Raw genomic sequence first — 412,198 nt, forward strand, 5'->3', positions numbered from 1 at the left:
TGCCTCGCGGTAACAAATACGACGTCCAACCTGCTCCGCGGAGCAGCTGGTGAGGGGTAAACGCTGAATCCCCAACACCCTTGGTGCAACCGGCGCTCGCGTGGCAGGGACCCGATGGTGTTCCGTCACCGGTGACATCTCCGACGTCTCCTTCCCTCCCATCTCTGCAACACCAGAGGAGGTGAAAGTCAGGACCACAAGAAGACCCCCCGGACCAAGCTGAAGCTGTTGGAAGTGTCAGACCTTCAGGCTGTCCCGGTCCAGGGTGAAGCTGAGCACAGTCAGGCTGTATGGCAGCACCATCTGGTGGCACCAGTCCTCCCCATCGCCCCAGTTTGCTCCCAGTCAGGACCAGTGGCAGCAGGGAAAGGGTAGAAGCCCGAAGGCAGCCAACACAGGGCTTCTACCTGTTCTCAGCCGAAGCCAGGTTGATTCACAACCCAAAAGGAGCAGCCGCTGTGGCAGCCAGCCTCCGGCGGCACTCAGCCGACAACCATGAAGAAGCCCGGCACGGCAAGAAAACTCTCTTGGGGAAGACGGGGAGAGCTCCAGGGTTAACAACTTGCTCTCAAGGAAAGCGGCACGCAATGGTGCTCGAGTTCGATGCACCCCAGCAGCTTCCAGACACGCTGCTCATCTTCCCACGATCCTCAAGGGAGCTCTTCCTCCGGAAAAGGAGCGTGGCGGAAGAAATCTGGCTAGAAAATGCCTTAGAGCTCCTTCCCAAGTGTCTTGGTAAGCCTGGGAGGGATTTGCAGCGTGTGGATCAAAGGCAGCTTCAGCATCACAGCAACTTCTGCTGCCAGCGGGTCACCTGCTGCACCCCACAAGGCTTCGTTGCTGAAACCCCCTTCGGTCAAGACTACGGAGAGGGGGAGAACTGCTGCTGCTGTTTAAACCCATGTGGGAACAGTAAAGGGTGTGTAAAGCAGAAAAACTATTAACTGACAGATCTGGAAAAGACTGAAAAGATTTAGGGTTCACCGGGCAATGCAGACTTTGCACGACATGGCTACGAAACTCAAGCGAAAAAGGAAACCGAAGAAGTCAGCGGGATGAGCTGCCATCGCCAGCTCCTCACGCATCTGACTTGAGCACACCCCAGTTTTACCAGACTCTTAACACCTTCCCCCAGGAAAGCAACCGCCTGTCTGGCCCTGCAGCACACTAGTATCTCCAGAGAAGTTTTGGGAAGCTCTTTGAACCCTGCCAGAGCGTGCCCTTCCCCTTCTTGTCTTCGGAACAGATGGCTGCAGACAGACCTGCTCGCGGGCAAATCCGACATCCCGTTCAGCCTTGCTCTTCACCCATGTGCAGAACACACACTGCGGATGCCAGAGGCACTAGCAAGCACCATACTGGGCCATACCCATACCTCATCTAAGAACAAAGAAGGGAGAGTTATTCTTTCTTTGTTTAAAGTAATGCCATGGGCAGGGGGGATGCTTAAAACCAGAGTTAAGTCTTGTCCTCATTCCAGCTGAGGATGCAGAGAGGCAACTCCAATCGCTGGAGGACCGTGGCTCCAAACTCTGCTCTCCAAGACCCATGGAGAGCTTCTATCAAGCCTTTCCTCATTAATAAAAATTTAAAAAATCTGAGTAGAACTGGTGGTTTTGGTGGGGGAAACATACAAGGGGGGTTATTAATCAGGTCCTTTCACCACTGCTTCCTGGAATTATCCAGCTCGGTGTGAAATGGGCAAGTCTCAAACTCAGAAAGAAAAACTCTTCAGTAGCTTTTGCTCCCCAAAGCTTTCAGGATTACAGGCTCTCAAGAACTAACCGTGCTGCTGCATGCTTTGAAGAGTTGTCGTCAAATCAGGGCAAGGACACACTCCCCAGGCCCCTCTGTCTTAATACCAGTAACATTGAACAAATTTTGCATCACTATTTCAGTGCAGCACTCTGTTTAGAAGGGTGTCCGTTGCTCCGTTAGGCTATGTGGTCTAAGCAAGGGCTGGAAAATTTACCTCCGAGTACAAAGAAAGGACATAATAGATAAAAGAAACACACATACATAATAGAAGATGGCAAAATAAAACTTCCAAATATTCTCCTGAATAATATGACACAAACATCTAAGATATGCAGCTGAAGTCCAAGAGAAGGAGCCTAGACAGCATCTGTTCCCATTCTGAAAAACAGCCATGCAGGACAGGGCAGGGGATCCGCACCGTCCCAGGGCTCATCTCCAACAGCAGCAGGTGCTTAGGGAACAGTATAAAACCAAATACGCTGTTATCTGGTCAGTCTGTGATCATTGATATGTAATTGCCACCCTACAAAAGGGATCTCTGAAAATTACTTCTTCTGATGGTTGTTAAAGAACACCAGGAGTCAGAGTTAAACTCTTTATTTACTTTGAAACATCGGTTTAAATTTTCAGTTACAAAGTCCAGTCTAGCAATAGCAAGCTGAAAGTACGTTAACGGTTCTTTATTACACAGCCCTTTTGTGACACACTAGATTGTTTGGTTTTACAAGGCACTGCAAGAACACACTGAGAAAAACAGAAGCCCCAACAGATTTAGAATCGTAGCTCCAAGAGTCCTGATAAGCATGAGATTGGCAACACCTGAGATACCCAGACAGACAACTGTTTATTTCACCACAATTAACGAAGAGGACCCGAGAGGCTGAGTGATGCTGTAACATGCATAACGGAGTCCAAACAAAACACCTAACCTTAAAGAAGAGACAGAATAACCTTCACAAATTTGGCCAACCTAACCGAGAGTGACAACGGAGTAGCAAATACTCTTTTTTCCATTGTCAGGTCTGAGTGTGTGTCAGAAAACCTCGAGAACTCAATTCAGTGCAGTTTCTGAAGAGCATCCTTGGATAAAGGGGATACCGAACAAGTTCAGCAGTTTCTCCCAGTGCCGAAAGCCCAGCCTTTCCATTCACTTTATGTGCGAAAGGCTCATCTGTCCCCATCACCACCACTCTGCTTTCCAAAAGTGAGCCCAGCACAGGACAAGGCACTCCCTGTTTAATCAAAGTAAACATTTGCAATTTAAGAAGCTGGTGCAATAGAAAACCTGAACGTGTATTTAAGTAGCACGGCGTTTTATTTAAGGGCAGTGTATAGTTTCACTTCCTATATTTAATTCCTATCTATGGGGAAGCATTTTCTTCTCTACTTTGTCTTAAAATAGACTGAGCAGAAGCAGATCTCGGGTTTCAATTAATACGATGAAGAATTAACAACATCCTCAGCTTTGGAGGTTTGGCAGAATATCACTTTCATCACATAAGACACTAATCAGACATGAATACAAGTTTTTTAAGAAAAAGTGCACTTTATACTGCAAAACATTAGGGTTTCTGGTGCAAAAATAACAAATCCATCTACATCAAGATGTGTACTTATGGTATCAACCAGGGGTATTTTATCCAAGCCAACAGATAAAATTTGAAAGAAAGCCTTTGCAACTCTGAAATTTCTCTCATTAAAATATTATCAGATAGCATATTAAAGTAAGTAAAGAAGACAACAGGAAGGAAGTTACTTTGTGAAAAGTATGTACAAATTAATTGCCGACAATTTTATTATCTGCACTGCGGGATGAAATCTGAAAATCATAATTAAAAAAACCACACAATTGTACTTTCTATGTCTAAACATAACTGGTTTCCAGTCAGCTTTCAAACACTACCACTCACTCTTGAAGTAGCTTAGTGTCTGAGCATCAGCTGTGTGGTTAGAGAGTTAGAAACACCCTATAAGTTAAAAAAGATGCACGAGTCACAACAAGTTAAACCATGAAATAACATGGTCAGACCATAATTGCTGCTTTACTCTAGCGCCAGCTCTTGTGTTAGTGGGGAGTTACCAATTCATTTACATGGTTTTCCCATTTTTGGTTTTAAGAAGCTCCTCCTACTGCAATTCCTTTTATACATAAGAAAGCCCGCATGCGAGGTCAACAAATCACGCACTCAGTCAAATGAAGATTATTTGAGTATTAGAAGCAACTTCAGTGGATTATAACTTTTTTAGACTTTTCATTAACAAAAATAACAACACTAGGAGCCTGTGCTGTCCATTTGCGAGTCTGCAGGCCTGGAAGCTCCTGGGCTTTTATTCCAGGCATGGCACTGCGTGACAGCAGCCCAGAATAATCCCCTTTGCCAGCTGACTGAGGCACTAAAAGGTTAAATATTGCCTACACAACCGGCAGAACAGTGAGAGACACACCGGAGTTTGAATGCTACATCTAAGCATGACTGTCTAGGTAAGTAAATACGAATAGTACAGTTTCCTACCTGACTTACCACAGTATGTGCAGTACAAACCCTACAGAGATAAAGATAAGTTGACATATTAGATCAGAGCCCTGGTTCAATGAGTCTGTTTTTCTGCTGCGGGCAGCAGGCAGTACCCAAGCATCAGGCAATGCTTTACAACGTGATGCTGCATGTAAACGCCTTCTCAATTTCTGCAAGGAGTCAGCCAGGAAGCATTTATCTCAAATTTACTCGAGACGCCTTGCCTTTGCATTTCCCTCCTCTTCAGGGTGAAAGCAGAGCAACCGGTTAGTTGTCCTGAAGTCTTAAACCTCTGAACACGCTCGGTCAGGTCCCTCCTGGAAGGACTCTTGAAGCTCAGCAGTTCTTGGCTGCAGTCTCATGTCACAACCACACTCAATACCTCTAACCATCTTCATGACCTTTTCATCCCTTCCCACTACTACCACATTTAGGAGGAAGCAACCAGGTTGGGGAATACTCCGGATAAGCATGAACTGCTCCATATGATCTTACAGATTTTTATATCCTTTCCAAAAGCTGCCCCCAAAACACTTCTGTACAATGGGTGTTTACCTTCAACCATATCATAGAATATCTCAAGTTGGAAGGGACCCATAAGGATCATCAAGTCCCCCACGAGCCTTTAAGATAAAGAAACTTTCAAGCTTACAGTTTCTTTTTGCTGTGTTTCATAAAGCAGATTACCATATTTAATTCAAAGGAAGTATCTCCCGACATCACTGTCACCAAATTATGAAGGAGTTTACGAGTACCTGGAGTTCCTCAAAATCCTCCGCAGCATTTAATAACTGAAACAATTAAATTGTCATCACCAAACTTCTCCAACACGTTAGCCAGTTCCTACTCCAAGCTGTTGGCAAGCAGATAAAATGACATCAGACCCGATACAGTGGAACCTCCCTAATTCTCTCTTCCACACAAAATATTCTCACCCCCGTTTCTCCGTGAAGCATATCCCCAGAGACAATTTTGCAATCACAGGATTCTAAAACTTTACCAGCTTTTACATTTGACAAATCGCAGGCACAGTAATTAACACTAAACCTGAACTTCCTACGCTTACTCACTAGCACGAAATTTTTTGTGGTTGGCAACAGGTCTCCCAGTCAGTGCAAATTAGCAAAATCTATTTATTGATGATCTGGAAGAGAAAGCAGATAGTAAGCATTACACAAAACATCAGCTTTTTGAAGCTCTGCATCAGTTTGATGTCATATTTCCAAAGAAAATATGCACCTATAGGAAAGGCATTATGAATTAATGAATTTAACAAAAAAACTTTCAAAAAACCAAAAGTATTTAATTTAGGTCAGATTAAATAAAATTAGTTTAATGCCATTTTTAAAAGTTTCACTATACAAAATTTCTCTACCACCAAGACACCCTTTACAAATACAATCTCTGAGGACTAATTCTCAAAACCGCAAAAAGATTATATAATAAATTATGTTTTCTAAGAAACTGATCACATGGAAGCTTCACAAAAACAGATTACGAGGAAACGCACAGCTCGAAGCGATGCCCAAAGCAAAGTATTTCCAAAAATGAGATTTTTAACACTGACACGTAGAAGGCCACAACCACTGCAGTCCTTAGACAAACAGCAGTCACAGAAATTGGCTCAAGATTTTCCCCTTGAACAGCAGAGCGGACCCAAGAAAGAATATCTATAGGTGTCGAACAGGACATAACTCCACAGGCTGAATAAACTAGGATGGAAAGCCGTTCTCCCCACGCAGCCGCCGCTGTCTACCTTCCCTGCTGATGAATTTGGAGCCACTCCTCCTCAGCCACATCCAGGGGGGATCTCCAAGGCTGCCCGCTCATACGCTCAAAGGAAGCATAAACATTCAACAGACATGGACAGAGAGGGCACATCTCGCTTAGAGACTTTTAGCGCAAAGAGAGCCTTGATCAGCGACCTACTCCAACCCTCTCTGCTCAAGGCGAGGGACAGCCGGCAGACAAACCTTGCCCATGGCATCCACGGGCACCGCTGGTCCAACCAGCCCTTCCTACAGCCACTTCGATTCCACGGTCATTTTTTTTTGTTATCGCCTCACTAAACTGTTGATCTTCCATTTTATTCACAACTACGTTACACGTAAATTAAATAGCATTACTGAAAATTACTTAAATCAATTGCTGAACTTAGCAGAATACATGAATTACTCCTCTTTTAAAAGTTTAGCAGCTAAGATACACTGATGACAAAAACTTCTTACCAGATAAAGGAATAAACCTACAAGATAAGTACCTCAACTATTTGCAAAAATGTGTCAAACCACGAATATTTAAACAAAATATTAAATATAATAAATTACTAATCAGAAAGTCTGCCTGCCTGCTGACAATCTGACAAGTGCTACTTCATATTTGAATGCAAAAGAGAATATTTACTTTGAAGGCAAACTCTTTTGATCAGGAAAGCCTGTATTGTAAATACAGCAGTAATTTCCTCGGTAAACCAGAAGTCTATCCAAACATCTTCATACACAGGTCCCCTTAGCAAAGTTATTACAACTGCAGAAGTCTTCATCCTCTCTCGAGGGTTACAAGGAGAAGTGGTATTTCCTTTGTCACTAGACTTCTACTGGAAAACAGCAAGTTAATGGCAGCTCTCACTGAGAGATACTATAGCAGAATCATTCATAATTAGAAAAATTAAAATAATGGTATTTTAGAAGAGTCCAGAATGTTGGTTTATATATATATATATATATTTGTAAAAGTATTAGAATCAAATCACAGACCTCTTCATTTAAATGGCCTCTCAATGAGACCTACCGGTCATCAATTACCAATTTTGTGTCTGTTCCCACTGCAATATTATCTGTCTTTCGCTGGAGTCTTGCAATTTGGCAGCAAACCCTACACGCACGACTAGCGTCAACCACTTTTCAAGTCCTGCTTAGAACCTGTATGTACACTTCCCCAAATTAATTACCGGGAAAGTTCACACAAGAAGCAGCACTTTGTACCCTCCCATTGGGAGGGGGACACTAATAAACAGCCCAAAATACTCACTCTAAGCAAAATTCCTAGTTTTCAAATAATTGCCTCTGGTTTACAGACAGCAGGAATAGGTTTAAGATTTTTAGATTTGATTTGGCAGAATGTCTTCGAATCCGCACATTTGCATATTTATGCCTATAATAAATCAAGGTGGCAACTTAGAATTTAAGTTAAACATTACTCTTCTAACCTTTAACAAGAATGAAAATTTTTAACTAAGGAAGTTATAAATTACTCAACCTTCACCTTAAAAATAACAGCTAGCACCAAGAGTCTAGGATAAAGATCTCCTGCGGAGAAAGTGGCCTTTAGCAAAGCTATTTAACCGCTAATGATTTGTTTTATACACATATGAAACAATGTGTTTTGTACAGGAGGTATATGGTTGACTTGAGTGAGGAAGGTGGCATCGAGAGCATAATAAAAAAGACATTTGGAAATATTTGGCGCAAGTTAGGCTCATACTGTGTACAAAAAAAAAAAAAAAAAAAAGCTATCTCCTGCTCCACAACAAAAGGAACCCAAAACACATCCCTTCTATCTGCAGCTACCAGTTAACCAGTACATTACAGAGGATCCTATGAGTATTTCGACAATGTGGGGTGAGAAATCAGTGCGTCAAATATTTTTCCATTTCAGCAAAGCAATTTTTAAGACTCCTCAACTCCACCAAGTACTGTTTTACAACAGACAAACTCACACCATTCCAACTCTTTTCAGTTGTACTTTTACATTATAACCTATAATTTGGGCCAAAGAGGGGAAAAAACCAAAAGAAAACAAAAGCAAACCTTTCAACTTAAGAACTAGTCATTAGAAGACTGGGTTATCAACTCCCTGCACCTGAACGCCAAGTCCAGATGAGAAACCTTCCATCTGCGCTGTATTAGACTGGTCAGTAGCTGTCACTTGGCTGACAGATAAGCTCTGGATAAAGCACAGCACACACACTTCAGTCACTTCAGAAATGAGTAGTTGCAGGTGTTTTAAAGAAGAGATTTTGAATCCTTTGTTGCCTAGGCTGAAATGCACACATCTGACAAAAAAAGTCAATTTCTAGAAGTGGAATTTTCCTTTTTGAAGTCTCCAATTCTGGGTCTCTATGTTTCAGACCGTTTTCCCCAGTACTTCAGTAGCAGGGAAAATTTTGGAAGTGCAATACTAGAATAGCTTCTGCCCACTTTCAGTGTTCGTGCTGACAATTGATTTTGTCTTCAGAATGCTCCAAAACATCGAGCATTTCTTCTATTATAGCCTGTAGTGCCCGACCCAGCTGTTCTGCGGTATATGGTTTTCCCAGAGGAGGCACATGAACAAAAGCTGACCTCCCGCGGCTCTGGTATAAGGAAGTGTAGTAAGTGAAGTCACAGAGGTATCTGAAATACAAGAATAGAGCTTATTTAGCAACAAGTGACAAATACAGTGTGCAAGCTGCAGGACAGGATGAACTGTGTATTCTTATCATTCAGCATTGCAGCAACATCCTGCAATAAAGTGTGGAATACAAGCCAGGTACTGTGAGTCTGTGTAATTGCTTTAATCAAATACAGGACAAAGAAACGTGAAGATCTCTCTTTTTGCCCTGATGATTGGGTGACCACTGAAAAAGAGACAGTACTGCCAGCCCCATGAGAAGTGAAAAGTGTATGAATTGTACAGGCCTCATGAGTTGAGCATGAAGGGAACATTCATTACAGTGTGAGTCTATTTTCCCCATCGATCACTGGCATCCCATACCTGCCGGCATCCTTAGATATAGTGACCGTGACGTCCAGCCCCAGCGCTGAGACTCTCTTGCAAACCGTGTCCATGTCAATAATGGAATCGATGCATTCTGGGCCACCTTCTACGCAACACTGAGAGCCTGGGCAGAAACGGCAGTTGTCTAAGCCTTTGTAACCTACATTATGGCCGCACTTCTCCAGTGTTACAGTCGTAGCCATACCCGAAACACCTACATGAACCACCAACTACAAGAGAAAAGAAACAAGTTAGATCAACCAAAATACAAATGGTGGAAAATCAACAGCCCGCTATTCCCAGTTAAAGACTGATGGAGTCGTTACAGGAGTTCTTGCATGAATATCACAGTAACAAGTCATTTTGTCAATGAACTCGTAGGTCCAGTACAGAACCATTCTTCTTGTTTCACCCGCTCCTGACCTAAATTGTAATTTAATCAGGGTAAAAATGAACGTTGGCACGTTCACAGCCGAGCCCACCCCTGGAACAGCCCAGGTGGCACAGACTAACTGCAAGCTGTCTAGACAGCCCTTTGCAGTGGCCTCTTCACACCAACTGCTCCCATTAATTGGAGCAGTCTTTTCTGAGCTATAAAATTCTACAAATTCACATGTTCTCACGACAAAAGAGGAAAAGATCTAGCGAGGGATTACCAGTCTGAACAGACATTAAAAATAGGACTTTACATTATGCTTGTTGCTGTAAGTGTGACAGATTTCAACCACTTGCTGTGTCTTTTCTCCTCCTCCCTTTAGTCACTCACTTGTGGACTGTGCTTTTTCCACAATGCAGGAATGAGTCTTTGCACTGTCTGGTATTCAACTGGGACTTCGTAGACGTGCAGATCCACGTCATCTCGCAGTCCTAGCTTCTCCAACTCCTAAGAACATAAGGAAATAACAAAACCAAGATGGTCAGACACAAGCTCAGCAGAGGGAATAGTTCTGGAAGGTTTAATGGCAGAGTGAGTCTGCTGTGAGGGACTAACATCAGCTTACACTACAGGCTGTATAACCTTGTAAACAGCACTGTAAAAAAACCAACAAAATAACATAACGGGGAACAACAAAGGCATCTCTCCACCTGCGTTAACAGTCTTCACCCACAGGACCGTTTGTTTTGCTCTGATGTGTGTATAACAAAGAAATCAACATTTAACTGACAATAGTTATCAGCAACACCCACACTCAAAAGAAAGGTTGGCTACATTATTTATAGAGGTATATAGTCATATTCACTTCTTGAAAGAACTAGATATTATGTAGAGAAAGTAGAATTGGGAGTATTATATTCATCGTCTAATTTGTCCTCTCTCAGGACTGCTGGCCTGGAGAGCAAATTCATCTTTGTTTCCAGATAAAGAGCTCCCAGGGTTAGGTGACAGTACTACCAGGCTGTGATTCTGTGTCTATGAGTCTCCACAAATATTAGCAAACACTCCTCATATGAGAAACTGAAGCAACATTGGCACATCCTGCTCAATATATTTGTCTTACTTTTATTTTGGCAGAATCTAGAATAAAACACAGCCTATTTCCAAAAGGTAAAACTGTTTTCCATTGCTACCTTTACCTATACCTAATACACTGTACGTAAATTTTGCAACATGACCTGTTACCACTGTAGTGATTCAACTAACGCAGTAAAGTATTTCTCCCTCTGTAACATTAACTAAAGCCATGCCTTGAAAACATCCCAAATATCCAGGCAATAAACTCAGCCAATTTCCTTTAAACCTTTTAAAACATAAAGTGTCAGTTAAATAACTTGCAAAAACTTCTTTAAAACCAGAGGGAAGAGGAAAGATCTTTTTTTTCCCCTCAGTATACCTGACTGGAAAGCACACTGTTTCATCCCAACATTGTTGAGTTCCCTCTACATACAGCCCACATTCCTGGACACTTCTCCCTTGCTCTTCTTTGGCCTCCGTTTCAAAACACTCCAGTCTCACCAGTAAGGCTTCAGTTCGAGGCTTGCTCATTTGGTACTTCAGGCTTTACCAGTCTAGCCCAGAACAGGACTTCATCAGAAGTGAAACCTTTCAGAGCCATCAAACCCGAACTTTCAAGAACCCAAGGAAAAGAAACACCCACATGGTCTGAAGCCTCTGAAAAAGAATGTTCTTAAACAAAATCATCAGCTGAGCTCAAACCTCAGAGCCTTGTGCAAATCCACACCAGGAGGCACTTTTCCAATGGCTGAAGCGACTTCAGCTATCGTGTTTAATGAGTTCCAACACCATCTAACTCGGATCGAGTTTCCCTCTGATGAAGACAACATTTTTTGGCACTCTGAAAACTGTTACAGATGCTTTTCAAGACTGGTAAGTGACTGCACATGCCACAGAGCTGACAGCCTTAGTCAGAGTCCTCCCATAGCTCTGTCTCCTCTGGAAAGAAGCTGCAAGTGCATCTTTCTCTCTGAAGACAGAAGGAGCTGTGCGCTCTTCCATCTCTGTCACCAGGCCTGTGTTTCAGTTAGAAGAACCAACTCCAGCTTTTCACAAGTTAATACACAGCAGAAGCTTGTCATCTGGTGCTGCTCTTCTCTGAGAGATATGTCGGCTGAAAAATGCAAGCTTACTCACGCCAAAAGCTCAAAATGATTCCTTGCACTAACATCAAAGGGGCTGCATGCACAGCAAGAAAATAACCTGCAACTCTCACATCCACGAACAACTGTAGTTGTTCTCATGGATCTGAGGTAGAAACATCAATGTAAGAAGCCATCAAACTATCAAAGGACATTTCAAAATATTCTTGAATGATTAAGTTATCTCTATTTCAGGTTCGGATTCAGTGATCAGAGCCAAGAGCTGCTCTTTCATGCAATTCTTAGGCTTTATTTTCCTGCACACAGAGATTATACTTGCAAACTTCAGGCTAAGGAGTGCGGATTAGCTATTTCAATGAAGCTTATTCCATTTCAAATCTTGTATTTCCCCAAGTTTAAAATTATTCCAAATTAAAGACAGCTGATAAGAGAGGAGAAGTGGAGGTTTTTGGACTCCCCCATTACAATCCTACCTCCTCTATATAAACGTGAGCAGTAACTTAGTATCCTTTTTCTTCTGTAGTTATCAGCATGAGTCGTTTCTTTGCGGAGAAGAAAAAAACCTTTCACACTTGTACAGACCACAGACAGTGTAACAAGATTTAGGATAACTAAAACATGCAGCAAAGGCAAGAGTAAGACTTTCACGGACCAGCAGATATGAGCAACAACAATGATAAATCACTTGCTCTGGCTCTGAGGGCAAGTCTGATATTAAAGGCTTGCTGTATTGATTAGTGTCTGGCACACACAGACATTCATTACCAGAGATGGATGCTAAGTGATGTTTCATCACATCTTCTTTACACAAATCTGCCTTCAAAACATTAGCTGGTTTATGTGGTGCGTTAATAAAGTAAGTAGTTTACAAATGAGAGTATTCAAATACAAGTCAGTCTCTTTAGGAACATCTCCAGAGCGTTAATTGGTAGGAATTCATCATCACTTCTCTAAAGAGCGTGAAACAGCTCCTAAAGATGAATTTGACCAGGGAAAGTTTTACTGGCTGTGCAGAATGAGTATCTACAGCGAGCAAGAAACCTCAGGCCGTATGAGCCGCACCATCTCAGTGACAGCTACCTTCTCCAAACGCAAGCACTTTAAACCTTAGCCTCACAAATTCACAACTTTCTTTTAACCCAACACAGCGTTCGCGCGCTTCCATTCAATAATAAAGATGTACGCTGGCCCCCAGACAACTTATTACCCACAGCCTTGTATACCTGACAAATACAGAAAAACGAACATGTTTGACCGATTCCCTGACCCCTCAACAATGGCTGTCTTTGTGAGCCTTTAATATCCTTATCAGGTCTGTCTAGACACCCTGACAGCAATTGTCCTTAGTAATGTCAAAACGCACTCTGACCTCTCTCCTCCTCCTCCGGCTCAGCCAGAAGCACTTCGGGGGGATGAAGGCAGGAGCCCATTAGCTTCACAGTCCACGGGGCACACCTGTGTCTACACCCAAGTCACACCGGGGAGGCCAGAAAAGGCACTGAACTGAAAGCCCATTTCAGTAACTTCTTCTTGAAAGGAAGGTCCCTCCCCAGCAAAAACTGCAGCTGAAAAAGGTCCTCAAAGGAAATATTAAAATGATGAAAACACAGAACAGCAAAGCCACATTAACACAGAATATTTTTACCGTAAGCCTTAAAAAAGAAAGAAGTTATTCTTCACTCTGAATTTATAGGAAATCTCTCCCCCATGTGTGAAAATCTCCAAACATTTCATCTTCATATTATTGGATTGCGACGGCCACTATTTAAGGCACCCACGTGTAAAAATCGTTTAGCTTTCAAAACCAAACAGCTATACTATAAACTCACGGCAGTCAGAGGGAAAAGACACACCGTATCCGTGTTCTATATAAGAAGCCAAATAAAACCAAAAAGAGGACTGGAAAGAAAAGCAGAGAATTTTATCCTCAGGATGCAGGATAATAAAAGATGTAATAAACCAGAACTAGCTTAGCCCTAAAGCTAGGAAGGATTTACAAAGATTGTTTAATTGATTTTTCTTCTATTAAAATGCAGATCACACCGTCTGGGATTCAGAAACTCAGACACGCCTTTGTGTCCACTCAGCTCCATGAAGTCCCCTGTCTGAAACTTGCACAATGCCCAACTCGCATGTGCTCAAAGACATGCTGTTCCTTTTTGTCTGGGCCTCTCGGGGCTGAAACAGGGTAAGGAAAGGCAAATCCTCCCCGCTGCCTGAAAGTTTATGTTTTTAGTTAGAAGCTAGCACGAGCTATTAAACAGGACTCGGAAGAAGACAGGCTCCAATGCAGCAGATCGCACACCACCAACTCTAGTTTTATACTCTCAAAATACCCTGAAGCCCATAAAATGAATTTAAAATGCACGCGATTACTTCATCTATCAGCCACACAGCTGAGCAGCCATCAGTGCCTCGAGCTGCCGGGCTGAAGGAATGACACGCCATTTCTCTTCATAGGAATTATACATTAGGTTTGGTTTTGTAAGCAACATCAGAACACCCACCACTCTTCCTGTTCCAGAAGCACAATACCCTTTTGTCTATCTCCTCTAGAATAAAAGTAGCTTGTTTACAATAACTGACATTACATGAGTAAGAACAAACCAAATCAATTAGCCCCACTACTAAATTTCAGCAACGTGCAATTTTTTTGTTCACATACACGGCTTGCATTTTTCCCCAAACTTAAACCGAGCAAACCCTAACTCAAATATATTCATTTCCAAAAGGCTCTTGGAGGCAAAGGTTTCATATTCTCATACCAGCCAACACATTAGACATCTGGACATTAGTTGACTGTAATTGATTAGAGTTTGTGATTTAATTTAAAAGCATTCTAAGGAAGATATTAATCTCAGAGCTCTGAAGGCAAGAGAGATGTGTTGGAGAGAAAAATAGATTTAATTCCCTGGGCAACTGTACTAAAAGGTACCCTTGAATTCCCAGTAGCTTTGTCATAAACCACATCCAGAAGTGACAAATAAGGAAGAAGCGGGATAATGTGGCAGCACTGTCCCTAGCTAACATTTCTACAGCAAGCAACCTTAACTCCTCAGTTTAGCTAGGCATCTAGCAAGAGTTTGATTTCTTCTCATCTGTGAATGTATCGGTGTTACACAGACGAACATGCTTATGCAGATATGCAGCTACAAGTGGCATAAACTTGATTTGTTCAAGCGCATACGATCTGCTTGAGCAATGATCCTCCACCAGCACTCCTGTCTCCAGCAAGGTCCAACTCTGTCAGTCAAGCATCCCTTGCTGCTCTTTCTTAGCAGAGAGAAGGCTGGCTCCGGAGCAACAAACACTGCCTGATCCCCTCACACCTCCTGCTTCACCCACCGCCGAAAGCAGGGGGCCACAGAAGGAACCGAGACGGGAAAGGAGGCAGCGGCGGCTGCTTTTCTTTGGAGTCAGAGTCCTGACATTCAGACCCACGTTGGATGACTCCACAGTATGCCTGAGTCCACAATACTACCAGGTGGAAGTCTCATTATGGATGAGACTTGGCATAAAGGTTAACCAATTTGCCCAGATTCAAGCTAGAACTGAGAGAAGAACATAAAAATTCTTCTAGGTTTGTTTGTTTGTTTATTTTTAATTCTCTACGGCAGAGGAAGATTCCAGGCTCCCTGCCCCATTTAACATCTTTCACATCTAGGGAGTTGGCCTATGAATTCCTTACTTGCCTCAGCTACATTAACTCAGTCTCATTAAATTCTACTAGCTAAGGGATCGTTTTCTGAGAAGTGAATAAAACATTATCCAGCTGACCATCTGGATATCTGGAGCGAGCCGGTCTCAGTTAATAAACTGGGAAGACAAGTTATAAAAGAGCTGCAAACTAAAATTGGTACAGATATGTTACCAGCACAGCTCTCTGTTTTAACTCGCTAAGAACAAAGTTATAGTGTTACCTGAACTGCAATCCAACTGGCGTTAACGGCGTGCTCTCCAAACGGACCAAACCCTGGAAGAGAAGTAAAAATCCACAGTGATGAAGTCATCCTCACAGGTTTGACTAAACTTAAAGCTGCAAAGCAGTCTGCGCTTTCCTGGTTTATGTATCCTGAAAGAAAACCCACTTCTTCTAATGCCTAATCCCTATTTACTTCACATCCAAGTACTAAATAAGAGACCTTCACAGAAATGTTTGAACTATACACCTTGTATTGTGAAGGAAAACAATAGCTTGCCTCAAAAGAAACTCTTTTTTTCCCAACAGACACTGAGGAAGCATGTTTTTTCCTTTCTGACCAGGTTAGAAAAACTTGTTATTAACAGATAAGTTGACCGATATCAAGGAAGGAGAATTATTATTGGAATTTCTATTCCTGATTGTTTTAGCCCACAGCAGATGCTTCCACAAATGTGGACAAGCCTGTCTCAAATCCTTCTTCTCTGCTCAGGTCTTCACCGAGATCTCTGTTAGGATTAGTTATGCCTTACAAGGAAATAAAATACTGCTGACAACCCACCTACACCAAGCAGCAAAGGTTATGATAGCGTTATCAAAAATACTTACTCGCCACGTCTAAATTTCCTAATGAGTAACTTAGAGTTAACTAGTAATCCATAACATCTTTTCCTGAGCAAGCACACAAAGGTTAAGCAATTTATCTGGGTGCAACGTCAATATGCTTTAATTTAAAATGTCAGAGTTACCCTATGAGCCTAATGCAATTAGGAGCCATAAATTTTGTCTAACTCGTGAAAGGATTTGAGAGGGACTACAAATATTATATGACACGTTAATGGAAACATTCTATTTGCTATCAACATTGAGTCTGAGGTTATACTGCACATGACGACGTAAGGAATTTGCACAGCATGGGCTCATCCACGCTGATGGATCTCTTACAAGCTAACCAATGTCGGTATCTCCCCAAAATAAATCTCCCAAAGGTCTCCACAAAATCAAACTGTAGGTGTGTTTTCCTGTGAGCAAACCCCCAATGTTACTAAGACAAGCTACGACTGCAGCACAGGCAAACAAGTCGAATAATCGAATGCCTTGTCAGCTGCTTCTGCAATTCAGCCATGTCCTACAGGACTCTCTGGAAACAAACAATCGCGACCTGCTAGGTTTCATTCCTAAAGAAATTGTGGTAGTCTTACAAGAGAAATAAAATACATCTATTCCTTTTTAACAATTCAACCACTGGAAGGCTGAAGTTCTACAGGTGCCCACACACGTCACGTAACCCTCTCACTCTGGAGCCAAACGCAAACTGGCACAAATACAACTGTGGGCAATTGCTCCTCTGACTCATCTCCTATACAGATCCCTCGTGTTATCTCTTTCGCAGAAGATAAGCAACTTTTGTCAGCAGTATCAAACTCCACCGAGCATGCCCAGGAGTTCCTCCGCATCCACAATAGGGCCCTCCAAGGCTCATTAGCAGTAAACCAGCTGCAGAGATCTTTATGGGATTATCTCCTTAAACAGTTCTAAAAAAGAAATTGCGCACAAATAATACTTATCCTCAGCAAGCACATGCTCGTAACTGAACGGGAACACAACGCCATTGCTAGTTTTAAAAAGGAATTTAGCATGACACTCACGACCGATTACTGAATATGGGTAGACCTGACAAGATAACCACTGCGTTTTAGAAACAGATTTCCCCGAAAACAGGGGGGAAAAAAGAGAAAGAAGTACTGCAAGCAGCAGAGTATTTACTGACGCAAGTTTTCTGTTTAGTCACCACCGCTCAGCACTAGATACAGGTTTGGGAAAGCCAGAATGTGCCACCTGCTTCTTCGCTCTCCGCAACTGTTCTCTGCAAAGACACTTGCCTCCAATTAAAACCGCTCCAGCGCATCGACGACAACGAACCCCTTGCCCCCGCGCTTGCTATTCAAACGGCCTCAACTTCAGCTGCTGGGGGGGGGGGAGAGACCTGAATAGTTTCACCGAGTTCCCCATTTGTCACAGAACTGCCTTCCCCACAAATCAAGCCGTCCAGCCTTTGTACCCCGGGGAAAGGAGCCTGACAAGCTCTCGCCTGCGACGCCGGGGCCTTTCATTCCCTCGCTTATTCTTCCCTGAGGCGCTTCTGCCGTGCTGCTTGGGTGATTTTGATAACAGCTTCGACACCTTGACGGCTCAGGATGGGGCGGTCAGCGAGAAAATACCCCCCCCCCTCCGCCGCGCACGCCCCAATTGTTTTTCCCACTCCTTGGAAGATTCAGTCCCCTTCTTTCCCCAACCAGGAAACTCTTGGGGAGGATCAGGGATGGAAGAGGGGGATCCCAAAGCCACCCCCCCCACCAAGCGTGAGGAAAACCGCCGCAAAGCCCCTCACCGAACAACGTACCCCCACCCCAGCCCCTGACACCCCCTCACCCACAGCAGCCCCCACCAAGTCCCCCCAGCCCCACTTAGCACCCCACACAGGGGACAGCCCCCCCCCCCAAAACCAGCCCCCCAAGGTACACCCCCCCCCCTTCTTAGTCACCCCCTGAGGGGACAGCACCCCCCCTCCAGCTCCTGGCCACCCACCCCCCTCGCTCACCTCAGAGAAGGGGTCCTCCATCAACCCCCCCCCCCCCCATTTACCCCCTCACCGCCCCCCCTCCTCTTCAGGACAGCCTCCCCCTCAGGATCTCCGCCCCCCCCTCCCAGGACAGCTCTCCCAACCGCCCCCATCGCCCCGTACCCGTCACCACCACCGCCCGCCGCGGTTTCTCCATCGCGGATCCGTCCCGCCGCCGCCGCCGCCGCCGCCGCCCCGCACTGAGCGCGCGGCCCCGCCCCGCCACCGAGCGCGCTCCGCCCAGCCGCCTAGAGCGGCCCCCCCCACCCCCTCGACACCACCGAGAGCGCTCCGCCCAGCCTCCTAGAGCGGACACCCCCCCCCCCCCCCCCTCCTCCTCCTACGCGCGGCCACAGAGCGCGCACCGCCCAGCCGCCTAGAGCGGCCCACGGCTCGCCGCTTCCGCCGCCGGGGCGGAAGTTGTTCGGAGGGAGGGGTGGGGTGGTGGGGCGACCCGGGAGGGGCTGGGGCCGGAGCTGTTTCACCGTTAAACGGTGCCCTCCGGGCAGGAAATCTGTAAGGGGCTCCGGCCCTGCCGCCTCAGCGCGGCCCCCGGTGGAAGTTGGTTAAACCGTTATAAGACGCCCAGCCCACCACGCGCGGGGCTCCCCCCCACCCCGGGAAGGGCCTAGGGAAGAGCACGAACCGGGGCCTGGATCCGCGGGTACCGGGAGGGGATGCCGAGAAGCCGCGGGGTACTGTGGGTACTCCACCGCTTTCCCGCCCCGCTCTTCAATTTGCGGCGCTGTCGTAAAGACGCGGACCGGGCTCTCGCGACGTTGCTTGACGGCCGAGACCGTGTCCCGCTCTCTGATTGGCTCCGCCGGGGCCGCGCCGCGCTCTGATTGGTCCCGCGCGGGGCCGGGGGCGGTTTGAGCGGCAGAACCCGGCGCGGCGGCGGCTCCGGGGCTCAGGCACGATGGTGAGTGGTCGGTGGGGCCGGCCCGGAGGGCGGCAGGGCCCGGAGGGGCTGGAGCCGTGGGAAGGACCCGGCTCGCTTTTCTCCGCCGCCGCCGGGGGCGGTGTGCCCGGTGTCGCGGTCGGTGTCCCGGTTCCCAGCCGGTGTCCCGGTTCCCGGCGGTGCCTGAGGCCTCTCTCCTCTTTTTCCTCTCACAGCTGCCCCTGTCCCTGCTGAAGACGGCGCAGAACCACCCCATGGTGAGTACCGGCAGCGCGGCACAGCCCCGGTTGGTCTCAGACTCGCCGGTGCCGTGTGGGTGACACCGGGGGGGGGGGAGGGGGCAGGTTCCTGTACCGGGGCCGGTCCGGCGACCCGTGACTCCTGTCTCTTGCAGCTGGTGGAGCTGAAGAACGGGGAGACATACAACGGACACCTGGTGAGCTGTGACAACTGGATGAACATCAACCTGCGGGAGGTCATCTGCACGTCCCGGGTAAGGCCGGACCCCCGTCCCCGTCCCGGGCAGCCGGGCAGGGGTCACCCACCGTCCGTGCCCCCGGGGAGTGTCCCTGAGGAAGCCCGACCTCCGGCCCTGCAGTCGGGCTGGCTCTGCTGTAGCTCAGAGGCTATCGCTCCTCTGGAAGCATGACTTCTGCCTGAACTGCAAGCTTAATATAGTTATTTATAATAGCTGCAATGAAGGAACGCACTCGCCTGCACACTTGAGCGGGGCGGCTTTCTGCACAGCACAGAAGCGCCGTGCGAGCGTTTCCCCCTGCGAGAGGGCTCTTGGTGTGGGGCTGGGGGCTGCAGGATGGGGTGCGACAGCCTGTGGTGTGATGCTGAGCTGGGTTTCCCAAGAACAGAGCCTTCATCTGTCACATGCTGTCCGAGAAGCGAGGTCTGCTTCAAACACCGCACTAACTTTTATTAATTTGCTTGTCTGTCACCCTCTAACTCTCCACATCAAAACGGAGGAGCCTGTTGTTTACCCGCACTGAGGCTCTGTGCTGTCTGGTACTTTCGCCCTTGGCCAAAGTTGCTCCAGAAGATTGTGATCTGTGTTTTGGGCTTTGACCTCAGTCAGAAGTGTCTGGTCTTGTCCCTACTGGCTGCGTGCTGTGGGAGACGGCAGCCAGATGGATGTCGGCTGTCGTTGCTCTTTCCCTGCCCCGCAACATCAGAGCTCAATGGGAGAGACTGGCAGAGATCCTCGTTCTTCTGAAAAACCTCTTTGCAAACTCCCAGTACCTGTTGTCTCTACAGCAGGAAAGCTTTGAGCAATAATGCTGGGGCACATTTTCATGTCGATATGACAGAGTAAACATCTTGTGCGAGGTTTAAGAGGGACCTTCGGGGCGGAGCAGTGGGGCTTAGAAATTTGTGGGCGCACCTTGGGTTGTAGTGGGACAAACGGGAAGGAACTGCTGTTGAATTTAGCAGGAGGGGGACTAAGAGGAGGTTACAGCAAAGCCTTATCCGTGCCCGTGACACAGGGGATATTGTCATTCTCCTTGGGAAGTTGCTTCCTACGGCTCTGTGCTCTGCTGTGGAAGAGCAGTAGCTCAGGTTTTATTCCCTCTGAGTGACCTAGAGGGATCCTGTTCACGCAGCAGAGCAGCCGGGCTCATCAGCCGCGCCTCTGCCCGCCTTAAAACACCAAAACGCCTCCAAAGCCTGGGTAAAAGCGGAGCTGGAGCCTCTGCCCGGGTTGTACTGGTGGCACTGGTGGGGACTGGCCACTAGATGGCACGGAGCGGCGGCGGACGGGCTGGCCCGGCCCGGGGCGGGGGGCGGTTGTTTACTCCGGGGAGGCCGGAACGAGGAAGCGAGGGAGCCTGGTTCCATCCCTTCCTGCATCCCGAGCCAAGGAGCAGCCAGGCAGATCCAAGGCAGGGTGGGGTTTGCTGGGTGTCTTTTGGAAGAGGACTGTTGCTCTCTGTCTTGTCTTGTGTGCAAAGGACTTGCCTGTACAGGCAGACTTGTCCCAAATAACTCCTGGGGGGGTGGTGGTGGGGAAACCTGACTATTTTATCCCGGGAGAGGAGGAACGAGGCGTTCTTGTTTAACCCACTCTTCTGGGACATGACAGATGCCTCATCCGCATGCTGCCACTTGAGAATCACTGGGCTCAAGCGATCCCATCTGCAGCCAAACCCTGACGGAGCTGCTGCCGAGCCGGGGCTGCGGTGGCGGAGCGGGGCGAGGTGGGTCCCCGTCCCTCCTCCCAGTTACATCATGGGCAGCAGAGTTGTTGTTCAGCTTCGATGCTCGATTCCTATTCCCACAGCCACCCTCAGTACGCGGGAGCTGAAGCCCTGATAGGTTATGTCTAAGGAGAGCCCTGAAACTGCATTAAACAACTAGCAAACAACATACAGAGAGGGCTGCTCCGTAACTAGGCACCTGAAGACTTTCTTTTTTTGCATATATATGATCTGTAAGCTCCTTATTTTCCACAGCTGCAGTTATGGTGCTCTGGTGGCACACACCCTGCAGCCAGTTGGCTCCGGACCTGCCTCACTGCTCCATCCACACCCCAGAGGAGTGAAGGAGTGAGGTGACTCCCAGCCGAGGCTGCTGGAGAAGAAACCCGGCCGCACATACGCCTTTACTGCAGCTGCCTTTTTCTTGCCAGAGTTGGTTGTTTGTAGCTGTTGTAACTTACCACCCTTGCCTCTCTATTCCCGCTTTCGATTCCCTTCTTACACAAGAAGGGAAGGTGCTTGTTTTCTCAGCCTCTTCTTCCTTCGTTTTCTGCGAGTGTTAGAGGCAGTTGTGGAACAGATTGAAACTACAGTTGCTCGTGGCTGAGTGCCCTCCCCGCCCCCAGGTTGTAGGGCTACGTGTTTTGGAGGAAAAAAACCACCCTTTTTTTGCAGCTAGTTACAGATAACGCTTTCAGAAAAGATTGGCGGAGCTGTCGCACTCTCCAGAAGTGATGGAAATATTCAAATGCCCCAAAAGTGAAACAAAAGCACCAGGTTTTGTTTGTAGCCTAACGTGTTGCTCCCCAATAGGATGGAGACAAGTTCTGGAGAATGCCAGAGTGCTACATTCGTGGCAGCACAATTAAATACCTGCGTATCCCCGATGAAATAATTGACATGGTGAAAGAAGAGGTGGTGTCCAAGGGCAGAGGCCGTGGTGGGATGCAACAGCAGAAGCAACAGAAGGGCCGTGGTGTTGGAGGTGCTGGACGAGGTAACGATCCTGTTTGTATTTCAGCTCGGAGAGGGGTGAGCAGGATCCCTGCCTTTAAATTTCACCTCTTGTGCAAGGAACGGCTCTTCTCAGCTTTAAACCTGGGACTGCATGTCTGGGAGAAGCTAGAGCTGCTCCTGCGCGAGATCTAGCTGAGCGAGCGTGTTGCCTCGCTTGTAAGGCAGCCTGTGCCAAAGAATAGAAGGGATTTGTGCCAGGGATGTGCCTCCCTCATTACTGGGGTTGGGCAGGAGCTTAAGAGAGTCTGAACTTGACTGTTTCTAGCCCTCCTGGCTGGTTTGGGAGCGTGGCCCTACAAAACTGGTGTCTGTTAGCTTAACAGCTCTGGGAGGGAAACAAATGGCTATTCTGTTTGAAAATAGACTGGGCTCTAACCATGGCAGCGATAGAAAAACATCATCTTTTCTCCCATTATAATGGGCCTTTTGATCTCCTGACTTGTTCATTTGTTTATTTTTTTTTAAATATCTGAGGGTTTGTGTTCCTCCTGCTCGACATGAATAATTAGTTTCTGATAAAAGGGGAGGTTGCCACTTATGAAGAAATAGGTCACCAAAACAACTCTTCCTTCCCTGTCCCATTTCATGGGGTTAGGTGATCTCGGAGCACTTCAGCCTGGGGATGTATTTGCTCTTTTCTCCCCAAACTGCCCTGCTGGAAGCCCAAGAGCCGTTGCTCTCCTTTCCTGCTCACCCCTCCTGCCACGTCTTTGATTTTTGCTTTGTGGTCGCCTCACTCGGCCTCAGGGTTGCTCTCAATACAGGCTTAGCCTGCAGCAGGAGCTTAAAATCCTGAGTGTGCTCACTTGCTACAACAAAATTGGGTTTGGCCCAGGAAATCTTAGCTTTTAAAAGAAGCCCTGGGGACTGAGACACCGACGGGCAAAGTCTCTGTACAGAGCACCCTGGGCAGAGTCTCTCCGCAGAGCACCCTTAACGAGCTGCCTGCATTTTGACTATGCAAGGAATCCTGGTAGGACAGCTGGGATCTACCTGGGGCCATCACGCCACTGGGCCGCGCAATGTGCGGCGTCTCCGACTCCCAGGGACTTCTGGAGGAAAAACCCCTGCGATTGCTGCTGCCCATGCTACCTCCTGGAAGCTCCAAGCATGCAACAGTGACCTTTACAAATCTGAAGGCGCCTTTATTTTTCCTCCTTGCCTTTTCAGTGTCCAAAGCGCTTGGCATAACAGCTTTTTTGGATATGGTTATTTGGACAAACATTTTAGCTGAAATATTTTCTCTGCTGTGGAAATATCTACCTTGTGGAGAGCAGAGCTGAGCTCTGTTTGAGGTGGAGTTCCCTGCTGTTTTGATGTGCAGCTTAAATTCGCTGATGGAATATTTTAAAGGGAAGCTTCGGCATTTGCTAATTAGCTAAAAGGTTTGGCTCTCATTACTGAGACATGAAGGGAGGAGGGAAAAAAAAAAAGGCAGGACAATTTTGTTGAGAGGCCAGCAGGCAGAAGTAAAGCTATAATTGTGCACACAGTTGAAAGGATTATTGTTTCTGACACTGGTAATCCTTCGTCTTTTACTTCTCAGCTTGCCAAATTCAGAAGTACGGCAGTCTTTGCTCAGCTTCGCTGGGAGCAGCCGGAGCCCTGTGAGCATCCCAAGGACTGCAGGCTTAGGAGCAATTATTTTTTTTTTTTAACCTCTGGTCTAGGCATGCCTCCTCAATGAAGCAACCAGAGCAGAGGGCTCTAGAGAAGCAATTCTGCCTGGTGCCCAGACTGGGTCTCCTTTGGGTTCTGTCTTTTGCGCGGAGGTGGCTGGCAGGGTAGATCCACAGTCCCTTTATTGCTTGCACACCAAGATAAAAATTACTGCCTAGAATAGCTTTCTGTTTGGGGTGAATCTGAGGGGAGTGCGGGGGTGGGCTCAGCAGCTCCCATGACAAAAGACAGTCGCAGCTCTCGGGTATGAGGATGCTTGTATTTCTGCAGCGGGTCTCACCGCAGCCTCCTGGTTCCTGCCACCTCCCTAGCAGTGTGCTGTACCCAGTGCCGTCTCTGGAGCGGTGGATCGCTCTGACCAGCAGCGAGGCAGTGACAGAGGGACGTATTTTTTTCTGTTTTGTAGCTGAGCAGTCTTCAAACCGAGTCGCCCTCTTTGCTGCTTTTGGTTTGCCCTTACAGCTTTCAGGGGACACGGTGTAACCTCCTCATCCCACTGGATTTAAAATGTGGTATCACTTCCTTGGTTCTATTTTTCAGAAGAAGTTCACTTCAATGTACGATGATAACGTGCCCTCTAACTAGCTGTGCTAACACCCCGGCGAGGTATCACAGAACTTGCTGGCAAGGGGGGATAAGTTTATGCTCCTCATAAATACAGAGTCTGGAACTGACAAGGGTGAAATCGAAAAGTCCCATTTCTGCTTCTAAGACTAGAAAACAGGCATGCGTTTGGGTAAAACATAAATAGCTGTAGAGCTCCGAGCAGCTGGGAGATGTTACTGGCTTACAGTGATGCTGTTACATCCGTGCTCTTTTCTTTCTGCCCTGTAGGTGTGTTTGGTGGCCGTGGCCGAGGAATACCAGGCAGTGGAAGAGGCCAGCAGGAAAAAAAGCCAGGCAGACAATCAGCAAAGCAATGAGAGGCTGTCTGCACCCTGGCCAGGGACAGTGCTGCAATGCTGTTTGGTTTTTATCACCTCAGGATTGCCATGTGTTCAAAAGCGTTACCTTTCTACTCTTCCGTCAGTTGATCAGTGCCCGAATCGTGTAGTTTGGAAGCCCCTCGCAATTTAATCTCATAAAGTGGAGTTATTCACTCCTTGTAGTCAGCAAGTCATTGGAAATATTTAAAAAATCATTCCTGGTTAAGGACCTAAGTTCTGCCTTCTTCTGAGAGTGAAAACACTCTTTAATTTTTCAGGGTCCCCAGGTTTAATTTAAAAGATTATCCTGTACAGTGGTATAAGAATGAAGGCAAACACTTTCTGGATTGTTTGGATTTTTTTTATACTTGAAACTTGGGAAACTTACTGCATTTGTAACAGATGCAAGTGTTTTGGTTTAAAAACACTGAACTTGAGGATATTGTATCTTTACCTGAGTAGTCTTAAAGGTTTGGGGTTTTTTAAAAACAACAAACTTTTAAGCTATTGCTTAGCTTCTATTTCTGGCCAGTCGGTTCTGTCTCTCTCCTAAAGGAGAACTTGGGATGAACATTGCATTGGCCTTCAAGGGTTGTTTCCAAGAGAGCTTTGTGATAAATGAGGATTTCCCAATTAATGTATTACTAATTTGACTTCAGGTTAGAAGCTTCCTTTAAAGGAAAGAGGTTTCTGTGTTTTCTTGCGGAAGGCTGGTGTGCCCCTTACTCTTCATGTGTGGGGGTTTTTTCTGAAAAGCAACCCAGCTGTTGATTTATTTTTTTTCCCCCCACTTTGAAAATGCTCTCCCTCATGCCTGCAACACAAAGTCCTGAACTCTGACAATATTTCTCAAGCTTATTTCTTCTGGTACCTAGTGATTGACTTCACTGTACGTACTTGCCGTTTCCTTTTCTAGTCACCAATTATCTTTCCCTGGGGACAAAGACCGGCGTGTGAGCGTGTCCTTCCTGTAGATTAAGAAAGCTCCTGTGAATTCCCAGGTCGGGTTGCTGCAGTCTTCCATCCCATGGGGTGCAGGATCCCATGAGCAAAATGCACCCACAAAATATCCAGGCTGATCTGAACTGAATGTCTGCATGGGGGCACGGGGGGAAGGAAGAGGCTCTGGCCATGCCTCAACCCCCTGAATGGATGAAATAGCTTAATTTTAGGGGAAAAGCTGATATTGTGACTTGCTCCAAACAGGTTTTTTGTTTTGTTTGTTTTGTTTTGTTTTTTACAACTGTTTCCCATGTTGAAGCCTACTCTCTGCCATCACCACGGTATTGAAAATGAGTAAAGAACATGCTTTTATATATACTTATTTTTTTAACGTTTATAGAACTTGTGCGCAGTGGTGAGTAGGAATAAATCGCCAACCTCTACAAAACGACTCCCTCTCTCTGTCTGCAACGGCGCTGAGCCCTGCCTGACCCCGCGCGCGTTCCTGCAGCCAGCCGGCTTCGCCTAAACCCTTGCTCGAGCCCAGGTATAAGTAATAAATCCCCAAGCAGATGGGCTAAACCTTTGGTTTCTAATAGCAGCCACGTGTTTTCCACAGCCACCTTTCCTCGGCGAGGCGTTAACCATCAGCCCCGGTGCTCGATCCCCATCCCGGGTGAGCTGGCTTCTGCCAAGGAGCCAATTCCAGGCGATGGGAACAGGGCACACGTGTCCTCCCTCCTGGAAACTCGGTCTCAACGTAAACACCCGTGTGGCATTTTAACAAAGCCCAAGCTGAGCCCTGTGTCAGACTTTCCCTTCCCAACCTGCTCCCTCCCTTTCGAGTCCCTCCAGCCACAGAAACTCCATGTGTTACAGCTGCCCTGGTGAAAAAGGAAACGACTGCAGCGCTGTCTGGATTTAAGGTCTGTTCTGGCCAGATAAATCTTCACCGCAACAATGGGACCTTTGGCTTCAGCTCAGGGTAGAGTCCTCCAAGTATGCCTTATCTCCTGGCGAAGCTCTGGGGTCAGGTGTTGGAGCTTGTTAAGTTCTGCTTTTGTTTAATTACAGCCTTCCCTGCTTGTCTCCCCCCTTCCTTTTTCCACCTCTGTAGGAAAATTTTTATCCCACGCTGCGGCACAGCCCCTGCAAGGGCAATTGGCCCCACGCGGCAGCAGGTTGGGTGGAAGATGGCTCCGTGTAAGAGCGGCATCGAGCCTGGGCATCGACGCGACGCTCATCTTTGGGCCTTTCTGCCCCAAAAACGGGTGTCTGGGGCTGTCGTGCGCTCCAGCCCTGCCCCACAGCAGCGCAGCAAGGGGTGTGGGGAGGCGAGCCACGGCTGAAAAAAAAAAAAAAAGGCAACCCAAACCCCAAACCAGGGAGGAGCGAGATAAAAGCAACAACCAGAGAGGAGGAAAAAGGTCTGAGCCTTGCTGCCGGCGTGGGTGGGTGTGCGCAGCCTGGCAGGGCGAACGTGTCCCGGCCGGAAAGACGGGCTGGGTTGGGGGGGGACCAAGCAAAGGCCACCGTGGAAACCCTCCCTTGCTCCTTTTCCCCTTGACGTTTTCATGGTGGCCGAGCCGGTGGCAGCTCCAGCAGCCGTGGGGCCATGTCTCCGGCGCTGGTGCTGTGGCATGGCGCTGCTGGCCGCCCCACGGTGACTCATAACTTCTGTGCCTCGCCGCGGAGGCAGCACAGGAATAGTTACACACCAGCCGCCTGCGACGCGGAGGGAGTGGCTGCCGAAATATTTCAGGGTTGCGCTAAGCAACTAAAAATACACGTCAAACCCTCCTCCTCCTCCTTTTTCCTTTTAAAACGTGTTTTCTTTCTTTCTTTCTATTTTTTTTTTTTTAAATTCTTGTTTCTGATTGTTGGAGGCCCCTGCGTCTGGGGGCAACGCGGCCCCTCGGGGCTTCCTCGGGGACCTGTGTGGGTTTGGGGCAGGCGCTGGTGGCCGGCAACTTCTTGTTTTCCCAGCTTGGTTCCTCTCTCCCTCCCTGCGGTGATGACTAAGAGGCGGCTTCCCCTGTGTGCCCGGTGCCCGGGGTGCAAATCCTGGGGTGGCAAACGCTCTCCTGCTTGTTCCCGTTCTGGGGGAAGGCTCGGTGTGCCGGGAGGGCAGGGGGATGTGGGTGCATCCACGGTAACTCGTGGGCATCTTGCTTTGGGTCCTGCCCACGTCCTCGGTCGGAGCTGTGGGTGTCGAGCGCCAGCGCGGCACCTTGCCTCGGCTCCCGGCTGGAGTGGCATCGGGTGCTGCCGGTGTAATGGAACCAGTTGCGCTCAGGGAATGGTCCTGTTGGGGCCGAGGAAACGGGGAGAGCAGGAACCGCGTGGGGACCCGCTGCACCAGGAGGTGCGAGGATGCTCTGGTGAACGTGGCCCCGCTCGAGGCTCATCGTGCCTCGCCGAGGTCCGGCGGCGGCGTGGGTTCATCCGAAATCCTTGCTGCCTGCTCCGGGGTAAATATAGCCCGGCTGGCAGGTGGCAAGGCGCAGCGTGACTCAGTGGGCGCTCGCGGGGCCGAGCCGGGCTCCGACGCCTCTGGGAATAGCAGCTTCGGTCCCCAGCCGAGGGGATGGTGGCACTCGCCACCGGCTCCGTGGACGGGGACCGCCCCACTCGTGCTCCCCACGGGTCTGCCCTCCCGGCAGGCGGAAGGGGCCGCTGAATCATGACCCTCATTAAACGCTCATTAGGAAAATGAAGATGCCGGCTCGCCGCAGGCATCGGGCTGCCACCTGCGAGGCAACCTGCGGTGTCTCCGGTTTGGGGACAAGGGACGTGCGGGACGAGCACCAGCGGTGACGGGGTGGGAGCACGGGGGGGGGACACGCACAACAGCGTGAGCACCCCGGGGTGCTGCGACCCTCAGGACGAGATGCCGGGGGGCGGCGGGGTTTTGCCGGCAGGCGCCGGCGGCTGGCCCCGGCCGGAGCGCGGCTCGTGGCTCGCATCCCTGGCCACCGGCCAGCCGCTCTTCCAAGGGAGGCCCCGGGGCCGGTTCGTTCCTCCCTGCAACCGATTAAAGCACCTACGGCCAAAGCTGGTTCTCATTTCGTCCCGCCGCAGCCCAGATTGCGATAGTGGGGGGGGGGAACGACACACATGGCACACGGGGGTGCCCGTGGGGCGTACACCAGTGACCGTGGGGTGCAGGCAGCCATGGCCACGGATGCATCCCCGGCCCGGGATGGGGGATCCCTGTGCGGTGTCGGGGTGAAGGGAGCTGCCCCCTCACCCCACTCCCTGTCTGTGTGTCCGTGTCCCCCCCACCCAAGTCCTTGTCCCTCGCTGGCCGGGTTTCGTCAGGACGGAAAGTCTGAACCTGCCGGTCTGGCCGCCGGCCGCACCCCTAATGACGGGTTTGCAGCGGAAACATGGATGGCGGCTTCACCTGGGCGCTCCTCGCCGGCTCGACCCGCCGAGGACACCGGCGCCGGCGCCTCTGCCCCCTCCCTGGGTCGGGACACCGGGGCTGGCGGGGATGGGACGACACCAGGCACGGGGCTTGGTCACGCTCTGGTTTATTTGAGGTTTAATCGACTGCGTTTATTTGGGATTTAATTAATTGCAGCTGTGGGGGGAGGGGAGGTCGCCGTGAGTCTCGTGCCTCGGTTTCCCCAGTGCCAGCACCGCGTGTCACGGCCCCGTCCTGGTTGTCACCCGTGTTCCCTGCGGCCTCCCCGCAGCCAGGGCTGAGCTGTGCCGTGGCCTGTGCCGTGTGCCGTCCCCGTGCCCGATGCCGTGCCGTCCCCACGCCGTGGCCCGCTGTGCCAGTCGGCTGCGGTCGGGCATGCCGGGACACGGGCTCCTCGCTGCCCTTGCCCGCACCGGGAGGGCAGAGGGCACAGGGCCGACGCGGCACCGGCACAGCCGTCACCTCCGGCCTGGCACCGCCGGCACAGCGTCCCACCGGGGCCCCCGCTCCCCCCCAGGGCTGCCACCGCTGATTTATCGCCCTCGTTAGCGCAGGCCTGGAACCATCTGGCTGCAATTAGAGGCGGCTCGGCGTCACCCCGGCCCCGGCGTCCCTGCGGTCCTGTCGTGCACCGCGTGGTCCGGGGGGGGCGAGCGGTGCCGGGACCCCTCGGCCTGCGCCGCGGGGGCCGCATCCTGCCGGTGCGGGGGGTTATCGGCGGTGACGTCAGCCGCTGACGCCGATCCACCCCCTCAGCCGCCCGCGGGCTTGGCCGGCCGTGACGTGCGCCATCGCCGCCGCCGTTGCCGCCGCTTAACTCCTTCCCCGCTGCCGGTTGAACGGGAGCCCACGGCGGGGGGGACACCAGGCCCGGTTGACCCACCGTGCCGTGGCACCGGGCCCAGCCAGAGCAGGCCGGAACCGTGATGGCGTGACCCCCACGGTGAACCGCGGTCGGCCGCCCGCCACGCGGCGGTGCGCACCGGTGCTCGCTGGGCAAACCCCACCGTCCCCGGTGCTACCGGGGGACGCACCGGTGGCAAACGTCGGGGCTGCGGTGCTGGCGGGGAGGGGGAACACGGTGAGAAGGGAGGTGCCGGGGACACGCACGCCACGGCGGCCCCGTCCCACCGGGGCACGGATCGGGTGGGCAGGCCCCGGTGTGCCCGGGTACCGAACAGCCCCGCTGCCGGTGTAGCCGCCGGTCCGGCCCACGGCGTGGGGGGGGTGTGGGGGGTGTGTGGGGGGTGTGTGTCACGTCCTGGCCACCCCCGGAGGGTCCCGCCGGGGCGTCCCGCTGCGTTTTATTGATTTATCGCTCCCTTTTCCCGACGGTTCCCGGTGCCCGGTGCCCGCCGAGGCCCCGCCCCTCCCTTTGTGCCCATCAGCCCCGGCGGGGCGCGCGGCGCGCCACGTGACCGCCCCTCCCCCGCCCCTGACGTCAGCCCAGGGGCCCTCGCGCTGTTGTCCCGTTTACCCCGGCGGTCGCCGGGGCGACCGGCGGGGCCAAGGAGGTGGGCGTGGCCCCGCCTCCCCGGGGCGGAGGCCCCTCCCCTTCTTTATGCAAAGGACGGCGGGCGAGGACGTCATCTGCAACCAATAGGAGCCCGGCGCGGTGAGGTCACCGCGCCGGCGCCGCCTATTTAAGGCAGCGCGGGGGCCGCGGCGGCGGCAGACGCGTGTGTGCGCGCGCGCAGGAGCCGGGCCGCGGCCGGTGCTTACCGGCGCCTTTTTTCCCCCCCCCTCCCCTCCCCCTCCCCTCCCGTTTGCCCCGGCGGCGGCGGCGTTCGCCCCGTTCCTTTTCTTTCCTTCCTCACCGCCCACCCCCCTCTTCCCCCCCGCCCCGGCCCCGTTCCCCCGCAGCCGGGCGGGGGAGGAGGATGGAAACACCCTTCTACCATGATGATGTGTTGAGCGGCCTCGGCAGCGGCTTCGCCCCGTCCTCCGGTAGCAGCGGGCTCCTCCTGCCCTTCCCCGGCGGCGGCAGCATGATGAAGAAGGACGCTCTCGGAATGGCCTTACCGGAGCAGGTGGCTGCGGCTTTGAAAGCACCGGGTTCGGCGAGCGGCGAAGCGGCGGGATTGCTGGGTTCGGCCGAGCTGGGTTTGCTGAAGTTGGCGTCTCCCGAGCTGGAGCGGCTCATCATCCAGTCCAACGGGTTGGTGACCACCACCCCGACCAGCGGGCAGTTCCTCTACCCCAAAACGGCCGCTTCCGAGGAGCAGGAGTTCGCCGAGGGGTTCGTGAAAGCGCTGGAGGACTTGCACAAGCAGAACCAGCTGGGCGGCGGCGCGGCGGGGAGCGGCGGCGGCGGAGGAGGCGGCGGCGGCGGAGGAGGAGGAGGCGGCGGCGGCGGCAGCGGTGCGGGCGAGCTGCCCGCCGCCGGTCTGGCCCCGGAGCCTCCGGTGTACGCCAACCTCAGCAGCTACCCGGCGGTGAGCTACGCCGCCGATCCCGGCCCCTTCGCCGCGCCTCCTCCGCGGCTCCCCCCGCCGCCGCCTCCCCCTCCTCCTCCGCCGCCACCGCCGTTAAAGGACGAACCTCAGATCGTCCCGGAGGTGCCGAATTTTGGGGAAAGCCCACCCCTTTCCCCCATCGATATGGACACGCAGGAACGTATCAAGGCGGAACGAAAAAGGCTGAGGAACCGCATCGCCGCTTCCAAATGCCGTAAGAGGAAGCTGGAACGAATCTCCCGCCTGGAGGAGAAGGTGAAGAGCCTCAAGAGCCAGAACACGGAGCTGGCCTCCACCGCCAGCCTGCTCCGGGAGCAGGTCGCCCAGCTCAAGCAGAAGGTCCTCAGCCACGTCAACAGCGGCTGCCAGCTCCTGCCCCAGCACCAGCACCAGGTGCCGGCTTACTGACACCCCCCCCCCCCCCACGGGGGAACGGGACCGAGGGGAATTCCCCTCACGTTTCCCCGCGAACGGACTTGAGGGGAGGGGGAGGACGGTGTTCCTGAGGTGGGGATGGCGGGGGGGGGGGGGAAGCTGTGGGGGGCTGCCCAGCAAACGGACTGAAGGGGAGCCCGAGCCGACCCCCCCCCCCTCACACGAACTCCCCACCCGCGCCCCCGCCGGGACTGGCGGGCCCCCTGCGCCCGAGACATTCCAGTCAGGCCCCCAGTAAAACCCCGCGACACGGAGACCCGCCTCTCGCTGTCTGCTGCGCCGAGGGGGGGAGCGACGCGGGGTGGGGGGGTGGGTTGGGGAGGGGGGGGTTGATTTTTGGGGAGGGGGGGAAGGAAGGAAGGAACGGATGGGCCCGGCGGAGCCTGGCGCGGCGGCGCGGGCAGGAAGCGGCGCGGCCGGCTGCCATCTTGGGGCGGGTGGGGGAAGGACGGGGACGGGGGGTCGGAGAGTGGGGTGTGGGGAGAGGGGGGTTAAACCTGAGGGGGGGGAGCTCTGGGAGACCCTGGGGGGGGGTACGAGGGGGGGCTAGGAGGGTGTTGGGGGGGCTCTGGGGTTGCTGGAGGGTGTTGGGGAGGAGCGGTTTCATTTGGTGGTAGGGGAGGGTTTGGATGTTGGGGGGGTCCTGGGGGTCCCTTGGGGGGGTGTTTGGGGTTGCTGGGGTCCCTTGGGAGGTAGGGGGGTGTTTGGGGTTACTGGGGGTTCCTTGGGAGGGAGAGGGGGTGTTTGGGGTTACTGGGGGTCCTTTTGGGGGAGTGTTTGGGGTTGCTGGGGTCCCTTGGGAGGTAGAGGGGGTGTTTGGGGTTACTGGGGGTCCCTTGGGAGGTAGAGGGGGTGTTTGGGGTTACTGGGGGTCCCTTGGGGGGGGGGGTGTTTGGGGTTACTGGGGGTCCCCGTGGGTGGGGAACCCAGCTGCTGGTCCTGGCTGCAGCTCTGTTCTGGCTGCTGTCCTGCCAGAACCCTGGGGGGGGCAGCTGGTGCCTCCATGGGGGGGTTCACCAACACCACCACCCACCCCACACATGCACTGCCCTGGCACCCTGGGGTCACCCCACGGGGCCCAGTTGGGCCCCAGCAAAGGCTGGGCCTCCGCAGCTCCTCCCCGGACTTCGGCAACCGGCCTTCGCTTCCCGGCACCACCGTCGCTGCTCCTCCTCCTCCTCGTCCTCTTCCGTGTCTCCCACCTGCGAGGCCTGGTCCCCACTCCATCCCACCGAACGGCACCCGAGGGACAGACCCTCTTTTCCCCAGAGCGTTTGGGGACGGTGGCACTCGACGGCAGGGAGATCGGCCTGGCAGCCGTTGGCCTGCGCTGGCCTGTTTCAGCCGTGGCGTGCCGAGCTGTGCCATACTGTGCCAACACCCAGGATCGCCCTGCTGGCACGGAGCCCGGCATGCTGGGGCCCTGCCATGGGTGGTGGCGGGGGAGAGAGCATGGCCTCCCCGGGGACCCGGTACAGTGCTGGGCCGGCTGCGGTTTGCCGTGCGGAAGCGCCCTTCCCCGCCGTGCGGAAGCAGCCCCGTCCCGGCATGGTCGTGCTGCGCCCCGGATGTGGTGTTATTTCGGCACAGAGACGGACGGGGTGGTGTCCCCCGGTTCCCCCCCCCCCAGCGCAGCCCCACGGCTGCCTCCAGCAGCAGCTCCGGTGTCCCCGTGTGCCCACATGCCCACGTTTCCAGGTCCCTGTGTGCCAACATCCCCAAGTCCCAAAATCCTGATGTCTCCAGATCCCGTTGTCCCCACGTTTCCCATCCCCGTGTCCCCACCCTGACCCTCGTCCTCCTCGGGGTGATGCAGGCAGGGTTGGTGCCCGGGGTGGCCTCACGGTCCGGGGGAAACTGAGGCACGGTACGTACGTGTGTGTCTGTGTTGCCAGACCGGGGTGGCGGGTGTGTGTGTGAGATCCTCCCGGGGTCCGCAGGGTCCCCGGGGCTGCGGCACAGCCCCGGGAGCTGGCAGGGAGCGTTGGCGGGCGGGATCGCCCCCGCCTCCCCCGGGGCGGATAAAGGCGGCGGGTGGACGGTGTGTCCCCGGGACGGCGGCATGGCCAGGGGCCCGCTCCTGCTGCTCTGCTGCGCCTCTGCTCTGCTGGCTGCAGGTACCGGGGGATGGAGGGGAGGGGGCACCAGGTGGTCCCAGGGGGGGGTCACTTGGGGTTTGTGCACCCCACGCACCGAGGAAGGCTGTGTGTTTCCCGGTGGCACCGGGAGGTGGGTCCGTGGCCTTCCCCCGGGGTGTCCGTGTGCTCCCCCATGCCCTGCACTGATGGGCTCAGTGTGCTCTGGGGCCACCGGGCACTGGGACGGAGGGGGGGGTCCATGTGCTGTCCGGCGCTGGGGTCACTGGGGGGGGGTCCTGCCCCGCTCAGCCTGGGCCCGGGGGTTGCAGCGGGGCCGGATCCAGCCCTACGTGGGGCAGCCGGGGACGTGTGGCGCAGGGGTGGGCTGCACACACTCCCCGGGGGTCCCAGGGGGGCATTGGGGACTGAACCCCCCCAGGGATTCACCATGCTGGAGGCGAGCACCCTGCTCCTCCCCGCAGCTGGCAGCGCCGTGGGACAGGATACAACCCCGGTGCTGCCAAACCGGCCGGGCCGGCTGGCGCTCGCGGTGGCGTGGGTGCTCCGGCACCGCCTTGGCATTCTGGGGGCAAAGGGCCTCGGTACCCTGTGCGGCTGGCGGCCGTCCTGCACCGTGTTCCCCCTGTTTCCAGCCTGGGTCCTCAGCAGCCCTCACCCTGCACCCCGAAGTGCCTTGGCTCACCTGTTTCGGCATGGAAGCTGGCACCCAACGCTGGGTGCTTGGCCCTGGGTTCACCGCCATCCCGGCATAAGGTGGCAGCTGGGTGGGAACGGCCTGTCCCGGTGGGCCTGGCGGCTGCGGGGACCCCCAGCACCCAGCCACACGCCGGTCCCCCCGGGTGTTGGCGCTGGGTGCTGGCTCTGCCGTGTGGTATTTTGCTTCGGTGTCCCCCGGTGGGGCCAGGCTGGACCCGCTCCTCCTCTTGTGCAAACAGGACTCTGGCGGATAAGGGCACTGCCAGCACTGCCCAGCAAATGCTGCCGTGTCCCATGTGCCCACAGCGGAGCCCCCCTCACGGCCCAGCCCCAAGGGTGTCCAGTGGGTGCCGCGAGTGCCGGGCTGGCATATGTCCATGTGCCGTGGCACGTGCCCGCCGCTGCCGCGTTGCTTTGCTCGTCCCTGGCGGCTCTGTGCCCGTGCTGCAACAGCTTGGGAGGCTCTTCCTGACCCTGGATTTCTGGGATATGATAATAGCTAAATCCCAGTTTTCTGGTCCTCTGTATATGGTGAAACCACCTGGAAAATGAGCACCGCAAGGCTGGGAGCTGGGGCAGGCACCGCTGCCCTTTCTGGAGCCCTGCCTGTCCCCCCCCGCCCGCCAGGGCCCTGCCGTGTCTGTCCTTGCCAACCAGTTCTCTCCTCCACACTTCAGAGTCAGGACATGGCATCGATGCCAGCAGCCCAGTGTCTCTAAGCAGCTCAGGGACAACCGTGGCACCATCTCCATCCATGACATCGGCATCAGCAACACCTTCATCTCCACCCAACACGACCACGGCACCGTCTCCATCCACGAAACCGGGCTCAACCACACCTTCATCTCCACCCAACACGACCACGGCACCGTCTCCATCCACGAAACCGGGCTCAACCACACCTTCATCTCCGCTCAACACGACCACGGCACCGTCTCCATCCACGAAACCGGGCTCAACCACACCTTCCTCTCCACCCAACACGACCACGGCACCGTCTCCATCCACGAAACCGGGCTCAACAACACCTTCATCTCCGCTCAACACGACCACAGCACCGTCTCCATCCACGAAACCGGGCTCAACCACACCTTCATCTCCGCTCAACACGACCACGGCACCGTCTCCATCCACGAAACCGGGCTCAACCACACCTTCATCTCCGCTCAACACGACCACGGCACCGTCTCCATCCACGAAACCGGGCTCAACCACACCTTCATCTCCGCTCAACACGACCACGGCACCGTCTCCATCCACGAAACCGGGCTCAACCACACCTTCATCTCCGCTCAACACGACCACGGCACCGTCTCCATCCACGAAACCGGGCTCAACCACACCTTCATCTCCGCTCAACACGACCACGGCACCGTCTCCATCCACGAAACCGGGCTCAACCACACCTTCATCTCCGCTCAACACGACCACGGCACCGTCTCCATCCACGAAACCGGGCTCAACCACACCTTCATCTCCGCTCAACACGACCACGGCACCGTCTCCATCCCACCCAACTGTTCCCAGCTCCCCGGCCACAGAGCATCCATCCAGCTCGACGGCAGCACCAGCCCTGACCTCACCTGGACCCTCTGGGTCCCCTCCTGCTCCCAGCTCGCCAGCGCTCACTGTGAGCCCCAGTCCCACCAGCACCTTGGCCACCAGCTCCAGGACAACACCGGTCATCGGCACCAGCACCGCAGCCGGCAACTCAGGTGAGAGCCAGGGTGGGGGGGCACTGTGCAGGCATGGAGCCCCCAAACCTGCCCATGGCCATGGGCATGGCAGCAGGCCCGGGTACCCCCTAGACCCCCCACTCAGGGGCTGTGCCCAGAGCCCCCCTAGGCTGCCTCGTCCTCCTTGGCGGGGGGGGGATTTGAGAGCTCCCCCTTTCTCCCCTAGCCTCTGTATAGCAGGACCCCAGGCAGGGAGGGTGGGGGGGCCCCAGGTTGGTCCCCCGTGGGTGGAGGTGACACGGGAGCTGGGTGCCAGGTCTGTGAGGGGTGGGATGGTGGTGGTGGGGGGAGCTGGAGCCAGTCCTGAGCCCCCTTCTCGCCCCGAGAGCCGCCGCCGCGGTGCTCGGAGGCCGGGCACAAGGCTCGGCAGTGACGGGGGGGTCACAGGGTGCCTGTCTCACCCCTGCAGCGCAGCCCCCTGCCAAGCCTGACCCCGGCGTGGTCATCGTCATCTGCCTCTTCGTCTGCATACTGGTGGGGGGAGCAGCGATATTGCTGGTGTGGCTGCGCCGGCGTCGGACCCCCGGCTTCCATCACCTGGACGAGGTGCCCATGGTGCGTGGAGGGGTGGGCTGGGGAGCAGTGGGGGGGCCAGTGGGGCCAGGCTGTGGGTGCTCACCCTGCTCTCTCTCTTCCTTAGAGCAAGGTGACAGAAGGGTCCCCCATCACCCACCAGGCACCCAGGTGACCCCCCCCCCACAGCCCCCCAGGCTCCCCACACGGCTGAATAAAGAAGCTGCTGCCTTTGGCTCTGGTTTCCCGCTTGTGTGCTCTGCTCCCCGCCTAGGGAAAACCCCCGGTCCAGGGGGAGAGGCCCTGACAGTTTTTGGGGTCCCCCACATCGGGCTGGAGACCCTGGGGTGCCCCTAGGCCGGACAGGGTGGGTGGGGGTTGCGGTGCAGTGGTGCGCAAGGTGGTGGGGGCCGCGTAGGCCCCCCCGGCGGGGTGGGATGGGAGGGAGCGAGCGGCCAGGCACGCACGTCGCCTTCCTTCTGCTCCGTTGCACTCGGCCGGGGCCGCGGCACGTTGCGAGGACCGTGGCACACCGCGAGGACCGGGCACCGGTAAGGGGCTGCGGGCGAGGGTGGGGGGCTGGCAGCAACACAGACCCCCGTGCCGGGGCTCAGCATCCCCTGGCCTTGGGTTAAGGCTGCTCCCGGTACCGGCAGGAACGTGGGGGGCTCAACCCCAGGGGACGGGGGGGGGGTCCGTAGGCACAACCGGCTGAGCCACCGGTTCCCCGGGGACGGTGGGTAACGGGTGCCCGTGGTTGATCATTAACGTGGTGCCAGCGGGTTCGCGGTGTGGCGGGTGCTGTGGGCTGGGGGGGGGGCATCCCCGTGGCCTCGGGTCTACGTCCCCCGGGTGGCCCATCCTCATCCAGCCCTTTGGGGGCACCGGAGGTTTGGGGGGGGGGGCCGGTGCGGAGCCCTGAAACCCGAGGCGGGGGCTGAGCCCGGGCAGCTGCCACGGCTGAGACCCGGTGCCCGTAAATCACGGGCGGGAGGAACCCCCGTGTCCCGGCCCCGGGTGGCAGGGGAGGGGGGGGGGGGTCCTGCCGCTGACCCCTCACCGGCCGCGGCTCCCGGAGCTCCCTCCCCGCAGGGACGGCGATGAGACGGAGCCGGACGGCACTGCCCTTCCTCGGTGCGGAGGTGAGACCGGCACCGGCACCGGGACCGGGACCGAGTGGGACACGACCGGGGGGGGGTGGTGTTCCCGAAGGGGGTGTCCCCGGTACGAACGTCCGAGCGCCGGGCCCCCGGGCAGCAATAACCGGGATGGCGGCGCTCAGCAGGAGTTAATTATCCCCTTAATGGGCGGTTAATTATTAGTCACCTCTGTGTAATTGCGCGCCGGCTCCGGGGGTTTTTCCGGTGGAGTTCCCGGCGGGTGGGGGGGGGGGGGTGTCCCCTCCGGTGGCGACGGGGGGTGTCCCGGTGGCTCCGTGCGCTATGGACCGAGCCGGTCCCGGTACATCGGCTACATCCTTGGCCCCGGTGTCTCCCCCCGGCCCCGGTGCCCCCCCCCAGGCTCCGGTGCCCCCGGTGTGCAGCGCGGCACCGTGCTCGGCAGGGGGAGCCCGCGCGCTACCGGCGCCCGGTGATGGGGAGGGGGGGTCCCCGGGGGAGGGAGGGACCCCCGTGGTGCGGGGGGGGACGACACAAACACACAAGGCACCGGGCAGCAGCACCCTGCAGAGGTCCCCGGTACCGGTACCGGCGCCCCTCACCGCCGCCCCGTTTCCCCACAGCGCTGCCGCGAAGCCACCGATATCGCCCCGTCGGGACCGGGAACGGGACCGGGAACGGCTGTAGGCGCCGTCCGCCGGCGGTTCTCCGGGAGCCCCTTGCTGCCGCCGTTGGGATGCCGGTTGGCGGAGGGGGCCCGCGGTCCCGAGCCCGAGGGTACCCGGGTGGTCTTCACCATCGAGGAGAGCGGCCCCAGCAGCGGCGACGAATCCGAACCCCCCCGGTAAGAGTGGAACGGGGAGGGAGGGGGAGGTGTTTGCTGGCTCCGGTGGTACCGGGATGGAGTTACCGGACAGGTCGCTGCCGTCGGTACCGCCTCCGGTTTCAGCACCGGCGGGCGGACAGCGGCTCCGGGGCACCGGCACCGGCACCGGCAGAGCACCCGCTGCGGCACCGCTGGGCTCGGGACAAACCCCTCTGTCACCATCGCCGCTGCTCCGGCCCCGGGATGTCCGTCCTGATCAGCGTCTGTCCCCGTCACCTCCATCCTCAACAGCCCTGTCCCTGTCCCCTCCGTCCCTGTCCCCTCCGTCCCCGTCACCTCCATCCCCATCACCTCCGTCCCCATCACCCCCATCCCTGTCCCCCATGTCCCTCCATCTCCTCTGACTCCATCCTTATCATCTCTGTCCCCATCACCCCCATCCCTGTCCCCCATGTCCCCTCCATCTCCTCTGACTCCATCCTCGTCATCTCTGTCCCCATCACCCCCATCCGTGTCACCCTGTCCCCATCACCTCCATCCTCAACACCCTCGTCCCTGCCCCCCATGTCCCCTCCATCTCCACTGACTCCATCCCCATCACCCCCATCCCTGTCACCCTGTCCCCATCACCCATCCCGGTCCCCATCCCCTGTCCTCATCCTCCTCACCCCCTCCTTGTCCCCGTCCCCTGTCCCAGCCAGGCTGGCCTGGCCCTGGTTGAAGATGACCTCGGTCCCTCCCGCTTGTGGCTTGGCCCCAGCTGTGCTGCTGCAGGGTTATTTTTGGGCCACCACCCCCCCAGACACACTCCCTGTGCGTGTCCCAGCCTGGCTTGTGGGGACAACACGGGGCTGGCACGGCCGAGGGACCTGGCTCCGGTGTCACTCCCTGTCCACCCCCTGCACAGACACGTGTCCGGCGGGGACAGCCGCAGCCCGGGAGGGGACAGGGACTGGCTGTCCTGGGGACGGGGACTGGCTGTCCTGTGGCCAGTCCTGCCCCAGCTGTCCCAGGGACTGCTGGCTGCCAGGCAGCCCGGGGGGGGGCCAGCTCTGCCCCTGCCCCACTGTCCCCTGGTGTCCCTCTGTCCCCGTGTCCCTCTGCCCTGATGTCCCCATGATGGTGCTTGCAGTCCCTCGGAAGCGAGGGGGACCCCTCCACCAGGACCCCTATCCGGTGGGTTTCGGGGTCCCCGCAAGTGCTGCCATGGCAGGGGGGGGCCCCGTTGTCATCCCTCCTGGGTCCCTGCCAGCTGCCGGATATTTTTGTGGCCGTCGGGAACAGCAGGTATCCATCCAGCTGCCTCAGCGGGGCCGTGGCGTCAGGCTGGGCGGATGCCAGCTCCCACGGCCAGGCCAGTGGCTCCCCCACGGGTGCCACTGCCACTGGCCGGGCCTCATCCTGCTGGTCCCTGTCCCCATCGGGCACGGCCCCAGGAGGGGGCTCGGCACGGCAGCAAGGAGGGGCTGGGGGCACGATGTGAGCCCTGGGGCGGGTTTGGCTCTCACAGGTCCCTCAGTGGCACCGTGGCACGGCCACACTGCATGTCCGGGATGCTCCAGGCTCAGACACGTCACTTGGTGGCACCGTGACACGGCCACACCGTGTGTCTGGGATGCTCCAGGCTCAGCCGTGTCTCTCCGTGGCACCGTGGCGTGTCCACACTGTGTGTCTGGGATGCTCCAGGTTCTGACATGTCCCTTGGTGGCACCGTGACACGGCCTCACCGTGTGTCTGGGATGCTCCAGGCTCAGCCGTGTCTCTCCGTGGCACCGTGGCGTGTCCACACCGTGTGTCCGGGATGCTCCAGGCTCAGCCATGTCCCTCGGTGGCACCACGGCACGGCCACACCGTGTGTCCGGGTCGCTTTTGCCGTGTGTGTCCGGACAGAGCACCCCTGCCCTTTCGGGAGCAGCTGCAACCTCGGGGACAGCAGGGTGGCCGGTGGCACAGGGCCAGCGAGGGACCACGTGCCCGAGCAGCCGGGTGCACACCGGGCCGATGCAGCCGGGGGGGGGACCCGTTCCATGTGCCGACTGCCGGAGCCAGACAGTTGTTTAATTTCCCAGGCGCTGGGCGGGAGGGGGATGGAAAGTTTCCCGGGGCCGCCGGGGCAGGGGCTGGGACGGCCGCACGCTTCCTGCTCCGCACCGGCGGGCAGCGTGGCCTCGCCGCCGTGCCAGGGGTTCCCTGAGCTGCGCCATGCTGCCCACCGCACAACACTCGCCGGGGACTTCGCCGGCGGCGTCCCCCCGCAATTCCCCCCGCAATTCCCCCGTCCTCTTCAGGAAACTCTTGATGAACCAGAGCATCCGCCTGCAGCGGCGTTTCACCGTGGCGCATCCCCTCTGGTAAGGGGGGGGACGCCGGCGGGTCCCCGGCAAGGGGCCACGCTCGGCCCCCGGGCGGGCGGGAGGAGGCACTGGGCTGCGATGCCGGGATGGGGTCAGTGTGGACCCCCCCACCCCCCATGACCGTGTCACGTTCCCAGGGCTGTGGGGACGTGGGGGATGAGCAGGGGACAGCGGGGGTCACCACGCAGCCGGGGGCTGAGCCGGGCAGGGGGGAGGCTTCAGTTGAGCGTGGCTGAGCACTGGCACACTCGTTGCAGCGATGGCCAGGCAGGGACCTGGCAGATGTGACGGGCGTCTGCCCCACAGCGGCGGGGGGGCCGTGGCGGGGAGGGAGAAGGACTTTTCCCGGCACAGCAAGCCACCAAACCACCCACCGCAGCACAGCCAGGCACCTCACCATGTCGTCCCCCCCCCCCGCCCCCTCCACTGGAGTTATATAGGGTTTGTTTTGGGGTGCCCCCCTGCCCACACCCCGGTGTGCCAGTGGGTGCCGGCCCCACCTGCGTGGGTGCCGTGGGGATCAGCAGATCCCTCCTCAGCAGCAACAGCATCTATTTATAGCGGCCCCCGGCCCCCCCCCCTCATCACCACCACCATCCGGCACCGCCTGGCGGTTATTAATGCCGACAGCCTGTCACCGAAAAAAAAAGGGGGGGAGGATTAATTCGGCACCAGCCCTGTGGTGGAGGGCTCGTGTCCCTCCCTGCCCTCCCCGGGGGCTCAGGGTTGTCCCCTGGGGTGGCGGTGGGGGGGGCAGAGGTGGTGGCACGGGGCCGGGAACAGACACGGGCCTCACCAGCGAGGCCGTCGGAGCCACAATGCGGCTTTGTGTCCCCGGTACCATCGGGGACGTGAAGCAGAGGCAGGAAAACAAGGGGCTGCGGGACGGTATGACGCGGTGCCTGGCTGGCACTGCCGCTGCTGGGGACGGCCACGCCGCGGGGATCGGGGTTACCGGCGGCGTTGCCGAAGCGGGGAGATGCTGCCGGGCAATCGGTGTCCGTCCCGGAGGCATTCCTGCATCGGGTAGGTGCCGAGTTGCCAGCGGCGCGATGGGGATGGGGTGGTCCCAGTGGTACCCCCCGCTTTCCCAGTTCACCCAGTGCACCGGGGTGGCTCGTTCCCGTCCCCCGGCAGTGGTGGCGGCTGCAGGAAGGGACAGGGGCCGGGTGGCCCTCGCCGTGTCCCCGCGCGCAGTCTTTCCCATGACCCCGAGGCCAGCGGAGCAGGAGGGGGGTGAAGCGGCCGTGGCCACCACGGGGACACCGCAGGGTCACTGTCCCCATCCCCTGTCCCCATCCCCTGTCCCCCCACAGACCCGCGTGGCTGCCAGGTGGCTCCAGCTGGGGTGTCCCCAGCCCGCCACCAGCACGTCCCCAAGGGTCAGGGTTTGGTTTTCTTGGCGGTTTCTGTCCTTCGACGTCCCCTGGCTCTGTGCCGTGGCAGGGACACTGTCCCCCTCCGTGGGACACAGTGCCCCGAGCCAGGGTTGATGGAGGTTTTGGGACTTTTGAGGACTTGGGACAATCGGGGACCGTGGTGCTGGGGACAGGGAGGGGATGGGGCGGGCAGGGGCCAGCCATTCCCGGGGTCTCTGGAGCCGGGGGCTTCGGGGCAGGGGGTCCTGTCCCACCTGGGTGACATGGGACAACCTGCCTTTGCTGGCCAGTGTCCCCAGTCCCAGACTCCGCTGCGCTGGCAGGGTGCTGAAGGGGTCCGTGTGCACTGAGTTGTGCCTGTTCTCAGCACCGGGGTGAAGGAACCAGTGGGGTCAGACTGGGCAGTGGCTGGTGTCACCGCAGGGGCCACCGAGCCGGGGCGTGCTGGGCTGAGCGGGATGGTGGCACGGAGAGCCTGGCAAACCTGGCGGCATCCCCTGGGCCGTGTCCCCGCACCCGTTGGCTGAGGTCCCCAGGCCACCCGCCCCGTGCCAGCCTCGTCCCCTCTCCCCTCGCAGCTTTGACCTGGAGAATGGCCCCCCCGGCCGGGGCACGCTGGACCCCCAGGCCAGCCCGGGCGCGGGGCTGGTCCTGCAAGGCACCTTCCCCCATGGCCAGCGCCGCGAGTCCTTCCTCTACCGCTCCGACAGCGACTACGACTTGTCCCCAAAAGCCATGTCCCGCAACTCCTCCATCGCCAGCGACCTGTGAGTGTGTCCCGTCCCGTCCCCCCTCTCCCGACTCCCCTGGGACCCCCGGTCCCCTCCCTGAGGCTCACGCTCCCTTTGTTCCTGCAGGCATGGAGAAGACATGATCGTCACGCCGTTTGCCCAGGTAGGTGCTGTCCCCACGCCCCGGCGAGGAGGGGACACGGCCATGCACCCAGCACCGGGGTGGGTGTCCCGGGGTGGTCCGGCCGGCCCCAGTCCCCTCTCACCTCCCAGGTCCTGGCCAGCCTCCGCACCGTCCGGAGCAACCTGACCCACCTCCAGGACCGCACCGGCAACAAGTGAGTCGGCCGTGGGATGGCGAGGGCGAGGGTCTCGCCTGGGTGGGGGACTCCGACCCGTGGCAAGAGATGGGCGCTGCCCTGGGGGTCCCAGTCACTCAGCCCCTCCGTGTTTTTCCAGGCGAGCGTCGAGCAGCAGCCTGCCCTCCGGGAGCAAGGCCAGCCTCGCCGGTGAGTGCCGGAGAAGAGGGGGGAAGATGGGGAGGATGTTTTTGGGACGAGCTGTCTGTCCCTATATCCCCGGGGATGGGTCCCGCTGGGCCCTGGGGGGGGTGGGCAGAGCTGCAGCTTTGCCCTTTGGGATCCATGTCTGGTTTTCGGCAGCTCCTCCCGCCTGGCCGCCCTTCGCGCCGCGGCGGCGGTGGAAAGGCTCCCGTTGACGTCAAACCTTCCATTAATAAAACCCAGGCGGTGAGCGGGGCCCCACGGGAGCCTGGCTGCCCCGGGGCTGGCCGTCACCCCACGGGGACGGCATGGCACGCCGTGTGCCGGGGCTGCTGTACGATGAGGATTGTGTGACAGGGCTGAGACCCGCTGCCCAGGGATGCTCGACCCCGGCCCCCGGCCCCGGCCAGTGCCCCGCATCCCCCTGTGCCCCCGTCCGCCCCGCTCAGGGGGTGATGTGAGCAGCCGAGCCGGTGAGCCCCTGGGCTCGGTGCGGCACAACCGACCGCCAGGGCTCGGGGTGCCGTGGCCGGGACCCTGCGTGTGCCCCCGTGCCGGGTCGCCGTGCCATTGGCAGATCCCTTGCCAAGCCGGTGGGTGCCCCTGGCAGAAGATGCCCATCAGAAGCTCTCGCGGGAGACCCTGGAGGAGCTGGACTGGTGCCTGGACCAGCTGGAGACGTTGCAGACCAGGCACTCGGTCAGCGAGATGGCCTCGAACAAGGTAAGGGTCCCTGGCTCGGGGTCCCCAATCACCCTGGGGGGTACCCCTGTACCACGGACCCCCCTGGGATGGGCAGCGGAGGGTCCTGCTTGCCCCCCGCACCGCTGAGCCCTGCCTGCTGCCCGCAGTTCAAAAGGATGCTGAACCGGGAGCTGACACACCTCTCGGAGACCAGCCGCTCCGGGAACCAAGTTTCCGAGTACATCTCCAGCACTTTCCTGGGTGAGGACCCCCCCTGGGGACACCGCCTGGTGTCACCTCTCTGCCAGGGTGGGCTTCGCACCTGGGCACGAATCCTGTGGTACTGGGTGCCCGCTGGGATGGTGCCAGCAGCTGGTGCTGCTTGCTTCTTGCAAAGAAATTTAATGGGGGAGTGTGTGTGGGGGGGCTTTCCCAGGTGTCCCCATGGGATTTGCTGTCTTGGGGGGGTGTCACAGCCTTTGTCATGGCTGGGAATGCTGGTGTATACTGGTGCATACTGGTGCACATCGCTGCACTGGGGCTGTCCCTGTGGCCCCGAGGGGTGTCCAGGGCAGGGTCTGGGTCCTATGGCAGGTGGTTGGCCCCGTGCAGGGGGGTGAGGGAAAGCGTTGGGTATCCCCCATGAAGCCCCCCCCGTTGCCATGGTGTCACGGTGCTATCTGTGCCAGCTGACATCATCGGCATGACCGGGGAGAGGGATGCTGGGGAAGGGGAGTGGGATCAGGCTCCCACCCTACTCACGGCCCCCCATGCCGGCCCAGACAAGCAGCATGAGGTGGAGATCCCCTCGGCGCTGGCCAAGGACAAGGAGAAGGAACGGAGGAAGCGCCCCATGTCCCAGATCAGCGGCGTCAGGAAGCTCACGCACGGCTCCAGCCTTGCCGCTGCCGGCATCCCCCGTTTTGGGGTGCGGACGGACCAGGAGGGGCTGCTGGCCAAGGTGGGCCCCAGCGTGGGTGACCCGGCTGACTGTGGGGTCCCCGGCGCTGGCCCCGCATGGACGTCTGTCCCTCTGGTCCCCAGGAGCTGGAGGACACCAACAAGTGGGGGCTCAATGTGTTTAAAGTCGCCGAGTACTCGGGCAACCGCCCGCTGACGGTCATCATGTACAGCATCTTCCAGGTGAGCATCCCACCAGGATGTCCCCGTCCCCGTGCCGGGCTGGGGACGAGCCACCTCCCGCCTCCCTGCAGGAGCGTGACCTGATGAAGACCTTCCGCATCCCTGTCAACACCTTCATCACCTACATGCTGACGCTGGAGGACCACTACCACGCTGACGTGGCCTACCACAACAACATCCACGCTGCTGACGTGGCTCAGTCCACCCATGTCCTCCTCTCCACGCCTGCGCTGGAGGTGAGCCCTGGTCACCCGAGGCCACCAAGTGTGTCTGGCGGGGCCGTAACACACCTGCAATGCCTTTTTTTTACCATTCCTAGGCTGTCTTCACAGACCTGGAGATCATGGCTGCCATCTTCGCCAGCGCCATCCATGATGTTGACCACCCTGGTGTCTCCAACCAGTTCCTCATCAACACCAGTGAGCCAGGGTGCAGGGATGGAGCTGGGGGGGTGCGGGGGACCCCGGCATCCAGGAGCCACTTTGGGGTGACCGGTGCCATCTCGCAGACTCGGAGCTGGCGCTGATGTACAACGACGCCTCAGTGCTGGAGAACCACCACCTGGCCGTGGGCTTCAAGCTTCTCCAGGAGGAGAACTGCGACATCTTCCAAAACCTGAGCAAGAAGCAAAGGCAGTCACTCCGCAAAATGGTCATTGACATGGTACGGGGTTGGGGGGGGGGATCTGGGCTGGGGGGGCTTTGTGGTGGGGTCAGGCTGAGCCCCGTTCCTGCCTTGCCCTGCCCAGGTGCTGGCCACGGACATGTCCAAGCACATGAATCTACTGGCGGATTTGAAAACCATGGTGGAGACCAAGAAGGTGACCAGCCTGGGGGTGCTGCTGCTGGACAACTACTCGGACCGGATCCAGGTGGGTGTGGGGACACGGGTGGGGAAACCTTCCTGGAATTGCAGGTGTTGGTCCTGGCTCCGGCCAGGGCTGCCGGGATGTCCCGTTTGGTGCCACCACCCCTCCCAACCCCAGTTAGCCATGGCCAAGGGGGTTCCTGGTGCAGGGGTGGTGGCTCTGGGGGACTAAGGACTTTCGGTAAGCGATGCCGTGGCTGTGTCCGCAGGTCCTGCAGAACATGGTGCACTGCGCCGACCTCAGCAACCCCACGAAGCCGCTGGAGTTGTACCGGCAATGGACCGACCGCATCATGGTGGAGTTCTTCCACCAAGGCGATCGGGAACGGGAGAAAGGGATGGAGATCAGCCCCATGTGCGACAAGCACACTGCCTCCGTGGAGAAGTCCCAGGTGGGGCAGCGGCATGGGGCTGGGGGGGAGGCCTCAGGGTCGGGCTGGGAGCTCAGGTCTGTCTTCCCCCAGGTGGGCTTCATCGACTTCATTGCCCACCCGCTGTGGGAGACGTGGGCCGACCTGGTGCACCCCGATGCCCAGGAGATCCTGGACACGCTGGAGGACAACCGGGAATGGTACCAGAGCATGATCCCGCGCAGCCCATCCCCACCGCCCGAGGGACCTGGAGCGTCCCCCGCCACCACCGACAAGTTCCAGTTCGAGCTGACGCTGGAGGAGGAGGGTGAGTCAGACACGGAGCTGGAAGGGGCCGAAAGCCCCTTGGATGAGGACAACAGCGGCTCCAAGACACCAGCCACAGACGACTCGGAGTTGGCCGACACCGAGCATCTGTCACCCGGCCCCGGGGACCAAGATTCACCTGTCACCCACCCCACGGACGTGGACAACCGGCGGGCGCTGGAGGGGACGCTGCCGAAGGACGGCGGTGGCGGCGGGTGCTCGGTGCTGGGGCCCGAGGGCAGCCAGAGCCTGTGCTTGGACACGGAGGGCAACGTCACATTCCTGCCCCTGAGCACGTAGCGGCACCGGCCGGTGGGTCCCCTCGCTGCCGTGGGGACGTGGGACCGGGCGCTGCCCTGGCAAGAGCTGGGGGCAGTGGGCTGGCAGTGGAGAGCACCGGCACCGCAGGGACCGGAGTGGCCTCCGGGACGTGGAAGGATCCCAAGCGTGTCCCCATGCAGGAGCTGGGCAGGTCCTGATGGGCACAAGGACGCTGCTCGCCCTCTCCCAGCAACTGTCCCCTGCTCCCATCCAGCGTCCCTGTCCCCTTCAGACAGGGCTTGGGGACATTGTGCTCCTGCCCCATCGCAGCCCTGGGGACATCAAGCCCCACAGGGCTCCAGGAGGAGGTCCCCCACGGGGCCAGGCATAGCCAAAAGCATTTCAGCGTCTCTCCGGTTGGCCCCTTGCAGAACAGCAGCCCCACGGCGAGGTGGGTGAAGGGTGCTGGAGACAGCCCCCAGCACGAGGGACCTCAGCGTGGCCAGGCACCAGGGCACAGCACGGGCACGAGTCAGTGGTTTATTTATTTGGGGATAGGTTCACTTTTTAAAGCCTTTTGTAGCTCACTTTTTAATACAAGCCTCACCTAGGTGCACTCACATGCGTTCCTGTGGCAGAAAGATGCATTTCTGCTCTGTGATCAGCACTCGAAATGCTGTGTTTGTACTTTGCACTTTGGGCCCCGGCAGGCACTGCAACCCCCAGGGCAGCCGCCAGGGTCCTTTTGGTTTCTTCCTTCACCTTCCAGAGATTAAACCTGGTTTGTTCCCCCCAAAATGTGAGCCTTGTAAGCGCCTCTTTTTACCGTGCTGCTGGCAGGGGAGCCATGGTTGTGCCGGTCAGGCCAGTGGCCCCAGAGACCGGTGTGGTTGGTGGCCCTGTCTCCTGCTGGGCAGCAGGGAGGGCCCTGCTCTGTCTTTGAACAAAAGCGAGCTCCTCCCTGGAAACGTCGATCCATCACTGGCAAACACAACCAGCTAAGGTAAATATTTAATCGCCGGCTTGGTGTGGCGCAGAGCCCGGTCCCCCTCTCTTCCGCATTGCTCCCAACGGTGATTTGTATCTGCAAACATGTCCCCACCCGTGGCACTCTTGGCATGTGGGGCCCCGCCAGCTCTCACCCCACTGCCCGCCCCGTGCTCCCCCATCGGCAGTGAGGCCGTGGGAGCTGGATGTTCCTTTCCCAGCCCAGCTGGTTTCCAGGGCTTGGCCGGGAGTGCCGGGTACTGCACAGGCGGGCGGGTGGCTCTGTCCCATCCCTGCCTTGCAGGTGGGTGCTCGGGCATCCCCCCCCCCCTCTCCCAGCGGAGAGGGGCTGCGTGCCGGCAGGTCGATAGGAACCAGGCGAGGCTCTGTGCTGCCAGAGCTCCCTGGGTGGCCTCATGCTGCACCCAGATCCAGTCCTAGGCTCTCTGCCAGGCTGGCAGCACAGCAGGAGCTAGTTGAAAAAGCCCTTTTCACCCCTTGTTTGGCTGAGGGGCTTACAGCATCCATGCACCAAGGAGGGTGGTGGAGCCTATGCCCGGAGGAGGTGAGGGGCAGTAGCTGGATCCATCCCTGCCTCCCGGTCATGCCTTGACCGACTGCCACTGCAGTCCCTCTGCTTCTGGGTGCTCCAAGCCATATTCCTGCTGGGGGTGCTGCTGTCGGGCAGCTCCAGTGCCCACCGTGTCCGTCGAGCTCCAGGCAAAGCCCCAAAGAACCAGGGGCATCCGGCTCCATCCTCCCACAGGCTGTGGCACCCTCGGCGAGTCCCTGCGGTGGCAAGGAGCTGCACCAGGACGCAGGCCCTTGAGTCCCCAACGGCCGATGTGCTGCCACAGGTAGGGCAGGGCAAGGCAGGGCCGGCCTAGGAGGCTCCAGGCGTCTGCCGGGCTCCGGGCAGGGCAGAGGCAGGCCCGGGCGAGGGCAAGGCCGGCGGGCAGGGGACCACTGCTGCCCCAGGGCCTGTGGAACCCCCCCCCCACTCCGGTCGGGCTTCCGCCACCCTCCCCACGGGGTCCGCCATATGCTGCCTCCCCTTAATCCCCGCTGATTGCCTCAGGGCGAGGGAGGACGCAGGGGCCCGGGCAGGACATGGCCGCCCACCTGGGCTCCTCGCCTCAGCTTGGGCCGGGCACTGGGGTTACTGGGAAGCACTGGGAGCAACCGGGCTTCACCTCAGGGCCTGGTGCCGCTGTCAGGGGATGGAGTCAGGCTGCCTGTGGCTGCAGGCCTGAAGGGGGCCGCGCTGGCCGTCGCGATAGGGGGTCATGTCATGACATCGGAGGCTGTGAGGGCTCGCCCCCCCCCCCCTTGCGCGGCGATGACTCGCCCCCCCCCCCCGAAGGGTGAATGGTCCGCCCCGCACTCCCCCACCCGGCGTGGGGATGGTTCATCCCCCAGCCCCCGGGGCTCCGCCGGACCACACCACTGCGCGCAGCGAGGGGGGGAGCGGCGCCCACCACCGCGCCGGGAGAGGGGTGTGTGTGTATGTGTGTTCTCCTCCCCCCCCCCCCCCCCCCAGCCTATCACCCACCAGCTGTCCATCACAGCGCGCTGCCAGCCAATCACCACTCCCCCCCGGGGGCCTGTCTACTGACGTCCAGCTCTCATTTACATACTTCTCCCCGCCCATACCCCCCCATACACACACCCACCCACCTCCCCCCCCCCCCCCCCCCCGCGGCGACGTCATCCGGGCTCTGCAACCGCCGGGGCGGCGCGCGCCGCTGCTGCAGTCGCTGCAGGAGGAGGAGGCGGCGGCGCGAGCGCGGGCTGGAGGTGAGCGCGCGCCCCCGCCCCCCCCCCCCGGTTCCCGGTTCACCCCCCCCCCCTTCTCCGTTCACCCCCCCCGGCACCGGGGACGGTGGTGGCACCGGGGGGGGGGGGTGGTTTGTGTGTGCGCTGCTCGGGGGGGATGGCGACTGCAGCGGGGTGGAGGGGGGGGGGATCGCGTTCTCCGGTTTGGGGGGTGTTTTTTGGGGGGTGGGGGGTGTCTCTCGGTGCACCGGGGACCGGGTGGGTGCAGCGGGTTCGGGCCTGCGGGGAGGAGCAGGGGGATTGAGCCTCCTCCCTGCAGCACCCTGCACCTCCTCCCTGCAGCACCCTGCGCTCCACGCACCCCCCCCACCCCCACCCTGCAGCAACACCACCCCCCCCGCCCCCCCACCCCCCCCCCCAAAGCAGCACCCTGCACCCCGCAGCTGCCCGGCACCCCCACGCTCCGCCCTGCAGCACCCTGCACTGTTCTACAACCCCGGGCCAGCACCCACTTCTGTGCACCCCTGCCCAGCATCACACACCCCCCCCCCAGAGCACCCACCCACCCCCCTCCAAAAGCACCGAGCACCCTCCCCGCAGCACCCCGGAGCACCGCGCTGCACCGTCAGGGTGGGCACGGCGTGCGGGGGCATCGCTGCAGGTGCCATTTTGCAGGGGAGGTGCAGGAGAAGCTGCAGCACCCCGGTTGCCAGCTGTACCCCTGCCAGGGTCATGGCCCCCCCCCCATCTAGTGCTGGCAAACACTGGGGTCTGCGCCCCCCCCCCATATTTTCTACGGGCACATTCTTGGGGTGACTGCATTGGGGGGTGATGGGAACCAGCCTGGCCGAGTGACCCCCCCCCCCCCCACTGATGGCGGCACACCTCGTTTTGGGTGATGCTCGCCCATCCCAAATTAAAATATGACTTAACCACGCCCGCACCACCGGTGGGAAACGGCTCCGGGTGCCAACCGGGGCCTGGCGTCGTGTTGAGTTTGCAACCGCCGTCCCCACGTCGTCCCCCCCCATCACGGCCCTCTCCTCCGCCTTGCAGATGGCGTCCGCTACCGACTCCCGCTATGGACAGAAGGAATCCTCGGACCAGAACTTCGACTACATGTTCAAGATCCTGATCATCGGCAACAGCAGCGTGGGGAAAACCTCTTTCCTCTTCCGGTACGCCGACGACTCCTTCACGCCCGCCTTCGTCAGCACCGTCGGCATCGACTTCAAGGTCAAGACCATCTACCGGAACGATAAGCGCATCAAGCTGCAGATCTGGGTGAGACCCCCCGGGGTTGTCCCCGTCGGTCCCCACGCCGGCGTGGGGGTGTGTGGCACGGCAGGGGGGGGGAAATGGTTGGCGTGGGGTTGTTCCGCTCTTCGCCGGGGCTGGAAGCGCCGGGGGCGATGCCGGGGGTGATGCCGGGGGCGATGCCGGTAGGGAGGGACGTGTCTGTGGGGACCCCACTGTCCCCCGAGGGGTGGCCGGACGCTGCAAGCTGCTGGTGTCCCTGCATCCCCGGGGGGTTAACATGCCACGTTTCCCACCCCCCCCTTTGCCCAAACCAGGACACGGCCGGCCAGGAACGGTACCGCACCATCACCACCGCCTACTACCGTGGTGCCATGGGCTTCATCCTGATGTACGACATCACCAACGAGGAGTCCTTCAACGCCGTGCAGGACTGGTGAGTTCCCCGGGGACATCCCCCTCACCCCCCAACCATGTCGTTGTCCCCCCACCACCACCTTCACGGGCATCCCCCTCCCAGTTCCGTGCTCTGGCCCCCCCATCCCGCGTGATTTCCCTTTTTCCCTTCCCCGAAGGTCCACCCAGATCAAGACCTACTCCTGGGATAACGCCCAGGTCCTGCTGGTGGGGAACAAGTGTGACATGGAGGACGAACGCGTCGTCTCCTCGGAGAAGGGCCGCCAGCTTGCCGAGCACCTGGGTGAGTTGGCCGCCCCCCTCCCCGCCCCATCTTCCCACAAATAATTTAATTAGGGGCTTAATTCCCTCGCCGTAATTCTTCTGCTTCAATAGCAGCGGTGACTTGTCACCTAAGGAAAAAAATAAGGTGTAATTAAGCTGCGAGCGCCGGGGTGCGATGGCGGTTTTTATTACAGACCCGTAAACCCGCCGCCGGCTGCCGAGAGGTGCCGGGTGGGGAAAATTGGGTGTCGCTGGGTGGGCGCAGGGGCAGGTTGCAGCCGGGTGGTCCGGGCGTTCGGCACACGCAGCCCTTTCCACCTTTAACGAAGGGAGGAGGATCTGTGAAAGGTTTTCCCACCTCGGGTGGCTGGATGCAGGGCGGCGGCGATGGGGTGGGGGTTTGCAGCCCTGATGTCGTTGTCTTGTGTCCCCCCTCCCCGCCCCAGGTTTTGAATTTTTTGAGGCCAGCGCCAAGGACAACATCAACGTCAAGCAGACCTTCGAGCGGCTGGTGGACATCATCTGCGAGAAGATGTCGGAATCGCTGGACACAGCCGACCCGGCGGTCACCGGCGCCAAGCAGGGCCCCCAGCTCACGGACCAGCAGGCCCCCCCGCACCAGGACTGTGCCTGCTAGGGCCAGCCTCCCCACCCCCGACCCCCCCCCAAAAATCGGTCAGTGCACCCCTCCCTGCCACCCCCCCTGCCCCGAGCCCCTCTTCTTGGGGGTCCCGCGGGGGCTTTTGCTGCTGATACCTCCGAAAGGGCTGCGGCCCCTCTAGGAGCCTTCCCCCCCCCCAATTCAGTTAGGCTGTCCCCCCCTGCCCCTTAATTTATTTTTAAGCCTGGGCTGGTAGAAAACTTCCCCCCATTCTGCTTTTAATCGCTCCACGAGCTCCGCTCTCCGAGAAATATCATTTTCTGTCTCCTCACCGCTGCCGGCTCCCATCACCACCGGTCCCATTCCCTCCCCGGGGAGCAGGGATGGGCCCCCTGCCTGGGGTTGGGGGGGGGCTGCGATGGGACCCCAAAACCTTGTCCTGGCTGGGAGTCCCTGTGCGTCCCCCTCCCCAGCCTGGCAGCGATCCCACCTGCCCAAAGAGCTCCTGGGGGCTCTTTGCACCTGGCTCCCCTCCCCAGATGAATGGATATTTCCTATCTCTTGTTTATTTGTATAAATAGATGCTAATTTATGCTCCCACCGTCTTCCTCCTTGTACATAAGAAAAACTCCTTGTAAATAGGCATAGGAAGTGATGCTGTGCGCGTGACCTGCTGTGCTGTGGCCGTGTTGGTGCATTTATTTTTTTTTTTTTTTTCTCTGTGTGGTAACCTTGCTTGTGAATATCACTTTTGAAAAATCTATTATTTAAAGGTTTAAAAAAAAAAAATATACATGAGCGAGGCTAGCCAAGCAAGCTGTAGCAAATTAGCCCCAGTTCAGGGATGGGGGACCTTTGCAGAGCCCCCGGTTTTGGCTCGTGGGGGGCAAGCAGGGCTCGGAGGAGCGTCACTAATTTGCTACAGGGCGTTCGGCTCCTCGCGTGTTCCTGTAGTACCGTGCTTCTGTGGAGACTGTGAATAAGTGGATATTCCTGTAGCGATGATGGACCCAGAGGTCTTGCTGCCCTCTTATTTATTTTTCTTGGAGCGCTGTGTCTTTATTTTACTGATTTCCCCCCCCTCCCAGACCCTAGTACCATCTTCCTCCCTTCCCCTTTCCTATTTTTTGTGAAGTTTACTTATGGAAGAGTTACACTGTACTGTACAAATGTCAAAAGTGTCAAAAGAGTACAATTTCCTAAAAATCACTGTATTAAAGAAATGTTGTGAAGAAATAAATCAATGCTGAGCACCGGTTCCTTGGGGTCATTGCAGGCGGAGAGGGGGCAGCGGGATGGTCCCTCTGCTTGGTGTCGATAACCTCGGCTCTCCTCGGTCCAGCGCTGTTGAGCTCATTGCCGGAGAGGAGGGAGAACGATCTGGTTTCTTAATTAGCATTCACCAAATGGCTCCTGCCGTGGCTCAGCAGCTTGGCTTGCTGCGGTGGGAGGGACGGTGTCCCCCGGGGGGGTGGGAGGCAGGAGGGATGAGGACAGAGCTGTAAGTAAGACAGAGCTTTAAGTAAGGCACAGCTTTAAGTGTTAGGGGAAAAAAAAAAAAAAGTCACATTTAGGCAGTTTTGATCGATGCTGGAAATAATAAATAAGTGCCCAGGTTATGGAGCGAGTGTCCATCTTGCCCAGGGAGCTGTGGGGCTGGGAGAAGTGGGGGTCTGTGGTCCAAACCCTGCAAAAACTTTGCCTTAAAAACCCCCAACCACCTCCATGTTGACTCTGCTGCTGTCAAACCTGGCGGTGAGCAGGTGGCGGCGATCACACGCCTATTTTTATAAAAATTGGGTGGCTGCAGCCCAGCCCAGCCAAGCCCACACACGGCACTGGGAAGAGGGGCTGCAAGGTGGAATGAAAAGGAGCCAAGTGACTTCTCCCTTCAGCTTGAAGACAAAAAGCAGCAGGGAAAGGGCTGAGGAGCGGCACTGAGAGCAGAGGGGCAGCATCCCTCTGCCAAGCAGCCAAAGCCGGAGCAAGGCAGGGACCCGAGTGGCTGGCTCTGCAGAAGAGCAGAGGAGGGTGGTGGAGGGGAGCAAGGGGCCAGCCTTGCCTTGGAGAAGGGAAAAAAAAACCTGGCTGCAGCAGAGGGGAGAGCGCTGGGGCCCTTCCCTGGGGGCTGAAGGCAAAACGTAGCTGCGGCAGCTCCTCCCCACCCTGGGCAGCGCAGGTTCTGTGGAAGAATACAAAAAGAAATGGCTTTACAGGCTAGCCTGTGACACAAAATTGGTTAAAAATACCCAAACCCATCATTGCAATCAGTAGATCAGTTAATCAGCAAGATCCACGCAGGCTGCAGCGAGCTGCAGACAGCGGTTGCGGTGGTCTCCGGCCATCACGTTCATTGGATGGATTGAGCCGTGTCCACTGCGATGCCCCGAAAATCACTTGCCGCAGGCAGGAACCTCCGAAAACGTTGCAGTTGTTGAGAGCAGCTGCCTCTTTACAGCCCGACACTGCGCTGGTTCTCACTGGGCGAGTCGTTCTCTGCACTCGGGGGGCTGCCAGGCTAGAAAATAGGAGATGGCACGTGTTTGGCGTGAGCCTGGCTGGTCACAGCGGCGAGGCACGGCCACGTGGCACCGTGGTGCCAGTGCTTACCCTGTGTTTGAGGTAAGAGAGGTAGGTGTCCCAGCCCAGCGTGATCACATTGACGTAAACCACCCGGTACTTGGGCGGGACGAAGAGGAAATTCACGAGCTGAGCCGCCGGCCAGATGCACCAGTCAGCCTGCCGAAAGCAAAGAGCAGCCAGGTGCTCCCCACCGGACACCAGTCTGCACCAGGGGCGGGAGGAAAAGCTCCAGGAGGTGTATTTACCTTGTAAAACTCCCAAAATTTCTCCTTCAGCTCCTCCCAGCTCTCCTCTAGAGACTGGCCCTCCAGTGTGCCCATGCCTGCGGGGACAGACGGACATCAGTAGGGATGGGAGCGCTCACAAGGCTCCACACTGGGGAGTGAGGATGGGAATTACTCTCAGCTGTGCCGGACACCAAAAAATACCCAAAAAACCCCCACCGTGGGAGGGAAGGGCAGTGCCGGCACCAGCCAGAAGGAGGGAGCTCCAGGAAACCCACGTCTTCCCTACCAAGGGAGGGTGACAGGAGTCATGCCAGCACCCACGCACCGTAACACGTCACCGGCAGCATGGGCCACGCACAATATTCAGCAACATTGACATAAGGCGGGTGCCACCACGTACCGAGGAAGTACCAGGTGCCCAGGACGGGCGAAGCCACCAGCTGGTCGATAAGGACTTTCTTCAGGACGGTTTTTAGCCCCCGCACACCCCGTGCCGGGAAGGCAGCGTCCAGCCAGAGGTACCAGTAGTGCATCAGTGGGCCCATGCTGCAGCCGACGGCGAACATGCGTCCTGCAACACAACACCGCCCTGGTGACTGATGAATTATTTATGTGACCCCCTCCCTCTCTGCAACCCCCCCCCCCGAAAGCGGATCCTGCTCTGGGGAAGGCACAAAGGGAGCGTGGTTTTACGTGGTACCGGGGAGCTGGACCCTAATTCCCCCCGCTACGATAACGAGCATGAATGAAATGCATCAGGCTGCCCTGCACCCCCTCCCCGGTTCATGTGTACCCCCCCTCCGGCTTGTCACCTGTGCGGGCCAGCTGGGGCTCGGTGTCCGGGTGCCGCCGGCGGTGCCAGGCCTGCTGCAGCGTGTCGCCGGCAGCCAGCAGCGCGCCGCAGCTCGCCGTGTTGGTCAGCAGCAGCAGGCGGCCGGTGAAGAGCGGCTTCCAGCAGCGCAGGAGCCGCCGGCCTCGCGCCAGCATCCTGCGGGCAGACACCCCCCCCTGCCATGGGGGTCAGTGGGGATGTAGCCCCCACACACAGCCTCCCAGTTCCCCTTGAGGTAACCGCCCTCCCATCACACTGTGCCCCCCAGTCACCCATGCTGTACTCCCCAGTTAGCACCGCTGTACCCCCCCAGTTCCCCCTGTGCCCCCCAGTTAGCACTGCTATGCCCTCCCAGTTCCCTCTGTGTCCCCCAGTTAACCATGCTATGCCCTCCAGTTCCCTCTGTGTCCCCCAGTTCCCCCAGTTAGCACTGCTGTAACCCCCCAGTTCCCCCTGTGCCCCGCAGTTAGCCCTGCTATGCTGTCCCAATTCCCTCTGTGTCCCCCAGTTATCCATGCTGTGCCCCCCAGCTCCCTCTGTGCCCCCCAGTTCCCTCTGTGTCCCCCAGTTATCCATGCTGTGCCCCCCAGTTCCCTCTGTGCCCCCCAGTTCCCTCTGTGCCCCCCAGTTATCCATGCTGTGCCCCCCAGTTAGCACTGCTGTAACCCCCCAATTCCCCCTGTGCCCCCCAGTTAGCACTGCTATGCCCTCCCAGTTCCCTCCGTGCCCCCCCAGTTACCCATGCTGTTCCCCCAGTTAGCACTGCTGTACCCTCCCGGTCCCCCCAGTTACTCCTGCTGTGTCCCCCAGGCCCCCCTGCTGCCCCCCCCGTCACTCCAGTGCCTCCCAGTCCCCCCAGTGACCCTTATGCCCCCCCGTGACCCTTGCTGCACCCCCAGTCCCCCTCTCTGGACGCCCCCCCCCCCTCACTCCAGTTATTCCCGTACCCCCATTTACTCCCCTGGGCCCCCCACTGACCCATCCCAGCCCCCCCCAGTTCCCCCGTCGTCGCCCCCCTCCCCCCGCTCACCGCCGCGCGCGCCCGCGCGCGCTTCCGCCCCCGGCACGCGGAAGAGGGGCGGTGTCCCGTCAACGGGACTTCTTCCGCTTCCGGCGGCCGCCATGACACCTACCGAGGCGCAGGCGGCCGCCATGACACCTACCGAGGCAGCAGCGTTTCCGCGGTACCGGGAAGAAGCCAGGCCCGGGGCCCAGCTCCCGCTCTTCCCCCCCCCCCCCCCCGCCAACACACCACTCCGGAGCCTTTTTGTTTTTCCACTAAAACCATCTTTTTTCTTTTTATTCACCGCTCGCTCAGTGCTCCCACGTCGTCCCTCAGCGCCTGCAGCCGGCCGGGGCCTTCGGGGCCCCCGAGCCCCCACAGGCTTCGGGCTTCTCCCCCTGCCAAAAAGCGGCCGGTAGAGCCCCGGTGGGGATGGGGATGTGTCCCCACCCCCCCCCACCCCCCCCCCCACCTCCCCGGACCCCCATTCCTACCTGGTAGAGGCGGCAGATCAGCCCCAGCAGCGAGGCCTCGGCCTGCGCCTGCAGCTCATCCGTGTGCTTCTGTGGGAGGGGGGAGAGGAGATGGAGCTGGGTCGGGGGGGTCCCTGCTGTACCCTGCTCCCCCCCCCCAAGGCCCCCCCCAGGCCGCAGTACCCCGTTGATGACAATCCAGGGCACATATTGGTGCGGGGGGTCGAGTGCCTCGGTCAGCTGGGCGTTGCGGTGCATCAGGGCGGCCCCCACGTCCCCCTGAATGCAGGCGGCGATGCGGCCGCCGTCCAGCTGCGGGGCGTAAACCTGCAGGCACTGCCGGGACACAGACACGGACACAGACACGGACACGGACACATGGTGAGATCAGGGGGACGGGGACGTCCCTGTAGCGGGGCACAGGGGACAGAGAAGGGGACGTACGGCTTCCAGGTTCTTGGTGACAGAGCTGCCCGACTCCAGGCAGAAGATGACGGGGAAGTAGGTGCTGAAGTTCTTGGCCTCGTGCATCAGGCAGGTCTACGGGGACAGGGCAGGCGGTGAGGGGCTGCCGGACACCCCCCAGCCCTGTGCTGGTACTGTGGGGACGGGGACCGTCGCTGTCACCTCGATCATGTTGCCCAAACATTCCTCCGGGCCGTGCTGGCACTGGAAGTGCCACTTCCCGCTGACGTTTCTCTCCTGCAGGACCAACCGGTCTGAGCGGGGCCGGTGGTGCCCCGGCGAGCGCCCACGGCACTGGGTCGGGCCGGCTCCTACCTCAGCGTTGCCGTAGGGCACCAGAGTGATGCTCAGGACCTCCTCGGGCAGCAGCAGCCAAGTGGTGAAGAGCTCCTGGATCAGGAACCAGCGGCATGCTGGGCACAGGCTCTCATAGAACAGGCTCAGCTCCACAGGGGCGGCCGCCGGGCGCGAGAGGTTGGCACAGCGGCTCTCTGCCTGCATGCGGGAAGGTTTCGGGGTACATGGCAGGGAGAGTGTGTGTGTGGATGCAGCCCCCCCCGCCCCCATATTTTCAGGGGATGGGGCAAAGCTCTTGGGATGTGGGGCAGGAGGGGGACGAGGATGTGCAGGGCCCAGAGGGAAGTGAGAGTGGCCAGGGGCCTCCTGCAGCCACAGGATGCTGTGTGCTGCTGGCACGCAGTGCTGGGGCTTTCCACAGGAACTTCCCCAAAATATTTTGGGGGAAAACATATCCGGCAGGGCCAAGATGTGCCTGGGTGGGTGTACAGCCCAGCACCCACCACTGGGTGGGGGCTGCAGCCCCGGGGGGCTCACAGGGTGCTGCTGAACCCACCATCACAGCGGTGTCACCATCCAGGGATGTTCAGGGCGGAATAAGCTGAAAAGCTATTTTATGCTGAAAAAGCAGAAGTGCCAGTGACGCCTAGGGAGGGCTTGGGATTGGGGTCCGGCTGCAGCACGGTGCTTCCCTGGGGATGCTGGGGAATGCCGCAGTGCCAGCGCAGCACGGAGGCTCTGAGCATCCCCACGGTGTGCCAGCCTGTGCCGCGGGGATGCTCAGAGCCAGCACTTGCACCAAGTACGGCAGCCAGCCGCTGCCCTGACACCGTCCCCGCGCACCCCATCCCCGCTTGCCGGGCAGGCACCCAGCCCCGTCCGTGCCGTTTCGGTGGGACGTGTCCCCGCGTGCCGGGTGGCCCTGCCCTGGCATGGGCTGCCAGCGCGGGTGGGTGGCTGGGGCAGCCCTGGCACCGGCGGCTCTGACCTGGCAAGCGACGGCGATCTCCCATGAGCTGCACCAGAGGTGGACCGGGTAGTCACAGCCGGGGAAGGCCACCCCAAGCCCTGGGGCCAGCAAGGCCACCAGTGCTAGGAGAGCCAGCGGCACCGCAGGGGCCATGGGGACGGTGGGGTGGCGTGGAGGCGAATCGGTCCCCGCGAAGACTTTTAAAGCCCGGCTGCGCCCGCCTCCGCGCGCCCTTCCTGCCCGGCTCAACCGGCCTCCTCATGTGACGCCGACGCTGCTGACTCACGCGGGGCCAGCCAGCTCTGGCCACCCTGTCCCGCCGGGGGCCACAGCCCTGAATTGAGGCTTTGGGGTCACAGTCCCTCTTCCCAGCCCCACCAGCGGCTGACGCTTCCCCGCAGGTTGCGACAGGTCGGGGACAGAAACCCAACTCTGAGCAGCCCGCTCTCGGTGTCTCCCAAACAGGCAAGGGGGTGGCTCCTTGCCAGACCCCTGCCACTGGCTGCCGAGCCCCCACGGAGACCCCCCGGAGCTGGGAGTGGGTGCTGAAGCACCCCCGGGTTGGCAACTGCCCAAAACACCCCTTGGGTTTATTTCGGGGATTGAGCGTGGAGGAACCTCGTACTTCCCCCGCTGTTTATAGCTGTTGTTTCCGGCTGTTTCTCAGCCCTTCGGGCTCGGCTGTCGCCTCCTCGCTTGCCTGGTCAGCAAGCCCGGGGCTGGCTTCTGTGTGCCCCAGTCCTGCAAGACCCCGGGGAGCAGAGTCCTGGCACAGCCCAGCACCAGCTGGGCCACAGGCCACATCCTGCACCCAACCCAAGAGCTAGGGAACAGCCCCAACCCCCTCCACTCCCCCAGCGTAACACCCCTCCCACAGAAACCCCCACAGTCATTTCATTAATTGTTTATTTCTTTCTTTTTTTGGTTTTTTTTTTTTTTTGTGGTTTTTTTTGAAGTACCGTACAAAAATCCTCTTACAGTAACAAATACTGGGTTTACATTAGTAAACATCAACAGAAAGAGCATAGAGAACTACTGCTGGTAACGAACAGCTGAAGTGGCAAGTTATTTATTATTGCATATACCTAAATGGAACTAAAAATCTCAGGAGCGCTCACGCAGCCACCATATCCTCTCCGAGCACAAAGAGAGCACGAGAGCCCTCCGGGGGGGGGGTTTACACAGGGGAGCGTAGAGCATCCCAAGCCGGGACACGGAGGGACAAGACCCGAGCTGTGCCCCGGGGAGCAGGTACGGCCACGTTGCACCCACGGGATGCAGGTGCGTGACCCGGTTGAGGGACACGGGGGGGGTCAACAAGCAGCAAAGCACAGCCCAGGGCCTCAAAACACAGCGCTTACCGGGTTCATCCGGCAGCGTGAAGAGCACGAGCGAAAGCATCAAAGGACAAATCACAACTAGCTTATTCTAGGGGAGCTGCGCTGCAGGCAGGGAGCTCAGGGCTCGGGCTTCCACTCCAGGGGGAGACAAAGAAAAAGCTGCATTTTAGGGAGCCAAGTCAAGCACCGTCAGGGAAAGGCAGCCTTGGGGAAGGGCATTTTCCTCCTCGTTGTACACTGGACTTGCGAGCAGAGCCCTGTTGGGGATGGGCCACGGGGATGGGTGCCGGCGGGCAGGAATGGCAGTGCTGGAAGGGGTGATGGTGACCCCCCTTGCTTACGCTGAGCTGCCCACGCTCCTGGGGAGAAAGAGGCTCCGGCTGGGCGGCAGGAAGGGACAGCATGGGGAGAACAGCACAAATTCAGCCAAAAGGATTAAAAAAAAAAAAAAAAGCTGTCAAGAGAAGCTGGAATTTCCCCAGCCAGCAGAGCCAGGGTGAGCACCAAGCAAAATGTTGACAGGTGATGGCTTGAAGCTGAGACTCTCCCAGATGCTCGGCAGGCCCTGGCATGAGCCAGGAGCAAACCTTCCCAGCAGGACCGGCCCCAAGCTCACGTTGCTGGGGTGGAGGGGGGGAACGCAGACCCCATGGGGCAAGCGGCTGGAGGATCCCGTCTGTCTGCAGCCTGCCCTGTGGTGCAGGGATGTGCTGGAAGCGCAGGGACGAGCGCAGGACCAGCAGAGAGTACCCCCAGGCTGAAAATGTGCCACCAGTGTGGGAGCCTGGCAGAAAGCTTTGGGGTGTTGGCGCGGTCCCCCCGGCCACCCCACAGACCCCAGGAGGCCTCTGTGGAGAGAGCTATGAGCACCAGACCTCCCTGCCCCATTCCCACGTGCTCTTCTCTCTCACATGTCTGAGCCCAAACTTCTCCCTTAAATATCCCTGACAGCTTTTCCCAAGTGATCCCCAAAGCCAAATGCAGCCTTTCCCGGTCTGTGTGCCCCACAGCTCCCCCAAACTATCGCCTGCCCCTTCCATGGCACTTTGGCACCCGAGCGTGTGCCCGGGCTGCGATGGGTCAGGGACAGCACCGCTGCCCCGCATCCTCAGAGCACCAAACGGCGACAAACCAGAACCAAAAAACACAGCCCAGGGTCCGGAGAGGGCATGCAGAGTAGGGAATGGGGTCTGTACAGTCAAGCATAGGAGAGCTGCCACAAGCAACAGGAATGGGATGTTTGCTCCAGCAATCCCAGATCCAAAAGGATCTGGGGACCAGCCCAGAGCAAGGCGAGCAGCAGAGCTGACCAGGGGGAGGAGGGACAGCGCGGTCCCCGATGCAGATGGCATGTCGAGGACAGGGAGAGCGGGAAGAGCATGAGCACACAGCACCCTGCAGATTCGGCAGAGCCCGAGTCGCAACACAAAACAGAAGCGGCAAAGCCTACAGCATCCATCAGCCCGTCCTGAGGACGCAGCCTCCAAAAGGGAAAGAGCCTCTCTGGCAAATCAAGAGAACAATTAACGCTTTCTTCAAGCCAGGCAGACGGGATAACCCAATAAAGCAAATGCCACCACGGCCTCAACTCTCAGCCCAGGTCCAGCTTTTAAAGCTCTTCCAGGGCCACCTCCGTTGCCCTCGAGCCCTCTGAACTCATTCACAACAAATCCCTGCCCGTGCCAGCCAGCTACGATGGGCAGCACTACAGCAACCCCCAGCTCTTTCACCCCAAGTCCCCATACAGTACTCATGATTATAAGTGCTTTGCATACATAGTTCGACATCATGCATATACATTGCTATGCGCTAAGGCCCGTGGCCCAGCGGAGATACCGTCCTCCTGCAGCAGAGAGGTCCTTCATTTTGTGTAGGGCTCGTAGTGTGCGTCGGACTTTGGCCCCCTCCTGCTTCAGCTGGCAGGACCCGAGTCTGCAACAGCCTGGCCAGCTGCTGCCCACGCGCTTGCATATCATAATGGGAGTTCAGCAAACACCAGTACTAGGTAAGCAGCCGATTACAAAAAGAACCATATTTACAGAGCTACAGTTAGCTTCAACGGGTTACGTTTGCAGAGATTCACTGAAGACAGCCAGAAACAACGAGCTGTGCATCCCATAGATTCTGCCGGGAAAAACACGGGTACCAACACGGATTTCACAGCTTAGTTGGCACAACTAAGGCGAAAGATTCATCGCTAACCGGATCCTCCCTCCCCAGACAGCAACACTCAAGAGGTGGTTACGACACTAGGGAACAAGACGGTGAGGTGGGGGACAGCACAGAGCGGAGACCTCGGCCGAGAAGCCCCACGGAGGATGGGGTTTCTCCTTTTAAATGAGTCTCTGCACGGGAAGAGCAGCACCCCTCGTACCAGACACCACCTCAGCCTGCAAGATCAGCGAGGGAAGCAAGAGTGGAGGATGCACACGCTCAGCCATTCAGCAGAGCCTCCTCCTCTGCCTCCTCCGGCATCCAGGCAGGGAGCCCCTTGCTCAGAGCAGCGCTTGCGGCTGCTCGGCCGGGACGGTGACTGATGCCGTAGCGCACCGAGGAATTGGGAACCTAGCTCTACAGTGTTGTGTTGTGGGGCGACCTGCCAGCAAGAAGGGGATCTGACCTGTTTATCGGGGAAGGGGAGGGGGCTGTGCTTGCCCCCAGCAATTCAAACACAACTGGATCCCACCTCCTAGAGGCTGGAGCCCACTGGGAATCAACATCTCAGCCTTTTTGCCCCATCAGCCAACACGGGTTTCAGCTACTGACCAAGAGGGACATCAGGAATGGTCACAGACATCTCAGAGGCTCTGGAGGGGCAGGAGCACAGAGACTCAACTATACAGGGTGCAAGAGTCCAGAGCCAGAAAGCAGCGCTCTGGGGAGAAGCTGAAGGCAGCTGCTGTGTTGTGCATGGGCTGCTCATCTGGCTGGTGGCTGGGAAAGGACCGGGTGAGCCAGCGTGACATTCAGGGAGTCATTGTGCTGCACCAGGGACGTGTGCTTGTAGTGCAAGACCAGGTCCTTGAGGGAGGCATAGAGGTTGTAGGGTTCAGCGAACCCGTAGCCGGTCGCCGTTTTGTAGATCACGCAGTGCTTGGTGTCACCGTCCACCCTGCCAGGGAGACAAGGCAGCACAGGTCAGCGGCACGCTAGGGAGACCCACTGGGATAGGCACAGGGACAGCAGAGCACAAGTGGGCATCACCGAAGCAGCCCAAAGATACATCTGGCCCTGGCAGGAGGAGCCGAGGCAGATGGGAGACCTCGGGGAAGCCCAGCCTGCCAGCTGACGCCTCCGCCAGCCTCCAGCATCTGGCGAGAGAAGGGCAGAGCGATGTGGGAGCGCAGCCCCTGCCAGCCCCATCCCACCACGTCTGTGCGGGGGTACTCACACCACGGAGCAGGCGTAGCATCCCTTCTGGCTGCTCTCGCGGATCAGGAAAGTGCCGTCCCGCTTGCCGCACAGCATCTCTTCTGCCTGCAAGCGGTTGATCTTCCCCACGTACCACGTTCGTTCCTCATGGTGGGGCAGCTCCTCCTCATCGTCCATCATGGAGTACTGGCTGCAATCGAGCACAGGCAGGGTCAGACCCCTTCAGTTTGGGCATGTGGCCCCCATATCTCCCCTCACACTGCTAGCTGCTGTCACCCCTTCTGGCAGGGAAGATGTCCTCAGCTCCCAGGCAGGGAGATGGGACTTGCCCGCAACCCCGAAGCAGGCAGAACCGGCTGTGCAGCCTGTGCTCCTGCAGCCCCCCACATCCCACAACACCCAAACAGGGACACTCACTCCTCCGTCTCGTTCTTGATGCCCAGCCACTCGTTGATTTTCTTCTGCCGGGCACCTTTCTGCGTCAGCCACCTGGAGAAGGAGAAGCAGAACTCAGCACAGGCAGCGTGCCCGGCCTGCGGCGTCCGGACCAGACACTGCTTGCGCAGCCATCACCAGAGGGCAGCAGCCGTCCCCTTTGAGGGACGGCCGTGCCCCAAGGCTGCACGCTGCAGGGCTCCATCCTGCACCCAGCAGCCCACAAGCCGGTTCGACAAGCCCCAAAGCCCTCAAGGGAGCTAGCTGGATCGCTCCTGGTCTATGCCGGAGGGGCAGCAGGGCCCCGCTCCCAGCCCTCTGGGGAGGCAGGCTCTACGTACACCAAATACTGGTCTCGCAGTTTGCGCAGCTGCATGAGGTCTGGCTTGAGGCTGTTCATGCGCTTGTCGATCTCCCGGTTCTCCGAGGCTTGTTTCTTCAGGTCCTGCTCCAGCTTCATCTTGCTGTCGTGGATCTCTGTGATGCGAGACTTCAGCTTCTCCGAGTTCATGAGGATCCTGGGAGAAAGAGGGGGGGGTTCAGGCTGTGAGCCAGGGTGGGGGAGGCAGAGGAGGCAGCCTGCCAGCTCCAGCCCACAGCACGCTTCTGGAGAGACAAGGATTGCGCATGCCTCGGCTCTGCGCTGGGCCAGGATGATCCTTCCAGCCCCCAGAGCCTTTCCCCAGGCAGGGCAGGTCACCACCGCTCCATGTTCTCACCGTTGCACCTCCTTCTCATTGCCCTCCCGGCGGAAGCGCTCGATGTACTCCTTGCTGCATTTCTCCTGCGTCTGACACTGCTCCTCAAAGATCTTGATCGTCTCATTGAAGGCCTCAATTGCCGTTCTCTTCATCTGCAGCTCCTGAAAAGGGAGGGGAGAGCTGAGGAAAGGGGAGCATTTGGGCAGGTTTCTGCCCATTCGCATGCCCTCTTTCCCCCTCCCCAAAGCAGCACTGTCCTTGCTGCAGTCCAAATCTCCCTCTTCAAAGCCCATTCTTTGGAAGTCCCCTCAAGTCCAGGAGCAGACAAACAGGGCAGCGGGTGCCTGATCTCTGCTCTCCTCTGTGCACAGCGGTGCGGCAATCGGGATATCAGGGCAGCCCACGGGGCCTGCGCTCCCAAGGAGAAGGCAAGTGCCTGCGTACCTGGGAGGTGCGCGTGTACTCCTCATACAGCAGGTCGTACTCCCAGCTCTTGTCCTGGTACTGCTGGTGATAGACCTTCAGCTGCTCCCCAACGGCTTCCACGCTGTCCTCTTTCACCACTTGGTCCTGCCATATGCACAGCCTCGGTCAGGACCTGCTCCTGCCCTACAGCAGCCTCTCTTCAAGGCAGCTGGTCCCACAAAACCCCACCAGCCCTGCAGGATGTCTGTCACCCCACAAAGCAATGTCCCAGCACAGGAGAAGGGGTGGGATGTTGTCATCTACCAAAGGATCAGGGATGGATGAGAACATGCCCCTGGTTCAGGCTGTGCTGGCTAGCCGCATCCCTGCAGCCCAGGCCTCACCTGCTGGTACTTGGAGATGGGGTAGAGCAGCCTGGTGTCCAGCTTGGCATTGTACTGGGCAAGCGATTCGTGCCGGTAATGGGTGATGAGCTCCACCACCGAGCCGAAAGTCAGCGGCTCTGAGAAGCCGTACTTCCCTTCCCGGTGAAAGATCTTGATAAGCTTGTTATTGCCTCCCTTCCTGTAGCAGGGAGGAGAGAGAGGGCACTTATCACCATCCCAGCACCCTACACCCGCCTGATGTCTGGGTGTCCAGGCAGCTGCAAGCACAAGTACACGTGCCGACAGCAGAAGCTCTCGGGGGGCCCCAGCGCCCTACCTGAGTGTGAGTGTGTACTCTCCCTGGATCTTGCTGGAGGCATCGCGTACCAAGAAGGTACCATCCGGCGTGTCCCGTAGCTTCTCGTTCACCTCCTCCCTACAAGGAACATGATTGTCATGGCCTGTGAGGTGCAACCAGAGCTCCCCTAGATAACTCCATGGACAGGGCACCCAGGATGTGATCTGCCAGCCACCCCCTTACCGAGAAATGTCACCCCAGTACCACTCGGCGTCCTGCAAGGGCACGCTGTTCCCGTTGGCCAAGCTGGCTGCACTGGGCTTTGGCTTAGGTGGTTTTGGAGGCAAGGCTGTAAGAGAAGGAGGGTTGAAGCATGGTGAGCCCAAGTCCCAGCTCCCCACAGGCAATCCCTTGGAGCGCCGAGTCCCCCTCCCTGCAGTGACCATCCTGGGAAGCCCCGTTGGCTGCCACGCTGCCAGGAGCTGCTCCAGGTACATCTGCAGCAGCAGATAAATGCCGCGAGCCTGCCTCCAGGCACAGCTGAGCTACAGAAATGTCCTTGGCAACCCACTCACGGGGGCAGAGACTCCATACCCATGGGGCACAAACACCAGAGCCTTGGACCCCGGGGAAGGGGCATCTCAGTACCTGGAGGCAACTGTTCCGGCTCCAACTCCTTCGTCTGCAGAAGTATCTCCAAAAGTAGCACAGAGAAGTCAGGGCTCAGCTCTGGGCTGCAGGGAGAGAGGAGTCAAGTAAGAACAGCGGTTGTGGGGGAGAAGCTGGCACTGCTCCCGTGCCCCCCAGGCAAAGGGGCAGCTGGGGTCAGCTGGTTCATCCCAGCTGCCAGATCCCAGGCTGACACAGAAGCAAGGGCTCTGCCCTGGCTTTGAGTCCCACCTCTGTGTGCTGCCAGCAGTTTAATCCCACGTGCAACAAGGCAGGGGCTGCGGGCAGACCTGCTGTTACAGGCTGGACTCCTTGTCCTGGCAGGCACAGCAGCCAACGCTCAGTACACGGCTGGAACCCAAAAGCCTCACGTACCTGGCACCAGGCAGCCGGAGGAGAAGGGGGCCGAAGATCTCACCCAGGGCCCGAGGGTGGAGGCTGTTGCTCTCGGCCTGCTGCGATACCTTCCCCAGATGCCGGAGCAGGAACTGCAGGGTGAGCGTGTTCTGGAGCGGGACCGCAGGCGACTCCAGGGCCAGCAGCAGCTGCTTCCGGCAATTCTCCGGCTGTGGGATCTCTGGGGAGAGAACAAGACATGATGGAAGGGCTGGGACAGCCAGCGCTGCTCTCTACACTACGGCCGCGTCACAGCATGGGAGCGCTGTCAGCAGCAGGGGCCGTGAGCCAGACCCCATAGGGACAGGACTTATTTTAATAACCCAAACGCGTCCGTCCTGCCCAGCCACCCATTCCCAAGCGTGGCCAGGGGAGGCCCTTACCCTGCAGGACGCGAAGGATGTCTCCGTGCACAGACACCGGCACCACGGGGGAAGGCAGGTCCTGCAGGTAGCCTCGCAGCGCCTCGCCCAGGGAGTGCACATCAAAGGGCTCCAGGTCACCCAGGGTCCAATCTGCCAGGGCACAGATTTCCCATGGGTGGCAGGCACAGCACCAGACACCCAGCCAGCAGCTCCGGTGCTGCCAGCACCCATCCCAGAGACCATCACACACCACCCAGCCAGCTATCACGGGACACAAGCAGCCCACATGAAAAGAATGCCTGGAAGTGCCCCCTGCATCCCAGAAATAAGCTGGCTCTGGGATCACACGCAGGTCCCCCCCGGGGAGGGGGTAGAGGTCATTTCAGGTGCCCACACCCTTTGCCCTGAGCCCTGCCACAGGAATTCAGGGCACGCATGACTCGGGTGAGAGTTTTGTTCCCTGCTGCTGGTAGAGACAAGTGCAGACTGACCAGTCACACACTGAACCCAACGGGGAAAACGTCTCCCTCGAACTGTGATGTCCCACGAATGGAAGGCGCAGGCTGTCAGGACAGCATGTAAAGCCTGTCCCAAAAGTGGCGTGGCCAGAGCCGACAGCACCGCGCAGTCGGGGTTTGCAAGAACATCTCTGGAAGGGGACAAGCCAGCGTGGTGCTGGATGAGGCCCAAGCCCAGCCGAGAGGCAGACAGCTCCAAAGGCTCCCCAACAGAGACATCAGCTGCTGGCACAGCGGAGCTAAGGCTCCAGCCACTAAGCTGAGCTGCAAGATCCTCCCTTGCTTATTAGTGGCATGACAGAGCCAGAGAAGCCTCCGCCAGCCCATCAGCAGAGCACCCTGAGAGTGGGGCACGCCGAAGAGACAGCGGGAGACAAGCACAGGGGTTCACTTGTTGGCCTGCGAGTCTCCGAGCTGGTGCCGCGTCCCTTTGCTCCAGCCCACGGAGAGCGGCAGGAATCCCCCCCCCTTTCCCATCCCTTCCTCGTGAGACAGGGACGTGTCAGGACGGGGACGGCCCAGCCCCACAGGCAGCGTGACGGGAGTCAGGAACTGCCGGGGACAGGCGAGCTTGGCCTGGATTGCATTACTGCTGGCGCTGTCACATCCACTAATCTCCTCCATCTGAGCCGATTCGCCTCCTCACCACGCGGAGCTGGTTCTTACCGGTTCTCAGCGCTTGCCTCAGTTCGGAGCCAGATGTCCTGTACAACATCTCGCTGTCTAACCCTGCGGAAGCGGGGACACTGCTGTGAGTTGCGCAGCTCCCAGCGCACACACCGTTTCGGTGCCAGCCCGGCACCCGTGCGCTGGCCGGGCAACGGCTGCGGCATGGCTAACCGGGCCTGGATGGTGTCCAAGCCAATCTCCTGCAGATGCTGCCGCAGCCCCCTTGGTCCCCAGGACACCCGGTTCAGTGGCCCCATTTCTCCCCCATGGCACAGATCCGGGCTGGAGGTGCTTCCCAAACTCCAGCACTCATCCGGGGCACGTAGGCGTCCTGCGTGCAGACCCAACCCCCTCATCCCAGGTCTCTGTGCAGGATGGCACAGGGGGTCAAGCTTGGCTCTGGGGAACAGCAGCTCAAGCCAGGCAGGAGCGGGAGGGCGTCCCCTTCTGCAGGCTGCTGTGTCCTGCCTGTCCCAAAGAGCTCAATCTGACATCAATAGCTTTTGAAGACAGGTGCCTCCCCCTCTGCCCTCACTGGGGGGGGGTTTGGGAAGTATCAGCCCCTCAGTGCTCAGCATCCCCCCTTACCTTTCTTCTCAATAGCTTCCACCAGCTTCACCAGCAGCGGCGGTGCAATCTCAGGAGGGCTGAACTGCTCCTGCAAGTCCGGGAGAGGAGACCCTGGGGGAGAAGGAGGGAGAGAAGGGGTCAGCCCCAGCTCAGCTCCTACCAGATGCTCTGCAGTGGAACGAGGCCAGGGCACAACCAACGCTGCTCCCAAAGGCAGCGTCCGAGGGCGAGGAAAGCCGTGGCCCCTGCCGCGAAGCCGCAGCCCACAAAAACACCGCACAGAGGCTGCAGGGAACCTGTGAGCTGGCCCAGAAAACAGCACGGCACTTGTTGAGTCCGGCCTTGCTCCGAGCCCCCGACGGTGTGTGCATCCCTACTGCTCCGTGCAGAGGCAAGGAAGCAGAGTCTGTCTCCCTGGGGACCGTGGCACCCCGGGCAGGGAGCACAGGGGTTACCAGGGCTCCTGGAGCTCAGGCCGGTTTCAGTCCCTGCCCAGCACAGGGGCTGCGCAGGGCTGACGGAGGAGCACAGCTAGGGAGCTCGCCCGCGGTGGTGAGCTGTGATTAATCCAGCGATTCAGACAGAACGCCATGTCAGCAAATTCCTGCCCTTGATTGCTCGTTTAACATGGAAACCAGCCCTCTGCCTCCCCCTCCCCGTGAGCCCACAGCCTCCGTGCAAGCTGTTACAGGGTGCAGACAGCCTGCGGCACAGGACCGGGATTCCCCCCTTTCTGGGGGATCTACGGCCCTGCATCGGGTGACATTTCGCTGCCACTTGCAGAAGATCTTGAGGTCCCAGCTCCGGGCACCCCCCTTCCCCTGTGCTGGAGGGGTGACGCATGCCGGGGCAGGAGCACGCAGGCCCGGCCGGAGAGCTGCCAGCGGGAGGTTTGCCGAAGGATGAGCGGTGCCAGGCTCCGTTTCGCTTCCAACTGAGCACCAGCCGGTGCAGGAGGCTCCTTGGGGCCGCTCCACAGCACCGGGCAGACCCTGGGGAGCCCACGGTCGGTGAGGATACCCAGCACGTTCCGCTCTGCGGGGAGGCAGAGCCAAAAATCTGTTGCCCGTTGCGAAACGCAGCTCTGTTGTCACGGATCTGACCCGAACTCGCCCAGTGTGGTCTCGCCACGAGGTGCAGCAAGCTGAAACTCCGCACCCGGCTGAGCCTCCTGCACCCACGGCCTCGCGGGGAGGCAAAACAGCTCGTGTCGGTGCAGCCACGGAAAGGGGAGTAAATGGGGCAGGCGCCCAGCGATTCTGCAAGGGTCTGTGCTGCTGGGGGGGGGTGTGTGTGTGATCCCCCCACCAGAGAGAGCCCCTGGGCATAGGAAAGGGTTCAGGATGGTGCTGGTCAGGGTAGGGAAGCTGCAGGAAAGCTGCCAGGCTGGCAGCTCCGAGCCTGACCCTTGGGAAGGGCTGAAGGGAGAGTAAATACTGGTGCTGCCCACGTGGCCCAGCCGGGAATGTGCTGCTTCAGCAGGCAGCAGCTTGCCTTTTTTTATCAGGCAGCCTGTGCCGGAGCCAGCAGCGGCTCCCAAGCCTGCCGGGCCCTCCAGGCTGGGCCGCCGTGAACAAGGCCGCTCACAGCACGGCCGGGGCAGCTGCGGAAATATTTCCGAGCCGCATTTTCCGCTCGTGTTCTCTGCGGAAGGCAAACACCGGCAGCTCGTAAATTCACCGGCAGAAAGCGCTGAGTCTCAATGCTCTGCGGGGCCAGCCCTGCTCTTGGGCTGCGTGACAGCTGTGGCACTGGTCCTGCTCCACGTGTGACACCGGGGGGCTAAGGGATCCCTGCCAGCCAGGGCAGAACCCGGGAAACAGGGCAGAAACTCCACCAGTATAAGCTTTGTGGGGCAGCCAGGAGACATCTCTGCACCTCCCAAAGTGCAGACCACGAAGAAATAACATGGGCTTGGCTTAAATACAGTTTCTCGGTTGCAAAAACGTGTCTCCGCACCAGCATCCCAGCAGGCTGCGTGTAAAATAGTTTTGGGCGTTTGAATTGCCACCCTGCAGGCCCCAGCTGTGCCCAAGGTGGAGCCTGGCCGTGGGGATGCACCCACCAGGGACAGGGCTGGCACCCCCTCATGTGCCCTGGTACCTGACCCTCACTCTGCTCCAGCCCCGGACAGGATGCAGACAGGCTGGCTTTTGGTTTCTTTCCCAACCGCATCTTTTCTGTGTGTCAGGAGCTTTAGCACGTATCTTCTTCCTCATCCCAGCGATCCCCACCCCTGTGCAGGGCAGCGGCTTTGACCACCCAGACACACCTCCACCAAGCCGCGCTTGAGAAGAAGAGGAGAGAGCCCACGAAGGCATAAATACAGCCCCCGAGGGAGCACAAGGCTGGATGCAGACAAGGTCGCCGCATCCACCGCAGAGCATGTCCCAGGCTCCCAAGAGGAGCTGCTTTCTTGGAAAGGCAGGTTGCGAGTGGGATGACTCAGGTCAGCAGCTCTCGCTGCCAACCCAAACGCATGGCCCGGTCACGTTCCCACCCTGCGGAGACGTTTCCTGGGGCCGCCTCTCCGGCTCCAGGAGTGAGAGCTTGGGAGGCAGCCGTGGGGACCTGCCCCAGCCCCACCACCCTGGTTTCTAAGACAGGGGCTCCCTTCCATTCCTTAAGACCCCAGAGAGGTTTCACACAGCTAGAAGCATCTGATGGGACAGCCGTGGCTCCCAGGCAGAGAGGGATGAGGAGGACGCAGGACTGCCAGCTGGGAGTGTGCTTTGATGCCCACCACCTCCTGCTTCTGACTCTACTCCTCCCATGCGCGCAAGCACAAGGTCTTCTGCAAGGCATGGGAAGGCAAAGTGTGGTTATCACCCCTGTTTGCTGTCTCAAAGCACCCGGGGGCTGCTGAGTCCCTGCCACGGGGTTCATATGCCTGGGAGCAAAAAAAATAAGCAAAGATAAGGCAGCTGCTACGGGCAGCACTGAGGCTCTCCCAGCTCCCGGACCAGGTCCGTGCCAAGCCCAGTGCCGGCTGGGAGGCAGCCGCAGGTGCGGAGCAGCCCATGCCCTGCCCGAGGGCGGCTGCCCAGCCCCAGCGAGAGCTCTGCGATTCGCAGGGAGGGACGGGTGCCAGGCAGACAAGCAATTAGCTCCAGTTCTCGGAAGTACTCTTTTAGACCCTGACTTTTCTCCTCTTGCCCAGAGACAAGTAATTGTGTGTCTCAGCGGGGCTGAGCGGCTCTTGGCAGGGAGCAATGCCCTGAGCGCTCCAGAGGCTGAGGCAGGGAGGTGGTTGGGAGAGGTCAGGACTTTTTCCTAAAGGGAGGGAGCAGGGCAAAATCCTCCATGGAGCAGGGAAAGGAACCAAGTACCATGGGGATCATGGCTGGTCATGGGCCAGAGAAGGAGAAGGATCTCGGAGAGGTAAGAGTGGGACAAGGCTCGCCCCAAAAATCTGCTAAGCAGATTGATAAACTGGGGGAACAATGTGCTTTTCTCTCAGCCAGGACTGAGCCCACAAGCCCCAGGCAACTCGACTGCACTGCTGCTGGTGGGGACAATCCAGTGCTACCGAGCCGAGGGCTTCACCGCTGTCCTGCAAAGCCACTCACACTCCCTCATCCATCGCATGCTGGGAGCAGAGGTCTCCCACAGCAACACGGCACGCAGCAGGGCTTACCTTGCTCCAAAGCATCCTGCAGCCGGCAGCCGCTGGCCCCCGGCGTGGCGGGCAGGGGTCTCTGCACTCGGGGCCGATGAGAAGGGACGGAGATCTTCACAGGCCCCACGTACTCCACGTACGTGCCGGGAAAGTCGCCCTTCTGCTTGGTTCGCTCGTTGACGCCCAGGATCCACCCGATCTGATTGGGGGTCTGCTCATCCCCGTCTTTGAAGCCCAAGGATTGCAGGGCCCCCTTGCTCACCACCAGGATGTCCCCAGGCAGCAGATCAATGTCCTCCTCACGCTCCTTGCGGTAGGGGTAGAGCGCACGGTACTGGAACCCATCGGTGCTGCCCATTCTTTCTGCCGTGGGGAGAAGGGCTCTGAAGAGTAAGGCAGTGCGTTTTGGGCAGGATTGAAGGGATCTCAGAGGCAGCTCTCCCCCATCAGCACTCTGAATGTCTCTGCATGAACCAGCACCCCAGGTGCCTGGTACGGGTGCCCTGGTGCGCTTAGGTGCAGCCCCTTTTCCTTAGCTTGAAACCACGATTCAACCAAATTATGGAGCAAAGGGAGAAGGAGACAAACATAATCCAGCACTTGTGAGCGGGCATGCAACAAAGAAACAGGAGATCAGGGTCCACTTCACCAAAAAAGAAGCAGGTTTCTTGGAGTCCAGGGGGCAAAAGTACAGCAGGCTTCCAGCCCAGAACAGCGTGGCATGCTACGTCTCCCTTCCCAGTGCCTGCAAAGAGAAGAAGACCTGTCACTGCACAGCCAGGCACCCCACACCCTCCTGAGACGCCAACATTCAAAGTAGGGGTTCATCTGAGTAGCTGAGAGAGGCAGGACTCGTTTCTCTCCTACCAACCAGCTGATGCTGAGCCCTGGATCCAACCAGAACACGCTAATACCAATTTACACTCCCAAAAGCAAGAGAGGAGCCAGCGGCTGTGGGCAGGAATGCCACCTCCTCTCTGCTACAGTCAGGCACCAGCTCTGCATCTTAAAGAGGTTCGCTCCTGCTTCTTCAGCTTACCCTCCTCGCAGCACTTATGCAAACAAGACAACAAGCAGGACAAAACAGCCTTTATGCAGAACTTTTGCAAACAGAAAAGGGTGACCCTGCAACCACCAGCTGGAGGCCTTCAATAGGCGCAAAACAAACAGATTTAACCTTTCCTTGTTAAATCGATTAAATTTCACAGTTCACCTTTACATCTCCCCATGCAATCCCCCACAAAGTCATTTTCTGAAGGTAGCTGCCCACAAAGGTAGGTTAACCAAGCTTTCAGCAAAAGGCTTTTGAGATGCTTTGCCATTCCCACAGAGCAGCACTTCAAAGCTTTGCTCTGAGCAAAGTAAATTTTTGAACTTTTCAAAAGCAGCAGCAGCATCAAGTGCAGGCATGGGTTCTTTCCACAGAGAGGGAGGTGAGAGGAGTTAAAAAAACCCAACCTTTAGAAGCCTTCAAGTCTACTTAGAACTGCTAACTGCCTTTCAGCTATTCAGAGAGAAACTGAAGAATATGCTGCCTGCCCTGCCCAGAAATCCACCAAAAAGAATAAACCTAGGTTCTAACATGTTCTGGAAGGGATGTATGAGCTGGGGCATTCCCACCAGCTGGGCACGTCCTCTTTTCCATCCCCTCCCGGCCACACAGGCGAGTTTTCCACTTCCCCCAGGCAAATCCCAGCGTTCCAGTTCCCGCAGCCACGGCATGCAACCAAGGACCGGACCTACAAGGCACCGGGGCAGCCAGAAACCAGCCTTCCCAGGGACACCCTAGGCCTGCTGAAACACTGCTTGAGCTGTTTTGGCCCAGAAACCACCAAACCCAGCTCAAACACTTGAGTCTCATCTGAAAGCTATTAGTGAGCAGGAAGGCGCTTCTCAGGGCTGCCGGAGCCTCTGCAGAGGGAGGCGAGGAGGCAAAGGGAGCCAGGGCACCCTTCCCGGCGGGGTCAATGCACAACCAAGCACGGCACGAAGCCAAGGCTGCTCCGACCGACCGCTGGCTGGACTCTGCGAGAGGCACTAGCGTTGGTGATCTGCAGTATTTCAAAATAACCCTTTTGGGCCAGAAACACATTACAGTTCACATCAGCTCCAAGGCCCCCCCCCCCCCCTCCAGCTTTCCTCCTGCACATGCTACCGCCCCTGCACGCTACCAGAAAGTCTGAGATCGGTGCGAGTCCCCTGAGGGAAGCCAGCTTCACCTCTCTGCAGGCAGGCTCTCCAGCCCAGCACCACGCTGAGGGCTCCTTCCCTTGACAAAGAAGAAAGGCACAAAAAGGCCATGGCACATGAAACCTGTGCAGCAGCCAGAGCCCGCGCTGGTTGCCCGCGCTCGGGCAAGCGTCCCAGCTGGGCTGCCTTTGCCATGAATGAGCAGGCATTGCCCTCGGGGGAGGTAAGACACTTGCAGCCAGGATTGAGCCTGATCCGGGTCACTGGAGAGCTTCTCTAGAGCTCCAGGAGTAAAACCAGGCTGCAGGACTCATGGAGAGACCCTGGGGACAGGGGGTGTTTGTGGGAGAAGCAGTACGACCCAGCACAGCTGCCGTGCAAGCTCCCACCACGCTGGGATGGCAGCCGCAGGGAACTCGCAGCGGAGCCCACATTTCCCCAATCCAACTGGCCCCGGCCAGGAAAATATTACTTCATAATCCAGAGCATAAAGAGAGATTTATGACCAGGCTCGCTGCCTGCCGCTCGCCCCTCTGAACGCTGCCTGTCAGGGTCTGACGGAGCCGAGACGGCAGCACCGGGGGCAATGTCTGACTGCCAGGGGCCCGAGCGGCCGCTGTCTGCTGGGAAAGGCGCCGGCAGCTCCCACTTCTCCCGGAGCGGACAGACCCCATAACGCACCCAGAGGCAGCGGAGCCCAAACCCAGCGGGGTCGATGCTCCCCCAAAGGCACCTCCCCAGCTTCCACCGCAGATCCCAGCCCCGACTCCAGGCGCCTCAGACATGCTGGTGCAGCTGAAGAGGCTGGAAGGACAAAACACTCAGCCCTGGCAAACTTGTTCAGTAGCTTTTAAAAGCAGATCTGCGTGGAGGGGTGGGAAGAGGAGAGTGTTGCTCTGGAGCACTGAGTGTCTCCAAAGAGCAGGTCCCGCAGCTCCTGCTCCGTCGACTCCTTCCAGCCTCCTTCCCCGCGGCGGGAACGCAGAGGCGCAGCTCTGTGCCACCTTGCTCTCTGCGTACCAGTAGGTCACTGGACACATGAAAAAATACAGATTACTTAGAGCCAGCCTGGTCCTGGAAGCAGCCTCACCTGCCTTCCCCACACTCAGCCCATGTGGGTATCAAAAGCCCATGAACACGGGTGAGGAGCCACCTGGGAAACCCAAATGCGCATGGCTAATGCCAGCACCATCCTCTCCACGGGAAAGACTTGTCCTCTGTCCTGCCACGGACCCAGTGAGCAGCTTCCCAGGCTAAGCTGCGTGTGCAGGATGGCAGCTGCCAGTCAGAAAAGCTCTGCACCCCACAGAGAGCAGCTGACCGAATCGGAGTGTCTTTGGAGAGAGGCAATGCACATTTCTCAAAGCCCTTAAACAGCTCTTCGGAGGGAAGGCGAGTTGGGGAAGGCAGCGCCGAGAGCCTGGGACACGCACGAGCCTGTCGGCTGGAAGCACACCTCCGAGCGCAGGAGAGAGGGAGCAGCTTGCCAAAAGATTTCGGCTGGGCCTGGCTCCAGGTTCGCTCCGCTCTCTGAGAGGAACCTCGTGTGTCTGTGCTGGCGAGCACTTTGCTTAGGCTGCTCTGAAAATCCCATGCATCAGACATCTAAATACCTTTGGTAAATCTATCTCAGTGCCCAGAAACAATCCCTCGATTCATTAACTGCTGTCAATACTTTCTTTGTTTAATACATCGGTTTGAAACAAAAAACACATTACGAGTCTTTTTGTGTGTGCCCAGCACATAAATAAAAGCATCTTAACATTTTAAATGTGGTTCCTGTGCTTTTTAACCCAGTTCCAAATGCAGTTCAAAGTGCAGCTTGACTCGAAGCAAGACTGAGCGTTACTTTCCCTCCAGTGAGGCAAAAGAACACATAAAAATATTTAAAAGAAGAATATGCCTACAACAATCTACACAGCTCAAACGTTTCCAAGTTACATCAGATCCTCAGCGAGCAAAAAACCACCAAATCAAGTTTTGAACTGCAAAACGCTACATGTTAATGGGTTATGAACAATGAGAACAAATCTTTCCTTTATTAAAGGGAGAAAATAGGACAATGCAACTAGGGATGGAAATAAAAACGGACACGGAACTGCCTGCCACATCGTGGCCTATCGTGACAACTGCTGCTTCATCAAGTCTTTCTGACCTACACAGCCAGGGCACCTCTGCCGGCCCCATCGGAGTAGCAGAAGCTGGCGGTGCCGAGCACGCCACGGGTCACGCTGCGTCCACAGGCAGCCAAAACACCAAGCAGCACTGGGGGAGAGAGGGCAAGAGCTTGGCAACCCCTGGTTTATAATTCGGGACAAACAGCACAGCAATCCTCCGCGATCCCAGGCAGCTTCCCAGGCTGGCTCCCTCCCCAACCCTGCCAAAAAGCCTGAACGATGACTTGCAAGGCTTGAGCTACAAGCGAGGCCACGGTGGAGGTGGCAATGCCACGATGAGCTGCGGAGGAATGAGCCGGGCGAGCCCGCAGGGAACTGGTGTGGGTGGGAAGAGGAGCTGGACATGGTCCACCAGCTGCCCCCAGGGAAGCGGCCAGAGGAGCGGGGAGAGCCATGCCGGGGGCTCATGCTCCCAGACTGGCAACGGCTACGACGCTGCCAAGCCAGCTGGTATTTCCCTCCAAAGAGGGAAAAGAGGCAGAGGAGGCGAGTTACGCCGTGAGTCGTGCCCAAGCCAGGCCTGCTGTCCTGAGAGCGACCACATTGCAGCAGAGGCACGGGGCAGCCAAGGCCATTTTCACCTCTTTTCTCACCAAGAAATGCTTCCCACGCAGCTGGCAACAGAGCCTGAGGAGCAGCATCATCCTGCCCATGGCCACCAGCTGCCCTTTGCCCGGATACAGAGCATTTGCTGCTCAGACTTGAGTTTCATTAAGTATTTTGCTTTATTCACTGAAGCCCAAGGACATGAAGGAATATCTGAAACATTTCACTGAAAACGTAAATGTTATGGTTAGCAGAGACCTGAGGAGCCTCATAAATCCCTGCCTTGGCATAAGTGATACCTACCTCGTTTTTGAGAGGCGTCTGGAGGTCTCAACAACCTCCTCCTCAAAGGCTGGACAGTCTGAGAGCACCTCAGGCAATCTGCAGACCTACTCCAAGGCTTCTCTTACTGTCTGGAGGCTTCTCCTGACATCGGACATTCTTGCTTCAGTTGAAGCCTGTCCTGTCTCACCCACCTCAGGGACCTTCTCCTCCCCCCCACAAGAGCCTTTTACTTGGCCGGAGACTTTTACACACCCACACCAAGCAGAGAAGGACCAAGCACCCTATACCAGCGCTATTGCTTCACTCCAGGCTCCCTTTATACCAGCCCCCAAGCAGCAAGAACGCACTACTTCCATTTTAGGAGCATTCATGGGGCTGGGTTTAGGGACTTTTTTCAGAAATAAACCCAGGAGCTGTATTTCGGCTACTTCCCTCAAAAATTACAGTTCTAAAAAAACTGAGTCTATATAAAAAAAAAATAATCCAACTGCTCTTGCTAACTTATCTGCTTAAAATCACATTCCCCGGGGTATTTGGAATTTATATGATGATTTCTTAGCAGCTCTGCACAATGCAGCAATCACATGAAGTAACCTACAAGGTGAGAAGCAACCACGTTAGCAACCAGCATTATTTGGGTATTGGTTGAGAGAAGCAAGACCTTCCAACTTGAGAAGTCCACTGTCCCTTCCCATTTGCTTTTTATCTTCCATTACTTGATTACTTTAGCTCCAAGCTGCAGCTCCAGATATTCCCAGAGGAATCAAAAGAGCCCTCAATATTATAAATACTCTTTTTCATTGTAAACACAACCCAGCACTCGGAGCAAAGCGCCGGCGCTCTGACACGGCTCCAAACTGGCTCCGCAAACCGCTCTGCTCCTCGCTGCATTCCAGCTGAGCTGCGGTTTCTCTTCCAACCCAGAGCTTTTGTCCAGCAAGACCCAACTGCGGGCAGAAAGGATTTTCCTGCGTGCTTAAAACCTTGTTCTACGAGTGAAAACCCGAGGGTTTGGGGCAGCAATCACCTTTAGGACAGAAGCCTCGCCGCAAACCACACAGGCAGATTGAAGCACGATCTGCCCACGTCAGAGAAGAGAGTCACCAAAGAAACCAAACCATGGCTTGGACTTTCCCACATCATGGAAGAGTCGATGACTGGAGCAGAGGCCAACCCAGCCTTGGGGACACACCAGCCCTTTGCATGTTAGGGAAGGGCGGGGGAATGGCCAGGAAAGCAGTGATTTAGGCTATATTTACTCAGCTGTCTCCATTCTCTGCTCTCACAGAGAAAGTCACAGGGCCAGTTCCCCAGTGACTCTAAGAGCTACTCGGGAAATAAAAGCCATGCATTAATGGGGAGGAGAGGCAGCCATTCTTCTGCCGCGCTGGGCACGGGTGCCGAAAGGCGCAATGCCGGTGCCGCTCCAGCTCTTCGCAGCTCTTGCAGAGCTCATTGTAGACAGGTTCCCCCCGCCAGGTTTTATTTCCCATTGAACACAGACCCTCACTTTCGGAGGTACGTGACCATGAGAAGCTTCCCCTTCAAGGGGCTAAGAAACATCCCAAGGATTGGGAGGGACGCGGAGCACAAACCTCACTGGAAAGAGGTGGCCTGGCCAACTGTCCCAGAGCCAGGGTTTGGGGGCAACCGTGTCTAGAGCCAGCAAAGCCACAGCCACCCTCAGGCTGGACTCCAACACATCCAGCCGGACAGGCGCATCCCTGGGTCATCCGGCCCCAACCTGGGGTCTGCTGGGGTAAAACCCTGGTGGGACCAAACCGCAGCCGGGCAGGGGAGGGGGCACGGCAGTGGGTCCAAGCCCTCAGCCCCCAGGCTGGAGTCACGCAGCCCTGACAGGCTGCTTTTCTCTGGCTCTGTCATGGAAAGAGGGGGCTCAGGACCCCTGGCAACGGGGGCTGCACCCTGCCAAGGCGGGGGGGGGTGTCCCTGCCCTGGCACCACTGCAGGGGGAATGGCACAGAGGAGATAGCCTAGGGGGTGGGTTGATGGGGGGGCACAGCCCTTGAACAGGGAGGGGACAGGGACAGCCCTGGCACCACGGTGGAGGGGACACAGCTGTGGCACAGGGGACCTGCCCTGGCACCTCAGGCCGGGGGGGGACGACGGGAGACACACGACACAGGGCCAGCCCGGGGGTGGCACGGCCCGGGAGGGGGGGGGGGGTGACAGTGCCCTGGCAGAGGGAGCACCGTGCGCTGACACCACCGGGAAAGGGACGGGGACAACCCCGGTGCTGCCCCCGGAGAAGGGACAGAGGCTCGGCCCGGGGCGGGGGGGCCCGGCGAGGTGCTCCCACCCGGGGCGGGGGGGGGCCTCACGCTGAGGGGCCGCGCTGACGGCGGGTCCCGGCGCCAGCCAGCCCGCCAGGCCTTGGGTCTGATCCCGGCTCCCCTCTCTCCCGGTCCCGGCCTCCCTCTCCCCCGTCCCACCTCTCCGCCGGCCCCATCCGCCGCCGCTCGGCTCCAGCCCGCTCCTGCCTCCCAGCCCGGCGGCAGCCTGGGAAAGGGCCCGAACGCCGCCGGAACGGCCCGAACCCGCCCCGGAAAGACCCGACAGAAGCCGGAGAGGGACGAACTTACCCGAAGCCTCTGCAGCCCCGCCTCTTTCCCCAGGCAGCCGGCGGAGATCGGAGCCACGCCCCTCGCCCGAGCGGCTTCCGGAAGGAGCCGAGGGGTCTCCGGCGCCAACCGCCGAGCGGCGCTGCGGGAGAGCGCGGCGGCGCCCCCTGGCGGCGGGTCGGGACCGCGGGTCGGGCACCGGGCACCGGGCCGGCAACGGGACGGTACCGGGACGGCACCGGGCTCCGGGACTGCACCGGGCTCTGGGACTGCACTGGCCATGGGGCATGGCACCGGGCGTGGGGTACGGCACCGGGACGGCACCGGGCTCCGGGACTGCACCGGGCTCTGGGACTGCACTGGCCATGGGGCATGGCACCGGGCGTGGGGTACGGCACCGGGACGGCACCGGGCTCCGGGACTGCACCGGGCTCTGGGACTGCACTGGCCATGGGGCATGGCACCGGGCGTGGGGTACGGCACCGGGACGGCACCGGGCTCCGGGACTGCACCGGGCTCTGGGACTGCACTGGCCATGGGGCATGGCACCGGGCGTGGGGTACGGCACCGGGACGGCACCGGGCTCCGGGACTGCACCGGGCTCTGGGACTGCACTGGCCATGGGGCATGGCACCGGGCGTGAGGTACGGCACCGGGACGGCACCGGGCTCCGGGACTGCACCGGGCATAGGGCACGGCACCGGGAATGGGGCACTGCACCGGGATTGCACCGGGCATGGGGCACTGCACTGGGACTGCAGCAGGCATGGGGCACGGCACTGGGCACCGGGACTGCATCGGGCATGGGGTACGGCATTGGGACTGCACCGGGCACCGGGACTGCACCGGGCATGGGGTACGGCACTGGGACTGCACCGGGCACCGGGACTGCACCGGGCATGGGGCACGGCATTGGGACTGCACCGGGCACCGGGACTGCACCGGGCATGGGGCACGGCACTGGGACTGCACCGGGCATGGGGCACGGCACTGGGCACCGGGACTGCACCGGGCACTGGGACTGCACCGGGCATGGGGCGCTGCAGTGGGTATGGGGAACGGCACTTGGCACTGGGACTGTACTGGGCATGGGGCACAGCACTGGGCACCGCATTGGGCTGTGGGTGCTGCGGACATGGGGTACTGTACCGGGCACCGGGTGCTGCACCGGTCACGGCACTGGGCACCCACAATCCGGGCCCAGGGCCAGAGCCAAGCAGGGTGCCAGGCGTGCCGCTGGCAGGGCCGTGTCCCCCCAGCCCTCCCTGCCCGAGCTGGGGCAGCTCCAGCACCCACCAGCCCCATTTACCCCTCACCATCACCCCACGGGACGGGCGCTCCCTGCCCAGCCACGTGCCGGTGCCGGCAGCGCCGAATCCACCCGCCCCGGCTGCAGACACCACACCGCGGGCTCATCGCAAGGAACAATTTTAATACAACATAAAACTTCCCGAAGGTAAGAACAGAGCTGGGCGCTGGGCAGGAAGACACGGTCCCCTTGGCTTTTAAGACATTTTCCATTAAAAAAATCCTTTTCCCGCCATATCCACGCTACCAGTGTGCAGCTGAACCCTCCTTTCCCACGGTGCTGGTGGGCACGGGGTGCCTGGTGTCTCCCCCAAATCCCGCTGCCTTCCTGAGACCTTAATACAGACGGTGGAGGAAGAAGCAAACGAAACGCCGAGCAGCTCCGGCCGCTCGTTTTTTGGGTTTAAACGGCGCCGGTTTAACGGCAGGAGAAGCAGGATACGGAGCCTGGCACAAACCGCACGCGCACAAAATAGTCCAACACGCAGCCAAAAAATCTGTTGGCTGCATTGGGGTAGGAAATGCGCCCGTCGGCGGTGGCGCGGTGATGCCCGACGGCAGGGGGGTCGGCAAACCGGGGACAGTCCCCCCCATCGCCAGCACGGTGCTTTGAGCACCGGGGCGGCAAACTGTGGCAGAGGGGAAAAGCCGGTACATGCATTATCAAATGGAAACATTTCTATCATAGAAAACAGTAGAAATGGAGGGGGGAAATGCCAGGTTGAGCTGTAGTTTGCTGGATAAAAAGCGACGGGGGAGAAGAGAGGGATGAAATTTCCAAATTACAAATGAAGCAGCAGCACAGGCGCTCGCTGGGTTGGGTTTTTAAAAAAAAAAAAAAAAGAAATACTGGCTTTTCACGGATGTCTGTATGCACCCACCGACAAACGCTGTGGGCTGTGGTGGCAGAAGAAATGCAAAAAGCAAAAACCGACCCTAAAAATCCCATTAGTATTCGCATCCGATTGCTGACCCCACGGGGAGGTCTCTGCTTTTCCTGCCTGGAAGAGCTGATGGAGCTGGGTGGCTCCAAAAGGCTCCGAATAAAAGAATTAAAACCTTTACATCCGCTATACGCTTATAAAATGAACCATATGCATCATCATACGATGAACCATATGCATATAAAATCAGCCATATGCATCCCAGCTCAGGCTGCCAGCGTTTGGGGGATGTTGCTGTGGGTTTTGGTTTTGGGTTTTTTATTTTAAATATTACAATTACCCCTCCTGACGGGGGTTTCTTAGGAGATTTGGGGTGTTTCCAGCTAACACTGACGTTAAAGTGGGTCTTTGCAAGGTTAGAAAAGAGCGTGTCATCCGGCTGGGAGCTGGGAGACGCACGGAAAAGCCTGGGACCCCCCTGGGGCCGAGTCGGACCCTGTGACGGTCCTGCACTGCCCGTTTAGCTTATAAAAAGTAATAAATTAATTAACGAATATTTGCATCGAGTCCTTTCTATACACAAAGGCTGGGGCCCTGCCGGGGAAACGCCGCCACCGGAAAAGCTCCCGCGTCTCTATAAAAATATGAGCATCTTTCGGGGAGTACAAAAAGCCTTCGGGGGAGGCGAAGTGCCGGGGTGCAGCCAGCCCGGCCAGCGCCGACATCCAAAATGGCTCCGAGGACGTTTATCTCATGGATACGCCACGCGGGATGGGTTTTTCGGGGAGGCGGTGGGATGCTGTGGGGAAGCTGAACCATCCCTGGGTGCTGGCGTGGGGCTCAGGCGTGTTCGGCCCCGCTCCACGTGCTGCCCCGGGGTGCCGGGAGCCGAGCACCCGCTGGCTCCTGGCCGTGCATCAGCAGCGCCGGCGGCACCCGCGGTGGTTGCCGGTGGCCGGTTGCTCTCTCCCCGCAGTTCCGATGCTGCCGGGAGCCGCGGTCCCGATATTCGCACCCATCCCACTGCGGCGATGAGATGCTGCCGTCTGGCTGCTCGGTGTTGCCGATGGGGTAGGAGCCCTGGCATTCCCACTCGGCTGCCGCCGGCTCCTGCTCGTCGCTCTCGGAGCCCTGCACCGCGATCTGCGGGACCGGGCTGGGCTTCGGCTTCGGCTCCACGCCGCCGCACTGGAGAGCTACTCCCTGCCCGGCTTCGCTCTTGCCGCTGTCTTCGCTTGCCGGCACCGTCTCCGGTTCATCGAAACTCACTTCTTGAACCGCTTCTTGCTTCTTGAAGGAGTCCCGGCGCTCAGAGAGGTTCAAGCGCCGCATGACCACCACCTCCTGGTCCCGGTCGTGCCTCTCCCCAAGCCGGGAGCCGGCCGGGTGATAACCGTGCTCCCCGGGGTACGCCGACGCTTCGCCATCCCCAATGGCCTCCCCATCCATCGCTGGCATCTCCAACCCCAGCTTGCGGCTGCCGACGGTTTTCTTCTCCGCCAGGATGGTGACGATCTTCTCGGCCGACTGAACGCGTTTGAGGAGAGGGGAGCGGGGGCAGTCGGCGCTGCGGGGTCGCGAGCTCTGCCGGACGATGGTGGGGGGGGACAGGGTCTTGCCCTGAAAGGAATGGGGGGTTTTGGGGTACCCGGGAAGCGGAGACGGGGAGCGTTGGGGAGAAGGCGGGCGCTGGGCGGAGGAAGGGGTGCAGGCGAGGGGTGAGGGGGGGATGCTGCTGGTGGATTTGCGACGTCCCACTTTGTAGCGTTGCCCACCCAGTTTGGGTGCCAACCCGTGCAGGGAGCTGGGGCGCACGTGGCCGGCGGGCGACGTCGGGGTGCTGGAGGAGGGAGAGGTGCTCTGCGGGGACGCAGCATCTGCCGTACAAAGAGAAACAGGTCACCGCGAAGGATGGAGGGACACGTGGCATCCCCGCCTTGCCCGGAGCAAATATCCCCCCCCAACCCCGCCGTGGGTTGGGGTACCTGGGGGCAGGTCGGGAGCGGGGCTGCGGCAGGGCGTCGCGGGACCCGGGGACAGGCTGTGCGTGGGGGACTCCGGGAGGCTCTCGCTGGAGGAGAGCGAGTGATGGAGACCGGAGGAGAAGCTGCGGCTGGTGTGGAGGACCGACGACTGCTTGGAGATCTTCTTGAAAAGGGATTTTCTCCTGGGGGAGGCAGGGGGACAAAGGTAGCAGGAAAGGAACAGCCTCGGCTTCTCCTTAAAGCTGGTGGCCCCGAGTCTGCTCAGCTGGTGCTGGCAGGACCGGAGCCCACTGGACACCCCAGTATGGCAGAGCTGGAGCATCCCCCCCCAGCTTCAAGGACACGCCAGGAGAAATGCCATTTTATCCCGCTCCGGTTCTACCCACCTGTCCTGGCCGTCCCTTTTCCTGCTCTTCTTACTCCTCCGCGCCATCCTCGTCTTGGAACTGTTTTTCCGAGCAGGGCCGATTTTGATGGAGGTGTTCTCCAGGGCGGTGGTCCGCAGGGCCACTTTATTCCCACTCTGAGGGATGGAAAATGAATTGCTGTGGCGTGCCAGATCTAAGCACCGGATCCAAACCGGCTCCTGCCTTGGCTGCCGGCAGAGGCGATGCCGGGGAGTCGCTGGATTGATGCACCAGTCCCAGGTGAGCAGAGCAGTGCCGGTCACCTACCTTCAGCAGCAGCTCCACGACGTCCCGGTGAACTAAACCCAGCACTGACTCGCCATTCACATGTGTGATGAGATCGCCCGCTCTCAGCCCCGCTTCCTGCGCAGGGCTTCCCTCTTCCACGCTCTGCAATTGAGAGACCAAGGTTTTATTCGGGTACAAACCGAAGTTTCCTCTGGGGGTTTTCCCATCGGGAAACACGGTGTCTGGCACAACCGGTCCTTCTCCACGTGGAGCCCAGGCCACGTACCCAGACCATATGGTGGACAGTATAGACGTCGCTGTCCCCCATGTAGACGCGGATGGCTCGCAGGGTGAAGCCGTACTTCTTGCCCGAGCTGTGGATGATGATGGGGGGCCGCAGGCTGGCGATGGCGAGGGATGAGTCTCGGCTTGGGGAGGAGTCACGGGAAGAGGGGTTGGAGGAGAGGGAGTGGGGGGAGATGGGGCTCATCAGGGCACCGCCGCCAAAGTCATCTGCAAGGGGGAGAAGCCAAGCTCAGCCTGGGAAAACCACATGGCAACCGCCATCCAGCAGGATAAACCGCACGGCACACAGACCTGAGGTGATGATGAGGGATAGGGCTGAGACGGAGGCAGATTTGGGGACACGGCTGCCCGGCGAGGCTCTCTGCCTGTCTGGCACATCCTTCTGGCTGCCCAGCCGACGGCTCCCGCCTGGCTCCAGGCCCCGAGGAGTTGAGTTTTTGGTGCCGGTGCTATTGCTCCGGAGACGGATACGGTTCAGGCTGACGAGATCGGCTGCACAGAGGGGAGGAGGGAGAGTTTGGGGACATAGAAAAGCCACCCCATGCCACACAGGACCCCGGCTAGTCCTGGAGCATCCCGCACCAGTGCCCACAGCCAACACACCAGATAGTGCCGAGGGCTTTGCCGCGCTGCCGGTCCCCACGTCGGGGTCTCCCAGCACAAACTTGGGTCTCTCTGGCTTGGAGGATGCCACGCAAGGGCTTTCATCCTCTGAGGAGAAGGCAAACTTGGGCATGGTGTCCAAGCTGTAGGTGCTGGGCAGCGCGGCAGGGCTGCGGCTTCGCTCGTGCCGGGAGGTGTACGGCGTGGAGCTGCAGGACGTCCAGGAGCGGAGCCTGTGTGGAGAGAGCAGGAGGGCTCGGGAAGATCAAAGATGGGCAAGGGGGATGACACTGAGCTGCCTCAGAACCCCCAGACATATCCCACCGATGCCTCTGCAAACCCTCAGTGCTGGCAAAAACCCTCCACGCTGGCACAAAGCCTCGGCACCGGCACAAACCCAGATCAGCGTTGCATCCCCCATCTCAGCACGCACCGGGGCTCTGTGCCTGCCAGCCGGCTCCGGTCCTCGTCTCCCGAGTGCCTGTCCCATCGCTCCTCTTTGTCCTCGCTGTGACTCCGGTCGGAGGATGAGAGGCTGAGGTTGGAGTTAGCCGCCAGGAATTCGGAGCTGCTGTACACCTGAGGAGGAGACAAGCCGTCAGCAAGGAGCAGAAATTCAGGAATCCCCAGGGGCTCCAGCATCAGCCAGGACACTGATGCTTGCCATAACCGTGCCAGCCACAGCACTCATCGTTTTGGATGCCGGAGGAGGGATTGGAGCACCTTGCTGAAACGATGGGAGCAGGAGGAGAACTGCCCGATCTCCACAGATGATTCCTCATCATTGGTTTCTTCATCCTCCGAATCCAAATGGCGGTACCTCTCGGAGCGAGCTGAAAGCAAGAGCCAGAGCGGGCAGGGCTGTTACCCTGCCTGCAACACAGCGCGTCCTGCCTGCCCATGGGGCCCTGATGGGACCTGCACCCGCAGGGAGCTGACAGCCCAGTCCCAAATCCCAGGAGAGTTTTGGGGTAAGAAAGTAAGGCTTTTGGTAAGGCTGAGCAGCCTGGAAACAGGATTGCATCTGTTTTGTGACTTCGGTTGTAAAGCGGCCGACTTTACCCAGGAGATTTTCATCTCCTGCGGGAGCATCCGACCTGCAGCTGAGATAACGGATTGGCAGAGGGGGGGAAAGGGGATGGATTTGGCCTCACTGTCAAAGTAGCTGGTGTCGTCCTCTGACTCCAGCTGGGGGATGAACTCAGCCTTCTGCCGCAGCAACCCGTTCCAGTCCAGGTGGAGGAAGAAGGAATGGTGCTTCACCTCGTGCGCACCCCCTGCCAGGCAGAGAAACCTACATCAGGGGGATGGGGCAGGATCCGGGATGCTCCCGCTGCCAGCCCAAACAGCACGGTCTCTCCTCCATGCAGAGCAAATGACTTAAAACAGGATGGCCTGGAGCCCTGAGCTGCCTTCCCGGGGTGAACCCCAAGCAGGCGACCTCCCCTGAGCATCCTCAATGTGCCAGGACACGCTTTGGTTTCAGAATGTGGCTTGACATGAATTAGGGTTCCAGGTAACCCCCCCGAGCGCTGCGCGGGGGCTGCCATGCGTACCGGTGCCCAAGCGCTCGAGGGGACACTGTCTCAGCAACCGTGTGATCAGGTCCTGGGCGTCTGCGGGAAGAGCCTCGTCCCCTTCCGGCCACATAATTTCATCTGCAAGAAAAAAGGAAAAGGAGTTCGGAGTGGCTGGAAGAGTTTGGACACGATGGGGGCTGTGATGATGCGAGGTCGCAGGACAAGTCACTTCTGGGCAAGAGAAAAGTCCCCCAGGAGCCCCAGCGGATGAAAGCATCCTCCCAAACTGGGAAATCAAAGCTTGAGGAGCCTCCTCACCATTTAGGTGAGTATGAAATGAAGGAATGAAGCTCTCCATTTGTTAAGGATGAGCCATGCCTGCTGGGAAGAGCAAATGGAGGAGCAAAGTTGCCACTGATACTCACCGCTGATGACCTGCCCAAAGAGCTCCTCAGGGGTGTCTCCAAAGAAGGGGACGCAGCCCACCAGGAACTCATAGAGGATGATGCCCATGGCCCACCAGTCGACGGGCTTCCCGTAGCCCTGTATGAGGATGACTTCTGGGGCGATGTACTCCGGAGTACCACACACCTGCGTGGGAAATGGTGGCTGACACCTCTGCAATGACCTTTGCAACAAGTCCTGAGGCTATCCCCGTCCCCCGGTGATGGCAGATCGGCCAAGCGGAGCAGGACCTCGTACCTGCTTGTCCATGAACTCCCGAGTGTCCTTCTCCATATGCCCTTCGTAGAGGTTCGTGGTCATGTTCATCAAGCCGATCTTTGACAGACCAAAGTCTGTCAGCTTTATGTGGCCCATGGAGGTGATGAGCAAACTGCAAGAGACGACAGATGCCCCATGATGATGCTCTTTGCTTCTGGGGAGACCTGGGCAGGACCAGGCAGACTCCAAGACCTCTGGCCCTGGTGCAATGGCACAGAACCAGGTCTTTGGGCACCAAAAACCCATGACCTCATTCTCCCTTACCCTCTTGGCTTGGATCAGTCCCTCTCCCTTCCCCATCCAAACCCAACCCTGTCCTTGCTCAGACCTGACCCGCGTCCTCACTTGTCAGGTTTGAGGTCCCGGTGGACAATGCCGTAGTTGTGGAGATACTCCAGCGCAAGAACGGTCTCAGCGAAGTACATCTTCGCCATGTCGACGGGCAGCGGGCCCATGTTCTTCAGCAACGTGGCACAATCCCCCCCTGCAGGGACACGGGTCCTCCTGAGCACGGGAGGCTCAGAGAAGGCAGGGAGGTCACCGGGCAGGGCTATGTTGCCTCTCCTGCCAAGCAGGCTCCCAGACCCTCCCATCCCTCCTTGGAAGCAGCATTGATCCCTGGGAATGGGGCACAAACGCTCTCCTCGGTGAGCATGGCCACCACCTTCATTGAGGTGAGACTCAGGATCACCAAAGCATCTCCTTGTGCTTCCCTCTGCTCCCTGGAGCAAAGCAGGGCAGGAGATGTCCCAGTGGAGTCCTCGATACTCAGACATTGATATTCCCCTGTCCCCGCTGCACTGTCCAGCCCCGGATCCCGTTCTCACCTTCCACATACTCCATCACCATGCAGAGGTGTCGCTTTGTCTCAAAGGAGCAGAACATGCTGACCACGAAGGGGTTCTCCGCGAAGGTGAGGATGTCCCTCTCCACAAACACCTGCTGGATCTGGTTCCTCAAGATGAGGTTCTGCTTATTGATTTTCTTCAAGGCGAAGCGCTGCCGTGTCTCCCTGTGCCTCACCAGGTACACAGCCCTAGGAGACAGCGAAACAGTTGGACCTCAAAACATGTCCTCCAAGTACCAGGACTGACCATGCAGCACTGCAGGGCTTGGATGGGGAGGACTTTGGAGACAGAGGGAGACAAGTGTTAGGAACTTCCCAACTGACCCGTAAGCCCCGTTGCTGATCAGCTTGATGGTCTCAAAGTCCCCCTCACACGGCTTCCTCCGAGGAGCAGTGGCTGAAGGCTGGATCTGAAGGACAGAGGTTTTTAAGGTTTCCCAGCGTGCTAGCGCTCTGAGTGCAGGCAGGAATTCGAGCAACATCACGTATCACCTCCAAGTGCTCCTCACTGCCAGAGAACATCCCTCCCTGAGCCCTCTCCAGCCACAAACCCGAAGACCAAGATGCTCTGCAGATCAAGAGCCCCACTCTGAGCTTTTTCCCTCAAGAAGCCAGACGAGGGACTGTGAGATATTACACCTGAATACAAGTCACCCTTGGGGACAACCCGAATTAACATGTCCCAGCCTAAGATAGCAGAGGAGCTGCTGGAAGGAGCTTTGGTGTGGGGTGAGGCAGGACGAAGCTGGAGGGAGCAGGTGGGACAGGCAGGTAGGACCGTGCTCACCTCACAGGCGTCGTCGTTCTCCGGTGTGATGGTGTTCCCGCTGTCAAAGTGATCCAGCTGGACCATTTCTGCAGAAGACAGGGATGGTTTTCACCTTCTTCATGGTCATCCCCCACCAAAATAACCCCCCACCAGCCACTCTCCCTCCAAACTCAGAGATCCTGCGGGGATTTAGCCACACGCTTTGCTCGAGCTATTGTATGGAGAAATTCAGGTCATGGCGTTAAGAGGTTCAACAGGAGGTTAAACATTTATATAATTCTCTTTTTTCCATGGTCATTCCCGTATTCTTCAGGGATTATGGTTCCCCCCCAAGGCCATGGCTTCCTATGGATTAAGCGTTCTTGAGCTTAATCTGCTTTGCAAACGTGTTGGGAGCAATAACGAGGGATGTGGGGCTGGCCAGGAGACCTGGACACCATCCTGGTCCTGCTGTGACCCACCCCATGACACCAGCTCAGCCCTGCTGGTCCCCCTGCCACCTCCCAGTGCTCATTCACGCTCGCCAGTGGCCAAACTGGGAGTCCGCATCCCACTGTGGGCCTCGGGGCCACCAACCCAAGCAGTTCCCTACCCTCCAGTGGGTCTTTGACGAGCCCCAGTTGGCTGATGATGTATCGGGGAATATCGGTCTTTATTCCTTGGCCAACTTTGGCGTGTCCTTCTGCAGCTTCCAGGAGATGGTAAAACTCCTCCGGGTCAAACTCCTGGATGGGGAAAAGCAAGCACAGCTGAGGAGCGAGACTTTGCAAAGTTAAACCTTTCCTCTAAGCTTTGCAGGTGACACCTGTAATTGGGGACAGGCTCTGGATGCTTGCAGGAGCAAGCTAAACACTCTGCTCCTGTTTCTAGCATTGTTCCCCATGTGAAGGGTTGATGGAAAAAAACGGAGCCCCGTGAGTTGGCCTTGGAGGGGAAACGAAGGAGAGCACACCAGCAGCACACTTCATCACAGCTCCTTCTTCCAGCTGCAGGAACCATAGCGCAAAGGCAAGTGCTCTAATTAGAAATTCCGCACAACAGCTAAAATAAACCTGAAAATGGATGAGAAAGCTTGCTAAGAAGTTCACATCCCACTACTCCACTAGGAAAAACCAGCTTCTCCTCTGCAAGAAATGGCATTAATGCTAGGAATGGTCTCAGCTCCTTGCTGCAGCCTGACCAGGATGGTGTGGAGCAGCGGTTCCCATGGTGGACCAGGCAAGGTGGTGAGGAGATGCCTTGTCTTTCATGGTCTGCGCCCACCCAGAGAGGAAGCAAAGCCTCCTCTCTGGGCAGGCACGGACCATGAAAGATAAGAAACATCAGGAGCTGCCATGTCTTACCAGGCACTCCAGAAGGCGAGCAGGACGGGAGATGATGATCAGCAGCTTCCTCACCAGTTGGTCGATGAACTTCACCTCCTCACTCTCCGAACGTTCCTGAGCCTGCCAGAGAGGAGACAGAAGCCAGGCGTCTATCGGTAGCCTCAGGAGATGGCACTAGCCAGGGAACTGCCCTGTACTCACATCCCGGAGCATCTTCTCGAGTTTCTCCTGCAGCTCCATGAAGTAGCGGGAGGTGATGAGAGCTCCTTGGGACTTTGCCAGGCAGTCGCGGGCCAGCTCGATGATTTGGTGGTGGATGAAGCCCAGCACCCCGTCTGCCAGCGGCAGAGTGCTGCTCGGAGAGAAGTTTGTGATGGTGTCCTGCAGACGCTCTTCCATTTGGGCTGTGGCCTGCAAGGCAGAATGGATGGTGATGCCTGGGAACACGCGTCCCCATGGCATGCATTGGGTTTGGCCAGCCAGGATCTCATGCTACTACCTCCTGCAGCTCCAATATCCGTGTGCACATCACGGCCCCACCTGGGACCCAGCTTCCAGCAGGCTGGAAAAACTCCATCAAAGTCTCCCAGAGACCTCTGCCTGCACGTGTGATGAAGCAGACCCGCAGGTCTCTGCCTCCCCAGTTCATTACCACATCTCCAGTGTCCTCAACACGCCCTGGTATCTACCCATCCATTCTATATTCCAGCACAGAGAAGAGGTTGTTCTGGAGAAGATGCTGTCAGGATGCCACGGAGGGACTAACGTGCTTATCCCGCCCAGTCCCGGCAGTTACCTTGGGGAACCTCTCCTTGTAGACATGGTTCATCATCACAACCTCATTATCAAACGTTCCACTCGTCCGTCCAGGGCTGCGGAGGGAGAAAACCAGTTGCATTATGAGGTCCAAGTCATTTACATCTATGCAAATAGCTACTGCCCCTGGAGAGCAATTTGTTCCCTCCTCCTAACTCCCAATCCCAAGCAGTTAAAGCTCATCCGAGCGGAGCCATCAGCCTTGGGCCAGCACTTTCAGCAGCATCTCCCACCACGCATGGATCTAGTGGTCCCTGGCACCTGATCCAGGGATGGTTAACCTCCCACAGACCCAGGCCTCCAAACACAAGTCACTTGAAAATCCAGAGCTGAGAGGCTGGTGCATCAGTCAACTTGGCTTTGAAGAGCGAGCTCATCCTTTCCTTCCTCTGGATCCCACAATTTCTCACCTTCGTTGCCCTTTTTGCAGCTCACCAGCAAAAAAACCCCAACCAAACCTCGTGGTGGACCTTCATTAAACAAGGCTTCTCTCTTCCCCTCACCCAACATTGCCTCTCTCAGGCCCCTGCCTGGTGATCCCCTTATGCAAAGCAAGCCGCAGGAGCAGCCAGCAACTCATTAACCGCTATATAATAAATGCAGCAATTAAAACCAGGCCCAAGCTGCTTGCTGCCAGCCCCAGCTCAGCCATTGCCATGCCATGCTGACTGCAGAGCTGGCATCTCCTCGGTGAAAACTTCACCACCTACAAAACCCTGTCAGATAATTAATCTGATTTTAATGAAATTTCAGCCGGCAACACGCAGGGCTACAGCTCTGCCTCTGGCGCAAAGAGGGTTGGGAGCTTTTTCAGTGGGAAAAGAGGATTTAACCGAAACATCCCCTGTAAAAAGCACAAGCTCCTGGTGCTGGACAAGCAAAAACATGACCAGCTCCTTGCATGGGGCACAGTCTTGGAGCAGCAACGCAGAGCTCAGCAGGTCCGTAGGGTCAGCTCGCACGATGCTACAGCCACCGGCTTGATGCTCTCTCCAAATTTTCCTCTCTCCAGCCCGCAAATGCCTGTCCACCTGCACTCCTTGTTTTTTGCAGAGGCAAAGACCAGGCTGATGCTCAGCCCCAGCAAACAGAGGTGATGTTTCCTTACACAAGCCCAAAAATGGGATTTTTAACCTTTTAATGGCAGGTCAGGCTGGTGGCCTCCCAGCCGTGCCCTGCAAGGATGGCCACCGCTCAGGCTTCTGCTCGGCGGTCCCCTTCTCTCCTCTGAAACCTTTGAGACAATTGAGCAAGAAGCTGCAAACCAACTATTTTGGAACAAATCCCACTTTCTCCAGCTTCAGCCCCAGGAAACCTCACTCTCAGGTGTTGGCTGCTACCAGGAGAGCAATGCCACATCCCGACAGCTGAGAAGATGCTGAGAACGAGGCCCTAATGCCCAAAATCACAGAGCCTAGGATCATAGAATTATAAACTCATGGAACGGTTTGGGTGGGAAGGGACCTTTAAAGGTCACCTAGTCCAACCCCCCTGCAATGAGCAGGGACATCTTCAACTAGATCAGGTTGCTCAGAGCCCCGTCCAACCTGACCTTGAATATTTCCAGGGATGGGGCATCTACAACCTCAAGCCATAGCTTCTCCGCTCCTCTGCAAGGAGAAAACCCATATCGGTGTCAACACCTTGGGATGGGCTTAGCAGGACCAGGACATCCCAGGAACAGCTTACGAGAGGGCAGAGGATGCGCTGGATGTGCCGGCACCCGGCGGATCGTCCCAGCAGCACCGTGGGTGCTCCCCGCAGCGGGTGCCGTACCTGAGGCTCCTCGATCGTGGGCGCAGGCAGGGCGAGTGCCGCCCCTCCTCGTCCGTGACGCTCTCCGTACTGCGGAAATGCTTAGAAAGGAAATGCAGCTCGTCGGGTGTGGGTTGGTACGGCAGCTGGTGCAGGCGCTCCTGGGAGGACGAAGACGACTGGAAAGAAAGAGAGATGCAGGGGATGGGGAAAAGGATCCGTGCTTCCCGGCAGCGGGGTGGAAACCAGCAAACCCACGAGTGAAATATCCCTCGGAGCCTCTTAGGAGGCTGGAAACACTGACGGGCAGCATGCTCTGCGCTCGGTAATGTGAAATAGGGACGGTAAGACCAGCCCGGGGAGGTCTGTGCTGCCCACTCCCACCCCAAACCCTCCGGCTCTCCCACTCAATCCAGCTCCGCTGAGCCCCATCCCTTGTACCTGCAACATCCCGGGCAGCTCCTGCCTGGCCATTCCCCTGCACGGTCGGGATGTGCCATGACATGCAGGGATGCTGTAATGCCCAGGGGGGCTGTAAAGCCCAGGGAGGCTGTAAAGCCATTCATGAGGCTCTACGGCTTTCTTAAAAGCACATTTGGAAAGCGCGGTGCAGCTAAAGAACGTGGTCCTCTAGGAATGGAGGGGCTGCCTAGGAACCAACACCGCGGGTCTCAGGAGGCATTTCACCAAAAATCAAGGGGTTTGGGTTCTTCTCGCCTGCTGTCATAAGAAAGTAAATGTTACCGAGACAGTGGAGCTGGGGGTGTTGGTCCCATAGCCAGAGGAGGGTAACGAAGCCAGTGACCACCTTCTGCCATCAGCCCTGTGAGTGCAAATGTGCCAATCACATACAGGAAAAAAACAACATCTAAATGCAAATAAATAACGTCAGAGCGGTAAGGGTAGGGAAGAAGATGCAGGTTTGGCTTGAATAATAAAGCCCTGAAACCTCTTTGCAGAATGGACTGAAACTGAGGGAAATAAGAGGGGTTTGCAGGGGAGGGGGGCTGTTCTGCAACCCCGGCGTGCAGGCGGCCATGGAGACGGGGACAGTGACAGCAAGCGGGGTGCCCACAAAGGGACAGCGCTGGGGCTCGGGCGAGTGGCAAATCCGTTTCAGATGGGTTAAAAAAAAACGCTCTGTGAGAATCTGATTTTTAATTAGAGCAAAATTCAGCCTTCTGGGACTTTGTTCGATGAGAAATCGGGATTCCTAAAGACCCATCCTGAGACAACAGGCGCCGCAGAGCAGAGCCCGGTTATAAACAGGAAGGCAACCGCTCACACGTAGGCGAATGCTTCCTCTTGGACATGTTTCTAATGGACGGGGCAATGTCCACGTCAAGATGAGGCCCTTCACCTCCTGCCGCTGTTTCCCGTGTGGGGCCAAGGACGATGGGAGCTGGCAGGGTGCCGGATCCGGCACCGGCCCCACCGCATGCCCTCGCCGCCGGCAGGCTCGCAAATCCCCAGCCCTGCAGTTTGGCTTTTCGCTGTTACAAGCGTGAAAACCAGCCGTAAGCCTCCAGTTTTTTTCCATGTGACGATCGATGGGTTAAAATCAGCTGTCTGTCCCCATGCGTGCAGTTAATTAATTAGTTAAACAGGATTTTGGCATCTGTGTCTGGAGCAGTGCAGGCTGGGGGGGGATGCAGCAAGATCTGCATCTGCGGGGACCCGGCTGAGCATCCGTCCCCGGACATCTGCCGAGCATCCGTCGGGAGCGTTCAGAGTGGGTCTGAGCTGGGGCTATGCTCGTGGCTGGGGAGGGTGTGATGGGAATAGGGATATTTCTGCTCTCGGAGCTGCAGGGAGCCCAATCCCAGAGCAAAATCTCCCGCCCAGGGATGCAGACAATGAAGGGCCTTGCCGATGCGGAGCAGACTTCTCCCCGGAATGCAGCCCCAGCTGGTGTCCAGTACTCACCTGTCAGTCCGAGGAGCATGGCTGGGGGAGCGGGAGGTACCGGTCACGGCAGCGGCAGAGCAAACAACACCAGACCAAAAAAATAAGGGAGAAAAAAGCAAAAAAAAACCCAAAACCAAATCATTTGAGATCAACAGAACAGTCCCAGCTGGTGGATTATAATTATTAGTGAATATTAATGGTCTGGGAGGGGGGCTGGGGGCTCACCTGCGAGCGAAGGGGAAGTTGATGGAGGTGCTGGCAGAGAAGTTGCGTGGGCTGTCCAAGGGGCTGCTCCCGGCTGTGGGGAGAAAGGGAGAAAAGTCACCCCGATACCGGCCCCGGCATGATGCCCAAGGTGCCGTGGGCTGCTGCTTCAGGGGAAAGGGGGCGTAAATCACTTCCCAAGCTATTCCCTCCTGGAAAAGGCACCTGCAGCCAGGAGCCAGTCCACTGCTGCTAACAGGTGCTGCAGAAGCAGAAGGGTCCCCCGCCACCCCTCCGAAATATTTGGGTCATTTTGGGAGATGGTCAACCCATCCCCTTGGGACAGCCCTTACCTGTCGGCACAGAGAGGGGGGAGAGAGGCCGTGAGAGGGTCGGAGAGGGGGTGCCCACCACTAAGCTCTTCCTATTGCTGCTTCGGCAACTGGGGAAAAAAAAGAGGAAATTAATTTGGGGAAGCGAAGGACGGGCAGGGCTGGACAGGCTCAGGCATGTACGGGTCCACTGGTACGTGATGTCCTGTGCCAGGGGACACGACTGCCATCACCCCATTGATTACGGATCTCCCACCGCAGGGAAGGTCTGTCCCCGGTTCAACGCTGCCAGAGACGGGCCGACGGGGTTATTTTTAACGATGAACTGTCTTGTCAAAGTCCCACTTCTGGTTTTGGCTGGCTGGGGAGGGCAGAGGCAGGCGGCCCCTTGGGCAACGGGCCGAGGGCAGGAATAGAAAAAGGGATGTAAAAGGAGGAAGCGATGGAAATGCCAAGTGGCTTCAGGCCACAATCCAACCTGCTCCATCACATGGAAAATGCCCCCCAGTTCCTATAAACCTCCCTGCACTTGGTGGTCCCCAGGTCACAGCGGGGAGGACAGTTGGTCCCCGACCCTCTGAGACTTTGCGGTATCGCTGGGCATTTGCGATGCCGTGGCAGAGGTCCGGCTCGGCCGCGCTCCGGCAGGCAACAGGAGGAAGCCATGTGCACCAGCACCAGATGAAAAGCAGGACCACGTGCAGGTCCACGCTGACGGCACCAGCACCTTGACACCCCAAACACCCCAAAATTCCCATCCCAGCGCCGCGCTCCAGTATCCCACAGAGCTCCTCTGGAACAACCAAAAGGCCACGTACGCAAGCGCCGGGTCTCTGTATGACCATCTCCTTTCCCACCCTCCCAACTCACAAGATTTCAATCCTTCTTGCAAGAATTTCCTTTTGCCTTTCCTTCCAGCCCTTCTTCAAGCCCTGAGCCCAAGGTTGCCTTGCAAACACAGCCCTGCCTCGAAAAGCCCACCTGCCCGCAGCAATGCTGCAGCCCCACTCCCACCATATGCAGCCCATTTCAATATGAATAAAATACAGTCAGCTCATTTAAGTTCTCTTTCACTCTGCCGAGAGGGAACTGCACATATCCACAGCACAGCGCAGAAGCTCAAGCATGAGGACAACCTTCCCCTTCTTCTATCTGCGCTTCCTCGGGCTGCAAATTCTGCAAAGGTGACGCTGAATTTCCTTGCTAGGATGGGAACGGGAACCCACAAGGATGCCATTAATTAAAGGACATGTTTAACATCACGTCGCAGCCAGGTACACCCACAAAATCGAGGGGATGGGACCAGAGAGAAGGGATTCCCCCTGGATCCCAAAACCAGAAGTGAATAGCAGATATGGTATCCAGGGTGCAAAGGACGACATTTTGCAACACGCCGTCCCTCCAGACAGACGTACATAGCACCGATGCACGGGCAACGCCAGCCACGCATGGTCAGAGCTCTGCAGGTGTGATCAGAGCTCCACACGCGTGGTCAGAGCTCCACATACGTGGTCAGAGCTCCGCACCCAACGCCTGGCACCCCAGCACCTCCCGCTGGCATCTCCCCCCCTGCGGAGCTCCTCCTGCTCCCACCCTAAAACTGGGAGCCCCAAGTCTTCTGCTCAAGACTGAAGGTCTCGGCCAAGCCAGTGACTGGGGAGGCTGCTTGGGGTCCCCCCAAACCCTCCCTCCACCCAGGATGAGGGGTCCCTGGGTGCACCCCTGGGACATGCACCCCCGGGACATGCACCCCGCGACCACCCTGAGCTCACTCGGAGCTGTAGCAGCGTGCCGGCCGGGGGTGGGGGGGGAGGCAGAAACCTTCCCCCCCTGCAACCATTCACCCCTTCCTGCCCCTGCCTGGCCCCTCCATTTGCTTTTCTTGCTTAAACGCAAGCTTGAACGCCAATTGCAGCACCCACAGCTGCAAACTCCCAGCCCAGCACCCACCCCCGGAGCAAGAGCAAACCACAGCCTCTCGCTGCCACCGGCTCTGCGTGCCGGATGGGAAACCGAGGCACTGCAAGCAAACCTGCTTCGCCGCCGAAGCGGCACAAGCAGAGGTTTATTAACCAGAAGGGCTGCAGAGAGCAGCCAGCTTTGGCATTACTTCACCATTCAGTCCCGCCGCGGGGACCGGGGTTGCACGTGCATCTGTGTCTTGCAGGGGGGGACATCCCAGGGGACGAGGGGCTTGCTCCTGCTTGCTGGGTTTCATTTTGGAAGTGAAAACAAACCTTTAACGAAGCAAGTTCCAGTAATGGTGACACAGAGGGAGGCCGACGTTTCCTGTTTCCGTGCGCTCCACCCTCGGCTCCGCAACCATCTTGCGCCACTTTAACCCCGCTTCGCCTGATGCATCATCTACAGCTGGTTCCCATCTTTTACAGCACGGAAACCTCGGGCTAGAAACAAGCCTCGGGGTAGAGACGAGCTGCCAAACCCTGAAGGCAGGAGCTAGGGCTGCTGTCCTCGCTTCCTCTGTCACCTAATTGCCCATTCGGTACCAAAAATGGAGTGGAAAATCGCCGTCAGCATCTCCCGCGCTGCTCGTGCCGAGGCTGCCTCGGCCTCGGCGCTGCCGTTGCCATCCAGCACGTATTTCAAAGGATGCGGAAAGTGTGTGACAACCGGTGTGACCCTGAAGCCTGGAGCAAAATAACGTGTCACCCGTCCCCAGGCTGCCTGCGATGAGGAACCGGCACGTCCCACCGCCTGCCGGCACCCGCACTGGCACCCGGCCTCGGCACGGCACGGCCGGGATGTCCACAGGCAGGAGACAGAGCAAAATCTGGCAGCTTCCCGAAGGTTGCCTCCTCGGAGCCGCGGGAAGGGCAGGATCCGGCTGCGCAGCACAACACTGATGCCTCTAACCGGCAAATGGCTCCACCAGGATCCGGGCGAGCGGCATTGGGTGGCAAGGAGTCAGCACCGTGCAATACCGAGGGTCACGCTAAAGCACCCGGCCGTCACCGGGAAATACACGGAGGGACTGCAGCACCCTGCTCCTCTCCGACAGGATCCGACCCCTAAAACTTCCCAGGATGGCAGAGCATCGTGTGTCAGATGCCAGCCCGGTGCTGGGCAGAATACCAGGCAGAAAAGGGGCTGTTCGGGGCAAAGTGGGTGCAGGGTGGTGGGTGCAGCGCGGCTGCGAGGGCAGAGTCAGGCCGATAAGGGAGCGGGCGCAGTCTCAAAGGGCAAGCAGGCGGCTCCGCTCCCGGCTGCGTGATTAAGAGCATGAGTCGGCGCTCCCGGCTCCCTTCTTTACATGGCTGCGGACAACATTTTTCCTCCGTATCCCCCAAACGGGCACAGGGCACTCACGTGCCTGGAGCTTTGGGGAAGTGCCATGGATCACCACGTCCTGGAAAAATCCATTTCCAGTGGGATAAGTTTGTGTTTAATGTTGAAAGTTGCCGAACCAAGCAGCTGCACCCCAAGTTTCTCCATGACATTTCTCCTCCGTGACTTGTGACGGCGGCGCTGAACTCGGCTGCCTCCAGGGATGGGGGAGGCTGGGGACTGGGGTCTCGATGGCAAAACGCAACACACTGCCTGGCACAGGCCATGCACAACCCCACCACATCTGCACAACCCCACCACATCTGCACAACCCCACCAGACACCCGGCATCGCTCTGCGGAGCCGCTCTGGCCCCTCGTCCCACCCCAGCCGAAAGCCTGGCGCTGCAGATGCTTTTATTAACCCACCCCAGAGCACTGAGCAACACGCTGGGCACCTCCCAGGAGCAAAATCCCAAATCCTCGCAGGGACTCGCGGGATAATGAGTTGGCTATAGACTTATTTATTTCTTTGCACTGCAAGAAAACAGCCTGAAGAAACTGCCCCGCACCCTGGAATGCATCCCTGCACGTCCCCGTGCCGCAGTTTCCCATTAGTGGGTAGAAAATGGTACCTGTTACGTCTGCCAGCACGTTTTTCTGCGGTGCGTGAGGTGTGAACAACCACGGGCGGCATCCACGGAGAAGAAGAGCCCCGTCAGCCATCGAACCACTGGCTGTCCTGCCCCGCGCCAGCCATCTCAGCAACCCTCCGCAGGAAATTAGGATCCCTCAGACCTCTTAATCCCACTAAATAACATCATATGCTTTCTGCCCACTGTAAAATAGGCCAGGCCAGTTCTCGCTGCGGATTCTAGGAATACCGATGAAAGAAGAGCAAATCCTCTGCCCTTCATGAGAATTACAACCTCATCATGCTCAGCTGGAGACAGATGACTGCCTAGATCATCTCTCCAATTACACATCTCTCCCAGGGCCCCCCCGGCTCAGCTATCCCAGGTTGGAAAACCCCATCCAATGCCTTTTCTTCTTTATTAAAGGTCCCCCTTGCCCGTCCTCGTGCGCTGGCAGCAGTAATTTCCACAGCCCAGGTGAAGCAGGCACCTTCCTGGAACGGGATCGGTGCTGGATGGATTCATTTGCTAAGCAACCGTGTTGCTTTGTGCCAGCCCACAGTAATATTAAAAGACATTCACAATGGGAATATCTCCCTTCTGCCTCCGCGCTGTCTTAAACACCTTTTTTTATATCAAGCCGTGGAAGGGTTTTATGCCTGGGCTGGCTACAGCACCCCAAATCTGCTGGATGGAGGTGCCCCCCTCCACCACCCAGACCTGGGGGGGGGGCTCAGCGGGTGCTGATTGCACCTCTCCCAGGGCCAGCAGCGCTGCCTGTCCCCCTCCTCGGGGACACATCCCACCTACCTGCCCAGGTCAAGCCTGGCGTTGTAGCTGGGGTATCCCTCTTAGCACCCCATTTTTGCAGCAGCCCCCAACACTGCCCCAGCCCTACTGCCGAAGGGTGTGTGAGCCCTTTGCCCCCCCACTTTGCCCCCCCCTGCAGCCCTGCCCAAGGGACTGGCCCCTTCTCCCCCCTCCCCGGGCACCCTGGGGACTCTCACCCTGGCTCAGGACATGTCACCGCATGGGACCCGTCCCATCAGTGCAGTGCCCACCTCAGCATGGGGGCTCACAGGGGTATTTCCCCCCCCTTATGCATGCAAGACACCCCCCCGACATGCACCCTGCTGCAAAGAGCCCCAACCCACCCCCCCCCGTGGGACTAGTGCCCAGCACCCCAAAATGTGCATCCCCTAATGTCTCGGGACCCTAAACTCTGCACCCCCCCGTGGGACTGGGGTCCCAACCGACGCCCCCTCGGATGCACAGCCCACCCCACCCCGGCAGCCTCGGGGCTTTGAGGATGCACCCTCAGTGCACAGCACCCCCCAAAAAGATGCACAGCACCCCCAAAACACACACCTCGGTATGCACCCCCCCAGTGCAAAGCCCCCCCCAAACCACACACATCAGTGCACAGCCCCCCCCAAACCCAAGCACCCCGGTGCCCCCCCCCAAACCACTCACCCCGGTGCATACCCCCCCCAAAAACCATGCACCCCAGGGTGCACCCCCCGGTGCAAAGACACCCCCCCCCAAACCCATGCACCCCCGTGTGCCCCCCCCAGTGCAAAGCTCCCCCACCCCCCAAACCACGCATATTGGTGCACAGCACCCCCCCAAACCCAAGCACGCCGGTGCCCCCCCCCGGTGCACAGCACCCCCCTACCCCAAAACACGCACCCTGGTGCACCCCCCCAGCCAAACCACGCACCCCAGGGTGCCCCCCCCGGTGCACAGCACCCCCCTACCCCAAACCACGCACCCCAGGGTGCCCCCCCCGGTGCACAGCACCCCCCTACACCAAACCACGCACCCCAGGGTGCCCCCCCCCCCCCGTGCACAGCACCCCCCCCCAAACCACGCACCCCGGCGCACCCCCCCACCCAAACCACGCACCCCAGGGTGCCCCCCCCGGTGCACAGGACCCCCTACCCCAAACCACGCACCCCAGGGTGCCCCTCCCGGTGCACAGCACCCCCCTACACCAAACCACGCACCCCAGGGTGCCCCCCCCCGGTGCACAGCACCCCCCCCCCAAACCACGCACCCCGGCGCACCCCCCCACCCAAACCACGCACCCCGTGTGCCTCCCCCCCGGTGCACAGCACCCCCTACCCCAAACCACGCACCCCGGTGCACCCCCCCACCCAAACCACGCACCCCAGGGTGCCCCCCCCCCGGTGCACAGCACCCCCTACCCCAAACCACGCACCCCGGTGCACCCCCCCCCCCAAACCACGCACCCCGGTGCACCCCCCCATCCAAACCACGCACCCCAGGGTACCCCCCCCCGGTGCTCAGCCCCCCCCCGGTACCTCTTGGAGCGCTGGAGCAGGACGCCGGCGGCCCGCTGGCCCCGGTAACCGGGCGGGGCGGCTCCCCAGCAGCTCGGGTCCGACATCGCGGGGGAGGCTCGGTTCCCCCCCACCCCACCCCGGGGCCCCACCGCATCCACCGACACGGCCGAGCGGCGCCGCGCGGGACCGGGACGGCGCCCGGGGGCCGGGAACGGAGCCGGGAACGGGGCCGGGCCGGGCCGGGCTCCCGCCGCCGCCTCCCGCCGCCTCCCGCCCCTTCCCGCCCGGCGGCGCCGGGGTTACCATGGAGACGGGCAGCGCCCCGAAACGGGGTCCGGGTTGCCATGGAGACTGGGGGGGGTAGCACCCCCAAAAGGGGGGGGGGAGAAATGGGGGGGGGGGCTATAGAAAGGAGGCAGCGCCCCGATATGGGGTTGGGGTTATTGTAGAGGGGGGGCTGCACCCCGAAATTGGGGCTGGGGTTGTCATAGAGATGGGGCTGCACCCCTAAATGGGGTTAGGGTTGCCACAGAGGTGGGGCTGCACCCCAAAATTGGGGCTTGGGGTTACTATAGAGATGGGGCAGCACCCCAAAATTGGGGCTGGGGTTGCCATAGAGATGGGGCTGCACCCCAAAATGGAGGCTTGGAGTTACTGTTGCAATAGGGCAGCACCCCAAAATTGGGGCTGACGTTGCCATAGAGATGGGAAATCACCCCAAAATGGAGGCTAGGGGTTACTATAGAGATGGGGCAGCACCCCAAAATGGGTTTAGGGTTGCCACAGAGGTGGGGCAGCACCCCAAAATTGGGGCTTGGGGTTGCCACAGGGATGGGGCTGCACCCCAAAATTGGGGCTGAGATTGCCATAGAGATGGGGCAGCACCCCAAAATGGAGGCTTGGGTTTACTATAGAGATGGGGCAGCACCCCAAAATTGGGGCTGAGGTTGCCATAGAGTTGGGGAATCACCCCAAAATGGAGGCTTGGGGTTACTGTTGCAATAGGGCAGCACCCCAAAATTGGGGCTGGGTTACTATAGAGATGGGGCAGCACCCCAAAATGGAGGCTTGGGGTTACTATAGATGTGGGGCAGCACCCCAAAATGGAGGCTGGGGTTACTGCAGAGATGCGACATCACCCCAAAATGGAGGCTTGAGGTTATCACAGAGATGGGGCAGCACCCCAAAATTGGGGCTAGGGTTGCCATAGAGATGGGGAAGCACCCCAAAATGGAGGCTTGGGGTTACCGTAGAGATGGGGCAGCACCCCAAAATGGGGTTAGGGTTGCCACAGAGATGGGGCAGCACCCCAAAATTGGGGCTTGGGGTTGCCGCAGAGATGGAGCAGCACCCCAAAATGGGGTTACAGTTGCCATAGAGATGGAGCAGCACCCCAAAATGGAGGCTTGGGGTTACTGTTGCGATAGGGCAGCACCCCAAAATTGGGGCTGGGTTACTATAGAGATGGGGCAGCACCCCAAAACGGAGGCTTGGGGTTACTGTAGAGATGGGGCTGCACCCCAAAATTGGGGCTGGGGTTACTATAGAGATGTGACATCACCCCAAAATGGAGGCTTGAGGTTATCACAGAGATGGAGCAGCACCCCAAAATTAGGGCTGTGTTACCATAGAGATGGGGCTGCACCCCAAAATGGGGTTAGGATTACTATAGACACGGGACATCACCCCAAAATGGAGGATTGGGGTTACCATAGAGACAGAGCAGCACCCCAAAATGGGGTCAGGGTTTCCATGGAGATACAACATCTGTCGCTGATGCATTCGAGGGGCATGAATCCCCCCCCCCAGTCAGCGGGGGCGGCCCCAAAACCTGGGAGTCCCTTGGGGGCCTCCCCTAAGGGCACCCTGCCACCCATGGGACACCGTGCTCGGAGGCCACCCTCCTGGCAGCACCCCATCGCCCCACAACCTCCCTCCCACACTGGCTTTCCCGTTTAAACGGGGAGATCCCGAGCAAAGACCCGGTGACATCCATCCTCCTTCGTGCCGGTGACAAAACCCCACGCAGTGGCAGAGCCTCCAGAGCCACCTGGGGTGGCATCGCCACGCTCACCGGGCAGCAGCCGGCCAGTGCCACGGCCAAAAATCCCAACGCCGGTGGGTTTGGGCAGGGTTTCAGTGGGGCGAAAGGGCAGGACCAAGAGCCTGGCAGCACCACGCTTCCCTTCACCTCCTGCCCGGCAGCCACAAGATGCCAGCACGCGGAGGCACCCATGGGTGCTGCCAGACTCCCCATCCTCATCCCCATCATGAGTATCCCCAAAACCCACCCTTCCCAAGGCCTCAGCTGAGCAACCGCATGACCGCGCTTGTTTTTCCACGCGCCGCAAGTCGTTGCGGGCAAGGGGTGGCCAGCCAGGGCTAGCGGAGGGAGCGCAGCAGGCAGGGACCCCTGGGTGCAGGCAGAGCGCAGGCAGCACCCTTGGCTCCTGCCTGCCCGCAGCAAATGGCTCTGCCTGTTGCTGAGCAGCGGCAAAGCTCCCCGCCGGTTCCTTCTCGCTCGGTGCCAGCCGCTCTCCCCGACAGACAGACGGACGCACCCAGCGTCGCCCGTGGGTGCCGGGGCAGGTCGCAGCTCTGCCCTGCGAGTGCCACGCAGCGCAGGGCCGGGGTGTGACCGGTTGTTGTGGTTTAAACCGGGACACCGGTGAGCGCCAGCGCACCCGCTGCACCTTTGTCCCCAAGGGCACGGCGCAGCCGGCACGTGCCGCAGGGTCCGGCCACACGCCTCCACGATGGCAGCACCCGGTGGGGCACCTCAAGGGGCTTGGAGGATTTTGGGTGGGGGGCACCCATGCCCCAGAGCAGCTCTCCCCCTCTCTTCCCCCCACGGCGGAGCAGAAAAGGCGGCGAGGGAGGTTTCCCGGGTGGGGTGAAGGTTGGCATCCCTGCTCCCACCCCGCTCCCATCACAGTGCCCTGCCCTGGTCTGATTTTGAGGCGATCCCCCATCAAAACGAGGATGCTCGGAGCCTGAGCTCGAGCTACTGCGATGGCGTTCCCATCGGGGCTCCCCAAAATGGACCAGTTGGTAGCAAAGATGGAGCCCATCGGCACGGCCAGGCCGTTTTTGGGGTGCGCAGGGCTGGGGACAGACCCCGGCCACGCTGCCCCGCATGCCCTGCAGAAGACAGCACCGCTTTGGGGGCCTCCCAGGGCATCTCTGGTGGGGGGGCACCCACCTTGCTGCCCCCATCTCCACCTCTCCCGCCTCCCCTACCCCGGAGCTGATGCCCAGGGAGGATTTTTGGGGGTGTCTTACCTCCAGGGGTGCAGGGTTAGTAGGGGGCTGCAGGGGCTGCAGGGGCTGCAGGGGCTCAGCAGTGTCGGGCTCTGGCTGCTCGGAGACAAGCTGCAAGGCAAGACGTGCCGGCGTGGCATCAGGGGGTGCCGGTGGGCACCCCGGTGGCACAGCCCCCCCCCAGCCAGGCTGGGGGGTCCGGAGGGGGCCAGGGACCAAGAGCAGAGGGGGTAAGGGCTGGAGGGGGGGACAAGGGCTGGAGCGAGGGGACCAGGGCTGAGGGTCCTGGAGGGGGAGTGCAGGGGACAGCAGGGACACTGCGGGGGGGGGAAACACCGGGTGGTCTGATGCTGCCGAGGGTGGGGGAGTGTCACCGGGAGGGTCTGGGGCTGTGGATGCAGGAGGAAGGGCTGGGACCTGCGGCCCGGGAGTGGGGATACAGCGGGATGGGGGATGGACCGGGGTGGGGATGGATGGGGATGGGGATGGGGATGGACAGGGATGGGGATGGACAGGGATGGGGATGTTCCGGGATGGGGTTGGACCGAGATGGGGATGGACCGGGATGGGGATGCTCCGGGATGGGGTTGGACCGGGATGGGGATGGACCGGGATGGGGATGCTCCGGGATGGGGATGCAGCAGGACGGGGACGCCCCGGTACAGGGATGCCCCGGGGCCCCGTAGCCCTCCCCCGGGGGCCGGTACCGGCTCACCCCACCCCGGCCCCGACTCACTCCAAGGTCAGCGAGGGGATCTTCAGCCTGTCCCGCCGCGACTTCATGCCGCCGCCGCCCCGCTCCGCTCCCCGCTCCCCCCGCCGCCGCCGCCGCCGCAGCCGCCGCCGCCGCCGCACCGGCTGCCCCCGCGCTGGGCGGCTCCCGCGGGCGGGCGGCAGCGGCGGCCCCGCCGGGGCTCCGTGCTCGGCCCGCCGGGCCCGGGCCCGCCCCTGCGGCACGGCACGGCTCGGCACGGTACGGCACGGCAGCCCCCGGGCCCCCCCGGTGCTCCCGGCCCGGGCCGGCGGCAGCCCTGATCCGTACCGTTCCCGGGATGTGCTGGGGCGCTGCCGGTGCTGAGACACCGCAGCCCCAGCACAGCCCCAGTACAGCCCCAGTACAGCCCCAGTGCATCCCTAACACAGCCCCAGTAGGGCCACAGTGCCCCCCCAGCGCATCCCTGACACAGCCCCAGTATGGCACCAGCACAGCCCCAACATCTCTCCAGTGCCCTCCCAGCACAGCCCGTACGTCCCCCAGCACACAGCCCCACGACCCCCTGACAGTGCCAGCCCAGCGCCAAGACCCCCCTGCGTTACCTCCGCATCACCCCAAAACACCCCCAGTACACCCCAACACACAAACCCAGTGCAGCTTCGCAACAGCCTCCTACGACAGCCCAGTACCCCCCAGTACACCCCAATACCGCTCAGAACACCCCAACACAGCCCAATACAGCCCAGCACTGACCAATACACTTCCAGCAGAGCACAGCACACCCCAGTACATCCCAGTACACCCCAATACTGCTTAGAACACCCCAACACAGCCCAATACAGCCCAGCACACCCCAATACCCTTGCAGCAGCGCACAGCACACCCCAGCACATCCCAGTACGCCCCAGCACATACACAACCAGGTCCCTCCAGTATCAGAGAACACGGCGATGCCACGCTGGATTTGAGCACAACAAGCCCCGGCGCCATCCAACACCCGTCCCCGCCGCCCCCCGCGGTGTCGGTGCCGCGTCCCTCCCGGTGACACCCCATCCCGTGCCCCGGGTGGCCCAGTTCGGGGACTTACGCTCTTCCTCGGCGCGGCAGGCTCAGCTCCTTCTGCAACGAGAAAAGCGAGAAGCAGGATCAGAGCGTGACCCCAGGTGTCCTAGGGGGGTGCCCACGGATGGGACCCCCACCTCCTGCCAGCCACGGCCACGCGTCCGGCAGCATCCCCGCTGCCCGCAGCACCAAGCTGTCACTGCAGAATCCGTCCCAGCTCATTGTGCCCAGGGTGTCCCTGCTCTGCTGTGCCGGGTGAGGGTGACAAATCACCCTCCCAGGGTCAGGGCAAGGGGGACATCTCCTTCCAAAGTCCCCAGGGTTGGTGGCCCTGTGGCCAGGCCCAGGAGCAAGGGCACGAGGGTGGTGGAGCGGGAGCCGAGCGGGGCCTGGCTGGAGCGTGGCGCAGGGGTGGTGGTGGTGGCTGTGCCCTGTCCCCCACCCCGTCCCCATAACCCCGGGCGTGGGGAGCAGCCGGCAGCTCCCACGCTGTTTATTTTTCCAGCCGCTGGGAATATTTCTTGCAAGAGACGTTTGCTCGCAGGTGGTGCAACAGGGCAAAGGGCAGCTGTGCGGGCAGGAACCCTGGCCCATGCCATCCTACCGGCATGGCGGGCACCAGCCGGCTCCGGCACAGACCCAGCACCCACCCATGTCGCCACCGGGCACGCCACAGAGAGTAGCAGAGATCCCACCGGCACGGTGCGAGGGGCACGGCGTGAACGGGCCGGTGCGTGCCCTGGCACGCCGCGGGATGCCGGCACGTGCGGCGTCGCGCACGTGCTGGCTCATGCCCCGTCATCGCCTTGATCCTGCGCCCACCGCCGGTGCCCGCCGGCCCCATCCGTACCCCTAAGCAGCTTAGACACATTCCTGGCATGGGCAGGGAGCTCCCCCCGGGCAAGGGCTGCTGCCACCCATGTAGGGGCACGCAGCAGCACCCATGCACCCTACACCCCCCGGGGTGCCTGCGCCCCATCCTGCTGCCCACGCCACGCAGCCCCTGCGGAAATCCCGGAGTTGGGGCGAGCTGCAACACAGTGATGCAGCAGCATCGCCATAGCAACGGGTGACATCATGCCTGGGCGCACAGGGACGCGGCAGCCCCTGGGTGTATGTCTGCCCCGGGGTGGCGTGGGTGCTGGGGGGGGGGGGGGTTGTGGGTACAGGGGGTGGTTGCCCGAAGTGGGTGTGGGTGTCCCAGTGCACCCAGCAGCACTGGGTGACCCCAAGCCTGGGCTGGGGAAGGGGGTGCAGGGTCCCTGCATGGAGCAGGAGCCCCCCCAGCACCCTCACCCAGTCCTGCCGTCGCCCAGCCCGGATCCCCACTCGCACCCAGGTCCGTGCCGCCGGCCAGCAGCCCCCGAGGAGAGGATGAGGCAGAGAAGGGTGACGCCGAGGGTTTTACTGCTCGGCCATCTGCAGGTGGGACAGTGGGACGGAGGACAGCTCCCACGCTCACCCCTGCCCCGAGGCACAGCCTCCTCACCCACCTATGGGTGCAAGGGTGCAGAGCGGTCCTGTGGCACCCAACACCCATCGCTGCCGGGGGTTCCCCGGCCACGCTGCATCCATGGGGACAGCCAGAGCATCCCCCGAGGGCCCTGGGGACCCGCGTGGGGCAGCCTTATAGGGCCAGCACCCACAGGGTGCCCGATGCACCCATCCAGAACAGCCCATCTCCCACCAGCAGGTCCCGCTGGGAGCCAGGATTAACCATCAGCTGATCCCTGCGGGGACGGCATCGGGGACGGCATCGCTGCTCGGCGCTTTGGGATTAGGTCCCTGGTGGGAGCCCCGTCCCATCCCTCCTGCCATGGGGATGTGGGCACGCAGCCGGCACCCCACGGCCCTGCTCTCCCCGGGGACTGCCAGGAACGACACCCACGGCCCAGAGCCCCGAAGCCCACTGCCGTGGCTCCATTTGTCCATCCATCCACCTGCATCTGTGGGGATGCAGCTCCCATGCAAGGCTCTTTCCCGGGCTGAGCGTGCAGCGGAGCGCAGTTGCCCCGCGGAGCTGCCAGCTCGGATGAAGGCAGCACCGTGCCATCTTCCAACCGCCCAGACAGCTCGGGCCAGGCCCCCCGGTTACTGCGGCTCCGTTCTGCAGATGGGGATGAAGGCGTGAGGTCACCCGGAAAATTGGGCTCAGTGCTCAGCTCTAACGAGCCGGGAGGGGGGGAAGCCGTGGTCGTCACCCCTCCAAGAATAACAGCGGGTGCCGGGGTTCCTGCGGGGAGTGGGTGCGGGATGGGCAGGGCGGATGGGTGCCCGTCGGCCTGCCAGGAGCAGGAGCACAGGGTGATGGAGGCTGTTCGGAGGGGCAAACGCGGGCTGGCACAGAGGTTTGGCATCATGTGCTGGGCTGGAGGGACCACGGCGCTCCCATGGGATCCCTCGCACAGGCGGGTGCTCCCCCCTCCCCAGCACCCCGCGGCGTGGCTGGGGCTCGTACCCTGCTCTGCTCCCAGCGCTGGGCGCCCGGCTCCCGTGTCGTCCCCCCCCCAAGTCCCACTCTACTCACACGCAACACCCACCTCTGGCACACGCAGCCCCCACCTCTCACGCAGCACCCCCACCTCCCATGCACGCACACGCACGCCCGCAGCACCCACCTCTCGCCCGCAGCACCCACTCCCTGCGCCCGCAGCGCCCACCTCACGCGCGCCCCGAGCGCCCACCTCTCGCTCACGGCACCCACCTCTCGCGCGCACCCGCCCCCCCCCGGCACCCAACTCCTACACGCAGCACCCGCTTCTTGCACACGCAGCACCCACCTCTTGCACCCGCTTCTCGCACCCGCAGCGCCCATCTCACGCGCCCAGAGCGCCCACCCCTCACTTGCAGCACCCACCCCTTGCAGACCCCGCACCCAGAGCACCCACCTCGCCCCAGGCTCACCGGGGATGGGTGTCCGTCCCCCCCCAACCCCCGGTTCCCTTCCAGTCCCCGCCGTGCCCCGCCGGGCTCCGGGCCGCCTCCGGTGCCCCGCTCCCCCCCCCGTCGCCGGTGCCCGGTTCCCGGTGCTCACCTGGAGGCCCCGGCGCCGCAGGATGCTGGGCTCGTCCATCCCGCCGCCGCCTCCCGCTGCGCCCGCTCCGCCCGGTGCGCCCGGTCCGCCCCGCCGCCGCCGCCGCCGCCGCCCGGGGCGCCCGGGGCGCCGCCCAGCGGCCCCGCCGCGTCACCGGACGCGCATCAGCACCGAGCCCGGGGCTGGCACGGCACGGCACGGCACGGTCTGGGGCTGGCACAGTCTGCCTGGCTCGGTACAGCTCAGCACGGCAGGGGCTGGCGTGGCACGGCACGGCACAGAGCTGGCACGGCACGGCACGGCACGGCACGGCACAGAGCCAGCACGGCACAACACGGCATGGCGCAGAGCTGGCACGGCACGGCGCAGAGCTGGCACAACGTGGCACGGCATGGCACGGCACAGCATGGCGTGGCACGGAGCTGGCACAGCACAGCACAGGGTTGGCATGGCAGGGCATGGGGCTGGCATGGCAGGGCACAGTCTGGGGCTGGCACGGTCTGCCTGGCTCGGTACAGCCCAGCATGGCTGAGTCTGCCATGACACAGCATGGCACAGGGCTGGAACAGCCTGGCACAGCATGGCACAGCACAGGATGGCATGGCGTGGGGCTGGCACAGCACAGAATGGGACAGCCCAGGACTGGCACAGTCTTCCTGGCTCGGTACAGCCCAGCATGGCAGAGTCTGCCATGACACAGCACAGCACAGGGCTAGAACAGCCCGGCACAGCACGGGATGGCCTGGGGCTGGCGTAGCATAGCACAGGGCTGGCACAGTCTGCCTGGCTCGGTACAACCTGGCACGGCACGGCCTGGGGCTGGCACAGCAGGGCACAGGGTGGGAACAGCCCCCCTGGCTCGGTGTGGCCCAGCCCAGGTCTGTCCTGTGGCTGGCATGGCACAGCACGGTCCTTACGGCCTGGTGCAGCCCAGCACTGCCCAGTACAGTCCAGCATGGCATGGCACAGCCCAGTCCGGCATGGCATGGTCCAGCATGACCCAGCCTGGCGTGACATGGTACAGCACGGCCTGGCCCAGTTTAGCATGGCACGGCCCAGTCCTGCTGTATGTCACGGCATGGCAAAGCCCGGCACGGCTCAGTTTGGCACGGCACGGCACAGCTTGGCGTGTCCCCCCACCCCGGGCAGGCAGGAGAGGGCACACAGCGAGGCAGGAGAGCAGGAGGTGCCAGGAGACCCTCTGTGCCCCCACCCCGGCCATGCCCGCGGCAACGGGACGGAGCGGTCCCGGCAGCGCCGTCCTGGTGCAGGAACGCTCCCACCACCGCCGCCCTCCGGCCCCGAGCAAAAGCCACACAAGGGGACACTTTCTGCGGGAACAAGGGGACTCTGTGCGCGGCCCTCGGTGCCACCCGGCTCCACCGTCCCGGGGTCACGCGGCCGCTGGCGTTCCAGTGACACCGCGCTCTCCTGCCTCACTGGGGCTTTGTTCGCCGCCGCAGGGCACAAGTTGTGCCCGGGATGGGCACAGGAGCCTGGTTTCGGCGAGAGCCACGCGCACACGCGGCCGCACAAACACGCACGCTGCCCAAAAACCCGAACGACCCCAACCTTGGAGCAGCCGTGGGAGATTTTACCCGGTTACGGGCAGGGGATCCAAAACGTGCTGTGAAGTTAGCAAAAAAAAAAAAAAAAAAAAGCCAAAAACCCCAAGACATCTCTTTCGCTTACCTTGCGCTTCTCGCCGGGCCGGAGCACGCGATGCGGCCGGGGCATGCGGTGCAGCCGGGGCAGGGTTTGGCCAAGTCTCAGCAGGCGTGCCAGCAGAAAAGGGGGATATTTTGTTTGCTTTCTCTTTTGGTTTTGGTAAAAGTGAGGCATGCACTCACGCCTCGCGCTCTGCCCTGCCTGGGAACAGCCACCCTTCGGCAAGCTTTTAGCAGAAGAGGAAACGCCGGGTGTGGGGAGCTGCGCCGAGCGCCGGGGCTGCCACCGAGCTGGGGGGGGGCACCCACTGGGTGCCGGGGAAGTGGGCAGCCAGGAAGGGCAGCAGAGCCCCGGATCCGGCGTGGGACATCCCGGGTGGCCGATGGTGGGGTGGCTGCTGGCAGCGCTGGCGGCGCTGGCGCGGGGCGGTAAGTGCTCCTGCGGCGACGGGAGATGAGAGATAACTTCAGAAGACTTTCAATGAACGATTTTGGGGGTGATAAGGCCCGGGGAGCTGTTGCTGCGATGGGGATGCTCGCTCAAAATAACAGGGATGGGGTAAAGCCCGGTGAATCCCTGCCAGCAGCGGGCAGGAGCCGGGGCGAGCAGCGCCGGCCAGCACCGCATCCCCAGGGAGGAGAGAAATGGTGGTTTTTGGGCGAGAATCACCCGCGCGGCTGCTCCCATCCCCCGGGCGAGTAACACGGCGATCGGGCGACAGCTACGCCGCTGCTCCATCTTGGCCTTGCCCGACCTGCCGGGGTTTGGGGCGCAGCAGCCCCCCAGCCGTTGCCCTCTCCCGCAGGCACCGCCACGGCCCCCGGCTTCTCCTGCTGGAAGCAATGTGGCTCCCGCCGGTTCCTCTGCTCCTGGCCACCCCACGGCCCCGCCGGCAACACCTCCTACCTCCTGACGCTCTGGTGAGTCGGGCACCGCGGCGGGGATGAGCACCACGTCCTGGGGAACCCACGGGATGCGTCCTGAGCGGGACACGTGGGGACGTGCGCCCTCCGCATCCCAAGCCCATCCGGATGGCGAGCGTTGCCCCATCCGGATCCGACCTTGCGCCCGCTCCCCGCCCCAGCTACACGGCGCCCAGGCTGTGCCAGCGGTTTGAGGCGGGCGCGAGGACGACGTACACCCTGAACCACCACCGCGTCTACGTCCTCACCAACGCCACGGCCTGGGTGGAGGCGCGCTGGGGGGACCACGTCCACAGGACCCCCAATCTCACGCTGTACCTCAACGAGGCCGGTAAGCGCCGGCGGGGCAAGGCTGGGCGCCAGCACCGGCGCTGATAACCGCGAGACCGCCTCGTCTTTCCAGTCAAGCTGGATCCGCCCCCCGCCGGGATGCCCTTCAACAAAACCGGTGGCCGGCTGCGGCTGCGGGTGCCGTGGCCGCCGTGTCACCGTGGGGGCCAGCCGTTGCGGTGGGAGGCTCGCTTCCGGAGGATGGGCGACCGCGGCTGGACGCAGGTAAAAATGCCGTTTGCCAGAGCCGGCGGTGACCGAAAGGATGGTCAGTAGTGTCGTGGCAGCCCGGGGAGCGTGGGGGCTTGGTGACGCCAGCGTCCCCTCCCCAAACCCATCCATGTCCCATCTGTTTCGTGGCGTTATCGGCTCTTCCCCGTCCTCCCGGCCACAGGATCCTGCTGCCGCCCTTTAACAGGATCAGGCCGCGATTCGCGGGGATTACACAGGCAAAACCCTGGATTATACTAATGATGACGATGGATGAAATCTGGATGCTTGTCCCCAGCGAAACCCCCCGCAGCCAGGGAACCCCCCCCACCCCTCTCGATTACTACCAGGGGTGTCCCGGGGCCAAATCCGTGCTACCCTGGCCATGGGGACCGTCCTGGCCACCATGTCTGCTGCACCCCGTTTGGCTCTCCCAGCCCCTGGGATGTTCAGGGGACACAGGGCAGCATCTGCTTTCATGTCCCAGTAGCATCCTGGTTTTACTGGCAGGGTGCCTCTGTCCCCGGTTCTCTCCGCAGGTGACCTGCGAGACGGTGACAGACGAGGATGACTCAGGTTGGTTTAGCCTGTGGGGATGCGGGGGACGAGCATCTCCTGGGGGTTCTCCCGGGTCCTGGCAGGGGGCTCTGCCCTGCGCTCCCCCCCCAGCACCCCATGATGGCCAAAAGCTGGGTGAAAGGGGGTGTCACCCCCCCGCCTGACCCTGCCACCCCGCTCCAGTGACCTGCACCCTCGGGGGGGACGGCGCCTTCGAGGTCCAGCTCCGGCACAAGCTCCCCCACTGGAGCAGCTACTGGAGCAACTGGAGCAGCTCCATCTTCATTCCCGAGGGTGAGGAAGAGGACAGGAGGCGGGTGGGATCCCAACAGCTCCCAAAAACGCCGACAGCCCAGCCGGGCTCATTCCTTTTGCAGAAATCTTGGCGAGTCCAGTACTGAGCTACCAGCTGGGAAAACTGGGGAGAGACGGGCAGCGGGTGCTGAGCCTGGGCTGGCAGGTACGGCGGCATCCCCCGGGGACCCTCCTGGGTGTCCCCCCACCGTTTCATCCCCCGAGCCGTCCCTTCTCCCTCCCCCAGCGAGCCCCCGCGGAGCAAGGGAACGTCACCTACACCCTGCACGCCTTCATGCCGGCGTGCCGCTGCGCCGAGCCGGCCAAGAATGACACCGTGGTGCTGGGGACGGAGGTGACAGCGCACAACTTCACCCTCTCCGGGGCCGAGTACGAAATCCGACTGACGGCAGCCAATGCCGCCGGGCCGGGGCCGGCGCGGCAGCTCCGTGTGCCGGCAGAGCAGCGTGCAGGTATCTGCCCAGCAGAAGGACCGAGCTCCCCGGCAGCCTCGAGGGTGTTATTTTCCCAACCATCCCTCACACGCCCCTGTTTCATCCCAGATCTCGGCTTCAAGGACGTCAGCGTGGCTGGCAGCACCGTGTCGGTGCGGTGGGAAGTACAAAGCCCCGACTTTGTCTACTGCTTCGAGCAGCAGCCGCTGCCAGGAACCCCGAAACAGGGTGTTTGCATCCAACGGGATTTCCTTCCCAAGAGCAACCACACGGAGAGAGGCAAGGGAGCGCCCTGAGCCCCTGTCCCGTCCCCTTCACCTGGGGCTGGAGCCTGGCGGAGATTTAACCGGCATCCCCGGTTCCTGCCCCAGGAGCACTGGAAGCACCGGCATGTTACCGCCTCGCCGTGCACGGCCGGGACCCGGCACGGGGCTGGTCCACCTTCGTCCTGCAGCACCGCTACGCCGGCAACAGTATGTACGGAAACATGGAGCATCTGTGCCCGGTTTAACCGCAAAAAGGGGGATTCCCGAAATGCTCTCTCTTTTTTTTTTTTTTGTTTTGCACCCCCTCACCATCACGTGCAGCCTCGTTGGCCATGCCCATCCGCATCAACGCCAGCACCGGGGATGCCACCGCCGTCATCCTCCGGTGGACCCCATCCCCCCGTGCCGCCTGTCCCGGGGTGCTGGCCAAGTATCTCATCTGCCACGCGGCCGAGGGGGACAACGTGACCTGTGAGTGGGACCCCCCCCCCCATCCCCGTGGGGCAGGAGGAGGGGGCTGCCTTTACCCTGCAGGCAGCTGCCAGACTATTGCCTGCTCGTTGTCGTTTGCCCAGACGGCGAAGCGAACACCACGGCATCGCACTACACCCTCCAAAACCTACGGCCCGGCACAGCCTACAGGGTGGGCGTTTGGGAGGTGACGGCAGAGAGCGGGGGGACCTGCCATCCTTGGCGGCACTTCCAGACCAAGGCACTGGGTAATGGCTTGGAGACCCCATCCCCTCCCCGGTCCCCGTGGGGTGCTCTCTGTGGGGTGCTCACCCTCATCCCAAAACAGCTCCCGCGTCCCACGTGGGGTGCTGGGGACTGAAATGCCACCACCCAGCCGTGCCCGTCCCCAGGTCCCCAAGGAGCAGCGTGGACATCCAACCTGAAGTACCTGGGCATCTCGCTCACTCTCCCCGCCGTGGCCACCATCTACCAGCTGAGCAAAAAGAGGTGACGGCAGCACCCTCACCCCCACCCTGCTCTGGCCGCCCCCCCCCCAACCTTCCCCATCACCCACCCCCTCACCAACCACCCCCCCTCCCCAGGGCTCGCCGCCTCCTCTTCCCACCCCTGCCCAAACCCGTGGGCAGCAAAGCCATCCAGTTCTCCGCCAGCGAAATGAGCCAGGTGAGATGCAAGGTGCAGGAGGGGCCGGATCCTGCACCCCAGCAAGTACCCGTGCCCGGTCCCGGCACGGGACCTTCCCACCCCAAACGCATCCGACCCTTAGGGCCAGCCCCGGCCAGCTTTCCTGGAGCCCTCGGAGAGATTCAGCCCGGCTGAACTGCTGCTACCGGAGCCAAATCCCGGCAAGGAGACGACCGACGCCGGCACACGGCCCGGCACGCCGCAGCCCAGCCCCGCGGCCGACAAACTGGCAGTGGTGTGCCCGGTGGGCTGCGAGAAGGAGCTGCCGTTTACCTACCGCAGGCAGGAGGTGCTGAGCCCGGAGGGATTTCTACCGCCTGGCAGCACCAGCTGCACCGGCTACCCACCGGGCGAGGAGGAGGATGAAGAGGAGGAGGAAGAGGATGGAAGTCGGGGGCTGCGCCAACCGCCGGTCCCCATCGCCCTGCTCATCTCCGACAAACCCATCATCATCAGGGACGAGGAAGGATGGGACCCATCGCTGGAGAAGTTGGTGCTGTAGCCAACACCAGGCTGGGGCAGCGGGGATGGATGGCAGGAGGTGGGGGGTCCCACGGGATGCCGAGCACCCACGCGGGATGCCGAGCACCCACCCCGTGGGTTCATGGTCGCACCGGCACTTTCAGAGGGTTTTCTGGTTTCCAGGACACAGAAGGCGATGCCTCCGGATACAGCGCTGCGTAGGGCCAGGATCTGGCCACGCACTTCCCAGCCTCAACCTTTCATTGACGTTAAATAACGAGGGAAGGCGGTTGCAGAATCCCGACGGGGCTGAGGGTTATTTCCTTGGCCGGATCGGGAGGAGAGGCAGAGCTTCATCCCGGCCGGCTGCCTCCTGCTCTCCTGCCGCAGCTGGGGGCAGCATCGCCCCGGCAGGATGGGGGCACAAACAGCCTCAGCACCAAACACCACAAAATACTGGCAAAAAATGGGGGAAAAAAAAATTAAAAATGGGCAAAAAATAAAAAACGTGCAAAAAATTTTAAAAAGTGCAAAACTAAAATATTTGCAAAAAATTAAAAAGATGCACAAATAAAAAATAAACGCAAAGACAAAAAAATTTAAAATAAATGCACGAAGCAGCAGGGCTGAGATGGCTTCCCTTGCCTGACCAGGCAGATTACAGCAAGGATTTAGAGTTGAGACCAATCCACGGCACTGTGGAGGATGCAGCCAGGCAGCGGGGCCGGGACTGGGGGTGACCCGGGACAGGCAGGGCCCCCCCCAGCACCCCCGGTGTGGGGCCGTGCCACCGCCTCGGGCTTTATCTGGGGCAGAACCGGAGATGCTGCTGAAGATGAAAAGCGGTTTGCGGTTTTGTCTGCCCTGCGCGCAGGGGCCGGAGGTGTCAGCGTTCACTTGCTGAGAGTGCAAAAAATAAAAAGGAAAAAAAAATTATATATAAATGGGGTTAGTAGCACGGGGAAGTCCGGGGAAAGGCTGTGCCAGCGCAGTCGCGGTCCCTCCGCCGCAGCCGCCGGCGTACGGCTGGGCCCCGTCGCTGCTGCTTTTAGCCCCAGTCGTGTTTTGCAAGGGATTTCACCAAAACGACGCTTGCAGCACCGGCACGCACGGGCGGAAACCGCGCCGATGCCGACTGGAGATAATGCACCGGGGAGAGGGGGGGAGCGCAACCGGAGCATCACATGGCTGCGTTTCGGCACGTTCCCCCCACGCGACCTCCACCAACCGTGGGTGGGTTGGGATTTACGGCCTTTCCCGGCGCTCCGGGAATGGTCGCGATGGTGTCATTCCCACGGCTGGGGGTCCCGGCTGGTTGTGCGTACGCGGGACACCCCACCGCCGTGCCCACCGCCGTCGTGCCCACCGGTGTCCGGCGCCGCACGGACAGGGCGTCTCGGCTGCCGGCGGAGCCACGAGGTGGCACCAGCCCCGCGTCCCCACGGTGCTTCCCCACCTCCCGGCAGAGCAAATCCATCTTTCCCTCCCCGCCACGCTGCCAGGCATCACCCCACGGGCCCCCGCGTCGCCGGCAGCCTCCCTCCTTGCTCTCCGACACCCCAAATCCCTTGGCGATCGGCTGAAAGCCGTCGATCCGGCATCCTCCTGGCCCCAGAAACCCAGGCAGAGAGACCAGATTTAAGGATTTTTACTGAGATTTGGGCGATGCCGCGTTTGCCGTCGGAGCGCACCGGGCCAGCCACGTGCGGAGGAAGTATTCGGTTACCGGCTCGGCATGAGCGCGCTTGGGTTTCAGTGCCGGCCCTTGTTTACAGCCTGTTTTTGGGGCCGGAGCGGCGAAGGAAGAAGCGCTGGCGTCACGGCTCAGCACGGTTGGGCGACAGCGGTAAACACATTGCCCGGCTCGAGGCCAGCGCCGCCACCAGTTAATCATTCTTGTCCATGGAAGAAGTTCATACCGGGACAGCCGGTCCCGACTGCTGCATTAAAAACAGCCCAGGGAGGGGAGGGGGGGGGATTGGAGACACCCCCCATCACCCCAATGGGGTCACCTCCTGAGGATCCACCCCACCCGTGGTGCCGCTCATGTCCCCCCCGATGCCTTTGGGGACGGTCCCGTCCCCACCGGCAACCCCACGCATCCTTTCCCACACGCGTCCCGAGTTGGCCGGTGCTCTGCCGGGAACACTGCGCCGCGCGGAGCCCGCAGGCAACGTGCCGGGGAAAACTAATTAAGTCGGCCTTGCCAATTAGTGCAAGCGACTGGCTCAGGACTTTTCTAATTAGTTTAAATTTCACAGGACTGTTTTCCAAATGAGTCTCCGGGAACCGCTCTCAGCCCAGCAACCCAAGGACAGCTGCCGGGCCAGCTTTTGCATCCAGGACGTGACCTTCCCAGCTCCTCCGTCCGGCTCCGACCCCATCCAGGACCCAGACGTGCCGCAGGCCATCGGTTACACCCGGTTACACCGCCACCCACAGCCTGAGAACGGGCAACTCATTACACCGAATGAGGGACTCCTTCTAGGACAGCTCTGGGGTAAGCAGCAAAAAACCATCGCAACGGTGAAAAAAAAAAAAAAAATACTCAGCCCAGGGCAGGGGGATGGCAGAAGCACGGCCGGATCGGCATCGATCCCAAAGGTACCCCGAGCCGTGGGCTCTCCCCTCGGCTTTGGGGTCTTCCCGGGTGAGCAGAGCGGAGCAGCCCAGCCATCTCCTCGCACATCCCCCAACACCTTTACAAGAAGCTAATTTAAGACCCACTGCCTTTTATTTTTAGGGGATATCTGATTATGTCCCACAATGCCTTTTTATATTGCCTGATAGGCTGACTATTTCCGTACAGCTGTTTACACCCGCCGGTGCCAGCGCTGCCCAAATGCCGGGGGTGAAGGTGCCATTTGCCGGGGCCAGCACTGAGCATCCCTCCTCCTATTCCCTCCCTATTCCCACGGGGTCCTGGCGACGTGTCCCCAAAAGCAAATGGCACCAGGGACACACACGGGTGGATTTACCCCCCTCGCTGTCTCTGCTTGCTCTTGCTAAGCAGAAAATTCAGTGCTGCATCCCGAGAAAGCACGCAGTGCAGCCAGCCGGAGCTGCGGGAAGATGCTCGGAGCCTGAGGATTTGCTTTGGGCTCCCTGATTTTGGGGGATACAAGCTCAGCTAGCACAGGAGGAAAACCATAAAATAGCCAGAGGGCTTTGCTGCAGCCCCATAAACATCAGCTCTTGGGGGGTCCAAGCCCCCAGGGAACGTGAGGTCCAACCCTGTGGGTCTGGGCTGGGATTTTGCTCCCGGATTGAGGAGTTTAACCTGTTTCTCAGCCTCGGGGAAACACAGCCCCGCAGAACAACAGCCTGATTTTAGCACGGGCAGCCGAGAAGTTTACAACCCTGCAACCCCTTCCCTCGTCTGCCCTTCTCGCAGCCCCTTCCCTCGTCCATCCGTCCCTCTCGCAGCCCCTTCCCTCGTCTATCTGTCCCTCTCGCAGCCCTTCCTCCCTCCCCGAGCCTCAGCCCAGAGAAGATCCGATGCCAGGGAGGTGGTTGAGCCCGACCACGAGCCGTGGCAGGGAGGAGGATTACTTACCGGGCAAAAAGCCACCGCTGCCACCACCTACACAATGCCACCCGCTCCCAGCAGGATTAGGTGACCATTCAGGACCTGCTTTGACTTAATCTCTAAGCAAACAAACTGATCCCTAGGATATTTTATTATTATTATTTTATTCTTTAAGCAGAATTCAAGGGCTATATCGCATTCAGGGGCAGGTGGCTCATCACTCCCCTGCCCCCAGCCTTGCCAAACCCCCATGGCCGAGATGCCCTGCAGATCCTCAGGGCAGAAAAACCTCTGCAGCTGGGAAATTTTTGTTTTTCCTCCCTAAGAAAAGCTTTTGGGGTTCTTCCCCTCCAAAAAACCACCCCAAGCATCACTGGCACAGGCATCCCAGCTGTGCCCATGCAGCGAGGAAGGGGCTGCAGGGACCACAGCTGGACAGTCGGCCACAGCTGGACAGACGGCCGCTGGCCACAGCTGAGTTCGGCTTGTTTTGAAAGTCAGGGGTATTTCAGCGCCAGCATTTCGCAACCATACGGGTGTCACAACAGCAACAACAACTGCAGTTCTACTTTGCAAACAGGGTCCGCGGCCACCCAGCACCCCCGGCTCTTTCCTGCTCGCGTCCGGCTGCAACAACTTCACCCGGGAGAGTGTTATTTCCAAACCCAAGAATGGAAAATGACTTGAAGCAGCATCAAAATTGAGTATTTAATGGTTTTTTTTCCCCACCGAGAGGGGCTCGGACCTGCCCCATCCCCTGTGGGGCTGTGCTGGATGCTCAGATCCCTGCAAAAATCCCACCGGGATGCTGCGTGCCCCAGCACACGAGCTGGGAGAAGCGGTTAGAAACCATCTTCTCCCTCTGCCATGCGAGAAACGCCTGGGTGATGGCAGGAAATATTTTCTTTCTGCAGTTTTAATGTTTTCGCATGGCTGATCTCAGGGCCGGCAGCCCCAGGGGCAGCTCAGCCTCTGGCACGGCCGAAGCTTTCCAGGCTTTGGCAGCAGCCTGGTACAGCAAAGCCACAGCTATTGACTTACTATTTTTTTTTTTCAACCAGAACGTTATAATAATAATAAAAGAAATCCTAAAACAAGAGTGTCGGGAGCCAGGCAGCCGCCTCCACGCGCTTCCCCGGCTATCGGGTGATCTGGAAGGAAAGGACGCGGCGCCCTTATCGGCACACACACACATTCCCCTGCCCGCTTGGCAGCGGAGCCGTCCAGAGGTTTGCAGCGTAAACATATTTTGCTCAAGCGGGCAGCCGGGGGTTGAGCTAAGGATAGCTGGCTTGGTAGGAACCAGAGAACCCCCCCAAAAATCCCATTTTTGCAGCAAATCCCCATCTGTGCATGCAGGGAAAGGGCTGATCCCGGAGCGAGCAACCAGCTGAGCTTTGCGGCAATAAACACAGGACCAAGAGCAATAGCCCCCCCCCCCGCCTTAAATCTGCTCTCCTGGTGTTTACTAGCTCTTTGCAAGCAGATTGACTTTCCCTCATTTTTTCACATACAAAACCGCCGGGAAAGCGGAGTGAACCGGCTTGGGGCCCCCCAGGACCGTTTAGTGGAGCCCCGGCCACCTCCAACCGGCTGGGACCCCCCCAGGCTATCACTGTCTCCATCGCAGTGCCGGGATACGGTGGCATTTACACAGCTGCTTAACAGAAAAATCCCTCTCCCTGCTTCATATAAATCCTTGCATTTAAAAGTAATTGGGTGCAGGCTTGCTAACGAGGTCGGTAAATGGGGAGGGGGTTTAATTGCAAGCTCCTGGTGATGTATGGGTGTCTCTGCAAGCTGGCTCGGAGCCTTCCTTGCCTCCAAACTGGGTTTGGCTCAAGGTTTTTTTTTTTTCTGAAACCAGCTCAAAACTGCTGCTTCTTGCAGGGGTGGGGGGAAAAGGGGAAGAAAAAAGGAGCATGACCCTATTTCTGGAGATTTTGAGATTGGGGAGCAGATGGGGATGACCGGAGCCATAGGGTTTGCCAGGGTTGCCCCATTCAGGACCTGCCCTGGGAGCGGGGTGAGATGGTGGGGGACGGGGAGCAGCAGGGGTGACGGCCCCCCCCAGTCCTTGCCTTTTCGGCAGGGGACAGCTGTGTCCCCACCAGCACGCTCACATCCTCCCTGGTGCCAGATGCTCCGGTGCGAGCAAGGTTTTAGCCGCGGGGAGATGCGGTGGTCGGGCTGCGGGATGCCACCGCGCCGCGTTCCCCCTAGACGTGGCAGGGGACAGGCACCCCGCACAGGACGGAGTTTTCGGCGTGATTTGCGAAGCAGCGGCCGGGAGAGATGGCAAACGCGGTCACGGTGGGGAGCGATGCTGGGAGCAAAGTCCCATCGCGTCACGTCCCTGGTACAGGGCACGGCCGTGTCACCCGTAAATCCCAGCCCGTCCCCGCGTGCCGGCGTGGGAGCCGTGCCGTGGCCCCAAGCCGGGCCAGCACCATCCCCACGGGCCCTGTTTGTGTGCCAACACATCACGCGCCGCCGTCCGATGACTCGGGAGGGGGATATTTTTTTTTAGTGTTGTTGTTTTTTTGAAGAAAGCCAAAATATTTGCGTCCGCATGGGGATGGCTCTGGGTCCCGGTAGGAGCGGGGACACCCAGCTCGGTGGGGAGGGTCCCTGCTGGCACCCGGCGCCGGCAGCTCCATCCTCCCGCGCAGTCTCTGCTGTTTATACATAGACATGTTTGTGCGCGGCGCCCGGCTCCTTCCTCGCTCCCAAACAACTGGATAAAAGTCAAAAAGTCATAAAAATTTTCCATTGCCCAAGGGAGGGAGCGGTGACCGCGTGAGAGGCCGGGCAGCCTCACAGCGAGGGACCCCAAACGGGGGAGGTCAGCCCCACCAAAACAAGAGGTTGGGTTTGATATAGTGAATAAAGGCGGTGGTTTGCTCCCGGCAGCCTGTGGCATCAGCTGGCCCTGTGGCAAACCCGGCACCGGTAGCACCCGCCACCGGGGCTTGTGGGGCTTCTCGGTGACCACCCTGATGCCCGTTCGCACCGCCACGATGCTGCCAGGGACAGGACACATGGCACACGAAACGTGTCCATCCAGCTGCTCCAGACCCTGGTTTTTGGCATAAACCGACCCTGGTTTCTCTGCAGGTCTTCCCCTGCACCTGGAAGGGCTCGCTGCCTGCACCGGCTCCGTCACTGCTCTGGGAAAAAGCTGCGATTCCTGTTGAGCCGGCGTGGAAAGCCCCAGCACGGGGATGCGGGGACTTTGCCTGCGGTTTCCGTGGGTGGGAGCAGCTCCGGCAAACAGGCGGCTGAGTCAGCAGGCGGAGGACGGCCGCGATGCCGCCCCGGCATGTCAGGGTGCACGGCTGCTTCCCGGCGCTCCGGCAGAGCTCCGGCACTGCCGCGTGAAGGGGGACCCCGGCGATGCTGCCAGGGTTAAGCAGTGCCGTTCGCAGCCCTGGTACTTTTGCAGTGCTGGAGGTTGGAGCAAAACCAAAGCAGGGGGCTGAATGTGTGTCCCTGAGGGGCTCCAGGACCTGCTGGCACAGCGTGAGTCCCGTAATCTGGGGACGAGCAGGTCCCCATGCTCCTCAGCACCCATCGGCACCGACTCGCTGCTCCCCGGCGTGTTGCCGTCCCGTCGGCTGCAAAGATGCTGAATCTGGACGGTGCATCCCCACTGAGTGGGGCATCCCCATTTGGGCAAAAATCCAGATTTATCCCGGCTGACCACCCCTCCTGCAAAAAGACCAGCCCCTGCTGCCCCCATGGTGGGTGTTCTAGGGCGAGCTGCACCCTGCGGGGCTCAGCCCAGCTGGGATGGGGGAAGGCGGCTCTTGTTTTGGGAGCTGGACCGGTGCCCGGGCCAGGAGGCAGCAGCCGTGCAGCTAATCCCTGGCCCTTGCAAGGCTGCGCCGGCGCCGGCACATTCTGTCCCTGCCAGCGCCGGGACGGCCACGAGCTTCGCGTGTCACCCTCCCCGCGGCACGGCCGCTCTGACCGACCCCCCCCCACACACCACTGACCCTCCACCAGAGGACAACAGCCTCGAGCGAAGACCACCGTTCCGCCGTGCCGGGACTGAGCATCCTCCGGAGACGGGGAGAGCTGGGGGAGAAGGAGCAGCCCCCTGCAACGCGCTGCTGCCCCTGCTCTGAGCTGCAATGGGGGGGGTCCTGGCACCCCAGCACCTGGGGTAGAGAGGTCCCACACGTTTTTGGGACTGAAGGGCAAAAAGGAAAAGAGAGAGGGGTCGAGTGGGGTGGGAGTGGGGGGGGGTGGTGTGTGTTTCCATGCCCCTCAGAAGGAGCAGATTTTGCTGGGTGGTCTGGGAAGCATTTTCCAACACGCCGAGCCAAGAGCTATAAATACTCCCAGCACTGTAATTGCGTAACACATCTCCCGCCCGGCTTCGGGTCTCCGTGCCGTGGCCGGCATCACCGCACGTGGCTGTCCGGGTTCAGCAGACCCCCAGGGAGACCCCACGTGCCCCAAATCCCCCCCCTGTGCCAATAAACAGGAGAACAGCTCGGGCTGTTCAGTAAGGACTTTGGAGCCGGGGAAGATAAACAGCAGAAGGTTGGTGGGAGCACTGGCAGCACTACCAGTGGTTGCAAAAGCACTGCCCGGGGGGGGTCTGGGTCTCACCCCCGGCTCCAAATATCCAGACAAGGTATTTTTAGCCCCCTCTGGGATTCAGGAGCGCAGCCCTTTACTGGCAAGAGACCCAAACCGGCTGTGCCCCCCCTGCCTCACTGCACTACTGTCCGGCTTTGCGAGGAAAAAAACCTGGAGGCATTTGCAAGAATTCGCGCTGGAAAGATCCCTCCCATGTGGGGACCGGGAGCGGTGCCCACCAGCGCTGGAATCCCCAGGCTGGCATAGCGTGTCCCGTGGCTGTCACCCTCCCGGCGTGACGTGCTTTCCCAGAAAAGTACAGTGGGACGGACGGGGTGCTCGGCAGCTCGCCTCCCCCTCTGGCTTTGGGAATAAGCAGCCCCTTGTGCAGCTGGGGCAGATGATCAGGGTCTGACCAGCGGCCCCCGGCCGTCTCTGCCGCTCGGCGTTTGCCGGCGTAGAATGGCTCCCTTGTGCCGTGCCGCGGCGTGGCGGAGGTTGGCTGCACGCTGGCCCCCCGGGGTGGGGGGGCTGATCACAGGGTTTCCTTCGGAGGCTTCTTTAACCAGGGGGGGTTGCAGCGGATCTGTGGTTCGTGCCCTCTCTGATGCCACCGAAAAAGCCCCAGCGTGGCTAAACCGCCAAGCCACGCAGCACCGGCCGCCGCTACCGCGAGCGGTGGATCCGGGCACGCATCTTCCCGAACCAGGATGCAAACAAATTCACTGCGAGGCCGGTTAATCCTATTCCGAGGAAGATTACTCAGTGTGGCTGGGGATGCCAAAGAAAAATCAGATTTGAATAAAGGTTGCACAAGCACCGGGTTCTTGCAGGCAAACGCGGGGACGAGTTATCTCGCTGGGCTGCGGCCAAGCGCCTGGCCCACCACAGAAGCACGTGCTCCGACACAGCCACGGCGCTGAGCAGCTCAGCAAACAACAACAACAAAAAAAAAAAAGGGGGGGGGGGAAGGGAAAAAAAAAATAATCACATTCCAGTGGCAATATTTTTAAAACAGCACAGTCTGTGGAAGACATAACTTAAGCCCTGACTCAAGCCTTGCTTTGCCCGTGCCAAGATTTGCTGTGCTCAGCAGAGATGTGGAGCACAGAAATGCTGTTAAAAACCCAAATCCCAACCCAAGGAAGCAGGTGAAGGAGCCTCCCTGCTCTTCCTGCACGGCAGCAGCCGTTCCCAGCCGGCACAGCGTGAGGCTGATCCCAAGCCTTCTTGGGAATGACCGAGCCACTGCGGGAGCGTCCCGGTTCCCGGTTGGACCTGCCGGGTCCCTGCCAGGCATGTCTGTCCTCCGATAGCCCAGACACAAATAGGAAGCGAGCGTGGAAAAATACAACAGGATCGCTTGCAGCCCTGCTAAATCGGTGACGGGAAAAGGGCCAAACCTGTACGGAGGTGGAGGAGCCGGAGGCACGGCATGGAGCACTGCTCCCGGCACTCACTGGGGGAGCCTGACATCCAGGCAGGGCAGCGGGGCTCCGAGCACAGGGGATCAATCCAGTTAATCCCAGTGTAGAGTGAGATCTGGGCGCAGGGTGGAGCTGGGTGCCCGCAGGGCGATGAAGCGAAGGGAGGGATCACTCCCGCTCCCGCCAGCCACATGAGCTGCACGGCTCCAGGCAATGGGAAGGAGAAAGAGAGCAACAGAAAAATATCCAAGCAACATCTGGGTTTAAAGAATTTATTTCAAACAAAAATTCCCCAACAAGAAGTCGTACAAAAAGAATAGAGACAAGAGTGGTCATTATAAAAGTGTTCACACATACAAAAAAAAAAAAAAAAATCATCTGAGCAATCCCCAGCGAGCAGAGCGCGGCCCCAGCACAAAGGCTAAGGCACGCTTGGCTTTGGTTGTGCGTGGGGAAGCGAGCAGCCTCGCGGGCAGGATTGTCTCAGTGAGGGAATGCAAAGGTCCTCAGCACCCAAACTCTGCTCAGGTCATGCCGGAGTGAGCGGGGTCGGCTCCTGGCACCTATGCTCGAGCGGTCCTTGCTACAACACCCGGCTCACCGGTTCCCACACTGGTGGGCACAGGTTGCTGCTGTGTCCTCACCGCGCCGGGGCCACCGACCCCTCTACGGGCACAGGATCAAGCCTGTCCTGAGCAGGACTTTTGGCCCTGAAGGACTCATTTCAACTCCACATCTCCCATCAGCTTTTGTGGCTGCCACCAGTCTCGGACCGGGCTTCCTTCTCATCTCCTTGGCCACCAGGGAGATGCCAGAGCCACACAGCTCCAACACCCCCGTGGTGGTACGACCGCAGTTTGGGGGACGGTTCCAGCCCCGTCACGGGGGAGGCATCAGCACGTTGTGCAGGTTTGGTGCTGACACACAGGAACCAGCCCTTCTGTTCTTGGTAAACGGCACCAAAACGCTGCCACAGATGGTAGATTCATCCCCCAAGTCCTCTGCCCCGGTAACAGCCCATGGAAGCCTTTACGGTTTTGGTAGACTAGCTCAAACCGTTCTCCCTGCAGGCATCACCAGGCTCATGGCAAAGATTATCAGCAGTGGAAAAAGTCTCTGCTTCATCTGGCCAGAAAAGGCCTTTTACTTTGTTAGGGAACCGCAATCCTGGTGAGCTACTGCAGGAGAAGGGCTGCCCCTGCATCACCACAGGACTCGAATCTGAGCAACATTAAAATATTTGCTAGTAATCCTGAGAAACACCTCCAAGCTCCTGTTTTCCATGACAGGAGTTGCCAGAGCACGGCCACTGCAGGCAAGGGGAGAGCAAATATCCCTGCTTTGAACCCCCAAATCCTGGGGCAGTTATTAACCCTCCGCATCCTGCCCAACTATACACGGAGCCGCTCCACGCCGCGGGGTCTCACACGTTCTCCTACCACGCACGAGTCCACAACACCACGCTTGATGTCGGTCCGTGGGACAGTCACGACAAGAAGAATTGAGGGCAGTGAGCGGGGCTGGGGTCTCAGTGCTGCAGGAGCTCCGGTCTCACGGCCACCGCAGACCCGTTTCCAGACCGAAGTGCTGCAAGGGTGCAAGCTTTCCATCCCAAGGGATCGCCACGCTGTCAACAGCATCCGATGCGCTTCTCTCAACAGGTCATGCAGCGCGGACGGATGTTGTCCGAAGGGGGGTTTGGATCAATCTGCAAAACCAAGTTGAGAGTCAAAAACCTCGGCAGCGGGTACATCCCAGCCCCCTCCACCAGCCCTCCCAGCCTAGGGGGATTTGTTACCTCCGAATACAGCGGAGGTGGTCGGAAACGAAACTCCTGGATGTAGGCGAAGAAGGGACCTTCCAGGATGCCGCCAAGTTCGCTGCGGCACGGCGGAGCCAGGCTCTGCTCGGCCTCCGGGCTGGACACTACTGCCGAGTATTCAGGGGGAGCTGAAGAGAGGAGAGAACCATCAGGGAATAGGAAACACTCTCCATTAATGGGAGGCATGCAGGTAAAAGGGCTTCAAATCCACTATTTTCCCAAACCCTCCCAGTTCCCTGGGGAAGGAACCCAGGAGATGCAGCACCCCAACCAAAAAAATTAAGTAAAAAAGCAAAAGCTGGTCCTGGAGCAAGAGGCACGGTTGAGAACTTGCTCTGCCCCTCGCTCTCCAGAGCGGGTTGACCGGAGGGTTTGCAGCACCCAGACAGATCCCAGGGAGAGGGAGACGCTCACCCTCCGGCTGCTCCGGGATGGTGCTCAGCCAGTCCAGGTTGACGCTGTACTGGCTACTGACGCTGGATGTGCGGCTCCCGAACGGATGCAGCGGGATCGTTCCGATGACAAGCGGCAGTTCAAGGAGCAGCTTGGATGTCCCAGGAATATCCACACAAACCTGCAGACACAAGAGACAGCAGGGAAGCGTAGCTGTTGGTGTTTTCCCAGTCCGGAGGGACAGATATCTCCCCAGAGCACTGGCTCGAGCTGGCCCAGAGGGAATTCTTGCAGCAGGCTGCAAAGGGAGATGCAAATGCTCCTGCACGAGCCCTTGTGCTGTGCATGAGGGGCAACGGGGAGAGCACGCAACAGGGTAATGGGGAGAACCCAAGACCTCATACAAATCACCAGCCCCCAAATCTCTGCACCGGCCCAAAGCGGGCACAAGGAGCACGGCTCTGGTGAGAAGGGGAAGGCTCAACACTGAGCTGAGCCGCCTGCAATGCTCCCCGCGAGGTCCCTCACCTTCAGGGAGTATTCCACCTGGATGATGCGGCACTGGAGGATGGACGGACCCACCGGTGGGATCTTCAGCGCCCGCCCGTGCCACACTTCCCGCTTCCCTGCTGCAATGGAGTCACCGACGATGCTGGTCACCACCGACTTCTTCTGCTTCTTGGTGCCTCGAGCGATGAAGGTCTGAGTCTGGATGATGGCCGCCTTGGGCACCACCGCTCGGCTTGTGCAGTTGTCGATCTCGGCAAAGATAGGGATGACCTCACCTACCAAAACAGACGCACACGTTGGAGGAAGGGAGACGGAGCCGGGTCCTGCCTCAAGGAATTCCTGCATAGGATCACCAAGAGTTGGTCATGCTATCTGGCACTGCAGGCACAAGGTTTAATCCAGCAGAAGCCTGTCCTGAGGAGGCTGCCCACATCAGGCGCACACACTGAAGCTCTCTGACCGATTTCGTGCCAAAAGTCAAGAGCCCGGCTCACGGTGACCCCAAAGCCCCTCCCGCCAGGGTCTACCCCAGGGCCCGCAGAAGTTCAAGGGCACCAGCACATCGTCTCACCGGGGGTGTAGCCTTTTCGGTCAATCTTGGCAGTCACAGAAACCTGGCCACGATTGCAGTACCAGGCACGAGCAAGTTTCTCCTTAGCACCTGCCTGGGGAGCCTGGAGAAAGGGAAATATTTAAGCTATTTAGTAAGAAAGGATGAAACTCAAAGCAAGCACCTCCCTGGCGCTGAGAACCTGCTGGGGAGCATCAGCAACTTCTTAGGCATCTGATGCAAGATGCTGTTGCAATGCATTAAAGTTTCCAAGAACTAGGAGAGTACAGATGGCCTCTACCCAGTCCAGGTAATGCTGGAGGGCACAAGTTACAGGGGGGCTAATATTCCCTCTGGAAATCAGGCCAACATTGTAATGCCGGAGGGGAGCCAGACACCTTCCCCGTGGGCTTCCCAGGAAGTTTTGGATGCCACAGCCCCAAGGTGGAGCAGGGGGAACTCACCAGCAGCGCAGGCGTGTTGATGTCGATGGGTTCAATCACAGTGAACTCCTTCTTCGCTTTCTTCACTGTTGACCAGGGTCTGTGCAGTTTGGCTTTCACCCAGTAGCGGACGCTGCCGTGCTTTCCCTCGAAGGAGGTAGCCAGGGTCCTGTGCGTAAGCAACGAGCAATTTAGAATGGCTTTGCTGAAAGTATCTCATTTCTGAGGTGCCCTGTCCCCCCTCCCAGGACCTGTGTCACGCACCAAGCGGCTCCTCACCCCCTTTGCATTAAGGCAACAACAACAAAAAAAAGTCAACTTACTCGGGGAGCTGGAAGGTGAAGGGGAACTCGTGCCTTCCTGCCTGCAGGACGGTGACCTCACCATTGTCTGTGGGCAAAACAGATTTAAGACTATTATCTCTCTCCTGCAGAACTTCCTCCCTCGGCAAATCAGTGGCGGAGACGTACAGTACACGGCAAAAGAACAGCACAACGGCACAGGAATATTTCTGCCAGGGTTTAACTGCAGCAGCACTACCACAGCTGTGACATGAGAGCCGGGCACGTCCTGCGGGTGCCGGGCACTGTCTGCTTTCCACGTGTCTCCAGGCACGCACAACGCAGGGGCACGTCCTCGGAGAGCTGGGCAGCTTCCCCAGGTGGGCTCACTTCATCCTGCAGCCACCCTGCACTGTGGCTTCGGAGCGAGAGCCCAGAAGTCCCCGGCCAAGCCAGGAGCAGCTCTGGGGGGGGGCTGCCAGCCAAGCCCCCTGTGCCCCCCAAGGTTTGCACCCCCATCCTGCCCGCATTGCACAGAGCAGCTGGGGTTGGAAGGGACCTCTGGGGACCAGCCAGTCCAACCCACCCCCGCCAGCTCAAAGCAAGCTCCTGAACCTCCATAGGAGTTTTCCAACGTCGCTTCCCTGCCGGAGAGCACCCACAGCAAAAGGGGGAGTCTTGTGTGAGGCCAGTCCCTAACTGGGGTGCCCTGCAGAGCAGCAGGGTCTGGTTGCACACCCCAGGACCCCGGGGTACACTCAGCGTTTGAGGCGTCTGCAGAGGACCCATGCACCCTGTCCCCAGAGCACCCAGACCCTAAACCTCCCCACGCACCCAGATTTCAGCTGGTTGGGGTGCCGCACCCAGCAACTGGGTGTCCCGAGGCACCCAGATTTCAGCTGTTTGGGGCATCATGCACCCAGCAACCAGGGTGTCCCAAGGCACCCAGATTTTAGCTGTTTGGGGCGTTGTGCACCCAGCAGCTGGGGTGTCCCAAGGCACCCAGATTTCAGCTGGCTAGGGTGTCCCAAGGCACCCAGATTTCAGCTGTTTGGGGCGTTGTGCACCCAGCAGCCGGGCTGTCCCAAAGCACCCAGATTTCAGCCGGCTGGGGTGTCACGCACCCAGCAGCCGGGGTGTCCCAAAGCACCCAGATTTCAGCCGGCTGGGGTGTCTGGAGCACCCAGCAGCACCCCACGCTGCCCCAAACCCCCCCCGTTATTTCAGCTCGCGGGGGTCTCCGGTGCACCCCCGCTCTCGGAGCCGACCGGCACAGGGGAGCACCCCGCGGGTGGGCGTCTGCCGTACCTGGGGGTGCCAGCAACGTGTCGCGGTGGCTGAGAAACTCCACCTGGTCGCTGTAGCTCTGCGTGTAAGCGGTGCTGGACCCGGCGCTGCGAGACTCGGTCCAGTGGACGCGGGCGGCGCCCATCGCCCGCAGCCTCAGGGCTCCCAGCCGCGCCGCCGCCGCCAGTTCCAGCACCACGCGGCCCGAGACCGCTTGCCCGGGGCTAAAAGCCACCGGGTCGTCCCCTTCCGTCGCCTCCAGGACGATGAAGAACCGTTTAAGGCGGTCGAAGATCATGGCGAGAAGCCTTTTTTTTTTTTTTTTCTCCCCCTCCCTACCGCCACCGCCGCCGCCGCCGCCGCGCTTTAAGTCCCCGGCGCGCCCCGGGGGCGGCCCCGGTGGGGCGGGACGGGACGGGACGGGGCGGCCCCGCCGGGGCCCTGCAAAACAAGGCAGAGAGCATGTGCGGGCCGGCTCCGCCTCTTCCCGGCCCCGGGGGCTGCGGGCGTGGGCTCCCGGGGCGGCTGGGGGGGCGTGGGGGGGTGGTCCAGAGGGGGACCGGGCACGGCGGGGGTCCCCATGCCGGCGGGGGTCCCGTCCCGGCGGGGGTCCAGTCCCAGCATGGATCCAGTCCCACCGTGGGTCCTGCCCCACTGTGGGTCCTGTCCCAGCATGGATCCCATCCCAGCGTGGGTCCCATCCCAGTATGAGTCCCATCCCAGCGGGGTTCCCATCCCAGCGGGGGTCCCGTCCCAGCATGGGTCCCATGCCAGCGTGAGTCCCGTCCCAGCGTGGGTCTCGTCCCACCATGGGTCCAGTCCCACCATGGGTCCTGTCCCAGCATGAGTCCCATGCCAGCATGGGTCCTGTCTCAGCATGGGTCCCGTGCCAGCGTGGGTCCCATGCCAGCATGCGTCCCGTTGCAGCATGGGTCCTGTCCCACCGTGGGTCCAGTCCCACCGTGGGTCCTGTCCCACCATGGGTCCCATCCCACCATGGGTCCCATGCCAGTGTGGGTCCCGTCCCAGCATGTGTCCCATCCCAGCATGGATCCCGTGCTAGCATGGGTCCCATCCCAGTGCAGGTCCCCAGCTCCTCCAGCTGCCCCGCGACCCTGATGCTGCCACCAAGACATCCCGAGGGGCGTCAGCCCACGGGAAGGTGGTCTGGGAGCAGGACGGTTCACAGGGCTGAGCACTTCCAGCCCTGCCGTGGATAACCCCCTGTCTGCTGCGGTGTTGCTCGGTGCACCCCCAAAACCCCCTCCAGCTCCCATCCTGCAGTCCCATCCCACCTACAGCCTTGGCACCGGCCGGAGAATCCCCGTTCCCAGGGTCACAGCCAGCGGCTGTGCCAGGGGGATTTCTCTCTCGGAGCAGCAGCCCCTTTGGTTTCAGTTCCCGCAGGAAAGGGCCAAGGGCCGCACGCGGATCCACGTCCTTCCTTTCCCAAGAGCCGTTCCCAGGGGTCGGAACAGGCTGCAACTGGATCTGGGCTCCTCGCACGGCGCGGCCAGGCCAACTGGCGACGAAGGGAAAACTGGTCTGGGACATCGCTTCACTTATTTCTAAGAAATCAAGAACTGGCTCCCATTCAGCTTGTGCAATTACAGAGTGAGCAATACATCTTCCCTGCACTTTTTAACTAGGCGAGCGCTGGTTTTCTACCGGCTCGTACTGGGGTTTGTGTGATGCCGCTCCAAAACCCAGCGACAAATTACACCTGCATAGGCAGGCACGGTGTGGGGACTCGTTCTGTCGGCAGCATCTGCTGCTGCCGGTGCTCAGCTGGGGTAAAAGCATGAAAACTGGGAACTGGTGATTCTCAGGGCGGACATCACCATTAGCAGCGCCCCGAGATGTTGTAAAAAGGAGGAGAAAGGGGTCTATGCCCCCCCAAAGGGTTAATCAGCTTTAGAAACTTCCACTTTAGTCATGATTGTCACATTTGCAGAGCACCAGAGCTCTCCACCCCGGGCATGGGCTGCGGATAAGACAAAACAGGCATTAAAAATGTTACTCAGCATTTGGCCACCAAAGTTTTGAGGATTTTTGAGTTGCTCCCAGCCATGCTGGGCAGGACCTGCTGTGCTGAATTGGGTTGATCTCAGCCACTGAAAATGAGCTGGGCTGAAGCCTTGCAAAGCTTTAGCTGTCTCCAAAGCCTAACTGGAATTGTCTCTCTCCCTCCCCAAGGGAAGGGGACCGTGTTTTATTTTATGTGCATGACCATTTGCTGCCACGAGCAAACATGAATCATAGCAAACTCTGTAAAGGGAGCCCAACAGCAACGGGAGAGGGAAAGAAGGAAGAAAGGCACGTCACAGCGTGAGTTAACGGGTGACGCCAGCTCTGGGAAGGTGCCTGGTGTCCCCGTTGCGATGCACGGTGACATTAGGGGTGGTGGGGCTCTCGAGACGGGTGGGAGCCTCGGCCGGGCCAAGGCATGGCATCCTGCTCATGGCACCTTCCTCCTCCCGCTTTTCGGCACACAGCCCTCAGCCCGTGACTCAGCCTTCGCCCACGGGATGAGAATCTCTGCAAACCTCCCTCCCAGCGTCAGCCGCACGAGATGTCCGCAGCTACCCCTCATTGCCTCCACGCGGGGTGCGAAGCCCCTCTCTCACCTCTTTGGGACCCCAGCGTCGGGAGAGGGTCTCTCCTCTCTCCTGGGATCTCCAGGTGCAGGGGCTGTGGGACCACAGCCAAGGGCTTTCCATTCAGGAATGCTCCTGGGTGCCCAAACCCAACTAAAACCCAGGCCAGGCTCGGTGGAGGGAAGATCTCCAACTCTTCAGCCCCACCTAGAGTCTGGCCAGGCTTAAGCCGGTCCCAACAGGAGCTGACACCCCTCCCCGGCTCCGAAGGGGCTTCTCCATCCCTGACCCGCTGCTGGGACCCGGTGGCTTCTCCCCACTGACCCTGGAGCCACACAAGGGTCCCTGGGAAGCCAGAGAGAGGGGGATGCAGGAGGTAAAAAGGCGAGTCAGCAGCTCTACCCTGACCCAATACGGGGACAAGACGGGACAATGCAGAGCCTTGCACAAGCGCACGCTCCCAGCTTGAGGAATAAACTCCGTCCCTGCCGGATTTGCGAGTGTTGCGTATGTAGGAGGATTAAGGTGCTGATCAAGGGCCACCCCACAACGCAACAAGAGCCCTGATGTGCTCTTAGCCCAAGTGCCATAACTCTCCTGGATGTCTCCAGGAAAATAAAACGGCTTGCTTTGCCTCTCAGCGGGGCAGGACCTACACCTCTGGGAAGTGCTGCAGGACCCCTGGACAGAAGGGATCGCTGCACAAAAAGCATTTATGTTTCCTAGGGCTCTCTCTCCAGGGCCTTCCTTGCCTTGCCTTTGCCCATTAAACCCCTAGCTTTTCCTCTCTTCCTGCTCCCTATCTAAGATGATTACACAATATACATTTAATGGCCCTGCCACGCAGTCTGAACATCTTTCTTTAACCCTTTTTCTTGTCCCACAGCGCAGCAACCCAGTGCCAGCGCTTACCACCCTGCCAGGAAACTGCAGATAAACTCACAGCTCAGAGGAGAGCAGAAGGGAGGGCTCTTATCTCTGCCTAGCTTCCCTCCTCTGCACTGCCTTGTTACCATGACAAAACCTGCATTTTTTAAACACCATGCAGACACAGTTGATCTCATCGAGAAGCAACAAGAAGGGAGCAGTCACAGGGACCTTCCGATGATGGCACGTTTTCAGCAGCTTCTCGCCAGCTGACATCAGGAAGGTCCTCACGCTGCCGTTGGGGACGGTGGGGCAGAGCAGGACCCAGCGGGATCCGAAGGAAGCAATTTTGGCTGCGGAACAGCGCTTCTCTGCAGCCCACAGCCTTCACTCCCTTAAAACGCTCCTGCAATCACGTGCCCGTGTCCCTCTCACAAAGCAGAAAAGGAATCCGCGTATCGACAGAGACAATAAAACCCCAGCCCACAAGTTCTGGCAAGGCTCTCTGCTCCCCAAGGAGCCCAGTTCAACTCGCCCCGTGCTGTAGGCGAGGGCCAGAAACCATCAGCTCCAAGCTACAGGAGTGCAGGGTGCTGGCGAGGCCGAGCAGCTCGTGCAATTCCTCCAGCCCCTGGCCAAGCGCCCTTCTCCAGATGGCTCCAGGGGCTTTTATCATACACAATCCCAGCAGCAAAATCCAAACATGCTCGCAGCAGCTTGTGGCTTCCCTACAGACATTCACTGCGGGGATAATGGGGAATAAAACTCACCCTGTAACCTTATAGCTAATGCGGACACCATCCAACCACTGCAGTGACCAAATGCTCAGGACCTTCTCTGCTGGAGTTCAGGTCAAGGGCTTCTCCCATGTCCTTAATTGTAATCAGGGCACTTAGCACAGTTGCAGCTGCAAAGGGGCCATCCTTAGCCACAGAATGGAAGAGCCACTGCCAAAAGACAGAAACTCCAGAGTAATTCAGGTGTTTGGAGCAGATGACAAGGTACAGTCATCCAGAAATAGAAAATATGACCCCCCAGTGCAGTCCAGAGACAAGAACATCTCTGGGAAGGCAGCTCACGTCCTCTTTCCAATCACTCCAGTTTCTTCCTGCAACCTCTACATTTGCCAGCTAGGGCTGGCACCACTTTCTGGGTTGCAGTTGGCCACTGACACAATTAAATGCCCTCAGCATGAGTGAAGTCCTACAGCCATTTCCAGTGCTGGGCGGCCCATAACACTGTGTCACAGGCAATAACAAGGCCATCAGAAGCAGGGAAAAGGGAAAAAAAAAGCCACAGAGCCATGACTGTACAACTCATTGGAGGGGAGGTTAAAAGACATGCACTTTCATAAGAAAAGACAGAGTTAATGAGCAGATGGACAGCTGAGATGTCCCGTGTCCCTCGGCTCTGGATCATTTCATCCCAACCACACAAAGAATTCAAGTGGCTTGTCCTCTTGCAGTAGATCTAAGCAACCTGACAGCTGGGCATGCAGCCCCAGCATCAGGAAACTGAAAACAAATATTTGCTGAACTACTAAGTGCTCTTTCCACACTTGCGAACAGACACTTCTATTTGCACTTCCCTGTGCAAACAGAACAAAAGCCACAACTCTTTTCGTGCTCACCAGCTCCGAGTTTGCAGGCAGCCTCCTAGAAACCAGCAGCAGAGAAACCCTCAGCAAAGGTGAGAAAGAGGGTGTCCAAGAGGGACAACCCTGCTTGGGTTGGCAAGCACCCATCAGGGCAGAGGTTCACCCGGAGGGGATGCCTGCAGCCCAAGGGGGTCCCAACCCAAGGCCCTGGAGCAAAGAACTACCCCCATACCTCCAGCCTTACCAGGGATGAGCTGGCAGCGGCGGTACAGGAAGGTCTGGTAGGCTGTGTAGTCATGGTAGACGATGTTGAGCCCCATGCTGCGGCTCTCCAGCCAGTGCGTGACAGCGCGTCCGCGAGCATACACCTCCAGCGCCCGTAGCCGCAGCGTGCCGCGTAGCTCCAGCTGCACCCGGCCGTGCAGCAGCTCCCCGCTGCCGTAGGCGCCCCACACTTGTCCGTCCTCCAGCTTCACCGCCAAGCTCCGTATGCGTCCCGGGAGCTGCATCGCTGCCGGCCCTGCTTATACGGAAGCTCCAGGAGGCTGGTCCCCACCTTGGGACAGGCAGCTGTGCAGCCCTCCAGGGAGGGGAGGAAAGAGCAAAGGCTACACCGAGATCCCCTAATTTATCCCTGCTTCTAACTGGCCCAACCCTGCAGGCCTAACCTTCCCCAGGTTTGGACCGAGACCCTGTTTTGCAGTGATGTTTTAGCGCTGACCTCATGCGCGAGGCCGATGTCGGGCCGAGGATGGGGCCGCGGAGGCAAGCGACGTGTTTTTAAACCAATCGAGAAATAACGTGACTTCATCTTATCTCTGAGTCACAGACACTGTCGACGTGCAACTGGTACGTGCCGGTGGCTCCATCGGCAGGGAGGGGTGTCACGCACCACCAACCGTGCTGGCAGATTTCACATAGCTGGGGGAATCAAAGAAAGGCTGTTTGGCCTTCCCAGTTCAGGCATTCCTGGGGCATTGCTGGAAGGGGTGGGAGAGGAGCTCAGAAAGCAAAGACCCTTACCCCAAAAGCCAGTTGTACTTTCTGTATCTGAAGTTGCATCAAAATCCACATGAAAAAAAAGTGAGTAACCACAGGGTCCTCCCAGCAATAGCTCCCCAGCCAGCTGGTTCCACCAAAAGGGTGATGTTCACCATTTATCCCCAGTGAACTCTGGCCGCTTTTGCAGTAGCACAGGTGGCAATGCCACTGCAGGGTCACATAAAAGTGACGAGGCAGACTGCTAGCAGATGCAAGTCCCTGTTACTACACCAAATGATGCAGCTGAGGTGTTTAAATCAAGGTGTTTGCAACGTAGCGGCGTAAGATACTGATGTGAGGTGCCTGTGTGCTTTTGCAAGACTTAAGTATGCGGCTTCTTTGAAGTACGTGTGGAGAAAAGTCTGTCCCTTTCCTGAGGGATGTAGAGTCAAATCCCAAGAGGAAAGCACAGGGGGATCGTGGACCCAGACAGTGCTCACACACAAACTGCAGGACCTGGAAAAGGTTTAGTAACCCCTGCTCAAATGCTTTGGTGCTGGCTCACAGCACACTTGAATCAAGCCCATCCGCATCAAAAGGCTGAGAAGAGCTTGCGAAGTGGCAGCTGTGACAAGGCAGCAGCTAACCCTGCTCACTCGGCCCCCCAAGGGAGGGGGCTGACTGGCCCACACCGATTCCTCTTTAAAATATCTATAGCCCAAACAGAGTTAGTGCAAACTCAGCATTCAGGAAACCCACGTGAGTTATCAACTCAACAAAAATACATGGCTAACCTCTAGGAAAACAGCCCACTCATCATAAGCTGGGGAGAGCTACCTCTCTGCCCAACTGTTCACTGACCTTTGGTTTCAGGCCTTGACACCAAAATCCAAACAGATAATGAGGGAATATTCCAGCCCACACACAGCCCTGACAGTGCCTCTCACTTTGCTTCTGATCTCTTGCCCTTTCTCTGAGCTTCTCCCTACCCCACCTGCTTCCTCCTGCCCCAGTGCCTGCCTAGAGGCACTCCGTGGGTCTCGCAATCCAGAGAGATGTGTCACCCATGCCTTTGGGCTAATCTCCCAGTGTTTATTCTTGCTGTCACAACACCAGCTTGTGTCCTCATTCAGTTTGAGAAATAAATGTTCCCTGTAAACACACACACAGGCCAAGAGCAGGGCACCAGGATGGCTAACAGGTAACATGACGTGTAGGCAGTCCGCAGTGCAGGAAGTCCTGGGTGGTCACTGAAGAAGGGAGAACATCATGGTGCGAAGAGCACCTTCCTCCGGGGACAGTATTCTCTCAGGGTCCCCAGGGGGATGCAGCTCACTTGGGAGCTTGCTTTTTGGATTTCTGCTGGGCCTCTGGACTTGGGCGTGAACTCATCTTTCTGCTCAGTCCTGAAGAGGTCCTTTGCCCTCCAGGGTAGCCCCAGGTGTGAGTATTTGATCTGAGAAGAGAGAAAAGCTTTCAGCACACGGGGACCGGGCTGGGGAAGAGGCAGGTGATAACATGGAACCTGGCAGCCCCTTACATCTGAGCCCCCTGTTGCTACCTGAGGGGTCACCTCCCCGGGCAGCTGCAGTCCGTGCCTGCCTGCATCCTCTCTCTCTGGCAGATGCACAGCCTTCTCTGCTGGTGGTGCAAAGAGATGTTTACCCTGGCTGGACACCTCTAGCCATGCCAATTTTCCTCCTCTGACCCTCTGTGGGGGACCAGAATCACCTTCCCCCTCCCTCTAACATTTCTTCACTTAGGGATTTGGTTGCCTGTCTTTCCTTTCCCTTCAAAGATTTTTCTCAGCTACAACTCTGCTCCCCACAGAGCATTTACTTGAGACTGGAGGTAGACAAGATTTGATCCATGGCTGTCCCATCTCAAGTAGCTCAACAGCACACACCAAAACTGATGATGTTAATGGGAAGGCTATAGCTTTGCTTGGTATAATCCCACTTCCCCAAGCCCCCCAATTGTAAATCCAAGCCTATTAAGGCTGTACCTGCTGTAGCATGTCTTCAGAGAGTCGTTGTTTCTGCTGTCTGTGTGGGACCAGCATGGCCTGCATGGTTGTGACAGAACTTTCACCTGCTGACAGATGGAATTGAAATAAAAAGTAAATTCAACCCAGTAAATTAGGAAGCAATGTCAGAAAAGCTTTGCAGTTTGACTTGCAGTCACAGATCTGCATGCATTTCCATTAATGAGACAAAAAGACAGGCTTTGCCATCAGCACTTTGCTGAAAACCTTTGCCCAGACAGAAACCAATTCTCAGGGTGAGGAGGTAAATAAAGAAATTCACATGGCAGTTACAGGAATATCACTCCATATGCTAGTTATGGAGCTGCTCCAGAAGTTTGGGGCCAAGGAAAAGATCAATTCAACTGTGATCTGTTCCACATTCAGTAAAAGAAATGGCTTAAAAACAGATACACGGCATAAAGGGACCTCTCTCTTAGCTACAGAGTACTGGCCATCAGAAACAGGAGGTAACGTCAGAGAAGGATTTTCTTAATGCCTTCCATGACCAGCTCTAACCATACCCCTTCCTGAGGTTGCAAAAGCAGAGCTTTTGATTGAAATCCTCTCCTTCCTCCCAAATACAAATGCAAAACAACTTCTAAAAATAAATGTAGCAAGGGAGAAAGATCATGTCCCAGAAATCATTCATGTCACCTGAACATGCTAAATGTTGCTGTAGGATGGCAGTGAATGCCTATGGCTGGCACGGGCATCAAAGTGGCTGGTAAGTGAGATGTCATTTGGGGAGGTGAAAGTGCCTGAGATTAGGAGCCGCTGTGAGAACCAGCAGCAGCAGGCATAGGGCTGAGCATGGCTGTCCTGCCTGGCTTTAGGGTAACAGTCTCATTTTACTAAAGACACGATGCTGCACCAGTGCCTTCCTGCCATCTCCAGCCCAAGATGTCTGGGCTGCCTCCTTTTCCAGAGCACCAGGCATCGCTGTCCCTTGCACAGAGCTAGGAGAACCTCAGCAGTCTTCATCTGTCACCATGACAGTCTGAGCAATGTGGCCTTACTGTGGTAGTTGAAGGGGATATGGCTCTTGCGGTGTCTCTTGCTGTCTGCCATCACCCTCTGGCTCTGGTGGGGTGGCTGATAGTCTGACTGCTGTGTTGTGCTGAAGAAATGGGAGTCTGAACGCTCATCTCCCAAGCAGACGTTGCTTCGATGTTTCTGAAGTAGCAAGTCAGGCTTTGGTGCGAAGTTCCACCTGTCAGTCTGGAGAACACAAAAGCTGCTTTAACAGAAACAGGCTGTAGCTGAGAAAGGCACCCTATTGCACATTACAACCTGCACAGCCCAGAGTGGGGAGGGGAGAAGGGGCAACAGCATTGTCTTTAGGTGCCAGAGTAGCGTACGTAAAAGAAGAGAGGGTCTCCACCAGAGAAACACCCGCACAGCAAAGCTGGGAACAGACCTCTGGGTAGGAGAGCTTTGTAGTAGTAGTTCTTGCCAACACTCGATTTCTCTCAGGGTCTTCATCACCTCTGGGGATGAATGAAGCGTATTTGTTTGGACGGACAGTAGTTACAGGCTCTGGCAAAAGCGAGAGTGAAGGATGTCAGAGTACTCCAGTCTCTGAACAATTTATAGCTACAGCAGCTTTTCCTCATGCAATAGAGCACAGGAATGAATACAGCTCTTCAACCTGCCAGGGAAGTGGACTGCAGATGAAACAGAGCCTCACAGTGACAACACTGATGCTGAGTATGTAAAAACTATAAAACATTAAAAATATAAAATTATATACATATTATATGAATGCATTATATCTTTATCTATAATTTTCTCACTAAAACCAAGTGACAAAACCTACGGTTCAGCTCATTATAAACCTCAGTAGCTGTCTGCACACATTGCCTCTGTGTCACAGACTTCCCCTACCTAGACTGTGCACTGGGAAGAGCTCTGATGTCGAGGTGGAGAATCTGGTGCAACCTTCCCCCAGCTGCAGGTTTGTGTGGTGGAGCTGGGAGGCAGCATGTTCCTTGTCATAGACTCTGCAAGATATCAGGTGTGAGCTGCTTAACTAGCAACGTTCATCAGAAAGAGCAGTTCCTGGGGATGCCCACCAGGTTCTCCTGCTGATACCTGTGTGTCTTCTTCTCTGGGGCACGGTAGGCATACTTCTGCTCACTCACAGATCCACTGCTTCTGGGATCCCCAAATTTAATAGGAGACATGCGCTGAAGGGAAGCCAAGAGAGCTACAGAACAGCCACTTAAAGCATAATCCCTTTGTTTCCCCTCTCTGTCTTTCCGTCCATCTGGTTTTCAGTGGCACAGATCCCACCCCTTTCAGGACAGAATTCAACATGGGGACGTGCTGCCCTTTAACTGTGTCTTGGTCCTCCCCCAAATCATGCTGTTACCTTTTCACTTGGCTTTGCAGGTGGACTCCATTCACCCTTGAACTGTGCTTGGTAAGAAGTGTGGTAATAGGACTGTCCATCCCCTTTAATAGTGGGAACACATCCTGCCAAACAGCCAGAAGGGGAAATTAAGGGCGTTATTTCTAAAAATGCTCTATTTACCCTTGTGAGGAAATATTAATGATATTGGAGCTGCAATCTCGAGGCAGCTGCTCTTTTAGCATTTTAGTACTACTGAATCTATTTCGTGTAATGAAGTGGTAAAGAAATTGACACCAGCTTGCAGCAAGGTGAGCTGCAACACTGTGGAACGTGGATGTGGTCCGTCAGAACTGATGCAGCTCTGGCATGAAAACTGCAGCATCTGAGGATGCAGCAAGTGTGGAAGACAGCCGGAAAGGCTGCACAGCAAAAGCTTGGCTAGCGAGTGGCTCTAGTTAGCACTATTAACCTGTCTTATGAGCATCAGATTGATTTACTCAGCTATAAAAAGAGAAAGCAAAATAGCCAAATAGTCAGCATGACTCTGAGCCAAGCTACCAACTCCACTGGGTGCCCAGGAAGCCTGCGCAGCACCGAGGACCGCGGGGAAGGTCTGTTGGGGACAAACCAGTCTGTAAAACAGCTCACCCCTGTGCAAGTGCCATGGCCTGGCAGCGGAATGGATCTCATGTGCTGGGTATGAGAAAGTATAGACGGATGGAGGGAGCTTTATTTTCTCCCTGTCTCCACAAGGAATGTTATCCTTCCATTTCTTGGCTGTGGGCAGGGGGGGTCTCTGAAGGGGGGTGTGGGGACAGGGGAAGCCCTCCCTCGTCGCTGAGGTAAGGACGCGGATACGGGGGTCTGCGTGCATGCGGACATGCGATTCCGGGGGAGCAACTGGGGCCACCGGCTGCAGGGGCCTCTCTGGAAACGCCCGACGAGTTTCCGAGCAGGTTTCCCCACCGTCACCCCGCGTCGGGCTCAGCACCCACCCGCTGCGGGGCGGCGGGGCCGGGGCCGGTCTGTAAACCCCCCAGAGAGGGGGGAACTGGCTGTGAGAAAATGGCCGACGGGCGCTTCCCGGCGCCCGACGCTCAGCCCCCAACTGAATGTGGGATGCCTTCAGGAAGGGAAGGCCCGTGAGGGGCTCCGGGATCACCGGCACGGCGCCGGCCGCCATGGCCGAAGAGGCTGGAGGCCGCGGCCGGGCTCCGGCAACTACTAGGCCCCGTCGCCATGGCGACGGTTCCGCCACCTTCCCGGCGAACCCCGCGCCGGCTCCGACCGTGTGTGTGACGTCACATCCCGGAAGCGTTGCTATGGCGGCGGCCGCGCTCAACGGCCTAGTCGCCGTGTTAGAGACCTACCGCGGCCGCGACCGGGTGGTGAGTGACGGAGAGCGGCCCGGTGGGGCCCTGTCCTGCCAGTAGCGGCGGGGCCTTCACCAGGCTGTGCCTCCGCAGGTCCGGGCTCTCTGTTATGGCTGTCAGCTGGCGGGCGGAGCGCTGGCCGGGCCTCAGGCTTCGCCATCCGGGCTGCCCGGGAGTCTCCTGGTCGTGTCGGCCCAGCTGAGCGCCTGCCGCACGGCCCTGCGCCTCTTCGACGATTTCGCCATGCTCAGCTACAGCTGCGGTTACGGGCTGGGCCCCAAGGTGAGCGTGGGGGCACAGGGTGCACCGGCAGCCTTCCCGGCCGTGCCGCAGGCGTCAAGGTGTGTCCCCGCCATGCTCCCCGCAGGACGAGGACGGCCTGGTGAGGGGGCTGTCGGTGCTCTGCAACTTGGCCAACCAGCTCTACTACCCCTGTGAGCACGTCGCGTGGGCGGCCGACGCTGGCATCATCCACATCGGCTCTCAGAAGTGGTGGACTGTGAGCACAGGGCTCTGGGCCTTCTCCCTGCTCCTGGGTGTCCTGCGGTAAGGCTGGCTGAGGTGCCGCAGTCTGCGGCGGGAAGGAGATGGACAGGGGATGAGCCATGTTCCCTGTAATCAGGCTAAAATGAAGGACCCTCTCGGCTGCAGAGGGGTGCTCTTCCTCACAGATGCATTTAATGCAAGAGAAAAAAATCCCTCCCCTTTGATGCTGTAGGAGAAATAACTCTTGTCTTGTTTTCAGATCCCTGAGAATCTTGTTCCAGTTAAGAAGAAAGCTGAGGCAGCACAAGTGGTATGATTTCCCTCCTTGGCTATACAGCTAATTTAACCCAAATACATCTATTCTCATTTGTGAGCTATCACTAATTATTATTATATGATGGGCTATCACTAATATTACTTTTGCTTCCAACAGCACATCTTCACCTCTGAGTCGAAAGGAAATGAAAGCCCAAGTGAAGGCTGAAGTTTTGAGCATCCTCACCGACATGGCAGATCTCTGCAACGCAATCCACTGGCTGCCTCCAGGATTTCTTTGGGCTGGACGCTTTCCTCCATGGTTAGTAGGTCTCCTGGGGACCATATCTTCCCTGATTGGTATCTACCAAGCATCTAGAGGAGGAAATTCTGAAGCTGTATAAACCATAATTAAGCTTCAGGAGCCCAATTTCTACATGGTAAAAATGCCTTTAGTGAGGCAGGGTGTATTTTAACTTGCTTGGGTGTTGACAACTGTAATTTCACGCATCCTGTAATTGGGATTATAGTCAAGGTGTCTATTACAGCGAGGATTGTTTACGGTTAACACTTTTTATTACTCTTCATCAGAGAAATCTTTCAGGCGAATCCTCCAAAAATCAAGAAATCTCCTAGGACTGGTAAAATAGAGGGGAAAAAAGTCACTTCTATCCTTCCTTCCTCTGTCCCAAAAGATAAATGCAACCCTCCAGTCTTTGCTGTCACTTAAAAGAGCACAAAGTCAGCGTTAAGCGGAGAAATGGCCACAGTTCTGTCACACAAAACTTCTAAGGGACGGATCCAGTGAGTTCAAGCTCCAGGCTCAGCACTTGGTGCCTCCTCTGAACCAGGGAGGTGACCCGTATCGTGGAAGTTTCTCCATCAGAGAGATGTTGGTGTTTGAGCCCAGAGCAGATCCCCCAAGCGCAAACAGGAGCAAGCGGTTATTTGGTTTGTGATGGTTGTGTTTCTTTAGAGGTGAGAGGGGAAAGAAGTAGCAACTGTAAGCAGTGCCTTGCGAAGCTTTTTCTAGTCTGTGTTGCTCATTTAAGGAGAAATACTGGAAGTTGAGACTTGCTGCGTAAAGGAGAAGCAGCACTGAGCCTCCAGCTGTGCCTTTACGGAACGCCACCGGGTGGAGCTCTTCCACCAGGCTCTGGCAGCAGCCAACGGACTTGTTTTTTTTAAAAAAAAAAAACCAGCACATTTATTAATCACCTTTCAAAGGACCAGTCGAACCAATGCCAAGATGAGTTTTACAGTTATATTTCTAGGTGGTGCCAGTAATAAACGAGATGAACGCTTCAAAGGTGGCCTTGAGTGATCAGTCCTTCTGATAATGAGGCAAATGTTCTTTATCTGGTTCTAGAAAGCTCCAAACAGCGCCTGGGTGACAGAAAACATTTGTGCTGCGTTAGCTGCAGCTCCCCATCTGTTACCAGCCTTCCTTCTCCTGAAATAATTCAGAGCACCTGACTAACTGTCACAAAAATGCATCTTTTGAAAACAGTTCTGCTTAGTCTGCGCAGTGCTCGTGCTCCCTGCAACGCAGTACGGCGCACACCATGTTTCCAGGAGATTTGACCTCTTTTTTTGTTGTTGTTATTGTTGTTTTTGGCATGGACGCAGGAAGCTATCTCCTGCCTCTGCTCAAAGAGCAGAGCGAGGTCTTGATATGCTTTATCCTTTGCCCTGTCCTTGCTGTTTTTCTGGACCTTCACCCCGCGAAGTGCCCCAGAGGACGCCTTCCCGACTCTGCTCAGAATTTGGTGTCAGATTTACAGGTTTTGGCACAACTCGGAGTGTGGGCAGGCGTTATCTGGAAGAGACTCTCGTTTTTCCTCTAGTCACACTGCAGGTCTTGTGCCCGAAGAGGCGGAACACCCGGGTCCTGCTGCTTGGGGACAGCTATAGCTACTGCCCAGTCCTGTCACCCGCTGCGGTGGCTCCTGCTGCAATTTAGTGGTTTTTTAATAAGAAATCGGATTCCATCTCTTTGTATTCTTAACCCCGTGAAACCATTCCTTCAGAACACACTCTTCTGCTTAGCGTGGGACAAGGTGTAGCTATAGCGATTTAAGAAAAGCCCAAATACGCACACCTCCGATGCCAAAACTCTAAACCATGCTTTTTATTTTAACATAGAGAAAGGACACTGTAAACTGGCCTAAGTGTGTTTGCTTCATCTGCTTCCTTGTTGGGCGATTTTAAATCACAGCCAGTGAAGCGCAGGACAAACTGAAATGTGCAAAACCTGCTAATTCAGAAATTCAGAAATTTGTATTTTTCTGTGGTGTGCTTTTGGTCCCCACTGACACATAATATTTAAGCACCTATGGTGGCTGCTGCTGACCGGCCCGGGCAGCACGCTCTCTTTTTTTAGCACAAACCCTTGCTGGGCAGACCCCATCCTCCCAAAACCTGCTGCTTTTTTTTGTGTGTCTTTTTTCCTTTTTTTCCTGCTGCAGCCATCAGCCCAACTCAGCTCCTGCATTGCCCCGTGCAAGAAAACATTTGCTGAGCAGGGATGGTTTGTTCCGGCCGTGACCTCCCTTTGTCAGCAGCCCGTTAGCAGATGAGCTGCTGATTCCAGCCCAGAGCTCCTGATTTTATGGCCCCTTTGTGGCCGTGGGGGGGGACACCCATACAACTCCATGACCAAAGCTGCAGGCGGCCTTTATGGGCATCACGGCTGCCCTACCGTCCCCCTTTTCGGCTGCTGACTCCTGCCTAAGCCTTGCTGCAGGAGGGAGCGATGAGAGCTGCTCTTGCTCGGGGGGGGAGCAGCGCTGCGAGACGGAGAAATGGAGCTGGGGGGCTGAATACGGACACGTTGCCGGCGGGGCAGGAAGGGGTTAAAGCGCGGCGCATGCGCACGCCCCGGGTTCGGTTTCCATTCACAAAAGAGCGAGGGGGGGGCGTTGAAGTCGCTGATTGGTTGTTGCGCCGCGCCGGCCGGGGGGAAGGGGGCGGGGCTGACGGTGGGGCGGCCACGCGGCGGCGGGGAGCGGTGGGTGAGTGAGTGAGTGCGGCGGGACCGGAGAGAGGTGCGGGATGGCGGGGAAGGGTGGGCACCGGGAGCACCGGGGAGCGCATATCGCCCACTCGGTACTACGCAGGGCCCGGCGGAGCCGTACCTTGCACCGGCGTTCGGTACCGGATCGCCCGGTGCTTCGGTTCGGTCTGCGCTAGGCGAGCACCGCCGCTGCGGGACGCCCCCTCCGAGGTCTCCCTTACCGGTCGGGGACCGTACACCCGTCGCTGGCTTCTCTCTGCGGTCGCCGTCCCGCTGCAGCCCTCCGGCGCGACCCCAGCTGCACCCCCCCCCCGCCGGTCCCGGTTCCCGGTGACGGCGCTCCCGGCCTTTCCGTGCTGACTCTCCGTTTTTTCCTTGCAGAGCAGCCTCACCACCATGTCCGTCAGCAGCCACGAGAACCGGAAATCCCGCTCGAGCTCCGGCTCCATGAACATCCACCTTTTCCACAAACCGGGCCACGCCGACAGCCTCCTCACCCACCTCAACCTGCTCCGCAAGCGGCACCTCTTCACCGACGTGGTCCTGCGAGCGGGGAACCAGGCTTTCCACTGCCACCGGGCCGTCCTGGCCTCCTGCAGCCGTTACTTCGACGCTATGTTCAGCGGGGGCCTGAAGGAGAGCAGAGACGCCGAAGTCAACTTCCACGATTCCCTCCACCCCGAGGTGCTGGAGCTGCTGCTGGATTACGCCTACTCGGCCCGGGTGCTGATTAACGAGGAGAACGCGGAATCCTTGCTGGAGGCTGGGGACATGTTGCAGTTTCAGGATATTCGGGATGCTTCGGCCGACTTTCTGGAGAAGAATCTTTACCCCGGCAATTGCTTGAACATGCTGCTGCTGTCCGACGCCCACTGCTGCGAGCGGCTGCTGGAGCTGTCCTGGAGGATGGCGTTGGCCAACTTCACCTCGCTCTGCAAGACCGAAGACTTCCTCCGCCTGCCCAAAGACAAGCTGCTGGAGCTGGTGGAGAGCGAAGAGCTGGAAGTAGAGGACGAGACGCTGGTCTACGAAGCTGTTATAGGTTGGATCCGGTACGATTTGCCCCAACGCCATGAAGTTCTGCCAGAGTTGCTGCGCTCCGTCCGCCTGGCCCTTCTGCCCGAGTCCTACCTACGGAAGCAAGTGGCCTGCGAGAAGCTGGTGACCAGCCACAAGCTGGGGGAGGAGATCGTGGCCGACGCCGTACGATGCAAAATGAAGATCCTGCAAAACGACGGCCTGGTGACGGGGTGCTGTGCCCGACCTCGCAAGGTCAGCCAGGCCCTGCTGCTGCTCGGTGGCCAGACCTTCATGTGCGACAAGATTTATATGCTGGATCATAAAACCAGCGAGATCATTCCTCGTGCCGACATCCCAAGCCCTCGTAAAGAGTGCAGCGCCTGCGCCATCGGGTGCAAAGTGTACATCACCGGCGGCAAAGGCTCCGAGAACGGCGCTTCCAAAGACGTCTGGGTTTACGACACCCTCCACGACGAGTGGGCAAAAGCTGCTCCCATGCTGGTGGCGCGGTTTGGCCACGGCTCCGCTGAGCTGGACCACTGTCTGTACGTGGTGGGGGGTCACACGGCAGTGAGCGGCGCCTTCCCGGCCTCTCCCTCCGTCTCTCTCAAGCAAGTTGAACACTACGACCCGCAGCTGGACAAATGGTCCTTGGTGGCCCCTCTCCGAGAAGGCGTAAGCAACGCCGCCGTGGTGGGAGCCAAGATGAAGCTGTTTGTTTTCGGTGGCACCAGCGCCAACCAGGAGAAGCTGCCCAAGGTGCAGTGCTTCGATCCCTGCCAGAACCGCTGGACGGTGCCCGCCAGCTGCCCCCAGCCCTGGCGGTACACGGCCGCCGCAGTGGTGGGCAGCCACATCATTGTCATCGGGGGGGACACAGAGTTCTCCGCCAGCTCCGCTTACCGCTTCCACAGTGACACCTACCAGTGGTCCAAATTTGGGGATGTCACCGCTAAGCGCATCAGCTGCCGTGCTGTTACGTCGGGTAACAGACTGTACGTGGTGGGGGGCTACTGCGGGGCTCAGCGCTGCAAAACGCTGGACTGTTACGACCCATCATCTGACACCTGGAGCAGCGTCACGACAGTGCCTTATTCCCTCATCCCCACCGCCTTCGTCAGCACCTGGAAGTACCTGTCTGCCTGAGCCGCGGTGTGGCGAAGAACCTGGAAGGTAAAAAGTTGCGGATCAAGCCAGAACTCCTCTATATAACTTTGCGCTGCACAGGGGTTAAACCCCGAGGGGTGGATGCACGTGGATCGGGACTGGAGTTGTCCTAGAGAACAGCCTTGTGTGAGCGACAGCTCCAGAAACGTGCTTCCAGGCTGGTAGTTTGGGATCTAAAACCCTGCAGGAGAGAGAACGTCTCTTTAGGTGCTGAAATGCTGCGGGGAGAAGATTAGTATAAATAACGAGACACTTAACCTGGCATCCTAGCCCTTCCACTGAGTCTTGGCCTATGCAAAGATTTTGGGGAATGCTCTCTGCGAGGAGGATTGGGTGTCGTCCCGGGTACAGAAAGCTCGTGGTGTTGAGCGTTATGTTAACAGGCAGTCTGTCTGCAGGAGCTGGGATAGACCCTGCGGTGCCATGGGGGACTGGCTGCTGCTTTTAGCACAGCCTCCTCCTCCTGGTGCCACGGTTAATCTGCTAGTGGCACCCAAATGTCTTGTGGGATGCGAGGGCTGTGAGCTGGTGCCAGAACAAGATTATAGCTGGGATTTAGTCCCAGAATGGTTGGTAATTGCATTTGTAAGACAAGCCCCGTCTACATATAAACACAAGGTTTCTCCGCTTCTAATTATTCTCTGGTGTCCCTTTCAAGCCATTTCTTTCCTGCTACATAGTGATTAACTTTTCAAAAATTTGCAACTGGAATTAAACCTTTCTAAAGGCTCTGGGCAGAAAAGATGCCAGTGAATCACAGATCCCTGCAGGCTTTTTCTTTTCCCTTTGCAAGAGATGTACTACCCAAATGAACTTGTTTAAGGTAATAAAATATCCTGTGATACCTATAGAAAATTCCTGGATGTAGAGGGAAATACACAGCAGTCACTCCATGATAACAGCGTTTGAGGTTTTTGAGGCTTGGGGAGTGTTCTCGGGTTTGCTGCACACTGGTTTCACAATACTTTCTTCTGCACTACAGGCCTCACACCTGATTTTGCCAGTGTCTCACTTCACTGAGGATCCAGACAGAAGACACGGGCAGTAGGAACGCCTCCTCCTACCTAGCAAGTCTGTGAACTGGATGCCAGCCCTTGCGTGGATCTCATTTAGCATCAGCAGGGCTCACGGCAACACAGCTTTGGCTTTGAACCGCTTCTGCAAATCCCCTTCGTTCAGACCAGGCAGGGGACAAGCACGGAGGGACCTCCTCGGACTGGCAGCTTGTGCTGTCCCTTGAGACAGCAAAAGGTTTCCAAGTTTTCTCCTAACTCGTGTGGTCTCAGAGGAGGAACCAGAGGAATATTTTTTACTTCTTTCATTGAATATTTTGTTTTAAGTGATATTTACTAGAAAGGACAAAGGAAGCTTCTAAGTAACTGGCAGCAGGCTCTGGACTGTGCTGCTGTCTGCTGTGACTTGGAATGCAGGCAGCACCAGAGGCAGTTGCCTGAAATGTCTTAACACGTGACAGTACTTTGCCCATGGGCTGGTTCTGTACTTTTTTTTTTTTTTTTTTTATACAGCAGTTGTGTGTGTTTATTACTCAGCCTGGAGCTGCTTCAATAAATCTGAATAAAATCCATCGTGTCCCTTGCCTGCTCTGTATGCTTAAGCTGCAAGTTTTCCCAGCCCATGGTTGAGATAACATTTAGCAAAATAGCGAAGAGCATTCCCCGCTTGAGTCCAAATCTTCATCGGCCATCAAGGGCTCAGATCTTCCTATCTCTTTGTAACACAGGCCTTAGGAAAGCTCAGGTCTCATACTGCCTTCTAGCTTTGAAGGAGACACGTTTAAAACTCCAAAGATTAAGCTATTCTCTGCCCTTACCTGGTCACCCTCTGTGGAGCTGGGTTTCCTCACTGCCAAAAAGAACGGAGGAAAGCGCTGCCACTTCTTTCCCTGAGGTTTGGGTGCTCCGGGCCCTGCTGCAGGTGATGGTGGGGGCAGCGGTCGGGAAGGAAAAGCTCTGTTAAGGGTGGGAGGTATGAGACAGGAATCAGCGTGGTCAGAGGAAACAAGCACCAAAGGTGCAACCAACTGTCTCGCCACAGAAGCATGGTTTGGGTGTGATCCATTCTTCAATTTCAGAGTTAAATAAATCAATGTCACAACCCTTCCTTGCTGCTAGTATAGGCAAGAACTGGCAAGACTGGAAGGAAGAAAGCTGCCCAGCTGCTGGTGGCTGAAGCAGATAAACTGACTTCATTTCCATCCTGTTTTCTGATGCCTCTGCCATTTTCAGCCCCCAGGCTGGGCCTTTTTTTCACATACCCTTGCCGTGCCGCCTCTCCCATCGCTGGCCGAGCCTAACGGGAGGCTTGTGCACCAGGCTGCAGGGAGACGAGCCCGCAGCTTGCCCTGCAAACCCAGCCTGGAGCATTGCAGGCAGCAGCATGGAATCATTTAGGTTGGAAAAGACCTTTAAGAGCATCGAGCCCAACCATCCGACAGCTGGAGCGTGGGGCAGCTCCCAGCTCGGCCATGCCTCGCACATGCAAGTGCAAGCAGGCTTGCAGCCCGGGGGAAAGTCACAGCACGGGACACGGCTGGGACTAGGAGCCAGCACGAAGCATCTCCATCCCTGCTAGCAAGCCGGGAGCTCCTTCACCTTTATTATATCTACAGCTATTCCCGAGGGTCGGACAAAGTCCGACTTTGCTCAGCAACTCAGAGGAGCAGAGGTTTCATTCACGGCCATTTGAGCAGCAGCTGTTTTATTTATGCTGCCAAGCAATAAAGTTTGGCTCCCGGCCACATCCGCCTTTTGCACCAGGGACAAAGTTGCTTCTAGCAACACGGGTCTGTCTGCCTCCTGCTCCTGCCGCTGGAATGTTATCTGAGCCACGCTTGCGGCATTTTCAGCTAGGGGAGCGAGTGGCCCTGCTGCTGAAGCCTTTGCAAGCGCCTGTGAATCGTTTCCTCGTTTCAAACTATACTTACAGCTAACTACCTCTGAGGGAAAACCAGCACTTCAAGCACACCTGGGCTCGCCTGGTCCGCAGTGGCTTCCCACTGCTGGCAACAAAGCCAGAGCTGCGTTTCTTTGTCTTCATCCTCCATCATCTGGCAGAAAGCCCCATGCTGTCCCTCCTGGCAGGAACCAGCTCCCGGCGGGGAGCACCCCTCGGGAAAACTAGACACCTTTTACTTTTGCATGCTTGACGTCGTCCCAGCAGACCTGTTTTCCCAGTTTAACATTTCCATGCATTGATCCACTCTGCTTCAGTGCTAGGGCCAGAAGATTTAGGCCAACTGGGCTGCAGGTGAATTTGGTTTAGGGATTAATTTGGTTACTGGGACAGAAATCCTTCTGAATTAATAGAATTAATTTAGAATCTTGACATAGGTCAAACCTAGGCCTCTCTCTCCTCCTAGCCCAGAACCCTGATAGAGTGCCAAGGCAGCACACAGCCTTTCTCCCTTCTCCACTGCGGATGGTCGGTGCTGCTAAGCAAAAAAACAGCACAGCAGTAACTGAGAAATTCCCTTTTCTGGCTAACATTGGATACGGATCATTCAAATGTTCTGCAGTACACCCACCATGCAGCTAGCAAGGAACAGGACTACGCGCTGCTGTTACGACGACAATTCACGGCAGCTCAGGAAAAACAACGCACCAACTACACACCGTGTGATTTTGTCCGTGACTTCAAATGTTATAGAAGGGAAAAAGGACATTATACATCCATCCGTCTCAAATTCCCTGAAAGATCCGCATATCACATGCAGCCATTGGGGATAGCTTCAGGTCTAGCAACACACTCTGCCCCATACAGTGAAAAGGCACCAGCTGCTGCTCCGGCACAGAGAGGCGCATCCACATTGTGCTGCTCAACGAGGATTTTTTCACGCTCCTCTGTACATGGAGCCCCGTAACAAAGCGATCCCTGCCCTGTTCGAGCCTCCTGTGCATGCGATGCTGTCCCAGAGCCAGGGACCGTGCGTCGCACGCTCCAGCACTGCCAGCTCCAAGAGGGTTTGGGCTTTTATCCTCTGCCAGATCCCATGGGCCCAGAAGCAGCAAACAATGTAGGCACTGCATAAGGACGGGGCCCCCATCCCTTGTCTGTTGAGCCTCGGGCTGGCCCCATCACTGGGATGAGAAATTAAACCGGATTTGAGTCACAGCGGTGAGGAAAGGGAAAGGCAGAAAACAGCACATTCCCACTGTCAGAGCACACTGCGGAGCCAATATCCTCTGTGCATGTTTGTCCTCAAGCATCTGGCTTGCCGATGAATCTCAGATGCACGTATGGGAACCATCAGCCGCGTCTCACCCACATGAAAGAGGAAGGTTTAGCATAAAGCTGGTCATTGCCTATGGCCTCAGAATGATTCATCCAAATAGAAAGAATGTGGTTTGGGTTTCGGGTTAATTAGCTACAGATTTTAAAGAGAGACAAGGCAGGGCGGAGCTGCTGGAATACTGGTATGAGCAAGTTAACAGCTCTGAAGGCACCGCCATCCATCCTGACATCACACCCTCTCCTGAAATCACACCCTTCTTGTGAAAAACGGATAATGTGTCTCACAGCCCAGTGACAGCGTTATCAATGATACTGTCAGTCAAGGTGTTTGCAATCACCAAAGGAATGTCTGCCCTGCTGTTGCGGCAAGAACTGAAGCATAACACAGAAACACCCACGCTCCTTTGAACACCGGTGGCTGCAGCAGCACCAAACTTCTAACAGATGCAAATTCTGCCCAAGATTTAAACTTGCCCCTGCTGAGCTCTGGGCTGCTGCAGTCGGGCAGTTCCCAGGGGGAATCTGTGCTGCCGGGATCCCTCTTGGCCACGTTAACTCTGGATCTCTGCGATCCAGGTTCTTCTGTCTTTCTAGAAACAATTCCTACTGGTCTGACACATGATTATGGCTGCAGGAGAGTACGGTGCAATTAGAAAATAAAAAGTAAACCCACTGCTCTGGAAGCAACTCCTCGTAATTTCTGTCCTAGGCTGTCCCTCTCAGCTGTCCCCCAGGAAATCACTCCGATTCCATTTCTTGCTGCTGAAAAATATTTAGAAATGGGCATGAAGTCACTTGCCTTGCTCTAGCGACAAAGACAGCGAGGTCTGAAAGCGCACAGAGGCAGTGACCTCCAGTGGCCACTGCGGCTCAGCTCCCTGGAAGCTGAACAGAGCAGAAGCAGATGTAAGAAATACTCTTAGAGGAAGTGCGAGCAAAAGCTTATACACACACACACTTAAAAACTTCATTCGCTAACACATCAGTCTGTTACTTCCCATAAAGATCAAGTCATATTTTAAACACTGGTGTGCCTAGAAGTTTTCGATTATTTGCATATGTTGGAACAGTAGAAAAACTTGCGTTTTTCCCATTGAATTCCAGTTTGTGCTGCAACCCAGATGTCAACCACACTTCAGAGACGGAATAATGCAGACTGTATTCTACTGACTCCTGCACACAAAGAACCTGGGTTCTCCAAAGATGCTCCGATAGACACAAAGGCTTATCACTGTGCAAAGTGATTTGCAGAGCGCACCACTGGCACTGGCACATCCAAAACTGGCTGAAGATTTTCCTCAACGCTGGCTACAGCGCAGGATTCAGATGATAAAAATCATACCTCTTCCTTCGAGAGCACCGATCCAAGTCCCAGTTCTCCCACTCTCCCCAGTTTTGCATCTGTTCTAATCTCTCTATAAATTATTTGAGGTTACAGCTTTTGGGTTAGCTTGCCAGTATGCCAGAAGTGGGGATTTTACCAGGAAACACAACTTGCTGACTCTGGAGCTGGGAAGCACTGCACCAGCCAGAGGCCATGGGATGGTGCCGGGAGTGAGAGCTGCCAAATTGGCACAAACACTAGGGAGAAAGTTTCTATTTTTGTTATACTTGTTCCAAATGGGAACCGATACTGTCTGGGACAGAGCCAGGCATGTCTCAGACTGGCACCATGCAAAGTACCTACATGCTAATATAAGCAGCTTTGTTAAGTTCATGCTCTCGCTATTATGCTGAGTTCAGACATTTTGAGACCAGCTGATTCTTTCCTGGGGTGCCCACCTCACTGGCAAGGTCTGCAGCTATTGGTATCCTCCACTTAACGCCTCCTATGCTCCATCCTCTCCTTTGGAAGAGTTTTGTTCATACGGCACGTTATTTCTGCCCAGGGTAGAAAATGAGAAGCATGTGAGAAGTGGCTGCTGCTTTGATCTTTGGTTGAAATAGAAAAATAATAAATATTTTTATATTTATATATATAAAGGCAGTCAGTTTTCAAATGTTGGGGTTTTTTTTTTTATTGCTAGAAGTTGGTTTCAGTCCTATTGCAGCTCTGAAATCCTTCAGTGGAGAAACATTGCAATCATTGTAAAAATCATCATTTGGTGTGCTAAGATCAAGTTTACAATTAATCAAGAGTGCACAATTCAACAGAATATTAACATTTAACCATCAACTTTACAAATAAAATAGACTACAAAGATGTTGCTACTGCAGTATCAACAGTAAAGGAATTATTTACAATGTTTACACCCTAACAAAAAACCAAAACCAAACACTTCCCCAACAAAATGGTCAATTTAACCAAGGACCATGATTATTTATTAAATCTTTACAGTGCAAGGTGGGCCTAGAAACCAGACCTAAGACTAAAGAGCATCAAGAGAGTTCACAGCTCGGAGTGAGATGCACACAGTTACGCCAACAGTATCTACTTTCATGAGAGATTTCCTTCCAGGTACAAACAGAAATGGAATTTGAAATAAACTTTTCTAAAGTGCTCCAATTTCTTCCAATACAAAAATATAAAAAAACTGATTTATAAACATGGCACAAATGGTACAAACCAGAGCTCACACAAACGGTATTTGAAGAATGACATGCTGATGGTAAATGATAAAGAGCCGCCAGTGATTACAAAGATGTTGGGTCTGGCCTCGAAAGAGAGAGCAGGGGAAAAGGCTTTTCTTTTATCCATTCAGCAAGAAGCTCAGGCAAGGATAGCACATGGTAACCTGGCGCCAAGAAGACTTTTTTCTTGTAAATATGAGAACTGCTGGGGAAGACAACAAAACACTCCAAATTCCCTTGTATGGGGGCACAACACACAGGGACTCCACTGAGCAGCACCAGGGAGCCTTAGCTCCTATTCTGCAGAGTTGAAATTAGAAGTGAAACAAAAGACATATTTTTAACCCTTTCTAGTTTAACTTTCAACTTTCATTGTAAATGCAAATGACAAACACCAAGCTCCATGTACGCAGGATCATCTGACTATTACTCGGAAAGACAAAACTGTCTGCAAATTATTTAGAATTGCTCCTACCTTTGCAAGAATGCTATTACTTTGATGAGCAAGCATCTCTAGAAATACCAATTCTTCTGCCTCACATTGGGAAATGATTAGCAATCTCAATTTGTGGGACATGCCACAACTACAATCCACAGATAGCACAGTTAAAAACTAGGAAAGCATTTACAATACACACAGGGCAGATGCGCTCAGTACTAGTGAACATGGAGGTATCCTCAGTCCGAAATACAAAACGACCACCTTCCAGATGGGAAGGGAAAGAGGAAGCATCCTTTACACCAGCGTAAAACTGAAAATCAGAACCATTGAAACAGCCTCTACATTGCAACATCACAATATTAAAGGACAAACATGACAACAATTTTAAGGCTGTGACACAAAGCAAAGAAGGTGGCAGTTCAAAGCTCATGCTGTATCTCCTCCACAACCCAGCTCAGAAAGAAGCCAAAAGGCACCTGGGAGGCACAGAATTTTGAACGGTCTAATCCTCAGATATCACTTAAAAAGAAACTTCTATCTGAAGTAATCAAAAAGTCAAATAGAAAGGATATGACTCAGAATCAATAGCAGGTTACTTAGCCCAGGACACAGCAGTCTTTTTGCAATCTAATTTGCCTAGAAAATTTATTTTTCTAGGAACAACATTTGAGTAAAGAGTCCAAAACTAGTTCAACTCAACTGGAGTGATAACAATTTCACAGGTTTAGTTTTGCAGAATTGAAGAGATGACCCATTATTCAGTTAATGAAAATCTTTCACTTGCTTCCCTCAGCCTTCTATAAATAATTTTACCATACTCTGGTATGGTAAACTCCACTAGCAATGATATATCACAGCATTTACTAGTTCTAAAACCTTCTCTGTGCTGGGTACGGTACTGGACAGGAAACCACATGAATACCTAGCATGGCACTTAAATGATTTTGACCCAAGTGAAAGGAGATGCAGTCTCTATTCAAGGTGAAAAGAGTTTTCATAAAGCTAGCTGCAGCTAGACATGTGTACTGAAGACAGATAATTACTTTTAAGGTAATTTCTCAGTTACAGATTGAAGACCCATATTCCAAGGAGCTTTTGGGGTGCTGAACCAACAGCCTAGCCTGTAACGATTCCGGGTCCCTTTGCTAACAGCCAGAACTTATTCAAAGCACTGCTGACAATGAGTATTAAAATAGTTATGTTTAAGTTAAAACATTAAAAGAAATGAGACCTCACCGCAGACTTTATTTTCCAGATATCACCATTCTATATCTGAGCTCAGTCATTGCACAGAAGAAGAAAGTAGCCAAACCAACCCCTTCAGTCCATAGAAAACTCTCTCCCATATTTTAGGACAGGCACAAAATGAAATTAAATAAATGTTTCCAAAAATTGTTTTCAAATACCCAAATAGACACATCCCTCTTTGGTTGAGGTGGTTTATTCCACTGATGCAACTTAGCTTTAGGCTAAAACTCCTAAAAACCTGGTAATTTAAGGCAATGGGGGCATAGAGTTTTCACTAGGAGTGGCCCAAACCACAGCACAAAGGAGAGAACATACTGTGCATTCTTGCTGCTTCACTGTATGTTTACAGGAGAAATTACATGGGTATCAGAGATGACTGGAGTCTCCACATCAGCCGATTCAAAAATCAGTCCTGTAGAGCTGCTGGATCTCACACACTGGCTTGATCAGAAGTTACATTAATTTTAAGAAGAATTCCCCTCCATTCCAACCTAGCTTTTAGGAATGCAAAAAATGATATAGGGTAGAACTATGTTCTAACCATCACCAACATCATATCACAACAACGCAAAAATTACTATGTTCCCCATACTGTTTTCTGCAAATCTAGCCACTGATAATCTGTGTAAATTCTGCAATGCTGATGATTTACCAAGCAGTCCTTTGGTATTATAGTGAAACGTGTCCAATTTCATAGTAATAATTTGTTGGGAGGCGGGGGAGTATCACCTGCCTGGTAACAAGGCAGATGGTTTAGAGTTTCCTCTCACTGAACTCAGTGCCATTGCTTCAGGTTTATACCAGTATCATTTTGCAAAGAAAAAGACCCTTAAATCCAAGAAGTGTTACAGCAAGGAGTGCTTGCTCCCTAAGACCAATTCAGTATTTTGAAGCTTATCTTTCCCCTCTCACACTGACCAGTAAATTTGGGTTTTTCAATTTCTTGTCTGAAAGACAATAACCCAAATTATCACCACTTGAAAATAAACTCTGTATTTTCTGCTGAAAATTTATAATGTTTCTTGTGCTGTAACTACTGAAATAATTTTAAAACTTTCAAGAAAAGTGAAGTTACGGCCTTAAAGAACGTTACTAGCATCACATAGGGCCTAACCACTGAGACAGCATCAATGATTTGAGGAGATTGACACATTGCCATTTGATGCCATTGCCACACGACTGAATCAAGAACTGACCAGGCATTCCATCCACTGGTGCTAAAAATCACTTTAAACCAGAGTTAAAGATATGAAAAAAACCTATTATCAATCATGTTCTGAAAGGTATTAACCCAAGTTTTTAAGCTCCAAGATACTGATTTAATTCTGTAATAACACCCTCTAAACAATCTCTCCTGTGCACAATATATCTGACTGGTCACATTCAACATATATTGGAATACACATCCGTAGGCAATGTGTGTAATAAAGAACTGAGATACAGAGTGAAGTAATACAATACAACAAAATGACTGTGCAAATTACTACAAAGGGAAATAATGCCTTTTGAGCAGAACACTTAACGTCATCACCATTCCATGATTAAGAACTGACCCATTTAACAAGAGGTATCAAAGCTGGTTTAGCTGTAAGCAGCTAAGCCAACACAGGTTTAGCTAAGAGTATTTTTTTAAATACATATATTTTTTTAATTTTAAACCCAAACTGTTTCCCTTCATTCCTAACACAGTACTGCAGAGAAGTCCCTGCAGTAACAGCAGCTTTGATATCTTCTGGTACTTGGAGTAAAGTCCCAACAAGTTAACAGACAAACAAAAGATGCAGAAAACTTAGGATTAAACAAGACAATAAATTACTGCATTCAAATGCTTCTTATACATGTCTTCAGCAAAGAACTAAATCCAAGTCTCTAAGTTCATTCTGAACCAACTTACGAGTTTTGCTCGGGAACCTGTACTGCTCTCACTAACATGGAGAGCTACCCAACATCTCCAGGGAGACAGGTATCCCAGTGCAAGCTGATGGCCCATGAAATGTGCATTTAGTCCAACTCCTCATTATCGTTGTATATTCTCACACGTCCAACCCTTCTCATCCACAAGCAGGTGGAGCTCCTGACCCTTGAAGACTCTGTTAAGAAGCTTACCTTCTCTCTTCCACTGTACCTGGCCACTGAGCATGTGCTCCACTGAATTCACTAGAGAAACAGAGACGCTAGTCTGGCTCCTGTGAGCAGATATCACAATGCCTGTCATGCCTGGCTGTAAGGAGACTGGCTTGCTAGTCAACTAGTTATCAACACACTGTTAGCATAATCCATTACTGACCATGTACCTGTGAAAACAGATCTAAAAATTCGCAGCCATTTTGGGGCCCGCTACTAAAATTTTTTACATAAAAATCTGCGCGGTTCAACATCAACTATAACAATTTACAAGATGGTGCCCACAAAGAGTGTACATTCTCTGAAAAGAGCACATTACAATAAATGGCAGCATTTTAATATGCTCTGAATTTATATACCCATGCCATGTGTCAATACATTTCCACGTTTGGAGAATTTAAAAGCAAATTGTTACTACTGTGCCCTCATTCTGAGCTGCTGGCAGAGAAGCCAACAAAGTAGAACAGTAATCCTGGTCTGGTCCTTGCCAGTAGTAACGGGGCAGGGTGAAAAGACATCCGTGTCAGGTCTCTGTCACATTGAACACTGGGGCCTGAGTTCTTAAAACAGTATGTCAGAAGATTAATCTTTAAGTGGAAACAATCAGAAGAAAATCACATCTTCTTTGCTGGTATCATCTTGCACATTTAACAGACTCGGCTGAGAGGTCACCAGGGTCTGAACGTGAATGTTATTGGGCTTGAATAGGTTCGCTGAGGCAGATGAAAGTGCTTCCGGCTGAGCATCTGTAGGGCCATACAATTCTATAGGAAAAAATGGAAGAAGACAGATTCATGACACTGCACAGAGCCTGACACATTTCCATGGACATGCAAGTTGGTCAAGACATACCTGGCTGGAATGCAGTGGTCTGGCTGCTTGGGAGGACTGGACTTGCTGATCGTCTGCCCCTCAGGACACCCTCCTCTCGTCCAACAAGCCTGGGGGGAAGCAGCTGCTTCTGATCAACAGATGCTAAAGAAAATATTTTACAAATTACTATTTGAGGCTAGCAGTACTTCACAAATTTCACTATTTCTTGCTGGGGCCCACTGTACTGACACCTTTACACATCCAAGGAAGCTGCTATACCACAAAGAGCCGGTGCTTCTGTTGCAAGTTACTTAGATTTTCTCTTCAGCTGTTTAGACCATGAATACTTTCTCTCTCCTCTTTCTTGAGGACTTCTAATTCAGTTACTAGCAGCCCCTGACAGCTTTAAAACCTAGTATTATAAAGCACAGCAGAGGGGAAAAAAAAAAAAAAAAAAAAAAAAAAAATCTTTGTCCCTAGCATTCAAATAGCAGTGGCTATTTGTGCTACTTTTAACACGCAGAACTGATGAACTTTTGTCTTTGCTCTCCATCTGTCTCACAGCTGCTCAGCAGCAGAGTACATTGATTCTGGTGTTATGGCCTGTCAGTTTCTTAATTTCAACAATAAAAGCAATTCATGACACGATTAGTCTGGATCCAAAGAACTCCTCTCAGTACACATTCCTTACACATCACAAAAACCAAATTCAATACACAGTATTTTGCCTCTGGTACAGAAAGTTTTGTTCCATTTTGTTCTAAAATCTACGTATGGACATAACAAGCATGCATCCCACTAATGCTCATGAGAGAATAGAGACCAATATATTTGTTTTATACCTTTCATATAAATTACAGAAAAACACCATTAAGTACATTTCCACTGCAGAGATCAATACGTAAGAGCTATTAAAAAGAAACTTGGGGAGATGTGGTATTAGAGTTTTATTTTCCCTTTTACTAGCATTTGGTATTCAGGGTAAGAGGATATTAGGCTTCATTTATGTGCAGAAACATAAGCAAGTTTGCAGTTGTACTCAACTTTAGGCATGACAGAGAGACGTTTCTACAATGTGCAAAAGACTGTTCCCCTCCCCTCCCTACACAGCTTTGGCCTTGAGTCCACTATAGCAATGTAGGCCCAAGTGATGGGTAAGCTTGCCAAGTCTGAATCCTACGCAAAGCTAAAAAGATAATTTTTTAAGTTAAAATTATAGGTCATTCTCCTAAACTGGCAGTAAGGCTATTTTAAGCAGTAGAGAAAAAGTGGTTTTTACTGTGTCTGTCATTGGCAAAGATCACTACTTTAGTACCTAGCAGTTAGCAGCAGAAATTACACCATGACAGGGTGACTGTATTTTAACTTGCTTCTATTTGTGACAAAATTAGCCCCTTTCAACTCTACAACACGCACAGCATCTCAATTCTGGCCTGGAAATCTGTATTTAATGACTGACTGGTGCTAAGAAAGGCATTGCATTCAATGTCGTTACAACTTTGGACGGATAGTGAGAAAAGGTTAAGCCACAAAACATTTCACTCGGGCAGAACAAGATTATTTTTTTTTTCCCCTGCCCCCTTTAACACTACAGTTAGGCAAGAAGATTTTACATCTAGGTTTACAACCTCTTACCATCATTCTGTCCTGCTGGATTACAGAACTTCACTTTCAACATTACCCCTTTGGGCTAGATTTCCAATTTAAATAGTATACACATGTAACTCCTAAGTTAAGGATTTGAAGAGCCTACTAACTGCAGTAAGCACAGTAACAATTTGTAGCATATTAATTTCTCGGTTCCACATGGGTAGCCAGAGGTTTAAACTGCAGTGTTCTGTCTCCCTGTAATGCTGGCAGAAATCAGAAATGCATTTAAATACACTTACCTGAACTGTCTGTCCTATGAGATGCTTTGCTCTTCCCACCTTTCTCTTTGCTTCCTTTTGTAAAAGTGGCCAGCTTAGTAGGAATCTGCTGCTGGACTGCAGCTGGTTTCTGTATCTGGTTAGTTGCACTCAGGAGATGTATTGGCACTTCATTCTTCAATGCAAGAACCGGACGATTCTCCAGGGTGGTACTGTCCCTACGAACCAAGTCTGGCCGTTCCAGGTAATCCATCCCAGAGACGCTCACTCTCACGGAAGTTTTCAAGACGGGTAGAGATGGTTCCACACCTTCTCCATTGAAGCTAACAGAATGACTTAGCATCTGGTTCTGTGTGAGGAAAAGGGCATTCTAAGTCAAATAGGTATTTTCACACTCTCAGATACAACGAGAGACCACCCTCAGCCCTGAAAACATAAAGCACTTTCTAGTGAAAAATGCAACAGGTTAGACGAAGCCTACAGCATACTGGCAAAGAGAAAGAAGAGCAAGATTGTAGGTCCTTGAACACTGAGAAGAACCTCAGCAGCTCCAGACTGTTTAATATTGCACCTAGCAAAGGAAGGCAAAAGCATACTGCATTAGGTGATGATAAGATGGACAGAAAGCAGGACTTTACAAGAGGAACAAATGAGCCAATTTAATCAGACTCCAACCTTCACATTTTGAAACGAAAGAAATATTTTTAGAAATCAACCATATAAAATGCTACCGATGTAGTACACCTTCTGCAATCACCTGCCTGCAATAGGGTAGTGCCTGTATTGAAAAAATCCTCAATCACCCACGTTCAAAAATAACTTAATCTCTGTTTCTGTCTTTTAAAAAAAATATTCCCATTACCAAATGTCTCAGTGGAATCTCACAGACACTGGGGAACTGCCAAGTTCTGATCTCTCTGACAATAGCCATCACCAGCTATTTCAGATGATGGTTTAAGGAGCCTGGTAAAAAGCGAACATAGGTTAGTTTTGCAAAAAGGGCAACCTTCATTCAGAAACAAGCAGGTTAACAGAAATAAAACTCCAAGACAACGAATTCCTCACCTGTCCCATTTCTGGGGAGAACGTGCCCGACACTGTGTTCTGCTTCTTCAGCTTCCTTAGCTGATCCAGACGTTCCTTCTCTTTCTCAACTGCTCTCTGAGCTTCCCGCAGTCTCTCTAGGTCATGCTGATAGGCCTCCCGCTGCCTCTCGAGTTCTTCCCTGTCCTGATTCAACTTCTCTCTCAGCTGCCGAGTCTCCTCTTCACGCTCCTGCAGCCGAGCTTCTGTGCTTTCAAATTCCCTCTGCTGCCGTCCCCTTTCCCGTTCCAGGCGTTGCTGCTCCAGCTTCAGCTGGCTCTGAAGTTTCTGTACATTCATCAGTTCTTCTCTCTGTTTTTCAAAGTTCCGCTGTTTCTCCTGCTCTAGCAGCAGATTGCCTCGTGTAGACTGCAGCCGATATTGCTTCTCCCGGTCCACCATGGTGGCTCGTTGCATCTCAATGTAGCTGTCCTGCTGAGATATCACTGCCTGGAGGGGAAATAAGAAGTTCAGCATAACGCACATGGGTTCAAAAAACACGCACAACTAAACAAAAGACAAGAGCATCTACCAGATTAGATCACAGAGACTTTTGTCTTCAAGAGCAGATCTAACTTCCAGCTTGTACAGTCCATCGTGACTGACATGATACTGAAGATGGACAAGCAAATAAGTTATGCTTCAATATGTCCAAATTAACATTTCTTGCACCTAGAATTATTACTCTGAATCCAATCAGTGAAAATATTGCTGATTACAAGGTTACAGTAAAAACAACTAATACATACACACATGTGTATATCAACCACAATTTTAAGAGGAAATGAGCATGGAAAGCAGATGGAGCTCAAAGTAGCAAAAGAATTGCATTTAAGGGAGCAGGAAAAAGGAAACAATTACTTAAGACAACAGATCTAACACTTCCTCCAAAATACCAGACACAGTGTTTGTTACCTTGAGTCTCAGGTCTTAAATTCTGCACTTCACTCTAGCTTTAGGGGATATTTTCAAGGTAGCTCCTTTCCACACCTGCATAAATTTTATTACATTTAATGCCTAACAAACTTCTTGGATAGTAAATAGTGGTTTACCTGAAGACTGAAGAGCAACTGTAACAGTGTTTGTATCCTCTGGACAAGCTGAAGAGGAGGTGAGGTAGGGAGAGGAAAAAAGACATTAGACATTAGAACAGAGTTCTGTTTTGACGCATTAGACTTTTTTAAAATTTTTAAACAGTGAACTTAATCAACTCTGTACAAAACACACACAATGGAAACATGGCTACAAGAGTACTCTAACACAGCCAACAGACCAATATGCAGGCATGACAAATTTCAGTGTATCAGTCCTTGCACAGATGTAATTTGGTGCCCAGCAAATCTCACTGGGATTCCAGGGAGCAACCCTCATCATAGCTTTATTCATATGAGCTATTTAATGACCACTTCCTCCCATGCTCCAGCACTGAATCACTACACAGGTACAGCACTCATGGGTGATTCAGAGGCAAGTTTTGTCAGTGAGCTGAGAACATGCAAACCCTCCAAAGATGTAGGAAAATTAGTTATCCAGCTCTTTGAAACGCATGTCTACATATCCAGAACCCATCTTTGTTTTCTAATGGGACTTTTATCTCTGCATTCATTATGCGTTAGAGTCATAAAGTACAGGCTGTTAATGTGCTTCTGGTTCCACAGACATTAAAAATACTGAGCTTTTTGGTGATTTTTTTTCGTTTGCTTGTTTTGTTTCTGCATGCTATTATAATATGACTATTTCTCCTTAGATTTCCTAACAGCAGAAGTAACATACCTGAGACTCTATGGTGGGCTGAAAACCGCTGCTGTCATCCAGCCTTGTTACATCACTCTGTAAAAAAGACAAAACCAACATCTGCACTAGAGACACTTGTTGGGCATTGGTAGTGCTGCCAGAACAAGCTGGAAGGGTTCATCTCATTAGGGAACAGTGTTTATTGCTGGAGTGGAGATTGGTCCCATACACATATAAAAAATACTTAAATCAGAGGCCAGGCTGAAACAGATGCATAGTGATTAAAACTAGCGTTAATGGTACAGTATCAAGTGAATAAATATAAAACCAAATGATCATGACTCTCGAGTGCTAAGCTATAAACTACTGCCACAAAACATCCTTAATAGACTCCAGAATTTGACAGACAGAACTCTGTTACAGTCTAGCCCTACCAGCTATTACAATTTTTAACTTTACAAGATTTATTCTGCACCACTATTATGAAGAGGAACACGAGGAAATGCATTTAAATAACGCATAAGCCCAACGTACGGTTTGAGATCCTTCTTCTGCCTCAGAAGGGAGGTCATGGAGTTGCACATCTGAACTTACTGCAGGGCCTCTCCAGTCCCACTGTCTCTGGTCACCACCACTGTTCTTCCTAAAACTACCACCTGAAAGAAGAGTGGAGTATGAGCAGCTCACACCAGCACAGGGCCTGTGAAAACTCATTGCATAACAGAACAAGCAGAAAAGAATTGTGACTTTGATGTTAGAACCAATATGCAACTGCATGTCTTCTCCATGCTGATTCAAAGTAGAAGAGCAAACAGTGACTAGTAGAACTGCTCAAAAAAGTATAAAAACTTGAGGAGAGTGGGTTAAGGTAAACAGGGAGAGTAAGTTCAAATTACGTTATACTATTTTAAGTGATGCAACCACAATGTATGCATGAAAACGATCATCTGTGGCTACCAGAATTGCAAGCTCATAACACGGAATACTTGTTAGTAGAAAAATTCTATTCAAAGCAGCACCACTGTAAGTGTGGAAGGTGGTAGCAGGAGATGGAAACCATACTATATGAAGCACCTATAGTATGACAGACATATATAGCCTTTCAGAGACAAGAGAAAGTATTCTGGAGATTAACAACCAATGAAGTAAAGACCATTTTATTTTTCAATAAATGCATGAAGCAAAACCAGAGGTAAATAGTATCTACTATTTCCACTCATTTCATTAATTAACTGATAAATCATCTGTGCCAAAAGGACCATTTATATTATCTAAGGATTCAGCAACTCTTTAGTGACTCTGCAGGTACAAAAGGAAGTGGAAAAGAGTTTTCATGATTCAATAATAAAAGCAGGCAGTTGAATTTGAATTTCCTAGGTTTTCAGGTCAAGCTCCCCCCCACCTCCCAACAAAATTAAAATTCTGTGTGGAATTGTGGTAATTATAAAGTATGGGTTAAGGTCATGCTCTTAGTGTAACACCGAGAGCCCTACTCTGCTCTCTAGTGTTGGTATCAGAAACAAAAGATACAACATGCTAGAAGTTTGCTCTTATCCTCCTTTTAGAGCCTGGTGAAGCTTCCTTATATCAGAGCCTCACTTAATTCATTGTTCTTATCTCATTCTCTGGACAGAGAAACATGGTAAAGAGCTAAGAAGCTCAGAAGAATGCTGAATGGTCCCTTTCTTACTTTTATTTGAAATTGAGGGACTACTGTCATATCCTCCAAAGGTGTCTGCTCTCCTGGGGAGTCCTGACCCAGAGCCATCTTCCGGCTGACAGGATCCATTGCCTAAGTGAGTGAAGATAAGGTTCTGGAGATTTTCAGCTAGGAAAGAGGAGAACATGTCATGTAAACAGCCATGCCTATGCAGCAAGACAAGTGCATGATGCTAAGAAGTTTAAAAAAAAAAAAATTTTCAATTGTCAAGTACATTAAAAGATCAGGCAGTTTGAGAAATTGCCTGCAGTACAGATGAATTTTCCTTCGCGACTAGCTCTTTACAACAGGCTCTTTGTATTGCACGTATAAAGATGACCACTTCCTTGATTGCAAGTTAGATTATCAAGCCTTGTGTGTTTGGTTTTTCTTTTTTTTTTTCCCAACATGAAAATTATGTTTGTGCTTATTTTCTTTCTAAATATACTATCTTTAGATAGGCTATTTTAATATATAACCCTCATATAATATTATATTTCAGGACTGGTGTATTATTAGAGCACTCTGTTACCCATCTGAATAGACTCATCCTAAGACTCTACTGGCTGACCCTTAAAAATAAAGAAATGCAATCTATGGACAAGGTCCTCAACCTAAACACACAAGGTGCACTTTATGTACCTTGCAGATTGGTTTTGAGAATAAGGAAGTCTGAACACTGTTACATAAAAGTATTATGTTATTACAGGGTGATTTTCAGGATCTGTACTTAGATCCTATGTGCTTATCCCCACCCCTGCATTTGAGTGAATGCATACACATTCCCACATCGCATTTACCTTCTGTCACTGCAGACCTCAAAATTGCCTCTCCTTGCAGATTTTCTGAGATATCCCCCCGAAGAAGTAGCCTAGATCGAGATCCTTGGGAATGGTCTTCAAACCCATTCATTTCAGACATTTCTAGATAAATCTGTTGCTTCTCAGTTAGACTTTGCATAATCAGGTCATCTTTCATGTTCAAACGCTCTAAAGGAAGAAACAAATTCAGTTTTGCCTTCCTAATCACTGTCAGAGTACAACGTTCAATTACTCATTTTATGGTCAGAGCATCAAACGCAGAGATATAATTAACAGTTAAGGGGAAAAACTCATGGAGCACACAAAGCTTATTAGGCTTATTTAACTTAACTATTTCTATATAATCTTGCACTACCTTGAAAGACTTATGAAGGAGAAACTTGATCACATTATGTGATAAAAGAATAAGACAGTCATAAATCACAAATGATGCCGAGAAGCAGTTCGTGGAATATATAACTAAGTCATTACCTTGAAAGTCTTTTAACTTAGCAGCTCTTGCTTCAGCTAGCCTCCTCTCTGCTTCAGGTTCATTAAATGTTCCTCCTTCTTCATCAGGACAGCTGTAAAAAGGAAGAGACAGATAGATGTTTGATTTACACATTAGGCAACTTAAAACCATCTCAGGATTCAACCTGAAGTTTTTGCCTAGAATGTGGCTTATCTTGTGTGTCAGTCTTCCTCCCTTGTCCAAAGTCCTGTTGTATTTGGCAACAGCAAACCAATTTTTTCATTTATTCTTAAAAAAAAGCAGAATAAAGTTTTTGGCTGTTTTTTATTACATCTTTATGAGTGGCTTCTTCCCAACAAACATAAACAGGATTACATGCTTCAATCTTACAAAGAAAGTTTAGGGATGGTCAAATGGATTTTTACAATAAATTTACACCTATGAGTCCTGCGAAGAGAAGACAGATGAGCAAGAAATCAAACCCTCCGACTTTCACTCATAATTTACCTTTCTACAGCTCTGCGGATGTGTGCCATCCAGGAATTCCTCTCCTCTTTTGAGCTTGTGTGAATTTCATACATTTCTGGTCCTTTTAAGGAAGCGCTAATTAAGAACATTGCCTTTTCCTCATTAGCTACCTCTCTAACAATCAACTTTTGCAATGAGATAACTGGTGGTTTAGAGTCCTGTAAAACAAAATATAATTTATTGCACTATATTATACACGTTCTCTGGGGTTTGTTTCCTACTTATACAGGGCAAACATGAGCCATAATTTTGCAACACTATAACTTTATTGCTATGGCCTCTTCACATGACATTTCTTACGTTGTCATTTTTTACTCATCAATCATAGATGCAAACATGGAACGAAGAATGTACATTTCAAAAACAAGAGGTCTTGGTACTGACTGAATGTTAAAGCGTGTATCAACTTATACACCTGAGGACTCCCCCTGGGTCCCAGAAGTCAAGAACAGGCTCAAAAATTTTGCTCAAAAAGACACAAAAACAAAATTTGAAAAAGAAAACAAAAACCTTAACGACACATGTGAAGTGAAAGAGGAGAAGCGTTAGAAGTTCCAAGTTGGCAAGTTAGCTACAAAAGAAATAAAAACATAACACAGAGGTGTTACAGCGTGCCATCAGGCCCTGTGAATAATAAAACAAGGTGACAGATAGTATATTGTATAACTAAGGATTAACTGGATTAGCTGTCAGTCTTTGCAATGAAAACAAATTTACAGGAGGGATATTAGTTACTGAAAACCTATCTACGTTTCATATAGCATAGGTCCAAAATATGTAGCCTGGAAAGATCCTCCCTAGAAGAAAACAGCTCTTTAACTGCTGAACCTTCACAACATATTCTAAAGTGATGATAAAACAGAACTGTGAAACAGACTTCAGGAACACTACGTTTTGCCAGCTTCTCTGAGCGGCTGTACTGCAATTCAAGCCATGAAGAGAGGTCACTGGAAAAACAGAATCACTGAGCAGATCCATTTGCTCCTCTGGCTTGATTTATCTATGGAGAAGTGATATCTAAATTTCAAAGGAACTGTATACATACAAAGATGCAAAAAATTGATCACTCTATAACTGTAGAGCCTGTTACTGGGTGGGGGGCGGGAATCCACCACGTAGCAGAGATCAGCTTTTGGGGACTGTCATAAGCAACTGTATAATATATGCTCACAGAAAAGAAAAGTTACTAGGGGACATATAAACAAGGGCATGACCTTGCCAGTGGAGCAGCCATACTAACTAAGAGCATGTATGCATGCTCTTACTTCTTGGGAACAATGCTTTAGCCTTGATGTAAGCTACTCACACTTATCACAAAGCAACGGCAGTCATATGGAAAACTGCCACAACAGTAAAGACACTGTACATGTATGTTTTTCCCCTCTATGAACTTGCTCTTCTGCTCATAGCTCAGATGTGTTTTGCAAAACAGGGCAGAATTAGTCTATCAGAGTCAATGTCATAAAATGAACTATTGTTCAAAGATTCACCTAATGCTGTTCAAGAGGAAACAACTTCCAGCCATCCTGATTTGTGAAAGTATCCCCACTCTGTGCATTAGAAGAAGGGTAATTTGAAAAGCAGTTGCTTTTACAGACCTGAGGTCATCGAAATAGCTTTTGCCATTAGCATTCAGCTCTAATGTTAATGTCTTGAGAAAAATACACCCAAGAAAACAATTACATAAAATAGTTTCTCTGTTACTGGTTCTCTTACAGCCATAACTGAACTAGATCAGGACAAAATGTACACCATTAACTGCTCCGAGGACACCTGTAGAAATGCCCTAGAAAAGCAAGCAAATCCACTGAGTGTTCTAGTGTGCTGCAGTAATTACATTTGCATTTAGTGCTTATTACATTTACTTCAGGAAAGTTCTCTGCCCCCAGTAAATCTTAGGCTACCATGACCCTGGTTACCATGTCCTTAACCAAAATGGAAGATTCTTCCCCTTCACATTAACACACAGAAGCAGACCTTACTTGCAAGTGCCTTTCAAAGCATGGTTCTAGCACATTTAACATATATGACTTGTATAAAATAGGAGCCTAACAAAGTTTAGTGAAAGGAAAAGTCACAGCACAAGAAAGGAGAAGCAGTGAACCTCAGAACGTGCTCAGGGCATCAGAAAGCCACAGGACATTTGGCAGCTAGAACTGGTTGATGCAAGGGACCGCTATTTTGCGCTAAGGGACAGAGGGAGGGATTCAACAAGTACCAGAACTACTTCAGAAGAAGTGGTTCTGTAATAGCTGGCTGGTTTACTAACTTAATTTTCCATCTGAACCTACCATAACAAGTGTGTAACATCTCTAACTGTATCTCTTCTGTAGTTACTGTCACTTTCATAAATACTCTAAACGAATCTATTAAATAAGGAGAACAATACCTACCACTGATGCGAACGTGTATTTTTGGTCCTTTTCTTGTAAGAGCAACAGTACATCAGTTAACAGGACTGCCAGAATATCTACAGTAACAACAGAGAAAAAAAAAAGAGGATTTTAAAGCAGGAAGACTGTCCAGACAAAAAAAAAAATCACTTGACTTAAATTTCCGGTGGGTCAGGGAATAGCACATGAACATTTGCAATATTGGGTGGGCTAATGCCTTCCGCTTGGGCTGTCCACAGACAGCTTGTAGTCGTGCAGAACCACCACAATACAAATAGAGCCTATTTAAAGCTTGAAAAACAGCGACTCGAACGCTCATGAGGGAACAGGTCTGCCTCAACAGCAGATTCTTCTGGAACTGCAGCCATTCACAGTACCACCTACTCTTGGCTGCATTTTATGTGCCATTGAAGCTTCTCCTTGAACACTTGAGCAATGAAGCTGTTAAAATATTCGCTGATGGACACTGTTTTGATTTTCTGGCAAAAGAGACATTATGCAGAATGAAGGTGTCATGGGGTTGGCACGACAATTTTTCAAAGTGTGAAGCAGAGCTCGCACAAGATAATGCCTTTCCACAGGAGACTAAGTCAGTATGACTCAAAGCTTTGTCATCTATCTAAAGACCTCCCACTTGAATTGGAAAGCAGATCAGACAGATAATAAGCAAACACCATAAGGAACTTACCATGGACCATTATAGAGATGCTTATTGGACAAGACAAGAATAGAACAAGTGCTATTTCTTTCAATATCCTATTAAACAAGCAGGTTATTGTCATCTTATTTTATACTCAATCGATCAGTAATAAACAGTTACTAAAAAAAAATTAAATAAAAAAATAAAAAAATCTTGTTCCCTAGTTGTACTTTTCCCCTTTCTGGTCCTTTACCTTTGAGTCGCCCTGATGCAGCTTTCCAGTACAGCATCCCATCCAGTAGAAGCCGCCTCTGTCCCATGTCATCCTTCCGGAAGAAAAGCCCATTCTTGCATTTCCCAGATGATTTTAGCTCCATTTTATGCATAATCTCTTTAAGGCGCTGCCCCTTCTCACACTCATTTACCATGGCATCTACATGAGTGATTGTGTCCTTAATTAAACTAAGGGCCTGGGTCAGGTCTTCATAATCTCTAGTTCCAGCTAAGAGAAAAGAGTAGCAGTCAGTTACATTTTCAACTCTGGAATGCAAGATATGAGCCACCCAAACATATTTTAACATGAAGGTTCCATACTGAATATCTAACAGTATTTCCTAAGAGCTTAAGTTTAAAAACTCTAAACTCCAATGAACTGACAAGCTTTACTACGGTTTTGTGGTTTCAGACTTGAAACTGAATGCTGCTCTTGACCCTCTGATGAGGTGAGACTGATCTGGATCTGCAGCTGGAACAGCATCTTCAGCTAACAAAGAAGTGAGAAGTAGTACCAGCCTATCCCTCCTTGTCTGAGGAAAGAACATACAAAACATGGGAGAAAAAGGATCAGCAGGCAACTGTGAGGCTTCTAGGAAAGATTAAACAACCCACCTTCTGTATTCTGAATAATACGTTCCACCAAGACTGGATATTTGGTGATGCGTTGTGTAACTAGAAGAATACACTCCTGAACACCAAGTCTCCTCACAATGGAACAGTTGCCGATTTTCTAGAAAACAAGACAGGCTCATCACACCCATTGTATATATTGCTCTTATAACTCCCTCGCCTCTCCATCTGCACATTTTCTGCCTCAAAACATTTTTGTACAATTAGGCATAGCACCACATAATTAGCTGCACTCTTACTAAAGCAAAACTCCTGATAACACTATAAAAATTGCTTTTATTACTGGAAAATATTTTAGGTATTATTTTCAACTACTGTTAACTAAATCTGGAGCCAAGCAAAGTTCCAAATCTGAACTGTCTGACTGCCTATTTGCTAAGTGATTGCCTTTTATAATAAGATCAGTCCTTAAATACATAGAAAATACTATCTTTTTAAAACAGACCCAATAACCTAACAGCCAAATTAGGTCAATAATGAATAAAATCAGTGTTTATTTTACCATTGTATATTCACGAGTAGGCTGATCTACAGAAACACATTTTTGTTTAGAAAGGGAAGACTGTAAAGCATCAGAATCCCACTAGTTAGTCTGACTGCAGGTACAGAACAATCCTGACAGCAGAATACAGTACTGAGATCTTTCTTTACAAGGACTTAGGCTGTATATTTTAAAACTCTGGTCACTTATTTAGTTCCTTGAAAGTAAAGGGTTCTCACTTTTAAAGACACCTAGTTAAGAAAAGCTGTAAGTATAGAGCTATGTTGGAAAGTTCACACAGTATCACTTACTGATGACTGGAAAATGAGAATACTTAGGACTGTGCAACGCCACCTGAGATTCAGGTTACAGGCTTCCACTTTGGCCATGTCTCTTCAGCCCTTCCTCTTAACTGCACATTCCAGTGTACAGCAGATAAACAAACCACCCTGGAGCCAACCTTCTGGTTTTGGCAAGATGAGGTAGTAGGCAAAACTTGACTAAGAGTACCTGCTTTTTCTATAGTAGTTCATCAACAGCATTTCTCACTGATGTAATTTATTATCAAGCCAATTTACAAAGATGGCCACACAACAGGGCAGTCAGTGATAGAGCCATCAATAGAACAAATACTCTGTTCCCCAGTCCTATGTGCTCTCAAAAGCCTGCCTCAAATTTAACACCTGCTCATTGTGGCTTTGTGTCCAAACAGCTCAAAAGATCTAAAACACAAGAAGCTAACAACCCATCAAATAGCGAGACTATGCCTCTAATCCTGCTCATTCAAATTTAAGAGATTTTCAAGTACAATATAAAACCTAAACTGGTCAAGTATATTTTGCAGAGTAAGAATGGGAGACTTCTGGTTATCGCTTACCTTTATTAAGTTTTGGAACTTCTTATTGCTTTGGAGCAGGTCTTTATAGTGACTAACAGCTTCATTGTGTCCACAACAAAACACACCGTATTTTTCTTTCATTCTCTCCCCATTTTCACCTGAAAACTAATTTGAAAAATAAGAATGAAAGACATGAATCATTAAGAGCAAACCTACCTCCACTGCAAGACCCATGTTTAACACTGTTTTATGGTAACTGATTTCTGAGACATTTCTTCAATATTTCAATTTCTTCTGTACCAGAAATGAGAGATTTACAAGGTGTGACATCTGAGAACTTGGAATACCATAAGATAACCAAATATTAAATGACAGTTGTCATCATGAGAATTTTTAAAAGGATTTCTGGGCCTCTGCACTTAAAAAGACTGAGGACTGTAAAAAGCAAAGGGCAAAAAATGGTCATGATATATGAAAGAAATTGTTGCATCCACTCCATACCAGAATGGGTGCTAAAGCTGTAGTGAGTTCAAAGGATCTTTACTGCATTTTTAAAAGGTCAGAACCAAGAAGCTTGGCATTAAATGAAGGAGAGCCATGTTTGGGATGGGCACCAGAAATATGTTACTTTACTTCTGCAACAGAGGAAAAATAGAACCAAACCATTTGCATTCGCATGTCCCACAACATGCATACACACACACACAAAGAACATTTAATGAACGTTTCATATTATTTGTGACCAGGTATGTTCCTGGGAGTCATGCTCACACATTACACTGGGAAGATAATCTTAAACCCAGTATTAAATCAATCTTTACATAACATAACTTTAACCCTACAGTTAGCTCTTTAGAAATTTAATAGTACCAACAACATTGGTAGATTTTGATTCATACCTGTTTTACCAAGAGGTCTCCAATGTTCTGGATTATATAATTTCGGTCACTGCCTTCTTCCAAGGATTCCTTTCGTCGCTCCTTTAACTGGAGCAGAAATTGCCCATGCATCTCCAGCAGCTCATCCACACAGGGGAAGAGCTTGTTGATGACTGCATTTGGGAACTGCAGTTCCTCTCTCATGGCTTTGGAGTATACCTTCAGCATTATTTTCAGTGTCCTAACATGGTGCATTTCAGTCTGCATTAGTTCTGGGCAAGGGGAAATAAAAAAAAATTAAAAGTCACTTATATGCTCTGCAGTGACTAGGGAGATATAAAATAGCAGGCTCTGACAGCCACCATCTTTTGCACCACCTTCTTCTTCACCACAATCTTTGCATGACTGATGTGAAGCTCATAAATTTGCCCTGTTAATCTCCCAACCAAACAGTGACTGACCCTACTTATTTAATGACATCTCCCAGTTGCAGTTGAGCTATTACCTAATTGTATAGCTGGTCTTTGCTGCTTACACAGGCATACTGAGAAATATGGGTTGCTTAAAATCATTAATAGGAGGACTTATACACACTAAGACAGGTAACAGACTTGAAAATCTTCACTCAATTTTAGGTTTCAAGCACAAGTCAAAATTGGAGCCAATAAAAATGATTACTGCTTTGTTTCACAACAATGGCACTATGAAATAGAAAAAGTTTTAAGAATAACAAAGACTTACTTACCATAAATGACATCTTGCCTTTTTATAACGTCTTTCTTCTGCCTTTTTGCATAAGACTGTTCCACTGCAACACTCCAAGACTCCGCCTCAAACTCATGAGCATCTGTTTCTATTTCACTTCGGAGTGATACAGAATACGCATCTAGACCAAAAGCACATTTAAATTCAATTATTATTAAATTTTTTCCCACCATATTCCCTCATTACCATCATTAACAACAACAACAAGAGTAAAAACATCTCAGCGCTGCTTTAAGACCGTGTAAGAAATTACACAAAAATCCTGAAAAGCACAGAAATTCCATACCTTCCAGAAAAATGGAGTCTGCTGTTGAAGGTGCAAGCGAGACAACGTCATCTGAAGTCTGCTTAAATTTTATAAAGCCTGAATCCCCTTCATCCATGTCTCCTGAAATTAGTCTAAATGGCCAAAGGACCAAAACAGAACATTAACATTTTTTTTTAAGTTGCTTGACAAAAAAAAAAAAAAAAGTCCAACTACTTTAACAAGCATCTTTCGTTAACTATAGTGCAATTAACTTAAAATAAATATCTAAAAGGTATCATGGCACTTCAACTTTAAACAGTCAGATCAATTTAGCAACTCCATCACTGAAATATTACAGTTTTAATTAGAGCAGCATGAGTAAGTATGCAACTTCTGGTATGACATTTTAAAAAGACATCACCTGGTGACAAGCCATAGCCAGTTCAGAGTACAAAGGGCACTTTCACTGAGAAGGGAGCATAACTGTGGCACATAAAAAGTAAACAACTACTTTAAAACAGCAGATAGCTTTGAATTTGTCTACTATTTTAATCACGGTATCCTACAATTTAAAACACTGCTGTCTTCTACAATAGTCAGAATTAGCACAACCTAGAATAACTGAACTCAGAAGAGATTACTGCATTTCAACAAGTCTGAAGACAAATATACCCATGAAAACCATAATCTAGACAGAGATACTCAAATACTGCCCTATTTTATATGCTATCCTTCATGACATAGTACAAAGGGACTAAAGACAAGGTGATTTAAAAAAAACAAACAAAAAAGCTTACTGTTCAGGGAAATTAATTTCAGCGTTAAAAGCTCAATAAATCTCTTTTGAGCTTGAAAACCAATGTGAGTTCTTGCTTCAGCTCTGCAATCATTTTTCTTTCCACACTGGGGGGCTTGGGGGGTGCAGCAGAAGCTAGTGAATTAGAAGAAAAGCAGTTTACTTACCCAAATTTATTAACAGCTCCAGCAGTATTCAGTGAAGACTGAGAATTTCCTCTTTGGGCGATAGTCATACCGAGATTCCGTGATAGTACTGGGGTGCCATCCGGTCCCAGGAGAAGACTTCGGGGCTGCTCCTTCAAAGAAGCAGCTAGAGAGGCAAAAATTGAATTGGTACTCAGAAAATGAGGCGTACACTGCAGATCGCCTGCTCTCAAACCTCTCTCTGAATGCGGACGGAGAACAGACAGGATCTTGGATGTCAAGAGCTCATTGTCCAAAAAAACATTCTCATTCCATTTTCTTGAAAAGGAACCACAAAAAGACAGCTCAGGATGAGCTGGAATTGTATTGCTTCTGCCGCTGCTTTTTGAATTTGTATTCCCCATGCTCACTACTGGCTGCCCTCAGACTTGGCACAGTAAAGTGGCCCCAGAGATGCACTGTTTTTATACTACCTGTGATCCTTCTAGAAATGTAAAGCTGCCACTTAACTTACTGTATTGGCTAAATCAGCAGGTCTGAAGTGCAGGAAATTGGTCCCTACTGTGCCCATTTAGTGTGGAAATTGCAAAGTATCTTCTCCTTTAGTAAAACACCAGAACCTACACACAATTATTCACACCCTACCGTATAAGGGCACAGAACATTTCATGGCAAACAAGAAAAATCTGAGATCACATAAAAAGCACAAGTTCTTTGCAATGCTTATTGCTACACAGTGATTTATATCTGCATGCACACACACTGAACATAATAGATACCAGAGCTAAATTTAATTTTAATACCACAGCTTTTTAATGCTTTTTAAATCTAGACAGACTGTGAACTGGAAAGATATTTAAAACTTTAATCACTATTACACAATACATGGAAGCCTGTAATAGACTTATAAAAAATTGATACAATTATTTAGCACTAATGTCTGTAACGAATGATAAGGAACAGGAGACAAAATACATCCTTTTACAAAAGGAACTTCAGGGAAGTCAAAGATGAAGAATCAGCCAGACAATCTTTAAAACTTATCACTGACAAGGGCTGCAGCTGCCCTTTTTTCAAAGTGCTTTTAAGGACATCAGGGCAGAAGAAATCTCATGGACCCTTGAACCCAGGACTCTGCCATCACAAGCAACCTTTGTCTTACACCCAGACCAAACTCCTCTTCCAGTACTGTGTCTGGGAGGCTGCTTCAGGACCATGCTGTTGTAGCAGTTCAAGAGGGTCTCCAGTTCCCCACCAAGGTTTATGCATCGCCAATTTACAATTTTTCTTGTAAAAACACTGGTGTCTACCCATCCCCCAAAATTCCCCTTTCTTAGTCTGCACTCCTCGGTGTACCTCCACTAACAATTACCTCTCCCTCTACTTCTGCCTTGCTCAACGAAACACAGCTAAATAAAGGTATTCATGTTTTTTCTTATGAAACAGGTTTTTCCACATTTCTTGATATCCCATACTCTACTTCTGCCTGTCTCTCATTTCACCTTCCTTGAAACAGTTGACTAGAATTGTATTAGGGCTGCAGCAAAGGTTTCATCAATGACAGTTAATAGAAATTATATCACCACATCTCTTACTGCTGGAAATACCTTTCCCAAAATCTGTTTGGGTTTGCAATCTCCTGGTTACACACATAGCACATTCTCAATCTACAACAAACTGGGTAAACTGAGTCCTCTTCCATCATCTCCAAGTGATGAGCTCCAAGCCCACTGTCCCGAAAGAGGAGACTAAGTAAATATTAGCAAGATTTGTAAAGGCGGATTTCTTAAAGAAAAGCTTAATAATAAATGTCCTCCCATTTCCTTTTGGGGAAGTATTGAAATCATTAGCCATCAGGTTCTCTTTCTGTGCTCCACAAGCCAAGAACAAGTTCTGTTTCACAATGGTAGGCCAAATCTAAAAATCTCCAGAGGCAAAACATGGGGAGAGGGATAGGGAGAACACAAACAACACAGTTTATACCTTTCTTAAAATGTATTTCTCTTTTACATTGATACAATACCTTTGGCCTTTTTTTATTGGGCACTGCAGTCCGCAGTGTTTTACTGTGGGTGAAGACATATGATGCCCATGCCATTAGCTGTTCCTTTAACTTCTAGCTTCTGCTTTTGACTATGGAAAATAAGTACTGGCTGCCTAGCAGAGTCTGCACCAACAAAAAGCCATTTTCTGAGTTCAATTAGCACTGTCTGCACACTGCTGAGAACCCGTATCGATCACTGTTAACCTATCACACCAGACCAGACTGTATACCACAGAGCTGTTTCAACGACAAGCCCTACGGCCAACTTTTCCTATTTTCATTATTCCTTATTGTTTCCTATTTTAGCCTCTGCACTTTCCCCTAAATGCACAAAACCATTCTCAGTAATGCAAACAGCCACTTATCTTCTTATAACAATTATTCCTTTTGCACTACCTCTTGGTAAGAATCATTCCATATAGAAGTACACCTTGCAATGCAAGGCAAATGATACCTAACAAAAACATATGAAACACACATAGTAATACTCAGACATTCATATCAACTATGTTTCTTACAGTCATCAAAGCAAACAAATGGACCAACTGCAAGGCAGAAAATAATTCTGCTCCAGTTACGGTCAACCACCTGAGCACTAAGAAGCCTGTTCTCTTAATGCAGACTTCCTAACATCTACAAATTAAAATGCCATTTAAATTATACACCTGTGGCTGTGATGTCTTTTGCAGTAGCAAAAAGCTATTTCAAAGCCTCTGCTGCAACAGAGCTGTTCTTTCCTCTTGTTTTTTTCTCCCAGATCCCTTTTCCCACTTCATCTCAACAAAGATTTATGTTCAGACCATTAGTGCTAGCTTGTCTTAGAGATTTCTAGCAACCACTAGCTGCAGGCAAGTTTTAAATAGACAATTATGAAAATCTGATGTAAAACAAAGTTCACAGTTCTAGTCTTTTCAGAGGCCAGAGAATAGACAATCAATGAAAAACTAGCTTATTGATCCCTTTTCACCATGATATTTTGAGGTTACACAGCAAGAAGGTATAAAGAAAAATAAAAAGATAAAAAGATAAAAACACACAGGAGATTGCTAGGAGCCTCTAAGCCATTCCCAATAGAAAAAAAAATGAAGCCATCTTATTAAAAGAGACCTTTTCTATACTTCAATAACACGCTGTGTATAGCCTTTAAAACATATTAAAGAAAAAATACAATCGAACAGATAAGCCTTGAGCACAGAAATCATTCTTTAGTACAAACCTGGGGAAATGCACTGGGGCGAACTTTGTGGAGATCCAGAAGGTCTGTGCTGCAAATCTTTCTGCTGTAGGAAAAAATACAATATTCTTACACATACAGACCAAACTCAGTCCAAAGTGAATCATATTTTTCCTATCATATAGCACTAACTGTAAGTGAAGCTGTATACGGAAAGTATAAAAGATTTGACACAGTAACAGTTTTGATTTTTTCCACATTTCAGAAGAATGGCATATAGACATTAACATATTGTATAAAAATCCCATAAAGTATAAAATCAGACTGAAATAGAACCAAAAATTAAGTTACAGCTGAATTAAAGCTATGATAATAAATAATTTATTAAATGAAAGCAAACCCTTTATGTAGACAGTCTCCACCTACACTTTGTTGCTGTTTAGTTTACAGCAATACTAACTAAACTAATCCAGCCAGTTTCAACAAAAATTTAGACTGCCCATTTAAAATCGCATCTTTGGTAATCTGTACAGCTTTCTTGTTCTTACAACACTAGGATATTACAATTCATTGAGATACAATTTATCGAAGCTGCAAAGAAATTAAATAAGTAATACAGTCAGTAACAAATGGCTTTTGGGGAGTCTTGCTTCACTCTTGAGGATCTCATTTCTGACTTCGTTCCTCGTATCATTTTGTGCTACCACTCCCTCTTTGCTCTCTTCAGGAGTGGTTTGTCAGGGCTGATTCAACCATGATGGTGTGGGAGATGGTAAAGAATGGAAATGAAAGCATCAGAGCAAGTGAGTTTTTCAGTTTAAAAGGAAAACGCACAATGCCTTGAGAAGTTTAAAAGTATATATCAAAACCCCCACAAGAACATTTCTACCCTCAAAAGAGTTACATTCTAAATCACCAATGGCTGAAAGCACTTCCTCTAACCTCTAATTGGCCAGGTTTGAGCTGTTCTGCTCTCTCTTTTCCCCCTCATAGTACTCCCTAATCTGCTATCAGTCTCTGAAATCATCAACACTTGCAGGTTAAAACAAACTAAAACTCCCTCAAGTATAATTAGTTATAAGGAGGAGGAAATGGTTTTCAAAACCAATACCAGAATAAAAAACCCCAACAGATAGACAGCTATCTGAAACCAACCTGTGACCTTACATGCAATCACAGGCAGCACAGTGACACAGATAAAAAATGAAAAGATTAGCAATAGATCAAGTTCATCACAGTTCAAAAATGAAATCACTTATTGTGCATTGCTCAGCTTATACACAACTGTTTTAACCAAATTCCCCTCCACCCCTCACACTCTTCTGTCTTGCTTTGAGATGGCACAACCTATTAAAATAGAGTGGCATAAAATTCAGAGGTACCATATAATTCAATTATGTTCCCCAAGAATGTGATGGGTTTCAGCATCCTTATAAGGGTTAGTCACAGTTCTGACAGACACAAGCAATGGCAAGTAATTTTCAGTACAGCAATAAAATGTTTCAACTTTATTTTCCCTACATACATTGTCATAAATTACTATAATGACAAGTTAATAACTATTCGATGTCTTGAAGATGTATGGCAAGATCCTGTACTGATGTAAATTAAAACACTAGCACTAAATCAAGCTTACTATGCCAAGCACTGTTATTATAAAACAAGAACAATATTTAAAACCCACCTTGGGTCTGATGCTGCTGCATTCAGCCAGTAAACTCTTGCAGTTCTTATGGACATTCACTGCACAATCTGAAACACACACACACAAAAAAGTCTTAAATTATTCCTGTCATTCCCATCTAGGGAAAAGGAAGAGTGATACATAAAAAGATCTTAATTTTGTAAGAGATGCAGAGTAAGCTCAGGTGTTTCAGCGAGCATCCTTGTTGTGCATGTTCTGTTCTTCATTTTACACCAAATACTCAAGCTTCTTCAATAAGACTCAGAATCATTGATGATGCAATTCACTCATGCAAGCACAAAGAGACACTACCGAATGCACTAACAGTACTCTGCTTAATTTCCACTCAACCAGGGCACTGCTTTCCTCATATTTGCAAAGGTTATTTCCATGTGTCTCAATTCAAATTTGATAACATTCAAGAGAGCAGCAATTTATTTGGCTCCGTAGGAATAGCTGCCTTTCTGCACGGAGTATTAGCAGGAGCTGAAGTAAGTACAGTAAAGTTCAAAACACACCACTGATTCACCAGAGTATTACCACCATCAGAGCATTACCACTTTTCTAGCTTCACAGAAGAACTGTTTCCAGATAAAGGAACTAAAGCAGCCCTCGCTCACCCAAAAGGCATAAACCCATTAATAGTATAGTAAAATCCAATCTCTTTTTTTCCTTATAATAACTGCTGCTTGAGAAAACAGGATGACAACTGGTAGTGTCAAATATTTTCTGCAGTCTTTCTGCCCATCTATAAAATAAGATCCTTCAGCAGAAGCGGGACACCAGCAACTCAGACAGTAAAGGAAACCATGATTGGTTTCTTCCCATATATTTCGGGCATGCCTGTTAAAAGAGAAATAGAACAAAACTGGGAAGATGAACACCGTATTTGCTAGAGAAAATCCTGTTTATGTTTAAAGCACAGAGAAAAAAACTATTTAAGGTCTCTTCATCCAAACAGAACTATCACCCACGCCTGGCGCCAAGACTGGTGATCTGCTTTAAGGCTCCTGGCTTACATAGAGAAATGCTCACTTCTGTTTTCCATAATGACAGTACACCTCTAAGAACAGAAGCAAAATGCTTACTTGGCCTTAAACACAAGTAAATAAAGATAGATATAAAAACAAGACTGAGAGAAAGACAGAGTGCACAGTCCGACAGATGCTTACATGTTATGCAACTTCCACAAATGTCGGAAATAAGAGCAGAATACTGCACTTTGAGTGCCTGCACACAAAAAATTTCCACAAAAACAATCACCTCCTGTAGCTTCTCTCTTAGTTGTGATATTTCTAACAATACCACACCCTGTGCAACAAAAGGCCCTATATCTAATTTTAAATGCACATGCCTCTGCAAATGTATGATAAAAACCTATCAAAATTATTCACTAGCTAAAACTATGTAGAGAATAACAAATATACTAGCTATTTCAGCATTGATAAGGCCTCCACCTATCACCAGAAAATGAACAGCTTGTTAAAAGACACGCCACAACAACAACCAACTAGTTGACAACGGAAACCTCTTTCCTCCTGAGACAAAGGAGCAAACTGCAGGACAAAAGGAAATAGAAAAAAATCTCCATGAGGTCAAGCTGGGCTGGATTCGAGTCTAGCTTACAGACAGGTTCCCTTCAGGGCAGAACAGGCACAGCGATGGAAGGAAGCATTCTACAGCCATTGTCCTCCCACCTGGCCCGGCAACATCACCTCTTCTCTTGAAGTTCCCTTCATTCATCTAGAATTGTGTAATATAGTCATCTATAAACACTTTATCAAGCTTTAACTAGACTTTCATATTCCCTGACGTTTACATATCTTCAGTGATTACATTTGATAATTCTTCTCCTATTAATGATTAGTAGGACCAATTCTACTTCAAAAGCTTGTGTACTTTGTTAAGCTAACTGTAAAAGGGATATCAACTTAAAATTGTATTTCAATTTTAAAATCATGCACTTGCTTTGTTAAAGATAACAGCTTATATCACTCTTGGGAGGTATTTTTCACTCAATCAGCTGACACATCTAATAGTGCTGTGTATTAGTTTCCTATGCTGCTGAAAGATTCTTTACACAACAGGAGAGAACATACTAGAAAACAGGAAAATGCTACAGAAAAGCCTCAGAAAACTGCAGTTGAATCCAAGGACCTGAGTCTCCAAGAGTCTATTTGAAACACAATTAACTTAATGATTTTCAAGTGGCATTATTTTTTCCCATGTAAGAGAAGAGAATTTTGAAAACTGACAGAGGAATCAGACTGTTTTATAAGCATACTTCATTTATAAAACAGGCTCCAGCTTTTCCTATTCAACACACTTTTGCAGACAGTGCTGAACCAACCACACTCCACTTAAGGATGAGAACAAGCATTCAAATACTAGTGAATTTGATTTCCTTTTTCTGCATGTAAGATGTCTTTGCATTCTTTATTCTTCTGGACAGCCTAATAGAGAACTGCAGGGGTCAAGAAAACAGTGAAGAGAAGAATGAGGGAAAGAGGACAGTGAAGAAGTGACAGGAACCTGCACACATTGAGACTGATATATAAGAGCAGAGATACATATGAAGGGTTGTTATAGGTGTACAGAAATAATAGGCATCTAACCTTAGAAAACACAGAAGGCCATCCAAAGAAAAGGAGCACTGGTAAACTCAAAACTGACGAAGAAAAATATTTTTGCATGTACAATCTCTAAGTGGTAGCATTTGGTCTTACTCAGATCAAGAATTTGGGAAGGTGCAAAAATGAAATAGACAGTTGTGTTGGCAAACTATTCTCAAATTGGAGAGGCACAGAAGGTATTCCTGAGAAAGACAGAACTAAAATCTCAGAGGACTGCCACCCATGCTCTTCCCTTCCTCTTCCACATCTTCTCCTCTCTCAATCACTTGAACTGCAAGAAGATTTATTTAGCAGGGAAAAACATATCTTCGAAAGGATTTAATTTCAACACAGACTAATGAGAAGGGCCGTAGCTCTGGCTAGTGCTGAGAACACCAGTTAAACTGACCTAGAAGGTCCAAGGATTTGGGTTACCTTGACTGGGTGGGAACAGGACCAGCACTACTAGAGCTAAAGGTACAACAGCAATCGATACCACACATAGCATGGAAACTAAGCAAACCCACTATGGTTGTTTCTGGGCTTAAATCAACAGTTTTGGAACTAAGACAGAATTTTGGGAGCATCACATTATCCTGCATCTGCTTACTACAGGGGTTGACTGTCACTGCCTCTGAAGTGTTTTGCATGGGCCAGTGCCTGCAATGACCTATTGCTCATTGATAGACTTAACTGAAACAGGGGTCTCATCCAGCAAAGAAATATTTAAGACCAAGAGGCTCACAAACATCATAGAAGATCCTGTTCACAACTGAAGGTAATTAAATTAGTATCTGGTATAATAAAAAAACCCTTCCCTTATTAATGAGATGCTTTCCCAAAGGCTCACAGAAACCAATTTACAACTTAAGAGCATTTTATTGGACGACACATTACAATGCCCAAAAGCATAACACTGATTCACAGTATGCAAGAGGGCAATGAACCTAGCTGAAAAAGGGCAGGCGAATACATTTTCTCCCCCAGCTGGAATATCTTCCAGTGGATCAGACACTGGCAATGTCCTATAAATGTCTTCCAGAATTGGATTCCAGGACAAATCTATGACTCACCAGATATTACGAGGATTATGACCCTGACCTTTGGTCTGGAATGGCACTGCCCAATAAAATAACTCTTAAAAGGCCATTTGCAAACAACTACAACTAACAGACAGATATGCTGTGATTAATCTAAAATAGAACTACTGAATTTTTTTTTTCCCCTCACACATATAGTTTTTTTTAGTGTTTTTAAAATGACAGATAAAAAAACCCCTTTAAAACAGCTAAGTTCAGGCAGGGACACCTTTTAACAGTGATTCTAATGATACAAGGAGCTCAAGCACTATTTTAATGCTAAGGATATATTCACCACCTATTAAATCCAAACAGCAGAAGCAAGCCATGGACAAAATAGTTTTCTCGAGAAATTAATCATTTTTCTATACTCAAATGTCCGATGCTTCAGGGATCAAAGAGAATCTCTTCCCTCTTTCCTCAACCTTACACCATACAAGGTAATTCCTCTCTCTTGAACTGACAAAGGTAACAACTTGCATATGAATGATTAATACAGAATATAAAATCTGAATTTATACATAGAGATACACAACAGCTGAGAAACATTTCAAACAACTACAGCATTCCAGAAAAAGCAGAGTGACTTTGTCATAAATCTCCTTAGGAAAGAGGAGGAGTTTCAGTAGAACATGAAGAAGTTTCTGTATTCAGTAAATCCAGGTCAGGTATCTTCAGAAACTCAGAGCAGATTTAACTTTGTCCTAGTGGCTTTGGTGAGCGGTGTTTACTTGTTTTGCTAACTTGCCTAATTAGGCAGAGGCAGAAACTAAAAACTGGAAGGGTGCAGGGTGATGTGATACTTCAGAAATAGAGACTGTCCATGCGATAGAGCAACAACACTAAATTATCAAGTTTCAGCTTCCCTGTTAAAGCATTCCTCTTTGTCTCCAAAATGAACCTATAATTACTTTCTCACTGTATCTGATTTTATTGTTCAAAATATCAGATACACGGATGGCGGGGGGGGAGGGGTGTCATTCCCAACACTGCAAGTTCTGGTGGCCTTGGGGTTTTCTTTAAGGACAGAAACCCAAACTGAACAAATAAAACCCTGATGTTTCTGTTTTTTAAACAATGCAAAGTAAAATTAGCATATTATCCTAAAAGAAATATGAGTAACATTTCAATTGTCTCACACGGAACCCTTCCCCCATTCTACAGGAACGCTACAGAACTGAAGCAGCAACTATGACAATTGTAAAAGGTATTCAAAATATTTCATAGGTAAACATTAGGTGGAACTACAACACACAATGTCTGATGGCTCCTGTTTGAGAGCCATATTTCATGGCTTTATTTTTTTTACCATACCAAAGGGAAACTATTGCCTTACAACTTCATAAATTTTAAAAAAAAGAAGTGCCAAATAAAAAAGGCACCTACAAAACTTACTCTTAAGAGAGGGGAGTGAGAAGGAACTGAGAAGCAGCCATTTCTCCTCTTGGTTTTGCATATTAGACACAGAGATACTACAATAACAAAACCACAGCACAAAATCTTCAAACAGTATTCAGAAATTCTGCTTATTTATTAGAGTAGCAAAACCAAACGCAAAACCAGAAACATTCAGAAAGTTATTTGTTTGAATCACTCCCTGTTTCCCTCCACCTGCTCCAAAATCTGTCACCACTCCTAGCTCCTGCTGGGGTTTCCTTTCCAGCACACACAAGCTAAGCCTACAATCTGATATTATCTCCTGCTCCTCTCCCTAACATGCCAGGGCTGGGGAATATTTAAAATGGTTCAGACATCACAATTGTGGGTAAGGAGTTTTCACCTTTTTTTTTTTTTTTTCCCTAACACACTTAAGGTCTTTTTACATACATCCCAGACTTTTCTCACGGCTGCAGCCCCAGCACTAGCAGTACGTGTGTAAGTAACCGAGAAGACGAGGCGCAGGATTTCATTATCACAAGCATCAGGATGCTCAGACTCAAGCTGTGGCATAAAGTGAACCAGTTTCACACGAGGCTGCACCAGCTCGCCTCCCTAACGCACACGGTAACATTTCAGCTCCTTCTTTAGTCCCTCAAAGGTAAAGGCTGCATCTTCACAAGCTGGCTCCTGCCCCCCCCCGGTAAAGCCTTGAGCTGCCAACCTTGGCACGGCTATAAACCCTGCAGGATTTGTCAGGAAAAGGAAAATAAACCCTCTGGCCTGGCCAAACTGCCGGCGGAGGCCGGCCTTCTGTAACCCCCCGCTGCGGGACGTTGCTAAGCGGCAGCGGCCGGCGGGCAAGCTCCCTCCACAGCTCCCCGCTGAACCCCCGCCACCCCCTCAGCACTGCGAAGCCCCGGGAGGCAGCCCTGTCCCGCCACAGGGACCGGGGACGACCGGTCCCCGGGCCGCGGCCTCCCACTGCCCTGGGGAGGGGGAGCTCCCAGTGCCGGGAGGGCTCGCTAAGGCCGGGAGCGGGTGGCATCGCGGGGAGCCGGGGGCCGAGGCTCGGGGAGCCGGCGTGACGCGCTGACAGCCCGGTCTCTTACCGGACTCCCCGGGGAGCCGCCGGTTGCACTCTCGGTCCCGGGAGCCGCCGCCACAGCAACAGGAAACGCCCCCGTGTCCCGGAAGTAAAAAGGGAGACGGAGCTGCGCGCCTGCGCGTCACCGCCCGGCTGAGGGGAGGGTCCCGTTCCCCTCAGGGAGGGCGCGGGGCCCACTCAGCCCGCGCTTTCCTCTCAGGGAGCGGACGGGTTCCCCTCAGCCCGCGTTTTCTCCTCAGGGAGGGCACGGGGACCCCCTCAGCCCGCGCTTTTTCCTCAGGGAGCGGACGGGTCCCCCTCAGCCCGCGCTTTCTCCTCAGGGAGGGCACGGGTCCGCTCTCAGCCCGCGCTTTTTCCTCAGGGAGGGCACGGGTCCCCTCTCAGCCCGCGCTTTGTCCTCAGCCCGCTCCTAGGATGGAGGAGGCGGCCGGAGTCGAGAGAGCCCCCAGGTTTCTCCCTGACGAGGATCCCAGGCTGCCTGTCCCCAGCCTGAGAACCGCTCTGGCCTCTTCCCCAGCCCCAGCCGGCGGATATAAACATCCCGCACCACAGGGCATCTGCAGGGGACCTGCCTTCCATCAGCGCCTGGCTGCGGCGGGAACAAAGGCTAAACAGGCCTTTAACGGATGGGATGTAGCATCCCCAGTGACAGCTTTAACATGGTAGTTCATGTGTTTGCGCAGCGCCTGGGACTTAACTCTAGATAACATAATTCGTTATTAAAAGCCGGGTGGGATTTGCCATTCAAAACATGTTGACGTGTTTACGGCCACTCCTGCCGAGGGGAGGTTGGGGTGCCAGTTTCCTTATCGGCGAAGGCGAGTGCCTGCCCAGGCCTTTGCAAATGACCCCTGTGCAGACAAACAGCGAAAGCGAAGGGGAATTATCTTCGCTATCAGCACGTTAATGCACTGACTTGTATAACTAAATTGCTTGCTGGAAAAAAACATCTTTTCCCCGACACCAGTAAGATTTGACCTAGTGCTAGCACTGGGCTGCTGAAGTACTCCGTGCAGGGAGGAAAATTCAGAAAAGCTGATCACCTAACCTTACCTCCTGATCTATGATTCATCCTGAGGATTTACAGTACTGGTCTCCAACACAAGTTTGTCATACTTTAAATCATGCACATCCAAGTTGCCTGTCAAAAATGCAACATACGCGATTACAAAACAAAGTTCCCTCTCAAAATCCACCCTACAGCTTTCCCACGCCGCTTTGAAAGAATCTGCCACCATTTGGGCTGGAAATGTGCTGAAATCCTAGACTACCATGGGACCAATATTGTCTCTGCTTTCCACACTGTGACCTGTTTAATCGATTTTATTTTTCTCTTCATCTTATAGTTGCAAGCTTTTCAGAAATGTTCCCTTTTGTGCTGCTTCTGTACAGGACTTAGTACAATAAGGTCCGAGTCGTTTATTGGGGCCTCTCAGTACTACAGAGAAATAATCATTAAATAAAGCGATTTGGGGATAAACAGCTGGCTGTCACTTGGTGACAGATTAATCCTTAGACTTTGTGCTTCCCTATAATATAAAAGTAAAGCATTGCAGATTGCCCAACTACAGCTGTCATGGAGAGAACGTGCTGTGCTCGTGTGGCTGGCCTCAGGGCATCTCCACAAAAATCAGTGCAAAATCTGGCACAGCAACCAGCTGAAAGACTTCGTAGCTTAGAGCTAAGGTTTGAATTGCAAAGAAGAGAATAGCACCAACTTTCTAATCCTGTGTAATTCTATAATAACAAAAGATTTCTTACTGAATGAGTTGCAGGTAGATTACTGTCATGCAGCCTTATGCATTTGTCAGGCCAAGTGTACAAGATACTAAGGTTTTATCAGGGAATGAAAGGAGCAGCACCTTGGAGATGTTCCAGATGAAGACGATACTGCCCAGATATGAAAAGAAAGTAAAAAGCAGAAAAGGAAAAGCACTGAGAATAGTATGTTCTTCAGCTTCCTTTTCTAAAACCTCTAGAGTTCAGCAGAGCCAGCTCTGTGTCAGCAGACTCATAGCTCAGTGTTTCCTCTGAAACCAGCGCTGCAGACCACTTTCACATTTGCTTTAGATCCTGCTTCATTGGCTTATAACCGCATTAACCCACAGCCTATTGCAGTCGCTCTGGTTTCGCCTGTTTTGTTTGGACTCCTGTCAGTAATCATTTATTCCGAGTGGGACTCCCAGTCCATTTATCACTGTCATCATGTTACAGCAGCCAAACCTCCTTTATCCCCCTAAAATAGAAGCTTTTTGGCAGCTCTGTCTCTCTCCAGAAATGCAAAGTTTCAGGTTTCCTGCTGCTTTTTACATTTCTCAGGACTCTGTGTGGGCTATGAGCAGAAATTTCAGGATAGAAAATCAAGTAATTCCTCCTCATTATAAGCCAAAAACTGTCTTCCTGTATTGGCTTATTGGTGCTGCACTGGGAATCCTAAAAGCAAAAGCAGGCAGGCACAAGTGCCAAATGAGAGGTGAATTTCAAGTCCAAACCAAAAGCCATTCTGGCCTCTCTTCCTTACAGATAAAGCAGCATGGGCAGAGGATGTTTGCCTGACAAACTGCAGAGACCTGCGTCCTCCATTAACCCACAGAACTGTTGTGAGAAAGGAAATGGTTCTCCAAACCTCTTTCACAACATGCCTTAAATAAGTCCTGGAGACTAGTTGTTACAGCAATTTGTTGTAAATCAGCCCGTGTACTGAAGCAGCCAGCAAGGGTCAGCCTAGGACAGGTGGACAGTCTGGTGTCCAGCACAGCCTGTATTGTTCAGGAAGATTCATTAAACCGAGCACCTTCTCTTAAAGAAGAGGAATTTGTCTGAAGCCTACCACACACTTTGGTTGCAGCTATAGGTTTCCTTTTGAAGAGGATGGCCAATCTGACCTCCCTATGGGGGCCAGGGCTCTGTCTTTCCTGTAAAGTAATAGACATGTAACTCTCAACTAAAGAAGGTGTAGAAGATCCACCTCTACCCCAGTGCTCAAGCTCAAGTCGCTAGGAGGGAAGCAATCCTTCTGCCATCTGTATTCCACGGCATATCCTTGGCTCGCCTCCATGGCACAGCCTGCTTGGAGAGCTCTCCTCCTGTCAGGGCTTTCCTGGGACTCATCTAACTCCTGTTGCATAAACTCTGGAAGCGTGTTTATAAGAGAGGATTAATTTAAGCACAGAACCTTCTCCACCCTTGACAGCAAAGGCTCAAAAAGAGCTTTCTCCATTTCCAGGTGAACAATAAACCTAGAGACTCGCAGATCAAAGTTTATGTAACAGTGAAGTTTGGGTGGCCACTGTTGTCGAGATCCCAGGGACTGCAATCATTCCTCTTTGTTTTTCATCCCCTGCCAGGCTCCTAACATCACATTGGAGAGATTCCAAAACTGGAGCTGCAGAAACTCTCCTGCATCTATACTCCCACAGCCTCCTTCCCTGGGACACTTTCTACCATGTCGTGTCAGGATAGATGGGAGGAATCAGGTGGGAGAGGGAAACAGGTTACCATGTACAGGGCCACCCAGGCTGCCTACCCTCTTCACAGCTCATGTGCGTGCTTCTAGCAATATGATGATTCCTTGTTCTGAATTAAAAGTAGAATTCCTCCTGCTGTTACTTTCTCTAATAAGAAGAGCTCTTGCTCCTCTATTTCATCACAGCCATGGAAGCCACTAGACTTTCTGTGTCTACTGGACAGTGAAAAGAGCTCAGGCTTCCTAATAATTTCCCCATCCTTTCTCCCCCTGGCTTCAGCTCATCCCTTTCTTTAACCACCATCTTTTCCTGTTTTGTTTTTCTTTCTATGAGCCTGTTTTGTCTTCTACCACGTGGTGGTGCTGCAGTTAAAAATACCATGGAGATAACATAAAGAGCAGCACCTGACCATGAGATGGACCCAGCGCTGGCCGAGGGCCGAAGCATATAGATGGTGAAATGTGAGTTCATTATGAGGAAACAAGAGGAGCAGCCAAATATCCTCAGATCCTGGCGGCAACTACAGCTCAGACTGAGCCCCGATAGAGCAGCTCACACTTCTGAAAAGTAGGCCTGCCACTCTGGCTATCCAGTGGCCCCGAAGCTTGCTTTTCAAGAGCCCTATCAGTGACTTGTCAGGAGGCCACGCACTGCTCCTAGCTGCAATAACAGGAGCTAGTGATATCAACTATCAACTTTGCTGCCCAGAAGCAGCTCGCAAAGGTTTCAGCCCAGCATAATCCAAATATAGGCACTCTCAGGCTAACACCTATCACACAACAAGTCCCAATCCAGATCTGACCACAGACAGGCCATTAATTTTAACGAACATCTCGGAACCCCGACCAATTGTTCAGCCTCCGTTCAAGCCACCACAAAGGGAACACGCAACAAAGAGCTCTGCTGCCCTGCCGCCCACATTAGCCTGGGCAGCGTATCCCTGAGCAGCCCAGAAAATCAAAGGAGATGTCACAGAGTCCCAACACAAACCAGTTCCTCAGACACCTTGGAGTTTTTCTCCTGAATGTTAGCAAGACTCAAGAACACAGATTCCTCACAGAAGGGCTGAGAAACAAGGTAAAAGTTACTATAACTCATGTCCAGTCCCTGCGCATTTATGATGGACAACGATATGCTAAGCCATACTCCCATTTCAACAGCTAGGTCCAACTCCTTGCCCTCCAGATCACAGATCTCCATAGTGGTTGTCTAGAGAAGAATCACTCACACTGGCAATGACCTCAGCGTTCCCAAGACCATACAGAGCATGGCTCCAAGCTCTTGGTGCCCTGGGGATCAAGGGCTGTCTGTATCCTCTCAGGTTCAGATATTTTTTGTAAAGCGGAACGCAGGACTGCAAACAGAGCCTCTGCTAGGAGGTTCCTCAGACAGGAATGACAAGGCATAACTCTGCCTTCTCTGGTGATATTTGGGTTCTTTCTAAATATCCACAAACCACTTACTCTCATTCAGCTCCCTGCTTCCTACTTTTTGCTGTGACGCCTGAAAAATGTTCACTAATAGCCGGGCCTGTGGTCCTTTTCAATTTCCCTTCAGCTGCCCTGAAGGGAAAATATGCTTCATGCAGTGCATGTGCAAGGGCAGCCAGTTCTTTTATGCCTCACAAAGGTTTTACTGACCTTAAGAGCCTCTGAGACCCCCTTACTGGAGAGTGAGCATTGCTTGAGGATACAGGGTAGAGAAAGAGAGCAATTCTCTCATTTCTAGAAGAATTTCTCTGCCCACAGACAATCCCTTGCGAATTAAATATGTTCTTCAGTGCCCTGAGTACCTCAAAGAGGAGGGACAGGGTTTGTCCATCAGCCAAAGCCATGCAGCAATGCCACAGTGAATGCAGCGGGACAACAGAGTCCCATGCACGTTGGCAAAGGAGCAGCTGCCATTCCTGTGCACTACTTACATCTGAAAAGCAACAGTCTCACCCATGCAGGTCCTGGGAGGCACCATTTGACTTTTGTGTTAGTTAATAAAGTTTTGGATGCTCTAGAAAGCCCTGTACCCATGCATAGGGCAGATACTAAACTGAGACATCACTGCAGCTGTGAAAAACAGCCTAAAATACCAGCTTCACTCAGGCAGAAGGGATATTTGCTTGGGCAAAGCAGAACATTGTGAAAAAAAAAAAATTATTAAAGGAAAATTTGACCTAGAGCCCTCCTTGGGGGAAAGGGGCAGGAAATGGTCAAGTGGCCAAAGAAAATGAGGATAAACTATTGCCAAGCAGGATTTAGAGATCATTTAGACTATTTGGAGAAACAACCGAGCCAAGCCAAGCAGGGTGGTGGGGTACAGTCAAGCCAGGCAGAAAAGTGAAGCAATCCATGAGGCTGAGTTAAGCAGGCGAATGGCCGGCCTGGGCCGGAGGGGAGGCTGGGGAGCAGGATGCAGCCAGGCTGGGTCAGAGCCAGACAGTGACAGTCATACTCACTCAGGCACTGCAGACCACTTTTATTCACAAGAGGTTTGGCACACAGTGAGCAGCTGGTGCAACTGGAGAAAACCCCTGGCACAAGCTGGTGCCTATTGATCTCTTTCCACCTCTCTTTTGGCTCCTTTGTCTCTTTCTCCTTCTCTCTCTCTTTTGGCTGCTCTTTGTTCTTACCCTGGAAGGAAAGAAAAACACAGCTCCGTTACAGGCCTTGCGCTGCCCGAACATTTCTTTCCCCGCTGGTAAAAATAAGCATGCAGAAAGCTGGTGCGCAGCAAGTACAGTGGGCACCTTTGTGCCCGAACCTTTGCCATGGTAATGCTTTTCCTAAGTGCCTTCCTAAGGCTTGGGCCAGTCCCTCCAGTCTAGGTCTATGTGTGATGAAGGGCAGGATGCAGCACTGCAGCACGCATCTGTGCCTCCACAGGCTCTCCTTGCCACAGTGGGTGATGCAGGCGGTCACCCAGCCAAAGCACTCCTCTCTTGGTCTGCACAACTCCTGCTAAGACAGCATGAGAGCAGCCAGAACATGCGCTGGAGCACGGTGGGCTGAAAGTCAGGGATCTCTCTGTCCAGTGCGTTATGTTAGGGTTCACAGTGCATCTGCTGACCAATGTAGAGTCCTCAGCCATGCAAAAGCAATCCAACTAACTGGTCCCTGGGGTCAGATCCCCTTTTCTACTTGAAGTATTCAACAATTCCTTCTGCAAAGTCAGCATCTCTCCCTCACCTTATCCTTCTGCCAGGATCCAGTGACTCGGCTCCGCAGGGAACTCAGACGTCGCATCACCTTCGTTCCTTTCTCTGCTTTATCGCTTTTTCCACTGTCTTCATTTCTGAGACAAGACCACAAACGTCTTAACTAAGGGGAAGTTAACTGGCCAAGCACAGTTCAAGAGGATCACTGATGAAGTTCATCCAAAGCATTATTACTTTAGGACCCCATCTCTGAGCTTTCCATCTCCTGGAGGATCTGGCTCAGCATCAGTCATGTCATTTATTAATGGGACACTTGCAAATAAGGAACTGAACTTTCAAATTATTTGTGCAAATTCTGGCTATCTCTGTGTTTTTGTTCAGTGCCCTGCACAATGAGGCCCTGATCCTGGCTGAACCACTGCAGATACCAGTATCCTGCACACAGTATTAGCAGAGCAGTAGAGCTTAGATGGGGGGGGGGGGGGGGGGGGGGGGGGCAGGTGGGGGCTCGAAGTCAATCTGTTCTGGGAACACAAAGTGTGTGGGTTACCATCTGTCTCACTTACTCATTAGACAGGAACTCAAACCAGGTGAGGTTCTGCTGGGAAGAATCACTGCCTTCTTGCACACAAGCTCTCTGCTTCACCCTGTGCAGGGAGAAGACATCAGACACACAGCAAAGAACACAAGAGCAGAACTTTTGGGTCAGTGGAAAGGCTCATCTTTGGAGACAGGGCAGGAACATGTTTAGAGTTACAGAAGAGGCATGTGAAATGCTACTTCTTGCAATTCTACCCTAGTTTCACTGGAAGAATAGAATGATTCTGGTACCCTGGGGATTTGCACCTCAGAGGACCAAATGTCATTTGCCAGGTGGGTCCTAGGCAGACCTATGACCTCCCCACCCACATCCCTCTCCCAGACACACTTACCCATGGTAATGTTTCAGCTCCTGAAGTACCTGCTGGACAATTAGCCTACCAGGGATGGGGCAAAAGAAAAGCGAGGGATTAGAAAATGTCCTTGCAAAGTCATTCTGCAGCCCACAAAGCATCAGGTGCTGGTTTGCTACCAACTACACAGCTGTGCCCCAGCATGGAGTGGGATCTCCTTTGCTATTACACCTCCAGTAGCTCAGATATACTCAAGAACCTCAGCTGTCTCAAAACTGCCAGGACTGACAATACCTACACGTGGTCTGGGGACACGTGGTCCTTCTCCAGCATCTCCAGAGCAGGGGGTTCAACACCTGGAACACAAAACACTCTCAGCAGTGATTCTGGTGTGCCTTTGCAGAGCACCATGTTCCAAGCTATGCGATTGGACCCCGTTAATCTTGCTGGGATATCTGCCTGTAATGGCGAGGGAGAAGTGCTGGGAGCAGTTAGGGAGGAAAAGACTGCACTGCATTTCTGTGAGGGAGATGAAGGCTACATCACTTATTCTGTGTTACCCCTCCCTTCTCCAGTCTGTATTAGTTTAACTTCTGAGGATCCTGCTTGCAGCCAGAGGGTAGGAGCTGACACCACCCCAGAGACCCTCCCCATGACAGCGAGCTTCCCCTCCACTTCCCAGGTGCTCTTAACAAGTTTCTACATTTTGCTCTGGGGCAGTCTGCACAGGTAGGAGAGGTTAATGGATTCCAGCAGCACAGAGAAGGCCAAAATTAAGTTTACAGGAGCTAGGGTGCCTCTGTTTTTCTAAAGCTCTTCAGCTTTCAGTGCAGAAACCAGAACCTGGCTGCCTTGTCCCAAAGCCTGCTCCCCTGCCAACTGTGCGTGGTGGGTTAGTTAAGGGCACTGCTGTCAGAAGGGACCTGCACACAGATGATGTTTGCCCCATTCTTTGGGGGAATGCAGAAAGGGCACATCTAAATCCAGGCAGATGAATCAGTGCCTTTTGTTCCTAGGAAACCATCTTTGCCTTGTGTGAGTAGGGAGTGACCAATGTACCAGCCACAGAGAGGTTATATAGCAATGTGTCACTGGGGACGGACATGTCTGAGCTTAGACTACGCCATTAGCCAGGATCAGACTCAAAGTCAGCTTGACTTTTTATTTCAGGAGCTCCTGGGACCATGTAGAAGGGAAGGGCAGAGGATGTCTAGGCTTGCAGAGGTTACATCTCCAGTTTTTTTATCTTCTTAATCACAAACACCTTGAACTCATTTAATGCCATATATATAGTCTATACGAACCTTCCACGGCTGGAAGAGAAGTGTCAAAACTGCAAGGTGTCTGAGGGGAGGCAACCGTCTCACAGACTGATGGGACAGACTTTGACCTCAGCCTCTTCCCGTTGCTGCCACGTTCCTGGAGAAGTAAAAAGTCATGGTCATCTTTGGTCCTTTGCGCACCAAGGGAGCCTCCATCGGTGCACAGCATGGCTGGCAAGGTGTAAGGCAGGGAATCTTGACTTAAGCTCCAGTGATCATCCCTGCCTTCCCACAGCCTCCTACCCTGCATGTCCACCCTGGGAGCCCCAGGGCAGATTCTCTCTGCTGTGTGGTTTGCTACCTGTGGTATATCAGAGCACAGGATTAGATCAAGACCCAAGATATCACTGGGAACAGGATGACTCCTCACCACTTCCCTCTCTTGTTTTGTTGGGGTTATGATGACGGGACACTATAAGGCCCAGCTGTTTGTTGGCTTCAGGTGTGGGCTCCAGGGAGGCTGGAGCAAGTGAGACTTGTTGCTGAAACCTTCTTAGGCAGTTCTCACTTTTACAGGACGTGTAGCACTGTGATGCAATTGTCCTTTTAATATTAATTGAATTCAAAGATATTCTCCAGAGGAAAGCAGTGTGAGAGGGGGGTGACACTGCTGTCTTCAGCCACCTGACAAGAGGATGGAGCCAGACTCTTCTTAGAGGTGCACAGTGGTGGGACAAGAGGCAACAGGCACAGGTTGCAGCAAGGGAAATTCCAGCTAGATATATGGGAAAAGGGGGCTGTGCATCAGCCAGCTCCCAGGGCCTTTATCCTGCAAGAAGGGGCAGTTTGTCCCAGAGAGGAGAAAGCCCATCCTTGCAGAGATTCCTGCAGACCTCCTGGCATACCTGGTTCAATGCTGGCATCGAAGGAGTCCAGCCTGCTGCTGACTCCTGTGTGGGTTGCCTTCTGCACCCCCAGCTTGCCCTGCTGCCAATACACACCCAGCCCTCGCACACTCACCACCTCCTCCAAGCCAGAGCTGACCATGAGGTTCGGGTGCAATGGCTCTATCTCCACTTTGATCACCATGCCACCCCTGCCGCTGCTCCAGGTTTCCAGTTCCCCTTTGGGCAGCTGAAGGGACACGCGAGGCTGTGGGCAGGACTGACTCCTCTTCTCCACATCCTCCTGCTCTGGGTCGCTGCCCATCTCTGTGGCATCCAGGCTGAACCTAATTCAGGGAAGAGGAACAAGCCAGCTTAGCAGACCCCTCCCATTGTGCCAGGCATGGCACAGCCCCTGGAATGTCCTAGCCTTGGGTGGACAGTCCTAAAGAGCTCATGCAGCTGGGACAAGGAGAGTCACCACATCAGGCACATGGAAAAGGAAATGCCGGGAAGCATCAGCCTGGACACCAAGTCCTGAGCCTGTTAAAAACAGCTTCCCTGGCTGCCATCAGCGAGTCCACGAGCTCCTTGGTCACCCAGGATGTTTAGTGCTGGATGGCTCTTGCTGATCTCTTAGCAACCCCTGAGACTGTGCAGCCACCCAGACAGCAGCCTGCTTCACCCACGTGAGAGCTGCTGCCCTGTTAGCTGCAATGCCAGGAAAGTCCCTCTGGGCATTTAGAAATGGCAGATGTTATCGTTTATCGAATCTTCACTGGGGCATCATGTCATAAATCCTGCTCCCACTGGGGCCCAGCTTCAAGGAAGGAAAAAGAAATCCTTTTCTGGGAAATGAGGCGTGGACCATCTCCCCCAGTGCCCCATGGTTTCCTGAACACCAAGTGCTGTTGCAGTGCCAACAACATAGGAGCAAAATGATGGATAGGGCTCAGTGGAAAATCTTACTCTCTGCATGGGTTCTGTCTGCAGATCACTGTCACTTCATTCCTGCTGCCAGAGACGGGCTTCAGGAAGCATTTGCTTAGGGGACAGCGGGGCATATTCCCCTTCCCTGGCCCCGTGCTCACACATGCTTAATCACCCAGCGAGGGGACCGAACAAGTCCCTGACACTGACAGCCGCTCTGCGCTGCCGTTGCTTATGTGCCTGTTACACAGCATAAACTGTGAATGATCCATGGCACATGGAACAACAATAGGTCTGAGAACCGAAGTCTGAGCTTGATAAAGAACTGCCAAGATTTCAGGGTGAGATAATTTTAGGGTACCTTATAAGGAGGAGAGATAAAAATAGTCCTTCCTGGCTTCCACCTAACTCCCAGTCATCTGGGAGATCAATACATTTGTCAGCAGGGAGAGCATGCGTGTAGGAACCTGGAGCCCGAGGCATTCATGTGGCAGGAGAACAGGATGGCAGTAATGCCCGGTCTGGAAACCGTTCCCAGCCAGAGCTCAGCATCGTGCTACAAAATACACTCTCCTCGGCAGCCACGTGGAGGACAGAGGGCTAGACAACACGGCGGCAATTGCAGGCACAGGCCCCACCAAGCTGACTCACAGACAAGAAGAAAAAAGATTTGACAGAGCTCCCTTAATCCCTCTGAGGTGGGCAAAGTTCCCTTTGAGCCAAAGGATGGAGGCCATCAGGGCAGCTGATGCTGTTCAAGGTTCCCTCCAGACAGAAACAAGCCCTCCCAGATGAGAGATCCTCTTCCCGGTCCCAAGACTGGGAAAAGAGGGTCTTCCTACTGCCAAGGAGACATTAAAGCCTCTTGCTGCCCTAGCATCTGTTCCTCCGCATCCCACCCAACATGAGCAGTAGGCGTCCAGCTGCTTTGGCAAATGCTGACAAGTGAGGGAGACCACCCAGCAGCAGCTAGAGCTCAGGGCAGTGTGATCACTGCAGCCTCACGCAGCATCATTGTACCGTATATATCAAATATTGCTCAAAGTCCTGCTGTACCTGCGCTTGCAGTCCACGGGTGATAAAGGGCTCTCCCAGCTGTGCCTCCGAGAGGTAGACATAGATCTCACCAGCGTGGGGAAGGACTCCTTGGCTTTCTGCAGGTCCAGCTCTTTGTCTGCCTCTGCAGGACACTCAGAAGTGCTGGTACCATCTTCTGGCACCGCTGCACAGGAGCAAATGTGGCCTTTGTTCAGAAAGCGGCAGTCGGCCTCGCCATAACGTACCGAGCAGGAAACGGGATTGGAAAAAGCAACATCCACAGACATTTTGCTCAGAGCCCCTGGTCTCTCTTCCAATAAGCAAATGGCAGACACAGCCTGGGCTGCTTGTCCTGGCTGCGCTGCCATCTCTGGTGCTGTTTTGGCAACTGGCGGGCTCAGGAGTCCCAGATCTCTGTAATACTCCGTGCCATGGAGAGCAGAGTCTGAGAGGAGATCCTCTGTGCTGCTGTGCAAGTCTGCTGCTGGGACATCCAGCTCTGTAGAAGATGAGTCCTCCTGCAAAGGCAGCGACCGCTTAGTCTGAGCACACAAATCCCATCTGAGAGCCTTGCACCCATCCTGCGACGGGACACCTCCTGTGCAGAGCTGGAGGTGCTTTTCTTTCCTTTCTCATGGCAAACAGCCCACCGCTGCTAGCAGGGCCAGGCCTGCAGCTGGGTTTCTCAAACCAGGCTTTCTAATAGTAGCACTTTCCTACCGCACCTCGCAGCCAGACCTGCCCCAGCCCCACCAGCTCGGCTTTCTCCAGTCCCCGAGATCTCTCTCTGCCTTATTCCCCCTAACGCCAATATAAAGCACATAGGTATGATTTTTCCCAGCAGCAGAAGCAATATAACCTTGTATTCCTTGGTAGTCTGGATCAGTACCCATTTCCCCCATTCTTATGCCACCACGGACCCCTCTGAATATGGTGCTGACCACCCAGTTTGCTGACCCGGGCTCCTGCCTCGCATGGTGGTAGTGGAAGGAAAGAGGACACTTGCCTTTTGTTCAGCCATGCTGGTGCAGAAGGTGTCATCCTCAGCAATCAGGGATGGGAGGAAGCTTTTGGGGTTGGGATACTCCAAAGCAGGGGTGCTGTGGTCAGTGAATTCCCGTAAGCATGGCTTGCAGTCGGACCCTGCAAGACAGAGGAGGTCACGGCAGGTAACCAGATGGCTAGGAGGGATGTAAAATCAGCCACACACAGACAGGTGACATTAGACAGCACCGAAATGCTCCACGTGGCCCTCTGCTCCATCACCCCTTGCAGACAGGCACTGCCAGGCAGTCTCAGGACCTCAGCAATCTTGATCCTCTGGGAACCTGGTGCAGGGATCCCCTAACAGCAGAAACTTCATCCCTCAAGCCACAGCATATGCAAGGGCAGAGACCAGGCTTGAACTGCCCCAGCCAGACTTCCATAGGATGTCCTATGCTGCAGAGGCCGTTTCCACAGTAAAACAGAAGAGTTAAGCACATTTTGATGGCTGTTACTGACATTATGGACCTTTAAAGCAGAAATCTATGAATAAAAATACTGACAGTAATTTTGTTTTCATCCGTAAGGAACAAAGGATGCCACTGGGAGGGCAAATTAGAGGCACATTAGTGACTCCAGACAACACTGAATATGCAGAGCAATAGCGGGAGCGCATCATTCTCCTGGTGCCGGCTCACTCATGTGGATTTCCCCCACGCAGGAGAGAGAAGAAAGTGTGAACCTGAGTGTGTGTACAGCATCTGATAACTCATTGAGAAATAAAAACAAGATCTGGACGTGTATCATGGTACAATAGATCGTCCAGCTGACTGAAGCACATTCCTATGTAACGAGACACACTGTAAACGTTAGCCACGATCTCTAAACCATCGCATGACTCACGGAGGCCTTTTATTCCTTCGAGATACATACAGCTGAGGCGAATGGAAAATAGCCAGGCTGTTGGCCGAAGCACCGTGGTGGATCTCTGAAGATGCAGAGAACAATAGCAAGAGACTGTAAACGGCCATATCTATCCAGTGGGAAAAACGGCAAGAAACTGCTAGAAACCCATCATACTCCAGGAAAGCCAAGTATGAAAACATTAATATAAGGAAGATATTGCTAAAAAACACACTCTTGGAAACCTTGCATCCTGCTGTGGGTTTTAATGCTACACAATGCAGCCAGAAATTGTGTGGTGCCAAGTAGAAAAAGGCAGCAAACGTGAGGGAGAGTTTGGATGTTTGTTCCTTGGATCCCGCTGCACACTGCAGATGCCAGATTTTCTGTTTTAAGGAGTGTTTGGTGTGTTTAAATGTGTGCAATAATTTCAAGTGAGGGTCTATAAATAATAGGGAAAGAAAACACTCTGTGAAGGCACTATTTTAATTAAAGGTTTTCTAACTATAAGAGCACGGAAAATTTGCAACAGGCTCTCTAGCAAGGGTGTAGAATTTATTTCGCAAGACATTTTTAATTAATAGACAAATTGCTGCCCAGGATGTCCTTGAGCCACATCTATAATGCTCTATCTGTAAAACCGGCAGAGGTTTAGTGAGCTATTGAACGCCACCTTTTGCTTTCCTCAGATGCACCTGGATTGCCTCTCTTCAGCTTGCAATCAAAAATCAGCATTTTGAAGTGAATACACATTTGAACCAGGGCAGGTTTTGGCATGAGCTTGTAGGAAACAGCAGCCAAAGATGTCAGTGGGCAGTAAAAGCCACTGAACCCCCAAAACAGGGCTGGGATGAAGGCTAAAGTAGAACAGACTCAAGGGGAGCAAGGAGGTGGCGGGGAGGGTCCCAGGGGGACAAGAACAAAATCTTCCCCTCTTACAAGTCCAAGGAAGGAAGGAAAAAGACATTCCCTGCTCTCGCCATCCCTTGCAGCAGCGAACTACCCGCAGAGAAAGCGGCAAAGCCCGGAGAGGCGGCAGGGATGTAGCCGCAGGAGCTGACAAGCGCTGTGGCCTGACAGAGGCCAGAGCCCTGGCCCGCAGGTTTAGCTAAAACAAAGAGTTTTTTTCCTCCCAAGCAGAGTCCGGCTGTTCTGCCAAGGCTACGCTGGGCCTGCACCAGCCTCCAGCCTGCATCTCTGAAGTGGACCCCTGGAACAGAGTCAGCTCCTCGGAGGCCTGGAAAATATTCCCTATGCTCTGCTTGTGCCACGCAGGGCTCAGGATTTGGCCAAGACATCGGCTGCAGTCAACAGACCCCCTCTGGGCCCACCAAATGACTTCTATCCTCCTCGGAGACTTCAGACGCTCCCATTCAACGCACGATAAATCAGGTTTGCAGCCAGCTGCCGGTGAACTCGGCGGCAGCGGCTGTTAGGCAGCAGCACGTGGCACGCACGGGGCTACAGCAGTGGGGAGACCATTTTAGGCAATGTGTGAGCACCAGACACGACAATTTGGGGCTCCCCGCATCCAACGCTTCTGTCGGTTGCTGCTGGGCTGGCACCGTGTATAGAGCCGAGCTGTTGGGACACTTGGGCAAGGGGGGGCTGCTGGAGGGGCTCACGGGAGAAAAACTGCTTTCAGGCATCAGGTTGTGGCATGATGAGCAAGGAAGGACCAGCGTGGAGTACACACGGGAGGAAGGCACGTCTGGGGGGCTGTGAACATCCCTATATCCATGATCGAGGTGGTCACCCATATATCATAGAATCATAGAATGGTTTGGGTTGGAAGGGACCTTAAAGATCATCTAGTTCCAACCCCCCTGCCATGGGCAGGGACACCTTCCACTAGCCCAGGTTGCTCAAACCCCCATCCAACCTGGCCTTGAACACTGCCAGGGATGGGGCATCCACAGCTTCTCTGGGCAACCTGTTCCAGTGTCCCACCACCCTCATAGCAAAGAACTTCTTCCTTACATCTAATCTAAATCTACCCTCTTTCAGTTTAAAGCCATTACCCCTTGTTCTATCACTACATGCCCACGTAAAAAGTCTCTCTCTGGCTTTCTTGTAGGCCCCTTAGGTACTGGCAGACTGCTCTAAGGTCTCCCTGGAGCCTTCTCTTCTCCAGGCTGAACAACCCCAATTCTCTCAGCCTGTCTTCATAGGTGAAGTGCTCCAGCCCTCTGATCATCTTCGTGGCCCTTTTCTGGACTCACTCCAACAGGTCCATGTCCTTACGTTGGAGGCCCCAGCACTGAACGCAGTACTGCAGGTGGGTCTCACGAGAGAGGAGTAGAGGGAGAGAATCACCTCCCTGCTGGTCACGCTTCTTTTGATGGAGCCCAGGATACGGTTGGCTTTCTGGGCTGCAAACGGACATTGCCAGGTCATGTTGAGCTCCTTGTCAACCAACACCCCCAACTCCTTCTCCTAATGGCTTCTCTCAATTCACTCATCCCCCAGCCTGTATTTGTGCTTGGGATTGCCCCGACCCACGTGCAGGACCTTGCACTTGGCCTTGTTGAACTTCACAAGGTTTGCATGGACCCATCACACCAGCAAGTATGGCAAACACTGGAGCCCCTGGAGTCTCCTGGACTCCGTGCTCCAGCCTGTTTGGAAGGACCCATGCTCCGTCTACCTGCGGCGTGGTGGTAAGGGGACAGAGCATCTCAGCTCCCCAGGCACTGGCAGACAGCAGCATTCACCTCTACGCAGCTGAAGCTGAAGACGGGATGACAAAATGACACTTCCAAGAACGTACGCTGTTTGCTTTAGGAGAACATTAAGCAGATTAGGTATTGCAGTTGCTTAATTCGCCTCTGGCTGGGAACCATAAAAGGTTATTGCTGCAGGGTGCAGCCTCATCAGAGGAATTCCCAGGGCAGAGCCAGGGAGGAAGTGTCGCTGGCTGGGACAAGCAGGTCCCGGCACATGAGTGGGGCTCTGCTGCACTTTGCCAGAGCTTCCCGGCAGGCAAAACATGACGACTGTGGGCTTCTGCGTGGGGAGGAAGGAAGTAGTGACAGCGTTCACTGCATGTGACAGCCTGGGAGAGTCTTGGGGGTTTTGATGCCATGGGGACAGTGGGACCAGCCAGCAGAGCTGGTTTGTCTCGAGGAAGAAAACTCCATGCTGCTGTAACTGCATGCAAGGCCATTGGGAGCCTAACAAAGATTTTAATACTTCCAATTCAGACCTACAGTCAAAAACCTCCTTCCTGCAACTGCCTCTGCTGATTTCCCTTGGATGAGCCGGTCGCTGGAGACGCAGCCACAAGCGCCACGGTGGGAGACAGCACCAGAGCAGCCAGCGCTGGAACAAGCTCTGCCAGCAGCAGCCCGTCCTCACCTGCCTGCTCCGCTGCTCGGCGCAGGATGCCACAGGTCCCCGAGTGACCCTGGAGCCAAGCTGGCGCTGGCGGGGGAAACACCAGAGGAAACACGGATGTGAGCGCTCGCCATGCAGATCACATCCTCCAAGCATCAAACACCCTCTGCATTTTCACTGGGGAAAGGTCACACCAAACGCAGCGGGACAAAGGCACCGGTCAGTTCTGCTACATGAAACAATCCCAGGAGGAAGGAAAGACCAGAGCGTCTGGGCATTTCCCAGCAATGGGGTAGAGATTGTTGGGAAACTACAGAGACCATCACAGACAAGAAACAAAAATTATTCTGTCTCCTCCTGGCTCCTGCCCTGCTGGCCCTGCACCAGCTGCCCTTTATGTACCGCTGTGCAGGATGTCCAGAGCTATAGGGTAAAAACCTCTGTAAAGCAAGTGCTAAACTCGCTGTGCCAAAATCGGATGAAGTGCAGTCCTTTGCCTGGTCTGGGCCCCACATCATCGGCCGTTGGCAGCGGTGGGGATTGGCTCATGCGGCCCAGGCTGGAGGAGGGGAGAAGATAAGCTGTCCAACACTGTAACATACTGTACAGCGAGCTGCTGTCTTATCACTGCGTTTGGGGCCTGGGTTTTGGGCATGAAGGGCCAGGAGAGCGGGGAGCCAGCACAGTCCTCAGCTCACTCTCAGCCGAAGGGTCTTGGGGGTCCTGAGGGGGATTTGCAGCCCCTCTGATACTCTCCCAGTCACGAGAAAGAGTCACTGTGTGGCTTCTTCCTCCAGTGACTCTGCTGGGCACTGAGGGAAGGTCCCACGCGGACCGGTGAGTGCCACGGCGCAGAAAGCTAGTGCCAGGAGAGGAGCTGAGCGAGACCCGAAACTTTTGTGCTAACAGCACAAGCCCCAGTGGGACAAATTGCTCTGCAAGCACATGCTGGGGGGAGAGGGCTCTACCGAGACACTCTGCAAAGCAGTCAGTGCTTGCAAGCACTGTGAGGCTGATTTATTTCTTATAGAAATTAGCCCACCTGAGCCTTCCCAGTGAGCCCATGACTGCCCCAGCCGGCACAGCACTGGGGAGGTTGGAGTGGGGTGTCTTAGCCAGGGCTTGGGGGAGCTGCTCGGGGCTCACCACAGATCAGAGCCTGCATGACCCTGCCTCCTGCTCTGAATTAACCTTCCTTTGACCATTCGGTTTGGATCTTGGTCTCCTGCACATCCACATCGGAAGAGAACTAGGAGGCAGGAGAATAAGGAGGGAGAAAGAGTATCAAGAGCTTTAATGCCACAGATAAAGGTACCCAAAGCATCAGCCTGAAGACAGTGTTTGCAGGTGAGGACAGCAGTGTCCAGCTCCTCCGGGACTGCAAAAGTCCTGCTTCCCGGGGCTCTCGCATCCCTCTTTCCAAGTCACAGCACTACATGCAGGAATGAGGCCAGTTCACACCATTGCTGGCATTTCCCGTCCCTGCTGTCGGACACTGTGAAGCCCAGCCAGTGCCACACAAACCACCATGGCTCAGACTGTGCTCCGAACACGGGGGGGTCTGCTCGTCAGCCCGCTCAAAAAGACTGGAGGAATCTTTTCTGCAGCATCTGCTCAAACACCAAACTCTCGACACAAGGCTCAGCCCTCCCCAGGCAGCCGTGCAGACAGCTGTCTGCAAACACCGGGACCTCCAGCTCACTGGCAGCAACGAAACAAATTTATTACAAAACCAGAAGGCTGATATTTAACCCATTACCCAGCTCCTAAAAGCATTTATGTGCCTTGAGAAGAAGACAAAACGGAAGGAAAAGCGTTATCTGAAACTTAGGCAGTGTTCCCTGCAGAGAGGAGCGGGGTGCGCCCAACACCAAGCCCTGCCCGAGGACCCCAGCGCTCTTTGCTACCTGCTCGTCCGGGACAGGCTCTCCCAGGCGCTCTGCAGCAGCCCAGCTCCCGACACATGGCTCAGACCTCTTTCCCCGCACACAAGGCCATTACCTCGCTTAAAGGACCATCTCTTCTTCCAGCGCTTCGAAAACGATGGCCAGGAGTGGTTGAGCAGCGAGTCTGACATTTGGGAGCCCTCCGAGCCCTGTGCAAGGTATAACCCCAAGCAGGAGACAACAGCACGGAGCACGGCAGAGCTCAGCGCGGTCTAAGGCAGCACTGCAGGCTGCAGCCCAGGGGCTGCCAAGGGGGGAGTGGAGAAGCCAAGTGTTTTGTCAGAAGTATCAGCTGATGGAAGCTGTAGCCAGAGAGAAATTCCTGGTCTCTGGCGTTCCCACCTGTGTGGCGGGTCAGTGACTTCCTACAGCGGGGCTCAGGGTTTAGTGGCCCCGGAGCACACACAGCCCCTGAATGTTGCTCGAGGCTTGCAGATAGAAACAGAAAACAAGCTGTTAACTCACCACAACCCCCTTCCCCTCTCTGCCAACACTTCCCTGCTCCATTCATGACTATCAGCTGTCAGCCTGGCAAACCATCACCTTTAAGGCAGTTCTGTAGGGGCAGAACCTTCACCTGGGTAAGAGTCACCTTCACCTTCAACGCAAAGTAAGAGTTAAGACCACAGGCTTGATATTTGCACCTTTGGCATTGTTTTCAAGTGCCATGGCAGAGCCTCTGCAAGGGAAAGAACGAGACCGTGTCTGTCCGCAACATCAGCATCATCTTGTAGCTCGCAGCAAGTCCCCGTCCCCTGGCAAGGACCTTTCTCCAAGCCCTTCTCAGCTCTTCCACATAGGGAGGCAGGTGGGAGCTATCTCAGCTATCTCCAAAATGCCCCAAGAGACTAAACTCCCCATCCCGAGGTCTCCAAGCCCACTGCTCCTGATCGGCACCAGCCCCACAGCTCAGACTAGCTCCAAACTTTGCTCCCAACCCCTCGATTAGGCTGAAGAAGCCGAGTTTTACCCCTGTGCAGCTGCTGGGCTCCTGGGCCAGACCAAACCTTCTCTCCACTGTTCGGCTCACTCTTGTGGCCTCGCTGAGCAGAGCCCAGCCACTTTGGGAACGGCCACAGGCACTTCCACGGCATAGAGCCCACTCTAGGCTGGTGTTTTGCAAAGGCAAGTGGTGAAGAGCATTTTCCTCGCCTGGCCACAAACCTCAAAGCGTCATCTCCCCAGCGCAACCCTCCCCATATCCCCTCTGCTTTGATCTCCCTGATAACACGGGGGCCCAGCCCTGGAGTGGACACTTTGGAGGGGGATTTGGGGGACTCGGGTGCAGACCCCTCTTGTGTCCTGCCCAAACCCAGCCGTGGGCAGTGCCACGGTGTTCTTGCAAACCTTCAGCTGCGGCACAGCAGCAGCAGGAGCCAAGAGCAGCACCCACAGGGTGTTCGGCCACCCCAGAGCCAGCCACGGGACACACCGTGGGTTAAACCCTGACCTCATCTCCTCCTCTTCACTTGCAGCAGCGTGAAGCTCCTTGTAGGCTGGAGGCTCCCCAGCCCATGTTTTGCCTTCAAGCACATGCAGGGGGGAGGCTGAATGAAACCCAGCACTTGGACTTTTGGCTTCAAGACAAGCTGCTTCCTCCCAAAGCCTTGAGGAAGATGAGCGGCAACCCTGTTGTCGTGGGATGGAGCTTGTGCAGAGAGCGACTTACCCAGAGGGCTGGAGGCATCTCTGTGGTGGGTTCCCCGTTCACGCTTGCACCTGATAGCCCTGGCTTCTTCTCCAGCCGCTGGAGCAAAGCAAGAAGCGGAGACTCATCGGGGCAGAAGCAGCTGTGTGGCCGGTTTGCTCACGAGGGCCTCTGGCTCAACCACTTCACCGCTTCCCCTTTCCGATGGCACAAACAAACCCGCTTCTCCCATGCTGCAGTTCCTTCGACAGCAGCCCCGGTGCTGCCCCGGCGCTCGTTCCCACCCTCGCGGGGGTCGGGGCTCTGGGCAAATCCAGCAGAGTCACCCGGGTTGTCGTGCACCCCAAAGTGCCTGGTGCAGGGGCCCGGAGAGCTGCTGAACCAGAGATGGCTGCGAGGACAGAAACTGCCGCAAACTGTTTCCTGTTCCGTTCAGAGAAAAACCGCTTGGTTTGTGCCATGAGAGCCTGGTACACACGGGCTGCGCCCATGGGCTCATTGCACCATTGCTCGTTCGCCTCCTGCCAGGGACAGCGAGGCGTCACACAGGGCTCCTGTTATCGAGTCCTTTGTCTTCGCTGTCGTGGGCTGACTTTGGGCAGCAACAGAGACGCTGAAGCCCACCAGGTCTCAGTCTTACACAGGGTGAAGTGATAGCAGAGCACAGAAATGCCTGTGCTGGCCATATTCATCTGCGCAGGTGAGAGATGGGCACTTCAGCCCCCAAAGCAAGCAGGGTGATCCCTCTGCCCAGCCCTCGCCGTGTGCGATCTGGCAGGCAGAGCCCCCGGCACGGCCCGGGTTCAGGTTTTTCGGCACAGCCATTCGCTCCTTCCCAACAAGCCCCGTGGGCTGATGAGCGCACGCGCCTCATCCCTCTGCCCCGAGCACACGCCAACCCCGGCCAAGCCCTAATCAGAACAAGATCCACTCACACTCCAATTACTCAGAGACCGCAGCTTTGGCAGCACTTGGAATAGCAATTACCCTGTGCTCCAGGAAACCACAAGAGCAAAGAGGAATTAAGGTTTAATTTCTCTGAAGTCCACGAGAGCTCGATTAGTATCAGAGATTGGGGCTGCTCCTAAATACCAGGCAGCTGCTCCAGCTGACGGACTGGTGAGTTGTCCTCAGCTCGAATGAGGGTGAGATTTTCTCCTCCTGCCCGGTGCCTGACATGGTTTGGGGGTTACCAAAGCGAAGCCATGGAGGCAGCCTGGAAAAGCGATGAGGGATGATGGCATGAGGGCTGACCGAGCCTCAGCAGCCTCTCCACAGCATCCCAGAGAGCCCAGCAGGCAGCAAACCTCCCGTGACAGCAAGTTCAAGTTTTGTGGCTTTGCTTAATTTTGCATTTTAGGATCCCCAGAGAGCAAGCATGTGCCAGAAGAGGCAACTCCAAAACATCTTAAAATTCCAGTTTATATCTCATCCCTCCCATCGTAAGAGAGCTCCAGATGGGCTTAAAAAAGGGCTGAAGTCCAGCTGAGCTCCTTGGTGTGCCCAAAAACAGGCTTGGGGCGGCGGGCAGAGCAGGGCCAGCTCCGCTTGTCTTGTCCAGTCCCATGTTCAGAGGCACTAGGTGGCATCAGCACTGCACGCTTTCTGTTCAGCCAGGAACACCATCTCCCTCCCGGCCCTGGGCTGAGGTGGCTGAAGAAACAGTTACTGGAATTTGGCAGGGCTAGGGGCGAGGAGTGCGGCGAGGATTCACCTCGACCCCTCTGAAAAAGCAGCGTTTTTTGCAAAAAGAAAATCACGCTGCTCGCTTTTATAGCAATTCATCATATGAGTGTCAGACGATGTCCCTGGGTCCTCCCGAGGGGCAGGTCGGAGAGCAGAGCTCCACGTGGGTCCAAGAACAGCCCTGAACTGCACAGTACCATGTACAGGTCGGGCAGGGAAAGACCATCGATCGCCAGGACGGAGATGTGAAGAGCCAGGGCTACAGCGCAGGCTGTCAGCCGGCGAGCTGGGCAAATCGTGCTGTGGCTGCACCAGAACCATGGGGAAGAAGGAAATATTAAGCCAAAACTATTAATTCCACCAGCTGCATTGCTGCACCATCCTGCCCGGCCATCAGCCCCCGCGAGGAGCCTCCAGCAGCAGCAGCTCCTGCGCACGACGTGGCTGGGGAAGGGGCCGCTCCTGCAGACACGGCCGGTGGCAAACCCAAGGCTACGAGGAACAGCGCAACATGGACCGATTTTGCTGAATGGAAGGAAAGCAGGATATCTTAACCGAGCGGCTAAATACAGCGAGAGGAAAAATAGCAACGGTCAGTTCCCCCACCTTGCTGGTGTGGCTGATCGGGAAGGAAATCTCGCCTCTGGTGAAACAAAACATTTAAGTTAGAAAGATTTTACACTTCCAGAGTGGCCTGCTGCAGAGCAGACGGCGAGACAGTTCCCGGTGCAAGCCTGGTTACAGCTGCTCAGCTGCAGGACAGGGATGAAGCAGATCCTCAGACTTTTAATTTTTTTTTTTTAAAAACTGCCTACAGGGGGGGAAGCCTGGGTCCATGTACATGGAAATAACAGAATTACATTACAGAGAAGCAGCTCTTGCTGTTTCAGGCAGAAGGAATCCCTTTACCAATGTTTACCCGATGGCATCAGGCTGCTGAGAACCCCACGGTGAGGACACAGCCCAGCACGGATCGCCCAAGCCAGCAGGCAGAGGAGTTAAACTGGCTTCAGACCACAAGCCTATAATTGGCAGATTGGTTTTTTTTTCTTAACACCATTCATTTTGCAACTGAAAGTATTGCTTAGTCCAAGATACGAATTTAGTGCTTTCTCTGTGGTAAAGCAGCATTCAGTGCTGCACAGACAGCAGACACAAAATGAACAGAGTTATTCTTGGATAATTTATTCAGAATTTTAATATAAACAGTTAATTGTTCAATATTCTGACACACAGCAAGATTTTTTTTTTTCTTAATATTCAAAGGTATTTTCTGTACATGTTACTGCTTGGCTCATATAAGAAAACATTGAAAAAAATAAATCAAGGGGCAAGGTTTTTCTTCCTTTTTTAAAAAAAATCATGGCACATTGGATCCTTTATTTCAAACAAGAGGTATCTGCAATACGATTTGTATTCTGGAACCTTAGATATGCAGAGAGAAAGGTGGGAGCAGCAAGATTAAACAGAAAAAAAAAAGAAAAAAAAAGACTTCACAAAACATTGCTTAACATGTAACTGAAACTGCCTTTAGTTTATTTAAGTGCAAGCAGAAAGCATTTGCTTTTTGGCTGTGTTTGATAAAGCCGATGTCCAGTACCCCCATCCATGCAGGTCCTCAAACACAAACCAGTGTTGATACTCCAAGAATAAAACCATTCCCCAAACTAAAGCAAAAGGAAACGCTTTTCCTTTTTAAATAACATTCTATCTTTTCAGATTTAGAAGTGGCTTTTCTAAAATTCTCCCTCAGCCAGTTTTCACAGGACTCGGCTATGGGAGAAGTATTTGGGAACTAAGATGGTGGAAGCATTGCCGGATGCTGCTGGGAGAACCTGGATTAACAGAAGCGCGTTGGTAGGTATCAAGTCCAGCTCCAATCTCTTAGGTAATTAGTCCTGAGCTCAAGCTTTACTGGTGACGCTGGGACTGAAGAGGGGCTGGGACTCAGCTAAGCGAGCGCGTCTGTGCCCACATTTAAACTCCGCGGATGGTTCCTCTTTAGCTGCCAGAACTATCCCAGGTCCTCCCAGCCGGCCGGACCCTGCTCCCACAGGGACTTTTTCTGGACTGAGAAAAAGAAACTATTTAGTACCATCTGTTGGAACACTGGACTCGGAACAAAATATGACTACCGCAAACATAATTTCTTGCCGATTGCAAATCTGTTGGCAAAAAAATAACACCACTGTAGGAGTTAATACCAACTTTATTATACAATATTTAAAAAGTCATTTCTCTACCTGTCCCCTTATAGCTTGCATTGTGCTGCAGTTAATTTGCTGAAACTGCAAGAATAAGTGCTTACTTCCAAGAAGGACAAGCAATTTCATTTTAAAAAGAAATACACATTTAATGACAGCAGATTTGCTAAAAACGGTAGCTTTAGAATTGCTTTTGAACAGTCAGGTTCCTCCAAAAGTCAACTGTATGATAGGCTTCACTCTTGTGATGCTCGTAACAAGGCAAGCCGGAACAGAACAGGTTGAACATGTTAATGCTCTTACACCAACATTCACATACAGAATCCAAGCAGAGTTAACGCAGAGCCAAGCAGAAGGTAATAAAAAGGCCAAATTCAATTAAGTTCATACAAATACCAAACTAATCTTATTTTGAATTTCATGTATTTCTGAAGTAACCATTTCTTGATTCCAATCCATTCAACAGCTCCTTTCCCTGGACCACGCACACAGGAAAACTACGAGGGGCATCGGCTGTTTGGCGGAGGTGAAGGGGTTCCTGCCGTGGCCGTGCCTGCGCGTCTCCCTATGGCGGCGGGCAGCTTCGAGGGAGGCTGGGACACTGCGAGAGGATCGGAGGGTTTATCTGCAGTTTCTTGCTCACTCCAGGCTCTGAACCGATCTCACATGGATCACGGGAGCACCTAGCACAGCCTTGAGAGTAAGGTATTTATGGCACAAAGATATTTTACTTTCTGACTTGTAAAACAAGGTTCCAGTCTCAGTATCAAGAATCGCTGCTCGCAGTGAAGGGCCCGGAGTACCTCAGGGTCCGTCTTCGTATCACAGCGATGTCAAGAGGGAACTTGATCGCCTCTCTCCCTCCCCTAAAACGGAGGCTCAAGAATAACCGACACAGCACCCTTCTTGCTCCTGTCTTCTAGTTGCCTTCATCATAGTTAGGTCAATAACACAATAAGTGACTTTTGAGATTTTTCCAAAGAGATACCAACATTATATGCAACATACTAAAATTAAGCAAAGTGTCCCATCACTATAATACAAATTTAGAAGGAAAGAGATACACTACCCATAAATTAAGAGTACCCTTTAGCAACCTAAAAGCAGCCTCTTCCATACCAACACAGCTGCTTTACGATCAACAGAAAATATCCTCTTTGCAGCGTGGTCTAGTTCCTATCACCTTTCCCAACCCAGTGCTGGCACAGAGTTTATGTTATTAGCTCTTCTATTTTACAACACAATAGAGTATTTACAAGCAGCCAAGAAAGACACGTTTCTAACCTAGCAGCCAAGCTTTGCGATGCTGCACTGTACTGCAAGAGAAGTACCAGATTTGCAAGAGGCGTTCAGGAAGTGGCAATTGAATTTAACGTGCAAACGCTTCTGAGAAACCTCTCCAGTCTCACGCTTCAAACATTTGCTCAGCGAAAACACAGCAGAGTGCAGAAAGCTGTTTCTTATACCTCCTGCTTCACCAGCTCTTGAGATAGTGAAGTTCTGGCTGGTTGCTGGTACCCTCCCTGTCCCCAGATCGCGCACAGGAGGCTACAGCTGCTCCTGAACGGGTTGAAGAATCTGTCCTGCTGCCCTGGGCTGCGAGCGGGAAGTTCTCTGCCCACAAAGGGCAGGACCCAACCCTCCAACAAATACCACCTCAAGGAAAGAAAGAGCTTCCCACCTGCCGGTCACAGCTGCCCTCCTCCAGCCATTCTACCTGCTTTCCTGCGCTATCACCTGCCTCCTCCTCAGCAGCAGCCGCAAGTGCGAGTGCTTCTGCTGCAGCCGAGGTATTCTCACCCCGACACAGAGCTCGTCGGAGTGAACAGCAGCAGCTCCCCCGACAAAGGCACGGCACCTGCTTGCACAGCACGTCTTTCTGGGCAGGAGTCCTTTCCAACACCTCGCATAGAGAAGGTTTCGTTTAACACGTGCGATCTCAACTTGTACGCAAGCCCCGGTGTCTCCGAACAGGTATCTGTGAGATCCAAGTGAGGGACTTCAGCATCCCCAGGGCGAGGATCTTCCAACAATAGAGACCAAAGTGTCAGCTGCGGGCTGAGAGTAAAGGATTTTCCAGGAGTGAGAGCTGGGCTTTACGGGTGATATTCATTTCTTCTTCCTAATTCTATAGTCAAGTGCATGTAATCTTTAACAGCCACGAGTGGCAACCACTAGTGTTATTTTTTTGTTTTTAAAAAGGGGGAAAAATGATATCCTCACCATGAGTACCATACGCCTTTCCTCACCCTTGGCACAATGTAGAAAGGATGACTGGAATAATCTTTACACACAGTACTGGGTATAAACAACTGCTCTGTGTGGTGCAGAGTGAAGATGACAACATGAGCCATGTGAATGGACTGCCTGTCCACAAAGCAAAACACATATTCCCTTGTACAGTGAACTGAGTGTTGCAAGTCATGTGTACTCAGAGGGCCAACCAATATCAACTAAATTTAAAAGCCAGACCCAATACAAGGTTCCAACGGTTGTTTATAGAAAGATCTTCTATTCCCACAGTTAGGATCACTGCAATTTAAAATGTTATCAAAACAAGGACATGCTGGGAAAGGTTTATTTCAGGAGGTCACATCCTACCGGCAGGACTCCGGATTACCTGTGTGTAGCGAGAAGGGCGGTGACCGTGATACCCCGATCCAACTCCAACAATGAGGGCTGGTCACAGTCCCTGCTCCACGCTGGCAAATACTGCTCCAGGAGCAAGCAGTCTACTCCTTTTAGGTCATTAGTTCACTAAAGTCCAAACATTTGAATGGCTATTTTGTTGTTTCTTTTTTTTTTTTTTTTAAATCACAACAGAACTAAGAGGATCATATCAGAATATCAGATCCAAATTTGTAAATCGATTCCTTTGGTCACTACTGCTCAGATTAGCGATAAACAGTGACGAGCCGTTCTGCTACCCATTCCCTTCGGTGAATGGTCCCTAGTATTGGAATCAGCTGATATTGATTTTCCCTGATCCACAATAGGTCCAGACCAGAATATTTAAACAGGTTTAGAGGTGCGTAGTATTAAAAATATCCTTAAGAAACACTGAGGTAGACTGCACCAGAACAGGACAAAAATAATCCCACCACATCCACCTGCCAAGATTTTACAGATACAAATTTACATGTTCTGTGTGTTTAAGAAAACAAATTGTTTGTTGTTTTTTTTTTTACAGTGTTTTATATATTAAAATAAATAAAAAAATTCTAATAAGAAAAACTTCTCTTCCTTAGAAAAGTGTGAGAATATGTCTTCTTTCCTGCAGTGTAGTATAGAGCTGCTAAACAGTTACTACTTTGTAAAGCAGAAGAAATGTAAACGAGGCCTTTTGAAATCGAAGGTTCTTACCCAAGTCTGGACTGTATATCTTCCACCTAACTTTGCAAGCCACCTGTACCCTCCACCTTTGTCCGAACCGACCAGATTCAACCAGCACAAAGGTCCGACAGCTCGTGGTGGTGCACAGAGTCCGTCGGCCTCCCCCGATGTTGCACCGACCGGTTTAGCTACGGCGTGGCTGAGGGGAGCGGGCTCGGAGAGGCGCTTCCCTACCGACTCCAGCTCCTTTCATTCGGTTACAGGGAGAAAGCAGCAGCACCGCCCGGGGCTGGAATAAAAAGCCATGCACCAGCTTGGCATCCCCTCTCCAACCGAGTCAGGAGAACGTCGTTTTCTCCTGGCAGAGAGCACAAACTGGCTCCTGGACTTCTCCAGGAGGAGAAGTGGAGGACTGAGCATCTCTCTCCCCTTTTAAGGCCACCTCCTGTATGACAAGGGGCTGCAACTTCGCTCATCTTCATTTCTTGCTTTAGCACTTCTCCCTGCCAGCACGCTCCCTCATCACTACGAGACACATTTAGTTTCACAATTATTTTCTAACATCTTATGCTAATCAGCTCTGTCTTTTACGCAAACAGCAGCAAAACAAAGCACAGTCCAGGAGACAAAAGCTGACATCCCGAAGAGCTGAAAGCAGTGGCTAACGCACACACGCGTCCTGGGAAGTCTGCAGGACACAGCGCAGGTTATCTCGGGAAAACACAGAAGGCCTGCAGGCAGCACGAGGCCAGGCGCCTGAGCAGCAGCAGACAGGCGGCGGGTAGCTAACCACAGTCACGTTCAGCTTCTGCTTCACGTGCAGAGCGAAGAGCGTTGTGCTCTCCCCCCTTTAGATTGGCTTTAGTGTCTCTTTTTTCGGTTCGAGTTCTTGCTCGTCCTCTCTTGCCAGCTGCTTCCGCGGCACAGCGCGCACAGAAGGCAAAGCAAGGGACGTGGGGGCGAAGGAATAGCAGGACTTCGCACCGGGATGTTTGGGTGTCCTTCGGCCCCCAAGAACCAAGTGAAGTTCCAACTACTTTGTCTCAGGGCTTCGACTGGAGCCAGCTGACTGCATTGTATAAATCATGAAACTGTATTATAAAGCCTTGTCAAGTATAAACTTAACATGTGCTTCACAGCTCCTAAAAGGGTAATCGGCTAAAATTAGTTCATTCTGAAATCTTTGGACCACTTTAAGACCAAACAATCCCCCAAATTCTCCCCTCCCCAAAAAGGATCATAAACAGTCAATAATTTATATGAAGTTAAAAGTTAAACTAAAGACATTTTTAAATATGTTACAACAAACAATATATATACTCAATGCTGTAAGGACAGAAAACTCCGTATTCTCAGGTCAGGGGACTCCTACTTCGTTTGGTCTTGAAAGTACCCACAAATCTCAGATTTCTGCTCCTGTGGCTCCCAGCACATTTTCCTCATTTGTTAATGAGAGAAAACCTACTCCCAAGAGTCCTTAGTATAAAAATAATCTGTTTAGGATTCAGTCACTCCACGGAAATGGGAAAAAAAGATAAGTACACACTTCCGAGAAGAGGAAAGCTTCTGTGAGAACATACAAAACTTATGTACAAAAAAAAGAAGTGTATATTTTGCTATACATATACACCCCACATATATATACTGCACACACACACACACACACACACGCACGCACGCCTGGGATTTAACCCATTTAAAAAGTATGAAAGCAGCAGCTATTGGTCAATCTGAGGATCTGGCGCGTCCGACTGATGTGTTGAATCCTTCAGCTCTAGTGAAAAGTATGCCTGAAAGCCTGGAATTCTACTGGAAATGCTTTTGTCCTGCAGAAGTGTTGTTCCGCACCGTTAACGCTGTAGCTCAGATACCAGCAAATTTCACGTCTTTTGTTGGCAAACGTGGATGCTCCTCCTTCGGTTTAACTTACACGGTCGCTTCCTGTTTTGAAACCATGGTTACAGAAGGGACAGCAGCCATGGAAACCTCTTCCATTTATGTTCACAGATAAGTCCACTGACAACCAGTCAACTTGGCAAAAAAAAAAAAAAAGTATTAATCATAAGATGATTACAAATCTGAAGTTTGTAGATGTGTGTCATACACTGTGGCAGCAATAACAACAGTCCTGAGATTTGTGGAGGGGGAAAAAAGCAGACACAACCCTTGGGCCAAACAGGAAGCGTTAGGAAGGACTTGACCTGGGCATGGAGAGAATCCGCCCGTTTTTCTTGCCACCGTTCATGTGAGTGTAAGGTATGTGCTCTTCATAGTTCCCCTTGAGAGCCATGGAGGGTCCATTGTCCCGCCCCAGGACTTTGTCCCTCTGCGAGTACGAGGAGGGATCGAGGGGAATGCTCTCCATGTTCTCGAAGTCCATCTCGTACTCCTCTGTTTCCAGAGGTTTGTTCTCCTCACTGTAGAAGAACGAGACCTCGTGGAAGCTGGGGTGCAAGTCCTCCTTCAGCATCTCGATGATCTCGATGAAGGTGGGGCGCATTTTAGGGTTGTACTGCCAACACATCTGCATCAGGCTGTGCCTAGATCAGGACAAACAAGAGTCAGGGGTAGGAAGAAACAGTTTCACATAGGCAGGGCTGGCACAGACCAAGACTGGTATCTGTGTCAGACCACACACACTACTCCTCTGACACTCCAACAGAGTTGTTTGTTCTCTTTCCAGTCTCCATATTTGCCTGTAGATCCTGACACTCCTTTTTCTCTATTTCTGTCTAGATCAAAAATTCCTTCCAATTCCTTCAATTGTTCTTAACTTGGCTTCCGAAGGAAACAGGGCTGCAGTTCACATACTCTGTGTATGTGCGCATGCACTTATAGCCAGGTCACAATTTTTTAATTCATTCAATTTTAATTTCAGCTCAGCCTGAAAAATAACAAAGCTCCTAAAACTTCAAGGAAAATAGAAGACTGTGCAGAGGACAGAGGTCCTGTAAACATCCCACCCAAAAGAAAGGCTGCGGCAAGAGGTCATATGTTATCAGACACCATGGAGAAAGAACTTAAAAGTACAAATAAAGTTTCAAACTGGAGTTTGTAACTGGCCATGAGACACAAATGTCCAGGACAGCAGGCTTTTTTCATAAGGATACTCACAAAGCATGTTTATTTTTTGACTCTGGAAGTGCTGTTTTGGCCAGAAGTGGGCTGGGTTAAGAGGTTACCAGAATTGGCGAGTTACCATCTGCGTTCCCTTTTCCAGCCAGGGCTCATTCTCCTCACTGCTGCACGCTGCTTCAGCAGGGGCTCCTTACACCCATGAAAATGCCCTAGCTCACATTAAACACTTAATAACGGGATTTTTTTAATTACTCTGAGAAGCAGCAGCTTAGGGAGCATCTGGGTATGCAGCCGTGCTGGCAGACCTGGGGACGCAGTAACCTCCAGACAGCAAACGTCACGAGCAGCTGCAGAGAATAACCCTTAACCCTGGCGCAGGAGAATGTCTGGCTTCAGTTTATAATCTCTGCGAGGTGTTTTTCACTGTCTTCACGCAGTGCCCTCTTTTCTCCCTAACCTTGCAGGCAGCCTAGCTTTGTACTTTAAGTGGGGCAATGAGTCTGCAACAGAAATGAAAAGACCTCGGACATGATAAACAGCTCTTGGCTCAGCACGGCGTTCTGCTGCCTCTCCCTCCTAATTAGCTGTAAATTGGATTTTTGAAAATCAGTGGTAAAAAGTTGCTGTAATTCTCAAGACTACACAGTATAGAGAGATGAATTACAGAAAACCTCAGCAGACCTGGGATTAACAAGCTGCTCTCCAGCCTCTGTGGCCACGTGGATACAGACGGTGGCCAGGCTTTGCCACGTGACATAAGCCAACAGCCATCTACTAGTTTGTAGTGGAGGAAAAGCATTTTGTTTGGGCCCATTGATACAGCGCTTATTTGTATTCTAAGCTTTTCCTGTGCTTTGTCCTTCTTTCTCTTGAGTCTGTACTCACAATGTAAGGTCCAGGTTGGTTTAGCTTCCCTTCTAGTGAAATAGGCTGGCTCAGGGCTCTAGCTTTAATTCCTGGATCACTAAGGATGATGCAACAGCTGAATTTCTGAGAGAGGTGGCTCACTGAAGTCTCTTTTGTTCCTCCCCAACAGAGAAGGGGTCAAGAGGTGCCACATGTGGGGACACCTTTGTTGGCCACGCTTCAGTTGCAGAGTGCAGCTTGGGTGATTGTCCCCTGCTTTACTACTTACAGCCTCTCCGGGCAGTTGTCCGGCTGATCCAGGTATCCTCCATCCATTACAAACTTTAGCACCTGTTCGTTGGAGAGTCCCTGGTAAGGCTGCTCTGCTAAACTGCTTATTTCCCAAAGGACAACACCAAATGACCTAAGAAAGAGAGAATGGTGAGGATAAAACATTCTGGAGATCTACAGGTGACAGTCTTATTTTGGAGAACACATACTTTAAAAGAACATGACTATATTTTTAAGAAAAGGGTTTCAAAACAATGTTTCTGTTTTGTCTGTACTCTGAAGAAGTCAGCAACTCACAATTTAAACTACGTGTGTTAAAACAGTGAGCTCTTGAGCTGGAATCTGGGATTGCAAACTACAACTTACCACACATCGGAATAAGCAGTGAAAACACCATCCTTTAATGATTCGGGTGCCATCCACCGCACAGGCAGCAGTCCTTTGCCTCCTTTACGGTAATAATCCGTCTCATAGATATCTCTGGTCATGCCAAAGTCTGAGAAAAGCAATTGGGATGTGTTAAGTGTTTCTCCTTCCATGCTACTTTTGCTGTACAACATCTCCAGGTGAATGTTCCTTCCTTTGATGCCAGGCTATTTTCATACACCCAGTAAGCCTCCTATGGCCCAACTTGCAGTCATTTGTCACCTTATGATTAACATTCAAAACATTTTCCTTTTCCCTGCATTTTTTCTGCAGAGCTGTGGTAGAGACTCCAGAGTTAAAATTTTTAGTGACAGCTTCTATTCTAAACATTATTTTTATTCACCCTCTTTAAGTAAAACAGAGGTCTCTTTGCCCTGAAATCCCACTGCCTTGGCTTTAAGTCCAAAGAGGTCTGAAAAACCACCACGCTGTGGGGTTTTGGTTTATTTTTAAATGTTCTATTTACTTAATTCTAAAAAGGTTTGGGTTAAGAACTGGTTCTTGTGGAAGATAAATGACTTTTAAAAGGCACCTGACCTAATGATAGGATTATCAACACTTGGTTTGTTGTACCGAACACCTTCTTTGTCATAATTCTCATGAAAGCAAAGAACAGTGAGATAACCCTACGCAGCTTGGGCTGGAAAGGCAATAAACTTTTTGGATAGAGGTTTGAGAATAGAGAAGGTGAGAAATGCTGCTCTGGCTCTAAAGGAGATTATTTCTTACTAAAGTCCATAGAATTCTTTCACAGGGAAGAAAAAGAGGAAAGTTTGCTGCTTTTCCAAAGGCAGCCAGTGAAAATCACCTGTGTTCGCCACATTGGTCTTGGGCTTCCTGTATTTGCCTTTACAACAAATACGACCCACAGAATTATCTTCTGATCAAACATGACATACCTCCAATTTTTACGGTGAAGTCTTCTGCAACCATACAGTTACGAGCCGCAAGATCTCTGTGAACAAATTTTTTAGCATTCAGATAGGCCATGCCATCAGCGATCTCTGCAGCCATCTGGATCATTTCTCTCAGTGTTGGTGGCGGACGACCAGGGTTATTCTACAATAAATAAAGAAGTATTAAAAACCAAATTAAGTTACCCTGTCGCACAACAGACTCCCTCTCTCCTGTCTTTACCTCAGCATCAGGTCTTAAAGAGCGAAGGTAACTTTTCAGATCTCCATGTGCCATTAACTCCATGACCACCAGAGTAGGTTGCCCTTTTGAGACCACCCCAAGGAGGCGAACCTGGAAAATAAGTGAGAAATTCCCTCAAGGTTGTGTCCAAATACACTGGGCAGAGCCCAGTTATGAAAAGAGGGGGTTGTAGCAAATCCAACCCCCCTCCAAAAAAGAGCTCAGAACAGCACAACAAAGCCTCGTCACGCTGAGAAATTCTGAAAGAGCAAAAGTGAAATGACGCAGGCAGAGGTGTTTTATGAAATGCGACATGGAAAGATCCCAGCTCTTTTTGATCAACTGCCTCTGCAGATGGGCTGCTTTTGTAAGCTGAACGTTAAGCTTTGAAAGCGCTAAAGAACTGTTAGTTATACGATGGGACTTGCTAATCATTCGAGGCACCCAGTGATGCTTACCACATGATGGCAGCTGAATCCTTTCATCACAGAAGCTTCATTTAAGAACTCGATGCGCTCACGAAGGCTGGCTGATTCGTTAACAGTTTTCACAGCCACTCGAGTCTCCGGCTCTCCCTTCACTATGTCCTTGGCGATTCCTTCGTACACCATGCCAAAGGAGCCCTGTCCCAGCTCTCGGAGGAGAGTGATCTTGTCTCGTGGAACCTCCCATTCGTCGGGAACATAGACTGTTGAGCAGAGGGAAACGTTTCTGAATTGAGCAAGTACCTTTTGAAATACATTTCTGTAGCAGCCTTGTATACCACTGCCACAGGATACTATGGGTATACGTTTAAAAGAAAGACTAAAACTCCAGAAAGACAATGCCAATCCCTTACTGCTGCACTGTCTGAATGCCCACACAAGAAATAAGTCACTGAAGAAAGCCCTCATTGTTCTCACCATCACTGGCACTAAGATATTCAGGGTTAGAGGATGCATAGAGGGGTCCAGTTGGTCCTTCGGTTTGTCTGGAAGAGAGACACACAAATTATTCATCACTTTTGCAGCCTTTGACACCTCAGAACTGAAGGCAGTTTGATTAATTCCCAAAGCATGCAGCAAATACAAACTGCCCCAATTTCCAAAGGCAGAAAATATTTCCTAAACTAAATTAATCTTGTAATCATTATCTAAATTAGAAAATAAACACAAACTTGCTCCCAACAAATAAACAAAACCTTTGGATATAAGTTTTGCTTGTCCTGGTGAAAATAACATAGAATTCCACTCACCTCTTTTTCACAAGCACGTAAGCAGCTCCAATAATTCCAGCAATTATTATGGCAAAAATAATCGGAACAATTATAACAGCAATATTAGGCTGAGCATTCACTAAAGAGAAAGAGAAAGTTGGAGGTATTACACAGATCCAAAATTTAAGTCTTTTCCTCAATAAAATCTCCCCCTTCAATAAATTGGAACAAACGTGAAACTAGAGGCTATTTCAGATACAGAATGCGGGGCTGGTCAGAGTGACAACTCATGAAGAAAATCCACACATTTCTAAGTAATTTCAGTTTCTTGAAAGTAGATGTATTGGTAAATATTTTATGACCCTCTACAGATCTCTGTGCACTGCTTGCTAAAACCCCATCTTCCAAAAATAACCTGTGTTTCCATCAGGAATTAAATGTTGAAAATAAAATGAACTCACAATAATCGGCCACATAAAAATAGGTAGGTTCTGTCCATGAGCCATTTCCAGCCAGTGATGTAGCTCGTATACGGACACTGTAGTTTCCAGGCTGCAGTCCACGGAGTTTACAGCCCTGCTCGCTGGCAAAATGCTTACGGGAAACGCAGTAGTGTGCTTCCTGCGGGAGGAGGGAAGAGGAAGGCTGCGTTACGCTACCTCTGCAACAACCCAGAGCTCTGTAACAGCATACTAGGATTTCTACCTTGCCTCCTTGTCTGGCAAATGTACACAAATAGGGCTTTCACACGCTCAGGTCTTTTCCAATATAGTGGTTTGTCCTGGATTTGCATTTTACAGTTTAGTAGTTCAGATTACAGAGAGTGTATGCCATTTGCTGTACTAGACCTCAGCCCTGAAATCTGACCTGGGCTGGCAAGCCCTCCTACCCACACGGTACTGGCATTCTGCACAGGCAGCAGGGCTGCCCACAAGCTCTCTGGCTGCTCAACACTTTCTTAATTTCTCTAAGCAACTTAAATTTAGATGTATGGTGTCTGTCCTGCTGTGAAATAAAATTCCTAAAAAAACTCCATGCAGAAAGTTGGCAAATTCGATAAGCTTATTTATCTAGGCACCATAGAGGCAGATTTTTAGTTCTCAATGGCACCCCAGACAGACTTCCAGAGGATACAAATTCACTAGTAAAGTTTTGTGTCACATTGGTTCATGCACAAGGAAACCAGACAGAACACCATATGCACGAGGACTATTAAAGACTAAACAGCCCTCAACTCCCAGGCGGAGCTACTTCTCCAAACGTGCTGTGTTGAGGGACAAGCAGAAATTCTCACCTCTGTCTCTCCAAGACGTCCATAATTCACTTCATACAGCACAATAAGACCATTTGGCTCCTTTGGTTCTTGCCACTTCAAATGCACAGTATTTTTTTCAACCAGTTCATGGGTAACTGGACCAACGATGTCATCAGCCTTAGCTAGAACCAAGTTCATGATTAATAATAGTTTTATTTCGTGTCTTTGGCAAAATTCAAGACTGCCAACACTTCATCCATCATCCTATCAGGACATAAAGATAGCCCCAGTCCTACACGATGTATCGGTACTGCAGCTGGCTCCCACAGAAAAAGCAGCATTTTGAGAACAGTCATCAACCCAAAGCAAAGCTCAGGAAGATAATTACCTTCTGGCATGGTCCTGGCACTGACGTAAGCTGCAACGCTGCATCGGGATTCCTGAGCATCATGGTTACAAGCGTGGAGCTCGATGCGATACCCGGTAAAATGCCGCAGGCCTGAGATAACCAAGGACTCCTTAGACTTAACTTTTTCAAAAGGTTTCTGTTCCTCTGCATTCTCGGGTGCTGCTGCAGAATTGTTTGGAGAGGATGAGATCGTGGGTATTACCACAGTGGCATTTGCCGCAAAGCCAAGGTCTCTTCGTTTTCTTGATGGTCTATTAAATAATAGAGGTTACAATGTTATTTGTTATGTTCAGTGTAAACACATTAATCTGAAACGGAAGAGTTAAAATGGGAGAGCTCAGGGTGCCACTGAAAACTCAAATTCAAGCCTCAAATTTGCAATTCGACAAAGAAATTCAGGGCTTCTTGATTTTATTTTTTTTAAACAAGTAATCTGTCTTACCCCCTGTAACGCATATAGCTTTTAAAAATTATCTATCTCTGAGACTCCCTCCCTGCACAACTTCATATAGAGAAAAAAAAAAAAAAAAAAAGAATCCTAGTCTAAAGTATTTGCTTGAGAATTCAAGTTCTTCTAGATCCTCTCAGCTGAACACAACTTTACTAGGTTACCTCATGGATGCCTTGTACAGTGTTGCAATGCTGTGGAGTTCACCTCCTACACATCCTACCTTTGAGCAAATGAGGTCATATCACAGCCCCCAAATCTGATGACCTTAGATGTGCCACATGTCCCAAGTATCATAAACTTGCATTTATAAAGCATTAGACCAGTTTCACAGCTCATTGGAATACATCTGCCACTCTGAACCCTAAGGCTGAATCTAGATAGATAGATAATTTTAACCTTTTCCTGAGAGACCAAATCTATTATGTTCTTTTCAACAGATGCATTTTAAACTCACAGATTCAAATTACAAATTAGTCATGCGGTTTTGTTAACCAAATATTGCCACTCAAATTATTGTACTTCAGTCTGAAAATCAAGTTTTTCGCAGTTGTAAAAACAGGATCAGCAGTGTAATCCTGTCAGCTCCCCTGTTTGCAGGCGAGTGCTACTAGCCAACTTTAATGTCAGATTTTGTCAGTAAATAAACAGAATAAATTCAACAGAATTAAGAACAATTCACAAATTTAATTGTCTTGGAAATAAAAAGGAACATGTACCAAAACAAAACTCCTCATTCTAACACTTTACGTCCTGCCACACATTTGCCACGAGGAATTCCAGGTTGGGAACTACCCAACAGGGTGAATCAGTAATGGTATTCATTTACACAAAAGGAATTAATGCGATTTGAAAGTCGGACCATGTATTTTAAGGGGATGATGATCTTTTTTTGTGTGTGCATGTGTGTGCAGCTATTAAAGGGTACAAAGAGTGACCTGAACTGAACCCACACTTGAGGCATCTCCAGTCTCTAAAAATGTAACAAGCTGTTGAAGCAAATCTTTGCTGCTGAACTGAACTTTCCACTGCCACCCTCTGACTACCAGGCAAATGATTGGCCAACGACTACAACGGGGGATTGCGTAGATCAGGTCTTTGGCTGCAACCCCCAGCTCCAGTCCCTAGTGTTATTTCTCCTCCAATGGCAAATGCAGCCAGCTGGAAAGCAGATTTTAAGACTTCCTCAAACTAAACATCGGGTTGTACCCAACAACATAAGCATATTCATCCACCTGATAGAAAAAATGGGATGCCAAACGGCAGGTTCAGTAGAGCACATTCCAGTTTTTAGTTTTCTCTTTCCCTAATTACTAATTAACTCATTTTGGAGCTGCTGTTATCTCAGCTTATGCATTGTTCTGAACAGTGTCCCCTAACAATGGGGCAGAGTTCAGAGACCCAGGTCTGGGTCATACCACCTCCCTCCTTTGGAAGGATTCTTTATGGTCAACCAGAACTTTGTTTGGACTTAAAAGCAAAGCTACCCAGCACTGTTTACAAAGCGTGGATTCAGCTGTTCCTCCTGTTTGAGAGAATTTTGTTTTTCACAAGTAAAACAGTAATTTGACCACTGATGCAACAGAGTAAAATGCAAGAATAACTTCTCCCTTCTCAAGTAACAGAAAGCAAAAAAAACTTTTGAGGCTGTAAACCCCAATCTTCCAATATTTATTATCTTGGATTTGCAGCAATTTTCTCGCCAAATTCTCTGTATTTTCAAACATCTGATGTCTTCCCATAGTTGGTCCAGTGCAACTTTCATTATGGCCATTGCAGTAGCTCCAATGACTTTCCCTGTGAAATAGTCAGATTCAGGTTCTTTCTCCTCCTACTGTCAGAGATGATCAGCATGTGTGAGGTTCACAGAAGGATGGAAGTGATAGCTCATCACATGCAATATGGCCTGTGCTGGGGGATTTTAAAAATGCCTTAAGCTAGCTTAAACCAAAGTTTTTCCATGCACCTGAAACTAGCCCAGAACAGCTGGCCTGTCTTCCCCCTTGTGCTGGCAAAAGCATTTATATATTTGTCTGCACAATTAATGGGCTTGAACTGGGAAACTCAGAAAAAAAAGTGATTTTTAATATAAGCCACTTCCCAGACCTCGTTCACTCTGTAACCCACTAATACTTGTAATGGCACAAGTGTGTGTGTGAGAGAGAGAGGATAGAGACAGAGAGAAGAGTGAGACTGCTTCTTCTGCAGTAGTGATGGTGGAGAGCATACATGAAATTACATCCTGAATAGCAGCCATTTAGTTTCCCTCTGCCTCTCAGGACTTTTATTGCTTTTGAAATCTTTCCACAGAATCATGGAGTGCTTGAGGCTGGAAGGCACCTCTGGAGATTGTCTGATGCAATGCCCCTGCTCAAAGCAGGGGCAGCTAGAGCAGGTTGCTCAGGACCATGTCTGGTCAGGTTCTGAGTATCTCCAAGGACGGAGACTCCACAACCTCCCTGGGCAACCTGTTCCAGGGTGCAATCACCTATTTGCTCCAATCTGTGCAAAACTCGTTCCAATATAAGAGCAAATAACACAGGAAAGAAGAAACAAAGCATCAGCTTCTGATGGCCACTTTGTTCAGCTACAAAGGGAGGTTACAAAGCACGTGGTCTAAAGATACCCGCTAGCTCTGACTGGGAAGGTGGGTGTGGCAAGAAGCATTTAGAAACTTCATTTGCCTTGCCAGTGCCAGACCAAATTAATCCACAAGACTTGTGATAGTATCTCCTAGAGTATCCAATCAACCGTGCACATGGGGAAGGAACAGCTTCTGTGATTTCCAGAGGGGTTCTGAGCAAGTCAGGTGAGATCAGACCTGGACTAAGGCAGAGCATGGCAGATCCACGGCAGAGCCTCGTACAGACTGGATACTGCACAGGGATCAGATAGCTGGGAAGGACAGGAGGAGAAAAATGGCACATGGAAGACAAGAAGACAAGACATTGGGGGAGTATAACTCAACTGCTCTGTCTTCTGCACCCGTGCCACTTCATATTCCCTGCTGGCCTCATCTGTGAGGTTCCTCCCCATGACTGCCAGAACGCTTCTTATCTCAAGGGAAGTCCACACAGTACCTCAAGAGAGGTCAATAAACTATCGAGAGTCACATAAAAAGCACCCGAAATAAAACACACTTCACCTTCACTTGCCAGGCTCTAGACAGGCTGCCCTACGAGCAGGCAATAGGCACAGTATTCACAGGAAAACTAATTCTAATTTACATTGTCATGGCCTGGAGCCTGTCAGAAGACAAGCAGGATGCACGCCAGCAGGAAGGTATCTTTCCTGCTGACTTGTAACAGCAAAAGGGGCTTTGTATTAAAAGGATCTGTTAGCCTAGGGAACTGGAGATTTCTTCCTTAGCAGGCTGACAAGGTGGCACATCCTGGTGATTGGTTTCTTCCTAAAATACATACCCCAGAAACTGGCCTGAGAAGCATCCTGGGCTGGCTGCACAACAAAATTGAAAAAAAAAAAAAAAAAAAAAAAGAAAGAAATCAGATTGTCAGAATTGTCTGCCTACATCAAGAGGAGTTTGGCTTTTGTACGTGGCTGGGTTCTCCTCTGCTTTTGAATATGTTGTGTCCTGGCATCATTTTGCATGTTGAAACTTTCCCTTCTGATCAGCAGAAGAAACAGCAAAGAAACAGCAAAAGGAGTGACTCTGCACAAGCTTCCAGGTGACAACTGCAGGCATCAAACCAGGCTCGCAGAGACAAGAGACACTGTCTACTAATGCACTCAATAATAAAAATGTTCAATGCAGTGACAGAGCTTTTGTCAAGCAGCTGCAAATAAACGTTTATTAGCTAAGGGCAGTAAGCAGAGAATAAATTTAGAGCACAAAATGCATGACAGTGAAGAGGGTAAATCATTACAGACTCTAACCTGATTCCCAGTGCTTCCTCTGTAAGTTGCATATGAAGTGTGAAGACATTCAACACCACTTAATGTGACACTGTGTGTGCCATTCAAAACAGGACATTCACCACCCACAGCAGTTGCATTCCTCATGGTATTGGAGGTATTTCCCAGACTAAGTGCAAGGAAGACCGCAAATACCGCGCTAAAGGACAAGGCTGTGGCATGGTAAACTTCCCTTTTTCTTTTCCTTTCTTTTCAACTGGATGAAAAAGCTAGACCACAAAATTTGAGGACAGAAAAAAAAAAAGCTATTTTTGGCATCATACAAGTTTAAATGAGCTGCAGGCATTTAGCTATTTGTTAAGGATTCTCACTTCATTCTCAAGCCGAGGAGAATTCAGAGACAGGAAATAAGAGCAGGATCTCCCAAATCTGTAATAACATCAGTTGTAGCTGCTCAGCTCTCACCAGTCTCTGACACACATATTCAGCTGGACTAGCCAGTCTCATGGAAGCCCAGAGAGACTGGCAATATGGCCATGTCCAGCCCAATATTTTTGTTTGATTATCAGCTACATTTCCCTACCCCTGACCAACTGGGCAATATTGTTTGATATTCGTACCTGGGCACAAAGACCTCATTGTGAAGATAGTTCTCAAACGTCTTGCGGAAAGCAGACTCTTCCAGCTCCTTTTGTATTTGAGAGTCTGTTTTAGGACAGGAACAACATTCTCCACTGACATCCTCATTTTCACTTTGATTATACTTTTGAGGGTCTTCAGATTCAAAAGGAGGAGACCATGTCCTCGAGGGCAGTTTTAATCCTATGGAAAAAACAATTTTAGTATGACTTATGCTTGACATGGCAGCAGCAGATGTTTGATCCTACAAAGACCCAAAACTACTGTACACAAGATTTATAGCACATTCGGGCATCCTGAGCTTTCATATCCAGGCCTGAGCACCTTTCCCTCTTTTATGACAGGCCTTTGATTCAAAACTGTGCTGTTTTTGAAATGGAGCTCAGATGCTGCTGTAGTCAAACAGAGTTCTACCCCAGTTCATCTCAGTTTAGGTAACACAGGGCAGCAGGTGAGATTTTGGGAGTCCTCAAGTGAAACTCTGTGTTCTGAAAGAATTCCAAAATAGGCACACGATGCCTTCAGAAATTACCTTGGCCACTGATCTTCAGAAGCACTGAAATTTTTTCCCTCACTATCTCCATAGCTGTTATTAAACTTATTACTCAGTTTAAAAGGAACAAGTGCAGAAGGGAGATCCCCAAAGGAAAAAGTATCTGATTACTTTGTAAAAAAATGTTTTTGGAGAGCTTTTGCATGCAACTTGGCAATAGCACCTAATGTATAATGTAACGGAACAGTGGGAGACCACAGCTGCATCTCAGCCTGTTTCTTGAACAACAGTCTTGAAAACAGCAAAAATCAGGCATCCAGAGCAGCTCCAAAACATGTGAAAAATCTCCAGACAATTCTGAGAAAGCTTTAAAGAAAGGCAGAGAGAGAGAGAACCACACACTGACCTTTTAAGCAGTAATCCAATTCATAAAGCTCACTATCTTCTGCCTGCTGCTGCCAGAACACCAGGTAGTGCGTGATGTTTCCATTGGGCTCTGAGGGTGGCTTCCACTTCAGAATGATCTGGGATGAAGAGTTGGAAACAGATATCGGATCTAATGGGACTGACGGAACTGCGTGGGTGGGAAAAGAGACAGAGGTCACTTCCACTGCTCTGCAAGAGCTTGACAGAACAAAGGACAAACACAGGCGAGTTTCCATTTCCATGGGAATAAAGAGCGCTCTCCATAGTAGGTTGACTGACACCCAACAATCCTGCAGCAGGATACACCAGCATGCACGCAAGCTCTTACACGTGGCCACGCAAGCCTGAAGGAAGAAGAGCACGTTGGCACCATCTCCCCATGCAGGGAAGCATACGCCCTCCCATTTGTTTAGGAATACCTTCCTACCAAAGGAGAGCAGCAATGGCAGTGGAAAGTTTCATAGATATGGGACTATCATGACTACCAGGCAGAAGACTATTCAGCTCTATTTTCTTTTCACCTGCAAGGCAACATTAATTTAATGATACTGACCAGTAGCATTGGTCTGGACATAGATGATTTCACTCTTTGCACCATATGTTCTTCGTTCATCTGAGAAGGTGACCAGAGTTTTAACAAATACAGCATACTGTGTCCATGGCTTCAAGCCCCTCAGAAGCCAACCTGGCTGGGCCTGGGCTTTGGGCTCATTTGACCGTGGGGGTGGGTCAACATCCACAACTGTCCAGCTATTTGACCCACAAGCGTCTTGGCCATCAAACTCCGTCACATTTTGGTATGGACTTCAGAAAAAAAAAAAAAAAGCCTCAAATTAACAGAATCCTAATTCAAGCTTTTAAAAACAACATTTCTAAAGACATCACTGAAAGTTATAATCCTTTACCATTTGGAGAAAGTATAACTACCTCATTGCATGTGTTCTGAAAATGAAGCATAGGGAGCTTTGCAACCCAGTCTCCTAACAGCATCACAGATCAGGTAGTATTCCACAGACGATTGCAACAACTAAATCCAGGCTCATTATTTTCAGCTTTATGAAAATCAGCTTGGTAACCTTGATTCTGTAAGAATGTTTCCTACCTCAAAGGGAAGAGAAACCTCAACATCCCATGGAGATAGCGGGGAGCTGATAAACTCCACGGTTAAGAGTATGTACGTCCAGAATAGTTGGAACAAGTAATGTTTGGATTGTTCTTAAATGAGGAATTTTGACTGTACACAAATCAGTAAGTCAGGGATCTTAATGAACACTTTTATATAAGGGTAACATCAGAAACTTAAGTGTAGGAGCCAGACAATTACAGAGATTAAATAGCTTTGCCCACAGCAGGTTTAATATCTACTCTTCAATGCCAACTGCCATTTATGGAAGCCCAGCATGGCTATTATTTTGTAACCTAACAGCGGATCACTTACGCTTCTTTGTAAAAAAGCATAAATCCCAGGAGATCACGGAAATCAGGAGGCCAGTAAGGCTCCCACTTCAAGAGGATCTTGTCATGAGAAGTTCTAATGGAAGAAAATTTCAGCAATTCATTTTCACCTGTTACAAAAGAGAAGTGACAATAATTTTGTGAATGCTAAAAAATAAAAGTTTCTATTTCTAATTATTTTAGAAGCTTATCTTCTCCACAGATAAATATAAGAATGTTGGCATTGAGAAGAGCTGTTCATTAAAAACTTATCTTACTTTGATGCTATTCCTGCCTTAAGCCAAGGGTGGGAATAGATGACCTCCTAAGGTTCCTGCCAGCTTAAAGTTTTCTATGATTTTATGAAAATGACCCTGTAGAAGAGTTGAACTAAATTCTAATAAGTGGGAAATCTAAAGGCAACATATTTTGAAACTCGTGATGATCTAAACAGCTGAACCCAGTAACATGGTTTGCATAGAAGATAGAGGCTACAAAAACTAAGCACGTGAATTCCCAGCCTTGCCCCGAAGTAGCATGGTCCCTTTGCAAACAGGAGGGAAGGACAACAGTTGCAAGAGGGTGGAGTTCTGAGGCTCAAGGGACACATTATGATATGGTATGTCCAAGCAGCCCAAGAAGGACAAACTGTGTTGCTCTGATTGGATTTGCCATTCCTGCAGTAGCTGCACAAGAGAGGAAGAACATTCATTTCACTGGCACCACATCCAGAACAAACAAGGGCTTTTTTTTTTTTTTTTTTGGTAAACAGGATGCTGCCAATGTGAAAACTAGACTTGAAATGTAAAAACAAACAAAAAGCCAAACACACTGGCAACCTGTGGTTTGAGGTGGGGGGGTGGCACAGAGAACAGCTCAGCACAGTGGAGTTAAAGCTGGCAAAGAGAAGTGCAACCGTCTCCTCCAGCTGCCTTTAAGCAAAACAACCAGCTGGCCCAGGAGTTGCACACAACCACACAACAGAGCTGGGTTTGAACCCCAAATCCAGTCTCATCCCTAAATGTGGGAAGAGCTCGTTAGTGTCTCGTGGGAGGAGATGACCTTTACAGGCAACTAATTCCTTATACCTCCTTCACTCTGCCCAGGCTAGAGCTGAGATATCCCCGAGGGTACGGCTCCAAGTCGTTTTTTTTCACTGGTACTGCCGGTTTTGGGGCAGGCAGTCATTACGTTCCCTTCTCCCCACTGCACTGGCATGGCTGCATGTGTTGACATGTGGCAAACCAGATCAGGAAACTGATGCAGCTGAAAGATCTTCACTTTTTAAGTCTGTTCACAAATAGCTACATCAGCGTAACAAAGGCAGAATTGGGGATGGCATTGTTTAAGCAGTGCTGTCACCAAATACAGAGAAACAGTGCAGCCACAGGATGATCTAAGCTGCATTGCAAGCTGTGAAAAGAACAAGGAACTGAAAGGCAAGGAACTGAAATCATAGTTTAATTAATCCTGAGGATTTTGGTGGCAATACCTGCTTAACTGTCTAGTGTGTCAGCCTCCGTGTGCTCCTGTTCCTGTGTGCATATTAAAACTTTGTGGGGCTAGACAATAAATCAGAGCACAGAGATGACACAACCCAAGAACAACAAAGTAGAAAGGGCTTGCTATTTTTTACCCCGTACTACTTCAACAGTCTGGTTCACCATGTGGCCCTGTAAGAGTTTTACTGGCACAAACAGTGAAAGGGGATTGTGTGTGGCGTAGAATGGGAACAAACAGCAGGATTGGGGGTGCAAAAGGGATGCGCTTATGGTAGTATTGCTGCCCGAACAAGTGTCTGCAAAACTACATCTTCAGTAGCACGACGTTAGTTAGAGCATAAAGCAAGACCGTGTGTTTTCTCCTTAGCCACACTGACACAGGCATGGTCTTATCATTGTTCATGAAGAAAGCTATTAGTTTAAAAAACCTCTGAAAGGCATAATAAAAATTATTGGAAAAATTTCTCTGACTGTTGTCATAGCAATTCCCCCACACGGCTCCAGAGATGGGTGGAAATCCTGTTTCTCCACTATGTTTATTCTGTGCGCATACTGTCGCCTCCTGAACACGGAAAAAGAAGTTTATGACTATTAATCAGGTACTCAGCAGTAACACAAAGTCCCAGTCTGGACTGAGGTTATGTTGCGCTAAACTCTTCAAAAAGACACAACAATACACTCAACCCTGAAAAACTCACAGCTGGGCACACAAAGAGCAAACTTCTGAAGACCAAAGTTGGCAAGGCAGGCTCCTGGCCAGATGGAGAACCCGTAAGTACTTTTACTCATGGCATATTGACAGTGTCACTGCAGTGCACAAGCAAGCAGTAAGTCACATGTCTGTGCTTTACCAAAAGGACAAGGACAGTCCCTGGAAAAACATCATGGGCTAGGCCGAGAGAAATAAGAGTATGAGGTTAGCAAGGCAGAGGGAAAGGAAAATGATGCAAATCTTGCTGCATTCTGAGACTTTCTTACATGAGGCTTGATCACCATTCGTCTTCAGGGCTATGTCGTTCCTTTCCTGACGCCCCTTAGTCCCAGAGATCTCCTCCATCTTGTGGATTTCCGACAAACACAGTTTGGGATTATAATGGAAGAAAAGTTTGCCTCGTGCAATAGTGAGGTTGTGTTTACTCCAGTCCCAGAGTTGGCGAAGATTCTGGTTGTCCAAGGCATAAAATGAGTAATTCCTGAAAGCAGAGAATGAAAATGTGGATTGGGAGGGGATCCACCGAAAACTCTTTTTTTCTCATGTGCTAATCCAGACACCAAAGAAAAATGAATGGAAACTATCTTCCCTGGCAGGCCATAAGCCGTGGGCAGGGGAACATTTAAAAATAACTTAGGAATTGTTTACCAATACAAATCACCCTGATAGCACTGGCACTCCTTACAGTTCAAAGCATTAAAATAAAGTATCTTTTGAAAGAACTCACCCAGCTTCTAGTGTTTCTCCTCTAATAAGATGTAGTTTACGAAAAAAAGAAAGAGAAACCAAGGCATAAGACCGGCGAATTTTTAGGTAACCTGAGATTTCTTCTATCAAGCCAAGATTCGCTTCTAGCTCAGCTGCTATGTTATCTACGGAGAGGAAAACATTGGGTTTAGTTTTCTGATATCACAGAAAAAACCACTGATATCAGAGCCCAACCATATTAAATAGAAGTGCTTCACATTAATTCATAAGACCTTACAAAAATCAGTTTGCAAAAAACCCCAAATGAACATCACAAGAGCCTTTGCTTTGTAGTTATTTTTCTGAATCACTCTTAAGATTCAGAGCGGTCAAAGCAAAAGAGAAATGCCCCAGCTCACATATAGTGTCATAGTCACTGATCTGACATCCAGTGCTCCCTACCCCCTTACTCATGCAGAACTTACTTCCTCCACGGATATTTATAACTAAGCTTCCATTAACAACTGTGCAGCCACGGAGCTCCTGTGCCGATGTCACTGAATCAATCGTCTTCTCTTTCCCGTAGTCGCAAACCTTTGGACAGGGCCCTGCGCAGGGTGTACAGTGCAAGCTGAAAAACAAGAGATTTAGGAATGCAGATGCGATGCTTTTGGAGAATGTCATCTGGGGCACCCCCAGTGATTCTCAAAAGCGGAGTAATCAATTCAAAGCGACAGTGTCACGACAATATGCCACTGGATTCACTTGCAGTGAGCAGCACGTGGCTCTTAGGAACTCCAAGTAACTGCTGATAATTCTTTAAGTTGTCATTTCCACAGTTTGAACACTAATCACTCTGTCCCTTCCTACATAACAGAAACCAGGATGAAGTGATTTTGACTATTTTGAATAGCCCATCCACCACGATGCTGCTTGGTGCTACACATACCAGGGGTTTCAAGATCAAGAAACCCAGGCCCAGCCTCCATCCCAAGATCGTTAACCAAACATGTAACTGATGAGCAGAGAGCTGGCCGTTCATCTGGGAATCCTCTGATTAAGGTCTGTACATAAAGTTGCTTTAAAAAAAGGCAAGCAAGCATGTGCTTTGTGCTCTGGGGAAATACTTCTTAAATGGCAGCAAGAAGATTGCTTGCCCTGGTCATAACACCACAAGAATGTGTTCCCAACTAGTTCAGAGAAATAAATGCTCTAGGAAAAGCACGGAGTAGTGTTGTGAGGTCCTACTGACAGCAGCCTGGAACAAGCATAGGAGAGAGGCAATGGCTGCCGTTACACAAGCAGCATATCTACTTTGGGGGCTGCTAGTTCATTCTTTTGAAAAGCAAAACAGGAAATGGAATAAAAAGTCCTGTTAAGAGTGAATTCCCTGAAATTATTATGGCAGGAGCAAATACATGCAAGCACAAAGCTACCAATATTCATAGGAAATCTGACTCATCACAATATATAACGTTATTGTGGGACAAGCAACAAAGTTTTCAGTGATAAACAGCTCAGCAACAAATTATTTAATTCCTTTGTTGAAAAACTCTGGGAACAGACAGAATGGCTGTTCCCTGCTTTGATTCATGCTACACTTGTTTGTTACATTGTCCATTTATGTCTGGCACAGCTTGAACCTGCTCATTGAAAGTAATTACAGGGATGAGGAACAGATATTCTGAGAATGATCCCCTCAAAACACGCTATGCTCTTTTCATTAGACACGACTTGTCCCTATTCTGCTTAATAGCGAGGCTTTCTAGTCCAAGGTCTGCTTTGGAGGGGAAGGGAAGCAGGGCTACTAAAGCCGCTCTGTTGGCCATCTCCCATGTCCTGCTTAATTACGGAAGGACCCTTCCAACTTGAGGATGCTCCTCTTCCTTGCCCTCTCCCTCAATCTCCCTTTCCCATTTTTTCCAAGCTTGAGAGGAAACAAGGGAAGCCAAGGGAAGAATAAACTACTTGCCCGTGGCAGGTAGACCTGTCTGCTTTTAATGGCTTGAATTAGCAAGGTATTAGTTTGCAAATCATATTAAAGTAGACCAGGTAATTGTCACAGACATTCCAATGCCGGAAACCTTTCTTGGTCTCAACACAGAACACAGACCCTCTGTCCAAGCGAGAGAAAAGCACAGTACAAAAACTACAGCATGGTTTCTTCACCTGCAGACATTTGTACTTACTTGCTGGAATTCATGATGTACCCTGATGGGCATTCATGAACGCATTCGTTATTGTGGATGACGTGACATCCCGACTCCCTGGCATTTTTGCATTTGTTGTGCAGTTCCTGACAGAAGCTGAAGGTCACACAACGCCACCCCTCAAAGCGATAGTAACCGGGGGGGCAGGTGTCCACGCATTTGCCTTCAAGGTAGAAGTTGCGGCAAGCCACGCATTTTTCAGGGTTGTTCGGCTCCGTGCAGTCCCCAAGACATTCGCTGTGACAGCACTGGCCATCAGAGGTGCAGCCTTGGGACTTGCAGGCAGGTGGACAAACTGTGAAGAGAAAAGATGAAAGGCAACTGACTACCACAGCAAAATCTGATGACGTATGACTGTGAAAGGCTTACGAGCAGCAACATTTCATCCTGCTTGGCTTGGCAACTTTCTTTTCAGATGCATCCATGAAGCGCAGATGTCTGCCTCATCTACACTTTTCAGTGTAAATTCCAAATTTTAATAACATTTGTGAAGAGTGTTATCATTCGCCCTCACAATTCATTAATGCTCATCTTCAAAAAGAAAAAAAACAAGTTTTCCTCTTCTCTCAGTCCAGGACTACAAGGCTCCCAGGAGAGCTTTGCTTACTCCAACATTATTTCTGAAGTCCAGAAGTGATGAGACTCTACAGTGAGAGCTTCCCAGCCTGCGATAGCCAGTTTCAGCCAGAAGATTCTACTTTTTTAGTTTAAGAAACTAAGTTTCCCACAGTAATGTTGCAAATAATGCATGCCCAACAATACTTATACAAAACCCTTCAGCTTTATCAGGATTTGCCTCCTAGCTGTCTATCAACCTGTCACTGGCTTCCCTGGAGGAAACCTGCTGCCCTAGCACCCAACACAAGCTCTTCGGTGACTCTCCCAGCAAGTCCAAAAAGAAGGGCACCCACGAGTGTTACTGCTTGAGGTTTTTATGGCTTACTTTTTAATTACCCATTACTTAGCGCCTCACAATACTTTTAATGAGTGGTTTGGGCTTTGAAATAGAAACCAAGCAGGAGCATAGCTCAGAGCAAACACCATGACTAATGCTGAGCAAAGAGCTGGAGGGGAGGCTGAGCAAATCCAGAGAAGCTCTGAAGGGAAGGACTCTGAAGTCCACGCTCAGCACCTTCACGCTCAGTCTTAACGGCTCAAACGAGGCTGAACCAATTAAATCCAACTGCTTAAACCAGAACACGCCACAGAACTTCAAGTCAGAAAAGATATAATAAAGCTGAAATCACCACTCCAAGAGCAAGCACCACAGCCAAGTACGGCTTTGACGCAGCCATTTAAACAGCAGGAGGAAGAACTTTAGATGAGGGACAGGGGACATGGGCCTGGATTTATCCATATGGTGACATGCAGCCTTTGGGCTACAGCTGTGAATTGCCAAGACGCAGATCAAGACATCACCTTCTTCTCACCAAAGAGGAGAGTTTTGTCTGAGGGGGCACCTGAATGGCTGCTGATGTCCTGTCTGAGCACCCTCGGTGAAGGAAGACAGATATAAAGTCCTCCTGCAATCTGTGCTGGGCAGACCAAGTAACTTCACGCTGAATTACCATCATCTGCCTTTAAACTTCCCAAGCTTTCTGTCCAATATTCAGTGTTGAAGCAGAAGGGGCTTTATTTGGGGAGGTCCCAGACACACTGAGGTGCAGGGGCTAAAATGACATTTTTAATTTCTGGCTAATGTGCATGAGCAGACCAATAGTGGAACATGGTCTAGTTTTATTCAATTAAATGACCAGCATGTAGGATCCATAGTACAGCCTGCTACCAATGTTTTGATGATCAAATCCCCTGCTGTGGTTAGGAAGAAAATCCCCCTCCGCCGTGCTCCGCCCCATGTTAAAGGATTGCAGAATTAAGTGTGTTAAAGTGGTTAATGCTGTTCTTGGAATAAGCAGCAATAGCTGCAGTAGACGGGATAGTAAAGATGAGCAACCTCAGGTTTGTTCCAGCCTGATAAATCCTTTGAAGAAATATGAAATGGATAAGGTTGAAATTCTATCACAAGGTCAATTTAATCTCAAATATCTTACTGCTTCCATGTCAGTCACTCACTGCAGGTATTTTCTGTGTGCACCCCTCAAGATTCATCCATTAACAAGAAACACAGGCATGTATTTCAAATTCATTTTCTTTTATGCTGACCAACTTTTTGCCCTTTTCTAGCAATAGGTCTTATTTTGTGAACCTGTCATAAATAGTAACTGATCGAAATGCAACTGCCAAATAGAAGCAACCTGCAGATGATACCTTGTATTAGACTAAATATAAAATGAGAAGCTTGTTTTAAAAGCATGGTTATACATTCTTTACCAGGCCGCAGATGGAGCACAATTTAACAACAGAAATTATGGCTGCAGTTTATGAGAAATATTGGCAACAGAAAAACACAAGACAGAAAATTCCAGAATTTAGTCCAAAACACTATCAAACTTACTAATTCCAGTCTAAAATATCAAGGTTTATGGGGCGAAAAAAGTCTGGGCTATTTCTCACACACCTCCCCATGTTCCTAAGTGAGCACTGACACACCGATGTCTTGCAAGGACTTCCACGCTTGCTAGTACCAGCGCTGGCTGCAGCACACACCTCCCTGAAGTGGGTTTAGCATCCAGCTGGAAAGTAAACTGCTACAGCAAATGCATGCAGCAATGATTTGTGCAAGCTGGAGGGTGAGTGCTGGCAGCGCAAGTCACAGTGTTCATCATCAGCGCTTCCTGCAAAAGGGTATTTTCCTGGGTCTGTTTCATGTTTGAGGACTACAAAGTTTAAAATATTCAAATGACAACATTTGTTTCTCAAGGAGTCAGTGGAGCAGACAGGTGATTGAGATGAGTTGGTCCTCATGCAAAACACCCAGTGACACATGGCACCTATTTAACATTACGCTACACCGTACTTTTTTAATCTGTTATGGAAACTAATCTTCAAAGTCCTATGCTTATTTATACATTTTGAACCCAGCTGCAAATATTCACAGGGCAGAAACTTTAAATTCTCAACTCTAAAGGCTTTTAGAAGATACAATTAAACTATTTTTAAACTGTTCTTAATGCTTCTCTTTTTCCTGTTCTATGAGCTTTTGATGTTTAAAAGACAGCTTGAAGAAAGCAAAGCAGCCAAGGCAACATCTTTTTTTCCATTAAGCACTCAAGACCAGAAATTGTCAATCACTATTTTGTGCAAATCCTCATTATGCAAGATCCTGAATAGATGTCGTCTTGGCATTATCAAAGTACGCATGCTAGAAAGCACCTGAAAGTCACATAGAAACCTCTCCAGCATATCTTCACTGCCACTTCTTATAACTATTTCTACAGCATCCATGCTATGTGACTCCAGATGGGTCAGATGTGGCAGCAAAAAAAAAACAAAAAAAAAACCCAACATTAGGCTTTCACTGCAGGATGACATTGAACAGGTTTATGCTGACCAAGTGCACCTCATTAACCCTTCGTGATCGAGGTTTGCAGGCTCCAATAATTGTCATTGGCCCATGTAGATTCACCTCTTCGCAATGAGATCGCACTTTTGGGAGCTGTGGCATGGTCCGGTACAAACCAAGGAGGCACAGGGTATGCTTAGGCATAGCATCTACGCAGCCCCAGCCTCTGGTTAATGCCGCGGGACTTTTGGACAATGCAGTGCCTCCCTCTCAGCATCGGGAAAAAAGTCAATTCTCTTAATTCCTCCCAGAAGAGGAGAAAGTCAAACGGGAACTCCATAAATCCTAGTTAGAGACAGATGAACAGCTAGTTTGGGGTAGGGGCAGAAGCCACCACACTGTACCATAAAAGCTGCTGCAGGAAAAGGGCTTCAGCACCGGTACCAGAGCAAAGCTGTTCATCACAGTCACGAAACCGCTTCATCAGATCTTTAAGAACAGAACTTTGAAAATCCCTGTCCCAAAGATGACAAACAGATAACACTTAACTAACCTGCCCTGGATGGGGGAGAAACGGAGCCGACAGAGGTTCAAACCTGTTGTTCCAGAGGTGAATAAATATTTAACTAGCTAGCTAGAGTGGCTCCAAAGACTTAGGAAACAATGCATTTCCCAAACCTTTCTGATTATAGATTCAAACTGACATTTCTTCATGCTGCTGAGGCCCAGCTGGGGGGGACAAAAGGCAGCAGACTCAGTGCAAAGGAATTTCTACCTCTGTGGATCGCTCCCGTCATTTCACCACTTCCCTGTGCTTCAGGTGGAAACAAAACACACTGATACTGTAAACACATTCCCGAGCCAACACAGGTAACCAGGAGATCCACATTTAACAGGCAAGTCAATTAAGCATTAAGCTGTTCAGCTAATAAACACAGTGTGTCTGAATACTGAAGTATGATTAAACATGTTTGGGTCAGGTCTTGTCTCTTGCTTTCTGCTAACAAAAGAAAAGCAGTTAATTGTCAGAAAAAGGAAAAAAAAAAAGATAAAAGTAACTCAGGGTAAGTTTTGTTGTTCCTTTGGGATGCTCTGCCACTGGATGGGTTTAAATAGCAGTGTCCTGGGTGAGCTGAATTAAGTATTCAAATCCATGGTGGTTTGGGTATGATAAGAGGTACGTGGTTCATTAAGAATTCTAAACCACATGTATGAACATCAAGATGCTGCATATATACTGTACAGGGACAGATGTTCCCACGTGGTTTTGGGACCGATCTGTCACGAATTGACACGATCTTTCTACCGTGCAATAACAATCCCCATCCATGTGAACGTGGGTCAGCAGCGGCAGCCCGGGCCACCAGCCACATCCCACGCAAGTCACTCCTCTTGGCCGCTGGACGAGCCAGCGGCAAGAAGCAAACTCGCCTTACACTGACAGGTCCTTTTTCATGAATTACACAAGCTGGTATTTTGATTACAGACAAGGCAATTAAGAGGCTCCAGATCCAACAAAGTCCAGGACAGAAAACAACTGCGGCAGGAGAACCGCCCTCAACCTCAGCCAATGCATTTGCTGCCTGCACAGGGAGGCATCCAACCGCTCCGCTATCTGCACAAGGCAAATACGCTTTAACCCCTTGCCAGCCACCCAGAACGGGGCTCCCCAAACAAGCCCTCGCCTCCCACCGCTTGCACGGCAGCCCATGCCGCTCTCTGCCCACAACGCTGCAAAACTCATTAGGCTAACGCAATGTAACTGGCGATTGCAGCGTTTTTTTCTCACGGTGAGCATTTAACTCGTGAGGCGTATTTATAACCAGGAGAAAACCGTAGGAGGAAGCCAGTACGAACCCGGCATTGACACAGCTTAAAATGGCTTGTTTTGGCCGCAATACGTATCGCTCAATGCCAGAGCTTAGGTTAGTGTAATGTTATATGACGTGCACAAGCGTATAATTCAAAGCCAGAGTCCCACAGAAACAGTATCACAGTGCTCTGCATTTCCGTGTGTTTTTTTCTCCTACTGTAAATGGCTGTAATATCTGTCATATAAATTTATCCATGAATAGTCTTGCACACACACATATAATCATACTTGAGTTACAGTTGCAGCGGGAACTGTAATTTAATTTCCTAACTGTAGAGTCACGATAATGACCTCTGTAGAAATGGGTTCTTGTGGTTCTAAACAAAAACAAAACCAACAAGGAAAAAAAATGAAACCCGAGGACTAATCGCCCACAGCAGTAACTCCTCTGAGTGTGTGCTGCAAGCACGTGATCTTAATTTAGCACTACGGAGTTTGTGCTTGTTTCCTGAATTTCTGCAAGTGCTGAGCAGCACTGCTGCTATTGAAATCCATATGAATCTGACCTCCTTATAAAATTATATATTAAATCATGTTATACATACATAGCATTTTCTACTTGATCACTTTTCCTCAAGATTAACTCATTCTCTTCCTGTCAGAAAGACTCCAAATTCAGTAAGTCGTTAAGTAGTGTTTGTTACAGAGTTCTATAACATAATTTTTACCTGTAAAACAATTTTTATTTTTTTTTACTTGTGATCTTCTATTTTCTTGTAAGCATTTGCTTGATCTGAACACGTCAAGATGACACCTAATCTGAGTGCATTAATGTATCATAAGGTTGAAAAGAGCTATTAAAAATTAATTAAAACTGTGTCCAGTGAGGCCTAGGTATAAATCCAAAGCTCCATAGCAGAGTGGGTTGACAGAGGGTTGCTGGAAGCAAAACAGTGTGCTGTCAGCCCCTCTGCACTGTGGCTTATGTCCTTCAATTATTTCTGCATGTCACCGAGACCAGAGAGGCAGAAACCTAAACCCTAAACCCCACCAGCGGCAGTTCTTGGGCTGCACAGGGCAAACTGCTCCCAGGGCATTACGACAGCAGTAACGTGCTTGGCAAGAACATAGTTAGAGAGGTCCACCGGACTGTAAAGAGCACAAGGACTTTTGATCGCCTCAGTGACTAACAACAGTAGCGCTCTCAGACCTCCCTGAATCTACAAAATAAATGCAGAAGCTAGAACAGAACAAAAAATAAGAGGTTAACATGCTTCTACAAAAAGAGTGCCAGCAACACCTGACACTGGCTGTAGTTATCAAGCAAAATTCAGGAAATAACCACAAGAAGTTCAAGCAAACTTTATGCCACTTACAGTGCTCACCTGTTCTAACAACATTTATTCCTCCCTTTTCCCCCGACACCAAAGACATCCAAGGAACAACCCTCCCAAAACTCATCAACTCAAATGCTGTTATCCACACACAGGATTTCAATTTTTAGCACTAACTCAGGAAGGAGCAAGTGCCAAATAAGTTCAAGGTTTTACAATCAGCACTAAAATTAAAGTGGTATTTATAAAATAAGATATTACAGTACATAATGCCACAACCCCACTGAACTTCAAGTTGGGAATGTTAGGAGGTCCGTATTTACACAGGAACAGATAAAATTAACTGCAGGTGCCTCCCTTCCCATAGACAGTGACTTCCAAAAACAACACACTGTTACTAAAACGTAAAGGAAACTCTTCCCATTGACATTTCTCAGGACAACGTTACAACTCTTATCTCATCTATCAGTAAGGATAAGAAAAAACTTGTTTCACCTCCCAACCCTTTCACAGGTTACGTGCTCATTTTGAGCTACGGGGAATGTCTCAAATATTCCAAAACAAGACCGGTGCCATTTGCAAACCCTGTGTATTCGGCTGCTTCCCGCAAGGCATCCTCCCAGACAAGAACAGCCGCCACAGCTAAAACCGAAGGAGATGCTGGTACTGTTGTGTGGACCTGTTAGGATCAGCAAACGTGAGTTTAGAAAAGATAAAAGGGTTTGGAGTTGTGTGCCACCTTGTTCAGTTGCGATAATGGAGGATATGGAGGTTTGTGAAGGAAGTTGTTGAATGGAGATAGGGGGAAAAGGTTGAGCTCTGTTGTTGATAGAGGAAAAGAGCGGAAAAAAGGAGATCTCTCTAGAAATGCAGTCTCTTCCATGCCAACCTTCTGCTGTTCAGAATGTGGAGTAATCTATTATCTTCTGTGCTACAACTGCTGGTGGCGTATTTTTCTGAAAATAGAGAAATTTACTCATATGTGAATTATGCCAAGGAATACAGAAAACTTACTAGGAGGAACTCATACATCTATGGATGCATACATACATACACACATACTTTTATTTATGTAATATATAAAAATATATTTACGTATAAGTCATCTTAATACGATGAAGCCTGGAGGAAGTCATCAACTGCAATGGATCCACAATGCCTTTGGTCACTTGCTCTTTATCTTCTTAAGAAGTTAAAACAATTGCAAACGAGCTTCTCCAGCTACCACACCAAGGACACAACGCAGTACCTGTGCCCAGGCGTACAAAGCCCTGCGTAACTTCAGATCCGATGGCTCACCTCCATGGCTGGAGTCAGTAAGACAGCCCAACTAAAACCTCTTATTTTTGGGGATAGGAATTCTCAGGCTACAAACCTCAGCTATGAAAGTTCCTCATCTTCTCCCATTGAACCTTCAGGACAGGCTCTCATTTCACAGATCTTCTAGACCTTTCTGTTTCTCTCCCTTGAAGGTTTTCACTCCTGCTCTCCTGTCACCTTATCTATTTACACAGAGAAGTGGATGCCTCCCACTCGAGTATGCCTAATATTGCCCAGACAGGATAAAGATCAAAGAACCATTTTCCTTTCATGCATTTTAAGCAGTCCATGTGGTGTTTACACCATGGCAGCAAGCCCCTTATGAACTTAGAGCAAAGCATCTCTCTCTGGTGACAGCTAGGGGACAAAGACGAAAAACAAACAAACAAAAAATTAAAACTCAAGACTAGGTCTGTTTTCATTCTCCTAGTACCCTTCAGTCAAGCTGATTCCCCAAGCAGGTAAAAACAACTTGCAGAAATCCGGCTAAACTGTTGGCAATCAAGTTCAAAATACCAAAACATGGAGCTTGATTTGAAAACACAGCAGCACTGTTAAAGGCAGAACAAGTGTCACAAAGTGCACACAAGGATAGCAACGAGAAGTTGTAAATACTTTACCTAGTGTCTACAACACTGCTGTTGTGCCATTCTCTGGCAAGCAGATCAAGCCTGCTCCTTGTACTTTGTGTTCAAAATTACATGGGAGCTTAGGATAAGGGATTGGAAATAACCACCAACCTCTGCCTGCTTGCTTGTTTTTCTTTAATATGCAAGCCCCCAAAATGACACTACATCTTCAGGCAATACCTGGAGTCCCCAGCCAGTTATCACTAAATATAATGCCCCCATGCAAACCCATACTAACTCCAGGCTTTGCTGCTGTCAGTGCCTTTAATTATAATTGAAAAAGATTAACAAGCCACCACACCCACTCCTATTCCTCAGGTACGTGAGAATTGGGAGGCCAGAAGATTCTGAGCTTCAGTCCTTCTGACAGTAATTTGCTAAAGAGCCACTAAGAGAAATCTATCTCCCTGTAAAAAGGGGGAGAACTGTTCAGCATACGTAACCTCTGGGGAACATGGAGATTTGTAAGAAGTAGTTAATTTTAAAAGCAGTTGGACATCAGCCACCTCATATTGTACTTGATTCTGTACATCAGAACCAAGGATTTGTAATTTAGACCAAGACCAGAATCTTTAACGTTAATCTGGGGAATTTTTCTGTAAAGCTTTGTTCATTGTTTTACTCACAGCTATGAGGGTGCTTTTTTGTTGTTATGGCTTGTTAAATTTCAATCCTTATTACAACCTAAGGATTTGTTTTTATCATTCAGTGGTTGACACGCCACCTGGGAGCCTCATGAAAGCTTCACGTTAATATTTAACTATATATTACTCTTTCTGATGTACAGCGTCTTGCAAACATCCCTGTTCACTTTAACCTACGCCTGTCAAACCTGCTCACTCACATTGCGATCCCAGAAGACCCGAGAATCACAGTGAAGTGGTCCACGCAGCCACAGATGTCCTAAAAATAAGTGTAATTGCATGTAAAGTCTTTATCCATACTGTATTTTGAATACAGATCTCTGCTCTCTGAACCAGCAGGATGTGACCCATCTCCCCCTCCAGCCAGGTGACTGTATCAGCACAGTGCTGGGGGCAAGCTTCTCATCAGACCAATTTATTTCTTAGTGATTGGCAGCACGGACTGACCAGAGTAAGAAGTCAGCAGCTTAGTGCTGAATGAGAGAAGATGCTGCATCAGGACAAGCCAGAAAAGAGAAGGATGGGAGTTGGTATCAGCCCTACTGAGAAACTGAGACAAATGGAGATATGCAAAAGTGCTTCAATGTACAGTGATGGTCTAAGAATAAGGTCCACCTAATTTTTCCAAACATAGGTCTAAGACAAGCGATTACTTTTACCCGCAAGCCCTGTCCTGAAAACAAGGAGCGATATGATCAAAGCGTGAGGCGAAATGTATAACCTTTGCTTTCTGCAAAGATAAGAGAGGGCTAAGATTGCTTTTCTCAAGGCCATAGAGGAGGATGTTGTAGTAAACAAGGCATGAAAGAATGGAAGCTAAGTTGACACATTCAGCTATGTGGGGATAAAGATGATTGCATTTAGATATGTTATGTGAAAAGATGCGTAAAATGTAACCGACACACACAAAATAAGAGCAAATCTACACCAAAAAGGACGTGCAGATTACAGCAAAGAGGAAAGTGGAGCTGTCCATAGCTGAGAAAGGTAATGAAACGGGCGGAAGTATAAGATTAACCACAAGGAGATTAAGCTGATAACTAATGATCTACACAGAAATGTCAGACAGAGGTTAAGATTTTAATCTGTACAGATTTCATGGCATAGTCATGAATTATAAACATAGATACTGAAATTGAACTTGTTTGTGGATGAAGATACTGAAAAGAAGCAGAGAGAAAGAAGGAACATAACTTATTCCAGATCCCCCCTTCCCACTTCACCGCCCAAAGAGGATGAGGAGAGAGAAAGGTAAAGTATTACCTGAAGGCTAGCTGTGCAAAGAAATATCTGGAAGATGAATTTTCCCGTGCAGCAGAGCTAACTATCTCTACCAATCAGATGTTTTTTTCTTAAGTTACCAGGACATATAAACTGTTTTAGTGCACGGTCATTTAGCATGCTGCCCAAACCCATGCTAGACACAGAACGGCTGTGGTGGGAATCTGATCACAATGCCGGTCTCTGTCCCACTCCAGCCACTCCAAGGGTAAAGGGTTTCGCTCTGTGCCAAGAGAGGCTGACTACAGGAGACAGGAGCAGAGGGAAGGCGACTCTGGGTCTCGAGCAGCCTCTCTAAGAAGGCAGCGCCCTTGGAAGAAGTGCTGCTGGTCAGCTGCCTGCTCCCCAACATAACCCGAGGCTGGCAGCAGACAACCTGGCAGGAATCAAAACAGACCAGTTATACCCCACACGAGCAGCCAACGCACGGAAGGATTCACCAAAGGGCTAACGCATACATCCTTCTGTTACCAGATTTATTTCCCACGTAGATACATTCAAAACTAAATATTATAAAGCATGTCTTCCAGTAATTTAGTAGGTGTCATGGTTTTCCCTGAACCTACAATAATTTTTTTCAAAATCATATTTGAAGTGTGGAAAGGAGAAATGTATGCAGTATCTCATTACTAGGCATACTAGTATCAAATGCATAGGTTATATGCACCCATATAATATTCTCTCAACCACTCTAGTCATTTTGGCCTCATCAGCTCATGCCCACTAATTTATACACCCTTCTCTCTTTGCCCAAAGCTGTAAGTATACTCTCCACAGTTTATTTCTAGGTATAAGAATTTACTTAGCTGTACTGAAATAGATACTGTTTGCTTGCAGTCCCAGAGCCAAGCAGTTGAGACCTCTCTATGAAATGTATTTTTATTTACTACTCGCCCCACTCATCTTCGGCATACCAGGAATACCCGTTTTCAAGTAATTCAATGCATAATAATATGTGGCTCTGCACAAACTATCCAACTCAGCTCTATCCAGAGATATATCTGCTTAATGGCTTCTCATTACAAGCATACTGATCCCTGTAGTTTTTGATCTATAGGATGTGTGCTGTGCCACATCACTCTGCTTCTCTAATCAAAGGGCCAAATGAGAAATTATAAAAACAACCAAAAGCCACACAAATACAACCCTAAGGAAAAACAAATTTCTATAGATTAGTACAAAACCCATTAACTACATTGCGCAAACCACCCTCAGAGGCTATTCATATTTCTCCTTGTAAATTATGCAAGCAAAAGTTGTAATCTGAAGGAATTTAATTCCAAACTAGTTGTGCCATCCCAACAAGGAAAGACCAACAACAAGGGAACGGAATCTTCTGAAGTTACATTAAACTCCGAGGAGATCTTGGATTCTCAATCTTTCTTCCACAATAGTTAATGGATCCAACTGTCAATTGTCAGAATCGTGAAAATTCTGTTTTATTTCATGCCTCTGCCTTGATAAGCTCTTAAAATAAAACTGACCGTCAGTGAAGTCACTTTGTTCAATAATAAGGAAGTACAGTAGTAGCAAAAGTCTCATTATCTGCCCGTTAAACTATGCTCGGCCATCAAGAGAAACAGGATCTGCTTACATAACACGAATTGTGCAGGCGTGCGCCACGGTTGCTAAAAAACTTCAGCTTCGTGGATGTTTATCAGCATGGGAGTCAAGATACGGTCTAATCACCAGCTACCATCAGCATTGTCCATTTTAGAGCGATTAAGACTATTCAGAGCTGGTCTAATTGATACCCTAGCGTGAGCCGCGACACCTGCCGAACCCTAAATGGGGTAATTACTGTGAGTGTAGGGGAAACTTATGGAAATAACCTTACAAAGGATAGAGTCCTCTGGGGGGGGGGGGGGCGGGGGAATACACAAACTAGCAAGAAAAAGAGATGGGACTCTCCTCTACAAGAAACCTGAAGCCGTATCAGTTTCTCCAGAGACAAAGAGTCTTTTTCTTAAGCAAACTATAGAGGTTTCAAATCTCAGCACAGAGCTGCCGTTACTGAAAGCGATCCTCAACTGGAAGGGAGCCGAAGAAGTTTTTTGAGATGCCGCCCAGTCCATCCACCTGTCCAAGGCCAGATCAAATACTTTACCTAAGGCTTTTCTGACAGTTGTTTGTCTAAACCCATCTTAAAGTTAAATTCTGCCTTGAGGCACTTCCTGCATTCACCATTTGAAGTTTTCTAGCTCATCAGCAGGTCGCTCTGATCGGCTCGTTACACCCAGGCACAGAGAGGGACACAGAACCACCCAAGAGGCCAACAGCAGCACTGAGAAGGGATCCATGGTATCCAAGTCCACATCCAGTGCACAATCCTCTGCAAAACACTTAGTACAACGTGAAACACTTGACAGTTTATCGCTGTGTCCTGCTCAGCCCCCTTCAGTATCAAAGAAAGGCTCGTATTTGAAACTCAGCCACTTAAAATTAGGCTTTGGGTGGATGGATGTATTACCACAGTCGTTAGTCACTGGCAAATCTGAGTACCGAGAGACCTAAAGTGTGTTTGGAAAACACAATCTGGAGTTCTTTGTTATCACAGATTAGAGCATGTGGAAAAACAACACGCTCTTCCCCACTGCTGAACAACAAGAACTGTCATGCAGCAACTCCTCCTTTCGCCAACACAGCCATGCAAAACATGAGGACGTTTTTCTTATCACACCCACCAAATTCATGCACTGTACAGGCTCAAAGGAGAACATTTTATATTCCCCAGAACAAAAACTGACACTTGATGCAGATACCGAGTTCTAATAGACCTGTGGACCAGAAACTTGATATCTAAGCACTGAATGGGCAGCCAAACACCATACAAATTATTTAAGCAGCCCTGGAGATAAGGTTATTGGAGTGTGGAAGAGAAGCCTAAGGAAAAGGTAATCTACATATGACATTTCTTTTGCTAATTTAATAATTGTAGAAACCTGCCGATGAGGTGAGAAGTTGTTTCAGATAAAGCACCAGTTTCCACGTAAATGCTTTTTCATTAGGTCTCCAGGTGAGACTGCTACTGCCTGTTACGCTTTCCCTTCTGCCAGAAACACAGAGCGTGCAGATTCCCCGAGCCTAAAATCCACAGAATTGAATGAACAGAGAAACGGTTTATAGAGCTTTAAAGGCTTCACTTCAAATACAGTTTTAAAACAAAAGCCTTATTCCTTTAAGCCGTGTTAAGGCTCCACTGGGCGAGACTTTCAGACAGTCAGACATCACACCGAGGAGCTCCATTTCCTCTCTGGCTTTTGGGAGCTTTTGAGGGGTACTTACAAGGGAACTCTTGGACTCATTCATCTTGAACTGAAGCTGTGTAAACACATCCAGTGCAATCAGCCTTCCTTCAGAAAGATGACATTCAGAAAAGACTGAAGACCAGAAAAAACAAGTCCTATTCATTTTATTAAATCATTGCTGTTAAGTTTTCACTACCCATAGAATATAATTGGGTTGTCTTTTCGGCAAAGACAAGAAAAGCTTTCGTCTGATACTCAGATTTTAATGAATACTTTCATTGCTCATAAAATATTGAAATCCTTGCAGTGTTGTAATGCAACATGGATGCCTAATGAAGTTTAAGATGGTAACAGAAAAGTGCTTAGTTATCCCATGATGTCTGCTGAATTGCACATGCCTTATTCCTAGGAAACCCAATACACCGGTAAAGCTTCCTGTATCATTCCTAAGATTTTCTAATCATGTCTTTAACAGTGCAGCAGGGTTCAAGCCCACCTTTGAGCGCAAGCATTATTTACGTACTTTCTCAATCATAAAAAGTTGCCTATATGACAGAGTTTTAGCGTGATGTCTGAAGTTTCTGTGCAAGAGATTTCCAGATGCTCAGGTCAGTGCAGTAGCTGGAACTTGATTTTTTTGCAACAGGTTGCTTAGTAAAATCTCAGTTACTATTCTCAGCTATTTCAGAACAAACAACTCGGAAGCTAACAGCATCTCACTCGCATTATCGAAAGCAAAGCTGCCAAGTTCAGCAGCTCTCCCACAGACACTAAATAATCCTTCCTTTGAACACACGCTATCAGACTTGTCCCTCTTCACATCAATAGGGGAAAAATCAGCCAGCATATGAGCAACCCCATTTTGTGTCATGCAAACTGCCTTGCAGTTTTGCCACACGAGAACGTTACATCTCAGCACTGAACTCCTTCCTCTTGGCAGGAAAGGTCCATCTGTTCCTGCATCTCTGAAACACTGCAGAATACATCCTTCTGTTACCAACCTCTCCCTCACCGTACGTGTGGCTCCTTCACCCCTGCCCACGGGTATTAAAGCCTTACGTTGCAATAATGCTGTGTGCTGTTAATATAATTAAACCCCCACAACTACAAAATCAGAGAAAATATTGAAAATTGAGTTGGAAATTATGGCTACACAACTCCAAGCCATGCCTGTTCCCTTGGCCTATAAACCCTTTCCTTCCTTACTATCCTACAGTCCAGCAGGCTTTATTTTGATGAACAAATTGAGACCAATCTCCTCCCTACCGGCCCCCGACAATTTTTTAAAAACACTAAATGAGGAACCATGCTTAGGGGTCAGGTTAAAGCTAACTGAGAGGAGCATGAAGAACCAGAAAGCCAGCAACCTTAGACATTACTGCTGCTCAGTCTGAAGATATTTTCTCTGATCTCTGACAAGTTTGCTACCTAAGTTGCCTTAACTCTGCGCATTGACTTAAAAAACATCAGTCTTTCCCTGTAACTTGAGCTCAGGCTCAGCTCCTCATGTCAGGGCCCTGAAATTCCAGCGTGGCCACATACCAGCAGCAATTCTGTAGGAGTCCCAAGTGACCAGCAATAAGATGTGTACATCTCCAGAAGCCTTCAAATTGCACAGAAAACAAAAGATTGGAGTAGATCTATGAACAGATTAATGAAATTCCCCTTCCCCAACTAAAAAGACCTTGCAAATTTTAGTCTTCATCGATCAATCTCACTAAATACCTGTCACCCTCATTATGCTTGCATATAAACAAGGGTCATAATACTTAACAGCTCAACTGTCTGGCACCTGCCAGTGCTTCAGCAACTACAGTGGGGGAGCTGATGTCTGCAGAAACTGAAATTGCCTAATTTACAATTACAATAGAGCAGTATTTCTTAATATCCTTGAAAAAGGGCACCTCTAACCTGATACACACAATTAAAATCACATTTATTTTTCTGGAGCACACCAAAGTGATGCCAGCAAAACCACATACACTCCGAATTCTTTAAAAATATGTAGAAGAATATTAATCCCAGCATTCTGCTGAATGCTATTCTAACCGGACTTCCTTTCCAACTCTTTTATGGGATTTCCTTCAAAAGATCTTCTTCCTCAGAGCCTCCAACCTCTCAAGATGCCCACGAGCCAGCGTCTCACCAGGTAAATAAGAAAGCGCATTCTTAAATTAAGGAATTCACACTAAGGCTACTGAGCTAGAAGCTCCTTGTTAGCACAGAGCATCCTCCTGCCTTGCCTGTGTCCTTCTCCTTGACAGCAATTCTGACCCTATTTTGAAGAAGGGAGAAGGAAATTACACATTAGAAAACTTTTTGGATGTGAACAGGTGCCGAGCGTTCTGCCTTGGTTTTTTAGTTCATTTAAATACATATTCACAAGGAAGCCAGACTCAAATGAAAATATTATAGTTGCTTAGCCAACATGTAAGCACTAGACAGAGCCAAAGTTATTTCTCTGTTTGTTTTAAATGTCACAAGCCAAAATAAAAGCACCTCTCAAACAATGTCAGCCCAGCCAGCACAGTGCCCCCCCCATTACCCTCATCTAAAAAATCTAGATAAAGACGATGAACGCACACAGCTGTAATCTACAGTATTTCAGTGACCAAGCCACAGCACGCTGGTTTGTACGCTTACGCAATGCCAGCCGCAAACTTGGGATCAAAGCAGCAACTGAAATAACTACAGGCACGTACCAAGCAGCTCAGCCTGCTGCCAGACAATCCCAGCCAGTACCCCCACAACTTCCCCCTACCCAACATTTTTTTTTTTTTCAGCTAACCAACCACCCTCATTAAGAAGCATAAACATCCCAGCAAGTTCATTCACATCCCTCCAATAGGAACTTGCACACAATTATAGGATATAATTGGGAAGCATGATCATTGAACTTTTAACCAGCTATTGTTACAAACTGAGTGAAGGGTAAGTGTTGCTTCCTCCAGGACACAGTTGGTTATTCACCAGCTCTGTAATTAATCAAAAGGTCTTGAAATCCTCAACCTTTCAGTTAGAAACAATCTTTGCACTGGTCACACCTGGGTTTTTTTGACCTTTTTTGTGTTTTGTTTTGTGGTGGCTTTTTTTTTTTTTTTTAAACACAAAATTTACTTACAGAGGCAATCCCTGTCAAATCCAATTTCTGATAGAGAAAGATGTTTCAGAGAACTTTGCTAAGTGACATATTTCAGCTGGTCTTCTCACACACACTGAATACACTTCTTTGTATGGACTCAACTGTTCACAATCCCTTCAAAGCCTTCTACAACAAAGATTTCCAGTTCCTTAATCATAAAATGGAAGAATGCTATACCACCATACACAGCTTAAATTTATTTTGCTCTGTTTGCCTAAATCTGGGAAGGGGCATCAGAAATGCATGTGATATAGAAAACTTTTACAATTAATTAAAATTTTCAAGATTTAAGATACAGAATGATTGTTCTGCCGTCATTAAGGAGGGGTGAATGGAGGAAAACATACAGGATATATAAGCTGGCCAACTCCTTATCTTCACTTAGGGCACCAAAGCACGCCCAACATTCAGCAGGATTTACTCTGAATGAAACAAGTCTCCTCCTTCCTGAGCAAACACATCATACCAGGTGAACCATTTGCAGCTCTCCCATTCATGTATTACTAACACAGGTTAACTATGTTGCTCACTATTATTATTCCTTTTTTTTTTTTAAAATTCTGTGACTTCCCACTTCTACATCCATGCCCAGACAACAGCATTTTCCAATAAACGTGTCTGCCAAGTGTAGTCAGTCTTCTACATTTTATCTAACAAAGGGCAGTGCAGGTTCCCTTGTTTAAGCAAATAAGGTAACTTGGAACTGTTCTTGAAGCGGGAAAAATAAGTATTCTACCTGAAGTACCCTTGGCACGCCACCCTTGGAAATCACAAGCAGTCGACGTCACCACTGAAGATCGAACAGAGATCTTAAAACAACTTCCAGTAACATAAGTTCTGAACCACTGCATGTGAAGTAATAAACTCCTCTCAGCCTCCTCAGTGGCCCAGACACTGATTTAAATAACAAGTGTCTTGGGGAAGGGGCTAAGGATGAAAGAATTAAAAAGGCAGCTTAGACCAAACAAGACGAAAACTTTTCCAATTTTCACCGTATCAGCAGCAACATACCTCATTCTCCTTTATAACTAATCAAAAACCTTTGCCTTGACAAGACCTCCGTACAGAAATTAAGGTATCTTAACTTTGCAGAGAATTCTCTCAATTTACTCCTTATTAACTGTTGAGTGAGCTAGGAATTAGTTCTTGTTCAAATGCACTAAAGATGGAACAGATCAGACAGTGGCGTCTGTCTAAAGTGCTCGTCAGGAATTGGGGCGGGGGAAGAAAATCTTCAGCCCTCCTGCATTTAAAGTAAAGATGCAGCAGTGAAGAAGCCAAAGAAACATAAATGTGGTGAGACCATAACAGCTGCATGCACGGGGATTTCTCAGCAAGTTGAAACTGTAAGTATTGAAATCCTACAGTCTTGTGTCACCCCAGGTCGGTGGAGAAAAGTCTAACTAGATGCTTCTTCACAGTCCCAAGTTTTATTTGGTGTTTTTAAAGTAAGTAGTATACTCTTAAACAGCCATTTGTATGGAGTGATTGTTTCCACCCCTTTTGCCCCAATTCTGGGCTGTATCACACCATCAAGCACCATAAATCTCTTAACTACTCTTAATAAGCTAAAGTGAATTAGTTTAGGATGTCTAGCCATTTGCAAGCATCACAATAGCCCCAACCACAAGCACTACATGCACTCAATAAAGCTGTCGCTTGGCAAGGTTCAGAACAGACGCCCCAGTGAGATTATCGGGTGTCAACTTCCATCTGGCATTTGTCAGAGCTAGGGGGGAAAAAAAAAAAAAAGGCAGTTCTTATCAGATCTCGAAATAAAAGGAGCACTTCCACTTCATATGGTAGCAACTGGAAAAATTTCTTTTGTGTTTGAAGCTTTAAAAATATCTCGCCCTTGAGGTTAGCTAAGTCTGTTCAGTGCTTTGAGACCCTTTCCCATACAAAGGTAATAAAACTAAGCTTATGGTTACAGAAATTCCCAGCACATAAAAATTACAGGAAGCTGTTGCTAAGTAATATTTCTACCTAAGTAAACATCACAAAACGTTTCCCACACACACCTCTAAACTTTGTTATTCAAACCTGCCTTGAAGATGTTCATAGTTGCAGAATTTCTTCTGGCACTGGTCTCTTTAAAAGCACTTGGTGCTATTTCACAGCAGTTGAAAGACATTTCAGGCTGAGCAATGTTTTTCTGACTGCTTTGTTGTGTTGTGTGTACTAAGAAACAAAGCAAGCTACTAAAGCTACTCTTCAGTTCCTTACCTGACCCCCTACCTGTCCCAGAATTTTCCCTGGATAAATCACAGGAAAATTAAAGAGAGATCCTGTTGCATCCCTAGTCTCCAGACCTGCTTCCCCAACATATTAAAAAAATCTGGACAAACATTATTATTTTCATAGAGTACCTTCCTTCAGCAGCTCCTTTGAATGTCAATTACTCCAGACTGTCATCCCTTCTATCAGCTCTGTTTTACCATACTCTTCAACTGGCCCAAATGGTTTCATACTTTCCACTTTCTTTTCAAGAGGTTAACACTTTGTGACAAATTCTAGATTGCACTAATTGAGAGACACAACTCTCAAAGCCAGATAATAGATTGAAGAAAGAGTCTATCTACAAACCTGAAATGGCCCACACTCCTAATAACTCAAATTTCCCGGTAGCGTGAAGTCCCCAGATCAAGAAGATAACAGACTCCTACAAAAGTTTCATTCAGTATGAATAGGAGAACTTAAATTTCGTCATATCCTCTACGGAACAAAGCCTATATTTTGCATATCCATCCTTATATTCCAGGAATGCAGCCCTACAATATTCACCAAGGGACTGTCTGATATTGCAGATAATTTTCCTGGTCATTTTTATTTGGTCATCCTACTTTTCCTGGCTATTACCTTACTCCACCTCCAGATGACCCAATATGCAAGTAAAAGGCTGAACCCGCCTTTATAATTAGACCGTCAAAAACATCAGACGGCTTCAAATTATGTATGGACAGAGAAGAGTGACTGCAAAGAGAATTGGCAGGAAATCCTATTTCAGAGGGAATTGTTCCTTCCGCAAGTGGAGTGACAGACATATAGCATTTTTATTACATAAAAAAACACATGTGGAAAAAATGCAAAATATGAAAATCATGTTTGGCAGATCTAGACTGAGGTCTAGGACGTGGCATTTCAGCATTTTTGTTGTCTGCATTCTTCAGCAAAGACGCTCTCTGCATGAACATGCTGCACCAAATCAAGAACTACGTTTTTACGGCAATAAAAGTAAGTATGTATGTAAAAAAAACCTTATAAAAATGTGGGCTGAAAAGGTACAAAACCTCCAGAACAGGAACAGCACTTGGCTGCCATAAACAGCATAAGGCTAGACCCAAATTCCAAACCGACTACATAGTTCCCTCCCTTCCTACCCAAAATATAACATGAGTTGGCCTTAATTGAACTGACTTGCTTTTCACACCAACACAAGTAATTTAGAAAAAAGAAAAGAAAACTTTCAGGAAACACATCCCGACCAATCTCAATCTATGGTATATCCACCTACACATCTTTGCACTCAGACACAGATTCCTCAATATTGCAACTGTTTTTTCAAAGTGTGCAGCTGCCCACAAATCATTTCAGTTCCTCCCAACCAGTTTCATCCACAACCTTCACTCTAACATCTGTAAGAAGATCCTTTACTTTGTTGTCTTGAACATGTTATCACCAACTGAAAAAATTTCTGGGCTGGAGTTATAGCTGCAAGGATGATTCAGAGACTTGGACGTGTGCCTCAGAGATAATTACATGCTATAACTGAAAGTTAGTTTTGGAGTTAACTGGGATATCTGTGCTGATTAAAATAAAGAACTATCAAAGATGCATGACCAATATGAGATGTGGCAGGGATAACGGGAAGGAAGCGACCAGAGAGCAGGAAGGAGAAGGTCAGGGACTGGTGTGGAAGAGATGGGGGACACCCAGGACCCCACTCCAACCCCAACCGCTGCCATCTCCCTTCCCACTTCTACAAGACCTTTCTGCGACATCTTTCAGCCTTCCCATGTGTGCGCTCTCAAACTTCTTGCCCATCTCCTAATTTTCTCCAAGAAGACTCAAAGCTTAGCAGGCTGGAAAAGCTTGCCAGCTTGGGACTTGTCTCTGTCAATTGACACACGCTCTGTAACATCAAAACAATCAATATTTACATATTCTGTAAGGATTTTTTCCAGTAGACAAAACAGCAAACAAAGTAGCCTGACCCGCAGTCCCAGGGCAGCAGTGCTATCAGTTTAGGCAGCAACAACTTCCCACCCAGAGGTGGAAAACCAAAAAATAGCAAACAGGAGATTCTACACCAAATTTTATAAGAACAAACTAGGGATACAAATAACCTGTCTTAAAACAAACAACACAAACCCCAAACTTCCCCCAATAAAGTTACACTGAAATTGCTACACTTCACTCCAGCATTGGTCAAAAGACAAACAAAAATGAAAGAAGGGAATACACTTAAAAACAGAGAGACAGGAGACTTCAGCACAACATTAGCTGCTGAAGACTCCCAGAGAAACTGCAAAAACGCAAAGGGAAAGATTTAATGACATTAATACCCTCAGTACTGGGAGTTGCTATGAGGCTCTTCAGGCTAAGGAAAGCCAAAGTACAATTCACACAAGCTCTTAATAATCTTGACAAAACAAATACACATGCAGAGGATCCACTATGGCTGGCATGAGAACAGAGAACACAGCGATTCCACCAACAGGTTCACTAAATAAATGTCACAATCTCTATCATAGTTACTAGCGTGCATGTGTGCTGAGAGTCTAAAGACTACTCAAAAAAGTCTGAAAAGTCTAAAAGACTACTCAAGCTGTTAAAATAACTGTAGAAGCATACAGGCAAGTGTCACAAGGCACAATACAATACAGATAGCAGCTTGCCGAGAACACCAGCTACCAATAAACAAAAGTACAAATCTTAGCATTCAAAACAAAGATAAGCGTGGCTTGTTAAGTGATTTTGAAAACGCATACCAATTACAGCCAAAATACATAGAAGCATTGCTTCTCCAAATCTTCTACAAGGAACACAGAAAACCAGATGGGAGCATCTGTATATAATTACTTTTGAAACCATTTTCAAATTCAAATTTCAATCTCAAATTCAAGTCAAATGGACTTAGTAGCTTGGCTTCCTTAGGTAACTAAGCTAAGATAACATGTGATACTGTCCAGGTATTCTCCAATAAATTTAGCTGAATTTGTATGAGAGGCTCAGGAGCTGAGATTTCTGCCCCAATGGTAAAATACTACATTCCTACAGGTTTCATGGAAATAGGCAGTCATATAAAGGAGAGAAACCATACATTCCAGCCTGCTGTAGCACAGCCCCAGAAAATTCACAGGAATGAGGGACATTATGAATGGTCTAGCCACAGAAAAAGTTTCAGTTAGATCTTTAACCTTATGAAATAGCAGAAAACATAAAGCACGAACGTGTAAGAAACCAGGTTTCAGTGCTGCTGATAACCATATACGAAAAGAGTTTACAAACTAAAATGCTTTATAACCTTATTTTTCATTTTAAAACAGGAACACACATATACGTTTGCATCTTCTTGCCCATACCCTGTTATTCTGGCGACAAAAAATAACCACTTTCTTTAAAAGGAAGCTAGACGATTTTGGGGTGAGGAGTAGCACAGGGGAAACCACATTAATTTCATTAGTTTATGCATACTGGTAGGAATTCCTTCTCAAATTTGGCACTTAGCGCTCAGAATTGCCCTTTAAAGCTTGGCAAGAAATTCTCTCCAGCCCGCAAGTTTCCTAATTTCGTCTTAGGACACACTGCTTCATTTGGATGCACTACCTCCAGAAAGACAGACAACTCTAAATGTGTCAGTTTTACCTCAATTCGCTTTGCTCCCCGTCAGTCAGTTTTAACATAAATCAAAGTAAATATATAATTAAAACTAAACTTAAGCTCAGTTCCGAGTTTGGAAAACACAAATCTGTGTGAAATTAAAAGCGACCCTAACACAGTTTAAGAACTGGAGTTCAGGGATTGCAACAGCAGCTAGCTTTCTGAACATACCTTCTCCCCTGAACCAAAACCCCAGGCTCAAAGCCCAGTTATTTCACCCTTCCCAGGACTCCCACTCTGGGCAACCCCTGTCCAGGTCCTCTCTCCTACTTCTCCTTTTCCCTCAGGTCTGACTTGGCTTCCAGCTTCTTATTCTGTGCAAATGTTGCTCACTCATCCACATATCTTACACCTTTTTATGGCAGGAAGGTTTCAGTAAAAACGTAATTGCACCTTTCTTGAGTTGGGTTTATTCCATAAAGACTTTTCCCCACTGTTCTGTTTCTGCTTGTTGCAGCCTTTCAGTCAATCCGGACTTTTAATCCCCTACCCAAACCCCACCAGAGATACTAATGCCAGTTTAAATATTATACCAGATACCAGTTACACCCCCAGTCCGTTAAACTTGTGAGTTCTAGGCAGTCCGTAACTTTCCAGGGAAACCAAACACATTATTCAAGTAGGTGAAAGAACTGCTAGAACAGCCCCTGCCCAAAGGTCCTCTCTTCACCTGTTTAACGTCAATTTTGAGCCTTACTTTTAGGAACCTGTGCTAAAAGGTAGCAATTAATAGGTACCTATTAACCCTCCAATAGATCTGACAGGTTAAAAACTGACCGCAAAACCACAGTTGACATATGTGACTCTGCAGACTCACCTCTCTGACAGCGATCATGGGTCCAGCAGCGTTCAATGAAAATGCCATTTATCACAGTAGGCGGACAGTTGCTCTTCCCTTTCACAGTTCCCGGACACACATCTCCACACTCTTCTTTGTCGTCCTTGTTGGCCACGATGTAATTATCTTCTACAGAATCCAAAATCCTTGACCAGTCAATCGTGGACAAGTAACATAATTCGTTGTTCTTCTCAATCCGCACAGCACCTCGAGTAATGTTCATCAGGTTATAGAGGCCAATCTCTTTTAGGTGAACCATTTCAAAAATGACTAGCGCGTAGTTAAAAAACAGATGAGTTCCTCGAATCACAGTGAGGTTGGGGAAAAGTCCCTTTAAACTCTCCAGGCCATACACGCGAAAAAGAAGCAAGTAGTCTGTAATCATAGTCAGTTTAGGAAAGCTGAGCTCACGGAAATCTTCAGGCTTGGTTTTAAACATCAGCAATATTTGCAAGTGGCCCTCAATCACAGTGCAGTTCTCAAGCATGTTCAGCCGGGTCAGATTGTTGCGAATGTCCATGCTTCTGCAAACTGGAAAGCAAAGAACAATGTTGTTTATTTATTTAAGAAAAGGTAATTGTTTCAGTTTTCTAAATACAGTTTTGTCCAACCGCACCATAATATATAGCTACGCTCAGAATTCACGACTAGGTCATTTTCAATAAAGCACGCTTCAAGTGTTAAGAAATATACTGGGGGGAACATTCCCTGGTATATGATTACAAAATAAGACTGAAAGAGTATTTCATAATTTTTTCTGCCATCTTGAGTTTCTGGATATTACCTCTATCACGACTGCAGTTGTAACGCCAGTCCTTAGACGTCATTCAGCGTTTACAGAAGTAAGAGATGTCTATGCAACAGAATCTGTTTTCTTTAGATAGTTGCCAGCGACACACCTACCTCATCTCAGATTGTGCAATTAATACCAGCGGATTAGAGGAAGTAATTTAGAATGGTTGCAGGGAGGGGAAGATAGGAAAAGAATAATAGCTAGGAAATGGTAGTGCTTCGGAAGAGAGCAGAAAAACCTGAAAATACACACATGCAAGAGCACAGCCGACACTCTTGCCTAGACTTTTTTGACAGGAGTAATTTACTACACTAGTAATTTTTGCCCTAAGCTTTCTTTTCAGATGAGGTGTTTAGGCTTTTTTGTTATTATTTTCTCAAGGTTGCAAATCTCTCTGTCTTGACTATCTGGACAGTTTATTTAGTAGAACCGGTAACCCAAAGAACTGGCAAAGCGAACAATAACATGAAGCATAAATTAGAAGGTAAGCAGAACAATATGAATCAAGGCACCAACAAAAGGAAAAATGGAAAGCGAAGAGTTTGAATAGGGAAATATTTTCTTTTAACTCTAAGCACAGGTAAGAAATCAAGAAGGAAATTTAGAGCACCATGCCTGCATAGCACAACAGAAGTCCCTCAGATGACCCTTTTAAAACCAAGTTTCATAAAAATATACACCCAGACCTCAATGTTCAAGGGAGAAGCCTGTGGAAAGGCAAGCCTGCTTGGCAATACAATGGTGCAAAACTACCGTCTACCTGTCCTGTCCAGGTGGATTCTTTTTTAATTTTTTTTTTTTAAGACTGCATCCACGTTAGGGATTCTCTTCTGTCTATTGCTGAGACAACCTCCCTGCCAAGAATTAAAAGCACAGGATCTTTACTCTTTTTGTCACTGTATGTAAAGCTTACCAACTACAAAATTACCACGTCACAGCTTCAAGAAATCACCCAGCAACAATCAGGCCTTACAAAATTGATGTAGAGACAGATGTTTAATAGTTACAATTGTCTGACTCCTCATGGTTTTACACAGCCACTGCTGTGTGGGTTAAAAATAAATTCTATGCAAACGTCTTAATGATTATTCAAAAATTTGCTCCACTGCAATAAAAAAAATAAATTTGGCAACACTAATATAGGATTTGAAGCAATGTTATTGCCCAATGGGATTTTTTGGCACTATATCCAAGTCGTTTCATAAATTGCTTTCTGGAAGAACAAGCTAATGCACAGAGTGCCTCAAAGATCAAGGATGTACTTTTTAGAAGTGGGAAAAGGAAATCTGATGACCAACTAGCAGCAACCTCTTTGCCCCATGAAAAACTGCAGCCAAAGTGGAAGTAAGCCAGAAAGCTGCCTTGCTGCACATCCCAACTGTGGGCTACAAGAACAGGGAGAGCAACAGATTCAGTTTCAGTACTCTAAATATTTATTTAATTAAGACAGGTATTTCCAAGGAAGCAAGTGTGTGACAGGCCAGGCCAGTGGTTTCTTCATGAAAGGAGAAACAACAGGACAAATAAAACTCCAACACTGAAACTCAACATACAAGTCACCAGTGCAGCTAAAGCTATCCGATAAATGCAGAATCCAGCATCTTGGTTCTTATTCACTGCTTCCTGAGCACAATCAGGCAAAATACAGCACACTGAGGTGGTACCCATGACCAATTGCTGTATCACAGTATAAAGTACTACCTAGAATAATCTGAATGTATACAACTAACCTTAAGGAACGGTCAAAAAATACAGCTCAACTCTACAGACTAAGAACTACTTTCAAGAGTAAAAGCTGTAGGCTTTTTATTGTGGCTCAAGGCCACAAAATGCATCTATAGACTAAGCATAATTACCCGAGCCTTTCATCATTTCAACTAGAATTAGGAAAGTCACTAGAAACTGGCCACAAGCTGGCCCCCAGACAACCCCTGATCCACACAGCTATCCCTGCTCCGAGAGTGCTGCTAAAAAGAGAGAAGCGAAGCTTGGGAATAAACAGTAAAGCATTATGAAGTGTTAAATAATCATATACATCTACCAGAGCTGGAAGTATACATCCACAATCAGGCAGTTGTTTGCATTTTAGAAACATTTTTGTATTTTTCTCCAGCTCTCATACAGAATGCATTATTTGTAATTAGTGCTGCCAGCACAGACCAGACAGGAGATTCCACACATCCTGGCAAACCAGGATGTGACCCAAGTTATTCAAACTCTGCTGCTTTCAAAGCTGAGCAATAGCAATGTAATAAACTGGCACATTGTCTGCTGTGCTTAAGGGGTTCCAATAGTGGGGGCTTCTGCACAAGTCCCTTTAACTGAAGGCAATATCAGATGCTGACATTAGCCTGGTATAGAAACTTAGGAGGAATTTAAAACAAATTAGAGTTTTTTTTCTGAAATAAACAACTGAATAAAAGGCTAATATAATTGTAAATGTACAAAGATTAAAATGGTTTATACAGATTTTTCCACAGTTAGAGAAAATTACACTTAAGAATTATTTTTCATGTTCTACTTCAGTTTACTTTTTAAGTGATAAATGCTACCACGGTATCTGAGCTCCTTTTTTTTTTTTACCACCTCAGGGATCAAGGAGAATAATAAGAATATCCGAAACAAAATATGGTTTTTTTTGTTGGGAAGGTTCTCGATCTTTTCATGCTTTTGAATTCTGTTCAGCAATTTGTATCTTCTCTTCAGTAGGTGCTTAAGTCACCCCATAAATTTGTTACCAAGACAACAAGAAGCAGTTTTAAGCAAAGTAATAAGTGTTTTTCCACATCTTCTCTAGATAGTATTTCTTCTGCGGGGACAGAGGAATTAATCAACAATTCAGTATGAAGGCTAGGCAGGTTTGATCCCAGAAGGAGACCAAAGTTGAGCAGTCAATTGTAATACAGACAACCTGGTTTTAAAAAACCACATAAATCAGCTTTCAGGAAAATAAAATTCTCAGACTGATTCTCCAGTAGGAGGCCCAAAGCTATTCCTGTTCAAACTACTGGCAAAATCTCTACTAAACATAAATTCCTAAATTTCAGCAGAAACAGGCTCCATGTCCAGCAGCACAGCATTGCAACTGCCAGAAACACTCCTCCATCCCTAGTTACCAAGCTATTCAAAGTAACTTAAAAAAACCCCCAAAAACCCAAACAACATCATTATAGACAAGTTTCATCAGACCCCCAAGAAAAAAAGTTGCAAGGCATGCTTTTTAAAAACAAACAAACAAACAAATCCCAAGATGCCAAAGCCTCTTGAACAAACTAGTTTGGTAACAACCTTAAAGTACTGAATGAAGAAACTAGATCTGATGTCAGAGGTTAGTTTTCAAGATAGAGTCTAACCAGGGGAATAGCTGGAACTTAAGTCTTGTTTATAGTAAACCATGTGGATACCAAACCTGAATGATTCACTGCTTCAGAGCTCTGGCCCTTTAACAATCAAGACCAGAATAATATAGCATTGTACAGAAAGATCACAAACCATTTAAGATAACTATTAGTTAATTATGCATTTTTATAGTGTTTGCTGCCTACTTGAATTACAAAAATATTTAAGAAAAATTACACTCACTGTGGTCAAGTCAAAAGCTTTGCAACTCTGTATAAGGCTGACTTTTAGAAGTGGTATTAGGAAACTGGAAAAAGGACTTTTGGGTTTTTCTTGGGATAACTGCTGAGACAGGATGATATCCTGTGAAGTGACAGGCTAGTAGAAGGGAGTCTAAGACAGCTTCTAGCCTACTATAGCAACAGTTCAATAAACTTAAAAATACCTAATTGTGAAATATTAATTTTTAAACTTCAGTTGTCCACCTCAGTCATTTAGATCTGAGCAACGAAGCCAACTGAGATATGGACTCAAAAGTAAGCCTGTCCATAAACCTCCAGCCCCCTCCAGTAACATCTCAGATGCCTGTTATCTTTCACTACTGAAGACAGTGCTGCCGAACTGAGGGCAAATCTCTCACCGAGGTTGCTTTCTTTAATGCCAAAAGCATATATAACCTCACAGTCTGGCCTGTAAAGCCTGGTTTGCTGTATCATTATGCTCTCATCATTCAGTTCAAAACATAAACAGAAAATACGACTCATACTGTTGTGCTTCCCATGCAAAGATAAAAGGCAGCGCAGTGACAGCATCCCAGGACCATGGGAGATCACTCAGGGTAACGGACAGAAGTCAACACTAACAGACCTTAAGATCCTCATTACTTCAAAGGCAGCAGGAACAGGTTTTACGTGTTACCAATATCAACATAATTTATATTCTGCAAGACAGTCACCCCAAAATTGACCTCCAGAAAGCTTACGGGTTTTACAGACTATTCAGAGAGACCGTATACTACCTCTCTTTAAAATAGCACAAGGGCACACTGGGATAGCCGACAGACGCAGTTGCTGCCCAGTTTTGATACAGCCCTGCCCTGCTGCACTTACTCTTTCTACTTTATACTCTTGGGAACAAAATCTCATTCTACACCAAGTCTCTCAACATCAAAAATTAACACAGGGTTGAGGTGGAACAAGGGACCAGTTTCTTAATGAGCTTACGAGCACAAAAACATTTGCATGAGCCAGAAATAACAATTAAGAAGCAATTTCTCTTAAAAGGCTATTACTATAGAAATACAAAGTGAAATTTGTCCCATCTGATGATTTAGGTAAAGAGATCTCAGCTAGATTTCTAACTCCCACCATCAGCAGCAGGCAATGGAGCACACATGCAGTGCCCAAATTGAGGTGAAGAGTTTAGAAGGGGAGGAAGCGTATTCTAAACTCTAGTGACTGTATCGATTAGTTTTCTACTTATCACAAAAGGAGCTCAAAGCAAGTTGCTCAGTCGGTAGATGCAACCAACTAAAAACTGGGTGAGGTAAATCCCACCCTAAATACCACAGCTAATGAATTGACATGCATGAGTCATGTGTGAGATTTATTTCAAGAAGTTGCATTATGTTTACACAGTGATAAAAAAAACACACAAACCTGTTTTTCTTCACAAAACAAGATATATGTATCTTCATTTTATGTGCAGGTCAGCTCTCTTTTCCTTAACCCTTGCTTCTACTCCTATCAGTTACTTCTGAACTCACTAACTAACTTCAGCCACATGTAAAAGAGGAAGGAGAGTTCTCACACATCATATTCCTAAAAGACTTATGAAAACTGAGGATGGGTTAAGGAGGAAAAACTCAACATCTCCATCCAAAGGATGCTTTAAGTGTGAACTCAAACCAACCGCCCAGTTTGCCTACTGAGCCACCTACACGCATACCATATGCTGCTTTCCTCCAGCCTCTTACCAGATATTGTCTAAAAGAAGTAAAGGGAAGAGAAAGATACGGGGCACAAAATAACCTAGGTATGGTTGGGCTCAGAGATGGGAAGAATATTGTCACTGGAGAGTAGCATTATCATGGGGCATGTTTGCAGAGAATGCAGGACACAAATCTCCAAGAAAGCAGACTTCATTAGTTCCGTTGCTCAGGGAACAACTTGTTTGCTTATGCAACTATTGTACGTGCATTTACCCTTCGAGCCACACTGATGCAGGCCTTTGCGTTAGTTGTTGTTTTCCATCTGCACTGTAGTGCTGTGTGATCTAATCATTCTCAGAAAATGGAGTCAAACATCAAAGTGGCTGAAAAGCTTTTGAATTAGGGACCTTATCATCTGAATTGTCTGCAAAATACTTTACAAAGTATTTGCACTGCATGAAAAATATAAAAATAATCCACCCCAGACTTGGCTGTGACATCTTGTGCATCGCTGCTGTTTCTCACTCCATAAATTGTAGAGCATATTATCCTACCACGTAGTAATACAGCAAAGATTGGAGAGTTAAGATTATAAACACACTTGCAACCCAAAAAGCAGAATGTTATTTAAATAAATAAATAAATAAGAAGCTTTACTGTAGTAGTTATAATAATGTTTTTAAATTAGGAACTGCTGGACCAAAGTTGTATACGTATTTATTATTAGTGCTATATGTCAACTACCTTTTCCATTTCTCTATTGCTCACAGGCAGGTTTGTACACGCTTGCCAGCTGGAACTTAACCCTCCCAAGTTAAAACTGTACCACTGGTCTCTTCCAAGGCTTCTAATGTAAAAACATGTGAGGAAGGAACTGGGGTATTTTTGACATATACCGCTTGACCGATTGCTGGAAAAAAGAGGCTGTCTTAAGGGTACATCCTGATTTATTCCCTGAATACCAGACGCATCTCAAAAATGCCCATCAATGCATTGTCTGCACTTGAACCAGTTATCTCGCTATTGCCTTTTCCGATGGGAAAGCTAACAGGTAGACGATGGGACTGCCTACGGGACAGACAATTTACGCATCCAGTTAGCTCTCTTTGAACAAATACTTTCCCTTTATTAAAAAACAGCTGTAAACACCACCCAACATTAAAACCTCTAACTAGAAGAATTTCCTAAGCAAGTTTGACATAACCCACCAAAACAGCTCGTAAGGCTTAAAATCGCATCAGCCGTGGATTTCACAAGCTTGCGACCTCCAACACAACATCTCTCTATCCCTACCTTGTGTTCTACAAGACCCCGTTTAAACACAGAGCCCCACCTCTGAGCTTCATCCCCCTTTAATACCTGTGGATTTGAAAGACTACCTAAAAGTATTCCTGTGGTTAAAGGCAAAACCTCCCAACTCTGCGTCTCGCCACGGCGAAAACCCTTCTGAAACCAGAGCCGGTTCTGAAACCGGCCGAGGAGAGAGCAGTGTCAGGGCACGGCGGCTCAGACCCTTCCCAGCAGCGGGGCCGGGGAAGGGACCGTGTCCTCCCTCGCACCTGACCCACGCAGAGCCCCGGGGCACGGCTATACCCTCCCCGGTCCCACGCCTTAAAACCCGGTCGAGCGAGAGCCCCGGAGGGTCAGGACGCGCCGGTGAGTAAATCCCCAGGCGAACCGGGGAGCGAGGGGGGGGGTTACAGCCCTGCCCCGTACCGACCGACCGTCCCAGCTCCAATCTCGGCCCGGTTTGGGGGCCGAAAACACCGAAGCCAGGGATGAAGGTGACCCCAGCCGTTCCCCGCGGGAGAGCTACCGGGCCCCGGTTCCTCCGAACCGCAAGGCCCCGGGCCGAGCCACCCCAGCCGCCGGCCTCGGCGGTGCGGCCTGGAGCGGCGGTCGGTCGGTCGCCCCGAGCAGGTACAAAGGGTAAACGCGGCGGGGCCGAGCCGCTCCGCGCCGCCCGCCTCGCCCCCCTCACAGCCCGGGGGGCCGCGGCCCACCGCCTCCTCCTCCTCCTCCACAGCCCGGGCCCCGCCACCTGCGCCAGCTCCCCCGCCGCCCGCCTAGGCCGCGCCCCCGGTCGCTACTCACTCTCCCCGCGGCTCCGACCGCACCAGGCCACCAGCACCACGGCCACGGCCAGCGCCGTCACCGCCGCCACCGTTCTCGGTCCCATGCCCGCGTCCTCTGGTAAAACCGCCGACGGTTCAAGGCGCGTCCCCGGTTCAGGGGGGCGAATCAGAGGCCGCGGGGCGGGCGCGGGGGCCGGGCCCGGTTTCGCATCGTCGGTAAGAGACCCGGCAGAGGTTCCCGCGGGGTCTCCTTTATAGAGCCCGGCCCCTCCCTGCCCCTTCGGTGTCGGCCCCGGCTCCGGCGGCCCCTTCCAGCGCAGGCCGGGGCTGCCTGCCTGCCTCTCTGGCCAGTAAACAAGGGGCTGCCCCCGTCAGCTGGGAGCGGAGCGGGGCGGCGGCAAGAGGCGGCGCGGAGCCGGGCAGGGGACGGGACGGGCCGCGCCGGGGGGGAGGAGCGGTAGCGGCGGCATCCACCTGCCGGGGACGGCCCCGCTGGAGGCGGCTCCGGGCCCCGGGAGGGCAGCGCCCGGCGGTGGTGGTGGAGAGGGGAGGCCGGGGTGCTTTCTTGGGAGGTTTGGGCTGGTGTAAAAGCGGCTGAGGGTGGAGATGCGGGGTGGGGGGGTGGGGGAAGCTGCCCGAGGGAGCGGTTTTGGCGGCGGTAGCTTTGAGCGAGTAAGAGGGAGAAGGTGAGCTGCTCCCGGGGGTGGCTGGCCCCGGTGGGCGAAAGCCCAGCGTGAGAGCCGGGCTTCTTCCCGACCTGTGACCGCTCCGCTCCTCCTCGCGGTAAAGCACTTTTAGCAGAAAGAGGAATTGCCCCAGAGACTCCCTTTACGGGTCTTTCTTACTAAACGCTACCGTTTTCATTTCAGTATCAGAAAGCCCAGTCCATATGGCCGTTTCAAAGTCCCGGCTGTCGTTTTCCAGAGGGATTCAGCATTTGATGCCACCTTCTCCTTTTTTAATCATCTCTGCCTTGGAGTCACATTAAGCCACGGCAGCACGGCTCCTGGCAACTTCCAGCAATCTTATCTGGCACTTGCTTTCACTCATTTCTGCAAGATACCGAGTTATAAACTGCTGGAATAAAGCTTTTTTAATTAAAAAATACTTGGTAAATAGACACTCTTCTTTCATGTCTTTCCACCACCATCTTCAGCTTACAACAGATCTCGCTTTTGTATTACATTTCTTGCTCAATGGGCTGCTGGACCAGCCACTGGTTACCAGCAGGTCGTTTAGCATTGGCTTCTTTTTCTAGACACTGAATTGCATTAAGAGATTTTGCACTATTTTAACTGCTTTGTGTTTCTCTTCCATTTAAAGAATTGCTGCAGTTGTCACAGGGATATTACATACTTGTGAACGGGAGGAGGACTGGTCTATGAAATCACATCTATTTTGGTGTGGTTCACTCTTTCACGTTCCTTGGGGTTTCCCAGTTGGATGGGGTAAGGTTGAGGGCCTGATTGGGCTAAATCACTTGAGTGCAAGTAGTATTAGCTGCGACGATACCTGTGTAACAGTAACTACACTTAGCATTTGCAAACTATTTAAATGCTTAGATGAAAGGCCCTGCTTAAATGAGGATGCTTTCTCTGTCATCATTATATATAGCATGAGAAGATGTGTGTCTGCACAGCTCATTAGCTGTTGATTGAGCCTGTGGGTGCGTCAGAACTGCCGTCAGGGGAACACATTTCCCCCACTTTTCTGTTCTTGCTGCCATTTTCTCAAATGTACACTACTACATAGAACCCACAAGTGCAGAAGAGACTCAGAACCTAACTCGTGTCAGAATACTTCAGGAAGTAAAGGCAGTTAAGGAAAGGAAATAAACAACAAACTATGTGTTCTCTGCTTGCAAATTAACCTGCTTTATGACTATAGACTTTGCATAACAGAGCCAAACATCATCTAGACAGCTTGGGCTATGTGGAATTTATAATGTGACTGTAATAGCAACCTACTTTTGCTTACTCGCTTATGTTCTCATTGCCTTTCATGTAATAATGATATCAGCTTACAGATTGGCACAGGAGGATTAAAGGCTACAGATTTATTATCTTTCCCTAAAATACTATTTTTAGTTTCTAATTACTGATTAAGAACATCAGGGTGCAATCTTTCCAGCATCTTTCCCATACGCTCACTGCTACATATTCATCACGCTACAGTACACTAGGTTTGCCATCAGATAAACCAACAGTAGCAATGTGGGCACTAAGAAACTAAGCCAGTGCCTGCTTACTCTTTTTTTTTTTTTTTCGTAATAGCTGAATAGCTGCACTGCAGGCTCTTCTCTAATTTCTGATTCAAGAAACTACTAAAAATCACTAGTTTGATATACTGATGACTCCTTTCTTTGACAACATCCACATTTCTTTCTCCCCTCCACACGTGTTTTATGGTTTAGTTAAAATAACTTATAACTAGACGGTGGTAAATGTCTGCTATGAACTGTGACACTTACAAACTACTGAGGTTCATTTCTGAACCCTCCTAAGAAAATAGAGAGACTTGAAATAGAGTTGTCTACCTATTTGACCCCACAGATTTTTTTTTTTTTTTTGGTCCGTTCCTTACTTAAATAAGTCTCCTAAGTATCAACTGCCAGGGAAAGGAAGGAAAATGGGTATGGAACTTTGAAATAATATTCTGTTTTCTAACGTTTATCATTTTTTCTCTTTGATGCAGAAAATTATCTATAATTACATACCTGAACAGTGTACACTTGCTGAAGGATATTCTTCATGGGACAAAATTGAAAATGTACAAAAAGTATCAGCCAGGTTACTATTTGTGTCTAGAGAATCCTAAGTGCATTTGAAAGGCAGGGATCTTTTCCTTTTGAAACTATTTAGAAAATTAGCATGACAAAATTTTTATTGTACTTTCAGAGCCAGAACCCAAATGGTGATCCCCCACTGTGGTGTTTTCATGAAAATACCCTTCAGCTTTTGTCATCTTCGGCATTTCAGCTGAGGTAACACACAATAGAAGTGCTATATACTATACAGTATGAAAGCAGTACATCACAAGATAATGCAGTAAATTTACAGGCCCCATCAAAAGCCTTGTTCCTTTTGAAATCCCAAAAAAGAGCCATCCCATAGATTCACCTTTGCTCTGCAGTCACTTCACAGCTGTCAAGAATCACAGGACAGACTAAAAGGGTACAAAAGAGCCAGAGAAAGAGCAATGTAAAGCTGTATGTCTAGTGCCACCTTATAAAAGGTGCACAATGTCTGTAGGGTCAGTGCCCTCCAAACGGCATTCGCTGTTTAGAAAAAATAAAAAATGCAAGCCCTTATTCTTTGCTCATCAATGTAAATATACAGAAACACAAAGGTTAAAATAGTCTAGGGCTATGGGCACGTTGCTATCATGCCCAAAGTTGTTTCAGGTTATGTTCCTTTTACATGGCACACCTGGCATGTCTTTTGAGTCCTGAAGAAGGACTTTGACATATACTGTCACCAAAAAAAAAGTTTTGGGGCCCAAACCTCACACTAGTTTTTTTGCATTCTGTGTGCACTGGTCTGCTGTAGCCCACAAGGGCTGAGGAAAAAAAAAATTATAAAAAACCCTTTCTGGAGCTGTGTCCCAAGCTTCCTTTTCTGGGAGACTGGAAACATGGAGTCACACCACTCTGCCCTACAAATGCCTCCACGTGAAACCAACCTAGGTGTACCAACTTCCTAATCAGATCCCAGCTCCTCCAGATCAATGCTGCTAGGAATTGAAGTCCTTGGAAGCCCATCCCTGGCAGCAACATCCCTAGAGGAGGAACCACCTTTGCACGAACAAGTACAGAAGATGACTTTGTCAACTAGCTTGACGTTACTCCCTACCTTCTGAAAGGGCTGAAACTGCCAGCTGTATCATCATTTTCATTTAGCTTTCCCCTGCTCAGGTTAACAAAGCTAAGACAGACTGAGCTGTTTAGGCACCAAGAATACAGTTCTTCAAAGTCTCATCTCCAGGGCCTGCTGTCTGCAGCAGTGCGGGTATGCTGAATGCATCGGTGTTTGCACACTACCCTTGGAGCAGTCACATCCTTGTATTGACACAACTGCATGTTGTGAGAGAGAACACAGCTTGGCCTCCCAATCACCGAGATACTGCGCTTGCTGAAAGCTTCGTGTCTTGAAAATGAAATGTATATACACTGGAAGCAAATGCACATGTGGGTGGGTGGGGTTTGGGTTGGTTTTTTTAGCCATACAAAAGTAAAGTTCCATACTAATTAATAAGTCCAGGAATATTCAAGGAACACAAAGCTTTGCGCCCAAAAGGAGCTTTAGAGCAGTTGACTCACCAAGAAGGTACATCGGTACTAATTCTCTTTTAAGAATGAAACAGCTGAAAACCAGTTCAGTGAGCCAAAGCTACACAGCAAGCCAGAAGGCCGAGCTGAGAGTCAGAATTCTCACTTTCTGCCTCATCCACCATTCAGCACGGCCTTTTCTTAACAACAGGCTGCAACTGCCTGGGTGAATTGTTACCCCGTTGCTCAGGTCACTCTATTTTTATTGATTTGTCAAACATACTTTCCTGCTCACAAGTTTCTCACCATGCAGTATGCACATTATTCAGCCTCCTGTCCTTTGAAGATGCAGAAGAGTTGCTGTTGAAGCCAACAATAGCTAAGTCTCTGCATCATTGACAGGATGTTGCTGTAAAGGTTACAGAATTGACTTCTCAGTGACTAAACCTAAAGCTGAGAGTACAGGAGAGCTGACCTTGGAAAATTTATCTCATCCTGTTTGGAGTCACACAGAACCATTTGCCAAATCTCTTAATGTAAAATATTTCACGTCATGGATTGACAAAGTTCCTTTCTTACCCTTCCTTCCGTCCACACCAAATCCGATAAGTGACTGCTCTCTTCTCGATGGGAGAAAGCTCAGAGGATGAAGATCCGGTCACTTTACGTGCTAAGGACAGAAGTCCCAGTTTTTTTACTGTTGAAACAGGAAACACTGTCAGATCCTTCTGGAGAATTCTATTGTTACATTAGCAAATACAACCTTTGCGCCCAAGGTGAAAATGGCAGAGGGCATCTCTCTGCCACATGCAGTTCAAAGAAACTAGAGATGAAGGATGCAAAGGAAATCACAGCTCTCCATGGCCTACCACAGCACTGCCTCGTTTTATCTTTTTTTGTCTGGTTTCTGGTTTTGTTCAGTTTGAATTTTGGATGTCACAGAAGCAGATGCAATATTGGACTTACTTTCCATTCCTTGTCAAAATTTTTTTGTTCTAATTCAGCATCAAACTTTTCAATTCGAAAGAACCTAGATTTTTCTTGATTGCTACAAGAACCACACACGACAGTCAGCGTTCCCAACCTGTGTCTACCATGCAGGACCCAGCTGCGAAACAGCCAGGCAGATCTATATCTGGCCTTCGGTCCCCTCCAGCCTCCTCATCCACCATTCTTTCCTACAGCTTCTCGCAGCCAACCCCACGTCTAGTTTGCACAACCTACTCTGCTGCTGCCAGGCATGCTGTTCTATATCAGCAGCCACGTGCGAGTTAGCGGCTGTGGCAGCGTCACTCTCTAATACATAGTATGGGCATGCCATGCTCCAGGCGACCAACTGGCTACACCAGTTCTAATCTACAGCTCACCACCCCTACTCCCCTCCCCCTTTCTTTGTCTCTTTTTTCTTTCTTTACACCAAGGCACAGTTTTTACTGAGAAAGAGTCACATTTGGAGGGAGAGCCCTCTGAGCAGCATAGGGGAGTTCAGCAAGCCATAACTGTATTCTCCACACTGCTTTATCTCACGTTTTGCATTCTGGGCAACACAGAACTTCTAGTTCTCGTTTTGATAACCAGTTTGTTCTGTAGCTAGGAGACACGCCCTTTCTTTGTAAATGTTACAAATCAGGCATATCTGATCCATTATTCACTAACTGCTGCTGCTTCCCACTTCCATCTCCTATTAGGAGGTAGTGCTCATGCCAGAAATGTCACAGCAGTGTCATGTGACAGGTGGTATTGATTTAGCTAAGTCGGGTTTTAATGTCACTCTTGTTTAGTGGGAACGCACGGGGAGTGCACAGCAAGCCTCAGCAATGTGGCAGATCAGGACAAGAGCTACCACCCACCCCTGCACTGAGCTATAGGACTCCGGAATGGCATCAGCACTCTGCTGTAGGCCAAGAAATTTAATTATTATTTTCTGCTCCTATCTGCTATATTATCATGGTTAAAATTTTTTTCATGCTTGTAACTATCAATCATAAGACTTTGATTCTGAGGTTTCATGTCAGGTTTACAGCAGAGACAATGAGAATGGAGGTGACTTCCCCGGTATCACATGGTGAACAGTCAGGAGCAGAACCCTGGTCTGTCCCCTTCCATCATTTTCACCCATTTACAAGATACCCGCTTTTGGCAGAATAGCTGCCAGTCTTGAAAACCTGCTCACAGCCTATAAAGTCTGATACACAGAGGCTTTGCAAAGTAAAGCCCGGGGAACATACGTCCAAAACAAGCTGAGATTACCCAGCCACAGCAGCCACTGTTATACAGCGATCTGCTCCTGCCATTCATGCATCCTTACTGACAGCCTATGTACTGTAAACAATCCTTCCAAAACATCAAAGTTAGCTGTGACTGAGGACATCGCTTAAACATTAAGCATTACAATACAAGGAGTCTCTGTCACCAAGGATGTTTGCCAGAAAAGCTTAGACTGACCCATAGTTACTGTTGCTGCCAGGCTATGTTTGCCAGAAAAGCTTAGACTGACCCATAGTTACTGTTGCTGCCAGGCTTGGAAACGGGGAATGCACCGGCCTGACGTGACCCAAGCCTCCAAAAGATTTTTTTTTTTTTTTGCTTGCTTGCTGTCTAAAAGTAGGTAGTCTGCCAAGAAGCCAACCAAGGCCCAGCCCTATGCCTGATAAACATCTCTCCATCTGGATTTCCCAAGCTTTTGGGAAAGTTAAGCAATTCTCACTTCACAATGTTTGCAACTCTCACAGAAACCTATTTCTACATTTGACACTATTCTGTATTGAGAAGCACATCAGAGCCCCATGCTAGGAAATGGAGCTGAGGGCTAGAGAGTAGCAGATCGTACAACCACCACCACCCATACATCAGTGGAAAATAAAAACTGTCACTCCATCGATGAAATGTCACAAAGCCTTGAGCGATTGTTTATTCTAAATACTACTGGCACTGATCTTCAAAGTGTTTTTGAATGACTGTAATTACTAAATGAACTCAAGAAAAGCAAAGACTGCAACTGCCAATTGACAAAACAGCCATTGTGTGCAGGGAGATTGCTGGCCACTGAGGCAATTAATCCATTTGGTTTGCCAGGGCAGAAGGTAACATTCTTCCACCGGGTCAGAGGTAACCAGAAGCTCAGTGCAGCGCTGGAGGCACTATGCTTAACAGCCATGTGAGGTATCACAAAAGGTGTTAACAGTTACAGGATTCAGTCTCAGTTTCAGCAGTTCATCCTTCAAAATAACAAACACTCATGAAACATTAACAGTCAAAAGTGAAATAGCATGTGTTTCTGAACTGATTTCCTAGTATGCTTCTTTGAAAAGGGACTGTTGTTGACTTAGAGAGGTGGATGTTTTCTTGGGGGCAAGCTATCACTAGCAGTTCCCTTTCAGGTCTTTCCAACTGAACTTAATTTATAAGTGCCAAAAAGTTATAGGCAACACATGGCTGATAGCAAAATTCAGCTTTAAACTTGTCTGCAAGTCTTAAACCAAGTCTTTTGCAAGCTGGAAAAAAAAAATTTTTTTTTCAAGTAATAAAGGGGAAAATATTATAGATGATGAAGAATTAGTGTTGTATCATTCCAATATCTCACACACAAAAAGCATGCCAGTGCTACATTCAACCTCTGCTCTAAGGGAAGAACTCAGCACTGAAACGCCTGCAGGGAAAGTAGTAAGCAATTTGAATTAAAAAATAATTTGGTGACACAGCATTCATTAATGGAGCACAGTGAAATGTTAGACATTACAGTTAAAGAAAAACTTCTGGGAAAAGTACAAATGTCCATAAATGGATTGCTACAATTGTAAATTTCTATAAAGTTCAAGGTAAGTAACAAGTTTGCTCAAAGAGAATGAGCATATCACATAGATGAGTTGCTAGAAGAAAAAGCTGTACTTCATAGTCTGAACGCTCATTTGATAATCCATAAGTAATGGTATACTACATTGCAAACATCCTGTTAAATGACCAAAAATACTTTATGCAAAAAATCTTAACTGTCTTCGTTAACACAGCTGTTTTTGTAAAGAACAAAGAACAATTCTGAAACAGAGCCTGCTACTTTGGGATGCATTCAAAGAAGCAGTCGGGTTTTCATAAGAACTCAATTGTTGGGACAAACAGCTCTTCCCCCCACCTTCCTCTCACCCAGGGCTGCTGTGGAGATCACCAAACAGACAGGCCTAAAACACCCCATCTAGTGGTTCAAAACAGAAATAGAAATAGCAAAAGAGTACCCGGGAGTCATCCACAGCTCCTCACTTCCTCAACGTGAAACTACAGACCTAAACACCAGCATTTTCAGAGTAAGACTCCAGAAACGACAGCACAGATGCAGAATGGTTTGCTTTTAGCTTATCACAAGCACCTAAAAGCGGCTCTTAACATTCTCACAACAAACTTAACTTTACTGCAGGCTCTAAACTTTTCTAGCAGTAGTGTTTAAAAAACGTTCATTCTAGTTTATTTTATCTCTGCTTCAATGTAGTGACCTCTTAAGAATACGAGTTTGACACGAACACTGTTGACCAGAATGCAAGTTTGACACAAACACTTTTGACCACAATAATTTGTCTCAAAAAGTAAAGGCTGACTTTTTTTTTTTAATTATTATTTCTGTCTTGAAGACACGAGCTTCCTTTGCCCTCATCTTACAGTGAAAAAATGTTTGTACAGGTGAGGTCTACACCAGAGAGTACTGTGTGTACAATTCCATGGTGCCAGGGTCACAGTGTTTTCTGGATGCAACAACATCAACATAACAGACAATGAATAAGTGAGAACATTTGTGCATACAAAAAGGGAAGCGAACATTGCAACAGCAAGTAACTTCAGCCCTTCTATAGTAAGTCTAAACTAAAGAAGACTGCGAAGTTCAAAATCCCAAATACCCATCTGGGAAAAAGGTGAGCCTGAGAATAGTTTTACCTGTCGATACTCTCTGAATCTGAGCCAGGCAAGCAACTCAGTGGCAGCATTCTCTTCCTACGCCCTACAGCTGTGTATGTATGTAACTTTGTAATTAAATATCCTGTTGGCAGCAAGGTGCTAGTTCAGTACAGTAAAGCTGAAAAGACAGGAGAAATGGTAAGACTTCAAGACTGTTACTTATATTCCTATTGAGTAAACGCCTTTTAGGAGTTATAACATTTGCCAGAGGACTGTGTCTATCCACTAAAGAACTTGTTACCAGCTCAGTGTAAGTTGCCACCTTTATCCCAGTTCTCTCCTCAATAGACAATAATATTCACTAAGTAAAAAAAGTAACTGAGTATCCACGTGTAGAAAGCCTTCCCCATGAAACCCTTCACTGAATCGAGTGATTGCACAAGAAATGGAAGAGTAGCCCTTGGATGGCCTCTTTAAGGACATGACAGGTGGCAAAGAAGTTGATTGCTGACAGTTATCATACCAGCTGAGCTTTCCAACTGCACTTCTGGCAGTTTTGGGGGGGGGGGGGGGAAGTCATTTTAGTTTGGGGAAAATCCTGATAAAGAGAATCATGCTGATGAATATAAAACATACGACAATTAACATTATCCATAATAGCCAGTTGACCGATTTCTTTGCGTGCTGTTCAAGGCGGTCAGATTCATCCTTGAGCTTCTCAAAGTTCTGGTCTGCCATCCTGAGAGAATGCGATAGTGTCTGGGGAGCAAAGAGAATGAATGGTTTCAGACTCAGATTTAAAAGTTCTGACCATTATTTCTTCCAACAGAGAAAAGGTTCAATTGCACTATAAAAGCAGACAGGTATTGCCTCCAAGTCTCCCCACTCTAATCTCACCTGGAATCAAGTTATAGGTATTGTATTTAACATATTAGCACTTTAGCCTTCTGGGTTGCAAAATTGAGAAGTTAGCACTTTAAACACACGCTACCTGGTTATCTTGTTTTATCACATTCTGCGCAGCCAGAGTGTTGTTTTTGAGACTGCGAGCCAAACTTAGCATTTCTTCAGCTAACTTCTCCTGCATATCCTGATGATGCTGTAACACAGCATCCAGCTCGACTGCTGACTGCTTCTCATCAGATGTAAAGCCTCTGCAAGAGCATAAGGGGAAAAAAATTAGGATTTTTACTTCCTTGTGGGTTGACCTCCCAGACTCTGCAACTCTGACAAGACAAGAACTCCTAAGTCAGCTGAAATCATTATATTTCGGTTTCTACCAGCAGGCACTTCACCCAAATGGAAGTACATCTGCAATTTAAAGGTCACTGAGAAAGCAGTTCCCAAAACACTAAGCATCAGAATGAGAAATTTTGACTTACTTCCGCTTCCTTATGTTTAACTCCTCAGAATCTGGAAAAAAAAAAAAGAGTTAAATTTGTGTTTTAGCATATTATAAATTCCCATGCAATCATAGGCTGAAGAAAATCCCTTACAGAAAACTTGTTTCAGATCTCCAAATCCTACTTGGCCCTCTACCCCAGGGAATATGGATTTCAAATGCCTACCTGCTTTCCGCAGGGAAAAGACAACATGTAACATCAAAAGTATGGTTGAGAGAAGAAAAACCCAGATGAATCATATCCCTGAGGGCATGGTTTAAGCCTGCGTGTCTTGGTGTTCTCTTTCAGGACACGTTAAGATTGGCCTAGCTCCAGGCACTGTAACAGTAGCTATGGAAACCGCAAATTAATTCCTACCAGTTCCCTACATGAAAAACATGGCTGTATATTTAAGAGGAATTGAACAACGCCTACTCTAAGCGCCTAAAATAACATGATTTGCTCAGAGCAGAAGAGAACAGGAACAACAATAAAGGTAAACTGTCCTTGCTAATTCTATAATTAAAATGTCTGTTTCTGTATGAATTCTAGAAGAATAGGTTCCAGCAAGTCCCTGCTACCATACTGATAACAACACTTAGGCTTTCATCTGTTAGGGTTTTTAGGTTTGTTTGTTTTTAAAATCTGCTATCTTGAAAAGAAGTGAACCACTAAACTGAAAGTACACTTTGACCAATCTCTAATACCTGATCTTCCTCCTTCTTTCCCTGTAAAGCTCAGGTTAACTAAAGTTAGAGAAAACAACAGATTAAACTTACCATCGATAGCCAAGGGGTCCTGGGAAGTAGAAAGAGAAACAAAACAGAAGATTACAAAGGGCCAGTGAAAAAAGAGTCCTCCAGGCCTCGCATAGTACCTGTGCCCAGTATTTAGACTATCCAAACCAGAAAAAGGTGACTCCCCACCCAGCCTGGGACATGTGTGAGGCACAGCCACCAAAGGCAGCTGAATGCAACAAGAGACAATCTATAAAGTAGCAGTAAAGAAGCAGCAGCACCAGAACATACTGTACCAAGCAGCTCACTCCTCATCTTGCCTGTGCAACGAGCCTTTGTCTGCAGATGGACTGTTTTAGTAGCTGGGGTTCTCTCTTTGGTTGTTGTAGGGGTACGTCCCGGGGCCAAGAACTGATTTGCCAGAGCCTTTTCAGTTGATGAAGACTGTGAGTAGCAAGAAGCAATGAAAAGTCATGAATATCACATTCTGCAGCATGAGGCCACCTGGGTGTGTAACTGACAAGGATACAGGGAACAGTCCCACAGCTGCTTCCTTGAAGAACAGCGAAGACAGTCTGAACGACAGCACTAACTGTACCCACACTAATTGCGGTATAGCTTATTGGCATTTCATAGCTCTCCAGATGCATGTGGTACCATCCAAAAGAGGTGTCAGGCCTAAAGGACAGTACCTGCCCCCCTATCTCTCATCAAAGAAGCGAGAAGGACATAGGCAAGATATACTTTGCTTTTGAAAAGCAGGAAAGAAGTTTCAGATTTCGTACAAAATACAAAAATCCAATTTATTTATTCATGTTTTTACAAGGACCTTGTGATAAGATTTTAACAAGTGTTATTTTGAGACATAATATAAAGGCAAAGATAGGAACAAGGCAATAAGGTGAATATAAGCTTTTCAAGCTGAACTAGTAGATCTTACCAATTTTTCAGCTTCTAAAAGTCCCTTTAGGAAGTCCACTTTACGTGAGTATTCATTCAGCAGTTCTGGGGCTGGCTTGCTATTAGAATTGAAAAATAAGAATAATGTGAAAACCAGAAGTTATCAGTATTTTCTATTGTTCAGGTGACTTTCCACATAAAATAAAATAAAATAGCAACACAAGGTTCTTCAAAGAAGCATCTTCTAACAGAAGTAGCTTTGGGCTAGAAACATGCTTGCAACCCCCTACAAATCACCTTTTCCAAGGCACTGACAGCTTGGGGCAGGGGCACTGCCCAGGGCCAAGGCTGACGTAGGGAAACATGTCTGAGGACACGACAGAGTTGCACAGCTCCTCGCAAGGCTGTGTCGTAGCTGCTTTAGGGACGCAGTTTCTCCCTCCCTGACAGGTATTTCCACAGAAAAGAGTACGCTCTGCTGTGGTGTTTGTGGGCTATGTCTGTCTTACAGGTAAGAGACTAACGACACCACAAAAGACACCTGCCCACACCAGGAGTTCAGAGAGGGACTCACCTGGACTGCTTCTTCAGCTCTCGGAGCATGTCTTCAAGAGCGGCCACATACTGAGGAGAAAAAAGCCTTTAGGCGACAGCATTAAGGAGATATACTCTGTCTGGCAGAGGCTGCCGCACGGCTGAGAGCAAGGTTGAAGTTTTAACACTCCATAGCACTCACTGCCTCAGTTTCTTTCGAGGAGCCGAACCGCGCTGCTGCGGGGACAGAGGGGCAGGAGGCTCCTCCCGGGCCGCCCGCTTTTCCCGGCCGGTCTCCCCCCGCGGAGAAGGTCTCCCCCCCCCCCCAGAAGGCCGGGCCGCGCCTCACCTTCTCCAGCCGCCACTCCTCGGGGTCCCGCCGCTCCGCCGCCAGCGCCTCGCACCGGCTCAAGAGCCGCATCAGGTTGAGCTCCAGCCGCGTCGCGGCCATGGCGGACGGTCGCCTCCGGAAGCTGCCTCAGGGACACTTCCGGGCGGCGGGCGCCATCTTGGGGCGGGGCGCAGAGGGCTGAGGGGGCTGGAGAGGGCTCACAGTGCAGTGGTCTGAATGCTGTTTTATTTAAAAAAACACCCCAAAAACAGAACAAAACCCCCTCCACACACGTCCAGGGAGGTGGCTGCTGCTCGGGGCCAGGGTGACAGTGCTGTGGTGGCACTGCCACAGCCCCAGAGACAGCGACTGAGAGTGCCCGAGGCTGCGCTCTTCTGGTTCAACATGGAGCAGGGCCAACAGACCAGGGAGTTCAGACCGATTCAGGCGCAGAGCCTGCTGCTTTTCAAAACGTTTTATGTACGATCGCATCTTGCCCTCAGGGGTTTCACTGTGCAGCTGTGAAGCGTGGGGAAGAAGAGGCAGCTCCGCGCAGTGCAGAAGCATCCAGCGCCATGGCTCGGCGCGGGGTTGTACGTTTGCTCCAAGAACACCAAAATGCTCCGAGGTGACACCCCGTTAGCACTTCCTTTGTGCGGAGAGCTTTCCCAATGCTTCATGAAGTACCGACAAAGCTATGCAATTCGGATTAAAGGCTTCTTTCAGAAGAAGTTGTTCATCAGACAAGACAGACATTGATAAACTAACACATGTATTTTTAAAAAGTGCAATGTATTAATAAACGTTTTTATATATTTTGGTCTCAGTTAAGGCTATTACAACATTAACAGTTCTGTAAACCACACGGAAAGTTGTCATAAAAACATAAAAAATTAAGGCAACACACATTAACCCAAACTCACTGTTGGTCCCGTTAGTCCATTGTAAGGCAAATGGAAAAAGGCACGGCAGCAGAATCAGGGGACTTTTTTTTTCCTGTACACTCAACCCATGTATTTTACCCAACACAAGTTTTATGTTCTGCTTTCGTTGTAGGGTTTTAATTTAAAGAGAAGAATATTTGTTTTAAACAACCTTGCTTAACCCTTACAGTACTGTACATTTCCAGGCTGCCTTCCCAGCCACGTAAAAGAACATGAACAAGTTCACAGCCTTCAAAGGGTTAAAGCCAAAGCTGCAGTCAACTTCAAAAAAAGTCCAGACAGCTTAAGTATTTCACTTCTCTATACAGGGAATGTGAGAGTAAGGGTCCGAAAACCTCCGTTTTACTTTTGCTGTTGGTTCATATTCATCCAAGAGTTCCTGAGCGTGGGCCATTGCAGACCCTTGTGCAATGTATACAGAGTGGATTTTATCAGTTCTCCTTGCTGGCTGCTCCCTTCGTCTCACCATTATTTGAGACTCTTCGTTAGCTGAAATCTTGCCCTGGGATTCTGTACATTTTAAAATCCCGGGAGGAAGTTTTATATTTGCTGTTGGCATCACTGGAGTTCGACGGGGCACTTTAATCCTGGACAGTGTTAAAGATAATCTGTGTCTTGAAGCCAGGGATGCAGAGGAAGAATTTGAAGAGGTTTGCAAAAGAGAAGGCACTTTGAAAATGTCTTTGGCAGGCATACTGGAGCTCTGAGCACGGCAGTGTAGTCCGATAATTGCTTTAAAGAAACAAGATACTTAGATACTGAAAGCATGCATTAAAAAGTAACTCAATACAAGCAACTGTGACCAGGTAACATCTGGTCACCTGGCTGTATGCAGTGAAAGATGTAGAATAAAAAAAACACACACTACCTTAATACTGACCTTCGGTATCCATCCGTCCTGTTCTATCTTCAAGAAGGCTCTCTGTGCTTGCTGAGGTCTCAGAGTCTACATTTTCCTCATCAGAGCCTCGCTGATCAAGCTCAGGTAACCGGTAAGTTATATCTTCCCTACATCAGAACAGAGATTGTAGCACTCTAGAAAGACAATGTCTCTGACATGAGCAACTTTATGCAGCTCGTATTCAGAGGTAAACCTTCCTGCATGTAGTCACTAAATATTAATTCTCATGGTATTTTCCTCTCAGCTAGTCCTTTGTATTTTCCTTTTCACGTTCATAAAGGCCTACAGAACAGAATGAACTAGATAATTTTGGACAAAAGTTATACTGCTTTACTATCTGTATTACCTCCAACTGCAAAAGGCATGACCTACAGAGATAAAGGGTGACTTACTTTTCTTCTTTTATTGACTGTATGCGATCAATGAGAATCTCCTTTTCCCGGTTATCGGCTTCAGATACTTCCTCTTCTTCATGCAGTGAGTCCAGTTCTGAGTTGCCACTGTCATTTCCTTTGACCTGTGAGCTTTTACTCTGCAAGACAAACATATGTGTAACACTTCTCAGTCATAAGAAGCTATACAAGTCTTGACTGTCTACTAGTTGCAAGGTGGAAGACAAATGAGTAGGCCAAATGAAAGGCTGATGGAACTGATGAAGAGCTGTTAGTTATCCGTACAAATGTTTCAAAAAGTAATAGAAATTTTTCTATTCACCTGATTTCTGGGCTTTTGTTACTGTTTTTGAAGCACAGTAATTTGATTTGCCAGCCTCAGCTTAGTTTTAGTAGTCACTTATAAATAATATTATTACAAGTTGCATTCAGAATGTCTATATAATACCAGAGTCATGACAGAACAGGTCAGCAGCCCTGCATGCAGTCTGAGGAGAAAGTTGCACCAATACATGCAGTCTCAATTGTTCGAAAGAGTATTTAAAATGAATCGAAAGAGCATTTAAAACCAAGTTACAATACATGTAGTAAGTATTTTAGTCATGCAATAGTACCATAAGAAAAAAATAAAAACCAACCATGCACTCTTAACACAGTGTACATACCAGCATCCCCTCATAAGGGGAAGAAAACCCAAGTTTTACAGGCCAGAGCTAGAGAGAGATGAAGATCAAATTCACTATATGCAGCTTCTGATCAGACAGTTTGGTTTGTTTTAATCAGTATAACAAAAACAAAAGAAAAAGTGTATTTGCCCTAATAGAACGCAGCATATTTTTGTCCACCATCCATCTCTGGAGTGAAGGAACTCCTTTGCCACGTAAGGGACTCAGCAATCTTAGTTCTACTGATTGAATTACGTGGGCATAGATTTTGACCACTACAAGAGCAGATCCCCACCCCTGAGCCCCTCATTTATGAAACTGAGATTCCAGTGCAGCTGTATATTTAGCTCCTACCTACAGCTCTGGGCAAGTCCAAATCCCTTTTCTTCTTATCTTGCAATTGATCTTTGACTTACTGGATGGGATGGACAGGATAAATAAGTAGCACATCCCTTCCCAAGAAATTGGTGGGATGCTTTCTGCTGGACAGTGCGGGTCTGTGATTTATTTCAACACTTACCGTATTCTGCCGAAGCAATGAGAGTCGTCGAAAAGCAATGCTCTCAGCTGCTTCCAGCTGATTTATTTCATCCATTTTTATCTTGTACTTCCTTATCTGTTCCTTTATGAGCATCTCTACACACCTGGACAAAAAGGCAAGGAGTTTATTGAGCAGCCTCATACTATAAAGGCTCTAGGGACAACCATGGTGGGATGAGATGCCTCTCCTGGCTTGGGGATGTTTGCCACACACACATGTGGATGGCATGCAATCAAAGTGCCCCAATGCATGCCTTACAAGGGGTAGCACTGCATGGTAACAGGGTGAAGAGTCCAACACAGCAAGCAAAACGGGACAGACTGTTAAAGGTAATGGCACATGTTCTTCCTGGGATAACCACAGCCTCTCACACTGACTGTACACAACAATGGTAAGCAAACAGATATTACCATGGCTGCTAACTGCTTCTTCTACCTGTCTTCCCTGTGCTGGCACAGACTGGTAGATACAGAATGAGCCTGCAACCACCCTTTTCCACCTCTATGGCCCCATGGGTCAGTAGGAAGTGACAAAAAGCTGTCATTTTTCAAACTCTGTTTTCGTTGGAGGCAGGTGCAAGGCCAGCCATGCAGTGAGGATGGCGAGGGGCATTCAGAGAGCCAGAGCTGCTGGAGGGTGAGGAGAACAAAGAGGATCAAGGACAGAACCTTCTTCAATTCAAGGAACAACACAGAAGAAATTATCAGGGGTTTCCAAGTATGCAGGAGACAGTTTAATTCTATATCCTACTGTTTATTATGGCTTGTATCTCAGCAAAATATATATGATTAGTGTACAATCCCCCCAAAAGATTATCTTGATGTAAAATACAAACCTGATATTTAAGATTTAAAAGTTGTCCTACTTTATGCTTTGTAAACTTGAGACAGGTGGAAGGACTCAGAGAAGGGCATATAAACTGGCAGCACTAGCAGAGTGAGAATTAAACAACTCTTAACCCTCAGTTTCTCAGCTTGATAAGAATAAGGTTGTAACAAATGCAGGTAGTAGAACAGGTCTTCCATCATATTTCAAAGTACTACTTTGCAGCAGACTACTAAAACTTACATGGTTGTTTTTGAAACATCCTTCATGCTGGTTAAAGGGTCAGAGGTATCAGGACAACGCAAGAGGCATGGAGCAAAAACAATGGCCAAGGCATTGGGTGACATGCGGTTGACATCTTCTATCAAAGCCACTCTGAAATTCAATGTTCAGAACAAAAAAAGATTTTTTTAAGCAAACGTTTCTAGAATACAAGCAATCTGATCAAACTTTGCCAGAGTTCCCAAATAACATGAAAGGAAGCCTCTAGGGTACTAAGTATGTACAGCAGTTCAAAGAAGTTTTAAAATTATTTCACATCTACTAAGTAGACAAGTTTCATGCATCAGAAAAAGGAACAGGAAGCCAACCAGGTTAAGCTAGTTTGGTAGTCTCTCAAAGTATGTCTGGTGATTCAGTGCCTCCTCTTTAAAAATCCCTTTTCCCTATGTTCAGAGGGTCACCTGGAAAATTCACAAGTTCCTTGGATAAGAGCAGCCCTCTTTGCCAGTACCATTTATCCCTGCTCTCAAGACTAGCATATTCACAAGTGTTTACAATCCTTATGCAGTCCCTACTAAGTACGCTAACATCCTTAGTTCACTATGTACCCATCCATATAAATCCTGGTGTTCAGACAACTCTCCTAGTCTTTCGGATCTGTCTTCAAAGCTGTTCTTACATCATTTGATACAAATACACCAGATGGTAGAAGTAAGCACGCATCTGTTTTTAAGCACAACTATCAACTTCAATTCTTTCATTTCTAAACCAGCAGCACAATACCTACACTGACACTCAAGGGGTTAAGATTTTAGAAAGCTTCCAAGAGGGACTCAAAGTCACATGGAGTTTCTCTCCAAATGAAGTAATTGAAGTCATTACTTGACCAGATGGAAGATGAGTCGCTCCAAGGTATTATGATTTGCTTGTGGAAGCTGTTCAAGGACACTGTAAATGGCACAGAGTTGCTCCTGTTTTTCTGGTAGTTCTGCACAAGGGGAGAAAGCACAAGATCATAATTGCTGTGCAACGCTAGTGGAAAGCCGTCAAGCACTTAATGACATTGTCTCAAGCTGCCTGCAACAGATAGAGTTTAAATTCTTAGAAGTCACACTGTCAGTTCATTTACCAATTGTTGTAACTGGATGTTAAAGTACGCCTCACGGCACTGCAATTTTCCTGCTTTTTCAGCTGCTGCTGCTAGCAATCATCAAGTGACACATCAAGATCTCCAACAATATTTAGGGTGCCTTACTCCCACTGCAGTTAAATGAATCTAAAGATTTGAGATATCTGGCTAGCTAGATCTGGTCCAGAACATGGAGAAGGAAAAAAAAACAAAAACAAACAACCCTGTACAAAGGGAAACCTATTCACATGCTTGCTGTTTTTAGAAAGGGCAGTTGTATAATGACATTATACCTCAAAAAAAGGAATCCTAAAGCAAGTCAAGTAAGCTAGAGGAGAAATTGCCTGAAAAGTGTTTTATGAAAAATGTCTAAAACCACTGCTGTAAGTGTACTGGTAGGAAGCTGCTCAGCCAACATGAGCATCTTAGAGGTTTCTTTTCCCAAGGACACCAGCAAGTTAAAGAAAAACCTTTGCTTCAAACATTTCTAAAACCTACCTACAGCTCGGAGAAAATCGTTGTACTGTGCAGATGTCATTAGTGGATCTGGTAATTCCCGTAGCCATTGCTTAAGAATCCCCGTAATAGTGTGAATAGGGTAATTCTCCAGTTTCACTGAGTTTGGATCTGAAAAGAAATGTTGTTTTGAGCAGTTCTTTCCTTTGATGTACACAATGGGGCCCCAAAGAAGTAAGATTAGAAACACTCAAATCTCTTGTTCACAGAATCAAAGTGGCAATTCAGAGGAAAAAAAAATTTCGCTGACAGTCACTTACATGTACTAAGTAGCTTTTTCCAGCCAACAAAAATAATACAGCACACATGGCCACCAAAAAGCTGTTTTTTAAGACACTAAATGTGCCAGATACTTTCAGATAGAAAAGAATTGCAGGGAAAACTGACGTACAAGGAAGTCAAAAGGGTGAACAACATTGCCTGACCTGCTTGCAGCAACTGTTTCAGCTCCTTCATACGATTTGCTGATCCTGATTTCCTGTAAATGCCTTCAGTGTAGAGGCCGTGCATCTCCACATACTCTAGCAACTTCTCCATGACAATGGGGACTGAATTTTTCTCGCTGGTCAGGGAACTCACACACACTCCAAAATGACGTGGTTCTGCATCCTGTTCGTTCTAGAATTCATACAGGTCAAGCACTGTGAATACCTGTTTCCAAGCTAGAAAATTCTGTTGTTTCATGCTACAATTAGCTTATGGTTCCAGGAACAAAAGCTGAGTGTTTTATTCTAGCTTGCTACAAGCCTTTGATCATAAGGCAGATTTCCTGAGCTGCAGCAATAAAGAAACTTTATGGTACACATTGAAGGATCTCTTTTAACAGTTTGTCCAACACAGCGCACATAGTCTAAAGGAAGAGTTCCCAAATTAGCTCACTATCACCTTTTAGAAGAATGTTCTGTTTCTGCAACTGCAGGGCCTGCCTCTGACTACAGGCAGAGAACCATTTAAGCAATTTTTATTCAGTGCCTGGACATCCACTGTTCATTTGCTGAGAAAGTAAGGCAGTATTTTGCATGCATCAGTTATGGCATCACAGTACCGCATTCCAGATCTACAGTTCTTACCTTTTTTCCACAGGACGTACAGCTGCTCTGGATTTTGGACATGCATTTCTTGTGACAAGTCAACTTGCAAACTAGAGAAAGGAGCAAATGTTACAAGCACTCCAAATCACATTAAAATGCTAAGTATCTTGTCTTATTCACTTACTATATAACCTGCACATACCATTCACTAAGCCCCATCTGTACCAGCCAAAGTTACAAGCAATCTGCACATATTGTAAACTAAGTGGCAAGAACGAGGTGTTTTCACTTACCACTGCAGAGACAGGCCTTTTCCATGGGCCAGATGTAGGATGAGCAGTGTTCACACGATTGCCGTATGCTCACTTGGTAGTTTGTGAATACGTGGCCATTGTGTTCTTCAATCTGGTAGGAGACAGGAAGAAACTAATGAACTTTTTTGCCTTTTTTATTATTATTAATAAAACTATCTACCCTATCTTAGATTTTCCACTTTTGTTTTACAATTACAGCTGACGGCTTTGACCTTGAAACCAAATTTCACTCTATCTTAAGGCAGCTGGTTTGCTGGATCATTTCATAATTGACTTGCCACTTTGGTTAAAGTTCATCAGTGCAATACATTAGCTATAGCTTGTTATTAATATTTAGTAGTTGTTTTCCTTTAAACAGTCCCATGATTAAGGCAGCCATTAAGTTCTAAAAGACGCTATGGACAAGCAAGAAAATACTTGAGTACCACCTATCGCTGCATAAGCAAGGTCTTTGATTTATGGAAAACAGTTTTACACTGTGTCACATCTTCGTAATAGAGGTAAGTGGTTTAGCATGCAAACTAAAACAGAACTTCAGTACAAAATCAAGCTCTTTCAAGAGTGTTTTTCTTTGTGTTCTGTGAGTGCAGCTGAGGACTTAGATTACTGCAAAAAGAAAGTACTTACTGCACGATCTTGTTTTCGTTTCTTCTTCTGGGCTTTGGTTTGCTGCAGTGGATACAAAACTGGCATTAGTCTTTGAAATTCAGACATTCCATTCCCTTTTTTTTCCTATTCAGTTTCCCAGAGCCTACTTCACCTCCAGACATTTGAGACACTATATTGCAGCTTCAGCTTGGTATGAGGGTTGTCTGAGCTCACACTGTCAACTTCCTAAAAATCAACTGAGCTCACTGCCTGATGACAAAGCAATTCCATCTCAAAAACCTTCAGAAAACTCCTAAGTTTTCACCAAAGAAAATGCGCAAACACTTTTAAGATTCTGAAAATACTAAGAGTAAGTTAAATAACGAACAATTCCAAAAAGGTGTATCAGCATTCAGAATTTGTTATACACATAATTTGTGTATGGAAAGTGTTTCCAAAATAACGAAGAATGCTATGGAAAAGATTTCTGAGGTAACACAGGTTCCTTATCCTAGGAGAGTACCATTGTTTAATCATCCTATAAGCCAGTAACGGAGTAAGTTTTATACCTTGGGCTGCTCAGATTCCTCTTTTTTTGTATATCCCCTGATGAATTCATCCAGAAGGGATTGGAAGAGATTCAAAACCAGCTTGACTTCTTTCTCTTCCCTTTTTTTGGCCAGATTTGTAACTAGAAGCTGGTAATTTTCCACCAGGTCTTTGTAGCCAACATGAATTTGCCCATTCTAGAAAAGGAAATAATATTATTCAGAAGACAGTCTTCTTGGATACCATTGAGACAGTTTCATATTTGTATGTGTTTAAGTTCAGAGATGAGAAAACATGCTCATGATTAAAGTAAAAGATAACAGCCCATGACAGAAACAAGTTAGCACACTTCCTTACTACACTGTAGAAGGGCACTTGGCTGAGACAAGGCCGTGTCGGAAGAATATTGGAAAAGCTGTTGGCACTTCTCTTCGGTGTTCAAACACAGCAACATAAAGAGGCTGAAGACAGCAAAATCCACCCATTTCTAAAAATAAGTTATGGCTGAGTAAATGAGAAAAGGGAAACAAAACACTCTGCTTAAGATTACAGCAGAACTCTAAAATGTTCTTTTTCAAGTCTAACATTCAGCTTTGAATTCTATGCTAAGAGTTGCTGAATTGCTTTGTTAAAGAGCTGTAGGTCACACGTTTAAACTGCACATTCAATTCATTTACTACCTACCAACACTCTACTTTATTGAGACTTACTACTTACAGGAGCAGAGTACATGGTCTTGATGTTTCCTCTAAACTTCTCTGTGGCTTCAAAAAACAAACATTCAACACCAGACTTCTGGGAGCGTAAGTCATTGATCTAGAAGGCAAATACATCTGCATCAAATTTCATCCAACCAGCGTTAAGCTTCAGTTGCTGGACTTAGTCATCTATAACCATTTCAATTATTTAAAACAACAGTTCTTAATGCACTGTGATGAGGATACAAAATAGGAGAGTCAGGTAGTTAGGCTCTAGAGAACTCTCTCTACTTCCTTACGACTCATACTTTTTTTAAAAAAAAATATACAACTTTTGCTGCCCACTTGTTTGTAAACAAATGAAGAACTAACATGAACCCACAAGTATTTAATGTAGCATAATGCATTCAGAGACTTAAAAGAAGGAATAGGAAGGGCTTTAATACAGAGGTAAGTTGGTCAAGCTATCAAATCAATTCCCCTTTGCTTTAAATCCTAATATAAACTTGTACCTAGAAAAGTAGTCTTTAAAATTCCACACAAACAGTGAACATAGACGTGAATTTTATCATAGTTGCATGCCTTTTACCTTGTTTAGGAGGAACTCATCAAGATGTTTCAGTTCATTGGCATTCGCAATCTCACGGACCATCGAAGCTCGCCAATTCTGAGACACACTTGAGATCTTGCTGATCTTTATAGTACGGTTCTTCTTTGTTTTACTGCTCTCTTTCACATGGCGCTCCCCTGCCTGGAGGCGACTTGGCTGTCCAGAAGAAGCTGGAAAAGAAATTAATTTGCATATTAAAGCAGGATGACTGAATTCTGCAGTATTTGTTTCCATGCAAAACACTACAGAAGAGATGGATATTAGAAGCTGAGGATAAATCACAGAAACTCACCTTCTGAAACTTTCAGGGTTCCTCCTGTTTCTGGAAAGAGGACACAAGATACAAGGGAAAGGCCATCTTCATCAGCCACATCAGGACTCTCCTTTGGAGTTTTCTTGTCTGGCTTTTTCCCCAAAAGTCTACGCAAAGGACTTTTAAAAGCAGACCTGAACGTAAAAGCAGACACAAGTCTGTCACATTAGTAATGGAAGCTGGCTCTACTACAAGAAAAGGCTCTTCTAACAGTATAGCTAACACCCACAATAGGATTGACCTCTATTGTGCATATATTTCCTCTAAGGTCCAACCTGCAGAAAAACTGAGCCTCAGAAAAAAGGAAAGGCAGTGTGGAAGCACATCTGGACATGATGATATTTACTACATTAGGGCACAACCTTCAACATACACGGAGATAACACATCACATATCCAAGACATCATTTCTGGCTCAGCAAGTCCCTGAGCTGCAGAATGCCAGAAGCTGGAGAGGCAGGCCAGGGAAAGAGAATTATATGCTTGCCGGGTTCTTAAGCTTTTCTCTTGGTGTCTTGTTTCTTAGTCTGGATGACAGTATGCTATGTGAACCTTTGATCTGAGCCTGTACAATGGTTCTTGAGTTAAAAAGAACCAGTTCGAAGTCCAGTGTTATGCAAGAAGCAGAGAATCTGTTCCTCAACAGAGTCAGATATCATGCTTGCATCAACACGAAGCAGCAACACAGCCACTCATGTAGCTGATGTCAACACGTGTGTTTCCACAATCACAGTCTCAAGATGCCCAATTCTAGTACCAGTGGAAAAATCTCCTTTTTTCGTTTTCTTAAAGGCAGGTCAGTCACACACAGAATACATACTTGGCATCTATTTGCTGACTTGCTGGCTGCATGGAAACAACGGCATCTGAGGTAGGTAAGAGGTCACTGGGCTTCTTTTGCATGGGATATTTCTTGTTGCCTTTTTCTTCTTCTGTTGCATCTGGTGATTGCTACAGCAGAGAGGAGTCATCAAAAAAACACATATTGAGTGAAACAGATTCTTTAAATGGTTTTAAAAACTAGAATGGTGAAGAAATAAAGTTTGCTTCATCAAGGCAGAACACTTTACCCAATACATATTAGCTTACTAATGTAAGATCTAAGTATATTTAATGCTTTGATCAAGGGTCCATTTTTTAAAAATTAAGTTTTCAAATTGTTGTATAATATTTGCTAATGACATTTTTTACATAGATATCAAGCAAAAAAAATAAACCTGAAAGGAACGCAGGCATACAGAACACACTATAGCCAATTATTCACAAATATTTAATATTTATAAACAAGGATAATTAAGTATAAATATGCACAACAGCATCAGTACCTGATTCACGGCAACAGACTGGGCCAGTGTTGAGAGATCACTTAATGAATTCCCCTTCTTTCTGCAATGTTACAAGATTAGTTTCAGAATATATATTTTATAGAACTCTGTACCCTCTTAAATGGTGGTAAATATTAAGTAGCCCAAATATCAACGTTATATCTGAGAGAGAATCCTGATCAACTCTTGCAACTCACTTTCAAATGCAAAATGTACTGGAGAAGTAAAAAATATGGCTATGTCAGATTTCCTGCCACATTAGAGGGATGATGCTTGCAAACCACAAGTCACTAACACCTTGTTTTCAATGCACAAAAGACACATGAAAATAAACTCCAGACACTACTTTAACTAAAGCCCTGACTCTCCATTTTAATTCAGTAAGGCAGGCTTTGTATCTTTTGTTAGCTTCTGAAAACATTCTACCCATACAGATTCAACTACAGGACTGGGGACTGGGAGCCAAGAAAAAGCAGCAGTTGTTCATAGCTCTATTTTCTGCCATAACATGGCCAGATGCACAAGCCCTCAGGAGTTCTCCATCTATTTTTAAATATTACAGGTATCTGTTTTCTGAAAACATCAAAGTAATTAGGAAGATGCCCTTACTCTAGCTGATCCTGAGGAGACTTATCCGCACGTGTTCTTTCATCCAAAGACTGACTCAGCATATCATTCTGACCAGCATCAGACTGTCTCTTTCCTTTCCACTTCTCTCTCTTGTACTTCAGCTTCCCTGGGTCATCCACATATCTCTGGATTGGGGAAGAAGTGGGACTATCCAGATCTTTGGTTGCCTTCTGAACAAGACGTTTGGTTTTATCTGCCCAGCATTCAGCTGGCGTTTGAAAGCTCCCAGTAGCAGATAGTGTATTATGAAGATTCAGTGCAAGATTTGTTGGCCTTTCAGGGCAGTTAAAGCTTTGGCTGCCTCTTAACTGGTTATTTTGATTACCTTGTGTTTTCATTCTATCAACTGCCTTATCATCTACTTCTGATACAGGTGGTTGCTCAGGAATAAAACTACTTTCTTTTATCTCGCTTGATGGTGACGTGTCTGGAAGACCTTTTTCTTCACTTGGACTTTTCTCTCCCTCGCTGCTTCCTTGAAGGACAGTATCTTGTGCTGTGGACTTCTTTGGCACTGGAACAGTTTCCAGGGCCTCTTCAGAAGAGGTTTGTTTCTCATAGCACGGTGAAGGTGGTCCTTCGAAGGAAAACAGGACATGCTTATTCTGTAACTCGTTATGTTCCAGCCCCCTCTGCCGGCGAGATTCACGTTTCTCCCGGCTGTTTGTTACTTTCTCAGAGCCCTCTGTCATGTTCTTCTGGGGTAATGTGGCTTTTTCAGATGAGCTCAGGTTTTTGGCTTGCTCATTTGGAGTTTGATCTCTGTCCCCAACAGCTTGATCCACCTCTGACTTGTGTTTCACAGGCAACTGATCTGTTGCTGGTTCGCTGTGCTCATCCTTGCTTATATTATTCTCTCTGTCTTGATCTTCCTGCATTTCTCTCTGCTTTTCTTCAGCTTTCTGCTTTTCTATAGCCATTTTCTGAAATCTGTTAAGAATTTGTAAGATGAAAAAACAAATATTTAATGCCCAACAGTCAACAAAAGTACCCAACTGTTCAAATGCAGCCTAAATAGCAAAACAGACACAAAGTACAAATACACTCACAGTCCCAGTATGTCAACATATCACACAGAAACTGAGCTTGGCAGGTGAAGCCAAGTAGCTAAGTGGTTAAAATGCATGTTTTCATATCATGTTGCTCCTCTTCCTTTACCTCTTACGCTGCAGATGCCCTCTGACCATGGCTTGCAGGAGACAAATTCTCTTTTTCTGTTGAAGGTAGCATTTTCGCTCCCTGTATCTTCGCCAGGCTGACTGAATATAAATGGCAGCGTTATTCCTTTGCAGTGCCATCCTAACACAACGGGAACGCCAGTAGGCCTAAGAAGGAAGATTTCTAAAGTAAAGGAGGGGTACTTGAAGGTGGGGAGTGTTATTTGAGAGGGTTTGTGTGTTTGTTAGGAAAAGAAGATTGGCAATTCTCAAAGATACCTGTAGAACAATGGCTGCTTGTCGTGTTCTGAGAAAACGTCTCCTTTCTAAAACCATCCTGAGCCAGCTCTGAAGGAGAATGATTTTCCTGATCACTTCTTTATGTAGTGTATCCTGTAGTATCTGCCGTTCAGCCTCTTTCATAAAAACCTGCTCAGTTAAAGAAAAGTTCATCAGTAAACAGCCCCCACTGGACATATCTCCACAAGCTTAAAAATAAGAATGGTAATGCTTATTAATGAACTAAACCTTATCAGCTGACAGCATCCCCCAAAAGTAAAAGTCCTTTTGTTATATCAAATCTCAGTGTTTGGACTCTAAAACATACAACAGTACTTACAGCCTTCAAATCAGAACCCTTCTAAAATGAAAACATTGACCTGTTTGACAAATGCCAATAGCAACAATGTCCCAAAAGTAATATCCATATAATACAGATTTGTACTGTATTGCAAGAAGACACGTTGGCATCAAAACCAAGGAGGCAACTACTAACATCTGTGTCAATATTTGCAAGAGTTAAAATAGCTAATTTAAGTACAAAATGCAGAAAAATGAACGGCACTAAATTTTGCAGTGTACATCAGTATTTCTTATTAGCGCATGGAAAGTTTCACAGACCTTCGTCTTCCCTATTTGATAGTAGTTTTCATCCAGTTTTAGTTTATTCAAATAAATACAAATGTCTTCCTTAGAGGCTTTGGCATTTTTGGGTAGTAACACCTGAAACTGGTCTATGAATTCCTGTGAAAAGCAGAGACAGCAAGAGATCAAAGTTAGAAGGCAATTCACAAGTTTAGATTTAGCTTTATTTTAGAAATTTAGTTAAGACAGCTAAGCTATAGGGGTTTGAAAGTACTTATTTCTCATTCCAGACTCAGCTATTTTTTCCTACTCTGTAAAATGCAGGCTTCATTCAGCCTCCAGTTAACGGTAAAGATCACCTATATGTGATCTATAAAGCTACATGCATAGAGTATTTTATAGAAAACGAATTTGCATACAGAGTAATGTGCAGCACCGATTGCTTGTATTTGCAGCACAGCACTCAATGTTTTCCTTCATGCAACAAGTAGAACAACTTACTGGTAGATGACTCGCACAATAGTTTAGACTACAACTTGTTACCATGCCAGCTCTATCAAAACTACAATGAATTTTTACAGCTCATCCCAAGTGGTCATGAGCTTCAAATGAAGGGACACACAAAAGACTCTGAGGCGATGCGTGTTTTTCCAAAAAGAGCAGGTATTTCTGAAAGCATAATCCATTTCCTCACATACCTCGAATGTGTATTTGGCACTGTAGCCAGATCTTCTGATTCGCACAGTTTCTAGCATGCCAGTGTATCTTAACTGTTGAAGCACCAAGCTTTCATCAAAAAGCATCTCTTTCTGAAAAAGATCAGCAGTCAACAGCTAGTAAATGCCTGAAGAGTCCTGTTTCTGTCCAGCAGAGAAAGCACATTCTGTTTTCACACCTTAGTTATCTTTCACCTTCATACAGAATGACAGTGAACAAGCTGAAAGAGTTATATTGCAGGGCTAGAAGACTTAGATCCTCAGCAGTGACATTAGGTCAGGTCTTAAGGCAGTCTTACCTTCTCGGCATTGGAGCGGATGCAACGGATGAAGAATGGCTCAGCTTTACCCAGTGTCTCCAATAACTTATTAAGTGAAGTCTGAAATGAAATATTCAGAAACATTTTTCTTCTTCAGATATCAGCATCTTGAGCTGCATTTGATAGCAGTACAGCTTCTTCCTCAGAAATAAGGTTGTTTCATGTCTGATAGCTATACAAAATCCTATTTCATCCAATACAGAGGTTCTCCCATACTGCACAGCAGATCCCTGTATTTGATTTTACCTTTTCTCAAGATAATTAAAAGTGGGGTTTGAATATGCTGTAACAGTAGCACTAGATCTGCATACAAGGATGAGGCTGATTGGTAGAGAGAACTAACACATTTCATAGCATAAGAGTAGTCTCTAAATGTAGTCTAACTTCAATCAAGTGATAAACCTACTTCAGACAAATCCCAAGAATAAAAAACACTTTGTTTTTCAAGCAAGATCAGCCTAGATCAGACCAGGAAGGTCTGTTCCCATGAGGCCAGTGTGCACCCAGAGGTGTGTACCACCACATCAGTCACCTACCTGGAACTGTGCACTTATGCTAGGGGGTTTCTTCTTTTTGTGTAAGTGCAAGAGGGATTTTGTAGTTCGATCATGCAGAGTCATGCTCACTATGAGCTTCAGAGATTTGGAATCCAGCAAGTTCTAGAAGAAAGTTTTCATAATCAATAAAGTGCAAGTCTCTTCACTGAAGGGGAAATATTTCTGTCTGCATCAAAATGAGTAAGAATGAAACCAACTACCTACAGCTCCACATTCAACGACATGTTACACTTCATGATTACTTCTATTTTGGAACAAAACATCTTCTTAAGAGTGGAACTTTTCCATTGCCCCATCCCAAGAGTGTAAGGTGAACAAGGTGAATTACATAATCACTACGTTTGCCTTCCATGACTTGATAAGAAATGGCTTTATGTATTTATGGCATCTCTAGTCTGATTAAACAGATGCCAATTCACAATTTCTGGTTCAGCAATTCTTATAAAGGTGAACACTTACCTATCCTTTAGATAGTCAAAAAGGAAGTTTTGGAGAATAAATGATACAACTTCCCTACACTATGAAACAGTATTTTCTGAAGTTGAGTTCTGTCAATCAAAATAAATGTTCACAGTGCAAAAAAAAACAAACCAAAAAACAAGAGAAATCTAAATTTACTGAATAACTTTACCTTGGGAATGATCTGCTTTTGTTTGACACCTCTACTTTTCCTGTTAAAATATTAAAGGTCATTTAAGAAAAAAAAATACGCATGATTTTTGGTTATTTCAGCAAGCCATAAGTTGGTGCAATTTATGAGGCAAGATAAAGGATAGAAAAAAAATTAGCACAACAGCATCAGGGTGTGTTCATGCATGTCTCTTACAAGTGATCAATGCAAGAAATGCAAACTGCTTCGCAACAAGATTTTATTTATTTTTTTTTTAAATAAACTCTGTAGGTATTGGAAGCTTTCAAAAGTGAAACATTTTCTCTAAAGTTAAAGCTATTAAAAACTACACTGTTGCATAGACTATTTTTGTGCAAGTTATTCTAGTTAGCTAACTGTACAGTCATTGAACTCTTGTCATAATACTAAGGCACTATCAAATAAAAATACTTGATTCAGAAGTTATTGCTGCTTGCACCAGAACTCCTGTGAAAGTACTTAACTGCTCACAGAAGGACAACACATGGCCCAGCACTCCACTTAAGAATTCTGATACGTCTGAGATCATGCCCAGATCCTCCTGGGGCACTTCACAAACTTCAGGCATAACTCTCATCCACACACAGACAGGGAACTAGAAGTGGAAGCTCTCAGAAACAAGGCTGTAGTTCACAGCCTCCTAATTCTAAGCATGTTAATTCCATCATGTAGGGCATGTTCCAACTCCATGCCACCCAGTTTACATCTATTTATTGTACAAACGGACCACAGATTGATTTTCTTACACATGCATAGGTGTGCACATGTGAAGAGTCTTAACCCAGCAGTATAGACAGCATTAGCATCCTGAATTTCAGGAAAGCATTAATTACAACTTGTGAGAGATTTCATTGTCGAATGTTTTGCAACAACATGCTTGTAGTACATGCTTGGGTTTTAAAGCAAGTTTACATGAAAAGTAGGTTTAACTTTCAGCTAACGCAATGAAGCAACAAAGCCCTCTCCATAGCCTTTGTAATTTTAGAAGAAATTATTTTATTCTTAATTGTCTTGTTTATTTTTTTGCAGAAGAAAAACTTGGGACAAGTATATTTTTTATGGACTAGAATAACTGCTTGGTTACTGTTGCACTTTCAAAGCAATACCTAGAGCACCAGAACTCACATGAAGTGGGAGCGGTGTTGAAGTCGACTGAGTGACCGAAGCAGCTTACAGGGATCATCACCCTGCCATGGAAGTCCTTTTATACTTGCGATGATTTGTTCATGCATGTCTCTAAAATGATTCACAGCAAAACAAAGATGGCAACAAAGATACACAGCCATGAGAGAGGGGGAAAAAAAAGGAGATAAAAACCCAAGAGATCCCATCACCAAGTGCGCTCCAAACAGTAGCAGGTCAATCCCAGACTACTTTCCTAAGCATGAATGATTCTGATGTCAAGTCAGCACTTCCTACACTGTCAGTGCCCTAAAATTTAATTGCCTGGGTCTCATACTCAACTTACTCTCTAACTGTACCTTTTAATGTAAAATCTTGAGCCATCAATTCAGAAAACAGAGGGAAATTTAGCAAAATGTACTTAATGGGCAAGGAACCTTTTTGTTAAGCTAAGTAGCCTTTTCAGATAGATATAAGCTTCTTTACAATCAAGCAGTAAATATTTTTATATATAGATTTAACTACCAAAATGAGGCTGCTTAAGCAGACTTGCATCAGAAAAGTAAGTTAAAAACTAGCTGTTACAGGAATACTTGATGAAATTTTGTTTTCCATTTCCATTTCAAATTTATTCACACGTTTAGCTTTTCAAAGTAAGCCTGGGATGGTCCCTAATTTGTGGCAGATTCCATTATTTTAAGCATGCACCGTGCTTGTGAACTGTTGTGTCTTGGTGCAGGACTTACCTTCTTTACTCTCCAGAGAGGCACAAACCAAAAATAACAGAAGCGTAAGAATCACTTCTGACTGTTAGATGCTATCACCATTCTGAGCTGCTCACTGAGGCAACAACTTTATTACAGACAGTTGCTTGCTTCCCTTGGTACCTCTGGACACTCTTGAATACCAAGATTTTGTTTTAAGATATCACAAGGAAACAGATCTATGACTAATCCTTTCATCCAAATCGTATCTTTAGTTCTTAGTTGCCACAAGTGACAAAGATTGTCCAGGATGAAGTAATTATGAAGCAGCGTGAAGTCACTACTTTGTGTACTTCATGGCTTCACTTTTACACAGAGCATGCTCAGAAGGTCAGTCTGTCCAGGAATGTGCCTCCCTGGCCTTTAAGTGCAGGCCTATTTCTACTTACTTCTTGTTTTCATAAAAAGAAATGATGTCTTCAAAAGCATTTATATCGAAATCCTCAGAACAATCAAATGAGAAATCAAGCATTGAGCAGCTGCAAAAGGAACATGTATAAAACCTAAATACTCCTTAGAAAGGCAAATATGCCTATGCAGAGCAACATGTGGAGGAGAACTGTAGGACTTGCCCTGCCTCCTAATCATGTCATAAGGCTGCAGAAAACATGAGCGCTCCTACGAATCCTTCAGTGACACAGACTGGCTGCAGAGGAACACACAATGCTAAAAGCAACATATACAAAGCACAGAGAACTCAAAAATCCAGTGGTAAATTGAACTGAAGCTATGTCACCAACATTTGGTAGTACTGGGTCTTACATAAAATAAGCTAGAGTATTGTTTTGATAATATTAAAAAGGTCAAACAAAACAAGACAGAAGAAATAAAACTTGCTATGCTTGTAGAAAGATCTAGTTGACATTTGATATATGAAAATGCGACTCAGCAATTCAGGTATTTTCCCCAATACGGGTTACGTATGTGTTTCTCACCGATAAACTTTTTCTACTGGTGTATTTGATCTCTGGAGTTCTCCAAGGGGAACTCTGGGTCCTTGACGTACCACTCCTGTTATGAAATAATCAACAAGTTGAATTTTGACAGAGATATGAGCGTAACAGAAAAAAAACCCCACCAACTGTAAAAAGCAAAATATCTATCCAAGGGCCTGGAGTTTTTGTCTAGTACTTTAGCTGTCAAGCTAGATCACTTTGTTTCTCAAACTCCTCACTACTAGAAAGTAAATTACAGCTGCTCAGAAAAGCTTTTCAAAATTAGTATTTAATCCTGAATACTCATTTGAAACTTCAGGGAGGTCTGAGAAGACCAAAGCCAGTGATAGGACAAGCATGCATACTAGAACTAGTAATAGCTTCCCCAACTTTTACAAATAGGACTTCAAATTTGGCACAGCCTACTGGAAATGGTGCATTTATTGGAGGAGTAAGTCTGAACGATCTCAGATAAAACAGTGACAATCTCTTTGGTGTGTGAATGTTAAGCCATTTTCACAAGTTTTGTCCTTAGTACCAAACCAAAATCACATCTGGATTATAAGGTTTTGTCATAAACTACTTCTGTCAACAAGCACTAACCAATTGTATAGTATTTTAAAGCATTTCCAGAGCATTTTCTCATACCATACCTGCAGTCTTCTGAGCTCTCTGGCGTCCAGCTTCTGCAAAGACAGCCATTGCTCGAATAGCTGCTCGCAGAACTGCCCAACGGAACACAGCTACAGGGTCCATTCCTATCAGCTCCCGAACGTAAGCGCTGTCGCTGCTTCGTAGTAAAGCAACAATATCTGGTCTCATGTAATCCATATTTTTCTCTCTGAAATCCTGCAAAACAAGCACATTGAACTACAAGCTCTCAGGAAAGCTGTGTTTTGACCCAAGATATTAATCACTATTTAGAATAATTCATTATTCCAAATAGTTCTCACCACAGGGAGCATTATCCTCCAGTCTACACCACCAAAAAAAAAAAAAATAAAAAAAAATCTAAAGTACATCTGAGGACACATCTGATCCAGCCCATTCCCAGCAAATTTTCTATATCCTGACAAAACCTATCAGAAAGGTGAGGATATTTTTTTCTTTTTTTTTTTTTGGCCATCAGCACTATCACCTACTTTTATCTGGTATTTAACTTTGCCGGCAAAGTGTCGAATAATAAAAGCAGGCTCCATCACTGGGGTTCCAACAAAAAACTTGTTCTCCTCATGCTGCTGTTTGAATTTTGCAAGTAGAGTTTGGTAGGTTGCATGTGGAAAACTGGGAATACAAAACAAAAGATATCAGCTATTTTTCAAATACAGGTACATTTATTGAGGTGCAATGTGACAGAGTGAAGAATACCTACTGATCCTTGTGGAAAGTATCATATTGTCCAAGATCTCTACACTTTAACTGAGACTTACACACCTGCTTTGCATCTTAGAGGTGGGCTTAATTTCTGGACCAAAACCAAACAGCTCCACACATAACAGCATATTCTGAGGTTTCAAGTGTACGTCAATGCTTCCTCCCACTTCACCAGTCAGGTTTAGTTAGCACCACATTAACTATTTACCACATTTACTACTTAATGTTCCAAAGACTTACATACATGCATTTTACTTTAATTGTAATTCCATGGTAAAACACAAAAGTGAAAGTTTCTAAGTTTGCTTAAGCCAAAGTTCAATTCTAGCATCAATTTATATCACCACCATACTGGAGATGTTAGAAGCAAACTAGAGTGTAGATCATAGTCATAAGATGACCCGTTGCTTCCCACAACATTCCTCTCCTTTTTAAAGTGCTGTATTTTTGTTCCCTTTCACAGTCCTTCCCTCCTCCCTGCCACACATTTTTTTTCAGAAGATGTTTGTTGCTTACTTGCTTTCTTCATCCAGAAGATAGAAGAGGCCAGTGGGCTTCTTGCTGATTAAGTGAATGCAGGCCACATTATCAGTATAGTCAATATTGTGCCAAGTGATCCCTTCACTCTTATATTCCTCCTGTGTAGCTCAAGAAAATTCCCTCATCAGTACAGTGCCCTGACTTTTAATGTCCTGTGGTCTAAGTGCTTAAAAGAGACCCTTGAGCAGCTATGGCAAGTTGAGTTTGTTAGTTCAGGCAGCAGAAACAAAAATAAGGAAGATTTATAAATAAGAACAGAACAGCAGGCATATTGGGTCAGATCAAAGGTCCACCTAGGCAAGTCACTCAACAGCGGATGCTTGGGGTAAAACTATTTAAAAACCAAAACAGTGAAAAGAATGTTTTGCTGTGCCTTCCCAGCAATCAGCAGTCTATGAACTTGGAGTTAGACATTACATCCACATCATTACGTTAAAACCCTACGTAGGCATATATTGGAGGAATTTAAGTTTATTTTTCTCTTCCATAGTTCTTGTATTATGGGAAATGACAAATATTTAATATCAAGTTCCAGAGTTTCCAAATTGCACTGTCAGACGAAATAACAGAAGTTTCAAAACAGGCAGTTAAGCCCTACACAACATCAACACCAGAACTTCCCTAAGGAAGCAATGTATATTGCTGCTTAGGTTCAGAAAATTTGGAGCTCTCTGACAAGAGAATACAAAGGTCTTCTGCTGAAATGACGATGCAACAATGGCTGTCAGGATGAGCTTCCCATTAAGATATGGAACCAAAATATCAGTTTTTCTTAGTGCTGTAAATGCCCACAGAAAAAACCCCTAATGATAAGGCACTAATGTAGAAAAAGATATCGCAGAAAATTAACTAAATTAGTTTTATGTTTAACAAAAGACAAAGAGCACCTCTCACTGTTCTATGTGGTGATGATGATGATAAGAAATGGATTATTTTTAAGTAGGTAGAATTCAATCTGCCTGATGACAGACTGCTCAGTGTGCATGCCACATTACAGCACTGAAATGCCATTTTCCACAGACAAAAAAGCCTTTCTTTAAAAAGATATAGATATCCTCCCTGAGGGCCCTCATGCTGCAAGAGATACAGGAAATGGGTCATTCAAGGATTAAGCTTATTTAGAAAAAACGGCATTAGAAAAAAGAAAACAATGTAACTATTTACTCTAGTTAGCCTGGATAGCCACTTCTGTCATAAGTTACAGAACAGGGACCTTAACATTATGTTTACATATGAAGTTTGTATGTTTGGTCATTTTCTTCTCTTTAAAATGCTTGTTTAAAGTTATCTACATATTGACAAAATATCACATACTACAGAATGACTTCTTTCTTTCAGCAGAGTGACCTGAGAACAATGCTTTAGCACAAACCAGAAAAAATCCAAGTCTAGAGCAAAAAAACCCCCCCAAACCTCAGACTAGAAACAGGATCTGTTAGCTCTTGCAGCGCTCAAAGCACTCTGTAAGATGATGATACCATCTGCGAACAAGTAAATCAACATATGCCAGTAATACCAGGATTTCAGAACTACTGCCAATTATCAACATACAGGTATATCCCTTAAATGCAGTCAAGTGGGAGAAGCAACAAAGACTGGTTATTAAATATTTACAAACTGACAGAAATAAGAGAAACTGTTTCCCAACCATTAAAACAAAACAAAAACCTGAAACAAACACCTCATCTACCATTTAAAAAAAAAAACAAAAAAACAACAAAACAAAAAACAACCAACCAACAAAAAAAACCTGAAACAAACACCTCACCTACAGACTTTCAATCTCAAAGTTTACAGTTTCATCTGACTTCTGTCTGGGATTGCCTGAAGGTCTTTTTAGTTTCTTGCAGTCAAGCAGAAACTTAATGTTAGCCCTCTGAAGAAAGACCCCACTATCATCAGTATTATGTAGAGCACTAAATACAGTAAAGCTACAACCTTCAAATAATAACAAGCAATAATAAAACAAGATATTAAAACACAAGACTTTTGGAAATGTATTCAAGCAATTATAAAAATTATGCCATGGGGTTTTGCAGAATAGTGGCTAAGTTTGCATACTATATGAGCACTTGATAAAAAAGAAGCTTTTGTTTCAGCAACTCTAATTTCTTACCTGTTCCAATTTGAAAATATGCTGATTGAAATAATACTGAAGCTGCTCGTTTGCATAATTTATACAGAACTGTTCAAAACTGTTGGTTTCAAAGTCTTCAAATCCAAAAATATCAAGTACACCAATGGACAAACACTAAAAGGAGATGTGGAAATCTAGTTAAGCAGTCTGTCATAGAGTGAATTAACCCACAACAGCTAACCATTACAAAAAGCACTGTAGTGTATGCTAATAGATTTTGAATATTTAACAGTTATGTCTATTCTGAAAGCAGAGATGATTAAATATTACCAAGAAATTTACCATGGACTTCAGAAGAATCACAATTTATCCCAGGTATCTGAACATGTCATCTATAGTATTGTCTGTTAGCTCTAACTACACAATCACCTGTAAAGACTTGGTTTTGTGAGAAACTTACCGTAACAGATTCCTCCATGTCCTTCTTATTAAGGAGTGCATGATTAATTCGCAGAACAATCCAATCAAACAGAGCACTGTATAAAGACTTTGCCATTGAATCACGAGCTGTTATTGCCTGCAGATGAAACAATGTTCAGAACTTTGTTTAAAAACACACTTCTATTTCAGACCAGTGTCACTCAAAGGTTACAGTCCTAGCAGAGACAAATAAAAACAAAGTTTTCCTTTAATGCTAACTTCTAACTTTGCAAACATCCCTCACTAAATGTGAAAGTGTACCATATTAGCTCTTTTTAATCCAAAAAAGCAAGTTTCAGTTATTTAAAATCATTCTACTAGTGTTCTTTTACTCACCTCATTGAGACTATATGGCAAAATAAGCTTATCATTAGCAGTCACAGTTTTTCTTTTTGTTAGCACTTCTACTAGAATTTCTCGTTTAACCTTCAAAACAAGCAAGAACAAGAGTTACTGTCACCCTCAATTTCCTCAGAGAAGCCCAACCTCTTTGTCAACAGCTACATTCATCATTCATCAATAGCTCTCAAAAGTTCTTCAACTTCTTTAAATTATTCTCACCTTAGATTCATTCAGATGTTTCCCTATGGCAGCAAAGAACATATCTCCACTAAATTTATTCTTGCTGAGCTCTAGGATTAGTGAGTAAACAAATTCTATTTCCATGCTATGGGCTATATTCCATCCCTAACCCCAATAATTTCACCAATTTCATCCATTTCCCCTCCCATAAGATAAATGCTGTGGAAGTACCATAAACCAGGTCTAGATATAACAAACGGAGCAACAAGATATTCAAGTAAAATGCTGAGGTAGAGCATAACAAAAAGGTGTATCACCCATTAGATCTAAAGGGAAATACTCTACTTTCAAAAGCTGGGAAAGAATATCCAACACTTCAGGAGGTCCTACTTCCAACCCTTCATCACGACCTGTAGCTTTCTTCTTGTACGTAACATTGCCCAGATAAAGAATAGCTGAAAGTATTGAAAAAATCCTAAGGAAGGAAAAAAGAATTTCATAAGAATTTTTCTTATGAGTTCATTATAACAGGTTAGCAGACTTAATTCTTCTTCAAGATTGTAAGCCCTCAAATACTCATCTCTTCTTGATTCCTACTGGACTAAATGTGATCCTAACACACACAGTTTATTGCAATTCATGAACATTAACTAGCTATCAGTAACAAAAGCTTAAAGGATTCTACTTACTGTTTTTTAGTTGCTGAAAGGAAGCCAACCATCTCCATGGCTTGTTTTAATCTTTCAAAGTCATGTCGGAGATCTTCCCCATCTTCAATTTTCAAGTTATGCTGCGAAGAGAGATTCATAATTAAAGGCAAAGAACAAAGCCCAAACATCACAAGAAAACAAGCATGATTTGTTCTGCTTGCTTTCATCTTTAACACAACAGACAGACAACACTTATCAATGCATTAGTAAATCCCTGTCACAGATTACCTGATTGAGGTAGAAATAGTCTTCAGGTTGCTTGAGGTGAAATTCTTTACGCTCCTCCTCATTGACTCCAAGTAGCAAATAATAAAAGACGTGGTAGTTCCTACAAAGCCAATACATTTCTGTTTCATGAAAATATAATTACTTTTATTCTATATACTTTCGATGCTCTTAAACTCTTGCATTGATTATAATTGTGTTAGTAAAGCGTATTAATCTCTTACCTTTCATCCTTTTCTTGAGAAACCAGACGAGATTTTTCAAGCAGGTATTTTTCAACGACAGCCCTAAAGAGCCACAAAAAAATGAAAAAAAGCATGAGAGCAAAAGAAAAGACCTCACAAAACATCAGGCAGCAACTGCCAAGAGAGTTCAAATAATGAAGTCTGCACTAAAATATACAAGAGAATAGCTTAGTCACTATCTTAAATCTTAACCAAAAATTTCAGTATGCACTATATTGTAATTGGAACAAAAAGAAATACCTGAGAAACACCTATCTTCAGTGCTTGGTTTTAGTAGACATAACTGGAAAAAGGCAGACAAAGCTAGAAAAGTGCTGATGAAAAATTGTAAGCAGAAAGAAGATATGCAGAGTGCTAACAATATGTTACCTACTCTGAGATTAACAGTTATCTGACAAGGAATACAAAGACTACAAGACCCGGAAAACATACTGGATAACTGTCTGATTCTCCATCTAACAAATTTGCTAGATTTTTATGGCAGTATATATGTCAGCCTAAAACGGCAGCCAGGCAGACAGAAAACCCCTTACAATTTGACACAGTAATCTCCTAAATGATAATCTAAACTCCTTGACATGGGATACAATGTATGAGGCCAAAGTTTGAGCAGCTGCTTCTCATGCTGAAGACAAAACAAATGTATTCAAATTGTACCAATCTCCCGAGCTAGTGCGACTTCATCTGAAAAGATGCCAATTTCGTTCAGAGTAACACTCAAAGCAAGTGCGGTACAGAGTTCCTAGTCATTTATGTTATTGCCATTTTCTAAACCACAAACACGAAGACCCAAAGGAAAGACACACTGGAGCACAAAAGTCAGTGACAGCTAGTGACACTCCATAGTGCAGTAAACTTCAGCTTCAGGCAGAATTCCATAGCAGTGTTATGTATTACGGCATTGCACCTAAACTAGCACAGGTACATATTTATAATATGTGTGACACACTGCTGTGAATTTTGCAGATGCAAGCATTAAAAATTTAAGAGGCATTTTACAGAGCAAGATCCAAAAGAAATTATTTTATGGCATAATGTTAGACAAGTAACTACACAAGTATTTGCACACAAATTACTAATATCACAGAAAATTTTTGGACAAAATTCTTCACTTGAAGTGAAAGTGCCCACTACTGAAGAAGAGCAAAGCATAATATTTGATTAATATTGAGGGACTACAGTAATATGACATTATAGCATCTGCTACAGGGTGAAAAATAGAAATAGAATCCTAAGACTCATCTGTGACTATCGTATATATAAAAAATAAATGTAGTTATAGAATATTTCATGTTTGACCTTCAGATAGAAGCACACAATTTCAATTAAGTCAAGTAAAATGATAATTTTACAGTCGTCTTTATCTCTATAACTGGTGTTTAAATTGCTTCTTTAAAATGGCTTCCCCAAATCTATTTCACTTCTCTCCAACTCTCCTCTTAAAAATTCAGATCTTCTGTTTTTAATTGCAAAATGGAGAGAACGATGAGCATCATGAAAAAAGCCTTCATTTAGCATGAAGGTAAAGATGCAGCAGCAAATCAAATTCAAATTGTCAAATTCTTAACCTGGTGTGGTTGTACAGGAAGGTAAGTATATTACGCATCTCCTGATTATTCCACAAAGCTTCAGTTAAGAGAGTCTTGTAAACTCCACAGCAGCAAGCTATTCTCACATGAGAAGAGCCTCAATAAGGCAGCATTTTATATACAGCAGAGTCTTCACCAATTCCTAAAAGCACAGAGATCAACCCCAGAAGAACCTCATACTGTACTTACCCTCGGACAATACCATTCTCTAAATAGTTGACTTGAATAAACTTTCCAAAACGACTGGAGTTATTGTTATGTGCTGTTTTTGCATTTCCAAATGCCTGTAACAAAGCAAAATGAGTTAATTTGCAATTAAACAAAATATACCAACACATAGGTTTTCAAATTCTTCTGTTCATTGTTCAGCCTCCTGTTAGCCTGCAGTATAAACTCAAAATACTATGGAAATGGCAGCATACAGATACCAAAAAGGCAGCTTAGGCAGCTTCCATTGCTCCTCACACATCTATATCCATCCATTATTTGCCCCATGCAATAATATTTGAGGAGCTGACAGAGGGGAATAATACATTTAGATATTTCTAAGAGTACAGGAAAGGTAATCACAGCTAGAGTGCACATATCAGCCTCTATCACTAACAATTCTGACCTTAGAGAGGATATTCAGTAGGAAGAAGACAGCACAATTACCATGAAATTGCCTCTCCCATAGAAAAGCCACAAACTATGTCCTATTCCCTAATGTATTGCTCCCACTCAAAAACTTCACAATAAACACAGTTTTTCTTTCAGTGAGAACAGAACATTAAGATCTCATTTATAAAAGTTAGTCCCTGAATTTTCCAAGTTGTGTACTCAAGAAACAGGAAAAAGACAAACAGAAAAACTTTGGTTTACAGAACCATGTCATACTCCTTGGCCAGCTAACTCCACTATGCAACACCAAAAAATGTAGTTTCATTACGAGGTGTTAGGAAAGGGGAAACAACAGGTATGGCACAAATCCTAATTGTGCATCTTTAATACTTTGCCTGTACCATGAGCCCTCTGATAGTTGCTAGCACACACATAACACAAAATATCCTCTGCATGAGCCACGCTTAAGAACTATAAGGATAACTTATTACACCTAAAAGTCCAGTAGAATTAGTTATTGGGAATGTCCTTAAGTTTATCGACTCTTAACTATGTGTTCTTAGCTTAAGAGAAACTTGTCACCCTTCTAACATGCAGGAGGCAATCTGGCATACAGAGACGAAACCCTGTGTAAAATGCAATTGTTTGGAAAAATACACTGCTTGGTGTAGACTATCACCAGCAATTCCTGCCACAGATACTTCCTCTTAAAGCTCCAAGCAATTAAGGCCTCCATTAGGAAATCCGCCTCCCCTAATATAGAACATTCATGGAATGATTTCACAAAAAGGCCACCCTCTTCCTCCACACACACACATCCGGAGAATGATGGACATGTGCATACTGTACACAATATAGAACTAAACTGTTTATACATAAAACTGCCCAATTATGGTGTATATCGTAGGGGAATACTGTTTTCATGACAGTCATATTGTCTGTATATTGAAACTCTTCCCTTCTCTCTTTTTTTTTTTTTTTTCCCCAAGCTACCTTAAGGGTTGCAGCTGCACTGCAGTGTGACACCTGGATCACTATTTCCAAAATAGGTTCTCAAAGCTCTCTTGCAAGTAGATTTCTACTGCCAGCTGCCTAGCGTTCAGAGAATCTGAGAAACTTCTTATGAACTGGGAGAATGTCCATAATTCTTCAGACAACTGTTATCTCTGACCTAGAGGAATAAGCTAAAGGAGCTCTTCCTGTGCATGGTGAAACCCCCTAGGGTGATTCTGCTGTAACTTCAAAAAAGAAGTCAATGGGTTTCTAAAGAGAGAATATTTGTGTCCAGCAGTGCTTATAGATGACTGAGGCTGAGTATAGCCTCCTAATTTCTAGAGACCATGCTACATGTGCTATAATCCAAACAGCATCCCCCCTCAGATTTTTCAAAGCAAGCATTGACCACAGTCATCAATATCTTTTTGTAGCTGCTACCTAACAAGTTATCGTCCAGATTTTTTTTAGCCCATTTTGCATACATATGCATATTAATGTATGCATAAAATCCAGGTCAGCTCCTTACAGTTACCAAACACCACCAAACCAAAAGTGGAAGTCCAGTAACATCCGCATAGCAAATTGTCTGCTCTGTAAATCAAAAAACCTACTCCTCTCCCACCAACAGTGGCTCAGCTGTGGCTCTCTGAAGAATACCATCCAACTTCCTATTTAGCATATTAAGAAATCTCTTGTAGTGAATTTTGCCAGGCTGCAGAATTGTGAACTTGCAAATTGATTCTGGAAAAACTTTTTTTTAGAAAGTTTTCTAACTTAAGCCACCAGTTAACTATCAGTTTACTAGTTATATTCAAGAAATCAAAACAGAGTAGAGCTAAATTTGCCACATTATTTTTTAATAATAAATATTTTGGCATTATAGAGTTAAGAAATCCCATAACCCAGGCTTCCTGAAAAACTTTTCTTAGTGATTACTCATGTGAAGAATGAATACAGTTTAAAACTAAAGGCTCTTATGATCTCATGCGTCTGGTATTTAGTCAAAGCACACAGCAAATTCTTAAAAGCTGATCTAATATTATCAGTTTTTAGGAAAGTTTTCATGTACTGAATGGTTTTCTCATAAGAGCCATTAACATCTACAACTTTTTAAAGAACATTCCAAGTCACTTAACATTTTGGGTGGGAATTTTTTTTGGTAACATTTAACTTTAAATTCTAATCACTGCTACCATATTCTTCAATGTACTTTGACGGGTTAACTATGTAAGAAGTGACATTCCTGTCTAAAATTAGAAAGGTACAAAAATTTGAAGTGTTAAATATTTTGGTATTTAGCACTTAGATATCTTTAACCTACTTACCTAGCCATTGCTCTGCACGGAAAGCATCTTTCACAGATAATTCTAGCCAGGTACTCTATACATAGCTCAAATTCAACTAAAATTATCTCCCTGGTTTGCCTTTACAGAGAGCCATCTATGCCTTCACAAAATAAATTCAAAAGCTGTGAGCGGACAAGACACTATTTTACCTAAAGAGAAAGAATAATTTCTATAACCAAGCCCATTTACTGTTTTCCCTTGTGAGTCCATGAGGAGACAGATAAAAATGAAAACCTAAAACTAAATCTCTTCAATGCAGAACACCAGCTATATAAAAAGAGGGTGAGTCAAAAATAGCAGACCAAGGCCTGCAGGAATCAGTCAGGATAGCCTATTCTGGGAGTCAGGAAGTCATCCAACCCATCCTCTTACCTTGAAATGCAAGAGTCATAAACTGGAGTTGGCTACTCAAAACTCCTACAACCGTGACAGCTTTAAAAGTATTTGGAAAAATGCCAAATTCTCCTTTTATTTGCTGTAAAAAGAAAATCCCAAACCACACACACGTCCTATCATCTACCTCAGGAACACAGCTGAAAATCTTATTTAATTCTTTCGTAAGAATTGCAAAAATCTGGAAAAGCTATCAGAGTTTCTAAGTAAACCACTCTAATCCATGGCAGAACCACCATTGCACAGACCAATCTTAATGTGCCAAATGACACTGAAGACTCTAGTTACACACCCTGGAAAAGGAAATGACTGGTTCAGAACTGAACTCAGTTTAGTAGTGGTCTTCACAAACATGCTGAAAATATCCTCTCATTAACACAGAAGTTGCAGTGTTCAGGGTAATTTTGCAACTCTGCATGCTGTATGATGTCCTGGAAAAGTCTAAGCAATCCACATGATAAGACTGCATAAAGGACAAGGTGATTTTTCCCCAAGAGACGTGTGCAGCAGGGAAAAGTATGCAACAATGCATTTCCACCAAAAAAAACTAGTAACATCCAACCAAATGGAAAAAGGAAGTTCCATTTCTCCTCTGATTATGATTCTTAAAACAAACACATGCAGATAATAGCCCCCAAACAACTACTTTCCCTTAAATAGAACAGACTACACCCACTAAATATATATGCAGACTTTTATGGCAAATACAAATGAAAACCAGAGTTGAAGCACCACTCAGCTTAAGTCCTTCTTATACCAAAACCACAAGCACAATGGGACTGTAATAAAGAAAACAGAGCTGATGGCAAATTGCTTTACTCTGTCTTCCATAAAATGGTAAAGCATGAAAGTTTACTTTCTACAATGAAATTTAACAAGCTTTTTAATATGCTGAGTTCTAGAAAATCTCATCCCCCCCCCCACCTGATTGTGCTGTCAATATTAATTCATTCATATTTACAACTGCCTTTTTTAGAAGACCACTTAATGAATGCTTCCTGTTGGACTTTGCATTTTATTTGGGCCTTAATTCTTTTCAAAGAATGGTGCAGTGCCATTAAGAAACCTTCAAGAACTTATCCCAATGGAAATAAGCAATGCTTTTCAAAATAATCACGAAAAAGTTCTGACACCCCCAGTATTTCCATCTGTCCCACCTCTCCTCAGCTTCCATTTCAGGGGGAAATGAACTTTCAGCACACTAAGCAAGTAACTTCTGTAATAAACTCAGGATACTAAGGGTTACAATTTAACAACAGACAGCAGGCCAACAGGAGCTTTGCTGCCAGAAGAGGAAGCTCCAATTCCCTCCTACATGTCCCTTGCCACATGCTCCCATCCCCTCGCTCGAATTTTCTGCCACTTCACTAAATTAATTGGCTTGAAGAATCTGATAAGTTAACTTTAGGTCTCCAAAACAAGTTCAGAGTCTTTGATTGCACACCATGCATTTTATAACTGAAACATGCATTTTAAGACATTTTTCCCTGATGAAAGGAAAACACAAATTTCTTGGAAGCTTCTTAAGTGTGTATGGAAAGGTTTAATTCTCTTGTTCGAGACTAAAATAAACAAAGGTTTCATTCACTATTCCCAATTTGACCCAAATAATAGTTCCCAAATGTAAATTCCTTCTTAGGACTTCAACCGTAAGTAAACTAAACTTAACAGTCAATACAAGAAGGCAAAACTCCAAGTCAGGCAACTATACTTAAATCACTAAATTTAGAAGAGAATGAAAAAGTCAGGAGTATCTTAAGACAGAGCCTATCTTTATCTTCCTACCAGTTTTAAAGAAACTGCTCTTCACTAGAGATGATCTACGTTAGCCTGGAGAAACAATTTTAAAAAATTAAATAAATCTGAGAGCAATTCCTATACAGCTAAGGCAACTGTATGTCTCATGAACTGTTAAAAACCAGTACAATACACAGCTTTAGGCTGTGCTGAAGCATCATGAAGTGCCATGGAAGCAGCCAGCCGTTCAGATCCTTTTTCTCTAGAAAGCTGCAAGCAGTGCCAAACGTAATCAGAAGTAGCACAAGTTACCTCTGTTTATTAGATCCCTGGCAAGGAATCTTATAAACAGCTCTGACTCTGGTGCAGAGTTTGAGCAAGAAGCACTGCGGATCAAAGACTAACCCATGACCAGCTTTCCTTTCAGTAGCACATGTGACAGCAATTGTGCTAGTACTACATTTGATTTTTAACTACACTGTCTCAGTCTTATGTATTTCATTTCTCAGATGTTTGAGAAGGTAATATCAAGCAACATTTAAGGTCAAATCTCCTTTCACGGTATAGCTGTAACTCCATTTTTCTACGTCTAGAAATTGTGAACAAGGAGCCAAAATATTAACAATAGTTTATCTTCAAATTACTTACAGATTTGAACAGAGATTAGTTAGCCAACACAGAAACAGTATTGGGTGAGAAGTATGTTTCCAAGTTCACTAAGTATGTGATAATAAAATTATAAATCCACCTCCATAACACACTAATAGTGCTCACGTCTCTGTGCTAGAAATGTTTGCTTTAAATCCTTGAACTCTTACAAAAGGTCAGCCTATAAACAGACACATTTTACTTAGGTGTCAGGAAATTAAGAGGTCACTAAAAAGGGGAAGTTCTGAACCAAAATGCAACCAACTTCTACATTAAAAAAGTCAGTGAAACAGACTCCAGTCAAGAGTACATTTTAATCTTTCATGAGGACTCAAAATAAAACTTCAAAATTAAACAGAACATTCTCAAATAGTTTAGGCACACTACAAAACTGTTCATACGAAAAAATCCCCTGAAAATCCATTTAAGAAAAATTCCCTTGTACCACTTCAGTTCCCTTAAGTAAAAACCCAAATGAGTCACCACAGTTGGATTTAGAAGTGACCAACTCTAACAGAGGAGTTTGTCATCAGTTTAACTTCCACAAAGCAAAGTAAGCTTTCCGCACATTCCTCCCCCAGACCAAGTTTTGACTTGGTTTTTTTAAAATTACGTTTAGTGACTGAAATTGCACAAGAGCATCCATATTGGGAAACATGGAAGCTTCACTGTCAGCTGTATCCACTCTGCTGTATCCAAAGTAGGACAGCTTGATTCTAGTTCCCTATGCTCTAAACCTACCATAGCATCACTTTTTGATGTGCACTGAAGTTATGTGAACAGAGAAGTATATTCCCATTATTACCTCAAATAGAGTTGTGCCAAAATCACAGGTACCCCAGTGACTTATTTCAGCCTGGAGAAATCTTAGCCTCTGCAAGTTTCAAAAAGGTTTTTTTCTCCATAATTTCAAGTCAATGAATAATACTTTTAATACAAAAACAAATATTCAATTCTGAAAAACATTTTAGGATTCAGATGTTCCTACATTTTTTATATTTAGTTGTCATAAATGCTTTTATCTTTTGCAATATTTGGGAGGACAGGTTTACACTGAATCAATTTGCGACTGACAAACACCCTCAAAGAAGTAGAATGAGAAGTTTCTCCGAGAATTTCAGAAGAGTCTCACATTTTAGGCAATATGTACTCCAACAGCCATGTTAGAATTCATTTGGCAAGTTTGCAAACTAAACTTTCAATCAGTCATCATACTTCTAGCTAGCAAGACTATTTTCTTGTGAAATGCATTGCTAAATGCTCAGTGGAAGTCTGAAGAAGTTGCAGTACTTATGACAACCAATCTTACTGTAGAAAATCACAAATGTCTCTTCATGAACATTCCCAGACATACACAACATTTACCTGTGACTCCAGCAAAGTTAACAATTTTAATTTTAATCTAGGGCTACGTACACTTCTCATTCAATGGACAAACCGCAACACAAGATTTCACACCTCTACCTGGTTTGGCGCAGCTGTATCATGTCAGGTAGATGAGGATCTGAAACAGTTAATTTTATCAAAGGCAGAAAGATCAGCTGATCAAACAGTGCTTTCCACAGTGACCCCTTCCTGTTTTCTGTTTAGAACTGCATACTTGAACTCCAGCAACCAACAAACCTCAAACAATTTTACTTCTTCTTTCAAGCAGCAGAAAGCAAAGCAAAAAAGAACTTGCATATATTCCTCATTTGTTACAGAAAAGCTTTCAAATCACATTTATAAATGTATCACATTTTAAAGTTTAAACTTCATTGCTTTTTCACATTTTGTCTAAAAGATTAAAAAAAAAAGCTTAAATTTTTTTTAATGAAAGTGTTGTTATATTTGAGAACATTTAAACCTAAAAATTACAATGGCACTGTTCAGTGTCCCTGCTGTTGAAGATTACGGGTGACCATTAAATCCATCCAAGCTTTCAGTTTTTCCTTTCAGATGAGAGAGTAAAAAGGAGAGGTTGAAGTCTAAAAGATCAGTTTAAGTCTGTCCTGCCGTTACCTAATGCAAGGCAAGTGTACCCCCTCCTCACGTGTTTAGTTTTGCTTTCTGTTGGAAATGCTGTAGTAATTAAAAGCCAAAACCAACTCACACTTTCTACCCAACCAACAATGTTCCTCTCTTCAAAACAAACAATTGTAGAAAGGAAATAACTCCCTCAAAAAGTGAGTTCATAAAAATGCTGCAGGACATGCTTACGCACAAAAGTACAATTACACTAAGCAGTTAATGTTTCAGCGGAACAATCTTTTTATGAAAACATTTACTTACAATTTGATTCAAATGTCATCAAAACTTTAAGACGCAAAACACAGGTAACCTCTGTCCCAGAATATTAGTGTTTAGTGCTGGAAAGTTAAGTCAGAGATAAATTAAAAGCAACAGGAAGTCAACTGAATGGAAGGATGAATTAAGGAAAATCAATTAGAAGCAGTCAAGTAACACAGCCAAACACCAGTACAACCTAGTGATATTTAAAGCCTAAACTGAGTAGGTGACTCAAAAGCAGTATTCAACAGCAGTTATTTGAAGTTTTCAAGAAACAATTTTCACAGAAGGCAATTTTAGCATAAATTTACCTCCAGAACTGGTCCAGCTCCTAGAATAGTTCTTTCCACACCGCTTGCGTACCCTTTCTGGCTCAGTGCCGTGAGGCAGTGAATTAAGAAGTTTGTGCTTTGAGTTTTCCCAGACCCACTTTCACCTGATATAACTATGCACTGATTAACATGTTTTTTAAGCATTGTGTGATAAGCCACGTCAGCAATGGCAAAAATATGAGGCTCCAACTTCCCAAGTTGATGATTCTCATACATCTTGACATATTTAGGATTATAAATGGGCAGGAACTTGAAGGGGTTAATTGCAATCAGAATACTCCCTGCGTAAGTATAAATTTTGTGTTTTAGAAAGCGGCATTTGAGATTCTCTAGGATTGTTGTCTCCGTTAAGCTGGGGAGATTGCACAAGTCATCAAAGTCCTCCTGGTGCCATGGAAGAAAACCCCTTTCAACCAAGCGCCGAGCATCTGTCTCCTTGGAAAGCAACTGCATCTGGACATATTTGATGCTTCCATCAGTGTTCCTTTCTTGCAAAAGAAAGTAGTACCCATCCTTCTGCGGATGCTCATCCTGAGCACGACGAGGCCAAAGTAAAACCCTATGAACAGGAGAATCATTTATATCAAGTACCCATTCTTCGCCACCTGATTCTTTCACTTCCACGAGCACATAATGTTTTGAGACATCCAGGTTTAAGGTATTAATCACATCCTTGATGACATCTGAAGACGTGCTGTCCTTGGTTGCTGTCACTTTGCAGCAGGGAGCACTTTCCGTTGAGAGTTGGGGGTAAATATGAAGATTATAGGCTGCCTTTGCCTGGCAAACTGCACTGTCAGCATCTTTAAAACTCATTCTGTCCCCAAATGGGCTTCAGTCTTCCACCCCTGCTTAATATGCAGTGCCCATTATCTAAAAAAAAAAAAAAAAAAAAAAAAAAAGGAGAGAAGAAGAAAAGAAGAAAAAAGTCAGGTGTTAAAAAAACATGTACAAGAGGTATTAGGGCAAGCTATTATTTTCTGGAGGGTGAGAATAAAGCTATTAAATAGTCAAATTATTAAAGAACAAATGCACTATTTATGCACCTCAGTGATATTATTTCAGTCTGTTTGGCCTATCCCACGGAGTGGAAAGCTGCCACAATATCTATCCTCTTCTCACTTTTTCTTCTATTCCCATGCCAACCCTTCCTCCTTGTTATGGCAGCAAAAGCATTCATACAGCCACAAAGCAAAGTGAACTGGGATAAATGTTCAAATTAAAACTCCCTGATTTCCCCAGGTTAGTTTTAACCCAGATAATTTCCCTGACCTGGTTCACTGTATGGCTACACAAAAATTCTTTCATCCTCCCACATAAACCCTCCCTTAAAGCTACACAAACAGCTTGAGGTAGAAACAGGGCCTGATCACTTCTTAAATCAGCAGTGACAGTTTAGAGCAGCCATGAACTATGGCAGAAGGACCAGTGCACAGCTGCAAGGAGGAAGACAGTTCTGACACTGAGATCCACACTTTTTTTTTTGTTGTTTTGTTTTGTTTCCCCCAACTGATGTCTTTTCACAAAAGGTACAAGACAGGTACGGTATTTACCGCCACTCAACATAAGGAAACAGTGCCTATAGCTGACCAGCACAAATACTGCTGTCAACTCCTTCTAACCCTGCACACTGTAGTTATTTCTTGAACACACATAATTTACCCAGACAAGAGACTGCTAATTTCACTTGAGTGAACCACATCCTTGCTACAGAAAGGTTTGAACGTGCTTTTTATCTTCCATTTTAGGCAACAAAGTAAAATTAGTCTTATTGCAACTACATTTCAGTTAAGCTAACAAGATACCAAGTAACCCACACATTCACAAGCCTTTATACCTATCACATCAACTATTTCCTCACTGGGTTTCAGGAATCTCATGCATGAGTCTCCAAAAATCATTGATTCTGATTGCTTTTTCCTCCTTTCACCCCTGATGCAGGCCAGCAATCTAACTTCAATCGAAGATCAAACTCACGGAAATCAACCTCCTCCTTACTGCCAAGTCTAAAAGTCTCTAGACTTAGTAACATTCTGTGCCTTTGCTGGTGATTTTTTTCTCAACTGCAATTCAGTACACCCAGATTCCCAGGACTAAGCTTGCTTACGCTGCTTTAGTTCAACATTTTCCTAGCTTATCAATGGGTAGTAAAAGGAGAAGGACAATGAAGTACCCCCTTTGTTTTAACAGTCTGTAATACTTCGTACCCAGAATATCAATTCAATTTTTGTTTCAAGAACAAAGTGTTCTAATTATACACTTACATGCTGAATATACATATGAGAAAAAAACAAAGGCAGAAAAATGCCAATGAAGTTGCTTTTTGCCACTAAAGAACTGCACAGGAACTTCCATAAGACCACAGAGAGCAATCATTTCAAATTAAAATCAGTAGAGTTGGAAGCATTTAGCTGCCACTTCCACTGCAAGTAATGAATCACTTCACAGAAACATATGACATAGTTCTGCCTCATCAACAGCCTCAGAGCAGAGAACTGTGCTTTAAGGGAACTCTGAATAGTAAGCTTACAGAAGACATTGTTATGCAAGCTGGATAATTCTTAGTGGCTACTCATCAAAAGGAAGGCTGAGCAAGCCACAGACAGCAAGACAAACCACAGCACATCTCTCATCAAGCTGTATGATCCCTCCGAGAATGTTGGGGTTTTTTTTCCCCGTTAAATTTCATTCTTCATTCATTAAGGACAGCTTATTGCAAGAACTTGGTCATAGAGAAGGATGGACCAGTGAGCTCAAAGTCCCCTCTTCATTTCCTATGATTATCACTGACCAGTAGCTAATAAGTCTGAAGTACCTTTGAAGTAATTATGCAAGTGTAAAGCATTCTTAATGTACAGAAGCTCAAACACCTTAACATATAGTAGAATCTACAGTAGACTGCTGCTCATGGGGAAGATGAATCTGGAGCATAGACAGAAAAAAAAAGAACAGTGACCATTTTCCTCTCAAGTTAGCCAGCCAGCTCAAGGGACAGAGTCTTGTGCAGACTTCCTTTTTTTCCCCCCCCAGCAATTAGTTTCAGACACACAGTCTGGTACAATAGAGGAAGTCCCCTCAGTAAGCACTTTTGCCAAAACAGCACCCTAAGAAACATGGCACTAACTTTTTGCCCACACAGAAGAGCTGAACCTTGGTGCTGACCTCTGACTTTACTAATATACATTTCCTAACCTCATCTCATGTTAGCTACCAAGATATATCTGATACATTGCTCAAGACTCCCATATCACACTTTCCAAAGAGGAAACCGGAACACAGATGGCCTCTTCTCTACCGGTGAAAAACCCAGGCCAATTACAGGAAATAGCAATGTGATAGCTGGTAGTGTCTGCTCAGGTGCGTACGACTGAAAAACTAGAAAGAGAAAGACAAAGACCTCTCATCCTGAAGATGACAGATTTCTGACAAAGCAACATGCAGACATCGACCTTAATGTATTTATGCCATATACAGATTTCTAAATTATGCAGTCATCATACAACTTGATGGAAGTCCAAGCAGGCTTCCATCACTCTGTAGGAATGATTTGGAAGATAATGTACAGTAGAAAGAACTTGCTGAAATATGATTTCAGTGCACAGTCACGTCAGCAGTAAACAGAAAGACAGTCAGCATAACACTGCCCCATTTTAACCAGATATGAAATCAAGACACTACTTGCTTGTTTTCAACAGCATTGAGCTTTAAGACTGCTCTTTCACTCAACAACTTAAAACAGATATGCTACTTTGAATCATTTACTACTGATTATGAGGCTCTAAGAAAAAAAAATAAACTCTAAAAGTCACTTACAGAAGAGTAACACCCAATTACTGTTAACTCCTTTTAAGCAATTCTGCTTTTGTCACCTACGGTTTATTTACCTGAAAATGTACTACATGAGTCCCAGAAGAAATAACATGATGCTTAAATTCTGCTATCCAAAAATCAGAATGAGAATATCTAGTCATTGCAGAGGTTTGAGGAAAACCTGCTGGTCTCCAACTACTTGTGATATTCTTAGAAAGGGTATCAAATTTGTTTGATGATAATACTGCTCTAAAAGACAGACCTCTGACTTCATACTAAGCAATATTTCAAGCCACAAATTAGAACATAAAAGCAAAAGAGCATACACTGAACAGATTATAAGTTGGTTACCTAGTGAGTCCCAGTATTCAACTAAGGACAGGATATCATCAAGCAACTGGAGGATTAGATTCTAGTGAAGTTGGATTCCTGGCATCAAAGTAAACATTTTCATGATGGTTCTAAAAGAAAGAAGAGAGTTACTGATAAAGAATGTATCATAGAGAGATTGAGAAGGCAGTAAGTAATCAAAAAGCTAGATCAATTATATAGTTCAGTAGCACAGGAGCAAGAAAACAAATGCTAAACAAATTTCAGCTCAGTTTATAGATATATAACTTCAAATTTATCCAAGAAACAATCCATACCAGAGGGATAGAATGGGAGCTATCCTGAAATAGGCTTGAAAACCTTAGCAAGTAATCATTTAAACATGGTATTCTAATATAACACCACAAGCAGGACAGTGAATGTAATCCCCAGATAAACATCAAACGAATATTTAGTTACACCGTATTACCCTTCTACTGAGGAGGTACATGACCAAAACTGCATCTAGAATATATCCGAAATTCAATTAAGAAGCTAAGAATAGCAACCACAACAAAATCTGTTAGAAAATACCCTCTTACAGCAAAATACTCTAGAAGCTTTGTCTATGAGAAATACACAGAGAAGACTGATATCAGTTTAAGTCCTTGCATGGAGAACTAGAGTTTGGTAACAATCACCAGTTTGGAGGACAAAGCTATAACGAAAGCCAGTGGCTGGAATTCAAAGCTAGACAAACTCAGGCTAACATAAGACATAAATGTCACCAGAAGAGTACCCTACACTGCAAAAACTTAACTGACACTATGAGGCCTGACTGCTAAAGTTCTTTTTAGAAAATCAGCCAGTGCCCAGTTACAGATGTGCCACTTAATTAGAAAAGTTAATTAGGTACTACCCTTTCATTTATGTCATGGTCTAAGCAGACAATTACAATGATTCCTTCTAATTTTATGATCTCTAATTATTTAGAAATTTTTTGAGCTATTGAAATATTTATTCCGTGGAATTTGGCTCATCAAGGAAGCACAAGCCTGAATTCAGGTGCAGAGAACACTGGAAGAAAAAGGAGAAATACAAGAGTAGAAGGTAATAACGAAACCGTATTGGTCAGCATGCAAAACAGCAAACTTGGGAAAACAGCAGCCTAACCACCACTGTTGAGTTCTTCCTGTAGCTGGAAATTCTGCGAAGTTACCTCAATGTCTTTCAACACGCTTCCTTATAAGAAGCTCCATTCTAATGCATGGGAAAAAACCAATGCTGTGTGTTAGAGAATTTAATAAGTGGGAGGCAGAAGCTGGCACTCGGTGCACATCAACTAATTTTAGACTTCACATTCAGACTCCTTCCTGTTTTACTTTTCACAAGCCTTTTGTAGCACAAGTATACATCTTCATAGCACTTCAAATTTACTAAGTACAGTTGTCAGCATCTACAAAACACAGCAAAGCATTATTTTTCACTACACTCCTGTTTTACAGATGCAAACACAGAGTTAGGCAAGCTGGGCAAGACAAAAAAGTCAAAAAAAGTTAGACATGCAAAGCTTTTCATTCTAACCTTTTATTCAATATATTACACTGTATTAATTTTGAGGGCATGAGTGGGGCAACCGCTGCATGGGATTAGTGTGTTAAAGGATATAGTGATGTACAATTTGCACCATTGAGGCAGTGGTTTCATTGTGCCAGTATAACATACACAATTTAGTAGTACTTATTTCAAGTGAGATTCAAGAGAAGTAAATCTGGAATAGTGCCAGACAAATTTAAATATAAGATACCAGTTACAGACCACCTTTACTCAACTATCCTAGAAGGATAATTCCAACAGGTCTAGAAAAATGGAAGCAAGTCTAACCAATCTAGAATCTCTCTTCCGCATTTTGTTCCCTTACCTCATCTTTTGCAAGTTCTACAGTGTACTTGTTAATAGCACTAACATAAGTTTATAAGGCAACAGTCTAATGCCACATTTATTTTTATATTAGTTAGCAATTAGTACTTTCATTTGCTTATAAAAAAAAACAAACCACAACTCCTTGGGCTTACCAAACAATAACCTAACTGAACATGGGGCTGTACTATTTAATCCATCACTGGAGGATTGATAATACTTGCCACTTAAATCACTGAGTAGGGCAACATTTCAGGTAACTACTTCAATACTTTGTAGAAGAAATGCAGTAGGCGACATAATTGATCATCAATCTGTAATTTTACTTTTTGCTCAGACAATGTTAATAGAAATAGAAAACAAAAAATTTCAATTCTATATAGTAATTTTGATGGTATTTTCTAAGTGTTTTCAAGTCTCCATTAAGCCAATTAATTTTTTAATATGCATTAAAGCCAACATTGTCCAGTTAATAATGTAGTAAAATTCTAGAAGAGAACTTTGCCCCAATCAGCGCAGGGTATATGTTTAGTTTAAATAAGGCCATAATTTGAAGCCACATATTTAGTCAATGAATCATAGCGAAGCTAAAAAGGGAAAGCTACCATTACAGCAAAATTGTTGGGGATGAACTTTGTTATATTCCAGTTCTTCACATTTTCACGTACATTTCCAGTGCTACTCAAACTGAAAGATTCAAGGTTCTCCCATTGTTCATCAAGTAACTTTCAACACAAAAGTGGAAACGTATCCCAAGTACTTGACCTCTAATATTCTTGAATATCAGAATCGCCAAAGACCATACCCAAAAGAGACCCTTCTGTCTGATCAAATTGAAAACATTTAGCAATTTCAAAAATACTCAGCTATTACTTATCTTTGATTTCCAAAGCAAGGAATTTCCAGCAAGATAATAGGCTATAGAGACACCCTAAAGTTTCTGCAATTAACTTTGCATTACAGGTAAGGCAAGGGCCTCAAACCCTGCCTTGCCTCCTGTCACAAGGACCTATGGTTGCTGTTAGCTGAGCATAATTATTTTTAATTTTTTTCCAGTTTTCCAGATATTTGTAGATTACCTGAAGATTGCTTAGCATTATAGTAACACTTCAGTATTTTTCTTGGTCATAAAAAATTCTGCTGGACTAAACAACTTTAGACCCTTGGTTTTATTAAATTAAAAGCTCTTGGCTTTTCCTACTCCAAAAGGAGTAGATCTGAACGGAGCATACAAATTTACAACACATGTGTTACTACTCTTTGTAATCAACCCTGCCAGAGAAGTTACTGCCACAGACTGCCTGATAAAGGAGAAGCTGGACTGCAATGTAATACAGGTAACGCAATATAATACAGGAAAAAGTAAAAGAAATTACTTTGATTACAGGCAGTTCCTTCTCAGTCACCTTCTCCCTACTCCCCATGGCCCTTGAGACCCTGATACCAATCTAGGATCTCCACGGTCTCTTAGGTGGCCCTCAAACCACCTAAGATGCAGACCTCTACTTCCTCTCAGTGACTCAGATGCACAATTTAACCTCAAGACAAGGATACCTTATCAGGCTTACAGTGACATTAAGTGTCTGTAGCTTGTTATTACCTTACAAAAAGTGTGACGTCAGAGTTACAGATGTATGCTTGAGTATGATTCAGAGGAAATGAAAACACAGCCCTGTTGAGAAAATAAGGAATAAAGGCAAAACAACTGAGAGTGTTAGAGGCAAAGAACATAAGCCAAAAGAACCTTGGAGACTATTCTACTTTCTTTTGTAGTTTTCTTAATTTTATCCTTAATAGCATTACAGCTGTCAACAAAGGAAGTAAAAATTTAACTGGTCTAATGCTGCATTTACACCGATAAGAAATTTTCTTAAGAAACTTTCGGTTGAACTTTTGTGTGAATTATAAGAAAAAAAAAAAAAGGACGGTTCATCAGAAGAACATACACATGTCAAAAATGCCTTTAAAAACACTTTTACTGTTAAACATTGTTGGTCTTTAAAGGAAGAGCGTATTTCTCTAGGATCTGCATTGAGTTTCATTTTGTAATCAGATACAAACAGCACAATAAAGCCTAGATAAAAGCAACTCTGCAAGCCACACAAGTCACTTGATAGATCAAGAAAACACAATATACTAGAGACAAAACCTCCGAATTTTCATTTTCTGAAATAAAGACACTCCTAGTCCTTTCAGAGGGCAGATCTTCTATTAAAATAGCTATCTACTGAAAAAAAAAAAAAAAATCCTTATCAGCATCTCAGGCTTTACTTCTCCTTGATAATAGAATAAGTAGGTCGTGTTTCTTAGAAATGTGATTAATAAACATTTTCAGCCTTCAAAGATACAAAGAAGTACTGAACCACAAACTTTTTGTTGAATCTTAACTTTTCACTCTTTTCCTTGACTGTTGACGTAGCTAATACTGTTGCATCTTTTAGGAATTTTTCCTTTTTAAATGTGAAACATGGTATTTGATCGTCTAGCCAAGGAATGGCCATATTTAGCCTCAGTAATATTGAGCTACATGCAGATGAGTCAAACAGTTAATCATACACAGGATTATTCAGGAGGTCTAATATTTGAATCATTATTTGTCAGAAAACTCAGTCTGTACAAAGCATTACTTTCTAGGTGAACCTCATTTAAATTTTTCATCAGCTGCATTTTCTCTTCCTAAATTATTCAGTTCTGTAAGCATTTTAGGTTCCACAGAAAAACACAAACCTATGAGTCTTCCCACCTCTTGATTTGACTATCCATTTGCACAGACAGCTGCCCTGTCACTGCAAAAACTACAACATACAACTACTGAAAAAGCTTTTTGTTGAGACAAATGTTCAAGCAGGGCAACAAAAATAACCCCCACAAAAACCAAACTCCAAACAACCCAAATTGTACAGTGCCACAAAAACAGTTCCATCACATTACTGCAGTAACTCCTGAGTTTTATGGTAATAAGTAAACACTAGTGATTAAGGAAATGGCCTTAGATACATCATCCTGAAAAGCACAGACAATGTTACTGGACTTTACATGTAAAGAAAGTAAAGAATCTCATTGTTAGTTCAAAGACAAAAATAATCAAGATTAACTCTTTTTAGACATTGAATCTTGAAATGAATATGAATACACATATGCATTCGAAGTTCTCCATATTGCTTCTCCTATATTAAATGGATTTGTTCCTGACAAGATTCCAAGTTAAAGACACCAAAGACTTGCTAAAACTTGAGGGGTGTGACACCAATATACTAAACTGGAATGCAGGGTTACCTCACACTGTTACTTTAGGGCAAGTACTTCAGTCATGTATTCCAGCTAACAGACCTGAAATCAGAGAGCTTCTAATTACCCATGACAAACTCTTATTTGCAAACAGCTAGGTAGACAAACCGATACCAATCCACCTCTAGGAGTAATGTGGGAGGATGCTGATGACATCTTTGAAAGGCTAATTGCATTTGCCAGATGCCTGAGATCATCTCCAGCCCTTTGCTACACTGTCACCCATTTCCAGAAGGGAAAATCAAAGAACACTGAACTTATTTGTATCCAAAGTACTTCTCACTTTTCACAAACAGAACTTGCAAATAAAGCTGAGTAAGAATTTTGTCAAAATGCTTACAGAGTAATAGAAAACAAGGCTAAAAATTATACTGGGAAGTCATCTTACATTAGGATGACATATACCTCTATCAACTGTATGGTCACAATAGTCATGAATCAGGATAGTACTCTTGCTACTTTTAGTCTACAAATGTGTAACAGAAAGATGTTCCCAGCTTGCAAAAGTTTTACTTTCCAGGGATTGCAAAACCAACCTTACCAAAAAGACACAGCACTACCAAGATACAAACAACTACAGGCATATATCAATTAGGCAATGATGGTCACCATGATAAAGCATGGCCTCAACACAGTAGCAGCCCTGATGTTGTCAAGAGTTGCCCAAAAAATAAAACAAAGAAACAAACCCAGAGAGTTTTAACGATTTTTTTGAAAGATGCTGAGATACTTGTACGAAAGTTTACAGGCTGTTCATACCCAGAGTTAGAGACATCATGTGAAAAAGCAGAACGCTGTGTGGCTGTAAGATCAGTAAGCAGGAGATGGAAGCTACTATCGTGCCCTGCTCAACGGCAAGATCTTCCCCCTGCGTATCGCCTGAGTGACGGGAGGTGCAGACGGGCGGCGAGGCATGTTCCTTCCCTTAGGGCACGTCCAGCTCTTCGGGCACATCAGATGCAAAACGAGTCAGCAGCAACCCATCTGCCATCCCGTCCGTTACAAGCCCACGCAGCCACCCAGAAGCCAGGCACACCCCACAGCTCCAGCCTACCCCTCATCCCGGCCCCGAGCAACGCACCGCTCCAGCGCCCATCGCGCCGGCCGGCCCCGGGGGGCGTCCCCGAGGAACGGCTCCCGGCCCCCAGGCTCCCGAGGGAAGCGGCGAGGCCCCAAGGCTCCCGCCCGCCAGACACCGCGACCACCAACCTCCCTCCTCCTCCTCCTCCTCCTCCTCCACACACAGAACTCCCCCCCGCCCGCCGCACCGGCCCCGGGGCTCGGTGGGTCAGCGCCGTCACGGGTCCGTGTGAGACCCGGTCCCCTCTGAGGCGCCGCCACCATAGAGAAAGAAAGAGAGAAAAGGAAGGTAGGAAGGAAAGCGGGCGCCCGTTGGGGGCGCAGCGTCGCCCTTCGCCGCCGTTTACCTCAGCCGGTGGGTGAAGCGCTGGCGACCAGCACCGCCGCCCCGCCACAGGCCCCTGCTCGCCACTTCCGGGTGGAAGGGGGGGGGGGGGGAGGGAGGGAGGCAGGGCGGCGCCCATTCAGCGGCGCGCGCGCACTGCGCATGCGCCCCACCCCGCGGTGGGGCCGTGCGACGCGCCGGGGCGGGAGGCGCGAGGCGTCGCCCGCGGTTCGTGGCGGGCAGCGGTCGGCTCGGCCCGGCCCAGCCCGGCTGCTTCGCCCCTGCCTTGCGGCTCCCAACGCAGCTCGGTGAACGGGTGCTCGATCGGGAGCCAGGTGTTTTCTGAGGCAGGGCCTTGCGGCGAGAAGCGGGAGTGGGCGGATTTCTGTCAAAAGCGAAGAACCCCAGTGATGTTTCTCTGTGGGGAGCCTCGCCCCCCTCCTCCAACCCCCCCCCCCGGGGCTGTGAGGGCACCCGCCGCAGAGGCGGTGCTGCCGCTCACCGCCCTTTTCCAGCAGAGAAGATCCCTAGCGTAGCGTTCTTGAGCTTCACCAGCTGAAGCCGCACAGAGCGGCCTTCCTCCCACCAAAGGCCTGGAGAAAGAAGAGCATTCGGGGTCAGTCACGCTGCAGGCGTTGTCAGACTCTCGTTTCTTGCTTTACCTTGGTGCTGAGGGGAACGTAGCAGGCGCAGCCCGAGGGGGAAGGCATCCCCCCTTGGCGGGGGTCCCCTGCGGCGGTGGGTGTCTGCCCTGAGGGAAGCCGGCGGCGACGGGTCGTTTCATTCCTCCGCGCCGCCAGGGGGCGCGCGGCTTCGTCTTCCCCTGGAGGGCGGGGGCGGCGCTGCGCCTGCGCGGCGGTTCGAACGGGATGGCGGCTGAGGCGGAGGAAGGGTGAGCGGGAGCGTCTCCCCCGCCCGTCTCCTCACTCGTCGCCCGGTGCCGTTGTCATCTCCAGTTCTGTCTTTGCAGGATGTCCAGGCTGGCGAGCGACTCTAGTACTATGGTGGCGGGCGGAGAAGTGTCTAAGAATAAGCGGAAAGGTAGCCGGCGGGTGAGGGGGGAGCCCGCTCCGGCGGAGGCGCGGCGGGTCGCTGAGGCGGGAAGCGCGGCGGCGGGCCCGGCTGAGCTCTCTTTGCTCCTTCTTCAGGAGGAAGAATCGTCAAGTCTCGCTACTTGCAGTACGATAAGAAAGACGCCAAGAAGGTACTTGGGCGCCTCGCTGCCAAGCTCAGGTGTCGCTCAGTGAAGGGTAGAAATGGTGTGAGGGGCGGCTCGGACGTGTGGCAGCGAGAGCTAAGCAAAAAATCACTCCGCTGGGGTTATGAGGGAGTCGTAGATGCAGATTACTAGACGCAGACTGGGTTGGGAACTTGGGACTGTACTCAGGTGACTTGCAAAGTGTCAAGACGCACTGGGATTGTAGTTGTTTATTGTCAGCATTCAAGGTGGAGGTAAGATATATTGCTGATCGTCATTACCGCTTATGTTCAGTCTTATCTGTTTCTCGGTTGTCAGGATACTTCAGCAAATTCCTTTTTATCACCTGCTGCTAAACCATCTTCTGCAACTAAACCAAGATCAGGTCTTCAGAAATGTAAAACTTCTGCTGGTAGGTTTTACCAGAATTTAAAAGCTATTTTGTGAATTTGTATTTCCAACCTGTGGAACTCTTAACAACTCTAAAACGTTCTTAAGAGATGATATTTTGTATTACTGGCATCACTGCCAGTTATTACCTGTATACAAAGGGAATTGAGAAACTTGGTGCAGGATTAAGAAGTATAAACTCAAGTGCCTTAAACTCTTGTCTGGACATTCTGATAGAAAACTAATCTGAAACTGAATAACTGGGCTGTCTAAAATAAGCATAGCTCTTGCCTTCTGCACAAGGCTTTGAACTATTCTCTTACTATGCCCTCGCCATTGCCCTGCTCTTTTTATTTAATCTTTTTAATAAATCCCAGTGTAAATGATGGGAAATCCCTGTCTGCAAAACAGTCCATTTTTATTTATTTTGCAAGAATTGCAAAAGACTTTTCTGGTAAGACCTTAGCTTGACTTGAAAATACTGAGGAAATAACATTATTCCCCTTTCACATCTGAGTAGTGTTGTTGAACTGTGAAATGTTTAAGAGGATAACATTCTGAGCTACCTTATCTCTAGGTAAGTTAGGGAGTATACAAATGATATATATAAAGTAAATGTGTAAAAGTTCTCATAAGGTTGCTACATATTAGTGAAAGCATATATAATTGTGAACTTGTGCAGAATCTGTACTAATTCTTTTAGTTTGATAATAGCTTCTTTCTACAGATGTTCTCCCTAGCTCATTAAATCAGAGTAGTTTTGAGAAAGGTGATTTGCAGTCCACTTTATTGGATGAAGGTAAACTTAGTCGACCAGACCTTGATCTTTCAGCTATTAATGGTAAGCTTCCACTCGCACTCAATTTCTTGTTTTATTATTTTTAACGTGCTGTAACTTGATTTTACAATACAACATAATTCACAATACAATACAATACCCCTTGTATTTTTCTATATTCACAAAAGGATTTTGTTAAATAAGGTGTACGTTATTTCAAGTGTCTTTAAGCAGAGGTATTAAGACCTTTGGGGTTTAAATTAACTTCTCGGTTTTTAGTATCTTTTGGGTGCTCTGTTCTTATTGTTTAAGATCAAATATTAAAGAACAAAGTGACCTCAAGTCTTTGTTCCTATAACAGATGGGTGTTACAATTTTCAGAAGGGATGATAATCTATCACGTCTATCTGTAACTGTCATTTAAAGCTAAATGCTCATGTGATCCACATTTCATGAGTATCATCAGAGCCAGAAATAGGGCACAAGTCGACTTTACTGGTACACATAATAATTTTGAAATTGTCTTTGCCTTTGAAGAACCTGATGCTATGTTGACAAACCCTATACACTTTGGTAGAAGAGAGCAATAACTTTTCTGTTGTGATACAGATCCAGCTGTCCGCAAAAAGACTCCTGGTTCAAAATCTGCTTCCAAAGAAGGTACAGGGACATGTCAAAAAAACAAACAATTGGTGAGTCTTGCTGCTTTCATTCGTTAAGCATATTTATTTTGAAATGTGTGAAATGAAGATTTTCTATTTATCTTTAATCTTAATAACAACTTTGAGGTCCTGAGCCTTCTGGCAGAAGTCAGAGGATAGGTCTGTTCTACTGCTAGCGGTGTTTGTTTTGTTTATCAGATGTCTCAAGACGCTTTGCTTCCATTTCTTGTGGTAAAGAATCTGCTCCGATTGTGGGATCTCCTCAAGTGGATTCTTTTTGTATTCCTGGCCATATTTTTTAATTATATCACGTTATCCTTAAATGTTTTCTGACATTTTGCTCAGAAAACTAACATTGATTCAACCTAATTTGAAGTGCCTTATTTAGGGATCTCATTCAACGTAGCACTGAAACTTCAAGTTCTCTACCAGTATTATGAAAATCTGCTGAAAATGTTATAAAAAGTGGTGGAACAAAGGATAAAGAGGTATATTTAAAATGCGTTGCTAAAAAAAACCCAACCTTTTTTCATTGAGCTGACTATTGTTGATGATGATTCTGGGCACAAATTGGACTTCCAGTATTTGAATGTTGAAAAAATAATTGTTTAAATACCAAAATTGATGTAGTATGTTCTTTTCTTTTCTGAAGGGAAATGATTCTGATGCTCTGATGGAAGAGCTGGAATCTCAGACACTGCTTTTAACTTACCTAAGAGTAAAGGTGAGAATCAGTCAAGTACTTGGTGTTTCAGATGGAAGAACTTGATATTGAGGAATTGTTTAATTTCTTTCTATGCTTTCTGATCCGTAAAAGTTAGATTTTTGTGACATTATATGTTTATGGTTGTGAAACTGTATGACTTGCTTCGAAAACTCTCTTAGAGTGAATTAGTGCCAGTTTATTAAGCTGGTGCTGATTCTTCATGAAGTAGGGGTATGCAGAAATTTTGGGAAAACCATGAGTGAGAGTGTGTGGAATTCAAGGTTGTAGCAGTGACTTTGTGCTTTGTTCACTCAGTGCTGTATATGTATTTTTTTCCTTTACAAAAAATATTAGTGGGGTTGGGGGAAGAAGATGGAGAGGGGCTTTAACTATAATGTACTGTGCTTACTGCATGAGGTCTCTGATTCATTAATTGAAGCTCTTTGACCTGGTCCAATGCTTACATTTGTTTATTCAGAATATGTTAATTACTTAGATGTAGCATTACTTTAGTTGTGAATATTTTTTGAATGTAATAGGCAGAAAAAAATCTTGCCGAGCTGGAGAAAAAAGCAGAAAAAAACTTGTTAATGTTGTGTGAAGAAAAGGAGAGACAACAGGAAAAGCTCTATGAGTTGAAGCGTGAAATTCTACTCAAAGAGAGAGAACAGAAACTTGATGATGCATTAGACAAGCAGGTAGGCTTTATTACAATTTATGCTTCTCCTATATTTAAACAAGCTCACTTATGAAGTAGTCCTTTACCCAGAGAAGATTTCTCTGCTTCTGTGGCCTGCTGGTGTACAATTTTATGCAGCTTAAACAAAATAAATATCTGCTTCCTGTGGTGGCATGTAATGCTCTCTAGTAACCTAAGCAAATGCCTTTGTCACTTTTTTGTTGTCCCTTGTGGATAGACAGGAAGGAGAAGTTAGAGCTATTAGGCAAGGGGCAGCAATAGCGCACTGGTTGCCAGAGCAGTTTACAGTTGATGCACAGGAGATGCAAGTATCTTAAACCACGTGAACATCATGCAGTTATGCAATTACAGTTATGGCTAGAGCTGAGATGCTAACTCTTAGGTGAGAAGTGAGCATCTGTTCTTTATTTGTCTTATTTTCGTATGTTAGACAGTGATAGTTCTGGCCTGGTTGTAAGAAGGCAAGTTTCTAATGAAGTCCTTGATAATAGGTGATCTTAAAAGCTACACCTTCCCCCTCTTTGTCAGTATTTTCTTAGTTCTGTTGTGTGAAATTAAAAGGTAGTACTTTTTGAATAATTATTTTTCAAAACTGAACCAATGTTTGCTTTTAACAAATACGCATTGCAAAAATTAAAAAAGACTTTTGTGTTCTTGTGAATACACTGTTAACTACAGTCAAAGTATCATATATAGAACACTTTGCCTGCTATGTTGCTAATATCTCTGAGCTACAGTAACAAGGAAACTGGTATTGACCTAGGCATTTTGGGGTGGTAGAGGAAAACTTATTAAACAGCATGATAGGAATATCATACCACAAACTTCTTGAATTCCTCTGTCAACGAGCATTTCAGAGTGGTACTTGGGTCTTTTTGTAAATTATTTTTCTGCATTGAGCCAGGTCTGTACTAACAAAATGGCTGCTTTTGAAGAAGTGTTGGTTCATCATGTATCTTTTTCAGATAGAAGTACTTTCTCCCCTTGTTCCTGTTTGTGGACAGTTTAAAGACCAATATAAAAGCTTTGCAGCTTCCCTGGATGCCACTAGACATGAATTACCCATAAAGAATATTCACATAGAAGGAGATATGCTAACATACCTTGGTATGAAAATTTGATTAATCAAATTTATTTTCAAAAATAGTGGGTTTTGGCATGCTAAAATTCTTACATTGTTATTATTGGATCTATCTGCGGCCACTGGAGGAATTTTGTGTACTCTTAGATCTTGTATAGACACTGGGCTGCAACGTTAGTCACGTGTTTTGCTGCAAATAATTCTTGTTTCCGTTTAACCACTAAAATGCACTTAAGCAAGTTTTTTATCTTGCAGCAGGAAAAAACCTAACTTTCTAAACTAGGGTAGTTTTCATATATACTTTCTTTAGCAAGTTTCTGTATCTTTTAACTATATTCATGGCATTCCTCCTCCTTTCTTGTTCCTAATGTGTAAGCAAGTTATAGAAATGCTATGATGTCTTCTTGTTTCTGTGTTTGAGGGATAAAGTCATGAGGGTAGACTTGCTCGTGTTTCCTGTAGAACTAGAGCTTAAATATATTGTGTGATGTCTTGAATCAGAGAGTGTTTAATAAATTAGTACTTGTGGTTTGTATTGAAGTCTGGGCAAAAAGTTATATTTTTAAACTGCTGGTCTGCAAGAAATGAGATTCTTAAACCATTTGCAATAATCTTGCTTACACTTTGAAACGAATTGAAAAGGTTTGTTAAAGAGCTTAGAATTCTTGTAAGGACGCTTGAGAGAAAATAAATACATGTTTTTAATTTGTGAATGCTAAAGGAAAGGACTGGATAAATTTCGTGTTGGGGGTATATGCCAATAGCAATATATGTAACTGGCCAGGGAATTTTGGATGTTTAAAACTTGGTGGTTTTTTTGCATTTGTCTTGGAAAAAATCTTTGACATACTCTAAATGAGAGCTTGATTAGCAGTTTTAATAGCATGTTGCTGGTGTTAGTCTTCATAGCTGAAAATAATTTGGCTTTCACAGTGTTCTCATAGTGTGTTTGCAAAAGCTGAACAGACAGTAGTTTTCCATCATCTAGTTCACTTGTTTCTGTGGTTACTCCAGCTATTAAGTAATCTTGTATTAACTGATGCTACTGCATGCATTTTGAATAATATCTTTAACATCTCATATTGCAGATGAACTGCAAAAGCAATTAACTATCACACAGGAACTTCTGACAGAAGTTATGCCAAGCTACTCAGAAGAAAGTGCAAAAGCATTTAGTGTGCTGAAAGACCTTAAAGGAGTTTCTCAGCAACTGGATAAAGAGCTTCAAAGGTATTTACAACTATCAGGTGAAAAGACTCGTTGGCTAAATATTCAGAGGAAAATCTATAGTCTCAGTAGAATATATCCCGAATATATATTAGAGGAGGATTAATTGAGGGGATAGTAGCACTAAGTTTAATTCTGTTTGTAGCAGACATCTGCATTTCTGTCCCTACCCCATCTACAGTCAAAGATGTTTGGGGTTTTTTGTTTGTGTATTCTAAGCAAACTGCTTTAGCGTGCCATTCTCTTGACACTTCAGCTGAGAATTTCAGTGAGCAAGAAAAGCCCTGGTAAAGTGCAAATATATAGGAGAGTGGAGAACTCCAACAGACAGAAAAGTGAACTGGAAGCACTATGTCTTAAATAATAACCAGGCAAATATATCATCCTTTAGGAGGTGCAACGAGGACAGAAAAGGTTTCTCTCTTGGAGTGTTGTGTCAACAAATAGAAAGTATCATGGAGAGCATGAGAAAGAGATAAGGCATGATAAATTCCCTTTCCTTCCTTCATTTCCCTAGAAGAAATAACAGCAAAACCTTTGAAGATTGAAAGACCATAAAGCCACACATCTCCCCCTCCTGCAAACTGCCCCTCCTCTCCTCCAATTTCTAGCCTTTGGGAAGAAAATTCATATTTCACATTTTTGATTCTGGTGGCTCCATGGTAGGAGAATGATGCGAATGTCCAGGCACATAGCCTTTGGGGTTAAGCAGAAGTTATCCTCAGAGTAACTGATTTAGTTTGCTTCGTTTGTTCCAGGAGCTTCACAGAAGTGCAGAACCTGTCATTTGCAGTTACTAAAGAAGTTTCTCTGCATAACCAAAGAATATGCGAAGAGAAAAATGGACTAGATGTTGTGAAACACTGGTACTTCAACTAAGTTTGTGTATTGTTTTACTAACGAGTGGGTTCTAAATCAATGCCAGCATACTTCCTGTGTGAACATATCCAAATTTTCAGTTATACCAGAATATGAAACCAGCAGCATATATGCTTACTAATGTAAGAAATGGAGTTTTCTTCTGCATGTCCCATAAGGAGACATCTTTTTTTTTAATATGAATTTCTGTGACACCGTTTTCATCACCTTCTGCCTTGACAATACTGAAAGGTAAATAATTAATGTTATTCTTAGCAAATATGACCTATGTATTGTTAAACTTCTTGTTCTACTTCCTTGGAACTGGCTTCAAGTACACTGTTTTGCATCTCTTTCCGAAGTAGTGTTCCTTAGAGAGCAGCATATCAGAATATAGATGTGGAATTGTGTATGTGGTACTGTATATTTGCTGATCTCATCAGGAGGATCTGTAGGAATGTACAGCATGATCATTGGTGGCCCAGTGAAGAACTTCTGGAGAAGCTCTTAATTGTCCCTTATTTCTGGATTTGCTGAGAGGAAAAGCTACCAAGGTAGCAAATAATGAGGCTGATGCTTGGAAGGAGCCTGGTTACTTCTAACAAGTGAAAAGTTTTGGTAACTTGTTGCCTAATTGTCTTGGAAACAAATTATTAAAATCATAAATGCTTTTGTATTAACCTGATGCCTTCTCTTGAAGGACTTTATTTATTCTTTTTAATAATAAAGACTGTTTTCCACTGCTATATCAATAGCCTTCATGTTTTAATATCTTCACTGATCTGCAGAAGCTTTTGTTTCCATTTGGGCTTACATAGGACTAATACTACACAATATATGCAGTGGTGGACTTATAGACACTAACCAGTCCCAGTGGCAAGCCACGACCTACTGGCATCCAAAGTGCTGAGACCAGAAGACTGTGCATGTGGAAAGAAACTTCAAACCTAACTACCGAGTAAGTGCCTGAGAGTGTGGTCTTGTTATGAACGTACTTGCCAGATGTGGCAGGTTTTTTCAACACACTTTACATTTTTATACATGGAATGCATTTCTCTGAAACACATGCTATAGCCTGTATTTTTTTTACCTGTGGAACCTGTTTCTCTGATGGTTTTTCAAAAGCTTTGCTTTGTATTGTCTGCTTAGTGTTATGTTTCTGGCTTAAGCTGTGTCTATAAAGCTTTTTCGCCTGCTCAAAAATTACTTGGAGCGTTCTCCTTGCACTCCTTGAAGTTCTATTCAGACTTTCTTCCTGGTATTACTAAGAGTCTAACTAGATTCTTGTCTCCTTTTATTAAAAATTAGGAGTAAATTAAGCTGTAGTAACTGGATCAGTGAGATGTGCAGTGCACTGGATGAGAAGTCAATATATAACAAACTATTAAGACTGTATATAATATCGGTGTCACTTTTTTCACAGTAACTTATCCATGAGCCAGTGAGAGGGCAATGAGTTATTTTAAGTTATTCATCTGTTATTTCTTCTTCCTCAAACATGTTAGGTGATCTGCACTTAACAGTTCACCTGTGTGTGCTGCCAGTCCCTGAGTCATAGGTACTGCACACAGCAGGATCATGCTCTGGGCCAGGAACATGATGAGCTGCACCTACGAAGTTGGCCACTGGGTGGGGAACTTTGCTAAGCAGTCAAGTCATGGGTTAGCTGCATATTAGCAGTCTGTTTATTTTTGGTGGATGGAGATCTCTGTAGAAAGGCTCCATATGATGAACCTGGTGGTCAAACAACTGTTTTTCCTAGGTTTGGATAATTGCTAGGATGTGTGTCCTCATGCCTTTAAGCTGCTTATTATGAGTGTGTCATTCTGAAACTCAGAAAATTAAGAGTGGTTGTCTTAAATGTGAGGGGGAAGGGACGAAGTAAAAATCAAGTTTAGTGTCTCTTGATAGTTCTGTGTCTGCACAGACACAAGTCAGAATGTCTTTCCTAGGTTTTCTTGATGGTAGACCTCATTGCTGGTCTAAAAAAAGTTTGTTTTTTTTAAGAAATACTTTTAAATTAAACCCATCCTCTTCAGTCAAATGACTTTCTACCATTGAGATACTAGTGTGTGTGTGTATATGTGTATATATATATACACCCAAATGATACTTAAGCAACAGACAGCACTATAAATTTTTTTAGAAGTGCTTTGATTTCAGGTATATATTTTCCATCTAGAGCATAAATGTACATTTTCTGATTTTAATGTTAACATATATCCTTTTACTCAGTAATTTGGAGAGGGGTGAAAGAGGACTTGGGTGGAGTTTCAGCTTCCTTATGGATTTTCTCACTCGGATCAATTTCTAGATTAATCAAGTGCAATATATCTGCATTGATATTATAAAGTGAAGTGGAACGCTATTAGTTCTCTCCCATGAAGAAGGGTGGAGAGAAAGGTTCTACTTGCTGTGATCATGATTACAGGCTCTGAATTTTCGGGGGCGGTAGTTCATCCTTGCTGCTGCAGGTGGCAGTCATTGTCTATACAAGCCTAAGGCAAAGTGGGAGTCCTGGAGCTAAAGGCCAACTGCATGTACAAAACAATGAAGTGCTTGGGGATGTGCGCTTATTGTTTCAGAAGAATCATAGGCATTGATTTGAGCATTCTGGCCATTCTTTTCCTTAAATTGGACACTTGTGTAATTCTTTGTACAAATGGTAGACAAGTGTTAGATAAAGCAGCTCAGCCTCTCCAGGAAAGGGTTTTAAGCTGTTTTGAAGTGAGACTTTTCCATTTTTATTTTCCTGAATATTCTTTCTAAGTGGTTCCGGGTTGGCTCTTTGCAGAAGTGTTTTAGGCTCCTCCACCTTGAAATAGCCACAGAATTAGATGCTGCCACATTTAACACTGTACAAACAACAACAACAACAAAGAACTGCAGAATCACTGGAGCAGGAGCTAAACAGATGTGACACCACTTATTTTGTATTTTCCACTTATTTTCTGACAATGTCACATGCTCTGAATCAGTTGGAATCCTATTTTATTTAAGGGCCCTTTTTATTCAGGTTATCAATCTCCCTTTTTTTTTTTTAAACCTAGAATTAATAATGTTCTCCCTTCTGTAATTTGTATCAATGAAGATTTAGTTTTGTTCTATCTGAATTTGTGCAGTACTTATTACCTATGTATTCATCTTCTAGGCCAGAGGTTCTTACTGACCAATTGTTAACATTCATGTGTCCTAAGGTGCTTTTTTTTTGGGTAGGGGACCTCTTTTTCTCTTCCAAAAACTGAAAGCAATTGTGAAACAAGCCGGCTAGGTCTGAGAGCCTGGGTGGGAAGGGGAGAGCACACAGAATGTAAGTATTTGTACCCTGCAAAATTCTCTTAATTGTCTAAAAAGCAGTTGGCAAGGTAATTTTGAGCTAGGTTTGCACTGCACAGATTGCACTGCCTGGATTGTGATATTTCTCGGGGAGCTCTGACAGTGTTCTCTTCAGTTACGCTGGTGTTGCCTGACTGTTTTGACCACCAGCTCAGGAGGGCTGAATCAAAGCATTTTTTGCTGTAATTCCTGTGCTCTCTGCAATAGGGTCACCAGGGGTCAAGGTAAGGGAGCATCCCTCTTTGCCTGTGGTGCACTATCGTGGAGCTGCAGCCCAGGAGATAATCGAGGCCCGTTCGCCTCTTCACCACCACCCCCCAACCCTACAATTCTTTGTTCACACTAGCTTCAAATGGAGCTGATTCTTTGCTCATCAACAGCAAGTAAGCAGCTCATGACCCCAGCAGATGTTTCTGCATTTTAGGCTAATGAGAACTTATTGGATTACTGCAGTCTTCCCTGCCTCGGAGTAAATACCACTTTGTTGGAGATCCGGAAACTCATACTGAATATGATAAACAAACTGCTGGCTGGACTGTGATTGCCAGGACATGAAAAGAGTTCCACAGCGGCAGAAGATCTAACAGCTCTGAAATGCACCACTGAGCCACACCAATTAAGAGCATTTCCAGTGATTATGTGAGCGTTCCTGTTCAACTCACAGAAATGATTTTAGGTTGTTTCTTCCGCTGCGTTTGTGTGTGGTCTGTAAAGCAAGCACAAGGATGGAGGGTGAGGTTTGCAGAGTAGTCTCAAATGGCTCTGATCAGTTTCTTTTAAAATATTTCTGTGATAATGTATATGCGAGACCTATCGAGTTTCCTGCTATTTCAAGATCTTAAACTTCGTATGTTAGGGAAGCAAACACAATTTGCCTCTTAAGACATAACTAATTTCTTGTTTATACAGATAATGTGTTCAGAGATGGCCTGTAGGATATAAAAACTTAATTCCTTGTTTTAATATCTACTACATGTGGTGGTGGGAAGTTGAACAGCTGATTGATCAGTAGAGTTTTCAGGACTACTACCCAAAAAGGTGCTCTGTCTGTGGCACTTAATCCTTTCAGCAGTCATGCTTTGTTGTGTATTTCTTCAGAACTTTTTAGACAGTATTTCAGTAAGTGAAATGGTAAACAAGTAACTACAGGAGTGCAGCACTGATTCCCAGCTAAACCAAGATGAAGCTTATTAGCTTGACTATAGAGCAATGTTGGTACACTTACACAACTTCAGCATATTATGGACAGGGTAAGTATGGAATCTGTATAGGCAGTACCCAAATATGGCGATAACCTTTAACCCTTTCTTGCCACCTTCTTTGTCTTAGGAAATTTGTCTCCACCTAACTGAACAAACTCAAATTTCTCAAATTAATATGACTTGTATGATAAAAGGATGCCTCTACCCATTCCTAGTTATAAAGGTGTCCAGCTGAATTTTTAATAACTCTTAAGTGTGGAGACTTCACAAGTTCTCTAGATCCCTTATTTATGTATAAAACTGCCACCAAACACTAGACTATGCACAAACTTCTATTGCATCAGTCATATGTAGAGGCTGAGAAGAAAACTGGGAAGGAATTTCTTACTAAGTGTCTTAATGACCAGCCACTTCTGATTAAGCACAGTGCTCTATTCCCATTCTAAATTGACATCTGCCCATATGAATGATTTCTTAGTACTATCTCAGTCATTTTGTCAGGAATTAAAATGTTATACTACTGTGAAAGATCAGCCTCTCCTGTTCTACAGATGATTAATAAGCATTTTTGACAGAACTGTTTAATAATTATGTTCTCGATATCATTATCTTCTTGTTATATGCTACTCAGATTACATTCTTATTTTGAATGTGCTCTTTAATTATCCTTCCCTTGTAATTTTGTTCTAGAGATGCTTGTGTTCGTGGGAGGCAGGATCAGTCTTGTTTCTACCACTCTGTATCTGGACTGATGTAGTTTCTGTTAAAAGACATTGTCCTCATTGCTGGTAAGATTGCAGTAGTATGGCAAAGCCAATAGGACACTTGTTTTGCAGTTATCAGTTTCTACATTAGGTATCCATGTTTGGCTAACAGAAAGGAGGCTGTCACAGGAACACAAATGGAGAACAAAACTGGGAGTTAGAGAAATGGGTGGGGGATTTTTACCATAAATATAATGCTGTAAAAAGTAACTAAGACCTTATTCTTGACTGGTGGTATGTAATGACTGAATGAGTGTTTTCCACTGGGGATGGGGGACAAATGATTCTGGCTTCCCTGAAGCTGATGAATTGTCCCTTGTTTTTTATTTTTCACCCACCTTCTACTGAAATCTAGTGCATACAGGACTTAATGCAAAACTAAATAGTTAATAACCTTGTTTTTACTGCAGCATCTTCTCTTATGTGCACAATTTACACATGTATTCTCAAAATTTTTAAATAAGTGAGTGTTACCTTGTGTGCCTTTAGGTCTGGTCACCTGTGTGACAAGTTAGTGATAACACTCATGCTGAGGCAGTTAAAAAGGGCTAATTATTGATGGCATGATCCTGCCACTTGATTCACGTGACTAGTCTTACTGATCTGAATTTTGTGATTGCGGGGGGGGGGAGCAAAAGGAGGTACAGCTGAGAGTATCAGTACTCAAGAATTAGTATTATTTAGAGCTTAGTGTTAACACTGGTTTTTATTTGACAAATACCTGTCTGATAATTTTAACATTGCATGTAGTTTATTTAGTAGATAGATGGAACATGGGTGGTGGTGGGGAATTCTTTCTTCTGCAGAGTAATGATGAGAGTGTACAAGCAGTCAGGACATAAATTAGATCTAGTCAGAACCAATATAGATGTACTTGCACTTTCTTCTATAAACTGCAGTCCCTCCCTCACCTTTCTGACACACCAGTATAGCCATACCAATCCCCTGCACACTTTCAACCTGAACAAGTGCCTGAGATTCCTAAAATTTCATGAGGAGCAGAATTACATTTTTTGTAAACGAAATAAAAATCCGAACTATGCACAGTGCAAGCCGGTGGGTGAATATGGCCCATAGATTTGACTGATGAATAGTTTTTATACATAAGCAGTTCTTACAGAACTTCCTTTAAACTCCTAACTATTACCAGATGTGGGTTGCAGGCGGCTGCTGGAATTCCAACACCTGTTGCATCACACTGAATAGGATTCATTTTGGCAGGCACAGAAAATTCCATTTCAGTAACTAAATAGTTTGAAATGATATCTAAAGCCTCCTTTTTTCTCAGACCAAGCTGATTCTAGCTTTATTTACAGGATTGCACATACTTTCATAATTAGAAGATGGTTTGCAGTCTTTAGAGACTGTAATTGCCTGATATTTCTTATAGTCAGTAAATATCAAGTAGAAAATCTTCAATTTGGAAGAAATCTCTCCTGTTAAAAAAGTTAACAGTTATTTAAAATGACTATACTCCTCATAATGATAATTTCTAGCTGTGATTTCTGAAATGTAAAAATACAGTGTTTTGTGTTCAAAAATATTATAGCATTATGCTGAAGATGGAGCTCCATTTTAGAAGTGTACTGTGCTGCATTCATCAATTCGTTGCTGAATCATATTGCTTCTTCAATGTCCATACCCAGAGCTTTTTCAAAGCTAAAATGTGGATTACTACAGAATGGGTGTTTAGTGGCACTTTGTGGGGGTTTATTGGTATGTACCCCATAGATCTCAGGCATGAGTCTGTAAGGAACTGTTTGTGGGTCTGCTTTATGAAGAGGCATAGATTAAGTGTAGAGATAGTTATTTTTTCAACAGCATGATGCTGTTTTACCCGAAACATACCTGATCTCTGGAGGACTATTATCAAAATCATTGTTTTGATTGGTGAGGTCTTGTACATCAGTTGTAGGCTGCTGTACCATAAGAACAGCAAAGGTGTTTCATTTTAGTTTTGCCTCCTTATTGTCTTTAATCAAAGGATTTCAACACGGTCTTAAGTGTTACCCTTAGGAAGGAGGCTAACATTAGTATTGCTGCTTTGCAGACAGGAAAATATTGAGGCATACAGGGTTTTGTGGATGTATTTGAATATATGATGAAGCTGAAAAAGAACGTGGATTTACCAGATTTTGCTTTATCATTGCATGTTTTGGTTTGTCAAAAAAACGACCAAACCCAACAAACCAAACCCAAAACATTCCCACTTTAATGGACTTTCTAGTAAGTTGCTTTTCATAAAGCCTAGCTGTTTGCTTGGGAAAGGATCTTTATGGTTCTAGAGTTTGAATGAGTTTGAATAAACTGGAGGAGAATGCAGCAGTAAGGAGGAATCTAGTCTTTTAAATTTAGATAATCCAGCTATTTCCATTTCTAGTTAAGTTGCAAAGGACAATCTGTGTTGTAAAACAGAGTTCTTTTATTAAGAATATTGTAAACTGTTTGAAGTGAGACCTAGGTTTGACAGAGTTGGTGCAAGTTAATGTTGATCTCAACAGTGCCATAGTTGCATTTAATAGGGAGAAAGATAAACTAATGTTCTAGTGAAACATTTGTAGAAAAATACAGCTCTTAATAAATCTGAATGGCAGGCATTATATTTAATTCCATGTAAAACCAGTGTAATGTCAATTGAATTGACATCACCCCAAAGAATATTAGTGCAAGGTTTGTGGAGAGTGTTCACATCTTAAACTAACATAATCTAACAAAATACATTACCTATTCTTACAGATACTGCCTTACTTATAACCTTGACCATCATAGCTAGTACAAGCTAGTACAACTCCTAGTGCAAGTAGAATAGTACCATTTGAGTACAATTACACATTTCTGAGGAATGGGAGATCAGAGGAAAAACCCTATATACTTTAAAGATGGAGAGAAAAGATGTGTTAGGAGGGCCTCTTTTTGACTTCATGCTTTCTTGCACGTGTCTTCAATTTGGGGCAAACAAAAGAGTCCCTTGGTAGCTCTTGTAGCGTTGTTTTGTCATGTGAAGATACATGAGCAATGAAGTGAGCAAGAGAGGAGCAGTTGTGCTTAAATAGCACAGCAGCAAGCAGAATGGATTCAGCTTACATAATATTAAAAGCTGAAAGCTGCTCCAAGACATTCTGCAACTCCTCCCACAGATGAGCTATAGCTAGAAAAATCCCATTAAAAATAAATAAAAATAACCTTTCCCAAGGTGGTGAACAATCTTTAAAAAGTCTTGTTCAGTAGTGAGAGCATAATTTTGATGTTCTTATTGTATTGAATAAAATTTCTTGACAATTAGGGCAAGTCTTAAAACAGGATATGTAGACAAACATTAGTTAAGGATTGTTGATGTAATAAGAGTGGTTTAAATAGGTGATTTCTTTAAAACCTTCTAAACTTGCTTGGCTATGATTTTAGCTGTCGTGTCCAGTCCTAAAAACTGTAATAAGCCTTGCAAAATACATAGTCCTTTTGATTTGAGACTGTTAAGTTGTCTGGTATAAGGAATTTTCAGGAGAGACACAGTTTTTAAAGCCCTAGCCTAGCTTTTCTTTCTTTTTTTTTTTTTTTTTAATTTGACAAAGTTTGTTCCCTCTTCTAGACTTGTTATGCCTCTCCACAAAAATAAGACAATGCTGTTTTAAGATAGGTGTAAGTAGGAAAATGTAGCCACATCTAGCAGTGTTCTCCATTACTGTAGATAATCTGAACTTATCAAAAAGCTACTGAGTTAATGATTTTATTTTTTTTTAAGGGAAATAATATTAAAATTAGTTTAAGTTTCAAACAACTTGAAAAATTTAGGCACCATTTTGTTGCTCTGCTGGCTGTGGACTGATCAGTCTCTGAAGTCCTATTGCTGAAGTAGTCAGGGAAACCTCACTCCTTTTGATGACTTTGTGTTTTTAGGGAATGGACTGACTTGCAGAAAATGTGTTAGCTAGAAATGATACTGCTAAAATATATGGTGACTGAAATAATTTTAAGAGGGCGAAAAATAGTTTTAAAAGTTTACCAGCATTAGCAACTTGTTTTGCTGTTTTTCTTGTCAGAAGCTAGAAGAAAGGGCCTTTGGTAAACTATTGAGTTTACTTTTGGATACAAATCTGTATTTTTGCTATATAAAATGCTGGGCTCCATATCAGTGATTTTTAGAAGAAATGGAACTGAGGTTCAAATAACAGTGCTAACCTAGGGAAAAAAAAAAGTATTTTAGATTTTTTTTTTTTCTGTTTTCCAAGTAGTTTACCTTAAGCCAGGTGTGTAGTGTTGGAGAAAAAAATATGATTCAAACTACCTCCATTGAGGGTTTTCGCTTATTCCTGGGGAGAGAGTTCAGCTCTGCTGAAGCCCATCTGGGATCCTGCCTTGCCTGGGTTGTCTCCAGCAAGGGTTGGAGAAGTCATTCCCTGGTATCTATATGCAGCATTTAATCCATGGCTGTGAGACATGGCATTTACTCTGTCACCTTCGATCTCTGCTGTTGCTTTGGATCTGCTTTTCCTCGATTTGTGTAAGCTCTACTCTTAGGCTGCACCCTCTTCTTCAGACCGGTGTAGTGAGAGCTCCCCCTCCTGTCTCAAGCCCCTGTAACCAGGGGCTAGGACAGAGGGATGGAGATGGACAGATTAGGGCCTAGGGATGGGGGAGGATAGAGTAGCATCGGTCCTGGCACTGGGTTTTGGGTCGGAAAGCAGTTCTTTGGCAGCGCTCGGTGGAGCGCCTCGGAGCACAAAGGCTCAGTGAATGGGACCAGACCCATGCAGGGGCTGCTGTGCCCTGGTCCGGGTTGACGGGACTTTTGGGAACTTGAGCTCTGGCAGCTCTTGCATCTGCGTGAGGCGCACCGGTACCCTCGGGGGCTGGAGGAGGATGGCGGAGGGCTCGGGCAGGTGCTCTCCCGGGGCTGGTCGGGCTCGGCAGAAAAGGAGCCGATGCCATAGCCGCCCTCGGGGCAGAAGGCCGGCCGGGTTAGGCTGTCCGGGCTGCAGGGAGGATGGTGAAGGTGAGGAGCGGGCGCCTTTGGAACCCTCCGGGGTCGGACCCTGGCGCCGGGCGGGCAGCGCACCTGGGACCGGGCGGTGGCAGATTGCGGCCCGGGGCCGAGAGGCGGAGGTGCGGGGGCCCGGCCCCCCTCCTTCCCTCCCCCGGTGCACGCTGTCAGGAGCAGGCGGGGGAACCGCAGACAAAGAGCCGGGGCCGGAGACGAGCGGGCACCGGGGCCAGGAGGGGGCGGCCCGGGGGCGGGGACGCGGCGGGGGCGGCGGCCAGAGGCACCGGGGAGCCGAGCCCGGGAGCGGGGCGGCGGGGGAAAAGCTCGGGCTGCGCTCGCCGGGAACAAAAGGCTCCCTCTTGTTCGCGGAGAAACGTGTCCCGGCTTTGGGGGCTCCGGTGCACCATGCCTCCCCGTAAGGAGCCCGGCTGTTCCTGGGGGGTCCTCCTGACCTTTTGCAGCCTGAGCGCAGCCCAGCCCCGAGAGAGGCAGTAAGTAGCGGGAGGAGGTCGCGCACCCTGCGGGGGGAGCTTCCCCCTAAAGGAGGTGGGGGGGGGGACGGGGACGGGGACGGGACACACGAACCCCTCTCTGTTTTGCGACGGGGTTCCGGGGGTGGCTGCAGCAGCCGCTTAACAAAGCCTGGGAAAAGTCCCCTCGAGGGGCTGGGGTCGGGGAGGCGAGCTGCGGCGGTTCCCCAGCCGAGCAGCACGTTTGTACTCGCCGGTGCAAAAGTGCATAGCGCAGGGAAAGGGGAAAGAAAAAAAAAAAAAAGCAAGACTCCTTAGAAATACCTGCCTCTAGCTCCTCCAGCCAGCGGCTGCAAAGCTTTTATCTGCAAACAATTATTTAAGGAATCCGGGGTGTTGCGCAGGGGCTGCTGTTGTGCTGGGGATGGGTGAAGGTAATGTTGGTTGCTCCCGAAGAGCGTGTGAAGCATTCTTGTGGGGAAGATCATCCGGGGAGAAACACTTCACTGCGGGGAAAGTTCTCTGGCTTTTAGAAACTGAATCCGGAGCTCGTTCCAGTGGGTTTAGGTTAACTTTGATTAAAGTTTGCTTTGTTCTTTATCCCTAGCTTAATTAAAACCCATCAACATCGTGAATAGCTGCATTAACTGAGTGCCATGGAGAACTTATTTTCACTTGCTTGCTAGAAAATATTTAACGTCCTGCCAAGTTTTGGTGTAACCTGACAGAGCTGTTAGTCAAATGTGCTTAAAGGATCTGTCCAGTCACTGTCCAGTTAACTGTTTAATTGCCAGGTTAAATATTCAATATTCAGATGCCACTTATTAAGTGATTTAAAGAGCTGTATCGACAGACTGATACTTCAGAAAGAGCTGCAGCAATTTAGAACAATGTGAATACATGTGCTTCACATATGGCACTGTAGTGCTGTGCTTATGTTGACAGTTTGAATCTAATCATTTCATACTGGATGCAGATGGTACTCTTTCTCCTTCTGCAACTAGATCAGCTATGTCTTTCTTACCAAGAATTTGCAGGCAAAGTAGTAACTTTTTATTGTTATTTATTATTGTTCTGATGAATTTTCAAACCTGGCAACCATAAGGTTTTGAATCTGCAAGTACCCCATGCAATTTAACTCAAATGCCAGAGAGATCTGAACTTCCTTTGGGGGTAATGGGATCTCCATGGCAATGAGGCCTGCTGAGAGAGAAACATGGGGTTGGAATTTGATAAAAGATGACTTGGGGGCTGTAAAACACTATCATCCTCATCCCAAAGCGATAATTAATCATGAACTAAAGCAACCTGGCTCATGGAACTGCAGAAAGGCATGGGCTGAGAAATTGAGCTTAAAGATTTGTATGAGGAATCACCTTCTTTTAAAAAATCCTTTTGGGTAGAAAAAAACCCCAGAAAGGTGTGTCATGAAGAGAATATAAATGTGTTGCTTGCAGCCCAATGCATCAGAGAGCTCAGAGACTGTAATGCTTTTAGTTGACAAGTTCATGGCATGGTGCCATTCAGAACAGAGGAATGGTACAGATTCCATTCAGAAACACAAGGATTGTAGTATATATGGGAGGTCGTCTAGGGTGGCTTCAAAACTGTGTGTGTGCCTGCTACGATAATTCCCTTTTGTTGGGGTTTTTAAACTTGAAGGATATAATTGTTTGAACAAAAAATTGGTAGCAGAACTGAGAATTTGAGCCCAATCTTGTAACTGCAGTTTCTGGGCTGCTTCTATATAAATTGGAAGTTTAGACACGCTATATGTATGCGAGTCTGACATTTAGAAAGTGCTGAGTGTCAACACTGAGAGTCACTTCCTTTTTTTGTATATCATGTTGAACTATGGAAATGGAGCCATGAAAAATAATTGAGGCAAAAATGTTAGAAGTGTCTAAACTGTTTCAAAAAAAAGCATTATCTACAAAACTCTACCAGAGGTTCAGGTACCTCCTTATTCTTTCATGAACTTGAGCTGTTTTATGATGAGCTAGTTGTATATTTAGTTTGTTTATATATAGTATATAAATAAAATTATTTACTATATTTGCAATAAACATCAATATTACTGTCTGTCTTTAAATACTAAGGATTTGTAAGCCACTTGGGCTCTGTTTATTTCTCTGTGCATTCTGTGTTCATTTTATGCATGTTAGATACAGGCCTAGACTGCTGGTGGTCACAGATGTGACCCTACAGGGGGAAATATGTTATGGAGTAGTCTGTTCTTTTCCTTTTGTTGTACATAAAGTGGCTTACAAATAAAGATCACACTCTGGTTGCTGTTCTTGACCATCCACTTCCAACTTTGCTTCTCAGGGGCTATTTGATTGCAGCACCTTCTGTTTTCCGATCTGGTGTTGAGGAAGCTATAAGCGTAACCATCTTTAACTCTGTCAAGGAGACAACAGTCCAGATTCAGTTAGTAGTCAAAGGAGAAACTGTGTCACGAGGCCATGGAACAGTTTTGGGTAAGTTCCTGTAATTCTGAACTTGAGAACTAGTTTATAAGTTGAAGTGCTGCGGGAGCACATCAATATCTCTTAGAGAATTGCTTTAGGTGATAACAGAATGGGAGCCAAAGTAATATTTAATTCATTGACTACTGCTAAATGTTCTCAGCTGATTGTGCTCATGTGGTTTTGATGTATGTGATCTCAAACATCCAAGGCTGATAATTTTGGAACACCAAGACATACAGAGACCCTAGATAATTGATATTCAAGAGTTTTAGAGTGAATATCTTTCCTTTTGAAACCTGAATGTTTGACACTGGAGATTGTATAGGGATTAAGATAAGCTGACTTTAAAGAAAAATAAAAGATCTACATCATCATTTTCTACCCTTATTTTAAAATGAGTGCTGGAAATGCAATCTCCCCATCTTCAGGACTGAGTATTGCTGAGAGGTGGTAATATTTGTGCAGTTGGATAAGTCTTTAAAATCCAAGACAGATACCTCTCTGTCCTGTGTGTAAAGACAAAAAATGTTTTGAATATGTCCCACTTAATACTGAATGAATTTACATTAGTGAAAATGAAGTCCAGTAGCGCTGTTCTACCACTGCTAGTAGTGGTGTAAGCTGTAATGTAGACAAGGCTCAGGCAATCAGGCTCTTTAACCATCATGTTTTAACCCTTCTGTGTGTAAAAACTGGGAGTTATATAAAAGCCGTTTCCTTTCTTGGAACAGATTGTCTCTGGTTTTATCCTCCCCTTGTCGTCTTTGAAATTGGCTGACAATTGCTAAGTAATTCAAAGGGAGTGATGCTTACACATGTGGACAACATATGCTAAAGAGAAATCTTAGGTATGGCTGTATCCAGCAATCAAAATAGATTCTATGAGTGTTTGTTTTGAGAATTAGTCAAGTCCCAAAAGAGGCCAGGTCCTTTTTACAGCAAAATACTTCTGTAAACATAGGATGCCCTGTGCTGAAACTTCAGCCTTGGTGGTACTTTCTAACCACAGAGCACTTTGCAGTTTACCTTGTAAATAAATGTGGACTAAGTTTATTTTAGAGAACTCTACTCGTCCGACTTGCTCACTCTGCAGATTGTTTTACACAATGCAGGAAAATTACTTCAGGTGAAATCATAATTGCAGTTAGCAGCTCTATGACATGGGGAGTCCTCTCACTCAACTGCAAATGTCTAAAACATTAGTACCTTAGCTTGAGAAGAATAACTCTCTCTCTCTCTCTCTCTCTCTCATATATTTTAGATAAAGGAACAATTAAACTGAAGGTGAGTGTCAATTATTTTAAGATGTTTTTGGTGAAAACATGAGGGACTTGCCTTCAACCACATCAGGCATTGCTCTCTGAACAGCTGCAGCACAAATACAGGTTACATTCTGGTACACACACTAAGGAGGAAGCAACCTTCGCAAGAGGGAGAGTGGAGAGTGAAAAGAACAAAACTTAATCCATCACAGCTCATCTGTCAGGCCCTTACACCACTGAAGAAAATCAATGGCTGAAGCTGTGGGTCATTACTTAACATAAAGTTCTATGTTGTGATTATTTTATAAGAATGGTAGTACATATTGCTTTGTAAGTGTTGTGGAGCATTGGACAGACCACAGAAATCCGTAGAAATGGCAGATTATTGAACATCGTGTCTCTGCTGGTTATTCTAGTACTACTATGTTGTTTAAAAAACATAGGCTTTCACCAGTTTTGTCTATGTTTTAGCCTTTGACATTAGTAATACTTTTGCCATCAGCATAGTCTGTAAAGCGAAGCTTACCCGTACTAAGAGATGGAGGGAATGAGAACAACTTTTTATTTCCAATGAGGGTTTGTAGTGGAGTGAAATAATGATGAATTTAAATGCAATTCTGGAAGAGAGTTCTAGTAGCCAATAAAAAGACTACATATTCTTACCTTAGTAAATCACATTTTTTAAAGCAATATCTGGCTTTATTTGAATCCCTAGGATACTGGAGATCTGGGGTGCAGTGAAAGGTAGTCATTCTTACAGCAGAAAGACATCCTGTGAAAGATCTTCCCTGCTTTGCGCCTTGTGTGAGTTATCCTTCCTCATGCCAAGGAGTGAGCTAAATGCTACCGGTTCAGAGTTCACTGTTCATTGAAAGAAGTAATTCAGTTTATGCTGTATGTAGGACTAAGTGATACCATACAGAGAAAAATGAAGCCATTTTCATGGCTTCTGTGAGATTATTTGGCTGTGCTTCCATACCTTTGTCTCCATCCCTCTTCCTAGATCTTTGAAAAGTGGGGTGTAAATTCAAAGCAATATGAATTTTCAGTCTTGTTGTTGATTAAGCACCATCAAAACATTTGGAACTGGAAAAGGTGTATTTTCTATGATGTTTGGTGATTTGCAGTGGAAGATTATTACTTCAAATGTAGGCAAAATGGAGCCAGACTGAAGAACAAGTCTTAAGTGTCGGATCTCTTAATTTAGTCAGGACTTGCTTTGGAGCTGTCGTCTCTGATGGGAGGCAAAGGGGCCAAGTGGAACAAATCATATAAATATTAAATTGTGATGCACTTCTGGAATAGCAGTAGCTAGTACCATGCAGAACTGTAGGCTCTGGATAGTATGCTAGATTAACCACTGTAGCTTATGAACCTGGGGAAAAAAACCTCCATATTGCATCGCTAGCTCTTGACTGAAGCTGGTCATGTCTGAATGCGTCTTTTCTATGCAGTGCCATAAGAAAAATGGTCTGTTTTCTTTGCAGTGGATCCAGGTATTTGGGCACAGTTCTATTGTATTACTGTAGCACAGCATAGGTGCCTTCACTACAACTACTGCATCATCTACATTATCATTGGCCTATAAGTAAATTGAAGCCTTTGATTTACAGAAGTCTAACTAACTTGGTGATTGTCTGTCATGACCAATTGGATCTTCTCTGCCTTGGTGGCATACCTCAGAGTTTTCTTTGCCTTCTCTTTAATTACTATATAGCTGATGTTGATACTGCTCTGTCCTGCCAGTAGTTAAACTGTGTCTGGGAATTAGATTCTAGAAAGGGTTTGATACTTCCCTGCCCCCACCCTTTACTGTGCTAATACACAAATACCTAAGTATCTACTCCTTTTGTTTCAAGAAGGTATAATATAGACCTATGTAACAGGAAACATCAGCAATTACACCAAATGCTATAGATTTCTTTATCCAAAGACTATAATTCAAAGCTGAATAAAAATTGCAGTGTCATTGCAGATTTCTGTTTTATTTATTTTTTCACTCTCAAAATATGACACATTATCACAATATTTCTGTATGATCAGATTTTTTTACTTTTTGATTTTTAATCCACCATCATTTTAGAAGTCTTATTTCTCTGAGCAACTAGTTGAAAATGTGCAAGCATGCGTCTTTTGGTTTTGGGTTATTTTGTGTGGGGGTGGTTTGTTTTTTTTTTATTTCTCTGTCAATAGAGCTGTGTCTTCCATAACATTGTTGATTTTCCCATGGAACACACCTTCTTTAGTGGAAGCTGCACATGTAGATCAAATATCACTTTACTTGAGTGATAAAGAAAGGGTAGAAGAGAATTTCCTGCTGTGTTTTTTAGCATGACTTTGCATCCTTTGAAGTTTATACACTGTAAAAGATCTAGTATGTTCTTCATTTTCTTTTTATTACTAGCACATAGTTACACTGAAATGCAGCAGGTGGCTGCTCTTTGCTCGCTTCACTGTCAGTTATGTTCCCCAGAAAACTCAAAGGCTTTTTTGTGTCTTCCTCACCTCATGGTCTGTTTTCTAGGTGCCTTCAGGACTTCGTGGACAAGCACATCTAAAAGTCTGGGGCAACCGACATCTGGCAGAGGAAGGCTACATTTTTCACAACTATACCACAGTAACCATTGATAGCAAAGGATCATCAGTGTTCATCCAGACTGATAAACCTGTCTATAAACCTAAGCAGAAAGGTAAAGTGACCTTGCCAGGTGTTAGCCTGCTTTCAAGCAAAACTTTTTTCAAGGGTAGATTCTAGGATGAGATCTTCTGTTCAGTGTCAGCTGTGATGACTAATAGATTTCCTCTTTTCTTTTTTTTTAGTGTTGATAAACCTCTTTATGGTGACTTCTGACTTGAGGCCAGTCAATGACAGGGTAAAGAAAACTGTTTTCTTTCACACTGTAAAATATGATGGAATACTTGGCAACCTGTATTTTATTCTCATGTACATTTATGCAGAAATGTAATTCGATTTTTTTTAACCTATTTAGGCATATCTTGTCATTGCTTGTTGTTATTTACAGCTTAGTTTTTTTTTCATTTGGTCACATTACTGTTGAAGGAGAATACACACTTTGGTAGTGCTAGTAAATACAGTGTAACTATGCCAAAGCAGTCAGAAGAATTTTTCAGACTTGCACTCTGTTTAGGTAATGCACAGATATGCAAAGTATTACTTTTCCAGTTAGATGTGTGGATGAAATGTATGTTTCTCAGGCTACTCTTACCAAAGAAGAGATGTTTAAACTTTGTCATTTTGTGCATCATACCATGCTTACTCAGCAGATCATCGCAAGAAGCAGAAAAAGTAGCTTAGTTTCATAAAGCCTTTTATTCTTTTGTTTTTTCTTTCAGATTGAAGCTTATGTGGTGGTGAGTATCTGTCTGCCAATCATCTAGCATGTATCCTGTAGAGGCACAAGATTCTTGTAGCCTTAAGAGGAACAAGTCACACATCTGTACCTTTTCAAGTTCATTATGGCCATTCCCAACTGTAACCTATGCAATTATCTCTGTCCCTGTGTCTTTAACTGATCTTTGTGTCTTGCTTTTTTGTTATCACCAACAAATATACTTGTGTTCTACTTCAGTTTCAGAAATCCATTCCCATTTTTCAGCCTGAGAAGAATTGGCTAGATTCACTGGGGTTTATAAATGTAACAGTCCCACTCAATTTCTCCCTTCTTTTCAATGCAGACACACTCCTATCCTTCATCTGGCTGGGCTGATATAGCAGGGCCAATCTCATCTCTGCACCCAAACATTATGATAGTGGACAATAGAAATTCATGGCAAGGAAAGGGTGCTCCTGTCTTCTTCCTTATGAGGTGAATGAGAGGTTCCTTCTGTGTCTAGTCTTTTTTTTTTCTTTTTTTTTTAACCATGTGTTTTCTTTAGCTGTCAGCAAACAGAAGAATTCACCCTCTTCTCTTGTTTGCATTCAGTCACAGATTTAATGCTGACAAAACCAGTGGGATTAATTTCATCTGACTTGGTCATCTAAAAATTGTCTTGCTAGTTGTACAGCTCATCTTATGAATAGAAAGAAAGTGTCTTCAGAGGCCAGTTCATCCCATCCAAAATAGGTGTCTTAAGATAGGTGGAAGATCTGCCGCTTGACAGTGCTTGCTTGTGTGCATTGGTTACAGAGGCAGTGTCCTTAAATGAATACTGAATTTTAGAAAGCAAATACTCCCTGGTAAAGTATCTTCAGAAAAATTTTGACAGATGTTAGCTACATTTGAGCTGTTAGTGAAGTGTATGTATTACAAAATGAAGTTCTTTGTTACAAACTGAGTTAAATGTATTAGTGATATTCATTTTCACTGTGATGTTTCTCATTCCTAAACCACTATGCAGGATCCTCGGGGGTCTCGTATGATAGAGTGGAGCAATTTGAAGCCATTTTGTTGTGGTAAGTTTCAGATTATCTTTTCTCAGTGTATTGTTATTTGCCTTTTCTTCTGCTTGTACTGAGTTGTGTTCAATAAGCCTTGACAAGGGCTGATAAGTGACACAGAGTTCACAGTATGTTGTTTACTTTTTCAGGTATTGTAAATATGACTTTTCCTTTGTCTGATCAGCCAGTATTTGGTGAATGGCTCATCTTTGCTGAAATGCAGGGGCACACATACAACAAATCCTTTGAAGTTCAGAAATATGGTGAGTTGTATCCAAATCAACTTTGGCTATAACCCAAGTGCATTTGGAAGAACAAAACATTATGAAATTTTTCACTTGAGATGAAACACCTGAGAAATAATGCATTTAAAATGTCATGAGGAAAAATTCTTCAGAGGCTATGTACTTGCTTGATTTAATTTTGTTTTGGAAAAACTCTTTAAGATGCTTTTAGTCTGTCAGTGCTTTCCTTCCTGTCCCAGAGCCCTCCTTGGAATTCTGAATTCTTTTTTTGCTACCCTCCTTTTCAGTCTCAAAATCTCTCTGTTTGATGAAAGGTGGGCATCCTTACAAACCCAGCAAACCATCTATGACATCTGACCTGATCACACAAGCATTTATAGACACTGACAACTGCTAATATCTCAGCTCTATTCCTGACACATTGTGGAGGAGTCAGTAGCAAGTTGTCCTCTTTACCACGTATGTAAGAGAAAAAGTTTCAGCTCAAATCCTGGAACACAGATCCCTCTGAAAAGAAGTAAAAATCTAAAGGTGTTTTGCTAGGGTCATCTTGCCAGGATGGTCTTGGTTTGCTACTTTTGTTGATTCATTCTCTGCTGAGTGTTGTCCTGTCTAACATTAGCTACACTGCCCTCATCCGACCATAAGCAGTGATCTTGCCAGAGCTGTGTATGCTTTTGCTATAACCTGGACAATAAGATCTCCTTGACAAGATTCTATTGTATTTGTTTTCATTGTAGTATTACCAAAGTTTGAGTTGCTGATTGACCCCCCTCGCTACATTCGTGACCTTTCACTCTGTGAAAAAGGAACTGTCCGTGCCAGGTAGGAACACGTCCCAAATAAAGTTTCATTGCAGTCACTGGAGCTTGCATCTCATCTGCTGCAGAATTTTCCAGATGATTTCTGGTCATCATCAGAAACTTTCCTATGTAACAGCCTTCATAAAACATGTTAACAATAACAAGCTGGAAAACCTTCTGTGATATTTTTTTCTGTTTTCTAGATGTGCAGATCACATGGCACTAGCCTTGATATCATCAGGAAAACAGAAAACAGCTGGAAGTTATTAATTATCTTCTTTCCATTTCAGATACACATTTGGAAAACCAGTGACAGGAAAGTTAATTGTCAATATGACTATAAATGGCGTAGGGTACTACAGGCATGAAGTGGGACACCCTGTTCTCAAGACCATGCAGGTGAGGGAGACCATTGAGTCACCTGCAATAAAATGCCTGATCTGTACTCTTTGACGTTAATACCCCAGCTCTATTTTACATTACTGATGGGAGATCAGAATATAAATGAATAAATGTAATAATTGGGTCCAGCATAATAAAAATATTACATATTTTTACATGATATGTTTATGATTTGGGGGGATGAGAATGTGTTGGCATAGTATTAATCTGGTTTTAGAGCATATGGGACTGAGGGAGAACAGAAGAATGAGGGACTGTGACAGTCCAGACTATGGATAAGGGAGGAAAATGAAACTTCCTTTCTTTCCTCATTCCTTCACCCAGTCCCCAATTAATTGCCTCCACTCCACATCCTTTAAAAAATACTGCTGCAAACTCCTATCAAGTGCCTACACTTTAGCTTTGGCTTCTAGACCCTTTTTCAATGCGAATGCAAACTTATGTTTCCATTCCCCAACACACTTCATAGATTGATGGCTCTGCTGTTTTCGATGTGTGTGTGAAAGACATGATGCCAGCTGATGTTCCAGAACATTTTCGAGGCACAGTCAATATCTGGGCCACAGTGATCAGCTCTGATGGGAGCAAGCAAGTTACATTTGACGACTCAACACCTGTTCAGAAACAGCTGATTGATATCAAATACTCCAAGGATACCAGAAAACAGTTCAAACCTGGACTCCCCTACAAAGGAAAGGTAAGGTTAAAAGTAGAGACATTGACATGTGGCTGATATAAGGTTATACTGACTTGATCTCAGCATGTTACACCACGTTCTGGTGTGTTTTTCCCACCTGCTGTTTCTGTCACTGACTGGAACTGCCTATAATGTGAACCCTGTTGTTCTATAAATGAAACACTGTGTAGGTAGAAGTCACTTACCCTGATGGAACTCCAGCTGACAGAGTCACTATCCGAATTAAAGCTGAACTCACACCAAAGGACAACGTTTATACAAGTGAACTGGTATCAAGAAATGGCCTCGTGGAGTTTGAAATCCCCTCCATCCCTACAGCTGCCCAATATGTCTGGCTGGAGGTGGGTGAAAGCTCTTTATAGGATTAGTGGGCTTTAATGTAACTAATCTTGTCAAACCTGCACTTTATAAATCAGTGCTACAAACAGGAAATCAGTGCCTTTTAGCTTCAACTTCTTGATTTAAATGCAGCAAACACTTACTTTGCTTCTTGCTGCCAATAGAACTGATGTTGATAACCATCATGAAAAGATGCTTCTCCAAATACAGCTTAACACAGTGGTAAGGGTCCAATATTTGGACAGTACTGTTGCTATATAAAGATGACAAGAGATGAACAGCTGGAAAGTATAAAATGCTAGATGGTGATACAGTGTAAGAATAGAGTACAAATCAGGCTTTCTATGCGTGCATAACATTCAGATGTAACTTTTGTTAAGACCAAAGTGACAGCGATTGATGGGAAACCGTCTGGGGATCAATATCTGCCAAACTACTTGTCCATCAGTAGCTGGTACTCGCCCAGCAAGTGTCACATCCAGCTCCAGGCACCAGATAAACCTTTCCAGGTATGTTGGCTTCATATTCCATCATGGCAACAACTGCATTTCTTGGCTTAAAGTACTTTGTTCTAATTAAATATTTCTAGCCATTTGTGTCTGTGATCCTGGACTGTTATTGTTTCCACTACAAAGGTTGAAGTAGCTGCAATTCAGCCATCAAATAGTTGTTTAGTGTTGGCTGCGCGCAGTTCTAAGCGAAGTACCTTTGATGCTTTGTACAGCATCTCATTCTCCTTTGTGTTGTGGGGATGGGGAGAGAGAGTGAATATAGGCAGTGACAACAATTTTCATTCTGTGCAACTCCAGCAACACTCACATATGAATTGTTTGGTGAAAATGACATGCTTTAATTAAAGTCAACAGATGTTGAAAGATTGGAAGTGATGTTAGTGGGAGTAGCTTAATTATTAAAGATCCAAATTAGGGCTATGTAGTCTCACTAGAACTTCCAGTTTAAATCTCAGATGGGTCTGTTTAGTCTTCCATTTAATAAACTATGACCATAGTTATCTTGTCGTCTTTTGTAGATTTTGTAGGAGCCTCTCTAAAAATGTAGTCCTTCCATATAAAAGTTGTCATGATCTCTCTCCTAAAGGAAGGATATGATTTAACCACAATTCCTGTTGCATATTGTTTTACTGAGTTGTTTAGGGTTTGTTCTCTACCCAAGAAGATGGTCTGAGGGTCTGCATATTGCTTTGGGGGGGGGGGGGGGGGGGAAGTGGGTTTTGGCAATATACACGCTTAGATTTCTATTATCAGGAGATCCGTCAGGTTGGTTTCAGACTCTTTGTATCCAAATAAGACCATTTTTTTTATCACTGCATTTCATGGAAGTTTAATGGCTAATTAATCTTTTACAAGTTTCCTGAGGTATGGAAAGGGGATTATACACTGCTAATCTGAACACATTGTTCTTATTATAACCTGATTAGAACTAATTCTTCTGTGGGAAAGCTAGGAGTTGGATGACCAGCTGATGTGGGAACTGTTTCCCTGCTTTGCCAGCTCTTACTGGGTGTTCCAATTAGCTACATTCATTTTTTAATGAATTGTTTCATCATTTGCACTGGGGAATTCTTAATACTTCAAATATTTAATGTCACGAGGTACTTCTTGGACTCTGTGGCATTCTCACTGTATTTAACCATTAGCAGCTCTTTGTATTCAAGTCCTTGCCATTTTGGTTTGTACCATATGTACATTCTGGGAAGATAACACTGTTAGAGCTGAAGAAAGAGGTTTTTCAAAAGATTTCATTGGGATTTAACATTGCTATTCAGCCTTAACAGTCTTAGTTGGGCATTGCTATGCTTTAAATTGCAGGAGGATCAGGAGTGGAAGTTGCTGAAGAAATCCTACTTAACACAAGTGTTAGCTGCTCCTCATATCCCAGAAGCAAGAAGTTTGTGCTCCTAGGAAAGCTGGCTGCTCCACAGAGGGCTTATTACTCAGCCAGACGTGACCCAGTCCTGATCCCATGACCGAGCACTGATGTCTGTTCTGTTGAGATTGGCGGGTTTGGGGGGATTTTGTCTCCAGGGTATTCAGTACTTAGTGAGTACCTCTGGGTGTAGGACTTCAGTGCACAAAAAGTGCAGGAGGTCAGTGTGCTGCTCTGAAGCCTATTGCAGGCATCAGATGAGTTTACCGAGAAAAAAGAAGCTCTCTTCTCATTTATTTGTGTGTTTGACAGCTCCTTGAGCGCCAGACTTGCAAATTAATATCAAGACTTGTGTAATTTGAAAGCATTTTCCCTCAGATCTATTCCCAGTAATTTCATGCCACGTTGATTATGTTTGAATTAGTATTTGCCATATGAAAGTAATCACCATGTATAATCTCAATTAACTGCAAAGACTATCAAACATACATCTCTTCCCACCCCCAACCCATCTCTTTCTTTTTTGGACTAGACTACTGAAGGGGTGTCTAAAATTCAACCAATTCTGACAGCTGCTCTGTGCCAAAAGGCTTAACTTTCAGGATTCCAGAGATTCCTTTATTGTTTCATTAATGCATACAACGCCCCAGCCCATTCTCATGTTAGATTTTCAGGGAGTGAAGAGTTGAACACAGGGCCCTTTTTATTGTGAAGAAAGTCCATGAAACATTGCTAATGTAATATACTTTTCAGTGCATACATTTCTTAGGAGGGGGTTCACATCTCTTGTGGACTGAAACCCAAATAGATTTCTGTGCTTTATAAATAAAAAGCATGCATTGTAACAGACCAGATCTTTTGCTTTTCTGTCTCTGGGTGCAGGTAGGAGAGGAGGCTTGGATTGCAGTGAAGTCCACATGTCCTTGCAACTTCACTCTACATTATGAAGTGGCATCGCGAGGCAACATTGTCCTTTCAGGACTGCAGCCCAGTAACGTCACCCAGCAGAGGAGCAAAAGAGCCACCTTTCCCTTTGAGAAGAACATTGATATCACACGCTTCCCAGGAACAGGTAGCTAGTATCATAAATGCAAATTCGCCCCTATTTTCAGGGAAAAAAACCCTTTCCGCAAACCTAAGTATCCTCTTTTTTTAATTTGATGCTCCTTACAGGGCATAGAATAATTTTGTGCAAGAAAAATAGTTATATCCATTGCACACATAGTCATATAGAAAAAAGATAAATTTCTTCAAGAGGGATAGCTCTTGGAGAATTTTCTCTAGTCTTTCTGTTGTCTTTCTCTGTTAAGAAAACTCTAGTCTTTCTTAATATGCTAGGCTTTGGATCAGCTGAGTGGTAGGGAAGTGTATGATGGGGCTGGGGCAATTTACTAAGCTGGCTGAGCTTAAACTAGGAAGATGACGTTAGATGAACTCAGCATGGATCAGGCTAAAGGAGAAGATCATGCAGTTAGCATGGGGAAGGGAAATGGAGTGTGGACTCCTAGTTTGTGCAAGGAATAACAGAAAGATATGAATCTGATGAATTCAGGGGGCAGGGGGATAAAGAATGGTATACTTGGGAAGTTGCATACAGCAGCTGTCAAAGGAAAAGTCCGTCTATCCCAGTAACATGTCTGCAATAGTAGCCAGTTCCAGAGAATTAGGGAAAAAGTAAAACTTCCCTTCATGTACCCATCCAGCTTCTGGTGATCAATGGTTTAAGAATTCATAATAACTTTCTGCACTGAAGGTTGGTTCTAAGGTGGTGTATTTACAGGTTGCCCAGAGACATTTTGATTGCTCTATCATTGGTAGTGTTCAAGGTCAGGTTGGATGGGATTTTGAGCAACCTGATCTAGTGAAAGATGTCCCTGCCCCCAGCAGGAGGGTTGGAACATAGATGATCCTTAAAGGTGCCTTCTAACCCAAACCATTCTTTGATTCTATTTAACTGTTGCTGGTGAAACGATGCTCTATAAACTGCACAATCCTTTTTCGCTCTCATTTATACTTTTTCTCTCTGCAGCAATAGGTACCCTTTCTTTGTTTATTTTAAATGACTTGATAGCTTAATTGTATGTTTCCTTGATTTTATGGCAGGAAAAACACTGGATAGTCATTCTCTATTCAGCTTCTCTATACTGCTCATTATGTTATGGGTGCTAATTGCCTATCAGCTTTCATAAAGAAAAAAAGGAAAGGAAAAGTTTCTGAGTTCAAGAACACGTGCAACAGGAACAAGGGAAGGATGCAACTCCTGGATGCAGAGTTCTGTGCCTCGCAGCATTTGGATGGGGCAGGAAGAGAGTGATTTTGATAAATAAAACTGTCCTTTCTACAATTTATTTTTTAGCACCTACCAGTATCCCTGCAGCAGAGGTCGAAGTCTGCATGACATTCCTCCGTTTCTCAGTAGTTCACAACATGGCTCCCTTGGGCCGTCTTCTGGTGTATTACGTCAGGGAGAATGGAGAAGGGGTCACGGACAGCCTGCAGTTCACTGTGAAGTCGTCCTTTGAAAATCAGGTATTGGCAATGTAGCTAGTGGAGAGGAAGGAGCTGTGTGTTGTTACTCTTTGTAGTTTTGTCTGTTGATTATAAGTCAAGATAATGGGATTTAATGTTAAATTCCTAGGTTGCAGTGGCGCTCTCAGCAAATGAGACCAGACCTGGTGATGTTGTGAATATCAAGGTCAGAGCTGCAAAATCAAGCTGTGTTTGCATTGCCACTGTGGATAAGAGTGTCTACTTGCTGAAGACAGGTTTTCAGCTGACAGCCAGTCAGGTAAAAGGAAGCTTAAGCCACTGATGTCTTTTTCTTAATACTGCTATCTGCACTTTACCTTTAGTAAGTAACCTTTAAACCTAAGGACAGCGGTCTCTTCCCTTTCCCTGTAGGTTTTTCAAGAGCTTGCAGAGTATGATGTATCTGATGCTTTTGGAGCTCCAAAGGAAGAAGGGCACTTCTGGTGGCCAGGCATGTCCTCACGTAGACGCCGTAGATCTTCTGTCTTTCCCTGGCACTGGGACATCACCAAGGATGCTCGCTTCGCGTTTACAGTAGGAAGAATCAGCCTCACTTCTCTATGGAGTGTCTTTTTTACTTTCATGTTTGCAGGATTATTTTCAGTTCCATAGGCCATTATTGTTTTTTCACATCAGAGCTGTTTCTCTAGGGGGTTAGGCTGAAAAGTAATTTCTGAGAACGGAGAGTACACTGTTCCAGCAAATGTTTTGGAGAAATGTGCTTTGATTTTGGCCAATCTTGAGATCCTGTTGGGTGAAGGAATTCATGCAGGTGCTCCGGAGAATCAGACAGGGGACCAGAATGTTTCTCCAGTCATGGGCGAGCTTGCAGGTCTCTTTTGCAGTTACTGTGACAGGGAAGGAAGGTGGAACGTGAGTCTTTGCTTTTATAGCCTTTTAGACTATCCTTTGGAAATCCTTTAAACTTCTTTCCTGCCCCAGTTCTGCCAGCTTCTGTGGCCGTCTGTGTGAAAGATCAGTAATGGTTTTTTTGTATCCTTGATCAGGTTACTACTTACATGCCATACATTTAAGTAATTATGTTTGTTTGATGTCTTTAAATAGTTAAACTTGACCAGGTTTTAAAGATTTTTTTCCTTTGAAATGTGCTCTGTATTTGCATCAACTTTCAATCTGGGTATTTAAAATGAGTTAGTTAGGGGTTTTGGTTGTTTTTTGTTGTGGTTTTTTTTTTTTACATGTACTCATGCAATAATTCATTTCTTCATTGCTTTGGATACTAACAATGCAGTCCTTTAAAACCAGTTTGGTCATCTGTAGGTTTTAAAAGACATGCTACTGTGTTTCCATTAGCTTCTTGCTTTCATTTTGATTAAAATTATTGTTACCTGATCTATGTGAAAAGTTTTGCTTGTTAGCCTCTTTCTTCCCTTCCTACAGTTGCACAGTAAAGTTCATCCACCCTTTCAGACCCTGCTGACATCCTCCCTCTTTGCCTTCCACACCACTGTGGCATGTAATCTCTATTCCCTGATTGCCCGAAGCTGTAAGGAGATGCCACGTGAAAGGCTGTGATATACATGCTTTATATTCTTTACATAGGCTTCTACTACTTGCTGCTCTTAACGGGCCTAGAGAACCAGTGTCACAGCTCTAATGTTTTATGCTCTTTCCATTTTTAATCCACATAACTGCTAATAATAATGAACCTGGCTTCCTTCAGATCCTCTGTCTCATCATTCTTTGTCCTTTCTGCAATTTTAGCTAAATTGTTCTATTGTGTTGTCTTAAACACCACAGGCTTCCATGTATTCCCCCAATGCCTCGATCTCTTAATTGTAAACTCTCAGTCCTCGTTACTGTCCACTGCTGCAGGAGTTGCTGCTTCTTCTCACCCTGTGATCTGTTGGGGTTTTTATTCTGATGCTTTTTTTTCTTACTGAGAGGCATAAACTGTTGGGAAAAGGTACATATGTTAATAACTGGTATGTATGCATTACTGTATACCTGATCTATAATAACTGGATGTGTATGTAAAGAGAACAAAGCTCATACTCCCTTTGGTGTCTGGGAACTGCTGTGTCTTATGAATAAGTGCATTTAGGGGACAGAGCTGGCAGACAGTTTTCTTATGAATTCTGTATTTTTACTGTGAAGCTGTGTGGACAGTTTCCATTTTGCTTGGCATTCCTGGTAGTGCAGAATTGGTGATGTCTGATGTGAGAACTGCCTGCTAACTGCAGCAGAACACACTGGAAACTTTTAGGAAGGGTAAAAAGCTGTAATGTAATATTCTAGGGGAAAAATATGTGTAATAATTTTTCACCTGTAGCTGCCTGGCAGTTACACATGCCCAGTAGTGTCAGATATTGGTTTAAATGCATTTTCCAAGCAAACAAGAGCTTTCTCATAAAATCTCTGCCTATAAAGTGCCTATATATTTTCACATTAACAGTCATTTTTATATAAAGTTTTAAAAAATCCTCAAGTTTCAATTGAAATTTACTCTATAAATGTTGGAATAGGGTTGGGGAATTGTGTTCAGAAAACTTGTTATTGGTACATGTTTAATATTTTTTTTTTCCCCCTTGCTGGTTTGTGTTTTGTGGTCTTCGTTTTTATTGTCTAGGAAACTGGCTTGGTTGTAATGACTGATATAGTCAGCTTAAACCACAGACAGAATGGAGGCATGTACACAGATGAGGCTGTCCCAGCTTTTCAGCCGCATACTGGGACGTTGGTGGCTACAATGCATTCTAAAATAGCACCAAGGTAACATTTTTGTTGTAATGCATATTGTCTATGATAGCTTTAGCTATTTTTTTCTACATTCTCAGTTGTTTTCCACTTCCATGCCTCCAGGAAATTGCTTGGTTTAGACAAGGTGGTTGTGGGGAAACTCTCTTCCGTTGTTTTGATAGACATAAAAATTATAACTGATGCTACTTTGTTAAATTAATTCTGGAAAAATGCAAAGTAATATTCTTAAAAATGATCATTCAAAACTGTTTGCATATCTTAGTTTTCTGTGAATTAGTTGCTGCTTCTCAATATTTGCAGCCCTTGTTTTGCAGAGTTGCTCATTGCTCATTATTTTGACCATTCAGCTGGTGGTCAAAATAAATAAAATGAGGGACTGCATGAGGAAAAAGTCATGAAGTATTATGACTAATGCTGCAACTGAGGATGTGCCTTCCCTTTGTGTTCTGAACCACCTGGTGGCCTTTCTTAGCGGAGTAAGTTTTGGAGGTTAGTGTAAGAAAAATATAATGAAGCATCACAGGTGTAGAAAAATGGACTAAATTATGAAAATATTAGAGATCAAGACAATTCCAAGAGAAGAAATGGAGGGGAATATAAAGTAGTGATTGTAGTAACTGCCATTAGTAAGGCTATATTATAATATCATGGGAAGTCACATGCTCTATATGGTCTCTTTGATTTTGTTTGGTGAAAGAATTTGGATAATAAAACCTTTATTTTTTTTAACATTCTATTATTTACGCCAGTTTTTAAGATTATCTTATTTATACTATTTTTTTTAGACTCTTATTCATGTCTCCAGACTGTTTGATGTGTGTGTGCACGATGGAATCATTTGGAAAGACTGTGTATTTTGTGTTATGGATGATACACTCATTCATTTTTTAATGATTCTATACTAGCTAGAGTTTCGGTTGGTCATGTGAGCTGCATTCAGGTGATAACACTGATTTATCAGTTATTGTTAAAAACGTTTTATTAAAAGAAGTCATTGCCAAGGACTTGTTTCTTGTTCCAGCAGAGCAGAGAAGAGAAAAAGAACCTTCTTTCCTGAAACGTGGATTTGGCATTGCCTCAATGTCAGGTATTGACAGGGAATTCCCTTAATTATATCCAGAGGGTTGTAGCCTCTTCAACTACAGAAAACAAAGGTCTTTAAAACCTACTGGAGTTACATTGACATTCTCTGATGTTTTTTGTTGTTGTTGCTTTTCTTCATTACTGCTTTAATCAATAATCTTTCTTTGTAACGTTTCATCTGGTCTTGAAGTGTATTCACTTACTTCAGCTTGAAGTGTGTCAGTTGTGACTACCTTGCAACCCATGTGTAGTTCACTGTGGTGTCACAAACAGAGGAGTATCTTCAGGGAAGAAAAGGAGCAATGGTTTGGTTCAACACACTTCTAGGTTTTGCTCACTTCTGGAAAGGGTATATCGACAAGTTATTGAAGAGCAAGTGAGGATATAGGTTTGCAGCTACTGTGAGGAACTACTTGTTGCATAAGCTTGCCCCACAATAAATGCAAGCCAGACTGCTATTGCAATAAAAAGAGACTGTAAGATATAAAGTGATGATGCACTTCTAGCTCTGTGCTAAAATCTTCATATGAACCACAATTCTATGTACCACTTAAAAGAACAAAGGGGAATGGGAAATCTTGCTAGAGTTCACAGTCAAGAGGCAAGATCAGCCCCTCAGAAATGCCAGTTTCCATTTACAGTGGGAGATGAGTTGGGTCTGGATTTGTGTTTGGACCCTAGGGTAATCCAGAAATGTCAGCTTCAGCGAGTGCTAGTGCTTTTCTTCATTTCCACCCCTATTCTAGCACCAATTCCTGCATATGCTTTAGTGGGAAAATGATTCCAGGGTAATATGTGTGAGGAGATGGAGGCACAATAGCTGCTTCTGTAAATGCTGGTATAGCCTAACCATGCACTGGTGAGTATTCTGTATTGATTGCTTTTTAAATTGCACAGACCTCTTCTTTCTCTTTCATCTGACGCAAGAGCATCTCCCCCAAACCTTAATTTACTGCCCAATAAATCATGGTTTCCACCTGGTACAACTGGAACTAAAAAAAATGAATAAACAGATAACTAATCTTTCCCAGAAACAGCACATCTAGGATAATTTGAAGCAATTATTAAAAGGCTTCTCCAGGTTTGCTAGTAAACTTCATTCTCAATAAATGATTATAAATTAAATTTGACAGGAACTTGCAGCAAGTGTATTCAAATCTGTTCAATTGAGCATGAAATATGCTTTGTAGAAATACACAAAGAATTCCAGAAGTGCCCGTTTGGGCCTCAGCAAGCTGGGGCAGTTAATTATAAGTGGGAGAGTGTGGAATAAAAAGTTGCAGATTGCATTTTCTCCACTTCATTTCATTAGAAACAACTAAGTTGAGCATTCCTTGATTTCCACTCTCTTGAACAGGAAGAATTTTATTTTTTTTCTTCTACCGTTTATAATTATAATATACAATCCTCAAAAAAGAAACAAAAGCCTAATGTCAACTTCCCAAACCAATTCTAAAAATTCCTAAAGCCTGGCTGGAGGGTCTAATGGCTGGAAATGTGTGTGTACTTTGGACCCCCGCCCAGAAGAGTAAGTGCCCTCATGTGTGAAAATAATGTTAATGCTGGTTATGGGCTGAAATCCCAGTGGAAAGAACATCAGCTGCAACAAATTGTCCGGTTAAACAGACTGGAATACTGCCAGTTCTGGAGCTAGGACACCCTTCTGCTTACTCTTCAGGGCTGAAGTTTATTGCAGGTACCAGCTACCTAACTCCAGTTAGGATGAAGACCTAAATATTAAGAAACTAGTGTGCTTAAAAGAAGTTAAAATAACTTGGTGCTGTCAAGTCAAGTGCATTTCCCAGGCTCACCACTCTGTAGTTTGAGCTGGGGAACCACATTCATTGGCCGGAGAGCTTGGAGACTGACTGAACCTAGCATGCCTATTCAAAGGCATAGTGATCTCTAGCTTTTTATCAAACTATTTGCTTTAATCCTTTTCCTACTGTGATATAAATACACAGACCAGTACATGATATGCTGCCTGGTTACCGACAGTTACCATAGTTTAGGCTCATTGAAAATTACAAACAGTTGATTTAGACGATGAAAGTAATGATACTTCGTTGGTGCCGAAAGTGTGAATAACCTTCAGCTGAAAAGCGGTGAAAGCCCAATTCTTCCATTTGTCCTGGATGTGAATCAGGCGGTATTGCAGTGTTGAAAGACAGTGTGTTATGCTGTAGACTCACAGAGCTTATTCTGAAGATCTTGCTTTCTCGTTTTCCATGCCAACTAAGATGCACGTTGCTCTCAAAAGATTACAGAGCTAGCAGCATGTGTATCAAGCTCTGGGGAATAAATAAGAACTTGAGAGAAAACAACCTTAGGGTGTACTCATAACTGCACCAATCATCCTGCCAGTTGAGCCATGAAATAGCTTTTGTTCTTGCTTTAGAGGAAATGTTTTCTGTTCCAGGCAAGGCCAAAGCTTCTTTGCAGGAGGGAAATAGCAAAGTCTGCAGAACAAAATTGAATTTCTATTATTATAAAGCATGGAAGAGGATACCAGCTTTATGATATCCTGTTGTGGTATGTGCAGTAAAGCTAAATACTCAGAATATAAATTTGATTTTTAATAATTAGTTTCAATCCTCGTTGGAAGAAAATGATGTTTTTGGAAATATTTCTGAGTCAGGCATTCCAAAAACCAACCAAAGAAAATGTTTCTGAATCAAAATACTCTCCCCTGGACAAGCAGTTGCTGAACTCGGTGTCTGGAAAATTTCTCATTTGCCCTTATGTTCAAGCAGAGTCTGCAATGTGGCAATGTATACAAGGACAATGGGTTCCAACAAAAATTACTTTTATTTCACTAGCTGTTAAATTATTTATCCAGGACTGCAGTCTAGGATTCTTTCTTTTCTTTTCTTCTTTTTATTTTTTTTTTGGACTTAGTGCAGACATTTGCCTCTAAGAAAAGTGACTCTATAAAGCTTTTAATCCAGTAAGTATTTGTATGTTAGACTGTATTTTGCAGAAGCAACTACTTGCAGTTCTGCCCCTTGTAAATGTGCATAGGTCTCAAAAAACCTGATAGAAATCATTGAACCTTTTATAAGCTGTTGTTCAAAGCAGACACTGATGCTATCTTGTAAGTTTGGATCTGGAGGGAATTCCCCAAAATGTTTGGGTCTGTGTGCTTTAGCGTCATTCAAAAGCATTTCATTAATCTGATCAACTGGAGTTATTCCCTCTTCTCTTTGGTAGTAATATAACGGGAGAAGCACAGCTGCGCGTAGAAGTGCCAGACTCCATCACTACCTGGATAACCGAAGCTGTGGGTCTGTCTGAAGAGAAGGGTTTGGGCATTGCCAGTCAAACAGAACTGAAGACATTTAAACCTTTCTTCATTGATTTCACCTTGCCATACCATGTCATCCGGGGAGAACAGACCAAAATCCCACTGACTGTCTACAATTATTTAGCTGTCTGTGTAGAGGTAACGGCCCTCTTTATTCCTGTTACTAAATTCCGTTTTATCATCAGAATTTCCTAAGTGATCTACAACTTACAGTAGATAAGGTATAGGGATAATGTAGTGATAAGCTCAGCATAAATGCTTTGAACAAGATAAAAATATTGTGTTTCAATATGAAAAAAAGTCATTGCTTTACTTACTTTTAGCTTGAAACAACTGTAGTAGTCTGAAGTGTCTTGGAACACTTCAGAAATACAAATATTGAAAAATGTAGGGAAGACAATTAGGAAGCTTATGCTGAAACACAGAGAGGAAGTTCTGTCATAATCAGAAAGCTGCTGAAAGTAGTTTGTTTTGAAAGAATGTGGTGGTGGTTTTTTGTGGTTTGGGTTTTGTTTTTTGTTTTTTTTTTTTTCCAAGAATTCCTGTCTCCCTGGATATTTTCTTCTCAAACTCATTATCTGTCTAGCTCCAGTAGTATCGTTCTGAACTACCTGGAGAATTGCTGAGCTGAAAGTAATGCTGTCAGTCAAATATATTACTAGAAGGTTTGAAGAGTGAATAATCTGTGCGTAGTATGATTTTATTAAGCATTTTGTGCTTCTCAGATTTTGCACATATGTCAGTTGGTTTTGCAGCTGAAATTTGCAATAAATGGCATTCAAAAATTTTCACAGGTCCATGTGAAGATTTCTGTTCCAAAAGGCATAAAGTTTGTTGGGCATCCTGGGAAACACCATCTGACAAGAAAGAAGTGCGTTGCCCCTGGGGAAGCTAAACCCACCTCTATCGTTTTGTCCTTCAATGAGCTTGGACTGAGCAACATCACTGGTAGTATAGAAATAAAAATAGCTTGCTGCTTGAGGGAGTTTTACAAGTGTTTCTTTTTATTCCTTTTTCAGAAGAAAATTCTTATTTCCCTAGTACCCCAAAGTGGAATCATTCATTCCACTTGCTGCCAACTTAGCTTTTCAACCTCATTTGTTTCTGAGAAACAGATTCTATAGCTATAATGCACTGAAGAGGCTGTATGAACAAACTTCAGGAGATTCCCTGGTTGTCAGTTTTCCTGTTGTGTGATATGTGGTCATAAGGTTTGGACCTGTTATATCTCCCCGAAGAGATCAGTGGAAATTTTTAAATAAGAGAATAAGAACAAATTCTGTACAACTCTCAAGCAAATAATCACAGTAATTGTGCAACACTGGAAACTAGGAAAGAGTTTTTTTGCCCCATGACTGTTCAAATATTGTCTAGTTTTAGATGTGACTGTTCAATACAGAATGAAGGTAATATGAGCGAGCTGTAATTACAAAACACTTGAGGTATTGTTAATCAACTGTATCTAACTAGTTTAGATCTTCACTTGAACTCCTGAAGATCTTCCTATCTCAAAATCTCTGCTTCTTTTCCATTCTGTTTCTTAGCAAAAGCTTTTGCTTATGGTGGAACTAATTGCTGTCAGGATGAGATGCAGACCTTAAAGAATGGCAAGCACTCAGAGGACAATTATATGGACAAAAGGACCCCAGTGGGAGTGGATTATGTTCGCAGTAGTGTTATTATTGAGGTAAGAAAATATGAATTAGTAATAATATAAAAATTATAAATGCTTGGGCAAATCATGAAAGCTTTTAGGTAGTTAATCAAATGTGAATAGGTTTATAAGAAACTTCAGGTTGATTTATGGTATGTTTACATGATTGGAAATAATTTTAGTGGTATGTGTACAGAAAGAGCCCATTTGATTCTGAGTTTGTGCTGGTGAATCTTCAGTACTGTTCAGAAGAAAAAGGGATAGAAATTTTATTAGATAAGCTTGTTCTGTTAATCTAAGAAATATGCTGTGATGTGAGATTTGCTAGTAGTGGTTAGCATACCTCTAGCTAACAGAATATAGTGTAATAACTTTTCAATAAAGGATATAAAACACTGTAAGCAGCAGAATATTATTTCTGTATTTTGTAAGTAAAATTGAATAGCTGTTACTGCTACTACTGCTACTCCAAGCACTGTATTTTTATGTATGAATTTCTGTCTTTATATAGCCAGAGGGACTGTCCAGAGAATACACCTATAGTGTGTTCTTCTGCCCAAATGGTAAGTTTATGATTTGAATGAGATATTAAGTTTGTTTGATTTAGTTATAGTAGAAACATGTGGCTTCATCTCATGGAAAAAAAAAATAAAAAAAAAATATCTTTGTTTCCATTTCTCTATGATTGATGAGTTATGGTGTGTAGGAGGAACTTTTGAATAAAGAGTCTTTCTTACCTGGCTGGCTAATTATGAATTTGCTTTAACTGCCCAAGTGATTTCTGGAAATGGCAATTAAATTCCTTTACTTTATGAAACAGTTTAAGTATTCAGCACTGTGGACAGTAACTGTGACTGTACTGTATTTTCAGTTGATGTTTTAAAATTCAGTTCTGGAATCAGTATGTCCATCCTGCCTGAGATTTGGATAGCTCAAAGTTGGCTCCAGTAGCTAAACAGAGATGCTTTTGACCACTACATCAGAACTGAAAAATCACTTACAGATTTCATAAGAAATCCAGCTAAGCAGTTTGAATTGAAGGATCTCCTATATTGGAAGGAGATATAAATAGGAAATGGGAAGAAAAATCCACATATACTTTTATAGTTTGTTTAAGAGAAGCTGGAAAAAACATGTACTTAGGAAAGGTCTGTTTGTTTAAATTTTAGTAGTTAGCTATGGGTTATTTTTGAAGTATGTGAGCTAAGCTCTAATTCTTACAATATTCCATTATTTTTCTGACTAGAGAAAATACACATTTCTACACCTAACAAATATGAGTACCAATACATGCAGAAACCTGCCCAGATGACGCACTTTGACATTGCTGTGAAAGCACACAATGATGCTCACCTGGCCTTGTCCTCTGGTCCACATGACATGGCAGAGATGACTGAGATTGTTATTGGTGGACATCAAAATACTAAAACGTGGATTTCCATAAGCAAAATGGGTGAGCCAGTGGCCAGCAGAGACACAGGTGGTATCCTCTCCTGGGATGAATTCCGCAGCTTCTGGATCAGCTGGAAAAATGGAATTATCCAGGTAGTGAGTTTATCTATGTAACGGTCTGGAAGTCTCTTGCTCTCTTAAATAGAGTTTGAGCACACATATGGCAGATTTTCATTAGGCTTGTTGTAGAAGGTGAAAGCTTTGTTCCTGTTGCTTTTTCCATATTAGGTCTTGAGCAGGCTGTTTTAATCAGAACATATCTGCTTGCCACATTATGTTCTCAGGACCTCAGTCTTTGATGTTTTTAGTGCTAAGTGTGATGAAAGCCTTGGATGTCAAGCCTGTGGAATTCTTATTAAGCTTCCTTGGATTGTTTTGTGGGTGGGAAAAAGAAATGTACTGGTCCTTCTACAATGTTCTCTGATGCACACATAAGTTACTAGATCCAAGGACACATGGCAGACTGACTTCATATATGTGGGTTCTTGGAACTGCATGATTTTTTGTTCCTTTCAGGTTGGCCATGGTACTCGGGTGCTAAATGAGTCTATTATTGTGGAGTGGACAGTCCCCAAACAGCTTGAGGTGAAGTACATTGGCTTTTCCACAGGCTGGGGGTCAATGGGAGAGTTTAAAATTTGGAGAAAAGAAGAGACTGATGAAAATCACAATGAAGCATTTACTCTTGGAGTTCCCCACAACATAATTCCAGGATCAGAAAGAGCTACGGCTTCAATAATAGGTATCAATTATGAGGAGGTATCACTAGGCACCAGTTATCAAATATGAAGAGATACTGCAGCTGTTACTTACTTGTGACCAGTATTTGAGTAATACACACCAGATAAAGTGGTTATAGGCAGTTACAAAGGTATATACTGCTTAATTCTGGGACAGATAATTTTTTTTATTTCGTCACTTGTTTGAACCCTGTTTGAGTTGACAGTGACTTAAAGTTGATACTATCTGAGGGCTTTGCAGAGGCACTGTCTGTTAGAATTCATGGTATTAATTTCATAATCTTTATGATCACAAATTGTGCTGTTCTAAACTAGTAATCTAAATTGGGAAGTTATGGCTAATCAAACTCTGAAATGTGAAATTTCTTTATTCCAGCACGAGCTTGAAGGGCTAAGACTTAACATTTGAAGGACTTCCATCTTATGATACAGTTTATTTAAGATGACTATGTGTAGCTAGTAGAAATTAGTGTAGTCAGATGGGTTTTAATCATAAGACATCAAAAGGAAGTAAAGCGTAATTCCTTAATGCTGAACATATTGCCTCTTTTTCAAACAGGAGATGTGATGGGTCCTACATTGAACAACTTGGACAATCTTTTGCGATTACCATTTGGATGTGGGGAGCAGAACATGATCCATTTTGCTCCTAATGTTTTTGTCCTGAAATATCTGCAGAAAACCAAACAACTTAGTCATGAGGTGGAGAGTGAAGCTACTGATTACCTTGTTCAAGGTAACTCATTACATTTACAATTTATAGAAGGAGAAAAGGCTTGTAAGTTGGAAGAAAGTTTTACTAGTGTCACATTGTCCTTTCTAATCAAGAGTATCCCAAGCGATGAGGAGTCATCGTTTCTTGTAGGATAATCTCACAGATTAACAGATTTTGATGGCAAGAAGTTTTCCCTTGATATGTATCCTGTTTCCCTTCAAGAACTCGTAGTTTAGATGCTTACTGATCTATATTTTTTTATCTTCTTTTTTTCTTAGGCAGCTTATTTCTATGTTTAAACATTTCAGAAAGTGAAGGAAAAATAAATTTAGTAAAAATCTGTATGTTTAGGTGTTTTGCCTTATCATAAACTGTCTTTCCAGTCCTTTAGTCACTACATGGCTCTTCTGATCTTTCTCTTTAACAGTATTTTCTTAGTAATGGTATACCCAAAATCAAAAGTTAGTATCCAAAGTAGTTAACTTAGGGCCATATAATGAAGGCTTTTATCTATCCTTTCAGTGTCCTATCCTATCTCACTAAACAGCTCAACGCAATCTATCTTTTTATGTGCTGTTTTTCTCAGCATTTGTTTGGGAAGAGCCACGTGCAAAATAGTTTTATAACTAAATACAATTCTCGGGACAAGTAAGAATTCAGAGATCATTAAAAACAAGAATGACCCAAAGGGACAAAGCTGTCTTGTGTATGAGTCAGACAATAGTCATGTCATGAAATCAGAGGTGACAAGATTAGGTGGTTCTCCTCTGAAAATATAAATATAAAATGTAATATGTAATATATTTCTTGTATTCAGCAGCAAAAGCCCAGTGCTGCTTCCTTTGCCTGGCTACAATCATTTCACTTGTAATTTTTTGTGCTTGCTGATAGCAATAAGACAAAGAGAGTTTTTTAATCGTTTGGGTCAGTGTTTCCTTTGCAATATCATTTGCTTTTGTTTCTTTTTATGAATCTGCAAACCAGGTTTTTGGCTCCAAACTCTGCCTGCTAATTAACCCTTACAGAAGAAATCCTCAAGACTTTTAAACTTTTCTGTGTTTATTGGAGCCCTGCCAAGTATAAGGTTTAGATGGGAAAGTCTGTTTGCTCACTCTAGAAGGCTTTTGTAACTTACTAAGCCAGAAAACTTTTTCATCACTTAGTCATCCATCATAGAAAGTGCTGATACCCAGCAATTCCCATATATTCCCTAATCTTTAGAAGTGGCCTGAGCTAAACTAGCCAGTAATTTTTCTACTTTCCCGCAATGCAGTTCTACCAAAGCAGGTGAACAGGTGAAAACTGGAAAGGTGAACCTCTCCAGTGAGTCCAAGCATCTAGAGGAGTGTTTAGAAAAAAGAAGATTTCAGAAGAGCAAGCAAGACATAAAGTCTGTGCCACTATCAACCTAGCAAGCAAAGAAGAATAAATGTAAGAGCAATGAAGCATAAGTCAACTCAAAATGAACATTCAAATAAAAGAACAGACAATATTATAAGACTGATATAAAACTACGAGTACTTAATTTGTCCATCTAACACACTGGAAATGAATACTTAGGAACCGTTTGAGAAGGAAGTGCTCAGTAGTAAATTGTATCTGAGGCCTATGTAGAAGAAAAGCAATCTCATTTAACATAACACCTATTGTTTGGAGGAAGAAAAAAAAATAATACTTATTACTTATTACTGTTACTTATGCTTTCTGCCACGTATATATCCCACAATTCCCAGAGACGTTTGTTTTTGCAACAAGAGCATCATTAATCTCTAGGGCTTTGCACCTCCCATTTTTCAAACCATTCTATCTGCATTCCCTATGAGCATTGGAAGGCTATGGAGCAACAGGAAAAAGTGTAGGAGTCACAGGCAGCCCTTACTCGGGGATTGTGGAGCTGCCTATATCTGGAGAGGTCAACAAACAAAGCTCGCCTCCAGAAATGAAAAAGTAATCCATTCCCATAAAAATATCATGCAATATATTAAATATAAAACATCTATTAATGTATCAGAGAATTAAGCAGGCACTAAATGTCTTTGACACAGTCTTCTTGCAGTTTTGATGTGTCTCCATATCAAATACCCATTCTGAAGGGTTTGATCCCAGTGGGCATTTAAGAGCTTTATCAAAGTGTGTATTCTGTATTCCTCAATATAGAGGCTTAGAGTGCTTTATTAGGATGAGCAGTTCATGGTTGTAAGACAAACAGGTTTGAGAAGCGAATTCTTTTCCTAATAGGAAGAGCAGTTTGACCATCTTTTTTTTTCAATCTCAAAAGACATTCTGGTAGAGAGGTCTTATCTTCAGCATTCAACTTGTTGATAATTGTTGTCTAAAACAAGCCTTATAAGACAGCCCTAGTAGCTAGGAAGTGTTCATATATGTTAAGATCACAGCTATTTTTGTCATGTTACACTAAGTTGTCCCAAAGAACAGCTTTGGAGAAAGGTCTGAATCCAGTTGTATCGTTATAGGAAAAAAATTTCATCTGCGTGGTACTTTCAGTAAAATGGAAGGAGAATGGCTGTATGCTTAAGTAAAAATCTTTCAATACTGCATCTTTTCAGAGAGGTATAAAACTTTTAACATTTCTAGTGGCCAAAATGCAGGAGTTGTAGTCTTACAGATGTTAGCCTGAATGGTTTTCTGAATAAGCTACAGCATACGTGCACAGAGCTGGCTCTATCACTCACAGCAAAATAAGAGATTGCTTTGGGCAGCAGAATCCCTTACACTAGTGCCAGATGGTCTGAGTCTTCATTCACTTTACATACTTGTTTTTCTCTGTGTGAGGATTTTGGACTCCCCCAGTTCTTTTGTGACTTCCAGGCTACCAGCGCCAGCTGACCTACAAGAGACAAGATGGTTCATACAGTGCTTTTGGCGAGAGGGATTCCTCGGGGAGTATGTGGTGAGTTGCTATTTAAAACAGAGATAGAAAATTCAGTGTTTGCTAAATGGGAAAAATACACAATTGGCAAGGAAAGAAGAGTAATTTTCTAGCTTCCATCATGGTATCGCACACAGTGGAGAATAGAAATAATACTCAATGACTATAGACTTATCGTTTCAATGCTGCTGAGTGTTCATACTATACTAGCATGCGTATTATAGATATTTCAAGACTCAGGGGCAGTTAAGGTAGTCATATCTACTAATATATCCAGGCTTTAGGCACAGAAGCTGTAGTTAAGGATCATATTTTGTCTACTGGAATTGGAGTAGCAATGTATGGGGCATTTAAGCACCTAATTGCTCTAGGGAATGGAGCTTTGCCTGAAGCATGTACTGAACAACTTGCTGTCTCTAGGAGTGGCAGAGGCGTCTAACAGGGTAGGGAAAAAAAAAACCCAACACCAAAACCAACCACAAAAACCCCAAAGGAGTCTTTCTCCCAAGTGCTTTATATCCCCTCACGGATGAAATGGTATGGATTTATGCCCTGAGAATTGAAGTGCCAGACCTTACAGAGTCAAACAATATGAGAGCCAGAAATTATGAAACTGAGAAATCAGCTCATCTCAGTAACGTCCCCCTTAGGAAACCATGGTCTTTACAGTTGTACGTTACATCACATTAGCATGTTAGTTGACTATAATATCTCGGATGTAGTAGATTGTCTTCATCCATTTGCTTGTGCTTCTCCATCTGCTCTGTATTTTGCTTTAAGCTGATTTTCTTCATGAACTCATCTGAGGGGAAGTACCACTTCTATGATGCTGCTGCCTCACTGTTTCTAAGATAGTAAACTTTTATCTCAGATCTGGCATCTCCCAGTCCCTAGATGTAAAATATGGTGACACAGAATTACTTAACACTTGAAAAATCCCCTGCCAGGCAGCATGCTTTCTACCCTCCCATTCCTCAGAGGCTTGTAAAATGAATGATTCAATCTCCCAAAGCTGGCCAGAGTTCACACTTGTTGCATGTAAGAGGTTTAGAATTCCAAAAACACTTCTCTTGCTTTCTTAAGTCTTAATTCTGTATAAAGTCTAACACAGCCTCAGACTTTAGCAATGGGTCTGGATATCTTTTTTTTTTTTTAAGTTAACAGTAGCAAAATTGGAAAATTTAGTCCTCTCTTTTCTTTACAAATAATTCCATATTTATAAGGATATTGATTCTTAACTCAAAAGCTTTAATAATGTGTGTAGTAGATGAGCACCTATAAAAGGGAACTGAACTTCAGAGTGTGTCATAACTAAGACAACTATATCTTCCAGTTATACTTTTCAATTTAATCTGTTGACCTTTAATCCTGCTCTTATCCAGAAGTTTGGACAGTGTTCAGGTGCTTTTATGTACTATTAATTTTTTTTAACAATATTTAGTGTTTCCCCAACAAGGTTTTTAAAATTTCTGCTTTCTAGGAAAGTTGTTTTCCCCGTACTGATACATTATTCTGAATTTGTTTTCTCAGTAAAGATGATAAATTCATATTTACAGGCTAACAGCTTTTGTCCTCAAGTCCTTTGCACAGTCTCGTGGGTTTATTTTCATTGACCCGAAAGAACTAACAGCTGCCAAAGACTGGATCATCCAGCATCAGAAAGAAGATGGTTCTTTTCCTGCTATGGGCAGGATACTAAATAAGGACATTCAGGTAAAAACTATACAGACTCAAAATCATGCAATAGGTGCATTTTTAAAGTTATTATCGAAGCATGAAGTGATGCAGTTTCTTATGCCTAATATGAGTATTGCATTTGAAAGGCTAGAATAGTGTAGGAAGAACCAGGAGAATTTTGGTAAAAAGTCATCTATCAATGTATCTGCGTGCTGTCCTGTTAGAATGGAAAGCAAGATGTCAAGTCTTGCAAAACACTTCAGAGTCATGTCTTGGAGTATGAAGTTATGTGCATTGAGTCTGTTCTCAGGCTATTGCTAGGGAAGGAAGCTACAATGTTGGGTCAGGTTCCTAAATTTTGTATTCCTTATGTGCAAAGGAAAAGTTCTGTGATGCCACAGCTTCTCTTACAGTTAAAACACATTCTTTGTCTTGCTTCAAGAGTCTTTTTATCCAGCGTCCTTTTCTCTAGTTTTCATCCAGTGGTTTGCGTTTGTTGTCCTCCAGGGTGGAATCCATGGTAAGATCTCCCTGACAGCTTATGTGGTTGCATCTCTTCTGGAAACAGGTGTAACTTCTGAGGTAACAAAAATTTAGCTAAAATAGCTCTCGTGTTCTACATATTCTAAAAATTCTCTCCATTTTTTTTTTAAACTTAATTTTACTGCTGTTCACTTTCAAAGTTCTGTGCTCACTAGAATGATAGCATCCAGGTAACAGAGGCTGTTGGAAAGCCTTGAGATTATTCTAAAGTTAAGGAATCTTGAAGTTATTCAAGGTGATCTCCCATCCTTCAGCCACCACCTCAAGGGTTATTCTACCAGAGCAAAACTCTTCCCTGCAACCCCATCCCCCAACCTCTCCCAAAAATAGCTGCAAAAAATGTTTTCTGTCTTGCAATTTCAAGGTGTGATTGCAGCCTATGCAGATACTGTTAGTTTGCCTATATATACTCAAAAAAACTTTAACTAGCTAGCTTAGTGCTAACAGCAGATTAACTAGGGCTGCATAGGCTTTGGGGATCCAGAAAACTTTTGCGGCTGCCTTTTGCTACAGTGGCCAAAATGCTACTGCTATTAGATTACAGTATCTTTGGAGAGCTGCGCTCCTGTAATGTGCTGGATTGAGGACTCTGGAGAAAAATGTTTCTCTTCTTTGTAATGAGACAGAACAGGAACACTACAGAAAAAAATAAAAGCTACATAGGAACATGCAATTACGCTGGATAATTTTTGAAGGAGGGAAAAAAAGAATCGCTTCCAGTACCACTGGCGTTTTAAAGATTCTTTCTTAAAACTCATGGTACAAACAGTGCTCCTCTGCTCTGTTGTATTTTTGCCTGCATGCCATTTCACTAGAATGGAGGTGGTCAGGTAACATCACATTAAACGTTCCCACTAACTGACTGGGAAGATGTCCACTTGCAGATGTGCTGAACAAGTCATGAATACAGTTCTTCACTTGCTCTTCAACAGCCAAGGGAAAGAGTGGTGGTGGGCAAATAGGTCTGTACAGGTAGAACTGGAAAATTAAAACAGGAGGTGTAGTGGATGTTGCAGCATGTCTTGGTAATCTGTACTCAGACAAAAGGATTGCCCATTCAGGCAGTCCATTTCAACCCAGTGAGTTTATGGAGACTTTGAAACAGCCAGTGCAAACAGCAGTATCTATTCAGAAATTCTGTGATAATCTCAGCACTTCTGATGGCATCCCTGTAGAGCTTGAAGAGTGAGACCATGCTGCTGCTGCAAGCAGAAACCCCCTAACCCCCAGTTCTTGTTGGAGCGGAAGGCCTTCAACCTTATTAAAAATTAAAAAAAAAAAAAAAGAAATTAGAAAATCCTCCAATGCTCATAGAGTAACTTTCTGCCTCCCTGTCAGCGGTGTCCCCCCTCTGAGAAGTGATGTGATGTTCTCCCTGGGCTGCTGTGTGTCAAGACAGCCCTAGCATTTTTATTTGCTGGAAGTGCAGTTTATGTGGATCTAATAGTTTTCCTAGAGGAGATTTGCAAGTGTTACTAACGATCTTAGCTAGGAAATGAGGAAGGGGAAGGTTAGTGCCACAGGGAAATCAAAGGAAACCAAATTACATCAAGTCCAATTAAATTGTTTCTATAAATTATCAGAGCCACGTTCCTACATGGTGAGGTCATTGAGGGAGTTAATAAAACATGTTTGTTGGCTGCAGGGACCCCTGGGAACCTTGGCCTTTATTATCCTCTGGCGTCTGCTAGACGCTCCAGAGTGTCAGGAACACAATCAAACATACAGTAGAGAGCTCGCTTCTGCTCTGTTCATCTGCTGCCTTGCAGGGGCATGAAATTTCTTCAGCTTTAGGGAGGAATAAATGTTTCTCAGTGTTAGTCTAGATCATTCTTGCTATGCTATTTGCTCCTTTTTTTGAATTTGTGATGCATGGCTTTTCTTAGGGAAAGGAAACTGTTAGTGTCATTCTGCAGAGAGCAAAATGCATCTTTCCTAGCTGGGTTTTTTTTGTGTGTTGGTTTTTTTTTTTTTTTTAATGGACATAAAGCAATGAGAAATAAAGTTATTCTAATTTCTGAGATACAGAGGCTGGTAATCTGTCTGGGCTCTTTCCCCTAAATATAGGAAGAAAGAACAGCTGTTGACAAAGCAAAACACTTCTTAGAGTCCAACTTGTATTCAGCAGAAGATCCCTACACTACTGCCTTGACTGCATATGCCCTGACACTGCTACACAGTCCTTCTGCTGCTGTGACGCTGCGGAAAATGAACAGCATGGCTATTACACAAGGTACTGTGCTCCTGGGTCCAATCTGGCAAGTCCCTGAACTGGCAATCCTCTTATAGGAACAAGCAAATAGCCCTTGCAACTTGAATGATATATTTGAGTTACTAGAGAGGATAGAGCCTGTGAGATGAGGTCTTCCTCACAGTACCATTTGACTTTGTAAGGCAAGAAGAGTTTTCCTGATTCTCTGTAAAGAGGGCTGAGTACCTTAGTTCCACACATGCAGGAAGGAAGGCAAGTGTACCAGAGGCTCTGCAGTGCCTTTCCTGTCAATATGACAGAGTTTGCCTTGTAACACGTCATATTCCCTGATGGTGTATTTTGATCCAAAATCCAAGAATTACCTAATTTGTCATGTTGAGCCGTCTTTATAATTGCAAAGGGGGAGCCTCTTGCCCAGGGGATGCTTGTCTAAAAGGAGGGACAGTGCAGTTCAGGCCGTGAATCTGTTCTTTGAGTCAATGCAAAAGTAGAATTTGATTCTTCCCATATACAGAGGCTTAGCTGCAGTCCTGCTGAAAATAACATTACATATTCCACTGTCCTATTTTTCTAGATGGCTTTACACACTGGAGCTTGACGGGAACTCTTGTTACTGATGAAGATACCTTCATGGGATTTAACGATGGTCTCTCTCAGTCAGGTACTTGTACTGCAAAGACAGAGATAAGGGAATGGGCTGCAACAGCAGGCCATTGACTGTGTGTATTCTAGTGAATTCCTGATATCATACAAGGTATTCTGAAAATGGCAGTCAGTCAGGACAGGGTCTGGATGAAATGAGAGCTCATAAAAGGCAGGTAACATGCTGAAAGTGCTGGTTAAGAGCAAATGAGAGACAGAGCTAGATGTGATCAAGACAGGACTGTCTTTTCAGCCCCCGCTATCTCACTATTTTTAAGTCCAGTTTTATAAAGACAGCGAGTGATACAGAAGAGTGAAAGCCATATGGGATTCCATCAGGGAGGAATCACTTGAAATGGAAATCTGAGAGAAGTCAAATACATGTAATTTTAGAGCTGTTTAGCTTGTATTTTCAAATGGACCTAAGGTAGGGATTGTATACCCAGCTTTTATTGCCAGTCACTGGCATTTCAGCTGATTTCCTAGACTTTAACTATCAAAGCCACAACAACAGTGAATGATGTTATAATTTTCAAGTCACTTAAAGCCACTGATTCTTCTAATATAATGTAGGTGCACCAATGTTCAGGAGGGATCTAACTGGATGTTGTAAGAAAATCTCTAGGACAGGAATACAGTATTGGGAGCAGCAAAGTAGAACTGGAGTGGGAGAGAAATTCCTTATGGGATACAATCAAGTAGAAAGGAGGTTATCTATTGTGTGAAGGAAAGAGCTTATGTTGGAAGCAGAGATGTCTTTGGAAGGTGATGCATCTTGGGTGCAGACTTCTTTTAACTTCACTTTTCTCTTCATGTGTTTACTTCTACAGGGTCTTAACTTTTTTTTTATTTTTCAGTCAATGAATATTCATAGAACTATCTCTAGACCTGCCCAGATTCTCACTTCTAGATGGTATTTTGATTTTTACTTTTTCACCCCTCTTTTTCAGTTGTTTCTGCAGAAGTGGAAATGACATCTTATGCCCTTTTGACGTACACACTCCTAGGAGATGTGGCCTCTGCGCTCCCAGTAGTAAAATGGCTTTCACAGCAAAGGAACGCACTTGGAGGATTCTCATCTACTCAGGTGGGCTGCCTCCAAAGAAGGTAGCTTCAATGCATGCATAATCAATTGTAGAAATCAATTGATTCAGGAATGGTTAACACAGAGTTTCTGTCTAGAGTCCAGACAAAAACTGTCTGTATCCTGGTAAGAAGAAAACCTTTCTGGTGCTCTTTACTGCTTTCTTCTCGGACTGATAATTTGGAAGGAACCTAGACTTTGTCTTTACAGATGCCTTTGACAGCAAAAGTGAACAAAACCTAGTGTTTCTTTTGCTATCTGAAATAATAAGGAAGATTCTGCTACCAGAAGCTGATGATTGTACAGCATGGTGCTTGTTTGTAAGTTTAATGTGCTCCTGTATTCCTCACTATTCTGATCTCTACCTCTTCTGATCCGTAGGACACATGTGTAGCCCTGCAGGCTCTGGCTGAATATGCTATCCTTTCTTATGTTGGAGGAGTCAACCTTACTATTTCCTTGGCTTCTACTAATCTAGATTACCAGGAGACATTTGAGCTTAACAAGATGAATAAAAAAGTCCTCCAGACTGCAGTGGTAGGTGGCTTTGTGTTTATGTAGCCAATTTTTTAAAGTGATCCATGTGAGCTGTGTTCTGAATGACAACTCAGGTAAGTTCAGTAGTGGGAAAAGCACAAGTTAAACACTGAGATCTTGGGACTTTCTGGGGTTTTATGGCTGGGTTCTGATGTGAAGGAGACAGCACTCAAAGTTAAATGCATTTTTACCATAACTAATGCCTGATGCTTATTTTATGCTGCTGCTTGGTTCTACCATTGTTAAATGCAGGTGGCTGAAAAGAGTGAGCCCTGCTAACTTCAATTCTGCAGTCTCCTCTATAACTGGAAAGATATTTTGTACAGAATAAAGCTAAAATTGATATTTGTTTCCATTCTGAGTGCCATGTCTCGTGTCTTAACTGTGGATTCTCCTCAGATCCCCAGTATTCCAACGGGGCTGTTTGTGAGTGCCAAAGGTGAAGGCTGCTGTCTGATGCAGGTAAAGTTGCTACGGGGCTGGAGAAAGTTTGTGAGCAGATGGTCTCTAAACTCACAGTCTGTTTGCTACTTTTTTTAATCCCAGTTTGCTATGAGGAAGGAATTACGCTTTGAATTTCTCTCAAAGTAGTTGCATAACGTGGTGTTGCTTTAATTCATAGAAGTAAATGTGATTGTACTAGGGTGAATCTGCTCTGGTACAGCTTTACCTATATATAACTGTGTTGTAAAGCCTCTATTGCCTCTGTGCCCACCATTACCTCTCTCTGAAGAGATCTGGTGTTTATGCTGGTCTTTAGGGAACATCTGTAGATGCTGTGAAACGTTGGGTTCTAATAAACTGCCCTAATTTGTTTTGGTTTTCCCCCCTTTCTGCTGCAGATTGATGTCACTTACAACGTACCTGATCCTATTGCCAAACCAGCTTTCCAGCTCCTGGTTAACCTGAAAGAGCCAAAGTCAGAGCAGCATCTTCAAGCTCCAAATCTCCTGCGGTCTATCTCTCCAGATGAGAATCGCTCTGAAGCCTTGCACAGAGAGAGGGCACTGGTGGATGATGATGACCCAGCTTCAGATCAGGACCATCGGGAATACAAAGTCATACTGGAGACGTGCACTAGGTAGGAAATGCCAGTCTGCATCATGTCCTGCCTGTTTCTCAAAGACCCTCTTGTTTGCTGATCAGCACATCTATACTGATACATTCATTGATACAGGAAAAATATCAAATTCTTTCTGCACTGTCCGTATCTCAAACAGCATAAGATAGAACACCTCACATGCAGATTGCAGAATTTTAACCATAATTGTGGGTTGTAGGACAGAGTTATTGCATGGACATCCACAGCACTGTCTGCTGGCATTAATAAGTTTAGTACTAAGTGTATGTCAAAGGTAGAGAAACAAGAACAAAATTTACTAAGAGGGCAACACCTTGGGTTTTTATCATTAAGTTTCATTATTGCCCCTCCAAACCCTGAAGAAGACAAATTGAATGTCCTTTGCTTGTATCAGGAGGAAAATAAAAAGTTCTGGATTATTTTCTAGGTCTTCAATAACAGACTTTCCTTAAAGCCTAAAAGAGCTAGGTAATTTCAACTGGTTAACTAATATCTTAAAAATGTCAATAGTTTTATAAATATTATTGACTTGACTTTAAAGTTTGAGTTGCTTATTCTTCAGTTCTGGATACCAAAAACCTAACAGAAGATGCTTGTTGCCATGGTATGAATTTGGAATCTATGGTAAAGGCACAATATATGCAGTTATTTGTTAATAAGCTCTCTAAAGCTCATTGCTTATCTCCTTGTTCCATATAAAGAAATTTAAAATAATTTTTAAAGATGGCATGATACTAAAGTCCCAGAAGTTTCATTTCTAGCTCTCAAAGCACTTTGCAAAGTCATTAGCAGTTCCATCTCATTCTGTAGATTGGGAAACTCAAGATAGTAGGAGAAAACAGCTTGCCTATAGACAAACAGCAGCAAGAATAGTTTCTGACCTGTATTCAATTCACTTGCATGTTCTGCTTAAACATGTTAGTACTGCTGCAGTTATCAGGAATTGCTGATCTCTTTACAAAATGTTTTGATTTTTAAGGAGGTTGTTGGAAAGTTGGCCCAAAAGAGGGAAAGCTACAACCACAGTAAATAAGGAGGGCTTACAGCATCCTACTATATACCAGAAGAAGCCATTCCCAAGAAATTCATAACTAACCTGCATATTTGTGACCAGGAGCATGGCAGGTGGTAGGGCTACAGCTTCACTGAACTCAAACAGCAGAAGTCAAGTGAACAGCTCAGATGCAATTCATGGAAATGGAAAACTTTCGCTCCCCCATCAGTTTCTGTCTCCTTCCTTCCTGCAGAGGCAAAACCATACAGTGACTACAGTCCTGAAAACAGTCGCAGTGACTCCAGGCAAAGCTGAGATCTTGTTATCTCTGTCAACACACTTGCCCCTTGCTCGCATGGCCATGTTGCTGGCAGATGCATTGCCTCTGATTGCCACAAGCCTGTGAAATCCTGGGCCAGGCATTGTTTGGACTAGTTGAATTCTTCCTCCCTCCAGTAACAACAGCCAGTGACGAGCAACTCAAACTCATCATCCAAAAGTTTGCTAGGGTTGGTCTGGCTGTATATAACACAATATCCCTTTCTCAACCTCTTCTCCCCCCGCCTAAGCACTGCAGCTTGTATTGGGGACGTAGGCTTGTAAAGTCTTGTCAGTCCCTTGAAGATGCCTGTAACTAAGGAGGCTGCCCTGCATCAACACAACCTTTCTGTTTTTATTTCTGAAACTTCTGCCCTGGGAATTGCTGGAACAAAGACAGAAATTTGAGAGGAAGCCCAGTCCACGGAGATTGATTGCTTGGAAAGAAAACAAAAGCTTTCCTCCCCTTCTTCCTGTAATGATGCTCCTTTAACTCCTTCATCATCTTATTTAGGCAATGCGAGTAGAGGAGTGCATCTAAGGATGACAATTGAAATATTTTGAGCTGGGGGTGTTCTTCAGAATGTAATTAAGTGTTGTCAGGCTCAGTGAAGTCCTTGGGGCGCTTTCGAGGAGTTAGGGAGAACACAGTGTGGGAAGTAGAGGGCTATGATATATAACAGAAGATGGGAAAAATGCAAGTAAAGGGATACCGTAGGATTTTTTAGGGAGTATGGTGCATGGAATTAGATTGGGATTAACAAGGCTTAACGTCTCTGGGAGACTGTCAGCCCTGAACTGTCTTAGGCAGAGCCAACTGGATCTGTCCGCAGACCATCTCACACTACTGTGGGCGTATGAGCTGGGCTGTGGCATTACATCCAGGTTGGCTCTGTGCAGTGTTTCAGCAAACTCACACACCCACCCTAGCTGTGGAGGTCTCTATAGAGACACCTCCAAGTAGCCTTGCAGGAGCCAGTTCAAATCTGGCAAATTTTGTCCTGGAAGCTGTGTACTGTGTTTTCTAGTGCTGGGCATGAGCTAATAAGCCCTCCTGGGTCCAAGCTCATTGTCTTTGTGGTGCAACTGAACAGCAAGCAGGTAAGCTGCCAATAAGGGATAGTTTAGAGCTGACTATGTGTGGATGCAGAGAAAAGGAGCATTGTTTTGGAATTAGCAAGAGCTTCTTTGTTATGATGTTGACTCTTCTGCCGTGCTGCAAGAAATTGAAATCTTTTGCAGTGGCCCAAATAAACTTTCCACCCCTTCCTGTGTTTTGGTTTTGGGTTTGTTTTGTGCACGTTTCAGCAGTAACAACTCTGAATTTCTGAATTGGTTTTTTCGAGTCTTCATTGATATTATAGAGGATGATATAGGCAGTGAATTCTTTAACACTAGTAGCTAGAGTGTTAAAGAATTCTGTAACACTAGTAGCTAGAGTTTCCCGAGTCATTAGCAAAGATACTTTTCTTGGTGTCAATTAGATGCTGCAGGGAGACGGCCATTTACGAAACCCCAGGGTTGAATGACTTTGCCTGGTATTGGGAAGTAGCATTCTTCTTACACCACAATCCATTTACAGCCCTCCACTTAGGAAAGAACAGAAGTTTCTTCTACTCCAAGGGGTTATTTCCTTTTACCAAGTGCATTTTCTCAGGGATTAATTGAAAAATAAAGCAAGCAGCCCCACAGGAGACTACATCCTTCCTTCTGCTTTTCTACCTCCATTTGCCTGGACACCTTCTACATCTCTGCCCTCTGTGAGTTGTGCTTATTTTTTGTTGAATAAAAGCAGAAAAAAGGATTTTGTAAAACCAAGTAGGCTGTGGCTTTCAGCAAGTCCTTCAAAGAAGAGTAGATCCTTTTAATATTTTTTCCTCTGAAGTTTGTTTCAGTTGTTCTCCATCATGAGTTGTCCATGTACCAGTTGTTATCTTGGATCCTGAATCCTGAGTTTGTTTTCATTCTTTCTTTTTGTTCTCATGGGAAGATGGCTGCACTCTGGATCTTCTAACATGGCTGTCTTGGAAGTGCCATTGTTCTCAGGGTTTCGTGCAGATATTGAGAGCCTAGAGCAGGTAAGATGTTGTAATGAGAGTGCAAGGCATGATCTTGGGCCCGGACCTGGCTCTCTAATTGGCAGGGATTCCCTTTGGGGAGCAAATGCCATTGAATGTTAGAGCACTGTCTGAAAAGATGCAAATAAAATTGGGGAGGCAGGAGATTTCACTCGTCAAAAAATATTTCTCAGAAATGAGTAAACAGATGTTCTGAGCAAGATTAACAAATTTACTGAACATGGCCAAGTGAAGGTTTATTACTGAGCACAGTGCACAGTAATTAAATGAGACCCATTTGGAAATGCTGAAGTGAAAATGTGCTCTAACAGGAGCTGTTTATGGCTTCTTAGTGGGCTGTGTTATCTCCAACATCTGGATTCCATTTCTTTGGAGGCTCTGTGTCTTGGAATTTTTTGCCTTCTTTTTTTTTTCTTTTCTTTTCTTCTGGGAGAACATCATGTTTATTGCAAGCCAAACTAAGGTGGACAGAATGTGCCTCTTACCCAGCCAGCCCTCTAGGGGAGATAAACTGTAATCTTTAGCTTTGCTGTATATTTTGTGGAAGCATTACAGTGTATTCATGTGTGGGTTTTATGCTGCAAATAGTTTTTAAAGACTCTTTAACTAAAGAGGTGTAAAATCTTTGCATCCTTGAGAACTAGTAAAGAGCTAAAACCTATTTTGCTTCCAAAAGATCTCTTCCATTAATAGCTTTATCTTCATTATACTGGGAGGGGGAGGGATTTGGGGAAAGAATTTTAAAGTAGAATTGTAGTGAAGACCAGGCAACTTAATTTGACATCCTAATTCAAGGATAAGTGCACATTGCTTTGTCTTCTCTAGGATTTCAATTCATTTGGCTAATTTATAATATAAACACCATTGCATTTTCTTGGAGAAAATGAGACCGATATATTCCTCTTCAGGGGCTTACAATCCATGTCAAAAGTTGCTGTCAGATAGTCTCCTGGGCTGTCACTGAAGCCAGAGAAACTTGTGTATTAGTCCTTGAGAAGAGAATTGCATCCTTTCAGTATTAGGGAGCTATGCTGGAATACTTTTGTACAGAGATGTGTGTTGATCAGATACGAAATTATTCCTGTAAAGAGAAATATTAAAGTTATTTTATATCTGTTCACAGCTGCATGTTGAGAAATCTGTTTTCAAATGCATGCATGTAAAATGTATCAAATTTTTATTTGCCTGTTGACCTTTGAGTCTGATATTCTCTCTCGCATGCAACAAATGGTGCAACAAACTGAATATGGCTATTGAGATGAGGCAAGACCACCAGTAGGAGGTCACCAGTATCCCTGTGGTAAGAGAAAGGAGGAAAATTAGGTGAGGGGGCTTGTAGTGGGTTTGGTTACTATTTTATTGCCTCCTGCTGAAGGTGCTAGAGTGACAGTCGTTTGTACTGCTTTCAAATAAGTTCTCTTTCATACTAATTTATGTAAATAATGGTAGAAAAAACATGGATGGAAACCTGGCTTAGGACCAGAGAACTCAACAGGATGGGACAGGAGGAGAACAACAGGATATCTTTATGGTGTTAAACCCATGGAATGTTTTATCAGCAGAGGGAAAGAATTGAAACAAAGAGTGCAAAGGGGATTTCATTACAGAAGAACAGAAAAAATTTTAGGTTAAGTAACAAATCCCTGTACGCCTTATTTTTCCTGAAACAGGCTAAGAAGAAATTACAGAAATAGGAGCTCCCATTTTCCAGGCTGTACCGAGTGAATATCTCCTTTACTGGTTTCAGCAGGGGACAGAGTTAAGAGTTTCTAGGCTGAGTCCTGAGAAGGTCCCATATGCTCATGTTTTACAAGGGACTCCATAGGTTCTGTCATTTCAGTCCCTGAACGTTTTTTCCTTTTTGCCAAGGCAGCTGTGCTCTGGTGTGAGACTTATTTACATGGCTGGGCCATGCAGGTGTCCCAGACAAAGACTTGTAAACCAAACATGCTTATTTTGTATTTAGTTACTACTAAAACGCTGCTACATGCAGCAATCTGCTCCTGTGTTGTGTCTGATGGTTTACACTAACCTGCATTCAGGGCATGTTGTACATGTTCTAAGTAGTGGAAACACTGAAGATAATAGTGCATATAGATTAACGTAAGGATATACTCTCTGCAAGAAACTCTAATTCTGCTTCCCCAATGAGCCAGCTGTATAATGTTTCAAAACACTTTTGCTTGTGGTATCTCTTGTTCTCTCTCGTCTGCTAGAGTGTTGCCATAATCCTTGTGCTCTGCAACACCAGCTTGCCTCTGATGTTTAGTTTCTCATGGATTCAGAGACTCTTGTGTCACATTCAGTGCCATCTTGATGGTGCCTCAGCACTGCTAGTTCCTTGACCAGGTGCTGGTCAACACTCCTAAATCAGAAACAAACACTGGGCATATTGAAACTGGAGCAGAGAAAGAGGGAGACTTACCCAAACTGCTTGTGTTTCAGATAGATGCATCAGTGTCTGGGAAGCTTCAGCTTCCTACCCTTCCTCCGTTCTGTCATCTCCCCAAGCGTGGTCTGGATGGAAGCAGTCAGAGGGTAAAAGCAAGCTACCCTGCTATTGCACAAGAGTTATTTTCTCAAAGCTGAATTGAATGAGCTCTCCAGCATGTTAGGCTTTCTTTAGCACTAAGCAGATCTGTTGGTTGTGGTTTCCCTTGTGGTATCTTGTTGCCTGTCTGAATCTCATGTTCCTGCCTCTATGGGTAGAGAAGCAACAGAGTCCCAGCATAGCCCCATCTGTTAGGGTCTCTGCGCATAGAATAGCAGGTGGTTTCTTTTCCTTTCTCCCTGTCTTAAGGGGGAAAGGAGCTGATTCTCTTTCTTAACTGGTAAGGCTGAGTTCCTGCAGCACAGAGCTGAGCTGAGTTAAGTCCTTGCAAATCTCAGAAGGATGTCAGGTACTTCATGGAGTGCATACTTCTTCAGTGCTTATAAGATACAAAAAAGCTAGTTCAAAACCTGCTGTTTTGAAAGTTCTTTGGGTGAAAGACTATGTAGTTGGTGCCTTGATTTGGAGAGAGGATTCTGCACTTGGGATTCAGTACTGGGCAGTCTATTTCCATAATCAGAACAGAATTACTTCCTTTGGGCAGTAGGAGATTTTGCTAAATTGGGAAGGATATTGCATCTTCAAGGGGGAATGTTCCCCTTGAAGAGCTGAATTCCATCTTTCTTATTGCAGAAACGCTTTGCATCTGTAAAAATGAAATGTAGGGACAAAGCTCAAGCATATATATAGGTAGGCAGTGAAGATGCAGATCCAACCCCTGTGATTTATTCATGGCTATTGAATGTGTATCCAAATCATGCTGACCAAAATGAAATTCTTCAGTACCCAGTACTAGTTCTGTTACGTATTTTGGACGCTACCTTCAGCAGAGGCAAGTCCTGTAATTCCCACTGCTGCATTTTCTTGTTACCCTAGCCATTTCCCTCTCCTCCTGGTGAGGAGGGGCAGGGCTGTAAATCAGATTTCCTTGTTTGTTGTTTGCCCTCACAAGGGAGCAGTGTGTGCAGAGTGGACCCACGTGCAGCTCCGGGGCAGTGATGGTTAATGAATGCTCTGTTGCACGTTGAGGGCAGCCCCCCTGGCTGTGCAGCCACAAATCCTTCTAATAATGCTGGGTGTCGACAAGGTCAGGAGGTCACCACAGGCTGGTATATATCAAGCTTCACCAGAAAAATGCAACTTTAGCTGAGCTGAGCATTTCCCGGTGGCGCCAGCCTCTCCAAGCCCTCATAAAAGGACTGTCTGCAGCCATCTACTGCTGAGTAATAACAGCCACCATCAGGCCCCTAAAATTATAAGGACAAATTAAATTGGCCCTTTCCATATTGTGTGGGACTTAAACACATGTTCCTTTGCTTGTTACAGTAATAGCAGGAAGCTGTGTGCAGCGTTTTACAACTAGAAGCACTATACTGAAGAAATTCACAGTTAAAGCTGTTGGTAGCAGGTTTGGGCAAATTTCAGTAGAAATGCTTTTTGCTTCATATCATTCTTACTAATACATAACAATAATAATGCTTTATTCTCCTTTCCACAGAGTTTTCATTCTACGATCTCAAAATAACTTAGGAACATTTACTTAAAAAAAAAAAAAAAAAAAAAAGCCAAGGAAATATCATCCCTATGTCACAAATGGGATTGTCTGACAGAGAAGTTAAAATAACAGGACAGTTTGGAGGATGGAATTAAAGTTATCTGCTCTGGCCCTTACTCGACTCCCCAAACTGGGATTAAAATGCAAGAGTCCTTTTCCACAGACCATCATCCCTCCTAGATTCTGAATTATATGTTTTTCACATGATAGATGTGTTCTGAATCCAATTTATCAAAACAGTAATGATTGATCAACTTATCAAGTACATACAGCATGATGGTCATCATAATATTGAGATGTTAGTATTCCAAATACAGAAAATCATAGGACTAACTCTTCTGGAAATTTTAAAATTAAAATGTTGCAGAATTATACCAGATGACAGCATTTGTATTTGGGGGTGATGCATTAGCATTCTGTACCAGGGAGATAGTTACTGGATTCTTTGAGGTGGTGCAGTAATTTGTAAATGAGGGCTCTTGCACTTTCCTCTGAAGACTGTGATCATGATATACGTACAGACCTGCACTCAGCATGAGGAGATGAGCACTTTTACAAATGGCTGGGGTAGATTAGGGGCAGTAGCATCCCAGACGTGGGAAGTACTCCTGGACTGTGTTCTGATATTCCTTAGGTATGCAGATTATCCCAATAAATAAAAAGCATAAGAAGAGGTAGTCTGTGGGCCTGACTGGTTCAATGCAAATGACAAATCCCTGGGACTCAGAAGGAGAGAAGATGAGTAGCAGAAGCCTGGCCTGACCCCATTCGTCAAAAGGAAGGATGCCTAGGGCTCTTTCAAATGGCTGCTCTTTTCAAATGTAAGGATTAATTCTCCTGGCAGAAGAATGTTTTGGATTTTTCAGCTGGTGGGAGAAGGGGACCTTTAATACCCGGTGTGATCTAGCAGCGTAATTCCCTGGCAATCTGAAGGAGTGCAAATAAGAGACTTTATCGAGTGTTTTGGGGTCTCTGAGGTCTTGCTTGAGCCTTGGTACTGAAAACAATCCGGGAGCTATTCAGTTAGATTATGGCTGATTTGTTAGGAATAGTATGAGAGAGATAAATGCACCACGGACCAGGAAGAACACTCAGCATTGTGCACCTTGCAAGCATTCCTCATCAGGTCACAGAAGAGAACACAGATGGCTTTTTCCTCAGTTGTATGATAGTAACTGCAAACCTCTTTGCATTTCCCTTCCTTTATTGAAACATCCTTTTTCAGCAAAGAAATCCCGGGGGTTTAGTGTCTGATAGGTTTTCTAAGCATTCTAAAAATCTTTCTTATTCTCTAATTTCAACCTGTTCTCTATAAAATGAGATGAAACTAAACCTGTTGATTTTTTTCCCCAGTTATTGATGAACAAGCAAATTGGATTAAAAAGATATGAAGTGGATGGAAGAAAAGTCCTTTTTTATTTTGATGAGGTAATGATTTTGTTTCTTATAATTTTGTTGCTTTTCAGTGAGAGGCAAATGACCAGTGAATCAGGCATAGATACATATTGACGTTGATTGTCCCTCACAGATGAGGATTACCATGCAGCTTTAACTGGCCGCTTGCTTGAGCCTCTTTTGAGGCACGTAGGTGGTGTGGTTTTGTTTGGAAACCAAAGCATAATAGAGGCAAGTGATTAGCTTCAGCCTATATAGAACTTCTGGGCAGGTATTACTTAATTTTTGCTTCAAAATAATCTGACCTTCAGGTACAACTAGTGTTGCTAAAAGGACGCAGTAAAAGCACAGTCTAATTCAGATCTCACAGCACATACCTGAGAGTGGAAGACGAGATCTCTCCTGGCTTGGTCATCAGAGTAAATTGTTAACTAGTTGCATTAGCAAGCTGGCTGATGACAGGAGTGGTGTTAGGTAAGTCAGAGAATAGAGCTTGAGTTTCAGGTTTGACTTTCTGACATTGTTGTATGGCAAGTATGTGCTTTAAAGACCAGCAAAGTATCACTCCTGTCTGGCTTTTATTCATTACCTTTGTCTCTATACCTAGTATTGGAGGTGTCTTTGTTCTCCCCAAGTGTCCAGCACAGCGACTAGCACTGGGGGCACATGCTACGTTTATTTGTCTCTCTCTTCACTTAAAGTGCAGGTTTTGTTACAATAAGTCTTTTACACAATTTCATACAGATTCCTAGCCAGTGCATGACCTGTGTAAAGTTTCAAGCTTTCAGAGAGCATATAGTTGGGAAAACAGCTCCTGTTCCTATCAAAGTGTATGATTACTATGAGCCAGGTATGTGCCTGTTTTCCTTTGATTTTTGCCAGCATTAGAGCTCTAGGCATAAGGCTCACTTGTGATTTCTCATTCTTGCTGGCTTGCAGCTTTTGAAGCAACTCGTTTCTACAACGTGAGTGAAAACAGTCCCTTGGCTCGGGAGCTCTGTGATGGGCCAACATGCAATGAAGTGGAAAGCTCAGCTAGCCAATGGGTTGGTAAGTTGCACCAAAGCCAAGCAGATTTTTTGGAAAATGGAGCACACAGACATACTTTCCAGGAGTTCAGAACTCAAAATGATATTTAGAAAAATGCTCTATTTCACTATCTGTGTTAGTGGAAGTTTTACAGAGGTCTGTGGGATAGCAATATTAAACTTAGGACAGCCAAACAGACCAGTGTAGTCTGCTCTTCAGTGACCAGAGTGACTATTATTTGCTTCAGAGTCAAGATATAATGTGTAATTCTGGAAGAACGTGCACAGGGTGAGATGTGTTAATAAACATAAAGGTAAAAACTCTTTCAAATGCAATTTGGTTTTCTCTCTCTACAGTATCTTGCAATAGAGTTCCACAATTAACTGTAGGAAGATTGAACAATTTCATGCATCAGTGAAAGAAATAACTTTCCCCAGAAACTATACGTTCCTTTCTGTTCTCTGTCATACAAAATAGTTGCTTTATCCTATATCTGGAATTTGCTGCAGTATGGTTCTTTCAGAAAGACAGTTTTATTCCCAAAGCTTTTTATGCTACCAAGTTTGTAAATTCCTATGAGAAGTCTTAGGGAGTTCAACATGAAAACTTATATCAGAGAAATAGAAGAAAATTGCCACTCCATCTTCCCCTTCCCTATGCTATGCAAAAATATTGCTTTGGATGTTTGTGTTTACTTTTCAGGCTTTGTTCATTCTGGACCATGCAATAACATTTTTGGCTGCTTGGAGGATGAGTATTTTGAGCAGTGCATGTGTTCACGAGACTGTGGCTATGATGGGGAGCCTGTATGTGGATCAGATGGACAGATTTACCCGAATCATTGCCAGATGGAAGTAGCATCGTGCAGGAATAATACAAGGATAGAACAGATGCCCATGTCTCAATGTTCTGCCTGTAGGTTTCATTCAATTCCCTTTTCTGTTATGATCTAGTTGCAGAACACTACAAATCCTCATCTAAGCAAATGATAATTACATATGTGTGGTAGGAAAAAGAGGAGAACTCAAAACCTCTTATCTATTATTTTGCCACTCATACTACAGGGAATTAAGTTATAAGAGCATCTGCCTTCCTGCTTAGGTCAGAATAACTGGTTTTCTGTTCTCATGAATACATGTTTTACCAATTGGAATGAACTTCAGAGAAAATTAGTGATAGTGTTTTATCTGAAGTGAATAATCCTAGATAAAAATCACACCCATGAACTGTAACATTCTTTGGAGATTCTGCATGGGCTTTCAAGATGTGCAGTGTAGTAGCTCAGTGAACTGAGTATTCCACCCCTGGAAATGCAAACATTTTCTAGAGACTCATTAGCAAATTTTATGACCAATGCATTTGTTTTATTTACAGCCAAGAATTTGCCAGAAGAAAGGGAGACACAATCCCACACAGCTGAGCAACCCAGTGTTCAACAAACACCAGCAGGTGATATCATACCTTTGCATTTATCCAAGGCCTTTTTCTTTAGCAAAGTAAAGCTTATCCTATCACTGCATAAAAGTATATATGGCTCTTAAGCACATCTAAGTAAAGATGCTGAATTTCTTCATCTTTTAGAAAAGACAGAACATTCAGAAATCAGAAAAAATTAAGAGGTCAAGGAAACTTAGGATGGTAACTATTCAACAACAGACTAGCTCTTCTAGTCCTTTTCCTTTCAGGAAGTCTTGAACGATACCTGTTCTATTCAATGCACCTGCAAGATTTAGGTAATTGTTCATAGGAGTGGGCAAGTGACCATCCTATTTTCTCAGCCTTGGTATGTTTGAACAACACATACTCTGTGATCTTTTCTTCAATGTTAAGCTGGAAAGATCACATTTAAAACCAGGCTGATGTAATGTGTTTCAACAAACAACTGAACAGGACATGACAACAGACCAAACCATTGCAAGAACTAGGATCCAGGTGGATTAACTTTGTCTCTAGCAGTTCTGTGCAAAAATTGAGCTGGCAGTCTTGATTCTCTCAGAGCTGCTGTTTGAAATAAAGGGCCTTAGTGAGCAAAAATGTTAAGGTCAGTAGATGGAGTAGCCAGGAATTTGGCTGCTCATTTTATTTGGTGCTTATGTTCATACACTTTTTTCCAAGACTCATGTCGAACTTGCTCATGGCTCACAATAAATCTCACCAAGAAGCAGTGGAGGGTCAACAGAATAGTTTGTTTCATGCTGTTTCTAGTAAATAAACTGGACTAGATTTTTCCTGGCTGCTTTCCACTCATTAATTTTCCCCTGGCCTCTAACTCTCCTAACAAATCAGTAAAACAAGTTAATTCTTCAAGAGAAGACTCTGTGCCTTCTCATGTCCTTCTTGTGCACCAGAGTTCTGACAAGCATGTGTCCAACATGAGAGACACTATCCCGTTCTTTGCCCTTCCTCTCCTCTGCAGAAATTGATGGACAGTTTTCTCATTAAGTTGTAAACGCGTAGTGAATATTCCATTATGACTATTTCTATAGGTCATTCAATCTTACAGTGTTTAGTGTCTCATGCTTTCCCTCCCTTTTTTTCTGGACTTAGTGTGAAAATATATATATATATATATATATATATCAGATTACTGTCTGTTGGAATAACTGAGATGAATGCTTGTTGCCTTTTATTCTGTGCAGATGCTGTGTACTCAGCATGGAAACTCTGTTTGCAATCTGAACCCTTTAAAGCAGCATTCCCAAATTGCTCTGTAGGGCACTGCTGGTATGCAAGGCCATAGAAAGTGTTTTGCTGCTGGTCTACAAAATGGGACTGCAATGACATTATTTTAAAATAAAAATTTGATAGTAAAAATATGGTCACCTGAGAAAAATATTGTGGAACTTGATGGTAGTCCACAGTCCAAAAATTCCTGGCTGCTATTATGCATAGGAGTGTTACAGTGCTTCTGAACTAATCTGCATTAAAGTATCTGTCTATGAAAAATAACCCTCTGGTTTCTGTTCTAAACAGACAAAAGCACTGTTGGCTCAGAAGGCTGTCAATAAAAGCAGAAGTGGAAACTCTGATTTATTTATTTATTTAGTGTGTGTGTGTGATTTTATACAGATATTAGATTAACAAACTTGTATGCCATAAGGATATGTTTGTCAAAGCACAAGCAGTTAGAGCTGTCTTTATTCTAGGATCTGTGAGTGTTCAAGTTGAGAGTCTCCTGGAAGGCAGATACTCTTCTGAACTGAGCTGTCTGAGCAGCCATGGCAGAGTGAGCATTCAAAAATAAAACTGACTAAATCCTGCATCAGGAAAAGAGCCCAGCATGTGATTTTCATTAATCCTCTGGGCTCCTCTCAGGTCAACCACACGGTACATGAATCAAAGTTTAACAAATGAATGAATCCCTCCTTATACACAGGTCTCATTTGGACTCACTGGTTTGTTAGCATTGAAGCATGTGATTGGTTTAAGTCGGCTCAGGTGCTCTGGGTTTCTAGTGAAAGTTCTGATGAGCCATGTCTAAATCTGTGATTTCCTAAAAGGATGCAAAACTCCAGGAGCCAAATCAAGCTTAGGGCAGGTTGGTGAAACTGCCTCAGTGTGTTAATCTTCAGGAAATACCATTTTCTTGGAGAACCGCGTGGTGTTTATATTGTCTGAAATGCTTCTGTATTTGCCATATGACTTGTGCAGGCTCAGCTTGGTTTGATTGATGCTTTCATTGTTAGCTCTTGTCTATGTTACCCCAGCAATGGAAACAATGAGAGCCAGCTTCCTTCCAGCAAACAGTGGGGAACTTCATAATGTGTTCGGGCTTACTCTGGCAAACGCATACTTGCAGTGTAGTTCCATATACACCAGTGAGTTTGCTAGAATAAACAACAGCTTTTGAGTTATGCTATTCAAGGTAAGCAATTGTATATAGATGGTCCTGAAAAATCAGGATGCAGCGCTTCTTGCAGCACCTAGCTATTGTCAAAGCATTTATAAATGCCTTTCAAAAGTCTGTAGCAGATGTTGCAGCAAGTGAGGCACAATGGCTGAGGTTTGATCTTAAAACTGTAGCCTTTTTTTGTACCAATGGGTAGATCCTCTTTGTATCTTTAGAAATATTCTTATGATTGAGAGGGAGGTGTGCAGTGTGACAGGACTCAACTAAAACAACTCATGCCTGAATCCCCTTCCTCAGCTGTTCTCTCTCACAGATGTATTACTGAGACTTAGAGGGATGGAACAGGCTTTTGATGACTAGCATGGACCCACGTCTGCCTCTAAGCATTGAAGCTCTGCTAGTATGCTTCCACAGCCTGTTCCAGTCATATTTGTTTGTACTGAAAGCTCCTGGAGCAGGATTTTGGTTGCTAACTGGAGTATCAGTATCTTGAGTGCCTCTCTGTCGGTGACTTTCCTAAGATCATTGTCACACTAGGCTACAAAAATATGGGTGGATTTCAGAGCCTCAGGGATCCTCAGTAGCTCTGATACCATCTCTCTGATGAAGCGGTGCTTTGACTGCTTCTATAGATCGTTAATGCTCTTCTGAAATTGCCTAAATTTGTTCTTTCCCAAAGGGCTAAATGTATAGCCACTGATGTTGGAAGACAATATATTGATATGACAATAATGTTGCAAATCTACATGTGCTTGATAGAAAAGCAATATCCAAGTGCATTGCAGCAGTATTCAGTGGTATCAGTGCTGCTGTGGTGTTGTGCTCTGTGCTGCTCTGAGCAGGCAGCCCACCCAGCTGCGTGCTGTCTGACCCCCCAGCCTTCTCCCCACAGCTGGATCCCTGTTATTTATACAGTTCTGCTCTAGCAGTTAGAAGGGCCAGTAGCTGGAAGAAAATTCTAGGTGGAATTATGATACTTTTATTTGGTAGTCTTATTACTATTTTTTAAAAATGAAATGCCATCACCCATCACTAGCTGCTAAGAGGAACATCAGAGCGAACTCTGCTTCCAGGTGGAGTCATCTTGCAACACTCCCTGGCAGCCACATTATTCACAGGACCGCTGTTCTTTTAGGATTGATTGAACTGGCAATGGGCCATTTTTCCTTTCACCCCATCGGTGTTCAGCAAACATTGGCTTAGGCACAAACATTTGGAGATGGGGGAGTGGTTTGTATGTAACAGGAAATGTCGGCCTTTTGTCTTTGCTTTGATTCCAATGCCGCATTCCTGGGAAGAGCGAGGTCTGTGATGTTAATTCTGTCCCTGGTGGACAGCAATCATCCATTCATAGAACGAGCTCATGATCTGGCAGGTTCTCACATGGAGAAGGCCAAGAAGAAGTGAACACAGAGACTGACTCTGCTTTCAGGCAGCATTCCCTTGCCTAGAGCTGAGCCTGTTGCTGGAAGGATGTGGAAGGCAACAGGGAAGAGCCTTCAGATATTTTATTTCTAGAGAACAAACATTTTCAAAGGCCTTGATGAGTGTTCCCCTTAAATAAAGCCAACTTTGCAGGGGAGGGAGAAGGGGGACTTTTCCTCCCTGTAACAGCTATGTTTCAGTGACTGCTTTGGTTTGGACTAGAGCAGTGTATACAGAAAGCAAACAGGAAAGATGGACAGCTGAGCTGGCTCGAGGAACAGTTTAGAAAACGGGGACTTACTGATATTCCTAGAAGTTTTATCTTGCAGTCTTTCGCTCTGGACAGTGAGCAATCACCCAGCATAGAGAGGCACAGCCTGTTTTGAGTGGGATATGTGCTGTGTGAGTGTCTTAGTATAGACTGGAGTGAATGCAAGGAGGATAAATATCTGTTTCTGCCTGTCGTGTCTGTTCCTGTCTTAAATGATGAAAGTTTCTCAGTGGTATGTGACTATGCTGAAACAGATGTATCTGAGCTACTGCTAGTTCAGGCTGAGGGAGAAGTAAATGGCTTTGTAGGCTCGTGGCCTATTCTGCCAAAATCTTTCTTATTGGGCTGAAAAGAAATCTAGCTGCTTACACTGATCTAGTTCATGACATGCACCAAGTAAACTACTCCATTACAGTCTGCCCTCTAGCTTTGTAACTTTTATAAAACAGTGCTTAAATGAGTGCACACATTACACATCTTCGTATGGATTGGTCTCTCTTTAACTGAGGTACTTGGCTTGGACCTAGTCAAAGGAGAGAGATGTATTTCCAGGGTGCAGAGTAACTCATCTGTGACATCTGGCATTCCCAAAGATATCTTTTACTTTTATCTTACTATATACAGATCTCAAGGTGAACTGGTTCCTAACTTAAGCACCTCAGTTAGTTAGATACTTTAAAGTGAGACTTTGAGATTCTTTCAGATTACATGGCCCTTTTTTCTCTCTCCACCCTCCCCCCCCTTTCATTTTTTCCAGTGCCCAGGTGTCAGACTGGGAAATTGAAAATTCTGATTTACAGCAGCTTTTCTCCTCACATGTGAATCTAAGCATGTGCACACGTGCAGGTCCATTGACATGTGTAGCTGCCTTTACTCATGTAAGGCACTTACTTGGCCCCTGATTTGCCTCCCTGATTAAAATTTCTTTCCTCTTACATCATTCCCCTTCTTTGTGATGCAATATGTGATGCTGAAATGCAGTTTCTTTGGCTAAAGCACAACCTGAGACTATGGTTTCCTTTCCAGCAGAGGAAGGCCCTCCACTACAGACAGATCTGTCATACTACTCCTATGAATATGACCCAGACCCCTATGCATCGGAAGCTGACGTTTTTGAGATTGTGGCAGAAATGACAACAGCAAGCACATTAAAAGAAATGGACAAGATTCAGGAAGTAGTGACCACAGTAGAATGGTGAGCCAGAGATCTGGTTTGAGAGTCAACATATAATGTACTAACTCATGTGTTGGGTCAAAGGTATTAAATTCCTCAAAAGGGGCATTCTTACAACTGAATTGCTAACCTCTTTAGCAAGGAATCACCAGGAACAAGATCTTGCTAGGGCAGCATATAAAAGTCTTTGTGACCTGAATGTCTCCCACCCTAGCAGAATAAAAAGTGACCTTTTAAGATTTTCTCTGCCCAGCCCCAGTGATGCTTCATGAAGATATGTAATGGGAAAGTGACTTTTCTTCATTGTCTTCTCTTTTCAACAGAAATATATAATTTAAATAAAGAGAAGAGGCTCAGAATCAACTCCTGTACGAGTTTGTTCCTACAGACGACCTGCTGCAGAACAGAAACCGAACGATGACTACTTCCTGATGCACTCAGAACTGTAGGCTTTGTTGCCCCATGGGGGGGGATCTGGAGCGCTAAGGGGGACACTCAGTGTTATTTTTCTGTCAATTTTCCTGCCTTTTGTGCATCCTCTTTGGAGTACTTCCAAGGATGGGAGACCAATATGCTGTGCCCTCTAGGTGAGAAAAATAGGGGCTGGAATTCAAACCTATAGACCATTTCAAAGTGTTTTCTCTGCTATCAGAATACTGCAAATGCCATTTCCTAGCTACATTTAGAAGCTAAGTCCAGGCCTTGTGCTTAGCTGAACTGCTGTTTGAGGAAAGATGGCTGAGAAGTTTTCTCTCAAATTATAATAATAAAAATCAGTGTGTTTCGCTAATTACGACATAGCAAGAGGCTAATCATCTTCCCTAGCCCATAAGTCTACTGCACCCACAACAAAGTCCCACAAGAGAAAAACTTCCCTATTAGCTCCATGTTCAGGAAAGTTGTTGGGAGGTACATTTCACAAGAGAAAAACTGTAATCCACTGTCGGGCCTGAAAGGCTTGACTGTCTACCATGTGGCTGCAGGCTTCAGGTGGGGAGTTTGCCAGCCATAGCAGTGACAAGGATTAGGTGGGTGAACCCTCTTCATGTTGCACTATGTGCTGGTAAGAGCTGTTTGCAGCCTTCTCAGCCCCTTTCCTCCTTGTAACGCCAGCATGAAAATAAAGCTGACCCAAGGTGCAGTCCTTTTAAATGCTTGCCTGACTTCACCAGTTGCTTTTATTCTGCTTCCACTAGGATCCCCATACAGTGATTGTTCTGGATAGGGTAATCTATGCATAGGGCCTGGGTCTGCTGGCCAGTACAAATCACTGGTGTCACGGAGGCTGAACTCCCTTCGACTGACCTGCCCCAAGCAATGTGGTAAAACTAAAAACAAAAGCTTTGTGTTTCCAAAAGTGCAGGAGCCAAGATTTTTTGGTTTCCCTTCCTGCCTGGAGCAGCATTGTTCTCTTTGGAGGAGCTACATGCAATTGCCTGTTGCAAAATAGCGTTAATATTTTATCTTCCCACTTCTATTGTTACCAGGACCCAGAGTGGGGTGGAAACTCCTTTTGAGGGTGTTTATTGGTGAATGGAAACAGGAAAAAGCCCAGCTCCATTCATTTTTAGGGCTTGTTTACACAGGAACCATGACAAGAATATATCCCAGTATAGACATTCCATTCCAGAATAAAGGCAATTTTATTCCAGAAAAATGTCCACATGAGGACAAAACGGGAGGTATCCCAGAATTTGGGCATATGTAGTTTCCAGTCCTTTTTGTCTGGGGCCAGATATTTGCAGAATGTAGTTGACATGATGAAGGTCTGGGTCTTGAAGTTCCCAGAAATTTCAGAACTGCTTTGCTGGCAAGTTCCCAAGCCTTCCTTCATGGCTGCCCTGAGCTTTCCTCACAGGATCTTGACGTGGCTTCTGCCCATGTGTACCTGCTGCTGCTCAGCAGAGGTTTTGCCACGTGTCTTCAGTGTGCATGAACAGACCATGTCCTCACTGTGTCCGCACAGCACAGCGGAAGCACTGGCAGCTGCATTCCTGTCTGGCAGGTAAATAAATGCCTTTAAACTAAATTCCATCTCCTGTAAGCAACTGGCCTGGCAGACACTGGCTATTGTGTACACACACAGGACTGAGTCAATATTTATCCCCTGGTAAATAACAGACCTAGTGTCAGCTGCAACAAGAGAGGTTTTTTTCTTTTCTAAATATCAAAGCTGCACAATACAAACCCTGCTGTTTGCTGGTTCCAGCCTCAGCTGTTTAATACTTTGAGTCTGGGAGAATGAGACATTTAGTCACCCTGATAATGTCTGTGTGACTAGCTTTCTGCAGAAGATGGGACTTATGTTCTGGATTCTTGATTTTCCTGTCCTCTGTCCCTTTCTGGCTTTAGTTTCCTTATCTCATCCGTTGTGTGCTTCTGGATAGATATTTGAAGTAATTTTATATTGCTTGGTCCTCTCATAGATCCTTGGGCAGTCAGACAGCATCACCAGTGGGGACAAGGAGATGTAGGTAGGGAGTTTCAGCCAATTCTTAAACCTGACTTTCTTCACTTTCCTCAGGCTCTGGTACATGCAATGTACTAATTCAAGATGCAGACTTCTCCCATTGCTGCCAGCTAAATAATTCCTTCTGGTGGTGCCAGCCCATCAATCATGTCCTTGTTTTGTGGGGTCTCTGTGTGCCAGTGCACTCACCTGTTTGAGGCAGAGGAGTCTTGCTTCTCTTTTATAACTAGAAGAAACGCCAGGGAGACCTGAACCCTCAGAAGGCAAAGGCAGAGCAGCCTTAGCATCCTTAAACAGAGACTGTTAGAACAGGACAGTGCGTGTGAGGTAATGTGCCAGGGTTTCTGGATCCTGGAGTGTGACTTCACCTTTACTGTTTCTTCACAGCTTTAGCACTTTTAGGGAAATCACTAGTCCATCTGCTTTTGGCAACCTCCGCCTCCCCCCAGTCTTGCCACACCAAACCAGCTCCTTTCTGTAGTTATAAAAAAAGTAATTTTATTTAAGGAATTGAATAAAGGAACCTGCAGTTACACAGTTGTGGTTGCCATTTCTCCCCTATCACAGGAGTAAAGGAGCAGGTCTCTGCCCTCTTTTCCACCCCAGCTGATGGTCCCTCTGTCCATAGCTTTTCCCTGGCCCAGATTTGTTGTTCATGTTTCTTGTAATCATCATTAATTCTTATCTAGGAAAAAAAATTTCCTAGATTATTTTTCCTCCATTCATCAACATCCTACTTGGAATACAGAAACTCTTTAGGGCTAGGTCCATGAGAAGTACTGGGCACAGCATAGCCTTATCAGACTCAATGTTATTCATAGGCTTTGGCCCCGTTCTGACTCTGAAGCTTATCAGTCACACTCCCATCCCTGAGAACACAAGGACATCTCAGCACTGGAAACTCAGGCTCCAAGTTTGTGAAGACCAGCCAGTCATAGTCTGGAGAGAAGGGATTAATTTTTTTCACTAAGGAAGAGACCAACTTAGTGGTGGAAAGCCAGCAAGGACAGCAGACCTGCTGCTGCTTTGGGCTTTGAATTGTTTTGGCTTAGAGACATTTGCCTCCCTCTGTCAGAGAGATGTTTCTCCTTTCTTTTTTTGTGATGATCCCTCACTGCAAAATGAGAGACTGCCAGTGGGTTTGTAAGACACAGAAATCCCTACTTACATCAAGTTATGTTACTGAATAGCTGCAGCAGTGCTAGTTATCAGTGATTTTTGCTTGCAATCCTTTCAATGAAATTAATATTTATATATTTGTAACTGTACATTATGCAGAGTAATCATTACCGTGGTATTTATTTTAAAGCAATAGTTCCCTTGTTCTTTCTTGTCCAAGTGTTTTGGTTTTGCCTCTTTCCCTCTTTCTTAATCAGCCTCGATAGAAAACAAATACCAGAAGAATGTTCAGCTTGCTTGAAGAACGTCATTGAAACAACAGTACTTGCTTTGCTGATGTCGACTATTGACATGTAATGCACAATAACCTGGTTTTCATTATTGTGAATAGATCATCTATTTAGAAAACCTCAGCTCAGTTTGGGTTTTGGGGTTGGGGTTTGGTTTGGGGTTTTTTTTTTTTAGTATTTGCTATTTCTGACTGAGTGGCAATAGCCTTGGCTACACCAGGTCTCCTGTGTTCAGTATCTGGCACATCCTCTGCATGTGCAGTACTGCACCCATAGGAGATAGGCTCTAGTTTTTCACCTGCATTTCACCCCTGCACATACATGTACGTGTAAACAGTTCTATGACCATTTTTGTTTTGTTCACGCAAATCTTAGCAAGTCTGAGTCCAGAAAAGGGTTTGTTTTAGATTCTGATAAATATTTTATTAAAAACTGATTTTAAGACTATCTTGTCTGCCTGTACTTATTCACATTGTAGGTTGTAAGTTTGTTTGGTAACAGGTTATAGTGAGGACAGAAGTCATGTCTGTACCAGTAAAACTAAAGAATTCAGGAACTCTTAAGAAGGTTTATCACTCATTTTCTACCTTGCTGCTTACTGGGATATGGCCTGGTTGTGTCTGAGAGATGAGCTGGCTGCATTTTGTCGAATTTGCAACAGCTTCCAATAAGCAACAAGCTTGGTCACCTGTTTCATAAGAGACAGCTCTTGATTATGTAAGACATTATACAAAAGAAGTGTGGAGTTCTAGAGCGAGGGTTTTCTCAATTCCTTCTTTAATATTTCCCTTCAAGAGACATAATTTTTTAAAAAAATCCATTAATACAATCTTTGCCCTAAAGAAATTAGGGATGCCAAGGGTCATTTGCAAAAATAGGGATTAGTAAATGGGATTTTTACACTTGTTACCAACAATGGGCTGACATTACTATGATGTTGCTTACTAATCAAGCCAAGAATGTATTTGCTAGAAAAGTGCTCTACATTCTCTTGACAGAATATTTTAGTTCAGGAGAGTACCTTTCACATAGGTACTTCCTAGTACTTCTTAAATGTTTAGCAATTTGGTTTTGCAAGTGCCTGTTCTTTTTCAGTTTTAGGTGAAGGGAGTATGCGTTCAAGGACAGCAAGCAAGTCAGTAGCAGAAAAAGAAATAGAACACAGATATCATCAGCTTGCAAGATATATTAGGAAAACCAGACCTAGGTATGTTAGCAAGAGCATCCCTGGCAATATGTGACCAGATGAGAAGCTGCATGCAGTGTCCCAGTAACAGATCTATATGTGTTCAGCACTCCACATCTTGTCTGGGCTCCACACCTCTCAGAATCCTGTGGCCCACGTTTATTCAGTTTTAGCTACTCAGACGGGAGGAAGGACTTCTCTCCTGGTAAATACTGCTCACTGCTCTGGATGAAACTTGTGGAATCCCGGTGTTGTCTTCATCTTATCCCCAATGTATGTTGTGAGTGCCTTGGGAGCACGGAGCTGGGATGGAGGCTTACACTAGTGAATCTTTGGAACTTTTTTGAGGGAGTGTTTCCTTGGAGGTTTTTAGGGATGTGGTGTTTTGTTTTCTGTGACTGAAGAATCTTCTTCTCACCTTATCCCTGAAGTCTTCAGAAACATAGTAGTAGACAAAGGGATCCACGCAGCTGTTAAAAGTGCTAATGGCCAGGCTCACCATGTAGCTGATGTACAGGTTGCCATACAGCTTGAAGTTATAGCTGGAGTAATGAACAAGGAGCAGAACGTTGCTGGGTGTGTAGAAGGCCACAAGTGTGAACAGCACGAGAGCTGTGAGCTTCATAGAGTAGGAGTACCGCTTCCCACTGTCCAGGAGGGCTCGCAATACTGAACAGTAGCTGAACAGCATCACCATGAGAGGAGCGAGGAAAGCACAGGCAATCAGGCAGATGAAGTAGTAGAAGTAATAGCCATCATCCTCGTGCCTGGGGAGAACGTCGTGGCAGAGAGTGGTGTTTACTCCGTACAGGGGATATGACTGCTGCTGCAGAGTCAGGGGCAGGATGAGGACAGCAGCACAGAGCCAGATGGCAGTGCAGGTGCAGGCAGCGAAGGCAGGAGTGCGGAAAGAACGTGAAAAGAAAGGATGCACCACAGCCAGGTACCGGTCAACACTGATGCATGTGAGCAGCAGTACTGAGCAGTACATGTTCCCATAGAAGAAAGCTGTGGTGAGCCGGCACAGGCCTTCCCCAAAGGGCCAGTTATTGCCCAGGAAATAGTAGAAAATCTTGAAGGGCAGCACCAACATGAGCAGCAGGTCTGCTGCAGCCAAGTTCATCAGAAAGACAGTTGAGGTCAGCTTCTCAGCCCTGGTGGCCAGGACCCACAGGGCCAGCCCGTTTGAAGGCAGCCCCACCAGGAAGACGAGGGTGTAGAGGCAGGGAATGAGCCGCACTGTGACCATGCTGCCCAGCTGAGAGCATGTGGCCTCGTGTATCAACAGGTACGTGATGTTGTTTATGATTGCCTTTTCCCCAGGGATGGCTCTGGGGCACGGTGTGATCTCTGGTGTCGTCGCCTGCTCATTGGTGCTGTTCTGAGAGTAATCTGTCAGATAAATGCAGTCTGTTACTTGCTGCTTGTGCGGTTACCCTTGTACTTTGCAGAGCAGGCTGCATACATAATGTTTACCCTAAAGGCTACGGTTTTGCATTTTACGTTGGGGTCCTTAAAAGTGGGAATATTGTGTAAAATGCTATTGTGTGATGAGCAGAAAAAGTTGGCTAACAGAATTAGGTGTGCAGGAATAACCATCAGCAATCTTACTGAAAATTTACACAATTCTTCTGTTGTGTGGTTTCCCACAGCTCACAAATGATTGCTATATTGTACAACTATCAGCAGGCCTGGGGAAACAGAGAGCGATTCCTCTGCCCAGCTTTCAAAAGAATCTGAAGACCTGGGGCCGCTCCAGATTAAAGTGATGGCTGTGGGAGTCTAACTTTTAGCTAAAGATTTTGGTTTCAAGTGCTCTCTGTTTTACTTCTCCTCTAATTTTTCTTTTTCTTTCTAGTTTCTTCCACCCCAGTTTCTTTCTCTTCTGTATCCCCTTCTCTCATCTCCTGCTTCAACTACAGTATGCATGAATCTCAATTAGAGTGGCTCCTATGCGATAGCTTTAAAAAAAAAGAGTTTTCAGGGGTCTTATAAAGGTACTGGGTATCCAGTACTTTAAGAAGCAGCAATTTTTCCCCCAAAGATACACACTCACCATCGTAGTCTGGAGAGGCCAGGCAGAGTCCCCAAAAGGCACAGCACAGCATAAGCCTGTGTGACAGCCGTCCACTCCTGAGGGTCTCCATTCTGATGCAGGATCCAATAATGCACTACTATGCTCAGAGCTGTGTGGGGAAGGCAGTACTTGTGACCCTGCTTACGCATTTCCTTCTGTTAGTCCTTAACTCACGGAAGCACCAGGCTTTTCCCATAAAGGATGAGGCATATGGGGGGCTGTCACGACATGCACAAGTGTGTGTTGACCAAGCAGAGACTTAGCACCAGTATTGGACACAGGACTGGGAGGGGCATACGTGTCCAGATCTGCAGTATATTGGGGCCGTACTTCATTGTCAGAGCTAGACGATGGCTCGCGTGACTCATTTGGACCTTCTTCCTGCTCCAGAATATTCCTGGAAATAACAAATGTGGTCAGATTTGATGCAGTCTGAATTTGGTTTAGAGTGTAAACTGAACTTCTGACCTCCTACATCAAACATCCTTCCACCCAAGAGAGACCCAGGTGGCTCTGTGTGAGATTCAAGGTCTTTCCCCACACCCTGATTCAAGATGCTTTCTGGTAGTGCAAATTGCGAAGATATCATCCCCTCACAGAAACAAATGAAGTGCAGGAGAGCTGCAGATCCAGACAAACCTCCCCAGCTCCCAGGGATTACACAGGGCTCTTGCAGCCTCATGTTGTGGCAATTCAAGGTTTTTAGTGTCTGCCCTGCAGCCCCCAGATCAGGCTGGGCCTTTCAGAGTTCTCCTGTTTTTTTAATTTCTGCTCCTGCTACCTGGCTAAAGAGGGGACAAAGGTCCTGCACCTTCTTTCTTGATCTCACTGCAGAGGTTGATCAAAAGTCCTGTGGGTCAGAGCTATTTGCTTTTGAAAGAATCAGCACTAGCACCAGCCTTGGGATGCCATAACATACAAACGATAAGTGGCACAGTCTCACGGCTTTAGGGAGACACTGTGCTTCCTCTGATAAACTACCAGGAATAGGGACAGCAGCTCCATCCAGCAGGAAAGGGGCCTGACAAGGGCGCATGGGAAGTCTCTGCTGCTGGGTAGATAATGGTGGATTTCAGTCACTCTTGCCCAAGAAGAGCTATGTTTTTCCAGAGATGTGCAGCCTCCACCCAGTAAACCCCCAAGAGGATTGAGCGCTCTGGGTTAGCTAATAGCCTGGAGCAGCGGCATGCCGCTGCCACGTACCTGCTGGTTGTATGGGGAAGACGACTCGCGTAATGGTGTAAGAGGGACTGGCAGACATTCCCTGAACCTTTAAGATCCTTTGCTGCTTGGTCCCCCCTTCTCTAACTCCTCGAGAGTGTAAGTTCCTTCTGTGCTCTGCCTTGCACAGCATTGCTGGGAAAGTCCCAAATCCTCTCCCAACACCTGTGTAAGAGCCCCAGCTCGAACACTTCCCAGTGGTCATCAAGTGGGTAGGCCAGTGGGGCAGAGCTTGAGAGGTTGCTGGTTTTTCGGCTTTTGCTCTCCAGTCTCCTGCCTGGCTCTGCAAGAGAGTAAAGACAGAAGCTGGAGTCTGGGCAGTAGGAACTGTAAATTTGGTTTGGCAACCTGAGGAGTAGTTAATTTCTTTCTCCTCAGCTTATGAATGGCCTCTTCTGTGAAGGTTGCAAATCTGAGCCTGGCTGCTGTTTGATGAGATTCTTCTATTCCAAGGAGAAAATGATCCTATTTCCTTTGCTTTCACCATATTCCCACATCCTTGTGCCGAGCGTGTCGAGAGGTGGAGTTCCACTGGCAGGGACAGGGAAGATGCAATGTTAGATGTTTTGCTTTTGTGATTCTCTCAGGATTTATGAACCATTACAGAATGACTCATGTGGCCACATATTTTCCATGCCTCAGCCAGGATCCTTTCCATGCTCTGTATGCAAAAAATTAAACATAATCAGGTTCAGATAGTGTGCAAATCGCAGCCCTGCTTCCTATGGCCAGGTCTCTGGAGTGGAGCAGAGAGAGGTTACTCATTGCTGTATCCTTCATTTTTCAGATGCTGTGTGATCTTTAGTGACTGCTTTAGATGCAGAACAGCTTGCTTGAAAATTCGAATGCCAGAGGTTTGTCACGGCTTGTTAACATCTCTTTAAGTCGTGTGATCCCTGCCCTGTGGGGTAACAATTTGGTTTTAAAGTAATTCATTGTGCAATAGATCATCTCCTGGGAGAAGGCGCTCTTTTATTCCATGGCTCTGAACCCAAAAGATGTAATGCTGGAAAACAGGCTAGGGATTTTAAAGCTCAGAGGGAGGGTACAAACACCACCTGGCCTGTCCCATACAGCTTTAAGGCTTGGAAGAGCAAATTGTGGTAGGCAAATAATGGGGCTTGCTATTTCTGCTCTGTTCCAGCAGCTCCAGAGAGTTCTCCAGCTGCAGCCAGCAGGTGTGAAGACAGAAATGTTAGTGCAGCTAGTACCTGCCCCAGGCTAGGCTCGCATTTTCAATGCAGACACCAGAGGCAGCTGACCATGGAGGCAGCAGCTCTGCCTTAGCGCCAGCTGCATGAAGCATTTCCACCAGTGTCAGCACAGCCTCACATTTTCCATGAATGCAATGCTGGCCCTGCCTTTCCCAGCCACTGGGTGTGCAAGCATCTGAGCCTTCTCAGAACCACAAGGCACGGAAAAATTCCACTGCCTATTGAAATAGAAATGATGGTCCTTTGAACCACGTTCTCCCCACCCCAGGTTTGTCTTTGCAGGCTCTGGCACGTACAAAATTACTTCGTACCTTGGGCGCTCTTCCTGACTTTGCCATCACACCGGCTCCCTCTCCCCTCACTTTGTCAGGTCTCTTACCATTTCCGTGAGACTCTCCCCAGCTCCAGGGAATCTCCCTGCCTCTCTTCTCTTCTGCTCATTCCACAGTTCTCCTGTTCCACTGGGATCCCACCCATCTCTTCCCTTGGTTATGCCACACCTTCTCCTCACCACTTACAAGCCTTATGCTGGTGTAATACTTTGGGGGAGACAGGTTCTTCTCAGAACTACTCTTCTACATGCTTGCAGTTTTTATATCAGAGTGTATAAGTCCACATGAAGCCATCTTTCAGGAATATTTGAAGTTTCTTTTTGGATTCATCCCTTAGCACAGGTATGGTTTAGAATGGCTAGAATTTAGTCTTTAATTTTGATGAATGGAAGACAGAGCATACCTCTAGTTTCATTAAGGTTTAGTTACTCATTTCTAATCCAGAGGAATGGCTAAAGCATGAAGAAAAACTCAACTCATATTTACAGACATCTAAACTGCCTCTCACTGGTTCGCAGTCCTGTATTTCTGTGCATCACTGCAATACAGAAACATGAAAAAAAAAAAAAAAAAAAGTCCTGAAATATTAAATACTGAATTCAGGTACTCCCTTTAGCAGTTCTTAATTTAATTTAGAAAACCATTAATTCTTACTCCATCCTGAGAACCTGAAAGATTATTTTTAAGCTGTCTGTCGTTGCCAAAGCTGTCCACTTGCTGAGATCTCCAACTGCTCTTGGCTGATGTCAGATCTGGCTGTCCCTCCCCTTCAGCACAGGGAATGTCCTCTTTGTGAGAAGTCCAAGATCTCTGCGAGAAGACTTGTGTAAAGTGGACTGTCTCCTCTGAGACGCCACTACCATCATTTTAATCAAATTATTCCATGCAATTTATGCATCAGAGGATTGTTATTAGGAGAACAACAGCTTGTTTCCCTGTGAGCAAGTAATACGCTGCACAGAAAGCAGAGTTGCTTTTTGTTATGGCAACGGAAGTGTTGAGAATGATGTAAAGGAAACTCCTATCAGATCTGGGTCACATCACTACAGCTTAATTTGCAAAATCTACACATTCATTTGTTGTGCAGAGCTCACAGGGAACACAGTTAAACATGT

At 48.1% G+C, this 412,198-nt stretch overlaps 23 protein-coding genes across 57 annotated transcripts; 11 read left to right on the forward strand and 12 right to left on the reverse strand.

The window, feature by feature from the left end:
* Positions 1-2,339: 2,339 nt before the first annotated feature.
* PGPEP1 (pyroglutamyl-peptidase I) lies at positions 2,340-18,955 on the reverse strand. 2 transcript variants are annotated; one of them, XM_075037920.1, is made up of 5 exons: positions 18,777-18,955; positions 15,509-15,561; positions 9,799-9,915; positions 9,030-9,262; positions 2,340-8,668 (listed from the first exon to the last, which is right to left on the reverse strand). In XM_075037920.1, exons 4-5 carry the CDS (start codon positions 9,233-9,235, stop codon positions 8,476-8,478), a joined length of 399 nt encoding a protein of 132 aa, XP_074894021.1. In that variant the 5' UTR covers positions 9,236-9,262; positions 9,799-9,915; positions 15,509-15,561; positions 18,777-18,955; the 3' UTR covers positions 2,340-8,475. The 2 variants fall into 2 exon arrangements, with proteins under 2 accessions (XP_074894021.1, XP_074894020.1); XM_075037919.1 differs by lacking the exon at positions 18,777-18,955 and adding an exon at positions 18,254-18,330.
* LSM4 (LSM4 homolog, U6 small nuclear RNA and mRNA degradation associated) lies at positions 18,940-26,251 on the forward strand. The gene is made up of 5 exons (XM_075037921.1): positions 18,940-19,052; positions 19,247-19,288; positions 19,426-19,524; positions 22,052-22,235; positions 24,770-26,251. Exons 1-5 carry the CDS (start codon positions 19,050-19,052, stop codon positions 24,856-24,858), a joined length of 417 nt encoding a protein of 138 aa, XP_074894022.1. The 5' UTR covers positions 18,940-19,049; the 3' UTR covers positions 24,859-26,251.
* Positions 26,252-30,917: 4,666 nt separating this feature from the next.
* JUND (JunD proto-oncogene, AP-1 transcription factor subunit) lies at positions 30,918-32,378 on the forward strand. Its single transcript, XM_075037928.1, has one exon. The coding sequence runs from the start codon at positions 31,114-31,116 to the stop codon at positions 32,095-32,097; it is 984 nt and encodes a 327-aa protein (XP_074894029.1). The 5' UTR covers positions 30,918-31,113; the 3' UTR covers positions 32,098-32,378.
* Positions 32,379-34,650: 2,272 nt separating this feature from the next.
* LOC142035348 (uncharacterized) lies at positions 34,651-37,224 on the forward strand. The gene is made up of 3 exons (XM_075037412.1): positions 34,651-34,804; positions 35,473-36,634; positions 37,065-37,224. Exons 1-3 carry the CDS (start codon positions 34,651-34,653, stop codon positions 37,084-37,086), a joined length of 1,338 nt encoding a protein of 445 aa, XP_074893513.1. The 3' UTR covers positions 37,087-37,224.
* Positions 37,225-38,294: 1,070 nt separating this feature from the next.
* On the forward strand, positions 38,295-48,510 carry PDE4C (phosphodiesterase 4C). 3 transcript variants are annotated; one of them, XM_075037922.1, is made up of 16 exons: positions 38,295-38,310; positions 38,910-39,130; positions 43,424-43,612; positions 43,703-43,739; positions 43,850-43,914; positions 44,036-44,085; positions 44,690-44,802; positions 44,931-45,024; positions 45,546-45,724; positions 45,808-45,906; positions 45,978-46,142; positions 46,226-46,325; positions 46,415-46,569; positions 46,655-46,777; positions 46,983-47,165; positions 47,238-48,510. In XM_075037922.1, exons 3-16 carry the CDS (start codon positions 43,581-43,583, stop codon positions 47,748-47,750), a joined length of 1,908 nt encoding a protein of 635 aa, XP_074894023.1. In that variant the 5' UTR covers positions 38,295-38,310; positions 38,910-39,130; positions 43,424-43,580; the 3' UTR covers positions 47,751-48,510. The 3 variants fall into 3 exon arrangements, with proteins under 3 accessions (XP_074894023.1, XP_074894024.1, XP_074894025.1); XM_075037923.1 differs by having other exon boundaries at positions 44,693-44,802; XM_075037924.1 differs by lacking the exons at positions 38,295-38,310; positions 38,910-39,130 and adding an exon at positions 42,131-42,492.
* Positions 39,145-41,946, forward strand: LOC142035660 (uncharacterized). The gene is given in 2 exon segments (XM_075037925.1): positions 39,145-40,809; positions 40,811-41,946. Coding segments are annotated over 2 exon segments (1,950 nt in total). The 5' UTR covers positions 39,145-39,355; the 3' UTR covers positions 41,307-41,946.
* A 1,896-nt stretch (positions 48,511-50,406) lies between the features above and the next one.
* RAB3A (RAB3A, member RAS oncogene family) lies at positions 50,407-53,700 on the forward strand. The gene is made up of 5 exons (XM_075037927.1): positions 50,407-50,495; positions 51,531-51,758; positions 52,049-52,167; positions 52,307-52,431; positions 52,859-53,700. Exons 2-5 carry the CDS (start codon positions 51,531-51,533, stop codon positions 53,047-53,049), a joined length of 663 nt encoding a protein of 220 aa, XP_074894028.1. The 5' UTR covers positions 50,407-50,495; the 3' UTR covers positions 53,050-53,700.
* A 503-nt stretch (positions 53,701-54,203) lies between these two features.
* Positions 54,204-57,809, reverse strand: MPV17L2 (MPV17 mitochondrial inner membrane protein like 2). Of its 7 annotated transcripts, none has more exons than XR_012651933.1 (7): positions 56,636-56,942; positions 56,224-56,394; positions 55,842-55,918; positions 55,624-55,752; positions 55,415-55,531; positions 55,098-55,195; positions 54,204-54,512 (listed from the first exon to the last, which is right to left on the reverse strand). XR_012651933.1 is itself a non-coding variant. In XM_075037930.1 (7 exons), the coding sequence occupies exons 1-7, from the start codon at positions 57,807-57,809 to the stop codon at positions 55,466-55,468; spliced, it is 768 nt and encodes a 255-aa protein (XP_074894031.1). In that variant the 3' UTR covers positions 54,204-55,465. The 7 variants fall into 7 exon arrangements, 2 of the variants coding, with proteins under 2 accessions (XP_074894031.1, XP_074894030.1); XM_075037930.1 differs by adding exons at positions 57,538-57,542; positions 57,686-57,809 and having other exon boundaries at positions 54,204-55,531; positions 56,636-56,831; XR_012651934.1 differs by lacking the exon at positions 55,098-55,195.
* Positions 57,810-57,916: 107 nt separating this feature from the next.
* On the reverse strand, positions 57,917-60,231 carry IFI30 (IFI30 lysosomal thiol reductase). The gene is made up of 7 exons (XM_075037465.1): positions 59,882-60,231; positions 58,912-59,091; positions 58,759-58,833; positions 58,576-58,671; positions 58,315-58,467; positions 58,153-58,221; positions 57,917-58,056 (listed from the first exon to the last, which is right to left on the reverse strand). Exons 1-7 carry the CDS (start codon positions 60,014-60,016, stop codon positions 57,991-57,993), a joined length of 774 nt encoding a protein of 257 aa, XP_074893566.1. The 5' UTR covers positions 60,017-60,231; the 3' UTR covers positions 57,917-57,990.
* A 524-nt stretch (positions 60,232-60,755) lies between these two features.
* On the reverse strand, positions 60,756-81,363 carry PIK3R2 (phosphoinositide-3-kinase regulatory subunit 2). Of its 2 annotated transcripts, none has more exons than XM_075037931.1 (16): positions 81,258-81,363; positions 73,625-74,351; positions 70,006-70,098; positions 69,415-69,477; positions 68,249-68,380; positions 67,845-68,046; positions 67,449-67,534; positions 67,044-67,149; positions 66,840-66,938; positions 66,521-66,701; positions 66,156-66,281; positions 65,730-65,872; positions 65,352-65,528; positions 64,993-65,064; positions 64,595-64,765; positions 60,756-64,315 (listed from the first exon to the last, which is right to left on the reverse strand). In XM_075037931.1, the coding sequence occupies exons 2-16, from the start codon at positions 73,962-73,964 to the stop codon at positions 64,123-64,125; spliced, it is 2,184 nt and encodes a 727-aa protein (XP_074894032.1). In that variant the 5' UTR covers positions 73,965-74,351; positions 81,258-81,363; the 3' UTR covers positions 60,756-64,122. The 2 variants fall into 2 exon arrangements, with proteins under 2 accessions (XP_074894032.1, XP_074894033.1); XM_075037932.1 differs by lacking the exon at positions 81,258-81,363 and adding an exon at positions 78,823-80,647.
* Positions 81,364-82,798: 1,435 nt separating this feature from the next.
* On the reverse strand, positions 82,799-111,658 carry MAST3 (microtubule associated serine/threonine kinase 3). 2 transcript variants are annotated; one of them, XM_075037935.1, is made up of 28 exons: positions 111,604-111,658; positions 108,595-108,626; positions 97,328-97,416; positions 96,996-97,068; positions 96,789-96,809; positions 95,607-95,685; positions 94,884-95,041; positions 93,088-93,163; positions 92,493-92,702; positions 92,310-92,411; positions 91,559-91,691; positions 90,985-91,052; positions 90,522-90,607; positions 90,178-90,386; positions 89,696-89,834; positions 89,330-89,462; positions 89,053-89,218; positions 88,664-88,765; positions 88,262-88,384; positions 87,831-87,940; positions 87,541-87,686; positions 87,108-87,340; positions 86,796-86,996; positions 86,485-86,711; positions 86,238-86,360; positions 85,950-86,086; positions 85,564-85,745; positions 82,799-85,455 (listed from the first exon to the last, which is right to left on the reverse strand). In XM_075037935.1, exons 1-28 carry the CDS (start codon positions 111,640-111,642, stop codon positions 84,419-84,421), a joined length of 4,434 nt encoding a protein of 1,477 aa, XP_074894036.1. In that variant the 5' UTR covers positions 111,643-111,658; the 3' UTR covers positions 82,799-84,418. The 2 variants fall into 2 exon arrangements, with proteins under 2 accessions (XP_074894036.1, XP_074894035.1); XM_075037934.1 differs by lacking the exons at positions 108,595-108,626; positions 111,604-111,658 and adding an exon at positions 103,550-103,674.
* Positions 111,659-113,443: 1,785 nt separating this feature from the next.
* IL12RB1 (interleukin 12 receptor subunit beta 1) lies at positions 113,444-119,280 on the forward strand. Its single transcript, XM_075037936.1, has 14 exons — positions 113,444-113,699; positions 114,047-114,191; positions 114,356-114,525; positions 114,598-114,749; positions 115,274-115,310; positions 115,476-115,586; positions 115,670-115,752; positions 115,834-116,320; positions 116,413-116,514; positions 116,629-116,778; positions 116,883-117,032; positions 117,171-117,267; positions 117,363-117,456; positions 117,554-119,280. The coding sequence occupies exons 1-14, from the start codon at positions 113,444-113,446 to the stop codon at positions 117,965-117,967; spliced, it is 2,448 nt and encodes an 815-aa protein (XP_074894037.1). The 3' UTR covers positions 117,968-119,280.
* Positions 119,281-127,731: 8,451 nt separating this feature from the next.
* ARRDC2 (arrestin domain containing 2) lies at positions 127,732-138,590 on the reverse strand. Of its 2 annotated transcripts, none has more exons than XM_075037938.1 (8): positions 138,065-138,590; positions 131,515-131,581; positions 131,213-131,360; positions 130,770-130,872; positions 130,217-130,473; positions 129,710-129,869; positions 129,272-129,423; positions 127,732-129,181 (listed from the first exon to the last, which is right to left on the reverse strand). In XM_075037938.1, exons 1-8 carry the CDS (start codon positions 138,327-138,329, stop codon positions 129,128-129,130), a joined length of 1,206 nt encoding a protein of 401 aa, XP_074894039.1. In that variant the 5' UTR covers positions 138,330-138,590; the 3' UTR covers positions 127,732-129,127. The 2 variants fall into 2 exon arrangements, with proteins under 2 accessions (XP_074894039.1, XP_074894038.1); XM_075037937.1 differs by lacking the exon at positions 138,065-138,590 and adding an exon at positions 132,781-133,111.
* A 232-nt stretch (positions 138,591-138,822) lies between these two features.
* On the reverse strand, positions 138,823-144,363 carry SAXO5 (stabilizer of axonemal microtubules 5). Its single transcript, XM_075037940.1, has 9 exons — positions 143,829-144,363; positions 143,199-143,302; positions 142,919-143,013; positions 142,712-142,827; positions 142,245-142,363; positions 141,844-142,045; positions 140,807-140,892; positions 140,088-140,257; positions 138,823-138,889 (listed from the first exon to the last, which is right to left on the reverse strand). Exons 1-9 carry the CDS (start codon positions 144,361-144,363, stop codon positions 138,823-138,825), a joined length of 1,494 nt encoding a protein of 497 aa, XP_074894041.1.
* Positions 144,362-148,814, forward strand: PEX11G (peroxisomal biogenesis factor 11 gamma). Of its 2 annotated transcripts, XM_075037943.1 has the most exons (6): positions 144,487-144,568; positions 144,647-144,835; positions 144,921-145,099; positions 145,299-145,349; positions 145,473-145,616; positions 148,692-148,814. In XM_075037943.1, coding segments are annotated over exons 1-6 (630 nt in total). In that variant the 5' UTR covers positions 144,487-144,502; the 3' UTR covers positions 148,693-148,814. The 2 variants fall into 2 exon arrangements, with proteins under 2 accessions (XP_074894043.1, XP_074894044.1); XM_075037942.1 differs by lacking the exon at positions 148,692-148,814 and having other exon boundaries at positions 144,362-144,568; positions 145,473-146,542.
* LOC142035668 (ectoderm-neural cortex protein 1-like) lies at positions 148,707-152,209 on the forward strand. Its single transcript, XM_075037939.1, has 2 exons — positions 148,707-150,503; positions 151,480-152,209. The coding sequence occupies exon 1, from the start codon at positions 148,707-148,709 to the stop codon at positions 150,474-150,476; it is 1,770 nt and encodes a 589-aa protein (XP_074894040.1). The 3' UTR covers positions 150,477-150,503; positions 151,480-152,209.
* A 9,502-nt stretch (positions 152,210-161,711) lies between these two features.
* On the reverse strand, positions 161,712-210,133 carry ARHGEF18 (Rho/Rac guanine nucleotide exchange factor 18). 4 transcript variants are annotated; one of them, XM_075037945.1, is made up of 31 exons: positions 209,759-210,133; positions 201,927-202,063; positions 200,939-201,438; positions 199,089-199,299; positions 198,111-198,225; positions 197,105-197,162; positions 196,846-196,890; positions 196,480-196,560; positions 195,945-196,050; positions 195,215-195,389; positions 183,123-183,190; positions 181,481-181,544; positions 178,242-178,386; positions 177,318-177,430; positions 177,012-177,152; positions 176,288-176,538; positions 175,428-175,553; positions 174,052-174,169; positions 173,417-173,665; positions 172,524-172,600; positions 170,110-170,288; positions 169,623-169,714; positions 169,131-169,319; positions 168,322-168,459; positions 167,166-167,287; positions 166,671-166,727; positions 165,950-165,997; positions 164,880-165,347; positions 163,836-164,163; positions 161,986-162,108; positions 161,712-161,897 (listed from the first exon to the last, which is right to left on the reverse strand). In XM_075037945.1, the coding sequence occupies exons 2-31, from the start codon at positions 201,939-201,941 to the stop codon at positions 161,737-161,739; spliced, it is 4,563 nt and encodes a 1,520-aa protein (XP_074894046.1). In that variant the 5' UTR covers positions 201,942-202,063; positions 209,759-210,133; the 3' UTR covers positions 161,712-161,736. The 4 variants fall into 4 exon arrangements, with proteins under 4 accessions (XP_074894046.1, XP_074894045.1, XP_074894048.1 ...); XM_075037944.1 differs by lacking the exon at positions 209,759-210,133 and adding an exon at positions 208,145-208,278; XM_075037947.1 differs by lacking the exons at positions 195,215-195,389; positions 195,945-196,050; positions 196,480-196,560; ... (5 more) ...; positions 201,927-202,063; positions 209,759-210,133 and adding an exon at positions 189,303-189,369 and having other exon boundaries at positions 181,481-181,541.
* A 3,481-nt stretch (positions 210,134-213,614) lies between these two features.
* On the reverse strand, positions 213,615-274,657 carry INSR (insulin receptor). 3 transcript variants are annotated; one of them, XM_075037966.1, is made up of 21 exons: positions 274,540-274,657; positions 261,536-262,087; positions 238,001-238,316; positions 236,297-236,442; positions 235,852-235,996; positions 235,391-235,605; positions 232,915-233,041; positions 232,030-232,280; positions 231,457-231,624; positions 230,539-230,740; positions 225,577-225,848; positions 225,228-225,370; positions 224,395-224,554; positions 223,973-224,072; positions 223,641-223,708; positions 223,197-223,426; positions 222,739-222,849; positions 222,501-222,660; positions 221,542-221,671; positions 221,174-221,308; positions 213,615-219,500 (listed from the first exon to the last, which is right to left on the reverse strand). In XM_075037966.1, exons 2-21 carry the CDS (start codon positions 262,074-262,076, stop codon positions 219,146-219,148), a joined length of 3,975 nt encoding a protein of 1,324 aa, XP_074894067.1. In that variant the 5' UTR covers positions 262,077-262,087; positions 274,540-274,657; the 3' UTR covers positions 213,615-219,145. The 3 variants fall into 3 exon arrangements, with proteins under 3 accessions (XP_074894067.1, XP_074894068.1, XP_074894069.1); XM_075037967.1 differs by lacking the exon at positions 274,540-274,657 and adding an exon at positions 269,713-270,094; XM_075037968.1 differs by lacking the exons at positions 235,391-235,605; positions 235,852-235,996; positions 236,297-236,442; positions 238,001-238,316; positions 274,540-274,657 and adding an exon at positions 269,713-270,040.
* Positions 274,658-276,844: 2,187 nt separating this feature from the next.
* USE1 (unconventional SNARE in the ER 1) lies at positions 276,845-282,899 on the reverse strand. Its single transcript, XM_075037976.1, has 8 exons — positions 282,744-282,899; positions 282,435-282,484; positions 281,901-281,979; positions 281,252-281,404; positions 281,003-281,021; positions 280,224-280,254; positions 279,833-279,995; positions 276,845-279,600 (listed from the first exon to the last, which is right to left on the reverse strand). The coding sequence occupies exons 1-8, from the start codon at positions 282,843-282,845 to the stop codon at positions 279,418-279,420; spliced, it is 780 nt and encodes a 259-aa protein (XP_074894077.1). The 5' UTR covers positions 282,846-282,899; the 3' UTR covers positions 276,845-279,417.
* Positions 282,900-283,516: 617 nt separating this feature from the next.
* MYO9B (myosin IXB) lies at positions 283,517-328,910 on the reverse strand. 12 transcript variants are annotated; one of them, XM_075037949.1, is made up of 44 exons: positions 328,838-328,903; positions 325,723-325,794; positions 322,245-322,354; positions 318,063-318,956; positions 309,953-310,047; positions 308,154-308,216; positions 307,933-308,032; positions 307,684-307,784; positions 307,340-307,469; positions 306,809-306,898; positions 306,453-306,569; positions 306,032-306,166; positions 303,892-304,013; positions 303,144-303,285; positions 302,655-302,850; positions 302,002-302,077; positions 301,456-301,545; positions 300,306-300,416; positions 299,163-299,202; positions 298,511-298,633; positions 297,954-298,034; positions 297,637-297,747; positions 296,975-297,097; positions 296,354-296,503; positions 296,076-296,242; positions 294,897-295,847; positions 294,288-294,348; positions 293,783-293,913; positions 292,943-293,097; positions 292,630-292,820; positions 292,060-292,158; positions 291,363-291,539; positions 290,833-290,874; positions 290,185-290,296; positions 289,931-290,001; positions 289,286-289,478; positions 288,843-288,971; positions 288,098-288,203; positions 287,237-287,368; positions 286,148-286,271; positions 285,628-285,675; positions 284,963-285,102; positions 284,550-284,677; positions 283,517-284,401 (listed from the first exon to the last, which is right to left on the reverse strand). In XM_075037949.1, exons 4-44 carry the CDS (start codon positions 318,897-318,899, stop codon positions 283,962-283,964), a joined length of 6,630 nt encoding a protein of 2,209 aa, XP_074894050.1. In that variant the 5' UTR covers positions 318,900-318,956; positions 322,245-322,354; positions 325,723-325,794; positions 328,838-328,903; the 3' UTR covers positions 283,517-283,961. The 12 variants fall into 12 exon arrangements, with proteins under 12 accessions (XP_074894050.1, XP_074894049.1, XP_074894051.1 ...); XM_075037948.1 differs by lacking the exon at positions 325,723-325,794 and having other exon boundaries at positions 328,838-328,897; XM_075037957.1 differs by lacking the exon at positions 325,723-325,794 and having other exon boundaries at positions 284,161-284,401; positions 284,538-284,677; positions 328,838-328,897.
* Positions 328,911-329,635: 725 nt separating this feature from the next.
* On the forward strand, positions 329,636-337,163 carry HAUS8 (HAUS augmin like complex subunit 8). The gene is made up of 11 exons (XM_075037973.1): positions 329,636-329,707; positions 329,786-329,856; positions 329,964-330,019; positions 330,332-330,425; positions 331,131-331,244; positions 331,791-331,873; positions 332,496-332,567; positions 333,089-333,247; positions 334,215-334,356; positions 335,419-335,560; positions 336,316-337,163. Exons 1-11 carry the CDS (start codon positions 329,685-329,687, stop codon positions 336,434-336,436), a joined length of 1,077 nt encoding a protein of 358 aa, XP_074894074.1. The 5' UTR covers positions 329,636-329,684; the 3' UTR covers positions 336,437-337,163.
* A 107-nt stretch (positions 337,164-337,270) lies between these two features.
* Positions 337,271-405,015, forward strand: CPAMD8 (C3 and PZP like alpha-2-macroglobulin domain containing 8). Of its 5 annotated transcripts, none has more exons than XM_075037961.1 (44): positions 340,978-341,001; positions 341,644-341,741; positions 349,494-349,645; positions 350,898-350,920; positions 353,423-353,588; positions 353,719-353,771; positions 354,253-354,270; positions 355,258-355,312; positions 355,447-355,560; positions 356,283-356,367; positions 356,636-356,744; positions 357,217-357,444; positions 357,615-357,785; positions 358,164-358,292; positions 360,553-360,742; positions 362,027-362,199; positions 362,309-362,458; positions 362,572-362,733; positions 364,790-364,932; positions 365,945-366,007; positions 369,214-369,445; positions 370,102-370,255; positions 370,852-370,994; positions 371,473-371,524; positions 372,208-372,506; positions 372,930-373,155; positions 373,713-373,889; positions 376,698-376,779; positions 378,315-378,471; positions 378,943-379,017; positions 381,046-381,211; positions 381,765-381,851; positions 382,783-382,919; positions 383,298-383,453; positions 383,853-383,915; positions 384,296-384,534; positions 387,837-387,924; positions 393,384-393,458; positions 394,170-394,275; positions 394,365-394,475; positions 395,157-395,369; positions 395,829-395,903; positions 401,027-401,195; positions 401,498-405,015. In XM_075037961.1, coding segments are annotated over exons 1-44 (5,574 nt in total). In that variant the 5' UTR covers positions 340,978-340,992; the 3' UTR covers positions 401,499-405,015. The 5 variants fall into 5 exon arrangements, 4 of the variants coding, with proteins under 4 accessions (XP_074894066.1, XP_074894062.1, XP_074894064.1 ...); XM_075037963.1 differs by having other exon boundaries at positions 401,030-401,195; XM_075037965.1 differs by lacking the exons at positions 340,978-341,001; positions 341,644-341,741 and adding an exon at positions 337,271-337,373.
* Positions 405,016-405,444: 429 nt separating this feature from the next.
* F2RL3 (F2R like thrombin or trypsin receptor 3) lies at positions 405,445-410,021 on the reverse strand. Of its 2 annotated transcripts, XM_075037972.1 has the most exons (3): positions 409,520-410,021; positions 408,296-408,713; positions 405,445-407,631 (listed from the first exon to the last, which is right to left on the reverse strand). In XM_075037972.1, exons 2-3 carry the CDS (start codon positions 408,384-408,386, stop codon positions 406,556-406,558), a joined length of 1,167 nt encoding a protein of 388 aa, XP_074894073.1. In that variant the 5' UTR covers positions 408,387-408,713; positions 409,520-410,021; the 3' UTR covers positions 405,445-406,555. The 2 variants fall into 2 exon arrangements, with proteins under 2 accessions (XP_074894073.1, XP_074894072.1); XM_075037971.1 differs by lacking the exon at positions 409,520-410,021 and having other exon boundaries at positions 408,296-408,974.
* Between the last annotated feature and the right edge of the window lie 2,177 nt (positions 410,022-412,198).

The sequence above is a fragment of the Buteo buteo genome, chromosome 10, assembly GCF_964188355.1.
Source record: "Buteo buteo chromosome 10, bButBut1.hap1.1, whole genome shotgun sequence".
In the NCBI taxonomy this organism is placed as follows: Eukaryota; Metazoa; Chordata; class Aves; order Accipitriformes; family Accipitridae; genus Buteo; species Buteo buteo.

What these genes read in the sequence shown, in the direction of transcription:
- IL12RB1 (XM_075037936.1), top strand. Translation starts at nt 113,444, where the DNA reads ATGCACTCACGCCTCGCGCTCTGCCCTGCCTGGGAACAGCCACCCTTC. An exon ending in GCACCGCTACGCCGGCAACA is followed by an intron (nt 116,515 to 116,628) that starts GTATGTACGGAA and finishes CATCACGTGCAG; the next exon opens with CCTCGTTGGCCATGCCCATC. An exon ending in GACCAAGGCACTGGGTAATG is followed by an intron (nt 117,033 to 117,170) that starts GCTTGGAGACCC and finishes GCCCGTCCCCAG; the next exon opens with GTCCCCAAGGAGCAGCGTGG.
- RAB3A (XM_075037927.1), top strand. Translation starts at nt 51,531, where the DNA reads ATGGCGTCCGCTACCGACTCCCGCTATGGACAGAAGGAATCCTCGGAC. An exon ending in GCATCAAGCTGCAGATCTGG is followed by an intron (nt 51,759 to 52,048) that starts GTGAGACCCCCC and finishes TGCCCAAACCAG; the next exon opens with GACACGGCCGGCCAGGAACG. An exon ending in CCAGCTTGCCGAGCACCTGG is followed by an intron (nt 52,432 to 52,858) that starts GTGAGTTGGCCG and finishes TCCCCGCCCCAG; the next exon opens with GTTTTGAATTTTTTGAGGCC.
- PIK3R2 (XM_075037931.1), bottom strand. Translation starts at nt 73,964, where the DNA reads ATGGGCAGCACCGATGGGTTCCAGTACCGTGCGCTCTACCCCTACCGC. An exon ending in GAGTACACACTCACACTCAG is followed by an intron (nt 66,702 to 66,839) that starts GTAGGGCGCTGG and finishes TCCCTGCTACAG; the next exon opens with GAAGGGAGGCAATAACAAGC. An exon ending in CTGCGAGACCAGTATTTGGT is followed by an intron (nt 65,065 to 65,351) that starts GTACGTAGAGCC and finishes CTCCTTCTCCAG; the next exon opens with GTGGCTGACGCAGAAAGGTG.
- ARHGEF18 (XM_075037944.1), bottom strand. Translation starts at nt 208,220, where the DNA reads ATGTCAGACTCGCTGCTCAACCACTCCTGGCCATCGTTTTCGAAGCGC. An exon ending in TTTGAGTTCCTGTCTAATGA is followed by an intron (nt 196,051 to 196,479) that starts GTAAGTGAGACA and finishes GTCTTGTCTCAG; the next exon opens with AAATGAAGACAGTGGAAAAA. An exon ending in AGACTCCATTTTTCTGGAAG is followed by an intron (nt 177,153 to 177,317) that starts GTATGGAATTTC and finishes CTTTTGGTCTAG; the next exon opens with ATGCGTATTCTGTATCACTC.
- MPV17L2 (XM_075037930.1), bottom strand. Translation starts at nt 57,809, where the DNA reads ATGGCGGCCGCCTGCGCCTCGGTAGGTGTCATGGCGGCCGCCGGAAGC. An exon ending in GGGCACCTGGTACTTCCTCG is followed by an intron (nt 55,919 to 56,223) that starts GTACGTGGTGGC and finishes CTGTCCCCGCAG; the next exon opens with GCATGGGCACACTGGAGGGC. An exon ending in AATTTTGGGAGTTTTACAAG is followed by an intron (nt 55,753 to 55,841) that starts GTAAATACACCT and finishes TGCTTTCGGCAG; the next exon opens with GCTGACTGGTGCATCTGGCC.
- HAUS8 (XM_075037973.1), top strand. Translation starts at nt 329,685, where the DNA reads ATGGCGGCTGAGGCGGAGGAAGG. An exon ending in ATGATGCATTAGACAAGCAG is followed by an intron (nt 333,248 to 334,214) that starts GTAGGCTTTATT and finishes TATCTTTTTCAG; the next exon opens with ATAGAAGTACTTTCTCCCCT. An exon ending in AGATATGCTAACATACCTTG is followed by an intron (nt 334,357 to 335,418) that starts GTATGAAAATTT and finishes CTCATATTGCAG; the next exon opens with ATGAACTGCAAAAGCAATTA.
- LOC142035348 (XM_075037412.1), top strand. Translation starts at nt 34,651, where the DNA reads ATGCTGGAGGCGAGCACCCTGCTCCTCCCCGCAGCTGGCAGCGCCGTG. An exon ending in TCTGGGGGCAAAGGGCCTCG is followed by an intron (nt 34,805 to 35,472) that starts GTACCCTGTGCG and finishes CTGGAAAATGAG; the next exon opens with CACCGCAAGGCTGGGAGCTG. An exon ending in CACCGCAGCCGGCAACTCAG is followed by an intron (nt 36,635 to 37,064) that starts GTGAGAGCCAGG and finishes TCACCCCTGCAG; the next exon opens with CGCAGCCCCCTGCCAAGCCT.
- LOC142035668 (XM_075037939.1), top strand. Translation starts at nt 148,707, where the DNA reads ATGTCCGTCAGCAGCCACGAGAACCGGAAATCCCGCTCGAGCTCCGGC.
- MAST3 (XM_075037934.1), bottom strand. Translation starts at nt 103,635, where the DNA reads ATGTCGGACCCGAGCTGCTGGGGAGCCGCCCCGCCCGGTTACCGGGGC. An exon ending in CGGGACCTCAAACCTGACAA is followed by an intron (nt 89,463 to 89,695) that starts GTGAGGACGCGG and finishes CGTCTCTTGCAG; the next exon opens with TTTGCTCATCACCTCCATGG. An exon ending in CTGGCAGGCACAGAGCCCCG is followed by an intron (nt 87,341 to 87,540) that starts GTGCGTGCTGAG and finishes CTCTCCACACAG; the next exon opens with GCTCCGCTCCTGGACGTCCT.
- MYO9B (XM_075037950.1), bottom strand. Translation starts at nt 318,899, where the DNA reads ATGAGTTTTAAAGATGCTGACAGTGCAGTTTGCCAGGCAAAGGCAGCC. An exon ending in AAAAGCAGATCATTCCCAAG is followed by an intron (nt 298,634 to 299,162) that starts GTAAAGTTATTC and finishes ACTTTCTTCTAG; the next exon opens with AACTTGCTGGATTCCAAATC. An exon ending in GATGTTTCAAAAACAACCAT is followed by an intron (nt 286,272 to 287,236) that starts GTAAGTTTTAGT and finishes CTTTTTGTCCAG; the next exon opens with GTGTGTAGAGATGCTCATAA.
- CPAMD8 (XM_075037961.1), top strand. An exon ending in CAGCATGGCTATTACACAAG is followed by an intron (nt 381,212 to 381,764) that starts GTACTGTGCTCC and finishes CTATTTTTCTAG; the next exon opens with ATGGCTTTACACACTGGAGC. An exon ending in TGTTCAACAAACACCAGCAG is followed by an intron (nt 395,904 to 401,026) that starts GTGATATCATAC and finishes TTTCCTTTCCAG; the next exon opens with CAGAGGAAGGCCCTCCACTA.
- PDE4C (XM_075037924.1), top strand. Translation starts at nt 42,446, where the DNA reads ATGCTGCCGGGCAATCGGTGTCCGTCCCGGAGGCATTCCTGCATCGG. An exon ending in TCCTCCATCGCCAGCGACCT is followed by an intron (nt 43,613 to 43,702) that starts GTGAGTGTGTCC and finishes TTGTTCCTGCAG; the next exon opens with GCATGGAGAAGACATGATCG. An exon ending in TCGTCACGCCGTTTGCCCAG is followed by an intron (nt 43,740 to 43,849) that starts GTAGGTGCTGTC and finishes CTCACCTCCCAG; the next exon opens with GTCCTGGCCAGCCTCCGCAC.
- IFI30 (XM_075037465.1), bottom strand. Translation starts at nt 60,016, where the DNA reads ATGGCCCCTGCGGTGCCGCTGGCTCTCCTAGCACTGGTGGCCTTGCTG. An exon ending in GTTTGGGCAACATGATCGAG is followed by an intron (nt 58,672 to 58,758) that starts GTGACAGCGACG and finishes CTGTCCCCGTAG; the next exon opens with ACCTGCCTGATGCACGAGGC. An exon ending in TGATCTGCCGCCTCTACCAG is followed by an intron (nt 58,057 to 58,152) that starts GTAGGAATGGGG and finishes GCTTTTTGGCAG; the next exon opens with GGGGAGAAGCCCGAAGCCTG.
- LSM4 (XM_075037921.1), top strand. An exon ending in AGGTCATCTGCACGTCCCGG is followed by an intron (nt 19,525 to 22,051) that starts GTAAGGCCGGAC and finishes GCTCCCCAATAG; the next exon opens with GATGGAGACAAGTTCTGGAG. An exon ending in TGTTGGAGGTGCTGGACGAG is followed by an intron (nt 22,236 to 24,769) that starts GTAACGATCCTG and finishes TCTGCCCTGTAG; the next exon opens with GTGTGTTTGGTGGCCGTGGC.
- ARRDC2 (XM_075037937.1), bottom strand. Translation starts at nt 133,057, where the DNA reads ATGATCTTCGACCGCCTTAAACGGTTCTTCATCGTCCTGGAGGCGACG. An exon ending in CACGTTGCTGGCACCCCCAG is followed by an intron (nt 131,582 to 132,780) that starts GTACGGCAGACG and finishes TTTTGCCCACAG; the next exon opens with ACAATGGTGAGGTCACCGTC. An exon ending in TCAACACGCCTGCGCTGCTG is followed by an intron (nt 130,873 to 131,212) that starts GTGAGTTCCCCC and finishes CCCTTTCTCCAG; the next exon opens with GCTCCCCAGGCAGGTGCTAA.
- F2RL3 (XM_075037972.1), bottom strand. Translation starts at nt 408,386, where the DNA reads ATGGAGACCCTCAGGAGTGGACGGCTGTCACACAGGCTTATGCTGTGC. An exon ending in GGCCTCTCCAGACTACGATG is followed by an intron (nt 407,632 to 408,295) that starts GTGAGTGTGTAT and finishes TTTATCTGACAG; the next exon opens with ATTACTCTCAGAACAGCACC.
- INSR (XM_075037967.1), bottom strand. Translation starts at nt 269,797, where the DNA reads ATGGGACCGAGAACGGTGGCGGCGGTGACGGCGCTGGCCGTGGCCGTG. An exon ending in GATTCAGCTGCCATCATGTG is followed by an intron (nt 222,850 to 223,196) that starts GTAAGCATCACT and finishes CTTATTTTCCAG; the next exon opens with GTTCGCCTCCTTGGGGTGGT. An exon ending in CTTTAAGACCTGATGCTGAG is followed by an intron (nt 222,661 to 222,738) that starts GTAAAGACAGGA and finishes TATTTATTGTAG; the next exon opens with AATAACCCTGGTCGTCCGCC.
- JUND (XM_075037928.1), top strand. Translation starts at nt 31,114, where the DNA reads ATGGAAACACCCTTCTACCATGATGATGTGTTGAGCGGCCTCGGCAGC.
- SAXO5 (XM_075037940.1), bottom strand. Translation starts at nt 144,363, where the DNA reads ATGGCGGCCGGCGCCGTGCCGGTGATCCCGGAGCCCCTCACGGGCCTT. An exon ending in GCCATGGCACTTGCACAGGG is followed by an intron (nt 143,303 to 143,828) that starts GTGAGCTGTTTT and finishes GCTGTTTGGCAG; the next exon opens with GATGTGTTCCCACTATTAAA. An exon ending in CAAAGCTCTCCTACCCAGAG is followed by an intron (nt 142,046 to 142,244) that starts GTCTGTTCCCAG and finishes TGTGTTCTCCAG; the next exon opens with ACTGACAGGTGGAACTTCGC.
- PGPEP1 (XM_075037919.1), bottom strand. Translation starts at nt 18,287, where the DNA reads ATGGAGAAACCGCGGCGGGCGGTGGTGGTGACGG. An exon ending in CCAGTTGGATTGCAGTTCAG is followed by an intron (nt 9,916 to 15,508) that starts GTAACACTATAA and finishes TTATGTTCTTAG; the next exon opens with GAGTTGGAGAAGCTAGGACT. An exon ending in GGAAAAAGCACAGTCCACAA is followed by an intron (nt 9,263 to 9,798) that starts GTGAGTGACTAA and finishes TTTCTCTTGTAG; the next exon opens with TTGGTGGTTCATGTAGGTGT.
- PEX11G (XM_075037942.1), top strand. Translation starts at nt 144,362, where the DNA reads ATGGCCGAAGAGGCTGGAGGCCGCGGCCGGGCTCCGGCAACTACTAGG. An exon ending in GTTACGGGCTGGGCCCCAAG is followed by an intron (nt 144,836 to 144,920) that starts GTGAGCGTGGGG and finishes TGCTCCCCGCAG; the next exon opens with GACGAGGACGGCCTGGTGAG. An exon ending in AAGCTGAGGCAGCACAAGTG is followed by an intron (nt 145,350 to 145,472) that starts GTATGATTTCCC and finishes TGCTTCCAACAG; the next exon opens with CACATCTTCACCTCTGAGTC.
- USE1 (XM_075037976.1), bottom strand. Translation starts at nt 282,845, where the DNA reads ATGGCCGCGACGCGGCTGGAGCTCAACCTGATGCGGCTCTTGAGCCGG. An exon ending in TTAAACATAAGGAAGCGGAA is followed by an intron (nt 279,996 to 280,223) that starts GTAAGTCAAAAT and finishes ATGCTCTTGCAG; the next exon opens with AGGCTTTACATCTGATGAGA. An exon ending in TGATAAAACAAGATAACCAG is followed by an intron (nt 279,601 to 279,832) that starts GTAGCGTGTGTT and finishes TTTGCTCCCCAG; the next exon opens with ACACTATCGCATTCTCTCAG.